The 576,716-nt window shown below is 45.4% G+C and overlaps 2 protein-coding genes and 2 long non-coding RNA genes across 5 annotated transcripts; all 4 read left to right on the forward strand.

The window, feature by feature from the left end:
• Nucleotides 1-86,386: 86,386 nt before the first annotated feature.
• LOC123150494 (transcription factor TIP2) lies at nt 86,387-88,063 on the forward strand. Its single transcript, XM_044570337.1, has 3 exons — nt 86,387-87,071; nt 87,205-87,636; nt 87,771-88,063. Exons 1-3 carry the CDS (start codon nt 86,523-86,525, stop codon nt 87,840-87,842), a joined length of 1,053 nt encoding a protein of 350 aa, XP_044426272.1. The 5' UTR covers nt 86,387-86,522; the 3' UTR covers nt 87,843-88,063.
• A 186,709-nt stretch (nt 88,064-274,772) lies between these two features.
• On the forward strand, nt 274,773-278,392 carry LOC123150879 (uncharacterized). The gene is made up of 3 exons (XR_006475388.1): nt 274,773-275,117; nt 275,520-275,712; nt 276,732-278,392. It is a non-coding gene; the product is annotated as an uncharacterized lncRNA (long non-coding RNA).
• Nucleotides 278,393-407,410: 129,018 nt separating this feature from the next.
• LOC123153052 (uncharacterized) lies at nt 407,411-408,982 on the forward strand. Its single transcript, XM_044572366.1, has 3 exons — nt 407,411-407,469; nt 407,934-408,450; nt 408,722-408,982. The coding sequence occupies exons 1-3, from the start codon at nt 407,411-407,413 to the stop codon at nt 408,824-408,826; spliced, it is 681 nt and encodes a 226-aa protein (XP_044428301.1). The 3' UTR covers nt 408,827-408,982.
• Nucleotides 408,983-409,022: 40 nt separating this feature from the next.
• LOC123150806 (uncharacterized) lies at nt 409,023-412,337 on the forward strand. Of its 2 annotated transcripts, none has more exons than XR_006475361.1 (4): nt 409,023-409,860; nt 410,359-410,998; nt 411,088-411,200; nt 411,835-412,337. It is a non-coding gene; the product is annotated as an uncharacterized lncRNA (long non-coding RNA). The 2 variants fall into 2 exon arrangements; XR_006475360.1 differs by having other exon boundaries at nt 411,103-411,200.
• The last annotated feature ends 164,379 nt before the right edge of the window (nt 412,338-576,716 follow it).

The raw sequence follows: 576,716 nt of genomic DNA on the forward strand, positions 1-576,716 counted from the left end.
AGAAGGAGCATCAAGTGTTGATGGTCAATAAGACCACCAGTTTCAAGAAGAAGGGCAAATGGAAGAAGGGGAACTTTAAGAAGAACGGTAAGCAAGTTGCTGCTCAAGTGAAGAAGCCCAAGTCCAGACCTAAGCCTGAGACTGAGTGCTTCTACTGCAAAGGGACTGGTCACTGGAAGCGGAACTGCCCCAAGTATTTGGCAGATAAGAAGGATAGCAAAGTGAAAGGTATATTTGATATACATGTTATTAATCTGTACCTTACTAATGCTCGCAGTAGCGCCTGGGTATTTGCTACTGGTTCTGTTGCTAATATTTGCAACTCGAAATAGGGGCTACGAATTAAGCGAAGATTGGCTAAGGACGTGATGATGATGCGTGTGGGAAATGGTTGCAAAGTCGATGTGATCGCCATCGGCACAGTACCTCTACATCTATCTTCGGGGTTAGTTTTAGACCTGAATAATTGTTATTTGGTGCCAGCGTTAAGCATGAACATTATATCTGGATCTTGTTTGATGTGAGACGGTTATTCATTTAAATCAGAGAATAATGGTTGTTCTATTTATATGAGTAATATCTTTGATGGTCATGCACCCTTGATGAGTGGTCTATTTTTACTAAATCTTGATAGTAGTGATACACATATACATAGTATTGAATCCAAAAGATATAAGTTTAAGAGTAAAATTCATCTACGGTACCTCAACTTGCGTCGCGCGGTCACTTTGGTCACTGTACACAAGAACTCACGCAATACGGTCACTGTGTACGGTGAACAGTGAAAATACGGTCACTCTGCTCTGTAGACCGCTCGTACGCCACCTGTTGACCGATCGGCTCCCAGTCCGCGCGCCAGGTGTCGCGAGGAGGAGCGACCCATATTTGTAGCAACACCCCCACGTTATCGGACAGATACCCGAAGTCCTCCCACGTCTCCACCTCCCCTGTCTCTCCACCTCCCCTGTTCGAGCCGATCAAACCGGCAGAGAAGGTGATGGAAGTGTGTGCGGCGTGATCGTCGCCGTGTTCCGGCGCCGTGGTCGGAGCAGCAGGCGCGGAGGGGTTTCTTCTCGCGATGGTGAAGAGGAGGCGCCGCCGCCACATCTCCTGTTCGTCGCCCCGACAGTGCCCCTTGATACGTCTCCGTCGTATCTACTTTTCCAAACACGTTTGCCCTTGTTTTGGACTCTAACTTGTATGATTTGAATGGAACTAACCCGGACTAACGCTGTTTTCAACAGAATTGCCATGGTGTTATTTTTGTGCAGAAATAAAAGTTCTCGGAATGACCTGAAAATCAACGGAAAATTGTTTTGGAATATATAAAAAATACTGGAAGGGAGATCCACGTCAGGGGGGCTCCACCTGTCCACGAGGGTGGGGGCGCGCCCTACCCTCTTGGGCGCGCCCCCTGCCTCGTAGGCCCCCTGACGCTCCACCGACCTCAACCCCGACTCCATATATTCACTTTCGGGGAGAAAAAAACCAAGGAAATGGATTCATTGCGTTTTACGATACGGAGCCGCCGCCAAGCCCTAAACTCTCTCAGGAGGGCTGATATGGAGTCCGTTCGGGGCTCCGAAGAGGGGAATCCGTCGCCATCGTCATCATCAACCATCCTCCATCACCAATTTCATGATGCTCACCGCCGTGCATGAGTAATTCCATCGTAGGCTTGCTGGACGGTGATGGGTTGGATGAGATTTATCATGTAATCGAGTTAGTTTTGTTAGGGTTTGATCCCTAGTATCCACTATGTTCTGAGATTGATGTTGTATGACTTTGCTATGCTTAATGCTTGTCACTAGGGCGCGAGTGCCATGATTTCAGATATGAACCTATTATGTTTTCATCAATATATGAGAGTTCTTGATCCCATCGTGCAAGTCTATAGTCACCTACTATGTGTTATGATCCGGCAACCCAGAAGTGACAATAATCGGGACCACTCCCGGTGATGACCGTAGTTTGAGGAGTTCATGTATTCACTATGTGTTAATGCTTTGGTTAGGTACTCTATTAAAAGGAGTCCTTAATATCCCTTAGTTTCCAATAGGACCCCGCTACCACGGGAGGGTAGGACAAAATATGTCATGCAAGTTCTTTTCCATAAGCACGTATGACTATATTCGGAATACATGCCTATATTAGATTGATGAATTGGAGCTAGTTCTGTGTCACCCTAGGTTATGACTGTTACATGATGAACCGCATCCGGCATAATTCTCCATCACCGATCCATTGCCTACGAGCTTTCCATATATTGTTCTTCGCTTATTTACTTTTCCGTTGCTATTGTTATCATCACTATAAAACACCAAAAATATTACTTTTGCTACCATTACCTTTTGCCGCCGTTGCCACTACTATCATATTACTTTGCTACTAAACACTCTGCTGCAGATATTAAGTTTCCAGGTGTGGTTGAATTGACAACTCAGCTGCTAATACTTGAGAATATTCTTTGGCTCCCCTTGTGTTGAATAAATAAATTTGGGTTGAATACTCTACCCTCGAAAACTGTTGCGATCCCCTATACTTGTGGGTTATCAAGACTAATTTCTGGCGCCGTTGCCGGGGAGCATAACTCTATTCTTTGAGTCACTTGGGATTTATATCTGCTTATCATTATGAAGAACTTGAAAGATCCAAGAACCAAAATTTATCCCTCAACTATGAGGGGAGGTAAGGAACTGCCATCTAGCTCTGCACTTGATTCACCTTCTGTTTTGAGTAAGCTTGCCACACCTAAACCTGCTTCTGCTATTAATTCCGATATGTCGCATGATACGTATGATGAAACTACTTCTATGCTTGATACTACTGTGCCACTTGGTGAATTTCTTGATGAACAACTTGCTAGGGCTAGAGAGAATGAAATTATTGGAACTGATAATATTGATGAAAGTGATGATGAAGATTCTCCCCTAGATATGAATTACCTGTTGTGCCTGAGGGCTATGTTATGGACGAAGAAACTGCTAGAGATTTTCTTGCTTGCAATGATAGGAGTGATCTTAAGAAATTATTAGCTAAGCTAAAACAAAAAACTCTGAATGCTAGAATGAAATGTGATCCTGCTTATGCTACTTCACCTATCTTTGTTACTGATAAGGATTATGATTTCTCTGTTGATCCTGAGATAATTACTTTAGTTGAATCTGATCTTTTCTATGGTTATGAATCTGAAACTGTTACGGCACATCTTACTAAATTAAATGATATAGCTACCCTATTCACTAATGACGAGAAAACTCGCTATTATTATATCCTTAAATTATTTTCGTTCTCATTAAAGGGTGATGCTAAGATATGGTTTAATTCTCTTGATCCTGGTTGTGTGCGTAGTCCCCAGGATATGATTTATTACTTCTCCGCTAAAAATTTCCCCGCTCATAAGAAACAAGCTACTTTAAGGGAAATATATAATTTTGTGCAAATTGAAGAAGAGAGTCTCCCACAAGCTTGGGGGAGGCTTCTCCAATTACTTATTGCTTTGCCTGATCATCCTCTTAAGAAAAATGAAATACTTGATATCTTTTATAATGGACTAACCGATGCTTCCAGAGATTACCTGGATAGTTGTGTTGGTTGTGTTTTCAGGGAAAGAACGCCAGATGAAGCTGAAATTTTATTGAATAATATGTTGACCAATGAAAATAATTGGACACTTCCTGATCCAATTCCTGAACTAACTCCTAAGCCAACTCCGAAGAAAAGGTCTATTCTATTTCTCAGTCCTGAAGATATGCAAGAGGCAAAGAAATCTATGAAATAAAAAGGCATTAAAGCTGAAGATGTTAAGAATTTACCTCCTATTGAAGAAATACATGGTCTTAATTTACCGCCGGTTGAAGAAATATATGGTCTTGATAACCCGACACAGGTAGTAATGGTAAATTCTCTCTATAGATATGATAAAGTTGAAATCTCATTTACTAAGTTTGCTAGCCCATGCTTGGATGAGTTTGATGACATTATGGTTAAACAAGAAAACTTCAATGCTTATTTTGGTAGAGAATTAAAACACAATGTTGATATGCTTGAACACTTGGGTGATTATATGGCTAATATTAAAGGTGAACTTAAACTTATTAGTAAACATGCTTCTATGGTTACCACTCATCTAGAACAAGTACTTAAAGCTTAGAATGATTAGCTCAATGAATTGAATAGTAAGAAAAATGATAATGCTGTTAGAGTTATGACTAGAGGTGGTAAAATGACTCAGGAACCCTTGTATCCCGAGGGCCATCCTAAGAGAATTGAGCAAGATTCTCAGAGAAATAATATTGATGCACCTAGTCCTTCTAAGAGGAAGAAAAAGAAAAATATAGGACTTTGAATGCTTCTAGTGAACCTGTTGTTGACGCACTTGAGAATCCCAATGATATTTCTATTTCTGATGCTGAAACACAATCTGGTAATGAGCATGAACCTACTGAAAATTTTAATAATGATGTTCATGTTGATGCTCAACCTAGTAATGACAATGAAGTAGAGATTGAACCTGTTGTTGATCTTGATAACCCACAATCAAAGCATCAACGTTATGATAAGAGAGACTTTGTTGCTAGGAAGAACGGTAAAGAAAGAGAACCATGGTTCAGAAACCCATGCCTTTTCCTCCTAAACCATCCAAGAAAAAGGATGATGAGGATTTTGAGCGCTTTGCTGAAATGATTAGACCTATCTTCTTGCGTATGCGATTAACTGATATGCTCAAAATGAATCCTTATGCTAAGTATATGAAAGAAATTGTTACAAATAAAAGAAAGATACCGGAAGCTGAAATTTCCACCATGCTTGCTAATTATACTTTTAAGGGTGGAATACCAAAGACACTTGGAGATCCCAGAGTACCAACTATACCATGCTCTATTAAAAGAACTATGTTAAAACTGCTTTATGTGATCTTGGAGCCGGTGTTAGTGTTTTTTTACAGAAAGACTATAAGGGAACCCCCTACAGTATAATTGGTCCAACAAACCCAAATTGCAAGTACGATGCCTTGAACCTGGGTGGGTGCGAAGGCATCAGCCCCTTCCCACCACTAGGCTATGCCTTAGTCTGCAGCCGGTGTTAGTGTTATGCCTCTCTCTTTATATCGTAGACTTGATTTGAATAATGATAACCCACAAGTATAGGGGATCACAACAGTTTTCGAGGGTAGAGTATTCAACCCAAATTCATTGATTCAACACAAGGGAGCCAAAGAATATTCTCAAGTATTAGCAGCTGAGTTGTCAATTCAACCACACCTGGAAACTTAATGTCTGGAGCAAAGTGTTTAGTAGCAAAGTAATATGATAGTAGTGGTAATGGTAGCACAAGGTAACGATAGCAAAATTAATATTTTTGGTGTTTTGTAGTGATGATAACAATAACAACGGAAAAGTAAATAAGCGAAGAACAATATGTGGAAAGCTCGTAGGCAATGGATCGGTGATAGAGAATTATGCCGGATGCGGTTCATCATGTAACAATCATAACATAGGGTGACACAGAACTAGCTCCAATTCATCAATGTAATGTAGGCATGTATTCCGAATATAGTCATACGTGCTTATGGAAAAGAACTTGCATGACATCTTTTGTCCTACCCTCCCGTGGCAGCGGGGTCCTAGTGGAAACTAAGGGATATTAAGGCCTCCTTTTAATAGAGTACCGGACCAAAGCATTAACACATAGTGAATACATGAAATCCTCAAACTACGGTCATCACCGGGAGTGGTCCCGATTATTGTCACTTCTGGGTTGCCGGATCATAACACATAGTAGGTGACTATAGACTTGCAAGATAGGATCAAGAACTCACATATATTCATGAAAACATAATAGGTTCAGATCTGAAATCATGGCACTCGGTCCCTAGTGACAAGCATTAAGCATAGCAAAGTCATAGCAACATCAATCTCAGAACATATATAGTGGATACTAGGGATCAAACCCTAACAAAACTAACTCGATTACATGATAAATCTCATCCAACCCATCACCGTCCAGCAAGCCTACGATGGAATTACTCACGCACGGTGGTGAGCATCATGAAATTGGTGATGGAGGATGGTTCATGATGACGATGGCGACAGATTCCCCTCTCCGGAGCCCCGAACGGACTCCAGATCAGCCCTCCCGAGAGAGTTTAGGGCTTGGCGGTGGCTTCATATCGTAAAACGCGATGAATCCTTCTCTATTATTTTTTTCTCCCCGAACACGAATATATGGAGTTGGAGTTGAGGTCGGTGGAGCTCCAGGGGCCCACGAGGCAGGGGGCGCGCCCAGGGGGCAGACGGGCCCCCCACCCTCGTGGCTAGGGTGTGGGCCCCCTGGCCTTGATTCGCTGCCACTATTTTTTTATTATTTCCAAAAATAATATCCGTGGAGTTTCAGGTCATTCCGAGAACTTTTGTTTCTGCACATAAATAACACCATGACAATTCTGCTGAAAACAGCGTCAGTCCGGGTTAGTTCCATTCAAATCATGCAAGTTAGAGTCCAAAACAAGGGCAAAAGTGTTTGGAAAAGTAGATACGATGGAGACGTATCAACTCCCCCAAGCTTAAAACTTTGCTTGTCCTCAAGCAATTCAGTTGACAAACTGAAAGTGATAAAGAAAAACTTCTACAAACTCGGTTTTCTCTTGTTGTTGTAAAAATGTAAAGCCATCGTTCAAGTTTTCAGCAAAGATTATGAACTAACCATATTCACAGTAACTCTTAGGTCTCATGTTTACTCATATCAATAGAATAATCAACTAGCGAGCAATAATAATAAATCTCGGATGACAACACTTTCTCAAAATAATCATAATATGATATAACAAAAATGCAGAGCTCCTTTAAAGATCAAGGACTGACTAGACATTGTAATTCATGGTAAAAGAGATCCAGTCAAGTCATACTCAGTGTAAACTAACAGTAATGAATGCAAATGACAGTGGTGCTCTCCAACTGGTGCTTTTTAATAAGAGGATGATGACTCAACATAAAAGTAAATTGACAGGCCCTTCGCAGAGGGAAGCAAGGATTTGTAGTGGTGCCAGAGCTTGGTTTTGAAATAGAGGTGAATAATATTTTGAGCGGTATACATTCATTGTCAACATAACAACCAAGAGATGGCGATATCTTCCATGCTACACACATTATAGGCGGTTCCCAAATAGAATGGTAAAGATTATACTCCCCCTCCACCAACAAGCATCAATCCATGGCTTGCTCGAAACAATGAGTGCCTCCTACTAACAACAGTCCCGGGGGAGTTTTGTTTGCAATTATTTTGATTTGATTTGCATAAAGCATGGGACTGGGCATACCGGTGACCAGCCATTTTCTCGTGAGTGAGGAGTGGAGTCCACTCCCCTTGAGAATAACCCGCCTAACATGGAAGATACGGACAGCCCTAGTTGATACATGAGCTATTCGAGCATACAAAACAGAATGTTTATTTGAAGGTTTTGGGTTTGGCACATACAAATTTACTTGGAACGGTAGGTAGATATCATATAAAGGTAGGTATGGTGGACTCATATGGAACAACTTTGGGGTTTATGGGATTGGATGCACAAGCAGTATTCGCACTTAGTACAGGTGAAGGCTAGAAAAAGACTGGGAAGCGACCAGCTAGAGAGCGACAACAGTCATGAACATGCATTAAAATTAATCAACACCGAATGCAAGCATGAGTAGGATATGTTGATTTTGTTTCAACTACATGCGTGAACATTTGCCAAGTCAAGCCACTCGAATCGTTCAAAACAGGATACCACCCTATCATACCACATCACAACCATTTTAATAGCATGTTGGCACGCAAGGTAAACCATTATAATCTCCTAGCTAATTAAGCATGGCATAAGCAACTATAATCTCTAATTGTCATTGCAAACATGTTTATTCATAATAGGCTGAATCAGGAACGATGAACTAATCATATTTATAAAAACAAGAGAGGTCGAGTTCATACCAGCTTCTCCCATCTCAATCAGTCCATCATATATCGTCATAATTGCCTTTCACTTGCATGACCGAATGATGTGAATAATAATAATAGTGCAGGTGCATAGGACTAAGTTGGAATCTGCAAGCATTCAATAAACAAGAGAAGACAAGGCAATATGGACTCTTGGTTAAATCAACAATAATGCATATAAGAGCCACTTTAAGAATTTAATTATGGTCTTCTCCTATCGACCCCCAAAGAAAAGAAAAGAAATAATACTATTTACACGGGAAAGCTCCCAACAAGCAAAAGAAGAACATGAAGTCTTTTTGGGTTTTCTTTTTAATTACTACTACAAGCATAGAAATTAAAGCTAGCTAAAAGCTACAACTAACTTTTTGGTTTTTCTTAAGGTTTATCAAACACACAAGAAGAAAGCATAAAAAGGAAATAAACTAGTTGGATGATACAATGAAAAAGTATGAACACCGACAACTAGCAATGAGTGTGTGAACATGAATGTAATGTCGTGCGAAATACGTACTCCCCCAAGCTTAGGCTTTTGGCCTAAGTTGGCCTAATGCCATGGATGGCCTGGCGGATATCCAAAGTTGTAGTTGGGGTCGTACTGAGATGCAGCAGTCATTGCATCGTGGCTGCAGCTTGGAGGCGAGCTATCTCAGCCCTCCTCTTATACTCTTCCGCCTCCTCTCTGGTTATAAAATATCTCCCTTTTGCCTAAGAGTCCAAGAAAGTAGAAGCAGGGAGAGCGACATGATAGGTGCGTCGTCTGTCAAAGATTAGTCGGTACTGGAGGAACTGATCGTTCCTCTCAACAAAATGATGACGAACCATAGCCTCATAATCCAAATAAGCAGGAGGCAACTCAATATCATCCTCACGTATGGTTATACCAAGAAAATTAGCTATACAGGTTGCATAAATTCCACCAAAGAAATCTCCATTAAATCTATTATGATGCAACCCACGTGCAACAATGACTCCCAAATTATAAGATTTATCTCCTATCACAGCACTCCTAAGAATACTGAGGTCAGGGACACACATGTGATATGCTTCATCTTTACCATTAATGCATCTACCTATGAGGAGAGCAAAATAATGTATAGCAGGAAAATGAATGCTCCATATGGTAGCTTGTGTTATATCTCTAGATTCCCCCACAGTTATACTAGCAAGAAAATCTCTAAACTCAGATTTGCGAGGTTCACTAGCACTGCCCCATTGTGGAAGTTTGCAAGCGGTTGTATAATCCTCTAAGTCCATAGTATAAGAATTTTCATAAAGATCAAACAGGACAGTTTGAGAATTGCGTGAAGATGAAAATTCAAACCTCCTCAGAAAGGAACTAGTGAGATAGTGGTACTGACGGCACTTTTCTGCCTCAAAGCTCACAAGATCAGCGTTATGCAAATATGCGTTAAATTCTTCCTTAATTCCTGCTCGATCCATGAAGTCCTCTGGAGTCCATTCACAAGGCCGCACTGCAGCGTCCCTTGGTGGCTCATCATCAGCATCACGCATTGTAAGCCTGGGTCCTTGCTTCCTTGAAGGACCACCTTGGTACATTTTCCTAAACATATTTCTTCTTCTAAAAAATTTCTGAAATTTTTAGTAACTTCAAATAAAAGTAAACCAAACTCAACAAAATTGATAGCAACTACTCCTACAAGTGCCTAGAGCCTATATCATGCATTATAACTACTTGGAACCATATAAATTTGACATGCAAGGTTAAGAACATGGTCACCTAGGCAGCACAAATTTGCAATGAATAAAGCACTAGAACAAAAACTAATTGGACCAATGGAGGAGTCACATACCAAGGAACAATCCCCCAAAGCATTTTTAATGGAGCTTTGAGCAAGGAGATCGAAAATGGCAGCAAAATGAGCTTGGAATCGGGTTTGAGCTGCTTGGTGATTTTTGTGGGAGGAAGAAGGAGTGTGTGGTAGCTGGAATAAGTGGAGGGGAGCCACCGTGGGCCCACGAGGCAGGGGGCGCGCCCAGGGGGGTATGGCACACCCTCCACCCTCGTGGCTAGGTGCTTGCTTCCCCTGTTGTGTTTTCGATGCCAGATATTCTCAAATATTCTAGAAAAATCATATTTAATTTTCAGGGCATTTGGAGAACTTTTATTTTCAGGGTATTTTTTATTGCACGGATAATCTAGAAAATAGACAGAAATTACTATTTTTGCTTTATTTAATATAAATAACAGAAAGTAAAAAGGGGGTACATAGAGTTGTGTTTTCTAAATTCATCCATCTCATGCTCATCAAAAGGAATCCACTAACAAGGTTGATCAGGTCTTGTTAACAAACTCATTCCGAGTAACATGGAACCAGAGAATTTTCGAATAACACTAGGTTACCTCAACGGGGATAAGCACATCCCCAACAATAAGAATATCATATTTCTTCTTGACAGTAGGAAGAGGAAATTCAAAACCTCCAAAAATAATCGATGGAATTTTCCCAATAGAGTTTATACTATGAACTTGAGGTTGTTTCCTCGGAAAGTGTACTGAAACGTCTCCAACGTATCTATAATTTTTGATTGTTCCATGCTATATATTATCAACCTTGGATGTTTTACATGCATTTATATGCTATTTTATATGATTTTTGGGACTAACCTATTAACCTAGAGCCCAGTGCCAGTTTCTGTTTTTTTCCTTGTTTTAGAGTATCGCAGAAAAGGAAAATCAAACGGAGTCCAGTTGACCTGAAACTTCACTGAACTTATTTTTGGAAGGAAAGCAACCCGGGAGACTTGGAGTGCACATAAGGGAAGAAACGAGGAAGCCACGAGGTAGGGGGGCGCACCCACCCCCCTAGGCGCGCCCTCCACCCTCGTGGGCCCCTCATGGCTCCCCTGACGTATCTCTTCCGCCTATATATATATATATCCATATACCCTAAAACGATTGGAGAGCACAATATATTGGGAGTTCCGCCGCCAGAAGTCTCTGTAGCCACCGAAAGCCAATATAGACCCGTTCCGGCACCTTGCCGGAGGGGGAATCCTTCTCCGGTGGCCATCTTCATCATCCCGGTGCTCCCCATGACGAGGAGAGAGTAGTTCTCCCTCAGTTCTGAGGGTATGTACCAATAGCTATGTGTTTGATCTCTCTCTCTCTCTCTCTCGTGTTCTTGATTTGGCATGATCTTGGTGTATCGCGAGCTTTGCTATTATAGTTGGATCTTATGTTTCTCATCCCCCTCTACTCTCTTGTAATGGATTGAGTTTCCCCTTTGAAGTTATCTTATCGGATTGAGTCTTTAAAGATTTGAGGACACTTGATGTATGTCTTGCCGTGCGTATCTGTGGTGACAATGGGAAATCACATGATTCACTTGATGTATGTTTTGGTGATCAACTTGCGGGTTTCGCCCATGAACCTATGCATAGGGATTGGCACACGTTTTCGTCGTGATTCTCCGGTAGAAACTTTGGGGCACTCTTTGAGGTTCTATGTGTTGGTTGAATAGATGAATCTGAGATTGTGTGATGCATATCGTATAATCATACCCACGGATACTTGAGGTGACATTGGAATATCTAGGTGACATTAGGGTTTTGGTTGATTTGTGTCTTAAGGTGTTATTCTAGTACGAACTCTAGGGCTGTTTGTGACACTTATAGGAATAGCCCAATGGATTGATTGGAAAGAATAACTTTGAGGTGGTTTCGTACCCTACAATAATCTCTTCATTTGTTCTCCGCTATTAGTGACTTTGGAGTGACTCTTTGTTGCATGTTGAGGGATAGTTATGTGATCCAATTATGTTATTATTGTTGAGAGAACTTGCACTAGTGAAAGTATGAACCCTAGGCCTTGTTTCCTAGCATTGCAATACCGTTTGTGCTCACTTTTATCATTAGTTACCTTGCTGTTTTTATATTTTCAGATTACAAAAACCTTTTCTACTATCCATATTAGACTTGTATCACCATCTCTTCGCCGAACTAGTGCACCTATACAATTTACCATTGTATTGGGTGTGTTGGGGACACAAGAGACTCTTTGTTATTTGGTTGCAGGGTTGCTTGAGAGAGACCATCTTCATCCTACGCCTCCTACGGATTGATAAACCTTAGGTCATCCACTTGAGGGAAATTTGCTACTGTCCTACAAACCTCTGCACTTGGAGGCCCAACAACGTATACAGGAAGAAGGTTGTGTAGTAGACATCAAGCTCTTTTCTGGCGCCGTTGTCGAGGAGGTGTGTTCTTGAAGGTATATCTTTAGATCTTGCAATCGAATCTTTTAGTTTCTTGTTTTATCACTACTTTAGTTTATAAAAGAAAATTATAAAAAATGGAATTAAGTTTGCCTCATACGCTTCATCTTTTTAATATCTGTCGTGAGTATGATGGGAGGAAAATTGTGCCAAAGTGTTAGAAGAAGAATGCATTAGATTGTTTGGCACTAAATATTTTAATGATGAGCATGATTGCAATGTTGTTAGTATGAATCCCTTGAATATCCATAGTACTAATGATGATTGCACTAGTTATGATGAAAATGTCTCCTATAAACATGTCAATTTTTGTGGAGTGCATTGGGTTTGTAAGTACACACCAAATAGGGAAGATAGATATTGCAAGAGGCATAAGTGCTTAGAAACTAAATTGTTGCAAGAAAGGCTAGATGATTGTGCTGAAAATTTAAATTTTCTTGGCCGTACTTGTGGACTTTGCAATGAACAGGGTCATTTAGCTATCCGATGCAAATTGTTTCATGATCCAATCGTGTCCAAAAATTGTGATGACTTGATTTCCCTTGCACATTATAATGAACTTAGTTTGCTTATGGGCTACCAAGAAATGAAACATATAACTAACTATCTTCCAGAATTTGCCCGTTATAAACTTCTTCGATTTGATCTAGAGGAAATTTATATGTATTGTGCGGTGAATTGTATTGAAAATCCTTATATTGCCAACTACATAAAGAAAAGAAAACAAATAGAAGATGAAGAAAATACTAATGAAAGTGAAGAGACTTCCCAATACCCTCCTATTATTTCTTATGATGAATCAGGTAATGAGGAAGAGCCTCCTATTCAACCAATCTCATTAATAAGGAGCTCCAAAAAGAGGATTTAACCCACACATGATGTGGTGAAGAAGAAGAAGAAAAGAAAAAGGAAGAGAGGTAAAAAGATATCTCCCCCAAATAATGCTGCTCCTATTACTATTGTGCCTCATGAAAATATAATTGTGGAAGATAATGATATTTCTTATGATCTTGAAAATCTTTTTGGCACTTTCTTGGAAGGATATGATAATTGCTATACTATTGGTGCTATCCATACTATTAATGATGAGAGTGATTATACTTATGATATGAAAAGGCCCAAGCTTGGGGATGCTATGTTTGATGAAGATGATGTTTTTGAGAATATATTTTCTGCAATTAATGTTTGTCCCAAGCTTGGGGAAGCTATGTTTAATGAAGATGATATTTTTAGTCTCCCAAGTTTTGATATGCAAATTTATAATGATGATAGAATGCCTCCTACCTATGATGATTATTGTGATGATACTTATGCTATAAAAAGTAGTGATTATATGTATAAAACTTGTCATGATTATGATTACCCCTTTTCTGAACATTACTCTTTTAATGTGGAAACAATCTATAGTATTCGAGTCTCTTATGACACTTCCACTATTCCGAATGAGAAGAATCTTGCTTATGTGGAGAGTAATAAAAATTCTATGCTTGTAGATCATGAAAAAATGCTTTAGGGGTTGGTTATATTGTTGAATTAATTCATGATGCTACTGAAAATTATTATGAGGGAGGAATATATGCTTGTAGGAATTTCAATAATATCAAGTTTCCTCTCCATGTGCTTAAAGTTTTGAAGTTATGCTTGTTTTACCCTCCTATGCAAGTTGATTCTTGTTTCCATAAGTTGTTTGCTCACAAAATATCTATGCATAGGAAGTGGGTTATACTTAAATGTGCTAGTCATATTCTTCATGATGCTCTCTTTATGTTTCAATTCTTATCCTTTATGTGAGCATCATTGAAATCATCATGCCTAGCTAGGGGCGTTAAATGATAGCGCTTGTTGGGAGGCAACCCAATCCTATTCTTGTTCTTTACTTTTTGCTCCTGTTTAGTAATAAATAATTCATATAGCCTCTATTTATATGTGGTTTTATGTTTTAATTAGTGTTTGTACCAAGTAGAACCTTTGGGAAGACATGGGGAAAGTCTTGTTGATCTTGCTGTAAAAAACAGAAACTTTAGCGCTCACGAGAATTGCTGCCATTTTTATTTGGAGAGTGATATTTAGTTAATTCTTTTTGCAGATGATTAATAGATAAATTACTCACGTCCAGAAATTTATTTTTGAATTTTATGAGTTCCATAAGTATACGTTTGATCCATATTACTACAGACTGTTCTGTTTTTGACAGATTCTGTTTTCTATGTGTTGTTTGCTTATTTTGATGAATCTATGGCTGGTAAAATAGTTTATAAACCATAGATAAGTTTGAGTACAGTAGGTTTAACACCAATATAAATAAAGAATGAGTTTATTACAGTACCTTATGATGGTGATTTGATTTCTTATACTAACGGAGCTTACGAGTTTTCTGTTAAGTTTTGTATTGAGAAGTTTCCAAGTTTTGGGTAAAGATTCGATGGACTATGGAATAAGGAGTGGCAAGAGCCTAAGCTTGGGATTCCCAAGGCACCCCAAGGTAATATTCAAGGACAACCAAAATCCTAAGCTTGGGGATGCCCCGGAAGGCACCCCCTCTTTCGTCTTCGTTCATCGGTAACTTCACTTGGAGCTATATTTTTATTCACCACATGATATGTGTTTTGCTTGGAGCGTCATTTTATTTTTTTATTTTTGCTTGCTGTTTGAATAAAGTATCAAGATATGAAATTATTAAATGTTAGAGAGTCTTCACATAGTTGCATAATTATTCGACTACTCATTGATCTTCACTTATATCTTTCGGAGTAGTTTGTCATTTGCTCTAGTGCTTCACTTATATCTTTTTATAGCACGGTGGTGGTTTTATTTTGTAGAAATAGATGAACTCTCATGCTTCACTTATATTATTTTGAGAGTCTTTATAATATCATGGTAATTTGCTTTGGTTATGAAACTAGTCCTAATATGATGGGCATCCAAGAGGGATATAATAAAAACTTTCATATAAGTGCATCGAATACTAAGAGAAGTTTGATACTTGATGATTGTTTTGAGATATGGAGATAGTGATATTAAAGTTGTGCTAGTGGAGTAGTTGTGAATTTGAGAAATACTTGTGTTTAAGTTTGCAAGTCCCGTAGCATGCACGTATGGTAAACGTTGTGTAACAAATTTGAAACATGAGGTGTTATTTGATTGTCTTCTTTATGAGTGGCGGTCGGGGACGAGCGATGGTCTTTTCCTACCAATCTATCCCCCTAGGAGCATGCGCGTAATGCTTGGTTTTTTATGACTTGTAGATTTTTTCAATAAGTATGTGAGTTCTTTATGACTAATGTTGAGTCCATGGATTATACGCACTCTTACCCTTCCATCATTGCTAGCCTCTTCGGTACCGTGCATTGCCCTTTCTCACATTGAGAGTTGGCCCAAACTTCGCCGGTGCATCCAAACCCCGTGATATGATACACTCTATCACACATAAACCTCCTTATATCTTCCTCAAAACAGCCACCATACCTACCTATTATGGCATTTCCATAGCCATTCCGAGATATATAGCCATGCAACTTTCCACCGTTCCGTTTATTATGACACGCATCATCATTGTCATATTGCTTAGCATGATCATGTAGTTGACATAGTATTTGTGGCAAAGCCACCGTTCATAATTTTTCATACATGTCGCTCTTGATTCATCGCAATCCCGGTACACCGCCGAAGGCATTCATATAGAGTCATATCTTGTTCTAGTATTGAGTTGTAATCATTGAGTTGTAAATAGAAGTGTGATGATCATCATTAATAGAGCATTGTCCCAAAAAAGGGGGAGGCCAAATAAAAAAAGGCCATATAAAAAAATAAAAATAAAAATAAAAGGGACAATGCTACTATCCTTTTCCCCACACTTGTGCTTCAAAGTAGCACCATGATCTTCATGATAGAGAGTCTCTTGTTTTGTCACTTTCATATACTAGTGGGAATTTTTCATTATAGAACTTGGCTTGTATATTCCAACAATGGGCCTCCTCAAGTGCCCTAGGTCTTCGTGAGCAAGCAAGTTGGATGCACACCCACTTAGTTTCTTTTGTTGAGCTTTCATACATTTATAGCTCTAGTGCATCTGTTGCATGGCAATCCCTACTCCTTGCATTAACATCAATCGATGGGCATCTCCATAGCTCATTGATTAGCCTCGTTGATGTGAGACTTTCTCCTTTTTGTCTTCTCCACATGACCCCCATCATCATATTCTATTCCACCCATAGTCCTATATCCATGGCTCGCGCTCATGTATTGCGTGAAAGTTGAAAAAAGTTTGAGATTACTAAAGTGTGAAACAATTGCTTGGCTTGTCATCGGGGTTGTGCATGATGAGAGCATTCTTGTGTGACAAAAATGGAGCATGACCAAACTATATGATTTTGTAGGGATGAACATTCTTTTGCCATGTTATTTTGAGAAGACATAATTGCTTAGTTAGTATGCTTGAAGTATTATTATTTTTATGTCAATATTAGACTTTTGTCTTGAATCTTATGAATCTCAATATTCTTGCCAAAATAAATAAGATTACATGGATAAATATGTTACGTAGCATTCCACATCAAAAATTCTGTTTTTATCATTTACCTACTCGAGGACGAGCAGGAATTAAGCTTGGGGATGCTGATACGTCTCCAACGTATCTATAATTTTTATTGTTCCATGCTATTATATTATCAACCTTGGATGTTTTATATGCATTTATATGCTATTTTATATGATTTTTGGGACTAACCTATTAACCTAGACTCCCTAGTGCTACTTTCTGTTTTTTCCTTGTTTTAGAGTATCGCAGAAAAGGAAAATCAAATGGAGTCCAATTGACCTGAAACTTCACGGAACTTATTTTTGGAAGGAAAGCAACTCGTGAGACTTGGAGTGCACGTAAGGGAAACAACGAGGAAGCCACGAGGAAGGGGGGCGCGCCCACCCCCCTGGACGCGCCCTCCACCCTCGTGGGCCCCTCATGGCTCCCCTGACGTATATCTTCCGCCTATATATATCCATATACCCTAAAACGATCGGAGAGCACAATAGATCAGGAGTTCCGCCGCCAGAAGCCTCCATAACCACCGAAAGCCAATCTAGACCCGTTCCGGCACCCTGCCGGAGGGGGGATCCTTCTTCGGTGGCCATCTTCATCATCCCGGTGCTCTCCATGACAAGGAGGGAGTAGTTTTCCCTCGGGGCTGAGGGTATACCAGTAGCTATGTGTTTGATCTCTCTCTCTCTCTCTCTCTCTCTCTCTCTCTCTCGTGTTCTTGATTTGGCATGATCTTGATGTATCGCGAGCTTTGCTATTATAGTTGGATCTTATGTTTCTCCTCCCCCTCTACTCTCTTGTAATGGATTGAGTTTCCCCTTTGAAGTTATCTTATCGGATTGAGTCTTTAAAGATTTGAGAACACTTGATGTATGTCTTGCCGTGCGTATCTGTGGTGACAATGGCATATCACGTGATTCACTTGATGTATGTTTTGGTGATCAACTTGCGGGTTCCGCCCATGAACCTATGCATAGGGGTTGGCACACATTTTCGTCGTGATTCTCCGGTCTATGTGTTGGTTGAATAGATGAATCTGAGGTTGTGTGATGCATATCGTATAATCATACCCACGGATACTTGAGGTGACATTGGAGTATCTAGGTGACATTAGGGTTTTGGTTGATTTGTGTCTTAAGGTGTTATTCTAGTACGAACTCTAGGGCTGTTTGTGACACTTATAGGAATAGCCCAACGGATTGATTGGAAATAATAACTTTGAGGTGGTTTCGTACCCTACCATAATCTCTTCGTTTGTTCTCCGCTATTAGTGACTTTGGAGTGACTCTTTGTTGCATGTTGAGGGATAGTTATGTGATCCAATTATGTTATTATTGTTGAGAGAACTTGCACTAGTGAAAGTATGAACCCTAGGCCTTGTTTCCTAGCATTGCAATACCGTTTGTGCTCACTTTTATCATTAGTTACCTTGCTGTTTTTATATTTTCAGATTACAAAAACATTTATCTACTATCCATATTGCACTTGTATCACCATCTCTTCGCCGAACTAGTGCACCTATACAATTTACCATTGTATTGGGTGTGTTGGGGACACAAGAGACTCTTTGTTATTTGGTTGCAGGGTTTCTTGAGAGAGACCATCTTCATCCTACGCCTCCCACGGATTGATAAACCTTAGGTCATCCACTTGAGGGAAATTTGCTACTGTCCTACAAACCTCTGCACTTGGAGGCCCAACAACGTCTACAAGAAGAAGGTTGTGTAGTAGACATCATGTACCGTATGCTCATTGCCATTAACATGAAAAGTGACATTGCCTTTGGTGCAATCAATAACAGCCCCTGCAGTATTCAAAAAGGGTCTTCCAAGAATAATAGACATACTATCGTCCTCGGGAATATCAAGGATAACAAAGTCCGTTAAAATAGTAATGTTTGCAACCACAACAGGCACATCCTCACAAATACCGACAGGTATAGCAGTTGATTTATCAGCCATTTGCAAAGATATTTCAGTAGGTGTCAACTTATTTGATACGTCTTCGTCGTATCTACTTTTCCAAACACTTTTGCCCTTGTTTTGGACTCTAACTTGCATGATTTGAATGGAACTAACCCGGAGTGACGCTGTTTTCAGCAGAATTGCCATGGTGTTATTTTTGTGCAGAAATAAAAGTTCTCGGAATGACCTGAAAATCAACGGAGAACTATTTTGGAATATATAAAAAATACTAGAAGGGAGATCCACGTCTGGGGGGCCTCCACCTGTCCACAAGGGTGGGGCGCGCCCTACCCCCTTGGGCACTCCCCCTGCCTCGTCGGCCCCCTGACGCTCCACCGACCTCAACCCTGACTCCATATATTAACTTTCGAGGAGAAAAAACCAAGGAGAAGGATTCATCGCGTTTTACGATACGGAGCCACCTCCAAGCCCTAAACTCTCTCGGGAGGGCTGATCTGGAGTCCGTTCGGGGCTCCGGAGAGGGGAATCCGTCGCCATCGTCATCAACCATCCTTCATCACCAATTTCATGATGCTTACCACCGTGCGTGAGTAATTCCATCGTAGGCTTGCTGGACGGTGATGGGTTGGACGAGATTTATCATGTAATCGAGTTAGTTTTGTTAGGGTTTTATCCCTAGTATCCACTATGTTCTGAGATTGATGTTGCTATGACTTTGCTATGCTTAATGCTTGTCACTAGGGCCCGAGTGCCATGATTTCAGATCTGAACCTATTATGTTGTCATCAATATATGAGAGTTCTTGATCCTATCTTGCAAGTCTATAGTCACCTACTATGTGTTATGATCTGGCAACCCCGAAGTGACAATAATCGAGACCACTCCCGGTGATGACCGTAGTTTGAGGAGTTCATGTATTCACTACGTGTTAATGCTTTGGTCTGGTACTCTATTAAAAGGAGGCCTTAATATCCCTTAGTTTCCAATAAGACCCCGCTGCCACGGGAGGGTAGGACAAAATATGTCACGCAAGTTCTCTTCCATAAGCACGTATGACTATATTCGGAATACATGCCTACATCACATTGATGAATTGGAGATAGTTCTGTGTCACCCTAGGTTATGACTGTTACATGATGAACCACATCCGGCATAATTCTCCATCACCGATCCATTGCCTATGAGCTTTCCATATATTGTTCTTCGTTTATTTACTTTTCCGTTGCTATTGTTATAATCACTATAAAACACCAAAAATATTACTTTTGCTACCATTACCTTTTGCCACCGTTACCACTACTATCATATTACTTTGCTACTAAACACTCTGCTGCAGATATTAAGTTTCCAGGTGTGGTTGAATTGACAACTCACCTGCTAATACTTGAGAATATTCTTTGGCTCCCCTTCTATCGAATCAATAAATTTGGGTTGAATACTCTACCCTCGAAAACTGTTGCGATCCCCTATACTTGTGGGTTATCACCCCTGCCCCGTTTACCGTAAGTGATGATTACTATCGTAAATCTTCTTCTTTGATAGGGATGGCATTGTGTTCGCCTATGATATGTGGTAGTATTTGTCACGTGTATGGCGATTTAGGTTTAGGGTTTTTCGAACCCAATGTTCCTGATTGGGTTTCTGATAGGGTTTTAGGTTCTTGTCTAAAGGGTCAAATTTTCATCGATAGCCCATGGAAATAGGCTTAGGTTCTTTTCGATAGGGTCAAATTTATCTGGCACTTGGAATAGGCATAGGTTTGGAGCTCTGGTTTATGGAGAAAATTGGGGATTTCTGGTGTTTTACTGTTTAAAAAGGTCACTTTTGTTCAGTTTTGATGTGATCAATTATGCTTTGTTTTTGCAGGAGCAAGAAGTGAAAAGTTCTCAGTGCAGTTTCATCATGGTGGGTTTATCATGGGTGAAGGAAGCAATAGGGCTTATGTTGATGGGCATCAAGTTTGGTATGACAGTTTGCATAAGCTCACCTGGTCTCCAATAATGGTGGAACATCTAGTAGAAGAGATTGGCTGGGAGATGGCAGGCAGGTTAAAGGCATATTATCAAATCCCATTACTTGACATTACTCAGAATTCTTTGAAACATATCAAATATGAGGCAGATACTGATCAAATGATGATGTTTCTGTCTATTGGGCATCATTTCTTCAATATTTATCTTGATCATGATGACAGCTTGATTACTAAGAAGGTTGTTGATGATGTGGTCCAATTTCCAAGAGCTGAACTTCCACCAGTATTTAGTCCTTCAAAAGATGGTACTAATCCTCATAGTAGCAAGCCCGGAAATTCAGAAGAAGACTGCCCTATACTAATTCAGGTTGTGTATCCAAACAATGTGCTAGACAGGGAAGAACATGGCAATCCATTCATGTTTGTAAGAAGGCAGTGCACATTTGGTGAAGGAGCATAGGAAAATGCAAAGCAACAAGGACAAGCAGGGCAACATGATGATGTATAGCAACATCAAGATGCGGAGCATGTAGGCCAAGAAGGAGAAGCAGAGCCCCATGAAGATGCAGAGCAAGTAGAGCAACAAAGAGAAGCAGAGCAACATGCAGTTGATGAAGATGCAGAAGCACATCAATTGAGGATAACCAGAGCAAAGAAGAGATGTTTTGAAGGCAATGTAGGAATAGATAGTGACTCGGATGACATGGACTTTGATCCTGGTGACATGGTAGATAGTGACTTTGAAATCAGTGATGATGGTGATGACCTTTATGCTGACAATGTGGATGAGGATGAACCAGTTGAAAGGAAGGAGAAGGTGAAGCAGAAAACAGCAGCGAAAGATAAAGGAGTTGTAGGGAAAGGAAAGGAAGAAAACATGTTAGATTATGAATCTGAAGGTGAAGATCTTTGGGCACCTGATTCAGATGATGAAATGCAAACCAAATTTAGAGCATTTAGAAAGGAGGATTTGACTTGTCCAAAGTTTCATGTTGGACAAGTGTTTGAAAATGTTGATTTGCTTAGGAAAGCAATTAAGGAATACAACTGCAAGAACAGAGTTGATGTCAAGTTACCATTGAATGACAGGAAGAGAGTGAAAGTAGTATGTGATGATGATTGTACCTGGTATTTGTGGGCTTCTTATGACGGCAAAACCAAATGTTTCATGGTAAAGACATATGTTGAAGAACATAGTTGCTGCAAAAAATGGAAAATCAAGGCTTTCACAACACCTTTTCTAGCGAGGAAGTACCTTGAGAGTTTCAGGGCTGATCAGGATATGAATGGCACATGACATCAACTAGGTCCAAGCTACAGAGGGCAAGAAGGCTGGTTATGAAAATAATTCATGGAGATGAAGAAGGGCAGTACAAGCTGCTGTGGGATTATGGAAATGAGATAAGGAGAAGTAATCCTGGTAGCTCATTTTTCCTTGCACTGGATAATCAAGCTAGGTTCAACAAAGCCTACATGTGCCTTGATGCATGCAAGAGAGGCTACCTTCAAGGTTGCACGCCTGTGATCTTCATATATGGCTGCCATATTAAAACAAGATACAAAGGGCAGTTGCTGGTTGCAGTAGGAATAGATCCAAATAATTGCATATTCCCCATAGCAATAGGTTTTGTGGAAGTGGAGGACAAGCCTAACTGGGTTTGGTTTCTTGAGAGGATGAAGAATGATCTTTGTATTATCAACACATCCCCATGGACAGTAATTAGGTATATGCAACCACATTGCGTGATGGTCTAATTAGATTAGTGTACTTGCATACATTTGCTTAACACTTTCTGTATTGGTCTATGTTGTTTTGTAGGGCCTGACAAATGCCGTGACTGAAGCTTTCCCCGAGTCAGAACATAGGTTCTGTGTCAGGCATATGTGGAAGAATTTTCAACAGCTGTACAAAGGTGATGCTTTGAAGAACCAATTGTGGAAGATAGATAGGAGCACAACAGTTATTAAGTATGAGAAGTACATGCTTGAGATGAAGGTGCTGAATGAGGGTGCATACACCTGGTTGAAAGAGTTGGAGCCAAACACTTGGGTGAGGGCTTTCCAAAGTGACATACCAAAGTGTGACATTCTGCTCAACAATTTGTGTGAGGTGTTCAACAAGTAAGTTCCAATGCTTCCCTCTCACTCTTTTTAACATAAGATGCAATGCTTTCCTATCACTGTTGTTAACATAACATGCAATGCTTGTGCAGATATATCTTGGAGGCAAGAGAATTGCCAATTCTTTCAATGTTTCAGAGGATCAAGCAACAGTGGACTGCAAGACACTACACTGAGCATTGTGAGGGTGAGAAGATGCAAGGAGTAATGTGCCCTAAGATCAAGAAACTAGTTGACAAGTTGACAGAGCTGGCCAACACATGCTATGTGTATGAATCAGGAGATGGAGTGTTTCAAGTGGTGGATAGAGGAACAGATTACATAGTAGAATGACACAGCAAGTCCTGCAGCTGTATGAGATGGCAAAAAGTGGAGTGACTTGCATACATGTTATAGCATGCTATAGGAATGAGAGAGTAGATCCACTAACCTTAGTGGATCAATGCTACTCAGTGTCCATGTTCAAGAAGGCTTATAGCAACATCATCTACCCTTGCAAGGACATAACTGAGTGGGCGAAGATGAATGGGCCTGAAATTAATCCACCAGACTACCAGAAGCATGTTGGAAGGCCTTGCAAAAGTAGAAGAAAGGGACCGGAAGAGATTATTTGTAGTAATGGAGGCAGGAGGATGTCAAGGAATGGTGTCATCATGCACTGCAGTTAGTATGGTGAGCCTGACCACAATATCAAGGGATGCAAATATATGAAAGCTGGTCTACCACCTCCCAATGCACAAGCTCCTCCACCCCAACATGATGATAATTTGGAAACTTCACAAGATAATATGGAGAAACAACCACCTCCAGAATAAACCTAGGTAACTATCTTTTTCTTGTACACAACCTCTAGCAGATCTTATGGACTAGCAGACTGTAACAAGCTTTTTGTTTGATGAGCAGCAGGCCAACACAAGTGCAGAGACCAATACAGTAGTAGAAGATCTTATGGTGGATCACATGCTTCAATAGGTAATATAAACATGAGTACTCTTGCTCACTTGCTCTATTTCAATCATGCTTTAGTGACATAGTTAGTTTCCATTTGTTGACACTTGACATGTGTATGTATGAGGCCTTTGCCTAGAGTGCTTCAGCACACACCAATCCCAGAATCAACATCCCTAACAAATGCACAAGCAATGCTGAACCAGGCCCAGACAAGCACTACACAATCAGGCAGGGAGAGCTAGCTAAGAAGATGCTGGCCATGAAGTAGCAAAGAGAGAAGGAACTTGAAGACGGGAAGCAAGCTATACTAGGGGCAAGGATAGAAGAAGAATTGAAGAAAGCAGAAGAGGCTGCTAGAAGAAGGCATGAGAAAGCAGAAAAGAAGGCTAGAGAAGCTGAGAAGAAGAGAGAGGCAGCTGCACACAAGAAGGAAGCAATGGCAATACCGAGGTAGGAAAGAGCAGAGACAAGGCAGATAATAGTGGAGACACAAAGAGAGCTTTCTGCTGAGAGGAAGGAGAAACTGGCTGCTGAGAAGAAGGCACAAAAGGAGGCTGCTGCTGCAAAGAAACTAGAAGAGAAGAAAGTCATTGCTGCACAGAAGGAAGAAGAGAGACAAGCACTCCTAGCAAAGAAGCAGGAAGAGAAACAAGCCTTTGCTGCAAAGAAACAAGCAGAGAGACAAATCCCTTGCAGCAAGGAAGGAACAACTAAGGAAACAAGCACAAAGAAACATGGATGAAGCTGGGAATGTGCCACAAAGATCAAGCATGTTTTACATCTTTAGATGATCTATGAGACTCTTTGTCTTGTTTTAGCAAGAGTACTCTTTCAGCAATGTAAAATATGATTGTGTTTCCCTTTCTTGTTATCTAAAGATCTTATGGTACTCTATTTTGAGTAGTGCTAATGATGATGCACTACAAAATCTATCTGTCTTGTCAGTCTACCCATTTCTTGTTATCTCACTTTGGTATGAAAAATGTCTTGTCTGTCTACCCATTTCTTGTCATTCTATTGTTCATGTCACAATTATCATTCTTGTTGCCATTCTTTTCATTTCATAAAGATGATATGAAACAATACCCATTCTCATTTCACAATTATCATATCAGAAAGATAACAGAACACTTCATACATTTCTGGATAGATAGATAGAAAGATAACATAATATTTCATACATTTCACAATTATCTTTTCATTTCATAAAGAGAGACAATGTTTGCTTTTAAGATAGATAGATAGATAGATAGATAGATAGATCACTTCATACATTTCTGGCCATGTCCTAACAACCATAACATTAAACTACTGAAATTACTTCAACCAAACTGACTTCATAGCCATGTCCTAACATTAAACTACTGAAAGTACTAAACATGCTAATGCTACTGACAATACTAAACATGCTAAACTACTGAAGCTGGTATTCACTTCTCCAGTACCAAAATGAGCACTTGTCTTCATCACTTCTTCTTCTTCTTCTTCTTCTACAGTACTCCTTCATCACTTCTGTTGCAGAGAGCACTTGTCCTCACTTCTTCATCAACAGTAGAACACAGAGGGCACACAACAGCATCACACTACCTAGCAGAAGCTTGAGCAGCACCAAGATCTGTGCACCTAATCCAATCAATGCACTTTCTTGGTGCCTGCTCATGTTCTACTGTAGAGAGCCAGGCCTTGCCAAAGCAGCTCTACTAGTTGCCAGTTGAGCTGCAATCCTTCTCCTTTCATTTCTAGCCCTTATGAGTTCTTCCCTCCTCTCTTCTATTGCTCCAACGACATCCACAGCTTGGTTTCCAACCAAGAAACGAGCATCGACTAGGTACGCAACATATTTCATCTCCCAAAACCAGAAATCACACCCAGTAGGCTGCAAACCAACAGCAAAAAAGTGAACTTTTGACCAACGAGAGGGGAAAACTACTGCCAAGAACAAAATCAACTCAAATTACTTACGGAGTGATTGGGACATCTGTAGAACACCCAGCCCTCGTGATCCTCTGTGTTCGAAACATAGTACCTCACTGTCGCCTGGCAGTGAGGACATGGGATGAGTGCCACCACCACTGTCCGGCCGCAGAGACCTGACCGGGCAGAACTAGCAGAAGACATGGCGAAGTCGGGGGCAGGATGGGCGCGCGGCGGCGAGGGCAGGATCGGCATGCGGCGACAAGAACAGGATGGCGCACGGCGGCGGCGAGAACTAGGGATTTGGAGGGGGAATTGGGGATTTCTATCTAAATAGCTTTTTTCCAAAAACGCCCTCCCGCAAAATGACACTTTAACATAAATCCTCTGCCCGCCTATGTGGAGCCCGTGGACTGGTCAAATTTGCGGCGTACGAGCGGTCTACGGCGCACAGTGACCGTATTTTCACAGTTCACCGTACAGACTGATCGTATTGCGTGACTTCTTGTGTACAGTGACCAAAGTGACCGGGCGACGCAAGTTGAGGTACCGCCAGTGTATTTTACTCTAATTTTAATAATGATAGTGCAACTTATTTGTGGCACTGCCGTTTAGGTCGTATTGGTGTAAAGCGCATGAAGAAACTCCATACTGATGGGCTTTTGGAATCACTTGATTATGAATCACTTGATGCTTGCGAACCATGCCTCATGGGCAAGATGACTAAGACTCCGTTCTCCGGAACAATGGAACGAGCAACAAACTTATTGGAAATAATACATACTGATGTATGCGGTCCGATGAGTGTTGATGCTCGCGGCGGGTATAGTTATTTTCTGACCTTCATAGATGATTTGAGCAGATATGGGTATATCTACTTGATGAAACATAAGTCTGAAACATTTGAAAAGTTCAAAGAATTTCAGAGTGAAGTGGAAAATCATTGTAACAAGAAAATTAAATTTCTATGATCTGATCGTGGAGGTGAATATTTGAGTTATGAGTTTGGTCTTCATTTGAAACAATGCGAATAGTTTCGCAATTCACGCCACCTGGAACACCACAGCGTAATGGTGTGTCTGAACGTCGTAACCGCACTTTATTAGATATGGTGCGATCTATGATGTTTCTTACTGATTTGCCGCTATCGTTTTGGGGTTATTCTTTAGAGACGGGTGCATTCACGTTAAATAGGGCACCATCGAAATCCGTTGAGACGACATGTTATGAACTGTGGTTTGGCAAGAAACCCAAGTTGTCGTTTCTTAATGTTTGCGGCTGCAATGCTTATGTGAAAAAGCTTCAACCTGATAAGCCCGAACCCAAATCGGAGAAATGTGTCTTCATAGGATACCCAAAGGCAAGATATTCGTTGCTAAGAATGGGTCCTTTCTAGAGAAGGAGTTTCTCTCGAAAGAAGTGAGTGGGAGGAAAGTAGAACTTGATGAGGTAATTGTACCTGGTCCCTTATTGGAAAGTAGTCCATCATAGAAATCAGTTCCAGTGATTCCTACACAAATTAGTGAGGAAGCTAATGATGATGATCATGAAACTTCTGATCAAGTTACTACCGAACCTCGTAGGTCAACCATACTAAGATCCGCACCAGAGTGGTACGGTAATCCTGTTCTGGAAGTCATGTTACTTGACCATGACGAACCTACAAACTATGAGGAAGCGATGATGAGCCCAAATTCCGCAAAATGGCTTGAGGCCATGTAATATGAGATGGGATCCATGTATGAGAACAAAGTATGGAGTTTGGTTGACTTGCCCGATGATCGGTAGGCCATAGAGAATAAATGGATCTTCAAGAAGAAGACTGACGATGACGGTGATATTACTGTCTACAAAGCTCGACTTGTTGCAAAAGACTATGATGAGACCTTCAAACCCGTAGTGATGCTTAAGTCCGTCCGAATCATGTTAGCAATTGCCACATTTTATGATTATGAAATTTGGCAAATGGATGTCAAACTGCATTCCTTAATGGATATCTTAAAGAAGAGTTGTATATGATGCAACCAGAAGGTTTTGTCGATCCAAAATGTGCTAACAAAGTGTGTAAGATCCAGCGATCCATTTATGGACTGGTGCAAGCATCTCGGAGTTGGAATATACGCTTTGATAGTGTGATCAAAGCATATGGTTTTATACAGACTTTTGGAGAAGCCTGTATTTACAAGATAGTGAGTGGGAGCTCTGTAGCATTTATGATATTATATGTGGATGACATATTGTTGATTGGAAATGATACTGAATTTCTGAATAGCACAATAGGATACTTGAATAAGAATTTTTCAATGAAAGACCTCGTTGAAGCTGCTTATATATTGGGCATCAAGATCTATAGAGATAGATCAAGACGCTTAATTGGACTCTCACAAAGCACATACCTTGATAAAGTTTTGAAGAAGTTCAAAATGGATCAAGCAAAGAAAGGGTTCTTGCCTGTGTTACAAGGTGTGAAGTTGAGTCAGACTCAATGTCCGACCACTGCAGAAGATAGAGATAAAATGAAAGTCATTCCTTATGCTTCAGCCATAGGTTCTATCATGTATGCAATGCTATGTACCAGACCTGATGTGTGCGTTGCTATTAGTTTAGCAGGGAGGTACCAAAGTAATCCAGGAGTGGATCATTGGACAACGGTCAAGAATATCCTGAAATACCTGAAAGGGACTAAGGATATGTTTCTTGTGTATGGAGGTGACAAAGAGCTCATCATAAATGGTTATGTCGATGCAAGCTTTGACATTGATCCGGATGACTCTAAGTCACAAACCGGATACGTATTTTTATTGAATGGTGAAGCTGTCAGTTGGTGCAGTTCTAAGCAGAGCGTCATAGCAGGATCTATGTGTGAAGCGGAATACATAGCTGCTTCGGAAGTAGCAAATGAAGGAGTCTGGATGAAGGAGTTCATATCCGATCTAGGTGTCATACCTAGTGCATCGGGTCCAACGAAAATCTTTTGTGAAAATACTAGTGCAATTTCCTTGGCAAAGGAATCCAGATTTCACAAGAGAACCAAGCACATCAAGAGACGCTTCAATTCCATCCGTGATCAAGATAAGGAAGGAGACATAGAGATTTGCAAGATACATATGGATCTGAATGTTGCAGACCCATTGACTAAGCCTCTCCCACGAGCAAAACATGATCAGCACCAAGACTCCATGGGTGTTAGAATCATTACAATGTAATCTAGATTATTGACTCTAGTGCAAGTGGGAGATGAAGGAAATATGCCCTAGAGGCAATAATAAGTTGTTATTTATATTTCCTTATATCATGCTAAATTTTTATTATTCATGCTAGAATTGTATTAACCGAAAACTTAGTACATGTGTGAATACATAGACAAACAGGGTGGCACTAGTATGCCTCTACTTGACTAGCTCATTAATCAAAGATGGTTAAGTTTCCTAGCCATAGACATGAATTGTCATTTGATGAATGGAATCACATCATTACAGAATGATGTGATTGACTTGACCCATCTGTTATCTTAGCACTATGATCGTTTAGTTTATTGCTATTGCTTTCTCCATAACTTATACATGTTCCTATGACTATGAGATTACGTAACTCCCGAATACCGGAGGAACACTTAGTGTGCTATCAAACGTCACAACATAATTGGTGATTATAAAGATGCTCTACAGGTGTCTCCGATGGTGTTTGTTGAATTTGCATAGATCGAGATTAGGATTTGTCACTCCGATTGTCGGAGAGGTATCCCTGGGCCCTCTCGGTAATGCAGATCACTCTAAGCCTTGCAAGCAATATGACTAATGAGTTAGTTGTAGGATTGCATTACGGAACGAGTAAATAGACTTGCCGGTAATGAGACTGAACTAGGTATGATGATACCGGCGATCGAATCTCGGGCAAGTAACATACCGATGACAAAGGGAACAACGTATGTTGTTATGCGGTTTGACCGATAAAGATCTTCGTAGAATATGTAGGAACCAATATGAGCATCCAACTTCCGCTATTGGTTATTGACCGGAGATGAGTCTCGGTCATGTCTACATAGTTCTCAAACTCGTAGGGTCCGCACGCTTAATGTTCGATGACAATTGGTATTGTGAGTTTATGTGTTTTGATGTACCGAAGGTAGTTCGGAGTCCCGGATGTGATCACAGACATGACGAGGAGTCTTGAAATGGTCGAGACATGAAGATTGATATATTGAAAGTTATGTTTGGGCACCGGAATGGTTTCAGATGAGTTCGGGCATATACCGGAGTACCGAGGGGTTACCGGAACCCCCCAGGGGCTTAATGGGCCTACATGGGCTTTAGTGGGAGAGAGAGGAGGCGGCCAAGAGGTGGGGGCGCCCCCCCCCAAGCCCAATCCGAATTGGGAGGGGGCGGACCCCCTTTCCTTCTTCTCCTCTTCCCCTTCCTTCCCCCTCCTATTAGGACTAGGAAAGGGGGGAAACTCTAACACCCACGATGCGACTATATCTCCCACGTGTCGGAGCACGACTTAGAGGCATAACCGCATTGTAGGCATGTCATAAGAGGGGTAATCTTTACACATCCCATGTACTGAATAAGAAAGAGATAAAGAGTTGGCTTACAATCGCCACTTCACACAATACATGAAATAGCATTACATCATCCAGAATACAATCAAGGTCCGACTACGGAACCAAAATAAAAGAAGACCACCCCTAATGATAGATCCCCGATCGCCCCGACATGGCTCCACTACTGATCAACTGGAAACAAAACAAAACAACGAACAAGATCTTCCTCGAGCTCCTCCTTGAGCTGGGTTGCATCACCTGCAACTGGTATCATCAGCACCTGCAACTGGTTTTGGAAGTAATCTGTGAGTCACGGGGACTCAGCAATCTCACAGCCTCGCGATCAAGACTATTTAAGCTTATGGGTAGGAAAGGGTAGTGAGGTGGAGTTGTAGCAAGCACTAGCATATATGGTGGCTAACTTACGCAAATGAGAGCGAGAAGAGAAGCAAAGCACGGTCGTGAACTAGAAGTGATCCAGAAACTACTTACGTTCAAGCATAACACAAGAACCGTGTTCACTTCCCGGACTCCGCCGGAAAGAGACCATCACGTCTAACACGCGGTTGATGCATTTTAATTAAGTTAAGTGTCAAGTTCTCTACAATTGGACATTAACAAATTCCCATCTGCCCATAACCACGGGCACGGCTTTCGAAAGTTCAAATCCCTGCAGGGGTGTCCCAACTTAGCCCATCACAAGCTCTCACGGTCAACGAAGGATATTCCTTCTCCCAGGAAGACCCGATCAGACTCAGAAACCCGGTTACAAGACATTTCGACAATGGTAAAACAAGACCAGCAAGACCACCCGATGCACCACCCTCCTGATAGGAGCTGCACATATCTCGTTCTCAGGGCAACACCGGATGAGCGCTCCATACAACTAAAACCAGCCCTCAAGTTTCCCCGAGGTGGCGCTGCAAAGGACTCTAGTTCGGACCAACACTTAGACAAGCACTGGCCCGGGGGGGGGGGGTTAAAATAAGATGACCCTCGGGTTAATTACTCCCACGGGAAAAAATATAGGTTGTTAGTGCAAATGCAAAACCAAGGTTGGGCCTTGCTGGAGGAGTTTTATTCAAAGCGAATTGTCAAGGGGTTCCCATTATAACCCAACCGCGTAAGGAACGCAAAATCAAGGAACATAACACCGGTATGACGGAAACTAGGGCGGCAAGAGTGGAAGAAAGCACCAGGCATAAGGCCGAGCCTTCCACCCTTTACCAAGTATATAGGTGCATTAATTAAAATAAGAGATATTGTGATATCCCAACAAATCCATGTTCCAAACATGGAACAAACTCCAACCTTCACCTGCAACTAGCAACGCTATAAGAGGGGCTGAGCAAAGCGGTAACATAGCCAAACAACGGTTTGCTAGGACAAGGTGGGTTACAGGTTTGACATGGCAATATGGGAGGCATGATATAGCAAGTGGTAGGTACCGCGGCATAGGCATAGCAATAGAGCGAGCAACTAGCAAGCGAAGATAGAAGTGATTTCGAGGGTATGGTCATCTTGCCTGCAAAGTTCTTCGAGTTGACAAAAGCTTGATCCTCATAAACGTACTCAACGGGTTCCTCGATTGCGTACTTGTCTCCCGACTCTACCCAAGGCAAGAACACAAGCAAAGGGAACCACAATCAACCATGATGCAATGCGCAAGCAACATGATGCAAAACATGGCATGATATGCGGGATGTGATATGCAATGCATATGCGAGCTCCGGAAGGAGAAGATTGAACCAGGCCTCATTTTGGCAAACCAAGAGCGCCGCTGGAAAGATGAGTTGATTTTGGTCGAAATCTATATAAAGATCACCGGAATCGGATGCATGGTTAGCAAATTGCAAGCAAAACAAGAATGGCACTATTCTGTGATTAATAGCACGATGCCATCTAGAATGCAACAAGAAACTAAGCTACTGCACTCCAACATAGCAACAAAGCACATGGCAGTGATCTACTCAAGATGCTTGACAAAAGATGAACACTGAGCTACGGCTAAAACACACAATAACAGGTTCAAACAAGCATGACAAAAGTGCAAAAGATATCAACATCACAGACTTAGTAAAAATACTAACATGTCAGGAATTAACATCAGGAAGCATGAAAATACTAACACGTCAGGAATTAACATCAGGAAGCGTGAAAATACTAACATGTCTGGAATTAACATCAGGAAGCAATGTTTAGAGCAAGATAACAACATGCTACAGGAACATATCATGGCAAAACAAGGCATGGCATGAAACTACTCAAAGCATATAACAAAAGTCCCTTACTGACCATAAGCCAAAAAGGATCAGAAGATATGATGGCACCCAGATAAACATAGCAAGTTTCGTTAACAGATTCAGACTTAGCAAAAAACTAGACATGTCAAAAACAGAGTTACGTAGGCATGTTTGCGAGCTCGATGCACTCATCACAAGGCATTGCATGATAAACTAAGCATACACCCAGCAAGAAGACATGATCAAGAAGCTAAACATGGCAAGAACAATCTCATAGCATGCATGGATCAACTACAACAACCTTGGCAAAATTGAATAACATGTAAACAATCTACCAGGAACATTTTATAGCAAACGTGGAGCAAGATTGAGTCATGCTAGGGCACTCCATAAATGAAAACAGGAGCATGGATGGATACAACATAACAATATCTCAAAATCATCCTTACTGAACATGCTCAAAAGAGGCATGGATCACTCTGTAGCAACATGAATACATGGCATAAAAATAATATCAGGGAAATGACTTACAAGAATTCTAAGTCCCTGAAATCAGCAACATCACGAGAGCTACTTTGCATGCTTGTGCTAGTCACCACATTGATCACAAAAATACATGGAATACACCCCTGTAAAGATGGCACTGCATAGCCCAAAACACATGTAGGGCTCAAGTTCATATGAGGCACACAATAATCATGGCAAAAATGACAAATGCTCATAAACTGATAAGAAACAGGAACTAACATTATATAGCACTCTTGCAACAGCATTTAGGGTATTAAGATGGACTCAAACAAGCATGGTGCAATGGAACAAAATGAAGAGCACATCTAGACGAACAATTTGATATATGGCACGCTCAAAACGGAGCTACGGACGCGGAAATATAGCATGATGAAAAGTGCTTGAAAAATATGAGGGGGGAGAAGACTTGGTGAAAATAGACCTTCGAGATTCCAGATCTAGGGTTCGTCGGTGGTGCACGAACCGAGGCAGATCCGGACGGTGGTGGTCGGCACGACAACGCCGACGAGGTGTGGCGGCACCGGCGGCGAGGTTCGCCGGTGTGAGGATCAGGGCGTGCTCGGGCGGCGCGATGCTTCGGGGAGCCGGCGGCCGAAGGACAGGCGAGGGCGGCGGTGGCGCGGCGTCGTGGTGGAGGCGGCGGCCAAAGTTGGCGGCGGGGAGCGGCGCGGAGCGGTTGGTGGCGAGGTCAGTCGCCGGCGGGGGAAGCTCCGGCGAGCAAGGCGGCGGAGGAAGGGCGCCGTCGCTCGGGCGGATCGGGCACCAGCGCGGCCCGGTTCGGCCCGGGACGGGCCGACGATGGGCCCCGTGGGCTCAGCGGCGCGGAGGAGAGAGAGAAGGCCGGTGGGATGACGTGTCGATGCGTGATTGGCTCGGGCGCAGAGGCGGACATGTCCGACGGTGGTGGGATTTGTCCGGCGCGAGGAGGAAGAAGGTTAGGGTTTATCTGCGTGAGAATTTCGGAGGGAGACACATATTTATAGGTAAAGGGAGCTAGGAGAGTCCAAATGAGGTGCGGTTTTCGGCCACGCAATCATGATCGAACGACCGAGAGGATGGAGGGGGTTTGGATGGATTTTTAGCCACTTTGGAGGGGTGTTGGGTGCAACACACACGAAGCCTTAAGGGTATCCCAGTTAACCGTTGGAGTGTCAAACGAACTCCAAATGGCACGAAACTTGACAGGCGGTCTACCAGTGGTGTACCAAGGCCGCTTGGCAAATCTCGATCCATTCCGAGAAAATATAACACCCGCTCATGAAAAGAGACAAAAGGGAGCGCCGGAGGACATAGGAGCGCCGGATTGCAAAACGGACAACGGGGAAAATACTCGGATGCATGAGACGAACATGTATGCAAATGCGATGCACATGATGACATGATATGAAATGCATGGCACGCAAACAAATGACAAGGCAAAAACAGCGAATAATTGGAAGACACCTGGCGCAACGGTCTCGGGGCGTTACAGAAACCTACTCCTAGTAGGAGTAGGAATCCTCCCTTGGGGGCACACCATGAGGCCGGCCAGCCCCCTCCTCCCCTCCTTTATATACGGGGGAGGGGGCACCCCATAGACACACAAGTTGATCTCTTAGCCATGTGCGGTGCCCCCTCCATAGATTTTTACCTCGGTCATATTGTTGTAGTGTTTAGGCGAAGCCCTACGTCGGTAACTTCATCATCACCGTCAACACGCCGTTGTGCTGATGAAACTCTCCCTCGGCCTCATATGGATCTAGAGTTCGAGGGACGTCACCGAGTTGAACGTGTGCAGATCGCGGAGGTGTCGTGCGTTCAGTACTTGATCGGTTGGATCGCGAAGACGTTCGACTAGATCAACCGCGATACTTAACGCTTCCGCTTTCGGTCTACGAGGGTACGTAGACACACTCTCCTCTCTCGTTTCTATGCATCTCCTAGATAGATCTTGCGTGATCATAGGAATTTGTTTGAAATACCGCGTTCCCCAACAAGGGGACCCCGTTCCTCCACTCTGTAGTTAGGGTTTGGATTTGTAGGTCGTGGTGCGTCGTTGGGGTGGTGGGAGCGGCCCCTAGACGAATAAATCTGCCTCAACTCCACTCCCACACCTGCGGTGTCCTTCATGACGGTGTTTCGGAGTTGGTGGCATCGTGTGTTTGTCGATCCATCAAATTGGTGGTGTTAGGGTTCATGGATGGTGTCGGCGAGGCGGCGGCGGCGACTCCATTAGGTGTGTCTCTCCTTCTGCTTTGTCCTCGTTGATGCGGCGTTGTCTCCGACGTTGTGGTGGAGCAGGGAGATTTTGTCGGCTAGGAGTACACGCAGATGCTTGTCTACGCAGGTGACAGCTGGAAGATGGTGCATCCTGTGTTGGGTTTGTGGTTGGAGGCTGATAGTTCTAGTTTACTCCTCCGACGTCGTAGTCTTGAGGGGGTGTCAGTTCTGGAGTTTGATGGCATGTCCGGGGACACGTTGCCCCGGTTTGATTCTTTCAACGGCAATGGTTTTGCTTCAGGCAAACTACTTTGGAGGTCCGTAAAGCTGATGATCAGCGATGTAGCTGCGTCGAGCTTGGGTAAAGAGGTGATATGTCTCTTTTTCCTTAATGGAGAGGGCCAGGCGCTGGTTTTTGCATAGGATTATCCTATCTTTTCAGCCTTGTAATATCGATGTTTACATGACTTGTAACTGAATCTTTATGTTATTAATGAGACATGTATTATTATGCATAAAAATGTCAAGTTAGATGATCATAAATCCGTATTTTTTAAATTCTAGCATCAAACTGAACATCCAACGTAAGTTCTATGACCCTCAATGGCATTACCTCTAAAAATAAAGTTGCCATCCTCTCAATGATAAAACTGCCATCCTCTTCATATTAAAATTGTCATGCTCTAAATAAAAAATGCCATTTTATTAATTATAAAAAATTCCATGCTAATTGAAAAACATCACAAGTTTTAAAAAAATTGTTCTCTAAAAACACATGGCAAAGAAAAAAAATAGGGATTTTTTTATCTTACAACAATGAAAAAAAAGGATTCTGTGAATTTTTTTCCCAGCAGAACTTTCAAATGTAAAAACAAATTTGCTTCATATACATATAATAGTTTTGCAAGTGTACACAAACTCCTTTCCCGCCACTGCCACGGGAGATTTCTCAAAAAATAAAAAATAAACACTGCCACGGGAGGACGCGGGCTTGAGTCATCTACGAGGCAGCGGCCTTGCGCCAATATCGTGCAACAGTATAAAGAGCGTTCGCTAGGATCATACTCCTGACGACGATCGACAGATGACGATCGACAGATAACATTTTCATTTAGGGTCTGTCTAGGTTTCAGTCGACTTAGACTTCGCGAAATCTAAGTCGGCTGACGTCATGCATGTGTATCTGGGCTCAGGCGGTGTGCGCTCTCCTTCGCTGCTGGCTCGTGACTTGTCTTGTTGGGCTAGGAATTGGTAGTTCCTTTCCTTTTTGCTAAGCCTCAAGTGCGGCCGCTCATGGGCTAGGAATCGGCCAGTTTCTCTTTTTTTTATTCCTTTAGCAAAGCAAATTCTATACCTTCCCTCCTGGTTCATTTTTTCTCAGGAAAAAAACTTCCAGTCCAATTTCCCATCATTTTTCCAGGTTTTGATATTATTTTTTCTTACAGTTTTAAATTTATTTTGTATTTTAAATAAAAAAATAAAAAATGACAAATAAAAAAATTGAACCGCATTACTTGCAAACGCGTCGCACTCCTTGGAGTTGGCGGTATGATATGACATGTGTAGTTGCAACTCTAGTGATGGACATGCAACTGGCCAACATCCCTCTCCTTCAGTTCCAGTCACAGTGTATCCCTTGCAATTGCAGGCGGATTGTGACACGTGCAGTTGCAACTCTAGTGATGGACATGCACTTGACTAACATCCCTCCCCTTCAGCTGCAGTCATGTGTACCCTTGCAGTTGTAGGTGGGTTGCGACACGTGCAGTTGCAACTCTAGTGGTGGGCATGTAACTCCCCCCTCTCCAGTTGCAGTCGTGTTGTAACCCTTGCAGTTGTAGGCAGGATGCGACACGTCTAGTTGCAACTCTAGTAGTGAATATGCAACTGGATAACATTTGTCCCCTCCTGTTGCAATTGCGTTATACTCGTTGCAGTTGCAGGCGACTTGCGACACATGCAGTTGCAATGAACATGTAGCTGGGCGATATCCCTCGCCCTCTAGATGTAGTCGCGTTGTACACTTGCAGTTGCAGGCGCGTTGTGACACGTGCAATTGCAACTCTAGTGGTGGACATGCAACTGGCCAAACATCCATGCCCGGTCCCAGTTGCACTAGCGTAGTACCCCTTGCAATTGTGGACGAGTTGCGCCATGTGCAATTGCAGGTTGCAATATGAACATTCACACAACTCACGTTGCATAAAAAAAGAATATCAAAAGCAAAAAATATACCTAAAAAAGAGACAAAAAATACAGGGAGAAAAGAAAAAATAAGAAAGAAAATCAGACATATACATATACTGTACAAAAGAGTAAACGAAAAATGAAAAACAACCAAAAAAATGGCAGTGCAACAAAAAAAGGGAAAAGAGCCAACTGACAACGAAAAAAGCTTCAACCCCTCGCTAGCCCATCACGCAAGCAAACCCAAGCCCGACAGGAAAAACAAAAGCAAAGAGAAACAGCAGCCCATCTCTCTGTACCTCCCTACACGGGCCAGTTTTAAGCAAAAACCAGCAGCGCACTAATCTTCAAGCAGACAAACAATTCAACGGACAACATGTTGACTGAGACTTCACTAAATCTCAGTCGACTGAGATTTAGCGGTTTCCTTTTGTTTATTTAATCAGATAAGCCCTAGTGTGCCATGTGCATGTGTGTGTGTGGCTCTTGTCATCACCTCGCCTCAAGTTGGGCTGCCAAATCATATCTTGGCATACTGATGGACATGCCCATTAGCGAAGGTCGCCTCTATTGTAGATATTGTTTTCGAAACAAATTGATTCTTCCGAAGTCATTTTCTTATCCCGAACTCGAACGAGCTTTTACCAATTGTACTATTTAATCCTGAATCGTTTGAGCTCGGGATAATATGATGACTATCATTGGTGCGTCCATTTTGTGGTGTCTCATATTAATTTTGAGGATTAAAGGATGGTGAGAAGTTTAGGGATTAAGTTCTTGGGAAGGACCAAGATACTCTTAACTCAACTTGACAAGGTTCTAAAACACCCCGACTAAAGGCAAATCCGAAGTGAGACGCATCTTGCACTTCTTGCACTAGTGGAGGGTGACTGCCATGCCGCCGGCCCAGAGATTCATTTGATCCATGTGAACCTATTCGTCCCGAGGTCCCGAACACCCATCTTCAACTGCCACTACAAATTTCGAAAGTTGTGTCCCGAAGCATTTGCTGAAGAACAACTCCACAACAAGACACCTGGGCGGCAGGCCCCACCGCGGCCTCACGAGCTCTGCCATACCAAGGAGGAGAAATTTCTGTTAACGTACATGGAATAGTATCAGTCATATCTCATGTAATTATGATGGAGATATTATATAGCAATTGTAATCTGCTGTGTATGGTAGTCTACGATCTGATTAGTATCAGATTGATTGTTTCCTTGTTGTACAAGGTCTATCAAATTAAATAGAGGTGCAGCCCATGGGGCAATTCACGGCAAACATATTGTTGTCTAACGTGGTAACAGAGCCTCGATCCCATCTCTCCACGACATGGCTGGCACCACCTCCGGCGCACTCGTCACCACCACCGCCGGCCCGCTCGTCTCCGGCCACACCGCTACCATGCCGTCGCTCGCCGGCCTCATCACCGTCCGGCTCACCCGCGCCAACTTCCTGCTATGGAAGGCGCAGGTTGTCCCAAACCTCACCGGCGCCGGTCTGTTCGGCTACCTCGACGGCTCCGTTCCAGCGCCGCCGAAGACGATCACCGAGGGCACCGGCGATGCTGCGCGCTCCGTGCCCAACCCTGAGTACGAGCCATGGAGGAGGACCGACCAGGCCGTGCTCGGCGCGCTCCTGTCCTCCATGACGGAGGAAGTGCTTGCCCAGATGACGCGAGCGACCCCCGCGGTGGCCGTTTGGACTGCCCTCGGTGCTATGTTCGCTGCCCAGAATCGGGCCAGTGTGCGCCAACTCCGTACGCAGTTGTCGCAGACGAAGAAGGACATATCAGCGGCAGAATTCTTCTACAAGATGACAGGCTATGCCGACGCACTGGCCACCGTTGGCGAGGTACTGTCCGATGACGAGATCATCGGGCACATAATCGGTGGGCTGGGTCAGGAATATGACCCCCTCATGACTGCGCTCTCCATCTTCACAGGAGAAGTAAGCCTCTCCGATTTTTATGCCTACCTTCTCAGCTTCGAGGCGCGTCAGGAGCAGCATGCCGCGAACAGCGGCGACTTCTCTTCATCATCCAACAACGTCGTGCGCCACGGCAATGGCTCCGGTTCCCGCGACGGCAACCGGAACAGCAATGGTGGCCACGGTGGCCATGGAAACAGGAGTGGTGGCAATGGTGGCCGCTATGGTTCCAATGGCAACCGTGGCAACAACGGTGGCCGTCACAACGGCGGCGGCGGCAGGAACCGTCGTCCTCCAAGGTGCCAAATATGCCGCGAGGAGGGGCACTACGCCACCGATTGTCGCGATCGCTACAACGACCGCAGCGGCAACATGGCTACATACGGCCACCGCGACAACAATTGGTACCTCGACACCGGTGCCACTGACCACCTCACCAGCGACCTTGACCGCTTGACGGTGCACGAGCGCTATGGTGGAAAGGATCAAGTTCAAGTTGCAAATGGTGCAGGTTTGGAAATTTCTCATATTGGTCATACTAAACTTGCTGGCTCTAGTGATCCCATCCACCTTAAAAATGTTCTGCACGTCCCTGAAATTCACAAACATCTTCTTTCTGTTTATCGTCTTGTTTCGGATAACCAAGTGTTTGTGGAATTTCACCGTTTTTTCTTTTGTGTGAAGGACAAAATCACGAGGAGGGTCCTTCTTCTCGATAGAAGTCGCAATGGCCTCTACCCCATCCCATATGGTCGGCCGTCGTCGTCATCATCACGTCGAGCTCTCTCCGATGTCCGTTCTTCATCGAGTCAGTGGCATCATCGTTTGGGTCACCCATCAAATAATGTAGTTGAGTCTGTCGTTCGGTCAAATAAACTCCCTTGTTCGTCGAGTCATGATACTTTCGTTTGTGACGCATGTCAACGCGCCAAAAGTCATCAATTACCTTACAATAATTCATCCCGTGTTTCTTCGAAACCACTTGAGCTTATTTATACCGATGTGTGGGGTCCTGCCCTCGCCTCCTCTGGAGGTTTTAAGTTTTATGTTAGCTTTGTTGATGACTTTAGCCGTTTTACGTGGATTTATCTTCTTAAACATAAATCTGATGTCGAACAAGTTTTCTATAATTTTCAGGCCCATGTCGAACGACTCCTAAATGCAAAAATCCGTGCGGTTCAATCTGATTGGGGGGGTGAATACCACCGCTTGCATAAATTTTTTCAGCGTGCCATTATAACCCAACCGCGTAAGGAACGCAAAATCAAGGAACATAACACCGGTATGACGGAAACTAGGGCGGCAAGAGTGGAAGAAAGCACCAGGCATAAGGCCGAGCCTTCCACCCTTTACCAAGTATATAGGTGCATTAATTAAAATAAGAGATATTGTGATATCCCAACAAATCCATGTTCCAAACATGGAACAAACTCCAACCTTCACCTGCAACTAGCAACGCTATAAGAGGGGCTGAGCAAAGCGGTAACATAGCCAAACAACGGTTTGCTAGGACAAGGTGGGTTACAGGTTTGACATGGCAATATGGGAGGCATGATATAGCAAGTGGTAGGTATCGCGGCATAGGCATAGCAATAGAGCGAGCAACTAGCAAGCAAAGATAGAAGTGATTTCGAGGGTATGGTCATCTTGCCTGCAAAGTTCTTCGAGTTGACAAAAGCTTGATCCTCGTAAACATACTCAACGGGTTCCTCGATTGCGTACTTGTCTCCCGACTCTACCCAAGGCAAGAACACAAGCAAAGGGAACCACAATCAACCACGGTGCAACGCGCAAGCAACATGATGCAAAACATGGCATGCTATGCGGGATGTGATATGCAATACATATGCGAGCTCCGGAAGGAGAAGATTGAACCAGGCCTCATTTTGGCAAACCAAGAGCGCCGCTGGAAAGATGAGTTGATTTTGGTCGAAATCTATATAAAGATCACCGGAATCGGATGCATGGTTAGCAAATTGCAAGCAAAACAAGAATGGCACTATTCTGTGATTAATAGCACGATGCCATCTAGAATGCAACAAGAAACTAAGCTACTGCACTCCAACATAGCAACAAAGCACATGGCAGTGATCTACTCAAGATGCTTGACAAAAGATGAACACTGAGCTACGGCTAAAACACACAATAACAGGTTCAAACAAGCATGGCAAAAGTGCAAAAGATATCAACATCACAGACTTAGTGAAAATACTAACATGTCAGGAATTAACATCAGGAAGCATGAAAATACTAACACGTCAGGAATTAACATCAGGAAGCGTGAAAATACTAACATGTCTGGAATTAACATCAGGAAGCAATGTTTAGAGCAAGATAACAACATGCTACAGGAACATATCATGGCAAAACAAGGCATGGCATGAAACTACTCAAAGCATATAACAAAAGTCCCTTACTGACCATAAGCCAAAAAGGATCAGAAGATATGATGGCACCCAGATAAACATAGCAAGTTTCGTTAACAGATTCAGACTTAGCAAAAAACTAGACATGTCAAAAACAGAGTTACGTAGGCATGTTTGCGAGCTCGATGCACTCATCACAAGGCATTGCATCATAAACTAAGCATACACCCAGCAAGAAGACATGATCAAGAAGCTAAACATGGCAAGAACAATCTCATAGCATGCATGGATCAACTACAACAACCTTGGAAAAATTGAATAACATGTAAACAATCTACCAGGAACATTTTATAGCAAACGTGGAGCAAGATTGAGTCATGCTAGGGCACTCCATAAATGAAAACAGGAGCATGGATGGATACAACATAACAATATCTCAAAATCATCCTTACTGAACATGCTCAAAAGAGGCATGGATCACTCTGTAGCAACATGAATACATGGCATAAAAATAATATCAGAGAAATGACTTAGAAGAATTCTATGTCCCTGAAATCAGCAACATCACGAGAGCTACTTTGCATGCTTGTGCTAGTCACCACATTGATCACAAAAATACATGGAATACACCCCTGTAAAGATGGCACTGCATAGCCCAAAACACATGTAGGGCTCAAGTTCATATGAGGCACACAATAATCATGGCAAAAATGACAAATGCTCATAAACTGATAAGAAACAGGAACTAACATTATATAGCACTCTTGCAACTGCATTTAGGGTATTAAGATGGACTCAAACAAGCATGGTGCAATGGAACAAAATGAAGAGCACATCTAGACGAACAATTTGATATATGGCACGCTCAAAACGGAGCTACGAACGCGGAAATGTAGCATGATGAAAAGTTCTTGAAAAATATGAGGGAGGAAAAGACTTGGTGAAAATAGACCTTCGAGATTCCAGATCTAGGGTTCGTCGGTGGTGCACGAACCGAGGCAGATCCGGATGGTGGTGGTCGGCACGACAACGCCGACGAGGTGTGGCGGCACCGGCGGCGAGGTTCGCCGGTGAGAGGATCAGGGCGCGCTCGGGCGGCGCGATGCTTCGGGGAGCCGGCGGCCGAAGGACAGGCGAGGGCGGCGGTGGCGCGGCGTCGTGGTGGAGGCGGCGGCCAAAGTTGGCGGCGGGGAGCGGCGCGGAGCGGTTGGTGGCGAGGTCAGTCGCCGGCGGGGGAAGGTCCGGCGAGCAAGGCGGCGGAGGAAGGGCGCCGTCGCTCGGGCGGATCGGGCACTAGTGCGGCCCGGTTCGGCCCGGGGCGGGCCGACGATGGGCCCCGTGGGCTCAGCGGCGCGGAGGAGAGAGAGAAGGCCGGCGGGATGACGTGTCGATGCGTGATTGGCTCGGGCGCGGAGGCGGACATGTCCGACGGTGGTGGGATTTGTCCGGCGCGCGAGGAGGAAGAAGGTTAGGGTTTATCTGCGCGAGAATTTCGGAGGGAGACACATATTTATAGGTAGAGGGAGCTAGGAGAGTCCAAATGAGGTGCGGTTTTCGGCCACGCGATCATGATCGAATGACCGAGAGGATGGAGGGGGTTTGGATGGGTTTTTAGCCACTTTGGAGGGGTGTTGGGCTGCAACACACACGAAGCCTTAAGGGTATCCCAGTTAACCGTTGGAGTGTCAAACGAACTCTAAATGGCACGAAACTTGACAGGCGGTCTACCAGTGGTGTACCAAGGCCGCTTGGCAAATCTCGATCCATTCCGAGAAAATATAACACCCACTCATGAAAAGAGACAAAAGGGAGCGCCGGAGGACATAGGAGCGCCGGATTGCAAAACGGACAACGGGGAAAATACTCGGATGCATGAGACGAACATGTATGCAAATGCGATGCACATGATGACATGATATGAAATGCATGGCACGCAAATAAATGACAAGGCAAAAACAGCGAATAATTGGAAGACACCTGGCGCAACAGTCTCGGGGCGTTACAGAAACCTACTCCTAGTAGGACTAGGAATCCTCCCTTGGGGGCACACCATGAGGCCAGCCAGCCCCCTCCTCCCCTCCTTTATATACGGGGGAGGGGGCACCCCATAGACACACAAGTTGATCTCTTAGCTATGTGCGGTGCCCCCTCCATAGATTTTTACCTCGGTCATATTGTTGTAGTGTTTAGGCGAAGCCCTACGTCGGTAACTTCATCATCACCGTCAACACGCCGTTGTGCTGATGAAACTCTCCCTCGGCCTCATATGGATCTAGAGTTCGAGGGACGTCACCGAGTTGAACGTGTGCAGATCACGGAGGTGTCGTGCGTTCAGTACTTGATCGGTTGGATCGCGAAGACGTTCGACTAGATCAACCGCGATACTTAACGCTTCCGCTTTCGGTCTACGAGGGTACGTAAACACACTCTCCTCTCTTGTTTCTATGCATCTCCTAGATAGATCTTGCGTGATCATAGGAATTTTTTTGAAATACCGCGTTCCCCAACAAGGGGGACCCCGTTCCTCCACTCTGTAGTTAGGGTTTGGATTTGTAGGTCGTGGTGCGTCGTTGGGATGGTGGGAGCGGCCCCCAGACGAATAAATCTGCCTCAACTCCACTCCCACACCTGCGGTGTCCTTCATGACGGCGTTTCGGAGTTGGTGGCATCGTGTGTTTGTCGATCCATCAAATTGGTGGTGTTAGGGTTCATGGATGGTGTCGGCGAGGCGGCGGCGGCGACTCCATTAGGTGTGTCTCTCCTTCTGCTTTGTCCTCGTTGATGCGGCGTTGTCTCCGACGTTGTGGTGGAGCAGGGAGATTTTGTCGGCTAGGAGTACACGCAGATGCTTGTCTACGCAGGTGACAGCTGGAAGATGGTGCATCCTGTGTTGGGTTTGTGGTTGGAGGCTGATAGTTCTAGTTTACTCCTCCGACGTCGTAGTCTTGAGGGGGTGTCAGTTCTGGAGTTTGATGGCATGTCAGGGGACACGTTGCCCCGGTCTGATTCTTTCAACGGCAATGGTTTTGCTTCAGGCAAACTACTTTGGAGGTCCGTAAAGCTGATGATCAGCGATGTAGCTGCGTCGAGCTTGGGTAAAGAGGTGATATGTCTCTTTTTCCTTAATGGAGAGGGCCAGGCGCTGGTTTTTGCATAGGATTATCCTATCTTTTCAGCCTTGTAATATCGATGTTTACATGACTTGTAACTGAATCTTTATGTTATTAATGAGACATGTATTATTATGCATAAAAATGTCAAGTTAGATGATCATAAATCCGTATTTTTTAAATTCTAGCATCAAACTGAACATCCAACGTAAGTTCTATGACCCTCAATGGCATTACCTCTAAAAATAAAGTTGCCATCCTCTCAATGATAAAACTGACATCCTCTTCATATTAAAATTGTCATGCTCTAAATAAAAAATGCCATTTTATTAATTATAAAAAATTCCATGCTAATTGAAAAACATCACAAGTTTTAAAAAAATTGTTCTCTAAAAACACATGGCAAAGAAAAAAAAATAGGGATTTTTTTATCTTACAACAATGAAAAAAAAAGGATTCTGTGAATTTTTTTCCCAGCAGAACTTTCAAATGTAAAAACAAATTTGCTTCATATACATATAATAGTTTTGCAAGTGTACACAAACTCCTTTCCCGCCACTGCCACGGGAGATTTCTCAAAAAATAAAAAATAAACACTGCCACGGGAGGACGCGGGCTTGAGTCATCTACGAGGCAGCGGCCTTGCGCCAATATCGTGCAACAGTATAAAGAGCGTTCGCTAGGATCATACTCCTGACGACGATCGACAGATAACATTTTCATTTAGGGTCTGTTTAGGTTTCAGTCGACTTAGACTTCGCGAAGTTTAAGTCGGCTGACGTCATGCATGTGTATCTGGGCTCAGGCGGTGTGCGCTCTCCTTTGCTGCTGGCTCGTGACTTGTCTTGTTGGGCTAGGAATTGGTAGTTCCTTTCTTTTTTGCTAAGCCTCAAGTGCGGCCGCTCATGGGCTAGGAATCGGCCAGTTTCTTTTTTTTTATTCCTTTAGCAAAGCAAATTCTATACCTTCCCTCCTGGTTCATTTTTTCTCAGGAAAAAAACTTCCAGTCCAATTTCCCATCATTTTTCCAGGTTTTGATATTATTTTTTCTTACAGTTTTAAATTTATTTTGTATTTTAAATAAAAAATAAAAAAATGACAAATAAAAAAATTGAACCGCATTACTTGCAAACGCGTCGCACTCCTTGGAGTTGGCGGTATGATATGACATGTGTAGTTGCAACTCTAGTGATGGACATGCAACTGGCCAACATCCCTCTCCTTCAGTTCCAGTCACAGCGTATCCCTTGCAATTGCAGGCTTATTGTGACACGTGCAGTTGCAACTCTAGTGATGGACATGCACTTGACTAACATCCCTCCCCTTCAGCTGCAGTCATGTGTACCCTTGCAGTTGTAGGTGGGTTGCGACACGTGCAGTTGCAACTCTAGTGGTGGGCATGTAACTCCCCCCTCTCCAGTTGCAGTCGTGTTGTAACCCTTGCAGTTGTAGGCAGGATGCGACACGTCTAGTTGCAACTCTAGTAGTGAATATGCAACTGGATAACATTTGTCCCCTCCTGTTGCAATTGCGTTATACTCGTTGCAGTTGCAGGAGACTTGCGACACATGCAGTTGCAATGAACATGTAGCTGGGCGATATCCCTCGCCCTCTAGTTGTAGTCGCGTTGTACACTTGCAGTTGCAGGCGCGTTGTGACACGTGCAATTGCAACTTTAGTGGTGGACATGCAACTGGCCAAACATCCATGCCCGGTCCCAGTTGCACTAGCGTAGTACCCCTTGCAATTGTGGACGAGTTGCGCCATGTGCAATTGCAGGTTGCAATATGAACATTCACACAACTCACGTTGCATAAAAAAAGAATATCAAAAGCAAAAAATATACCTAAAAAAGAGACAAAAAATACAGGGAGAAAAGAAAAAATAAGAAAGAAAATCAGACATATACATATACTGTACAAAAGAGTAAACGAAAAATGAAAAACAACCAAAAAAATGGCAGTGCAACAAAAAAGGGAAAAGAGCCAACTGACAACGAAAAAAGCTTCAACCCCTCGCTAGCCCATCACGCAAGCAAACCCAAGCCCGACAGGAAAAAACAAAAGCAAAGACAAACAGCAGCCCATCTCTCTGTACCTCCCTACACGGGCCAGTTTTAAGCAAAAACCAGCAGCGCACTAATCTTCAAGCAGACAAACAATTCAACGGACAACATGTTGACTGAGACTTCACTAAATCTCAGTCGACTGAGATTTAGCGGTTCCCTTTTGTTTATTTAATCAGATAAGCCCTAGTGTGCCATGTGCATGTGTGTGTGTGGCTCTTGTCATCACCTCGCCTCAAGTTGGGCTGCCAAATCATATCTTGGCATACTGATGGACATGCCCATTAGCGAAGGTCGCCTCTATTGTAGATATTGTTTTCGAAACAAATTGATTCTTCCGAAGTCATTTTCTTATCCCGAACTCGAACGAGCTTTTACCAATTGTACTATTTAATCCTGAATCGTTTGAGCTCGGGATAATATGATGACTATCATTGGTGCGTCCATTTTGTGGTGTCTCATATTAATTTTGAGGATTAAAGGATGGTGAGAAGTTTAGGGATTAAGTTCTTGGGAAGGACCAAGATACTCTTAACTCAACTTGACAAGGTTCTAAAACACCCCGACTAAAGGCAAATCCGAAGTGAGACGCATCTTGCACTTCTTGCACTAGTGGAGGGTGACTGCCATGCCGCCGGCCCAGAGATTCATTTGATCCATGTGAACCTATTCGTCCCGAGGTCCCGAACACCCATCTTCAACTGCCACTACAAATTTCGAAAGTTGTGTCCCGAAGCATTTGCTGAAGAACAACTCCACAACAAGACACCTGGGCGGCAGGCCCCACCGCGGCCTCACGAGCTCTGCCATACCAAGGAGGAGAAATTTCTGTTAACGTACATGGAATAGTATCAGTCATATCTCATGTAATTATGATGGAGATATTATGTAGCAATTGTAATCTGCTGTGTATGGTAGTCTACGATCTGATTAGTATCAGATTGATTGTATCCTTGTTGTACAAGGTCTATCAGATTAAATAGAGGTGCAGCCCATGGGGCAATTCACGGCAAACATATTGTTGTCTAACGTGGTAACAGAGCCTCGATCCCATCTCTCCACGACATGGCTGGCACCACCTCCGGCGCACTCGTCACCACCACCGCCGGCCCGCTCGTCTCCGGCCACACCGCTACCATGCCGTCGCTCGCCGGCCTCATCACCGTCCGGCTCACCCGCGCCAACTTCCTGCTATGGAAGGCGCAGGTTGTCCCAAACCTCACCGGCGCCGGCCTGTTCGGCTACCTCGACGGCTCCGTCCCAGCGCCGCCGAAGACGATCACCGAGGGCACCGGCGATGCTGCGCGCTCCGTGCCCAACCCTGAGTACGAGCCATGGAGGAGGACCGACCAGGCCGTGCTCGGCGCGCTCCTGTCCTCCATGACGGAGGAAGTGCTCGCCCAGATGACGCGAGCGACCTCCGCGGCGGCCGTTTGGACTGCCCTCGGCGCTATGTTCGCTGCCCAGAATCGGGCCAGTGTGCGCCAACTCCGTACGCAGCTGTCGCAGACGAAGAAGAAGGACATGTCGGCGGCAGAATTCTTCCACAAGATGACAGGCTATGCCGACGCACTGGCCACCGTCGGCGAGGTACTGTCCGATGACGAGATCATCGGGCACATAATCGGTGGGCTGGGTCAGGAATATGACCCCCTCATGACTGCGCTCTCCATCTTCACAGGAGAAGTAAGCCTCTCCGATTTTTATGCCTACCTTCTCAGCTTCGAGGCGCGTCAGGAGCAGCATGCCGCGAACAGCGGCGACTTCTCTTCATCAGCCAACAACGTCGTGCGCCACGGCAATGGCTCCGGTTCCCGCGACGGCAACCGGAACAGCAATGGTGGCCATGGTGGCCATGGAAACAGGAGTGGTGGCAATGGTGGCCGCTATGGTTCCAATGGCAACCGTGGCAACAACGGTGGCCGTCACAACGGCGGCGGCGGCAGAAACCGTCGTCCTCCAAGGTGCCAAATATGCCGCGAGGAGGGGCACTACGCCACCGATTGTCGCGATCGCTACAATGACCGCAGCGGCAACATGGCTACATACGGCCACCGCGACAACAATTGGTACCTCGACACCGGTGCCACTGACCACCTCACCAGCGACCTCGACCGCTTGACGGTGCACGAGCGCTATGGTGGAAAGGATCAAGTTCAAGTTGCAAATGGTGCAGGTTTGGAAATTTCTCATATTGGTCATACTAAACTTGCTGGCTCTAGTGATCCCATCCACCTTAAAAATGTTCTGCACGTCCCTGAAATTCACAAACATCTTCTTTCTGTTTATCGTCTTGTTTCGGATAACCAAGTGTTTGTGGAATTTCACCGTTTTTTCTTTTGTGTGAAGGACAAAATCACGAGGAGGGTCCTTCTTCTCGGTAGAAGTCGCAATGGCCTCTACCCCATCCCATATGGTCGGCCGTCGTCGTCATCATCACGTCGAGCTCTCTCCGGAGTCCGTTCTTCATCGAGTCAGTGGCATCATCGTTTGGGTCACCCATCAAATAATGTAGTTGAGTCTGTCGTTCGGTCAAATAAACTCCCTTGTTCGTCGAGTCATGATACTTTCGTTTGTGACGCATGTCAATGCGCCAAAAGTCATCAATTACCTTACAATAATTCATCCCGTGTTTCTTCGAAACCACTTGAGCTTATTCATACCGATGTGTGGGGTCCTGCCCTCGCCTCCTCTGGAGGTTTTAAGTTTTATGTTAGCTTTGTTGATGACTTTAGCCGTTTTACGTGGATTTATCTTCTTAAACATAAATCTGATGTCGAACAAGTTTTCTATAATTTTCAGGCCCATGTCGAACGACTCCTCAATGCAAAAATCCGTGCGGTTCAATCTGATTGGGAGGGGGGTGAATACCACCGCTTGCATAAATATTTTCAGCGTGTCGGTATTTCTCATCGCATATCCTGTCCACATACATCCCAACAAAATGGTATAGCTGAACGGAAGCACCGGCACTTGGTTGAAACCGGGCTTGCTCTCCTCGCTCACTCCAATCTTCCTTTGCGTTATTGGGATGAAGCTTTTCTTACCGCATGTTATTTGATTAACCGCATGCCTAGCCGGACCCTTCAAAATATGCCACCACTAACACGTCTTCTTCACATCACGCCCAATTACTCTTTTCTTCGTATATTTGAATGTGCGTGTTGGCCTAGTCTTCGTAAATATAACTCCTGAAAACTTGAGTTCCGCTCCAAGATATGTGTTTTTCTTGGATATAGTCCGTTCCATAAAGGTTATAAGTGTCTTGACAAGTCCACTGGTCGCATCTATATCTCCCGCGATGTCGTCTTTGATGAAAATGTTTTTCCCTTTGCGACTAGTGCGTGTCCCGACTTGTCTCGCTTAAATCCTCCTGTATCGTTTCCTTCCAATGAGCCAGTAGTTCAGGATGCTAATGTGAGAAACTACAACTTGTCGTTTTTGTTTCCTGACTTGTGTCCTGCAGATACAGAGGAACGACATGTATCTACGAGCGCTGTACAGGGCCATAGCGACGTGCATGCTACAACGCCATGCACCCAGCCATCATGTGCCACACGTCCAGCAGCAGGCCCCGGCTGTGGTGCTTCTCCATCAGGTGGGCCGACTCCGGCATCTACCATGTCTACGCCATGTACTGACCAGATAGACGAGCCGGCCTCACCATCAGCGCGTACATCGCCTGCACTTGACGCCTCTGCGCGCGTCGATGCCGGAGCAGACGCGCCGGCATCTTCAGCGGGCGCTCCTCCATCACCACCAGCCTCGCCAACGGCTTCTCCGACGAGTGCCTCTGCATCACCACCGGCCTCGCCGTCGGTCTCTCCGGCGGCCGCTCCTCCATCACCTCCTGCCTTGCAGCCGGCTCGGTCTGCGGCTCCCCCCGTTGAGCGGACACGCACGCGTCTTCAGAACAACATACAACGCCCGAAAATCCCCACTGATGGCACTGTCCGGTACAACCCGTATCGTCGTGGTTTCAGTGATGTTGTGGCCGCTCCAGCTACGTACCGACAGGCGCTCGTTGATCCTGCATGGAAAGCCGCTATGCAAGAGGAGTTTTCAGCCCTTCAGCACACCGCGACGTGGTCGCTTGTTCCACGTCCTTCCAGCACCAACATTGTCGGTTGTAAGTGGATTTTCAAAGTCAAGCAACATTCTGATGGCTCTCTTGACAAGTACAAAGTCGTCTGGTCGCTCGCGGGTTCACTCAGCAGTATGGTGTTGACTATCTCGACACGTTTAGTCCAGTTGTCAAACCAGCTACTGTTCGCCTTGTGCTCTCACTCGCTGTTTCGCAGGGTTGGTGTTTGCGACAACTTGATGTGAGCAATGCATTCCTCCATGGTCTTCTTGATGAGGAGGTGTATATGCAGCAGCCACCGGGCTTTGAGGATCCTCGCTACCCTCATCATGTGTGCAAGCTTCGGAAGTCAATCTATGGGCTGAAACAGTCTCCCCGAGCTTGGTATTCCCGCCTCAGTGATCGACTACATCAACTTGGTTTTCAGTCCTCTAAGGCTGACACTTCCCTCTTCATTTTTCGGAAAGGGCGTGTGGTCATTTACATGCTTGTTTATGTTGATGATATTGTCATTGCTAGCTCCTGTTCTAAAGCGGTGGATCGACTGCTTCGCACTCTTGCCGGGTCTTTTCCTATCAAGGATCTAGGTCGTCTCGCTTACTTCCTTGGGATTGAAGCCACCTACAATTCAGGGGGAATGGTGCTCTCTCAGCGTAAGTATGCCGATGACCTACTTCACCGTGCACATATGGAGAATTGCAAGGCGGTTTCTACTCCCATGCCCGTCACTGATAAGTTGGCAGCAGCTCTTGGCACTCCTCTCAATGGTGATGACGCCTTCAGCTATCACAGTATTGTCGGAGGGTTGCAGTATCTCATGCTTACCCGCCCAGATATTTCTTTTGCTGTAAACAAAGTGTGCCAATATCTGTCCAAACCCACTGATGTGCATTGGGAGGCTGTCAAGCGCATACTAAGATATGTTAAAGGTACTATGGCTACTGGTCTCCAGATTCGTCAATCACACTCCACACTTCTGAGTGTTTTCACTGATGCTGACTGGGCGGGATGTGCCGATGACAGACGCTCCACAGGTGGTTTTGTGGTCTTCCTAGGACCCAATCTGATTTCTTGGAGTGCTAGAAAACAGCCAACAGTGTCACGATCTAGTACCGAGGCGGAGTACAAGGCCCTTGCAAATGGTGCAGCTGAAGTCACATGGGTGCAGTCTGTGCTTAGAGACCTGGGAGTACCTCTGCCGCGACCACCAGTTTTATGGTGTGATAATTTAGGTGCCACATACTTAACTGCAAATCCAGTGTTCCATGCAAGGACGAAGCATATTGAGGTGGATTTCCACTTCGTCAGAGAAAAGGTGGCACAAGGAGCATTGAATGTACGTTTTGTGTCTTCTGGTGATCAAGTAGCAGATGCCTTCACTAAACCTGCTACAAAGATCATGCTGGAGAAATTACGACACAATCTCAACCTTGTGGCCGGTTGAGATTGAGGGGGAATGTTAACGTACATGGAATAGTATCAATCATATCTCATGTAATTATGATGGAGATATTATGTAGCAATTGTAATCTGCTGTGTATGGTAGTCTACGATCTGATTAGTATCAGATTGATTGTATCCTTATTGTACAAGGTCTATCAGATTAAATAGAGGTGCAGCCCATGGGGCAATTCACAGCAAACATATTGTTGTCTAACGATTTCCACACCAGGTCCATCTGCAACAAGGTATTTGTGCGTCGACGACCACTGTCGGCAGCTAAGGCAGTGGTAGAAGAGACGGGGTGCAAGGATCGGGAGGTTGGGCTCCACGGCTCCGCAGCGATCGCCCACGTGTAGTCATCATGATCCAGTGGGAGTTGTCGGTTTTCCTTCTCTGAATATTGCCTAGATTGCGCAAACTCCCCTATTATCCATGGAAAACAGAGAGTAGTTTACTGCTGCAACACAATGCTCTAAACTATATTTGCGACATACTAAGCATTAAAATCCTGATGTCTCCTACTCTCAAGCTAGTCTCCCTTTGTTTTCTTGCATTGATTTTGCTCAAGGCTGGTGTGAAGGGGAGATGCTAAAACTGGTGACTCATGAAGACTCATGAAATAGGGAGAGAGCACACTTCATTGGTGGTCGTATTTATATGGAGGATCAATGATGCACGATGTGGTTGCCAGAGACATTTATACAAGCACGAGAAATGTATCAAAGCTTGCTCTGTCGGGGATGAAACTGGTTACAAATTACAGGGCACACTAGGCCATGAGGAGAGTTATTGCCTCCAAGACGAGGCAGCAACCACACTTTGTTGGTTTTGTATCAGCTGTATTCTATGTAGGTTAAATATAATATTTTGATTTTCAAATATTCCTTTCTTCTCTGGAAAGCTGAGTGTAGTCGAAGCTGTGTCTCATAGCTGATCCACAGTTTACAGCAATGGTCGTAAAGTCGATTACAGCAATGGTCGTAAAGGCAACGTACTCGGCTTACAGCAACGGTTGTCAACCTATCCGTTTTTAAGTGCACCAATGGCGGCCAGGTGACAGAAACTTTGCCGATAGGAGACTATAAACCGAGTACCTTTTTTTTAAATATGACGAGTATTTGGGGTATGCACAGATCATTTTAGTGGTATACTCGGTTTATTTGTGTGAAAGCCGAGAGTCATCTTATTGTCGTGAGTTCTTCGTCCCATACTTGGCTTATGTGTATGTAAGCCGAAAACCGTGTTTTGACACTTGACGTACACGAACATACTCGACAGCGTGTGATTTTCTGGGGGAGACTTGTGTGAGATCTCACATTAGGTAAGATCAATGAGATCAATTTTTCCGAAAAAAGATCTACATGTTCAAACATTCTAAAAAAAATTGTAGACACACATCAATAGTTGATGTTCAACATCAAGAAGTTTCAGCTCATAATTCGACCAACATTAATAGAAACAAAAAAAAGACAAAATTGGACGTGAATAGTGTCAAAGTACTATTCACCCAAAGTTGTCACTATTCATATTCAAATTTGTCTTTTCTGAATCTCCAAATGTACATCGATTTTTTTAGCTGATTTTTCAGAGTTGTAGACATACCCCACAAGAATGTTATCAAGAGTGTAGCTGATAGATATCTTTGTTCCTGAGTCACTAAGTGCGAACTCATTACCGGGCCGACCCAGATCGACCGCGTGAGGCACTATGAAACATGATTATACCAGTGCATAAATTTTCCTTTAAACTCTAGATCTACCAACAAAGGCAACTCTGGGTCGGTGTCGAGCTCTCCAACGCTTTACATTACATGGGAAACACAACACATCTACAAGGATGCAACCAATCTGATGCCGAACAGAGAAGGACATTCACGTGGAGACACAATTCTAAAAGAGAACTCGACTAGACACGGAAATCCAAAGCGAGAGATGCAGCCTGCATAATTTTAGAGCAAGTACAACAGGATGGCGTAGGCGAACTATAAGCCTTTAAATATTATATTTTGAATGAGTTTAAGGAGAGAGAGGAGGATAGAGAAGGGAAGCGGGCTACTGATTAACAGCCGGCTGCAGCATGTGCTTCTAGGCATATTGTGAAAGAGGGAGATGGGCCATGTATCAAACAAGTAGTACATATTTATATATAACTATTGTACTTGCCGACTATAAGGTTGGCTATAGATGATGTGGCAAGACCATATAGCCAACAACTGGCTATACTATCACTAGTAGAAAAAGGGGCTTTGGTTCAGGCCTGGCCAGCCCATTAGTCCCGGTTCTGCCACAAACCGGGACCAATGGAGGTATTTGTCCCGGTTCGTGAGCCCAGGGGGCCGGCCGAGGTCTCGTGGGCATTGGTCCCGGTTCGTCTGGGCCTATTTGTCTCGGTTCTTGGCACGAACCGCGACCAATGGGCCTCGCTCCTGGCCCACAACCATTGGTCCCGGTTCGTGGCAGGAACCGGGACAGAAGGATGGCCTTCTGTCCCGGTTCCTGTCATGAACCGGGACCAATGAGTTGCCTATATACACCCATCACCGGCGAGCAGAGCACTCCACAGTGCTCTGTTTTTTGCTGGCCAGCGAGGGGGAGGGCATTGGGTGCTCTAGCTCACCTCCTATGCACATGAGGTGTTCGATGAAATGCCCGAACTACATTAGTTAAGCTTTCTCCTCTCGAAGCTCGACCTCCGAGCTCCATTTTTTTTGAGATTTGTCTAGGTTTAGCGGTCCGTCACGCCCCGTCCTCGTCTTCACCGCCGTCGATCTCCCACACCGATCTCGTCGTCGACACCACCGTGGTGAGCCTCTTGTTCTTATCTTCTTTCTGAAAGGAAAAAATCTTACTTTAGATACATACTTGTCTAATTTTCTTAATTTTGACACACATAATTATATATAATGCACGCAGATGAACCGGTAATGGATGTACGGTGACAGACACACCTCTGAGTACATTAAGGGCGTGCATAATTTTCTCGAAGTGGCTGAGGCAAACAAGCAGACTGGTTCTATGTGTTGTCCATGCCCTAATTGTGGGAATACGAGGTCTTACTCTGACAAAAAAAATCCTTCACACCCACCTGCTTTATAAGGGTTTCATGCCACACTATAATGTTTGGACGAAGCACGGAGAAATAGGGGTTATGATGGAAGACATCGAAGAAGAGGAGGACGATGACAACCATGTGTCCCCTGAATACGGTGATGCTGCAACGGGGGAAGCTAAAGATCAAGAGGAAGCTGAAGATCCAGAGGAACCAGACGATGTGCCCGATGATGATCTCCGCCGGGTCATTGTTGATGCAAGGGAAAAGTGCGAAAGTGAAAAGGATAAGCTGAAGTTCGATCGCATGTTAGAGGATCACAAAAACGGTTGTACCCCATTTGCGAAGATGGCAACACAAAGCCCGGTAGCATACTGGAATTGCTGCAGTGAAAGGCAGAGAATGATGTGCCTGACAAAGGATTTGAGAAGCTACTGAAAATATTGAAGAAGAAGCTTCCAAAGGATAACGAATTGTTCGACGGTACGTGCGCAGCAAAGAAGGTCATATGCCCTCTAGGATTGGAGGTGGAGAAGATACATGCATATGCCCTAATGATTGCATCCTCTACCGCGGTGCGTACAAGGATTTGAACGAATGCCCGGTATGCGGTGCATTGCAGTATAAGATCAGACGAGATGACCCTGGTGATGTTCAGGGCGAGCCCCACAGGAAGAGGGTTCCTGCGAAGGTGATGTGGTATGCTCCTATAATACCATGGTTGAAACGACTGTTCAGAAACAAAGAGCATGCCAAGTTGATGCGATGGCACAGTGAGGACCGTAAGAAAGACGGGAAGTTGAGAGCACCCGCTGACGGGTCGCAGTGGAGAAAAATCAAGAGAAAGTTCTGGGCTGAGTTTGCAAGTGACCCAAGGAACGTATGGTTTGCTTTAAGCGCGGATGGAATTAATCCTTTCGGGGAGCAGAGCAGCAATCACAGCACCTGGCCCGTGACTCTATGTATGTATAACCTTCCTCCTTGGATGTGCATGAAGCGGAAGTTCATTATGATGCCAATTCTCATCCAAGGCCCTAAGCAACCCGGCAACGACATTGATGTGTACCTAAGGCCATTAGTTGAAGAACTCTTACAGCTGTGGAATGGAACCGGTGTACGCGCATGAGATGAGCACATGGGGGAAGAATTTGACCTAAAGGCGTTGATGTTCGTGACCATCAATGATTGGCCCGCTCTCAGTAACCTTTCAGGACAGACAAACAAGGGATACCACGCATGCACGCACTGTTTAGCTGACACCGAAAGTATATACCTGGACAGATGCAGGAAGAATGTGTACCTGGACCATCGTCGATTTCTCCCGACCAACCATCAATGTTGAAAGAAAGGCAAGCATTTCAAAGGCGAGACAGATCACCGGAAGAAGCCCGCCATGCGTACCGGTGATCACGTACTTGCTATGGTCTCTCATTTACACGTACTACTTGGAAAGGGTCCCGGCGGACTAGCTGTTCCGAATGACGCTGAGGGACGCGCACCCATATGGAAGAAGAAATCTATATTTTGGGACCTACCCTACTGGAAAGAGCTAGAGGTACGCTCTTCAATCAACATGATGCACGTGACGAAGAACCTTTGCGTGAACCTGTTAGGCTTCTTGGACTGTATGGGAAGACAAAAGATACACCTGAGGCACGGGAGGACCCAGTATGAAGGTCCTGCCAGCTACGCTCTTACCAAAGAGAAGGAAATCTTTTTTGAATGCCTGCTCAGTATGAAGGTCCCAACTGGCTTCTCGACGAATATAAAGAGAATAATAAATATTCCAGAGAAAAAGTTCTAGAACCTAAAGTCTCATGACTGCCATGTGATTATGACACAACTGCTTCCGGTTGCATTGAGGGGGCTTCTATCGGAAAACGTCTGATTAGCCATTGTGAAGCTATGTGCATTCCTCAATGCAATCTCTCAGAAGGTGATCGATTCAGAAATCATATCAAGGCTAAGGAGTGATGTGGAGCAATGTCTTGTCAGTTTCGAGCTGGTGTTCCCACCATCCTTCTTCAATATCATGACGCACATCCTAGTTCATCTAGTCGACGAGATTGTCATTCTGGGCCCCGTATTTTTACACAATATGTTCCCCTTTGAGAGGTTCATGGGAGTCCTAAAGAAATATGTCTGTAACCGTGCTAGGACAGAAGGAAGCATCTCCATGGGCCATCAAACAAAGGATGTCATTGGGTTTTGTGTTGACTTCATTCCTGGCCTTAAGAAGACAGGTCTCCCTAAATCGCGGTATGATGGGAGACTGACTGGAAAAGGCACGCTAGGAGCGGACTCGATAATATGCAGGGACGGGCATTCTTGGTCTCAAGCACACTACACAGTTCTATAGAACTCTACCTTGGTGACCCCGTATGTCGATGAACATAAGAACAGTCTGCGCTCCAAACACCCGGAGCAGTGTGACGACTGGATTACATGTGAACACATCATGACTTTCAGCAGTTGGTTGGAAACGCGTCTCAAAGGTGACAACACTGTTTGTGATGAGATGTACTCGTTGTCCAGGGGACCATCTTCGACTGTATTGACTTACAAAGGATACGAGATAAATGGGAGTACATTTTACACAATCGCCCAAGATCAAAAGAGCACCATCCAACACAGCGGTGTCCGCTTTGATGCAGCAACCAAGAGGGGAAAGGACACATATTATGGTTACATAGTGGACATATGGGAACTTGACTACGGACATGATTTTAAGGTCCCTTTGTTTAAGTGCAAAGGGGTCAATCTGTCAGGAGGAGGGGTACAGGTAGACCCACAGTACGGAATGACAACAGTGGATCTGAACAATCTTGGGTACACTAACGAACCGTTCGTCCTAGCCAATGATGTGGCACAGGTTATCTATGTAAAGGACATGTCTACCAAACCAAGAAAAAGAAAAGATAAGGAAGCGAATACATCATATGATGAGCCAAAGCGCCACATATTTCTTTCAGGAAAAAAGGGACATCGTGGGAGTGGAGGGCAAGACAGACATGTCCGAGGATTATGAAAAGTTTCATGAAATTTCTCCCTTCAAAGTCAAGGCTGACCCAAGCATCCTGATAAACGATGAAGATTATCCATGGTTACGGCGCAATAAGCAAAGCACAAAAGCGAAGAAAAAGTGAAGACTTTCTGTCCACAACTATTATAATGATACCATGCCAACTTTCAACATTTTCCTAGTTCATTTGAAATGCATGTTGTAACAGACGAGTTTCTGTCGTTTTGTACACGAACTGCATCCAGTTTTTGCCGTAACCCTCTCAACCTTTTCGCACATGCTATGTGGGTGAAATGATGATACCATGCCAACTTTTAACCTTTTCAGAGTTCATTTGTAGTGCTTTTCATTTTCAGGGTCATATAGCTCAAAACAATCAGTAAATGCATGAAAAATAACAAATGAAGTCGGAAAGGGTTGAAAATTGATGATGTGGCTTTTAATGGTGCATTTTGAACACACAAAAAGTCAGGAGTTCAAATAAGTTCAAAAAATGAAATCCCTTTGTAACAGAAGAGTTTTCGTATGAAACCCTGATACTTAGAAAGAGATTGTCCGTTTTGTACACGAAGTGCATCTATTTTTTTCATAACCCTCTCAACTTTTTAGCACATGCTATGTGGGTGAAATGATGATACCATGCCAACTTTCAACCTTTTCAGAGTTCATTTGTAGTGCTTTTAATTTTCAGGGTCATATAGCTCAAAAAATCAGTAAATGCATGAAAAATAACAAATGAAGTCACAAAGGGTTGAAAATTGATGATGTGGCTTTGAATGGTGCATTTTGAACACACACAAAAGTCTGAAGTTCAAATAAGTTCAAAAAAATGAAATCCCTTTGTAACAGACGAGTTTCCGTATGAAACCCTGATACTTAGAAAGAGATTGTCCGTTTTGTACACGAAGTGCATCCAGTTTTTGCCGTAACCCTCTCAACTTTTTAGCACATTCTATGTGGGTGAAATGATGATACCATGCCAACTTTCAACCTTTTCAGAGTTCATTTGTAGTGCTTTTCATTTTCAGGGTCATATAGCTCAACAAAATCAGTAAATGCATGAAAAATAACAAATGAAGTCACAAAGGGTTGAAAATTGATGATGTGGCTTTGAATGGTGCATTTTGAACACACACAAAAGTCTGAAGTTCAAATAAGTTCAAAAAAATGAAATCCCTTTGTAACAGACGAGTTTCCGTATGAAACCCTGATACTTCGAAAGAGATTGTCCGTTTTGTACACGAAGTGCATCCAGTTTTTGCCGTAACCCTCTCAACTTTTTAGCACATTCTATGTGGGTGAAATGATGATACCATGCCAACTTTCAACCTTTTCAGAGTTCATTTGTAGTGCTTTTCATTTTCAGGGTCATATAGCTCAAAAAAATCAGTAAATGCATGAAAAATAACAAATGAAGTCACAAAGGGTTGAAAATTGATGATGTGGATTTGAATGGTGCATTTTGAACACACAAAAAGTCTGGAGTTCCAATAAGTTCAAAAAAATGAAATCCCTTTGTAACAGACGAGTTTCCGTATGAAACCAGATACTTAGAAAGAGATTGTCTGTTTTGTACACGAAGTGCATCCAGTTTTTGCCGTAACCCTCTAAACTTTTTAGCACATGCTATGTGGGTGAAATGAGGATACCATGCCAACTTTCAACCTTTTCAGAGTTCATTTGTAGTGCTTTTCATTTTCAGGGTCATATAGCTCAAAAAAATCAGTAAATGCATGAAAAATAACAAATGAAGTCAGAAAGGGTTGAAAATTGATTATGTGTCTTTAATGGTGCATTTTGAACACACAAAAAGTCTAGAGTTCAAATAAGTTCAAAAAAATGAAATCCCTTTGTAACAGACGAGTTTTCGTATGAAACCCTGATAATTCGAAAGAGATTATCCATTTATGACACGAAGTGCATCTAGTTTTTTCATAACCCTCTCAAATTTTTAGCACATGCTATGTGGGTAAAATGATGATACCATGCCAACTTTCAACCTTTTCAGAGTTCATTTGTAGTGCTTTTAATTTTTAGGGTCATATAGCTCAAAAAAATCAGTAAATGCATGAAAAATAACAAATGAAGTCAGAAAGGGTTGAAAATTGATGATGTGGTTTTGAATGGTGCATTTTTAACACACACAAAAGTCTGGAGTTCAAATAAGTTCAAAAAAATGAAATCCATTTGTAACAGACGAGTTTCCGTATGAAACCCTGATACTTAGAAAGAGATTGTCCGTTTTGTACACGAAGTGCATCCAGTTTTTGCCGTAACCCACTCAACTTTTTAGCACATGCTATGTGGGTGAAATGATGATACCATGCCAACTTTCAACCTTTTCAGAGTTCATTTGTAGTGCTTTTCATTTTCAGGGTCATATAGCTCAAAAAAAATCAGTAAATGCATGAAAAATAACAAATGAAGTCACAAAGGGTTGAAAATTGATGATGTGGCTTTTAATGGTGCATTTTGAACACACACAAAAGTCTGGAGTTCAAATAAGTTCAAAAAAATGAAATCCCTTTTTAACAGACGAGTTTCCGTATGAAACCGGATACTTAGAAAGAGATTGTCCGTTTTATACACGAAGTGCATCCAGTTTTTGCCGTAACCCTCTCAACTTTTTAGCACATGCTATGTGGGTGAAATGATGATACCATGCCAACTTTCAACCTTTTCAGAGTTCATTTGTAGTGCTTTTCATTTTCAGGGTCATATAGCTCAAAAAAATCAGTAAATGCATGAAAAATAACAAATGAAGTCAGAAAGGGTTGAAAATTGATGATGTGGCTTTGAATGGTGCATTTTGAACACACAGAAAGTCTGGAGTTCAAATAAGTTCAAAAAAATGAAACCCCTTTGTAACAGACGAGTTTTCGTATGAAACCCTGATACTTCGAAAGAGATTATCCTTTTGTACACGAAGTGCATCTAGTTTTTTTCATAACCCTCTCAACTTTTTAGCACATGCTATGTGGGTGAAATGATGCTACCATGCCAACTTTCAACCTTTTCAGAGTTCATTTGTAGTGCTTTTCATTTTTAGGGCCATATAGCTCAAAAAAATCAATAAATGCATGAAAAATAACAAATAAAGTCAGAAATCGTTGAAAATTGATGATGTTGCTTTGAATGGTGCATTTTCAATTTTTGGGTCATTTAGCACAAATAATGAACTAATATAAAAAAGAATGATCTGGAAAACTGTTATGAAACTCTAATAGAAAAATAATAAGCAAAAAGATTTTTCATAAAACTTTTATAAACCTCTAGTATTATTGAAACTAAAATTATATAAAATTTATGCAACTAAAATTATCAAAGTATCTACTTTAATAAAACATTATAAGCAAAAAGAATTTTCACAAAATAAATAAAAGAACAAAAAATAAAATAAAATAAATAAGTAGAAACAAAGTAAAATAAATAAGTAGAAACAAAATAAAATTTAACAAATAAGTAGAAACAAAATAAACTTTAATAAAATAAATAAAAATAGAAACAAAAAGAATCACGGGAAAAAGGAAAAATAAAAAAATAAAACAAAATTATCAAAGTATTTTCTGTTCAAAATCACTAAAAGCAAAAGGAATTTTCATAAAGAACTTTTTTGTTAGAAACTTTAATAGCAAAATTACATAATAAGTAAGTAATTAGAAACAAAATAAAATAAATAAAGCAAAAACGAAAATAAATAAACTGGGGAAAAAAGCAACCTACTGGGCCACCACGACCTGAATACGACTAGAAACCCACCCATGGGCCAGGATTCAGGCCCGTAGAAGGCCCAATATAGATACAGTGTGTTTAGGCCCGAAAGCCTGCATTTGAGAGGAGCTCAAGAGGGCAGCGGGAGTGGGGCTTATAAACCACTCTCGAGCTCCCTCAGCTAGCAAGGTGGGACTAAACTTTCGTGCCGCGATGCGGGCAGCATAAGGCCTTTAGTCCTGGTTGGTGCCACCAACCGGTACTAAAGGCGCATATTTGTACCGGTTCGTGGCTCCAACCAGTACCATTGCCCACCTATGGTACCGGTTCGTGACACCAACCGGGACCATAGGCCTCAGGTTCCCGCCCTTTGGGCTGCCGAAAAGAGACCTTAGGTCCCGGTTCGTGGCACTAACCGGGACCATAGGTGGGCATTGGTACCGGTTGGTGCCACGAACCGGTACCATTGGTTTTGCTATATAAGGTAGCACTTGTGAAAATTTCGCCAACTGCTCCCATTCCTCCCAACGCCGCCAGGCCGTTCCTCGTCGTCGTCACCGTCGCCGCCCCGAGCCCCTGCCCCGACGCCGTCGTCCCGCCCCTGACCCATCGTCGACGTCGTCCTCGCCGTCGTCATCGTCGCCGGCCTCGTCGTCGTCCTCGTCACCGGCCTCGTCGCCGTCCTTCCTTGAGCCCCCAGTGAGCCCCTTCCCATCCCGATCCGTGCGCCGCCGCGGTTGCCGCCGCCCCCCTGCACCGCCGCCCCTGTTTTTGTATGTATGTATGTATGTATGTATGTATGTATGTATGTATGTATGGATGGATGGATAGATATGCATGTATATGGATGGATGTATGTGTATGTGTTCATAGTTTTTTTTGTTCATAGCTTTTTGTTCATAGCATTTTTATAGGTTGTATAGTTTTATTTTTGTTCAATGTTTATGGTTAGAAGAGGAGAGGAAAAAATTGTGTTGCAAAAGTTACATTTAAGGTTAGTTGATTTAGTGCATTTTAGGTTATTAGTTCTACTGTTAGTGCATTTAAAGTTAGTTTATTTTTAGTTGAACTAGTTGATTAATTAATAAAACTACTTTATTTTACTATATATATAAGTAGTTATTTTTAGTAAGTACTACTTTATTTTATTTATAGTAAGTGTTTAGTAGTTGAACTAGGTGATTTAATAAAACTACTTTATTTTACTATATATAGAAGTAGTTTATTTTTAGTAAGTACTAGTTTATTTTATTTATAGTAAGTGCTTAATTAGTAGTTGAACTAGTTGATTTAATAAAACAACTTTATTTTACTATAGAAGTAGTTTATTTTTAGCAAGAAAATTAATAGAACTAATTTATTTTTTTAGTTTAAGCAATTATTCCCTCATCGACGTCGATGATGCCTATCCCGCATCCTCGTCGTCGACTCGGCAGAGGAGGCCGGCTTGATCAGAGGGGCCATGTCCGGGACTGGGCTCCGCCAGGCTGGTATTGGGAGGTGATACCTTCCGGGGGGCGTAGGTTGGTGAGCAGCTAGCCCGTCATTGACCCGATCCTTGTTTGGTGGCGGTCGCGTGGGCCAGTGACGGTGCCTAGGCTTCCGGACACCGCGGAGGTGATACGTCACCGTGTCAGCGAGGAGGACGAGCACGTCCGTCGCTACATGGTTGCGTTGGAGGGCAAGTTCGACAATACCTGACATGTTCTTCAGGGATCTCACTGGAACGATCCTATGATGGTTCCTTCTCTTTGGGTGTCCACCGCCCGTGCCGATACCCGTCGGGCGCTACGGTTCTTGCTGTACTAGCGATGTTATATGTATGATATTATTCGAGGTGTATTAGTGATAATATTCGACGATGTATGGACGCAAGAGATGATGTAGTTTTGCTTATAATTGAATGCATCCTAATTTGAATACTACTTTATTTTGCGATTTTATTTTGCTTATTGAATGCTTAAATTGGAAAACTACTCCTACTTTGAATCCTAAAATTGGAGAGCACTATGCAAGGCGTATGCATATGATTAATTGATAGCTTATAGGGTTTTTGTTTTCGCAAAAATCTAGGAGCCCCCCTCCATCATCCCCGCCGTCATCCCCGTCACCAACCCCCCTCCGACCTCGAGGTGAGACCAGCCAAATCCTTTTTTAGAAAGATAATTAAACGATATTTCGGGTTGACTTTAAGTCTGTCGAGTCTCCACCATATATGAGAGGACGAAGAAGCCCGACTGTTGTCTTGGGGGTCGTTTCTCCTTCTTCTCCGGGTGCTAGACCTTTGTTATGCACTAGGGGGAGAAGGAGTAACGACCATCACCGACGGTCGCAAATGTCACAGAGGAATCAGTGAGGGAGAGTTCCACCATATATATATGAGAGGACGAAGAATCCCGACTGTTGTCGTGGGGGTCGCTTCTCCTTCGTTCCCGTGTGCTAGACATTTTGTTGTAATGCACTCGGGGACAAAGTGAGGAGCGACCATCACCGAGAGTCGAATATATACACCACGCGAGCTGAGAGTTTTAAGAAAAGACTCGACAGACCGATAGTCAACCTGTGATGAATAATAATGATCTAATTTAGTTTTTATAGTACATATATTTAATTGTACAAGTTTAATCTTTGAATTATGAACGTAGGAAATGTCGTCATCAGACGACGAAAGTCTCCCGAGGGAGTGCAGCTGGTGCCACGACGATCGAGGTCTGTGCGACATGCCTCACCTGGACGATGATCGGCGCTTCAGCATTAAGCTCAAGGAGACCTTCGATGTTGAAATGGTACGCAATGACGACAAGTGTTTTTTTTCGTAATTAAGCATGACTACAACTATTTCAATGTGTAATTTTCATCTTTTAAAATTCGAGTAGCTTATCCCATGCCATGCAAGGCGCTATGTCTTGGAGAGGATGGGTTTTGAAGACCATGAAAATTTCGAAACAAAGATAATTCACCTAAGGACTCATCATGATGTGGATTTTGAAGTAAAGCTATACAATTCTGAGAGCGTAACCCATTTTGGTTGCAAAAAATGGGAAGCACTTTGCAAGATGTATGGTTTTGATGAGGGTATGCTTGTCACCATGGATCTTGGTGATCCTAAAATCGAGCAAGACAATATGGACATTTGGGTCCTTGTTGATACGCCTCCAATTCTACCGTTATGTGAGTTTCTCAAACATAGTTATTAGCTAATTTATATTGTTTATTTCAAAATAGTTGACAGCTTATTTCCATTGACAGCTTATTTTCATTCTTCAAAGAATGTGCGGGAGATGGTAGACAAAACCCACTACACCGATGGCTCCAAATTAACTTACAAGGAGAAAAATCATCTGGTCGGATTTTGTACTGACATTGAGAATTATAATATCTACAATCAAACTTCTCAACATTATGGTCAATACGTGCCACTAGTGCATGTATTCAACTACGGTAACTACCATGGAGATACCCTGGTAAGATTATTTACTATTACGACATCCGTGCATCTTTTGCATACTTCTAAAACTAGTACATCATTGCTAACTATGAAGTTATTACTATGTTTTTCAACATATAATCCCAAAGAATTGTGTGCCTCATTTGATGTATCAGAAAGGTAGCCTTAATATTTTGAACATACATCCAGGTCATCCTACGAATCTCAACTGTCCATACCAGATTTCTAAAAGAAGTGGAGACATGCAAATTAAAGGACGGAAAAAATGTATGGACAGTCATAAGGAGGTTCTTGGAAGCAAAAGGAAACGAAGCGCAAGAATTGGAGACGGGATGATCTCCATTCTCCATAATGGAGAGTCAGGGTCTATTTTGTTTTATGTTATTTTACCTTAAAGAGGGTATTTAGGTCCTACCTAATACTGATGATCATGTGCTAAGAACAATTAAGTAGGGTTGGTTCGATGACTATGAGGATGATGATCGTATGACTTGTTATTAATAACGAGTAGAAGTTGTATGATGATGATTAATAGAATTGTTATTATATATGATGATGCATGAAGAGTTATTATATATCAGCGGGTGAAATGAACATGGATTGGATTAAAGTGAAGGCAACATACATGTGGTGCATGTCGAAAGTAGTACAATCCAAACTTGATCAAGTTAGGATTAGTATTACTTTCGACATGCACTACATGTTGCCTCACTTCAATCTAAGTCATGTTTAGGCATAGCAGTAGCAGTAGCACGGAGATAAGAGATGACACATCTCTTTATTAGCTACCTATACCAACCTAAATTAACCCCCAAACCCCTAAACCACCTCCTTTAAAAAAAACAGCCTCTAAAATGCTGAAGCGTGGAAGCTTATTGGTCCCAGTTGGTGCTACCAACCGGGACCAAAGGCCCTAGTGTCTGGGCTCGCCGGATCGGCCACGTGGTGGCCCATCTGTCCCGGTTAATATAAGAACCAGGACTAAAAGCCTAAGGCATTAGTAACGATCCTTTAGTCCCGGTTCCCCAACCGAAACAGATGGGCCTTATAAACTGGGACAAATGAGCCTTTTTCTACTAGTATATTAACCATGCTCTTAAAGCAGACTGCCGCGCCGATGGCCCACCTGTTCATTGGCTTGCGCAATCTTGCTCACCCCAAGGCCCCAACACCAACACCTTTCAACCACCGCTCCAACAAATGATGGAGGAAGGTCTCCCGTCGGTGCCATCTGCCCGATGGGATTTGCCCGCTAGCGACCACTGCCAGCAGGCAAGGGAGAGGCGGAGCTGATGAGGAGGTTGGGCTCCGTCCTATTGCCCGCCTATAGTAATCAAGGCACAAGGGGAGTTCTAGATTTCCCCTATCACAGTGTTGCCTAGACCATGCAAACTCTCTTGTCACCCTTGAAAGGCAGACAATAGTTTACTGCTGCGACACGAGGAATGCAACTATGAAATTGGTTCGAGATTTGGATGCACTATTTAAGAGATAAATTGTTTTGAATAAATGGATCTAAAATAAAAATTCTACTACACTTTCATTTGATCGGACCTATGTAAGAATTTGGGCCAGCTCAACTGGTTGGGGGAGTGGATGTACAAACCCAACACCTGGGTTCGAATCCTCAAGGAGGCGAATTTAGGTTCCTATTTATTCCCCCATTTATTGAGGATCAAGTTTGATGTGTGGTGAAACCACTCATCAAAAAAAATCTTAATACTCACTTAAAAAAATTCTGAGGACCATGTTTATCTTGGTACTCATACTAAAATGGCCGTCGTCCGCTCCCGGGCAACCCGGGGGCGAAACCCTAGGCGCCGCCGGTCCCCCGCCTCCTCTTCTCCTCCTTCCCCGCCGCCGTCGGCAGCCGTCGTCGGGCTTGCCCGCGCGGCGGTAGGCGGCGGCGGGGCTTCCCCGCGCACCCGCCTCGACCTCTGGAGAGCCGCCCCCCCACCCCGCATCGGGCGCCGCCGCCCGCTTTTCCCTGGTGGCCGCCAAGGCCGACCCTCTGCGGCGGCTGCCGCCGGCGTTGTCGCCCCGCGCCTGTCACCGGGGACGGCTCTGCCCATCAGATCCGGCCGCCTTGCTCCGATCTGGCGGCTGGTGGGCCAGGGTTCGCCGGATCCGCCCGGATCTGGCCGGCGTGGCCTTGCCTCGTCCTGCCCGGCTTGGATGTTCGCGGTGTGGTGCTCCCTGGTGGCGGTGGTGTGGGTCGTTCCCCATGTTTCGACGGGATGTGTGCGGTGGGTGGATGCCGGGGTGGCGGCCTCGGGCGGTGTGGACGGCGTTGCCTCTTCGGCGGGCGACGGTCGTGGGTGCTGGTGGTCCGTGACTTCGGCCGTGCGGGCAGCGAGGTCTCGGTGGACGTCTACTACAGTGGGTCGGGGTGCCCCGTCACCCGGCGTGCCTGCTTCGATGAAGTCCAACGCTTTCTCCGGCTGCGTGCGCTCCCCTGGCCAGGTCTTTGGCTGGGTGGATGGGATGGGGGCGGGACCGGGGGAAACCCTTGGCCGTCGGCGGAGGCCACGACAATGGCGGCGTCTTTGTTGGGCGTCGGTCCCCTTCTTGGAGGCCTTGTCGAGGTCCTCTCCCGTCTTTCACCGTGATCTTCCTTTGGGCGAAAGCTCTAGTTTCCCTTGCGGGCGACGGCGTCGTACCCTCGTCGCGCTCCTTCTTGAAGGCATCGCCTGGGGTTCCCGGAAGCATGGTGGGCGCTTTGCGGTGCGTGTGAGGTGTTTGACGGCGGCATTTTGTGCAGCGTTTCACCTATTCTCCGCCGGTCTTAGTCCTGTGGTAGCGCTCCTTCTGCTTGGAGATGGACTAGTGTAGATGGTGGTCGTCGTTTGGCGTCTTGATGGCGTCGATGGCGGAGGATCCTGTCAAGGTTGGCACCTCAATCTGCTCTGAAGATGGACTAGTGGAAGATGGCGGCGACAACACATGTGAGTGCGTCAGACTGGATTGTGCACCAGACCCGGTATGTGGCTCGGTCGGGGTCTCCGGCTTTAGATGTTAGGCTTAGGTGAGAGGTCTGGGTATTTGGCCCAGCTTGCACCCCCTTCATCATATGGATAGGATTCAGACATATTGTTGTACTACTTTATAAGGTCCTCGAAAATAATCAATAAAATGGCCGTATGCATCTTCCAGATGTAGAGGCCGGGGGTCATCCTCCTTTTCTAAAAAAAATGCAAGAATTTGGGCCACACAGGCCATCAATGGCCCAGGCGCTAGGAGACGCACCTAGAAAGGAGCAATGTCTGATTCTCAAAAAGAAGGAGCAATGTCCACAATAAAAGCAGAGGAAAGCGGCGACGGCCACGGGCGTCAGGCTATATATCAATAGGAATGCCAACGGTCGACGTCAAGCGGGACGATTGTTTGCTGCGATCTGTAAGTTCGTTCAGCTCCGGTTTTCTATATTTTTTCTTTTTCGTATTTTGTTATTTTTCTCTGGTTTTATTTAGTTTTTCACTGTTTTCATTAGTTATTTTTTTTTCTTCATTTGTCTTTGGTTTTATTTATTTTCTAATACTCTGATTATCTTTATTTGTTTTCCTGGGTTTTTGCTCTCATGTTTGTTTCTTTTTAGATTTTTATTTATTGATTTTCTTTTGTCAATGCATGTCCAATTTTTTTCTCAGTAGATAATGTGCATTTTTATACATATTGGAAAACTTTTATATCCATGATGTGCATTAAAAAATACTCCCTCCGTCTCAAAATTCTTGTTTGTCTAAATACGGATGTATCAAGGGGAGTAGATGTTTAAAACACTTCCGAATTCACAGTAAAATTTTCCAAAATAAATGTTGTGCATTTTTAATGGCAATAATATTTTTCTAAACTAAGAAAATATTATTTGGCATTGTATAAAAATTATTAAAATTTCACAGTAATTTTTGGAAACATCTGAATATTTCTTTAGAATATTAAAAAAAATCATGGAAATAAAATTATTTTAAGTGATGCAGAAATTTAGTTACCTTGAATACACTTAAAAATTGCATTCATTTTTGTTAAACACTGGAACATTTCTTATATTGGCATGAACTTTCTTTCTGAAAGGCATCAACATTTTGATTAAACTGTACTAACTATTTATTAATACTACTAGGTTAACATTTCTTAAATAAATGATTAATATGTTTTCAAATACATCTTCTGATGGCTATTTTTATAAACATTTGTATAGTTTTCAAGTACATCTGGAACAGTTTTTATACATGTTTACCATTTTCTTGAATACATGATCAACATTTTTTGAATGTGTGATGAACACTTCAAAAAAAATTAAATGGAAATATGAACTGAAATTCAAAAATAAAATAAAAAAGCCGAGCAAAAAAGAAAACATAGAAAAAGAAAAAGGCGATCGTGACGTCAATGCTACTGGGCCGACCCACGTATCTATTGCATTTAGGCAAGATATGCTGCTACTACTTCATAGTAGGCGGGACATAGGCGCGCCCGACGACGGGATCTCCTTTTGGCTGGTTTACTGCAGCATGAAGTTCAAAGATTTGTGAACAAATTTTGAAAATATTTAACAGTTTTTTCAAACGAGATTGTTTTACAAGTTCGTGAACCTTTTATGAAGGGTTTTTATCATTTATCCCTAGTAGTTGTGTCACACTAAGTTTCGCCATTAGATTTTATAAGTACTAAAAAATGTCACCATTCCGTGAGATTCTTGCTCAAAAATGACATTAGATACCCTTAAAATGCCGTCGTTTTATTAGATGTTTGCTCAAAAATACCATTAGACACCGTTACTCTCAGGTCAAACTCGTTGACCATGTTATATGACCAAAATAAACCTAAACCCACATGTCCGTTCTCTCTATCTTACAATAATAAGTGTGGGTCCTACTTGTGAGGAGTAAGAAAGAGAATAATTTTTGAGTAAAATAGAGGAAGAGCTGACATGTTGATCCATGGATATTTTGGTCATTATAATATGGTAAATGGGTTTTGAGCATACAATAATGGTGTCCAATGGCATTTTTCAGCATGTGCCTAACAGAGCGATGTTATTTTTGAGCAGCTGAAATTCCTAGTGGCAAAATTGAGTAGTGAGAGATAATTAGTGGTATAAATGATAAAAACCCATGAAAATGTGAACATTTTTTATGGCACTTCATGCAATTTCCAACTTTTCAAAAAAGCGAATAAATGTAGAAATTTTGAACAGTTCTTACAGTTACGAACATTTTTTAAATTCCATTTTTCAAATATGATATTTTTTTCAAAAGCAAGAGAATTTTTCAAAAACAGGAACAGAATTATGAAATTCTGAAAATTTTAAAATGTTCAAACAAATTTTGAGTAAGTGATTTTTTTAAAATAGCACTGAAAATTTTGGAATATTTAAATATTTTTGTAATTTGTGAATTTATGTGAAGAAATTAAATGGCAACAAAAAATAAAAAGAAACATAATAAAGAAAAACTAACGAATAGACAAAAAAGAAAAAATCAGAAAAGAAAACGGTTTCCAAAACCGACCAGGATCCCTTGCAGAAGGTTCTCAAAACCGGGAGGCTGACATGTGTAATACGTAAGTGGTCTGGCCATCTCGGGGTCCCTCGCGCGCCTGTGCGAAGCTATGGCAATTCGCCGCAGTGAGCGGCGAATATGATTTGCGAATTACAACGACGGCATAGGGCTATGGATGGACAACGGGCAGCGGAAGAGGCTGTGGCATAGAGGGGACGATGCTACTGAGGTCGGGGAGAGGACGGTTGGGAGAGGATGGTGTCGCACAGTGGGCGTCGTGCTGCTGTGCCACCGGCCCTGCTGCTGTTCGCACAAGAGAGATGAAAGAGGACAAGGATTTTCAAGGGGAGGAGAGAGCAGCAAAGCAGTTTCAGGAAGCATCAAGTTAAGCAGTGGAGAAAAAATTAAGGAGACCAGACGAAACAAGTTAAGCGGTGAACATCAAGTTAAAGTTCCATGTTTTTGTTTTTATCTTCTGTCATCGTTGTTGCCATTTCTCTATAACCTACTCTGAATTTGATTTCACAGCTAATGAGAAGTAGCGACCTGTGGGCAGAGCTTGCTTTTACTTGGATGGAGATGGTGCAATTACACGAATAACACCATATCACTGAATTATCTCTCATCGCAGCCTAGATTGCACAAGCTTTGTGGTTGCCCCCACCTAGAAGATAACCAGAGAGGCAGATCTAGCATCAAATTACGCCTAGGGCTAAGTACCTTGAATGATGCATTTTGATGATTTTTTCTATACTTTCTAAGAAGAAATTACAAAGGCCATTGTTCCTAGGCCTAGGGCTATAACCCTACTTGCCATAGGCCTGTCTCCGCCCCCAGAGAGAACTGCTCTGCGGTTGTTACGGAACTCGGGCCACATCAGTGTGATATAACAACTGGATACTAATCATTTCATTCCCGGTGGCTCATATTCTCAAGCTAGCCTCGGCTTTTTGGGTTGGTGCAGGAGGGTGTTGAAACTCCATCGTCAGTGTTCTATCCGTGAAGCATATGGAGAGAACATTTTCATAGGGGTCACATTTTTATGAATGGTTAGCCTACATGATGCGACTGCTTCAAACATTTATGTACAATAAATTTCACAAGATATTTCTGCATGGAAGGTCTTCCTAAATAATGGATGCGTCGTCCAATGACATACAACAGGAGCATGTGCTATAGTTTTGTTTGTACTTGGTTTAGACTTGCCTTTAAAAATTTGACGAGCCATCTTATTTGGTTCTCTTTCTGATAATTAGGTCTCGCAAAAAAAACATGAGGGTGGGTGGAACCTATTTGGCTGGCAGCCATACGGATCCCTGGCACGGTCAATTTCGGACAACTTTCTGTTTTTGGTCACTTTCGCAAATATGCTATCTTTCAAAATATAAGGCATATTATTTTTTGAGGGTCAAACTTCTCATTGTTTGATCAAGTTTATAGAGCAAAATATCAATACATACAACACCATATCAATATCATTATATTCAACATGAAATGTATTTTCATGTTTCATTTAACTAGTACTGTACATGTTGACATAATTTCCTTTAAATTTAGCCAAACATAGAAATATTTGACTTTTGGAAAAAAATATACACTTTATATTTTGGAAGAGAAGGACTACATATGTATATCTGTCAAAATACACTAATCCTGGCTTTCAGGACTTCAAATTTGAGAAGCTTCAAAATGACTCGAACTTCAAAAAAATTGACTTGCAAAATTTCCAGGAACTTTTGTGGTTCAAACTTTCGAATTTTTTCTTCAAAAATTTGCCAACTTTCAAAATTCAAGATCTCACATGCAAAAAAGAAAAAAAACTAAAAAAGAAGCTGAAGAACCATGCATGTGGGGCGCACTAGGTAAGAGATAAGCCGAGAGAGGGGGAAAGTCATGGGTAGGCCCGCGTGGGACCCTCCCTGTGTCATGACATTGTCAACTCTCCCGAGCCTAGTGCCCTAATAGTGCCTGCTTATAGTTAAAAAAAATATTTTGGCATGATAGAATGGCCAAAATGACTTTGAAAATAAGTGGCGCACGTTATCACGGGTGAAGACATCAGTGGCGGGCGCGCACCAACCACTGGTAGTGACTCTGCAGTGGCGGGCTTATCTGGAGGCTCGCCACTAGGATATAGATATTGTTAGTTGCACGGGCCTGCTGGAGAATTAGTCACAACTACATGTTCAACCGGCAACGCTTCCAATGCCTAACCATGCATTAAACAACAATTACCATATTTAGTCATATGCATTATAATACATTTTAATCATATGCATTACAATAGATGTATCATAGAACAACAACATATTTTACCATAACAATAATCCAAATACAATACAATAGATGTATGAATTAGAGTACAACCTCACGTAACATCATAAGTACACATAGCCTTCTCAGTGAAAGCCTCCGACATGTTACATGTTACGTACATATACGACCTCCTGATAACAACAGCACCATAATTACAATGAAATGAATAAAGATTATCAAATTATTTACTCGTCCCTTGTTCACACGGTCTTGCATACTTCATAGTTGATTTTCTCTTGTGGATAAAGTTGGAGTAACGATCATCTGCTTCTTTTTCCAGTCTTATATCCTTTTATAGCAGTTGTTCTTGCAACCGTCCACTTGTTCATTGCATTTCTCCATCAAAGACTCCTGGATTCTTTCATAGTACACCACGTACCACTTCATCTATGAAGATAAATAAAAATTACATTCATTTTTCTAAAATACTAGAACATTTTCTATATTGGCATTAGCATTTTTTAAAGGCATCAACATTTTGATTAAATTGCACTAACTATTAATTAATACTAGCTTAACATTTCTTTAATAAATGGAGAATATTTTTTTCAAATACATGTTTTGATGGCTATTTGTCATACACATTTGTATATTTTTCGTGTACACCTGGGACAATTTTTTATACATGTATAACATGTTCTTAAATACATGATTAAAAAAATTTAAGTGTGTGCTGAACACTTCAAAAAACTAAAATGGAAATAGGATCTGAAAATAAAAAATAAAATAGAAAATCTGAAGTAAAAAAAGTAGAAAAACAAAATAAAAGAAAAAGGCGGGCATGACATCAATGCTACTGGGCCAGCCCATGTATCTATGACCTTTAGGCAAGATATATGTTGCTACTACTTCGTAGTAAGCGGGACATAGCCGCGCCCGACGACGGGAGCTCCTTTTAGCTGGTTTACTGTAGCATGCAGTTCAAAGATTTGTGAACAAATTTTGAAAATATTAAACAGTTTTTTCAAACGAGACCTTTTTCCAAGTTCGTGAACCTTTTATGAAAGGGTTTTTATCACTTATCCCTAGTAGTTGTGTCCCACTAAGTTTCGCCATTAGAATTTACAACTGCTAAAAAATGCCATCGTTCCGTGAGATGCTTGCTCAAAAATGGCATTAGATACCCTTAAAATGCCATCATTTCATTAGATGTTTGCTCAAAAATGTCATTAGACATCGTTACTGTCGGGTCAAATCCATTGACCATGTTATATGACCAAAATATACCAAACCACATGTCAAGCTCTCTCTATCTCACAATACTAAGTGTGGGCCCTACTTGCAAGGACTAGGCAAGCGGATAATTTTAGAAAAAAAAACAAGGACGTTGTTGGGGATCCCACACTTTATTGTAGTGAGATAGAGGAAGAGATGACATGTTGGTCCATGGTTTTGGTCATTATAATATGGTAAATGGACTTTGAGCTTACAATAGCGGTGTCCAATGGTATTTTTGAGCATCCACCTAATAGCGCGATGTCATTTTTTAGCAGAATTCCTAGTGGCAAAACAAAGTAATGGGATACAACTAGTGGTATACATGATAAAAACCCATGAAGATGTGAACATTATTTTTGACATTTCATGCAATTTTCAATTTTTCAAAACAAACAAACAAATTTAGAAAATTTGAATAGTTCTTACAGTTGCGAACATTTTTTAAATTCCATTTTTTTGAAAATATGTTTATTTTCAAAAACAAGAGAAATTTTTAAAAACATGAACTAGATTACGTAATTCTGAAATTTTTAAAAATTTCAAACAAATTTTGAGAAAGTTAAAAGATCTTTAAAAAATAGCACGGACAATTTTAGTCTCTAGACAGTTTTTCTGTGCTTAGGCGGTAGTACCGCTCGGTACCACGGTATTACCGTTTAGGCGGTACTTCCTCTATGGACTATCGTTGGTACTACCGCTTGGGAAATCCTTTCTGTGCTACTTTTTGTTGCCTATTTTCTTTTAGCGGTATTTGCACGGTAGTAGCCCGGTAGTACCGCTTAAGCGGTACTTCTGCACTCTACTACCGCGCTAGTACCACTTAGGAAATATCTTCTATGATGGTTTCTGTTTGCCCTCTTTGCCTAAGCAGTAGTAGAGCGGATGTAGGGCAGTAATACCGCTCCGGCAGCACTACCGGCCTCTGTTCTGAACTGTTGTGTACTGACCCTAGAACTACCTCTTAAGCGGTAGTACCACTCGCCTGAGCGGTAGTATCGTTTGTGCACAAGCAGAGTGCATAACAGCTGGATTTGGGGAGGGTTATAAAAGGGGGTCTTCTTTCCCATTGCATCTTATCCTTTAATCTCATGTTCTTTCTCCATTGTTAACCTTCTTTGAGCTTGCTATCTCTCAATCCCTCCAATGATTCTTACTAGTTCTTGCGGGAAAAGAGGGAGGATATCTAGATCCACATTTCCACCAAATCACTTTCTCCTCTGTGTGAGGGGAACCCCTTGGATCTAGATCTTGGAGTTCTTTGTGTTCTCTTTTTTGTCTTCCTCTCATTTTACTCCATAGCATTAGTTGTTGTGGTGGGATTTTGGAGATAAGGACTTGGGAACATCGTGTGCCCTTGCCATTGCATTTGGTGCATCGGTTCAAGTTCTCCAAGGTGATACGTGGAAGTGAAGTTGAGAAGCTTATTACTCTTGGGTACTTGGTACCCTAGAGCTTGTTCGTCTTGGGTTCTTGGGTGCCCTAGACGATTGGTGGTGTCTCGGAGCTCAATCATTGCGGTGTAAAGCTCCGGACAAGTGTCGGGGTATCCAATTAGGTTGTAGAGATTGCCCTGAGCGATTTTTCCAGGTCCTGGTGACCGCCACAAAGGTTGCGAAAATGTACGGGTTCGGTGACCGCCCCCAAGGGTTTCCATTTGTACGGGTTCGGTTACCCCCTCAAGGGTCCCTTAGTGGAAGCACGACATCTTGCATTGTGCAAGGGCGTGAGAAGATTACAGTGCCCCTAGTGGCTTCTTGTGAAGCATTGTGCCTCCACACCACTCCAAACAGAGATTAGCATCCGCAAGCGTGTGAACTTCGGGATACATCATCGTCTCCACGTGCCTCGGTTATCTCTCACCCGAGCCCTTTTCTTATACACTTTACTTTCTGATAACCATAGTGTTTCATGTTATATACCTTGCTTTCACTTAGTTGTTTACCTTGCTTAGCATAAGTTGTTGGTGCACATAGGTGAGCCTAGTTGTTTTAGGTTTTGTGCTTGAAAAATTAAATACTAGTTTTATTCCGCAGTTGTTCAAGCCTAAATCATAATTATTTTAAAGCGCCTATTCACCGCCCCACCCTCTAGGCGACATCCATGATCTTTTAGATGTGATATTTTAACCTTGCATTCCTTCTCTGCCTCCTTTTCTCTCTTTTTTTTGAAAAATATCTAGACTTTATTCATTAGATATAAGAAGTACATCGTTCATGAGGATCATTACAATCTCATCTATAGGTTCCTCAAACCAGACAGAAGTCAAAGAAAATCTAGCTAATTTAGCAAGCTCATGAGCTACTTTATTTGCTTCTCTATTACAATGTTCGAATCTAGTAATACTAAAATCACAAGCGTAATGAAAACAATCGCCGAAGATTGCTGCTGCTGCGCCCGCTGATTGTCCTCCATCCTGCATAATATAAATTACCTCCAGGTTATCTGAGTTAATAATAAGGCGATTACATCCCGTCCTTTGCACCAGAGTTAAACCAAACTTGAGAGCAAGAGCTTCCGCCATCAGCACATCTGCGCAGTAATCGATCTTCCCATTCCCTCCAACAATAAACCTGCCTTTATCGTCTCTCGGGACTGCCCCCATCGTTCCACTAAGCATATTATGGTCAAAAGAAGCATCAACATTAAGTTTCACGAAACCTCTAGGGGGACAGGACCATCCTTCCTTCTTAATGGTAGCCTTGGGCGATGAAGCATTAACAAAGTTTGTGGTAAGTGCTAAAACACCCATTGAAATCTGCAAGGCATTTTGTGTTGTCTCCTTATGCACTAACTTCCGTCTTTCCCACCATAAATACCATGTTGAGACAGCAATCATCTCACGCACATTGTGGTGACCTATCATCCTCAATTCTTGGTCCGGGAGGAGTAGTAAGTACTCCAACACCGCCTCTCCAGCATGGTCTACCTCGCACGCTTTATCGATAATATCAATTATCCCTAGCCTTTTTCAAACCTCCTTTGCTTTCCTACAACGGAAAAACATATGTTTTGTATCTTTTAAGCCCTCTGAGCAAGTGGGGCAAGTGGGCGAAACCTTCATATGTCTATTAGCAAGTGTAACCCGGCATGGGAGAGTTCCATGAAGCGTACGCCATATAAAATTTTTCACTGTTGCCGGGCAAGATAACTTCCATATCTTACTCCAAATAGGGTTAGCTGTGGTTCGCCCCATTCCATTGGAGTATTTTAATTTGTTACCATACTGATTTTCCCACTCGATGGAATATGATGACCGAACCGAGAACATTCCATTTTTTGTATAGCTCCAAGCAATAAAATCTGGCATATCATATTGCGAGAGTGGAATTGAAAGAATCCGTTGTATATCGATGGGCCACATAGTTTGTTTGATGAGTTCTTCATCCCAATTATTGGACACATGATCAATGAGATCACCTACCTTGGTTAACAGATGCCCCCCCTTCGGCGTTACAATTCTCCTATTAGCACAGTTTGGGATCCAAGCATCTTCCCAAATATTTATTTTTTGTCCGTTCCCCACTCGCCAGATATAGCCTCTTTTCAAGGTAACGATGCCTGCCATAATACTCTGCCATGTAAAAGAAGAGCCTTTCCTTTGTTTAGCATTCATCAAGTCACCATCAGGGTAGTACTTTGCCCTTAAGATAGAAGCACACAAAGAATCAGGTTTATCCAGAAGACGCCACGCTTGTTTAGCGAGCAACGCCAAGTTGAAACAGTGAATATCATGAAATCCCATGCCTCCTTGATTTTTAGGAACACACATTTTACACCAAGACATCCAATGCATCCTTTTCTGGTTCTCCTCGTCTCCCCACCAGAAATGCGCTATCGCGTCAATGATTCCTTTACAATTTTTTAGGAACTTTAAAGACCGACATTGCATAGGTGGGTATGGCTTGAATCACAGCCTTGAGCAAGATTTCCTTCCCCCCGGTAGACAACAATTTCTCCTTCCAGCCACTGATTTTCTTAATAATTCGTTCAATCAAAAACTGGAAACAGTCTGTTTTATCCATCCCCACATTTGCTGGCAGGCCCAAATATTTATCAGTAAGAGCCTCCGTCATTATATTCAGTGTTATACATAACTATGCTCTAATCTCCACCTTCGTATTGGGGCTAAAGAAAATGCTGGATTTTTCAACGCTTACCAATTGTCCTGACGCCTTACAGTATAGATCAAGCGCTGCTTTTAGAGCTTTTGCATTGTGTTGGTTTGCTTTCATAAGAATCAAAGAATCATCTGCAAATAGGAGATTTGTGATAGGTGGGGCATCTCTACAGACTTTTACACCTGAGATAGTTCTAATTTCCTTTGCGTGTGTGAGTAAAGCATTCAGACCCTCAGTACATAACAAGAAAAGGTATGGCGACAACGGGTCTCCCTGTCTCAACCCCCTTGTGGGCTTGAAACTCTCGCTTTCCTCTCCATTTATCCTAACCCTGTACTCAACTGTTGAGACACATTGCATAATAAAATTCACCCATTCTTGTCGAAAACCCAATCTCAACATAATTTCCTTCAAAAAAGACCACTCAACTCTATCGTAAGCTTTGTGCATATCCAGTTTTATCGCGCAGATGCCTTCTTTACCTTATCTTTTGTTCTTGATTGTGTGGAAACACTCATAGGCTACTAAAATATTATCTGTTATCAATCTGCCAGGCACAAAGGCACTTTGAGTTGGGCTAATAATATCTGGCAAGAGAACCTTCAAGTGAGAGGCCACCATTTTTGCAATGATTTTATATACCACATTACATAAGCTGATCGGCCTAAATTGGGTTACCTTTTCTGGTGAATTAACCTTTGGGATCATCACAATCGCTGTATTGTTCCAACCGGCTGGAATAGTGCATGTATTGATCGCTTGCAAAACCTCCTCAATTAGGTCGTCCCCTAACATGGGCCAAAATCTTTTATAGAAGATAGCATGGAGTCCATCCGACCCGGGGGCTTTTAGATCCCCAATATCGAACAAAGCCTTACGAACGTCTTCAACAGTATAAGGGGCGAGAAGAGTATTGTTCATTTCAGAAGAAACTCTTCGACAAACAAGGGACAAGACCTCTTGGCTTGGACATTGAATTTCCGATGTGAAGAGTTTTGCGAAATAACCAATGATGTGATCCTGTAGCTCCTTATCCTCTCTCCAGACCCCTAGTCATCCAATAACTTCTTGATATTACTTCTCTTCTTCCTAGCCGTAGCTGTGTTATGGAAGAAAGATGTGTTACGGTCCCCGTGCATCAACCAGTTTGCACGACCTCTTTGTAGCCAGAAAATTTCCTCCTGGTCTAAGAGGTTTTCAATAACCACAATTATCTCCTTCTGTCGGCAACGAGACTCAGCATTCGTCGGGCCGCGTCGCAGTCTCTCTAACTCTTTTTTCAATTTCTTAATTCTCCGCTTCGGACCCTTTAAAAATTCACGATCCCAATCGTGAAGATCAGCATGAATGGCTCTCATTCGATTCGCAAGAGAAGGCCCAATACCAGCTAACTTTGCTTTCTCCCAAGATGCCTTAACGATTTCATTAACAGTGTCTTCATGTAACCACCTAGCTTCAAATTGTTTTGCATGTCCCGCTGGTTGCTTGAAAATATTCTCGTCTAGATAATCTGTATCGAGCACCAGCGCGCGATGGTCAGAATGAACATGTTCTTCATTAATCACTTTTGCACGAGGGAATTTGAGTGCCCACCCAATATTACATACTGCACAATCAAGACGCTCTCGAATATCACCTCTGCTCCAAGTAAAAAGGTCGCCAGTGTAACCTAAGTCCTCTAGCCCACAATCCATAAGGCATTCACAAAACTCCCTCATCATACCATTTGGTCTCGCATTACCGCCTCTTTTTCTGAAGAATATAATATTTCATTAAAATCCCCCAAAATTACCCAAGGATGGCCCCCCTTACTGTGAAGATTGCGAATATCATCCCGGGATAAGCTGCGTTCATTCCAGTTCGGACGGCCATAGAAGCCCGTGAATCGCCATTGCACAATATTTTCATTCATAAATAAAACATCAATAAAATAAGGTGATACATAGTTCAACTCAATTTTATTCGACTCATAATAAAACATAACAAGGCCACCGGCCCGACCATCACTCTCCACTACAAACATAGAATCAAAGCTTAAGACACGGCGTAGCTCATCAGCTTTACATTTATTCAAATGAGACTCTGAAAGAAAAACTAAATCTGCCTTTATACGCCCCTGTAGTTTGAGGAGCTCGCGAACTGCCATGTTGGAGAGCATGCCACGACAGTTCCATCCTAAGATTTTCATTTGGCCCAGCGGACCTCCTCCTCAGAGGCCGCCGATGCGCCATTTTCACCTTTCTCTTCTCCAACAAACTCCACCCCTTGTGGAACATACTCCTCCTCCTCCTCATCAGTTTCTTTTGCAACATGTGTGACCACACCATCCATGTTCTGCACCGCTTCAACTCGACCTGTACACACTCGTTTTGAGGGGCCGGTAATGTCCCCGTATAATATACGCTCATAACTACCCAACGATTTCTCGAAAGAGAACTCTAGATCACTACCCGTCGGGCGTACATCAGGAAAAATGCTCCTTTTTTTGCCTAGGACTTGCGTGCGGGCGTTCTCAGATCGCTTACTTCCCCCTTTCTTGTTACCTTTTTTCTCACTCTTTCTAGGGTGGCCCTGCGTGTGAGTTTTCACAGTGCTAAATTTGAAATTGGCAATATCTGTTGCTGTCTCACTCCCAGCCGCCGCAAGTCTTGCAGCAAGTGCACCTGAAAGTGCTTCAAGTATTCCAGGATGGAATAGAAGCTTCCCCGTTTCAGTATCAGTCGAGTGGCCCATGATGGCCGCCCCGATCTCCTGGATTGCCCGAGCCACCGAATGTTGCTGTACCGAACTAGGCACACAAGGCGGCTCGTTGGTCAGGGCCACATGCAGCAGCGGTTGGCCCTCCTGGCCAAAAGGCAATCCCCCGCAGGGGTTCTTGAGCATCGCCAGCTCCCGGCCCTCCTGGCCGAGACTGGCATGTTTCCCCAGCGCCTTCGCCTGGCCCTCCTGGCCCGGTTCAGCGCCTGCAAACTCCTTCGTTGCCATGGTTGCTGAAGAGGCAGGGACAGCAGCCTCTTTCTCAGAGACAGTGAGTTCTCTCACGGCTGAAGCCACCTTGATGACGTCCATAATCTTGACGGCCTTGTTGATGTCGATGCCGGTAATCGGAACCTTCTCTCCACGGGAAGATCCCCCAACATTAAGAACTCTTCTACTTACACCTTGTCCTTTCCAGCAAGCTTCTACGCTAAGATTTTTAGGGAAGGTAGGCACTCTCTTATCACTAGGAATATTACAAAATCTCTCAGATGTATGGCCTACGATCCCACAACACTCACAATACAAAGGTAGTTTTTCATACCGTACATCATATTTGACTACTTTCGAGCTACCCAAAGGAATAAACTCAACTATACTCTTCAGAGGTTCGTGCAATAAAACTTCCACCCGCACACGCAGAAATTTTTCCACAATGACATGGTTGCGGTGTGAAACCTCTAGCACCTCCCCAATTTGATCCCCAAAAGACGAACCCATGCTGACGGTCTTGAGCTCAAAAGGGAGGCCGCGTACCTGGACCCAGATAGCCATTACACCCAGGTCGATCTCGGTCGGGTCGCCCTTGCCGTCGAACTCAGCGAAGACGAGACCATCCCGCTTATAGTGCCATGGCTACGCCTTTAGCACGAACCGTCGATCACCCTCGGCGGCGAAGTTGAGGACAAACCTCGCGTCATCAGAGGCCACCTCCTGGACGATGACCACTCCTTAGTGTTTCCACGCCGTGGACCGGAGTTCATCGACGATGACGCGTGGGTTGGCCTACAAAGGGGACAGGAGCCGGCCGACCACGAGGTGGCCGCTGACAGCCTTGCGCGCTGCATCCATGTCGATGACAAGAGGGGTCCCATCCCCTTTGGTCTTCCTGGACGCCGTCTTCCCAGCACGATCAGGGGTAGCCGGGAGCACAGAGGATCCAGCCTCCAAAGAGTCCGACGTTGAGCGCACCCCACCTGCCGGTGCCAGCAGTACGCTAGGATTCGCTCCTCCTGATTGTTCTGCCGCTCCCCTCTTCACACTCCCTACCCCCTGGCTCGCCATGCCGCTCAGTGCGTGAGGAAGCAAACAACAGTGGTTCGCTGTGAGTTGAGACGAACTGAGACACCTCGACTAATCACACATATAGCACCCTAAGCGCCCAGCCCCCTCAATCACTGAGGAGTAATTGGGTATCTTAATGAAAAAGGAAAAGCCATAAAGTTTTCATTTCCAAACATTGACAGCGAGAAATCCTCTAAAACTTTCAAAGAAATTGGAATCCACAGATTCCGGAAAAACAATCGTTGACATGGATGATCCCCTCTGATTCCTCTCCTTACTTTCCAAACTAGAGAAAGGATCTATCAAATAATCAGGAGTAATGAACACCTCCTCCTCTGCCTCCTTTTCTCTTTATTTGTAGATGAAGTGGTATGCGGTGTACAGAGGTAAGTGTCCAGGAGTCTACATTCATGATTTGAATGCAATGAAAAAGTGCTTTGCTACAAAGGGATCTCCCATGCTCGTTCAATAGCAGAGAGAAGGCACATTATCGTTACAATCAGTATGTGCTTAACCAGAAGAAAAAATCTGAATTAGGCAATGGTGCAAGCCAGAAACAGCTTATCGGGTTCAATGAATGGAAGAACTTAATAATTCTCATTCAATTTGTCACAATTGTGGTGTTTCTTTTATCATGTGGTCGCATGTAGACATGCATTGACCATTTTTTTGCTTAGTAAGTAGGCACTTGTACCAAAGAGCTATTTTGTGATTTCAAATGAAGCTTGTGTGAACTATTGATATAATGCTTATGTGAGTTCATTGTTAGACTTTGTGACTTCAAATGCAAGTTTGTGTATTGTATATTTGTTTTTGCTGTAGCGATCCGAGGGAAAAGCCGAAGAAATAGAACCGCAAACAAATCTTTACCAAATGCAGCTCTTAGCAAAGTGGCATGCGCTGGGAGCAACTGGCAATTGGCTGTGGCAGTTATGCCGAGCGTGGCTCTCGGCAAGCTGACGGAACCAGTGGCCGTGAAGTCACTTCATTTTGCCGAGAGGCACTGTTTGGCTCTTGGCAAACCCTTTGCCGAGTGCCCGTGTTCTGGCCCTCGGTAAATTTTTGTTTGCCTGAGAGGTGTATGTTGTGTGGCCTTTGCCGAGTGAAACTCTCAGCAAAGCCTTTGCCATGGGTTTTAGGCTATTTGCTGAGTGTTCCTGGCACTCGGCGTATGTGATGATTCCAATAGTGCACTACTAAGCAAAGGCGCCAGTGGCGGGCAAACAACTTTGGCCCGCCACTATTGTAATTCACCTGTGAAGAATTTGGAAGAATGTAGGAGTGGTGGGTACTTATTTACGCCTGCCATTGCAAACTCTTGAAAAAATTGGGCGTGTTTCACCCAAATATAGTTGTGGTCGGTGCAGTTCATTACTCGCCACTGCTTGTCCAAGCACCAGTGGCGGACAAGTCAGATGTTCCCATCACTGCTATTTTTCACCCGCGAAGAAATTCAAAAGAGTGTAAGAGTGACATATGCTTATGTGCGCCCGCCACTGTTCTATATAAACCTGTGGCGGGCATGAATTAATACCCGCCACTACTATGTTGGAAAATTAGCAGTGGTGGGTGCTAGGCTGCGCCCGCCACTCATTATAGGCCACATATAAGCCTTTTCCCAGTAGTGAGGTGCCACATAAAAATCAAAACTTTCAGTGGTATCTTCTACTTTCAAATTTTATTATTGTTTTCAAGGGAGCATCTGAGCGCAAAATGACTGGTACATATAGTCGGTCATGAAAGACACATTTTGAGTTGCGTCCCATTGAAATTTATCTTGTCCTTTGGTCAGGTGAATCAATCCAAATGGACTAGAAGATGACGAGGGCCAAGCAAATCTCGCCTAAAAGATATGTAACATGGAGAGGAGCTAAGGACTTGTGCGCAAGGGTATCACTCTTATCATGAGCGTTGTGGTACAAGGCTAGATATATTGTTCCTCAGGAATAGCATTTCCTAGCCACTAGTCCTCCTAGAAGATAATCTCTCAGAGTCGTCCTGATCGCGAAGGAACCGAAGCGGAAAATATGTTTCTTTGTCGCCATTAGTCTAGTCCAAAAATGTGATTCACAAGGCTTCCAGTTAGCACAAGGCACTCCTTTTGAGCTTAAATACTTGTTGAACAAGGGGGTTTGTGAGACACCATCCTCCGTAAGAAGTTTGTGCAACCATGTACCGAGTAAGGCATCATTTTTGACCTAGAGGTCCTATATACCAAGTCATCCATGTCTTATAGATTGCAAACCCTACTTCATTTGGTTAGCCTGTGTTTTTTATTTTTAGTGTCCCATTGGAAGAAGAATCTGAACCAGTAGTAATCCAACCTTATGAAGGACCCCTTTTGAAAGTTGAAAGAAAATGAGAACATATATAGAACCATGTTTGTGAGTAGATAGTTCATCAAGACAAGTTGTCCTTCAATAAAGAGAAACTTACCTTTCCAACTACTTGAGTGTTTCGCTCTTCAATGTATTTCCACGCATTAGTGAGGCTTCGATAATGAATGAATCGGAATTCCCAAATATCTAATCGGGAATTGACCATGCAACAACCAACAAGTCAGTGTATTCTGCGACTGTCTCATTGGCTTCTCCGAAACAAAATAGTTCGCTCTTACGAAAAATAATTTTAAGATCCAAAATTTCCTCAAAAGTTGAAAGCAAAAGTTTTAGGTTTCTAACCTTTTCAAGGCCCTGCCCATAAAAAGAATTGTGTCATTGACGTATTGTAGAATTGAGAGGCTCCTATGCATAAAGTGTAGCACTACTCTCGTAATTTGACCGTTCTGTTTGGCACATTCAATCAAGATGGACAACATGTCTACAACAGTGTAGAATAACATTGAAGTCAATGGATCACCTTGGCATAGTCCTTTTTTGTTTTGAAGTGACGACCAATGTTGGCATTAACTCTTATAGTTGCACTGCCTCCGGCGATGATGTTATGGCCCCACTCATGTCATTTTTTGGAGAAGCCCTTCATTCTGTGGGTCGGCTAGAGAAAGGACCATTTGACTTTTTCATAAGCTTTTCAAAGCCAATTAGAATACTACCATACTCATGAAAGATAACTACTCCATCCAGGATATTCTACTCTCTATTGCCCAAAGAAAAATATTTTATCTTTTTTAGGACAACAAATCTTATCCTTTAGAAAATGAAAGTATCATTCGATCTCTTCTCCGTCAATTATATACAAAGCTTAAGATTTCATCATCATCATCCGCGTTAGGCAGACAACCAGTCAGCATGTGTATCAGTCTATGCGTGTGGGTAGAGACAACAATAATGCTAGACCTACGTAATCTGTTACGAAACATCCCTTCTAATCCTCTCGCCCCTTGATTTCAACTAGGGTGGGTCCCCCTTTCGCTCTATCTCCAATAAAAGAATACCAACTGGCTAATCCCCCGTAAATGTACTTAATTTTCCGTGGATGTAGCATTGCTCGTAGAGACAAGGCCAAGCCTTTGAGAAATCTTATGTACCCACCAAAAATTGCCAGTGTCCGGTGAAGAGGAGGTTAACGGGGCCCACCCGAGAGGAATCTCAGTAACAAACCACTCTTCTGAAAAAGAGGCCGGCAGGCTGCAATGCAGCTCTGGTTGTACAAGTGTCCCTTTCACCCTCCCAATCCACACGGAACCAACCGCTTTCTCCTACCCAATATCACCTTTGCCCCTTTTATACAACCCAACCTCACTCTCCTCCCCTCTCCTCTCCTCTCATCAGTTCAGCTGTGTATCTTCATCTCTACCATCAGTCCCCCTGAAGATGTATCACCAGCAGTGCGAGCTCCTGATGCCCCATGAGGGCCTGGACATGGACGCCGGCCAGTCACACCACCTTGCCGCCGGCTCAGCCGTCCCCGCAGAGCTCAACTTCCACCTCCTGTCCTACGTCGACACGGCCGTCTCCCCGCAGCAGCCCACCGTTGAGTATTTCTTCGGCGGCGCAGACCAGCCCCATGCGCAGTTCGAGCAGCTGGCCGCCAACCACCAGGCGATGACCGTGCTGCGGGACTACTACGGCCAGTACCACCCCGCCACCGCCGACGCGTATCTACCCGGCGGCGGTCCGAGGACCGGTTCGTCGTCCCTGGTGTTCGGTGCTGCCGAAGAGGAGTCGGCCTACATGGTAGGCGGCTTTCAGTGCTCCCCCAAGCAGCGGGCGAGCGGCAGCAGGAAGCGGGGCCGTGGCGCCGGCAGCAGCTTCCACGGCTTTCCGGCCAACGGCAGCGTCGAGAAGAAGGAGAAGCAGCGCCGGCAGCGCCTCAGCGAGAAGTTCACCGCTCTCATGCTTCTCATCCCCAACCGTACCAAGGTTTGCACCTTCGATGCGTTCGTTCATCTTGTTTTTAATTCGTCGCACTTCGCTTATCGATCTTGTTTTTTTTACTAATCTCGTGATTCTTTAATTTTTCTGGGCTTCAAACTGTCAATTAATTAATTTGTAGGAGGATAGGGCCACGGTGATCTATGACGCGATCGAGTACATCCAGGAGCTTGGGAGGACGGTGGAGGAACTGACGCTGCTGGTGGAGAAGAAGAGGGGCCGGCGGGAGCACCAGGGGGACGTGGTGGATCCGGCGCCCACGCTGGTGGCCGGAGATGGGGAGTGCTCTGCAGGCGAGGTGGCGGCCGCGGTGATGCCAGCGATGCCGGCGCCGCCGCAGCCGATCCGGAGCACGTACATCCAGCGGAGGAGCAAGGAGACGTTCGTGGACGTGCGGATCGTGGAGGACGAGGTGAACATCAAGCTCACCAAGCGCCGCCGCGACGGGTGCCTCGCCGCCGCGTCCCGGGCTCTGGACGACCTCCACCTAGACCTCGTCCACCTCTCCGGCGGCAAGATCGGCGACTGCCACATCTACATGTTCAACACCAAGGTAGTCACATCGTCACAACAGATCTCTTAATTAATCTACATATACCATGCATGTACGTTCAGTGTTCTCAAGAATCAAGATATGCAAAAGAAGGATGGTAATTTTCTTGTTCTCATTTGTTGATGTGTATGCAGATTCATCCTGGGTCTCCAGTTTTTGCAAGCGCAGTGGCCAGCAAGCTGATCGAAGTGGTGGATGAGTACTAGCAGCTTGTTATCTAGTCACAGCAGGAGCGATGCGTTTCTATATTGCTAGCTAGCTAGCTAGGGTTCCTGGATATCTACATCAGTATTTCAGTAGTTCTCTACTTTAATTTTGGACTGTTTGATCCAATGATTGGTGAAGACATTGTCTGAGTGTTTTGGCATCTGAATTCTTAGGGTTTGTATTGAACTTCTTGAATAAAATAATTAACTGAAACTTTTCAGTTTGGACTTTGGACCAATGATTAAAAAAAATGTTTTTCAGATTATATGTAATTTTCTGGATTATTCATGAGAGAAAGCACATAAGCATGCATGGTGTGAGTAGGTTGAGCAGACGGTTGTAGATCTGGATGAAACTGGGTAGGTGAGTCTTTGTTGAGCTGTGACTTCTCCTTCAGATATTATTTTTGTGTGGTTGGATGAGAGCTTAATTACAATACCATACTCGAGTACAATATTCTGTGCCCAAAAGTAGCTCAGTACACTGACCAGAGGCGGTTCAGCAAGCAGTCGCAGGCACATTCAGATATGCTTCCTTTTGTTCCCTCAGCCTGCAAAAGTTTTTTGACTTGGTTTTGGCCGGTGCAATGATTGCTGTTTCGCCCTCGTCTTTGCCTGAATTTGCCCTAGTCTCTGCTAGAGACTCGTGGTGAAGATTGGAGGCAAATATTATTTACATTGTCCTGGGAATGTTTAGCATCATACATGTCCTATCATTCGTCATTTCTTCTTATCAAATTACATACTCCCTTCGTCTCAAAATAAGTATCTCAACTTTATACTAATTCTAGTGTAAAGTTGTACGAAGGTCAAGACATTTTTTTTAACCTTTTACATGCCTTCGCTACCCCCGTGTTGCCAGCCCCTGGCGACACGGGGGGCGATCCACCGCCGCCGGCCCTAGGCCTCCGCTCTAGTCTCCCCCTCCTGCTGCCGCCCGAGGCCATGCCGGCATAGCCTGGCCAGTAACGGCGGCGGCGGGGCCCTCCCCTCGCGCGGTGGTTGCGATTTCCTATCGGCGGCTGCGGCTCATGGCTCGGCAATGCACCGGCAACAAGGAGCAGCGGGCGCCCGGCGGCGAGTGCGACGGAAACAACAGCGCAGGCGCATTCTCCCCGCGGTTGAGGAGCACCTGTGGCGGTGGCACATATCGCGGGCCTCGCCTTGCCCAGATGGGCTTCCGCGGGCCGGCAGATCTGGAGGGCGTCTACAGGCGGGCATGGTGGGCCTGGCGGCGCCACTTAGGCACCGTGGTGGTGCCGTGGCCGGTCAGGCGACGGCGGCCTGGATCCATCGTCCAGTCCCCGGCAGAGATGGCGGCGATCCGTGCACGAGATGCTTGATGGAGGTCCTTCGAACAGATCCGATTGAAAACTTGCTTTCAGCTTACTGCCAAAGCCAGCGGTGGCGGCGCTATTTTGTGACATTCCCTTCTTTAAGGCATCGCCGAGGAGAAGTTCAAAGTCACTGTCTGCTACCTCCAGGGAAACCCTAGATCAATATATCGGAAAACGGCGACATTCTTATGTCGTTTCCCCCTTGGGGGCGTTGTTCTTGGAGGTGTGCACGGGCTCAAGGGACCAGTAGACCGCATCTTTGGTGGAGCGGTGCTTCATCCTACACATTGATAGCGATGGATCTCGATGGCGAGGCGCAGTGCAGATTCGGTGTCCGATGTGCGAGGATGGACTCGCGCAGGAGGACGACGTTGTCTGGCGTCGTGGTGGCGTCAATGGCAGAGTGACCTGGCATGGTAGATGCAACAGTACAACTCTGAAGATGGGTTGGTGGCAGGTGGCTGCGGCGGCCTCATACCCGGCAGGCGTCCTAGTTGAGGAGTGCGCCGGACTGGTGGGTGCCCCATACCCGGCAGGCGTCCTGGTTGGGACCTCAGGTCTTAGACGTTAGGTTTGGCTGCGAGGTCTGTTTGGTATTAGGCCCAGACTATCAGCATCCCTACATCAACTGGATAGGAGTAGCGACAGATGTTGCCTAGACGGTGGCTTTAGTCTTACTGTTGTATGGCTTTGTAAGGTCTTATGTGAATAATTAATAAAGTGGCTGCATGCATCGTCTAGATGCAAAGGCCGGGGGTCCTTCTCCATTTCTAAAAAAAGTTTATTTCTTTTAGCACATAAGTTTCCGAGAGAATGAGCGGTGAGGCTATTGTTATACTCTTTTTTAATTAATAAGAGGAGTAAACCCCTTTGACCAATGAGTCATCTAAAGAAAAAAAGCTTCAGCCTACACTGGTATATAGAGTATTATGCTAAATTACACTGTGGCTTTCTAAGTAAAGTTGCATGTAGCTAGTAAGTTATTGCTTAGATTCACATTATCACCTTTGATCTTTTTATGTGGCAGAAGCTTAAATGGAACACATTCAATTTACATTGTCCTGTACGTCATGGAATCTCTGACATTCAATTCACCATGATCTTTCTTATTTCATATCTTATTATATCCATAATCAGCTGAGCTAACCATGTTTTTGCGCTCGGTTTTGTTAGATAGAGAAGACCTGAACGCGCATTTTCATGGAAATTCAAATGTGAGATCTCAAACAATGTTTCCCAAAGAAAGATTAATGACACGATTTGATGCTATTTGATGGCCAAACACTTTCAAGAAGATCGAAAGAATGCACACAGGAAACAACCTGCTCAAAGTGGTAGCTTTCATGAAGTCGTGTGATATTTTTCTCTAGAAGATTGATATATTGATAGCAAACTCGAACCATCAACGACCTCCATGAAAACTATTCTATTCCATTACTTTTCACATGTGATTTTTCATGTTTTTCCTTGCCAAACTCTTCAGAAATCAAAAATAAATAAATACAGGTCCACATCAATGGAAAGAAAACATAGTGGTTTCCATGAATTGCATCAGCAAGGTCTCATTATTTACATTTAGTATGTAATAATTGAAAGCCATCGCATACCAACCATTCCATTCCCGATGGCTTATATCCTCAAGCTAGTGCTCTTCTCTCTTTTCCTTTCAAAGATTACTCTTATGGTTGGTGCAGGGGAGGAAGTTGTTGAGAGTCCAAGTGGTGTCGCCACTTCCATTGGCTAGCCGTCATGTTACTTTATTATGCCGAGTACCTCGATTTTGTACTCGACATAGGCTATGGAAAGAACCCATGAAAACACTTGGCATAACCCGCTATGCTGTCCAGGGGTATGCCGAGTGCTGCATGGCCTGTGAGTGTAGCAGTGGTAGGGTATCCACATCAGACAGTTGTGAGTGATGCGTCTAGGTAGCTTACATTGAGCAGTTTGACTTGGTCCAACACATCATTGTGAGATTGTACGGGCACGGATCATAAGAAGAGCAAGGTTGGGCTCGTCACCGACTGCAGTACATTGTATCTCATTTGATTTCAATCCCGAGCTTTGACAAGAACCACTCGGCATGTCGTATCACGCCATCCTTGGACATAGACACAAATGACATGGTAGTGAATGTAAGCACCCAACAGCTTGGAGTGATGAGTCATGCCTTAGGTGTTTGTGGCTAATGCAGGAGTACGTGTGGTGGTTCTCTCGGCATGAGTAGATGAAATGACATCCTCACCCATGAACACAACATATATCTTGGGGAATGCCCAACACTAAGCCCAAGAGCTAGAAGAGAACGGTGGGATCGATTTCTTGGTTTATAGGTAGTTGGACTAAAGAATGCTGGAGCCGGGCATGGGATGATGCAAAAAATAAGTGTTGACTTCTCGGTCCTTTTTCATGGACCTATTAAAAAAATTGTGTAGAGGTTGACTTAGCGCCAGCAATTAGCGTCCACCATGGAAATAGAAGGCGCTATGATGATTTATTTTTATGATATTTATTCTCTATAAGTGTAGCATTGAACTTGTTCTTACTCGCTTGGCCTCTACACAACCATCTATGTGTGTGTTGCTCCTTATTGGTCAGGCCTATCCCCATGACAAGGTAAAACCCCTGAACTATAACTGCAATACGCATCTCAAAGTAAGGTCCTGCTCTAGTCAAAGGTTATTAGAAAAACCACCAGAATTGGGAAACATTAAGGAATCAGAAAGGAACAAATCTACAAAACATAGGAACAACGGATACAAAAAACCAACAGTAGTGCGATTTTCGGCTTTTACGAAAACAAACACAAGAAAAAGAGGATTGACATGTGGGTCCTAAAGATTCAGTTTTTGGTATAGAATTATATATTGAGAAACTATCTACAGAGGGTCCTATGTTGCATAGACCAACCATTTAAATGTAGGCCTCAATATGGATGGTTGATGAGCCATTTTTATCCATTCTCTCTCTTTTTCCTCAGGTATACACCAAACAAACAAATGAGCTGCAGCAGAATGTCCGTGTTCATGTGAAATCATGGGCCCAAAAATCATTTAGGGGATCCCTAGTTAGTGTTTACTTTGAAGGAAATACCAACATAGGTGAAAGAACATGCGGTGCCTCCATGTTTGATTTTGGTAATTGATGACAATCTCTATGGACTAATGGTTGCCTTGAGTTATATTTGAAGATTTTGTCCATAGGCTTTTCTTGGAGTACATGTGTTGGTTTCAAGGAGAGTTTGTGTCGACCAAGGTGCTATTCAAGGAATTACCTAAAGATTGGTCTTGTGAGAGGTTGATCAAGACTAAGTCAAAGAGTGAATCAAGTTGATCAACCCACAAAGCGTAGAAGATGTACCGAGAGGGATCAAGTGATCCCATGGTATGGTAAGCATTGTCAATTACGCTTTGTGTACTAACCCATGGTCTTTGTGAGGGTTCTTTGTGGGGTTAGGTTGCGGTGTGCAAGTTCAAGTGGAGCATCACGAAGAGATCAAATGCTTGAAGTTTGCCGTCCTTTGTGGTGACAATGGACTTGTGAAGATGTGCGGAAGAGTGGCTCACCCATAGTGGAGTATGGGGAAGCAACCAACTAGTCTTCATCGAGTCAACACAATCAAGAAAGGTTGTGGTGTGCAAGTTCAAGTGGAGCATCACGAAGAGATCAAATGCTTGAAGCTTGCCGTCCATTGTGGTGACAATGGACATGTGAAGATGTGCAGAAGAGTGGCTCACCCATAGTGGAGTATGGGGGAGCAATCAACTAGCCTTCATCGAGCCAACACAATCAAGAAAGGTGGTCCAACTTGAGGAAGTCAAGATCATCATCATCTAGCTCAAGTGGACCATGTGCAAGGCAAAGGTTTTCCCTTGATAGGTTTTCTATTTTACCGGTCTCATGATGGTAGTTGGGAGACCTGGTTATAGGATCGATTGCCGTACTATCAAGGAGGGCTCTCGATGAGTATCTTGATCGTATCGTTCGTTGAAAGCTCAAACCATTGCATCCTTGCATCATCTTTCTTGGTTCTTGTTTGCTTCTCTTTGAGAGTCTTAGAGCTTTTGGTCATCTTGATGACAAACTCGAGTTCATCGAAAACGGAGTTCACATGCTTCTTCTATGATGTTTTCGATGTTGGAGGTTTTGCCGGTTCTTCTAGGTTGGAGGTTTCACTCCTCTATTTGTTGGCATACCTCCCCTGCCTCTTCTTACTATAACATGCTGTTTTGATGTTTTGATGTTGGAGGTTCACATGCTGTTTTGATGCTACTCGTCGTCTTGTTTCCAACAAGCTTGAGTTTGCTCAATTCGGAGCTCATATGCAGAAGTTATGGCAGTTCTGATTTTCTTGAGTGTGGTTTTTGTCAGGGTCCCAGCGGTAGTACCGTGGTACCCAGCAGCGGTAGTACCGCTGAGGAGTCACAAGCGGCAGTACCGCTCCTTAGCGGTAGTACCGGCGGTGACTCCGCAGCAGTACTACCGTTGGCTTACCAGGTCCCTACCGCGTCGATTCGAGGGGTCTTTTTCTGTGTCGGATTGTGCGGTACCTCGCTGCGGCAGTAGTGCGGCAGTACCGCTCCTTAGCGGCAGTGCCGCCCTTCCTCCGCGGTAGTACCACCCGGTCCCTCTTTCCCTTTTCCCTTCATTCTGCGCGGCAGTACCGCCGAAGGGAGCGGTAGTACCACTTAACCCAGCAGTAGTACCGTTGTCTCCTGCGGTACTACCACCCCAAGGTTCATGTTTTGTTGCTCATTTTCCCTGTTTCTTCTGCCTGAGCGGTAGTACCGCTTGTGGAGCGGTAGTACCGCTCGTGTGCGGGCTGAACACATAACGGTTGGATTTTCCCCTTCCTATAAAAAGGGGGTCTTCTTCCCCATTGAACCTTATCCTTTGAGCTCGTGTTCTTCCCCCATTGTTGACCTTCTTCGAGCTTGCTAACTCTCAATTCCTCCATGGTTTCTTGCTAGTTTTTGAGGGAAAAGAGAGAGGAGATCTAGATCCACATTTCCTCCAATCACTTTCTCCTCTATGTGAGGGGATCCCCTTGGATCTAGATCTTGGAGTTCTTTGTGTTCTCTTTCTTGTTCTTCCTCTCATTTTTCTCCCTAGCATTAGTTGTTTCGGTGGGATTTGAGAGAGAAGGACTTGTGCACTCCGTGTGCCCTTGCCATTGCATTTGGTGCATCGGTTTGAGTTCTCCACGGTGATACGTGAAAGTTACAAGTTGAGAAGCTTATTACTCTTGGGTGCTTGGTACCTTTGAGCTTGTTCACCTTGGGTGCTTGGACGCCCTAGACGGTTGTTGGTGTTCAAAGCTCAATCATTGTGGTGTAAAGCTCCGGGCAAGCGTCGGGGTCTCCAATTAGGTTGTGGAGATCGCCTCGAGCAATTTGACGGGTTTCGGTGACCGCCCCCAAGGGTTGCCAAAGTGTACGGGTTCGGTGACCGCCCCCAAGGGTTGCCATTTGTACGGGTTCGGTGACCGCCCTCAAGGGTCCCTTAGTGGAATCACGGCATCTTGCATTGTGCGAGGGCGTGAGAAGATTACGGTGGCCCTAGTGGCTTCTTGGGGAGCATTGTGCCTCCACACCGCTCCAAACGGAGATTAGCATCCGCAAGGGTGTGAACTTCGGGATACATCGTCGTCTCCGCGTGCCTCGATTATCTCTTACCCGAGCTCTTTACTTATGCACTTTACTTTGTGATAGCCATATTGTTTCTTGTCATATTTCTTGCTATCACATAGTTACTTATCTTGCTTAGCATAAGTTGTTGGTGCACATAGGTGAGCCTAGGTGTTTTAGGTTTTGTGCTTGACAAATTAACCGCTAGGTTTATTCCGCATTTGTTCAAGCCTAAACCGTAATTATTTTAAAACGCCTATTCACCCCCCCCCCCTCTAGGCGATATCCACGATCTTTCAATAGGCTAGAATTCCTTAGAAATAATTTTCCGATAGCTTTCCATACTGTTTTCCTCCATACCGAATGGGGACTAATAATCCAGAGAAGACTGCGACGGGAAGCAATCGAGGCAGTACATTGACTTTCTAGATATCACACAATTGCCTAGATTGCAAAAGCCTCATTGTTGGCATCTTCTAGCAGATAATAATTTTGCACTAAGGCAATGCACACCCTTGCACAAAATATTTTTAATGTAAGCACTAAATTCCTGATGTCTTCTATTCTCATGCTAGCCTTCCTAATTTTCGTCCATTGTTTTGTGAAAGATTACATATGAGAGGAAGGTGCTGAAGTTTAGTTACTCATGTAGCATGAAGAGAACACACTCCACCCGTGGTCGTAGTTATAAGGATACTTAGATGCACGTGATATGGTTGTTGGGCATATATGTATCATCAATTCCTTTTGGGGTTTACTAACTCAAATACGAACTACTATTATTTTCCCTCTAAAGGATTTCTCTCTTCCCTATTCTCGCATGAGAGGGTAGTCTTGAGATTTGAGGTATATTTGCCATCCCTCCATGAATTCTGTTAGTACCTGTCAAGTGAGGATCGAATGGGCTTGACGTCTATGTGGTCAGCCCAACTTTGGATTCTGGGCAAGCCATGGGCTTCAACTTCTACTCGGCTTTTGGATGGCATCCTGGACCGGGCACACCAATCTCTGGCTTGACGCGAGACGTAGGGTAGCCTCGCTCGAGGGAGTGCGCGACTGGGCCGACAAAGCTCACAGGAGGCCACAACCTTGTTTTTCCGGATTTTTCATTTTTTTTTTTGCTTCTTTTACCTTTGTTGTACTACCAAATATTCTAAATATATTTATTACAATAAAACACACTCTACATAAAAACATTTGAAAAATGTTAATCTAGCATTTGTAACATCTTAAATGCGTATAGAAAAAATATTTCTCATGTAAACTGAACATGTATACAAAAAATACAATGTGTATGAAAAAATCATATATTTAAAATATGTTAATCAAGAATTTGAGAAAAAAACTGTTAATCATCTATTTCAAAAATGTTAAACATGTATAAAAAATCCTGATGTATACAAAAAAACATAACTCTTATTAAAAATGTTGAACCTAAAAAAATAAAATTAAAAAAACTGTTGATCATGTATCAGAAATGTTAATCATATATTTAAAAAATGTTAATTATGTATAAAAAATGTTCTAGATGTACACCAAAAATGTACAATATGTATGGAAAAAGTAGTCATCAAACACTAATAGTTTAAAAAAATTAGTCATCCATTTCGAAAATATTAAACGTGTACAAAAAAATGTAGAACATGTATTTAAATTTTTGAATATAAAAAATATAAATTTTAGAAAACGTGATTGTGAATAAAAATGTTAATATTAGATTATAAAAATGTTGGACATTTATTCGAAAATGCTCCTGGCATATAACAAAAATTAACTATGTGTATAAAATAATAGACATCAAACATAATTATTTTTTCAATGTTAATCATGCATTGGAAATTTTTGAACATGTATGAAAAAGTGTGCTTGGTGTTTATGTAAAATATACACATTTGTATGAAAAATATAGACATATATTGAACAAAAACAAAAAAGTGGAAATCGAAGAAACAGAAAAAAGAAACATCTCAGAAATGAAGAAAATGGCATACTCAAATAAAACCGTGAAAACTCATGAGAAACAAAGAAAAACAATGCAAAACCAAAGAAAACTAATAAAACTAAGAAAGAAACAAAAAACAAGGAAAAAAGATAAACAGAGAGAGGAATGAAAGAAAAAGTAAGAAACCCGATGAAAACTAAGAAAGGAACAAAGAAACATGAAGAAAGAAAAGAAAAAGAGCCAGTGTTAACAGACAAAGAAACAAAGAAAATTGAAGAAAACAAGAAAGAAAGAAAATGAAAATTATGAAAGAACAAAGAAAAACGGTGAAAAATAAATAAAAAGAAAAACAAAAAAGCCAATGAAGAAACACAAAAAACCAAAAACAAAGAAACAGAAATAAAAACAAAGCGAACGAGCGAAGCCAACCCAGGTATAGGACGGTCCGGTGCTGTGTAGCGCAGAGACAAAAGCTTCAGGTATGACGGTTAATTTTGTTTTTTAAGTTAGGTGTGCCGGTTAGGTAGTCTCGCGTGAAACGAATATAGTTCTGGAGTCCTGGACTGTGGATTCTCAGATTCAGTCAGCTCATGGAATGGGTTTCGAGTCCACACCCCTGGTCTGAGTTTGCATTTTTGGACCTATGGGCAAACGAGCTTGATCTTTTACTTTTGGAGGCCTTTTGGATCTTGGATTAAATTTCCATTGGTTTCAAGAAGAGTCTTGTCCGGATTCTTGGCCACTTCCTGTTTGGTGTTTATAACAACACTGATAGGGCAATCAGCAAATGGCGCATATCCCTCCTACGTGATGGACCGGCACATGTAGCGGTTTGCGTTAGTTTTTTGTGAATGTCCCGAGCCATCTTTGTGAAGCTTCTAAAAGCTTCCGACTGGTTTTTCTATGTTTGTTTAGACATTTTTTTTCCTTTTTGCTATTTTTTGTTTTCGTGAACTTTCATATACATGAACTCTTCCAAATGCGTGAATCGTGATTTTTTTATGTGTTAACTTTGCTCAAATCCTTGAACTTTTTTTCAAATTCTCATTTTCTGAATTCATGAACATTGTTCAAGTTTAATTCATGAACTTTTTTCAAATCCATGAACAATTTTTTTTGAATTCCCTAATTGTCTTTTAGAATTTGTAATTTCCTGAAAAGTTGACGATCAACAGGTGAACGGTCAACTAGGTCGACCACGAACCGAGCGTCACGCATGACGTGCCAAGCGAGCTGATCGCCTTGCATTGCCGGGCCGGCCCAAGCGAGTAGGCGCGTGAGGGCTGCTTCTCCAGGGGTGGGGTGTCAACATGGTCTTGGGGGGAGAAATGAACATAGGAGGAGTTAGAGGCGTCTGATGGAGGAGGTGGATCTTGGACACCCATGTGCCGCTAGGGTAGGCAGGGATGCACTAGTCCTGGAAGGAGATTGACAACAAACGAGGGGAGGCAGGGCGAGCACCGGCGACTCGCTATGATCAGGCAACGATGTTATCATACAAACTATCACAACATAACTTAACCATGTTAACACGTCTCCTTGATCTGTATATGGCTTTGTACGACTGCATCCTCGTATTTGGGAGTGTAATCATCTTACTTGTAGTCATATGATTTTCCCCTGCAAAAATTTCTCAAGATTTTTGAACAATTCTAGTGGGAACAAAAAATCGTGATCATCATAGACAGAACTGTTAGAAGCATACTAAGAAAGTTTTGATGAAATGGAGAAAACTAGATATCAATCACACACTCTTCAAGAAACACATGCTGAAGGGCGCATTGCCAAAGTTACAGATTACTTTTACGATTTCTGCCCCTTCGTCGGGCCATAACGGAACACAAGCCACCTCACCATCTTTCTCGCTTGCAATGAGGACACTGAGTTCAATGTGGAAAACTCTGTGGACGTTATTGGCCTGTTCTACGTGTAACGCGAGGGTCTCATCTTTCTTCATGCTCGAGGGGATGCTAGGCATGGGCTTCGGGCTGGTCCTGTCCACCCAGACAATTTGTAGCCTTGGTCGACATAACACCCTCTGACCTGAGGGGCTACTGTAGTCTTGCATCTTCGGTTATACATGACCTCATGATTGCGCATGGCTAGTGCCGTGGAAAAGTCAAAGAGCAAAAGATAATGAGCCGATTCAGACTCTACCAAAGCACGCTACCTGTTCCCAAGGTCTCTCAATCCCATCACACATAACTTGTTCGCCTCTCTCATCCTTCTCTTTTCCACTTTGCAAACATTATAGGTGCTGGTATTATGCTTGCTCTATGCTAACTCGTCCACCCTTTATAACATGGTTTCGCTAGGTGCAGATGTAGGCCCTTCATTGTTTGTTTTATTTTTTTTTACACTGCAATAATGTACTACTGAATAATGTCTACCGTAAGTCAGATAGCATGTGGTTCTCGTCTTAGGAGATGAGGATCACTTTTAATTCTATTCCTTGTATTTTGGTGCTCATGTTTATGAATTTTCAATGCTAGGCAATGCAGACGAAGGCAGTGACTTGTCAGTGGGAGGGGAGGCGGCTGGCTGGTTCTTTGCACCCATCAGGTCCGACGACCGACGCAGAAGGACGTGTCGTCAGAACATCAGAGGATACCTCAGAGGGAGTGGATCATGGTAGGCGGGAGGGAAGGGGTAGGGCCATGGAAAGACGAAGAGGGTTGGCAGGGTTGCACGGATTTGACCGTACACGTACGACGACCGGTGAGGAGGCATCTACTGGGGAGAGATGGCAAGGCCATGAGCCGACCGATGGGGATGAGGATTCGATGGTAAGAGCGCATGACTATTTACATGTTTATAAAATGCTTGGACCCAACCGTTGATGGTCAAGCGACCTGTTGGATGTGAGTGACCACTAGCGTTAGGAGTAGGCCATCCTTGGCCACTAACTCCATCCATGACAACAGGTCAAGCTGCGGCACATCAACTTTGACTCCACGACCGCCCGCATGTTGCCGTGGGTTTTAGGGTTTGGACACGGCGTATGCTGCTATAAGCTGAGTGGCCGAAAAATTGCACTCGGCTTACAGATAAGGACAAGGAGAAATATGTTTTTGTGTAGTGTCACTACCGACGGGTTTGCATTTGCCCATCAACGGTGCAGAACTGATGGGTGGGTCCCGAGCTGTCAATGATGAATCGACTAGTAATACTTTTTATAGTAGTGTTCCTGATTTCAGGAGCAAAACTGTAATCTAGACTAATTAGTGCATCGCTACATATTGCATCGTTATAGTTTCCATGTATAATCTCCCTACTGGTGTGTTTGCGATTCATAGCAGAACCCTTATCCGGTAAATGCCCAGTACGATTGTGATTTCTGGAGCTGACAAACATCTACATCACCAACGAAGCAGCAATACAAGTCCGCCACCAGTTATCAGTCTTCTTTAGAAACAAGACGATCCAGGACTGGAGGAACCCAAAAGCTTTGACATTAATTGGCCAACATGGGTAAAACAATTTTTGTGAATAAAATCCATCATCCATGTCTAGCGGCACAGACCAGAAGTAGGAGATCATGCATGGAGCGAAGACAGGAGAACGGGCGGTAGTAATGCTTCCCATGAATGCCCAACACAACCATACACAAGTCGAAGACATCATTCCAAAATACAAACTGATTAATAGAAAAGTACTTTTATTACCTTTTAAATTGAGGATTAGATACAATGCCCTATAAAATAACCTTCTTTATAGTCAAACTTCATCCAATTGTAGTTTTGTTTTTGGAAAAGGAGGTTAAGACCCCCGGCCTTTGCATTAATCGATGCATATGGCCAAAATCCAATTGTAGTTGTCACCGTTTTTGTTGCACTTGTTGTAATATAAAGTAGAAGAAACTGAAACTTAAGGTTTGATATATCAGGACACAAAATTGCCACATACTTTGATGTATATGGTGTTGTCCTACATATCTAATGCATCACTCTATTATTTTTCAGGGAAATATGTTATCATGCACAAAATTTTCATATATTTTTGCAATAGCTCCCATATATCTCTATATGGCTTTGTACAGCGGTGTCCATGTATTGCGAGTGTATTGTCCCTCTTGTAGTCGCACGACCTTCCCTACGTAAATTTCTTAAGATGTAAATATATATGATTCTGGTGGGAACATAGAATCGCACGCAGGTTAGAATCGCAACCAGAGCTGATAGGCATGCCCATGCGGGCTCTTGGCCCGGTCCTCACCACACAGGTCAGCAAGCTCGCTAGCTGACGCTGTCGTGTTAGATGTATCCATGGCCGACGAAACGACCCTCTAGCATCTAGGGCTATGATTATGTCGCCCTCTTGGTCATAAATGTGCTTACAATAGCACACGCGAAATCAGGGCCGTCTTCAGAAATTTAGGGCCCCGGGATGAAATGCTAAAAAGGGCTCTGAAATGGAAGATTGAATGACGGATGCAAGTGGTGTTCATTGGTCGTAGACGGGTGACTCAAAATTGAGTGTGTATTAGTGAAAAAATCATTTATGAGGTGCACATAAACCTCGGGAGGCTTTTCGTAATCAGCAAGATACTTCGTATGTGTCTAAAAACATAACGTAGTCAAACCAATACTCTATTTGAACTTCTGATTCAGATCAATCCCGAACTCAGTTCGAGCTAGACCGATCCCGAGATGCTCTACGAGACTATGACAATTCCAATCTCACGAGCAAATAACTCCAATAGAGAGAACGCAGAGGCAACTTATATCCATTGGTTTGTGTTGACAGATTCCGCAGATTGAATGCGTGCTGCCGTGCATGCTAGTGCCTTCGTGGGTTATGCTGAACATGGCGATCCAGGATTTCAGGGGAACAGCCAGGAGCGAACGCGAGAAAAGGAAGCAATCTTATTTTGAAATGGAGGCAAAAGATTTGCCTCATCAGTGATTGATCAGATTGGCAGGGACGCAGAGTTTCCATATGTACTGATGTACATGTAACACGTAGTGGCTGCCTTGTCGGGCTTTTTTTTTTCCTGATTGAACCGATTAGTAGCCAATACCTGCTGATATGGGGTCTCGAAAAAAAATTGGGGGCCCTCTGCAGATAGCCACCTCGGGCACCCTCATCGACGGGGCTATGACTATGACTGAGTATGTCGCCCTCTTGGTCATAAATGTGCTCACAACAGCACTTGCAGAACCATCGCGCGAAGATAGAGTGATAGTCAAGAACATAACAACCCAAACCATAGTCTACACCGAGCCTAGCTCAGCACAACACCCAATCTAGCAGGCAACCCGTTCCCAAGTTCTCTCAATCCCACGAGCTGTTGTTTTGCACCCATCCAAATGCCTGGTTGGAACCATGGCAATTAACTTGCTCTGTCTCTTTTCCTTCTCGTTTTCACATTGCAAAAGTTATGTGGTAGTATCATGTTTTTGCTCTATGCTACTTCGTCCACCTTTTATAACATGTTTTTTTGCGGGGCGCAGATCAATGCTGTCTGTTTTACTCTTTCTTCTATTATTTTTTTGACATGACATTAATGTACTATTAAATAATGGGTACGTGAGAAGGGAGCATGTGGGTTCTATTGCGGAGACTTACCATCGCTTTTATTTTCTACTTTTGTACTGGTATTGCTGCTCATGCTTATAAAGCTTTAATGCTAGGCAATATGGTTGCCACGATATTACAATATGGGTACTTGCATTATGGATGGAGTACTACTCGGATCTGTAGCAAACGCATCTCAAAGAAAACAATGGTAATTAGTGACAAAGACACAAGTGTAAGAAATCCAAATTAAAAAAAATCCTCATTCACGTCTGAGCAAAATAATGTTGCACTATGACATGAACAATGCTAGAGCTACATACATGTTCTTATGGATTAGTCTTACGTGCTGTTGTGGCTTGTGGGGGCATGAGTTGAAATCAGGGGCAGTGGCGCCATTAGATTTACTCTGTCTGTTGAGTTCATAAGTTCAATCCCGTAAGTTTGGGACTGTGGATGACACATTTCCTATTCCAGTTCAAGAACTCCCCTGTGGATATTTAGGCTTGTTTACATCATATTCACTATTCTTTTTTTATGAAAAGATAGCTGGGACAGTTTATTGAGAAAAAAAATATTTAGGGTTTCTTACTGCATTACAAAAAGATCTCTTAAGAAGAAGAACAACTTGTCTTGGACGAAATGGTAGCCAAATTGAAGTCTTGCGTAAAATGGCGACAAATCATTGGGCCACACAATGCTCTTATTTTTTTCAAAATGCTATGGAGCATATCCTGCAGACTTAGACACAAGATCTTTTTCTGGATGCTGTTACGAGATAGGGTGAACACTAGAAATCTGCTCCAACACAAAAACATGTACCCGGAACTATAATTGTGCTCTCTGCTCACACAGAGAACTGAAGAAACACTCCTTCTATTCTGGAACTGCCCGTTTGCACTCAGGTGCTGGGATATACTCATACCGAAGAGACAAAGAGGTTTTTTTAAGAGGTATTTCTGCCTATGATGAAATCATTCTATCACTGAATCATCTTCCTAAAGATATTGCACTGGATATCATTATCGTGAGCTCTTGCATATATGGGCTGTGAGGAATGACAAAATTTTCAGATCAGCAGCACCTCATTCAAACACTTGGAAGTACTACCTCAAGGAAGGGTTGTGGGCAACAGAACTCAGAGCAAAGCACAATAAAGCAGAGAAGATCAGAACTTGGGTTACACAGTACATGTAATTTAACCCTTTAGCTCTAATGTTCCTTAGAACTGGTATTGGTTGATATACTTGTAATTGTTTACTTTTTTATGAAATGAAATTACTGTAGAACGATTGTTTTACGGTTTCGGCTAAAAAAATGGCGACCAAATTGCAACAATAGCACTGAAATTTGCTCAGCAATGCTTGTTAGCTCGCCATTGTCAACACGCAGGATGGTGCTCCCAGCCATCCGGAATTACATGCTAACAGTATTCCATTTTTTGCTCGTGGGCAATCAAGGAGATCAATAAGCTTCATAATAATTTCCTCAAGAAATGCATGTAGATGCAAAAATTGGGGAGGTTGCGTGTTTGGTCAGCTGGAATCACGCTCATGGAGTACGTTGGCGGTTATTGTCAGTAGAAAGTTTGGTCACACTGCAGTTGTGTTGGAAGTGGTATGCATCAATAATGGTAAACGTACGGAGAGTTATGGTTGATTTGCACACTTGTTTCACGCTGACTAACCTCCCCACCCCCCATGCGCGCGCAAATTTCACCTTAATTTCCAATTAAAAACCGCCCACTAACCACCATCCTAAATCCTCATCCGTTGTTGGGGCGGACTCTCTCAACCCCTCTTCTCTCTTGTTGTTTCGCACAACAAACACAAGAACACAGGGACACACAGGAATTTTCGGTGTCGTACTGACTGTGTCACACAGCCGACATTTTCCTCTCTATATTTCTCTTCTTGTGAAAATAAACATGCTTACAACTCTTAAATAGTCTCACACACGCATGAGTACATGCATGGAGCAAATGACCCGGCTAACTAACCATCGGCAGCTCGTGCATCACGCTGGCTTTGACACTGCACCTGCAACCGCTTCACACGGCGACGTCCGCCTCACACGGCACCTCGGCAACTCAACATGGATCACACGTACAGCCGCACGACGACCTACATGCTTACCTATCTACAGGCAAAACGAAAACAACAACGCCGCAGATAGATGACAATCAAGATTAAATCTAACTATCCGTATATCTAGCATTACTCGTATGAATATGAATGAACAAATAAATGAAAGCCATGGATCGGAAGGAAGGGAAAAGTAGATAAAATGCGTCCTCACTCGTGTGACCGAGCAGACGACCCGCATGCATCCACGGCCCCATTACAACGGCCGCCACTCCGACTCCGGCACCATCGACCACCCACCATCCCCATAGCCTACCTTTTGTTGGAATTATGTGTCCTGCAACTATATTCAAAGTAATAGAAATTACTAATATTCAGCATACCTTATTATGGAATTATACATGTATTTATGCATGGAATTACTTTACATGATTATCATTATCATGATATTATCACTTGTTGGAACGTACTTAAGTTGTATGCTTAAGGAAGCTGGTGGATTATCAGTGAAATACAATATATTATTTATATTGGAAAGACTGTCCGGATACAGTGATAATCGGAAGGAGTTAGATCATATAGTTAGATTATAGCCCTAATGTTGGTCTACATAATTAAAAGAATTTAGACTCTAATATGGCGCGTTCCTCATAAGCGCGAGCTCCGGGGACATAACGGGTTGCATAACGTCTTCATGATGTGGATCGGCGCTACCATGCCGAACGGCACGTCCCACACTCGCAGTCTGCCCGCCTGCGTTTTGATTTGCTCTATGATTCTACGGATTTCTATACTGCGGGTGCCTCTTCTACGTTGGTTTGATCTGTCGATCGGATACATCATCTCCGGGCTGAAATCTGATTAGCGTGATCGGAGAACTTTCCGCCTGGTCTGAGTACGGACAATGCAAAGCTACCTGTAGGGTTGATATTCATGGAAGCACGGGATCAAGGAAGGAGCATGCAGGACGTTACAAGCTGATTTGTTCTTGCGGGAGATGGAGGAAGAAAAGTACAGCAGGAGTATATATCGATTAACGCCAGACTGGCCAGCAGCAGGAGTATATATCTCCGCTGTGCAACTTTGCCCTCCGCCGCGGTTTATGCCTTCGATATGGAAAAGCAAGGGCAGATCGATCGGTTTGTAAGACAATAAGTTTTGGGGAACCAGCACAACCCTCTAGGGGTGGCTTATCTCATTATATATAATGGTTGTGTTACAATATGTATCATATACGTACATAGGTACAGAAGCTATACATAGTCTAACACCCTCCCTCAATCTTAGCCACTTTCTAAAGAACTGAGAAAGGTAAGATTGCGCCTACAAGCCTCAAATTGTGGCAGCGGTAAAGGCTTAGTGAAGATGTCTGCAAGTTGATCCTTAGATGAGATAAACTTGATCTGGAGTTGCTTCTGTGATACACGTTCCCGTACAAAGTGATAGTCAACTTCAATGTGTTTCATTCGGGCATGAAATACTGGATTTGCAGAAAGGTATGTAGCACCGATGTTATCACACCAAAGAATAGGAGGCTGTGGTTGAGACAAACCCAACTCCTGAAGCAAAGACTGCACCCAAATAATCTCTACAGTAGCATTAGCCACAGCCTTGTACTCAGCTTCAGTACTGCTACGTGACACAGTAGCCTGTTTCCGAGCACTCCAGGCGATCAAATTAGAGCCAAAGAATACTGCATAACCCCCCGTGGATCGCCTGTCATCTGGGCTACCAGCCCAATCTGCATCAGAGAAAGCCGAAAGGACCCGAGAGGAAGTCGGCCGAATATGCATACCAAATGTCAGGGTGAACTGAACATAACGAAGAATGCGTTTAACAGCAGCCCAATGAGTATCTCTGGGAGCCTGAAGATACTGACAAACCCTGTTAACAGCATAAGAGATATCTGGTCTCGTGATCGTCAAGTACTGAAGTCCACCAACAATGCTCCTGTACTCTGTGGCATCCGCAGGAGACAAAAGCTCACCATCAACAGCTGTTATCTTGTCGGTAGACGACATGGGTGTGGTGGTCGGTTTGCACTTCAGCATGCCAGCTCTCTGTAACAACTTCAAGGAGTACTTCTTCTGCGTAAGGACAAGACCAGTAGCACGAGAAGTGACCTCAACTCCAAGAAAGTAGTGAAGCTTCCCAAGATCTTTGACCGCAAAATCAGCACCAAGAGAGCAGACAAGAGCATCAGCAGCATACTGAGAAGAGCTGACAAGGATAATATCATCGACATATACCAAAAGATACATAGTGACTTCTGGCTTCTGTAGAAGAAATAACGAAGTGTCAGCAGTAGACGGCACAAACCCATGAGCACGAAGGGCAAAGGCAAGGCGGGCATGCCAGGCACGAGGAGCTTGCTTCAAACCATATAGTGCTTTGGAAAGACGACATATATAGTCAGGACGATCAGGATCAGAGAAACCAGGCGGCTGTTTCATATAAACCTCTTCCTCCAAAAATCCATGTAGAAAAGCATTCTGCACATCAAGTTGACGAAGTGACCAACCACGAGAAACATCAATGGAGAGAAGAAGCCGAATAGTGGTAGGATTGACGACAGGACTGAAGGTGTCCTCATAGTCAAGACCATGACGCTGCCGAAAACCGCGAGCAACAAGTCGCGCTTTGTAACGCTCAATAGATCCATCCGAATGCTTCTTCACTTTGAATACCCATTTTGAGTCAATAACATTTACCCGTGGTGGTGGAGGAACGAGAGTCCATGTCTTGTTACGAAGAAGAGCATGAAACTCCTGCTCCATAGCCTCTCGCCAATGTGGAATGCGCAGGGCAGCCTGATATGAGCGAGGCTCAGAAGATGGATCCGCAACAGCAGCAGCCAAACAAGCAGCCAACCAAGCAACCGTACCATCCTTACGTTCCTTAGGTTTAAAAATGCCACTGCGACTGCGTGTATGTGGTCGGGACACAGGAACCACCGAGGTCGACGGAGCAGCCTGCAACGGGCTGGAGGACGGCGACGTTGACGAGTCAGCCGGTGACGAGGAGCCAGTCACGGTAGCCTCGGACTCGGTTGGCGAAGAAGGCCGACCCACCGGCGAAACCGGCAGAGCAGACGAAGCAGCTGGCGACTCCGGCATCACAGACCGGGCCGATGGCGAGCTCGGCATAGTGGGGCGTGGCGCGGCCGGTGTCGCGGGCCGATCCGCTGATGAAGGCGACGTGAGGACCCGAGCCGCGGGCTAAGACGGCGTGACGGGCCGAGCCGCAGGCGAAGACGGCGTGACGGGCCGAGCCGCGGGCGACTCGGCGGCCGCTGGCGAAACGGACCGAGCAGTGGAGATGCTTGGCGCGACGGGCTCGTCGGGTGACCATGCATGGGCACGCGAATCGATGCCATGCAACATAGGGCGATCGACGTGCCCACCAGAAGACGACGATGATGATGGTGAATCCTCCAACAGCTCCAAACGAGCTCCACGTCCGGTTCCTGCACCATGGTTAGGTAACAGCAAAGGAGAGTATGCAACATCATCAAATTGGTCAGAAGCAACAGAGGATGAATGCAGGGATGGTGGTTCGACAGTGGACACAGGAAGGTTGGCAAAGGAAAAGACATGCTCATCAAACACGACGTCCCGAGATATATAGACACGATTAGTGGGAACATGAAGACATTTGTAACCTTTATGAAGAGAGCTATAGCCAAGAAAAACACACTTTTTAGAATGAAACTCAAGCTTGCGCTTGTTATATGGACGAAGATGCGGCCAGCAAGCACACCCAAATACCTTGAGAAAGGTATAATCAGGTTGTTCATTAAGGAGAACCTCAATGGGAGTCTTCATGTTTAAAACACGAGTAGGAGTACGGTTGATGAGAAAGCATGCAGTGGTGAAAGCATCACTCCAAAACCGAAACGGAACAGATGCATGGGCCAAAAGAGTAAGACCAGCTTCAACAATATGACGATGCTTACGTTCGACTGAACCATTCTGCTGATGTGTATGTGGACATGCTAAACGATGAGCTATCCCAAGCGACTGAAAGAAAGAGTTGAGGTTGCGATACTCGCCCCCCCAGTCTGACTGGACATGAACAATTTTGTGCTTGAGAAGACGTTCAACATGTTTTTGAAACTGAACAAAAATATCAAACACATCAGATTTGCGTTTAATAAGGTAAAGCCAGGTAAAGCGACTATAAGCATCAACGAAACTGATATAGTAATTATGACCACTGACAGAAGTCTGAGCAGGACCCCATACATCTGAAAACACAAGTTCTAAAGGATGTTTCACCTCACGACTGGACTCTGAAAAAGGAAGTTGATGACTCTTCCCCTGCTGACAAGCATCACACACTGCTACATCTTTATGACTAGACAAACTAGGAAGCTCATGACGACGCAAAATATGACGGACAATAGGTGTGGCCGGGTGACCAAGACGAGCATGCCACTGTGACGGAGAGACCCGAACTCCACTGAAAACACGAGCGACACCAGGATGCTCCAGACGGTAGAGGCCCTGGCACAACCGCCCACTAAGAAGAATGTCCCTCGTGCCCCGATCCTTAATAAAAAGATCAAAAGGGTGAAATTCACAAAGCACATTATTACCACGTGTGAGTTTAGGAACTGAAAGAAGATTACGGGTCACAGATGGAACTCGAAGAACATTGCGAAGCTGAAGACTCCTATTGGCATGTCTAGTGAGAAGAGATGCTTGACCAATATGAGAGATGTGCATACCTGCTCCATTGGCGGTGTGGATCTTGTCGGAGCCATGATAGGGTTCACGAGTGTGAAGCTTCCCCATCTCGCTGGTTAGATGCTCTGTCGCCCTAGAGTCCATGTACCAGTGTGGATCGATGGAGTAGGACTGAGTGTGTCCCTGTTGCTTCTGCGGCGCGGGACGATCAGCCATGGCGACCTGACGGGCATTGTTGCGTGTATCTTTGCCGTCATTGCCAAGACCAAGGAAGCTTCGCTGGAAGCGCTTATGACACTTGGAGGCCCAGTGCCCATCGCGGCCACAAAGCTGACACACACGTGGACCGCCAGCCCCCGGTAAGGTCGCAGTAGGTGGGGGGGCCGAGGCGGGCGACGGTGGCAGCCCCAAGGGAGACCGGGGTGATGAAGAAGAGCGGCCACCCTTGGTGGCGGCGTTGGCCGAGAGGGAGCCAGTGCCCCTGGTGCGGCGAGTCTCGACCCGTTGCTCAGTGAGAAGGAGCCGAGAGAAAACCTCGTGTGCCAGCATGGGTGTCGAGTTTCCCCGCTCGTTGATGATCTCGACTAAGGCATCATACTCCTCATCAAGACCATTGACAATAAACGAGTTGAACTCGGAGTCGGTGAGGGGTTGTCCAATGGAGGCTAATGTGTCGACGAGGCCCTTGACCTTGTTGTAGAACTCAGTGGCAGTGGAGTCAAGCTTTTGACACTCTCCAAGCTGACGATGGAGTGCAGAGACACGAGCCTGGGACTGCGCTGCAAAGGTGCGCTCAAGGATGGTCCAGGCCTCATGAGACGTCTTCGCGAAGACAACAAGGCCGGCAACTGCCGGCGAGAGCGACCCCTGGATGGAGGAGAGGTTCGCCTGGTCCTGCCCCGTCCAGACGTGATGGGCCGGATTGTAGACCGGACCGTGCACGCTGTCTACCAGCGCGGGTGGGCAGGGAAGCGATCCGTCGACGTAGCCTAGCAGGTAGTGACTCCCCAAGAGCGGGAGAACCTGCGCACGCCAGAAGATGTAGTTGTCGGCGGAGAGCTTGATGGTGATGAGATGACCGAAGTGAAACGGCGGCGGCGAAGACAATCCCATCGAGGAGGCTGCCTGGGGTGCAAACACCATGGAGGCAGCCGGAGGCACCGAAGCCGATGCGGGAAGAGGCGGGACCGCAGCCAGGGCGGCCGCCGCAAAGCTCGCGGCCGGTGCGGACGCCGCAAGGCCCGCGGCCGGGGCGGACGCCGCCAACCCCGCCAGCGGGGCAGTGTGATCCGCTTGCGGCAGGAGCGGCGGGACGACGCCTGCGGAGTCCGCAGCGGACGGCGGCGCCGCGGTGTGGACCACGAGGTCACGCCCAAGCGAGGGCGCCGGCGGCGTGGAGAAGACGGAGCCGATGCTCCTTGTCCCGATCGGAGCCGGAACAGAGACGGCATCGAGCGGGAGGTTGAGCAGAGCCGCAAGAGAGACCGGGAGGAAGCCCGCAGCAGTGGAACCGGTGGTGGCGGCGCTCGACATGGCGGCGGCGCGATCAGTGGCGCGGTGGCGGCGGTGAAGGCGGCGGCGGCTGCGGCGGCGGTGTGGGTATTAGGATTTAGAAGCGGAAGCGATCGTAACCTAGCGTGATACCATGTAAGACAATAAGTTTTGGGAAACCAGCACAACCCTCTAGGGGTGGCTTATCTCATTATATATAATGGTTGTGTTACAATATGTACCATATACGTACATAGGTACAGAAGCTATATATAGTCTAACACGGTTGATTTCGGACGCGCACCGATCGAGGACTACTACTCCTTTTCTACTGGTAGCTTGGTGATTCTTGTGCTAAACACGTGACGTAGCTGAATGGGGGTCAAGGAAAGCTATTCACCCGCAGCAAGGAAATTTGTTCAGATCAGGCATCACGGTCCATTAAAGTGATCAAACTAAGAGCATTTCCAATGGCCGCACAAAAATTTCTTGACGAGGAAACTTTTTAGCGCTACAGAATCTGCTGGAGCTGTTGGGCGTAAAAAAAATTTAAATTTTAGTGCGCGAAGCTCTTTTCGGGCGCATGTTGAAAATGCTCTAAAGCTGCTTGATTTATTCTTGTACGCACAGGGAGACACCGGGTCCCAGATCGAATCGGTCACCTCGTCAAGTTTTGATTCACCCGTCTAAGCACGGGGTCTCCTTGCCGGCTTTGACGGCCGTCGTTGTCATCCGCAGCATTGCAGGGCCCTACTGGGTCCCCATCGTCAAGTCAACCTCGCACTGGCCCAGAAGCTCGCCTTCTGCCGAGTCCCTTTATCCACGATGAGCTGGTTGCAAACAAGTCATTGTCCGCTGGGTTTCTTTGTCCTTTGATTGGTAACGTACTTCTCCTTGCTAATAGCATCAAAGCTTATATTTTCTCTGTATTTCTGAGAAACAGATGATATGGCTCACAAGAAAAGAATACTGTTTGGAAAGGAATATTTTGTTTTTTTTAATGAGAACACCTGATGATTACATTACGAATATCCTTGAACCGGAAGAGCCTGGTAATGATGGCACTAACAAGGAAAGGGAATATTATGATGGAAACTTTGGAACTGGGATCAAAGATAATAAATGGCTCGCAATTTTTTTTCCAAGTTGGGATCATGGACCAATTTTTTTGGCCATTGAATATCAGACCGAACAGATTGTGCGGAAAATTATGTGCAATCTGGAACATATTTTTGGGGAAATATCTTTCATATGTGCTCAATCATATTTATGGTTATCATTCTTGCAAACAATTCCAAGGAAATACAGAAATACTAAACAACATATACTTGGAATTGGAAACAATGTCCTACTCACTATTGAAGGAAAATTATGGTATTGACAGTAACCTCAGTGTCTAGTATGAGCATCACTTGTTTATGGAGGAAGATGGGAACCACTCCGTGGAAAAGGAAATTTACTCTATCTTAACGGTATGTCCATTGTTATTTGTTTTGCTTTATATGCTTATGTTTGTCACTATTTTTCAAATAGTTGGATTATGGTGTTTGTTTTTATACATCACATTTTATTGGAATACTATAGCAACTTTATTGGCATGCAACAACTTCAAAGGAAAATTGATGTACTTTGGATTGGAAATTATGCCATGAAACTCCCTTGTGGAGGAAAAATATTATTGTTATAGGACATTCTGTGCAACTTTAGTAAGAAGGGATTTGATTTATGGTTCTATCTTGAAACCCATTGTTTATGAAATACTATTTGGAAAAGGAAGAGTGGAAATATTGCCCAAATGATAAAATGAGTGCATTACGGAATTTCACACAATGGTTTATTCTTTCTTGATGGTCCATTGGAAGTTAGCAACCCAAATTGTCATTTGGGGAAGATAACTCACGGAGAGTAATGCTGATAATGGGAACACATGCTTGGAATTTATTATTTTGTCATGGACGACTTGGTCAGATATCATGGAACAGAATTGAGTGGCTTACTGATTCTGGAATTCTAAACTTTAGTGGGAGGATTGCGGTACTTGGGAAGCATATATAATGAGTATTTTGACTTGCACACCTTTTCTTAAGGTGGAAGGAAATGAAAAGGTTTCACTTTTTTTTGGTACTTATGGTATTATTTTTGGATAGTCCCACTAGAGGTCATGTTATTTATTTTTATCTTATCAATGATGATTGCACATGATATGGTTATGTTTATACTATTTCAAAATACAAGTCGGAATGTTTTATTGTGCTTGGCACATGTTGTACTGAAGTGGAAAATCAGTTGATTAAAGATTACCAAAGTTTTAACAACCGATTGGTGGGGGAAGTACACTTCAGTAATATATCAATTGAACATGTAAAGATCATGGAATTATTGAATTTCTTTTATACTCCCCTGTATTTTTTAAGATGTATTGCATACTGTCGTTAGTTGATATCATTCTTCATCTAGCACATTGGAAGGAAAGACGAGTAGCTAAGGCAATCTCACACATCATATAAGATTGTGGAAGGTGCATCACAACTTGTCACTTGTTTTGGAATTTATATTAAAAGTAAACACATTGAGGAAGCCATTACGGTATCTATGAGATGAGAAATAATTGCAGGTACGCATATTCAATTATTATTTTTAGTACTAATTGCTCCATGTTCACTGACCGAAGTCAGGAATTTCTTTCAAAGCATGGTTACTGCTGGAACTTCATTTACTGATTGGATTTGATATTTATGTGGTTTTGAAAAATAGTCAACATGGTTATCATCTATTTGACTCAATGTGGAATTAATTATTATTGCTATATGTGACGGAAAATAATTGATGCGAAATTTCACTTGAGGAAGCAAAATAGTCAAGGTTCCTATTAAGGTGGAATTACACTCGAGGAAATAGTACTTGAGACGCCGAGTACAGCTATGCTAGAATAATTAGGCGGAAACTAAAGGTCTCTAGTGATCTTAAGTGTCACAGCAAGGAAACATACTGAGGGAAGGTATCACTATATATTTCTTTGGATTTTCAACATAGTGTTAATCTGGTTGCTGGCCTTTGACTAAGCCTATTAGTCATGAGGTGTTTGGTAAGCATGTTAATGCTATGGGTTTACGAATATTTGAATGATCAGTTTGGACAAGTGAGAGATGTTGGAATTATGTGTCCTGCAACTATATTCGAAGTAATAGGAATTACTAATATCCGGAATACCTTATTATGGAATTATACATGTATTTATGCATGGAATTACTTCACATGATTATCATTATCATGGAATTATCACTTGTGGGAACGTACTTAAGTTGTATGCTTAAGGAAGCTGATTGATTATCAGGGGAATATAGTATACTATTTATATTGGAAAGACTGCCTGGGTACAGTGATAATCAGAAGGAGCTAGATCATATAGTTAGATTACAGCCCTAATGTTGGTCTACATAATTAGAGAAATTTACACTCTAATATGGCTCGTTGCTCACAAGTGCGGGCTCTGGGAACATAACGGGTAGAATCCCGTTAACAAACAAATATGATTGTGGTTGGTAATTTGATCTGGATTCTATCCTGGAAACTAGTAAAAAAGATTATGAATCTTATCTGTATAAGAGGTGGACTTTGGAAAGACAATATAAGACTAGCCACAGTGGAAGTAACTTGAGCTGTAACATCGAGTCCAACTGAGCAAATTTTCTTATGTGACAATGAGTTAATGAGGAGAGACGTAGTTACAATAACTTAGCTAGTTACTGTAACATCACATGTCCCAATGCAATATGAGTCTATAACCTAATAGATGAACCTTTGCATGACACTACACTTATATTACTACCCACTATGAAGATAGTAATATAATCTAGAAATATGTGTATGTTACTAGTGTATGTTATTCTTCATTGCGGCTAGTCTAAGAAGGTCCCTACCCTCTAGTCTTAGAGATGCGAATGTGAGCAGCTCACACATAAGCGCAGAGAAAATAGGGGGTAGACCATAAATTTATTTCCAACAACTCTCGCCGCTCCCGATGCAGCCCAGCCGCCGCAGCTCATCTGGGGCTCCCCGGCGACACCGATCGGGCTCCGGCCATGCCAAATCTGAAGACTCCCAACCTCGCCCGCCGCCAAGCTGGCCAGGCCACGCCGCGGGGGAGGTTGACCTCGTCCTGGAGACTATGCCTAGTCGCCATGTTGTGTAGGATGGCACCCGTTGCGATCCGGCTCACACGCATTCGCCACACAACCTAGTTCGGGGCGGGGCTCGAGCCGGAGGGCACGTCGCTGTGGGAGCTCGTCAAGTCCCGTTGTCCGCGCTGTATGGCTTTGCCGTCGGCTTTCATTAACATGCATTCTGCCATCCTCGACTAGCTTCAAAACAAGTGTTTCCACTGCCTTGAGCTTCTGACACCGAGCCAAGCGTTGATCCTCTGCAGGAGCCTGGTCACCTGCCGGCCCTGCTTTCTCCTCGGTCACCGCGCAAATTAAGGAATGCTTCAACAAGCCTACTCTGCACCGACGTCCTGTTAGACTATCCACAGTGGGAGTAATATAGGTAATAACATCACACATCTAGATAAAATAGATGATGTGACAAGCAATAAATGAAAAAAAAGAGACATGTGATAACATAGCTAGTCACTACAAGTTTGAGGCTGGTCATAGTAGGGAGTAACTTATACAAGTGTCATGCATATGACACTAGTCTAAGTTATCACCTCCATAGTGCAAAGTAACATAGTAGTAGTGTCATAGTTGTCTTCATTTATTAGCTCTTAGACTCATATTCTATTGGGAAACGCTATGTTACAGTAACATATATATATTATGTTACCACTTCTCATTAACTACATGCCACATAAGCAAAAAAAAAATTGTAGTGTGCTATGTTACTAGCTAATTTACTCTCATTATGACTAGCCTGAGTAACATCACACATATTAAGGCAAGATGAGTCTATAGCATAATAAATAAAGTGTTACATGTTAGCACACATATGTTACTTCCCACTATAGAGGTAGTAATATAGAGTAGTAACCTGGGCAGGTTACTACTCTATGTTACTACCCATTGTGGCTAGTCTTACCGTCGGTGCTCCCGCTCGCCCACCGTCTCCGACAACGCTTGCATCCCCCGCCCCTCCACCGCCTACCCTGGGTCGTGTCCTTGTTGCTGCTGCTAGAGCCATGCCTTGGAGCGGTGGCCACAGTGCATGCCTTGCCGAGGTGCACACCATCATCCATGCCACTCCAGAGATGCAGCAGGAGGTGTTCGTGCTCGCGACCAACACGGCCGTCGCGTGGTTTGACTGTGACATCCACGCCACCAAAGACGTCGCTCCGTGGCCCTGTGCAAGCTCGCTGGTACTCCATCACTGATCACCACCCGGAGGCTTTCCTAGTCCTCTTCATCCACCGGCACCACTACGCGACCTGGGTGGGCCAGCACGAGGTGCCCCGTGGCACCGCGCCCATCTCCAGGTGGGTCGTGGTGTCTCGAGCTGCATGCTGACCTCAATCACCTAAAAACCACATCAAAATACGGCTATATATACATCTGAATTAGAAAAACGTTAGAACATCTTATATTTGTGTACTGAGGGAGTACATATTAACTATTCTTTGCAACGAGAGCACTGAAATGTTGCCCATCAACACTTGTCTCGGCTCATCCTTATCAACACATCACCACACTGCTTTCGGCCATCCGGATGGATTTACATGTTAACAGTATTCCATTTGGTTTGGTGGGAAATCAAGGAGATCGATGAGCTTCATAGGAATCTCTTTGAGGATTGTATGGCAGATGCAAATTTGGGGATGTTGCATGTTTGGTCAGCTGGAAAGAATCAGGTTCACGGACTATGTAGGTTGGTGCTTACCGGCCTTAGAAAGTTTGGTCGCACTACAGTTGTGTTTGGAAGTAGTATGAATGAACAAGCAAATGACAACCCTGTATCGACATATAATTCCAACAGATTAGATTGTAAAACGGTGACATGCCGCATTTTTGGACCTCAAGATGGCTCAACGATCAAGCATTAGCCGACATTGCAACTACCTATCAACTAGACATCCTTCAGTGCCCCTACACAAGGGGTCAAGTAGCTGAATGTGGACTTGGAGAGGGAGACCAGGACATGGTGGCAGGTAAACTACAGTTCAAATCTCAGCTGATGCACGGATGTGACGGATCAGTCGTATGCCTTCTTGAACCAGGAAAGCAAACAATTGCGATATAATGTTGCAAGGGCGTCCTTGTCCCAGTTGACATGTATGCGTCTATGTTCGACGGAACGACCCTCTAACATCTCGTACTGGAGAACTCTGGCAGTCTTTGTCATAAATAAGCTCACAATAGCACAAGACAATAATGGCGCAAAAAAATAGTGGTAGAGGAAAACATGAACCCAGGACTACACTTAGCCTCGCTCAAATCAACACCTATTCTAGCCCGCAACCTGTTCCCAACGTCTCTCAATCCCATGAGTTGTTGTTTCGCTCCAATCCAAATGCCCTGTTGGAAGCATGGCAATCAACTTGCTTTCTCTCTCTTCATTTCTCGTTTCCGCTACGCTTCTCTGCATCCACCTTTTATAACATGGTTAGGCTACGTGTAGATGCGGCCATTCCATGGCTTCCCATTATTTATGGCACTACAATAATGCTCTACTAAATAAAGGCTTCCAAGAGCAAGGAGCATGCGGTTCTCATCTAGGTCACTCTTATTTCCCCTCCTTGTGTTTTGGTGCTCATGATTATGAAGCTTCAATTCCAGACAATACGGTTCCCATGATAATACTATGCTTAAGTTTCTTGAGTGTGGCTGTTCTACACCCACGAACGTTGCACCCCCGCTACACCCACGATCAAGAACCTAGCAAAATAAATCAAAAAAAAATCTGAAACTTTGCAGATCCGTTTATGAGCAAATGTTTTAGGTGCTTGCAAATTTTGTGGCCAAATGACATCCGAGGGGCTCTGTAGAAAAAAAAGTTTTTGTTCAAATATAAAATCTGAAATGTGGGTGCAGAGCAAGAGTTTATATTTCATTTATATGTGGATCATTCGATGTTATTTGGCAACCAAACTATGCAAGGTTGTAAAACATTTGCTCATAATCAATGCCATGAAGTTTCCGATTTTTTTTCATTTTACTGTTCATTGCATGGGTGCACCAAACATGGGTGGAGGCACTACTTTCCCTAAGTTTCTTATGCATCTTATACTTGCATTATGATACTACTTCGTAGCAAGCACATCTCAAAGAATCAACGATGATGTATTAGAAACATGTATACAAAGCCAAATACAAAAAAAAAATGCACATATGACAAAAAAATGTTACACTATGACATATTTCAGGTTCCAGTTCTAGAATTCCACCAACAAATTTTGACGGTTGTTTTGTACATATTCTCTATTCTTTTAAAAAAAATCAGCACTTCCATTGTCGCTTGAAAAAAGACTATACCTATGTTTGTTGCTGCATTCGAAGAAGATCTCTAAAGTTATGCAACATCCTATCTTGGATAAAATGGCGGCCAAATTGCAACCTCTTGGATAAAGTGGCAGCCAAGTAGCAACAATTGCTATGAAAAGTTGCCCACAAACGCTAGACGTTTGTCCTTGTCAATGATGCACCAACATGGTGCTCTCGCCATGCGGATTTATATGTCCGTATAATGCATTGGGGGACCTGAATGTATTTCTGATGTGTCAATTGGCTCATATAAGTATGAAAATATGCATCTAAATCCTAAATGTGGATAAGTGGTTCACCATTGGAAGACTAGTATGGAAGGTGCAGATTAAGAAAAAGCCAAACGGGCTCGACATTTTTGCACAATACCGCCCATTTTCATCTCATAATGCTGCACTCGATCAGTGCATTCTCAGAAAAAATATCTCCTTCTCCAGTACGTTCTTCCCTGAGATCTGTCCGTGAGAACCAAGCCACCGGCACGTCGGGCATCCTAGAGCTCCACCGCTGCCATCTCTGATGTCAACATGTTCGTCCTTGTTGCCACCACCATGGTCTTCGGCTGTCAAAAGCCCCACTTTCACCATCAGATTGGCCAACTTCGGTCCCCTCGCCTGGGTCGCGCCCATCGAGTCCGGCTGCCACAACCTCTCCGACGGCCACAAGAAAATTCCTCCCGCAATCTCCTGCACTTTTGGCACTATGCAACTAAGTCAGGTAACTTCTTTCTGTCATTCTGTGCAAGAAAAATGCCACGTCTTCCAATCAGGCATCTTTCACATCCTATCTTTTGTGTATACGATTTTCAGTTTCTTCTATGTAGATGTCTTTGTGGATCTGTAAGCGAGCAGTATTATTTTCTGTGCATTTGTTCGAGGGACATCTGGCGTACATGCTTTTAGCTCGATCTGTACTGGATATTTTCTTAGGCAGAAAACACTATGATGCTATCGTTGTCCAGTACAATCTTATGACAAGTCTTTATCTATGATGCTATTCATTTTTCTATACACATTTTAAACATTTTTCAAATACAAGATTAACATTTTCTGAATACATTGTCAACATTTTTTCTATACATTTTGGACATTTTCAAATACTTGATTAACATTTTTTGAATATATGATCAAAAAAATTATATACACATTTAATATTTTCAAATGGTTGATTAATTTTTTAAAATTCTTGTTCAACATTTTTAAAATGCTTAATTAATTTTTTTAAAATATATGATCAATTGTTTTCATATATATTATATTTTTTGTATACAGTTTCCGTATACATGAGAAACATTTTCTCTATTTTTTAAATGCTTGGTTAAAAAAATTAAGTGTATATGTAAAGTGTTTTGTAATATATTTACTTAGAATATTTGAAAGTATAAACAAAAGTAAAAAAAACAAAAACAAAAAACATGAAAAATACGAGGTTGTGGCCCTGCGATCTAGGCCGGGCACTATGCCCCTCCCTCAGGCGAGGCTATGATCCAACTCGCGGCGAGCAAGGTGTCGCCGCGCTCCTCGTCTTTTTCTTCATGCCCAAGGGGTTGCTAGGTATGGGCTTTGGTCTGGTCCTGTCCACACAGATAGTTTGTAGCATTGGTCGATAGAACGACCCTCTGGGCCCTAGGATGCTATGATAGTCTTGCATCTTAGGTTATATACGAGCTCATGATTGCACACCGCAACACATAGTGTCGCGGAAAAGTCAAAGAGCAAACCATAACGACCTGGCCCATGTTCCTGGAATATAACAAAATTGTACAATGTGTATGGAAAATATAGACATATTTCGAAGAAAAATGAAAAAACAAAGAAAGTCAGTGAAAACCAAATAAACTAAAGAAAGGAACACCTCTGAAACCAAGAAAAACGGAAAACTCAAATACAATTGTCAAAACTCATGAGAAACGAAGAAAAATTAAGCAAAACCGAAGAAAAGCAAAGAAAACTAAGAAAGAAACAAAAAGTAAGAAAAAGGGACAAATAAAAGTGGATAAATGAATAAAAGAAAAGGAAAGAAAATCGATGAAAACTAAGAAATAAACAAAGAAAAAGGAAGAAAATGAAGAAAAGCAAAGAACCAGTGAGAACCAAGAAAGAAACAAAAAAATAAAAAATAAAAACCGTGAAAGAAACAAAGAAACCCGATGAAAAGACGAAGAAAAATGAAAAACTACTGAGGAAACATAGAAAAAGAAAAAGGAAAAAAATAGCGAACATGCGAGCCAACCTAGATAGTTTTTTTTTTTTTTGAGAATTAACCCAGGCAGCTAGCGCGAGCGAGTGAACAACGCACAAAATGGGACGACCCGATACTCTAGCGCAGACAGAAGGTTAGGTAGTCTTGCATGAAGCGAATATAGTTCTCGCATCCTGGACCATGGATTCTCATATTCGGTCAGCTCATGGAATGGGCTTGGAGTCTACACTGCTGGTCTGACTTTGCATTTTTAGACCTAAGGGGCACACGAGCTTGGTCTTTTACTTTCAGAGGCCATTTGGATCTTGGATTAAATTTCCATTAGTTTCAAGAAGAGTTATCTAGATTCTTGGCCAATTCCTATCTAGAGCTTGGTCTTTTACTTTTAGAGGCCACCTATAGGGCAATCAGTACATGGCGCACACCTCTTGTAGCGTGATGGACCAGCACATGTTCACGTTTTGTTTTTTGCGAATGTCCCCGGCCATTTTTGGATCTTTCGATGTTTGCTTGGACGAATTTTTTTGTTTTTCCTTCTTTTGTCTGAACCTTTTCAAATGTGCGAATCATGATTATTTTAGTGCGTTAACTTTGCTCAACTCCATGAACTATTTCTCAAATCCTCATTTTTCTGAATTCGTAAACATTTTTTGAGTTTGTGAAATGTTTTCGAATTCGCAAACTATTTTAAAATTTTGGAAATTTTCTCAAATTCATTTACAATTATTTTTGAATTTCCTAATTGTATTGTCAAATTTAAATGTCTCAAAAAGTCAACGATCTATGGTTGAACGGTCAACTAGTCGACCAGGTAAACCACGAACCAAGCGTCACGTGTGACATGCCACGTGAGCTGATCGCCTCGTGTTGTTGGGCTAGACCAAGCGAGCAGCCGCGTGAGTGCTGTTTCGCTAGGGGTGGGATGTCAGCATGGTCTTGGGGGAGATACGGGACATATGGGAGCTCCAATGGGAGGAGCTAGAGGCGCCGATGAGGAGGCGGATCTTGAATGCCCGCGTGCCGCTAGGGGAGGCAGGGCCGCAGGGGTGCAGTATTTCTGGACGTAGATCGACAACAAACGAGGGGAGGCAGGGGGGAGCACCAGCGACTCGCTATGATCAGGCAAAGCTGTTATCATGCACACCATCACAACATAAGTTAACCATGTTAAGACGGTCTCATTGATTTCAATGTTGCTTTGTACGCATCCTTGTATTTGGGAGTGTAATCGTTTTACTTGTAGTCGTATGATCTTCCCCTACAGAAAATTCTCAAGATTTTTGAAGAATTCCAGTGGGAACACAAAATTGTAACCATATTAGACAACTGTTGGAAGCATAATAAGAAAAGTAATTTTTTTCGAGCTGTATAATTAGAAAGTTTTGACGAAATGAATAAAACTATGGATCAATCACATGCTCTTTTAGAAACACATGCATCTCCCGCAGCTGCTGCGGAAACCGGTCCTGATCAAGTGGGGGTGAGAGTTGGCGAAGGACCAATCACTCCACTGATGGCAATCAAGCATGGTGATGGATGGATGCAGAGCTAGCCCTACCTCTATTCTAGACATTTCGTCTTTGTGTTGTTCCTTCTGTAGCACTACCTCTATAGATTTCGTTTTATTCTGCCTGAACTGAGGTGTTTTATAGTTCGGTATTTAGTGCATTGTTAATAGTCTTCCTTATGATTAGTGGAGCCGGGGAGCTCTCTCATAGTTGATCTAAAAAACTACAGATCACTTGAAATCATGGACTAGAGAACCACGGGTTGCTACAAGGATGAAGCGGGGTGGGATGAGCTAGGCAAATAAACTGAACAAATGTGGGCGATGTCTGGGGGTCAAGTTCGGGCGCCTAATCTGGCCGGAGTGTGAGCCACACCGCCACCACACCACCGCTCGCCACAAACTTGTCGCATCGTTGGCACGCCGTTGGCCGCTTCTACCCCTTCGTCGGGGCGCATGGGCATGACGAACAATGGGACACAAGCCGTCTCACCATCTTTCTGGTTTCTGCTTTGCAACAATGAGGACGCTGAGTTCAGTGTGGAAAACATCGCGGACACCATTGTCCCGTTCCACACGTTATGCGAGCGTCTCGTCTTTTCTTCATGCTGATACTAGGGGTGGGCTTCGGACCGGGCCTATCCACACAGACAGTTTGTACCCTTGGTCGACAAAACGACCCTCTGACATCTGGGGCTACGGTAGTCTTGCATCTTGGGTTACATATGAGCTCATGATTGCACACGGCAGCACATAGTGCCAAGGAAAAGTCAAAGAGCAAAACATAACGACCCGACCCAGAGACTACCAAAGCACCCAACCCTTTCCCAAGGTCTCTCACTCCCATGAGTTGTTTTGACCAAGGTTTTGGATTCCGAATGGACCACTTTTCTCGAGGGGGGGGGGGGGGGGCGGTAAACTCGGTTACCACGGTAACCACGAAATTCCGGAAAAATTTCGAGCGAAATTTAAAATCAAAATTTGAATTCAAAATTTTTAAGACAAGAATACATAAGACTTGAGCACATAAAGTAGTCTACACTAGTGCTAGCGCAGTGGCTAGAGGTCTGCTCCAATGCGCTGCACATGTTGGTCGCGAGTTCGACCTTCACACGCCCATGTTTTTGTAGAAATTACAGCTTCTAAAAACTAAAAGGAAAAAGTGCAGCTGGCAGTCCTCGTCTCCTCGAACACAAGACCCGCAGTTGCTGGTTGAAGATCCCTACCACTGGGACGCGAGTATGCTTATGTTACAGTAAGAGATATACCTTATTTAACAGCAGATAGAAGTTTAAATTCAAAAAATTCAAAAAGTTCGAAATTTTATGCTCGGTATACATGATTCTCGTGGGGGAGCGGGAAACGCGGTAACCGGGCGGTAACCGAATTTACCGCCCGGTACCCAAAACCATGGTTTTGACTCCATCCAAAGGCCAGGTCAGAACCATGGCAAATAACGTGTTCCGCCTCTCTCCTTCTCTTCTCCACTATGCTACTTCGTCCACCTTGTATAACATGGTTTGGTGTTTGTTTTATTTGCTACACTACAATAATGTACTACTGAATAATGGCTACTGTGAGTGAGGAAGCATGTGGTTCCCGTCTAGGAGATTAGGTTCACTTTGAATTCCACTCCTTGTGATTTGGTGCTCGCTTCAATGCCAGGCAATATCTGATTGACACCAGATCGGCACGTAACGCAGAGGAGGGCATCACCAGGTTGGCGAGAGGGGAGGCGACTGCCTGGTTCTGTGCACCTCTCAGGTTTGACGCCCAATGCCGAAGGACGTGTTGTCACAACGTCAGAGGATACCGCAGATGGGTTGGATAATGGTAGGGGGGAGGGGAGTGGTAGGGCCATGGAGAGATGAAAAGGCAGGAAGGGTTGCACGGATCTACCTTACAGATGTAGTGTTACACGTTCACTGGTATAACACTACACAACTGCATATTGGGCATTTACATTTTATATTAGCCATCATGATCTCAAGGTCAAAATTGTATCTACTTCCTCCGTTCATAAATATAAGTCTATATTTCAAATGAACTACATACTGATATATATAGATGTATTTTAAAGTGTAGATTCACTCATTTTACTCTGTATGTAGGAACGGAGGGAGTAAAAACTAACAAGTGTATCATTACATATTGCACTGTTGTTGTTTTCATGTACAATCACCTTACTGGTATGTTTGCGATAGAACCTTCATCAAATAGATGCCCAATACACAATTGTAATTTCAGGAGTCGAGAAACATCGACAACACCGGCCAAGCAGCATATTTTTTTTCGACAAAGGGTGTTTTTTATTGACTCAAAATCAGCATCAAGCGATACAATTGTAATGAGTACACACCCGGCCTCTGCATAACTAGGATGCACACAGCCAACACTAACACACACGCAAAGTATCACGTCGGCAAATAGCAAAGTCATTCAAGACCGAAGCTATGCCTAGGCGAAGGAGAAAAAGAAAGAAAAAAAACCCGAAAGTGATGAAAACAATGATTGACGACATACAACAGTGGCCATCGGCTCCAATCATCTCTTGACAGCACAAGGACTACGAAGAAGGTTCTTCAAAAGCGACGTCTTCAGGAAGAGAACGACGTGCAAGCATATGAGTCCGTCAATTATTAGTTTTGTTTACGAACAAGACGATCAGGATTGGAGGGCAGCCAAAATATTTGAAATTAATATCAGAACATGGGTAAAGCATGAATCGATTCTTTCATCCATCTATAGTGCGAACATGCCCGAAGTATCAGATCATGCAGTGCAGAAGAGAACCGGACGGTAGTAACACTTCGCGGGAACATCGAACACGACAGGAACATTCAAACATGCCACTCTAAAATGCCAATTTATTCATGAACAAGTATATGCTACCCATTAAAAATCAAGGGTTAGGATCGCAGCCAGGGCTTGTAGGTGTGGCCATGTGGGCTCCTGGCACGGTCCTGGCCACATAGGTCAGTGAGGTCACTGCTAAACAACGAAGACCTTGTCCTTGTCGCCATGTATGTATCCATGGTCAACGAAGTGACCTTTCTGATGTCTGGGGCAAGGATAGTGCCGCACTCTTTGTCATGATAGCACAAGTAAAATCATGGTGGCAAGCAGAAGTAGCAGCGCAAACATAATAGCCTGGAGCCCTCAACCGTAGTCTACGCTGAGCCTAGCTTAGCCGATCATCCATGCTAGCACGCAACCCATTCCCTACGTCTCTCAATCCAATGAGGTGCTGTTTTGCACCCACCCAAAGCCAGACGAAAACCATGGCAATTAACCAGGGCCGGTCCTGAGAGTTTGGGGGCCCGGGGCGAAAATAAAATCCGGGGCCCCTTGATAGAAGTTTCAAAATAATATACAATCTACATATTTTCTATCCACTTTGATATTGGAGATTTAAGTTTAAATCTTCCACAGGGAAGGAACCATCTGAATGCTTTGAGATAAGTTTTTGCAGCAGCGCTATAAAATCATAGAATTGATCATCAGGTTAAACAGCGAGTTCTTAGAGAATTTGGCGCACCTTAGTGGTTAATCTTCTTTCAGTAGACATCGTCTCAGAATCAAGGAACATAACTATGTAGAATATCCATCACGCTTCAGATTCGGTAGCTATTATATCCTCCACCACATTTACTTCATTTGCCAAATTTTCCAGATTCTGAATTACAAAGTATACATAATGTTTATTACTCAAAATCCAACATGTGCTTCGGACCTATTTTGTGCTACTAACATTTTCTACACTAAATCATAAGTGTCAATCATAACCGAGTTATAACAATAAACTGTGCATTGCGTAAACACACCATATTGGCTAAGGTACTTACTCGACTTGCTATTCGATTCAACAGCAACAACAACTAATTCATAATCAAACAATAACGTCACGGCTCCTAATTTTGTAATACCAAGTAAAGGATTCTGCTCATGGTGACTACAACTTTTCCGGCCGGGAGCAAGGAAGGGCAAATCTCAAAATCCATACAACCAGGGGCAGGGGCTGCATAGAACCTCATTGGATTCGATCAAAAAAGGGCGATCCAATCTTACCACAGCCCCACGATGTGAGTCCACAGGCCTGCTCCTTCTCCATGGTCGCCGCCGCCGCGACCGCATAAAGGCGATGGTCTTACTGTGTTAGGGCTAGATTTTGGCGTGGGCGTCGTGTGCTACAACATGCCCCTTGTGCGCTGGGCTAGGCCCAATATCTTTGTTCGCTACACCCGAGGGCCCCTTGGCCCCTGCAATCACGAGAAAAAGAGCACTGGTCGTGGCCTCGTGGGCTACTACGTGCATGGCTACCTGTTGACTGAATGGTAATCTGAGCGTACTACGTTTTTGCATCCCTGCATCGCCTAGGCTACCTGCGAACCTGGGAGGGGGCCCCTGGATTTGGGGGGCCCGGGGCGGCCGCCCCCCCTGCCCCTCCCCAGGGCCGGCGCTGCAATTAACTTGCTTTGGCTCTCTTTCTTCTCGTTTCCACTTTGCAAAAGTGGTAAGTGGTAGTATCACGTTTTCTCAGATAGACAAATGGCAACACAATATCCTTATTGAGCAATATCCTGAGCTACACTCTTTTGCAATCAATGATCATTGCTCAGTGGCCCATGTGAAACGATCGATTGATATCATGGAGCAGTTCCACACCCCACTCTCTGCCATTGCCTTCCAGCAACTGAGTGAACTAACACCAATTGTGCAGCAACTTGGAAACTTTACAAATAAATGGACTTATGGGTGGAAGTCTAGTATATTTTCACTCTGTAAAATGTATAAACATATGATGGGTTCTTCAGAGGCACATCACCTGTTCAAAGATTTATGGAAAGCAGCAAGCAGAATCAAACATAAAATTTTCTTCTGGCTGTTAACTACTATATGAAAGAATCAGCTCTAGAAGGCTTCTCAAAAGGAAAAAGTTCTTGCTATAGAGCTATGAGTGTGCACTCTGCCAAGAACATGTCGATGAAATAGCTCTCCACTTACTATGGGACTACTAGTTTGCACTCTCATGCTAGGACCTCATTGCCCCCAAATAGGCACACATGAATATCTGCTTTTGATGACATTATCTTCCTCAAGCAAGCCTTCCTGCCACATATTGCCATGGATATTGTTATTATGGGATGCTGGAACATATGGATGCAAATGAATGGAAAGATCTTCAACAATACCCTCCCAAGTTTGGATTCCTGGAAGCATGGTCTACATCAAGATTTGTCTCTGGTCAAGCATAGAACTAAAAGAAAGAACATTGCCTGCCTAGAGCAATGGATGAGCTCCCTCTTCTCATAGTTCTCATAAGATAACACATTTCTCATGTTAGAAAAAACATGAGTTGGGTAGTTGTTTGTGAACGTTTACATTACCTGTTTGCACATATACTTTTTTTATTAATAAAAATTACCCTAGAACTATTGTTCTATGGTCTCGGGGTAAAAAAAAACCATGTTTGCTCATGCTACTTGATACTCATTTTGTAACATGGTTTGGCTAGGTGCAGATGTAGGCCGTTCCACACTTCCTTCTATTTTTTGGCGCTAGAATAATAGCTACCATGAGCAGGGAGCTTGCAGTTTTCATCTCGGGGACCAGTATTGCTTTTATCTTCTCCTTGGATTTTGGTGCCCGTGTTTATGAAGCTTCAATGCAAAGCAATATGGTTGGCAAGATCATAAAAAGCTTAAACTTCTAGAGCATATTAGTATTTGCATTACAAATGGAATACTACATCGTAGCCAGCGCATTTATAAGAATAAATGATGACGAATTAGACACAATTGTCCAAATCCAAATCGAACAAGAAAAACAATCAAGCATGTCTGACAAATATAATATTGCACTAACATGTTTCCTATTCTAGATCAAGGATTTCCCTAGAAATAATTATCTTTATTTCGTATATATTATCTATTCTTTTCAATGATAGGAGAATGCTTTTGTCGGTTGCTTGAAAAAAGATAGTAATGTCTAGGTTTGTTGTTGCATTACAAGAAGATAGCTAAAGCTGAACAATATCTCTTGGATAAAATGGTGGCCAAATTGCCTTTTCTTCAATAAATGGTGGACAAATTGCAACTATAGCTGTGAAAAGTTGTCCGCCAATGCTTGCTGGCTCATTTCTGTCCACGCTCCAACACGGTTCTCTTGGCCATTCTGATTTATATGTTAATGGTACTTTGTTTGGGACCATTGGAAATCAAGGAGATCCATAAGCTTTGTATAAGTTCCCTCAAGACAATTATAGTTGGGAGGAGGGGGTGAATGTTCAGTTAGCTGGAATCAGGTTGATGGAGCATGTCGGGGGTTATCGACTCTTGACCGTGGTTGTGCTAGAAGTGTTATGAATGAGGATTTGTTCTATGCTTCAAACATAATTTGGATTGTAAATGGTAACATGGCACATTTGTGGACCTCAAGATGGCTCAACGACCAGGAAGCATCAAGCGACATTGCACCTACCTACCAGCTTGATATCCTTCAGTGCCCCTACGCAAGGGGGTCTACAAGTTGACTATGGACTTGGAGGAGGAGCCAAGGTTGCAGCTGAACTATGACTCAAATCTCAGCCTGAGGTACTTGTAGGCTCCATCGCCTGCCTTCTTTTCTTTTCTTTTTGCTAATGCCATCGCCTGCCTTCTTGATCCAGGAAAGTTAAGCAATGCAATACAATACTGCTAGAAGATTTTGGCCAAAATAAATCAATAGATTTTCTAACTCAGAGGTAATTGAAAGCATGATTCATCTATGTCGGTTGGTAATCCGGAGTAGATAATGAGCAGAAATAACACACAATAATTTTGATAATGGATTTGTACGGTTGTGCGGTGCCCGGGTGAGTGAGTGACTCCTCCCGGAATTGGATTGTAATACTTGTTATCAATTTAACCGCATTAGCACTGCGACTGAACAAGTGACAAATGTATGATGGAAAACCAAACACTTGGACTTGGATCAAGTGTGACAATAGCATGATGTGGCACCTGATTGGGCCAAAGCCTCGGTTTTAAGAACGATGGAAACCAAAGCGAAATCACTAATTAAAAAGTACTCATTGCAAAGATCACTCCCACCTTCTCAAGTTGCGACAAGTGGCGCGCTGCATGTGCGCCACTTGTCGCAACCCGGGAGTTTTCTCTTTTTTCGTAGATTCGTATATTCAAAACGTTTTATCCGTTAAACTGTGCGTCCAAATCTCGAACCGTTTTCACCGTTAGATTCCTCGTGTCAAGATCTTCAAAACTAGATCTCATGTTGATAGGTTTTACTGAATTTTTTAATGATAAAAACCAGACGAAAAAACCGAACCGGGAGCACGGGTTTTTTCCCTTTTAAAAAGAGACACATCCGTGCTTCTCGCGAAAGCAAAAACGTGTCTCTCGCCAAAGGAAAAGAAGAAGAGAAAATACGTTTTTTTCATTTTCGAGGAGGCACGACCTCTCGCGAAAGCAAAACCGGGCCTCTCGCGAAAGAAAAAAAACAGAATTTTTTTGCGTTTCCAGGAGGCGTCGCTCGTGAAAGCACAACCGTGTCTCTTGCGGAAGCAATACCGTGCGTCCCTTGGAAGAAAAAAACAAAAAACATGTTTTTTCCCGTTTCCAAGAGGCACGACCGTGCTTCTGGCGAAAGCACAACCATGCCTCTCTCGGAAGTAAAACCGTGCCTCTCACGAAAGGAAAAAAAAACAGAAAACGTGTTTTTTTCCGTTTACGAGAGGCATGACCGTGCCTCTTGCGCAAGTAAAAACCGTGACTCTCGCAAAAAGAAAAAATTGCGCTTTTTGCGCAAAAAAAATTCAAATTTTTTGTTCAAAAGTTAAGGAAGACCGGTGAAAAACCGAAAGGTAAAAAAACAGAAAAACCCCGTTTAAAAAGCCGAAAACGCAAGCGGAAAAATAAAAAGAAAAACAAAATCCAAAAAAAGCACGAGCGCGACACGTGGCGGGCGGCTGAGAGCACACCAAATGACGCTGATCGTTGTGAGACTCCCGAAGGAGCGCCCGTTAAAAGTTGCCCTCGAACCAATGGCCTCGCCATCTTACTAGGCTGACTGCACATGGCTTTCAAAACTTTGGGCCGCAAATAACTAGGTTTATTCTGCCTTCTATCAAAAAGAAAGGCCTAGAAGCCCAGCGAAACGAGCACTTCATCTTGCTCGTACACGCCCGTCGCCTAGGTCGTCGTACTCGTAGCAGCCTCGCCCGACCGGCTGTTCCGCCCAGGGCCTGATTCCGTTCGCCCCTCCGATCCCTCGTGCTGCCCGCCCTCGACATCGTCCGTTCGTCGGCCTCCCCCAATCGTCCTCCTGTCTTGTCGGGCCTCGCGAGACGCCATGGATGTCGCATTCCTGATTTGGTAGGGAGCAAGATCCCCAATCCATGGATGTTAATCCCCGACTCTCAAAGTGAGTACTGTGCAACTGCCTTCTAGCACGCATGTCGTTCCCAACGTCTCCCAATCCCAGGAGGTTTTTTCTTTGGTTTTGCTCCCATCCAAAGGTGAGGTTAGAACCATGGTAATTAACCTGCTTTGTCTCTCTTCCTTCTGTTTTCCACTTTGGCAAAAGTATAGGTGGTAGTATCGCGTTTTCTCTTGCTACTCCGTCCACCTTTTATAACATGGTTTGGTTAGGTGCGGATGTACACACACTTTCTTTTATTTCCTGACACTATAATAATGTACTACTGTAGTACATAATGGCTATCGTGAGCAGGGAGCATGTGGTTTTCATTTAGGAAACTTGCGATCACTACTTCTCCTTGTGTTTAGATGTATTTTCTCTCCTTGTGTTTAGGTGTTTGTGTTTATGAAGCTTCAATGCTAGGTAATAGAGTTGCCACAAACTTATACAAAGCTTAAGCCCCTGGTGCATTGTAATACTCGCATTACGGACGGGATACTACTCCGTAACAAGCCCAATGATGAAGAATTGGACATAAGTGCATTGGTGGACTCAAAAAATGAGGTTAGACCGGGCAAACATTTTAGGTCTAAAAAAAGGTACAAATGCAAGTCTACTAAACTAAAATCCATGAAATTCAACTATGCATAACGTAAATAAGCGTAAAAAGTTCTTATAAACTACTAATGTGGACTCTTTTTTGCTTCAGTTGTGCACTTGATGCCACAATATAATCCTACAAGAACGTTGCTACATGCACACAACACTTCACACACGATACACGCACCACCCTGCATATCTCACCATCCACCATCTATGTGTATGACCAAACTATGGAAATCTGTTGGATTAGCCATCGTGTAAGGATCGTCCCATCGTGTGTGTGAAGTAGTTTCGATCCTACAATTCCAAGCAAGTCCTACAAAACTATGAATGCATTTGCACAAGTGTGATGTGCGATAACAATTGTATCTTTTGCTAAGGTGGTAGCGCAAGCCTCGTGGAATGGTCTAGAAAAACAAAGTCGATACTAAATTTGAGTGTCCTCTATATTTTTGTATTGTATGTACACATAAAATTCAAACAAGGGGAATTGCGGCTGGTGGTGGTTCATTGCACCTGTGGCGTACATGTTTGTGGTGCTTATGGGTCGTTGCGGTGCATGCGCCATCTTCTGCCGCTACCGCCAAAGATGTTGCCACTTCCTCTGCCTACACCCAGAGAAGAGAGAGGTCAAGCAGATATCATGGATCAGGTCGGCGTGTGACAATGGAGCTGTGAGGGAGGAATAGAGCGTCCAACAGAGGAAGATGCATCCAACAGGGGCTTCGGCACAAAAGGAGGAGGAGGTGCGGGGTCGTGGAGGAGTAGTTTTTCCACTGGTGGTGTGGAGCAATGCATCCAACAGTATCGGCGTCTGGGATCAGATCAAGGAGGTCACTTGCTAATGATGTCCCCCTCACCATATTTGTAACCGTGCTGGGCAGAGCGACCATCTAACATATGGGACTATGGTAGGTCATACATGGTCGAGCTCACCATTGCAGGAGGCAACACATAATGACAAACAACAGTGCTCAGGGAGAAGATTTCAAAGCACGCAGCCCGTTCCCAAGGTCTCTCAATCCCATATATTGTTTTGCCCCCATCCAAAGGCCAGGTTGGAACCATTGCAATTAACTTGTTCTGGCTCTCTTCCTTCTCTTTTCCACATCGCAAAGTGGTAGTATTATATTTGCTCTGTGCTACTACGTCCATCGTTTATAACATGGCTTGGCTAGGTGCATATTTTGGCCCTTCCATGCTTTCTTTTATTTTTTATACAATACAACAATGTAACAACTACTAAATAATGGCTACCGTGAGTCAGGAAGCATGTGGTTTTTGCCTAGCAGACGAAGATCACTATTATTTCCCACCTTTTGTGTTTGTTGCTCGTGTTTATGAAGCTTCAATGTCACGCAATATATGATTGACACAGGGACTGAGCACAACGCGGACGGAGGCAGTGCCAGGTCGGCAGGAGCAGGAAGCGGCTGGCCGGATCTGCGCACCTCTTAGATCTAATGGCCGGTGTGGAAGGACGTGACGCCGGACCGCCTGGAGGGTATCGTGGAGGGAGTGGATCCTGGGAGGCGGGAGGGGCATGGGCGCGGAGAGGCGGCCGGTGAAGTAGGGATGGTGGGGCCGCACAAGTCCGACAATAGTACGACGACTAGTGCAAACAGGCAACGGTGGCGTGAGGTGGCCGGTGAGGAGGAGATCTCGACGGCTAATTTTTTTTAAGTTCGTTGAAACATATTAACATGGGATCTATTTTTCGAAGATCTAGACGCGAAAAATCCTATGGTGAAAATCGTTCACGATTTGGACGCGTGGTTTAAGAGGTAAAACCTTTTGAATAAAGGAATAAAAAAACACTCAGGTTGCAACAAGTGGTGAACATTCAGTGCGCCATTGGTCGCAATCTGGGAAGGTGGGAGAGGCCTTTGCTAGGTGTACCCCTCAATGAGTAATTTTGCCTCCAACCATCATCCTGTCTTGTCGGCCCTTGCGAGATGCCATGGAAGTTGCATTCCAGTTTCCCTAGATGCCAAGTTCCCCAATCCATGGATGGTAATTCCTGATTCCCAGAGTGAGTAGTACGCTACAACCTTCTAGCACGCAAGCCATTCCTAATGTCTCTCAATCCTAGGAGATTTTTTCTTTGGTTTTATTCCCATCCTAAGGGGAGGTTAGAACCATGGTAATTATCTTGCTTTGTCTCTCTTTCTTCTCTTTTCTACATTGGTAAAATTATAAGTGGTAGTATCGCCTTTCCTCTTGCTACTTCATCCACCTTTTATAACATGATTTGACAAGGTACGGATGTGCACACACTCTCTTTTATTTTCTGACACTACAATAATGTCTTAAGTAGTATATAATGGCTATCGTGAGCAGGGAGCAGGGATCGCTCCTATATTCTCTCCTTGTGTTTACGTGTTCGTGTTTGTGAAGCTTCAATGCTAGGCAATACAATAGCCATGAACTTACAAAGCTTTAGCCTCTAGTGCATTTTAATACGCGTATTACAAATGGGATAATACTCTGTAGCAAGCTCATCTCGAAGAAACAGTTGTGACGAATTGGATACAAGTGTAGTGGTGAATCCAAAAATTGCAATTAGCCTGGGAAACAGTTTATGTCTGAAAAAATATAGGTACAAACGCAAGTCAACTAAACTAAAATCAATGAAATTAAACTAGACAAAACGTAAATAAGCGTAAACAGTTCTTAGAAAAGACGCGGCGATTCGGTGCTCGAGCTCAGCTACTCCCGCACCCACTGTCGTTCGATCCTTACTCAGGATTCACAGAATTCGTCCTGACACAGATGCACGGGGCTGCAGAAAAATGGGCTACGGCGCGTATTTGGTACAAAACAGTGCTGGTTTGTGGGCCCAGAAATTAATGGTTGACGGACGCCCGTGCGCCAGTCTGTCTAATTCGTGGATCAGGTCGGCAACTATTTGGTCTGGGCCGTGGAAGAGTATGTTAGTACAGACCGGGGAGTCGAAGTTGTGCCGCCTGATGTCCAAACCCTCACCTAGGACGTTCTCGAAAGCTTCGGTAGCCATGGACGGGTTCCACCATTACCCAATGCTACCTCTTGAGCATGTGTTGGTTTTCTCTTGAAGAGGAAATGGTGATGCAGCAAAGTAGCGTAAGTATTTTCCTCAGTTTTTGAGAACTAAGGTATCAATCCAGTAGGAGACTACACGCAAGTCACCTAGTACCTGCATAAACAAATAAGAACCTCGCAACCAACGCGATAACGGGGTTGTCAATCCCTTCACGGTTACTTATGAAAGTGAGATCTGATAGAGATAATAAAATAAATATTTTTGGTATTTTGTTATATAGATTGAAAAGTAAAGATTGCAAAATAAACGACGTCTGAAATAGCTAGTTAACGGGAAAATAATATGATGTAAAGTAGACCCGGGTGCCATAGGTTTCACTAGTGGCTTCTCTCAAGATAGCATATATTACGGTGGCTGAACAATTTACTGTCGAGCAATTGATAAAGAAGCGCATAGTTATGATGATATCTAGGTATGATCATGAACATAGGCATCACGTCCATGTCTAGTAGACCAAAACGATTCTGCATCTACTACTATTACTCCCCACATCGACCGTTATCCAGCATGCATCTAGAGTATTAAGTTCATAAGAACAGAGTTACACGTTAGGCAAGATGACGTGATGTAGAGGGATAAACTCAAGCAATATAATATAAATCCCATCTTTTTATCCTCGATGGCAACAATACAATACGTGCCTTGCTTCCCCTGCTGTCACTGGAAAAGGACACCGCAAGATTGAACCCAAAGCTAAGCATTTCTCCCATTGCAAGAAAAATCAATCTAGTAGGCCAAACCAAACAGATAATTCAAAGAGACTTGCAAAGATATCAAATCATGCATATAAGAATTCAGAGAAGAATCAAATATTGTTCATAGATAATCTCAATCATAAACCCACAAATTCATCGGATCTCGTCAAACACACCACAAAAAGAATTACATCGAATAGATCTCCAAGAACATCGAGGAGAACTTTGTATTGAGATCCAAAGAGAGAGAAGAAGCCATCTAGCTAATAACTATGGACCCGAATGTCTATGGTAAACTATTGACACATCATCGAAGAGGCTATGGTGTTGATGTAGAAGCCCTTCGTGATCGAATCCCCCTCCGGCAGATCGCCGAAAAAGGTCCTCAGATGGGATCTCACGGGTACAGAAGGTTGTGGCGGTGGAAAAGGTGTTTCGTGGCTCTCCTGGATGTTTTCAGGGTATAAGAGTATATATAGGCAAAAGAAGTAGGTTGGTGGAGCTGCAAGGGGCCCACGAGGATGGGGGGCGCGCCGCCCTACCTTGTGGCCACCTCGCTGCTTCCTTGACGTCCACTTCAAGTCTCCTAGATTGCATTTGTCCCAAAAAGATCCTCGCGGAGGTTTCATTCCGTTTGGATTCCGTTTGACATTTCTTTTCTGTGAAACACTGAAATAGGCAAAAAAACAGCTATTCGCACTGGGTCTTCGGTTAATATGTTAGTCCCAAAAATAATATAAAAGTGCATAGTAAAGCCCATTAAACATCCAAAATAGATAATATAATAACATGGAACAATCAAAAATTATAGATACGTTGGAGACATATCACCCAGGTCTGCGAACGGCTCGGGGTAGTTCCGGTCGGCTGGCGGTGGAAGATGCTGGGATGGAGTTCCTACTTGATGCCGTCGACCAGTAAGTGAACCCTGCTCGTCGACAGATCTATAACTTTTGCAGATTTGTGTTTCTTATTGGCACAACAGATGACTATCGATGAGCCCCGCTCCACTCCGTGGTTGTGACTTGCAGGTTCCCGCTCTCGAGAGGAGTTCACGGACAGCTTGGGACATCCAGATACGATTCCTCTAGCGATGCTGTTGCGGTGTGATGTCTCCTTGTTACGCCGGCGGATTTAATGGTGGCTATGGGTGCGGGCGACATGAAGGGGCTGATATCCCGAGGAGGCAGCATGGCGACGCTTGCCAGCGACGGTTGGTCATAGAGGTATGGCATTAAGGTTGTGTCGTGCTGAATTTTATTGCAAATGATACTACTGTCTAGCACAATGCTGCTATGGTTTCGTGCGCTGCTATGTACTCTATGTTGTGGTAACTAGTTGTATGGACAATTTTTGGGACATTCATAGATGGATCACGTGGTTATGTGCGAAAGGACTGGGTCATACAGGGATAGTTAGTTTGCCATGTGATGTCTGCATTATCATCTGGAGGATTATCATATATGGTTCTTTACTGTAAATTCAGATTGCGCATTGGGAGTGCACCACCAGACAGAACGCCATGTCCATCTAGGATGCGTGCGTTGGAGCAGTCAATTCGCAAGTACACAGAGGAACCAATGAAGAGTGTGCTGGAAATTGGTGCTTTGTTGGAAAGCGAATCCAACTGTGCCACCCCGGCGGAGTCAAATGCCGGGTCTGGTTGCGAGCAACATGTTGGCAACGTTGGCCCAGATAAAGCACATGGCGGGGTGCATCGGAGGCTAGAAGGATAACCAAACAAGGTCCACGCAGTCAATTGAGAGAGTCAACCCGGAGGCCCCTAGTTGGATAAGATGTTCTGAACCCAAATCATCTCGCTGTTGAATATAATTTGTTCCAACTGTCGGCTCGTTCATGTCTGCTGCAAATGTGTGGCTCAACTTGGTGCAATTCTGTGACTGTATGAATTAGTTAGCAGAACCATGGCCTATGATTTTGTAAGTAAACTGATTGAAACAGGCAGAAAGAACGGTCATTAGATGATTCGTAGTGTTGAACTAAAACTACTGGACTCAATATGTATTTTTGGGAAATTCAGTTTACACCTCAGAAGTGCACTATCGGTGTCAAAACCGGCGGATCTCGGGTAGGGGGTCCCGAACTTTGCGTCTAAGGTTGATGGTAACAGGAGGTGGGGGACACAATGTTTACCCAGGTTCGGGCCCTCTCGATGGAGGTAATACCCTACTTCCTTCTTGATTGATCTTGATGATATGAGTATTATAAGAGTTGATCTACCACGAGATCGTAGAGGCTAAACCCTAGAAGCTAGCCTATGATTATGATTGTTGTTGTCCTACGGACTAAACCCTCCGGTTTATATAGACACCAGAGGGGGCTAGGGTTACACGGAGTCGGTTACAAGGGTGGAGATCCACATATCCGAATTGCCAAGCTTGCCTTCCACGCAAAGGAGAGTCCCACCTGGACACGGGACGCTTGCATATTATTAGTCCAATAGTCTGGCCAAAGTATATAGTCCGGCTGTCCGGGGACCCCCTAATCCAGGACTCCCTCAGTAGCCCCTGAACCAGGCTTCAATGAAGATGAGTCCGGCGTGCAGATTGTCTTCGACATTGCAAGGCAGGTTCCTTCTCCGAATACTCCATAGAAAATTTTGAACACAAGGATCGTGTCCGGCTCTGCAAAATAAATTCTACATACCACCGTAGAGAGTATATTATTCCACAAATCTAATCTGCTGACAACCTTTTTTATAATGTGACGCCCTGCCGTGGCCCGGTCATTACGAACCATTTTTCCCTGCCTGCCACTGCACGTGTTGCGAGGCGGATTTATTGGCACATCTTGTCGAAGTAGAGATCGTGTCCCCCTATCTTGGGATTCTCATCAATACGGGTATGGGTAATCCAACCGTGTTTGTTAGTATGACTCCTCGATTTTAGGCAAGTTTCAAACGGCCACGCGGAGGACGCTTGATTTTCACCCTATTATAAAGGGGTTGATGCCTGTCCTTTTCTTCTCGCGCCCAATCCTTCCCCTCCCCCACCTCAAGTTCCAACACCCAAGGCTTAGGCTAAGTGCTTCGGACCTTCAACAATGTCCGGATCCAACCTTTAAGGTCGATGGGTGACAGAGGAGGACATCAAGAAGCTAAGGGAAGCCAGGTATCTGACTGCCGAAATCTCGCACAGGCTGCCCGCTCAAGGGCAGGTCATCCCCACTCCCGAACCCAACGAGAGTGTCGTATTTGTTTCCCACTTCCTCCGAGGGCTAGGCTTTAGTCTTGATCCCTTTGTAAGAGGGCTTATGTTCTATTACGGGCTCGATTTCCATGATCTAGCTCCAGATTCCATCCTTCACATCTCGTCGTTTATCGTCGTGTGTGAGGCCTTCCTCCGCATCACCCCACACTTCGTCTTATGGCTCAAGACCTTCAATGTGAAGCCGAAGACGATCGACGGGTGACACGCAGAATGCAGAGGTGCCATAATAAGCAAAGGCGCCAATGCTCCATGGCCTAAGGGCTCCTTCCCGGAGGTGTCCAACTTATGGCAGCAGGAGTGGTTTTACATCACATTTGTCCGAAGTAAAAAGTGGGCAGCTGCCCCTACCTTCCGCTCGGGCCCCCCGCCGCAACTAGCGGCATGGGTCAACAAGGGGCTGGACTGGGGGCCAGTTAATGACGTGCTAACACTGCAAAGTCGCATCTGAGTTCTCCTCAAGAGGGATGTCAGTCTTGTCAAGGTAATGCAAGTTATGCTAGTTCGTCGGGTCCTGCCATGCCAACGCCGATCTCTCCGTCTATGGGAGTTCAACCCGGAAGGACCGCAAACTATTCAGCAATTCTTCGTCGTGACACCACCTAGGATGCGAGTCTCAACTGCAACCGTCCAGATACCCATGTAAGTAATTCTGCGACCGAACGTGCTGTCTTTTTATTTGTCACAACATCGTTTTGAAAAAATCGCTCTCATCCAGGACTTGATAAGAAAGGCGAAGATGATATGGTGTTTGGCCCCCCTTCCCGAAGGCTCACCGGATCCTGTGCTAGCCAGGATGCTTGAGCGCGCACCTTATCAAGTGCCATCAGGGGAAGATAGAGGGAGGAATAAAGAAGCTGAAAGCATGCTTCATGCATTACTCATCCAAACCGGGGGAATTAGTGTCTCCACGAAGGAGGATAATCAGGGAGAAGAATCCAGAATCCCCTCTCCCCGAGGAAGGAAAAGGACCGCCTTTGAAGACTTGGAAACGAAGATTTCTAAACGAGGGAAGAAACCTTCGCCCGGGGGCCCTGCCCCGGAGGGCGTCTTTACCGCACAGTGCCCGCAAGGGGGCCAACCCTCCACCGAGCTGTAAGTGAACAAGAGTACTTTTGGTAAATATATCCTGCTTTATCTCCGAGGATAATAACCACGACCTATATCTTGCAGTCCGGCTCATAGCCCTTCTCAACAGAGTTCCTCTTTGGGAGATCTTCTTCCGGAGATGATGGAGAGCGAAACGTCCCCCTGCCTCCCCGCCACCTGGGGCGGACGGCCCTGAGGTGTCATCACGGAGGATTTCTCCTGATCCGCCAAGGCCAGAAGGTGACCCTTCGGCCACCCAAAGTCCGGAGTATTCGGCTCCTAAAGAGAGCAACAGAAAGAGTCTGGGTTTGTACGGTGCACAACTGGACGCACTGATGGGTCCTTTGGAGCAAGCGACTATCTCAGAGGTGCATCGTATTTTAATGGGTACGGTGACCGAGAGGATTTCATCCGCCAAAAGCGGATTGCATGAGGCCTTTATGAGCCTGCTAAGAGGCTTTGAGGTACGCAAAATAATATATAATTTTTTGACAATACCGCACACGCTAGGTGTGCTATATACAGATAGTAGCTGGTAACCCACAAGTATAGGGGATCGCAACAGTTTTTGAGGGTAGAGTATTCAACCGAAATTAATTGATTCGACACAAGGGGAGCCAAATAATACTCTCAAGTACTAGCAGCTGAGTTGTCAATTCAACCACACCTAGAAACTTAATATCTGCAGCAAAGTATTTAGTAGCAAAGTAATATGATAGTAGTGGTAACGGTAGCAAAAGGTAACACTAGTAAAAGTAATATTTTTGGTATTTTGTAGTGATGATAGCAATAGCAACGGGAAAGTAAATAAGCGAAGAACAATATGTGGAAAGCTCGTAGGCAATGGCTCGGTGATGGAGAATTATGCCGGATGCGGTTCATCATGTACAGTCATAACCTAGGGTGACATAGAACTAGCTCCAGTTCATTGATATAATGTAGGCATGTATTCCGAATATACTCATACGTGCTTATGGAAAAGAACTTGCATGGCATCTTTTGTCCTACCCTCCCGTGGCAGCGGGGTCCTTATGGAAACTAAGGGATATTAAGGCCTCCTTTTAACAGAGAACCGGAACAAAGCTGGAACACATAGTGAATACATGAACTCCTCAAACTATGGTCATCACCAGTAAGTATCCCGATTATTGTCACTTCGGGGTCAACGGATCATTACACATAATAGGTGACTATAGACTTGCAAGATAGGATCAAGAACACTCATATATTGACGAAAACATAATAGGTTCAGATCTGAAATCATGTCACTCGGGCCCTAGTGACAAGCATTAAGCATAGCAAAGTCATAGCAACATCAATCTCAGAACATAGTGGATACTAGGGATCAAAACCTAACAAAACTAACTCGATTACATGATAGATCCCATCCAACCCATCACCGTCCAGCAAGCCTATGATGGAATTACTCACGCACAACGGTGAGCATCATGAAATTGGTGATGGAGGATGGTTGATGATGACTGCTACCTCTTTTAGCACTGCGTTGGTTTTCCCCGAAGAGGAAGGGACGATGCAGCAAAGTAGCGTAAGTATTTCCCTCAGTTTTTGAGAACCAATGTATCAATCTAGTAGGAGGCTACACGCGAGTCCCTCGCACCTGCACAAAACAAATAAATCCTCGCAACCAACGCAAATAGGGGTTGTCAATCCCTATAGGGCCACTTACGAGAGTGAGATCTGATAGATATGATAACATAATATTTTTGGTATTTTTATGATAAAGATGCAAAGTAAAATAAAGGAAAAGTAAATAGCAAAGTAAATAACTAAGTAGTAGGACATTGATATGATAAAGATAGACCCGGGGCCATAGGTTTCACTAGTGGCTTCTCTCGAGAGCATAAGTATTCTACGGTGGGTGAACAAATTCCTGTTGAGCAATTGACAGAATTGAGCATTGTTATGAGAATATCTAGGTATGATCATGTATATAGGCATCACGTCCGAGACAAGTAGACCGACTCCTGCCTACATGTACTACTATTACTCCACTCATCGACCGCTATCCAGCATGCATCTCGAGTATTAAGTTAAAAACAGAGTAACGCCTTAAGCAAGATGACATGATGTAGAGGGATAGACTCATGCAATATGAATAAAACCCCATCTTGTTATCCTCGATGGCAACAATACAATACGTGCCTTGCTGCCCTTACTGTCACCGGGAAAGGACACCGCAAGATTGAACCCAAAGCAAAGCACTTCTCCCATTGCAAGAAAGATCAATCTAGTAGGCCAAACCAAACTGATAATTCGAAGAGACTTGCAAAGATAATCAATCATACATAGAGAATTCTGAGAAGATTCAAATATTATTCATAAATAGACTTGATCATAAACCCACAATTCATCGGTCTCAACAAACACACCGCAAAAAGAAGATTACATCGAATAGATCTCCACAAGAGAGGGGGAGAACATTGTATTGAGATCCAAAAAGAGAGAAGAAGCCATCTAGCTACTAACTATGGACCCATAGGTCTGAGGTAAACTACTCACACTTCATCAGAGGGGCTATGGTGTTGATGTAGAAGCCCTCCGTGATCGATGCCCCCTCCGGCGGAGCTCCGGAACAGGCCCAAGATGGGATCTCATGGATACAGAAAGTTACGATGGTGGAATTAGGGTACGTGGGTATATATAGGAGGAAGAAGTACGTCGGTGGAGCAACAGGGGCCCCACGAGGGTGATGGGAGCTCCTGGGGGGGGGGGGGGGGGGGGTAGGCGCGCCCCCTACCTCGTGGCCTCCTGTTACGTGTCTTGACGTAGGGTCCAAGTCTCCTGAGTTGTATTCGATGAGAAAATCATGTTCCTGAAGGTTTCATTCCGTTTGGACTTTGTTTGATATTCCTCTTCTTCAAAACCCTAAAACAGGCAAAAAACATCAATTCTGGGTTGGGCCTCCGGTTAGTAGGTTAGTCCCAAAAATAATATAAAAGTGGATAATAAAGCCCAATAATGTCCAAAACAGTAGATAATATAGCATGGAGCAATCAAAAATTATAGATACGTTGGAGACGTATCAAGCATCCCCAAGCTTAATTCCTGCTTGTCCTCGAGTAGGTAAATGATAAAAACAGAATTTTTGATGCGGAGTGCTACTTGGCATAATTTTAATGTAATTCTTTTTAATTGTGGTATGAATATTCAGCTCCGAAAGATTCAAGACAAAAGTTCATATTGACATAAAAATGATAATACTTCAAGCATACTAACTAAGCAATTATGTCTTCTCAAAATAACATGGCCAAAGAAAGTTCATCCCTACAAAATCATATGGTTTAGTCATGTTTCATTTTTGTCACACAAGAATGCTATCATCATGCACAACCCCGATGACAAGCCAAGAAATTGTTTCATACTTTAGTAATCTCAAACCTATAAACTTTCACGCAATATATGAGCGCGAGCCATGGACATAGCACTATAGGTGGAATAGAATATAATGAGGGGGGTTATGTGGAGAATACAAAAACGAGGAAGTCTCACATCAACGAGGCTAATCAATGGGCTATGGAGATGCCCACCGGTTGATGTTAATGCAAGGAGTAGGGATTGCCATGCAACGGATGCACTAGAGCTATAAATGTATAAAAGCTCAACAAAAGAAACTAGTGGGTGTGCATCCAACTTACTTGCTCACGAAGACCTAGGGCACTTGAGGAGGCCCATTGTTGGAATATACAAGCCAAGTTCTATAATGAAAAATTCCCACTAGTATATGAAAGTGATAACATGAGAGACTCTCTACTATGAAGATCATGGTGCTATTTTGAAGCACAAGTGTGGCAAAGGATAGTAACATTGTCCCTTCTCTCTTTTTCTCTAATTTTTTTCATTTCTCTTTTTTTGGGCCTTTTCTCTTTTTATGGCCTTTCTTTTTTTTATATTCCTCACTTGGGACAATGCTCTAGAAAATGATGATAATCACACTTCTTTTTATTTACAACTCAATGATTACAACTCGATACTAGAACAAAGATGACTCTATATGAATGCCTTTGGCGGTGTACCGAGATATGCAATGGACCAAGAGTGACATGTATGAAAGAATTATGAACGTTGGCTTTGCCGCAAATACTATGTCAACTACATGACCATGCTAAGCAATATGACAATGATGAATGTGTCATGATGAACAGAATGATGGAAAGTTGCATGGCAATATATCTCGGAATGGCTATGGAAATGCCATAATAGGTAGGTATGGTGGCTGTTTTGAGGAAGATATAAGGAGGTTTATGTGTGAAAGAGCGTATCATATCACGGGGTTTGGATGCACCGGCAAAGTTTGCGCCAACTCTCAATGTGAGAAAGGGCAATGCACGGTACCGAAGAGGCTAGCAAGGATGGAAGGGTGAGAGTGCGTATAATCTATGGACTCAACATTAGTCATAAAGAACTCACATACTTATTGCAAAAATCTACAAGTCATCAAAAACTTCGGTACTATGCGCATGCTCCTAGGGGGATAGATTGGTAGGAAAAGACCATCGCTCGTCCCCGACTGCCACTCATAAGGAAAACAATCAAATAACACCTCATGTTTCAAATTTGTTGCATAACGTTTACCATATGTGCATGCTACGGGACTTGCAAACCTCAACACAAGTATTTCTCAATTTCACAACTACTCAACTAGCACGACTTTGATATTATTACCTCCATGTCTCAAAACAATCATCAAGCATCAAACTTCTCTTAGTATTCAACACACTCATAAAAAAGTTTTATTATTAATCTTGCATACCAAGCATATTAGGATTTTAAGCAAATTACCATGCTATTAAGACTCTCAAAATAATCTAAGTGAAGCATGAGAGATCAATAGTTTCTATAAAACAAATCCACCACCGTGCTCCAAAAGATATAAGTGAAGCACTAGAGCAAAATTATATAACTCAAAAGATATAAGCGAAGCACATAGAGTATTCTAAAAAATTCCAAATCATGTATGGCTCTCTCAAAAGGTGTGTACAGCAAGGATGATTGTGGTAAACTAACAAGCAAAGACTCAAAAATACAAGACGCTCCAAGCAAAACACATATCATGTGGCGAATAAAAATATAGCTCCAAGTAAAGTTACCGATAGAAGTAGATGAAGGAGGGGATGCCTTCCGGGGCATCCCCAATCTTTGGCTTTTAGGTGTCCTTAGATTATATTGGGGGTGCCATGGGCATCCCCAAGCTTAGGCTCTTGCCACTCCTTGTTCTATAATCCATCAAATCTTTACCCAAAACTTGAAACTTCACAACACAAAACTTAAAGTAGAAAATCTCGTGAGCTCCGTTAGGGAAAGAAAACAAAAGACCACTTCAAGGTACTGTAATGAACTCATTCTTTATTTATATGGGTGTTATACCTACTGTATTCCAACTTCTCTATGTTTATAAACTATTTTACTAGCCATAGATTCATCAAAATAAGCAAACAACACACGAAAAACAGAATCTGTCAAAAACAGAACAGTCTGTAGTAATCTGTAGCTAGCGCAATATCTGGAACCCCAAAAATTCTAAAATAAATTGCTGGAGGTGAGGAATTTATCTATTAATCATCTTCAAAAATAATTAACTCAATAGCGCTTTCCAAATAAAAATTACAGCAGTTCTCGTGAGCGCTAAAGTTTCTGTTTTTTACAGTAAGTTCAACAAGACTTTCTCCAAGTCTTCCCAATGGTTCTACTAGGCACAAACACTAATTAAACACAAAAAACATAACCAAAACAGAGGCTAGATAATTTATTTATTACTAAACAGGAGCAAAAAGTAAGTAATAAAAATAAAATTGGGTTGCCTCCCAACAAGCGCTATCGTTTAACGCCCCTAGCTAGGCATAACAAGCAAGAATAGATCTAGGTATTGCCATCTTTGGTAGGCAATTCTTCAATGAGGCATCTACCATCTTTAGGAATTTCTTTCTTTTTATTACTTATCAAGATTTTAGGCACAAGATCGAAAAATTCATTTGTAACAAATGGTTCCTTAATGATAGCAAAAAGATTGGGATGAACACTTATAGATTTGAGATCCGCATTTTCCTTACTAGATGATTCACCCTTATTTTTAGGAACGTACATAAGTTTGGCAACTTTAGTGGAGGGACTCGGTGTATTCTTTACGGAAGAAAAAGCGGTTCCCAAGTTGGTAATAATATTCTCAAGTTTATCGATCCTAACGGAATCGTGATTTATTTTCTCATTAACTATGGGTTCCTTTTCTTTAATATCTTTCAAAGTAACTCCTACTTTAGATCCATATTGAGAGATTCGGCTGTGGATCTTTTTATCCAAATTTTCAATTAACTCTACGGTAGCAACCTTATTTTCAATAATCTCAAGCCTTTGCATTACATGCTCCAAAGTTAATATAGTTCCATTAACCAAGAGAGGGGGGAGCCAAATAAATCTAACATAGCATTATAAGAATCAAAAGTATGGCTACCCAAAAAGTTCCCTCTGATAATAGTATCAAGAACATAGCGGTGCCAAGGAGTAATGCCTACAAAAATTGCGAAGGAGAATGGTAGTAGATTGCTTCCTAGTAGATTTATTTTGAGCATTGCAAATTCTATACCAAGCATCTTTTATATTTTCACCCTCCCTTTGCTTAAAATTTAGAATTTCATTCTCGGGAGACAACGGAGAAGATAAGGGACTGGCCATAACGACAAGCAAGCAAACTAACCCACAGGCAAACAAAAAGCAAGCGGGCAAAAAGAGGCAAATAGAGGGAGGATAGAGAGAGAGAGAGAGGGAAAATAAAACGGCAAGGGTGAAGTGGGGGAGAACGAAACGAGAGGCAAATGGCAAATAATGTAATGCGGGAGATAAGGGTATGTGATGTGTACTTGGTATGTTGACTTTTGCATAGACCTCCCCGGCAACGGCGCCTGAAATCCTTCTTGCAACCTCTTTTAGCACTGCGTTGGTTTTCCCCCAAAGAGGAAGGGATGATGCAGCAAAGTAGCATAAGTATTTCCCTCAGTTTTTGAAAACCAAGGTATCAATCCAGTAGGAGGCTACGCGCGAGTCCCTTGCACCTGCACAAAACAAATAAATCCTCGCAACCAACGCAGATAGGGGTTGTCAATCCCTATAGGGCCACTTACGAGAGTGAGATCTAATAGATATGATAAGATAATATTTTTGGTATTTTTATGATAAAGATGCAAAGTAAAATAAAGGAAAGTAAATAGCAAAGTAAATAACTAAGTAGTAGGAGATTGATATGATAAAGATAGACCCGGGGCCATAGGTTTCACTAGTGGCTTCTCTCGAGAGCATAAGTATTCTACGGTGGGTGAACAAATTCCTGTTGAGCAATTGACAGAATTGAGCATAGTTATGAGAATATCTAGGTATGATCATGTATATAGGCATCACGTCCGAGACAAGTAGACCGACTCCTGCCTGCATCTACTACTATTACTCCACTCATCGACCGCTATCCAGCATGCATCTAGAGTATTAAGTTAAAAACAGAGTAACGCCTTAAGCAAGATGACATGATGTAGAGGGATAGACTCATGCAATATGAAGAAAACCCCATCTTGTTATCCTCGATGGCAACAATACAATAGGTGCCTTGCTGCCCTTACTATCACCAGGAAAGGACACCGCAAGATTGAACCCAAAGCTAAGCACTTCTCCCATTGCAAGAAAGATCAATCTAGAAGGCCAAACCAAACTGATAATTCGAAGAGACTTGCAAAGATAACCAATCATACATAAAAGAATTCAGAGAAGATTCAAATATTATTCATAGATAGACTTGATCATAAACCCACAATTCATCGGTCTCAACAAGCACACCGCAAAAAGAAGATTACATCGAATAGATCTCCACAAGAGAGGGGGAGAACATTGTATTGAGATTCAAAAAGAGAGAAGAAGCCATCTAGCTACTAACTATGGACCCGTAGGTCTGAGGTAAACTACTCACACTTCATCGGAGGGGCTATGGTGTTGATGTAGAATCCCTCCATGATCGATGCCCCCTCCGACGGAGCTCCGGAACAAGCCCCAAGATGGGATCTCGTGGAAACAGAAAGTTACGGTGGTGAAATTAGGGTTTTGGCTCCGTCTCTGATCGTTTGGTGGTACGTGGGTATATATTGGAGGAATAAGAACGTTGGTGGCGCAACAGGGGGCCCACGAGGGTGGAGGGCGCTCCTGGGGGGGTAGGCGCGCCCCCCTACCTAGTGGCCTCCTGTTACGTGTCTTGACGTAGGGTCCAAGTCTCCTGAGTTGTATTCGATGAGAAAATCATGTTCCTGAAGGTTTCATTCCGTTTGGACTCCGTTTGATATTCCTCTTCTTCAAAACCCTAAAACAGGCAAAAACATCAATTCTGGGTTGGGCCTCCAGTTAGTAGGTTAGTCCCAAAAATAATATAAAAGTGGATAGTAAAGCCCAATAATGTCCAAAACAGTAGATAATATAGCATGGAGCAATCAAAAATTATAGATACGTTGGAGACGTATCAAGCATCCCCAAGCTTAATTCCTGCTCGTCCTCGAGTAGGTAAATGATAAAAACAGAATTTTTGATGCGGAGTGCTACTTGGCATAATTTTAATGTAATTCTTCTTAATTGTGGTATGAATATTCAGCTCCGAAAGATGTAAGACAAAAGTTCATATTGACATAAAAATGATAATACTTCAAGCATACTAACTAAGCAATTATGTCTTCTCAAAATAACATGGCCAAAGAAAGTTCATCCCTACAAAATCATATGGTTTAGTCATGTTTCATTTTCGTCACACAAGAATGCTATCATCATGCACAACCCCGATGACAAGCCAAGAAATTGTTTCATACTTTAGTAATCTCAAACCTATAAACTTTCACGCAATATATGAGCGCGAGCCATGGACATAGCACTATAGGTGGAATAGAATATAATGAGGGGGGTTATGTGGAGAATACAAAAACGAGGAAGTCTCACATCAACGAGGCTAATAAATGGGCTATGGAGATGCCCACCGTTTGATGTTAATGCAAGGAGTAGGGATTGCCATGCAACGGATGCACTAGAGCTATAAATGTATAAAAGCTCAACAAAAGAAACTAGTGGGTGTGCATCCAACTTACTTGCTCACGAAGACCTAGGGCACTTGAGGAGGCCCATTGTTGGAATATACAAGCCAAGTTCTATAATGAAAAATTCCCACTAGTATATGAAAGTGATAACATGAGAGACTCTCTACTATAAAGATCATGGTGCTATTTTGAAGCACAAGTGTGGCAAAGGATAGTAACATTGTCCCTTCTCTCTTTTTCTCTAATTTTTTTCATTTCTCTTTTTTGGGCCTTTTCTCTTTTTATGGCCTTTCTTTTTTTTATATTCCTCACTTGGGACAATGCTCTAGAAAATGATGATAATCACACTTATTTTTATTTACAACTCAATGATTACAACTGATACTAGAACAAAGATGACTCTATATGAATGCCTTTGGCGGTGTACCGAGATATGCAATGGACCCAGAGTTACATGTATGAAAGAATTATGAACGTTGGCTTTGCCGCAAATACTATGTCAACTACATGACCATGCTAAGCAATATGACAATGATGAATGTGTCATGATGAACAGAATGATGGAAAGTTGCATGGCAATATATCTCGGAATGGCTATGAAAATGCCATAATAGGTAGGTATGGTGGCTGTTTTGAGGAAGATATAAGGAGGTTTATGTGTGAAAGAGCGTATCATATCACGGGGTTTGGATGCACCGGCAAAGTTTGCGCCAACTCTCAATGTGAGAAAGGGCAATGCACGGTACCGAAGAGGCTAGCAAGGATGGAAGGGTGAGAGTGCGTATAATCCATGGACTCAACATTAGTCATAAAGAACTCACATACTTATTGCAAAAATCTACGAGTCATCAAAAACTTCAGTACTACGCGCATGCTCCTAGGGGGATAGATTGGTAGGAAAGGACCATCGCTCGTCCCCGACTGCCACTCATAAGGAAAACAATCAAATAACACCTCATGTTTCAAATTTGTTGCATAACGTTTACCATATGTGCATGCTACGGGACTTGCAAACCTCAACACAAGTATTTCTCAATTTCGCAACTACTCAACTAGCACGACTTTGATATTATTACCTCCATGTCTCAAAACAATCATCAAGCATCAAACTTCTCTTAGTATTCAACACACTCATAAAAAAGTTTTATTATTAATCTTGCATACCAAGCATATTAGGATTTTAAGCAAATTACCATGCTATTAAGACTCTCAAAATAATATAAGTGAAGCATGAGAGATCAATAGTTTCTATAAAACAAATCCACCACCGTGCTCCAAAAGATATAAGTGAAGCACTAGAGCAAAATTATATAACTCAAAAGATATAAGCGAAACACATAGAGTATTCTAAAAAATTCCAAATCATGTATGGCTCTCTCAAAAAGTGTGTACAGCAAGGATGATTGTGGTAAACTAACAAGCAAAGACTCAAAAAATACAAGACGCTCCAAGCAAAACGCATATCATGTGGCGAATAAAAATATAGCTCCAATTAAAGTTACCGATAGAAGTAGACGAAAGAGGGGATGCCTTCCGGGGCATCCCCAAGCTTTGGATCTTAGGTGTCCTTAGATTATATTGGGGGTGCCATGGGCATCCCCAAGCTTAGGCTCTTGCCACTCCTTGTTCCATAATCCATCAAATCTTTACCCAAAACTTGAAACTTCACAACACAAAACTTAAAGTAGAAAATCTCGTGAGCTCCGTTAGCGAAAGAAAACAAAAGACCACTTCAACGTACTGTAATGAACTCATTCTTTATTTATATGGGTGTTATACCTACTTTATTCCAACTTCTCTATGTTTATAAACTATTTTACTAGCCATAGATTCATCAAAATAAGCAAACAACACACGAAAAACAGAATCTGTCAAAAACAGAACAGTCTGTAGTAATTTGTAGCTAGCGCAATATCTGGAACCACAAAAATTCTAAAATAAATTGCTGGACGTGAGGAATTTATCTATTAATCATCTTCAAAAGTAATTAACTCAATAGCGCTTTCCAAATAAAAATTACAGCAGTTCTCGTGAGCGCTAAAGTTTCTGTTTTTTACAGTAAGTTCAACAAGACTTTCTCCAAGTCTTCCCAATGGTTCTACTAGGCACAAACACTAATTAAACACAAAAAACATAACCAAAACAGAGGCTAGATAATTTATTTATTACTAAACAGGAGCAAAAAGTAAGTAACAAAAATAAAATTGGGTTGCCTCCCAACAAGCGCTATCGTTTAACGCCCCTAGCTAGGCATAACAAGCAAGAATAGATCTAGGTATTGCCATCTTTGGTAGGCAATTCTTCAATGAGGCATCTACCATCTTTATGAATTTCTTTCTTTTTATTAATTATCAAGACTTTTAGGCACAAGATTGAAAAATTCATTTGTAACAAATGGTTCCTTAATGATAGCAAAAAGATTGGGATGAAACTTATAGATTTGAGATCCGCATTTTCCTTACTAGATGATTCACCCTTATTTTTAGGAACGTACATAAGTTTGGCAACTTTAGTGGAGGGACTCGGAGTATTCTTTACGGAAGAAAAAGCGGTTCCCAAGTTGGTAATAATATTCTCAAGTTTATCGATCCTAACGGAATCGTGATTTATTTTCTCATTAACTATGGGTTCCTTTTCTTTAATATCTTTCAAAGTAACTCCTACTTTAGATCCATATTGAGAGATTCGGCTGTGGATCTTTTTACCAAATTTTCAATTAACTCTACGGTAGCAACCTTATTTTCAATAATCTCAAGCCTTTGCATTACATGCTCCAAAGTTAATATAGTTCCATTAACCAAGAGAGGAGGGAGCCAAATAAATCTAACATAGTATTATAAGCATCAAAAGTATGGCTACCCAAAAAGTTCCCTCTGATAATAGTATCAAGAACATAGCGGTGCCAAGGAGTAATGCCTACAAAAATTGCGAAGGAGAATGGTAGTAGATTGCTTCCTAGTAGATTTATTTTGAGCATTGAAAATTCTATACCAAGCATCTTTTAGATTTTCACCCTCCCTTTGCTTAAAATTTAGAATTTCATTCTCGGGAGACAACGGAGAAGATAAGGGACTGGCCATAACGACAAGCAAGCAAACTAACCCACAGGAAAACAAAAAGCAAGCGGGAAAAAAGAGGCAAATAGAGGGAGGATAGAGAGAGAGAGAGGGCAAATAAATCGGCAAGGGTGAAGTGGGGGAGAGGAGAACGAGAGGCAAATGGCAAATAATGTAATGCGGGAGATAAGGGTATGTGATGGGTACTTGGTATGTTGACTTTTGCATAGACCTCCCCGGCAACGGCGCCTGAAATCCTTCTTGCAACCTCTTTTAGCACTGCGTTGGTTTTCCCCCAAAGAGGAAGGGATGATGCAGCAAAGTAGCGTAAGTATTTCCCTCAGTTTTTGAAAACCAAGGTATCAATCCAGTAGGAGGCTACGTGCGAGTCCCTTGCACCTGCACAAAACAAATAAATCGTCACAACCAACGCAAATAGGGGTTGTCAATCCCTATAGGGCCACTTACGAGAGTGAGATCTGATAGATATGATAAGATAATATTTTTGGTATTTTTATGATAAAGATGCAAAGTAAAATAAAGGCAAAGTAAATAGCAAAGTAAATAACTAAGTAGTAGGACATTGATATGATAAAGATAGACCCGGGGGCCATAGGTTTCACTAGTGGCTTCTCTCGAGAGCATAAGTATTCTATGGTGGGTGAACAAATTACTGTTGAGCAATTGACAGAATTGAGCATAGTTATGAGAATATCTAGGTATGATCATGTATATAGGCATCACGTCCGAGACAACTAGACCGACTCCTGCCTGCATCTACTACTATTACTCCACTCATCGACCGCTATTCAGCATGCATCTAGAGTATTAAGTTATAAACAGAGTAATGCCTTAAGCAAGATGACATGATGTAGAGGGATAGACTCATGCAATATGAAGAAAACCCCATCTTGTTATCCTCGACGGAAACAATACAATAGGTGCCTTGCTGCCCTTACTGTCACCAGGAAAGGACACCGCAAGACTGAACCCAAAGCTAAGCACTTCTCCCATTGGAAGAAAGATCAATCTAGAAGGCCAAACCAAACTGATAATTTGAAGAGACTCGCAAAGATAACCAATCATACATAAAAGAATCCAGAGAAGATTCAAATATTATTCATAGATAGACTTGATCATAAACCCACAATTCATCGGTCTCAACAAGCACACCGCAAAAAGAAGATTACATCGAATAGATCTCCACAAGAGAGGGGGAGAACATTGTATTGAGATCCAAAAAGAGAGAAGAAGCCATCTAGCTACTAACTATGGACCCGTAGGTCTGAGGTAAACTACTCACACTTCATCGGAGGGGCTATGGTGTTGATGTAGAAGCCCTCCGTGATCGATGCCCCCTCCGGCGGAGCTCTGGAACAAGCCCCAAGATGGGATCTCGTGGAAACAGAAAGTTACGGCGGTGAAATTAGGGTTTTGGCTCCGTCTTTGATCGTTTGGGGGTACGTGGGTATATATAGGAGGAAGAAGAACGTCGGTGGAGCAACAGGGGGCCCACGAGGGTGGAGGGCGCTCCTGGGGGGGGGGGGGTAGGCGCGCCCCCCTACCTCGTGGCCTCCTGTTACGTGTCTTGACGTAGGGTCCAAGTCTCCTGAGTTGTATTCGATGAGAAAATCATGTTCCTGAAGGTTTCATTCCGTTTGGACTCCGTTTGATATTCCTCTTCTTCAAAACACTAAAACAGGCAAAAAACATCAATTCTGGGTTGGGCCTCCGGTTAGTAGGTTAGTCCCAAAAATAATATAAAAGTGGATAATAAAGCCCAATAATGTCCAAAACAGTAGATAATATAGCATGGAGCAATCAAAAATTATAGATACGTTGGAGACGTATCAAGCATCCCCAAGCTTAATTCCTGCTCGTCCTCGAGTAGGTAAATGATAAAAACAGAATTTTTGATGCAGAGTGCTACTTGGCATAATTTTAATGTAATTCTTCTTAATTGTGGTATGAATATTCAGGTCCGAAAGATTCAAGACAAAAGTTCATATTGACATAAAAATGATAATACTTCAAGCATACTAACTAAGCAATTATGTCTTCTCAAAATAACATGGCCAAATAAAGTTCATCCCTACAAAATCATATGGTTTAGTCATGTTTCATTTTCGTCACACAAGAATGCTATCATCATGCACAACCCCGATGACAAGCCAAGAAATTGTTTCATACTTTAGTAATCTCAAACCTATAAACTTTCACGCAATATATGAGCGCGAGCCATGGACATAGCACTATAGGTGGAATAGAATATAATGAGGGGGGTTATGTGGAGAATACAAAAACGAGGAAGTCTCACATCAACGAGGCTAATCAATGGGCTATGGAGATGCCCACCGATTGATGTTAATGCAAGGAGTAGGGATTGCCATGCAACGGACGCACTAGAGCTATAAATGTATAAAAGCTCAACAAAAGAAACTAGTGGGTGTGCATCCAACTTACTTGCTCATGAAGACCTAGGGCACTTGAGGAGGCCCATTGTTGGAATATACAAGCCAAGTTCTATAATGAAAAATTCCCACTAGTATATGAAAGTGATAACATGAGAGACTGTCTACTATGAAGATCATGGTGCTATTTTGAAGCACAAGTGTGGCAAAGGATAGTAACATTGTCCCTTCTCTCTTTTCCTCTAATTTTTTTCTTTTCTCTTTTTTGGGCCTTTTCTCTTTTTATGGCCTTTCTTTTTTTTATATTCCTCACTTGGGACAATGCTCTAGAAAATGATGATAATCACACTTCTTTTTATTTACAACTCAATGATTACAACTCGATACTAGAACAAAGATGACTCTATATGAATGCCTTTGGCGGCGTACCGAGATATGCAATGGACCAAGAGTGACATGTATGAAAGAATTATGAACGTTGGCTTTGCCGCAAATACTATGTCAACTACATGACCATGCTAAGCAATATGACAATGATGAATGTGTCACGATGAACAGAATGATGGAAAGTTGCATGGCAATATATCTCGGAATGGCTATGAAAATGCCATAATAGGTAGGTATGGTGGCTGTTTTGAGGAAGATATAAGGAGGTTTATGTGTGAAAGAGCATATCATATCACGGGGTTTGGATGCACCGGCAAAGTTTGCGCCAACTCTCAATGTGAGAAAGGGCAATGCACGGTACCGAAGAGGCTAGCAAGGATGGAAGGGTGAGAGTGCGTATAATCCATGGACTCAACATTAGTCATAAAGAACTCACATACTTATTGCAAAAATCTACAAGTCATCAAAAACTTCGGTACTACGCGCATGCTCCTAGGGGGATAGATTGGTAGGAAAAGACCATCGCTCGTCCCCGACTGCCACTCATAAGGAAAACAATCAAATAACACCTCATGTTTCAAATTTGTTGCATAACGTTTACCATATGTGCATGCTACGGGACTTGCAAACCTCAACACAAGTATTTCTCACTTTCGCAACTACTCAACTAGCATGACTTTGATATTATTACCTCCATGTCTCAAAACAATCATCAAGCATCAAACTTCTCTTAGTATTCAACACACTCATAAAAAAGTTTTATTATTAATCTTGCATACCAAGCATATTAGGATTTTAAGCAAATTACCATGCTATTAAGACTCTCAAAATAATATAAGTGAAGCATGAGAGATCAATAGTTTCTATAAAACAAATCCACCACCGTGCTCCAAAAGATATAAGTGAAGCACTAGAGCAAAATTAAATAACTCAAAAGATATAAGCGAAACACATAGAGTATTCTAAAAAATTCCAAATCATGTATGGCTCTCTCAAAAAGTGTGTACAGCAAGGATGATTGTGGTAAACTAACAAGCAAAGACTCAAAAAATACAAAACGCTCCAAGCAAAACACATATCATGTGGCGAATAAAAATATAGCTCCAATTAAAGTTACCGATAGAAGTAGACGAAAGAGGGGATGCCTTCCGGGGCATCACCAAGCTTTGGATCTTAGCTGTCCTTAGATTATATTGGGGGTGCCATGGGCATCCCCAAGCTTAGGCTCTTTCCACTCCTTGTTCCATAATCCATCAAATCTTTACCCAAAACTTGAAACTTCACAACACAAAACTTAAAGTAGAAAATCTCGTGAGCTCCGTTAGCGAAAGAAAACAAAAGACCACTTCAAGGTACTGTAATGAAATCATTCTTTATTTATATGGGTGTTATACCTACTGTATTCCAACTTCTCTATGTTTATAAACTATTTTACTAGCCATAGATTCATCAAAATAAGCAAACAACACACGAAAAACAGAATCTGTCAAAAACAGAACAGTCTGTAGTAATCTGTAGCTAGCGCAATATCTGGAACCCCAAAAATTCTAAAATAAATTTCTGGAGGTGAGGAATTTATCTATTAATCATCTTCAAAAATAATTAACTCAATAGCGCTTTCCAAATAAAAATTACAGCAGTTCTCGTGAGCGCTAAAGTTTCTGTTTTTTACAGTAAGTTCAACAAGACTTTCTCCAAGTCTTCCCAATGGTTCTACTAGGCACAAACACTAATTAAACACAAAAAACATAACCAAAACAGAGGCTAGATAATTTATTTATTACTAAACAGGAGCAAAAAGTAAGTAATAAAAATAAAATTGGGTTGCCTCCCAACAAGCGCTATCGTTTAACGCCCCTAGCTAGGCATAACAAGCAAGAATAGATCTAGGTATTGCCATCTTTGGTAGGCAATTCTTCAATGAGGCATCTACCATCTTTAGGAATTTCTTTCTTTTTATTACTTATCAAGATTTTAGGCACAAGATCGAAAAATTCATTTGTAACAAATGGTTCCTTAATGATAGCAAAAAGATTGGGATGAACACTTATAGATTTGAGATCCGCATTCTCCTTACTAGATGATTCACCCTTATTTTTAGGAACGTACATAAGTTTGGCAACTTTAGTGGAGGGACTCGGAGTATTCTTTACGGAAGAAAAGGCGGTTCCCAAGTTGGTAATAATATTCTCAAGTTTATCAATCCTAACGGAATCGTGATTTATTTTCTGATTAACTATGGGTTCCTTTTCTTTAATATCTTTCAAAGTAACTCCTACTTTAGATCCGTATTGAGAGATTCGGCTGTGGATCTTTTTATCCAAATTTTCAATTAACTCTACGGTAGCAACCTTATTTTCAATAATCTCAAGCCTTTGCACTACATGCTCCAAAGTTAATATAGTTCCATTAACCAAGAGAGGGGGGAGCCAAATAAATCTAACATAGCATTATAAGAATCAAAAGTATGGCTACCCAAAAAGTTCCCTCTGATAATAGTATCAAGAACATAGCGGTGCCAAGGAGTAATGCCTACAAAAATTGCGAAGGAGAATGGTAGTAGATTGCTTCCTAGTAGATTTATTTTGAGCATTGCAAATTCTATACCAAGCATCTTTTATATTTTCACCCTCCCTTTGCTTAAAATTTAGAATTTCATTCTCGGGAGACAACGGAGAAGATAAGGGACTGGCCATAACGACAAGCAAGCAAACTAACCCACAGGAAAACAAAAAGCAAGCGGGCAAAAAGAGGAAAATAGAGGGAGGATAGAGAGAGAGAGGGAGGGCAAATAAAACGGCAAGGGTGAAGTGGGGGAGAATGAAACGAGAGGCAAATGGCAAATAATGTAATGCGGGAGATAAGGGTATGTGATGGGTACTTGGTATGTTGACTTTTGCATAGACCTCCCAGGCAACGGCGCCTGAAATCCTTCTTGCAACCTCTTTTAGCACTGCGTTGGTTTTCCCCCAAAGAGGAAGGGATGATGCAGCAAAGTAGCGTAAGTATTTCCCTCAGTTTTTGAAACCAAGGTATCAATCCAGTAGGAGGCTACGCGCGAGTCCCTTGCACCTGCACAAAACAAATAAATCCTCGCAACCAACGCAAATAGGGGTTGTCAATCCCTATAGGGCCACTTACGAGAGTGAGATCTGATAGATATGATAAGATAATATTTTTGGTATTTTTATGATAAAGATGCAAAGTAAAATAAAGGCAAAGTAAATAGCAAAGTAAATAACTAAGTAGTAGGACATTGATATGATAAAGATAGACCCGGGGGCCATAGGTTTCACTAGTGGCTTCTCTCGAGAGCATAAGTATTCTATGGTGGGTGAACAAATTACTGTTGAGCAATTGACAGAATTGAGCATAGTTATGAGAATATCTAGGTATGATCATGTATATAGGCATCACGTCCGAGACAACTAGACCGACTCCTGCCTGCATCCAAAAGAGTAGATAATATAGCATGGAGCAATCAAAAATTATAGATACGTTGGAGGCGTACCAATGACGATGGCGATGGATTGCCCTCTCCGAAGCCCCGAACGGACTCCAGATCAGCCCTCCCGAGAGGTTTTAGGGATTGGCAGCAGCTCTGTATCGTAAAACGCGATGATTTCTTCTCCCTGATTTTTTTCTCCCCGAAACACAATATATGGAGTTGGAGTTGGAGTCGGAGAGGCAACAGGGGGCCCACGAGGTAGGGGGGCGCGCCCTAGGGGGGCAGGCGCGCCCCCCACCCTCGTGGAGAGGTGGTGGGCCCCCTGGCCTTCTTCTTTTGCAGGTATTTTTCTTATTTTCTGAAAAGTGGCTCCGTGAAGTTTCAGGTCATTCCGAGAACGTTTGTTTCTGCACATAAATAACACCATGGTAATTCTGCTGACAACAGCGTCAGTCCGAGTTAGTTCCATTCTCATGCAAGTTAGAGTCCAAAACAAGGGCAAAAGTGTTTGGAAAAGTAGATACGTTGGAGACGTATCAACTCCCCAAGCTTAAACCTTTGCTTGTCCTCAAGCAATTCAGTTGATAAACTGAAAGTGATAAAGAAAAACTTTTACAAACTCTGTTTGCTCTTGTTGTTATAAATATGTAAAGGCAGCATTCAAGTTTTCAGCAAAGATTATAACTAACCACATTCACAATAACACATAGGTCTCAAGTTTACTCATATCAATAGCATAATCAACTAGCGAGCCATAATAATAAATCTCGGATGACAACACTTTCTCAAAACAATCATAATATGATATAACAAGATGGTATCTCGCTAGCCCTTTCTGAGACCGGAAAACATAAATGCAGAGCACCTTTAAAGACCAAGGACTGACTAGACATTGTAATTCATGGTAAAAGAGATCCAGTCAAGTCATACTCAATGTAAACTAACAGTAATGAATGCAAATGACAGCGGTTCTCTCCAACTGGTGCTTTTTAATAAGAGGATGATGACTCAGCATAAAAGTAAATAGATAGGCCCTTTGCAGAGGGAAGCAGAGATTTGTAGAGGTGCCAGAACTCGATTTTGAAACAGAGGTGAATAATATTTTGAGCGGTATACTTTCATTGTCAACATAACAACCATGATATGGTGATATCTTCCATGCTACACACATTATAGGCGGTTCCCAACCAGAATGGTAAATTTTATACTCCTCCTTCCACCAACAAGCATCAATCCATGGCTTGCTCGAAACAACGAGTGCCTCCAACTAACAAGAGTCCCAGGGGGACTTTTGTTTGCAATTATTTTGATTTAGTTTGCATAAAGCATGGGACTGGGCATCCCGGTGACCAGCCATTTATCTCGTGAGTGAGGAGCGGAGTCCACTCCTCTTGAGAATAACCCGCCTAACATGGAAGATACAGACAACCCTAGTTGATACATGAGCTATTCGAGCATATACAAAACATGATATTTATTTGAAGGTTTAGAGTTTGGCACATACAAATTTACTTGGAACGGCGTGTAGATACCGTATATAGGTAAGTATAGTAGACTCATGTGGAATAACTTTGGGGTTTAAGGGATTGGATGCACAAGCAGTATTCCCACTTAGTACAGGTGAAGGCTAGCAAAAGACTGGGAAGCGACCAGCTAGAGAGCGACAACAGTCATGAACATGCATTAAAATTAATCAACACCGAATGCAAGCATGAGTAGGATATAATCCACCATGAACAAAAATATCATGAAGGCTATGTTGATTTTGTTTCAACTACATGTGTGAACATGTGCCAAGTTAAGTCACTTAAATTATTTAGAGGAGGATACCACCCTATCATACCACATCATAACCATTTTAATAGCATGTTGGCACGGAAGGTAAACCATTATAACCCATAGCTAATCAAGCATGGCATAAGAAACTATGATCTCTAGTTGTCATTGCAAACATGTTTATTCATAATAGGATGAATCAGGAACGATGAACTAATCATATTTACAAAACAAAAGAGGTCGAGTTCATACCAACTTTTCTTATCTCAGCCAGTCCATCATATATTGTCATAATTGCCTTTCACTTGCACGATCGAATGATGTGAATAACAATAATAGTGCACGTGCATTGGACTAAGCTGGAATCTGCAAGCATTCAATAAATAGGAGAAGACAAGCCAGTATGGGCTCTTTTGTCAGATAAACAATAATGCATATAAGAGCCACTTCAACAATTTAATCATGGTCTTCTCCTATCGACCCCCAAAGAAAATAAAAGAAATAAAACTATTTACACGGGAAAGCTCCCAACAAGCAAAAGAAGAACAGGAAATATTTTTGGGTTTTCTTTTTAATTACTACTACAAGCATGGAAAGTAAATTAATTAAAAGCTACAACTAATTTTTTTGGTTTTTCTTAAGGTTTATTGAACACACAAGAAGAAAGCATAAAAGGGGAAATAAACTAGCATGGATGATACAATGAAAAAGTATGAGCACCGACATCTAGCAATGAGCGTGTGAACATAAATGTAATGTCGGTGGGAAATACGTACTCCCCCAAGCTTAGGCTTTTGGCCTAAGTTGGTCTATGGCCACGGCTGGCCTGGCGGATATCCATAATAGTAGCTGGGGTCGTACTGCGATGAAGCAGCTATCGCCTGCTGAGCTGCAGCGTGGCGACGAGCGGCCTCCTCTCTCCTCTCGTACTCATCTGCCTCCTCTCTGGTAATAGTATATCCTCCTCTTTCCTGATAATCAAAGAAGCCAGGAGCAGGGAGAGTAATACAGACAGCACGACGTCTGTCAAAGATTAGTCGATACTGGAGAGGTGATTCGTTCCTCTCAACAAACTGGTGGTGAACCATAGCATTAAAATCTAGATAAGCAGGAGGTAATTCAATATCATCTTCGCGTATGGCTACACCAAGAAAATTAGTATGCGGGTTGCATAAATTCCACCAAATAAATCTCCCTTAAGTCTATTAAGATGCAACCTACGTGCAACAATGGCTCCCAAATTATATGATTTGTCTCCTAATACAGCACTCCTAAGAATACTAAGATTGGGGACACACATGTGACATGCCTCATCTTTACCATTAATGCATCTACCTATGAAGAGAGCAAAATAATGTATAGCAGGAAAGTGAATGCTCCCTATGGTAGCTTGTGTAATATCTCTAGATTCTCCCACAGTTATGCTAGCAAGAAAATCCCTAAATTCAGATTAGCGAGGATCCCTTATACTACCCCATTGTGGAAGTTTGCAAGCAGTGGTAAAATCCTCTAAGTCCATAGTGTAAGATTTATCATAAAGATCAAACAGGACAGTTGGACAATTACGTGAAGTTGAAAATTCAAACCTCCTCACAAAGGTACTGGTGAGATTGTGATACTGGCTGCACTTCTCTTCCTCAAAGCTCACAAGATTAGCGTTACGCAAATATGCGTTGAATTCTTCCTTAATTCTCGCTCGATCCATAAAGTTCCCAGAAGGCCATTCACAAGGACGCACTGGAGCGTCTCTTCGTGGCTCGTCATCAGCAGCATGCATTGCAAGCCTGGGTCCTTGCTTCCTTGAAGAACCACCTTGGAACATTTTCCTAAGCATATTTCTTCCTCTGAATTTTTTTGAAATTTTTTAGTAACTTCAAAATAAAGGTAAACCAAACTCAATAATATTGGTAGCAACTACTCCTACAAGTGCCTAGGGCCTATATCATGCATCAAAACTACTCTTAACCATATAAATTTGACATGCAAGCTCAAGAACAGGGTCACCTAAGAAGCAAAAATTTGCAATGAATAAAGCACTAGAACAAAAACTAATTGGACCAATGGAGGAGTCACATACCAAGGAACAATCTCCCCAAGAAGTTTTGTGAGAGGTGCTTTGAGCAAGGAGATCGAAAATGGCAGCAAAGTGAGCTAGAACTCGTGCTTGAGCTGGATATTCGTGTTTGTGGGAGAAAGATGAAGTGTGTGGGTGCAGGAATAAGTGGAGGAGGGCCACCGTGGGCCCACGAGGTAGGGGGCGCTCCCAGGGGGTAGGGCGTGCCCTCCACCCTCATGGGCAGGTGGTTGACCCCCCTGCTGTGTTCGTAGTGCCAAATATTCTCACATATTCTGGAAAAAATCATATTTAAATTTCAGGGCATTTGGAGAACTTTTATTTTCGAGGTATTTTTATATTGCACGGATAATGAGATAACAGACAGAAAAATATTTATTTTTATTTTATTTAATATAAATAACAGAAAGTAAAAGTGGGGTACAGAAGGTTGTGCCTTCTAGTTTCATCCATATCATGATCATCAAAAGGAATCCACTAACAAGGTTGATCAAGTCTTGTTAACGAACTCATTCCGAATAACATGGAACCGGAGAAATTTCAAATAACACTATGTTACCTCAACGGGGATATGCACACCCCAATAATAAGAATATCATATTTCTTCTTGACAGTAGGAAGAGGAAATTCAAAACCTCCAAATATAATCGGTGGCATTTTTCCAATAGAGTTGATACTATGAACTTGAGGTTGTTTCCTCGGAAAGTGTATCGTATGCTCATTACCATTAACATGAAAAGTGACATTGCCTTTAGTGCAATCAATAACAGCCCCTGCAGTATTCAAAAAGGGTCTTCCAAGAATAATAGACATACTATCATCCTCGGAGATATCAAGAATAACAAAGTCTGTTAAAATAGTAACTTTTGCAACTACAACAGGCACATCCTCACAAATACCGACAGGTATAGCAGTTGATTTATCAGCCATTTGCAAAGATATTTCAGTAGGTGTCAACTTATTCAAATCAAGTCTACGATATAAAGAGAGAGGCATAACACTAACACCGCTCCAATATCACATAAAGCAGTTTTAACATAGTTTCTTTGAATGGAGCATGGTATAGTGGGTACTCCTGGATCTTCAAGTTTATTTGGTATTCCACCCTTAAAAGTATAATTAGCAAGCATGGTGGAAATTTTAGCTTCCGGCATCTTTCTTTTATTTGTAATAATATCTTTCATGTACTTAGCATAAGGATTGGTTTTGAGCATATCAGTTAATCGCATACGCAAAAAGATAGGTCTAATCATTTCAGCAAAGCGCTCAAAATTCTCATCTCCTTTTTCTTGGATGGTTTGGGAGGAAAAGGCATGGGTTTCTGAACCCAAGGCTCTCTTTCTTTATCATGTTTCCTAGCAACAAAGTCTTTCTTATCATAACGTTGATTCTTTGATTGTGGGTTATCAAGATCAACAACACGTTCAATTTCTATATCATTATCATTACTAGGTTGAGCATCATCATGAACATTATTATTAGCATTATCACTAGTTTCAGGTTCATTACCATATTGAGTTTAAGCATCAGAAATAGAAATATCATGTGGATTCTCAGGTGTTTCAACAATAGGTTCACTAGAAGCATGCAAAGTCCTATCATTTTTCTTTTTCTTCTTTTTAGAAGAACTAGGTACATCTATTTTATTTCTCCGAGAATCTTGCTCAATTCTCTTAGGGTGGCCTTCAGGATACAAAGGTTCCTGAGTCATTCTGCCAGTTCTAGTAGCCACTCTAACAGCATTATCATTATCTTTACTATTCAATTCATTGAGCAAATCATTTTGAGCTTTAATGTCGTGGTATTTCTCACGGGGGGCTTGCGAGTCGACAGATGCCACAAGGGCTTAGTGTGTGGGTAAGACTGCTGCTGATAGGCCCGGAAGCGGGTATGCGAGTAGCACGCGGTGGTTTACCCAGCTTCGGAGCTCTCCGTAGAGATAATACTCCTACTGCTGCATGTCTGAGTGTATCTATCTGGGGTGTATATCGGGCAGTACAAAGTGCTCCTGGAGCTGTATCTGGGATCAGTGCCAGATGCATCTGATCTGGTATATGCCTACTCGAGGCATGCTAGTGGCCGGCCATGTATGGCCATGACTTGTGGCCATGAGTGTGTGTGTGTCCATGCGTGAGTATGAGCATGTCCTGGATGGATGGATGGGTGGCATATATATATATATAGGTGAGCTAGCTTACTACCTAAGCTAGGTAGTGCCGTGGGGGACAAGTGGGCATGGGACACCATGCCCATGAGAGATGTGTATGTGACGTGCATGCCTCCTTGTCCCTGGGGCACTTTATAAAACAGTGCCCAGGGACAGATACACTGTAGATGACGTCGCGGTATGACCGTCTCATCGATGTCTTGTCAGTGTCAGGTGGGGCTGCAGTCGGCAGCCGGCTGGCTGGCGCAGTCGGCAGCCGGCTGGCTGCCGCAGTCGGACTGAGGGGCTTTGCTAGCCCCGATGTCTTGAAATATTGTCTTGCGGTCCTCGGGGTACCCGTGGTCGATTACTCCGACAGTAGCCCCCAAGCCTCCGGGCAACTTGGCAAAGTTGGGCGGAGGTTTTTTGGCGAGTGTTCATGGAAATTGTCAAGAAAAAAGACAAAGTTAGTCCATGCAGATATATCAAATGTTTGCTTTTAGCATTGCAAGTTTTATGCGGAGGGTGCCGACTCGGTTTCGTCCGAGCCCCCTTAATCTTTTTCGTGTTCCCTCCGCTTTTTGGCTTGTGCTCTTGCTTGCTGAACAGCCGCTCTGCGGTCTGTGGCTAAGAGTAGACCGCGAAGTGGAGTGTACAGTACTCAGAGTCTAGGAGCAGATTCAACCGAGTAGATACTTGTAAAGGAAAACGGCCGGGTCGCCCGAACCGTTTTTCTTCCCAGACGTTTTTCGCGTGGGTGGCCTCCAGCGTTCACTCTTGCTAGTCGGACAGCCGCTCTGTGGTCTGTGACTAAAAGTGGGCCTTTGGTACCGCACACGGTACTAAGCCGTCTGCGGGAACTAACCTCTCAGGCCAAGCGGCCAGCCCCGGGCCAACTCTGGCTGGCGCCGGGCGAACAGTGATGCTACTGTAATAAAAAATGCGGAGATAGCACCCGAGCATCGCTCGGGGTTATCCGTGCTTGCGTGATGCAAAAATATGCGGGCGAGGAGCTCACATTGATTTTCGTGTAGTCGCGGTCATCGGAGACAGCCGGCGCGACTCGGCACTCGCGAAGCGCGTCGGCGCACCGGCTGGGTGCAGCCTTCGACCCTCCGGGTGCTCGAAGCGGGGTCCCGGCCGGTCAGGCTCGACCGGCCAGACGGCGAGGCATCTTGCAGCGCCCTTTTTCTTCTTTTTCTCTTCTGCCGGCTGTTCGGAGCCGGACAAAATTCTTCTCTTATTTGCAATCTTCCGTGGGGGCGCGCCAGCGCACCCACTGGGTGTAGCCCCCGAGATTCGGGCCGACTGCTGAGCAGTCGGGCCGGATCTTCTGCCAACTACTTCGTCTTCTTCTTCACGGGGGCGCGTCAGCGCACCCGCTGGGTGTAGCCCCCGAGATTCGGGCTGAGTGCTGAGCAGTCGGGCCGGATCTCCTGGCAACTACTTTATCTTCTCTCTCGCGGGGGCGCGTCAGCGCACCCGCTGGGTGTAGCCCCCGAGATTCGGGCCGACTGCTGAGCAGTCGGGCCGGATGTTCCGGCAACTACCTTGTCTTCTCTCTCGCGGGGGCGCGTCAGCGCACCCGCTGGGTGTAGCCCCCGAGATTCGGGCCGACTGCTAAGTAGTCAGGCCAGATCTTCCGGCAACTACCTTGTCTTCTTCTTTTTCTTCTTCAGACAGCTGGGCTGGTGGACCCCGACACAGAAGTCGGGCTCTTTCTAGCCGGCCAGGTAGCCAACGGTCGGACGCACATTTCTGGCAGTCGGACTTACATTTCTTATTTTCTCTCTTTTCTTTCTTTCTCTCTTTTCTTTCCTTCTCTCTTTTCTTTCCTTCAGCCGACTATCTGGCAGCCAGCCATCTCACCCGGTCACCCTCTTTTTTTTTAAGCCGGCCTGCGGTTTTTCATCAGCCGGCTCTTATGCCAGCAGCCGGCCCTTTGACTTTTCTTTTCTTCCGCCCCCCCCTTTTTTCAGTCGGCCACGGGCAGCCGAACAGCGGGAGCCGGCAGCCGGCCGGGCCGGACAACAGGCGAGCAGGGAGCCGGCAGCCGGCCAGGTGGCGGGCGAGGCCGGCGGGCCGGGAGGCGGGGAAGCCGACGGGCCGGCAGGACGACCCGGATGCGTAGCAGGTGGCCAGCGGGGCGACTCGGCGATGGAGCAGCTAGCCACGGACGGGGCCGGCCCGGCAGGCGCGGAACGGGAGGTCGGGCGCAGCCGGCCACTGCAAGCCGGCGCGGGCCGCGTGGAGAAGGGCGTGGGAGCCGGCGACGGGGTGCGGCCAAGCAGCGCACGGGAGGCGGCGATGTGGGCTGGAGCCGCAACGAGGCCGGGTTGCGGGAGTCGGAGGCTGGCAGGCCGGATGGCGGAAGTCGGCGTGGGCAAAACCGGCTGGCCGGGTTGCGGAAGCCGGCGCGCAGGACGGGCACGAGGGTGCAGGCGGAGCCTGGCAGCGGGGAAGCAGCTGGCGCCGGGAGCCGGTGCAGCGGCTGGAGGGCCGGACCCGGCCTATGCAGGAGAAGCCGGCGCAGTGTGGTGTAGGTGGAGCTGGCAGGCATGACCCAGCCACGGGCGGAGGCAGAGACGGACGGGGTCGCGACGACGGCACAGGGAGTGGCGCGGAGGCGGCGGCTTGACGCGGTGCGAACGGCGATCGATGCGCCTGAGACAGCGAGCGCGTGGGAGGCGGGCGGCCCAGCGCGGAGGCGGAGCAGCCGGCCAGGCGCAGGCGGCACGGTGGAGACTAAGGCGCGGGCCGGTCGGGTGCGGGCAGAAGCCGGCACGTGAGGGTGCGCGCGGCACGAAGCGGGAAGGTGGGCTGGCCGAAGGCGGACACACGAGGTGCACGGCGCGGGAGCCGGCCGGGAGCCACCACCGGCCGGAGGAGACGGCGCGAGCCGCTCGGTGCATGGCGCGGGAGCCGGCCCGGGGCCGAGGCCAGCTCGAGGAGATGGAGCGCGGCGCAGGAACCCAGGGACTTCATCAACACGATCGCGCAGACGCGCGTTGTGGAGCCGTCTGCGAGCGGGAGGCTGGGCCCCTGTGGGAGGCCGCAGGCAGAGGAGCCGGCAGGGGCGCGGGCCGGTGCCGACCGGGGCGGGAGAAGGCACAGTGTGGCCGGCGCGCCCGCGGGGCGGGCCCGAGGTCGAGGAAGATCCTCGCGGGGTGCTCGGCGGAGCCGGATGGCCGAGGGAGCTGGACCCGCCCCGGCACGAGGCAGCGCCACGCACGGGGCAACACGGCAGCGCCGGCGACGGGCGCGGCGATGTGGAGGTCCGAGCCGGAGCCAGCGGTGGACGCGGCAGCGGCCGGTCGTGTGGGAGGAGCTGGACGGTGGTAGCTGAAGAATCCATCAAGCTGCCAGGCTGTGTGCTTGCTTGCTAGCTTTGCATATGCGTGCAACTGCAGGAGAGGCGGGCGGCAGCCAGGAGCTCGGAGCAGAGGACGGACGTGACACTCGGAGTAGAGGACGGCCGGAGCTGCGGGCACACAACGGAGGTGCCGGGCCGGAGCTGGACGATGCGGGTGCAGCAGCCGTAGCTGTGGAGGCTCAGAAGTGAGCGCTGGTTTGCTAGTGCACAACCATTGTCTGGCTTGCATCTAACTATTATCTGGGCTATGAGTTTAGGAAGTGTACAAGGCATGTATGGCTATGGTTTGACCATACTTTGACTTGCATCTAGCTAGCTCGCAAAGATGGCATGTGGAGAAGCTAATGCGCGCGGCGGCCGGAGCAAGGCGCAACACGGAGGAAGCCGGCGCGAGCGGCGCGCGGATGGACACCGCCGACCGAAACGAGGCCCCGCGCGCGGACGCGCGCGCTGACGGACGGCCAGCGTCGCAACGGTGGTGATGAAGGAGGCAAGGCCGATGGCGAGGCCACGCCGCCCCTCATGGCCATTCCGGGGGCATGTCGATGTCGAGCCCCCGACCGCTATCGGAGAGGCGGCGCGACGCCGCGGTGGTGAAGACGAAGAGGCCGACGGGAGGACGCGCCACCCCTCGCGGCCGCTCCGGGGGCGGGTTGATGTCGAGCCCCCGAGCGCTACCGGAGAGACGGCGCGACACCGCGGCAGAGGCGATGAAGAAAAAAGGGGTCCCGCCCGGACAGCGAAACCAGCAGCAGCGTGGTAGCGTAGCAGTAGTACCGCCCCACGGTGGGCGCCAACTGTCGTGGTATTTCTCACGGGAGGCTTGCGAGTCGACAGATGCCACAACGGCTTAATGTGTGGGTAAGACTGCTGCTGATAGGCCCGGGAGCGTGTATGCGAGTAGCACGCGGTGGTTTACCCAGCTTCGGAGCTCTCCGTAGAGATAATACTCCTACTGCTGCATGTCTGAGTGTATCTATCTGGGGTGTACATCGGGCAGTACAAAGTGCTCTTGGAGCTGTATCTGGGATCAGTGCCAGATGCATCTGATCCGGTATATGCCTATTCGAGGCATGCTAGTGGCCGTCCATGTATGGCCATGGCTTGTGGTCGTGAGTGTGTGTGTCCATGTGTGAGTATGAGCATGTCCTGGATGGATGGATGGGTAGCATATATATATATATATAGGTGAGCTAGCTTACTACCTAAGCTAGGTAGTGCCGTGGGGGACAAGTGGGCATGGGACACCATGCCTATGAGAGATGTGTATGTGACGTGCATGCCTCCTTGTCCCTGGGGCAATTTATAAAACAGTGCCCAGGGACAGATACACTGTAGATGACGTCACGGTATGACCGTCTCGTTGATGTCTTGTCGGTGTCAGGTCGGGCTATAGTCGGCAGCCGGCTGGTTGGCATAGTCGGCAGCCGGCTGGCTGGCGCAGTTGGCAGTCGGCTGGCTGGCGCAGTCGGACTGAGGGGCTTTGCTCGCCCGGTATCTTGAAATATTGTCTTACCGTCGTCGGGGTACCCGTGGTCGATTACTCCGACATTTAAGTACTTGTTCTACTTGAGTGGTAACCATAGCAGCATGTTTACTAATAAGTTTAAGTTCACCTTTAACATTAGCCATATAATCACCCAAGTGTTCAAGCATATTTGAATTGTATTTCAATTATCTACCAAAATAAGCATTAAAGTCTTCTTGCCGAGCCACAAATTTATTAAACTCATCTAAGCATGGGCTAGCAAATTTAGTAAATGGGATTTCAGCTTTATCATATCTATAGAGAGAATTTACCTTCACTACCTGTGTCGGGTTATCAAGACCATGAGTTTCTTCAGTAGGTAATGGATTAAGATTATATGTTTATTCAACAGGCGGTAAATTAAGACCATGTATTTTTTCAATAGGAGGTAAATTCTTAACATCTTCAGCTTTAATACCTTTTTCTTTCATAGATTTCTTTGCCTCTTGCATATCTTCAGGACTGAGAAATAGAATACCCCTCTTATTCGGAGTTGGTTTAGGAATAGGCTCAGGAATTGGCTCCGGAGGTGTCCAATTATTTTCATTTGTCAACATATTATTCAATAGAATTTCATCTTCATTCGGTGTTTTTTCCCTGAAAATAGAACCAGCCCAACTATCTAGGTAATCTCTGGAGGCATCAGTTAGTCCATTATAAAAGATATCAAGTATTTCATTTTTCTTAAGAGGATGATCAGGCAAAGCATTAAGTAATTGGAGAAGCCTCCCCCAAGCTTGTGGGAGACTCTCTTCTTCAAATTGCATAAAATTATATATATCCCTTAAAGCAGCTTGTTTCTTATGAGCAGGGAAGTATTTAGTAGACAAGTAATAAATCATATCCTGGGGAGTACGCACACAACCAGGATCAAGAGAATTAAACCATATCTTAGCATCACCCTTTAATGAGAACAGAAATATTTTAAGGACATAAAAGTAACGAGTTCTCTCATCTTTAGTGAACAGGGTAGCTATATCATTAAATTTAGTAAGATGTGCCACAACAGTTTCAGATTCATAACCATGAAAAGGATCAGATTCAACCAAAGTAATTATATCAGGATCAACAGAGAATTCATAATCCTTATCAGTAACAAAGATAGGTGAAGTAGCAAAAGCAGGGTCTAGTTTCATTCTAGCATTTAGAGATTGCTTACTCCATTTAGATAATAACCTTTTGAGTTCATTTCTATTTTTGCAAGCTAAAATAGCTAAAGAAGCTTCTTGATCAAAAACATAACCCTTAGGAATAACAAGTGATTCTTCATCATCACTTTCATCAGTATCATCAGATTCAATATTTTCAATTTCTCTAGCTCTAGCAAGTTGTTCATCAAGAAAATCACTAAGTGGCATAGTAGTATCAGGCATAGAGGTAGTGTAATCATAAGTATCATGCATAGCAGAAGTGGCATCATCAATAACATGCGACGTATCAGAACGAATAGCAGAAGCAGGTGTAGGTGTCGCAAACTTACTCATAACAGAAGGTGAATCAAGTGCAGAGCTAGATGGCAGTTCCTTACCTCCCCTCGTAGTTGAGGGATAGATCTTGGTTTTTGGATCTCTCAAGTTCTTCATAATGATAAGCAGATATATATCCCAAGTGACTCAAAGAATAGAGCTATGTTCACAGGCAACGGCGCCAGAAAATAGTCTTGATAACCCACAAGTATAGGGGATCGCAATAGTTTTCGAGGGTAGAGTATTCGACCCAAATTTATTGATTCGACACAAGGGGAGCCAAAGAATACTCTCAAGTTTTAGCAGCTGAGTTGTCAATTCAACCACACCTGGAAACTTAATATCTGCAGCAAAGTATTTAGTAGCAAAGTAATATGATAGTAGTGGTAACGATAGCAAAAGGTAACAGTAGTAAAAGTAATGTTGTTGGTATTTTGTAGTGATGATAGCAATAGCAACGGGAAAGTAAATAAGCAAAGAACAATATGTGGAAAGCTCGTAGGCAATGGATCGGTGATGGAGAATTAAGCCGGATGCGGTTCATCATGTAACGGTCATAACCTAGGGTGACACAGAACTAGCTCCAGTTCATTGATATAATGTAGGCATGTATTCCGAATATACTCATACGTGCTTATGGAAAAGAACTTGCATGACATCTTTTGTCCTACCCTCCCGTGGCAGCGGGGTCCTTACGGAAACTAAGGGATATTAAGGCCTCCTTTTAATAGAGAACCGGAACAAAGCATTAACACATAGTGAATACATGAACTCCTCAAACTACGGTCATCACCGGTAAGTATCCCGATTATTGTCACTTCGGGGTTAACGGATCATAACACATAATAGGTGACTATAGACTTGCAAGATAGGATCAAGAACACTCATATATTGACGAAAACATAATAGCTTCAGATCTGAAATCATGGCACTCGGGCCCTAGTGACAAGCATTAAGCATAGCAAAGTCATAGCAACATCAATCTCAGAACATAGTGGATATTAGGGATCAAACCCTAACAAAACTCACTCGATTACATGATAGATCCCATCCAACCCATCACCGTCCAGCAAGCCTACGATGAAATTACTCACGCACATCGGTGATCATCATGAAATTGGTGATGGAGGATGGTTGATGATGACGATGCCGACGGATTCCCCTCTCCGGAGCCCCGAACGGACTCCAGATCATCCCTCCCGATAGGTTTTAGGGCTTGGCGGCGGCTTCGTATCGTAAAACGCGATGATTTCTTCTCCCTGATTTTTTCTCTCCGAAACACAATATATGGAGTTCGAGTTGGAGTCGGAGAGGCAACAGGGGGCCCACAAGGTAGGGGGCACGCCCTAGGGGGGCAGGCGCACCCCCACCCTCGTAGAGAGGTGGTGGGTCCCCTGGCCTGCATATTTTCCAGGTTTTTTTCTTATTTTCTGAAAAGTGGCTCCATGAAGTTTCAGGTCATTCCAAGAACGTTTGTTTCTGCACATAAATAACACCATGGTAATTCTGCTGAAAACAGCGTCAGTCCGGGTTAGTTCCATTCAAATCATGCAAGTTAGAGTCCAAAACAAGGGCAAAAGTGTTTGTAAAAGTAGATACATTGGAGACGTATCATTAGCCCCTGAGACTCTGGTTTCTATCTAGAGGCGGCAAACAAAGAATCATAGTCCCAGGTAATGATCGTGCTACCTTCATGTGCAGGCGGCTGAGGGTCCGGTGGCTGGCCGAACTGCTGAGTTTGCCGGACTGAGGCGACAACTTGACGCGACAGATGCTGACATTGCACTTGTGAACAAGCGGCTTGACGAGGCACAGGGTATGTATTTTCGGGTGGTCAACAAATATTAAGAGGAGCATGATGCTAGTATCTATAATATGTTGTGACTGTAGATGGAGCTGCAGCCATGGAGACCCTTCGGGCGGAACTTTCCCGAGCCAAGGAACAAGCAAGGAGAAGTGATGCGGCCGCCCTAAAGGCGGCCGAAGACTTAAGATCCGAACAGGTTGCTCGTCGCCAGAGTGAAGATAAAATAGCCAAGATGGTTCTTGAGCTGAAAGATGCCACCGGCCGATATGAGCTCCTTGAAAAAGGAAAGCCAAGCGAAAGTGGCTGACCTGAAGAAAGCCATGGAAGCAGCCAAGGAAACCCGCTCTGAAATTAGAGCGGCGAAGGAGGAGCTCCGTCAAGCCGGAGATATCATGGCTGGGAAGCCCTTTTTGTTGCGGTCGAAGTTCGGTGATCCGAAATATGCCCCTCTGGATCAATTATGGAGTGTTGTAGATGCGTATTCGAACTTGGCAATAAGTGCTGCTGATGCGACTGAGTTTTTCAAAGATCAGAAAGATCATGAAGTGGAGAGGTTGTTCTGGTCGCAGTTCAGCACTCCAACGCGTCCGCTGCTGTTGAATGAACAAATGGCTGAGTGGGCCAAGCTCCATAGGCTGTCCGGACTTGCCATGAGGTCTGTCGTGGATCATCTTTGGCAGAAGGGTCCAAGGCCGAATAGTTATTTTGGTTTAGTGCAACGATTCCTTGGTGTTGTGCCGCATATCGACGCTGTAAAGAGGTCGGCGTGCATAGAGGGTGTGCGGATGGCTCTTGCCCGTGTTAAGACATGCTGGGCGGAGATTGAGAGCACCGCTATTGTGACCCGGGATCCGGCCGTAGGCCAGGTCTCGGCTGAGCACTATTTTGAAGAAGTCCTAGAAGGCGCTCGTGTAATAGAGGCTCATTGCTCGAAGAGTATCATGTTCGAGTGACGTGTATGCCAATTGTAAAAACAATTCTATTTGGATTATAAAGGCCGTATTTATACTTTTGCCTGAAAGTATTATGATGCCTCCTGTGCAGCCGCTCATGTATGTATATAACCTGAAAGTTTGCAGTCGTCGGCTTCATCCCCCACGAATATAATGCGGGGGTATTTGGAAAAGCGCATGTTCACACTTGACCCAATGTCTTGGTCCATTAAGGAGGTGATAGCATGGAGAACAAGGCAATCAGACTATATAGCTTTAACACTTTCACTTAGCCATAGGAGTTTGACGGTGGGGCTACTATATAGCCCCTGGTACTTCTGTGCTCATCCGAACATGGTGCACGTACATACATGACCAGAAAACCGGTCCTTCGTTAATGTGGAGGAATCGCGAAGATTCCACTGAGTCATCGAGTGGTTGACCAGTCTCGCGCTTTATCATGACAGTCAGTTTTCGACTTTCTCTACTGAGGTGCTCATCCAGATGAACCAGGGCACAATCACAGTAGTTCTCCCGGTGCCACCTTAGCCGATAGAGCGGAACGTAAGGTAGCAAAATACGGGAGCCGGGCAAACCTAACTATTGACCAAAGACATGATTCGGCGCTGATGCATATAAGGCCAAACTCGCGACGCCGAACACTCCCTAAGGTGTTCAGACTTTGCATCATATACTGGGCTGAGGAACGCCCTCGATTATGAGCCCTTAATTTCCAGGTACTTGAATTAGTTTGACGTGACGAAATGTCAATAACGCCAGCGTCCCTTTCGGTTGTGTTGAGTATCCGGAGGGAGTGAAGCAACAAGAGATAGTAAAAAAAAGGTTTACACAGGGTCTTAACCTAAAAAGAAGCCTTTGAGCGGGGCCCTGCTACACGTCTGCGCATGTGTCTCCATTGTGCCGTATTCTGGAAGGGTGTAGCACGATGATCATCTGTAAAAGAGAAAAATGTAGGTGAAAGTCTTCGTGCGAAAAATTGGTTACTCTTAATGAACCATTAAAATGCAATCTAAATAGGGTCAGGCCGAACTGTAGCCCTTTTTACATGCGGGAAGCCCCTGGCACCACCTATGGGGGTATATCCATCGACCCAATCACAGGTTTATCTAAGCTGTTACAGCTAGTGGTGCACCGGACTCGTCTAACCGTGTCCGCGGTCTTGACGACTGATCATTTCTTCTGGTTGGAGAGGCCATTCAGTGGCTTGCTGCTAGAGTCGCCACATATTCCTCCCTACGTGAGGAACGCTCTGTGTTTCCGCTAACTATGATGATGCCACGTGGACCGGTCATCTTAAGCTTAAGATTAGCGTAATGCGGTATAGCATTAAAACGAGCGAAGGCCGTTCTCCCGAGTAGTTTGATGGCCGCTTCGGAATGGTGCGATGTCGAAGGTTAATTCTTCACTTCGGAAGTTGTCGGAAGAACCGAATACAACCTCTAGTACTAGAGAGCCCGTATAGCGGGCCTCTGGGCCTGGTATTAGTCCTTTAAAGGTAGTATTACTTTGGCCTCTGGGCCTCTGTGCCTGGTATTACTCCTTTAAATGGCTTTTTCCGTTGACCGGGTCGAGAGCCCCTGAATCCGGCGTTTACCGCCATGTTGTCTGAGCTGTCTTCATTGTTTTGACGCTTGCTTTTATTGCATCATGGTTTCCCATTCCCATCCCTGACTTCGAATGTGCCTGGGTTGCTGGTGCTGCTACGGGCTAGCCAAGTGTCTTCGCCCGCGCAAAAGCGGGTCATAAGGCTTGTTAGGGCTGTCATTGTCCTCAGTTTTTCCTGGCCGAGGTGTTTGGCGAGCCATTCGTCCCGGACATTGTGCTTGAAAGCCGCTAGGGCTTCGGCATCCGGGCAGTCGACGATTTGATTCTTCTTCATGAGAAATCTATTCCAAAGCTTTCGGGCTGACTCTCTGGGCTATTGAATTATGTGGCTTGAATCGTCTGCGTCCGGAGGTCGGACATAGGTCCCTTGAAAATTGGCCCTAAAAGCATCCTCAAGCTCCTCCTAGCTTCCAATTGAGTGTTCGGGGAGGCTTTTCAGCCAGTGCCGAGCTGGTCCTTTCAACTTGAGGGGCAGGTATTTGATGGCGTGGAGATCATCTCCGCAAGCCATGTGGATGTGAAGGATAAAGTCCTCAATCCAGACCCCAGGGTCTGTCATTCCGTCGTATTCCTCTATGTTCACGGGTTTGAATCCCTCTAGAAATTCGTGGTCCAGCACCTCATCGGTGAAGCATAGGGGGTGCGCGGCACCCCTGTATTTTGATGTGTCATGGCATTCTTCGGACGGTTGCAGCGTTTGGTTTTGATTCCGAGCTGTTATTCGGTCAGCATAGTCGTTTTGGCGGCCATGATCCTGTGCCGGAGCGCGCTTCCTAGACCCGTAGATGGACCTGGTCATACCGACTTTTTTGCACGGGTCTTCACGTAAATCGTGTGCTGACTTGTGTGCAGTGTCGTTAGCCGCTCTGTCGCGTCCACGGGCTGGTCGATCCGGCTGATTGGCTGTTTTATTTTTCGGCTGAATGGGCTCTAAAGCCTCGTCATCGAATTCAGGCAGCAGCTTGCGCTTTGGATAGCTCTTTGTGTGGCGACTACTGCCGTACTTTTCTTCAGTGTCAAGCACTTTGTTCCATCTGCTGTTGCGCATATTCTGCGCAGCCTTAAGCCTTTGCTTCTGTTTCATCAGGCTCCTCGCGGTGGCGATAAGCCTTCTATGGAGGTTCTCTTGTTCGAGGTGCCTTTCTGGGATGATGTGTGCATCTTCGTCCGGACTGTTCTCCTCTCCAGAGACGGGTTGACGAGCTTTACCCTCGGTGTCGCCGTGATCGGACAGCGGCTCTGTACTCTGTTCGCCGTCCGCTGGCTCATCCTGCTCCATCGCTGGGTCCATGTGGTCGTCGCTTCCTTTGGAGTCGACCGGGGTATTATTCTTTCTTGCGCTGTTAACGTTGTTTTTGCTGAGGTGGGATTTGGAGCAGAGCCTACGTCGTCGCTTTGGTTGCCTCTCGAGGGGACTATCCTTCGCTGCATCCTCCCGTTCCTCGTTGTTGTTTTCTGTGGGTGTATCCACCATGTATATATCGTGTGATGAAGTGGTTGTCCAGCGCCCTGTGGGAGGTGGTTCCTGTTTCTCTCCTGCATCGTCGTCCATACAGTCGATGTCTTCGGAGTCGAAATCAAGCATGTCGGTTAGGTCGTCGACAATGGCTATTAAGTGGGTGGTGGGTGGGGAACAAATTCCTTCGTCGTCCGCTTCCCACTCAAGCCAGACATAGTTCGGCCGAGGGTCTCCTGACAAGGAGAGAGACCTCAATGAATTTAGCACATCGCCCAATGGCGAGTGCTAAAAGATATCCATGGAGGTAAACTCCATGATCGGTGCCCAATCAGATTCGATAGGCACGGACACAAGTGGTTCGGAGCCTGTGGCCAAGGACGAATCCAAGGGTCCGGTAACACAGGTCTCATAGGAGGTGAAGTCAGTATTCGGCTCTATCGCCACTGAGTGTGCGGCCTCCGTGGCGGGGTCTATCCACACTTCCTCGGATGGCACGATCTGCTCTGGATTGAGAGCCGGAGTGGCCATAGGTGTGATCTCCTGAACACCGTCCGACGGCAAAGCTAAGTCATGCTCGTGACATGGGCTCGAATCCGTCGAAGATCAAGTCTCCGCGGATGTCGGCAGTATAGTTCAAGCTTCCAAACCTGACCTGATGGCCGGGGGTGTAGCTTTCGATCTGCTCCAGATGGCCAAGCGAGTTGGCCCGCAGTGCGAAGCCACCGAATACGAAGATCTGTCCGGGGAGAAAACCTCACCCTGGATCGCATCGTTGTCGACGATCGAAGGAGCCATCAAGCCTTTATCATGAAGGCACAGTGGAAAGCTCAATGAAAGCTCCAATGTCGGTGTCAAAACCGGCAGATCTCTAGTAGGGGGTCCCGAACGTGCGTCTAAGGCTGATGGTAACAGGAGGCGGACACAATGTTTACCCAGGTTCAGGCCCTCTCGATGGAGGTAATACCGTACTTCTTGCTTGATTGATCTTGATGATATGAGTATTACAAGAGTTGATCTACCACGTGATCGTAGAGGCTAAACCCTAGAAGCTAGCCTATGATTATGATTGTTGTTGTCCTACGGACTAAACCCTCCGGTTTATATAGACACCGGAGGGGGCTAGGGTTACACGGAGTCGGTTATAAGGGAGGAGATCTACATATCCGAATTGCCAAGCTTGCCTTCCACGCAAAGGGGAGTCCCATCCGGACACGGGTCGAAGTCTTCAATCTTGCATCTTCTTAGTCCAATAGTCCGGCCAAAGTATATAGTCCGGCTGTCGGAGGACCCCCTAATCCAGGACTCCCTCATGCACCACCAGCCCGGACACCATGTCCCTCATGGATGAGTGATGTTGAGGACTTGTGCATGCGCTGAAGAAGGCTAAGGAGAGCTTGGGTCCCCTGTACATGAAGATTGTATTCCAAGCTGAATTCTACAAGGTTGTCAACTGCATGTTAACTGAAGACGAGTTTGAGAGGGTGTGGGATATGCTGCTGGGTAAGTACAACATGAGGAAGCACCAATACATGACTTAGATCTACGAAATCAGAATGAAGTGGGCAAAACCATACTTGAAAGGTGTTCCCTGTGCCAAGATGACAAGCACACAATGCATCAAGAGTGCGAATCGCATGTTGAAGACATCTGATGCTAGCTTGATGCACATTTTCATTAGGAAATACATGAGGTTGTAGATAGACGACGAGCGTGAGGAAAGCTATGAGGAGAAGAGGACCATGATTGTAAGTACACTGAAGTTGTTTTGAGTACTTTTAGAACCAGACACTAGCTCTCCTTCCCACCACTAACAAGCCCCTACTTTTGTAGTATTTCTCAGAACTCTGTGACACAGGGCAGAGCTGTGAGGAGAACTAACTTGGTAATAGAACGGCATGCAAGCAAAATTTGCACTAGGGCTATGTTTGAGGAGTTCGGTCGTCTACTAATTGAAGGAATGGCTACAATGTCACAGAGGTAGAGAAGATGAGGAGGTATGTGACAACACACAATAATGCAGCAAAAAGAGAGAAATAGAGCAGAGTTGTGTACGAGGTGACCGTAAATGAGGACCAGTTAGAGTTTACGTGCGAGTGTGGACAATTCGAGCACACTGGGATGTTATGCTGCCATGTGCTAAGGTAAATTCTCAATTCTCCGTCATGTTGTGTCCAAAACTGAATTTGTTGTTAGGAGATTTAGTTGTTAGTTTGAACTTGAGGTCAGAGAAGATACAGTTTTGAACACCTTGTTCTCCTGGCACAGATCATGGATATACTTCATCCGGAGGAGATTCATGTGAAGCATATCGTGAAATGGTGGACCTAGGACGTGAGGGACATACTTCCCAAGCGCCTGATTAATTACCAGAAGGATCATTCAGTCAACATGTCTTTCACCTGTAGGTAGTCAATACTTTATTTGAAAAGCTATGGATGTCGTGCGGATGGGCCATGCGAGTGCAGAATCATTCGACCATGTGTTTGCTGGCGTGGGTACTTTTTTAGTGAGTGGCGCGCCATTAACAGAGAAGAGGAATGGTTTGGGTTTTGACGACCGCTTGGCAAACTTGCTCGATGGGAGATTGCCTGGAAATGGAAAGGCTGCCTTTGTTGGTGGCAACGATGCTGACCATAATTAAGGATAGTGGTGGCCAAGGACTAGCACCTCCGGGCAAGCAGAGAGGGCCCGGGAGGCCGACGAACAGCAGGGAAAAAACGCCTTACGAGGGTCTGAGAAAGAGGACTAGGTTCTGTAGAAGCCCACAAGTGAACCACCTGCCCGGACAGGAGGGATGACCCCAAGAAACCATGAAAGCCGGGGAAATGAATAGTGGTATGGAAGGCCAACGGCGCAACCCATGCACAAGGCTACTGGGCCTGATCGGAAATTGAGTTGTGATATTTAAGTTTGTGTTATGTGTTCTTGTTCGGCTTGGATTTTTCTAGTGTGTTTCAGTGACCATTGCTCCATGCTCGTTCTTCGATTTTTTAGGTATGTAAAATCCTGTACCATTGAGAAACAATTATCGTTATGTTTGGCCATACAATGTTATGGTTATGTGCATCTTAAAAATGACCGAATCTTATAGCCGGCACACCACTTTCTACGGTTACCCTTCATGGGTTGATCCTCGCAGTGCTATCCTTGCTTGTATTGCTCGCGATACTTCTCCGTCGTGCGGGCTACCATTGCATGCATATTTTCTTCAGTGTCCTGTGCGTACCGTGTTATTTCAAAATTTAAACCGCTGGTTGAGTAAATGCAACTTGAGTAAGACAGGTAGTTGGGGTGGCACCGTGTTATTTCAAAATTTGAGTTGTTAGTTGATGCTACCTTCCTGGCTTCAGCATTATTGTATATTCGAATCAAGAAGCCACGAGGGCACCTTTAAGAAATTGCACCATCGGCGGCTGAATCCGCTGCGAGTAGTATGAGGAGGTCTGAAGGTGGTTGCTCTAGCGGCCGATTAGAGTTTCAGGTACGACTGCTTGTGGTAATCGTTTCTATATGGAAGTTTTGTTGCTTGGGCTGCCATTCAAACCTGACTTCATTTGCGGACAGTTGTGGCTTCGTGTATGGAATCGGCGGTGAGCACGTGGAGCAGGAACGAGCAACCGGAGATAGGCGCAGGTCGTCGACGAGGTGAAGTGTCAACTCTAGTATGGTGCGGCTCGGCCTAGGCGGACGATCCTTACAGAGACCGAGCGAGGACACGGCTCGGGCCCGCACAGGAAAATAACTGAGCTTTCTAAGAACTTGTTGGTCCATACCTACAGTACCAGGTGCTGTCCCAGTAAATGCGGGGCCTGTGCTGGCCTTATTTTAGTAGGATACATGATATATACAAGAAGAGAATACATCAGCGTGCACAGATCCACATGTGAATGTATGGATTTGATTTTGGGAGCATCTGAGCCCGAGCTCAGAAACGAATATTCGTCTTAGAAACTACTATAATGTAGACTCTTGTTACTTCAATTGCTCACTTGATGCCACAGTATAAACCTACAATTCCAAACAAGACCTACAGAATTATGATTGCATTCGCACAAGTGTGATGTGTGATAACAATTGTATATTTTGCTAAGATGTTAATGCAAGCCAGGTAGAATGATCTACAAAAACAAACTGGATACTAAATTTGAGTGCCTTCTATATTTTTGTATTGTATGTACACATAAAATTCAAACACGGGGAATTGCAGTTGTGGTGGTGGTCATTCCAATTCTGGTGTGCATGCTTGCGGTTGCAGATCGTTGTGGTGCAGGCGCAATCTCATGTGGCCCCACTGAAGATGTTGTCGCTTCCTTTGACGACTCGCGAAGCATAGAGCACAAGGATCATGTTGGTAGGTGATAGTGGAGCTGCCCATGTCTGTGGAGCCATGAGGGAGTAGTGATTCCAGCATAGGAAGATGCATCGAACATCGGCGGCAGCTAAAGGAGGAGGAGGCGTGGGGCCGTGCATGTATAGTTTTTCCAAAAGTAGGGTGGAGTAGCTCGTCCAGCAGCGTCGGCATACACTAGCCAATACATTTTTTACAAAGTCTGCACTAGCCAATACTGGTGCTAGGGGTTGAACCGATCGATCAATTCAATTCAATGAAGCGCATGCTTTGGGTTGGGCCATACGAAGACAACTATGGTGTGTTTGGTTTCGGTGCTAGCTTAAGGTGGCTATGTGTGTTTCCCCAACCACCATGTATATTTGATTGGGTAGGATAAGTGGTTGAACATAGCCACATATGTGTTTCGTTTGATGGGTGAGTGATGGCTAAAAATTATGGTGAACTTTTCTTAGGCCTTGTTCGGTTGCACGGGGTTTGAGAGGGTTAAAGGGATTGTGAGGGATTACATCCCCCTGTAAGTCAAGTTCCTTCCCAATCCCCTTCAAACCTCTCCAATCCCCCTGGGGAAGGGATTATTGTAGTATCAAAGTGAAGGAGACAAAAGAGAGACACAAATGATTCTCTTAGTTCTATTGCAATGTGGGAGACCCACTTATATACATGCTGAAGGGGTGTGTTGGGGAGACACCTTTTCCCTCAACAGACACCTTCTGGGAGGCACCCTCCCCCAATTGATCACATATTTTATTTCTCAACACTCCCCCTTGATCAATTTGTCAGCTGTATATTGCAAAATGAAAACTCCTCCAAAAACCCTGTGGGAAAAATCGAGGAGAAACCTTATAATAATATGCCATGAAAAAAATCCTTTAAAAACCAGTGGAAAAATATAAGTAGAAAATAATATGGCATATATCCGCACTTGTATTTATATTGTCTCGTTAAAAACCTTATATGAGAGACCATCATGGAAAACTCATAAAGGGAAAAAGAGTACAGTGTGAGTGATTTGAGGATCACGAATGGGTTATATAACTTGGGATTTTAATCCTCCTGAACTTTGCAAACCTCAAGAATATCTCATACCAATTCCACGAACCTAGTTCCAGAATATAAACATTGATAGAGACATTATGGATATCACAATAATTTGTTCGCATATTATCATGTTACATTTCTGTAATTCACAAGGATAAATATAACCCATAAGCAATACAAGTGACATTATCTTGATAGATAATGATAATCTCCACATGATTTCACATGTGGCCAATCATTCTATGAAGTCATCCACATTATGTGATACTTCAAATAAAATAGAATGATTACTGGAAGGACTCGTTTAAAGTCTCTGATGAAGACTTCCTCAAAATACTTTTCCAGCAAACCCAGTCTTTGATATGGCATTGTGGGATCAGATAATTAGCCACTATCAATATATCAAACATGGCCGCATCTTGATTTTCCTGATGAAATTGATCAAGACCCTTTGTGCCCTGGATATATCCGAGGATATTCCTTACACAAACCTTATACCTTTCGGGGAACTGCACTCTCAATAAATTGCCAAAAACTATAGTATTAGGCCTGACATATTTTGCAAGATATAAGAGTGCTTCGGTGGTATTTAGATATGAAAATTCATGCCACACTATCACTTCACCATCTCCCCTATGTCTCAAGGATTTGTATCCCGTATTAGGTATAATATGACCATATGTGTCTTTGATATAATATATCCATATTGAACTTCTCCAATACTTTCGGATATATGAAGACTGATATCATAGGGGGATATGCTCAAGTCATAAACTTAGCATAATTTGGTTTAACCCAAATATCCGTCTTAACATGATTGTGTGTATTTCATGTCTTATATAGACTTTAATGATAAGATCATCAACACCACAAATTAAGGTGATGTAAAATCCAATCCAAGATTTCTTCATGAATACACATCAACAATCATTAGTATGAGAGTAATCCTTGTCAAGGAATAACTCACTGAGTCGATTGCACCACACAATTCTCCGACTACTTCAAGTCACTAGTAATAATGTACGTGCAATGCACGATTATATTAGGTAGGATATTAGTTGCACGTTATATTAGGTAAGATATATTTGTTGCATGTTGCTAATTGGTATGATATGAATTATTTTTTCGCGGGAATGGTAGGATATTAATTACATGACAGATTTTAAGGGATAGCGTTGAGTCAAAACGTGTTTATAACCAATGGCAGTGGTGGCTAATTAGAGCGTTAAACGTGTTTGGTGCTCAACATTAGAGCGATTTGAACCGCTAGATAACAAGATTTGACGGTCGAGATGGTTTGGATCTGCCCATTTGGGTCTTTTTATATTGGTATAGATAGAATGACTTCAGAAGTTCCACACATGAATGTTGCGATTTACCTTTGGATTCAAAATATTAAATCATTCAATGACTTCAATATATACATGCAAACTAATTGACCCATGGGAGTATGTAGACATTACATACATCAACCATATGGATCTATACTGCCATTAACATTCATTATCAAAACATAATTCCTCTCACACCAAGAAGGTATGGAACATCATAACCGATGTCGGGTTTCTATGAACAACCCTTGTGCTACAAGCCTTGCTTTCTCCCCACCTCATTTATTTTTGTTTCCAAACAAAAATTCACTTCTCTTCCCTCTGGGAGATACTTATGAGGAGCAGGTTTTACAATGGTAAATACCTCTGTTTTGATGAACGAGTGCCACTCTTCCTTAATTGATTCCTTTCATTTGAACCAATATAAGTGCAACAACACTCTCCATGGATTTGGTTGAGGGCCCAAAAGGATTCTAGCAATTCTCGAGAAGAATTTTATGTAAACATATGTAGACTTTCTCATATACGATTCTCATGAATCAATCTCATTGTGGAATTCTTATTACGCCTCTTAACTCCTTGTGGTTTCCCACAACAACGGAGTCAAGGTGTTTCTATGTCCCAACACCTAAAAATGTGTGCACATATGTGTTGGACTTTGGATGCCGCGCATCCCTTAGGTGTCATTCAACCCAATGTTGAATCATATTTACTGGTCGAGGAGTCAATCTCCTTTATTTCGGCTGAAACATATGAGAACTTCTCATGTGACCAGAATTCTCCCCCTCTTGCTTTCATCTAGGGAGATGAGTGGTTTATTATGTACTTCCACTCCTTCTGGTACTTGACCAAAGTGACACATTTGTCATCAGTAAATATACTTGGCAGATTATTTGCAATATGCTGCAAATTTCACATAACTTGAACCTGTAGTTCAGATTCTTAAGTACATGGACAAAATGTTTATGACATTTCATATCCATTTCCTGGCATTTTTTTGTGGTACTCATCTCCCCTAATGCCAGAAAATGTTCTTATTGCAAAAGCAATCATCGTATGGGCTGCAAATAACTCCCATGTAAGGGTTAAGGTATTTCGCAGATTAGCGAATATACCACAATTATTCCTCACATAGATCCCAACCATATGTGAAGGCCCATGATGTATGCTGGGGTGGTGATATCGGTATACAACTGAATTGCCGCAGATGGGAAATACTTTACTTATTTCCACGTACAAACTGCAAGGGGGTACAGTATCATTTGGTCTTACTTAGACCAAATATGCAGAGTGTGAGACCGCATATTAACATCAACAAAATGTTGGTAAATCACAATTCTGCAACATTGGCTACGCAATATTGAATCTCTTTTATAAGAGATCAAGCCAAACCATTTTGGTTATGTACTATATACTAAATATAACCATTGAATGCTCGTGAATCAACTTCAACGATATTTGCATTGCAATGGAATTATCCCACGTTAGGATAATTTTCTCCAAATTTGTCAATTTGAACAATTAATTCATTAAACACATGGTTTTGTATAGATGATACACATCTAAGACCATCTTCTTGATGCGTCTATTAACACCATGTAGTACCAACATAACCTAGATAATGGTTGAATAATCCAAACATATTCTTAAATGCAATCAAGAATATTGGCCGGCTCATTTCAAATTTTAAGGTGAGAGTGCCTTAGAATTAATTCCCCAATGTCACATGCAGTACACAAAACAATATGATGATTGCTGGGAATATTGCAACTTGTTAAGTTGTGGCCAGTAGAATTGTCAATAATTTCTCTAATCGTCCAATTCCATGATGATGAAGGAAGAACAATTATTGTGTATGCAACAAGATTGAGTATGAACTAACTCGTACACTCAATTTCCTCAACTATCATGTCTGAGGGACAAGATGTTGCAATTTATACTACATGTAGTAGTAAAATTATAGGCCAATGATATCTAGGGATAACTAGGAGACTACACGAGATCTCCAAAGTATCTTTGGAATATCATTCCACAAGCATATCATCAATATAGATGAGTCCATTCACCTTCTACCATGCCAAAATATTTTCTGGGGTTTTTCCCTTTTGAAGTAGAACTTCAAACTTATCCCATTAAAATCATTTGCCTCCAGTGAGCCAGTGGTATGATTTGACCCAATACTAGACCAATTGGTAATCATTGAGAGTTTGTCATTGTGATCATTTAGTTAAATGATTCATGCTTTTGCAAGGTATAAACTCCCACTAGTAGAAAAGGGGGCAAAGGTCCAGGCCGGGTTAGCCCATTAGTCCCGGTTCAGTCCAGAACCGGGACCAATGGGGGCATTGGACCTGGTTCGTGAGCCCAGGGAGCCGGCCGGGCCACGTGGGCCATTGGTCCCGGTTCGTCTGGACCTTTTGGTCCCCGTTGGTGGGACAAACCGGGACCAATGGGCCTCGCTCCTGGCCCACCACCATTGGTCCCGGTTGGTGGCTTGAACCGGGACCAAAGGCTCCCCTTTAGTCCCGGTTCATGCCACCAACCGGGACCAATGAGGTGCCTATATATACCCCCTCGCGTAAGAGCAGAGCACACTGCTCTGTTTTTTTTAGGCCGAGGGGGAGAGGGCTTGGTGGTGCTCTAGCTCACCTCCTATGCACACAAGGTGTTCGATGGAATGCCCGAGCCACACTACTTAAGCTTTCTCCTCTCCAAGCTCGACCTCCAAGCTCCATTTTCCTCAATATTTGTCTAGGTTTAGCGGTCCATCACGCCCCGTCCCCGTCTTCACCGTCGTCGATCACCCGCTCCGAGCTCATCGCCGTCACCACCGTGGTGACCCTCTTGTTCTTATATTCTTTCTGAAAGGAAAAAATATTCTTACTTGTATGTTTACATAGATACTTGTATTATTTTCTTACTTTTATTATTGCATCTTATATAGTGCGATGGTTTTGGTATCCGCCCCCGTCAGCCCTCATCCTGTCTATGATTCGGATGTGGTATATATATTATCTTTATAACTATTGGTTCATTTATTGTTTATGAAAATTATGCCGACCAACGTGACATAGATTTTATTTATGTAGGATGTATGTGAATCGGAAATTCCAACCGACCCTATTGTCGAGAGGTTAAATTTAGTTGAAGAAGAAAACAATTTGTTGAAGGAAAAAATAAAAAAAATGAGGAGGAGAAGATGATATTGGAGTTGCATATTGCGGATGTCGTCGATGATCACAAGATCAAGATGGATGCAATGCGCTTGAAGATTAGAAAGATTATAAAATATGCCATTCATACCGAGGCTTGGTAACATTATGTCGTTGGATCAATTGTTACCTTGGTTGCGATTATGATCGCATTTGTTTTGGCATTGAAATGTTTTACATAGTTTCAATGTATGGTTTAATTAATTAGATGCTCTGGAGAGCAATATGTTGTTAGATGAGAACTATGTATGTACTTTGGTTTTAATGTGATGATCAACTTCTATTAATTTGGACACTTAATTATATATAATGCACGCAGATGAACCGGCAATGGATGTATGGTAACAGACACACCTCCGAGTACATTAAGGGTGTGCATGAGTTTCTCGATGCGGGTGAGGCAAACAAGCAGAATGGTTTTATGTGTTGTCCATGCACTGAATGTGGGAATACGAGGTCTTACTCTAACCGGAAAATCCTTCACTTCCACCTGCTTTACAAGGGTTTCATGCCACACTATAATGTTTGGACGAGGCACGGAGAAATAGGGGTTATGATGGAAGACGGCGAAGAAGAAGAGTACGATGACAACTATGTGACCCCTGAATACGGTGATGCTGCAACGGGGGGAGCTGGTGAAGATCAAGAGGAACCAGATGATGTGCCCAATGATGCTGCAACGGGTGAAGCTGCTGAAGATCAAGAGGAACCAGATGATGTGCCTGATGATGATGATCTCCGCCGGGTCATTGTCGATGCAAGGACGCAATGCGAAAGTCAAAAGGAGAAGCTGAAGTTCGATCGCATGTTAGAGGATCACAAAAAAGGATTATACCCCAATTGCGAAGATGGCAACACAAAGCTCGGTACCGTACTGGAATTGCTGTAGTGGAAGGCAGAGAATGTTGTGGCTGACAAAGGATTTGAGAAGCTACTGAAAATATTGAAGAAGAAGCTTCCAAAGGATAATGAATTGCCCGACAGTACATACGCAGCAAAGAAGGTCGTATGCCCTCTAGGATTGGAGGTGGAGAAGTACATGCATGCCCTAATGACTGCATCCTCTACCATGGTGCATATAAGGATCTGAACGCATGCCCGGTATGCGGTGCATTGCGGTATAAGATCGGACAAGATGACCCTGGTGATGTTGACGACGAGCCTCCCAGGAAGAGGGTTCCTGCGAAGGTAATGTGGTATGCTCCTATAATACCACGGTTGAAACGTCTGTTCAGAAACGAAGAGCATGCCAAGTTGATGCGATGGCACAGTGAGGACCGTAAGAAAGACGGGAAGTTGAGAGCACCCGCTGACAGGTCGCAGTGGAGAAAAATCGAGAGAAAGTACTGGGATGAGTTTACAAAGGACCCAAGGAACGTATGGTTTGCTTTAAGCACGGATGGCATTATTCCTTTCGGGGAGCAGAGCAGCAATCACAGCACCTGGCCCATGACTCTATGTATGTATAACCTTCCTCCTGGGATGTGCATGAAGCGGAAGTTCATTATGATGCCAGTTCTCATCCAAGGCCCTAAGCAACCCGGCAACGACATTGATGTGTACCTAAGGCCATTAGTTGAAGAACTTTTACAGCTGTGGAATGGAAACGGTGTACGTACGTGGGATGAGCACAGACAGGAGGAATTTAACCTAAAGGCGTTGTTGTTCATGACCATCAACGATTGGCCCGCTCTCAGTAACCTTTTAGGACAGACAAACAAATGATACCATGCATGCACGCACTATTTTGATGACACTGAAAGTATATACCTGGACAAATGCTGGAAGAATGTGTACCTGGGCCATCGTCGATTTCTTTCGACCAAACATCAATGTCGAAAGAAAGGCAAGCATTTCAAAGGCGAGGCAGATCACCGGAAGAAGGTCGCCATGCGTACCAGTGATCACGTACTTGCTATGGTCAATGATTTACACGTAATCTTTGGAAAAGGTCCCGGCGGACTAGCTGTTCGGAATGACGCTGAGGGACACGCACCCATGTGGAAGAAGAAATCTATATTTTGGGACCTACCCTACTGGAAAGACCTAGAGGTCCGCTCTTCAATCGATGTGATGCACGTGACGAAGAACCTTTGCGTGAACCTGCTAGGCTTCTTGGGCGTGTATGGGAAGACAAAAGATACACCTGAGGCACGGGAGGACCTGCAACGTTTGCACAAAAGATACGATGAGCCAAAGCGCCACATAGTTCTTTCAGGAAAAAAGGACATCCTAGGAGTGGAGGGCAAGACAGACATGTCTGAATATTATGAAAAGTTTCATGAAATTCCTCCCTTCAATGTCAAGGCTGACCTAAGCATCCTGATAAACGATGAAGATTATTCATGGTTACGGCGCAATAAGCAAATGACACAAGCGAAGAAAAAGTGAAGACTTTCTCCCGCAACTATTATGATGATACCATGCCAACTTTGTAACACACGAGTATGCTATGCCAACTTTTTCAGAGTTCATTTGAAAACTACGAATTTAGGTCGAATTTTCTCTATAGGTTCATCTATGTTCATTTTTAGTAAAGTTAATCACAAACTTGTGATTCACACAAATTTCAAAGAATTCAAATTTTAACTATTCAAATTTGAAAACCAATGGCACTAACAGAAAGTTTATTATTTTTCTAAAACTAATGGCACTAACATAAAGTTTATAATTTTGCTGACCTAAAAGCAAAAAGAAATAAAAAATAAAGCAAAAAACAAAACAAAATAAATAATGCAGAAAACAAAACAAAAAATCCAGAAAAAAATAAAAATAGCAACAATAAGTATTTTTTTGTAAATAAAAACAAAATAAAATAAATAAAGCAACAAAGAAAACAAAAAAACTAAAAAAGTGTTTTCAAATTTGAAAACTAAATGGCACTAACAGAAAGTTTATAATTTTTCTAAAACTAAAAGCAAAAAAGAACTACCAAATAAAGCAAAAAACAAAAGAAAATAAATAATGCAGAAAAGAAAACAAAAAACTAGAAAAAAATAGCAATAATAAGTATTTTGTTGTAAGTGGAAACAAAATAAAATAAATAAAGCAACAAAGAAAAAAACAAAAAAAGTGTTTTCAAATTTGAAAGCTAATGGCACTAACAGAAAGATCATAATTTTTCTAAAACTAAAAGCAAAATAGAATTAAAAATAAATCAAAAAACAAAAGAAAATAAATAATGCAGAAAACAAAACAATAAAAACTGAAAAAAAACTATTTTTCTAGTAAAGTTAATCACAAACTTGTGATTAACATAAATATCAAAGAATTCAAATTTTAACTATTCAAATTTGAAAACTAATGGCACTAATAGAAAGTTTATAATTTTTCTAAAACTAAAAGCAAAAAGAATAAAAAATAAAGCAAGAATCAAAAGAAAATAAATAATTCAAAAAACAAAACAAATACAGGAAAAAATAAAAATGCCACCTATTGGGCCACACGGCCTGCATACGACTAGAAACACATCTGTGCATGGGCCAGGATGCAGGCCTGCAGGCCCAATAGGCCCAACAAGGCAGTGACAAGGGTAGGCAAGTACAGCCTGCATATTAGAGAGGAGCTCAGCACCTGAGCCGCAACGCAGCTTATAAACAAGTGATGAGCTCTCTCAGCTAGCGAGGTGGGACTAAACTTCCCACCGCACCGCGCCATGCCTTTGGTCCCGGTGGGTGGCTCCAACCGGGACTAAAGGGGGGCATTGGTCCCGATTCGTGGCACCAACCGAGACCAATGCCCCCCTTTCGTCTCGGTTGGAGCCACCAACCGGGACCAAAGGCCGCCGCTTCCCGCCCTTTGGGCTGCTGAAAGAGGCCTTTGGTCCCGGTTGGTGCCACCAACCGGGACTAATGACCACCTTTAGTCCTGGTTTGTGCCACGAACCGGGACTGAAGGCTTTCCTATATAAGTTCACACTTGGGAAATTTTCACTCTCATCTCTCGCAGTTGCCGCCCCGACGCCGACGCCGCCAGGCTGCCCCAACATCGCCCGCCGCCCCCGCCGTCGCCGTCGCCTCGCCCGTGCCCGTCGTCACCGTCGCCCGCGCCCTCGCCGTCGCCCATGCCCCTTCCTCGACGCGCGCCGCCTTGGCCCGCCCCTGCCCAGACGCGCGCCGCCCCAGCCCGCCCCCGTCGCCGTCGCCCGCGCCCCTGCCCCGACGCGCGCCGCCCCAGCCCGCCCCCGTCGCCGTCGCCCGCGCCCCTGCCCCGACGCGCGCCGCCCCGGCCCGCCCTCGCCGTCGCTCGCGCCCCTGCCCCGACGCCATCCTCGCCGCTGACCCCGCACGCGCGGTCCTCTCCTCAGCTTGGTCCGGCCGCCGGCGCCCTCCCTTTGCAATTTTTTTTCATATATATATGTAATGATTTTTTTATAGAATATGATGTTTTTTCATATATGATCACATATATGATGTATGCATGAATGTGGATGAAATATGATGTTTTTTTGTTCATAGAACATGATGTTTTTTTTAATTCACAGATTTTTTTGTTCATGAGAAAGGCGGGGACGTTGAGGGATCATAGATGTATTTTTTCGGAATTTTGTATCGTGCATAGATGGATTTTAGACCACGGGAGCACCCCCTCCCTATCGTTGCAAAATTTGCTAAGTGATATTAAGAAGGAAGGAAAAGAAGGATAGGAAAGAAAGATAAGAAGAAGGAAAGAAAAGAAAAAGAAGAGGAGAAATAAATAAGAAGAAAAAAGAAGAAAAAGAAGAGGAGAAAAAGAAAGGAATAGGAATAGTGGAGAAGAAGAGAAAAAGAAGAGAAGAAAAAGAAGAAAAAGAAGAGAAGAAGAAAAAGAAGAAAGGAATAGGAATAGTGGAGAGGAAGAAGAGGAGAAAAAGAATTTTGTATCGTGCATATTTCTTCTTCTCCTCTATTCCTTTCTTCTTCTCCTCTTTTTTTCTTCTTTTTTTTCCTCGATCTTCTCCTCTAGCTATTCCTTTCTTCTTCTTCTCTTTTTATTTCTTCTTCGTTTTCTTATATTTTATCAGGTCTGTCGTCGTCGATATACCCCTCCCGACACCGACGGCCACATGTATCTCACACCCATGATACTTGCTATTTAGGGTTTCCTCTACCGCTCCGCGACCCTCGACGACCCTCATTCCCGATAAAAAAAGAGGAAGAAGAAGAAAAAAAGAGGAGAAGAAAGAATAGAGGAGTTCTCCTCTATTCTTTCTTCTCCTCTTTTTTTTCTTCTTCCTCTTCTTTTTTTATCCTTGAAGCGTTGTCAAGGCCACCCCAAACCCTAGAGAAGCAGCGTCAAGGACACTAATTAATATTAGTTCTACGTTTGCCACTAATATATCCATCTGTGATGTTTGAATAATAATTTCCATGTTGTAAATATTTGTAGAAACTATGGACACCGCCCGAGACAAAGTACAAGAAGAGTTGTTGGGGGACATAATCGCACGAGGAAGTGATGCCGTCTGCTCGTTGTTTCTCAACGAGACCGGTGGTCTGGAAGCAGCTGGCTATGATTATGATGGCTCCGGTGACCTAATGCCAGTGCAAGAAGGAGACCATGACGAGGGCTTCGGTGACCCAATGCCGGTGCAAGAAGGAGACCGTGATGACGTCTCCGGTGACTGAACCGAGTCTGGCCAGGTATATATATTAGTTAATCTTGTGCTGCCTAGCTAATTGATGCATTCATTGTTTTGGTATGTACACATATTAATTAAGTCTTTGTTCTTTTTTCTAGCCCTCCGGATCGTGCACAACTTTGGTAAAGAGACGAGGCCCGAAGAAAAAGTTGAGCTCGGATGAAAGGTTTGAGATCATAGCAATCGCACCCGACGACCAATCGATTGAACCCATTCGGACAAAGAGCGCATTTGTTGCTCAGTGCGGGGTTTTGGTTAGGGACAAGATCCCGATCAGCATCCAGCAATGGTTAAAGCCGACTACAGAAGACCCTGAGGTGTCTTATGTCAATGATATGCAGAAAAATGATCTTTGGACTGAGCTGAAGTCAAATTTCACCCTACCGCCAAAGGATGATCTGGAGAAGCCAGTTAAAGAGCAATTAATCAAGTCTTTTTCTCTTAAGAGGATGGCAGAACTATTCAGGAGGTGGAAGAAAGAGCTGAATAAGTTTGTCGAAAATAAAGAGACACCAGAATTCAAGGGCAGATATGAGAAGATCAGAGATCACTGGCCCGCATTTGTGGCCCACAAGACATCGCAAAAGAGTAAGAAGATGTCAGCGACAAACAAGCAAAATGCTGCGAAGAAGAAGCATCACCATCGCACGGGGTCAGGCGGCTACCTCGCAGCCCGGCCTAAGTGGGCCAAGACTGAGAATGATCTGGTTGATAAAGGGATCGAACCAGAGACAATTAACTGGCCAGACCATTGCCGGACTTGGTTCTTCGGGGCTGGCGGAACCTTAGACCCTGTATCAGGGAAGTGCATTTGGACGGACGAGCAAATGGAAATACCACTCAAGAGGCTTAAGCACTATATCGAAGCAGCGCAGCAAGGGACGTTCGTTCCAGATAGAGAGAACGACGAGCTCACAATGGCCCTCGGGAATCCTGAGCACCCTGGACGGACACGAGGCACGCCAGGCTCCATTCCGTGGAAGGCTGGGTTTCCGGACTCATGCGGTTACAAATGCCACGAGAGGAGGAAGAAAGTGGAGCAGACCCAACTGCAGGCGCTGCACGCTGGGGTACAAGAGATAGAGGAACAAGAAGCAAATTGCAACAAACAAACTACCGAAGCTTCCCCCGAAACAACCCCGCCATCTCAACGGAGAAGCAGCGTGGCTTCCACAGAGCTGCTTCAGCCGGAGCATGTCTTGACGGCTCCTGTCAGCTATCCCGTTGATGCTATCACGGAGTCTCGAAATTGCCACCTTATGACGCAATGGATTAATATGAAGGTCAAGGGGGATGTTGGCTTTGTTTTTCCTACTGAACCCGGCGCAACTTTTCACTGCCGGCCGATTCCAGAAGGATATGCTAGGGTGATGGTCGATGAAATAACGGAGGGATTTGAGGACCTCCAGCTTGACCACCCTACCGGTGAAGGGGAGACTCGGCTGGGTTCTGCTCTGAAGACTCCATGCCAATGGTGGAAGGAGCTCATCAACCTTCCGAACTGGACGCCTCCGCCTCCTCCTCCTCCTCCTCCGGCGAGTCAGGGCACTCCGCCTCCTCCACCGCCTCCTCCTCCGACGAGTGACGATCAAGGCACTCGGCCGACTCCTTCTCCGGCGCGTGGCGGCACTCCGCCTCCTTCTCCGCCTGCGCCGGCGCGCCCGAGCAGCCAGCCTCCTCCTTCTCCGCCTTGTCAGCAAGGGCGGAAGAGACCCGCCGCTGCTCCGGCTGCTCCGGCGCATCGTAGTCCTTCTCCTCCGCCTCGTAAGCAAGTAAAGAAGACAGCCGCTCCGTCTACTCTGCCGGCTTCTAGCAGTACAGCCAAAGGCAGGAGGACATACAGATTCGGTCCTTCTCTGAAGACTCCAGAGAAGTTACCATACGAGAGGACCCCGGAGGAGAACGCCAAGATCGCGCGAGAAGAAGTGAGGAACTACTTTGAAGGGGTGAAAGCAAAGAAACATCCACCTCCGGAGGAGAAGGTAGATCCGGTGAAAGCGAAGCGCACTCTGGCTGCCCTGACAAAACCACCCAAGTCTCCACTAAAAGGCAACTATGAGCGCATTATTGGAAAGGAATTTGTCGAAGCGGAGCGGTCGGGAAGTACTGTCAGTGATCAAAGGCTGAAAGAACGACGAGCTGGGAAACAAATTGCCCAGCTCGGCGAACAAGCGAAGTAATCGTGCCCCCCGCTCAAGTTGCCTAGCGACATCGTCGCTAATGATCCGAGGATGGTGCCCAGTTATAGCAATCTTGGAGATTACCTGCCCGATGATGTACATTATGACTTCATGGAGGTGCAGATACAAAGATACGAGTATGGAAAGCCTCTCGTCAAAGATGAAAGATCTCTATCAACGATGATGCGAAGATTGCATGATTGGTACTTGAAAATCTGCAGAGAGTCTGGGGGGAGGAGTACTTTGTATGTGAGAGTTAAAAAGGAGCATGACCTCGTTGGAATTGAACTGTTGCCTGTTCCATTTGAGGAGTTCTTTTAGTTTTTCAATCAATTGGCCCTCGATAAAGCAACGGTCACCTGCTACTGTGTGTAAGTAGTACTACTTCTATCATTAAGTCTCTCTATATAACTCAGCTCTTTCATTGCATGTATTTATAATTATCCTCACTATATTATGCGGATTGAAAATCGTCGAATTGAAGAAAAGACAAATCGGTGATATTGGGTCCATTAACACAAATCTCATAGATGCAACTCAGGTTAAATTTCATGCCGCAGATACCGAGGCCAACTTGCTACAATCGTTGGTAATAAATGAAAACAAAGATATAATACTCTTTCCTTACAACTTCAAGTGAGTGTTACTGTCTTGTGCATATTCGGTTTCCCTTATATATTAGTCAAGGTTATAGTAATGTAATTGATGAGTTATGCATGCGTGTGCAGTTTCCACTATATTCTCCTAGAGATTAAGCTTGAGCAGGGACTAGTAACCGTCTTAGACTCGAGACAAAAAGATCCCCAGGACTATGCGGACATGACTCAAATGCTCGAGAAGTAAGTTAAATCGATCATTATCCACCATATCAGCAACTTTGTTCAGTTCCTGATATATCAAGTAATTGTTTTCTTTGTCTCGCAGGGTTTGGAGAAAATTCACCAAAAAAGCTCCGGGACTGCCAAAGAAGTTGCAATTTAGACACCCAAAAGTAAGTACTATAGTAGCATGTTCTGCGCATCTCCTAGTGATTCAAGCGCTAGTTTCATCAATACCATTTGGCATTCTTGCTTATCAGTTTGATTGACCTCTATTTCTTATAAAGTGGTTGTGGCAGGAACAAGGGAATGATTTCTGTGGATACTGCGTTTGCGAGTCCATCCGCCACATGACCTATGAGCGGGGCTACTCTGACGAACAATATGAAGTGCGTAAATAACAACATTCACAATTTTATTTTATTACCATCATTTGTGTTGAGTTTCATTCATTCATATATATATATATATATATATATATGTATTGACCCCCTTTTTCAAATTAGATGTTTCGGAAGCGGGATGAACTCCTAGCACCAGCTTGCATGCGAGCAATTCAAGAGGAATTGGCGGCATTCTTTCTTGACCACGTGATCGCTGAAGACGGAGAATACTATGTGGACCATGCGTCCGTATGTTAGGAGATTATATTTGTAAGAGATAATTATTGTATATATGTAGCCGGTAGTGTCAGATAGATATACGAGAACTTGTTGTCCGACCAATCTCTCGGAGAAGGAGAGGTGGTCGATATCACTTCTCTCTGTATGCATATATGTTCATGACGATCTTCTGTTTCCTTCATTTGCTTACTAGCTAGCTAGCATGTCTAGTCCTCTATATACGTATGTATAGTACGTACGTAGCGTCGACCAAGCACGGACATAAGAGAGGACACTTCTCTCTGTTAATTATGGTTAGCTAACACAATATATGAAACACCTAAATTAACCCCCCCAAAACCCACAACCCCCCCCCTTCAAAAAAACAAAAAAACAAAAACCCCATCCACAGAAATGCTGACGCGTGGATGCCTATTGGTCCCGGTTGGTACCACCAACCGGGACCAAAGGCCCTCCTGCCTGGGCTCCACGCACAGGCCACGTGGAGGCCCATCTATCCCGATTCTGGATTGAACCGGGACTAAAGGGACAGGGCATTAGTACCGACCCTTTAGTCCCTGTTCAGGAACCGGGACAAAAGGCCCTTACGAACCGGGACAATAGGCCCGTTTTCTACTAGTGTACATTTCTGTTTGTCTTTTTTTCTTCACTTTTACGTTCAACTCGTGGTTCTCTAACCACAAAATTGCTTAGTACTGTAAGCACTAGCACAAATTTCAGGTAATGGTATAGCACCCGTTGGAGTGTGCCAGTTGATCCTTCACAAGAAGTTCATCATATTTTTATCCTGAAATAAAGATGGTATTTCTTTTACCAAGGAGAATGTAAAGTGTAGTAAGGACATACAATCAGATCAAGATCTGAGACTGCCGTATCACATAATCTCAACTTAGTGTTGATTTATAGACAACAAAATTATAAGCCTCAACGGACTCGAAGTCCTCACAACGAATGAATAATCATTCATGTGATCCTTATAACAATATATCTCGCCTCAATGATGGCTCAAAAGAAAAATGGATATTCATCATCCATTACATACTCAGTTTGAGAACCGAGCCATTGCGATGACACATAAATGCAAATATGCATATTCTTAGCTATTTATAAATAGCCATGACATTTTTTAGGTGGAGTCTCTGTGGCAACAAGGCAATGGGTCGACAAAATCATTAATGTCCATGATCCGGTTTCACTAATTACTTCTACCTTGTGTCATTACATCACATTTCCTTTCGGAAAAAAAGTCAGCCATATGTTGCATGAAATGCATATGCATTAATTTACCTTCAGTAAATTAAGTACAGTGAAAATGCTATGGCTAAGCATAATCGTGATCATGGTGATTCTTAGTGACCCATAGGGCAAGCTTTCCACAATAAGGTAATCACCACTATGTGGTGTAGATCTTCAAATTAAGTGTAGTCACCTCAGAAAGGATAAACCTTTAATTCCCATCAAACACGTAGAGGTAATCAACCACCTAGTGGTGCCTCACTCTTATGGAAAATTTCAATCGATCATAGCCTCCACAACCTTATGTTATTTAAAATACATGAAGGAAATTACCACGAAGTGGCATAAACCTCTCAATTGTGCATGAAATTCATTTCGTTGCTATGATTACATCTTATAAGTTGTGTACTCATGAAAGGTAATCACCAAAATATGCAAGGATTTTGCATAATTCTCTTCATAGCACAATGTGCGATATACTTGCCACAAATGTCTTGGATTCATCTCCTGATGGAGTATGCGGCATTATAGTCACAACCAATGACAAATGCTATGAAATTGACAAATATTTGGAAAAAACATTATGAAGGTAGGCACCAATAGTGTAGGCCTAATAATGGCTATGTCATAAGTGTTGTGCCTTCATTATTTTTCTTTGAACACATGGAGGTAATCACTAATAAGTAGTGTAGACCTTACTCTTATGGGGGTTCCCACAACCTTGTGTTTAAAAACACACTGAAGGTAATCACCACATGGTGGTGTAGACCTTGCAGTTGTGAACGAAATTACTTTGTTGTCATCATATGCAACCCATAAGTTGTGTGCAAAATTGAAGGTAGTCATTATGTCAGATTGACATAATATAGACCTCACAATAACATCGGATAATCTGCAATTAAGCAGTAGATGCCATTTGTCAATTCCTTGTGACAAATATAACTTTGACATAGTCAGGCAATTTCATACACTTCTCTACCTTATGTTTCCCAAATTTACAAGCAAGTTCCATATTCTATGTGAATAATGAAATCAACATATTGCCGTGCAACTGTATAACTCATGTAATACAAATAAATGCAGAAGTATAAACATACTTGTGCAACATATATGAGGACTTGGGAGCCTCCAAAGGTCATGTTACATGATGTAAAATGATGCATAATCAATTATTATGCAATTCAGCAAGACCTGATGGTCTATCATGTATATTTGCTCTGAAGCCTAAGGCATAAAATGCAAATAATAATAACCATTTGGTTAAAGTGCTGAAAATAGCAAGCCCGAGGGCTAAACTACAAAGTCCTATGAGCCATATTGCTCATTTATAATTTTCAATAAGCCCAAGGGCTTATCGACAAGTTAGGATAAGCCTAAGGGCTAATCGAGAAAGTGCAAAGACTTTGATTTGCATAGAAACCCATGGTTGATTTGTGAAATCACCAAAGAGATAGGATATTTTTTATCCTTATTCTCTCGTCGGCTCCATCCCCTACGGGGATTTTTTTTAACTACCGCCAGCGGACATACAAGTCCACGCCGGAGGAAAAGGCCGGGCGTCACTGCCAGATGAGCGGGGTGCTAACGATTAGCTGCCTTCAAGAGGCCGAGCGCACGATCACCCGCTTCAGTGCCAGAGCGCTTTGTCCGCGGGCGCAGAGCCACCGCATCCGGTCCTCTCGCCGTCCAGTTCGATGGCCGTGTTCGGGTTTGTGCATTCTGGTCAAGCACCAGAGGACGCCACCGCTGCGTAACCCAAAAGATACGGCCACCACTACTGTGGAGGACGACTCCAATGTCAATGACGACGATTGTGTCGTCTGCCCAACTTTCCACCATCGACAACGCCCAAAACAGTGGACACGTGATGGTTCCTTTTTTTTCTGGTACAAAGCAATTCACATGAGTGCATATAGATGTACATTGAAAATAATCAAATGATAAGTTGAGTAAATTCATGATTTATTACCCTTCTTAGCAGACGGAGAACTGCTTTGAACATTCGGTGCTGCATCTTGCAGTCAGCGCCACATGTGCACACAGGAGGGCGAAGCCGCGCTGGGTCGGGAGCCGTCGCCCGCGCTGCGATTCGCCGGGCAGGCGAGGAGTGGTCGCCTCGGCTTGCGCCTCCACGGTGTGCCAGCACCGTTCCGCAAGGAGCCGGGCCCGTGCCACTACGCCAAAGATTGACCCTGGGATTGCATGCGCGTCTAATAGAAATCAATGAATTGATGACAAGAAGACAAAATGGAATCGCACCATGGATTGGAAACCGCTTGGTTAATTAATTCCCTTGTGTACGCGATAAAGTCGTGAACAGGGCAGTTGCACAACTTCGATCAGATCTTCGTGGCTTTGTGTTGCATAACGCCCATCTTGCGCTGGATCGAATCACTCTTACTGTGACATGGGCCATCGTTGATTGTGGTTGTATGTTCGCCGCCGTCTTAGGCTGGATTGCTCTGTCGGTAGAGACTAAGTGCTGATAACGTATTGTAGCATCAAAGTGAAGGAGACAAAGGTGAGACATAAATAATTCTCTTAGTTCTATTACAATTTGAAAGACCCACTTATATACATGCTGAAGGGGTGTGTTGGGAAGACACTTTTCCCCCAACAGATATCTTCTAGGAGGCATCCCTTCCATAATTGATCACATATTTTATTTCTCAACGGGGATTAAACGAGCAAGCCCTTTATCGTGGTGGTGAGATTGTGAAACTAGAGAGCAAGATAATTGGATTGGCACAACCCCAAAGGTGGCCGCAGGGCGTATATTTATACTCGGCCACTAGGGCACAACCGACGCACAGGGATACATCAGATAGATACAAGTTGTTACACGAGATAATGAATACGAAGGGATAAGAGATATTAACAACTCCATGTACAATATCTAACGTGTTTAACATCCCCCTCAATCTAAACTTCGTACTAGAAGATTGAGATTGTGTCTGTTTGAGAAAAACGCCGATTCCGCCAATGGTTTAGTGAAGATATCAGCAGTCTGGTCCTTGGAAGAGATGAACCTTACATTAAGTGCTTTAGTCGCTACTCTTTCACGTACAAAGTGAAAGTCCACCTCTATGTGTTTCGTTCTAGCATGAAAAACTGGGTTGGGTGACAAATAGGTAGCGCCCAGATTGTCACACCATAGAACCGGACGTCGAGACATAAAGACTCCAAGCTCACCTAGAACAGACTGTATCCAGATTACTTCAGCAGTTCCATTTGCTAGTGCCTTGTATTCAGACTCGGTACTCGAACGTGACACTGTGGCTTGCTTTCTTGAGCTCCAAGACACAAGATTGGGTCCAAGAAATACCGCGAAACCACCGGTGGATCTTCCATCATCACTGCACCCAGCCCAATCCGGATCCGAGAAGCAACTTAGCAACAATGAGGGTGATCTCTGTATGAGGAGGCCCATATCACGTGTGTGCTTCAAATACCGCAGAATGCGTTTGGCAGCTGAAAAATGCACAATGGTTGGCGTGTGTAAGTACTGACAGTATCGATTGACTTCAAAAGCAATATCCGGTCCCGTGAGTGTCAAGTACTGAAGCGCCCCAACCAGATTCCAATATTTAGTGATGTCATCCTGGCCAAGAGGTGATCCACTGTCCTTGCTGATCTTTTCACTTGAAGACATTGGCGTAACTGATACCATACAGTTTTCCATCTTTGCACGGTGAAGTATGTCGCCAATGTATTTCTGTTGAGACAGAACAATGCCCCCTGGCGAGGACGTCACCTGGATTCCAAGGAAATAATGCAAGGGGCCAAGATCCTTGAGAGCAAAGGAGACTTGAAGATCAGCAAGTAACTTGGTTGTGGCAGAGGAAGGTGAGCTGGCTATGATGATATCATCAACATAAACAAGCATGAAAATAGTAACACCACCACGATTGAAAACGAAGAGTGATGCATCAGCCTTAGATGCCAAAAAACCAAGTTATTGAAGTCGAGAGCTTAACCGAGAGTACCATGCACGAGGGGCCTGCTTGAGACCGTAGAGGGCCTTGTTGAGCTTACACAAGTATCAGGGTGCAGTAGGATCCTCGCACCCAGGAGGCTGACGCATGTAGACATCCTCCTGAAGAATGCCATGAAGAAAGGCATTTTGGACATCCAATTGTCGGAGAGACCAACCACGTGAAACAGCAATGGAAAGAACAAGTCGTGCAGTGACGGGTTTGACCACTGGGCTGAAAGTGTCATCATAATCCAACCCATACCTTTGCTTGAACCCCTTCGCAACAAGACGAGCCTTGAGACAATCAACAGAACCATCAGCCTTGTGCTTGATCTTGTACACCCACTTACATTCAATAATGTTGACACGCGGTGGTGGAGGAACAAGCGTCCATGTACCGTTTTGGCGAAGAGCATCAAGTTCTGCCTGCATTGCCGCACGCCATGCAGGGGACTGAAGGGCTTCACGATGATTTGCAGGTTCACGGAGAGCAAGAAACACACACTTGGACGGATCATAGACGTTCGTGCCGTCAGTGCGATGCTTTGCATAGCGAGTGTGATCACGAGTCCGAGTGACCATAGCATGAACAGGTGGTGCAGAGGATCCGGGGGCCGCTGAAGATCCACTGGCGGCGGAGGCAGACGCGGCAGGAGCCGCTATCACCTCGGATCCAGTGGCAGAGCCGGCCACGGGCTGCTGCGCATGCAGAGACAAGGCTGCGTCGATACGCGGGCCGTCAGCGCCAGACGGCCACGTCGCGCCAGGCGCTGGGACCGCGGCACCAGCGGGCCGCGCCGCGCCAGAGTCTGAGCCCGTCGACCCAGCAGCTGCCACATGGATCGGGGCCCCAGGCGTGTCGGGTTCGGCGGGAGACAGTGGAGGGACGGGCACCAGCACAAACGAGGGGAGGCGCGCCCCATGCACGGCGTGGGTGGGAGTGGAGGGAACAGGCCCATCCGCGCCCTACAGGTGGCCGTATGGGGACGCAGGCCCGTCGCTGTCGAATCCCGCTGGCGTGGGCGACGCGCAATCATGGGTCAGCGCGTGATCCGAGGGAGAATCCACACCAGGATCCGCGCAGAATCTACATGGGATCCCAGAGCCGCCGCTGGAGGGATTTTCTGCGCCAGAGGAGTACTTGCATCCAGATTAATTAGCATCCAAACCAGACGTGCCATAATTCATGTGATCATGCGGAAAAAGAAGAATGGCATGTTCGGAGATACGGGGAGGTGCAGGTGAGGTTTGGGGATGGGCAAAGGGAAAGACTTTTTCGTCAAACACAGCATCACGTGATATGTAGATGCGAGAGGTGGGCACATGAAGGCATTTGTATCCTTTGTGACGGATGCTATACCCTACAAAAACATATTGTTGAGAATGAAAAGCGAGTTTGTGATTATTGTAGGGACGCAAGTTAGACCAACACGCACACCCAAACGTCCGAAGAGAGAGATAGTCAGGTTTTTGTTGAAACAATTTTTCCATGGGACTAAGATTATCAATGACACGACTAGGTAGTCTATTGATGAGATAGCATGTAGAGAGATATGCCTCATCCCAGAAGCGTAGAGGCATATAGACGCATGAGATAAGAGAGAAAGCCCCATGTATATAATGTGGCGATGTTTTCTTTGAGCGGAACCGTTCTGTTGATGTGTGTGTGGACAAGAAACACAATGAGTAATGCCAAGTTGACAAAAAATGTGTTGCTAAGCTTTTCGTATTCTCCGCCCCAGTCCGAGTAGACACATAAAATTTTACGAGAGAGGAGGCGTTCAACATGAGCTAGAAAATCACGAAAAACGTCAAACACGTCACATTTTCGTTTGAGAAGGTAAATCCAAACAAATTTTCTATAATCATCAATGAACGAAACATAGTACTTGAACCGCCAGATGAAGTCTTAGCAGCCCCCACACATCTGAGAATAATAATTCCAAAGGGAAAGAAGAAACACTCGATGATCTAGGAAAGGGAAGCTGGTGTGCTTTGCCTTGCTGACATGCATGGCAAACATTGGTCAGAGACCGACTCGAGGACGCTATTTTATTGGACACCGAGATATGTTCAGCGACTTGAGACACCATATGGCCAAACCGGGCATGCCAATCTTCAGCAGAGAGCCGAACGGAGGACAGGGCATGGGACTTCATCGGACGGATAGGATAGAGCCCGTTTTCACATCTGCCTTGAAGAAGAACCCTCTTGGTGGTCAAATCATTCATGAGAAAATGAGTAGGATAGTATTTTAGATAAGCATGATTATCAACAGCAAGACGATTAACAGAAAGAAGGTTTTTATCAGCATGAGGAACATGAAGGATATTGCGAAGTTGAAGATTGGCAGAAGGGGTGGGAAGGATCGCATGACCACGATGAGCTATGTGCAAACCTGAGCCATTAGCCGTGTGGATGCCGTCTCTCCCAGGGTATTTCTCCCTTACGGTGAGCCGGTCCAGATCAGAAGTGATGTGGTCGGTGGCCCTCGTGTCCATATACCACGCAGGATCACCAAGGATGGAAGGAGGTGACGCAGCAACAAGCCCCGCCATCTTGGTGTGTTGAGGTTGAAACGCGTGGTTGAAGCGTTGACCATACTCCCAGGCATAATGCCCAGGGCCGCGACAGAGTTGGCATTGGACGCGGTATCATTGCCACCCCCATAGTCACCGCGGTCACCACTGCCGCGGTTGCCGCCGTAGTCCCCTTGCTGGCGATTGCCGCCACGGTCACCACGGTTACCCCCGCGGTTGTTGTTGTTGTAGTCGCTGCGATCGCCTTGATTACCGCGGCCCTTCCCACGGTAGTTGCCCTTGCCGCCGCGAGTGTTGTTGGTGTTGCAGGGCTTGTCACGGGCGATGTAGTTGACGGAGGAGCCGCCAGCGTGGAGATGGAGGCGCGCAACATGGTACTCGCGACGACGCTCGAAGGAGAGTGCGTGCGAGTAGAGCTCCCCAAGAGTCATCTCATCAATCCGAGTTGTGACAGCGGTGATGAGAGGCTCATAGTCGCTCTCGAGCCCGGTGATGATGTCGTCGTCCCGCATGGGGCGACCGGCCACCGCGAGTTGATCAGCAAAGGAGCGAATCTTGGCGAAGTAATCCACCATAGAGAGATTGCCCTTGCGAAAATTGGCCATGTCAAGTTTGATCTGGACAACACTGGCGCGACAATGAGCGGAGTACATCTCCTCAAGGTGTGCCCAGATAGCACGAGAGGTGTCAAAACGGATGACTTGCATGAGCACGTCATCGGTGAGAGATGCAAGTAGGTAGCTAAGAACAATCTGGTCCTGCCGGTACCAAGTCGCATATTCAGGATTGACCGCTCGTCCCCCTTGTCATCGGGTGGAAGACACCGAGGAGGTGTAGGAGTGGTGCCATCAACGTAGCCGGTGGCATTGGCGATGCGAAGGGGAGGAAGGATCTGGGCTTTCCAGAGAAGGTATTTGGAGGTGGTGAGCTTCGCCGTAATGAGGCTAGCGGAAGGAGGAGGGACAGAGGAGGTGGCGGGCACCGAGAGGGAGGCCGGCAGGGACAGCGAGGTCATAGCAGAGGAGGTCATGGCGCTGGCGGAAGGGGAACCCATCGAGCAATTATGCGAGATGGCCTGATACCATGTGAAACTAGAGAGAAAGAGAATTGGATCGGCACAACCCCAAAGGTGGCCGCAGGGCGTATATTTATACTCGGCCACTAGGGCACAATCGGCGCACCGGGATACATCAGATAGATACAAGTTGTTACACGAGATAATGAATACAAAGGGATAAGGGATACTAACCAACTCCCTGTACAATATCTAACGTGTTTAACAGAGATTGCCATATAACTTGCAATTTTTGCAACAGTATAATTTCTAACCAAACAAAGATCAAGCCCATTGCATATGATCTAATCCAAAACATTGCTTAGTTCTCGACATGGAGTTGTATTTGCAAACCACATCAATGGATACATAAAAAGTTGTAACGGTGCACACAATGAGTAAAGAATTGTTACGACACTAGCATTGAGAGTTTGAGACACGCCGTCTTTTGCAATCACCATCTACGTCACGGGCGCTTGTCTGTTTGCACTCGTTGCCACAACTACTCTTTCGGCAAACACACTGCAAGCACACGGTGCAGTACACGACCCCAAACTGCAGCTCCTCCCACCCGGCGACACGCCCCGAATGATGCGGTCAGAAAGGTGCCAGCAGCAGTGGACTACGTCCTCCCGTAGGCAGCCCATCACGCTGCGGTCCTTGAGAGCAAACGGTGCGACGGCACAACTCCTCAAACTGAGTCCGATGCCGAGGTAGACGTGCAGCAGTCCGGTTCCTCATCGGCACCCCGGACGACGTCCACGATCGCCCCTGGCGGCAGCTCAGTGCGGCTCCCCCATGGCGTGAACTTTGGTTCCATCCACGGCTCCACCCCGGCCTTGGCATATCCGTCGTCGTCCCGCTCCTACAGACCTCCTTGCCTTGGTACTATTCCCTTTGCAAGAAGGTGCGCACCGACCAGGAGAGTTGGTCCCGGCGTCATCGTCCCGCTTCTGCAGAATGCCTGGGGACTATTTCCTTTGGTAGGAGGTGTGCGCCGACAAGGATAGCTGGTCCTAGCACTGTCGCATCCCGAAATTGCTTCAGGGACGACACTTTACGCACGATTTGCAAACGATGTTCCTCTCTAACAGCACTAGCATCATCAGCTAATAAAAAGGAAAACAAATAACATACTGCGTGCACGCTCACTGCTGGCCTTCCACGTAGGATGGTGCAGTAGTCGGTTGTAATGTTTTGGTGGCACGCTCTTAGTTGCGTAGGGTGCTCCTTTGGGATTTTATTTTTTATTTTTCTGTACACGTTTTTAGGTTTTGGATGGGGTTTTATTCTGTTTTTTTTATGCTTTTGGGTTTTTTCCCGGTTTACCCTAAATTTTGGACAAAAGAAATTACGCGAAAAAACATGTTTTTTCCTTCATGAGGTATAGATTTGCTTCTTGTGGATGCACATGTTTGCTTCCGCTATGCCTCTCTAAAAAGGAAAATTGTGTTTTTTTTCTTTCACAAGAGGCATCGATTTACTTCTTGGAGAGTTACAGATTTGCTTCACGAGAGGCACAGTTGTGCCTAAGAAAATAACCGCTTTTATTTTTTTGCGCGAGAGGCACAAATTTGCTTCTCGTGGAGGCGCATGTTTGATTCACGAGAGGCATAGCTGCGCCTCTTGGAAAGAGGGAATTAACATGTTTTTTTATTTCGCGAGAGATATAGATTTGCTTCTTGTGGAGGCACACATTTTCTTTCGTGGGAGGTGTGCCTCAGGAACAAGGAAAAAAATACTTTTTTTTCTTCTTCCACGAGAGGCACAGATTTGCTTTCGCAAGAGGCACAACTGTACTTTTTGAAAATGGAAAAAATAAGAAAAAATCGTGCTTCCATCTCAGTTTTTTTGTGAAAAAAAAAGTTCGTCAAAATGTGTCAACTTGGGATCTAGTTTCGGGGATCTCTAAAATCCGATGGTGAAAATCATTCATGATTTGGATACACGGTTTAAGAGGTAAAATGTTTTGAATAAATGAATCTAAAAATAATTCTCAGGTTACAACAAGAAACGAACATGCAGTGTGTCATTAGTCGCAACCTAAGGAACTGGGAGAGACCTATGCAAGGTGTACCTCTTAATTAGTAAATTCGCCTCCAATCGTTCTCCTGTCTTGTCAGGCCTCGCGTGATGCTATGGATGTTGCATTCCTGTTTCCCTAGATGGCAAGTTCCCCAATTCATGGATGATAATTCCTGATTCCCAAAGTGAGTAGTACGGTGCTACCATCTAGCACGCAAGCCGTTCCCAATTTCTCTCAATCCTAGGAGATTTTTTCTTTTGTTTTGCTCCCATCCTAAGGCGAGGTTAGAACCATGGTAGAATTAACTTGCTTTGTCTCTCTTCTCCTTTCTACTTTGGTTAAATTATAGGTGGTAGTATTGCGTTTTCTCTTGCTATTTCGTCCACCTTTTATAATGGTTTGGCTAGGTTCGGGTGTACGTACACTTTCTTTTATTTTCTGACACTATAATAATGTACCAAGTAGTATACAGTGGCTATCGTGAGTAGGGAGCATGTGGTTTTCATTTAGGAGACTGGGGGTCACTCCTATATTCTCTCCTTGTGTTTAGGTGTTCGTGTTTGTGAAGCTTCAATGCTAGGCAATACAATTGCCACGAACTTACAAAGCTTAATCCTCTAGTGCACTGTAATACTCGCATTACAGATGGGATACTACTCTGTAGCAAGTCTATCTCGAAGAAACAGTTATGACGAATTAGACACAAGTGCAGTGGTGGATCCAAAAATTGCAATTAGCCTGGGCAAATAGTTTACGTCTTAAAAAAATTAGGTACAAACGCAAGTCAACTAAACTAAAATCCATGAAATTCAACTACCTAAAACATCAGTGGGAGGAGACGTTTCCGTCGACTACGAGACGTCTACGGTGACTTCGTAAAATCTCAAGATGATATGTCGGCTCAGTCTCTCGGAGGTGCTCATAAAGGTAGGGTGTGCGTGTGTGTGTTCATAAGGGTGAGTGTATGCACGCTTATATGAGCGTTTGCGTCTGTACTGTGTTCAAAAAAACGTGAATAAGCGTAAAAAGTTCTTAGAAACTACTATAATGTGGACTCTTGTTACTTCAATTGCTCACTTGATGCCACAATATAAAACTACAATTCCAAACAAGACCTACAAAATTATGAATGCATTTGCACAAGTGTGATGTGATAACAATTGTATATTTTGCTAAGATGATAATGCAAGCCTGGTGGAATGATCTACGAAAACAAACTGGATACCAAAATTTGAGTGCCTTCTATATTTTTGTACTTTTTTGAACCGGGCATAACCCCTTTTCATTACTGCAACATAATGGAAATACAACAGTCCAAAGAAAGAAAGAAAAGAGAAAAGCGAGTTCAAGCATCGCCGAGAAACCCACTGGACGGTCGTACTTGGTTTGCCACTGCCATCAGCCTAGTTCCGGCAGCTGCCCCTAGCCCCCCCCCCCCCCCCCCCCCCGGCCACCGTCGCCACACATCAACAAGAGAAAGGCGGATACTACACATCATCCGGTTGATGCCAGCGAAAAGTAAACCGCCTTCCGAGCCATTCAATCGGACCCTCGTTGTCAGTCGTCCACTTCTTTTGTACGCGCGAGTCGTCAAAAGACAAGTAGCGGAGAGGCTGCTGCTGCGTACTTGGGCTGATGCACTATAAGTGGAGACGATGATGTTGCGAGGGTCGGCCGGCTGTTACGGGTCACCGTGATGCTGTAAGCCAGTGTTGCGATGCCGGGTCTTTGCGACACCTGACTGCTTCAACGGTTGCGGCGATGCTATGACGTGTGTTGCGACGGCCCCGGCGATGGCGCGACGACATGTTTCGAACGCCCATGGTGCTGCGACGGCATCCCGGCTTCTCCACTCTCCATGGATGTTGCAACGGCTTGCTTCGACTGCCATGGCGATGCTACGGGCCGTGTTGTGACTGTTGGAATAAGCCACGGCGTGTGTGGTCGGGTTCGTCGGGCGCGTCGGGTGCGCGCGGGACGGGCGGGACATACTGGTGCCGTCGGGCTCGTCGGGTTTGTCGGGCGTGTCGGTGACGCGCGGGACGGACGGGACGTGTGGGACGCAGCAGCGTGGCGTGTGTGTGTATGGGCAGTGTATGGCAAAGTGTGCGTGCGTGTGTGACGTGGTGGTGTGAGTTAGCTAGCTAGACGGGCGTGCATGCATGAATTAGTTGCTGTGTAGTAGTCTGGCTGTTAGCAGCGGCGGCCGCGTCGTGCGCGAAGACCGAGTGGATCGCCTGCATGTAGTTGGGCACGTTCGTGCATGCGTAGGAAGCGTAGGCGTTGCGTTGCTGCTGGGCTACAAAGCCAGCCGGTTTGTATGTGTTTGAAATGAGCTAGTGTAGTGAGAAGAAAAGAAAAGACGCCGGGGCACTGAACGCCGGGGCGTTGGTCACTAGAAAGTGTTTCTTTCTTCTACCTCCATCTATCCGTGTGAGAGAGCTGCAACAACAATTGGTATACAGAGCTTCGGTTCGGGCGATCACCGGCGACCATGGCGCTCGTCCCACACGGCGGTGGCGCGGGCGGATCGGCGACGATGGCGATGCCGATGCTGACCGCGGACAACTACACGGTCTGGGCCATCAAGGCGCAGGCGATCCTCGACGTCCACACCGTATGGGAGGCGGTGGCGCCGGGCGACGCGGCGGTGAACGCGCGGAAGGACAAGATGGCGCGTGCGTTGCTTCTCGGGGCGTTGCCGGAGGATGTGCTGCTGCAGGTGTCGACGAAGCTCACCGCCAGGGAGGTATGGGACTCCCTGAAGGTGAGGTTCGTCGGCGCCGATCGGGTCCGTGCGGCGAGGCTGGGGACGCTGCGCGGCGAATTCGACCGGATGAAGATGGCGGACGGCGAGGAGCTCGATGTGTACGGCGGGAGGCTCGCGGCGATGGCGGCGAGGTATGCCAACCTCGGGGAGACGCTGGGCGACGCAGCACTTGTCAAGAAGTTGCTGGATACGGTGCCGGATCGCCTCTTCCCCGTCGTCGCCGGCATCGAGCAGTTCCACGACGTGACGACGATGGCGTTCGACGAAGCGCTCGGGCGGCTGCGTGCGTTCGACGAGCGGGTTCGGCGCCGTGGACAAGACGGTGGCGAGCGCGGGGGTGAGCAGCTGCTCATGACGGCGGCGCAGTGGGCAGCGCGGGAGCGTCGACATGGCGGTGCTCGGGACGACGACGACGGGCGCAGCGTGGCGTCGGGGAGCGGCGGCAACAGGCGCAGGCGCTGCTACAAGTGCGGGGAGCACGGGCACTTCCGGCGCGAGTGCCTGCAGCTGCGGAAAGGACCGGCGGCGGAGCAGGCTCTCTTGGCCGGTGCCAACGTCGACGACGACGGACTCCTCTAGGCCGTGGCTTAGGGGGTGTGTGTTGGAATAAGCCACGACGTGTGTGGTCGGGTTCGTCGGGCGCGTCGGGTGCGCGCGGGACGGGCGGGACATACTGGTGCCGTCGGGCTCGTCGGGTTTGTCGGGCGTGTCGGTGACGCGCGGGACGGACGGGACGTGCGGGACGCAGCAGCGTGGCGTGTGTGTGTATGGGCAGTGTATGGCAAAGTGTGCGTGCGTGTGTGACGTGGTGGTGTGAGTTAGCTAACTAGACGGGCGTGCATGCATGAATTAGTTGCTGTGTAGTAGTCTGGCTGTTAGCAGCGGCGGCCGCGTCGTGCGCGAAGACCGAGTGGATCGCCTGCATGTAGTTGGGCACGTTCGTGCATGCGTAGGAAGCGTAGGCGTTGCGTTGCTGCTGGGCTACAAAGCCAGCCGGTTTGTATGTGTTTGAAATGAGCTAGTGTAGTGAGAAGAAAAGAAAAGACGCCGGGGCACTGAACGCCGGGGCGTTGGTCACTAGAAAGTGTTTCTTTCTTCTACCTCCATCTATCCGTGTGAGAGAGCTGCAACAACAGTGACGGCCGCGGCGTTACAACAATGACATGCTTTGAACACCTGTGATGGGCTTCGACGGCTGCGACGATGCCGCAATGACATGCTTCGATGGCCGCAGTGATGCTACGATGGCATCCCGGCTTCTTCGAGGATGTTCCGATGATTTGCTTCGATCGCCGCAGTGATGCTACGAGGCGTGTTACGATGGACGTGGCTTTAGCACAACGACACAGAGGCAGTCCGCGGCCACACGATCAAAAAGGATCTAACGATGCATGACGCGATTGACAAACACGAGAAATCATCCGGCTGCGTTTAAACGTTTTCCCAAGAGAAAACGCTTCCGTACACGGAAAGAAAGTGGCTGCCCAAGTGCCCATATCCACCAGTCTTGCGCCAAGCTGGTAATGCCGCTAACATTGTTCGTGTGAAGGAGGAAAAGATGTGTGATTTTCTTGGCCTAAAGGAGGAGGATGGGAGCATCATGGTATTGCCTAACAAGAAAGCATGGAGGCAGTTCCCCACGCCTCTCAATTTCAATGGCTGGCACCATTTTTGGTTCCCATCCAAAGGCCAGATCGGAACCATGGTCAATGATTTTCTTTCTTCGATTGTGCAATGACTATAGGCGGTAGTATCATGCTTTCTCTATGCTACGTCATCCACTTTTTATAGCATGGTTTGGCTACATACAGATGTTGGCCCTTCCACAATTTTCTTTTTACTTATTTTTACACTGTAATAATGTTGTACTATACAATGACTACCAATTATTTATTGCAACTTTGGGGAGCATATGGTTCTTACTAGTGTCACTTTTATTTTCTCTCTAGGATTTTGGTGCTCGTGTTAATGGAACATTAGTTGCAGGCAATGCCAGGTTATCATCTTACACATCATAAGCTCCTAGTGCGTCTTAGTAATTAAGGCCTTGTACAACGCAGGTGCCTGTATGTAGGTATTCGTCTCGGAATTTTCTTTGCTCCTCAATACAGAGTGCTTCATATCGGGTGCTAGTTGGGCTCTTTTCCTTTCTTTCTTTTGTCGATAAAGGCATGGATCCTGGATCTAAACTCTTCCATAGGAAGAGTTTTGTTTATGGTTTTCTTTGTCCTCATTTTCTTCTTTTGTTTTCCATGTACATATACTTTTGGGTCTGTTTCCTTCATTAATAAAGAGTTGTGAGGTTGTTGCCTTGTGGTACATAGTCAAAAAAGATAAAAGGCACTGGATTGAAGCGTCTGTGACTCGAGGGAAGCAATTATTTCTCCCAAGCACCCGCTAGCACCGGAAGCAAACTTTTGCTTCTGCCTCCCTTCTTAAGCACCTATGCATTCCAATGTTAGAAAATAAATCAGGGTTTTTTTCCTAGGGATCTGTGTTAGCACTTGCCGTTGTACAAGGACTAAGTGCATTTCAAATAGTGATCTAAACGATCTTATATTTCCTAACAGAGGGAGTACTAATCTGTGGCGAGCCCATCTAGATGAAGTAGTACTACTTTGTGACATGTTTATTCTTCTTAATGAAAAGATAGCCCTTCTTTCGCTAGCTCATTTTTTGTAGGTTTGGTGTTGCATTACATGTTTTGGAAAGGTTACTAGCAGCCTGTATTATGGATCAAGTGGGAGAAAATTGCAAAGATAGTGATGAATACGGCCCTAGGCTGGCATCCCGAATATTTGTGATAAAGAGGATTCTAGTTTGTTCTATGCTTTCAAGACAATTTTGAGCGTAAACGATAACATGGCACGTTTGGACCTCAAGATGGATCTAAGAAAGTCACCAAGCAATATTGCGCCAAACATTTCTACTCACCGGCTCTAACATCTCTATGACCAACTTCCTTAAACCCCGACACACTTGATATCCTTTATAGCAGCTGAATGCGGACTGTGATGGGGAGCCAAGGTTGCATCTAAACTTTTTTTATCTTTTTTTACGAAAAAAGTATTACCCCGGCCTCTGCATCAAGCGATGTACATAGTCATTTATTAAATAGTGTTAAGTCTCAAAGTATGCATAACATCTCAAGTAGCCAATCAAGACACAAAATCAAAAAAATAGTCACAACTGGCCTAATATAGGGCATTGTGCCTAAAGACCAATCCTAATGTTGGATGGCCATCCAAACCAATTATATGTAGCCCGTGCTACCATCTCTTATTGGTTGTAACCAAAATCCCCGAGTTCCTCATCTTCCGCACGGTGTAGTAATGACCACATGCTCCCAAAGCATGGAGGCAGTTCTCCACGCCTCTCAATTCCAGTGGTTGGCACCATTTTTGGTTCCCATCCAAAGGCCAGCTTCGACCGTGCATTGAGTATTGGCTGCAGTATCATGCTTGCTCTATGCTACTTCATCCACTTTCTATAGCATGGTTTGGCTACATACAGAACTTGGCCATTCCACACTTTCCTTTTACTTATTTTTTACACTGTAATAATGTTGTACTATACAAAATCTACCAATTATTTATTGCACCTTTGGGGAGCATGTGGTTCTTACTAGTGTCACTTTTATTTTCTCTCTAGGATTTTGGTGCTCGTGTTTATGGAACATCAGTGGCAAAGTGCGTACTATGCGTCCTTCCTCATCTCGTCGGAGCGTTCTATCCACACTTAATGTTGTTGTTGATGTTCTGCTTCTCTGAAGCTTAATTTGTTGCTTGTAGGTTGTGGGCTTGCGTGCCTTATTTGGCCTTGGGCCTTGTATCGCTACTTAAGTTTGTTGCCCTGTTGCGGCGGTGCTGTCTTGAACTCTGTTGTGGTCTCTGGTGAACTTTATCTGATGGCTTTAACTATAAAGTCGGGCATATGTCTTTTCTCTAAACGAAGATAGATTGATGAATAATAAGTTAACTGAGGGGGGCTGCTATGCGTCCGCAGATATTTTTAAAATATCGGCCGGTTCACCATCCATCGGATCTGGCGCATTTAGCAGCCAAGGGCGCCCAACATTATTGCAACACAAACCTTGTTGAAGATTTTTTTTGCAACCGGTGGTGCCCTCTATTAGCGCAACACAAGCCTTGTTGCAGATTTTTTTTTTTGCAACAGATATTTGTTGTAGATTTTTTTTTGCCATCTTATTGCAGAAGGAACTTTTGCAACACAAATGATGTTGTAGAAAAATTACAACAAAGATGATATTTTGAAAACACCGCCGTCATTGCTGACAACACCGTTGTCGTTAGTGCGGCCGGTAATGGTCAAAGGCGGCATGGAGGAGGTCTCGCATGCGGCTGAGGTTCCCTAAACCACCATGGCGGCGTTCCTTCACATTAGGCGTCAATCCCCAAATAGCACCTCGTGGGCCATGAATCCCCTGAAGCACTCGTGGGCCGTGAATCCCCTGAAGCACTCGTCGTCACTTTCCCCTCACAATCCGCGACGCTCGTGATTCTTGCAACAACACGCACTGGCTGCAAAAAACAGCATCCTCTAGCGAGCAGATTTTTGTGAGAAATTGAGAGAAGGCTTGAGAGACAACACGCTATGGAAGAAAGGGAAAAGTTGATCGGTTGGTGTGCGTGAGATAACGATGAAGGGAACTGCTCCCTACAGATAATGTTGGGTGGGCCAACATAAGACACGTGTCACATGGGAGAGGCGGTGGATGCTGGCACAGGATCGGCCGTCTGATCTGAATCATTTTCCCTTATCTGAGAGCATGTTCTTTGGTTTTAAAGAAATTTAAAGTCGTCATTTCGTATTTCTTCCCGAGGCCCGAAATTTTTGTTAGTCACGTTAGCCAAACAGGTCAGGTGCTCACTAGCGGATGCTGACTTATATGTAGTTACGTTCCACCGATTAGGCTAATCTTGTACCATGGGTCATAAATGAGCTCACAATAGCACAAGGAAACAAATGGTGCCAAGCAAAATGGGTGTACCAAAACATGACAGCCCGAACTTGATACTACTATGGTTCTGTGTTCTGGCGCACAACATGTTCCCGACGTCTCTCAATCCTAGCTGTCTTTTTTTTTGTTTTGCTCCCATCCAAAGCCCGGGTTAAAACCATGGCAATTAGCTTGCTTGTCTCTCTTTCTTTTCTTCAACCCCCCGTAAAACGTATAAAGGGGCAGTATAGACTTTTCACGTGGTATTCCTACTTTGTATGTGTATGATGCCCTACGTACCCCGGACTGGGCCGGCCCATGAAGGTTTCCGCAGTAGAGACCGCGCGCATACAATACGTCAGCGATCTAATGTGTATAGAGGAATAAAAAACAACCACACAATGATTCGAACTCTGCACCTCCAAACCACAAACAATGGTTGTGAACCAGTACACCTGAGAAGCTTTCATGACAAAATCTGAGCGCGCCCGTTAACAAATTTACTATATAGAATCTGGGCAGTTTTTGGATCTCTTTCCCTTCTCTTGGAAATTGTGAAAAATCTTTACAACGCAAGTAATGTCTGAAAATCCGACAGTTGTTTGAACCACTCTAATAAACTTTCAAAACTCATTTTCTTAAAGTGCCTTTTTTGACATATTTTTTAGACCCTGAACATTTTCTGAAAAATTCAAAAAATTGGAATTTAGAGAACAAAACCTGTTAAAAGGAACATTTTCGAAATATTGAATTTTTTCAAAAGAGCCATCAGTATTTTCAAATTCCCCAAAAGAATTAGTTTTGAGAAAATAGGAAAACAGGACAATTTTTCATAGTGTGAACAGTTTTCACAAAACAATCTGAAGAGATGGCCGCCCCAAACAGTTTTCATAGTGTGAACAATTAGAAGGGTAGTTCCTACGCTATCTGCAGAAATGGCTGCCCCAAACACGTCTCTCGGACGCTCGCCTTATACGAAACAGCGGCAATCTGATTTTTTTGCTGCCTTTCTATATTTTTTCTTTTTCCTTCTCTTATTTTCTAATTGTCTACTTTTTTTGTTTTCCTTCTCTTTTCTTCATTTAATTTTTTTGGAACTTCATTATTATTTTTGGAATCTTTAAAAAAATATTGTTTGGAATACCAAAATAGCAATTTTAATTAACTATTTTAAATTGATTTTAAATTCCTTTTCCCTTCAAATATTTATTAAATGATTTAAAAAACATTTTCACCACGAGATTATATGACCAATTCAACTCACCATGCCAAGTTGTTTGAGTTTTCTATAGTTCTTGCATTTTATGGAGTTTTCTCGATGAAAATTCGTGGATAAATGGCTGAACGTGACACAACTTACAAACGGTGCAGAATTCGTTCAAACATGGCATAGCTACCTACCATGAGCGTAAACACCTGTTGGCAAAATTTAGAAACATTTGAAGAATGTCCAAAACAAGACCATGTTCAACGGAGGTGGTTGGGTAGGCCCAGAAGATTCTTTGTGAGAGCATGCTTGTTTCTCGACATCCTTGAAATGAACCCAATTTTTTTCATGTCCTTGTATGACCAATTCAAGGCATCATGTCAAATTGTTTTGGTTTTCGATAAATTTTGCATTTTTCAGAGTTTTCTCAGTTAGAAAAGACCGATAAATGGCCGGATGTGTTGCAACTTGCATACATTGATGAAAGTCGTTCAACCTTGCATGCATGCCTACCGTGGGCATCCCACCTTCTTGCAAAAGTTGGGTCATTTTAAGATGTCCAAAAACAGACGATATTCAATGAAGGGTGTTCGGGTTCATTTTTGATAAGTTTTGCATTTTCTGGAGTTTTCTTGGTGAAAAGGGCTAATAAATGGCCAGAAGTGTTGCAACATGTAAACGCATTGGAACTTATTAATACCTGACATGAATGACTCATATGTCTGTGGTAGGCTGCTTCAAGAAGTTGGGGGCATTTATCCATAATCCAAAAAAACACCATTTGAAAAGAGTGTGCCACACAAGGCCTCCCTGAGCATGTTGTTTTTCCTAATCGATTGCTTCTGTTAATTGCAATTTTGTCATTATCAATCAATATGAAGATTTTCTTATGTCCTCAAAATTTATTGAAATTTCTTGACAATTTTGAAATTTCAAATTGTACATGAAAAAATTACAAACTTGAACACTTTTTCCAAAATTGTAACAAAATCCCAACAATTGATGAAAATTGTAAACCATGTAATATTTTAAAAAATCATCATTTTTTTATTAAATGCAAACATTTCCAAAATTTGTGACCTAAAAATTCAAAACGGGACATGTTGTGAAATTCCACAGCATATTTTCTAATTGTAAACCATATTCTGAAAAAAAAGGATCTGGTATTCTAAACAAAATTTCAAATGTTTGAACAGGTTCCAATAAGAAGAATAAAGTTCAAGAAGGAGAAAAATGAATTAACGAAAAAAAGAAGAACCAAAAAATAGAGAACAAAAAATAGCTTATGCCCTACAAAATAAAAACATGTATTCAGAAAATGTTTGTAATTTGGAAAAAAGTTTGTGGTTTCAATGCTCGAAAATTTGAAAAAAAAATGTTTGTGTTTATCAGTACGCGACACATCTTCCACGGACTTGCTGTGATCGAGTCCTTGCAGTCGCCCATTTCTTTTTGCTTTTATTTAAACGCGAATAGCCCATCGGACGGAAAAATCTAGTAAAAATTAATGTGCAATAGTAGGTGTTAGATCCTTACGCCTCGTGGCCTTTACTGGCACAAACAACAAGTACGCCAAATCATCTTAACAGTAATAGTTTGCATAGGTATCTTATATAATCATTTGGACAGATCAAATTCAAATATTTTTAAAACAAAATTGTCCGGTAGCGTATTTTCTCGGGGGTAACGGAAAATCCGGTTCGACGGGTTTCCGAAAAAATCGTCCGAGAAAAAACAACCTAGTTTCAGTACGTCAGTTCTATTTCATGAGATATGGTGCCGCATATGTGTCACCAAATTTAGTTTATCCAAGTGGCTAGTGTTGTTTTCACCAACGGTCAAGGTTATGAGTTCGATCCCTACTAACCTGCGTTGTTTTTTGATTTTCATTACCCCGCTACAGGATACACTCACTAATGGGCCGGCCCATGGCGGACTTTCTCGGGGCTGTCTTTAATTTTATAGCGCGAGGGACGTATTTCTAAGAAAAATCATCCTACCCTTTATTATGAAGGGGTATCAACAGATCTCCTCTGTTGATGTGTTTAGGGGTGGTTGTACCGAAGCGGAAGTGAAACTTTTTATGTCTAAAATGATTTACGTACAAATGCAAGTCTACTAACTGAAATCCATGAAATTTGACTACCCAAAACGTAAATAATCATAAAGAGTTCTTACAAACTACTAATGTGGACCCTCTTGTTGCTTCAATTGCCCACTTGATGCCACGATATAATCCCACAATTCCAAGCAAGACATACAAAATTATGAAATGCATTTGCACAAGTGTGATGTGCAATAACAATTGTATATTCTGCTAAGCTGGTAGTGCACGCCTCGTAGACTGATCTACAAGAATAAAGTGGATACTAAATTTGAGTGCCCTCTATATTTTTGTACTGTATGTACACATAAAATTCGAACATGGGGAATTGCAGCTGTGGCTTGCGGTCCTTGCAGATGGTTGTGCTGCAAGCGCCCTCTCGTGCCGCACCCGCCAAAGGTGTTGCCGCTTCCTCTGCCGGCGCCCGGAGCAGAGAGAGAGCAGTTGAGCAGGGATCAGGGATCAGGTCGGTAGGTGACCCAGTGGAGCCGCGAGGGAGGAGTTGTGCGTCCATCATAGGAAGGTAAGTCCAACGGCAGCGGTGGCGTCAAGGAGGATGAGGCAGGAATTCGTGGAGGAGTTACTTTTCCACAGGCGGGGCGGAGCAGGGCGTCCAGCGCATCGGCGTCAGGGCTGCCGGACGGTCTTGACCACACAGATCAGGGAGGTCACTTGCTGATGACATCCATGTCCCTTTCACCATATTTGCTTCCGCGGTGGGCAGAATGACCATCTGACATCTGGGGCTACAGTTGGTGATACATGGTCTAGCTCACCATTATATTGCAAGAGATAACACATAATGCGGAACAACAGTGCCTGGAAGAAGATTTGAAAGCACGCTAACCGGTTCCCAAGGTCTCTCAATCCCATCAGTAGTTTTGTCCCCATCCGAAGGCCGGGTTGGAACCAAGGCAATTAAATTTGCCTGGCTCTCTTCCTTCTATTTTCCACTTCACAAACATTGTAGGTGGTAATATTATGTTTTCACTATGCTCTACATCAACCTACTATAACATGGCTTGGCTAGGTGCATATGTAGGACTTTTCAAGCTTTCTTTACTAGCAAAAGAGCCCGTGCATTACAACGAGAGAAAAAAATACAACATGCTTACTAGCAGCCTGTTTTGGATCAAGTGGTGAGAAATTTGCAAATATTGGTTGGTGCTTTTCGTTGAGCCTTCGTGAGGTCCAGAAATATGCCATTTTATTGTTTCCATTCAAAATTGGCGTGCGTGCCGTGGCACCACAAAACAAATTGGAATCATCTGTATCGCAGGCAGTCGATATGCTGACCTAGGGTCTTATGCGTCACCATCTTCGCAAGGAAGCTCCTTTGGAGCACTTTTATGGAGTACCCGCAAACTAATATAAGCTATTCATTCCTCCAAATCTAATGGTTGATATTGACTGGTACTCCAATTCTAGTTTTAAAGTGTACCATCACCAAATATAAGGAAGTATTGTGACCTAAAGATCTAATTTCCCTAACCCTAAGTTCTTGTGAACTGTCGTTTCTATGGTGGCTCGGTAGAAAACCATCTGTTTGCCCGACCAGCGGAAAATGGGTGAGCAGCGATGCCCTGCACCACTGAGAGGCACAAATTGCATGCGAGTAGGCAAGATAAGACTGAGGCGGCGAGCCATGGAGTGGTGGATTACGCACGAATTTACTGTGCCCATCATCAATTTCCTTGCCGAATTCGTTTGCAAAATCTTCCCCGTTTGAATCTCCTAAGCAAGTAGCCTCTTTTGATGTTGTTCTACAATTAGCCCCAAATTAATTTTGTGAAGTACCTACGCAAAGGGGATGCTAACGCCGCTAATGAACACTGTAAAGGGTTGACGGAATCCAGATTACCACACATCCTACAATAGTGATCTTTTTTTTTTTTGCTTTTGTTAGGGACTGTGTGATTGATTGGTTCCGGGTTGCACGACAATGCCAGTGCCTTCGCGGTGGCGGGTGTGTGCAGTTGATTGGACTGGTGGATTTCGGAAATTAGATTAAAGACTGAAATAGCCATGTGAACGAACAGATGGATTTGATCGGTACTCCCACCCTACTCTAGGTATTACTAGGGTGCCATAAAAATGCTTTGCGTGGACTGTATCTAGTCACCAGCTCTGCCATCTCTAGGACCAACTGTCTTAAACATATACGCACTTGACACCCTTTAGTGCCCCTACGCATGTGGTATAGCAGCTGATTGCAGACTAGGATGAGAAGCCAAGGTTGCAGCTAAACTACAACCCAAATCTTAGCCCGGCGTACTCATGGGCTCCATAAGCTGGTAACTGCAATATTATTGCTGCAAGTAGATTTGGTCAAAAGAAATAAATAAACTTTGAATAATAATTTGGCAACCAACACTCACTAGAGGATAACGAGCAGGTCATGCGCACGATTAATTTTAGTAATGAACTTGTAAAGCTGTTGATGTGCCCTTGTGCCGCCTCCGGGGTTGTAACAATGAGATTGTAATACTTCTTATGCATTTAAGTGCATTGGCAGTGATAGGAGAACTCCACAAGGTAGTGTGAGAAAAATAAGTGAAACGTGTATGATAGAAAGCACTTGCAGACCAGACGTGGATCAAGAGCATCCATGGAGACTGATGTGACACCTGACGTATGGTCAAAGCCAATGAACCATGTTGTTTTTGTGCATTTGTGCAATCTGTAACATTTTTTTATTCTGTTGGTGTAAGCTTTTAACATTAAACACAAATGGTACTAGTTAATTGCAGCTATCCTGACAAAATCTGGCACAAAGGTATTTCCAGCGCCTTGGGCTCCGTTGGACATGCAACATGGGCATGTGAAAGAAACACCGAGGGCTTGTGACGTAGAACGACGGATAGCATAAGCGAGGCAATGTGAAAAAAAAAAGAACCAAACAGCAAAACAGAGCTGCCGAGGCAAGATGTACATGATACATCTACTATGATTGAAGAATGAACAAAACATGTTGACCCACAAATAACCTAGCAATTTGTCCCTGCATACCTGATGTATCTCAAGCCCACGATTTAAGTTGCTAATATTTTGTCTCCTACCCAATAGTTAGGTTCGAAGCATGGAAATCAACTTCCTTCTCTGTGTATCTTCTTCCACACTTCCACTTGAAAAAACTACTATATATGATGGTTTGATCTATGCTACTCGGCCTCTTATACGTGGCTTGGCTGGATGCATTTTATTAACCACATTGTCCCACTAAATGAAGGGCATTAATCACCTATCATTGCAACAGGCAAGGAGCGCATGGATCTTGAGAATCATTTTCCTTTACTCATATAGGAGTGAAGTTTGCATGCTTAGGCCCTGTTTGTTTGGTCTTTTGCTTCTATTTTTGCAAGTTTTTCCACTTTGGCCAAAAAGCCATAAAAGCTCCTAAATAGGTGCTTTTGGAGCCCCCCAAATAAACAGGGCCTTAGCATTTATGGAGTTTTAGTGCCGAGCTTAGGTTTGTACACCATCTTAGGTTGCTACTACATATTAATTGGATCACGAATAGGATACCCTACACAAGCTCAGTTGTAAGAATTTGTAATGATTTAGTGGGCTGGACAAACATGTTGTGTTTTGAAGCATTCAACTCACTATCAATCACATTTTCTCGAAAAGACACTAATAGTCACATAAAACATTACACTAACCGTAGAGCTTTCACATGATGATGATTTAGAACCCTATATCATCTCAGCATTTGCATGGCTATAACAAGCTCATTCAGAAGAAACTATGAAGGGTGAGATACTTATGTAACCCATCTATTTTTCTCATATACCATTGTGCACATTAGTACGTGTTGAAAACAATATGAATACCGTCAAACACTTCAGTCCTAACTAAGTTTTCAATTCCCACAAAAAACATCGAGATTGATTGTATACTTGTTAGATGATAATAAGATATAACAGAGCAATGAACTATTTCTGGATAATTGGTTTTCTTATACCGAACATGTTTCTTCAATTTTGAGATAAATAAAAAACTAGCAATGAGATTCGTGTCCCACGGGTTTACTATTACACGGCACACCTAGCAGTTTTCGGGTGGGCAACTTTGTTTGACAATTGTGCAAGTACCATGTCCGATGTTTGAGCGCTCAACTGGACAAGATGTAATCTCAAAGAATCAAAAAACATAGACGGTATATCTGAAAATAGAGAGCAAATAGAAGCCACTAGCGAATAGTAACACATGCTTCCCTTTTCTCAAAAATCACTTGGCATGCATATTGGCAACAATCCAAAGTAACTTGCTAGAGCTTCCTAACTATTGAAATCCACTGGATGCTTAGTATCTCAAAGCCTGGATTATACTTAAATAAAAGAAACATAAATGGCTTGGTTGGCTGGATGCAACTATATACCATGTTTCATAAAATAAAATTCACTTTAGTCTACAAAAATTCTTGCGCATGCACGAGCTTGTAAAGCTTTGGTGGCTAGGGTATCCTTTTAATTATTTGTATTTGATGCGGAGTGCATTATTCACTCTCGTTAGAAGAAATAGTAACAAGTAAGCACAATGGAATACCCATTAAATGTAACATGCCACTGGTAACAAATACTTCCTTTTTCTCTCTAAAACCATTGTGCCTTTGTTAGGGATAAGGTTAGGATCAACACACACTCACGACCAGCGATGAACTCGAGCTGTACACATGTGAACTCGTGGAAAACACAAACAGAACGCGCGACGTAAAGAGGAGTTATGTGACTTGCTTAACAATGTCTTTCCTGGGCTTCTTTATTCTATTCCTTCAGCTAACAAACAGAACGCAAAGTCTGTCACGATCCACTTAGAGCGCATGACATCCCAAGTGCAATGAATCATGCCAAACACATCGCGTTTATGACCGATAGCAATACTACCAAAGCTAAGTTATTCTCACATGAACAGACCTCATGTGTAGCAAGAAAATGAGATAACTGAAACCTGGTGCAACAAGATTAGAAGTAGACAACAATCACCTCCCTAAGCTAGGTGCATTTTCTTCAAGATGAGCATGACAGTGCGGTCTCTCATGTCTTAAACTTGACTCTTCTGAGAGGGGTTGTCAGTGTATCAGCTAACTGAGCTTTGGTGCCAACATGTTCAATGCCAATGTCTCCATTCTCCACACACTCTCTGAGAAATTCCGGATCAAGTTTGCAGCACCTCAATTCCCACATAGTGACTGAGTAGACCCAAATCAGTCATACCGAAGATTTGCTTTATCTAAATTTTAAACCTGATAATCTCCTCTACACATTGTTTCGGTGATAATTAAACTATCTGCATAGATTTTTTCGATAAAGAGTGGGTTTTATTCACTCAAAATGCAGCATCAAGAGGATACAAGCATAAAGAGAACACACCCGACCTCTCCATAGTTAAGATGCACACAACCAACGCCAACAAACGCACACACCAAAAAACATGTCAACAAATAGCAAAGTCATACAAGACTTTTCTTGGTTTTCGGTTATAATTAAACTATCTACATAGATGCCCACCAGTAAGCTCGCCTTTCCTTAGCTTGTCTTGTAAACTGCATGGTCTACTGGATACTTTTCAAAACCCAAAGTGACTAGTGTCATGTCCAGTTTTTCATTCCAGGCTCGGTTTGGGGATACGCCAAGATGAGGGGGTCCTATCATTCCGACTCCTGAGATTCAATGTTTATGGGGTGTTTGGTCTGTGAGTTCTAGGCGACTTGTTTCTGTTTTGATTTGGTGGATTTTTAGGGTTATGGTTGTTGCACAAGCGACAAGCGCTACAGTATGGTCTTGCATTGGCGAGCATGGTGCGGTCTGTCTGTATATATATTAGGAGTGGTGTCTCACAATTTTTTCTATTGTTGTTGTTTGTCTGTGTTTGTTAACACGAGTCCCTCGATTTCTTTATTTGTCTGTTGCCTACGTCTTTGTTCTCTTGTATATGGCTAACCCCAATACAAGAACACTGACGCAACCTTAAGATGATTACTCCACTTCAAAACAATAGCCACAACGTTATTAGCTGAATACATGAAAAATGGGTAATTACCAGAGAAACATTGGAGGAAAGTAGCACGGCAAAGCACGCATACACTTCTAGTATGGATGGTTGATGAGCCGTTTTTTCTCCATTCTCTCTACTTTGCCCCCGGTATACACGAAACAAATAAGCTGCCACTAAATGTCTGTGTGTTCCTGTGAAATCATGGGCCCGAAAACGTTACGGGGGATCCCTAGTCGGTGTTTTCTTTGAATGAAACGCCAGCATAGAGAGATTTCATTCGAAATAATTTTCCTACAGTTTTCTTCCACACTAAATGAGGACTAAAACTCCAGAAAAAACTTCAATGGGAGATATGCCCCCCTTCCCCCCACTCCCCCGGCACACTGCCTGGAAACGGACAACACCGAGGGCACTCTCCCTTGCGAACCCCAGAAGGCGGGTACTCCTTTATAGAAGTAATATGGATTTTAGCATGATTTCTAAAACTACATATTTAGGTATATGTACTTTCTAAAGACAAGATTAAGATATAACCCATTGTACACGACTTATCTAAATTAGTACTGTCTATACATCATGCACCTGAAACTTTTGTTTGCACTAGTCACTTTCGTTCTGAATAGTTAGATCGTCACCATACGACTGAAAATAGATTGTACACTGTTCGTCTTCAAGCTCCCTCTTCTTCTTCCTCATGTAACCACCAACCTACCCAACCCTAACAGCATGCCTTCACCTCCCGTGGCCGGCGGCAATGGCCGCATCGGGGCCACACCTGAAGGAAATATGCCCAAGACACTAGTAGAAAAAACCCCATTCGTCCCGGTTAATAAGAGTCTTTTGTCACAAACCGGGACTAAAGGGTCGTTACTAATGCCCTAACCCTTTAGTCCCGGTTCTTACACGAACCGGGACAGACGGGCCTCCACGTGGCCGGTGCGCCGAGCCCAGGCAGGAGGGCCTTTGGTCCCGGTTGGTGGCACCAACCGAGACCAATAGGCATCCACGCGTCAGCATTTCAGGGGCTGGGGTTTTTGTTTTTTTTAAGGGGGGGTTGGGGGTTTTGGGGGTTTAATTTAGGTGATTCATATATTGTGTTATCTAGCTAATTAATAGAGAGAAGTGTCCTTTCTTATGTCCGTGCTTGGACGACGCTATATATACGTATATATAGAGAGGACTAGACACGCTAGCTAGTAAGCAAATAAAGGAAACAGAAGATCGTCATGAACATATGCATACAGAGAGAAGTGATATCGACCACCTCTCCTTCTCCGAGAGATTGGTCGAACAACAAGTTCTCGTATATCTATCCGACACTACCGACTACATATATACAATAATTATCTCTTACAATATAATCTCCTAATTATATATGAGCACAGGGTCCACATAGTATTCTCCGTCTTCAGCGATCACATGGTCAAGGAAGAATGCCGTCAATTCTCCTTGAATTGCTCGCATACGATCTGGTGCTAGGAGTTCATCCCGCATCTGAAACATCTAATTTGAACAAGGGGGTCAAATATATATATATATATATATATATGTGTGTGTGTGTGTGTGTGTGTGTGTGTGTGTGTGTGTGTATGTATATATATGAATAAATGAAACTCAACACAAATGATGGTAATAAAATAAAATTGTGAATATTATTGCTTACGCACTTCATATTGTTCGTCAGAGTACCCTCGTTCACAAGTCGTGTGGCGGATGGACTCGCAAACATAGTATCCACAGTAATTATTCCCAGCTTCCTGCCACAACCACTTTACAAGAAATAGAGGTCAATCAAACTGATAAGCAAGCATGCTATAAATGGTATTGATGAAACTAGCGCTTGAATCACTAGGAGATGCGCGGAACATGCTACTATAGTACTTACTTTCGGGTGTTTAAATTCCAGCTCCTTCGGCAGTCCCGGAACTGTTTTGGTGAATTTTCTCCAAACCCTGCCGGACAAAGAAAACAATTACTTGATATCAGGAAATGAACAAAGTTACTGATATGGTGGATAATGATCGATTTAACTTACTTCTTGAGGATTTCAGTCATGTCCGCATACTCCTTGGGATCTTTTCGTTTAGAGTCCAAGACGGTTACTACTCCCTGCGCAAGCTTAATCTCTAGGAGAATATAGTGGAAACTGCACACACATGCATAACTCATGAATTACATTACTATAACCTTGACTAATATATAAGGGAAATCGAATACGCACAAGACAATAACACTCACCTGAAGTTGTAAGGAAAGAGTATTATATCTTTGTGTTGATTTATTACGAACGATCGTAGCAAGTTGGTCTCGGTAGCTGCGGCATGAAGTTTAACCTGAGTTGCATCTATGAGATGTGTGTTAATGAACCCAATATCACCGACTTGTCTTTTCTTCAATTCGGCGATCTTCAATCTGCATAATATAGTGAGGATGATTATAAATACATGCAATGAAAGAGCTAAGCTATATAGAGACACTTAATGACAGAAGTAGTACTACTTACAGACAGTAGCAAGTGACTGTTGCTTTATCGAGGGCCTTTTGATTGAAAAACTGGAAGAACTCCTCAAATGGAACATTCAACAGTTCAATTCCTACGAGGTCATGCTCCTCTCTAACTCTCAGCGTCAAAGTATTCCTCCCCCCCAGACTCTCTGCAGGTTTTCATGTACCAATCAAGGAATCTTCGCATCATCGTTGTTAAAGATCTTTCATCTTTGACGAGAGACTTCCCGTACTCGCATTTGTGTTCCTCCACCTCCCAGAAATCATAATGTACATCGTCGGGCAGGTAATCTCCAAGATTGCTATAACCGGGCACCATCCTCGGATCATTAGTAGGCACCTTGAGCGGGGGGGGGGGCACGATTGGTTCGCTTGTTCGCCGAGCTGGGGAATTTTTTTCCCAGCTCGTCGTTCTATTAACCTTTGATCACCGACATTACTTCCCGACCGCTCCGCTTCGACAAATGACTTTGCAATAATGCGGTCATAGTTGCCTTTCGGCGGAGACTTTGCTGGTTTTTTTAGGGCAGCCACAGTGCGCTTCGCTTTCACCGGATCTACCTTCTCCTCCGGAGGTGGATGTTTCTTTGCTTTCACCCCTTCAAAGAAGTTCCTTACTTCGGCTCGCGCGATCTTGGTGTTCTCCTCCGGGGTCCTCTCGTATGGTAACTTCTATGGAGTCTTCAGAGAAGGACAAAATCTGTATTGCCTCCCGCCTCTGGCTGTACTGCTAGACGCTGGCAGAGCAGACGGAGCGGCTGCAGCTGGCTTCTTTCCTTGCTTACGAGGCGGAGGAGAAGGACTACGACGCGCCGGAGCAGCCGAAGCGGTGGCGGTTCTCTTCCGCCCTTGCTGACGAGGCTGGCTGCTCGGGCGCGCCGGCGCAGGCGGAGAAGGAGGCAGAGTGCCGTCACGCGCCTGAGAAGGAGGCTGAGTGCCCTGATCACTCGCCGGAGGAGGAGGCGGAGTGCCCTGACTCGCCAGAGGAGGAGGAGGAGGCGGAGGCGTCTAGTTCAGAAGCTTGATGAGCTCCTTCCGCCATAAGCATGGAGTCAATAGACAAGAACCCAGCCGAGTCTCCTCTTCACCGGTAGGGTAGTCAAGCTGGAGGTCCTCAAATCCCTCCGTTATTTCGTCCACCATCACCTTGGCATATTCTTCTGGAATCGGACTACAGTGAAAAGTTGCGCCAGGTTCAGTAGGTCGAACAGAGCCGACAACCGCCTTGACTTTGAAGTTCTGCCATTGCGTCATAAGGTGGCAATGTTGAGACTCCGTGATAGCATCCACGGGGTAGCTAGCAGGAGCCGTCAAGACATGCTCCGGCTGAAGCAGCTCGGTGGAAGCCACGCTGCTTCTCCGCTGATATGGTGGGGTAGCTTCGGGGGAAGTTTCGGTAGGTTGCTTGCTGCGAGCTACTTCTCGTTCCTCTAGCGCTTGAACCCATTCGTGCAGCGTCTGAATTTGGGCATGCTCCACTTTTTTCCTCCTCTCATGGCATTTGTAACCGCTTGTGTCGGGAAAACCAGCCTTCCACGGAACGGAGCCTGGCGTGCCTCGTGTCCGTCCAAGGTGCTCAGGATTCCCGAGGGCCATTGTGAGCTCGCCGTTCTCTCTGTCTGGAACGAACGTCCCTTGCTGCGCTGCATCGATATAGTGCTTTAGCTTCTTGACTGGTATGTTCATTTGCTCGTCCGTCCAAACGCATTTCCCTGATACAGGGTCCAAGGTTCCGCCAGCCCCGAAGAACTAAGTCCGGCAACGGTCTGGACAGTTCATTGTCTCTGGTTCGATCCCTTTATCAAGCAGATCATTCTTAGCCTTGGCCCACTTAGGCCGGGCTTTGAGGTAGCCACCTAACCCTGTGTGATGGTGAAGCTTCTTCTTTGCAGCATTTTTCTTGTTTCTCGTCGACATCTTCTTACTCTTTTCCGATGTCTTGTAGGCCACAATGCGGGCCAGTGATCTCTGATCTTCTCATATCTGCCGATGAATTCTGGTGTCTCTTCTTTGTCGACAAACGTTTTCAGCTCATTCTTCCACCTCCTGAATAGGTCTGCCATCTTCTTAAGAGCATGAGACTTGATTAATTGCTCTTTAACTGGCTTCTTCGGATCCTCCTCTGGCGGTAGGGTGAAATTTGCCTTCAGCTCAGTCCAAAGATCATCTTTCTGCTAGTGAGAGGAAATAATAAAGTTATTATTTATTTCCTCGTATCATGATAAATGTTTACTATTCATGATAGAATTGTATTAACCGGAAACTTAGTACATGTGTGAATACATAGACAAACAGAGTGTCACTAGTATGCCTCTACTTGACTAGCTCATTAATCAAAGATGGTTAAGTTTCCTAACCATAGACATGAGTTGTCATTTGATTAACGGGATCACATCATTAGGAGAATGATGTGATTGACTTGACCCATTCTGTTAGCTTAGCACTTGATCATTTAGTTTACTGCTATTGCTTTCTTCATGACTTATACATGTTCCTATGACTATGAGGTTATGCAACTCCCGATTACCAGAGGAACACTTTGTGTGCTACCAAACGTCACAACGTAACTGGGTGATTATAAAGGTGCTCTACAGGTGTCTCAGATGGTACTTGTTGAGTTGGCATAGATCAAGATTAGGATTTGTCACTCCGATTGTCGGAGAGGTATCTCTGGGACCTCTCGGTAATGCACATCACTATAAGCCTTGCAAGCAATGTGACTAATGAGTTAGTTGTGGGATGATGCATTATGGAACGAGTAAAGAGACTTGCCGGTAACGAGATTGAACTAGGTATGGTGATACCGACGATCGAATCTCGGGCAAGTAACATACCGATGACAAAGGGAACAATGTATGTTGTTATGCGGTTTGCCCGATAAAGATCTTCGTAGAATATGTAGGAGCCAATATGAGCATCCAGGTTCCGCTATTGGTTATTGACCGGAGATGTGTCTCGGTCATGTCTACGTAGTTCTCGAACCCATAGGGTCCGCACGCTTAACGTTCGGTGACGATTTGTATTATGAGTTTATGTGATTTGATGTACCGAAGGTTGTTCGGAGTCCCGTATGAGTTCACGGACATGACGAGGAGTCTCGAAATGGTCGAGACGTAAAGATCGATATATTGGATGACTATGTTTGGACATCGGAAGGGTTCCGAGTGGTTCGGGCATTTTTCCGGAGTACTGGGAGGTTACCGGAACCCCCTGGGAGAAGTTATGGGCCTTATGGGCCATAAGAAGGAAGCACACCAGCCCACAAGGGGCTGGTGCGCCCCCCTTTGGGCAGGAGGCCAAACAGGAAATAGGTTTGGGGTGCGGACCCCCTTTCCTTTTCTCCTACTCCTCCTTCCCTTCCTCTCCTACTCCAACTAGGGAAAGGGGGAATCCTACTCCCGGTGGGAGTAGGACTCCCCTAGGGCACGCCATAGAGAGGGTCGGTGTTGGGTTTCGTAGTAATTTCAAAAAAAAAAATCCTACGCACACGCAAGATCATGGTGATGCATAGCAATGAGAGGGGGAGAGTGTGATCTACGTACCCTTGTAGATCGACAACGAAAGCGTTAACTTGGTTGATGTAGTCGTATGTCTCCACGGCCCGACCGATCAAGCACCGAAACTACGGCACCTCCGAGTTCTAGCACACGTTCAGCTCGATGACGATCCTCGGACTCCGATCCAACAAAGTGTCGGGGAAGAGTTCCGTCAGCACGACGGCGTGGTGACGATCTTGATGTACTACCGTCGCAGGGCTTCGCCTAAGCACCGCTACAATATTATCGAGGACTATGGTGGAAGGGGGCACCGCACACGGCTAAGAATATGATCACGTGGATCAACTTGTGTGTCAAGGGGTGCCCCCTGCCCCCGTATATAAAGGATCAAGGGGAGGAGGCCGGCCGGCCCTCTATGGCATGCCAAGGAGGAGTCCTCCTCCTAGTAGGAGTAGGACTCCTACTAGGAGGGGGAAAGAAGTGGGGAGGGAGAGGGAAAGGGGGGCGCTGCCCCCCCTCTCCTAGTCCAATTCGGACCAGGGGGGAGGAGGCACGCGGCCCACCTTTGGCTGCCCCTCTCTCTCTCCACTAAGGCCCATATGGCCCATTACTTCTCCCGGGGGGGTTCCGGTAACCCTCCGGCTCTCCGGTTTTCTCCGGGATCACCCGGAACACTTCCGGTGTCCGAATATAGCCGTCCAATATATCAATCTTTATGTCTCGACCATTTCGAGACTCCTCGTCATGTCCGTGATCACATCCGGGACTCCGAACTAACTTCGGTACATCAAAACTCATAAACTCATAATATAATTGTCATCGAAACCTTAAGCGTGCGGACCCTACGGGTTCGAGAACAATGTAGACATGACCGAGACACGTCTCCGGTCAATAACCAATAGCGGAACCTGGATGCTCATATTGGCTCCTACATATTCTACGAAGATCTTTATCGGTTAGACCGCATAACAACATACGTTGTTCCCTTTGTCATCGGTATGTTACTTGCCCGAGATTCGATCGTCGGTATCTCAATACCTAGTTCAATCTCGTTATGAACAAGTGCTTGATTCTTAAGTGGTGGTGGCATATTCTCCATTCTGATCTTGATTCTCTCTCTAGATGCGCATTCTTAAAGCTAAATACTTCCTGGTTTCGCATGCTCTCTTGGTTACCTCGATCTCCGGTTCCTTTGTCTCTCAATTCTGGCGCCAGCTGCTGCAGGTTCGTGATGATTTCAAAATTCTGGTGAAGTTTTCAGTTGGCAATGGTCTTTCATTCTGATTCTGGCTGGACTAGTGGGTGGGGGATGGTCCCCTGGCGATTTTCTTTTCTATGCTTTTTTCTTTTGTCTTGTCTCCTTTGGCCTCCATCGCGGAGCTCGCGGCCAGTGGATGGGACCTCGGTTTTCGCCGGGGTAGGTCTCCTGCAGAGTTGGAAGATTGGCATCGCCTTGCGTCCCTATTCCCTGTGCTCTCGGAGGCTCGGGATAACGTCTCCTAGCCTCATTCTTCCTCTAGCCGTTTTCAGTTAAGTCCTGCTACCGTGTTTTGTGTTCTGGTCCTTCAGTGTCTAAGTTTAAGCCCATTTGGTCTAATAGTGTGCCTTCGAAGATCAAAATTTTCATGTGGCAGGCCGTGAGGGGCCGTCTACCTGCTGCTAATTGATAACCCACAAGCAGAGGGGATCGCAACAGTTTTCGAGGGTAAAGTATTCAACCCAAATTTATTGATTCGACACAAGGGGAGCCAAAGAATACTCTCAAGTATTAGCAGCTGAGTTGTCAATTCAACCACACCTGGAAACTTAATTTCTGCAGCAAAGTATTTAGTAGCAAAGTAATATGATAGTAGTGGTAACGGTAGTAAAAGTAATGTTTTTGGTATTTTGTAGTGATGATAGCAATAGCAACGGGAAAGTAAATAAGCGAAGAACAATATATGGAAAGATTGTTGGGTTTCGTAGTAATTTCAAAAAAATTCCTACGCACACGCAAGATCATGGTGATGCATAGCAACGAGAGGGGAGAGTATGATCTATGTACCCTAGTAGATCGGCTGCGGAAGCATTGACGCAACATAGAGGAAGTAGTCGTACGTCTTCCCGATCCGACCGATCCAAGTACCGTTACTCCGGCACCCCCGAGTTCTTAGCACACGTACAGCTCGATGACGCTCCCCGGGCTCCAATCCAGCAAAGCTTCGGGGATGAGTTCCATCAGCACAACGACGTGGTGACGATGATGATGTTCTACCAACGCAGGGCTTCGCCTAAGCGCTGCAATGATATGACCGAGGTGGAATATGGTGGAGGGGGGCACCGCACATGGCTAAGGAACGATCACGAGGATCAACTTGTGTGTTCTAGGGTGCCCCCTGCCCCCGTATATAAAGGAGCACGGGGGAGGCAGGCCGGCCCTATGGGGCGCGCCAAAGGGAGGGGGAGTCCTCCTCCTAGTGGGAGTAGGACTCCCCTTTCCTAGTCCAACTAGGAAACAAGAGGGGGAAGGAAAGAGAGGGAGAGGGAGAGGGAAAGAGGGGCCGCGCCCCCCCTCCCTAGTCCAATTCGGACTCCCCATGGGGGGGGGCGCCAGGCTGCTGCCCTCTCTCTCCCCTCAGGCCCAATAAGGCCCATTACTTCCCCGGGGGGTTCCGGTAACCCCTCTGGCACTCCGGGTTTATCCGAAATCACCCGGAACACTTCCGGTGTCCGAATATAGTCGTCCAATATATCGATCTTTATGTCTCGACCATTTCGAGACTCCTCGTCATGTCCGTGATCACATCCGGGACTCCGAACTAACTTCGGTACATCAAAATGCATAAACTCATTATAACTGTCATCGTAACGTTAAGTGTGCGGACCCTACGGTTCGAGAACAATGTAGACATGACTGAGACAAATCCCCGGTCAATAACCAATAGCGGGACCTGGATGCCCATATTGGCTCCTACATATTCTACGAAGATCTTTATCGGTCAGACCGCATAACAACATACGTTGTTCCCTTTGTCATCGGTATGTTACTTGCCCGAGATTCGATCGTCGGTATCCAATACCTAGTTCAATCTCGTTACCGGCAAGTCTCTTTACTTGTTCCGTAATACATCATCTCGCAACTAACTCATTAGTTGTAATGCTTGCAAGGCTTATGTGATGTGCATTACCGAGAGGGCCCAGAGATACCTCTCCGACAATCGGAGTGACAAATCCTAATCTCGAAATACGCCAACCCAACATCTACCTTTGGAGACACCTGTAGAGCACCTTTATAATCACCCATTTACGTTCTGACGTTTGGTTGCACACAAAGTGTTCCTCCGGAAAACGGGAGTTGCATAATCTCATAGTCATAGGAACATGTATAAGTCATGAAGAAAGCAATAGCAACATACTAAACGATCGGTTGCTAAGCTAATGGAATGGGTCATGTCAATCAGATCATTCACCTAATGATGTGATCCCGTTAATCAAATAACAACTCTTTGTTCATGGTTAGGAAACATAACCATCTTTGATTAAGGAGCTAGTCAAGTAGAGGCATACTAGTGACACTCTGTTTGTCTATGTATTCACACATGTATTATGTTTCCGGTTAATACAATTCTAGCATGAATAATAAACATTTATCATGATATAACGAAATAAATAATAACTTTATTATTGCCTCTAGGGCATATTTCCTTCAGTCTCCCACTTGCACTAGAGTCAATAATCTAGATTACACAGTAATGATTTTAACACCCATGGAGCCTTGGTGCTGATCATGTTTTGCTCGTGGAAGAGGCTTAGTCAATGGGTCTGCTACATTCAGATTCGTATGTATCTTGCAAATCTCTATGTCTCCCACCTGGACTAGATCCCGGATGGAATTGAAGCGTCTCTTGATGTTCTTGGTTCTCTTGTGAAATCTGGATTCCTTTGCCAAGGCAATTGCACCAGTATTGTCAAAAAAGATTTTCATTGGACCCGATGCACTAGGTATGACACCTAGATCAGATATGAACTCCTTCATCCAGACTCCTTCATTTGTTGCTTCCGAAGCAGCTATGTACTCCGCTTCACATGTAGATCCCACTACGACGCTTTGTTTAGAACTGCACCAACTGACAGCTCCACCGTTTAATGTAAACACGTATCCGGTTTGCGATTTAGAATCGTCCGGATCAGTGTCAAAGCTTGCATCAACGTACCCGTTTACAATGAGCTCTTTGTCACTTCCATATACGAGAAACATATCCTTAGTCCTTTTCAGGTATTTCAGGATGTTCTTGACCGCTGTCCAGTGATCCACTCCTGGATTACTTTCGTACCTCCCTGCTAAACTTATAGCAAGGCACACGTCAGGTCTGGTACACAGCATTGCATACATGATAGAGTCTATGGCTGAAGCATAGGGAACATCTTTCATTTTCTCTCTATCTTCTGCAGTGGTCGGGCATTGAGTCTGACTCAACTTCACACCTTGTAACACAGGCAAGAACCCTTTCTTTGCTTGATCCATTTTGAACTTTTTCAAAATCTTGTCAAGGTATGTGCTTTGTGAAAGTCCAATTAAGCGTCTTGATCTATCTCTATAGATCTTTATGCCTAATATGTAAGCAGCTTCACCGAGGTCTTTCATTGAAAAACTCTTATTCAAGTATCCCTTTATGCTATCCAGAAATTCTATATCATTTCCAATCAGTAATATGTCATCCACATATAATATCAGAAATGCTACAGAGCTCCCACTCACTTTCTTGTAAATACAGGCTTCTCCGAAAGTCTGTATAAACCCAAATGCTTTGATCACACTATCAAAGCATTTATTCCAACTCCGAGAGGCTTGCACCAGTCCATAAATGGATCGCTGGAGCTTGCACACTTTGTTAGCTCCCTTTGGATCGACAAAACCTTCTGGTTGCATCATATACAACTCTTCTTCCAGAAATCCATTCAGGAATGCAGTTTTGACATCCATCTGCCAAATTTCATAATCATAAAATGCGGCAATTGCTAACATGATTCGGACAGACTTAAGCATCGCTACAGGTGAGAAGGTCTCATCGTAGTCAATCCCTTGAACTTGCCAAAAACCTTTTGCGACAAGTCGAGCTTTGTAGACAGTAATATTACCGTCAGCGTCAGTCTTCTTCTTGAAGATCCATTTATTCTCAATTGCTTGCCGATCATCGGGCAAGTCAACCAAAGTCCATACTTTGTTCTCATACATGGATCCCATCTCAGATTTCATGGCTTCAAGCCATTTTGCGGAATCTGGGCTCACCATCGCTTCTTCATAGTGCGTAGGTTCATCATGATCTAGTAGCATGACTTCCAGAACAGGATTACCGTACCACTCTAGCACGGATCTCACTCTGGATGATCTACGAGGTTCAGTAGTATCTTGTTCTGAAGTTTCATGATCATTATCATTAGCTTCCTCACTAACTGGTGTAGGTGTCACTGAAACAGTTTTCTGTGATGCACTACTTTCCAATAAGGGAGCAGGTACAGTTACCTCGTCAAGTTCTACTTTCCTCCCACTCACTTCTTTCGAGAGAAACTCCTTCTCCAGAAAGTTTCCGAATTTAGCAACAAAAGTCTTGCCTTCGGATCTGTGATAGAAGGTGTATCCAATAGTTTCCTTTGGATATCCTATGAAGACACATTTCTCCGATTTGGGTTCGAGCTTATCAGGTTGAAGCTTTTTCACATAAGCATCGCAGCCCCAAACTTTCAGAAACGACAACTTTGGTTTCTTGCCAAACCACAGTTCATAAGGCGTCGTCTCAACGGATTTTGATGGTGCCCTATTTAACGTGAATGCGGCCGTCTCTAGAGCGTATCCCCAAAACGATAGCGGTAAATCAGTAAGAGACATCATAGATCGCACCATATCTAGTAAAGTACGATTACGACGTTCGGACACACCATTACGCTGTGGTGTTCCGGGTGGCGTGAGTTGCGAAACTATTCCACAATTTTTCAAATGTACACCAAACTCGTAACTCAAATATTCTCCTCCACGATCAGATCGTAGAAACTTTATTTTCTTGTTACGATGATTTTCAACTTCACTCTGAAATTCTTTGAACTTTTCAAACGTTTCAGACTTATGTTTCATTAAGTAGATATACCCATATCTGCTTAAGTCATCTGTGAAGGTGAGAAAATAACGATATCCGCCACGAGCCTCAATATTCATCGGACCACATACATCTGTATGTATGATTTCCAACAAATCTGTTGCTCTCTCCATAGTACCGGAGAACGGTGTTTTAGTCATCTTGCCCATGAGGCACGGTTCGCAAGTACCAAGTGATTCATAATCAAGTGGTTCCAAAAGTCCATCAGTATGGAGTTTCTTCATGCGCTTTACACCGATATGACCTAAACGGCAGTGCCACAAATAAGTTGCACTATCATTATCAACTCTGCATCTTTTGGCTTCAACACTATGAATATGTGTGTCACTACTATCGAGATTCAACAAAAATAGACCACTCTTTAAGGGTGCATGACCATAAAAGATATTACTCATATAAATAGAACAACCATTATTCTCAGATTTAAATGAATAACCGTCTCGCATCAAACAAGATCCAGATATAATGTTCATGCTTAACGCTGGCACCAAATAACAATTATTTAGGTCTAATATTAATCCCGAAGGTAGATGTAGAGGTAGCGTGCCGACTGCGATCACATCGACTTTGGAACCGTTTCCCACGCGCATCGTCACCTCGTCCTTAGCCAATCTTCGCTTAATCCGTAGTCCCTGTTTCGAGTTGCAAATATTAGCAACAGAACCAGTATCAAATACCCAGGTGCTACTGCGAGCATTAGTAAGGTACACATCAATAACATGTATATCACATATACCTTTGTTCACCTTGCCATCCTTCTTATCCGCCAAATACTTGGGGCAGTTCCGCTTCCAGTGACCAGTCTGCTTGCAGTAGAAGCACTCAGTTTCAGGCTTAGGTCCAGGTTTGGGTTTCTTCTCTTGAGTAGCAACTTGCTTGCCGTTCTTTTTGAAGTTCCCCTTCTTCTTCCCTTTGCCCTTTTTCTTGAAACTAGTGGTCTTGTTGACCATCAACACTTGATGCTCCTTCTTGATTTCTACCTCCGCAGCTTTCAGCATTGCGAAGAGCTCGGGAATAGTCTTATTCATCCCTTGCATATTATAGTTCATCACGAAGCTCTTGTAGCTTGGTGGCAGTGATTGGAGAATTCTGTCAATGACGCAATCATCTGGAAGATTAACTCCCAATTGAATCAAGTGATTATTATACCCAGACATTTTGAGTATATGCTCACTGACAGAACTGTTCTCCTCCATCTTGCAGCTATAGAACTTATTGGAGACTTCATATCTCTCAATCCGGGCATTTGCTTGAAATATTAACTTCAACTCCTGGAACATCTCATATGCTCCATGACGTTCAAAACGTCGTTGAAGTCCCGATTCTAAGCCGTAAAGCATGGCACACTGAACTATCGAGTAGTCATCAGCTTTGCTCTGCCAGACGTTCATAACATCTGGTGTTGCTCCAGCAGCAGGCCTGGCACCAGCGGTGCTTCCAGGACGTAATTCTTCTGTGCAGCAATGAGGATAATCCTCAAGTTACGGACCCAGTCCGTGTAATTGCTACCATCATCTTTCAACTTTGCTTTCTCAAGGAACGCATTAAAATTCAACGGAACAACAGCACGAGCCATCTATCTACAATCAAGCATAAACAAGCAAGATACTATCAGGTACTAAGTTTCATGATAAATTTAGGTTCAATTAATTTACTTAAAGAACTCCCACTTAGATAGACATCCCTCTAATCCTCTAAGTGATTACGTGATCCAAATCAACTAAACCATGTCCGATCATCACGTGAGATGGAGTAGTTTCATTGGTGAACATCACTATGTTGATCATATCTACCATATGATTCACGCTCGACCTTTCGGTCTCCGTGTTCCGAGGCCATATCTGTATATGCTTGGCTCGTCAAGTATAACCTGAGTATTCCGCGTGTGCAACTGTTTTGCACCCGTTGTATTTGAACGTAGAGCCTATCACACCCGATCATCACGTGGTGTCTCAGCACGAAGAACTTTCGCAACGGTGCATACTCAGGGAGAACACTTCTTGATAATTAGTGAGAGATCATCTTATAATGCTACCGTCAATCAAAGCAAGATAAGATGCATAAAAGATAAACATCACATGCAATCAATATAAGTGATATGATATGGCCATCATCATCTTGTGCTTGTGATCTCCATCTTCGAAGCACCGTCGTGATCACCATCGTCACCGGCGCGACACCTTGATCTCCATCGTAGCATCGTTGTCGTCTCGCCAATCTTATGCTTCCACGACTATCGCTACCGCTTAGTGATAAAGTAAAGCATTACAGCGCGATTGCATTGCATACAATAAAGCGACAACCATATGGCTCCTGCCAGTTGCCGATAACTCGGTTACAAAACATGATCATCTCATACAATAAAATTTAGCATCATGTCTTGACCATATCACATCACAACATGCCCTGCAAAAACAAGTTAGACGTCCTCTACTTTGTTGTTGCAAGTTTTACGTGGCTGCTACGGGCTTAAGCAAGAACCAATCTTACCTACGCATCAAAACCACAACGATAGTTTGTCAAGTTGGTGCTGTTTTAACCTTCGCAAGGACCGGGCGTAGCCACACTCGGTTCAACTAAAGTTGGAGAAACTGTCACCCGCAAGCCACCTATGTGCAAAGCACGTCGGGAGAACCGGTCTCGCGTAAGCGTACGCGTAATGTCGGTCCGGGCCGCTTCGTCCAACAATACCGCCGAACCAAAGTATGACATGCTGGTAAGCAGTATGACTTATATCGCCCACAACTCACTTGTGTTCTACTCGTGCAAATAACATCAACATATAAAACCTAGGCTCGGATGCCACTGTTGGGTTTCGTAGTAATTTCAAAAAAAATTCCTACGCACACGCAAGATCATGGTGATGCATAGCAACGAGAGGGGGAGAGTGTGATCTACGTACCCTTGTAGATCGACAACGGAAGCGTTAACTTGGTTGATGTAGTCGTACGTCTCCACGGCCCGACCGATCAAGCACCGAAACTACGGCACCTCCGAGTTCTAGCACACGTTCAGCTCGATGACGATCCCCGGACTCCGATCCAGCAAAGTGTCGGGGAAGAGTTCCGTCAGCATGACGGCATGGTGACGATCTTGATGTACTACCGTCGCAGGGCTTCGCCTAAGCACCGCTACAATATTATCAAGGACTATGGTGGAAGGGGGCACCGCACACGGCTAAGAATATGATCACGTGGATCAACTTGTGTGTCAAGGGGTGCCCCCTGCCCCCATATATAAAGGATCAAGGGGAGGAGGCCGGCCGGCCCTCTATGGCGCGCCAAGGAGGAGTCCTCCTCCTAGTAGGAGTAGGACTCCTACTAGGAGGGGGAAAGAAGTGGGGAGGGAGAGGGAAAGGGGGGCGCCGCCCCCCCTCTCCTAGTCCAATTCGGACCAGGGGGGAGGAGGCGCGCGGCCCACCTTTGGCTGCCCCTCTCTCTCTCCACTAAGGCCCATATGGCCCATTACTTCTCCCGGGGGGGTTCCGGTAACCCTCCGGCTCTCCGGTTTTTTCCGAGATCACCCGGAACACTTCCGGTGTCCGAATATAGCCGTCCAATATATCAATCTTTATGTCTCGACCATTTCGAGACTCCTCGTCATGTCCGTGATCACATCCGGGACTCCGAACTAACTTCGGTACATCAAAACTCATAAACTCATAATATAACTGTCATCGAAACCTTAAGCGTGCGGACCCTACGGGTTCGAGAACAATGTAGACATGACCGAGACACGTCTCCGGTCAATAACCAATAGCGGAACCTGGATGCTCATATTGGCTCCTACATATTCTACGAAGATCTTTATCGGTCAGACCGCATAACAACATACGTTGTTCCCTTTGTCATCGGTATGTTACTTGCCCGAGATTCGATCGTCGGTATCTCAATACCTAGTTCAATCTCGTTACCGGCAAGTCTCTTTACTCGTTCCGTAATACATCATCTCGCAACTAACTCATTAGTTGCAATGCTTGCAAGGCTTATGTGATGTGCATTACCGAGAGGGCCCAGAGATACCTCTCCGACAATCGGAGTGACAAATCCTAATCTCGAAATACGCCAACCCAACATGTACCTTTGGAGACACCTGTAGAGCACCTTTATAATCACCCATTTACGTTGTGACGTTTGGTAGCACACAAAGTGTTCCTCCGGCAAACGGGAGTTGCATAATCTCATAGTCATAGGAACATGTATAAGTCATGAAGAAAGCAATAGCAACATACTAAACGATCGGGTGCTAAGCTAATGGAATGGGTCATGTCAATCAGATCATTCACCTAATGATGTGATCCCGTTAATCAAATAACAACTCCTTGTTCATGGTTAGGAAACATAACCATCTTTGATTAACGAGCTAGTCAAGTAGAGGCATACTAGTGACACTCTGTTTGTCTATGTATTCACACATGTATTATGTTTCCGGTTAATACAATTCTAGCATGAATAATAAACATTTATCATGATATAAGGAAATAAATAATAACTTTATTATTGCCTTTAGGGCATATTTCCTTCAGTCGGCCCCTCCCCTCCTCCACTCCTTTATATATGGGGGAGGGGGCACCCTATAGACACACAAGTTGATCATTGATCCCTTAACCGTGTGCGGTGCCCCCCTCCACCATAATCCACCTCGATCATATCGTAGTGGTGCTTAGGCCAAGCCCTGCGTCGGTAGCAACATCATCACCGTCAACACGCCGTCGTGCTGACGGAACTCTCCCATGAAGCTCTCCTGGATCGGAGTTCATGGGACGTCATCGAGCTGAACATGTGCTGAACTCGGAGTTGTCGTGCGTTCGGTACTTGGATCGGTCGGATTGTGAAGACGTTCGACTACATCAACCGCGTTCTCATAATGCTTACGCTTACGGTCTACGAGGGTACGTGGACGATACTCTTCCCTCTCGTTGTTATGCATCACCATAGTCTTGCATGTACGTAGGAATTTTTTGAAATTACTACGTTCCCCAAAAGTGGTATCAGAGGCAGGTTTATGCGTAGATGTTATATGCAAAAGTAGAACACAAAGGAGTTGTGGGCGTGGGTATATACATATTGTTTGCCATCACTAGTTGATTATTGATTCAGCGGCATTGTTGGATGAAGCGGCCCAGACTGACATTACGCGTACTCTTACATGATACTGGTTCTACCGACGTGCTTCGCACACAGGTGGCTAGTGGGTGTCTGTTTCTCCAGCTTTAGTTGAATCGGATTCAAGGAACAGGGTTCTTTCTGAAGATCAAAAAGCAATCACTATACCACATTGTGGTTTTTGATGCGTAGGTAAGAACGGTTCTTGCTCAACCTGTAGCAGTGAGATAAAACTTGCAACAACAAAGTAGAGGACGTCTAACTTGTTTTTGCAGGGCATGTTGTGATGTGATATGATCAAGACGTGATGAGATATATATTATTGTATGAGATGATCATGTTTTGTTAAAGTTATTGGCAACTGGCAGGAGCCTTATGGTTGTCTCTTTATTGCATAAGATGCAAGCGCCAAATAATTGCTTTACTTTATCGCTATGCGATAGCAATAGTTGCAAGAGCAATAGTTGGTGAGACGACCATATGATGACACGTTGATAGAGATCAATATGATGGAGATCATGGTGTCATGCCGGTGACGGTAGAGATCATGACAGTACTTTGGAGATGGAGATCAAAGGCGCAAGATGATCATGGCCATATCATGTCACATATTTTGATTGCATATGATGTTTATGCTTTATGCATCTCATTTTGCTTAGTTCGGTGGTAGCATTATAAGATGATCTCTTACTAAATTTCAAGGTATAAGTGTTCTCCCTGAGTATGCACCATTGCGACAGTTCGTCGTGCCGAGACACCACGTGATGATCGGGTGTGATAAGCGCTATGTTCACATACAACGGGTGCAAGCCAGTTTTGCACATGTGGAATACTCGGGTTAAACTTGACGAGCCTAGCATATGCAGATATGGCCTCGGAACACTAGAGACCGAAAGGTCGGGCATGAATCATATAGTAGATATGATCAACATAGTGATGTTCACCATTGAAAACTACTCCATCTCACGTGATGATCGGACATGGTTTAGTTGATTTGGATCACGTGATCATTTAGATGACTAGAGGGATGTCTATCTAAGTGGGAGTTCCTAAGTAATATGATTAACTGAACTTTAAGTTATCATGAACTTAGTCCTGATAGTATTTGCATAACTATGTTGTAGATCAATAGCTCGCGATGTAGCTCCCCGTTTATTTTTGATATGTTCCTAGAAAAACTAAGTTGAAAGATGTTAGTAGCAATGATGCGGATTGGATCCGTGATCTGAGGATTATCATCATTGTTGCACAGAAGAATTATGTCCTTGATGCACCGCTAGGTGACAGACCGATAGCAGGAGCAGATGCAGGCGTTATGAATGTTTGGCGAGATTGATATGGTGACTACTTGATAGTTTAGTGCACCATGCTTTACGGCTTAGAATCGGGGCTTCAAAGACGTTTTGATCGCCACGGAGCATATGAGATGTTCCAAGAGTTGAAATTAGTATTTCAGACTCATGCCCATGTCGAAAGGTATGAGACCTTTGGCAAGCACTTTGCCTACAAGATGGAGGAGAATAGCGCAGCTAGTGAGCATGTGCTCAGAATGTCTGAGTACTACAATCACTTGAATCAAGTGGGAGTTAATCTTCCAGATAAGATAGTGATTGACGGAGTTCTCTAGTCACTATCACCAAGTTACTGGAACTTCGTGATGAACTATAATATGCAAGGGATAACGGAAATGATTCCCAAGCTCTTCGTGATATTGAAATCAAGGAAGGTAGAAATCAAGAAAAGCATCAAGTGTTGATGGTTGACAAGACCACTAGTTTCAAGAAAAGGGCAAGGGGAAGAAGGGGAACTTCAAGAAGAACGGCAAGCAAGTTGCTGCTCAAGCGAAGAAGCCCAAGTCTAGACCTAAGCATGAGACTAAGTGCTTCTACTGCAAAGGGACTGGTCACTAGAAGCAGAACTACCCAAGTATTTGGCGAATAAGAAGGATGGCAAAGTGAACAAAGATATATTTGATATACATGTTATTGATGTGTACTTTACTAGTGTTTATAGCAACCCCTCAGTATTTGATACTAGTTCAGTTGCTGAGATTAGTAACTCGAAATGGGAGTTGTAGAATGAACAGGGACTAGTTAAGGGTGAAGTGATGATGTGTGTTGGAAGTGGTTCCAAAATTGATATGATCATCATCGTACACTCCCTATAATTTCGGGATTAGTGTTGAACCTAAAATAAATGTTATTTGGTGTTTGCGTTAAGCATGAATATGATTAGATCATATTTATTGCAATATAGTTATTCATTTAAGTCGAAAAATAATTGTTATTCTATTTACATGAATAAAACCTTCTATGGTCATACACTCAATATAAATGGTTTATTGAATCTCGATAGTAGTGATACACATATTCATAATATCCAAGCCAAAAGATGCAAAGTTAATAATGATAGTGCAACTTATTTGTGGCACTGCCGTTTAGGTCATATTGGTGTAAAGCGCATGAAGAAACTCCATGCTGATGGGTTTTTGGAATCACTTGATTATGAATCACTTGATGCTTGCGAACCATGCCTCATGGGCAAGATGACTAAGACTCCGTTCTCCGGAACAATGGAGCGAGCAACTGACTTATTGGAAATAATACATACTGATGTATGCGGTCCGATGAGTGTTGAGGCTCGCGGCGGGTATCGTTATTTTCTGACCTTCACAGATGATTTGAGCAGATATTGGTATATCTACTTGATGAAACATAAGTCTGAAACATTTGAAAAGTTCAAAGAATTTCAGAGTGAAGTGGAAAATCATCGTAATAAGAAAATAAAGTTTCTGCGATCTGATCATGGAGGAGAATATTTGATTTACGAGTTTGTTCTTCATTTGAAATAATGCAGAATAGTTTCACAACTCACGCCACCTGGAACACCACAGCGTAATGGTGTGTCCGAACGTCATAGCCATACTTTATTAGATATCGTGCAATCTATGATGTCTCTTACCAATTTATCACTATCATGTTGGGCTTATGCATTAGAGACAGCTGCATTCATGTTAAATAGGGCACTATCTAAATCCGTTGAGACGACACCATATGAACTGTGGTTTGGCTACAAACCTAAGCTGTCATTTCTTAAAGTTTGGGGTTGCGATGCTTATGTGAAAAAGTTTCAACCTGAGAAGCTCGAACCCAAATTGGAGAAATGTGTCTTCATAGAATACCCAAAGGAAATTGTTGGGTACACCTTCTATCATAGATCCAAAGGCAAGATCTTTGTTGCTAAAAGTGGATCCTTTCTAGAGAAGGAGTTTCTCTCGAAAGAAGTGAGTGGGAGGAATGTAGAACTTGATGAGGTAATTGTACCTTCTCCCGAATTGGAAAGTAGTTCATCACAGAAATCAGCTCTAGTGATCTATGCACCAATTCATGAGGAAGCTAATGATGATGATCATGAAACTTCAAATAAAGTTACTACTGAACCTCATAGCAGAACCAGAGTATGGTACACACCAGAGTGGTACGGTAATCCTTTCTGGAAGTCGTGTTACTAGACCATGACGAACCTACGAACTATGAGGAAGCAATGATGAGCCCAGATTCCGCGAAATGGCTTGAGGCCATGAAATCTGAGATGGGATCCATCTATGAGAACAAAGTATGGACTTTGATTGACTTGCCCGATGATTGGTGAGTCATTTAGAATAAATGGATCTTCAAGAGGAAGACGGACGCTGATAGTAGTGTTACTATCTACAAAGCTCGAATTGTCGCAAAAGGTTTTCGACAAGTTCAAGGTGTTGACTACGATGAGATTTTCTCACTTGTATCGATGCTTAAAAGTCTGTCCGAATCATGTTAGCAGTTGCCGCATTTTATGAAATATGGCAAATGGATATCAAAACTACATTCCTTAATGGATTTATTAAAGAAGAGTTGTATATGATGCAACCAGAAGGTTTTGTCAGTCCTAAAGATGCTGACAAAGTGTGCAAGCTCCAGCGATCCATCTATGGACTGGTGCAAGCATCTCAGAGTTGGAATATACGCTTTGATGAGTTGATCAAAGTATATAGTTTTATACATACTTGCGGTGAAGCCTGTATTTACAAGAAAGTGAGTGGGAGCACTACAACATTTCTAATAAGTATATGTGAATAACATATTGTTGATCGAAAATAATGTAGAATTTTCTGAAATTATAAAGGAATGTTTGAAAGGAGTTTTTCAAAGAAAGACCTCGGTGAAGCTACTTACATATTGAGCATCAAGATCTATAGAGATAGATCAAGACGCTTGATATATTTTCAATGAGTACATACCTTGACAAGATTTTGAAGTAGTTCAAAATGGAACAGTCAAAGAAGGAGTTCTTGCGTGTGTTGCAAGGTGTGAAGTTGAGTAAAGACTCAAAACCCGACCACGACAGAAAATAGAAAGAGAATGAAAATTCATTCCCTATGCCTCAGTCATAGGTTCTACAAAATATGCTATGCTGTGTACCAGACCTATTGTGTACCTCACCATAAGTTTGGCAAGAGGGTACAATAGTGATCCAAGAGTGGATCACTGGACAGCGGTCAAAAATATCCTTAGTGGAATAAGGAAATGTTTCTCGGTTATGGAGGTGACAAAGAGTTCGTCGTAAAGAGTTACGTCAATGCAAGCTTTGACACCGATTTGGATGACTCTAAGTCTCGATCTAGATACATATTGAAAGTGGGAGCAATTAGCTAGAGTATCTCCGTGCAAAGCATTGTAGACATAGAAAATTTGTAAAATACATACGTCTCTGAATGTCGCAGACCCGTGGACTAAATTTCTCTCACAAGCAAAACATGATCACTCTGTGGGTGTTAATCACATAGCGATGTGAACTAGATTATTGACTCTAGTAAACCCTTTGGGTGTTAGTCACATGGAGATGTGAACTAATCACATAAAGATGTGAACCATTGGTGTTAAATCACATGACGATGTTAACTAGATTATTGACTCTAGTGCAAGTGGGAGACTGAAGGAAATATGCCCTAGAGGCAATAATAAAGTTATTATTTATTTCCTCATATCATGATAAATGTTTATTATTCATGCTAGAATTGTATTAACCGGAAACTTAGTACATGTGTGAATACATAGACAAACAGAGTGTCACTAGTATGCCTCTACTTGACTAGCTCATTAATCAAAGATGGTTAAGTTTCCTAACCATAGAAATGAGTTGTCATTCGATTAACGGGATCACATCATTAGGAGAATGATGTGATTGACTTGACCCATTCCGTTAGCTTAGCACTTGATCGTTTAGTTTACTGCTATTGTTTTCTTCATAACTTATACATGTTCCTATGACTATGAGGTTATGCAACTCCCGATTACCGGAGGAACACTTTGCGTGCTACCAAACGTCACAACGTAACTGGGTGATTATAAAGGTGCTCTACAGGTCTCTCCGATGGTACTTGTTTAGTTGGCATAGATCAAGATTTGGATTTGTCACTCCGATTGTCGGAGAGGTACCTCTGGGCCCTCTCGGTAATGCACATCACTATAAGCCTTGCAAGCAATGTGACTAATGAGTTAGTTGTGGGATGATGTATTACGGAACGAGTAAAGAGACTTGCCGGTAACGAGATTGAACTAGGTATGGTGATACCGATGATCGAATCTCGGGCAGGTAACATACTGATGACAAAGGGAACAACGTATGTTATTATGTGGCTTGACCGATAAAGATCTTCGTAGAATATATAGGAGCCAATATGAGCATCCAGGCTCCGCTATTGGTTATTGAGCCGAGATGTGTCTCGGTCATGTCTACATAGTTCTCGAACCCGTATGGTCCGCACGCTTAACGTTCGGCGACGATTTGTATTATGAGTTTATGTGATTTGATGTACCGAAGGTTGTTCGGAGTCCCGGATAAGATCACAGACATGACGAGGAGTCTCGAAATGGTCGAGACGTAAAGATCGATATATTGGATGACTATGTTTGGACATCGGAAGGGTTCCGAGTGGTTCGGGCATTTTTCCGGAGTACAGGGAGGTTACCGGAACCCCCCGGGAGAAGTTATGGGCCTTATGGGCCATAAGAAGGAAGCACACTAGCCCACAAGGGGAAGGTGCGCCCCCCTTTGGGCATGAGGCCGAATAGGAATAGGTTTGGGGGTGCGGCCCCCCTTTCCTTCTCTCCTACTCCTCCTTCCCTTCCTCTCCTACTCCAACTAGGGAAAGGGGGGAATCCTACTCCCGGTGGGAGTAGGACTCCCCTAGGGCGCGCCATAGAGAGGGCCGGCCCCTCCCCTCCTCCACTCCTTTATATACAGCGAAGGGGGGCATCACATAGACACACAAGTTGATCATTGACCCCTTAGCCGTGTTCGGTGCCCCCCTCCACCATAATCCACCTCGATCATATCGTAGCGGTGCTTAGGCGAAGCCCTGCGTCGGTAGTAACATCATCACCGTCAACACGCTGTCGTGCTGACGGAACTCTCCCGTGAAGCTCTGCTGGATCGGAGTTCGTGGGACGTCATCGAGCTGAACGTGTGCTGAACTCGGAGGTGCCGTGCGTTCGTTACTTGGATCGGTCGGATCATGAAGACGTTCGACTACATCAAACAGGTTCGCATAACGCTTCCGCTTACGGTCTATGAGGGCACGTGGACGATACTCTTCCCTCTCGTTGCTATGCATCACCATGATCTTGCGTGTGCGTAGTAAAGTTTTTGAAATTACTACGTTCCCCAACAACACCCTGAAGGAAATATGCCCTAGAGGCAATAATAAAGTTGTTATTTATATTTCCTTATATCATGATAAATGTTTATTATTCATGCTAGAATTGTATTAACCGGAAACTTAGTACATGTGTGAATACATAGACAAACAAAGTGTCCCTAATATGCCTCTACTTGACTAGCTTGGTTAAGTTTCCTAGCCATAGACATGTGTTGTCATTTGATGAATGGGATCACATCATTAGAGAATGATGTGATGGACAAGACCCATCCGTTAGCTTAGCACTATGATCGTTTAGTTTATTGTCATTGCTTTCTTCATGACTTATACATGTTCCTCAGACTATGAGAATATGCAACTCCCGAATACCGCAGGAGCACCTTGTGTGCTATCAAACTCCACAACGTAACTGGGTGATTATAAAGATGCTCTATAGGTGTCTCCGATGCTATTTGTTGAGTTGACATAGATCGAGATTAGTATTTGTCACTCCGTGTATCGGAGAGGTATCTCTGGGCCCTCTCGGTAATGCACATCACTATGAGCCTTGCAAGCAATGTGACTAATGAGTTAGTCACGGGCTGATGCATTACGGATCGAGTAAAGAGATTTTCCGGTAACGAGATTGAACTAGGTATGATGACTACCGACGATCGAATCTCGGCCAAGTAACTTACCGATGACAAAGGGAACAACGTATGTTGTTATGCGGTTTGACTGATAAGGATCTTCATATAATATGTAGGAATCAATATGTGTATCCAGGTTCCGCTATTGGTTATTGACAGCAGATGTGTCTCGGTCATGTCTACATAGTTCTCGAACCCGTAGGGTCCGCACGCTTGACGTTCGATGATGATTTATATTATGAATTATGTGATTTGATGTGCCGAAGGTTGTTCGGAGTCCCGGATGAGATCACGGACATGACGAGGAGTCTCGAAATGGTCGAGACATAAAGATTGATATATTGGACCATATTATTTGTACATCCGAAGTGTTCTGGATGGTTTCGGGTAAAACCGGAGTGCATGAGGGGTTACCGAAACCCCCGGGGGAACTAATGGGCCACCGTGGGCCTTAGTGGAGAGAGAGGAGGGCAGCCAGGGCAGGCCGCGCCCTCCCTGTAGTCCGAATTGGACAAGGGAAGGTGGGCACCGCCCTCCTTTCCTCTCCCTCTCTCCCTCTTCATTACTAGGGAAAACCCTAGTAGTAGCGCGGGTAATTTCCTAGCAGTAGCGCGGGGGCCTGCGCTACTGCTAGGGCGCTACAGCTAACTTTTAGCAGTAGCGCGGTTGACACCCGCGCTACTACTACTTAGTTGTAGCGCGGGTCAGAGCCCCGCGCTACTACTAACTAATTAAGAATTTAAAAAATTCCATCCATGGCAGCTGCTTCTGCTGGGCGTCATCGTCCTCTCCATCCATGACTGCTACTGGTCCTGGAGGGGATGAAGTTGTCCATGGTGATACACCTCTCCTTTGTTGCTGCTACAACAAAAAGAGACAAGGATTAGAAGAGGAAGAGAGAGATAGAGAGGAGTAGGTGCAGCAACTCACCGGTGGCCGCCGGAGTTGGAGCCGAAACCCTAGATGACGCCATGGATGGCGCTCTGCCTGATCTGGAAGATGAAGAGAGAGAGAGAGAGAGAGAGAGAGAGAGAGAGAGAGAGAGAGATTGAGAGGGGTAGGAAGAACAACTCGCCTGTGGTTGTGTCCATGGCGGATCTGGCCGCCGCCATGGATGGCGCTCTGCCTGATCTCCCTCTCCTTCCAACATTAGAGAAGGAGGAGGAAGGAGGGGGAGGGGGCTGCGGTGGGTGTGGAGGTCAGCGGATTTGGGGGAGGCATGAGGTGCGAGGCCGATGGTGGTGGATGAGGAAGGGAATCGCGGGTGGGAGGGAGAAGCGGAATGGGAGAGCCTATATATGAAGAGAGGGCGGAGAGTGAGAGAGAGAGAGGAAGGATTCGACCGAGGATATGGAGACTTCACCTACCTTGTACTTAGTAGTAGCGAGGGGTATAAACCCGCGCTACTACTATCAACTTAGTAGTAGCGCGGGTTCATACCCCTCGCTACTACTATGGCATGTCTCGGGGGGCACGGTAGAGACTGCTTAGTAGTAGCGAGGGTTAAAAACCCGCGCTACTACTATCAACTTAGTAGCAGCGAGGGGTAAAAAACCGCGCTACTAGTAAGTAGCAGCAGCGAGGGGTATAAACCAGCGCTACTAGTAAGCGCCTGTCTATAAGCTTTTCCCTAGTAGTGCTTCTTCCTTCCCCCTCTCTCCCTCTTGGTGGAATCCTACTAGGACTTAGGAGTCCTAGTAGGACTCCCCTCCTTGGGCGCGCCCCCTAGGGCCGGCTGGCCTCCTCCTTCCCTCCTTTATATACGGGGGAGGGGGGCACCCCATAGACACACAAGTTGATCTTTTAGCCGTGTGTGGTGTCCCCCTTCACAGTTACGCACCTCGGACATATCGTTGTAGTGCTTAGGCGAAGCCCTGCGTCGGTAACTTCATCGTCACCGTCACCACGTCGTCGTGCTGACGGAACTCTCCCTCGGCCTCAACTGGATCAAGGGTTCGAGGGACGTCACCGAGCTGAACGTGTGCAGATCACGGAGGTGCCGTACGTTCGGTACTTGGATCGGTTGGATCGCGAAGACGTTCGACTACATCAACCTCGTTAGTAAGGCTTCCGCTTTCGGTCTATGAGGGTACGTAGATACACTCTCCCCTCTTGTTGCTATGCATCTCCTAAATAGATCTTGTATGATCGTAGGTAAAAAAATTGAAATACTGCGTTCCCCAACACACCCTCCCCTTGACCTTCCCCCACCGCCGTTCTTGTCGGTATGCCACCCTTCCCTCGGCTTCCCCACCATCGTTCTGGCCGCCACATCTGACCATCCCTCTACGCCTCATCTGATGAAAAGCTCTAGCGACCCTCTACACCCCTAGTTAAGTTTCTTCCTCACCGTCATCTGGGATGCCGCAGCTCGCTACCGTTTGAGCATCGTTCGCGGCTCCGGCGAGGACCTGACTTGGCCTTGGCATGGACAATGCCCGTCGCTACTATCCTTCACGTCGTCCCCACCTTCATCCTCGTGCAAAGAAAAAATTGACTTACACAGGAAAAGAAATTAGGCACCTGATGATTAGCAAAACCGATCAAAATTACATGGTGGGGTTAAGTAAGTTGTATGCACCAACCAATTCACTCATCAGTCGGAACTCATGAAGAGAGACGGAATATTTTCTTTAATACTATATTGGCAGGGTCTTGAATTTGAGATCTCTTGGCTCGGATGCCATATTGAATTTATGCTCCAGCGAATTTTCATTCAAAATTCCGAACTACGAAGAGGACCAGGCATTACACATCAACATCCTTATAAAACAGTATACAGTCCCAAACTTATTTGGAGGACAACCCGCGAGAGCGGCTATAGCGCAGACGGGCTCGCATGCTCACTTTATCCGGTCCGTAGGTACAACATTTGAGATGCAGTTCAAGCGAGACATGATGCTGGGGCATTGTCAGGAGGGCTGCATGGCGTCCGTGAGGAATGTGACCGTGCGGTCACGGCGTGAGGTTGTGTGACGACCTGTACCGCGCGTGCAGGATAGTACCGTCTGCCTGCACCGGCGCGGAGCACAACGGCCGCGTGCGTGCGATTTGGGGAACGTGGGTTCTCAAGGCTGTATGACTCGGCTGCACCCCTTCATCTCTCGTTGGAATTTTTCATGCACTCCTGCAAATTTCAAGTTAGCTTCATGAAAAACAAAATGATAAACAGAATTTTAGAACCCAAACAAAATGATTTTTTATTGGTTCTTTCGGTCTTCATTGAAAGCAAAAAGATGAAAAGAGGTTTAGAACCAAAATATTTTCACATTGCACAGCCAAAAAGTTGTGTAATATTAACATTTTGCAAGAATACATCCAACTGTACTGGAGAAAAAATGCACGTTAATTGGAAATGCCACCATAAGAGCATCTACAGCCGTGGACCCCAAACCCTCCTCAAACTCCCGGGCGGGCTGCCCGGTCACTGACCGGTCACGAAATTTCGATCCAGACGGACGGATCAAACGGGCCCCATGCCCGGGCTGACCGGCACCCCTCGTATCGAGCCCGGTATGGGTGCGCCCGGGCACGTACGCCACGTCGGACTGACGGCATAGTCCCACGTGGAAACTTCGGAAACCTCGCGGTCCGAAGCTCATCTCCTTCTTCGAACTGATGTCGCCGCTCAGGCGGGCCATGTAGTGCCTAGCCCGGCCATTTATGTCGATCGGCCACACCGAAACCCTACCATCCACATTTTCCTTCGCCTGTCCGCTGCCACCACCACTTTCCTCTCCCCCCGTCTGCCTAGAGCCATGCTCCCACGCCGCCGGGTGAGGAGCGAGCCATTTCTAACACCAGAGCGCCGGCTCGAGTTCCTTGAGAAGATCTGGGCAAAGCGCGAAACCCGATCGCCGCGGGGCTACCTTTGGATGTAGTGGATCCGGAGAAGGACGAGGAGGTCGAAGAGGAGGACGAGGAGGAGAAGGAGGTTGAGGAGGAGGAGGATGTGGGGGACGCTGACGATGCGGATCTGCAGGCGGAGCAGTAGGCCATCCTCGATTCCCTCCCCTCAGAGTCGCCTGCGGAGGCCAGACGCCGTCACCGGCAGGAGATGGAGGCACAACTGGTTGTAGACGAGGCGAAGATGTTCTCCTACATGGATGAGGTCGAGCAGGAGGAGGATGAGCCGGAGCACTCGTACCCGCCCGTCCAGCCAGCGGCCGGCACAGTCATCGTGGACATCTGCAGTGACAAAGAGTAGCTAGGGTAGTGCGTAGGATTTCTTTTGCATGCTTTGTATGGATTTAGCAGTTGAAATATGAGAGACTCGAAAGCAGAGTGGCTAAGTTGAGGCGTGAACTGTCACTGTCAGCGAACGCGCCCGATCTTGTCCACGGGCGTTTGAAGGACCCAATTTGCAATGTCCAGCTGTAGAGAGTTATTTGCCTAAAACCACCACACTTGGGGTTAGGGTAACAACTTAGGCCCTTTTCGGAATCCCACCTGCTCTGCGAAATACGAGGAGCTGTGGAGCCAGGAAACAGGCGCTCCGCATTTTAACACTGTAACTCCACCCGCTCCAGGAGTGGAGCTGTGGAGCGGAGGTAATCCGAACAGAGCGTTAGTACCACATTTGTGTCAGGGCATAAAAAACCACCAGATTTGCGCCTACGAATAACGAAGAGCGCTAATGGTCTGATTTGCTCGCGAAAACAGTGGAACTGACACATTGGGCCCACCTGTCAGGCTGACATGGCAAAGACCAAAAAGTTTGACCGACTGTTGTGGCAAATGAGCCGGGGGCCCCACCTATCAATGACTAGAAAGTCATCTTCTTCACACCATTTTTTCTATGAAGCATTCCATCGAGCACCTTATGTGCGTTCATCCTCTCGCCACTGAAGAAGTCACAACACGCCATGGCCATGCCGGAGCAGTGAGCAAAGGAACGGCGGGAGTAGTGAGTAGAGGAACGCCTCCATCCCGTCCCCCAGCTCACGAAGCTGGCATACGCAGCGGCGCGGGCATAGTGCCGGTCAAGCCAATTTGTGGCCGCGCAGGGAAGGGGAGAGTGGCTCACCTTGAGCACGTTCTGCACGTATGCTTGCTCAGATGCATCAACGCCATGCGCGAGCACGCATGCGTGAAGAAGGTGATGGCATACTCGTGTTCATGTTTGGCAGACTCGGAAAAGAACTCCGTCGTGCCGCCCGACGGAGTCGCCGTGTCCAGGAAGCTTCGCAGGACCTGCGCCTCCTCGCTAGCCATGCTCACAAGCCAGCAAGCCGACGCTATGCGTGAAGAAGAAGGCGAGGGCATACACGTTGTCGTCCATGGCGGACTCGCCAGCAAACTCCATCGCGCCGCTCGACGCAGTCGCCGTGTACAGGAAGCTTCGTGGGAGCTGTGCCTCCTCAATAGCCCTGCCCGCAGGCTAGCACGTCGACGCCAGGAGTGAGGTGGCCCTGGGCTAGCTTGGGCAGGGCTCGGCTGCCGCGGCCATGATGGACAGAGTGAATTGCAAAAAATATCGACACTTCAGACAAGATTTGTAGAAACCACACATTTACGGATTTATGCCAAAAAGTACTAACTTTTTATAATTTTTTTGCAAAAAAACACTGATTGCTCATTTGAACCGTTTTAAGTACGTTTATGACATGGGTCCCGCTTTTGCTGACGTGGTGTAACGGTTCCCACTCAACGTCGTTAGAGATATATATTTACCAAAAGCTCCCTCCTTTTTTAGAAAAGAGCCGACTCCGCTGTGCTCCACGTCGGAGCCGTGCCTCCACCGTCCACCGCCGCGTCGCACTCCTACCTCTCCTTCCATGGCCGCAGTCGCGCGGGCCTGGTGGTGCTGCTGCTGCAACTTGCGTCGGTGCTGGGGCATGGTTGGCGCAGGGAGGCGTGGTGAGTTGCTGCTGCTGCTCGTGCCCCAGCCGATGCCGGGAGGCACGGTGGAGGCATGGAGCTGCTGCTGCTCGTGCCCCGGCCGGCGTAGGGAGGCGTGGCCGGAGCTGTTGTTGGCGCGCACGCCGGCGCGCTCGAGAGTGCGAGGAGCTCACCCTCTCGCTGGAAGCATGTTGCCGCCGGTGGAGCTGAGCACGGACCGGCTGACCGGCACCTCGGGTCGCCGTAGAAGGGACCCGCGGCAGCTGCGGGAGGCTGTCAATCCCGACGCGCACAGTTGCGAGCAGGCGGCGGTGGACGCAACCAGGCAGCGGCGGGCGCGAGCAGCGGCGCACGGTCGCGAGCAGGCGGCGGCAGGCGCGAGCAGCGGCGCATGGTCGTGGCGGATGCGAGCAGGCGGCAGCGGACGCAACGCCGGCCGTGCACCGGAGCAATCCCACCGGACCGGTGGGAGATGAATGTCCTGATTGCTTTTATTTTCAGGGCCAAGGACCCGATTCCTTTTTCTTTTTCCAAAAAGGGTGTTGGTGTAAAACTGTCTGTCTAACGGCGTCGCCTGAGAACCGTTACTCCACGTCAGCAAAAGCGGGACCCCCGTGTCATAAACGTACTTAAAACGGTCCAAACGAGCAACACATGTTTTTTGCAAAAAATTATGAAAAAAATTAGTGCTTTTTGGCACAATTCCGTATATGTGTGGTTCCTGCAAATCTTGCCTGAAGTGTCGATATTTTTTGCAATTCACTCTGGTGGACATGAAGCTCTCGGCTTGGTCGTCCATGCCGGCGGGGGCGGCGACCAGATTCGATGCAGGGAACAGGCTGAGGCGGCCAGGGCCTAGCTTGAGCAGGGGATCGGCCGCCATGGCCATGGAGCTCTCGGCTCGGCCGCCCACAAGCTGCTCGACGCAATGCTCCTAAGGAATAAAGATGGGATGAAGATGGACGCGTAGTCAATGACATGCGGGGCCCGCATCTCATCTGCCACCTCATCTAGTCAACACTTTTTTTTGTACTTGGTCTTTGCCACGTCATTCCAACAAGTAGGCCCTACCTGTCAGTTTGGCTGTTTTCGCGATCAAATCCCAGCATCAGTTCTCTGCGTTACATGTTAGGCGCAATTTCGATGGTTTTTTGTGCCATGACACAAATATGTTACTAAGTTGTTACCTTAGCCCCAAATGTGGTGGTTTTGAGTAAATAACTCAGCTGTAGATGCTCTAATATATTCATTAATAGCTATACATGTAATCGGGTGGATCTAGACATGTAATTCTTTTTTTGAGAGTATACGAATGCGTATCATATTTTTATAGAAAAGCATAATTTAAATATAAGACGACTACAACTTGTTGCGTACAACAAGCGCAGTGGAGACTTCACACTAGGGACAGCGATCACCAAGAAGCGTAGTGACGTACATTGCTTACAAGCCGAAGCATCTCCCAGAAAAGAATCATAGTTTCGAAGTGAAAGTCTGGTGCATGTATGAATTCAGTGCCGAAGTTCCTCTTGGTTGAGCTTGAAGTATCATGGTGTGGTGCCCTCGTTTGGCTTCTGGTTGTCCATTGGTGTTGGTCCACGCCTTAGCCCTCAGGTAGGCGTCTTCATCTTTCATTGGGTCGCTGCCCTTCATGCTAGGGGCAAGGAGCCCCATTTGGAGATGGAGGAGTTTGTCATCGATCAAGCCAGAGGTCATGGAGCTGACAAAGGCGCTTCTTCACCTACTAGTTTGTTTCTAGTGCTCAAGGATTTGACGGTGTATCAGTGTGGTATTGTGCTCGCTGTGGAGGGTTTCATCGACTTCTAGTCGCATTAATGCTTTATTTACCATATTTTTTTCTAGTGGTATTGATGTATCATGTTGGTTGTTTGCACAACACTTTGTATCTCCGTTGTTTCGTTTACCTTTGTAGTAGTGATGGTCGTTGTAATTTTGCCTGGCTGATGACTTTGTTACTTTACAGTCGAACTCTTCTTGATCCTTCCTTGTAAAGGAACCCAGAAGGGACAAGTGGGTGTGAGTGACGTGGGATAAATGAATTGGCTACACATGGTGACCATCAACATAGCTAGGTTTTTTTCTTTTCAAATTTGGCAACTTTATTTAAATAATAATCATATCCTTTACAAAATAGGAACCAGGAAATGAGGCAGATGATCCATCCGCGTCCTCAGTTTGGCGTTGTAGCAAACAACCTCATGTGCTGCTTTGTTCACCTCAAGCACATGGCAGATAGTCGCCTTGCCAAAAGAGCTCATAATCTCTCGACATTCATCAGTTATGACATGCTTTGTAAACGTTCAAATTGAACACGTTAGTTGCTCCCATGCTACAATTTTTTTAAAATAAAAATACATTTATATCTTTCCAAAAGAATTCCATAAACAATTGTTGGTGTTCACAAGATATGTATCTACAAGATTTAGGAATTTCAAGTTGAAATACGAAATGCAATTGGACAAACAAAAAAGGCCAATCCGGATGTGGTGTCATTTTAGCTTTTGTCGTTTTATCATACTATTCATGATAAATTTGTTTTTTTTTTGTTTCTCAATGTGTATATCAAATATTCCATTTGAACTTTCTACAGATTGTAGATACATGTCTTGTGAACACTCATAAGTTATTTTTGGAATTCTTTGACACATGTAAATATGTTTTTTTAATATGATAGCATCGGAGCATCATTTTTTACGGGAGCATGGGGCCACCTAATGTGTGATAGAACATATTCTCCGGCATCTTGAGATAGCTGTTTGCTTGTCTTGCATGCAGAATTTAGTTATTTTTTTCTCTAGTGTCCATCCAGACAGGGCCGGCCCTGAGGGGGGGGGGGGGGGGGGGCAGCAGGGGCGGCCGCCCTGGGCCCCCTCCGACGTATTCAGCTAGCCCATGGCCCAGGCCCCAGGGAAACTAAGGACGTAGTCGGTAGCCCACGTGTATGTCTACGATCGTCATGTTTTCTTCCCCGTCTGAGTTCGCCTGTTGATTGGTTTGCGGCGGTTTCGGCAGATTTGTTTTCGCCCTGGACGCGAGTCGCATGCCGGCGACTCCGGGCTCGTGCAGGGCGTCCTCACCATCAAGCCCGGACGAGACTTGCCTGCTCCCCCGGCGTGCGCCCATCCGTGCTCCCGCATACATGGCATGATTTGGTTGGAACAAAATAAGGCCCGGCTCCATCCTCTTAAAATCAGGGGGATGATTAGATTAGAAAGAAAAAAGAGAAAAAAAAACAGCCGTAGGATGGAGTGGGAGCACGGATGGGAGCATGAAGATGGAGTAGGCAAGCCGGATCCATCAACCCCACGTCCCGCCTCCGGAGGCCTCACGATCTACAAATCTTAAGATTGTATTTTGGGGGCCTCATAATCTACAAATCCGAAGATTTGTAGATGGATTTGTAGATGGGTTGTAGATCGTGAACTCCACAACCAATTTCTTCGATGATGTCGCGCAGGTTGGAGTCCAGACAATGTAAAGATTGATCCATGCATGGTTGTTTCAGTTGAGATGTTGATAATTATTGGTTGAGTTTTTATTTATCTGGTATAATTTTTCCATGGCAGAGGCAATCTCAATACTGTCATGGGGATTATGGGAGTCAAGGGCCTCACGATCTACAAATATGAAGATTGATCTTCAGGTGTGTATGTGTGGATATAATTAGGATTTTGTTTGAGTGTACTCTCTCTCTCTCTCTCTCGCTCTCTCTCTCTCCCTCTCATGGTTTGATATGTGATTCCATTTAACTCCCAAATTCAAGCTAGAGAAACAGCAATAACAGTTTGGTGAACACCCAGTCACGGATGGTAAAATTATAAGATCTATTACCTATTAAATTGACATGCATATTGATGCTTTTGTTTCTATATCATTTTAGTTAAATTTCCGGATGAGACTGTCATAATTTTATCTTTTTGAGAATCATATCATCCTTATTTAAATAATAGACTTTGGGATACAAAGGCCATTAGACGAAGCTGTCGGACACACACGGCGACCAACCTCATCTCTCAGCAATCAGTGCACTAGCATGTGCGCCTGTTTATTGGAAGATCTTCTCATGCAAAGAAAGGGGCTATTTCCTAGGCCTTACTAGTCGCCGTAATCTCCTCGGTCTGTCCATAATGGCACAATGAACCACCATTGAGGGTAATGGTTGAGGGTTCCAAATGCCATCGATGATGACTTTGATGCTCCCATAAAATCACACCCATGGCTCATTGCCCAACGCGGCGTCTATGTTCACCTTCGCTCAACCAACAAAAGGAGGGTTGCAGGATAAAACCGTCATAAGTGACTTTTCATCAACGAATACTAGAGAAAATTTTGAAGGGGCCCCGAGTTTTAATTTCGCCCCGGGCCCCCAAAAACTCAGGACCGGCCCTAATCCAGACTAGATAACCAGTGGAACGACGTGAATTAGACTACGCTGTTGACATGGTAACAAACTGGGCAGCGGGTACAGAACGGAATGGGATATCCAGTGCTGTTAGCGTAGAACGAACGTGACGGCGCCATGTGGGCCACCTGCATACATTAAAGCTGTGTCCTCTGACCCACAAGTTTAGGCGTGGGACTGTGTGTGATACCGTGACCACGCGAGGACGAGCACTCCTGTCAATTTTCGGACAACCCGCTATGTAAAACCATGAATCATACACACAGCTGGCTACAAGGCCAAAACAGAGTTCCCGGGCAGCCATGCAATTCTGCTTCAGCCTTCGCACTAGTAACAACGCTATGCACTGGATGTGATGACAGGACGCGGTAGGCAAATAGACTAAGCAATGGCACATAATCTTGCAGGGACCAACGACTTGACGAACGACTGCTTGATAATGAGGCAAACAACATGCATCTGATTTCGTGTGACATCTGGATGCATCATGAAACGCGACCTCCATCACGAACTTGTCGCGTACGCTGCCCTTCTGGCACACCCTTGGCCGTTTCTACCCCCTCGCCGGGCCGCATGGGCATCACGAACGACGGAGACTTGAGCCGCCTCACCATCTTTTGCTCCATTGCAGCAATAAGGGCGCGAAACTCAGTGTGGAAAACATGATGGACGTCACCGGCCCGTTCTATGTTACACTTTATTCCTGCTCGAGGGGATGCTAGGCGTGGGCTCCCGGCCTGTCCTGGCCATACACATCAGCGATGTCACTTGCTAAGGACGTCCATGTCCCCATCGCCATGTTTGTAGCCGTGGTCGACAGACCATATTCTGGCATCTAGGGCTACGGTAGTCTTGCATTTTTTTTATAATACATGAGCTCACGATACACACGGCGACGCATGGCGCCGAGCAAACGCCAAAGAGCAAACCAGAACAGCCCGAACCAGAGACTACACTCAGCGCAGCTGGGGACAATAGTGACGTGGAAGAAGTTTCTCAAGTACGCAACCCATTCCCAAGGTCTCTCAGTCCCATGAGATGTTTTGCCTCCATTCAAAGGCCAGGCTGGAACCATGGCAATTAAATTGTTCTGCCTTTCTCTTCCTTTGCGTTTCCACTTTGCAGAAATTACAAGTGATGCATGCCACTTCATCCATGGTATAATGTCTGCTCTATGCCACTTCATTCTCCTTTTATAACATGGTTTGGCCAGGTGCGGATGTAGCCCCTTCCGTTGTTTGTTTTATTTTTCTACACTACAATAATGTATTTCTCCCTCCGATCCATATTAATTATCACAGTTTTAGTACAACTGCGACAATTAATACAAATCAAAGGGAGTACTAGACAATGGCTATGGTGAGTGGGAGCACGTGCTTCTCATCTACTTCCTCCGTTCGGAATTAGTTGTCTTGAAAATGGATGTATCTAGAACTAAAATACGTCTAGATACATCCATTTTTGTGACAAGTAATTTGAAACGGAGAGAGTAGAAGACCAGGATCACCTTTATTTTCACTCCTTGTTTTTGGTGCTCGTGTTTCCGAAGGTTCAATGCCGGGAAATATCTCATTGACACATGAACCGACGCGCGAAGCAGAGGAGGCAACGCCGTGCCAACAGGAGGCATCTGGTCGGATTTGTGCACCTCCCAGGTCCGATGACTGGCACAGAAGGTCAAGTCATTGGACCGCCAAATGATACAGCGCGCGGAGGGATTCGGACATGGGAGGCTGGAGGGGAGGGGTAGGGGAGTGGAGAGGAAACTAATGAAGAGGGTTGGTGGGGTTGCATGGATCGATTGTGCACATGTGGTGGCCGGTGGGGATGTGGCCAATGGGGAGGGACGACATGGGCATGAGGTGGTCGGTGTGGGGACGATTCGACCGTGACAGCGCAGGAGTGTGTTCCTGCTTATTAACGCCCGAGCACAACCATTGATGGTCAAGCGACCCGCTAGATGTGAGTAACCATTAGTAGCAGTGGTAGTCCATCCTCGGCCACAAACTCCATCGACCGGCGATAGGTCGAGCTGCGGCATGTCAATGGTGACTTTCCACACCCGTCATCTATGAATCACCACCGACGGTTTTGCAGGTGTCCGACAATGGTGCAACATTGATGGGTGAAACGGTTTTTACTTTTTATTTGAAGTAGAAACCATGATTTGTACATAGCGGTCGTCACTGATACACCTCAGCGCCATGCTGCCAAGTACCATCAGCCGACATAGCTTGAAGTCCTTAGAATATCTGTCGTGCGTAGCACCTGCCGACCAGGTATGACAAAGCGTAGCACCTGTCGGTCAGGCATGACTTGACATCTCCAGCGAAGCTCCGTGCAAGACGAAGCTGCTCCACCTCCTACCTCTGACTTCCAGCGCTGCTCCACAAACGATGCTCCCAAGAGAGAAACGACACCGCAGTGCCGCCATCGTCCGATCTGGAACACCAGATCCTAGGGTTTCCTCCGGAGCAGCATGAGTGGGTCGACAGTAGTTATATGACGATGCCTTCATCAAGGTAACGACGTAGAACGCCGTCATCGCCTGCCGTCGGCTTGGTTTTCACCGGCAATCATGTCTGCCCAACTCGCAGTCGGGACTAGATAATGGATCTTGACATCCGATCACCAAGCTTCTGGCCGGCCACCGCCGACAAAGAAGATGACCACCACCACTGGCAACACCGGCCAGAACAGATCTGCCATGGGTGCCGCCAAGCAGTCCACCAGGCCCTCGACGCCACCGCCGATCTAAAGCCAGTGGACATGCCGCCGAAGACCGCATTGCGCCGCCGCCCGATCCAGGTCAGCCGCCGCAGCAGCCGCTCGTGGCCCGAGGCAGGGACGATCGCCGCCGCCGTCAAAGCCAACGTCGTCGCTTCTAGATCGGCCACACCTCCACGCATGTTGGGGCCCCGCCACCCCTGAGACGCGGGAGGGAGGAAGAGCCCCCGCCACCGCCGTCGGCCTCCGGGCTCAAACCGTCGGCGGCGGAGGAGGGGAGGAAGATGGGCTAGACCCCGACGGCGGCTAGGGTTGGGGAGCCACCCGAGTCGCCCTAGCAGGGGGCGACGCGGGGGCCCCTACAACACACATAGGATTTTTCACCTGAGAGCCAACGGGAGACGTCGGAAGAACCATATTGCCAACTTATCGGGGCCAGCTGGAGATACAACAAACCATGAGCAGAAACAACAAATTTTGTTGGATCATTTCATTTCGTTGATGGGCACACCCCTGGAGACCTACAGGGAGCTTAATTGGGACAGAATACAAATGCCATGCTTGGATCTGCATGCTCTTGATGAGGTATTTTCACTGGAAGAGATAAAAGAGGCTGTTTTCGCTTGTCATGCTGAGAAGGCACCTGGACCAGACGGATACATCAGTGCTTTTTACAAGAGTTGTTGGGATATGGTAAAGGAGGATCTGCTACGAGCTTTTCGTCAAGTGTACCAGCTAAGGGGAAACTGTTGGCACCTTGTTAACACCGCAAACATGGTTCTGATTCCCAAAAAGGAGGGTTCCAATTTGCCTTGCGATTTCCGACCTATAAGCTTGATGCATAGCATGGCAAAAATTCTTTGTAAGGTCCTGGCAAATAGGCTGGCTCCATTCCTAAAAGATCTCATCTCTCCGAGCCAAAGTGCGTTCATTAAAAAGCAATGCATCCAGGACAACTTCCTGTATGTAAACAATGTCATAAAAGAGGCTCACATGAAGCGACAACCACTCGTTTTCTTGAAGCTCGACATAGCAAAAGCTTTTGATTCCATTGGCTGGCCATACATGTTGAAAGTAATGAAGGCTTGTGGCTTTGGCCAGAGATGGTGCGATTTGATCTCCTTGGTTTTCGCATCTTCAACTTCAAGAATACTTTTGAACAGAATACCAGGGAGGCCCTTCCGACACATGAGAGGCTTGAGGCAAGGGGACCCGTTGCCCCCTATGCTTTTTATCTTGGCAATGGAGCCATTACAGAGATTGTTGGAGTTGGCTACACAGAGGGGGATCCTAACTCCGCCAACCACAAAAGCAGCCAGGATCAGAGTGAGTTTCTATGCTGACGACGCTGCGGTTTTTGTCAATCCAATAAAAGAAGAGATCAAGGCCATAAAAGAAATTCTGCAATGTTTTGGAGAGGTGTCGGGGCTGAAGGTAAATGTCCACAAATGCACTGCCTATCCCATCAGATGTGAGGGTATCAACTTAGAGGAGGTCTTGGAGGTTTTTGGAGGAAATACTGCTGCCCTACCTTGCAAGTATTTAGGACTTCCACTGAGCATTAGGAAGCTTCGCAGAGTGGAAATTCAACCGCTTCTAGAAAAAGCATCTGCAAGGTTAAAGCCTTGGAAGGGGAAACTAATCACAAGGCCGGGAAGATTGCTGCTAGTCAATTCGGTGATCACTGCCATGGCAACATATTTTCTGACTATTTTTGCTGCAAGTGCCTGGGCGGAGAAGAGGCTAAACAAAATAAGGAGAAAATTTTTGTGGAACACAGAAGAGGAAGGAAATGGGGGAAAATGCCTAGTCAATTGGAAAGTTGTGTGTGCACCCAAACAAAATGGTGGACTGGGTATCAAGGACATTGGGTGTTTTGGGAAATCGCTGAGGTTAAGATGGTTGTGGAATGCTTGGCAGGCGGAGGACAAACCTTGGAAAGGGACACTTGTTCCCTGTGACATGGTCGATAGACAATTGTTTGCTGCTTGCACCACGATTACCATCGGTGATGGTTCCATAGCCCTTTTTTGGAAGGATAAATGGCTGCTGAATCAGGCCCCAAAGGAGATGGCCCCAAGGATGTTTTCCCTAGCGCGACGGAAAAATCTAACAGTAAAAGAGGCCCTTGCTGAAGGGAGATGGATGAAGGGGCTACAACGGGTTGTATCTTCAGAGGACATAGATCAGTTCATAAATCTTTGGGAGATGGTCCAAAATGTGCAGCTAACGACTGAAAGAGACGGCATCAAATGGAACCTAACCAGTGACGGGAACTACACTGCAAAATCGGCGTATCATGCTCAGTTCCTTGCACGGATTCCTCAACCGAGTTTGGAGCTGGTTTGGTGTGCCAAGGCTGAACCGAAAGTAAAATTTTACATGTGGCTGCTCCTAAGGAATCGTAACTAGACCTCCGATAGACTTCAGAACAGGGGCCTCATTCACTCCCCCAAGTGCATACTCTGCGATCAGATCATGGAGACGGTTGTTCACATCACCCTTCAGTGTCCTTTTGCACAAGAGGTCTGGCATTCCTTTGTTGGCACTCATGTTTTCATGGTACATATTGCGCAGTCTGCGTAAACGATCAACAAGTGGTGGAACAGATTGCAAGGAGGCGCATCAACACAGGCCATCAGATCGCAAGTGACTATGGCAATGTACGTCGCTTGGCACATTTGGAAGGAAAGAAATGCGAGAACCTTCGAGAACATGAGCACCACGCCGAGCACGGTTGCAGAAAAGGCCAAAGCTGATGTTAGTTTGTTCACTCAGGCTATGAGAATGTAATATAAATAATTTAGAATAGTGTGAGGTTCAGCAGGTGTGTTTTCGTAACCGCTGTAATGGACAATGTAAGACTCTGTTTCTCTTCTTAATGCAAAGCAGGGCTACTGCTGGTTGGTCAAAAAAAAAATTCATGAAGATCTCTAAAGCTTAACAATATCTCTTGAATAAAATGGCGCAGCCAAATTGCATTGTCTTGAAAAAATGGTGGCCAGATTGCAACTATAGTAGTGAAAAGTTGTCCACCAATGCTCGTCGGCTCATTTTTGTCCACGCTCCAACACGGTTCTCTCGGCCATTCAGATTCATATGTTAACGGTGTTCTGTTTGGGGTCGTTGGAAATCAGGGAGATCGATCAGCTCTGTAGAAATTCCCTCGAGGCAATTATAGTGGGGGTTGGTAATTTGTAGTAGATAATGAGCGGGACCTGTATGCACTACTTTTGATAATGGATTGGTACGCTTGTTGCGGTGTGCCCGGGTGACTCCTCCCGTAATTGGGTTCTAATACTTCTTTTCAATTTAAGTGCATTACGGCATCTCCAACGCAGAACCACTTAAGTTTCTAGGCACTAGTAAATATGCACGTACAACGCACGTCTATTTGGACTAATAAGTGTGCACGTGTAACACGCGTCTATTTGAATTAACACATTATACTATACTTAATACAAGACAATTTATTCATAAATTTGAAATTTTCCTATAAAGTACACAATCTCTTATTCCCAACTCATACAAATAATTTGAAATATCGTTTCTCCTTAATCAACATGTCTCTTGTATTAAAAGACCACCCACTTTTTCCAATTTATAAAACTTAAAATTATTTAGAAGATTCATCATGATTCTTCATATGCACACATTTATGCAAGTATAATCACACATGAAAATGTCACTTAGGACAAGCTAAGGAACCGTTTCAGTGCCAACAAACTCCAGTCAAGAATTATTGTTACAATTAAGTGTCAACCACACAATAGTAGGAAGAGACCTCTATGGTTTGTTGAAAAGAGGAAGCCATTGTCATATAGAGAAGTGTAGAGATGTCTTGACTCCATAGAATCAGCTGTGAAACAAGACAAAAAAATGCTAGTTGGACCATCCGATTCTACTATTACACCACAAGTGTTGTAATGTCTGGAAGCAAGAAAAGTGACTTACTTTATTATGAAAATAGAACATGTCAACCAAATAAAAATTACATTGATAAATTGCGTAATTATACTTGTTAACCACTGGACAAAAGCATTAATATGACAACTTGGAACAGTTAGTTGAGTACTACACATTTCTTTAAGGGCTCAACATTCTAAAATTTTGACAATATAACAAATATCCTCTAAGTTCGTAGTAATAATGATACGTAGGCTACCACTTGTAAGAATAACAGTGGCAAAAAAGGGCCAACAAATGCCGGTTTAGAAAGAAAAAATTGCAGATATGCTTCCAATTTTAGCAACTTTAGTGGATAAAACATACCTTACCTCCCAATTCAGGAAAATAGTCAAATAAAAAAAATGTACTTCTTATAAGTAGTAGAGATGAAGTCATAAGGATCATGATTCAAGATATTCGGAGAAACATGGTTGGTCTCTCTGTATGATGCGAAGTTGTTGCAGTCAGTAGAAGAGTGACCTGCCCTCCAGGCAGAAGACGAAGGCGGCGACGGCACGTGTGCGTGTTCGGAGGAAGCCGCAGCTCCTCTTCGCATGTCTCCCGTTGTGGCTCGCGTGGGTGGTGGGCTGGTGACGACAGGCGACTCGCGATCGCGATTCCCTGATAGGAGACGATAGGATGCGCTCGCGATTAGTTTCCTAATAATTAGATGTGTTCGTGATTAGTTATCTAATAGGATGCGTCCGTGATTAGTTTCCTAATAATTAGATGTGTTCGTGATTAATTTCCTAATAGGATGCGCTCGTGATTATTTTCCTAATAATAGGATGCACCCGTGATTAGTTTCCTAATAATAGGATGCGTTTGTGATTAGTTTCCTAATAATTAGATGCGTCTGTGATTAGTTTCTTAATAGATGTGTCCGTGATTATAGTTTCCTAATTGACCAGGCGTGGACTTCATATTTTCCTTCACGGTGGAGTACGGTCAGTCAATGTAAATTGCTAAGTGCATACAGAGAACATATTAGGTTAAGGCTAGCCGTTAGATTAAGTTTAGTGGGACTAATCAAGCGGTGGTAATGTATCCGTGTACGTTTTGTGGGATGCACTTAAAAAAGATTATGTTTGCTCTTTTATAAGTAGTATAGATGAGCGCATGCACAAGCGTCCGGTCATTAGCGGCAATATTTTGTACATGAATTTCAAGCATCCGACTTCTCATGATGCATCGTTGCTAGGAAAGGAACCGGGAATCACTCAAAAACTGCCAAAACAGCCGGGATTTAAATTTTATTCTCTAGCATGGAAAAGTGTTAACCAGGGATTTCAAAAATGTTAAACAAGTATTTTTATATTCAAAAAATGTTAAACAAGTATTTGAAAAGTGTTAATCAGGGAAAATGTTAAATGTGCACCAGAAAAATATTGACCATGTATGGAAAATATGTCAATCTTTTATTTTATATTTGTATTATAAAAATGTTAAACAAGTATTTGAACATGTTAATCAAGCATTTGAAAAATGTTAAATGTGTATAGAAAAAATATTGACCGTGTATGCAAGAGATGTAAATCTTGTATTGTATTCAGAAAATGTTAAACCTGTGTTTGAAAAAAGCTAGTCAAACACATTGAAAAATAAATAAATACTTAAATAAAAATGTGACCAAGTATTCAAAATATGACTTGCATTTGATTTCTTTAAACATGTATAGTAAAATTATTGACCAGGTATTCAAAAAATATTGATCATCTTTTTAAAAATTGTTAAACATGTATTAAAAATGTCTGATATATACCCAAAAGATGTATTGAAAAATAGAGAAAACGGACAGAATACAAAGAAAATCGGACAAAAATGGGAAAGAAAGAAACAAACCTGAAGAAAACCAAAGAAAAATAAAGAAAATAATGAAGCCATTGAAAACCTTGAAAGAAACAAAGAATCCCGAAGAAAAACAAAGAAAATGAAAAGAAAAGAATAAATCCAGTGAAAACATAGAAAGAAACGAAGAAAACCGGTGTAAAAACAAAAACAAATTAAAAAGCAAGAAAGAAACAAAGAAAGCAAGAAAAACCCTGTAAAAATAGAGAAAGAGACAAAGAATCGTGAATAAACAAAGAAACGATAAAAAAGAAACAAAAAACGAATGCACCGGTGGAGAAAACTGGCTCTCTTCCCTCAAGTATGTCGCGCTTCTATTCTTCCACACACACAATAGTGTCGAGGAGACCCGGTATCAATCCCTAGTGCTCATTTTTTCATATTTTCTTCTTGTTATGTGTTCCCTAATAGGCCAGCCTGTTAATGCGAACAGTTGAGCGAGAGCTTTGTTCCATCTCACGTGAAATGAGACGGGAGCTCTTATTTAGTGCATTGCGCACTGGCGAACGAGCAAACACGCACGGCCCCAGTTTTTTCTCATTTTTTATTTTTGTTTTATTTTCTGTTTTTGTTTTTTTCTTCTTTCAATAATTCTGGATTACGAAAAGGTTCCAAAAATTCAGAAACATGTGAATATTGATTTTTTTTACAAAACATAAAATGTTCACGGATTCAAAAAATGTATACATATCTAAAATATTGTTCATGATTTCATATAATATTTTTGGGAAAAAATGTTTACTAATTTAAAAAGTGTTCATGATTTTTTAAAATGTTTTCAGAAGTAAGAAGATATCACGAATTCCTAAAAAAATGTTCCCAAATTTCAAAAAAGATCATCGATTCAAAATTGTTTGCCAATGAAAACAAATGTTCATGAGTTTCAAAAAAAGTCACAATGTTCAATAATTTACAAAGTGTTGGTGAAATAAAAAAAGAGAAACCGAAAAATAAAAGGAAAAATAAAAAAATGAAAAAATGAAAATGAAAAGGGTGAAATAACCGAAAGAGAAAATAGTAAAAAAAAAGTATGTTCTTTCTATGACCTTTCCAAAACCGCAAACGAGGTAGATGGGCCGGCCCCAACGTACGCAGCGGGAAGGGGGCGGGGGGAGGGGGGTGTGGGGGGCTCTAGTTCTCATCGTTCTTAACACCGCACTAGAGCTAACCAACGACTACGCGCCGAATAGGATCCCCGAAGCGAGATATAGCTCTAGTGCAGTAGTATTAAGAACGATGGGAACCAGAGACCTCGCCATCTAGGTCAACTCTACAGGGCTTCCAAAGCCCAGCGCAGCAAGCACGCCGTCTTGGATGTACACGCCGCTTCAACTCGAAAACAAAAGGATGTTGGGTCAGTTTGGTTGATGTCCTGGGGTTCATGCCTGGTAGAAATTGATACGTGGTGGTAGCCTGAAAAAGAGAGGGATTTTACCTGGCCAGACATGTTTTTGCCACTGTTGTTTGGTTGAAGACCTAGCCTGGGACAATCGTTATGAAATATAAAAAGATAAATGGGCATACCGATTTGACAGGAAGTACTGCATAGTTGTGCTAAATAGCTCAAGACAACGGCTGCCTGGAACCTAGGCATCCTATTCCATAGGCCTGAGCCAGGCAAATCTGGATGCCTGTGAGCAAATCAGACTAATGACGTTGCGTGTGAGGTCTAAGGCTGAGCAGGTATATGAGATTCTAGGCCTACAAGCAAACAACACGCAGGCACATTCTAGGGAGATCTCGGGCCAAGAAAATATGCTCTAGGACCTCAATCAAACTGACTCGTACATGCCGCCTTGCCCTACTGACCGGCTGTTCTGTCGAGTGCGTGATTCTTTTTAACATAGTACAAACGCAAGCGTTCATATATACACGCATACATTCGTCTTTACGAATGCGTACACGTATATCCTACCTCTATGAGCACCTCGAAGAGGCTAAGCCGGCATATCATTTTGAGATTTTACGAAGTCACCATAGAAGTCTCGTAGTCGACGGGAAATTCTCCTCCCACTGAACGTGCATCGGCGAAAAATCCTAAAATAAATTCAAAAAAATGCGAGCACCAAGACTTGAACCGTGGTGGGCTGAGAATATCACTATCCTCCTAACCGTCCAACCACAAGTTGGTTCGCGCCCAGGGCGTGATTTGATTCACCCATTTCGATCCCTCGTGCTGCCCGCCCTCTTTCAATCCTCCTCCTGTCTCGTCGGACCTCGCGAGATGCTGCATGCCTGAATTCCTAGGTGCCATGTTCCCCAATCCAAGCATCCCCAAGTGAGTGCCTCGAGACTTTTGCTTCAGATAACAGATTTCTGATTTTTCGTGCACAAACCGGAAACAGTTTTGCATCTTTTAATCCAGGTCCACACTCTTAACTCCCAGGTCCCGCTAACAATATCATATATATAGGTCTTTGTTTTCTAAATCTATATCTATTATAATATATATATATATATATATATATATATATATATATATATATATATATATAAAGTGCTTGAAGGGCTCACAAGAAAAAGAGAAATATGCTAGAAAATCTCATAAAAATTAGAAATATCCGACCATATATAATTTTAGGTAGGGAAAGGTGTGTACACACACACACACACACACACACACACACACACATATATATATACTGCTTGAAGGGCTCACAATAAAAAATAGAAATATGCTAGAAAATCTCATAAAAATTAGAAATATCCGACCATTTATTTAATAGATTAAAAATTTATGACCATTAGATATTAGATAATGTTTTAAATCCTACCCACCATTGCCATTCTTAATTGTTAAAGTGAGAAAAACGTTTAGCTCACCCCTCCGCATGAAAAAAAAGACAGAAACAGATCTACCTGCCTGCTGACCCTTCCTAACAAGCAAAGTTACGTGCCCTTTGGCTGGTCGGTCTTGTTCCCTGATGCAGCCTTACAAAATTTGGAATATAATCACTCTGATCATCGGCCCCTATGTGTGGATACAGAGTATTTTTCTCACAATCAGATGGGAGGAAATAATGCACAGGTCAAGCGTTTTGAGGCAAGATGGTTGCGGGAAGAAAGCTTTAATGATACTGTTCTTGATGCTTGGACAAATGTAGGTGCTGATCCTAATGCTTCAAGTATTTATGAGAAGCTCAATAAAATGCATGCAATATTCCACGATTGGGACCAGCGTGTCCTTAAGAAACCAAAAAAAAGGTTGCGCAAGGCCCAACGTGAGCTTGAGAGAGTCATGGCTGGTCCTATGAACGATGATAGTGACGTAAAGAGAAGGGAATTGGCTGAATTGATTGAGTACTTGCTTGAGTTGGAGGAGATTCAAACAAGACGGAGGTCACGGGCGACCTGGCTTACGAGCGGCGACCGTAACACATCTTTTTTTCAGGCCTTTGCCTCAGCAAGGAGGAAAAGGAACTACGTCAAAAAACTAAAAGATGAAGCAGGGAACTGGCTTCAAGGTATGCCGGAATTAAACACTCACATTCAGAATTATTTTACTCACCTGTTTACTTCGGAGGTGCAGCATACAAATCCAAATCTTTTACAAAAGGTTCAACGCAAAGTAACTGAGCAGATGAATGATTTCTTGATGGCACCATTCTCAGCGGATGATGTTAAAAAAGCAGTGTTTAGCATTGGGGATTTAAAGGCTCCGGGGCCTGACGGACTACATGCAATATTTTTTAAGAAATATTGGCATATCCTGGGAGATTAGATCACTCATGAGGTGCTATTTTCTATTAATTCAAGACAGATTCCGAATGAATGGAATGACACAACTATTATCATGATACCCAAGATTGACAGTCCAGAACTGGTAACTCAATTCCGTCCCATAAGCTTGTGTAATGATCTTTATAAAATCATCTCTAAAATGCTCGCACTTCGGTTGAAAAATATATTGCCTGAGATTATCTCCCCTACCCAAAGTGCATTTGTTCCTGGAAGGATGATCACGGATAATATCCTTATAGCTTATGAATGTGTGCACAAAATAAAGAACAAGAGGGCTGGTTAGACTGGACTATGTGCGGTTAAATTGGACATGCACAAGGCATATGACGGGGTGGAATGGTCCTTTTTGCATGATATGATGGTGAAGTTGGGTTTTCATGAACAATGGATTGAAATGATAATGGCTTGTGTTTGCTCTGTTAGATACAAAATAAGGTTTAACTCTCAGGAGACGGATGTTTTCACCCCGACTAGGGGTATTAGGCAGGGGGATCCACTCTCCCCTTACCTTTTTCTCCTTGGTGCAGAAGGTCTTTCTAGTTTATTGCAGTTTAAAGAAGAAGCTGGCGGCATAGAGGGAATTAGAGTGTGTAGAAATGCATTATCAGTATCACACCTTTTATTCGCTGATGATTCTCTGATTCTCATGAAAGCAGACGTTTTAAATGCAGCTTTCTTACAGCATGTTCTAGATGCCTACTGTGAAAGCTCGGGACAATTGGTGAGTTTGGCTAAATCTAGTATTTTTTTCAGTCCTAATACACCTGCAACTTCTAGGACTGAAATATGCCAGGAGTTATACATTGATACTGAGGCATTATCAGATAAGTATCTTGGGCTGCCAGCTATGGTGGGTGCAGATAGGAGTGACTGTTTCAGGCATTTTTATGACAGAATAAAAGAAAAACTGAAGGGATGGATGGAGAAACAGTTGTCTACTGGAGGGAAAGAGATATTACTTAAACTGTAGCCCAAGCCATCCCAGTCTTTGCGATGTCTGTTTTCAGCCTGACCAAGGGCCTATGCAAGGAGATAACTGATTTGATAGCACAATTTTGGTGGGGGGATGATGAGGAACACAAAAGAATGCACTGGTATACATGGTGGAAGCTTTGTTACCCAAAAAGTGAGGGGGGTATGGGGTTCAGAGATCTCTATTCTTTTAATCTTGCCATGCTCTCAAAGCAAGTTTGGCGGTTGATCACTAACCCGGATTCCCTGTGTGCAAGAGTATTGAAAGCAAAATACTTCCCTAATGAAAGTTTATTACAAGCTACCCCGAAGAGTGGTGCTTCGTTTACGTGGCAGAGCATTATGAAAGGTCTTGAAACATTTAAGTTGGGGTATATCTGGAGGGTTGGTACCGGTGAGAACATTAACATCTGGAGCGACCCCTGGATACCGTCTAGTCCGGACAGGAGAGTTTTATCAAATCGGGGGCAAACACTGATATCACGAGTTCATGATCTAATTGACCCTATGACTGGTTTTTGAGACGAGGATCTGATCAGATCTATATTCATATCGGTTGATGTAGACAGGATCTTGCAAATTCCCCTCAACTATGGGACTTTCGAGGACTTTATCGCATGGCACCCGGATCATAAAGGGTTTTTCTCTGTGAAATCAGCATACAAAGTACAATGGATACGACCTTTCCAGGTACATGCAACGGTGATGGCGCGACCTAGAGGCTCAAGAACTACAGTAGTGTGGAGTACACTATGGAAACAAAAGGTCCCACATAAAATTCAAATTTTTTGTTGGCGTGCTCTACATGGTATTATTCCGCTAAAGTCCATACTCACGAACCGTCATATTGGAACTAATGGGGCATGTCCTATATGTTATCAAGATGCGGAAGATGTCCGCCACCTACTGTTTGATTGTTGCAATGCCAAGCACCTCTGGGAACGCCTAGGCATAGCGGGAATGATTGAGGAAGCAAAGTTGATCGATCGCTCAAGGTCAGTTATATTGGAACACCTACTCCTTGCACCAGATTTACCCTTGTCACTGAAACCAGATATTACTGTCAAACAAGCTCTTATGGTGGGCAGCTGGTACTTATGGTGGATAAGACGTGAACTCACTCATGATGGTAGACCACCACATCCCACGCGGTGGCATATGTCCGTCCTGGCAATTGCTAGTAATTATCATGAAGCTAATCGCAAACAAAATGATAATAGAGAGATGAAGTGGACGAAACCAGACCTCATGTTCATAAAGGTAAATGTTGATGCGGCCTATTTTGCAGATGAAAGTGCAGGAGCTTCGGCAGCTGTAATTAGAGATGATAAAGGGAACTTTTTAGCAGCACAATGCAAATATATACCTCATGTTGCAGATGCAATGATGGCTGAAGCAACGGCGATGTGTGATGGTCTTGTGTTTGCAAACTCCCTTGGGTTTCCTCGTGTGGAGGCAGAATCAGATTCCTTAAATGTCATAAACTTTTGTGATGGTCAATCTAGATGGTGGGATGCTGCAACAGCAATTTTCGCGGAATGTGTGGATGTTTGTTCTTTAATAGGGAAGGTTATCTTCAAGCATTGTTTTCGTTCTTCCAATCAAGCGGCGCATGTGTTAGCTAACTTTTCTTATTGTAATAAGACCTCTTTAAACTGGACAGACGAGCCCCCAGGTTGTCTGATCTCTTCGCCTGTGGACGATGTAATGCCTATGTTAAATCAATAAAGCTAGCCATGATGGCCTTCCTTCAAAAAAAAGTTATGTGCCCTTTGCCTCAAAAAAAAAAGTTACGTGCCCTCAAAGAGAAAATAAGAAACAAGCCTACGTGCATGCTCACCTTTCCCTACAAACAAAAATAAAGTACGTCCCCACAAAGAGAAAAAAAAACTTACCCTTCCCTACTAAAAAAAAAGAAACAAAGTTGCGTGTCCTCACTACCTAAAAAAACACGTCCTCAAAGAAAAAAATGTGTTTCACTTTTTTTTTTGCATTATACCTATTCCCTTATTGCGTGCATGCATATGATATATATATGTACATGCGTGCTTCCCATGATACATGGTCGCATGAAAAAAGAATATGCACGTATTAGCTTGGTCATGTTCCACTGGCATTTCTGGAGTCCTTCTCGCTATCGATGGATCCATTTTCTCTTTCACCGGTGTGAGGGAAGTGAAATAGAATAGAAAACCCCATGTTAATTATAAAATAATAGCCCTTGATCTGGTGGGTCGCTTAAAATTCACATTACTTGACCGTTCAATTTGTGAATAAAATCCAATTAATGTGCTGCACAAGAAAAAAAAAAGACAGCCATTTTACTTGGAAAGACAGACATGCTTGTCCCTGTTGGGTTTCGTAGTAATTTCAAAAAATTTCCTACGCACACGCAAGATCATGATGATGCACAACAATGAGAGGGGAGAGTGTTGTCTACGTACCCTTGTAGACCGCAACGGAAGCGTTGATGCAACGTAGAGGAAGTAGTCGTACGTCTTTCGATCCGACCGATCCAAGCACCGTTACTCCGGCACCTCCAAGTTCTTGGCACACGTACAGCTCGATGACGTTCCCCGGGCTCCGATCCAGCAAAGCTTCGGGGATGAGTTTCGTCAGCACAACGGCGTGGTGACGATGATGATGTTTTACCGACGCAGGGCTTCGCCTAAGCACTACAACGATATGACCGAGGTGGAATATGGTGGAAGGGGGCACCGCACACGGCTAAGGAATGATCACGAAGATCAACTTGTGTCTTCTAGGGTGCCCCCTTGCCTCCGTATATAAAGGATCCAAGGGGGGGGGGGGTGCGGCCGGCCTAGAGGAGGCGCGCAGGAGGAGTCCTACTCCTACCGGGAGTAGGACTCCCCTCCCGTTCCTTGTCCAACTAGGAGAGGTGGAGGGAGAGAAGGAAAGGGGGGCGCCGCCCCTCCCTCCTTGTCCAATTCGGACTAGGGGGAGAGGGGGCGCGCGGCCTGCCCTGGCAGCCCCTTCCTCTTCTCCACATTAGGCCCATAAGGCCCATTAACCCCCCGGGGGGTTCCGGTAACCCCCCGGTGCTTCGGTTTTATCCGAAACTACCCCGGAACCCTTCCGGTGTCCGAATATAGTCGTCCAATATATCAATCTTTATGTCTCGACCATTTCGAGACTCCTCGTCATGTCCGTGATCACATCCGGGACTCCGAACTAACTTCGGTACATCAAAATGCATAAACTCATAATAACTGTCATCGTAACGTTAAGCGTGCGGACCCTACGGTTCGAGAACAATGTAGACATGACCGAGACAAATCTCCGGTCAATAACCAATAGTGGGACCTGGATGCCCATATTGGCTCCTACATATTCTACGAAGATCTTTATCGGTCAGACCGCATAACAACATACGTTGTTCCCTTTGTCATCGGTATGTTACTTGCCCGAGATTCGATCGTCGGTATCCAATACCTAGTTCAATCTCATTACCGGCAAGTCTCTTTACTCGTTCCGTAATACATCATCTCACAACTAACTTATTAATTGTAATGCTTGCAAGGCTTATGTGATGTGCATTACCGAGAGGGCCCAAAGATACCTCTCCGACAATCGGAGTGACAAATCCTAATCTCGAAATATGCCAACCCAACATCTACCTTTGGAGACACCTGTAGAGCACCCTTATAATCACCCATTTACGTTGTGACGTTTGGTTGCACACAAAGTATTCCTCCGGCAAACGGGAGTTGCATAATCTCATAGTCATAGGAACATGTATAAGTCATGAAGAAAGTAATAGCAACATACTAAACGATCGGGTGCTAAGTTAGTGGAATGGGTCATGTCAATCAGATCATTTACTTAATGATGTAATCCCGTTAATCAAATAACAACTACTTGTTTATGGTTAGGAAATATAACCATCTTTGATTAACGAGCTAGTCAAGTAGAGGCATACTAGTGACACTTTATTTGTCTATGTATTCACACATGTATTATGTTTCCGGTTAATACAATTCTAGCATGAATAATAAACATTTATCATGATATAAGGAAATAAATAATAACTTTATTATTGCCTCTAGGGCATATTTCCTTCACTCCCATTGGTATAAATAAAAAAAGAAGTATATATATATAGAGTATATATATATATATATATATATATATATATATATATATATATATATATTAGTTCTTCACCCTGGTTGATTGTTCGCGTCATGGTGTGGCTCAACCAGGATGAATGAAAGTAAAGTTTTACCCCAAATTGTATCCTACCGTCGTAAGATTACTTTCACGCCGGAAGTGGTTCACTGGCCATGGTGATGAGCTAGCCTACTCCCCCGTACAGTTTTCAATTAGATGCGAACGGTTTCGACTGTGAACGGCGACTAGCGGGCGGCGATCGGCGGGTGGGCTCGATGGTGCGGTGCTCGGCGGGGGATTCACTCGCTTCCCTGTCCATCTCCCTCCCGTCCTCTCGTGTGACCTGGTGGCCTACAATGGCGGCGGGGGCGGAGCGTACTACGATTTCGACTGCGGTGGCGACCCCTCCCAAATCCACCCCACTGTTGTGTCAGCGAAGGCTCCTGTGACAGCCAATTTCACCGGAGAATACGTCTGTGACAGCCCTCCTCTGTAAGTACGTGTGCTCTCGCTATCCCTTTCTCTAACCCTAGTATTCCCCTTTATTTTTCCATCCATATCGTTCTGTTGGATGCCAAGGAAGGAAACCAATGCTTTCTACTGTATTTTCTTAGGCAAAACCAGTGCTTTCAATTTCTAGGGTTCTTGCCTTTATTCCTCGATCTGGAAGCTCAGTTAATCTAGGTCTTGTTTTTGTCTTCCTCGATCTGGAAGCTCAGTTAATCTAGTTGTTTTTGCCTTCCTCGATCTGGAAGCTCGATTTCAAATTGGATTGTAAAAGTTCCTCCTCCGCCTCTTCTTTCAGATGCCCATGTTTTCTAAGATCTGAGATTGATAGCAATTTTATTAGCTTGACGCTTATTTGCGTGATAACAAACATGGGTACATATATGAACAGTGGCGGTACTGCAAAAAGGGGCTTCTGATGGGGGAGATCAAGAAGAGGTTGTACCTTGTCCATGGAAATGGGATGGCACCATGTCAATGGAGGAAAAGAATGCCATGTCAATGGCAAAGAGGAAGAGGAGCAAAAGGCTCCTGAGGAGGAGGAAGAACACAAGACAAGATTATCTTATTTGATCCAGCCAAGGGTGATAGCTCTGTTTCTTCTCTGCTTTTGATAAACTATTCCCTCCTTCCTTCGAGCTCCATTGTTTTGAGCAAATTGGCCTGGCCCTGCTTAATCAATTAATTTCTCATGGAAACAAGAAAATACTGAAATTTAAATTTGTTACCCTTCCTCGATGGAGGCTGCATTATTTTCTTGAGCAGATAACTCCTATTCCATTGTAGGTTCTCTACTTGCTAGATGAGAGAAAAAAATGGTTGTTCTGAAAAAAGTGTGATTAATTAGACAAGATGACTTGTTTACTTGTAGTTAGTAGCTGCTACTTTGGATGATGATTTACTCATATAGTTAGCTGTTGTAATTCGCTAGTTTTTCACTAGTCATTTGGTAACAGAAGAAAGTTAAACTCCAGGTCTCTGTATCGAAGGATGCTGGAATAGTAAGGAATCTCAATTTACAAAGAAATGCGCATAATATCAATGTGAATGCCTGATGCTTCTTTTTTGACACCGGTCAAAGCTAGCTAGCATATATAGTCATGGTCATAGCACATATTCCAAAGGTAGGCATGACTCTTAGTTGATTTCTATTGTGGGTACTTATTAATTCAAACTTTAAGCATATACTGTCTTTTCTTCTGAAGCTGCATGATGCGTCCTTTTTCTCCTCATTTAAGATCCAAGCTGCAGAGGTGACTCATAATATAGGGCTGGATATTTTCTTGCCACTCACAACATGTCAACATACTAAACTCAATTACGCGGTTTGTAGACATTCATTGTATTAACCGCCAGTTGCCCGACCTGACACTCTAACAATTGATTATGTCTACTAACTTTGACACCGTAAAGGGAGATTGCCTAATTATGCTGCACTCTGTTTTTTCTGTAACTTCTTTGTACATCGTGTTACTTTCTATGCTTCTTTCTGTAGTTTGATTTCTTTTGTGGCTCATTTTATGGCCGAGGTAATTTAGATAGAGTTTCAGTACACAAAAAATCACACTAATATAGGTTATTTACTATCTTTATTATGTTGCAGGTTACTCGAATGGCTAGACATGGCTATAGGCTCTCGAGTAAACTGGGCACTGACCTGCAAAAGCTGCGTTGCAATAAATTACCTTTGTATTAGATTTACTGATCTAATACAGTTTATCAATTTAAGTTCTCCCCTCATCTTCTTTGTTGCAACTTGCAACTCTGGATTTCTTTAAGTACAAGTTTTAGACCATCCACAAAGTATAACATCCAAAACTCCCTCAAAATATGACACTTACCTGACTTCTTTCATGACAACAGGAAACATACTTATAGACAACTCAAATACAAAAGTGTGATCACAGATTGAAAAATTATCTTTAATTGTTTGCCGCTCCCAAATTCTCCTCATGGAGAACCAATATTTCAACATTTCCATTTTCAGGTTATTCCCTGCATATATTCGTTTGGAAAGAATGAAGGATGGTTTTTATGGTAGTTCAGCTAATGCCATTAAAATTTAGTGATTAGTATTTAACTGCCTCTCAGATCCAGCCATTACAATTTTTATCCAGTCTCCCTTTTGATCCAGCCATGACAACATTTCGATGTGCTCTTGTGTCTTGATGGAAGAACATGGTATGAAGCAATGGTGTCCCCATGCATAACAAATCAATTGGTTTAAACTACAGATCTTTCTATTAGTGCATAATGCAGAAACGATGTACGTATTGTTTTTCTGTACTTGTAAAAGAACTTGTCATGTTCCTCTGATTATTTCAGGTGTTTGCTTTTACAAGTCAATCAGTACGTATGATTTGAGGGATTATATTAGATATAGTGAATCAGAAATATGTTTAAGTTCAATTTAATTTTTAGATCATATAACTTGTCTCATATTTCTGAAATGAGCAATCTTATTCTTCAACTTGCAGATTTTGTACCGGCTAAATGTTATTTTCTTTGGCAAGTTCTTGTACTGTTTCCTAATTCTCACGGAGATGTTGTGGTTTCTTGCTGATCCAGTTCCAAAAGAATGTATATATCTCCATCTAGTGTTGTTTCTTGCTGTGGTTTGCTTAAATATTTTTCTTCAGTTATGTAATCTGTTCTCCTTTTCCTTGTGTGGCTGGCCATTTTTTTAGAAAACAGGCACAATAAGCGCCCGACTTTAAATTATTAAAGCAAAGAACGGCCAGAGTACCACATTGTTGAACAGAACAAAACGGAAAAGCTGGCCACTGGCACACTTGGGAAAGCTTATCATTATTATAGATGGTCCTTCCCAGTTCTCTACGCGTGTTGTTATCTTGTTGGGAAGCAGGGCAGGGATGGAACAAGACAACAACATATTGCTTCATATTTGATTTTATTCGACTCGCTTTTTGCTTCATGTCTTAACCTCCTTTGAGCACCTGTTGGTTCCATTTTGTGCAGCTGCTGATGTAAAGGAATGCAGTGCTAAGCAAAGCGATATGATCATCATATCAAGTGGGCATCGATGCCATTATGTAGTTTCTCTTGTCAGGGTATACCACGTGCGGATTATAATTATCTCATTTGAATTGTATGCACACAAAGCTTCACATGTTAGTACTGGTATATACAAAGACTGTACTCTATGGTGGCCTATTTGTGATGCTGCATGATTTTCTAGGCACATTAAGCCTTCTTTGCGATTCCCTTACAATCACCTCGGAACATGCTTGTTGCTAATGAAAATATGTATATCGACATTAGATATTTGAAATCCAATTAGTGGAGCAACGAGAATCTTGCAATAAGGCTTAAGTTCCTACTTTACGTGGCCTCCAAAATTCAGTACACGCTAAATCTGAAAATGGATTAGTACAGTTTCTGGAAAAGAAAATGGATTAGCGTGCCCAGCAAAAAAAAAAAGGATTAGTGTGGGACGTGCTCCAATTTTACTTTGGGCCGAGATTTCTTACCTTGCTCTTATCAAATTTCTTACGGCCGCACGCGGGCTGACTCCATGCCTGCGCTATTTTCACTTATGGAGAGGTTCAGAATCTTACGGCGGTAGTTGGAATCTTACAGCTGTGATTCCAAAAGAAAAAAGGGAAATCTCACGGCGGTAGTTGGAATTCCTATGTAGCTTCCTAATGTAATCTTACGCCGTTGGTTGCAAACTTGGTTCGTGAGGGGTGTGCACCACACACCAGATGGCTGGGGTGAGGTATACATGATCATTACCTTAAAAAAGGATTCTACTACTACGTGATGCACGGTGCCTGCGCGACACATTGTGCGTTAAACACATCACCGGTTTCATCCGGACTTGAATTAAGACGCGTGCTGTGTATGGCCGGCGAGCGATGGCATGGTTCGGAGCCATACACACATGTGGATGCTCGCATGCAATTAATTATGGGAAAATAACACATACACGATGACATGTGACACTCGCCTCTATGTATTCTATTAAGAAAATAGGGAGTTCAACTAAATAAATTTTTTAGGTAGTTAGATGCATAACCTGGTAACATTTTTGAAATGATCCAGTTGAGTTATGATGCTTTATTTAAGCGATAAAAGTAACAAGCGAACGTTCTGGAATTGACAAAAGGTCTGAACGATTTCACAGCCGTCCGATCTGCATCTATCGTCGCGAGTGAATTGCCTCGTTGCATCTCAGCGTCTCTCGCGCGAGGGAGTTATCCCGCGCCCCTCTCTCACTCTAGCAAGTGGCCCCGCCCGCCGCGGCTTCCTCCAATCCCCACTTCCCTCACCCACGATCCCCTCTCTTCTTCTCCCGAACTGCAACGGGTCTCGCTCCACTCCGCCCACTCCTCCCACTTCGCCATTACTTCTCCTCTTCCTCTTCCTCCGAGCGATTCGACTCCAAATCGCTCGAGTTTCTGCATATATCGCGCGGACGGGTGCTGGTTGCTTCCGCGGCGGTTCTCGGCGACTTGTTCCGGTGAGATTTTCCTCCCCCCCCCCCCCGGTTGTGTTTCCGTTGTTGGGTAAAGCCTGGGGTTCCGCGGATGAGAGCGCCATAGTTGGTTTTGATGTTGTAGCGACCTGTTTTTCGTCGAGTTGTTTTGATCGAGTTGCGAGTGCATATGTGAGTTCATTCCATTCTAGGTCGTACGGGGGGAGGGGGATAAATTGTGGATTAGGCGTAGATGGCGATGAAATAGGTGGTTGAAGACCGTTTTTGACGGTGGGTGGTTTGTATAAGTCTGATCCGCGCGTGGTTCCTTCCATTTTTTAATAATTTTTTGGAATGTGGATGTGAACTCTATACCCACCCCCTCCCTGATGTGTTTTCGAACGGATGCAGATCTGGGATGTTGTATTGCGCGAGGTGCTGCTTGTTTAGATTCACATTTGCAACTGTAAATTGTGGTCGGTGCACAACTATCAGGACTCGTTTATTAAAGTTACCACCGGAATTGTTAAGTGTTACCACGAAATCCATGCTAGCACATGCTTCAGATACAACTTACTTGCGTAATGTTTTTTCCAAGTCCTTTTTTGCTTTGTCATTAGCACTGATTTTTGTTAGCGGTTACCCTGCAACCTGTCTGTGGTCCACTTGTTTTATATCTATCATTCTGTTTGATTTTTGCCATGTCTTATTTACTTCAAACTAGCACTTGGATTGTTAAATAGTTGCCATTTTAATTACTCTATCTGCATTTTCAAATCACCCATTTGTCTCAGTATGTATTTTCAATGACATTTTAAGAAAGCTCAGTATCTATTTTTCAATGATATTTTAAGAAAGTTATCATGGCTGTTAAGTTCTGGCTATCAGTCTCATTCATACAAGTTACAAGACTTTTTGTTTTGTTATCTTATTGGTTGTTGTGTCTTCCAATTCACCTTTTGTAACTCCTTACTTGGCTGTCCTTTAATATTATTTTGTTTCTCAGGGGCACGATGCCAAGGAAGCGCAAAGGTTCTGGTGATGGCCATGAGGGTGTTCCTTCCAAAAAGCCGAAGCGCCCTCCACCTCAGAACAGGGCTTCGCCAAACTCACTTCTGGCTGCGTGAAAAGATCTGTCTGATGGTAGAAAAAATGCTATCGATGAAATGGACTTGAAAAGCCTTCGAGAGATCAAGTGCGACCACCTCTTCAATTTTCTTAGTGAGTGGCTTGCTGGGTTATACGAGCCAGACTCCCGTGAAGTGGTTGTTCTGGGGCGTGGGAGGATCCCTGTTAACGAAAAGTTGGTTCATCATGTGATGGGTGTGCCCCGTGGTGGGAATGATGTCCCTTACAGTCTGCCCACAGAAGCTGATATTGAGTTAGGGATTGAGATGTTTGGTGAGCTTGGTCACACACCGAAGACGACTGATGTCCTTGATCTCATAACAAGTTCTGTCAATTATGATGAGAAGTTCAAGCGGATGTGGCTTATGCTTGCCGGCAATACTGTCATTGCTCCTACTACATCCAACAAGATCATCCCTAGATGGTATGGTGTGCTGGTAAGTACTGGTAACTTATGCTTTCGTGGCTGATAACTTGCATCATGTTCACATGGTAACTGTATTGCTTTATATCATGTAGATTTTTTGTTCATTTACCTCCTTGTTTTTTCAGCAGAACATTAATATAGTCAAGAACTTGAATTGGTGCAAGTTCATTGCTGATGAGCTCCATAAGGCACTTTTGAAGGGGAGGCCTACAAAGGGGTGTCTTCTTTTCTACAATGTAAGCGATGGTGCTTTTTTTTCTTTTCCTGCTGTCTGGTTGTGTATTTCTGACAACAATGACTCTTTTTTACCAGCTTCTGTACATTGATGCTATCGATCTTACTGGTCTTGGTATCTCATTGCCCGTTGGAGCGTTTGCTATCAATGTTTGGACAAAAGAGAAGATATCTGAATTGCTTAGTATGGATGTCCAAGCGGACGGAATTTCTTATGGCAAACTACCGGTAACTTTGTTTTTCTTTTCCTTCTAATCAGTTCATGTATTTACTGCAAATGCATTTGTTCTTTATACTTTTCTTTACTCGTTTTCATTCTCAACAAATCACTAGTTGAAACCCCAGTTTGGCGTCGATTTCTGCTTGTTTGGTGGTTTACAAGGTCTTGGGAAGTTCATGCGTGTGCATGTCCCACCAAATTGCAATGAAGAGGTATGCTTTTTTTGTTTATATCTATTCTGTTAATTTGTAGCCTTTTTCTTTGTTGTTGATACATTTTTTGATGGTAACTAATGACTATGCAACCTTATAAGTGTTTTTGTATTACACATCTGAATTTTTTTCTTCATTAGCTATTTTTATGTTGTGCTTTTATGGTGGTAACTTTTGTTGCATACACGTGGTAATTTTGTGTCTGTTTTACCTGATAAATCATGTTTTACCAATCTAAATTTTATTTTTTAAGAGCTGATAACTTGTGTTGTAATTGGTTGATACTTTCTGTTGCACTCACATGATAACTTTAGAATGGAAATCCTGTCTATTTTTTAGTTCTCTTATGATATCTTGTTTTGTTTGTTTTATTAATGAGTAGAAACTTGCGAAGGCTTCTGAGCTCGTGGGTCGGTTTTGATCTGGCTTGGTTGGCCTGCTTGGCGATCTTGTGCAAGGGTTCGTCTCACTTGATGATGAAGGCTGTTCATATGTGTCTCGTCGACTAGACACTAATCTTAGGGCGATTTCTTCTGCTACCCGGAATATGGCAAAGCCCTCTCCTGCTCGCCGTACCCGTCAATCGGAGAGTCATGACAAGAATATTATGGATGAGTCTGATACTGACCATGATACGGATGAAAACGACGGGGACGAATCTGATGATGATGACTTTATGGTTTTGTATCATGGTTCTTCTTCCCGCAGCGGGGCAGAGAATGTGGCCTCTGGCAGCAGGGCAGCGGATGTGGATACAACTCATTCAGGCAATGCAAATGCTGAATTGCGTGACAGTGTAACAGAAAATGTAGAAGGCATACCTGATAGTGTAGCAGGAAATGTGGACCCAACTCAATCAAGCGATGCAAACGCTGAAGCGCGTGACAGTGTAGCAGGAAATGTCGAAGGCATATCAGACCGTGCGGGCGATGAACCTGTTATTGAGTCCCAGATATTGCTCACTGGTACTTCTAACACGGTGTCAAGCAGCTCAGGGGATGGCGTGCTCAGCCAGCGTGATATGACAGACACACAGTTTGATTTGGCCACTGAGTCTTCTGTTAAAAGATGCGGTGCTCAGCTTGCCAAAAAATTGGCTTACATGCGGAGGCGCAAGAAGTTGAAGCTACCATCTCCACCCCGTTCCGTTCCGCCACCTGAGCCTGTCCAGCTGTCAGAAAGGGACATCCATTTATATGTCATGAAAGTTGTTGTAGAAGAGCTTGGGATCCGTGTGGCTGACAAGGGCACCGGTGAGGTCATTCGACCCTCAACTGGTACTAAACAGGTTTCACGCAGGTGAAATATCCTTTTGTATTTTTCTACTTCTTGTATTTTCTTCAGTTCTAACACTGCATGGTAGCTTCAATTGATTTTATGTGATAACTTCAGTAGGACCCTTCTGATAACTTCACTTTTTTTGTCTTATACACATCTTCTAAACTACTGGTCCAACCTCTTTGTTCACTACTTCATTTTATTTTTTCAGGGCACCCTGCAAACAAGTTGGTACACTTGAGGAGTCATCCAGTATCCCAAAGTCTAGGTAATCTGTTGGACCAATTGGTCTTCAATTGATTATCTTTTGTTAAAAAATATGTTGCAGATTTTTCATTATTATTTTTGCATGGTAGCTTTGAACTGTTTGTCTGGTAATTTTAGTAGTATTACAATGATAACCAGTAACTATCTCCTTGTTTCTATGCATCTACGCTCTTTTTATATGGTAACTTTTTTTTAGGATTCACACCTGCTACTTCTTATAAATAGCTATTTGTGTCTGTTCATTTTAACACTACATCTCACAACTTATCTTTTTTTGCAGGAAGTCAAGTGGAATTAATGCCGCTAAAAAGGTGCGGTTTACCAAGACTAGGTCTTCTCCTCGACTAAGAGCAGCATCTTCACAGCCGATAGAGGTTGTGGATCTTGCAGATCAGCCCACGTTGACGTCTCCTGTTGTCGTTTCACAACCTATTGTGATGGGCTCTTCGCCAGCGTCCGTCGAAGCAGCAGCTGCTCTCGAAGTTGCATCTGATGCTGTTGAATCTGTAGAACAACTGGCTACAGTGGCCACCATCACTGCTGTTGTTGAAGAGCTTGCCACTACAGCTGTAAATGATGAAATTGATGCTGATGAAACTCCTGTCGTGGACACTGGTATGCACTGATTGATAACTAGTCTGATGTTAAACATACATATCTAGTTTGTTCAATGTGATAACTTTTTTTGTCCTCTCATTTTATGCAGCTCAACATGTTACTGAACCCATCACCGAAGCTGCCCAAGTGTTCATGCCCCCTGAAGCCGGAGTGGCTGTTGTAGTGACTGGTGTTGATGCAGGAAAAACAGCTCCAGATATGGACTGTTCTGATGGTAACTATAACATTTTGTGGTGGTAACTCTTACTTGTTTATGATGGTAACTATAGTGTATTTTCTGATGGTAATTGTACTTGTATACTGCAGTCCCAGCTGTCAATTCTGATGCTCAAGATGAAATTGCTGAACTTCAAGTTGCGGATGATTCCCGAATGTCCAATTGCATAAACAAGTTCAAGCTGAAGACGTTGTTGTTACTCCTGAAGTTGCAAGTGATGATGTTGTATTTAGAGTTGATGGTGATTTCACCCCACCAAGCTGCTCTCTCGGACTTGGCTCCATTTTTGGTGTGACGCCTGAAGCTCCACCGGTGGCAGCTGCGGTTCAGGGTATTCCTTCATCACCTCATGCACCACAAACAGTAGCAGGAGCACCACAAGCAACAGAAGTGCTAGAATCAGCAGCCGCACCGCAAGCAGCAGAAGTACTACATGCAGCAGCTACAACATTAGCTGATTCAGACGCGATCGTAGCGCCTGCCTCTACTGCCGCGGAGAAAGTTGAGGGCATAGACGTTGAACCGGTTGCTTGGGCGCTGCCTGCCAACTCCGGTAAGTGAAGACCTTTTTGTGTCTTTGCTTCACAGCAACGATTGTATGATGGAGGCACTTGATCGAAGACTTTTTTAACTATTTTTATGTGCTTTCTTCTGTATTTAAGTCAGTTTTTTTCCTTTTCCCTATGTCTGTGTGCGTGTGTGGATGAATGTAATATGACTCTTTATGCTTTTGTGTTATGTGAAATGAACCATTTTGTGATTCTCGTTCACCATAATTTGTGTGTTGTGCTTTTGTATTTATTTATCTGTATGTGTGCACTCCTGATTGTGATTACTGATTACAATGTATTATTTTTACCTCCCATGACAACATTAATGTGTGTTGTTTTCATAATATAACCCCCCTTCTCCCACCTGGTAACTTACCTTCTCCCACCTGGCAACTCACCTTCTAACTACCTGGTAACTTGATATGCTACACGATGGTAACACCTCCCATTACTCTGGCAACATGCTCCACTAGCCTACCTTAGACCATATGTTCTATGGTGATCTAAGCTAACCAGTTTTTTTGCATGACATCTTCTGCATTTTTTCTGGTCACGGTTAATAACAGTTTTTTTGAACATTTTTTTCATGTTTTGCCTGAACAGTGATGTCCTGGTAAATGTAATTGTTTTGGCATGATAACTTTGACTCTAACCACATATTATCTTACCCAATAAGTTTTTTTCACAACACTCCTATTTTTTGTTGTGTTGATAATTCACTCATTACTTTTAGCTGGTAACATCCATTGGATTATACTGGTAACTATCACTCTATCCCAACGTTACCTTGTCCAACAAATATTTTTGGTGACAGCCCCTTGTTTTTTAGTGTGCCCACGGAGCTCATGAGTGTTATTTTCTGTATATGCATTTTTTGGTTTGTTTATTGTTAATATCCTTTTCTCATGCCCCTAATCTTACCTGTTTTTTTATGTTCATGAAAAGACCGTCGTGTTCGGGTGTACGATGTCGAACTTGACGATGATGAAGTACTTATGTGGTGGGAAGAATTTGAACATAACAACCCATCAGCCAAAGGAAAAGATGTTGTGCAAGGAGGTAATCAATTTTTGTTAGTTTGAGAATGCCAAAGTTGTGACGTACCATATCAATGCCTGCTGATAACTTCTGTCCAAACTGCTGATAAATTATACATAAACATTCTGATAACTTATGATCTACCACTTTTGGTTGAAACCCTTTAGATTGTTTAACCTTTTTTATCATCACCAATCCTTGCTAAGCCTTTCATATTGTGTTGTAGATAATTGTCAAAGTCCCACATTTGCTACACCACACTTACCCCAACCCAAAGAGTGTATGCAGCCCTGTGCCACACCTAGATCACTAATTAGGAAAGTTAGGGTTACCCGCCCATCACAATACCTGCTGCCGCCATTTTCGGACCTCATCCCCAGCGAAGATGATGAGGCTGTTTACGCTGAAGTTATCAAGCACACAACTGATTCAAACTCTAAGATTAAGGAGTAATATACGACTATTTTCTTAGTTTTTCATGCATTTTTGTTGCCATTCCATTTGTTTTTTAGACTCTTCCCCTCTGGTATTGCAGCGTCAGGGTAATCAACATTGACTAGTTAAATGCCCGTGCGTTGCTACGGGCAAATGATTGAAAATAAATCAGCCGGGGCACCTATATGTCAGGTACCTGAAAATCTCTTCGCACCTGTCACTTTTATCTTTGTCTATCAAATCAATATCCAACGGTTAGGAGCACGCCGTCATCTGTTCATTCCTCTTCCTCCCGCACCTTCTTCTCTTGTTCCATGACGGTTCCTCCTCCTCAACCATGGCCTACCTAGAGTCCCAGACCTAAACTCCTGCCTCCACCCCCAACCCCCCACCCCCACGGCCGGTGGATATTGCCGCCCACCCTCCCCTCGACCTCCTCCAGGACCATGCTGGCTGCCGCCCCACCCATCCATCTAAGCCTCAGCCTGATGAACAACTCCGCCCCCCCGGTACCCCATGCACCGTCACACATTCTTCCTCTTGCTTCGCGACGGTTCCTCCTCCTCAACCATGGTCTACCCAGGCCTAAACTCCTGCCTCCACCCCCACACGCACCCCTGGGTCGGCGGATATCGCCACCCCACCCTCCCCTCGACCTCCTCCACCATGCTGGCTGTCGGCCCACACATCCATCTAAGCCTCACCCCGGTGGATAACCCCCCCCCCCCCCCCCCGCACCCCATGCATCATCACTGATTAAGTTTTAGAGTCGCTCCTGCCAGCTATGCCCACCCCCCTAAGCCTCACCCTAATGAGGAAATTGCCCGTGCATTGTAAAGGGGGCATAGATAATATATTCTAATAGTTTGACAACAATTGTGGTTAACCATATATGTTTAGTATTGTATGCACGTCAATAGCATTGTCAACTTTTTATCGTTAAATCGTTACTTTTCTTCTTCTTCCATCTTCGGCTCTCAATCTATCAATGCCACAGCAGGCTCAGAATCCTCCCCACCACCATGGAAGCATCTCCCCTGATGTATTGCAAGATGTAGTTGGGCCACTGACATGAGGGCTGCTGCAGTAGGGATCCCTGTCCCACCAGCACACCCATTTTGAATTTTAAGGAGATAACTGTAATTGTAATATTTTTGGTCGTTGATGACAGAAAAAGATGTAATGGATTTTGACCAAGTCACCATCATGTTTTGTACTCAGTCGCATCCTCGAGTAATTGATAATGGGGAAAATATCATATGGAAACCAACATTCGTATGATAAAGTACACTTACATACATTACTTGTCATTACAAACTCTGTGAACATCAAATTTTCTAAGGACACACAGTATTTTTTCAAAATCAAATCATTACACTGAATCTACATTACCTTTGTACCTTGTCTGGCGTTACACATGAATATATTTGCATCAGTCAGTACACACAAAATACATATGCACTAAGTTGGTCCTACTAAACACTGATTCAGCATCACAAACTACATGATGTTACATCAAGATGCACACGCTCGAGAAGGACCTTCAGTTGTACTCCCTCCGTCCCGAATTACTTGTTGCACGTATGGATGTATCTAGATGTGTATTTTAGTTCTAATACATCCAATTCAGGGACAAGTAATTTGGGACGGAGGGAGTATATGAAAGTTCAAGCCAACTCAACTGCTTGCACTATATAACTTAGAAACGTGTATTAGCATTGAAAACCTGAAAAATAAAATCTCTAGTGTTCTTCTAAACCTCTAGGACTTTTTTTCAAGATAGTTAGGGAGGCATGGAAGGATCTCAAACCAGTCGGTCTGGCCAATGTTGGGGCGATTCTATTGTCTAAAATTGACCAGCCAGTCCACACTATGCTGCTCACCGTTATTCTGCTCCCCTCCAAATCGGCCAACAGATGTTACCGCTGCCACTGCTCCGCACCATCAAATCAGTAATAGGAAACTATATTATACCTCCAAAAAATTGTCAAGGAAGGATCAATAATAGTTATAACATATTGCATATGATAAAATTGAAGCATCTTTGTTCTGCACACATGTCACAATTTCTTGGAGATCTGGTGCAATACACAATATAGATAAACTCTCGGATGTTTGACATCCTATTAAAATATGTACACAGAATAATAATAAAATCTTTAATAAAAGAAACGAAAGAGAATCATAAAATGGGATTATAGAACCAGTGTTGACATATATATTTCATTTACCCACCAATTCGTGTGATATAAAAAATAACACTCGCAAAAATCTCCTTCGATCTCACCACGTGATGCAACTGAATGACATCTCAACCTTCTCATGACTTCTAATTTTTTTCAGTTGCAAAATTCTTTAGTTAAGCTCACTAATTTTTATCATACAATATCCCAGAGCTATATTTTTGCCAGGTTGCAATATGAAAGATCACTCTGATTAGCCATCATAGCAATATGCATCATCGCAAGCAATAATCAGCACATAATTTCCATTAAAACAATTATCACCAATCAAGCTCCTGCAAAATCATTAGAATCAAACTTCTTATAAAAAAATCATATTCACATAACTTCTACCATCAATGTCATATTATATTTATGCGTGCCTCAAAAAATATCTAAAGTTCAAACCCAATAATCAGTTAAGCTCTGTCTTTTACATCATTTCTGAAAACATGCCACTCTATAGCACGATTCTTTTCAGTGGTAATAGCTCATGGTGTTGAGATAACTGACTCTTTCTCAGTCATCAAAAACCCTGTGTGTTTTAAGAAAATGAATGTTTCGAAAATTCATACAAACATATATATGAGTTTATTAACAGGTTAAACTCTTCATGCTTGTGACCATAAGTCAATTTTCTTGATTGCAATAAAACCTGCAAACTCAATGGTTGAGACAGGATTCTCCAAGAGGCATAAAATACTGGGTGGTTCAACAAATTTAGGACACAAAAAACTATATCCAAGAGGCATAATATACATATAAGATGGATTTGTCGTCCTGCTCCTAGATGGTGGCTGCACCGAAAAACCTCATGGGCGAGACCTTGTCCCTGGCGGCCGGCGGGGTGGACTCCTGAAAGACCTCATCGGCGGGGGCAGTCAAGATGCATCTAGTAATTTTGGCGAACACACATGAGCTCATTGCTAAGTGCTAACTCCAATTGCCTGTGTTGTAGAACTAATACTATCGTCAGACATTGGCATAGCAAAAGTCTAAAACGAACACCTAGCATATCGGAGTCTGGAGTCAATCAATCCACCTACCACTGGACTATGCACGACGTGAGCTAGTGATCGGAAGGCCTGCAACATGGGCATATCACGTCTTGGTATTCATCTCACAATCATCATGATCGGAAGAGTCCTCGACGGACATATCACGTGAGCCGACACCGGAATAACCGTACTGGACGGCAGTTCAATGACGTGAGGTAGTGCAGCGCCACAGATTGAGCAGCTCGATCGATGCATCTTTGCCGAGTGGCTGCACGGCTGCCGACGACAAGGTTCCGTCGCGCGACGGCCATAGATAAAGAGTCCGTCCGGCCACAGGCGACGAGGTTTTGTCTTGCCGCCGCCGTAGATGAGGAGTCCGTCTGGCCACCGGCGACGAGGTCTTGTTGCATGCCCACCATCAACGAAAGTACCATGAGAAAGCCGCAGCAAAATGATAGGATGGAAACCGAGACTGGCTAGAAGCATGGGTTGAGATTAGCGTTGCTAGGTACTCATGAGGGGTAGTCTAGTCTGGTCGGAGGAAGCGCTCCTTTTACCTAGTGCATCACGTAATCAAATCGTATCTTGTCCTGATTTTTCTGGAGAAACTTACCTTACAGGAATACGAGGGATTGTATGCTGATTTTGTTTCTCGGCAGAAAAAATCGGTGAGGAGGGGAAGGAATCGATAGATTTAGGCAAGTCACGTAAAACCGGAAGGTGGGGAGCGAAAGGAATCGATTGGGATAAACAAAGTCGGTGGGATCTATCGAGGTGAGGAGCTAACGAACGAAGGAAATGACCTACGGATGATGATGATGATGATTTGATTAGCATCGTATATGGAAGGGAAGGATGGAATGATTGGTGTTTTATATGGAAGGGGATGGAAGGGTTTGTTTGGTTCTCGTGATGCATGAATTAAAACCGGTCTTGGTTTTCGGAGGGAGGAAAAAAATCGATGGGGGGAGAGATCGCCTGGTGGGAGGAAATCGATGGAAGGGTGAACGAACGAAACGAACGAACGACTTACGTACTCAGACATTAGGAGTACAGATGGGAGGTGGGTCACACTCGGCGAGCTTGCTAATTGTGTGAGAGAAACGGGGCAGGTTTCAACCAGTATTGCTGAGTTGCATGTTCGTGTTCTTCAATATTTGGAAATGCCAAACAAAATTATCTTCCCTTGGCTGCTGTTCGTTTATCTGCTTATTGGAGACTTCAACTGTAAATCTGTACTTCATCATTTCCGACGGACCAGCACTACATTCTGAGCCATCAAAATGAGGTACTTTCTGGGTTTTCTTGCCACTCTACACTTTTAATATCCATTGTCTACACTTTTTTTTATTTTTACAGTGCATTTTTTCATGACAACTTCATTATACACAATCTGGTATGATAGTTCATTTACTTTTGCATGGTAACTTTAGCACTCAGTTTCTGGTAACTTGTTTCCTCTGCCATGATAACTTATATTATTTTGCATGGTAACTTTAGCACTCAGTTTATGGTAACTTGTTTCTTCTGCCATGATAACTTTTTCTTGTGTTCCCTGTATTTAAATATGGCTCCCTCTTTTTTTACTACTATGATTATTGTAGCTTCTATTCCCTGCCTTGCAAAAGTTGGGACCGGGACCAGATGACGGTCATTGGTATGTACTGTCGCTGAATCTTAAGGCGAAACGATTTGAGGTGTTGGATTCGTTGCGTGAAGAAGATAGTCCACCTTTAATCAAGCACGCAACAAGGTACATGAATGCTATAAAGAAGGCTTGGTTGATTTCATACAAAGACTCGCACAAGCAAATTCAAGATTATGAACTCGTGTATATTGATGTTTTTAAACAAGAGAACGATTTAGTTGTTTATCTATGTTCCCTATTTTATATGTAGCCCCATTTGTTTGATAACATGTTTTATGTACTCACACACATACTCTGTTTTCAGCATTGATTGTGGCTACTTCGCTTTCATGTCTTTGGAACTGTGGAATGGGAAAATTATTCCTGCGTTCACCCATGAGCAAGTACCGGCACTCAGAATTTTTTTGACATCGAGGTGGCTAAATCACACTCAAAACAGATGCAAAGAGTGGCGCTACCATTTGTTTGGCAACAGTTCGTGAGGTATCAACTGTCATCATCTTCTTTTTTTCGTTGTGAGAGCATTTTTCAGTGCTGGTCTTAAATTGATGGTAACTAGTCGAAAGAAGCATTTTAGCATTTTCTTGGTTGGCACACTGGTTGTTTTTAGTGTCTTGTCATCACACATAGAAGAAATTCAGTACCAGATGGTAACATATAGCTTACGTGGCTGCTATTTTTCTTATATAAATAGGCTGCTAACTAGTTTGTTCTCTCATTCTTTGTTGGTCATGAAATTTATCTAGTAACTTGCATTTAGTGTCGCTGATAACTAGTATGAATAAAAGCTGATAGTTTTCCAAAAAAAATTAGGTGGAATAACTTTTTTCGATTGCAGATAGTGTTGAAAACTCATTGTAGTGTAATGACACATGTAAAACATATAGGAAACTGGTGATAGCCCACAAATAACTTATCCAATATGTTTACGATAACTTTCACCACATAATTCTTAAAACTCTAGCCCACAAATCTGCTGATAACTTACATAAATATAGGTGCTATAATTCGGATTACATTTTTTGCACTGATAACAATCAGCAAAACAAATGAAGATAAGTTTCTTGTCCATTCATTTGTAGCGACGATCTTGTTTTTCTCTTTCATTCATCTTGCTAGAGGTGATGTGCACCTCCGCTTGTCGTGGTGCACGCTGCCGCAAACACTGCACTTTCTTTGTTTTGCTGGTTTTACAATGTCAAAGGGATGCTGATGCTTCTTTGTTTTCGGCCGTCCTTTCGTGACAGTCTTCGGAGGGTCTAGTATCGTTTTTGTGTTCGAGGAATGGGATGCAGCGACTGGCATGTTGGCTCTAGCTTGTATTGTCACAGGGATGCTTGTTTGTCCCGTGTTTGGGTTCTCCATGTTAGTTATGTTTGTTTGCTGTTCGGCATGGACAACTTCACTCGTTGCGACCACTGGAATAGAACATGGGTCTTGTTGTGATTGGAACGATCCTCTAACTTCTTCCTTGTCCTTTTTGGCCTTCTTACATTGGCTTTTTGTTAGCGCGTCCATTTCTTCCTTGAAAGCATATAGGTGCTTCTTGGCCACCCTGGCCCCATCATTTGTGGGGCAAGCGTCCTTGGCTGTTACCTTGAAGTCCCTTAGCATTGATGTATATCGCATGACGCTTTTTCCTTCCTCTGGCATGCTCTTACTAACTGTTGGTTGTTCAAAATCAGGTTTGATTAGATCTTCCTGTTGATCCCAAGTCCACCTCTTTAGAATATACTTCTCAGGTATCTCGTAGACCCCAATTTGGTCCATCACTCGTAACACATGTGCGCAGAGTATACCATCTCGCTCAAACTTGCAGCAAGTGCATGAATATGTCCCTTCATCCTTGTTTGCTTGCACATGGTAGTCCCTGTCCCCATATTTTGGTATGATTCCTCTGACTGAGCCAACCTTGAATGACCCATCTTGCAATGTGTCACATCTGTAGCCAGTTTTCACCTTCATCTCCATCTGGAATTTGGTGAAAATATTATGCGTGTAGAGGCCCTGCACCTGTAACTCGAGTGGGTTGAAGGAGTATGTTTCCACCTCTTTGTACACTATTTCCAGGTGCTCTTTTGACACACTCACCATCACCTTCTCCTCTATTGTAGTGTACTGTTTTGCAAATTCCACTAGCGAGTTATTTGGGTTGACGTACTTCTTCAACACAGCGTTGAATCCTTCGCTCCTTGCCGTTGTCTGCAAGAATGGGAAGAAGTCGTGCATGTAGTACACCGGGACCCAACATTCCATGTTTTCCCACAGCCAGTGGAAATGCTCGTTGTCCGTTTGCCCATGATCGTCCAGCATCTTTCACCATTTTTCCTCAAACTCCTCAACTCCGTTCAAAAACCAAGTAGATGGTGATTTCAGTGCACACATCATGGTAATTCTAATACACTTAACATGATAACTTGCTTCAGGGGACAATATGTGGTAATTTCAGTGCACGCATCATGGTAATTCTAATACACTTAACATGATAACTTGCTTCAGGGGACAATATGTGGTAATTTCAGTGCACACCCCATGGTAATTCTAATACACTTAACATGATAACACCTCATGGTACTCATGTTCTCATATAACTCTTTCACTGCATGCAATAGTGAAAAGGATGGTAAGTCAACTACACATATCATGATAAGTTTTGATGCACTTATCATGATAACTTCCTTCATGCAACACTAGGTGGTTGTAGTCGATGCAGATTTTGGGAACTATAACTACATGGCAAACATGCTAAAGTGGTCATGGTCACTTAAGAACACGAGTACTGGTAACTCTTTCACAACAATCCAGTTCTTCACACGAGTACCTTATTTTTTATCAATGTGGGAAAAATGTGTAATGCTGGTCATAATTTACTATAATTCAGCATGGTAACATTGGATATTGCGGCACAATTATGTAGTTTGTGGCAATATGAGTAGAGTGTGTTGTGTGAAAATACAATACCATTCAAGCTGTTGTCAACACAATCTTTGAATGCTTTCTTCAGTGGTTCATCATCGGCCATTAACCTCCCAAGCTTCTCTTGTGCTTTCTTCATAATGTGCCATCTGCAATTTCTGTGTACTATCCTGATGAACACCTCGTCAATAGCATTCCTCATGGCAAAGTCCTGATCTGTGATTATGTTCTTTGGTGCAACCCCACCCATCGCATGCAAGAATGTGTTAAGCAGCCACACAAAGTTGTCTATCAGTTCGTTTCGAATGAAACCACAACCGAATTGGATTGATTGCCCGTGGTTGTTAATGCCAATGAAGGGGGCACATGGCATCTTGTACATATTAGTCATGTACGTTGTGTCGAAAGACACAATGTCGTTGTATTTTGCGTATGTCCTATGTGATGCACCATCTATCCAGAACACATTTCCACCCTGTCTTCATCATCAAGTTTCATTCTCCAATAGAAATCTGGATCCTTTGCCCTGAGCTCCTCAAAGTATGCAATTGTGCTCCCCACGTCTGCATTACGGTACTCCTTGCGAAACTTGGCTCGCTGATTCGCCACGTCCTGTGTTGTGTATGGTACATTCTCAGCATCACCATAGAACTATGAAATTAGTTGCATTTGCCTTGCGGTTTCTATGTTGCATTCATGTAGAATCCGTAAGAAATCTTGTTCGTCTTTGGGAATGTTCCTATGTGAGGCTAGAAATTTTGTTAGAGATGGCTTTCTTATCAGTGGATGGTTGTGATTATCATCAAAGCGTTCGACTCTCCACCACGCATCCTTGTGCGTAAGGTAAAGGTGGGTTGGACACTCAGACCTCTTAACCTTACACCTTTTTCTCTTCTTCATGATGCCTTCTGGGTTCAGTACATCCTGCACCTCCTCCTTCTTCCTCTTTGGCTTGCCGCCTTTCCCACTCACCAGGAGTGCTCTGCTCACTGTGTTGTCCTTCAGTGTTCTTGTGTAAGCTATCCTTGTCCCAAATCCATTTCTGAGTGCATATAGCTTGTAGTGAGCAACAGCCTCCTCAAAACTTTCAAACTTCATTGTTGTATCAGGAGCCTTAGGTGTGGAGTATGCCTCAGCGTTAACCCCTCCTTGATCAGCGTTGAGCGCTCCTGTTTCTGGACTTGCTGGCTCGCTGACCGACACATCATAGAACCTTTCTTCTCCCCCAACACTAGAACTTGCTTCCTTGTTTGGCTCATGGATCCTCTGGTTAGATGTAGGTGGAGCACCTGCATGTTTTTCACATGAAATGTTTTGTCATAACATGATTTATCATTGTTTGGTGGTAACTTGTAGTATGCTGCGATGATAATATTATGCTTCCAACATAAACATATAGTGTGACACTTTTGTAAGTGAGTTGCCACTTACCTGAACCAAAGCCACTTGTACGCGCATCATCATCATGTTGTTTCTCTTGTCCAGCACTATCTGTGGGATTTGTGTTATATCCATGGTTTTCCGACATGTTATTGAAGCACCTGCTTACACATGTTAATAGCATATGTGAGACAACTGAAAATAACACTACTGTTTACATACATCAATCACATTTTTGCACATTGTGCATGCTATCTTTTTTGTACTTTTTTTGTGATTCTTTTTTGAGTTGACATGGATATTATCATTTTTATGCAGGTAACAATTTGTTACTCATTTGGGACTCTACTCTACTCGGCACACCATTCCCTGCTTCAAAAATCATTTCAATTTTTTTCTTGATGGTAACTTTTTGCATAGATGCACCATGATGGCATGGTAACAGATGACAATACTGATGATAACTTTTGTATGAAAAAATGTGGTAGCTTTCTCTACAATAATTATAGCCTAATTGTAACAAGAGTGGATTTTGTTATGGTGTTGTGACTTCCTTTTATACATACAACAAGAATTTTTTGTTGCCTAATTTCACTGTCTTTGTGCAACAAGTTCAAAAGGAGTTGTCTTTTTTCAAGAAAAATCTTTTGCATATGCCCTGATAACTCATGTATTCTGTCATGATAGCTTATATGCAAATAGTACAATAAATTAGAAAAAATGGCACTTTTTTCTTCCTTTTTTCATGGGGCTATTTTGGGTTGAACTGAAATGGAATTGAGAAACAGTAGGGAGTGCTTAGAATGTACCTGATCCGCCTGGATTTTTGCTGGATTCTAGACGCCTGGTAGGTTCTGGTGTCCCTGGTGGTAGATCAAGCCAAGATCGGGTGCTAACTTGAGACCCCCAAGCGTTCCTGCATGATTTTGCGAAGGTTTTGCTGGATTCTGGACGCTTGGTGAGTTCTTGCGTCCCCGATGGTAGATCAAGTCGAGATCCGGTGGTAACTTCAGTTTCCTCAAGTGTATTGCATGTTTTGTGAAGCAATTGCTGGGTGAAATCGGGGGGGGGGGGGAGGGGGGGGGAGGGGGTGGGTAGGGTACGGATATGAATGGTTGAGTTCATCGCCAGGGAGAGAGGAATAGGGAAGAGGAGGGTCGATGGAGAGTGTTTGTTGCGTTTTCTTGCTGTGGAGGTAAGAAAGTTGGGCTCACGTGATGTTTGTGGGCCAGGGTCAAGTCATGGGCCAGGGTCACGTGAGGGGCGCTGAGATGGGCCTCGTGATTGCCTCCGCTCGACGGCTCGGCCTCGCGCGCTACGCGCACTCGGCCTCGTGAAGGTGGGATCGTTCGGACCTTTTCTATAGGTATGAACGTTTGGTATATATCGCAGTCCTTATTTAAGTGGTGATCTAGATAGAGAATAGAAGTAGATGAAAAATAAAAAATAAAAAAAACTGAGATGCATAACATGGTAACATTTTTGGGTGTAAAATAAACATTGGAACTTTTTCTGACATCTTCAAAGGACTAGCTTGGCATTAGTGGCTAGCGGTTTAAATTGAAAAATTCAATTTACGATCAAGTATAACACTCTCTAATTTTTTAAAAGATAGTCTAATCCAAGAAAAAATCATGGATATCAAGTTGTATTTTTTATTAGATTAATATTCGCTCAGTATGGTCACATACTAGCACACCAATTTTTTTAGGGTTACTGTCGACGAATTACATTGTCAATGTACTCCCTCCGTTTTTATTTAGTTCGCGTATTAGCTTTGGTCAAAGTCAAGCTTTGTAAACTTTGACCAATTTTATAAACAAAAATATTAACATATACGATAACAAATCAACATCATTAGATTTATTATTGAATGTACTTTCACATAGTATAAATTTGTTATGGTAAATGTTTATATTTTTTTCTATAAACTTGGTCAAACTTTACGAAGTTTGACTTCAGTCAACTCTAATATGCGAAGTAATAAAAACGGAGGGAGTATCATAGTATACAATTATCCATACAGATTGGTGCCAAAGGGGGAGGGGTCAAGGAATGCAATTAAAAAGGTCTAGAAACACGAGCAAGAAATTTGAATAAAGACATATGCTTTTTTGGTCTAAATATGTACAGTAGATGACATGTGTCAATATGAGTGCACGAGAAGGATCGTGAAAGAGATATGCGAAAGAGGTTGTGAGCATCCGTTCACTCAATTTTCACGAACATCAATATGTCCAATAATCATCGTTTGTTATTTCTATATAAAATTTATTTGAAGCTATTTATATCACATTATCGTTTGGAAGTTTACATCTATAATTGAGATCATAATTTTGCATAGAAACATATTATAAACACTAGAAATGTTTCCCAAGCGTGAGTAAAGGGCCACTTTACTAGATTGGAGTGTTCAATTTGATTTCTAACGTCATGATCTATTTACATAGCCACTATCGACAAGAAGGGATCAAACGCAAGATTTGCATTGAAGGGGAGGGCCACTGGTAGGTGATTGCACATGTGCCTTCAAAAGGAGGCAAAATTATAGTGCTTGAAGGGCTCACAAGAAAAAAGAGAAATATGCTAGAAAATCTCTTAAAAATTAGAAATATCCCACCGTTTATTTAATAGATTAAAAATTTATGACAATTAGATATTAGATAATGTTTTAAAAATTACCCACCATTGCCATTGTTAATTGTTAAAGTGAGAAAAACGTTTAGCTCGCCCTTCCGCAAGAAAAAAAAACAGAAACAGATCTACCTGCCTGCTGACCCTTCCTAACAAGCAAAGTTACATGCCCTTTGCCTCAAAAATAGTTACGTGCCCTCAAAGAGAAAATAAGAAACAAGCCTACGTGACTGCTCACCTTTCCCTACAAAAAAAAAACAAAGTACGTCCCCACAAAGAGAAAAAAAATCTTACCCTTCCTTACACTAAAAAAAACAAAGTTGCGTGTCCTCACTACCTAAAAAAATACGCCCTCAAAGAAAAAAATGTGTTTCACTTTTTTTTTTGCATCATGTTCCATGGATTTCTGGAGTCCTTCTCACTATCGATGGATCCATTTTCTCTTTCACCGGTGTGAGGCAAGTGAAATAGAATAGAAAACTCCATGTTAATTATAAAATAATAGCCCTTGATCCGGTGGGTCGCTTAAAATTCACATTACTTGACCGTTCAATTTGTGAATAAAATCCAATTAATGTGCTGCACAAGAAAAAAAAGACAGCCATTTTACTTGGAAAGAAAGTCCCATTGGTACAAATAAAAAAAAGTTAGAAATATATATGCAGATACATCTCACAAACATATACATGATCATTACCTAAAAAAAGATTGTACTACCACGTGATGCACGGTGCCTGCGTGACACACTGTGCGTTAAACATATCACCGGTTTCATCCAGACTTAAATTAAGACGGGTGATGTGTATGGCCGCCGAGCGACGGTATGGTTCGGAGCCATACACACATGTGGATTCTCGCATGCAATCAATTATGGGAAAATAACACATACACGATGATGTGTGACACTCGCCTCTATGTATTCTATTAAGAAAATAAAGAGTTCAACTAAATAAATCTTTTAGGTAGTTAGATGCATAACCTGGTAACATTTTTGACATGATCCAGTTGAGTTATGAGGCTTTATTTAAGTGGTGATCTAGATAGAGAATAGAAGTAGATGAAAAATAAAAAAAATAAAAAAAACTGAGATGCATAACCTGGTACTTCCTCTGTAAACTAATATAAGAGCATTTAGATCACGAAAGTAGTGTTCTAAACGCTTTTATATTAGTTTACGGAGGGAGTAACATTTTTTGGCTGTAAAATAAACATTGGAACTTTTTCTGACATCTTCAAAGGACTAGCTTGGCATTAGTGGCTAGCGGTTTAAATTGAAAATTCAATTCACGATCAAGTATAATACTCTCTAATTTTTAGATTAATTTTTCTGAACATTTTCAGAAAATACTAGGTATTAGTGGCTGGCAATATAAATTTAAAATACAATTTACCACTCATATATAAATATTGTGTAAACTTTAATTTGGGAATATTATTCCTCATGGCACTAACTAAATATCATCTGAACTTATCAACTCTTAGCTCAACATCCAAACTTTACTTCGGTGTACTGAACTAATATTCAAAATAATTGTTTGGGCCCAAGACAAAACAATTACCGTATAGGTCATAAAATATAAATTGTGCTACATGCGTAGATGAATGACTATACGAAACTAACCGAAAGACAAAAATATTCATAACTACAATATAGTGTCAAAATATATACAATTTTTAACACTATTATGAAAAGATGTGTTCCACTCAAGACTGCACATGTTACTCACATGAGAAAAAAGGTACAGATCGATTGGTGTAAAAAATAAAATATTTTTAAAAAGATAGTCTAATCCAAGTGGATATCAAGTTGTATTTTTTATTAGATTAATATCCGCTCAGTATGGTCACATACTAGCACACCAATTTTTTTAGGGTTACTGTCGACGAATTACATCGTCAATGTATCATAGTATACAATTATCCATACAGATTGGTGCCAAAGGGGGAGGGGTCAAGGAATGCAATTAAAAAGGTTTAGAAACACGATCAAGAAATTTGAATGAAGACATATGCTTTTTTGGTCTAAATATGTACAGTAGATGACATGTGTCAAGATGAGTGCACGAGAAGGATCGTGAAAGAGATATGCGAAAGAGGTTGTGAGCATCCGTTCACTCAATTTTCACGAACATCAATATGTCCAATAATTATCATTTGTTATTTTTATTTAAAATTTATTTGAAGGTATTTATATCACATTATCGTTTGGATGTTCACATCGATAATTGAGATCATAATTTTGCATAGAAACATATTATAAACACTAGAGATGTTTCCCAAGCGTGAGTAAAGGGCCACTTTACTAGATTGGAGTGTTCAATTTGATTTCTAATGTCATGATCTATTTACATAGCCACTGTCGACAAGAAGGGATCAAACGCAAGATTTGCATTGAAGGGGCGGGTCACTGGTAGGTGATTGCACATGTGCCTTCAAAAGGAGGCAAAATTATATTGTTATGGAGATATAAATACAAACAAAAATAAGTTTGTTCTTAGGAGAATTTAGTGTTAAGGTTTTGTCTTCTTTATCTGCAATGTAGATTTGCAATATCTTTTAGTTAAAGGAATTTAGAAAATGTAGATTCATTACTTTGAACAGTCTTTACTGCATAGATTATTTTATATATAAGATTAGAAAGCGCACGACATTTTGTACACATCTGAATTTGAAAGTAAATAAAAATGCATCTACACTTTGGAAAAGGAATTATGGCTCATGGGTTGGTATGTATTTTTTATGATGCAATCAAACTTCCTTTTTTGGCAATATAAGAGGAGGGATGATTGCCGTATTACAACAATAGATAATGGAACTGTGCCGTCCTAGCATGCGTAGTTATGGTATATGACACAATATATACATATGAGCGGGATTGTGGAAACCAAAATAACCGACCAACAAGGAGAGATTTAAATAAAATATGTTGAAATATTACTACATATGTTTTATACTAGAGACAGTGTTCTAGAACATCTATAGTAGAATATCTTTACTTTGACTATGAATACATAATTGTACCATTGGAACCACTAGAAAGAACGTACTACATTGAAATTATTTCATTATTTAATTTCACAAGCATATTCAAATAAAAAAAATTCTTATAGGTTGTGCCATTGAGATAGATTCATGCCTAGAAAACCAGATATTTCACAACAAAGATGTAACTAAGAGAAAAACAACAAAGAAAACATAACTAAATAGATATTTTCGTTGTTTAGTTCTCCTATCTATGTGGATAAACTATTTATTTGTTCTCTTTATTCATATGTTTATTTTGTTATTCCATTGAATCATAACATAACTACTGTATTGCCTTTACTTAACATTATTTCCAAACATAGACATTTATTATTCTGCTTTTAGCGCCAATGGTCAACAATTGAATCTTGATGTTGCATGTCGATGTTATATCACATAACACTATAGGCTACGCAAAAACAATAAGCATGCCCGTAATATAATACACTACCTTTCAAAATGGCACAATTGTAATTAACCCATAAAATAAAAATATATTATAGATAGCATATACAAATTTGATATATATTGTAAAATTTATTTATAATGATTGTAGAATGGACTGTTTCCTCTGCATGATGTGAATATCCACGAATGCACAAATTTAATTTCAAGATAGTGTTGACTAATGATGCCCCACATTTGCCAGGGCCGCTTTTCTAGTTCTTGTAATAGTAAATGATCGCAGTGATAATTAATAAATTGAGAATTACTCATCGTTCTTTAGATAGATTGATACATAATGAATTATTTTATGCTTTGCAGTCAAAGGTTCACACACTTTAAAAATTGCATTAGCGACACTTATTTTGGGACGAAGGGAGCATTAAATGGATTGATGAATAACAAGCTAACTGGGAGCATGTTCTTTGATTATATAAATTGAAAGAAAATTAAAATGCCCTATTTTGTATTTTTTTTCTCGGCCCCAAATTTTTGGAGATGGCCCTGGAATTGAGTTGGCCACACAGGTCAGGAGCTCGCTTGCGGATGATGATTTTTTGATAGTCACCGTCCACCAATTAGGTTAATCTTGCACCATGGGTCACAAATGAGCTCACAATATCACAAGGAAACAAATGGTGCCAAGAAAAATTGGTATACCGAAACATGACAGCTTGAACTAGATACTACTATGCTTCTGCATTCTAGCGCGCAACTTATTCACAATGCTTTCAATCCTAGGAGTCTTATTTTTGTTCCCATCAAAAGGCCAGGTTAGAACCATGGCAATTAGCTTGTTTTGTCTCTCTTTATTTTCTTTTCCACTCCGGTAAACTAATAGGTGGTGGTACTAGTATCATGATTTCTCTAGCTACTTCGCCCACCTTTTATAACATGGTTTGGTTGGGTGCGGATGTAAGCCTTTCGACACTTTCTTTTATTTCCCGACCCTAGTATGTCATCTAGGAGACTCCGGATCACTCCTAGTTTCTCTCATTGTGTTTAGGTGTTCGTGTTTATGAAGCTTCAATGCTAGGCTATACAGTTGCCACGATCTTACAGAGCTTAAGCTTCTAGTGCATCATAATACCCGCATTGTGGACGGGATACTACTTTGTAGCAAGCTCATCTCAAAGAAACAATGATGACGAATTGGACACAAGTGCAGTGGTGGATCCAGAAACTGAAGTTAACCAGGGGAAACATTTAAGGTCTAAAAAAATTTAGGTACAAATGCAAAGTCTACTAAACTTGAATCCATGAAATCCAACTACCCATAACATAAATAAGCCTAAAAAGTTCTTAGAAACTACTAATGTGGACTCTTGTTGCTTCAGTTGTGCACTTTATGCCACAATATAATCCTACAATTCCAAGCAAGACCTACACAACTGTGAATGCATTTGCACAAGTGTGATGTGCGATATATATTGCATATTTTGCAAAGCTGGTAGTGCAAGCTTCATGGAATGATCTAGAAAAACAAAAGTGGATACTGAATTTGAGTGCCCACTATATTTTGTACTGTATGTACAGATAAAATCCAAACATAAGGGTCATTGCAGCTATGGTTGTGGCCATTGCAGCTATGGCATGGATGCTTGCGGTCCTTGCATGCAGATCGTTGCAGTGCAGGCACCATCTTGTGCTGCCATTGCCGAAGATGTTGCCTCTTCCTCTGTCGGGTGCCCGGAGCAGAGAGCGGTCAAGCAGGGATCAGGGATCAGGTCGCAAGTTACTATGGAGCTGTCAGGGAGGAGTATGCGTCTAGCAGAGGAAGATGCGTCCAACGACGGCGACAGCGTAAAGGAGGAGGAGGCACTGGTTCGTTGAGGAATAGTTTTTCCACCGGCGACGTGGAGCAGTGCGTCCAGTGGCATGGACGTCTGGGATCCCGGATGGTCATGACCACATAGATCGGGGAGGTCATTTCCTGATAACGTCCATGTTTTTTAGAGAAAAGGCGGAAACCCGACTTTAAATTAGTAAAGCCACCATGCAAAGAGAGTACCATCTAACCAGCCAGTACACACAAGGTATCAACACCAACGTTATAAAACGGCCATAATCGGCAATAAGGCACACATGCCAAGGGTAAAACCCAACAAAAAGTAGACTAGGGCTAAGGTAAACCAAAAGATGTAGCACCCACTAAGATGGCCTGGCCCGACCCCTCCCGGAGAAAGAAGTAGAGAAAGCATGCACCTGAGCAATGAGGACCTCTACAGCCGCCTTATCAACCTCCTTAATTAGAGATTTCCCCTGCTGCAAAAATATGGGCAGTTTGAAGATGATATTAACCGCAGAGTTAGGGAACACCTGTTCAATAGTAACTTGTTTCTAGTCATCCACAAGGTCCAACACATGGTCGAGAAGCCAAACCAAAATAGCCTCTTGAGGTGACCAGACAGGGTGGCCGCAAGTAATCGGAGAGCAGCGAAATTAGAAGGAGCCCCAAGGGACACCCATCCACTCCCTGAGACAACTCCATAGCAAAGATGCCAGGGGGCATCAAAACAGGATGTGGTCAGTGTCCTCCAAGCTTTGACAAAGAGAGCAAAACTCCGCACCTGGACCATGATGTTTCTTAATCTAATTAGTGATACGTCTCCAACGTATCTACTCTTCCAAACACTTTTGCCCTTGTTTTGAACTCTAACTTGCATGATTTGAATGGAACTAACCCGGACTGATGATGTTTTCAGTAGAATTACCATGGTGTTATTTATGTGCAGAAACAAACGTTCTTGGAATGACCTGAAACTTCACGGAGCAACTTTTCGGAAAATATAAAAAATACCTGCAAAAGATGAAGGCCAGGGGCCCACCACCTCTCCACGAGGGTGGGGGGCGCACCCCCTACCTCGTGGGCCCCCTGGTGCCTCTCCGACTCCAACTTCAACTCTATATATTGTGTTTCGGGGAGAAAAAAAATCAGAGAGAAGAATTCATCGCGTTTTACGATACAAAGCCGCCACCAAGCCCTAAAACCTCTCGGGAGGGCTGATCTGGAGTCTGGTCGGGGCTCCGGAGAGGGGAATCCGTTGCCATCGTCATCATCAACCATCCTCATCACCAATTTCATGATGCTCACCGCTGTGCATGAGTAATTCCATCGTAGGCTTGCTGGACGGTGATGGGTTGGATGAGATCTATCATGTAATTGAGTTAGTTTTGTTAGGGTTTGATCCCTAGTATCCACTATGTTCTGAGATTGATGTTGCTATGACTTTGCTATGCTTAATTCTTGTCACTAGGGCCCGAGTGCCATGATTTCAGATCTGAACCTATTATGTTTTCATCAATATATGAGTGTTCTTGATCCTATCTTGCATGTCTATAGTCACCTATTTTGTGTTATGATCCGTTAACCCCAAAGTGACAATAATCGGAATACTTACCGGTGATGACCGTAGTTTGAGGAGTTCATGTATTCACTATGTGTTAATGCTTTGTTCCGGTACTCTATTAAAAGGAGGCCTTAATATCCCTTAGTTTCCGTAAGGACCCCGCTGCCACGGGAGGGTAGGAAAAAAGATGTCATGCAAGTTCTTTTCCATAAGCACGTATGACTATATTCGGAATACATGCCTACATTATATCAATGAACTAGAGCTAGTTCTGTGTCACCCTAGGTTATGACTGTTACATGATGAACCGCATCCAGCATAATTCTCCATCACCGATCCATTGCCTATGAGCTTTTCATATATTGTTCTTCGCTTATTTACTTTCCCGTTACTATTGCTATCATCACTACAAAATACCAAAAACATTACTTTTACTACCGTTACCTTTTGTTACCGTTACCACTACTAGCATATTACTTTGCTACTAAATACTTTGCTGCAGATACTAAGTTTCCAGGTGTGGTTGAATTGACAACTCAGCTGCTAATACTTGAGAGTATTCTTTGGCTCCCCTTTTGTCGAATCAATAAATTTGGGTTGAATACTTTACCCTCGAAAACTGTCGCGATCCCCTATACTTGTGGGTTATCAAGACTATTTTCTGGCGCCGTTGCCGGGGAGCATAGCTCTATTCTTTGAGTCACTTGGGATTTATATCTGCTTATCATTATGAAGAACTTGAAAGATCCAAGAACCAAGATTTATCCCTCAACTACGAGGGGAGGTAAGGAACTGCCACCTAGCTCTGCACTTGATTCACCTTCTGTTTTGAGTAAGCTTGTGACACCTAAACCTGCTTCTGCTATTCGTTCTGATATGTCACATGTTATTGATGATGCCACTTCTGTTATACATGATACTTATGATGAAACTACTTCTATGCTTGATACTATTGTGCCATTTGGTGAATTTATGGATGAACAACTTGCTAGGGCTAGAGAGATTGAAAATATTGAATCTGATAATACTGATGAAAGTGATGATGAAGAATCACTTGTTATTCCTAAGGGTTATGTTTTTGATCAAGAAGCCTCTTTAGCTATTTTAGCTTGCAAAGATAGATATGAACTTAAAAGGTTATTAGCTAAATGGAATAAGCAATCTCTAAATGATAGAATGAAACCTAACCCTGCTTTTGCTACTTCACCTATCTGTGTTACCGATAAGGATTATGAATTCTCTGTTGATCCTGATATAATTACTTTGGTTGAATCTGATCCTTTTCATGGCTATGAATTTGAAACTATTGTGGCACATCTTACCAATTTAAATGATATAGCTACCCTGTTTACTAAAGATGAGAGAACTCGCTAGTTTTATATCCTTAAAATATTTCCGTTCTCATTAAAGGGTGATGCTAAGATATGGTTTAATTCTCTTGATCCTGGTTGTGTGCGTAGTCCCCAGGATATGATTTATTACTTCTCTGCTAAATATTTCCCTGCTCATAAGAAACAAGCTGCTTTAAGGGATATATATAATTTTGTGCAAATTGAAGAAGAGAGTCTCCCACAAGCTTGGGGGAGGCTTCTCCAATTACTTAATGCTTTGCCTGACCATCCTCTTAAGAAAAATGAAATACTTGATATCTTTTATAATGGACTAATCGATGCTTCCAGAGATTACCTGGATAGTTGTGCTGGTTCCGTTTTCAGGGAAAGAACACCAGATGAAGCTGAAATTCTATTGAATAATATGTTGACAAATGAAAATAATTGGACACCTCCGGAGCCAATTCCCGAGCCTATTCCTAAACCAACTCCGAAGAAGAGGGGTATTCTGTTTCTCAGTCCTGAAGATATGCAAGAATCAAAGAAATCTATAAAAGAAAAAAGGTATTAAAGCTGAAGATGTTAAGAAATTACCTCCTATTGAAGAAGTACATGGTCTTGATTTACCGCTTGTTGAAGAAACTCATGGTCTTGATAACCCAACACATGTAGTAAAGGTAAATTCTCTCTATAGATATGATAAGGCTGAAATCCCATTTACTAAGTTTGCTAGTCCATGCTTAGATGAGTTTGATAAATTTATGGCTAAGTAAGAAGATTTTAATGCTTATTTTGGTACACAATTGAAATACAATTCAAATATGCTTGAACACTTGGGTGATTATATGGCTAATGTTAAAGGTGAACTTAAACTCATTAGTAAACATGCTTCTATGGTTACCACTCAAGTAGAACAAGTACTTAAAGCTCAAAATGATTTGCTCAATGAATTGAATAGTAAGAATAATGATAATGCTGTTAGAGTTATGACTAGAGGTGCTAGAATGACTCAGGAACCTTTGTATCCTGAAGGCCATCCTAAGAGAATTGAGCAAGATTCTCAGAGAAATAATGTAGATGCACCTAGTCGCTCTAAAAGGAAAAAAAGAAAAATGATAGGACTTTGCATGCTTCTAGTGAACCTATTACTGAAACACCTGAGAATCCAAATAATATTTCTATTTCCGATGCTGAAAAGCAATCTGGTAATGAACCTGAAACTAGTAATAATGTGACTGATAATGTTCATGATGATGCTCAACCTAGTAATGATAATGATATAGAAATTGAACCTGCTGTTGATCTTGATAACCCACAATCAAAGAATCAACGTTATGATAAGAAAGACTTTGTTGCTAGGAAACATGGTAAAGAAAGAGAACCATGGGTTCAGAAACCCATGCCTTTTCCTCCCAAACCATCCAAGAAAAAGGATGATGAGGATTTTGAGCGCTTTGCTGAAATGATTAGACCTATCTTTTTGCGTATGCGATCAACTGATATGCTTAAAATGAATCCTTATGCCAAGTATATGAAAGAAATTGTTACAAATAAAAGAAAGATACCGGAAGCTGAAATTTCCACCATGCTTGCTAATTATACTTTTAAGGGTGGAATACCTAAGAAACTTGGAGATCCCGGTGTACCCACTATACCATGCTCTATTAAAAGAAACTATGTTAAAACTGCTTTATGTGATCTTGGAGCCGGTGTTAGTGTCATGCCTCTCCCTTTATATCATAGACTTGATTTGAATAAGTTGACACCTACTGAAATATCTTTGCAAATGGTTGATAAATCAACTGCTATACCTGTTGGTATTTGTGAGGATGTGCCTGTTGTAGTTGCAAACGTTACTATTTTAACGGACTTTGTTATTCTTGATATTCCCGAGGACGATAGTATGTCTATTATTCTTGGAAGACCCTTTTTGAATACAGGAGGGGCTGTTATTGATTGCACTAAAGGCAATTCCACTTTTCATGTTAATGGTAATGAGCATACGGTACACTTTTCGAGGAAACAACCTCAAGTTCTTAGTATCAACTCCATTGGAAAAATTCCATCGATTATATTTGGAGGTTTTGAATTTCCTCTTCCTACTGTCAAGAAGAAATATGATATTCTTATTATTGGGGATGTGCATATCCCCGTTGAGGTAACATAGTGTTATTCGAAATTTCTCCGGTTCCATGTTATTCGGAATGAGTTCGTTAACAAGACTTGATCAACCTTTGTCGGAGTAAATAGCCATGGGTAGCCTAGCCGGCTTCCCCTGGCCCTTCTGAAAAAGTTACGAGCCCACCCGGCTCTCAAGAATCAAAGACATGGGGCCGCTTTCCCCTCGCTGGCTGCCGCCCAGGCCGGCTTTCGGAAGGCGGTCCGACTTTAGCCCTCATGAGAAGGCCGACTCCAAGAAGCCGGCCATGAGTAGGCCGACTCCAAGAAGCCGGCTCCCATAAAGCGGTCAAGACCGTACCCACAAAGTTTGCACCCACCTAACGGCGGTGCGACGGGGCGCGGCTACAGTAAAGCCTGCCACCCCCGAATCCCGGAGCACGCCTGGCACAGTGCGCCGTACGGGGTAGGCATGACCCGTCCGGCATGGCACTGTTGCCATGTTGACCCTGGCATCACCCACGACGGGCCGCCAGTGTGGCCCACAGACGGTGGGCCCCTTTGAGCAGAGAGACGCCCGAAGGCGGCCACGCCTCCAACCAGTCGGCCCAAGACGGAGCCGGCTCCCCGCAGCCGGCTTGCCGCCTCCCTCAAAGAAGACGCCCCATTAAGGAGACAAGGCGCGGTGAGGCTACAGCGATCGCCTGACAGGCGGCGGCACTGTAGCCGCGCTTACCACGATGAAGCTCACGTCAACAAGATGGAGCCACAGTAACCAGCCGCCGACCAGGCCCTGGACAGTGGGGCCTGGCTGTCGACCAAGGGGCCGGCAGCCGGTGGGACCCACGAGTCAGTGGGCCCCAGCAGCCGGCACAGAAGCCGGCGAGCACAGTCACAGACCTGGGTCCCGTGCCCAGTTGGATTACCATTGTACCCCCGGGGGGTAGGCCTATATAAACCCCCCGGAGCACCCATGCAAAGGGTTGGACCCCCTGCTAGTTCTAGACACCACACGAGGAGAAGAAGCAGGCTAGCTGTGCCCTTCTTCCTTCTCCCACCAGACAACTCAAGGAGCGTTGTGTAGCTACTTGAATCATCTAGTGAACATGCGGAGACCCCGCAGAGCAGCAGTAGGGGTGTTATCTCCATGGAGAGCCCCGAAGCTGGGTAAGATCCGCCGGCGTGCATGTCTTCGCCTTATCCCGTTTCCAGGCACCGGCGATGTCTTACTGGCTCCCACAATGATAAGCCACCCGTTGGCATATGTCGCACCTACCACCCGACATTTGGCGCCCACCGTGGGGCCAGGTGCACCATCGTCCGGAGACCTGTTCTGGACGGGAACCTTATTCCTCCCCCGCGAGCGTAGCCAGCCCGGCACGCCCGATGGCGCTTGCCACGACGCGCTGCAAGGCGTCACCAGCATCTGCGCGGCGAGCAGTCTCGCCGATCCCCTCGACGAAACTCTCATCTCCGACGAGCTCGCCTCCGATGCGGGCACCGACCACCTCGCGAACCTTCTCGGCCAGCTCCATGTCTCCAGCGAGCCCGCTGCAGACCTGGAGTCGGTTGGCTCCACCGACCCGATGCCTGTCGACTCCGACACGGCCTCCTACGACACCTTGCCCACCAACGTTACGATCTACAACGACCCGCTTCCTCGAGCCGACGGCTGCGATGATGTCACCACCGAAGTGATGGTTGTCGGCCACGGCGGCCCGGCCGACGAGAGCGCCCGCGATGCCTCGCACGCGGCGGCCCACGACTTGTTCGCTCCCCTCCCGGCTAATGCCGACGACGAAGCACTGGAGGCACACCGCCTCGCCCTCCTCGCAGAGGGCCGGAGGCTGGCTTCCGTAAGACGCCTCACTGAGGCCTATCAGCGCGAAGCTGACTGCGCCACCTTCAGCATGCCGGCCTCGGGCGGGCCAAGCCGGGCCGGCCTTGTCAAGCAACGCGGCGCCGTCATCGCCGACATGCTGGGAGTCGACCGCCCGGTCTATGCCACTCCGCTCGAAAACTTGCGTGCCGCCCAGGCGGCTGTAGACGAGTTGGACGGCTTGGAGGCTGAAGACCTCCCCCACATGACCCGGCGCATCCAGCAATTGATTGACACAGCCGCGCAGCGACACGAAGCCGACGCCCTCGCGGAAAGCCCTCCCCTGCGCCGAGAACACGGCGCGACGTCCCGGACGCCGACTACGAGCAATACCCGCGCGCGACGCGAGAAGGAGCCGGCTGCCAGCCGCAGCCGGACCCGGATCTCCATCGAGCGAGACGCGGACGGTCATCCCCGAGCCATGGAATGGCGGGGCGACCCGCCTCCGCCTCCGCCCCGTGGAGAGAGATATCCCGCCCCGCCGCCAGTGGCGCACCCGACTCTCAGCGGCCGGCTAGGCCGCCGCGAAGGAATCGGCGAGAATGACACCCGCCATCGAATCGACCGCCTGGCGCGATCCCTGGCGTTGGAAGAAGAAGGCGATGTCGGCCCGCCTTGTTTCGGCCCCCGCATCCGCGACGAGCCCTTTCCCAAAGGGTTCTCGCTCCCAAGAGACACGCCCAAGTACAACGGCTCCGTGAAGCCGGAAGATTGGTTGATCGACTACTCCACGGCGGTTAGCATAGCCAACGGCAACCGGCGCGTTGCCGTGAAGTACGTGCCCCTCATGCTGCAAGGCACGGCGCGGACCTGGCTCAACAGCCTCAAGCCGCGTAGCATCAACAGCTGGCTAGATTTCACAGAAGCCTTCATCCGCAACTTCACCAGCACCTACAAGCGGGCTCCCAAGCCCAGACAGCTCTCCTTGTGTGTAGAAGGCCCCGCCGAGTCCACTCGCGATTACCTCACGCGTTGGGCCGAGCTCCGCAACTCCTGTGAAGGGGTGCACGAGGTGCAAGCCATAGAATACTTCACAGCCGGATGCCGAGAAGGCACCCTCCTCAAGCACAAGCTCCTCTGCGACGAGCCGGCTACCCTCGACGAGCTTCTGGACATAGCGGACAAGTACGCCACCGCCGACTCCTCGATGAAGACCGAGCTTCAGGTAGACGCGTCCGGAAAGGTACTCAACCCGGCGCCCAAGACGCCGGCTGGGGAATCCGGCCGGCTCCCCCATTCGAATGACCACAAGCGCAAGGGCCCCGCGCCGCCTCCCGCCAGTCGGCAGGTGGCCACAGTCGAAGACGCACCGCCTGAAGAGCGACCGGCGCCCAAGAAGCCCAAGGGCGGCAGGCCGGCTTGGCAGCCCGCCTTCTCCTACAAGCAAACTCTCGACGCCCCTTGCAAGTTCAACAGCGGCGCGAAGCCGTCCAACCACACGACCCGGAAGTGCCATTGGCTCACCCGGATCTCTAAGGGCGAGGGGCTCGTGCCACCTCCGCCTGCCGGCCCGTCGCCTTCGCCTCCGCCGCCTCCGGCCGCTCGGCCCGCAGTCGGAGCCATGCATGACGAGTTCCCTGACGAGCAAGCAACCTACATCGTCTTTACAATCCAGCCCGAAGACCGGCGCAACAAGCGCCAAGAGCGCCAGGAAGCTAGCGTGGTCGCTGCCAACCCCGCCGGACACATGCATTGGTCAGAAAAGCCCATCAGCTGGAGCCGAGCCGACCATCCGGAGGTAATGCCGTCTCCCGGCTCTTATGCTTTGGTCCTGGAAGCCACCCTTGCAACGGATAGACGCGCCGCCCTCTTCTCCTGTGTGTTGATAGACGGCGGGAGCAGCACAACATCCTGTACCGTGACACCCTGGAGAAGCTAAATGTCAAGACGAAGCAGCTCATGCCTACTCGGACAGTGTTCCATGGCATCGTACCCGGCCTGTCCTGCGCCCCCATTGGCAAGATCAAGATTGATGTACTTTTTGGGGACAAGGAGCATTTCCGCCGGGAAGCGATCTGGTTTGAGGTGGTGGACCTGGAAAGCCCTTACCATGCGTTGCTTGGCCGACCTGCCTTGGCCAAGTTCATGGCAGTTCCCCACTATGCATACCTCAAGATGAAGATACCAAGCACCAAAGGCGTCATCACCGTAGCCGGCAATTACAAGAAGTACTCTAAGTGCGTGGCGGCCAGCAGCCGGCTGGCCGAGTCCCTTGTGATTGCTGAAGAAAAGAAGATGTTGGACCGAGTCGTGGCCATAGCCGGCAAGCAGTCGGCCGTGTCCCCCGACCCCAAGGAGCATGATGCTCAAGGATCTTTCCAGCCGGCCAAGGAGACGAAGAAGATACCTCTTGACCCCGAGCATCCAGAGAGGTTTGCCGTCATCGGGGCAAACCTGAACAGCAAATAGGAAGGCGAGCTCGCCGATTTCCTCCTGAGAATCGGGACATCTTTGCATGGTCCCCCAAGGACATGCCGGGTGTTCCGAGGAAATTCGCCGAGCACAAACTACACGTTCGAGAAGACGCAAAGCCAGTCAGACAACCCCTTCGCCGACTGTCGGAGGAGAAACGCAGGATTGTAGGGGAGGAGATAGCCCGGCTCTTGGCAGCCGGCTTCATCATGGAAGTTTTCTTTCCAGAGTGGCTCGCCAACCCGGTCCTTGTGCTAAAGAAGAACAACAAGTGGCGCATGTGTATAGACTACACGAGCCTCAACAAGGCCTGCCCCAAAGATCCTTTTGCCCTGCCAAGGATTGACCAAGTGATAGACTCCACAGCCGGATGCGAGCTGTTGAGTTTTTGAATGCTTACTCCGGATATCATCAGATAAAGCTAGATCCGGACGACCGCCTGAAGACCGCCTTCATCACGCCATTTGGAGCCTTCTGCTACCTGACTATGACATTCGGCTTGAGAAATGCCGGTGCCACTTTTCAGCGTTGCATGCAGAAGTGCCTCCTCAAGCAACTCGGCAGAAACGCTCACGTTTACGTGGACGACATCGTGGTGAAGACGGAGAAGCGCGGCACCTTGCTGGGAGACCTCAAGGAAACGTTTGAGAACTTACGCCGGTTCCAAATCAAGCTCAACCCCGAGAAATGCGTGTTCGGAGTGCCAGCCGGCCAGCTCCTAGGCTTCCTGGTCTCCGAACGCGGCATCGAATGCAACCCGGTGAAGATCAAGGCCATCGAGAGAATGGCGATCCCCACCAAGCTTCGAGACATTCAGAAGTTCACCGGGTGCTTGGCCTCCTTGAACCGCTTCATCAGCCGGCTCGGAGAGAAAGCTCTCCCCCTCTACCGCCTCATGAAGAAGAGCACTCACTTCGAGTGGAACGACCAGGCCGACCAAGCTTTTCACGAGCTGAAGAAGATGCTGGCCACGCCGCCTGTCCTCGCGGCGCCGACTGAGAAAGAGCCCATGCTCCTCTACATCGCCGCAACCAGCCGGGTGGTCAGCACCGTCATCGTAGTCCAGCGCCCAGAAGAAGGCCGAGCCCAGCCGGTCCAGAGGCCGGTGTATTATTTGAGCGAGGTGCTGTCCGCCTCAAAGCAGAACTACCCGCACTACCAAAAGATGTGTTACGGCGTGTACTTCACCGCCAAGAAGCTGAAGCCCTACTTTCAAGAGCATCCCGTCACGGTCGTATGCACTGCCCCGCTAGCCGAGATCATAGGCAGCCGGGACGCATCCGGCCGGGTGGCGAAATGGGCCATCGAGCTGGCCCCCTACACGATCTTCTACCAGCCCCGCACTGCCATCAAGTCCCAAGCACTGGCCGACTTCCTCGTCGACTGGGCCGAGACCCAGTACCTGCCGCCGGCTCCCGACTCCACCCATTGGCGCATGCACTTCGACGGGTCCAAGATGCGCACCGGCTTGGGAGCTGGCGTTGTCCTTACCTCTCCGAAAGGCGACAAGCTCAGATACACGCTACAGATCCACTTTGCCGCCTCCAACAATGTGGCTGAGTACGAGGCGCTCATACACGGGCTCCGGCTTGCCAAAGAACTTGGCATTCGCCGGATCCTATGTTATGGCGACTCGGACCTGGTGGTCCAGCAATCATCCGGCGACTGGGACGCAAAGGACGCGAATATGGCGAGCTACCGCTTCCTGGTCCAACAACTCAGCGGATACTTTGAAGGATGCGAGTTCCTCCACGTACCGCGAGCCGACAACGAGCCAGCCGATGCCCTGGCTCGAATAGGCTCCACTCGGAAAGCAATTCCAACCGGCATCGCTCTCCAACGCCTCCTCAAGCCGTCCATCAAGCCGTCTCCAGAGTCCGATTCCATCTTCGTGCTGCCTGACCCCGATGCGGCCAGGTCCGGCTCGAAGAACCAAGTAGGCAACCCCAAGACCCCCGTAGCCGGCCCGGCGACTTCGGCAGCCGGCTCGGGGACTTCGGCAGCCGGCTCGGGACTTCGGCGGCCGGCTCGGGACTCGCAGCCGGCTCGGGGACTGCGGTAGCCGGCCCGGGGACTGCACCAGCACAACAGCCGGCGGCCGACTCCAGCACCTCACCGCACAGCCCGCCCACCCTGGTGGCAGTAGCCACATTGGCAGTAGAAGAAATTGCGGCTCCATCATGGGCTCAGTCCATCCTCAACTTCCTAGTAAACCAAGACCTGCCGGCTAACGAAACAGAAGCAAGACAAGTCCAACGTCGAGCCGGAGCATACACAATCGTCAACAGAGAGCTCGTCAAGCGCAGTGTCACTGGAGTCCTCCAACGGTGCGTCGAGCAAGAGAAAGGCATTGCAATCCTCAGAGACATTCACCAAGGAGAATGCGGCCACCATGCGGCCTCAAGATCACTTGTCGCCAAAGCCTTCCGCCATGGTTTCTTTTGGGCGACTGCTTTGGATGATGCCAAAGAATTAGTTAAACATTGCAAGGGGTGCCAACTCTTCAGCTCCAAGCAACACATGCCGGCCTCGGCACTCAAGACCATTCCCCTCACTTGGCCCTTTGCCGTTTGGGGACTGGACATGGTGGGCCCATTCAAGACGGCGCGCGGCGGCATGACGCATTTGCTCGTCGCCGTGGACAAATTCACCAAGTGGATTGAGGCAAAGCCGATCAAGAAGCTGAATGGGCCGACTGCTGTGACATTCATCGCAGACATAACAACTCGGTACGGCGTGCCGCACAGCATCATCACCGACAATGGCACGAATTTTGCCAAAGGAGCCTTGGCACGTTTCTGCGCAGCCCAAGGTATCCGGCTGGACTTAGCATCCGTCGCCCACCCGCAGTCAAACGGCCAGGTCGAGCGAGCCAACGGCCTCATCCTCTCCGGCATCAAGCCCCGACTGGTCGTACCTCTAGAGCGCTCAGCCGGCTGTTGGCTCGATGAGCTACCGGCTGTCCTCTGGAGTCTGCGCACTACACCAAACAAGTCAACCGGCTTCACCCCTTTCTTCCTTGTGTATGGTGCCGAGGCGGTCATTCCAACTGACATCGAGTTCGACTCGCCTCGAGTAACCATGTACACGGAAGCGGAGGCCAAGGAAGCACGAGAAGACGGCGTCGACCTGCTGGAAGAAAGCCGGCTGTTAGCCCTCAACCGGTCTGCCATCTACCAGCAGGGTTTGCGCCGCTACCACAGCTGGAAGGTCAGGCCAAGATATTTCCAAGAGGATGATCTTGTGCTCCGGCTGATCCAGCGAACAGCCGGCCAGCACAAGCTCTCAGCCCCTTGGGAAGGCCCCTTTGTCATCAGCCGAGCCCTAGGCAACGACTCCTACTACCTGATCGATGCGTAGAAGCCGAAAGCACGCAAGAGAGACGACTCCGGCAAGGAGTCGGAACGACCATGGAATGCCAACCTCCTTCGAAGATTTTACAGTTGAAAGGCAGTATGTATCACGCTAACTTTTGTATTAAGTACGAGACAATAGGCCCCCCAAGGAGGGCTCGGGGACTGCCATCCCTTATTTATGAATGAAAAGTATCATGCTTATGACCTTGTCGTGTCATTTACTTATTCCGTCCGGCACCGAGTTCGACTAGTCGGCTCGGGGACTGGCCGACTGGAGTTATGTTAGAAGTCCTACCCGCAGTCAGACAAGTAGTGTACCGGCTGCCAAGCCTTCTCTTGCCAAAAGTCGCAGTTCGAAGAACCGGCTGTCCGGCTGGCAAGAGTTAAAGGCAGGAACGGGCGCCCACACGAAAAACGGCTAGGGACTAACGGACTAATATAACAAAAGCCGGTTTTTCTCACACCGCCGACTGGCTACCAGAGTAGCCGGCCGGCCGGTTTCCATTCACTTCACTTCAATCCAAGAAAGCTCAAGTACTTGCCTCCCCAAAGAGGGAAGGCGGCAAAGGAAAAAGCCTAAGGATAAAAAAGCATACGCGAATGGAAACCAAACATGCACATGATAATATTTACATAAAAAGACCTCCGAGAGGCCAGCATTCAACATAGTTTGGATACACCCCCAGTGGGTGGAACTGCGAAAACTTAACAAAGATTGTTCAAAGACAACAAGCAGGAAAGATAAAGACGGCAGGTCAAGCTGGCGGAGCGGCCGACGAGCCAGACTGGTTGGCGGAGACGGTCGTGCCGGCTGAAGGAGCGGCCGGCTGGCGAACTTCGGCTTTGTCGCCTCCTCCCGCAGAGGGCGCGCTTCCACGCGCCTCGCTGCTGGAGGCACGGTCGGCCTGAGGTCGGCCGGTTGTTCCACCAGCCGGCTCGACGTCTTCGCCGTCCTCCTCTTCGTCATCCTCGCCTTCGTCGCTGGAGGCAATCTCCTCCGCCGAGTCCTCGCCCACCGCCGGGTTCAGCCCGAACCACTCCTCCGGCTGAGCAACACCGTCATCATCGATTTCGGGTGCGAAAACGCTGATGTCGGTGCACTCGGCGATCGTCGAAGCTCGCTGGGCGATAGCCGGCCTCACCTCCTCCAGCTCCGCGTCGGCCTCCATCCGCCAAGTGCGCAGCTGGTCCAGGCTCAGCCCTGGGTACCAAGCCCGAACGAACTCCAACGCCCGCCCGGCTCCGAGGCGGGCCGCCGACGCCTTCCAAGCCTCAAAGCGACCAACTGCGACCTCCAGCCAGTCGGCAATTCGGCTTGGGGTGCGGGGGATCGTCTCGCCGGGCCAGAGGGCGGCCAACACTTGCGCCCCGGCACGTTGGAGCCGGCGAAGCATCCGATGAGCCGGCTGCAACCGCGCCTGGACAGCCAGGAGCTGCTCCTCAAGTGTCCGGTTCGCATCCGGCGCGATGTTGGCCCCCGCCTGACGACGCACCTCGTGATGGGCCTCAATGCTTTGGGCGGCGAAGGCGGAGTAGCCCGGGAAGTAATCTGCAAAAAAAACAAGCAACAGCTCAAGATAAGTCAAAAAACCCAGGCGGCAAGGGGCAGGGGAGGGCCGAGGAAGGCGACTTACCATCGATCAAATCCTCGATCCGGCCGAAGCCTTCGTCCAGGGCTCGCCGGGTCTCAGACCAGCTCGCCGCCTCGGTCTCATACTCCGCCTTCAAGGCGGCTTCGCTTTCCTGCGCCGCCTGCAGGGCCGCTTTGTGGCTCTCCTCTTGGTCGGCCAGCTTCTTGGCTAGGCGATCCCGTTCCTGGACCAAGGCGGCGCACTCGGCCTCCTTGGTATGAAGGGCGGCCTTCGCTTCGCCGAGCTCCTTCCTCAAGTCGGCGTTGGCCCCTGAAGACAAAGAAAAAGAAAAACCAATAAGGAAAGAGTCGTCAAGAAAGATCCGACCCGACTGCGCAGCAGTCAGCCCGAATCTCGGGGACTACACCCAGTGGGTGCGCTGACGCGCCCCCACAGGAGACAGACAAGATCGAGTACTTACTTCGGCTGTCGGCCAGGTCGTCGGTCCTCCGGCTCAACTCCCGAGCCTGGGAGTTGAAGGCGGCAGCACGAAGGTTGTGGTATTCCTGAAAGTTCAGAAAAAAGCAAAGTAAGGTAGCCGTCGAGAAAGATCCGACCCGACTGCGCAGCAGTCGGCCCGAATCTCGGGGACTACACCCAGTGGGTGCGCTGACGCGCCCCCACGGAAGAAATTAAGAAAGCAAAGCAGCCAAGAACGAAGGACTCACCCGGATAGTGGCTCGCGTTGACAAGAACTCCTGGGTGAACTGTTGCAGCAGGGCGGCCTGAGCTTGCAGCCGGCTCCGGACCCCTTGAGCCGCCACATTCAGCTCGCCAGTCCCCCCGCTGGGAGTCCACTCGGACGTGGCAGTGCTGGCCGCCTCCAGATCTTCCGCCGACTGGCCTGCGCCCGCGACGCGGCGCAACTCCGGCGGAGCGGCGCCTCCCCCTGCGCGCCGGCTCGTCGCCGGCTGCACCTCGAGGCCGGCTCTGTTCTCCGGCTCACCTCCGGCCGGCCCCTCTGGCGCCGCTGACGATTGGCCGCCTTGGCCCGCTCCGGTTGGCGCTGCTGGCGGCGCTCTCCTCGCAAAGGCCACGGGGTCCTCCCCCCTCTCCAACAGCGGCGGGTCTTGGACGATCTCCTCCGCCAAGGGCAATGGGGTGTCGGGGGCTACGGCTCGGAGAGGAATGGCGAGCAGTGGAGGCTGGTTGCGCGAGCTTTCCGCCTCCGTCTCCGCGGTAGCCGCCTCCGTCTGGGCCTTGGCTGCCGCATCGGCCCGCTCCCTTCCCGCCTGGGCGGCCGCCTTTTCCGCCGCCTCGCGCTCCTCCCGCGCTTCGCGGGCGTTCCGCTATGTGGCCTCCCTAAGATCGGCGTGGGGGTCCACGCGGCGGGAGCTCGAAGACCCTCCAGCCGGCCCCATGACGGAGCCGCCCGGACCCCGCTCAAGGGAAAGCGGCGCCCTGTCCAGCAAGCGAGAAAAAGTTAAGAAGAATACTCGAAGAGAAAGAGAGTGATGAAGGGCATGTGACCAGGCAACCGGTGACTTACGCTGAAACTGCCTGAGGCTGCCTCACCGCCTTGCGGAAGCGGGCCGCCTTCGCGGCCGCCTCGTCCCGTTTTGTCGCCGCGGTGGAGGGCTTGGACTTCTTCGGCCGACTGCCGAAGAGGCCTGAAGCGGCCCGGCGCTTCTGTGCGCCGCCGCCGGCAGCCGGCGCGATAGACGAGCCCGCGCCCTGATGGTCGGCCGCCGGCTGGCGACGCGGGGCGACTTCGGCTTCGAAATCGTTCGGCCAGTCCTCGAAGCTCGCGGTGAACCTTGAGCCTCCGGGCTCGGCGCTGTCCCCCACCACGGCGTCTTCCATGGCGGCTGCCCCCAAGTCCGGGTCGTCAACGTCGTCCACCGTGCGGTCGGGGGCATACTGGCGTTCAATCCCTGCCGCCCCGGCCGGCGGCGCAAGAAGAGGGTTCTGCTCAAAAGAACCGACTGGTCAGAAGCCGGCCGTCATGAAGCCGGCTGACGACAAAAAGAAGATAGAGAGAGAAGCTTACCACGGGCGGAGGATTGGCGCGAGAATACGGCACCTTGCCGTATTGCCAGTCCCCGGCGAGCTTGCAGTTGGCGATGTAGTTAACCATGAGCGCCACCTCCGCGTGGGGCATTTCCCATGTGCTCAGCCGGCTTGGGTCGAAGCGGCCGCTCATCTGACACATCATATGGGGCCGGCTTTGGAGAGGAAGGATCCGGCGCTCCACGAAGGCGGCCACCAAGTCGGCCCCGCGCAGGCCTTCCGACTGAATCATCACCCGAAGCCGGGAGATGGCGGCGTTCCCGGCCGGAGACAGTGACCGGGACCGGAAGCTCCACGAGGGCTGCCTCCCAGCCGGCGGGCCGGCTACGTAAGCCGGCAGGTTGATGTAGTCTCCTTGCTCGGCGACGTTCTTCACGTAGAAATACGATCTCTGCCAGACCTTCACCGACTGGATCAGGGGGATGGGCGGGAACGGGTTGTTCTCGCTCGCCCTCCTCATGGCGATGAAGGCCCCGCAGGGGGCGGGCACACCGGCGACGACTGTGCCGAGCTTGCTCTGGAAGAACTCTCCCCAGAGCTCCAGCGTAGGGAGCAGCCCCAAGAAGCCTTCGCAGAGGGAGATGAAGGCCGACAGCAGCATCACCGCATTGGGCGTGAGGTGATGCGGCTGGAGGTTGTAGAATTCCAGGAAAGAGCGCAGAAATCCGCTCGCCGGATGGCCGAAGCCGCACAGGCAGTGCGAGCGGAAGACAACCCGCTCGCCCTCCTCCGGTGCCGGCGAGATCTCCTTCTCCGGCGCCAGGCGGACCTGTACGAGGTCGGCGCCGGGCAGGCGCCGAGTCTGGCGGAGGAACTCCACATGGTCGTCATGGACGTTGGAGCCGTCCCACGAGCTTGACAACGCCATGGGAGCAAGGTGGTGCAGAGACGGGGCGGCACTGAGACGGGAAGCTGCGACGGCAGCGAGAGGAAGAAATGAGGGTTAGGAGGGGCGGAGCGGGAGAGAGCGTGCGAACCTCTGTCGCTCTCCCTCCCCCCTACTTATAGGCTCACGTGGCGGAGCCGAGGAGGCGTGGCGTGGGGAAGCATGGGGATCGATCGTGCCCACTCCCCACGTCCCGCGATTATTGAGCCTTAACGGCGAAACAAAACTGCCTCGAGAAGGCGAGCGGCCCCTGTGGGCCACGGAAGATCCGCGCCCGGACCAAGGCTCGCGAGTGGCGGGCCCGGGCCTGCGGCGGCGTCCCGTCGCGCGCGTGCGCTCGCAGGATCTCGCCGCCACGTGGCCGCGGGAGGGCCCGTAGTCAGCACGCAGGTCCCCCCTCCTCCCGCCTACAAGACGCGGGGCTCTCTGAAGTCGGCATACGCCCGCTAAGCCGGCTCTTCAGGATGGGAAGCTGACCAAGCTTCTCGTCCCCCTGCTCGCCTCGGAGCTCGATCAGCTTCGGGGACTACTGTCGGAGTAAATAGCCATGGGTAGCCTAGCCGGCTTCCCCTGGCCCTTCTGAAAAAGTTACGAGCCCGCCCGGCTCTCAAGAATCCAAGACATGGGGCCGCCTTCCCCTTGCTGGCTGCCACCCAGGCCGGCTTTCGGAAGGCGGTCCGACTTTAGCCCTCATGAGAAGGCCGACTCCAAGAAGCCGGCCATGAGAAGGCCGACTCCAAGAAGCCAGCTCCCCATAAAGCGGTCAAGACCATACCCACAAAGTTTGCACCCACCTAACGGCGGTGCGACGGGGCGTGGCTACAGTGAAGCCTGCCACCCCCGAATCCCGGAGCACGCCTGGCACAGTGCGCCGTACGGGTAGGCATGACCCGTCCGGCGCGGCACTGTTGCCATGTTGACCCTGGCATCACCCACTACGGGCCGCTAGTGTGGCCCACAGACGGTGGGCCCCTTTGAGCAGAGAGACGCTCGAAGGCGGCCACGCCTCCAACCAGTCGGCCCAAGACGGAGCCGGCTCCCCGCAGCCGGCTTGCCGCCTCCCTCGAAGAAGACGCCCCATTAAGGAGACAAGACGCGGTGAGGCTACAGCGATCGCCTGACAGGCGGCGGTACTGTGGCCGCGCTTACCACGATGAAGCTCACGTCAACAAGATGGAGCCACAGTAACCAGCCGCCGACCAGGCCCTGGACAGTGGGGCCTGGCTGTCGACCAAGGGGCCGGCAGCCGGCGGGACCCACCAGTCGGTGGGCCCCAGCAGCCGGCGCAGAAGCCGGCGAGCGCAGTCACAGACGGCTGGGTCCCGTGCCCAGTCGGATTACCATTGTACCCCCGGGGGTAGGCCTATATAAACCCCCCGGAGCACCCATGCAAAGGGTTGGACCCCCTGCTAGTTCTAGACACCACACGAGGAGAAGAAGCAGGCTAGCCGTGCCCTTCTTCCTCCTCCCACCAGGTAGCTCAAGGAGCGTTGTGTAGCTACTTGAATCATCTAGTGAACATGCGGAGACCCCGCAGAGCAGCAGTAGGGGTGTTATGTCCACGGAGAGCCCCGAAGCTGGGTAAGATCCGCCGGCGTGCATGTCTTCGCCTTATCCCGTTTCCAGGCACCGGCGATGTCTTACTGGCTCCCACAATGATAAGCCACCCGTTGACATATGTCGCACCTACCACCCGACAACCTTGTTAGTGGATTACTTTTGATGATCATGAGATGGATGAAACTAGAAGGCACAACCTTCTGTACCCCACTTTTACTTTCTGTTATTTATATTAAATAAAATAAAAATAAATATTTTTCTGTCTGTTATCTGATTATCCGTGCAATATAAAAATACCCCGAAAATAAAAGTTCTCCAAATGCCCTGAAATTGAAATATGATTTTTTTCTAGAATATTTGAGAATATTTGGCACTGACAACACAACAGGGGGGTCAACCACCTGCCCACGAGGGTGGAGGGTGCGCCCTACCCCCTAGGCACGCCCCTGCCTCGTGGGCCCATGGTGGCCCTCCTCCACTTATCCTTTCACCCACACACTCCTTCTTCCTCCCCCAAACACGAATAACTAGCTCAAACCCGAGTCCAAGCTCGTTTTGCTGCCATTTTTGATCTCCTTGCTCAAAGCACCTCTCACAAAACTGCTTGGGGAGATTGTTCCTTGGTATGTGACTCCTCCATTGGTCCAATTAGTTTTTGTTCTAGTGCTTTATTCATTGCAAATTTTTGCTGCTTAGGTGACCCTGTTCTTGAGCTTGCATGTCAAATTTATATGGTCAAAAGTAGTTTTGATGCATGATATAGGCCCTAGGCACTTGTAGGAGTAGTTGCTATCAATATTATTGAGTTTGGTTTACTTTTATTTTGAAGTCACTAAAAATTTCAGAATTTTTCAGAAAATGATGAAGAGATTTTTGAGGGGCTCATCGAGCCAAAGCTCAAAGGAAAAGGCACCAAAGCCTAAGTATAATCTGCCTCGCACCGCGGAGGTTCGGGCGTGTGAATGGCCTTCCGATGATTTCTTGAGAGCAGCCGGGATTTATGAGGATTTTCATGAATTGGCTAAAAATGCAGGCCTCACCGCATTCCTCCACGACCAATGCGATCAATATCTCTTACTCACAAATACCTTTGTGCAAAACTTTCATTTCCATTCTAGGAGCTCACCACCTACTATGGAGTTCCATTTATATGATGAGCATAAGGAGATGTCACTTTATGATTTTTGTCGGGTTTGTTTAGTCCCTTTCGAGGGCAAGACAGAGGAACCACATCGTGATGATGTGGACGGGTTTATTGATACTATCACTGTAGGGGAAACAAGGAAGGTTTCTGATGCATGAATCACTAGCATACATTTCCCTGTTTTACACTATTTTGCATTATTTGCTAGTCGTTGTTTAATTGGTCGCGGAAACTATGGAAACCTTAGTATCCCTGATATTATTATTTTGCTTCACAGTTTATACAGTGATACCTCTGTTAGTATGGGCGGCATTATTGCTAAACGGTTAAGTCTGAACCGTACCAAGGCCCCCATCTTTGGAGGCATCTATGCTTCACGCCTAGCTGTACATTTTAACATACCTATTAGGCATTATGAGAAGGAAGAAAAAGTGCTGCCTCGTGTTTATTTAGATTATAAGAGTATGGTGGCACATGATTTTATTGTTAAGAATAGAGAAGGAGAGCTTAAATACAAATTGTTCTTTGATAAACATCATCCTGAGACTATTACCCTGCGCTCTCTTTGTATGATTTAAGCATGCCAGTACCTGTTCCTGAAGGCCACGCCTACCGAGCCCGCACAGCCATGAGTAGGAACACAAGCTATCCTTCACCCTAATTACCAGTGGGACGGAATGATTGTCAGCTAGTGGCAATGAATCTTCTCTCTCATCTTAGTAACCCAACTATTATTTATGGATATCCGTAGGTCCAGCCATTGGCCATAGACCAACTTAGGCCAAAAGCCTAAAGCTTGGGGGAGGTACGTATTTCCCACCGACATGTCAGGACCCCGATTCCAAGTCCCCATCGATCCTAGCCGGTAACACCTCATATCACTTTGCGGCCTCACGCACGGTATCCACGGGTGTCTCCTTACCATGGCCCGGGCCGTTTGCGGCCTTTTGCCTCACGTATATGATAGTGTCGCTAGCATCATATGACAGAGAACCCGGGCCGACATGCTAGTCGTGAACCCAAAGCGGCACAAACCTATGGAGACAGGCATACATGAATCACATCGAGCATGTCGGTCATCAACGAGTGATTCCGGGCTGTAGCACTGGGCTAACAGGACTCCGGGGATCCCGGGCTGTAGCAGGCTAGACAGGACTTCGGAAGTCACCGCGTGACATTTCCCCGAAGGGACAGACATAGGAACGAAGTGAAACACATGCCGGCCAGTCAAGTGTCCTGAACAGTAGTGCTGGGCTAGCAGGACTCCAGTGAATCGGGCTGTAGCGGACTACTATGGCTCGAGGAACACTAGACTACATTTCCCCATAAGAAAGGCTGCCAAGGATAAACAACTAGATTGTCGGATCCCACTCATACCAAGCATTTCAATCGTACACACAATATGCCCGATATGAGTACATACAACATGGCATCACAACAAAACTCTACAACTCAAGTACTTTATTTAAAGGCTCCAGAGAGCCATACATAACATGTCATACAAATAGGGGTCACATGACCCGACACTCAAGTCATACAGTCATACAAGCACATGCGGAAGCAACTAGTCTGAGTACAGACTCTAGAAAGAAGAAGGCTTCTCGAAGCCTGTCTATCTACATAGGGCCCTCCATGGCCAGGATCACCACCTGGGTGGCTAGTCACTCGTCGATGTCAAGGTCTACATAAAACCCATCGGAGGGGGCAGTGTTGTCGTCTGAAAACAATAAATAAGCAAACATGAGTACAAAGGTACTCAGCAAGTCTTACATCATAACCTACTATACATGCTTATTCTCAAGAAGGTGGTGAGGTTGATGCAGCAAGCCAGCTTTGACTCTTGGCTAAGCTATCCTACGGAACTTCACCAGAAAAATAGTTTTCGCACACGAGTCCACTACTCACCAACACAATACTCCACCGGGGATCCTCCCTCGTCATCCTATGAGAGGGCCATCCTCGGTACTCACACTTATCTTGAGTCTTTTAGTGGTATCCATTAACTTGTCTATGAACTGTATAGGCAACCAAGTAGTCCTTTACCGCGGACGCGGCTATTCGAATAGTTTTATACCCTGCAGGGGTGTACTTCGTCACACATGTTTCCACCACTTAGCGTCTGCACACGACATGTGCTCGACAGACTTCAAGCGAAAACCGACGTGGGTGTAGACCACGACCTGACTAACCTCACAAGTCTCTAGTTCAGGTTTATCGCCTATTCAGGTTCCATCCGCAAGGAAATCTGGCCGGGGTGTCCTCAACAGCCCCAAACGATGTGTACAGGGTCCCGAGACGCCAAACTGGCGCCCGGCATACCCGGCCACAGTGTATCTACCGCATCATAGCCCACCCCTAGGGTCAACGCTACGCACGGCCGCCAACACATGTCCTACAAACACCAGAAACTAGTTGCAACTCCTGAACAGAGGCGAGAGGGGTCAGTAAGTCGAGCGGGGTCATATTTTAGGGCCCAATGTGTGGTAGTAGCTGAATCTTAAATCACGCATACAGATCTCAGTTCTTAGGGACGGCCTCAATGAAACAACCCACCATGTACTCCTACATGGCCTCTCATCGATACCTTTACCAAAACATGTTCAACACATCCCTCACATTACCGACATAATCATTTCACTCTAGCCCATCACCCAGATGAACCAGACCTGACACAACTCTAAGCATAGCAGGCATAGCAAGGTAGGAATCACATACATGGCTCAATCAACTCCTACACATGCTAGTGGGTTTCATCTAGTTACTGTGGCAATGACAGGTCATGCAGAGGATAAGGGTTCAACTACCGTAGCACACAGCAGTTTGAAACGCGTTGTCTTAATGCAGTAAACAAGAGCAGAAGCGAGAACATGGGTTTGTATCGATATGATCAATGGGTTGCTTGCCTGATGGAGTGGTAGCGGGATACTGCCCTTCAGTTGGATACTACGTGAATATCCTCGGAGGCAGAACCTACCACGAAGAACACGCGAACACAATCAACACATGACGATATGCAACAATATGATGCATGCTATGACATGGAAATATGATTGTGTCTTGGCCTAATGCAAGCTAAATAGAAAGGGATGAACTCATTTGAATCAAAGATTCAAATATTAGCTCATTAAACATGGCATTTATAGTGCATTACCTTATTCTTCCTAAACAGCAAAGTAAACTTGTTTTGTCATGCATTAAACCATTACAGATGGATAGATTGAATTTTTCTGATAATTTTTCATATATAAATTATTTCATTTGGAGTTACGATTGAATTTCTATGAATTTTTGAAGTTTGAACTATTTTCTGGAATTTCATGTATAAAAATAAATCCAGAAAATGCATTACTGCGTCAGCATTGCGTCATGCTGACCTCAGCAGGTCAAAGGCGCCAGCCCAGGTCAAACCTGACTGGTGGGCCCCTTCTGTCAGCCTCTCAGTGCACTAACTACATTTAGTTAGCCTAATTACTGGGCAGGGCCCACTAGTTAGTGACTATACTAATTAAACTAACTAATTTTAGTTAGAAACTAATCTGGATAATTAGCAGAGGGGGGCCCACTTGTCATTGACTCAAAGGAGTCAACCTGGGCCCACCCAGGGGTCAAACTGGGTCAACTCGCCGGCGGCTCGACGCCGGCGAGGCCTGAGACGGCGGCGCGACTCGGAAAACGCCCTCCGGTGACCAAATCGACTATGGAGACCACCGGTGCAAAGCCCAGGCTCTCGCGCATCCAATGGAGCAAGTGTGAGGAGCCGGGGTGGAGCGAGCTCGCCGGAATCGAGCTCGTGGCAGCGACCGGAGTTCGGGCGAGGTCGGTTTCGATGCTACGGTGCACGGGAGGAAGAGCTGGTGGTGGCTACGGGTTCCTGGTGCTGCACTGAGCACGGTGAGGCGCTCCATTGTGAGCTTGCACAGCTGTGGCCATGGCTGCGCCATGGCCGGCGGCGAGAAGCTCTCGGCCACGGTGGAAAATGGAGCTAGGGGACGAGCGCGAGCACGAGAGAAGAGGGGAAAGGAAGAGGATCTCACAGCGGGGTCGGAGAAGGGGTCAGCAGGCTCGGGGACGGGCTGGAGAAGAGGTGCGGTCGCTGGCGATCTCGGATGCCCGAGGTTGAAGACGAGGGTGAAGGCGGCGTTGCAGGGCTTCCGGCGAAGCGTGGCTCGGTGGGGAGGTCGAGGGAGTCGAGGCGGAGCTGATGGGCTCGTCGGAGGGGCGAGGGGAGGTCTCTGGCGGCGACTACGGCGATCGGCGGCGAGGGACGCGCTCGGCCATCGCGGCAGAGGATGAGGGAGACGAGGGGGAGAGTGAGAGAGGATGAGAGGGAGACGTGGGGGTCGCGTGGCATCCTCTGGGCGTCTCCCGGCGTCGGCAGAAGCAGGAGGTGGCCGGCGCGTGGCCGGCGCGCGGCGAGCACGCGCCCCTGCCTCTTGGCGCGAGGTAGGGGGTGACTGGCCGAGCCAGTAGGCTGGGCCGAGCCAGTTAAGGCCCAGGTGGGCTTCTTTCTCCTTTTTTTTGATTTAGTTTGTGTTTTCTATTAAACTGCAACTGTTTAGCTTTATTTAAAATACTAGAACATTTCCAAAAATCCTAAAAATAAATGTGGCCTCTGTTTAGATTATTTCCAACAGGAAACATTTACTCCCGGAATTATTTGAGCATTTAAATTATTTTATAGCATTTAAATGCCCAAATTCAGATACTTATGATTTAATTCAATGACCTTCTGTTGACCTAGAAAATTGTGCACCAATTTTGCCAGAGGTTCTAACCTAAGACAAAGAGGGTGAACATTTTAGAAGGGCATTTCAGGTTCATTGAAATTATTTTTAGTAAACCCTAGTTGATTTCAAAAGGGTGCTGGGGGTTCTGCCTTCCCCATTTCAAGTTTAAGAGAAAATTAAACATGATGCACACTCTAATGCTTGAACTAGCTACGGTGTGACACGACATTACATTTATGTTCACACACTCATTGCTAGATGTTGGTGCTCATACTTTTTCATTTGTATCATCCATGCTAGTTTCTTTCCTTTTTATGCTTTCTTCTTGTGTGTTTAATAAACCTTATGAAAAACAAAAAACTTAGCTGTAGCTTTTAATTAGTTTACTTTCCATGCTTGTAGTAGTAATTAAAAAGAAAACCCAAAAATATTTCCTGTTCTTCTTTTGCTTGTTGGGAGCTTTACCATGTAAATAGTTTTATTTCTTTTCTTTTCTTTGGGGGTAGATAGAAGACCATGATTAAATTGTTGAAGTGGCTCTTATATGCATAAATGTTGATCTGACGAAAGAGCCCATATTGCCTTGTCTTCTCCAGTTTATTGAATGCTTGCAGATTCCAGCTCAGTCCAATGCACGCGCACTATTATTATTATTCACATTGTTCGGTCGTGCAAGTGAAAGGCAATTATGATGATATATGATGGTCTGACTGAGATGAGAAAAGCTGGTATGAACTCGACCTCGTTTGTTTTTGTAAATATGATTAGTTCATTGTTCCTGATTCAGCCTATTATGAATAAACATGTTTGCAATGACAATTAGAGATCACAGTTTCTTGTGCCATGCTTGATTAGCTATGAGTTATAATGGTTTACCTTGCATGCCAACATGCTATTGAAATGGTTATGATGTGGTATGATAGGGTGGTATCCTCCTCTGAATGATTTAAGTGACTTGACTTGGTGCATGTTCACGCATGTAGTTGAAACAAAATCAACATATATGGCCTTCACGATATTTATGTTCATGGTGGATTATATCCTACTCATGCTTGCATTCGGTGTTGATTAATTTTAATGCATGTTCATGACTGTTGTCGCTCTCTAGCTGGTCGCTTCCTAGTCTTTTGCTAGCCTTCACCTGTACTAAGCAGGAATACTACTTGTGCATCCAATCCCTTAAACCCCAAAGTTATTCCACATGAGTACACTATACCTACCTATATACGGTATCTACCTGCCATTCCAAGTAAATTTGTATGTGCCAAACTATAAACCTTCAAATAAATATCCTATTTTGTATGCTCGAATAGCTCATGTATTAACTAGGGATGTCTGTATCTTCCATGTTAGGCGGGTTATTCTCAAGAGGAGTGGACTCCGCTCCTCACTCACGAGATAAATGGCTGGTCACCGGGATGCCCAGTCCCATGCTTTATGCAAACTAAATCAAAATAATTGCAAACAAAACTCCCCCTGGGGCTCTTGTTAGTTGGAGGCACTCGTTGTTTCGAGAAAGCCATGGATTGATGCTTGTTGGTGGAAGGGGGAGTATAAACTTTACCATTCTGTTTGGGAACCGCCAATAATGTGTGTAGCATGGAAGATATCGCCATCTCTTGGTTGTTATGTTGACAATGAAAGTATACCGCTCAAAATATTATTCACCTCTGTTTCAAAACCGAGCTCTGGCACCTTTACAAATCCCTGCTTCCCTTTGCGAAGGGCCTATCTATTTACTTTTATGCCGAGTCATCATCCTCTTATTAAAAAGCACCAGTTGGAGAGCACCGCTGTCATTTGCATTCATTATTGTTAGTTTACACTAAGTATGACTTGACTGGATCTCTTTTACCATGAATTACAATGTCTAGTCAGTCCTTGGTCTTTAAAGGTGCTCTGCAATTATGCTTTGCGGTCTCAGAAAGGGCTAGCGAGATACCACCTTGTTATATCATATTATGATTGTTTTGAGAAAGTGTTGTCATCCGAGATTTATTATTATTGCTTGCTAGTTGATTATGCTATTGATATGAGTAAACTTGAGACCTAAGCGTTATTGCGAATGTGGTTAGTTATAATCTTTGCTGAAAACTTGAATGCTGGCTTTACATATTTACAACAACAAGAGCAAACAGAGTTTGTAAAAGTTTTTCTTTATCACTTTCTGTTTGTCAACTGAATTGCTTGAGGACAAGCAAAGGTTTAAGCTTGGGGGAGTTGATACGTCTCCAATGTATCTACTTTTTCAAACACTTTTGCCCTTGTTTTGGACTCTAACTTGCATGATTTGAATGGAACAAACCCGAATTGATGCTGTTTTCTGCACAATTACCATGGTGTTATTTATGTGCAGAAACAAACATTCTCGGAATGACCTGAAACTTCACGGAGCAACTTTTTGGAAAATATAAAAAATACCTGCAAGAGATGAAGGCCAGGGGCCCACCACCTCTCCACGAGGGTGGGGGGCGCGCCTCCTACCTCATGGGCCCACTGGTGCCTCTGCGACTCCAAATCCAACTCTATATATTGTGTTTCAGGGAGAAAAAAATCAGAGAGAAGAATTCATCGCGTTTTACGATACGGAGCCGCCGCCAAGCCCTAAAACCTCTCGGGAGGGCTGATCTGGAGTCCGTTCGGGGCTCCGGAGAGGGGAATCTGTCGCCATCATCATCATCAACCATCCTCCATCACCAATTTCATGATGCTCACCGCCGTGCGTGAGTAATTCCATCGTAGGCTTGCTGGACGATGATGGGTTGGATGAGATCTATCATGTAATCGAGTTAGTTTTGTTAGGGTTTGATCCCTAGTATCCACTATGTTCTGAGATTGATGTTGCTATGACTTTGCTGTGCTTAATGCTCGTCACTAGGGCCCGAGTGCCATGATTTCAGATCTGAACCTATTATGTTTTCATCAATATATGAGTGTTCTTGATCCTATCTTGTGAGTCTATAGTCACCTATTATGTGTTATGATCCGTTAACCCCGAAGTGACAATAATTGGGATACTTACCGGTGATGACTGTAGTTTGAGGAGTTCATGTATTCACTATGTGTTATAGCTTTGTTCCGGTACTCTATTAAAAGGAGGCCTTAATATCCCTTAGTTTCCGTAAGGACCCCGCTGCCACGGGAGGGTAGGAAAAAAGATGTCATGCAAGTTCTTTTCCATAAGCACGTATGACTATATTCGGAATACATGCCTACATTATATCAATGAACTGGAGCTAGTTCTGTGTCACCCTAGGTTATGACTGTTACATGATGAACCGCATCCGGCATAATTCTCCATCACCGATCCATTGCCTACGATCTTTGAAGGAAATATGCCCTAGAGGCAATAATAAAGTTATTATTTATTTCCTTATATCATGATAAATGTTTATTATTCATGCTAGAATTGTATTAACCGGAAACATAATACATGTGTGAATACATAGACAAACAGAGTGTCACTAGTATGCCTCTACTTGACTAGCTCGTTAATCAAAGATGGTTATTTTTCCTAACCATGAACAAAGAGTTGTTATTTGATTAACGGGATCACATCATTAGGTGAATGATCTTATTGACATGACCCATTCCATTAGCTTAGCACCCGATCGTTTAGTATGTTGCTATTGCTTTCTTCATGACTTATACATGTTCCTGTGACTATGAGATTATGAAACTCCCGTTTGCCGGAGGAACACTTTCTGTGCAACCAAACATCACAACGTAAATGGGTGATTATAAAGGTGCTCTACAGGTGTCTCCAAAGGTAGATGTTGGGTTGGCGTATTTCGAGATTAGGATTTGTCACTTCGATTGTCGGAGAGGTATCTCTGGGCCCTCTCGGTAATGCACGTCACATAAGCCTTGCAAGCATTACAACTAATGAGTTAGTTGCGAGATGATGTATTAAGGAACGAGTAAAGAGACTTGCCGGTAACGAGATTGAACTAGGTATTGGATACCGACGATCGAATCTCGGGCAAGTAACATACCGATGACAAAGGGAACAACGTATGTTGTTATGCGGTCTGACCGATAAAGATCTTCGTAGAATATGTAGGAGCCAATATGGGCATCCAGGTCCCGCTATTGGTTATTGACCGGAGATTTGTCTCAGTCATGTCTACATTGTTCTCGAACCGTAGGGTCCGCACACTTAACGTTACGATGACAGTTATTATGAGTTTATGCATTTTGATGTACCGAAGTTAGTTCGGAGTCCCGGATGTGATCACGGACATGATGAGGAGTCTCGAAATGGTCGAGATAAAGATTGATATATTGGATGACTATATTCGGACACCGGAAGTGTTCCGGGTGATTTTGGATAAAACCGGAGTGCCGGAGGGGTTACCGGAACCCCCCGGGGAAGTAATGGGCCTTATTGGGCCTGAGGGGAGAGAGAGGGCAGCAGCCCAGGAGGTGGCGCCCCCCCCATGGGGAGTCCGAATTGGACTAGGGAGGGGGAGCGCGGCCCCTCTTTCCCTCTCCCTCTCCCTCTCTTTCCTTCCCCCTCTTGTTTCCTAGTTGGACTAGGAAAGGGGAGTCCTACTCCCACTAGGAGGAGGAATCCCCCTCCCTTTGGCGTGCCCCATAGGGCCGGCCGGCCTCCCCCTTGCTCCTTTATATACGGGGGCAGGGGGCACCCTAGAACACACAAGTTGATCCTCGTGATCGTTCCTTAGCCATGTGCGGTGCCCCCCTCCACCATATTCCACCTTAGTCATATCGTTGCAGCGCTTAGGCGAAGCCCTGCGTCGGTAGAACATCATCATCGTCACCACGCCATTGTGCTGACGGAACTCATCCCCGAAGCTTTGCTGGATCGGAGCCCGGGGAGCGTCATCGAGCTGTACATGTGCTAAGAACTCGGAGGTGCCGGAGTAACGGTACTTGGATCGGTCGGATCGGGAAGACGTACGACTACTTCCTCTATGTTGCGTCAACGCTTCTGCAGTCGATCTGCTAGGGTACGTAGATCATACTCTCCCCTCTCGTTGCTATGCATCACCATGATCTTGCGTGTGCGTAGGAAATTTTTTGAAATTACTACGAAACCCAACAGTGGTATCAGAGCCAGGTTTTATATGTTGATGTTATATGCACGAGTAGAACACAAGTGAGTTGTGGGCGATATAAGTCATACTGCTTACCAGCATGTCATACTTTGGTTCGGCGGTATTGTTGGACGAAGCGGCCTGGACCAACATTACGCGTACGCTTACGCGAGACCGGTTCTCCCGACGTGCTTTGCACAGAGGTGGCTTGTGGGTGACAGTTTCTCCAACTTTAGTTGAACCAAGTGTGGCTACGCCCGGTCCTTGCGAAGGTTAAAACATCACCAACTTGACAAACTATCGTTGTGGTTTTGATGCGTAGGTAAGATTGGTTCTTGCTTAAGCCCGTAGCAGCCACGTAAAACTTGCAACAACAAAGTAGAGGACGTCTAACTTGTTTTTGCAGGGCATGTTGTGATGTGATATGGTCAAGACATGATGCTAAATTTGATTGTATGAGATGATCATGTTTTGTAACCGAGTTATCGGCAACTGGCAGGAGCCATATGGTTGTCGCTTTATTGTATGAAATGCAATCGTGCTGTAATGCTTTACTTAAGTGGTAGCGATAGTCGTGGAAGCATAAGATTGGCGAGACGACAACGATGCTACGATGGAGATCAAAGTGTCACGCCGGTGACGATGGTGATCATGACGGTGCTTCGGAGATGGAGATCACAGGCACAAGATGATGATGGCCATATCATATCACTTATATTGATTGCATGTGATGTTTATCTTTTGTGCATCTTATCTTGCTTTGATCGACGGTAGCATTATAAGATGATCTCTCACTAAAATTATCAAGAAGTGTTCTCCCTGAGTATGCACCGTTGCGAAAGTTCTTCGTGCTGAGACACCACGTGATGATCGTGTGTGATAGGCTCTACGTTCAAATACAACGGGTGCAAAACAGTTACACATGCGGAATACTCAGGTTATACTTGACGAGCCAAGCATATACAGATATGGCCTCGGAACACGGAGACCGAAAGGTCGAGCGTGAATCATATAGTAGATATGATCAACATAGTGATGTTCACCAATGAAACTAGTCCATCTCACGTGATGATCGTACATGGTTTAGTTGATTTGGATCACGTAATCACTTAGAGGATTAGAGGGATGTCTATCTAAGTGGGAGTTCTTTTAAGTAAATTAATTGAACCTAAATTTATCATGAAACTTAGTACCTGATAGTATCTTGCTTGTTTATGTTTGATTGTAGATAGATGGCTCGTGCTGTTGTTCCGTTGAATTTTAATGCGTTCCTTGAGAAAGCAAAGTTGAAAGATGATGGTAGCAATTACACGGACTGGGTCCGTAACTTGAGGATTATCCTCATTGCTGCACAGAAGAATTACGTCATGGAAGCACCACTGGTTGCCAGGCCTGCTGCTGGAGCAACACCAGATGTTATGAACGTCTGGCAAAGCAAAGCTGATGACTACTCGATAGTTCAGTGTGCCATGCTTTACGGCTTAGAATCGGGACTTCAACAACGTTTTGAATGTCATGGAGCATATGAGATGTTCCAGGAGTTGAAGTTAATATTTCAAGCAAATGCCCGGATTGAGAGATATGAAGTCTCCAATAAGTTCTATAGCTGCAAGATGGAGGAGAACAGTTCTGTCAGTGAGCATATACTCAAAATGTCTGGGTATAATAATCACTTGATTCAATTGGGAGTTAATCTTCCAGATGATTGTGTCATTGACAGAATTCTCCAATCACTGCCACCAAGCTACAAGAGCTTCGTGATGAACTATAATATGCAAGGGATGAATAAGACTATTCCCGAGCTCTTCGCAATGCTGAAAGCTGCGGAGGTAGAAATCAAGAAGGAGCATCAAGTGTTGATGGTCAACAAGACCACTAGTTTCAAGAAAAAGGGCAAAGGGAAGAAGAAGGGGAACTTCAAGAAGAACGGCAAGCAAGTTGCTGCTCAAGAGAAGAAACCCAAGTCTGGACCTAAGCCTGAAACTGAGTGCTTCTACTGCAAGCAGACTGGTCACTGGAAGCGGAACTGCCCCAAGTATTTGGCGGATAAGAAGGATGGCAAGGTGAACAAAGGTATATGTGATATACATGTTATTGATGTGTGCCTTACTAATGCTCGCAGTAGCACCTGGGTATTTGATACTGGTTCTGTTGCTAATATTTGCAACTCGAAACAGGGGCTATGGATTAAGGGAAGATTGGCTAAGGACGAGGTGACGATGCGCGTGGGAAACGGTTCCAAAGTCGATGTGATCGCGGTCGGCACGCTACCTCTACATCTACCTTCGGGATTAGTATTAGACCTAAATAGTTGTTATTTGGTGCCAGCGTTGAGCATGAACATTATATCTGGATCTTGTTTAATGCGAGACGGTTATTCATTTAAATCTGAGAATAATGGTTGTTCTATTTATATGAGTAATATCTTTTATGGTCATGCACCCTTAAAGAGTGGTCTATTTTTGTTGAATCTCGATAGTAGTGACACACATATTCATAGTGTTGAAGCCAAAACATGTAGAGTTGATAATGATAGTGCAACTTATTTGTGGCACTGCCGTTTAGGTCATATCGGTGTAAAGCGCATGAAGAAACTCCATACTGATGGACTTTTGGAACCACTTGATTATGGATCACTTGGTACTTGCGAACAGTGCCTCATGGGCAAGATGACTAAAACACCGTTCTCCTGTACTATGGAGAGAGCAACATATTTGTTGGAAATCATACATACAGATGTATGTGGTCCGATGAATATTGAGGCTCGTGGCGGATATCATTATTTTCTCACCTTCACAGATGACTTAAGCAGATATGGGTATATCTACTTAATGAAACATAAGTCTGAAACATTTGAAAAGTTCAAAGAATTTCAGAGTGAAGTTGAAAATCATCGTAACAAGAAAATAAAGTTTCTGCGATTTGATCGTGGAGGAGAATATTTGAGTTACGAGTTTGGTGTACATTTGAAAATTTGTGGAATAGTTTCGCAACTCACGCCACCCGGAACACCACAGCGTAATGGTGTGTCCGGACGTCGTAATCGTACTTTACTAGATATGGTGCGATCTATGATGTCTCTTACTGATTTACCGCTATCGTTTTGGGGATACGCTCTAGAGACAGCCGCATTCACGTTAAATAGGGAACCATCAAAATCCGTTGAGACGACGCCTTATGAACTGTGGTTTGGCAAGAAACCAAAGTTGTCGTTTCTGAAAGTTTGGGGCTGCGATGCTTATGTGAAAAAGCTTCAACTTGATAAGCTCGAACCCAAATCGGAGAAATGTGTCTTCGTAGGATATCCAAAGGAAACTATTGGATACACCTTCTATCACAGATCCGAAGGCAAGACTTTTGTTGCTAAGTTCGGAAACTTTCTGGAGAAGGAGTTTCTCTTGAAAGAAGTGAGTGGGAGGAAAGTAGAACTTGACCAGGTAACTATACCTGCTCCCTTATTGGAAAGTAGTACATCACAGAAAACTGTTTCAGTGACACCTAGACCAGTTAGTGAGGAAGCTAATGATGATGATCATGAAACTTCAGATCAAGATACTACTGAACCTCGTAGATCAACTAGAGTGAGATTCGCGCCAGAGTGGTACGGAAATCCTGTTCTGGAAGTCATGCTACTAGATCATGATGAACCTACGAACTATGAAGAAGCGATGGTGAGCCCAGATTCCGCAAAATGGCTTGAAGCCATGAAATCTGAGATGGGATCCATGTATGAGAACAAAGTATGGACTTTGGTTGACTTGCCCGATGATGGGCAAGCAATTGAGAATAAATGGATCTTCAAGAAGAAGACTGATGCTGACGGTAATATTACTGTCTACAAAGCCCGACTTGTCGCAAAAGGTTTTCAACAAGTTCAAGGGATTGACTACGATGAGACCTTCTCACCCGTAGAGATGCTTAAGTCTGTCCGAATCATGTTAGCAATTGCCGCATTTTATGATTATGAAATTTGGCAGATGGATGTCAAAACTGCATTCCTGAATGGATTTCTAGAAGAAGAGTTGTATATGATGCAACCAGAAGGTTTTGTCGATCCAAAGGGAGCTAACAAAGTGTGCAAGCTCCAGCGATCCATTTATGGACTGGTGCAAGCCTCTCGGAGTTGGAATAAACGCTTTGATAGTGTGATCAAAGCATTTGGGTTTATACAGACTTTCGGAGAAGCCTGTATTTACAAGAAAGTGAGTGGGAGCTCTGTAGCATTTCTGATATTGTATGTGGATGACATATTACTGATTGGAAATGATATAGAATTTCTGGATATCATAAAAGGATACTTGAATAAGAGTTTTTCAATGAAAGACCTCGGTGAAGCTGCTTACATATTAGGCATAAAGATCTATAGAGATAGATCAAGACGCTTAATTGGACTTTCACAAAGCACATACCTTGACAAGATTTTGAAAAAGTTCAAAATGGATCAAGCAAAGAAAGGGTTCTTGCCTGTGTTACAAGGTGTGAAGTTGAGTCAGACTCAATGCCCAACCACTGCAGAAGATAGAGAGAAAATGAAAGATGTTCCCTATGCTTCAGGCATAGGCTCTATCATGTATGCAATGCTGTGTACTAGACCTGATGTGTGCCTTGCTATAAGTTTAGCAGGGAGGTACCAAAGTAATCCAGGAGTGGATCACTGGACAGCGGTCAAGAACATCCTGAAATACCTGAAAAGGACTAAGGATATGTTTCTCGTATATGGAGGTGACAAAGAGCTCATTGTAAACGGTTACGTTGATGCAAGCTTTGACACTGATCCGGACGATTCTAAATCGCAAACCGGATACGTGTTTACATTAAACGGTGGAGCTCTCAGTTGGTGCAGTTCTAAACAAAGCGTCGTAGCGGGATCTACATGTGAAGCAGAGTACATAGCTGCTTCGGAAGCAGCAAATGAAGGAGTCTGGATGAAGGAGTTCATATCCGATCTAGGTGTCATACCTAGTGCATCGGGTCCAATGAAAATCTTTTGTGACAATACTGGTGCAATTGCCTTGGCAAAGGAATCCAGATTTCACAAGAGAACCAAGCACATCAAGAGACGCTTCAATTCCATCCGGGATCTAGTCCAGGTGGGAGACATAGAGATTTGCAAGATACATACGGATCTGAATGTAGCAGACCCGTTGACTAAGCCTCTTCCACGAGCAAAACATGATCAGCACCAAGGCTCCATGGGTGTTAGAATCATTACTGTGTAATCTAAATTATTGACTCTAGTGCAAGTGGGAGACTGAAGGAAATATGCCCTAGAGGCAATAATAAAGTTATTATTTATTTCCTTATATCATGATAAATGTTTATTATTCATGCTAGAATTGTATTAACCGGAAACATAATACATGTGTGAATACATAGACAAACAGAGTGTCACTAGTATGCCTCTACTTGACTAGCTCGTTAATCAAAGATGGTTATGTTTCCTAACCATGAACAAAGAGTTGTTATTTGATTAACGGGATCACATCATTAGGTGAATGATCTGATTGACATGACCCATTCCATTAGCTTAGCACCCGATCGTTTACTATGTTGCTATTGCTTTCTTCATGACTTATACATGTTCCTATGACTATGAGATTATGCAACTCCCGTTTGCCGGAGGAACACTTTGTGTGCAACCAAACGTCATAAAGGTGCTCTATAGGTGTCTCCAAAGGTAGATGTTGGGTTGGCGTATTTCGAGATTAGGATTTGTCACTCCGATTGTCGGAGAGGTATCTCTAGGCCCTCTTGGTAATGCACATCACATAAGCCTTGCAAGCATTACAACTAATGAGTTAGTTGCGAGATGATGTATTACGGAACGAGTAAAGAGACTTGCCGGTAACGAGATTGAACTAGGTATTGGATACCGACGATCGAATCTCGGGCAAGTAACATACCGATGACAAAGGGAACAACGTATGTTGTTATGCGGTCTGACCGATAAAGATCTTCGTAGAATATGTAGGAGCCAATATGGGCATCCAGGTCCCGCTATTGGTTATTGACCGGAGATTTGTCTCAGTCATGTCTACATTGTTCTCGAACCGTAGGGTCCGCACGCTTAACGTTACGATGACAGTTATTATGAGTTTATGCATTTTGATGTACCGAAGTTAGTTCGGAGTCCCGGATGTGATCACGGACATGACGAGGAGTCTCTAAATGGTCGAGACATAAAGATCGATATATTGGACGACTATATTCGGACACCGGAAGTGTTCCGGGTGATTTCGGATAAAACCGGAGTGCCGGAGGGGTTACCGGAACCCCCCGGGGAAGTAATGGGCCTTATTGGGCCTGAGGGGAGAGAGAGGGCAGCAGCCCAGGAGGTGGCGCCCCCCCCATGGGGAGTCCGAATTGGACTAGGGAGGGGGGGCACGGCCCCTCTTTCCCTCTCCCTCTCCCTCTCTTTCCTTCCCCCTCTTGTTTCCTAGTTGGACTAGGAAAGGGGAGTCCTACTCCCACTAGGAGGAGGACTCCCCCTCCCTTTGGCCCGCCCCATAGGGCTGGCCGGCCTCCCCCTTTCTCCTTTATATACGGGGGCAGGGGGCACCCTAGAACACACAAGTTGATCCTCGTGATCGTTCCTTAGCCGTGTGCGGTGCCCCCCTCCACCATATTCCACCTCTGTCATATCGTTGCAGCGCTTAGGCGAAGCCCTACATCGGTACAACATCATCATCGTCACCATGCCATTGTGCTGACGGAACTCATCCCCGAAGCTTTGCTGGATCGGAGCCCGGGGAGCGTCATCGAGCTGTACGTGTGCTAAGAACTCGGAGGTGCCGGAGTAACTGTACTTGGATCGGTCGGATCGGGAAGACGTACGGCTACTTCCTCTACGTTGTGTAAACGCTTCTGCATTCGATCTACTAGGGTACGTAGATCATACTCTCCCCTCTCGTTGCTATGCATCACCATGATCTTGCGTGTGCATAGGAATTTTTTTGAAATTACTACGAAACCGAACAATCTTTCCATATATTGTTCTTCGCTTATTTACTTTCCCATTGCTATTGCTATCATCACTACAAAATACCAAAAACATTAATTTTACTACCGTTACCACTACTATCATATTACTTTGCTACTAAATACTTTGCTATAGAAATTAAGTTTCCAGGTGTGGTTGAATTGACAACTCAGCTGCTAATACTTGAGAGTATTCTTTGGCTCCCCTTGTGTCGAATCAATAAATTTGGGTTGAATACTTTACCCTCGAAAACTGTTGCAATCCCCTATACTTGTGGGTTATCAATTAGCAGCAGGTAGACGGCCCCTCACGGCCTGCCACATGAAAATTTTGATCTTCGAAGGCACACTATTAGACCAAATGGGCTTAAACTTAGACACTGAAGGACCAGAATAAAAAACACGGTAGCAGGACTTAACTGAAAACGGCTAGAGGAAGAATGAGGCTAGGAGACATTATCCCGAGCCTCCGAGAGCACAGGGAATAGGGATGCAAGGCGATGCCAATCTTCCAACTCTGCAGGAGACCTACCCCGGCGAAAACCGAGGTCCCAACCACTGGCCGCGAGCTCTGCGATGGAGGCCAAAGGAGACAAGACAAAAGAAAAAAGCATAGAAAAGAAAATCGCCAGGGGACCATCCCCCACCCACTAGTCCAGCCAGAATCGGAATGAAAGACCGTTGCCAACTGAAAACTTCACCAGAATTTTGAAATCATCACGAACCTGCAGCAGCTGGCGCCAGAATTGAGAGACAAAGGAACCGGAGATCGAGGTAACCAAGAGAGCATGCGAAACCAGGAAGTATTTAGCTTTAAGAATGCGCATCTAGAGAGAGAATCAAGATCAGAATGGAGAATATGCCACCACCACTTAAGAATCAAGCACTTGTTCATAATAGAGGTGTTGAGGATCCCCAAACCACCCAAACCCTTGGGCTTGCACATAAGTTTCCATTTGACAAGCCTATGCTTTTTTTGCCCGCCATATTCCAGTAAAAGCCACTCCTATGTTTGCCAAACTAGCATGGATGCCCTTCGGAAGCCGAAAGAAACCCATGAGAAACATAGGGAGGGAAGTCAAGCATGCGTTGATCAAGCTAACCCTACCAGTCGTGGAATTGTACCGGCCCCTCCACGACAACACCCTCTTGCCCACCTTACCATTTGACATCTGGCGGTAGGGTAGGTCATACATGGTCGAGCTCACCATTGCACGAGGCAACACATAAATGCGAACAATAGTGCTTGAGAAGAAGATTTGAAAGCACACAACCCGTTCCTGAGGTCTCTCAATCCCATGAGTTGTTTTGCCCCCATTCAAAGGCCAGGTTGGAACCATGGAAATTAACTTGTTCCGGCTCTCTTCCTTCTCTTGCCACCTCGCAAACATTATAGGTGGTAGTATTATGTTTGCTCTATGCTACTAACGACCACCTTTTATAACATGGCTTGGCTAGGTGCATAGATAGGCCCTTCCATGCCTTTTTAGTTTTTTATAAAATCAATAATGTACTACTAGTAAATAATGGCTACCATGAGTCAAGAAGCATGTGCTTCTCGTCTAGTAGACGAAGACCACTATTATATTCACTCGTGTTTTGTTGCTCGTGTTTATGAAGCTTCAATGCCAGGCAATATCTGATTTAAGTGGGAAGCAGCTAGTAGGATCTGCGCACCATTTAGATCTAGTGACCAGTGAGGAAGGCCGCGAAGCCAGACCGCCAAACAAAAAAGCGTTTTCCCGCTTTATAAATAAAGCACCATCACCACCACATTTGAGTAAGAAGATACAAACACACTCAACCATCACACACAACGCACACACGCAAGGCGAGATACAAAGGTGGTGAGCACTAAAAACACCACCCAACGACGGCTAAGCACCCTAATGATAAGCCGAAGACCACCATGAAGATGAACAATCAACCGAGGAGTGGTGATACGGACACGGCCGGCGCAGGGACTCCAAGACGATGCCTTCAAAAAAGATACGACTGTAGGAAGCCGTCACCCGGAGTGACACGCAGGAGGTGGGAGCACCATGTCGAAGCCTGCGGGGAGGGGAACGACGTCCACGGACGCCACCTCCATCGGCCAGTACCGGGACTGGTCAAGTGGTGAACCCCGGTGCTCCTACCCTCCGTCGCAACCCCGCTCCGTCAACCACCCCCATCCATGCCGCCCAAGAGACCGTGGCTGCCCGCCCGCACCAGAGCCGCGCGGTCAGCCCACAACAAACACGCCTCCCGCCGCCAGAGCCGCTGCCCTGCCTCCAGACCGTCCCGATGACCACTAAAGGCAGCTGATGGATGTGTGCGCCGCTACCCGGTCGGGCCCTTGCGGCTGGTCGGCGTCGTATGGCGCGTGAGACTCCTCTGATGGCCATCCATGGACGTGGCGGTGAGGGCTCTGCTTCCTTTGCTCCGGCAATGGGCTACTGCTATGGTCTCGCGTGGGGCCAGGCCAATGGCAGGGTGTGGTGAAACTGGTGGTTTTGGGGCGGGGAGCTGGTTGGAGGGACGGGAGCTCCGCTGCAGAGCTGCCCGTCGCCGGCCCAAGGTGGTTGCCGGCCGTGGGCCACTCCTCCCCCTCCCCCCTTCCCCATCATCATGGGTTCTCGGTTCCGGCCTTGCTCGAGGCGGGTGTGGTTGGCCGGCGGTCTCGGAGGTGGTTGGGGTGCGGATTTGTGCTCTCTCTCTCTCTCTCAAAGACTGAAATACGAACTCAGAGTAATTTGTGTTGCGTGCAACAACTTGCGATGTTTTCTTCTCCTTTTATTTATAGGCCATTACAGAAACTGAATAATTATAGTCTACCGGCCACGTTTGAGGTAATGGTCGCACCATCCTACGTCCAATCGCACGTTGCCTCTATGCTGCTATTTCCGGCATGATCTCGCGCCATCCCACGAGAGCAAACACTGCAGCGAGCTAGCTACTACATGCAAAAAGCACAAAAACTAGACATGAACGTGAACAGGCTGACAATGCCATCCTCGCCGGCGGCCATGCCCCGTGCATGGGATGACTGGCCCCCCCGTCCCAAGCGGCAGGCTGGCAAGCACCACGCGGCGCCCCGCCCCTCCCCTGACGCGGCGCGCCACGAAGCCGATCTCCGTCGGCAGCTCTCGGCTCGCGATGGGCGCCGCTCCCCTCCATGCTCCGACCGCCGCTCGCCTTCTCGCGCTGATTACCGCTCCCCTCCCCGTCGCTCGCCAGTCTGGGGTGAATGCAAGGACCGCTCCAGGTCCCGCTCGCCCGCGCAGACCGCCGACTGGAGGGTCCAGCGCCATCACTCCCCATCCCCTCCTCGCTGCCGTGATGACGACCGATCGCCGCGGCGGAGTGGGTGGTCCCGCTCCCCTGCCTGTGTGCAGCCCCATGCGCCTCTCGTGGAGCCACGCCATTACCAGCCCCCTTGCGGTGAACCTAGCTTCCTGCCGGGCAACAACGGTGCTGGTCAGGGCAAGGCAGGCCCCAAACGCAAGAAGAAGAGGGGCATGGGGAGGGGCTCCGGCCCGGCCTCCTCCACTCCTCGGGCGCGCGACCCGACAATCCCCGCATCGACCGCCCTCCTCCCCGATGACCGTGCCGCCTACCTCGTCAAGTGCTTCAACTAGGGCATTGCTGGACACTCCCAGGTGGCATGCTCCCGCCCCGAATGCTGCTTCGTTTGCGCCGACCCTGGCCATCCGGCTGCCCTTTGCCCCGACCGACCGATGCTGGACGAGTTGATGATGTACGGGCATGGGATCGAGGGACTCGGCTTCTTCCACATTGAGGACCCAGACCTCCCTCCTCCCTCACCCTCACTCCTCGCGATCGTCACCGTCCGGGACGGGGTGGCGTCTCCCGAGATGATCGAGGTCAAGCTCAACCACCTCTACCACTGCTCGTGGGATTGGCAGGCCACTCTTCTATCTGGCAACCAGTTCTCGGTGGTCTTCCCCGACGTTGTCAATCACGGTTACGGCACCTGCAGCGGCGACATCACCCTCGCGCTCAGCAAGCTAGTAGTGGACATCTCGGTGCCGATCCGGGACCCCCTGGCTGTGGCTGTCCTGGACACGGCATGGATTCTCATCGGCGGCCTCCCCGACATCGCGTGCTCGGAGCGGTCATTCGGAGCATGTCCCGCCTCCTCGGTAAGGTGGTTGTGGTGGACGAGCTCTCTCTCCGCAAGGAGGAGGAGGTGCGGGTGAAGGTCAAATGCCTTGACTCGTCCAAGCTTCGGGTCACGGTCCGGGTGTTCTTCAACGACCAGGGGTTCGACCTCCGGTTTTCTCCCGAGCCGCCGAACCACATCGGCCGCCCTCGCATCCTCGATGACAGCCTCTTGGGCGAACCCGATGGTGGGGGCCCAGGGGGCATCACAGCGACCGTGGTCTCCGCCATGGCCGACACTCAGGATCGGAGGACGACGACGACGAGTCCGGGAACAGCCCCCGCGGTCCTCCTCCTCCCCCTGCAGCTTCCAGGGGTGGTTCGGGCGCCGGCCGCGGCCACGGGGCGGCCCTCCCACCTTCTTCGGACGGGAGTGATGCTTCCGATGCTAGCCTTGCCGTGTTCCTGGCCTCGTCCCCTCGCTCACCATACGGTATTCCTCCCTCCATCACCGCTGAGCTCTCCTCCGAGATCATCTCCTCGCCTGCTACCCCACCCTCGTCGGATGCTCCTGCACCTCCCGCTGGGGATGGGCCGGTTCCGGAAGGGGATCCGCCTCCTTCCACTCCCCGCGCCACCCCTGGTCGGGCGGATCTGGGAATGCCTGCGTCCCCCCTGTCCTAGATGTGACCCCGGCGCCGATGGCTCTGGTCCCGACCGCTCCGCCGACCCGCCCCTCGGCTTCCTCGTGCATCGCCCTTGGGGGGTTGTCGGCAGTGGTGGTCACCCCGGTGGCCGCACCTCCACTCCCACCTCGGTCTGCGGCGTACTCCAGGAGGGGCCGGTCGACCTCGACCCTGGTGACATCCTCGCGACGCAGCGCTCGGATTGAGGCGGCCAGGCCGGCTCTGCCCATTCCTGAGCGGGCTGGTCTCCGGGCCGCTTCCCGGAACCTCGAGTCAGGTACCCCGTCCATTCCGGTCACCTCTGCTACTTGTTCCTTCTCCGCGTTGGAGTCGACTCCGCTTGGCCACTTAGCAAAGGTGGCAGTGGACTCGGCCATCGTGTTCAAGGGGGAGGTTGCCCCCCTCTAGTTCAGATCGCGGCGATACATGCGTGGGAAATCCTTGATGGTCGTCTGGCCGAGGCCCGTGCACGTCTCCCCCCCTCCTCGGCAGCCCCTTCCGGGGCTGCTCCGAGCGGCGCCGCTCTCGCGGTGGCCGCCCCGGGTGAGATCTAGGGCCGCACCCGTGCGCGTAATGCAGCCCCCCGCGCCCAGAGCGCCTCACGTGTCTTGGGGTCAAGAAGCCCCCCGATGGATGCGTGATGCAGACCCTCTTCTGGAACATCAGCGGTTTCGGCCAAGATGGTCGGTGCCGCCAACTCATAGAATACATGCGAACTGAGCGAATCGACATTGTGGCAATCCAAGAAACGACGTGTACTGAATTCTCCCTGTCGGAACTTGAGCATCTGAGCTCCGACTTGTTCGCTTGGCATTGGCTCCCTTCTAGTGGGAGTACGGGCCACTCAGGTGGCATCCTCCTAGGCGTGAAGGATGCCACCTTCGAGGTAGGAAGCATGGACCGAGGAGAGTTCTTCGTTAGCATGGAGGTGTTTGAGCGGGCTCTCAATTTCAAATGGGAAATCATTGCGGTTTATGGACCTGCCGATCACCGCCGGTCTGAGACCTTCCTCGTGGAGCTCCGTAGGAAGGTAGCCTCCGCCCAGCTACCGGTGGTACTGGGCAGCGATTTCAACCTCATCAGGACGGAAGAAGATAAGAGCAATAATTTAGTGAACTTCCCTCGCATGCAAATGTTCAATGACTACATTGCTGACATGGGGCTGCGAGAGCTCGATCGGGTCGGGGCGAGGTTCACTTGGACAAACCGCCAGGTTGATCTGACTCGCTCGGTCCTCGATCGGGTCTTCGCCTCCCCTGAGTGGGACATTCGTTGCCCCCTAGCGTCGCTCCGGGCGATTACGCGGATTGGTTCAGACCACGTCCCCCTACTCCTCTCTTCAGAGAATGATCGTCCACCCTTGCCGCCCCGCTTCCGCTTTGAAACCTTCTGGCTACGCCAGCCTGGATTTACGGCTGCGGTGGTTGCCAGATGGCGAGAGGCTCGCGATGCCCCCCACCGTGCCCTCTCCGTTGTTGATTCATGGCATTTCTGTGCCAAACGGTCACGGCAATTCATGAAAGGGTGGGGCGCCAATGTGGGACGGAATATTCGGGAGAGGAAGAAAGCCCTCCTTGAGGGCATACAGGCCCTTGACCTGCGGGCTGACGCCACTGGCCTGTCGGCGGACGAATGGATTCTTAGATATGACCTCGAAGAACAGCTCACGGTCATCTACACCGACGAGGAGGCATACTGGCGCTTACGAGGTACGTAGAATTGGGTCCTCAAGGGGGACGCCAATACGGCCTACTTCTAGGCCATCACTAATGGTCGCAGACGCCGTAACTCCATCCCCCTCCTGTGGGGCAGAGCGACCCTCCTTCAGCGGCATGAGGAGATCCGGGCCCATGTAGACGGCTTTTACAAAGAACTATTCTCTGTGTCCCCTCGGGGAGGTCTTGCCTTAGCGCAAGACATTTGGCCGGCCCACTGCTGCCTTACGCCTATGGACAACGCGGCCCTCACGACCCCGTTCTCTGAGGCTGAAGTATGGATGGCAATTAAGGACATGAACCCATCCTCGGCACCTGGGCCGGATGGACTACCAGTCAAGTTCTTCCAGACCTTTTGGGAGGTGATCAAACATGAGGTGATGGCCCTGTTTCATGAGTTCTTTGTCGGGTCCATTGACCTTGCCCAGCTGAACTATGGGGTAATCACACTCATCCCCAAGGTGGCTGGGGCGTCCGACATCCGTCAATTTCGGCCGATTACGGTGATTAATGTCATCTTCCGCATCCTTGCCAAGGGGTATGCCATTAGGGAGGCCCCTATCGCCGACCGGATCACCCACCCGGACCAGTCAGCCTTCATTCAGGGCCGTTATATCCTTGATGGAGTCTTGGTGTTCCATGAAGCGCTCCATGAGGTGCACTCCAAACACCTCAAGGCAGTCTTCCTGAAATTGGATTTCCACAAGGCCTATGACACGGTTAGTTGGACCTTCCTTCGGGAATTTCTTCTCCGTAAGGGCTTCGACGACCGATGGGTGACCAGGGTGATGTAGATGGTTTCCTCGGGTCACACTGCGGTAAACATCAATGGGGAGATCGGCCCTTTTTCCCCACATTTTGTGGGGTGCGTCAGGGCGACCCCTTCTCTCCGTTCCTATTTAACATGGTGGTCGATGCCCTGGCGGCCATCCTTGACAGGGCCAAGGCGGCTGGCCACATTAAGGGGATAGTACCGCATCTGGTTGGGGGGAACGGTGTCTCCCTCCTCCAATATGCGGATGACACCATTATCATGGTGGAGAGCTCGGAGAGTGATATCGCCAACCTCAAGTTCCTCCTGCTGTGCTTTCAGCAAATGGCCGGCCTGAAGATAAACTTCGACAAGAGTGAGGTAATGGTCTTGGGCTACACCTAGGATGAGCGCCAGAGCATTGCAGATCGGCTTAACTGCCACCTCGGGTGCTTCCCCACGACATACCTGGGGATCCCCATTAGCGACTCCACGCTTACGATGGCCGAGCTGTGCCCCACGGTGGGAAAGCGTCAGCACCGGATCGAACCCTGGCAGGGTAGATGGCTCTCGAAAGCGGCCCGGACGGTGCTCATTAACTCATCCCTCTCCAGTCTACTGGTATTCATCATGAGCTTCTACAGCCTCCCCGAGACCCTCCATCACGACATTGCCACTGTCCAAGGGCGTTTCTTCTGGGTCGGCGAGGGTGATAAGCATAAGTACCACATGGTCAAGTGGTCGGAGATCTGCAAACCCCGCGACCAGGGCGGTTTGGGTATCATGTTCTCCAAATGCATGAACATTGCCCTCCTGACTAAGTGGCTATGGCGGATCGCTAATGGTGAAGGTGGACTGTGTCTCCGCATAATTCAGCAGAAATACCTCCGTGGTCATCCCCTCGCCTTCTGCCAGCGATCTGGGGGATCACAGTTCTGGCAGCCCATCATTCAGCTCCTCCCCGTCCTTCGGATCGGAACCTCGATCGAGATTGGCTCCGGTACCGCCACATTGTTCTGGTTTGACAGATGGGCGGGCGACGCGCCCCTTGCGGCCTGCTTTCCGGACCTCTTCTCCATCGCGGTTGCGCCACAGATCTCCGTGGTGACCGCCCTTACTGACTTAGGGCTACTAGCGTTCTGGAGACCTTTCAGTCCGGCTGAGATCGAGGACTGGTAGGAGCGTCTCGACTGCATTGCACTCCACGAACCTAAGCTCTCGACGGACGACGACCGTGCCAGATGGCGGCTAGAGCCATCTGGGCAATTCTCCACCAAATCTCTATATCTAGCCATCGCCCCTTCGCTTGGCCATGAGGCGCTCTCCTCCATTTGGGAGATCCGCCTCCCCCTGAAAATTAGGATCTACTTGTGGCAATGGATTCGCGGCCGCCTCCCTTCTGTTGTTGAGGTTCTGAAGCGCAATGGACCTGGGGACGGGCGCTGCCCACTCTGTGGACCTGAGGAAGATTCGAACCATATCTTCTTCTCCTGCGTGTCCGCGCAGTTTCTTTGGAGCTGTTTCCGCGAGATTGTGGGTGGAAACTGGGACCATAACAATTTCCCCGCTCTCTTTGCCGAACTCCAGGCGATCCCACCCGCGTTGCGCCACACTAGGTGGCTGACCATTGGGGTCCTGGCCTGGACGCTGTGGACTGTTAGGAATAAACTTGTGATTCAGCATATTCCTCTTCGTCGTGCTACTGATGTGTAACGCCCTCGATGCGGCTATATCTCCCATGTGTCGAAGCACGACGTAGAGGCATAACCGCATTGAAAGCAATGTCACTAGTGAGGTAATCTTCACAACAACTCATGTAATACAATAAGGGAAAAAGGTACATAGTTGGCTTACAATCGCCACTCACACAATACATGAATATAACATTACATCATCCAGATACAAACAAGGTCCGACTACGGAACCAAAGTAAAAGAAGACTACCCCAAAAGCTACACAGATCCCCGATCGTCCCAACTGGGCTCCACTACTGATCAACTGGAAACGGAACAACATAACGAACACGATCTTCATCAAGCTCCTCCTTGAGCTCGGTTGCGTCACCTGCACGGTATCCTCGGCACCTGCAAACTGGTTTTGGAAGTATCTGTGAGTCACGGGGACTCAACAATCTCACACCCTCGCGATCAAGACTATTTAAGCTTATGGGTAGGGTAAAAGGTATGAGGTGGAGCTGCAGCAAGCGACTAGCATGTTTGGTGGCTAACATACGCAAAAGAGAGCGAGAAGAGAAGGCAAAGGCACGGTCGAGAAACTATGATCAAGAAGTGATCCTAGAATAACCTACGTCAAGCATAACTCCAACACTGTGTTCACTTCCCGGACCCCGTCGAGAAGAGACCATCACGGTTCCACATGCGGTGGAGGCATTTTAATTCAGTTAGGGTTTAGGTTTTCTACAACCGAACATTAACAAATTCCCATCTGCCCATAACTGCGGGCACGGCTTTCGAAAGTTCATAACCCTGCAGGGGTGTCCCAACTTAGCCCAACACAATCTCTCACGGTCAACGAAGGATATTCCTTCTCCCAAGACAATCCGATCAGACTCGGCATCCCGGTTACAAGACATCCTCGACAATGGTAAAACAAGTCCAGCAAGACCGCCCGATGCGCCAGCATCCTGATAGGAGCTGCACATATCTCGTTCTCAGGGCAACACCGGATGAACACTACGTACAGCTAAAACCAGCCCTCAATTTTCCCCGAGGTGGCGCTGCAAGTGGCTCTAGTTCGGACCAACACTTAGACAAGCACTGGCCTGGGGGGGGGGGGTTAAAATAAAGATGACCCTCGGGATGCGCGACTCCCAAGGGAAAAAGGCTAGGTGGCGAATGGTAAAACCAAGGTTGGGCCTTGCTAGAAGATTTTTATTCAAAGCGAACTGTCAAGGGGTTCCCATTATAACCCAACTATGTAAGGAACGCAAAATCCGGGAACATAACACCGATATGACGGAAACTAGGGCAGCAAGAGTGGAACAAAACACCAGGCATAAGGCCGAACCTTCCACCCTTTACCAAGTATATAGATGCATTAATTAAATAAGAGATATTGTGATATCCCAACATGAACATATCCCAACAATAACCATGTTCCAACAAGGAACAAACTTCATCTTCACCAGCAACTAACAACGCTATAAGAGGGGCTGAGCAAATCGGTAACATAGCCAAACAACAGTTTGCTAGGACAAGGTGGGTTAGAGATTTGACATGGCAATATGGGAGGCACGATAAGCAAGTGGTAGGTATCGTAGCATAGGCATAGCAATAGAGCGAGCATCTAGCAAGCAAAGATAGAAGTGATTTCGAGGGTATGGCCATCTTGCCTGAGATCCCGCAAGGAAGAAGAACGAGTCCAAGAAGAAGACAAACGGACGTAGTCGAACGAATCCTCACAAACGTGACGTTACCGGATTACCGAGAAGAAGTACACCGGAAAGAAAGCAAACAACACAGTGAACAACCACCACATAGACATGGCATGATGTGCAACCAAATATGATGCATGTCCGGTTTAATGAGGCATGGCATGGCAAAGTGCACAAACAATCCTACAAATTAAATGGAGCTCAATATGCAACTCCGTTGCATATTGACGAAACATCACGTGACTTATTTAGTTCGATCTTGTTTATGTACCCAACAATATTAAATGTTGTTAAACATGGCAAGAGGTTGAAGCAAATGAAAATTACCTATCTAGGCATGTTTAAATGAGGGCGGAACAACAAGCAACAAGTCCGGAAAAATCCTCATGTGCATATTTTGGTTATGGTACTGTTCTGCCCTAAACACAATTTTAGAGTTGTTAAACATGCAAAGTAAAGCCACCATGTTAAACTAGGCATTTTTCCACCCCATTTACATATAAAGTTTAATAAAATCCGAGCTACGGTTAATTCGTTATGAATTAAAGCATTTTAGCATGGCATTTATGCAAATTTAAACAAACAACATTTTAAGCATTTAAACATGGATGAAAATGACATATTATGAAACTAGATGAAAAGCTAAGCATATTTCATGTTTACATCATTTTAACCCGATGCACGGTTATTTAGATATGAGCAATGCAAGTAAAATGGCATTCCTGTAATATGCATGCACTGGTTATTTTAGGAAATTCGCCAGACAGTAAAAGAACACGGGCTGAAACTATTGGGTCTAGCCCACAACACCGAGGGGAACTGGACTGGGCGTCCTCACCTCGGCCCTTCATAGGTCGGTCGGGGACGCGGCCCGCTAGCGAGCGGAGGCAGGCCGGCTCGCTCGGGCGGAGCTGGGCCGCGGAGCTGAGCCAGGGCACTAGATGCGGCCTAGGCGCGACACACCGAGGCTAGCCTGGCGCGCTGGTGCGGCCCAGGCAGGCGTCGGCGCAGGTCAACGCGAGCAGCTGGTTTCCTTGTTTGAAGCAGGGGAAACATGTCGATGGCGCTGCTGGTCAGCGACGAGGCGAGGAACTCCGGCGGGACGACGGGGATGGAGCAGACGGGCGGATCCGGTCTTGCTGGAGTCCAATCTAGCCGGAGGAAGGGTCGAGCTCGGCCAACGAGAGCGGAACATGGCGTTGGGACTTGGCAGGGCGACAACATCCTGGGACTTGGGCGGCTCGATGAAAAGGAGCAGCAGCGGACATGCGCGGCTCCTGCAGAGGCTCCGGCGACGCTGGAAGTGGCCCGAGGAAGCGGATCCGGGCAGCGAGATCCTCGAGACGCACCGGATCGAGTCGGAGGGCAGGCAGAGGTCGCGGGCGAGGCAAAGCTCCTGCTGGATGGCGCCATGGCTGCTGCCTGGGTTCCTGGACAGAGAGAGAGGAAATGAGAGAGGAGGAGGAGCACAGGAAGGAGGAAGAAGGAAAGGGTGGAGGCCGGTCCTGGTGGCTGGGTTCGCCGGCTGCGACGGTGCCATGGAGGGAGGAGAGGTGGATCGAGGGGAGGAGCTGGTTGATTGGCTCGATGGGGAAAACAAGGACGGAGGAGGCGGCTTCGGTGGATCAGGCAGGGAAGATCCCGAGGGGGATTTGCAGTGGCGGCGCACAGGAGGACGGGACAAGGTTCCTGATTTTCAGGGTGGGACCTTGTGTATTTATATGGCAGGTGGATTAAGTTAGGGGCTATCAGATCCCTCCGATCGTAATCAGGCGATCGAGAAATAAATAGTTAGGAAGTCCAAATAGGAAAAATGAGATGTTTTGTAGATGTTTGGGGATGTTCCGGACCCGACGGTGACGACTCCCTGGGTCGGGTTCGGGACAACTTTCGGGCGCGCGCGAGGGGTTCGATGCACTGTGCAGAGAGGGTTTCGGGGTCTGGCGGTTGTCAGTGGACTGTGCAGAAAGCTTTGGGCTGAGAGAAGAGAAGAGAGAGAGACCCGGCGACTGCTTCCGGAGACCGAAAACGTCCGACGTGTGTCCGGCTATAATGCCGCTATAGTTTAACGGTTGGGCTATCAAACGAACTCCGAATGCGATCAAACTTGACAGGCGGTCTATCTACACTATAATAAGACCACGCGCCAACTTTCAACCCATTTCGAGAACATTTTCCGGCCACTTATAAAATAATATTTCAGACGTGCCGCGGGCGCGTGCGAGTGTGTCTGGGCTCAGAACGGACAACGGACGGAACTGGGGAAACTCGGACGGATGCAAGTTTTGAAAACATGCAGATGCAATGCGGATGATGACATGGCAAGATGCAACACGCAAGCAAATGACAAGGCAACAACAACGAATAATTGGACGACACCTGACGCAACGGTCTCGGGGCGTTACATGATGCTTTATTCAAATGGTCTGGTTACTTGCAGCTTTGGCGGCCGCTTAGCCGGCCCAGGGAGAGAGACACCATCACCTCCATCATCACCCAGCTCCGTGCGATGGCTCTCTGATTGGCGCCGCCGCTTCCCCCACCCCCTCCGGAACAAGATTAGATCGTCATGTCGTCGCCTCCGCCGCCGCCGTCCTGGGTTGTGTCGTCGACCTTTTGTGTTGGGCGTGATGTGTTGTGCCCACAGTAGAACTTGGGTTTGTGTGTGTCTGTTTTTGCCTTTATGTGTAGTACCTAACTTGCGATGGCGTTGCATGTGGGTGTATGCTGTGTTTTGTTGTTACCTTGGTACTTTGTGTTTGGTGGATGTTTTATTTATAAAGCGGGGCGAAAGCCTTTTTCGATATGCATGCACTTGTTATTCTCTAACGAAACAGAAACTACCACTAGACTAACTGAAGATTTACGCAACAGGAATTACCGTGTCCAATATGCTATTGAATTGTATTTGCTAATCCACATGCCACGTAAGTGTAATTGCCGAATCCTGGGTAAAAGTATTTGTATGGCTAGCCATAGTGATGGTATCTTAGTCGGATCATGCACTCAGGAATAGTAAACACGCTGATATGACAGACAATTAAAGAAAAGAGACAAGGTTAGAGTAACAGAGGTAGATACCGTATTATGTTAAATGATATGCTACTTTGTGTCATTCATGGCAATAAATATGATCATCTCCGATACTACTCTATGATACTCCCTCCGTTCCTAAATATAAGTCTTTCTAGGATTTCAATACAAACTACATACGGATGTATATAGACATATTTTAGAGTATAGATTCACTCATTTTTCTTCGTATGTAGTCTGTAGTGAAATCTCTAAAAGACTTATATTTAGGAACAGAGAGAGTACTATGCACTATGAAGGTAGTATCATACACTAGTATCATGTGCATGATACTAGTATATGATACTCCCCATTATGAGTAGCCTATATATGGATGTATATAGATATATTTTAGAGTGTATATTCACTCATTTTGCTCCGTATGTAGTCCGTAGTGAGATCTCTAAAAAGACTTATATTTAGGAACAGAGGAAGTACTATGCACTATGAAGGTAGTATCATACACTAGTATCATGTGCATGATACTAGTATATGATACTCCTCACTATGGGTAGCCTATAGCATGCTTATTTATTTCATACCTTATTTTGCATGCATAAGATAATTTTCATGCAAAACTTATTTGTGGTGTTAGTAGTATTAATTTAGTTCGAGTGAAGTGTATCATAGGTCGTTGAACTATTTCAGAGGTGTCACGTAGGTTCTCAAACTATTTCAAAGGTGTCACGTAGGTCCTTAAACTCTTTCAGAAGTGTCACATATATACACACTTATTATACTTCAAGGATTTTGAAGGACCTAGGTGACACTTTTCATAGTTTGAGGACCTACGTGGCACCATAGAAATAGTTTGAGGACCTATGATGCACTTCACTCATTTAGTTCACTCATGAAGGCAGTTGATTAAAAGTCTAAATCAAAACTAGCAGGTAGCTAGCTTTCCCACACACGAATGACATGGTGCACATAAAAAAGAATTCAAGACAGTCATCAGCATATTTCTTGAAGTTCTATGCTTTCACATTTTCTCATTCACCGTTGGCAGCAACTTTCATTTTAGCATATATATACCACGAAATAGCAAATATGTACTTATAGCTACTAAACTCAAAAAGTTACCTAGAGATGTATGTAGGCCACTAGGGTGACTTGGTACTTGATATCCCTTACAAGTGAAATCCATGACTAATTCAGATTCTTCATTGCTTTATCTGTCCATTGCCGTCAAATACATATGTCAAAACAGTTATGCAGACCATGGCAGAGTATGCCGCTGCCCATCTCCTAGCCACTAGGGCCAGCATAGGAAGTAGTTAATGCCCGTCTCGAGTAATTAGCCGCCAAGAGGTTTGCAGGGGCTGTACTTTGAAAAAAATACTGGGAATACACATTATAACATGACCTTAACCTACATGTATTGGAAATAATGGTCATTTTCTTTGAATATCTCAAGAAATCATAGGATCGTTAAAACAACACCTCTCAGCATGGGCCTGCAGGTCGAGTTTCTGCGTCAATTTGAGCTGAACTGCTAAAACTCAAGTGTTCCCGGTAGGGATGCTGGAGAACGGGGGCGGTATTGCCAACCTGCTAATTGGCAAAAGACCGAGCTCCCTATGTCTTATCTAGGACTCCAGTGTACTGACAGGACATTGCAGGAGTCTGATTGGGATCCCACAGTGCTTAAAGTTTACTCAAGATGTGACCCGTGCAAGGAAAACTAATGTTTCGGTGGGCAGAGGATGGCGACCGTTGGCTCTGGCGACGCCCTAGCGAGCCGGCGGCTCCGCCGCCGCCAACGCCCTCGTCCCCTCCGTCGCGCACTTCCCGCTGGCCGGGGACCCCCTCGCCTGCCCCGCCGTCGATTCCCCCCGCCGCCCCGTCTCGTGTGGTCTGGGCAGACCTCGCCGCGGGGCGCCCCGTGGTGTGCCGCGACCGTGTCCCTCCCGAGGCTCTTGCCCGGGTGCCTCGGCACGACTCCGCCGGTGGCCTTACTCCCAGGGGTGGGAGTTCGGCCGCCCGGCGCCGGCGCCGGCCTTCGAGTTCATCTCAGGAGGTGGCTGGGCAAGGTGCCTCCTTGGGATCGGGGTACCGTGGCCGGGGGCGCCATGCCGGCGAGTGGGGGGTTGCTGGCCGCGCTGACCGCGGCCCCGCGCGTTCCTCATGGAGAGCCGCTGCCCCGCCTCGTCCTCCCGAGCCCCGGCCTGCCCGTCACCGGCAACCTCGTCGGTGCTCTTCAGGCGCTCCCATTTCCGCCCCTTCATCTCCGCGTTCGGCTCCTCCGTTCCTTCGCCTCCTGGTGCCCGGTGCGCCCCGGCCTGGCCTCGCCGCCTCCATCCTGCCCCGCCGTGTCCACTGCGGCGGCACTCGGGGAAACCCTTGCCCCTTGCCTGGTCGCCCCAGGGTTGTCGTACCGGGCCGCGCTGGTCACGGGCCGTCCCGTGGGCCTCGCCTTAGGGCCCAACCCGAGTGCTTCCGCCGCTGGGCCGCCCATTGGGGTGCGGGATTTAGGATGCTTTGTGGGCCGGTCCCCTGGGCCGATCTCGCCCCCCGCGGCCGTTGGGCCGCGCCCCTCGGTGGACTTGGGCCTGGTCCGCCGCTCCATTTGCCTCCCGCTAGAGTTTCCCCATCAACCCGTCCCCAATCCTGCGCCCCCCGCAACTCTCCCCGACGCGCCCCCCGCCGCCCCTCGTTGCTCTCTGCTCGCTGGCGCCCCCGGCCCCCCTGCGCCCCTCCTCCCCGCCGGTCATGACCCGGGAATGGGGCAACGACGCGGGCCGCCCCAAGCGCCACACGGATGACCGCCGAGACCCTCCATGGCCCTCTCCCGACGGCAGAGGCGGGAGGCCGATCTCCAGCATCAACTCTCCTCCCACCCGGCCCGGCGGTCCCCCGGCCGCGACTCGCAGCGCTCCTCCCCCCACCCTGCCCGCTGGTCTCCCGTTCGCGACGACCGCCGCTCCCGTTATCCGACATGCCGCTCATCTCCTCAGGCGGACTCGTGGGACCGCGGCCGGTCGCCGGGTGGGGAGGCCCGGCATCCTTCCCGGCGGAGGTCCCCTCCCTGTTGCGCCGTCGGGACCGTTCCCCCTCTCCTCCCCGCCAACAGCCCCTCGCCAATGCCACCAACGCCCCGGCTGCCCGCCGCTACTAGCCCCCACACAACCAAGCTGCGCTCCCTCCCTCCAATGGAGGCAATGGGAACCGGGGGCGCCAGGGTGCCAAGAAGAAGAAGAAGGCCCCCCTCGCCCCCCGGCCTCGGCATCCACCGCCGCGGTGGGGGCTCCACCTCCGGTGGCCAACTCCGCCTAGGACGGTCCGCCGTGCTTCAATTGCAGCCTGTCCGGGCACTTCCAGGTGGCCTGCCCCAACCCTCCGATGTGCTACCTCTGCAAGGATTCCGGTCACTCTGCGATTCTCTGCCCGGATCACCTGGTGACGGAGGAGATCATGATGTACGGGCACGGCATCGAGGACATGGGCTTCTTCCACATCGAGGTGCCGGAGGTCCCCCCTCCCTCCCCCTCGCTCCTGGCACTTGTGTCTGTCGTGGGCGAGGGCATCGCCACCTCGGAGCTCCTCGAGGCCGAGCTCAACCACTTGTGCAGGTGCAAGTGGGATTGGCAGGTCACCGACCACCTCTGCCAATGCCTTCACGGTGATCTTCCCCGATGCCCTGAGCATGGGGTACTGCACCCGCAACAGCAACATCACCTTAGCCCTCAACGGGCTAGTGGTGAACATCTCCGAGCCGAGGTGGGACCCCAAGGCCGTGGCGGTTCTAGACACTGCTTGGCTCCTCATCGCCGGCCTACCAGATGTGGCCCGATCTGAGTGAGTTATTCGGAGTATGTCCAAGATCATGGGTAAGGTGGTGGTGGTTGATGAGCTCTCTCTGCGCAAGGAGGAGGAGGTCCGGGTCAAGGTGAAGTGTGTGGACTCCTCCAAGCTCCGTGCCACGATTCGGGTCTTCTTCAACGACGACGACTATGACATCAAGATCTGCCCTGAGCCCCCGAACCACATCGGCCGTCCCCGCTTCTCCGATGACAGCCACCAGGGGGCGGCCCTGCTGATGGCGATGACTCCCACCACAGGCGGTCCCGCCACTCCCGCCTCGACGATCCTGAGGATGATGAGGACCTGTCGGAGCACTCTCGCTCCCCATCCCGCGAGCCTATCAACCCATCTTCGGGTCGTGGCGGCTCTAGGGCTAGGCGCACTCGGGTGTCGGCCGCTGACCTCGCGGTGACTCTCCGTCTGGCCGCCCCACCGGTCGCGCCCTCTCCTCCTCCGTCGGAGTCGGCCAGTGACATCTCTAGTGTGGGCCTGCTCGTCGTGCCGCCTTCGTCGCCTCGTTCTCCGTCCACCGACTCCGCCCTTCGCCCTGCGCCATCGGGCCCAGAGCCCCCGTCCCCACTGGTCAGACCCCCCGGTCCCCGGGGGCGGCGATGGACGGGCTCTCCCCTCCATGCCTTCTCCGACCCTTCCACCTTCGGGGGATGCGTCCGGCGACACCCTAGTGCTCCTCGCCCCGCCTCCCCCGCTGGTGCCCTCCCACAGCCTCCTCGCCTCTCCAGGCTCTCCATCCGTGGGGGTGGCCGTGGTCGTGACCACTCCAGTCTCCGCGCGCCCCCCACCGACGGTGGCGTATGCCAGGTAGCCCCGCTCCACCTCGACACCGGTGATTGCGTCCCGCCGTAGCGCCTGCCTGGATGCGGCCCGTCCGGCGGACTCTTCGGCTCCGTCCATCTCCGAGCATGCTGAGCTCCGAGCGGCAGCCCGGAACCTTGCGCCAGGTGCAGATCCCGCCCTTCCCAGTTCTTCCAGCTGTTCCTTATCGGCGCTTGAGGCCATTCCTCTGGGCCACCTAGCCAAGGTGGCCGCTGACTCGGCCATCATCTTCAGGGGGGAAGTGGGTCCCTCCTTAGAGCAGATTGCGGCCATTAGGGCCCATGAGATCTTAGATGGCAAGTTGGGTGAAACCCGGGCTCGCCTCCTTCGCCATCCCGAGGAACCAACCGCCAATCCCACAGTGCGGGCTCCTCCAGTGGCCGACGGGGTGATCCGGGGGCGCACCTGTTGGGGAATGTAGTAATTTCAAAAAAAATCCTACGCACATGCAAGATCATGGTGATGCATAGCAACGAGAGGGGAGAGTGTTGTCTACGTACCCTCGTAGACCGAAGCGGAAGCGTTGACGCAACGTAGAGGAAGTAGTCGTACGTCTTCCCGGTCCAACCGATCCAAGCACCATTACTCCGGCACCTCCGAGTTCTTGGCACACGTTCAGCTCGATGACGCTCCCCAAGCTCCGATCCAGCAAAGCTTCGGGGAGGAGTTCCGTCAGCACGACAACGTGATGACGATCTTGATGTTCAACCGTCGCAGGGCTTCGCCTAAGCACCGCTACAATATGACCGAGGTGGAATATGGTGGAGGGGGGCACCGCACACGGCTAAGGAACGATCACGAAGATCAACTTGTGTGTTCTAGGGTGCCCCCTACCCCCGTATATAAAGGAGCCAAGGGGAGGGGGCGGCCGGCCAAGGAGGGCGTGCCAAGGAGGAGTCCTACTCCCACCGGGAGTAGGACTCCCTTCTTTCCTAGTTGGAGAAGGAGAAGTGGGAAAGAGGAGGAAGAGGGAAAGGAAAGGGGGGGCGCCGCCCCCTCTCCTTGTCCTATTCGGACTAGGGAGGGGAGGGGCGTGCGGCCACCTCTTTCCTCCTTTCCTCTTCTCCCTTAGGGCCCATGTAGGCCCAATAATCCCCGGGGGGGTTCCGGTAACCCCCCGGTACTCCGGTAAAATACCGATTTCACCCGGAACGATTCCGATATCCAAATATAGGCTTCCAATATATCGATATTTACGTCTCGACTATTTCGAGACTCCTCGTCATGTCCATGATCACATCCGGGACTCCGAACAACCTTCGGTACATCAAAATACATAAACTCATAATGAAACTGTCATCGTAAAATTAAGCGTGCGGACCCTACGGTTCGAGAACAATGTAGACATGACCGAGACACGTCTCCGGTCAATAACCAATAGCAGAACCTGGATGCTCATATTGGTTCCTACACATTCTACGAAGATCTTTATCGGTCAGACCGCATAACAACATACGTTGTTCCCTTTGTCATCGGTATGTTACTTGCCCGAGATTCGATCGTCGGTATCTCAATACCTAGTTCAATCTCGTTACCGGCAAGTCTCTTTACTCGTTCCGTAATACATCATCTCACAACTAACTCATTAGTTGCAATGCTTGCAAGGCTTATGTGATGTGCATTACTGAGAGGGCCCAGAGATACCTCTCCGACAATCGGAGTGACAAATCCTAATCTCGAAATACGCCAACCCAACATGTACCTTTGGAGACACCTGTAGAGCACCTTTATAATCACCCAGTTACTTGTGATGTTTGGTAGCACATAAAGTGTTCCTCCGGCAAACGGGAGTTGCATAATCTCATAGTCATAGGAACATGTATAAGTCATGAAGAAAGCAATAGCAACATACTAAACGATCGGGTGCTAAGCTAATGGAATGGGTCATGTCAATCAGATCATTCACCTAATGATGTGATCCCGTTAATCAAATAACAACTCTTTGTCCATGGTTAGGAAACATAACCATCTTTGATTAACGAGCTAGTCAAGTAGAGGCATACTAGTGACACTCTGTTTGTCTATGTATTCACACATGTATTATGTTTCTGGTTAATACAATTCTAGCATGAATAATAAACATTTATCATGATATAAGGAAATAAATAATAACTTTATTATTGCCTCTAGGGCATATTTCCTTCAGTCTCCCACTTGCACTAGAGTCAATAATCTAGATTACACAGTAATGATTCTAACACCCATGGAGCCTTGGTGCTGATCATGTTTTGCTCGTGGAAGAGGCTTAGTCAACGGGTCTGCTACATTCAGATCCGTATGTATCTTGCAAATCTCTATGTCTCCCACCTGGACTAGATCCCGGATGGAATTGAAGCGTCTCTTGATGTGCTTGGTTCTCTTGTGAAATCTGGATTCCTTTGCCAAGGCAATTGCACCAGTATTGTCACAAAAGATTTTCATTGGACCCGATGCACTAGGTATGACACCTAGATCGGATATGAACTCCTTCATCCAGACTCCTTCATTTGCTGCTTCCGAAGCAGCTATGTACTCCACTTCACATGTAGATCCCGCTACGACGCTTTGTTTAGAACTGCACCAACTGACAGCTCCACCGTTTAATGTAAACACGTATCCGGTTTGCGATTTAGAATCGTCCGGATCAGTGTCAAAGTTTGCATCAACGTAACCGTTTACAATGAGCTCTTTGTCACCTCCATATATGAGAAACATATCCTTAGTCCTTTTCAGGTATTTCAGGATGTTCTTGACCGCTGTCCAGTGATCCACTCCTGGATTACTTTGGTACCTCCCTGCTAAACTTATAGCAAGGCACACATCAGGTCTGGTACACAGCATTGCATACATGATAGAGCCTATGGCTGAAGCATAGGGAACATCTTTCATTTTCTCTCTATCTTCTGAAGTGGTCGGGCATTGAGTCTGACTCAACTTCACACCTTGTAACACAGGCAAGAACCCTTTCTTTGCTTGATCCATTTTGAACTTTTTCAAAATCTTGTCAAGGTATGTGCTTTGTGAAAGTCCAATTAAGCGTCTTGATCTATCTCTATAGATCTTTATGCCCTAATATGTAAGCAGCTTCACCGAGGTCTTTCATTGAAAAACTCTTATTCAAGTATCCCTTTATGCTATCCAGAAATTCTATATCATTTCCAATCAGTAATATGTCATCCACATATAATATCAGAAATGCTACAGAGCTCCCACTCACTTTCTTGTAAATACAGGCTTCTCCGAAAGTCTGTATAAACCCAAATGCTTTGATCACACTATCAAAGCGTTTATTCCAACTCCGAGAGGCTTGCACCAGTCCATAAATGGATCGCTGGAGCTTGCACACTTTGTTAGCTCCCTTTGGATCGACAAAACCTTCTGGTTGCATCATATACAACTCTTCTTCCAGAAATCCATTCAGGAATGCAGTTTTGACATCCATCTGCCAAATTTCATAATCATAAAATGCGGCAATTGCTAACATGATTCGGACAGACTTAAGCATCGCTACGGGTGAGAAGGTCTCATCGTAGTCAATCCCTTGAACTTGTTGAAAACCTTTTGCGACAAGTCGAGCTTTGTAGACAGTAATATTACCGTCAGCGTCAGTCTTCTTCTTGAAGATCCAATTATTCTCAATTGCTTGCCGATCATCGGGCAAGTCAACCAAAGTCCATACTTTGTTCTCATACATGGATCCCATCTCAGATTTCATGGCTTCAAGCCATTTTGCGGAATCTGGGCTCACCATCGCTTCTTCATAGTTCGTAGGTTCATCATGATCTAGTAGCATGACTTCTAGAACAGGATTTCCCTACCACTCTGGCGCGGATCTCACTCTGGTTGATCTACGAGGTTCAGTAGTATCTTGATCTGAAGTTTCATGATCATCATCATTAGCTTCCTCACTAACTGGTGTAGGTGTCACAGAAACAGTTTTCTGTGATGTACTACTTTCCAATAAGGGAGCAGGTACAGTTACCTCATCAAGTTCTACTTTCCTCCCACTCACTTCTTTCGAGAGAAACTCCTTCTCTAGAAAGGATCCATTCTTAGCAACGAATGTCTTGCCTTCGGATCTGTGATAGAAGGTGTACCAACAGTCTCCTTTGGGTATCCTATGAAGACACATTTCTCCAATTTGGGTTCGAGCTTATCAGGTTGAAGTTTTTTCACATAAGCATCACCGCCCCAAACTTTAAGAAACGACAATCTTGGTTTCTTGCCAAACCATAGTTCATAAGGCGTCGTCTCAACGGATTTTGATGGTGCCCTATTTAACGTGAATGCGGCTGTCTCTAAAGCATAACCCCAAAACGATAGCGGTAAATCTGTAAGAGACATCATAGATCGCACCATATCAAGTAAAGTACGATTACGATGTTTGGACACACCATTACGTTGTGATGTTCCGGGTGGCGTGAGCTGCGAAACTATTCCGCATTGTTTCAAATGTAGACCAAACTCGTAACTCAAATATTCTCCTCCACGATCAGATCGTAGAAACTTTATTTTCTTGTTACGATGATTTTCAACTTCACTCTGAATTCCTTTGAACTTTTCAAATGTTTCAGACTTATGCTTCATTAAGTAGATATACCCATATCTGCTTAAATCATCTGTGAAGGTGAGAAAATAACAATATCCGCCACGAGCCTCAACATTCATCGGACCACATACATCTGTATGTATGATTTCCAACAAATCTGTTTCTCTCTATAGTACCGTAGAACGGCGTTTTAGTCATCTTGCCCATGAGGCACGGTTCGCAAGTACCAAGTGATTCATAATCAAGTGGTTCCAAAAGTCCATCAGTATGGAGTTTCTTCATGCGCTTTACACCGATATGACCTAAACGGGAGTGCCACAAATAAGTTGCACTATCATTATCAACTCTACATCTTTTGGCTTCAACATTATGAATATGTGTATCACTACTATCGAGATTCATCAAAAATAGACCACTCTTCAAGGGTGCATGACCATAAAAGATATTACTCATATAAATAGAACAACCATTATTCTCTAATTTAAATGAATAACCATCTCGCATCAAACAAGATCCAGATATAATGTTCATGCTCAACGCTGGCACCAAATAACAATTATTTAGGTCTAATACTAATCCTGAAGGTAGATGTAGAGGTAGCGTGCCGACCGCGATCACATCGACTTTTGGAACCATTTCCCACGCGCATCGTCACCTCGTCCTTTGCCAGTGTTCGCTTAATCCATAGTCCATGTTTCGAGTTGCAAATATTAGCAACAGAACCAGTATCAAATACCCAGGTGCTACTACGAGCTCTAGTAAGGTACACATCAATAACATGTATATCACATATACCTTTGTTCACCTTGCCATCCTTCTTATCCGCCAAATAGTTGGGGCAGTTCCGCTTCCAGTGACCAGTCTGCTTGCAGTAGAAGCACTCAGTTTCAGGCTTAGGTCCAGACTTGGGTTTCTTCTCCTGAGCAGCAACTTGCTCGCTGTTCTTCTTGAAGTTCCCCTTCTTCTTCCCTTTGCCCTTTCTCTTGAAACTAGTGGTCTTGTTGACCATCAAAACTTGATGCTCCTTCTTGATTTCTACCTCCGCAGCCTTTAGCATTGCGAAGAGCTCGGGAATTGTCTTATCCATCCATTGCATATTATAGTTCATCACGAAGCTCTTGTAGCTTGGTGGAAGTGATTGGAGAATTCTGTCAATGATGCTATCATCCGGAAGATTAACTCCCAGTTGAATCAAGTGATTACAATACCCACACATCTTGAGTATATGCTCACTGACAGAACTATTCTCCTCCATCTTGCAGCTATAGAATTTATTGGAGACTTCATATCTCTCAATCCGGGCATTCTGCTGGAATATTAACTTCAACTCCTGGAACATCTCATATGCCCCATGACGTTCAAAATGTCGTTGAAGTCCCGGTTCTAAGCCGTAAAGCATGGCACATTGAACTATCGAGTAGTCATCAGCTTTGCTCTACCAGACATTCTTAACGTTGTTAGTTGCATCAGCAGCAGGCCTGGCACCCAGCAGTGCTTCCAGGACGTAACTCTTCTGTGCAGCAATGAGGATAATCCTCAAGTTACGGACCCAGTCCGTGTAATTGCTACCATCATCTTTCAACTTTGCTTTCTCAAGGAACGCATTAAAATTCAACGGAACAACAGCACGGGCCATCTATCTACAATCAACATAAACAAGCAAGATACTATCAGGGACTAAGTTCATGATAAATTAAGTTCAATTAATCATATTACTTAAGAACTCCCACTTAGATAGACATCCCTCTAATCATCTAAGTGATCACGTGATCCAAATCAACTAAACCATAACCGATCATCACGTGAAATGGAGTAGTTTTCAATGGTGAACATCGCTATGTTGATCATATCTACTATATGATTCACGCTCAACCTTTCGGTCTCAGTGTTCCGAGGCCATATCTGCATATGCTAGGCTCGTCAAGTTTAACCTGAGTATTCTGCGTGTGCAAAACTGGCTTGCACCCGTTGTAGATGGACGTAGAGCTTATCACACCCGATCATCACGTGGTGTCTGGGCACAACGAACTTTGGCAACGGTGCATACTCAGGGAGAACACTTTTTCTCTTGAAATTTAGTGAGAGATCATCTTATAATGCTACCGTCAATCAAAGCAAGATAAGATGCATAAAAGATAAACATCACATGCAATCAATATAAGTGATATGATATGGACATCATCATCTTGTGCTTGTGATCTCCATCTCCGAAGCACCGTCATGATCCCCATCGTCACCGGCGCGACACCTTGATCTCCATCATAGCATCGTTGTCGTCTTGCCAATCTTATGCTTCTGCGACTATCGCTACCTCTTAGTGATAAAGTAAAGCATTACAGGGTGATTGCATTGCATATAATAGAGCGACAACCATATGGCTCCTGCCAGTTGCCGATAACTTGGTTACAAAACATGATCATCTCATACAATAAAATTTAGCATCATGCCTTGACCATATCACATCACAACATGCCCTGCAAAAACAAGTTAGACGTCCTCTACTTTGTTTGTTGCAAGTTTTACGTGGCTGCTACGGGCTTAAGCAAGAACCAATCTTACCTACGCATCAAAACCACAATGATAGTTTGTCAAGTTGGTGCTGTTTTAACCTTCGCAAGGACCGGGCGTAGCCACACTCGATTCAACTAAAGTTGGAGAAACTGACACCCGCCAGCCACCTGTGTGCAAAGCACGGCGGTAGAACCAGTCTCGCGTAAGCGTACGCGTAATGTCGGTCCGGGCCGCTTGATCCAACAATACCGCCAAACCAAAGTATGACATGCTGGTAAGCAGTATGACTTATATCGCCCACAACTCACTTGTGTTCTACTCGTGCATATAACATCAAACCATAAAACCTGGCTCTGATACCACTATGGGGGAACGTAGTAATTTCAAAAAAATTCCTACGCACACGCAAGATCATGGTGATGCATAGCAACGAGAGGGGAGAGTGTTGTCTACGTACCCTCGTAGACTGAAGCGGAAGCGTTGACGCAACGTAGAGGAAGTAGTCGTACGTCTTCCCGGTCCAACCGATCCAAGCACCGTTACTCCGGCACCTCCGAGTTCTTGGCACACGTTCAGCTCGATGACGCTCCCCAGGCTCCGATCCAGCAAAGCTTCGGGGAGGAGTTCCGTCAGCACGGCGGTGTGATGACGATCTTGATGTTCAACCGTCGCAGGGCTTCGCCTAAGCACCGCTACAATATGACCGAGGTGGAATATGGTGGAGGGGGGCACCGCACACGGCTAAGGAACGATCACGAATATCAACTTGTGCGTTCCAGGGTGCCCCCCTACCCCCGTATATAAAGGAGCCAAGGGGAGGGGGCGGCCGGCCAAGGAGGGCGCGCCAAGGGGGAGTCCTACTCCCACTGGGAGGGGCATGCGGCCACCTCTTGCCTCCTTTCCTCTTCTCCCTTAGGGCCCATGTAGGCCCAATAATCCCGGGGGGGGGTTCCGGTAACCCCCCGGTACTCCGGTAAAATCCCGATTTCACCCAGAACGATTCCGATATCCAAATATAGGCTTCCAATATATCGATCTTTATGTCTCGACCATTTTGAGACTCCTCGTCATGTCCATTGAGGGAGTCCTGGATTAGGGGGTGTTCGAGTAGCCGGACTATACCTTCAGCCGGACTCCTGGACTATGAAGATACAAGATTCCAGACTTCGTCCCGTGTCTGGATTTGACTTTCCTTGGCGTGGAAGGCAAGCTTGGTGATGCGGATATTCAAGATCTCCTACCATTGTAACCGACTCTGTGTAACCCTAACCCTATCCGGTGTCTATATAAACCGGAGGGTGGTAGTCCGTCGGACATCAACTCCATATACAACAATCATACCATAGGCTAGCTTCTAGGGTTTAGCCTCCTTGATCTCGTGGTAGATCTACTCTTGTACTACCCATATCATTAATATTAATCAAGCAGGACATAGGGTTTTACCTCCATCAAGAGGGCCCGAACCTGGGTAAAACATTGTGTTCCCTGCCTCCTGTTACCATCCGGCCTAGACGCACAGTTCGGGACCCACTACCCGAGATCCGCTGGTTTTGACACCGACATTGGTGCTTTCATTGAGAGTTCCTCTGTGCCATCGCAATCAGGAAGGATGCCTCCTCCCATCTTTAAAGACGGCATCGTTGCTAAGGGAGCCTTGGCTGTCGGCCAAACTCTCCGGCTAGGTGGTTTCCTTATGACCGCCTGTTCGGCTGTTGCGCCGACGGTGACCTCTCGGGTCATCAAAAGCAACCTACACGTCGGCTTGGAGCTCACCGAGCAGCTAGATCCAATGGAGCTCTCTTCCGTAAACAAGCTCTTGGATCGCATCACCGCCCTAGGGGTCGCTACGGATTACAACCAGGTTGGGCTTAAACCCGATCTAAGAGAAATTAACTCTCCCCAAGTCACCCACCATGTTGCCGTGGTAGAGGTGCAGTGCGGCGACCCTTCATCTATTTTAAGGACTAGCTACGTCCGAATTGCCGACTCCTCCAAGCCGGATACCCGCGGAGAGGAGGATGCAACTCAAGACCTGAGCTTAGGATCAGGCAACGGGCTAGATTCGTTGGACAACATCCAAGAATCCGAACTTCAGAGTTCGGAAACTCTTCGGCCTCCGAATCTTGGATTGGGTGAGGTTTCAGATTCAACGACACCCGCCCACCCGAACATAAGCGATCTCTCCCAAATCAGGCAGAGGCCCGAGGAAACAGTAAATCATTACTGGGCCAGATTCCTCCTGGTTATGAACAGGATAAAGGATTGCCGCGAGGGAGATGCAATCTCAATTTTCTGCAGTAATTACACGGACGAGGGAATCCTTAACGTCGTAAGTCGTCGTGATATTACACGCTTCGCTGACTTGGCGTCCATACTACAAAAATACTGTGCGATGGAAAGCGCCTGGAAAACCGAAATAAAATTTTGGGATAATCAGGCCTTGAATAGTAATCCCGTCCGAACTAAGAGGGTGCATCATCATAGGACACCCGGGATAAACACCAAAAAGCCAAAACCCTCTACAGGGCATGGAACCATACTGGAAAGGTGGCTTGATGGACCCTGTAGAATCCAGAGTACAGAGGACGCCACACCAACTCACAGCCTTAGAGCATGTTGGATACTCCGGTACGTGGCCAAAATTGGCGAGGACCTCTTAATTCTGGAGGCCGCAGAAAGCCAGCCCGAGGACACCAGTACTGTTCTCACAGTCTTCGAGACTTTCGCATCAAACAGTATGCGAAAAAGAACACTCGCAGCCTCGCCGAAGTCTATCAAGTTGCAAAAATAAATCCATGGAGCGACACTGCTATTACCTTCAACGCAAGTGATGAACCTAGATTCTGAATAGCCCGAGCACCAGCTGCATTGGTCCTCAGTCCCATAGTGGACGGCTTTCGCCTCACCAAGGTGCTCATGGATGGAGGCGGCGGACTGAACCTCATTTATGAGGAAACCCTTCAAAAAATGGAAATAGACTGGAACCGCATCGAGCGAAGCAGCACAACCTTTAGAGGAATAATCCCCAGTCGGGAAGCGTGCTGCATAGGAAAAATCACACTAGCTGTGGTGTTCGGCACGCCGGATAATTACAGGTCCGAAGAAGTCACGTTTCAGGTGGCCCCGTTCAAAAGCGGATATCACGCTTTACTGGGACGGGAAGCATTCTCAATCTTCCAAGAAATACCCCATTACGGGTACTTGAAGCTTAAGATGCTCGGGCTGAACGGAATTATCACTCTAGCTAGTGATCCGGACATAGCACTCCGCGCCGAAAACAAGATGGCTGCATTAGCCCTTGAGGCACTATCCGAAGCCTTAGCGGCCGAGGAACTGACTGTGCTGCGCTCCACGGTTAACAGGGATGATGTGATACTCGATAAGAGATCCAAATCCACATCCTTCAAGCCAGCTGATGAAATAGTCAAATTCCAGGTCCATCCAACGGACCCCAATAAAACAGCTTCCATTGGGGCACGACTGAACCCTGATGTAGACGCCGCACTGCGAGAGTTCCTACGAGAGAACTGGGACATTTTCGCCTGGCACCCTTCAGACATGCCAGGGATCCACGCAGGCTGGCCGAACACAGCTTAAATATCCTAAAAGGATTCAAACCTGTCAAACAAGCCCTTCGGCGTTTTTCCGAACCCAAGAGACAGGCTATGGGAGAGGAGCTAGCCAAGCTATTGGAGGCCGGATTCATTAGAGACATAAAACATCCGGACTGGCTAGCAAACTTGGTGATGGTACCAAAGAAGGACAAATCTTGGCGCCTCTGTGTCGATTTTAAAGACCTCAACAAGGCTTGCCCAAAGGATCCCTTCCCCCTCCCCCGTATTGATCAAATTATCGATGCCACCGCAGGACACAACTCGTTGTGTTTCCTCGACGCATACTCCGGATACCATCAAATCAAGATGGCAGAATCAGACCAAGCCGCAACAGCATTCATCACACCATACGACCCATTCTGCTTCAACACAATGCCCTTCGGGCTGAAAAACGCCGGCGCAACATATCAGCGCATGATCCAGACATGTCTGGCAAATCAGATCGGCAAAACAGTGGAGGCGTATGTTGATGATGTGGTCATCAAATCAAGACATGTCGAATCTCTAGTAGACGACTTGAGGCTTACATTCGATAACCTCCGAAAATATGACATCAAGCTCAACCCAGAAAAATGCGTCTTCGGCGTTCCAGCCGGAAAGCTCTTGGGCTTCATTGTATCCTGTAGAGGAATTGAAGCAAATCCAGCCAAGATCTGAGCTTTGTCACAATTGGATATCCCAAAGGACCTCAAACAAATACAAAAATTAACCGGATGGCGGCTTTAAGCCGCTTCATCTCCCACTTGGGGGAAAAGGCACTACCCCTCTATCGCCCCCTTCGGCGCACCGAACACTTCGAGTGGACGGAGGCCGCCACGGCTGGACTTGATGAAATAAAAGCCATATTGGCAACAAACCCAGTCCTGGCCGCGCTGAACACCGGCGAACCAATGTTATTGTACATTGCAGCAACACATCAAGTTGTCAGCGCAGTGCTCGTTGTAGAGCGGGAAACGGATGGACACAAATTCCCCCTTCAAAGGCCGGTCTACTACGTATCCACTGTCCTCACTCCATGCAAATCACGGTACCCGCATTATCAAAAGATTGCATACGCGGTATTCATGGCATCCCGGAAGCTACGACACTACTTTCAAGAGTGTTCCATAACAGTAGCCCTGGAAGTACCACTCAACGATATTATCAACAACCGCGACGCAACGGGCCGGATTGCAAAATGGGCCATCGAGCTTCTCCCATTCGATATAACCTATAAGCCACGGCGAGCTATTAAATCACAAGTTTTGGCCGACTTCGTCGCAGAATGGACGGAGGACAAGCTCCCTAAAGAGTACGGCACATATTCAAACTGGATTATGCATTTCGACGGCTCCAAAATGTTGGCCGGACTGGGGGCTGGCATCATCCTGACGTCCCCCACAGGAGACACGGTCCTATATGTGCTCCAAATCATGTACATGGATTCCAACAATGCAGCCGAATATGAGGCCCTCCTACATGGTCTCCGGATAGCAGTATCCAGCGCCTAGAGGTACGCGGGGATTCAAACCTCGCGATATCCCAAATAAATGGAGACTTCGACGCCAAGGACCCAAAAATGGCAGCTTACCGCAACGTCATCCTAAAAATGTCAGCTCGGTTCGAAGGGCTGGAGTTTCACCATATAGCCCGAGAAAACAATCAAGCAGCGGACGTCCTGGCACGCATCAGAGCAAAACGCGATGCAGTCCCCCCCAACATCTTTTTGGAAAGATTGTTCAAGCCATCGATAGCATGGGAGGGGGAACCCGCAAATAACAGCCCGGACCCAGCCGCACCACTCGACGCCGAACAATCTGACACAATTGGAGGCTCTGCCAATGAAATTACACCTTCAGCCCACATAATAATGGCGGTCATCACCCCGTGGACAGAACCATTCCTAGCCTACCTTACTAGGCAGGAACTCCCGGAGGACCAAAACGAGGCCCGCTGCATAGTGCGGTGATCTAAAGCCTATAGAGTCCATGAGGGAGAGCTTTATAAGAAAAGCACTACCGGAGTCCTTCAAAGGTGCATCTCTGAAGAGGAAGGGCGGAACCTTCTGGCTGAAATTCATGCCGGACTCGGTGGTCACCACGCCACTGCTCGGTCCCTTGTTAGCAAGGCTTTCTGTACAGGCTTCTATTGGCCGACGGCCCGGGCAGACGCTCAGGACCTAGTCCAACGATGCGCTGGTTGCCAACTTTTTGCCAACCAAAGCCATATGCCAACCACTGCACTCCAAACTATACCCATCACCTGGCCTTTTGCGGTCTGGGGGCTTGACATGGTCGGACCCCTTAAAGGTGGGACCGATAGGAAAAAATACTTACTGGTCATGGTGGATAAATTCACCAAATGGATAGAAGCCAAGCCTGTTAAAACGGCCGAATCCGGACCTGTGATAGACTTCATATCTGGGGTTGTACACCGTTATGGCGTCCCCCACAGCATCATAACCGATAACGGTACAAACTTTACCGCCGACGAGGTAAAACTCTGGTGCAAAAACACGGGCATCAAGCTCGATTATGCTTCCGTCTATCACCCACAAACCAACAGCTAGGTCGAACGTGCAAATGGTCTTATCATGAGCGGCATTAAACCCAGACTGGTGCAGTCCCTCAAGGAATCTAACACGCACTGGGTAGAGGAGCTCGACTCCGTGCTATGGGGGCTATGGACCACGCCAAATCGCACCACCGGATACACACCATTTTTTATGGTGTACGGCGCAGAGGCAGTTCTGCCCTGCAACATAATTCATGACTCACCTCGAGTGCGCATGTACGAAGAAAGAGAAGCCGAGCTCGATTGGCAGGACAACTTGGACGCCCTGGAGGAGGAGCGTGACGTGGCAAAAGCCCGTTCCGCATTTTATCAACAGCAGGCCTGAAGATATCAAAGCAGAGAAGTACGGGCCAAAAATTACAATGTTGGCGAACTAGTTCTACGCCTGCCGGATAAGAAAAAGGACAAACTCAAGCCCAAGTGGGAAGGTCCATTCATAATCGACCAAGTCCTGACTGGCGGGGCGTACCGCCTGCGAGATGCATCGGATAACCGACTCGAGCCGAACCCGTGGAACGCCACCCGTCTCCGAAGATTCTACGCCTAGCGCCCGACTCTGTGTTTGTCTCCTTCCTCTGTCCATTTTTTGCATTTTTCTGTCTTACATTTCTCTCCTTCCCCTCTTTTCTTTTATAGCCCTTAAAGGCTCATCTAGTGACGCGCCACTTGCGCTCATTAAACCTGGGGGCTTCTTTAACAGAAGCTTATTTATACGGGCTTCACGCCCAACACATACGTCAAACTTCCGGATGTACCTTTTTCTTCACCATTATATGCATCGATATGACTTAAGTTTTGGCCAAGATGGGTTGCCTGGCTCCTGTGCTTACCCCTACGTTCCCGATTGTTTGGCTAGGCGGAAAAAAAAGCACCTCTGCGATTGTTACTGCCGGGTCAGCCGGATGTGTACCTCAGACTGGGTGAAGCCGAAAGCTAGCGTTCTTCAGGGAATATAAGGTCGGTGAGATAAAAGATGATCTTTTTACTCATTTTATGTGCCCCCAGATGCTTTTTCTGCATCTTCTTACGCAATCCGGACATGCACTTTAGGGCATGCCTGCCAGCGAAAGGAACCCCTAACGGAACTATTCTCTCTGGAAGATGTTTTTTACTAACCATGTAATATAACATAACTAGTTGGGCACTTGTCTGATAAAGCACTAATGACCCCTACGCCTGGTCTCCACGCATACCATGGTTCTTATATAACCGCTACGGTATTCGGACACACTCCGGACCGTTAGGTCCCGAGGTTGAAGCGAAAAGGTCGGCAACGACAAACGATCTACAATCCGGCTAGAAGGCATTACACATGTCAATTCAAAATTACATAGTCATTCTGACTGATTGTATTCCTCTTCTATACCATCTAACAGGCTGTCTAATTTACAGTCCTGCTGGGAATACTTCGCGGCCAACTCTACTTGGCCGTATACTAAGCTCACAGGGATCTCCTTCCCGTTAGGCCCCACTGGTCCGACCTCGGCCATGTGGTTTGGTTCAGACTTCGTAAAACGGGTCTTCACCATGGCCCAGGATTCCCTAGCGCCTTGTCGGCAGGCCGATATCTTCCACAACCGGAAGCGCCACTGAGCTCCCTTCAGCTTCTCTGCAAGCTCTCCAAGGCCCTCGGGCATGGAGTGGGCAGGCCATAAGGCTTGGCCAACACCTCGCATCGCCTGCCGAATTCGCTCATGCAGTTGCATGAGTTCGGGAAGAAGGTCACCCGTAGAACCGGGCATCTCCTCTATAGGACGACCTGTGAGCATACCTACAGACATTACTCTATTAGTCGACTTCCTCGCCGAACTCTTCTTTTCAAAGTTCGTTCAAGCACTTACTAAATATGCCACGTCGAAGCCGCTGATTCTCCCTCGTGGAGTCCGACAGCTGGCCACGAACATCTTTAAGTTCGACGTCCAGCCTGGTGTTGGCATCCTGAAGATCATTCTTCTCTCGCCTCACCTTTGTCAACGTACTCTCACCGGCCTTTAGCCAGCGTAAGAGTTGTTGCTTTTACGGATCGAGTCCGGCGCCATCTGCAACATGATTTGTCAGATTTGCACCCACACCGCACAATACTAATCTTTCGAAGCGTATCTTACCTGAGGGGGTCTCTTTGGGCTCCCCTGCTGCGGCTAGTGCGGCCTCTAGTTGGGCCTTGCACTTTTCCAGCTCCTGGGACAGTATGGTATTCTTCTCTGTAAGAACCTGCTTATTAAATGATCCTTAAATCAGTTGATCTAACTGTTTCAAGTCTCGGGGGCTACTGGTATATCTATATTTGACCAAAATTTTCTTACCCGTATGTCTTTTACATACTGCTCCGTGGCTCTGGCTAAACCATTTTGAGTGGCACGGAGGTACGCATCTCCCAAATTAAAGGCATCTAAAGCCTCTTGGGAGAAACAAGCGTCGCGTAGAACTGTCCGGCGACGCCTGTGGTTCATGGCACTCTCCACTTCAGAATTTGTGGCAGACAGCCTGTTCGCATCCTCTATCGGAGGAGCGTCCGGTGCGCGCCTTGTGCTCGCCTCCGCTTCCTGGCCAGACGTTGGAGCCTGGCTGGTGGGGGCGCGATTGGCAACCTCTCCGGATGTAGTCCGGCGAGGTCTCTTCGTTCTGAAGATAGCACGAACGTTAATATGCCCTGACAGAATAACACCAGGGAAACAGAGGGTGCGCTATACCTTTGCGCCGGCACCTCAGTCCGGACTGCATTCCTTTTTGCCGCACGGGGTCCTGCGGCCCCTCGTTGGCTAGCCGCCGCAGGTTCGGCCTCCTGCCTCGGAAATCTCCCCTGCAAAACACGGTTGTCATCAGAAACACCGGAATACGTGAGAGTGGAATCTCTCTCAAGGGAATGAGACTCCGGTTTCTGTCACCTGGGAGGCCGGGATTAACCCTGGGTAATCAGCCGTGATGGCTACCAAGGTATTGTCCTTGCTTAGCTGATGGAACACCCCGTCGATAAGCTCCACAGATATGTCCGGATCCTCTTAGGAGTCCGGATCGAGGGACCGTTCTGGGTCCTCGGGCTGTGGAGGGCGGCTGTTTATATCCTTTACCTCCTGTCGCAGTTCTTGCACTGAAGTCGTTAGACTACATATCTAACCGTGGGAGTATAAAACAGACGGGCAAGCGCAATTATTCACTTACCCAACTTGGAGGATCGTACATAGTAAATCCGGCCTGCGGATTGATGTGGAGGAATTCCTCCTATTCTCCCTTGTACAAAGAGGATAAGATCCTTACTAGGGCGGCAGCTGAGGCCGACCCCTTACGACCGTAACAGGTGGCGTCATCCTCCCCGTTGAAATCCCACATGGGGTGGCCTCTATATTGAAGCGGCTGCACCCCTCGCATAATGCATGCGGCCATGACTCCAATCATGGTTAGTCCGGAATGAGCCAACAATCTTATCCGGCCCATCAGGTAAAGGACGTCTCTGTCGCTTTCTTTCTGAGAGCTCCGCGGACGCCAGCTCAAGCGTTTCTTCAATGGGGCACTGTTGAACTCAGGGAGACCGACCCGGATAGGGTCCGGTAGCGGGACGTCATCTATGTAAAACCATTCCGAAGGCCAGTCCTCGGACGCCTTCTTTGGGGTTCCGGATAGGTATCCGGTCCCGGCGATGCGCCATACTTCGGCTCCGCCCACTTGGTATATAGACCCCTCTCGAGAACGGGGCACCAGGCAGAATAACCTCTTCCATAGCGCGAAATGAGTCTCAATGCCTAAAAATAGCTCGCAAAGGGCGACGAAACCCGCAATATGTAATACGGAGGCGGGCGTGAGATTGTGTAGCTGGAGGCCGTAGAACTCCAGAAGCCCGCGGAGAAATGGATGAATTGGAAACCTCAGTCCCCTTATTAGATAGGGGACAAGGCACACCCGCTCTCCTTTAGAAGGATTGGGGGTGCTCTCTGCTTGTTTTTCGCCATTATAGGTGGTGAGACCAGCTCGGACCAGGACCATGTATGCCTGAGGGAGAAATCCGTTGGCCTGAAGCGACACTAACTCGCTATGCGGGATGGTGCAACTCTCCCAGTCCCCGGGTTTGGGACCAGAGGGGCGAGGGGAGGAGCTGCGATGGTTGGTCATGTTGGAATGGACCTTTGCTGGAAGCGCTCTGATGATAACTCGCGGAGAGGAGAAGATGTGGTTTGGACCTAAATCCCCATCCCGTTAAATAGGCGGCTCATTTATACGGCTAGGGGCGAGGATGTAAAAATGCCCTGGCTTTTCGCATTCGTTTGCCACGTGGAAGATGGCCATTATTGGGCGTGGGAGTCGAGGAGCGCTGCATTATAAAAATCGGACATTATTCCTACAGGTACACAGGATTTGGAGAAGAACCCGCCTTGCAATGCCTAACAATCTGCGCGCTGGACTCATCGTCGTTGAAGCCTGGTTCGGGGGCTACTGAGGGAGTCCTGGATTAGGGGGTGTTCGGGTAGCCGGACTATACCTTCAGCCGGACTCCTGGACTATGAAGATACAAGATTGAAGACTTCGTCCCGTGTCCGGATGGGACTTTCCTTGGCGTGGAAGGCAAGCTTGGCGATGCGGATATTCAAGATCTCCTACCATTGTAACCGACTCTGTGTAACCCTAACCCTATCCGGTGTCTATATAAACCGGAGGGTGGTAGTCTGTAGGACATCAACTCCATATACAGCAATCATACCATAGGCTAGCTTCTAGGGTTTAGCCTGCTTGATCTCATGGTAGATCTACTCTTGTACTACCCATATCATCAATATTAATCAAGCAGGACGTAGGGTTTTACCTCCATCAAGAGGGCCCAAACCTAGGTAAAACATCGTGTTCCCTGCCTCCTGTTACCATTCGGCCTAGACGCACAGTTCGGGACCCACTACCTGAGATCCGCCGGTTTTGACACCGACATCCATAATCACATCCGGGAATCCGAACAACCTTCGGTACATCAAAATCATAAACTCATAATGAAACTGTCATCGTAACATTAAGCGTGCGGACCCTACGGTTCGAGAACAATGTAGACATGACCGAGACACGTCTCCGGTCAATAACCAATAACGGAACCTAGTTGCTCATATTGGTTCCTACACATTCTACGAAGATCTTTATCGGTCAGACCGCACAACAACATACGTTGTTCCCTTTGTCATCGGTATGTTACTTGCCCGAGATTCGATCGTCGGTATCTCAATACCTAGTTCAATCTTGTTACCGGCAAGTCTCTTTACTCGTTCCGTAATACATCATCTCACAACTAACTCATTAGTTGCAATGCTTGCAAGGCTTATGTGATGTGCATTACCGAGAGGGCCCAGAGATACCTCTCTGACAATCGGAGTGACAAATCCTAATCTCGAAATACGCCAACCCAACATGTACCTTTGGAGACACCTGTAGAGCACCTTTATAATCACCCAGTTATGTTGTGACATTTGGTAGCACACAAAGTTTTCCTCTGGCAAACGGGAGTTGCATAATCTCATAGTCATAGGAACATGTATAAGTCATGAAGAAAGCAATAGCAACATACTAGACGATCGGGTGCTAAGCTAATGGAATGGGTCATGTCAATCAGATCATTCACCTAATGATGTGATCCTGTTAATCAAATAACAACTCTTTGTCCATGGTTAGGAAACATAACCATCTTTGATTAACGAGCTAGTCAAGTAGAGGCATACTAGTGACACTCTGTTTGTCTCTGTATTCACACATGTATTATGTTTCCGGTTAATACAATTCTAGCATGAATAATAAACATTTATCATGATATAAGGAAATAAATAATAACTTTATTATTGCCTCTAGGGTATATTTCCTTCAACACCCATTCTCGCACAGCGGCTCTCCGCGCACTCAACGCTTCAAGTGTCCTGGGGTCCAGCAGCCCCTGATGGGGGTTAAATGCGGGCCCTTTCTGGAACATCTGCGGCTTCGGCCATGATGGCCGCCGCCGCCAAATCATCGAGTACATACAAGATGAACATATTGACATCGTAGCCATCCAGGAAACCATGCGCACTGAGTTCTCCCTCGACGAGCTCGACTGTCTTAGCTCCCACCTCTTCGCCTGGCATTGCCTCCCGTCTAGTGGAACCACGGGGCATTCTGGTGGCATCCTTTTAGGGGTAAAGGATGCCACCTTTGAGGTCGGTGGCATGGACCGGGGAGAATTCTTCGTTAGTATGGAGATCTTTGAGCGTGCCCTTAACCTCCAATGGGAGGTCGTGATTGTATATGGACCGGCGGACCACCGCCGCTCCCCGGCCTTCCTCGCGGAGCTGCACCAGAAGATCTCCAACTCCCTCCTCCCAGTAGTTGTGGGCGGAGACTTTAACCTCATCTGTTCCCCGGATGAGAAGAATAGTGACCGGATTAACCTACCACGGATGCAGTTGTTCAACGACTAGATCGCGGAGCTCGGTCTCCGTGAATTAGATCGGATGGGTGCCCAATTCACCTGGATAAACCGGTAAGTAGACCCGACGCAATCTGTCTTGGATCGCGTCCTAGTCTCCCCGGAGTGGGAGATATGTTGCCCCTTGGCATCGCTTCGTGCGATTACCCGGATCAGGTCTGACAACGTCCCTCTCCTCCTCTCCACAGTGGACGAGCCCCCCCCCCCATTCAGCCGCGTTTCCGGTTTGAGCTCTTCTGGCTCAATCAGGCGGGCTTCCAGGAGGCCGTCGTCGCGCACTGGATCGTCGCTCGCTCTTCTCCTCATCGCTCCATGTCCGTAGTTGACTCGTGGCAGTTCTGTGCCAAGCTTGCCCACCAATTCATGAAGGGTTGGGGCGCTAACCTTGGCCGGGACCTATGCGAGCGCAAAAAGGCCCTCCTGCTTGCTATCCAAGCCTTGGACGCCCGTGGCGACACCTCCGGGATTTCCCCGGATGAATGGATGCTGAGATATGACCTGGAAGACCAGCTCTCAACCATCTACACGGATGAGGAGGCCTACTGGAGGCTGTGTGGTACCCAACAGTGGGTGCTTCATGGCGACGCTAACACCGCCTATTTCCAGGTGGTCGCTAACGGGCGACGACGTCGGAACTCCATCCAATGTCTATGGGATGGAGATACGCCTCTCATTCGCCCTTTGGCCATCCGTGCCCATGTGGATGGTTTCTACAAAGCTCTATTTACCCCCACCCCTCGAGGTGGGGCTAGCCTCGCTCCCGACATTTCGTCGGGTAACCAATTGGTCTCGGTTGAGGCCAATGTGGCCTTGGTGGCCCCCTTCACGGAAGACGAGGTCTTCACTGCTATTAAGGGGATGAACCTCTCATCGGCCCCTGGTCCGGATGGCCTGCCCGTAATGTTCTTCAAAACATTTTGGCAGACCATCAAGCCGGAGGTCATGGCCCTATTTGAGGAGTTCTACTCAGGGTCCATGGATCTTGGGCGTCTTCACTATGGGATCATTACCCTGATCCCCAAGGTCCCGGGCGCCTCCGACATCCGCCAGTTTCACCCCATCACACTGACAAATGTGATTTTCCGGATCCTGGCTAAAGGGTACGACAATAGGGTGACCCTTCACGCTGACGCGGTTACCCATCCTAATCAATCGGCTTTCATTCGAGGCCGATTTATTCTGGATGGGGTGTTGGTCTTCCACGAAGTACTCCACGAGGTCCGGGCGAAGCACCTTCATGCAGTGTTCCTGAAGCTTGACTTCCACAAAGCTTACGACACGGTGCACTGGCCCTTCTTGAGGGAGGTGCTGCTCCGCAAGGGCTTTGACGACCGGTGGGTGACTAGAGTTATGCAGCTTGTCTCCTGCGGCCGGACCGATGTGAACATTAATAGTGATATTGGGACATACTTCCCCACCCTTTGTGCGGTTCGGCAGGGGGACCCTTTCTCGTCGTTCCTGTTCAACATGGTGGTGGATGCCCTTGCCTCCATCCTTGACAGGGCCAAAGCTGCCGGCCATATCCGTGGCATCGTCCCTCATCTAGTCGGAGGGGGAGGGGTCTCCCTCCTGCAATATGAGGATGATACCATAATAATGGTGGAGGACACTGTTCAGGACATTGCCAACCTGAAGTTCCTCCTCCTGTGCCTCCAACAGATGTCGGGGTTAACTATCAACTTCGATAAGAGCGAAGTGATGGTTCTTGGGTATTCCCCGGACGAAGCACAGGCCATTGCAGACCGACTAAAATGTCGGTTGGGTTCTTTCCCCACGACCTACCACTACTAGGGAAAAGGCTAGTGGCAGCGTGGGTTTTAGGTGTATCAGTAGTGCGGGGACCAGCGCTACTAATAAGGCGCTACAGCTAACACGTAGCAGTAGCGCGTGCTCACCAGCGCTACTGCTACACAAGTGTAGCAGCAGCGCGCTTAATGGAAGCTCGCTACTGCTAATAGCTATAGCGCGCTTCTCCTGTGCGCGCTACTACTACTACCGCGTTTCTGCTAACTTTTGTCCGCTCGCTACTGCTAATTTTAGTAGTTTTTTGTTTTTTCGGCATATTTGTTTTGTATTTGAACAGGCTTTATAGAAGAATCTTTAGCACATACAAATGTCATCAATACAAATGCCTGCGAGACCATAAATATAATCATAGCATATACATACAAATAGTCTCATCATAATCATCATCCAACACAAAGTGGTATCTCGTCATCATCTCGAAAATAGCGATACATGCAAGTCCCGATACAACGTCATCCATCTAAACAAAGGTATACGCGAGAAGAGCTATCACTATGAGTGAGAGCGGAACTATGCAGTACATGAGGTGGCGGTTACGAGTCCTCTCTCGCGCTAGCGTGAACCTCAAGTAACTAGCTTCTCCTTCTTGTCTGCTTTTGAAGCCTTTATGGCTGGCGCCCGAGAACCCATTCACTTGCACCTGACACTCATGCCACTCGTTGTACACCCCCGGAACCTTCCCTTTGTACACGACATAGCACTTCCATCTCGCCATCAAGAAACTAGGTACCTGTTAGAGATGCATGTTCATGAAGAGGATGTACAATCATATATATGCAACAAAATATACTAGAGCGACACCGAAAAAGAAAGGGTTAGCAACTAGATGCAACATACATTATGCAAATTAATTAACTAGAGGTACGCAGGTCATCGTACGCAAACTAACAAAGTAGTGTTACGCAAGTTCGGCAGGGACCATGGACATCACAAAGTTTCATTGCTACAAAAAGTATACAAGTTCAACCGACACATATCATCATCATTGGCATCATAAATCACTAGAAGTTCCATCCTTCCATATCATCGAGGATGGACACTAGCTTCTTGAATGGCGTGAGGTCTAGACGTTGCATGCCTATGCGAGTTCGGACGTCAGCTCGCGATATAGGGCCGTGGTGGAACATCCCCTTCTCATCGACGACTTCCTTCATGATGATCGTCACAATGTCGCTTTGGATGCGAAAGAAGTCATCTCTAAGTTTATAATCCGCTTCTCCATGAGATTCTAGCCACTTGTGGATATGATCATCATTTCTGCTTCTCATGCGAAGCTTTTGGTGATCCGTGTTGAACTGAATCATGAGATGGACGATGTAGAATCCATCCTTCTTGCTTGGTTTTGGGACATGGATGCAGGAGAAGTTAGTTTTATGTGTGAAACCCATCTTCTTGTTCCTTTGTTTCCTGATCTGCATGTGGCCACCTCTAATGCTGAAGCCTTGGAGAGCATCCTCTAGAATATTCATTATGTGGGTGTAGTATTTTTTCTCGTAGTCTCTGGAAGGGTCAAAATACACGGCTTGGGAGACTTGCGGGTAAAGAACGATAAGGACGACGCGCCCGTTGCTGCGGGGAAAAGACACCTCAAATTATTCCCCATATGAGAGAGAAGGAATGATTGAAATGTACGAAAGGGTTGTCCGGAACTGACTTACTTTGGATGATAAGGCACGAGGACAATTTCCCGGTCCTTATTTTGTACCATGAAGTTTTGGAGGTACTCCCTAGCAGTTTCATGCTCAAAGTCGCCGAGACTCAAGAAAGACTCATGCATGTAGTACGGATCCGCCACATAGATTTGCGAGACTTCTTCACTCTTCATGACGGAGCTCAGATGTAGCGCAAAAAGGCGAACGATTGTAAAACCGAGCCACCTTATCATAAACATCTCAAAGATATGGTCAAACCGCAAGAAGAACACCTCCGCGGGCCGTGTGTCGACGTAGCACTTCCCCTCAGGCACACGAGCCGCGTATGTCGGATATCCTGGATCCTTTGAGGCTAGTAGGCTTTTCTCAGTCGACAGCACATGGTCATGCAGTCTCTTGAGATCCCCTGATAGTGCCTCCAGCGGTTTTGGCGGTAGCATCGGCTCGCCCGTGAGATGGAACATGGCCGCACCTTTCACGGGTACACGCTCTTCAGAATGCATCGTCTGGCTGCTTTGTGCTCTGGCTTGTTTGGAGGCAGTTATCTTCCCCGATCTCTTCCTCTCCTTTTTCTTGGGCACACCTTCCAGACCCTTCCTTAACCCTTGCCCCAGGGTTCCCGGGCTAAGCACTGTACGACCCCCGGCTAGTTGAGCCTGTGTTGAGGCGACATCTTCAGGCGTGTCCTGTGAGGAATTCATGAAGAGAGACTTTTTGCAATCCTTCCAACGACCTTCCTACCTGGGCATATCATCCATATCCTCATTAGCATGCTGATAGCCCGATTCGTCATATGGTTGACTCATCATATCTATGTCATAGTCATACGCGTTTGTATTGAGGAAACCCATAGGGTCGACCTCCGTCTCATCATCCATTCTCTGTTCTACAGGACTGATTACATCAGCCAGTACTATTGCACCCCCTTCATCACGTCGTCCGCCGCTTTCACTCGGCACTACAGGAGCTGGTAATTGCGTAGGCAGGGTGGTGGTCTCCGCACATGCTTGTTGATGTGTGGTTATTGGTGTGCTCTCGGCCGGCTCTAGACGAATAAGATTCTTCGGCCATAGCAGCACCCAACCCTTGCAGTTTCCAATCCATGGTGGGGTCTCGTCGTCCTCTCCCACAGGATATACCGGAGGAGGCAAATGCTCATGCCCCGATTTCACACTGGACAAGTTAACCCTGAAGTGCCCAGTGGGGATCGGCTGGTTGTGGAACGTGGGTTGCATGGGGTTCATTATCATCCCCTTTCCCACGTCCATCTTCTGGCCTTTGATCAAGTAGAGTATGGTGCACGGGGTTTCTTTGCCCTACAAACACATATGTCTGTGGCGTAAAACATCCAAAAGGCAACGGAAATGGAATATTCTATATATATATATATATATATATATATATATGTTGGTGCGACATGTAATTACCGTGATGGCGTTGAGCTCAGCCAAAGACGAAGGCCCACCTAGCGCACCAGAGACTGAGGACGGGCTGCTATGAGCGGGAGCGACCGCGGGAGGAGGCCCGGTTGCGTGAGCAAGTGATGGTACGGTGTTGTTGTTGTTCATGGAGTTGCTCCCGACGAAACTGGGCATTGGGAAATCATGTACCGTCTTGTCTGGATTTTCCTTCGTCCAGTTGATGATAGCTGGAACCAAGTTAGTAGCGAAATCATTTCTGCAGGAAGTTACAGCTGCATTGACTGCATGATGTAGCAACTCATTTTTCTCCTCGGCTGTTTTTTCCGCGCCCTCAGCTGCTTTTTTCTCGACCGCAAGCTTCACCTTTGCGTCGATGTCTGCCTGACTAAACTTCTTTTTCTGCTTCTTGGCCTCTGGGCCCTCGTTGTAAAACACCTTCCACGTGGCGCCGTCTCTAGCTCCGTGCACATGACCATATTGCGGCCGCTGGCCCAAAGGGAGTCCCTTAAGTTCGTTCAAGGCCCGGTTGAGAGGGGTGTCCCACTTGGGCCTCGTCGGAGAAGTAGGGCTTTCAGCTGCAAGCTGGTGATGCTTCTCCAGTAGTCTAATCAATTTCCTCGTGATCTGGTCCGTGTAAAAAACTGTTTTCTCCTTGTCCCACTTGTAGCGGGCCCTAATGAAGTCACGCTCCAAGGGGTTGGTGAACTTCGTGAAGGGGTCTGGGAGACCCACGGCTTCACGTTCCGCGCCCTCCTTATCCCATATGGGCCTTTTACCGAGGTAGCCACGGCTTCCGAGGCGATGCTTCCTCGTGTTCCTTTGCTGAAGGCTCTTGAATTTCGTAGCCTTATCCTTGGCTGCCTCGGTAGCGCAAGTGTCCTTGAACTTTTCGAACTCCTCTTCCGTAAGTGTCGGATTTTCCTCTAGAATCTTGGACAGGGGTTTGTCAGCCTCAATAGCTCGTTTCACCCTCCCTTTCCAGGAGGCCAAATCATTGCTAAACATGCCCATGGCGTGATTGTTAATCTTTTTCATCTTCGGATCATCCCACGGTTGTTCTATGTTATCATCCCTATCGGGGAACTTGAATCTCTTGTGCAACTTCATTAGGAGCAACTGCATCAAATGTTCTTTACTCCTTAAGTCATCGTCGTTGATGCTCGCACATTCCTGTAGGATGCATCCTAATTGGTTCCCATAGCACTTGCGAGGTTCTTCCAGTTCTAATGGCTCAAACTTGCCAGGTGCCATCTTTGTGATCACAAGTCGTCCAATCCCTAGTTTGTTAGGTTTTCGTATCCTCTGCTTCTTATGCTTCCTCTTTTCGGTAGCGGCATCAGCGCCGGTACCTTCCTCGCTGGTATCTTCCCCGCCGGTCTCGGCGCCGCCATCGGTGCCGGCGCCGTCGGTGTCGATGTCGGCGTCAGTACCATCATCGAGGCCGACCTGCAAACCTTGCTTAGCAGTCAAATAGTCGAGGTATTATTGTTCACCCTCATAATCCATCTCGTCTGCATCTTGGTCAGAAGGCCAGTTTCTTCATTGTTCGACATTTTTCCTATGATTAAGTGTCCTTGTTTATTTCAAAAAGTATGAATAAATGAGAAATGACATAAAAAAGAAATCTATGTGCCAACACTCGATATGCCAACTATGTAGCACAAATCATGCCTTTATTCACGGCAAATTTTGGCATGACCTTTGCTAAAAAATGGACATATCGAGCGCCTGAAATTCACCGGAACAGAAATGAATCAACATTCCGGCGTAGCAGAGGCCACTCGGATCATTTACCAAAATTGAACCAAAACATCACATGTCCAAATGACATGTTCAAATTCCAAACATGACATGTCCAAAACATGACATATCCACATATCACATGTCCAGTTCAAATTTGCATATAAATTTAGCCTACCTAAATTTGCTTTAACAAGGGATGTTGATTTGGATGATTGCTTAAATGCTGCCTTTTCTTTTAACTACAATTGCTTAACCCTAAATTTCTGTCCTATTTTAAAACCTAGCTAAATTCATAACCAAATAGATAACCTAATTAACCTTCTGCCCTAACGAAAACCTAAGTAAATTAACCGAAGAACCCTAGCTAGCAGAGAGAGGGAGGGGGTTTACAGAGGGTGCAGGGGCTAGGAGGCAGGCCCGACGATGGCCGAGGTTGAGAGGGGAGGAAGCAGAGGAGGGAGGTGAGGGCCGACGGGTCGGGGGCGAGCGCTGGGGTCGGGGGCGAGCGCCGGGGCCTGGTCGGGGGAGAGCGACGGGGCCTGGTCGGGGGTTTACAGAGGGTGCAGGGGCTAGGAGGCAGGCCCGACGATGGCCGAGGTTGAGAGGGGAGGAAGCAGAGGAGGGAGGCGAGGGCTGACGGGTCGGGGGCGAGCGCCGGGGTCGGGGGCGAGCGCCGGGGCCTGGTCGGGGGAGAGCGATGGGGCCTGGTCGGGGGCGAGCGTCGGCCAGGGCTGGGGGCGAGCGCCGGGGCGCGGCGGTGCGACGGGGGAGAGAGTGGGGATTTGGGGGGAAAAGAGGCGGGATGAAGCAGGGAGAGTGAGAATTTTTGGTTAAGTGGACGTAGCAGTAGCGCGTTTAGACAAAACGCACTGCTACTACCTTCACTAGCTGTAGCAGTTTAGATAAAATGCACTGCTACTACCTTCACTAGCTGTAGCGGTTTAGATAAAACGCGCTGCTACTACCTTCACTAGCTGTAGCGGTTTTATAAGGAAATCGCTACTGCTAGCTTGACTGTAGTTGTTTTATAAGGAAATCGCTACTGCCAGTTTTCCTTTTTCTTTTCCTTTATTTTCTCCCACTTTTATTTCCCGAGAGCAGTGAATGAAGGGAAGGAGATATATATTGCATCATTTGACAGTTAAATATGTATACAAAATAGGACCATATATATATATATATATATATATATATATATATATATATTACATCATTTGACCGATAACATACGGTTCCTCAGCACTGACGTTTTCGTTTTTGAGTCATCTTCTTTTCCTTCTTGTTCGTCGAAGAATAATTGAGCCCCTCATTATGACTTTGCCTTTTCCATGGAGTACAATTTTTCTTAGGTAATGTAGTATTGATTCTTCTTTTGACGTATACTTCATCATCATCGTCATCTTCCCTCATTGGGTTGCCGTACTGATCATAGTCTTCCTTGTTGGTGACTCCATCCATTCCAATGATGTTCCTTTTGCCTCTCCTCACGACAACACGACTGGGAATGCATGGGTCGGTTATGAAGAAGCATTGTGTCACGTGCTTAGCGTGTACCCATGGCTCGTTTTTGGCGATAGCGTTCACGGTAGCGCTCTTGGCGTCGAGTATAGTCATGGTAGTGAAAATCCGGTTTTCTCTTTCGACATTCTTAGCCCATCTGACACGGAACATCGTCGTGTTGTGCAGTCCAGAGTAGTCAAGCTCCCAGATCTCCTCGAAACTTCCATAAAATCGTTCAGTTGCGCCGTTGTCGCTGCCGGTCATCCATTCCATCATCACCCCTGAGTTCTGATCATCACTGTCCATATCTTTGGCTTCCGTGTAGAACGTGTATCCGTTGATATCATATGCCTGATAGGTTACGAGGTTGGGCGAGGGGCCATGTGCTAAGGCATATATGAGCAATCCGTCCTTAGGGCCCTCCTCCAGGGGATTAGCAATAATATGCTCTTTGAACCAATGCAGGAAAGTGGAGTTGTGCTCTCTAGTAACTTCGGCGTCCGTCCTGCATACCCCCCGGTCACGATACTTCTTTGCGATAATTTCTTTGTGCAGTGCCACGAAAGGATCTACCTCGTCTAGGTGTTGTAGCACTACCAAGTTTGCTCTGTCAAAGTCGCTGCGTCGATCTGAATATGCCACGTGCAGTTCCCTGCGACCGTTGCAGTGACCTTCTCCTTCGAGCCTCCCATTGTGCTTGTTAACGGGCAAACCAACACTAACACCAGGCGGCTGGTCTGTGCCAGATAGAAGATTCTCATAGAAAGAGATGCACTCTTGTGTCACATAGCCCTGGACGATGCTTCCATCCGGACGGGACATGTTACGAATGAATCCTTTGATGATCCCATTCATCCTCTCAAACGGCATCATGTTGTGCAGGAATGACGGCCCCAGGTCTATTATGTCATCCACAATATGGATACACAGATGCACCATCACGTCAAAGAACGCGGGCAGGAAGTACATCTCAAGCTCATTCAGTATCACAACGATCTCTTCCTGTAGCCTTCGGAGCTGCTTCACACTGATCGACTTTCGAGAGATGATGTCGAAAAAGTTGCAGAGACCAATAAGCGTGTCACGGACGTGCTTGTCCATTATCCCTCTAAGGGCAACAGGTAGTATCTGCGTCATCATCACATGACAGTCATGGGACTTCATCCCGCTGAACCTTTTCTTGTCCGTGTCTAGATATCTGTTTATCTTGCCACAGTAATCGGAACTAACTTTGACTCCGGTAAGGCACTTAAAGAATTGATGGATCTCAGCCTGACTTAAGGTGAAGCAAGAAGGGGGGCAATAATCCTCTTTCTTTATTTTCTTGCCCTTCTTCTCCCGTGCCTCTGTCTCCGTCTCTGTCTCGTCTGACATTTTACGGGGTGGCATGTGCAGATCTTCCCTGATTTTCAAATCTTGCAAGTCTTTTCTTGCCTTCGGCCCATCCTTGGTCTTATCCGGCATGTTCATCAGTGTTGCGAGCAAGCTCTCAAGGACATTCTTACAGATATGCATTTGATCAAGGCAATGAGGTGTATCGAGTTTGTGCCAGTACTCCAAGTCCCAGAACACAGACCTCGTCTTCCATACCTTCAGCAGCGGCTCCGACGCCTTTCTCATCGTCTTTCCCGGCGCGGGGCACTCCTTCCAATTTTTCAACAGCTCATCGATTTCGGCACCTCTCCGCTTACGTGGAGGTCCTCGATGCTTAGCGTGACCATTGAATATATCTCCATGGTTTCTCCACAGGTCGTCCTGTTCGAGCCATCTTTGATGCCCCATGTACACAATTTTCCCAGACCCGCCATCTTTCCTTGACGTTAGCTGCTGAGACGTCGTATCATCCATGCACCGCGTGCATCCGCAATATCCATGGCACACATGGCCTACCACATATCCGTAACCGAGATAGTCCTGCACTGTCGTGATCAGCGCTGCTCTCATGTTGAAATACTCGCCTTTGCTGGCGTCCCATGTCTTGGCTGGTGTTTTCCATAACGTGTCTAACTCCTCTTGAAGTAGCCCCAGATACAAATTAATGTTATTTCCTGGTTGTTTCGGTCCTTGGATAAGCATGCTCATGTGAATGAACTTTGATTTCATGCACAACCAGGGGGAGGTTGTACATCCATACAAACACGGGCCATGTGCTATGGTTGGTGTTCTGGTTGCCAAACGAGTTCATGCCATCGGTACACGTGCCGAGCATGATGTTCCTTGCATCACATTCAAAATACCGATAGAAGTTGTTCAACGCTCTCCACTGGCTTCCATCCTTGACATGTCTCAGCTTCGGATCATCTCCATCGTCGGGCTTCTTCCTCTCCGTGTGCCAGCGCATTAGCTTTGCTTCCTTGGGATCTACAAAATACCTATGGAGACAGGGAGTGATCGGTAAGTACCATACCACTTTCTGGGGACATTTCTTCCCGGCCTTCTTGTATCGAGAAGCATTGCACACCGGACATCTTGTTTTTTCCGCGTGCTCCTTCCGATAAATTATGCAATCGTTGATGCATGCATGGTATCTAACGTGTGGCAGATCAAGAGGGCACACGATCTTCTTGGCCTCATCAACACTACTAGGACATAGATTACCCGTGAGGAGAACATCCTTTAGGTACTTGAGATGCTCATCGAGGCTAGTGTCGGTCCATTTGTTTTTAGCCTTCGTCTTCAGGAGTTGGAGCATGAAACTCAAGCAGGTCACCTCAGGATTGCAACCATCATACAATGGAGTGTTCGAGTCTACCACTAGTTGCTCCAGCTTAGCCTCCTCTCTAGAAGCAGCTCTCTCAGTACTTGTCTCCTTGCGAAGCAATGCTTGAACATGAGGGTCCCGCATGATTGAACTAATTACCGACGAACTCTGCTGCGTGGAGTCCATGTCGTTCTCTCCGCCGCCATGTCTGGCCCCTTCTCCGCCGCCATGTCCGGCTAAAAGCACAAGTGCTCCCTAGGTGGTTTTGATAATTGATGACAACATATCTCTTGTTGGACTAACATTTCTATCTAGTATGTTTCAGATAAGTTCAACAATGGAGTGGCATGGACTAAAGGTTGTGGGAAGTTCTCCAAGATGCTAAGGACAAAGGATTGGCTAAAGCTTAAAGCTCAAGACTCTTCATTTTACATTTTAGTGATCCAAGATCACATTGAGTCCATAGGAAAAGCCAATACTATCAAGGAGGGATGAGGTGTTGCTTAATGAGCCTCTTGCTTCATGTGCTTAATGATATGCTCCAAAACCCTCAGCTACTTTCCCACTTCCACATATGACCTAAACCCAAAGCCAAACTCAGACCTACCGATTCTTTCTATCCGGCGCCATCGAGTTTCACTTGTCATAGCCACTGCCAGAAACCCTAATCAGTTCAGTCTCACTGATGGGATCTCGGTCTCACCGAGATGGGCTTGCAAACTCTCTGTTACCTATTGCAATATTTCGGTCCCACCGAGATATGCAATCGGCCCCACCGAGTTTGCTTGGCCAACTCTCTGTTTCACTTATTACCCAAATCGGTCCCACCGAGTTTGAGTAATCGGTCAAACCGAGTTTTGGATTTACCCTAACCTAGCACATCGGTCCCACCGGGTTGATCCAGTCGGTCCCACCGAAAATCTCTAACGGTCACTAGGTTTCCTATTTCGGTCTGACCGAGTTTGTTGATTCGGTCCCACCGAGATTGGTAAATCGTGTGTAACGGTTGGATTTTGTGTGGAGGCTATAAATACCCCTCCACCTCCTCTTCATTCATGAGAGAGCCATCAGACTAAGCCTACACTTCCAGCATCCTATTTCTGAGAGAGAACTACCTACTCATGTGTTGAGGCCAAGATATTCCATTCCTACCATATGAATCTTGATCTCTAGCCTTCCCCAAGTTGCTTTCCACTCAAACCTTCTTTCCACCAGATCCAAATCCTATGAGAGAGAGTTGAGTGTTGGGGAGACTATCATTTGAAGCACAAGAGCAAGGAGTTCATCATCAACACACCATTTGTTACTTCTTGGAGAGTGGTGTCTCCTAGATTGGCTAGGTGTCACTTGGGAGCCTCCGACAAGATTGTGGAGTTGAACCAAGGAGTTTGTAAGGGCAAGGAGATCGCCTACTTCGTGAAGATCTACCGCTAGTGAGGCAAGTCCTTCGTGGGCGATGGCCATGGTGGGATAGACAAGGTTGCTTCTTCGTGGACCCTTCGTGGGTGGAGCCCTCCGTGGACTCGCGCAACCGTTACCCTTCGTGGGTTGAAGTCTCCATCAACGTGGATGTAGGATAGCACCACCTATCCGAACCACGGGAAAAACATCCGTGTCTCCAATTGCGTTTGAATTCTCCAAACCCTTCCCTTTACATTCTTGCAAGTTGCATGCTTTACTTTCCGCTGCCTATACACTCTTTGCATGCTTGCTTGATATGTATTGTGAATGTTGAAATTATGCCTAAACTCCACTTAAACCGAAAAAGCTTAAAAATTGCAACTTTAGCATTAAGTGTCTAATCACCCCCCCTCTAGACACATCTACTTCAAGTCCTACAAGTGGTATCAGAGCTTTGGTCTCCATTGCCTTGGTTTAATCACCATTGGAGGAAGATGGATGTGTCTACTTTAGGGAGTCTTAGACATAGAGTGCCTATTCTTGATGGAGAGTATTTTCATGAGTGGAAAAATGAGATGCTTGTAATCTTCAATCAATATCATTTGAACAAGTATATTGCTAGCCCTTGTGCACCTCATATTGATCCTTTGCATCCTACCCTAGATGAAGATATTGAGATGATTCGCAATCTTAGAACTATTGAGCTCATCATTAGAGGATTGCCCAAAAATTTGATTGCTAGTTTGCCTACTCTTAATTGTGCCTATACTATATGGAAATTTCTTGAGGAACGATTTCCCGATCATTCCTTAAAAAATTTGGATGAAATTCTCCATAAATCTATTGCCTTGAGTAAGATGAACTCTAGTGATCCTAGTTTTGGTGATTGTCTATTTGAGCTTACCAATCTCAAGCATGCTAAAGGAGATGTTGGAATCATTAGTGATATCATATTCGAAGCTATAAGAATTCATAAAGTGACCACTTTGATGATCATTTATCTAATGAATTACCCTCTCTAGGAAATGATGAGTCACAAGATTATGGTGAACATGGATACTATGATGATGATGATAGTGACTTCGATCTTGATGATGCAATGAGACACTTTGGTCTTATGGAAAATCTTCGGGGATATGCGTCAGGAGGAAAGGAATGGGTTCTTGATAGTGGATGTACTGATCATATGACCGGAGATGAAGAGATGTTCCGTGAGCTTGCTGAAAATGACGGCCCTCGAAAATATGTCACCTTTGGTGATAATTCAAAGGGTAAAGTGGTTGGCCTTGGTAAGGTGGCCATCTCACATGATAGTTCCATTCAAAATGTCATGCTCGTTGAATCTCTCGGCTACAACTTACTTTCAGTATCTAGACTTGCTGATTTCGGTTTGAATGTCCTATTTACTGAGGTAGATTGCCAAGTATTTCGTCGAGACAATCATAAAATGGTCTTTACCGGTATGCGTAGAGGTGATCTTTACATTGTCGATTTCTCTAAAAAGGCACAACCTAAAACTTGCTTTATTGCTAAATCCTCAAAAGGTTGGTTGTGGCATAGACGACTAGGTCACGTTGGCATGAGAAACCTTGACAAGCTTATTAAAGGAAATCATATCCTTGGAGTTAACGATGTCATATTTGATAAGGATAGACTTTGCAGTGCTTGTCAAGCAGGTAAACAGGTTGGAGGAAGGCATCCCGTGAAGAACATCATGACCACAAGGAGGCCACTCGAGCTACTTCATATGGATCTTTTTGGTCCCAACGCCTACAAGAGTCTCGGTGGAAATTCTTTTGGTCTAGTTATAGTTGATGATTTTTCAAGATTTACGTGGGTGTTCTTTCTTAATGACAAGTCGCAGGTCCAGAAGATCTTCAAAAACTTCGCTAGGAAGGCCCAAAATCAGTTTGACGTGAAGATCAAGAAGGTTCGGAGTGACAACGGAACGGAGTTCAAGAACGCAAATGTGGACACCTTTCTTGACGAAGAAGGGATTTCACACGAGTTCTCGGCTACGTACACACCTCAACAAAATGGAGTTGTTGAGAGGAAGAACCGGACGCTCATCGAAATGGCAAGAACGATGCTTGATGAATACAAGACGCCGAAGCACTTTTGGGCAGAAGCGGTTGAGACAGCTTGTCACGCAACAAATCGCTTGTATCTTCACAAGCTACTCGGCAAGACGGCATACGAGCTCCTCACCGGTAACAAACCCCAAGTTGGATACTTTCGAGTATTTGGCTCAAAGTGCTACATTCTTGATAAGCATCGTCGTTCAAAGTTTGCTCCTAAATCTCATGAAGGTTTCCTACTTGGTTATGGCTCAAACTCTCACACTTACCGTGTCTACAACAATTTCACCCGAAAGGTTGAAGAGACGGTAGATGTGAAGTTTGATGAATCTAATGGCTCGCAAGTAGAGCAATTGCCAATTGATGTAGGAGACAAAGACCCTTCAGAAGCAATCCAAGACTTGTCCATTGGCAAAGTTCGTCCAACGGAGGTGAAGGAGAGTACTTCATCCGTCCAAGTGGAAGCTTCTACTTCACGACAAGGTGAACCAAGAATTGACACGGAAGCATCCACAAGTGGGACACACCAAGATGAAGAAGACAAGGAAATGCATCAAGACGAACATCAACAACCTCCTTCTCCACCACGACAAGAGAACGACAACGTCAACAATGAAGAAGGCCAAGAAGAAGAACAAGATGAAGAAGATGTTCAACGAAGACCCAAGCAAAAGCTCTCACGAGTTCGAGCAAGAATTGCCAAAGATCATCCCGTCGAGCAAATCTTCAATGATATACAAACCGGGAGAATCACTCGCTCAAAGACTCGTTTAGCTAACTTTTGTGAAAACTATTCATTCATCTCTAGCATTGAACCTATGAAGGTTGAAGAAGCATTGGAAGATCCGGATTGGATAAACGCTATGCATGAAGAGCTACACAACTTTGAGAGAAACCAAGTTTGGACATTGGTTGAGAAGCCCGACAACAACCACAACATCATTGGTACCAAATGGGTGTTTCGCAACAAGCAAGATGAAGATGGACAAGTGGTTCGCAACAAAGCACGTCTCGTCGCCCAAGGGTACACACAAGTCGAAGGTATGGACTATGGTGAGACATATGCTCCCGTTGCTAGACTTGAGTCCATTCGCATCTTACTTGCCTATGCTAATCACCATAATATCACCTTGTACCAAATGGACATTAAAAGTGCTTTTCTAAATGGTGAAATAGAGGAGGAAGTTTATGTCAAACAACCTCCCGGCTTTATCAATCCTAAGAAACCAAATCATGTTTACAAACTTCACAAAGCTCTTTATGGTCTTAAACAAGCTCCTAGAGCATGGTATAAATGCTTGACCAAGTTCCTTATTGCAAGTGGTTTTGAAATTGGTAAAATTGATTCTACTCTTTTTACTAAAAGGGTTAATGGAGAACTATTTGTATGCCAAATTTATGTTGATGATATCATATTTGGTTCAACTAACCCTCTCTTTAGTGAAAAGTTTGGAAAGCTAATGTCAGAGAAGTTTGAGATGTCTATGATGAGTGAACTCAAATTCTTTCTCGGTTTGCAAATCAAGCAAACTAAGGAAGGTACATTTGTCTCTCAAACGAAGTACACCAAGGACTTATTCAAGAAGTTCAATATGCAAGAATGCAAAGGTATGTCTACACCCATGCCTACTAGTGGACATAATGATTTGACCAAAGATGGTGAACCGGTTGATCAAAAGGTTTATCGCTCTATGATTGGTTCATTGCTATACCTATGTGCTTCACGTCCCGATATTATGCTAAGTGTGTGCATGTGTGCACGATATCAAGCTGCTCCTAAAGAATGTCATCTTAAGGCCGTGAAAAGGATAGTGAGATACTTAATTCATACACCAAACTTTGGCATTTGGTATCCTAAGAGGTCTTCTTTTGATCTTGTTGGCTATTCCGACTCGGATTATGCCGGAGACAAGGTTGATAGAAAGTCCACTTCGGGTACTTGTCAATTTCTTGGTAGATCTCTTGTGTCTTGGTCTTCCAAGAAACAAAACTCGGTATCCTTATCCACCGCCGAAACGGAATACATTGCCGCTGGTTCATGTTGTGCTCAATTACTTTGGATGACCCAAACTCTTAAAGATTATGGGATCTATGTGAAACATGTTCCACTGCTTTGTGACAATGAAAGTGCTATCAAAATTGGTCATAATCCTGTACAACATTCTCGAACTAAGCATATTGAAGTTCGTCATCATTTCATTCGAGACCATGTTGCTAAGGGTGACATTAATCTTAAGCATGTTCGCACCGATAAGCAATTAGCGGATATATTTACTAAACCTCTTGATGAGAAAGTGTTTTGCAGGTTGAGAGGAGAATTGAACATCATTGATGCTTCGAACTTGGAGTAGGAACTCCATTGGATACATGCAAGACATGAGCTTATGACTAATCCATGATATATCTCTTATGATGACTATCTTATGTCTTGGATATATTTGTACCTTGCATGTTGTCTAACACATGTAGGTGCTTGGTTGAATCTAATTCCATGAGATTTCTACTCACTCACATCTTGAGCAATCTCTACATCACCAAGTCTCTACACAATGGTGGTTGAAGACAAGGAAGCACAAAACCATTCAAACATATCCTTTGACAAATTCTATGTTGAGCTTCATGATTGTCATTTTTGGATACACAAGTGCTCTTCCTTGCAAGAACTAACCCATGTAGGTAGATGAACTCAAACTCCAAGTGGTGCTCCCAACTCTTGATGAGCTACATCAACCTTGAGCACCCACACAAGTTCAACTACATGAGCAAGAACCACACCACCACCCAAGGTATGTTATTCCATCTTAGAGAAGCTTTACTCCAATACATGAGTCAAAGCAACTCAACAAGATGTGAATACATCAAGATGCTTAAACGAAAAATGGTAACCCCATTTTGAGCTTAAACGATGAGTATGACCTATGATCAAGTGTTCTCACTTGACTCCTAAGTCAATATACTCTAACATAGGTGACTATGTCACCGCCCAACTCTAGATGAAGTTCTCTTGTGTTCTTTTTTTTGTGTTATTGCATTTGTCTCATGCATGTTTATTTTTCTTTCTCTTTTTCAAAAAAAAACTTCATCTAGATCTTTCAGTTTCTTCTCTTTTCTTTTTGTTCTTGTTCTGCATTTTCTGCATTCAATTCCTTGCAAATCTTTGTGAGATCCTACATGTCTAGTGAGCTGAGGTGACAGGTGTTTTTCTCTGTGTGAACTCGGTTTCACCGACTTGTAATTTTCGGTCCAACCGAATCTTTTCGGTACCACCGAAACATGCCACTCAGTGCCACCGACTTCGCAATAGGAAAAATAGTTTGCCACTTGTTCTATATTTCTTCTGATCCGGCTCTACTCAATGAATCTTGTCCTCTACAAGCATCACAGTTTTATCCATTGCTTTGTGCTGAGTCTCAAGGACCAAACCTATACGACGGATTCCAGAAAGCCCTTCTTGGAAATTGATGTCAAAGGGGGAGAGAGAGATCACATCAAAGCTTGTAGGAGAGAGAGATCACATCAAGGGAGAGAAAAAGTCTCAAGGACCAAACCTACAAGAGAGAAAGTATTAAGGGGGAGAAAGAGATTTCCAGGGGGAGAGAATACTCAAGGATCCCAGATGTCACAGATGCTTGATGTTCAAGAGGAGAGATGTCACATGTCTTTTTAGGGGGAAAGACATGTTCATATGTATCTTTCAGCTCTCATTTTCTGTTCCCTATCTTCTCCCAATATCCCATGTAAGATTCAGGGGGAGCAAGACACCTAAGGGAAAGAAATCAGTCAAATTCATTGCATATCTTTACTCTTGGGGACATATTGAATCCAATGTGGTACCTTGTACTCACTCTCTACATGTCATCCCAGTCTTGGTATTCTTGTGGTTTCTTTTGTTTGCTCTGGCTAGTGGATGTACCTATGTTATCTAACTTTGTTTGTGCAGGTTCATTCCATCCTAAGCCAACCAAAGACTACAAGGTAAGTGTATGCTTCAAAATCATGAGTATGAGGAATTCTTGCTTATGTACATACTGTTTGCAAGAAGGACTCATGAGCATGAAGGTATTTTCCTTGATAATCTTTTGCTCTGATGCATATGGCCAAGATACATGTAACACATTGCCTACTCTGTCATGGTTATGCTCTCACATGCCTCTATATTTCATATTACATGAGTGCATACATGTAGGGGGAGCCTATGCTTGTTACATGTCCTTCCAAAGCTTTACTTGTTGTTCTTTATATCTTTATCTAAAGCTTTGATGTATGTTGCCATCAATTACCAAAAAGGGGGAGATTGAAAGCACAAGTGCTCCCTAGGTGGTTTTGATAATTGATGACAACATATCTCTTGTTGGACTAACATTTCTATCTAGTATGTTTCAGATAAGTTCAACAATGGAGTGGCATGGACTAAAGGTTGTGGGAAGTTCTCCAAGATGCTAAGGACAAAGGATTGGCTAAAGCTTAAAGCTCAAGACTCTTCATTTTACATTTTAGTGATCCAAGATCACACTGAGTCCATAGGAAAAGCCAATACTATCAAGGAGGGATGAGGTGTTGCTTAATGAGCCTCTTGCTTCATGTGCTTAATGATATGCTCCAAAACCCTCAGCTACTTTCCCACTTCCACATATGACCTAAACCAAAAGCCAAACTCGAACCTACCGATTCTTTCTATCTGGCGCCATCGAGTTTCACATGTCATAGCCACTGCCAGAAACCCTAATCAGTTCGGTCTCACCGATGGGATCTCGATCTCACCGAGATGGGCTTGCAAACTCTCTGTTGCCTATTGCAATATTTTCGGTCCCACCGAGATATGCAATCGGCCCCACAGAGTTTGCTTTGCCAACTCTCTGTTTCACTTATTACCCAAATCGGTCCCACCGAGTTTGAGTAATAGGTCAAACCGAGTTTTGGATTTACCCTAACCCTAGCACATCGGTCCCACCGAGTTGATCCAGTCGGTCCCACCGAAAATCTCTAACGGTCACTAGGTTTCCTATTTCGGTCTGACCGAGTTTGTTGATTCGGTCCCACCGAGATTGGTAAATCGTGTGCAACGGTTGGATTTTGTGTGGAGGCTATAAATACCCCTCCACCTCCTCTTCATTCATTGAGAGAGCCATCAGACTAAGCCTACACTTCCAGCATCCTATTTCTGAGAGAGAACTACCTACTCATGTGTTGAGGTCAAGATATTCCATTCCTACCATATGAATCTTGATCTCTAGCCTTCCCCAAGTTGCTTTCCACTGAAACCTTCTTTCCACGAGATCCAAATCCTATGCGAGAGAGTTGAGTGTTGGGGAGACTATCATTTGAAGCACAAGAGCAAGGAGTTCATCATCAACACACCATTTGTTACTTCTTGGAGAGTGGTGTCTCCTAGATTGGCTAGGTGTCACTTGGGAGCCTCCGACAAGATTGTGGAGTTGAACCAAGGAGTTTGTAAGGGCAAGGAGATTGCCTACTTCGTGAAGATCTACCGCTAGTGAGGCAAGTCCTTCGTGGGCGATGGCCATGGTGGGATAGACAAGGTTGCTTCTTCGTGGACCCTTCATGGTTGGAGCCCTCCGTGGACTCGCGCAACCGTTACCCTTCGTGGGTTGAAGTCTCCATCAACGTGGATGTAGGATAGCACCACCTATCCGAACCACGGGAAAAACATCCGTGTCTCCAATTGCGTTTGAATTCTCCAAACCCTTCCCTTTACATTCTTGCAAGTTGCATGCTTTACTTTCCGCTGCCTATATACTCTTTGCATGCTTGCTTGATTGTATTGTGAATGTTGAAATTATGCCTAAACTCCACTTAAACCAAAAAGGCTAAAAAATTGCAACTTTAGCATTAAGTGTCTAATCCCCCCCTCTAGACACATCTACTTCAAGTTCCTACACCGGCCCCTTCTCCGCCGCCATGTCCGGCCTCTTCCCCGCCGCCATTATCGATCATCTCTTCGTCTTGCCCCGTGCCATCATTGCCTGCCCCGTCGGCATCCTCAACATCGTCATCCTCATCTTTAATTATCCATCGAGTATAGCCATCCATGAAACCAGTCATGAGCAGGTGTGCTTCGACACGACCATCGTCATGGGGGTCGAGCCAAATTATTCCTTTGCATTTTTGACACAGACATAAAACCTCTGTCTGGTTATTTTCTTTCATGTCCTGCACCGCCGACCGCAACCACATGTCCACCATCGTTCCACTGACCATCGTCAAATCTGCACAGTAATAATAAACAAATTGATTATAAAAATGTGTGCATGCATCAAAGTCATACAAAAATTCGGCATGACCTTCCTTAAAAATAGGACATATATAGATCTAGAGTTTGCCCGGAATTCGCCGAAACGGAAATAAATCAACATTTCGACAAAACATAGGCAACTCAAAAGCACAATTTGGCATCAACTCATGCCACACACACAATTTCCATAAACATATCACACACACATAAACATATATCCATTTTGCAAAAGCATGAAATTTTAATCACCTATATCTCGAGATCGAGCACACGGTGGAGATGATGATGTAGGGAGATCAAAAGTGCACAAAGCTCTTCTTGACAAAGATAGATATAGTTAGGGGGCAAATAGGTCACTTAACTAAATACTACATCTACCTAGCTACCTAATTTGGGAGGAGACAACTTCAACTAGTGGAGGGGGAAGGAAAAATAGAAAGGAGATGCATTAATGAAGGTGGTGTAGTTAGGTAGGAGTAATGAAGAGAGAGAAAGTTAGGTAGAAGAGGGAGAGTAATGGGGGAGAAGGATTGAGGAAGAAGAAGAGTGGGAGTGGGAGAGGTAGGGGAAAGGGAGAGGAGGGGGAGGGGGAGGGGGAGGGTGGGTGGGGAAAAGGTGGTGGGTGCGGATTAGCAGTAGCGCGGGACGTAAAACGCGCTGCTGCTAAGAAAGTAGCAGCAGCGCACTTTCGGTACAAGCGCTACTGCTAACCGGGACCAAAAGTGTGCCCGATTTGAAAATTAGCAGCAACGACCTCAGAAAAACCGTGCTACTGCTACAGCTATAGCAGTAGCGCGGCTCACGGCACCGCGTTGCTGCTAAATGGAGTTGGGTGGGCACTATCGGTCCATATTTGTAGCAGCGCGGGTTACGCCGAGCGCGCTACTGCTAAGCACTTGTCAGTAGCGGGTTTTCCACACCTGCGCTACTGCTCATTAGCAGCAGTGCTCCTTTTTGAGCCGCGCTGCTGCTAAGATCTGTGTATAGGGTTTTCCCTAGTAGTGTACCTGGGGATCCCCATTAGTGATTCGCGCCTCACTGTGGTGGACCTTCGCCCCACGGTGACCCGGATGCAACATCGTGTTGAGGCCTGGAAAGGGCGCTGGTTGTCAAAGGCCTCTCGCGTGATCCTCATCAACTCCTCGCTTGCCAGCCTTCTTTGGTTCCTCATGAGCTTCTGTAGCTTGCACGAGACGCTACAACAGGAAATTGCCAAGTACCAATCCAGATTCTTCTGGGCGGGTGAGGGTGATAAGCAGAAGTACCATATGGTGAGCTAGCCCGATATCTGCAAACCCAAGAACCAGGGCGGTCTTGGGATTTTGTCCTCCCGACGCATGAACATTGCCCTCCTGACCCGTTGTCTCTGGCGCATTGCCAATGGCGACGGAGGCCTCTGGCTCGCCATCATCCGAAACAAGTACCTTTGGGGCCAACCACTCGCATTCTGTCAGTGCTCTAGTGGCTCCCAGTTTTGGCAGGCCGTTATCCAGCTGCTACCAGTACTCCACATTGTCATGCCCATCTCGGTTGGTACTGGGTCCTCGACCCTGTTCTGGTTTGATCGGTGGATCGGCGACCTCCTGCTGGCCGCGCGATTTCCAGTGCTCTTCACCATCACGGTGGACCCTCGACTCTCGGTCGAGGCGGTCCTTATTGACTTAGGACGCCTCACCTTCCGCCGCCCCTTCGGACCGCCTGAAGTGGCCGCTTGGGATGCCCTCCTCCAGGTCATCGCCCTCCTCCCGATGGACGTCGCCGACACCCCGGACGCCATATCTTGGAGACTAGAGCCCTCCGCCTGCTTCTCGACCAAATCCCTCTACGTGGCCATCGCCCCCTCGATGGCCTCCGAGCCATTTAGTTTGATTTGGGATATCCGCTTGCCCTGAAAATTAAGATCTTCCTATGGCAATGGATTCGCGGCTTCCTCCCATCTGGGGTGGAGGTCCTTAAGCGTAATGAACCTGGAGATGGGATTTGCCTCCTGTGCAGCATGGTGGAGGATGCTAACCACATCTTCTTCTCTTGCTCCATGGCCCAGTTTCTATGGTCCTGTTTCCACGAGACTGTCAGTGGCCAGTAGTGCAACACCAACTTCCCTGACCTGCTTGCGGAAATCCACGCCTCCACTCCCCGCTACCGCCATATTGGATGGCTATGCGTTGGGGTCCTTGCTTGGATGCTTTGGACCATTCGCAATAAGCTTGTCATCTAGAAGGTGCCTCTTCGATGTGCTACTGATGCAATCTTTAAAATGTGTGGCTACTTGCAGCTTTGGCGGCCGCTTAGCCACCCCCAGGACCGGAACGCCATCAACACTCTCCTCGCCGACCTTCGATCGATGGCCTTCCGCTTGGCGCCTCCGCTTCCATCGCCTCCCCCGGAGCCCGACAAGATGCTCCTATGCACCCAGTGTGTGCGTGTTTTTTTCTTCTGGTTTTCAGGGCTTGTTGAGCTGTGCCCTCAGCATTAACCCTCTTGTGAGACTTCTGCGTGTGTGTGTGTGCATGTGTGTGTCTGTGAACCTTGTTGGATGTTTGGCTTGGATAGTTGCTTTATAATATAAAGCGGGGAGATAGCCTTTTCCGGTAAACTAATGTTCCTTGGCCAGGCTTACCCTTACGAACGATTGCCTCTCGGCCATCCCCACTTTTGGGATGGGGCTATTTATTCTAGGTGAAGGGGTCCATATTAAGTTTGATCAAGTGAGAGCTAGATTTTTCTGGGAAGACGACGCGAAAACATGTAAATATCACATGGTTCAGTGGGCGGACCTATGTAGATCAAAGGACCAGGGTGGTCTCGGTATCTCCAACTCCCGAAAAATGAATTTAGCTGTTGTGTCTAAATGGATTTGGAAAGTTGCACAAAATGATGACGGATATTGGGCCAAGCTCCTCAAACCCAAGCATTTTCCCCATTGCTTGTTTTTTGCCTCGAACATCAAAGGCTCGCAAATTTGGAACAGGATCCAGTAATGCAAATAAGTTTTGTTTCTAGGTGCGATATTCGACATCGGCGACGGAAAAGACATGAAATTCTAGCTCTATTCATGGTGTGCGGTCAAACCTCTTTACGTGCTTTTCCCATCTCTCTTCGTCACGATGGCCAATCCTCTTGCTTGGTCAGTAAGGTTTTCGCCTCCAGGAAGGCCCAAATCGGTTTTCTTGGAGACCTTCACCAACAAGAGCAGCTGACCTTTTATTCCCTCTTGAGCGCGCTGCATACCGTTAACATTTCTGCCGCGAAGGATAAGGTGTCCTGGTCGCTCGAACCTTCAGGAAATTTTTCGGTTAAGTCCATGTACGCTAAGTTGATCCTCGGACCTAAAATCAAGTACGTTAAGGCCCTCTGGGCTGCGCGTGTTCCTCTGAAAGTTAGTATTTTTCTTTGGCAAGCGTCTCTTGATCGTTTTCTCTTGGCAATGAACTTATTAATTTGCCATGCACTAGTGCAGAACCGGGCAATAGCACCGGTTCATAAGGCCCTTTAGTGCCGGTTCGGTAACCGGCACTAAATTGTGGGCATTAAAGCCCCCCCCCTTTAGTACTAGTTCAGCACGAACCGGTGCTAAAGGGCAACCACGTGGCATGAGCCAGCTCCGTGGGCGCGTAGGACATTAGTACCGATTGGTAACACCAACCGGTACTAAATGTTTGGGTATGTTTTGGTTTTATTTTTTATTTTTACTTTAATTTAGTGTTTTCAATTTAATTTAGTGATTGTTTTACATTATAATGAGTTGTTAAATCATTAGGTGAATGTACCGCAGATTAGTTTGACTGGATGCGTGGATCCTAGCTAAGTCATCAAGTATATGTCATATCCATATTATATATACTTGATCACCTACTTAAGTGATCAAGGTAATATGGATATGGCATATACTTGATCACTTAGCTAGAATCCATCCAGTTGAAATTAATATGCAGTTTCTTTCATAAATGATATAATAACTCATCATCATCATCATCATATTAATATAAAAACTCTTGCATCATATATATCATCACCAACGGTTTTCATAGCAAAGATATCATCGAGTTCAACATGGTAATGATATTATAAGCGTTCATAACACCACAAAAGCAAATCACTCTTTGAGATTAAGTTCAAGAGGAAGAACACGGACATGAGAGGACAAGTACTAAGAGCATGAACTAGCTAATTAATCACTCCTGCTGCTCTCTCTCAGGTAAAATAGAATAGAACATGTATAGCTTTGCTGATTCATCATATTGGAGCATGCAGATGAACCTGTCTCCTAATCATGGGTTGCGCTTCTGATTGCTGCCCCTAGTACTTCTCTGTGATCGTTCACTATTTTGCTCCAGTCTTTTACTAATAAGCATTCCTCGCTATTAGAAATCCTGAATGTACTAAAGTGCATTGTAGGATATCTTGGCCGTAAGCTAACAATATTCACGGTACCTTTAGTCTCGATCCAATCAGGCACAACATTCATCGGGAGTCCCTGTTGAAGAACATCGTATAGTAACATACTTAGCAATGAAGTTTAGCTTAAAAAATAATGTATGCAAAAGATGCACTGAGGAGAAATAGTAGAAATCTTACCATCTTTCCTAAATATATGTGACCGTAGTTCAGTACGAACACTATTCGTCACATGTTTGAGTACTAACATTTCTAAGTGCAGGAAAGAAATTTGTCTTGACAGCATCAAGATCCTCAAGCCATGAAACATAATGACTTGTCTCCTCGTAGTTCAGTTCAGCCCCGGGACAGTGGACGGTCCTGTCTATCAAGCACCGGACATGTTTGCTTGATTGGAAGTAAGCTGTCAATATAAATTGAGATCTATTAATTATTCAACTGGTTCAAATAATCTCATATCGAAGACATAAATATGGTTGAGAATCTCACATAATGGTAGAACTAGAGGCGTCTGCACATCGACCCAAATGTCTCTATTACCTTCAATATCATCTTCTGGACGAATATCAAAGGTGATAACCATATCAGGCTCAAATGCATAAACCTTGCATAGTGCTTGCCAAGTTTTGCATTCAAAATAGGTGTATGTGTCTGCATTGTATAATTTGACGTTGAAGGTATAACCATGCTCGGTCTTCAAGTAAACTCTTTTTACCTCCATAGTTTCGTTAGGACTGAAACCTATCTTATCCAAGACAAAAATTCTTGCATGGCAGGGGATACGCTAGTAGAATAGTGAAAAATTAAAATTAAAAGTTGAAGCAAATGAAGCATAAGTCATGCTTAATTACGAAAAAAGACTTGTCGTTGTGACTTACTGTATCCACTTCGAAGTTCTCATCCAGCTTGATGCTGAAGCGTCTATCATCAACTAGAAAATTTCTGCCGCACAGGCCACGTTGGTCTCCGCAGGATTCGCACATAATGAAATCGTGTTCGTCGTCAGACGACATTCCTATGTTCATAGGTGAAACATTAAACACTTATTAGTTCTATTAATTCAACTAATTATGTTAATTCAACTAGTTCAACTAATTAATTGAACTAATTCAACTAAGCACTTACGAAAAATATACCTAATTAATTGAACTAATTCAACTAATTAATTCAACTAAACTAGTTCTATTAATTTTCTTACTAAAAATAAGGTAGCTAGTTCTATATAATAAAATGTTAATTATATAATGAAATCTCATATAACTAAATTCAATATATATATATATATATAGCATATAATTTATATCTAATTCATCTATCATTTGACATTAATATCTAACATATGTTCATATATAGGTGAAATATTAAACACTTATTAGCTAGTTCTATTAATTGAACTAAATAAACTAGCTCTATTAATTCAACTAAGCATTTACTAAAAATAAACTAGTTCTATTAATTTCTTATTAAAATAAAGTAGGTAGTTCTATATAGTAATATTTTGATTAGATCATCAAATTTCATATACCTAAATTTTCTTACTAAAAATAAACTTGTTCTATTAATTTTCATACTAAAAATAAACTAGTTATATTAATTCAACTAGTTCAAATCTCATATATATACCTAATTAATATCTAGCTATACTAATTCACTAGTTCAACTTGTTCTAATTCATGTAAAATTGACATTAATATTTAACATTTCTTCCATATAATTCATCTAACATTAACATTCTAACATTATTATCTACGTAATTTATCTAACATTAATCTAAACAACAGAAAATAAAAAATAAGTAAAAACAATGTGTGTGTGTGTGTGTATGTGTGTGTGTACGAGCGGCGGCGGCGGCGTACGGGCGGCGGCGGGCGATGCGACCGGGACAGGCGGTGGCGACGGGCGGCGGGGGCGACAGCGGTGACGGCGACGACGGGTGGCGGGGGGCGACGGCGGTGATGGCGACGACGGGTGGCGGGGGCGACGGCGGTGACGGCGACGACGGGCGGCGGGGGCGGCGCGCCATGGGCGACGGGCGTGGCGAAGAAGTTGGATCGAGAAGAAGTGGTGGTCGATGAAACTGAATTTTTCTAAGTGTCATATATATAGGAGGGGCCTTTAGTACCAGTTGGAGCCACCAACCGGTACTAAAGGCCAATTTTCGCCAGGCCAGGGACGGGAAACGGCCCCTTTACTACCGGTTCGTGCCACGAACCGGTACTAAAGGCCCAATCATTAGTACCGGTTGGAGCCACCAACCGGTACTAATGGTTGTGCGCTGCCACCGGCGGTGCACAATGTTTAGTCCCACCTCACCGAGCGAAGGGCAGCCGCACTGGTTTATAAACCCAGCCGCGGCTGCTCCTTCGAGCTTCTCTATATATCTGTCTTCTGGGGCTAACTAGGGCGCGCTTCCTTGTGAGTCTGCTGGCCCTTCTGGGCCTGCATTTGCACACCCTAGGTCTGGCAGACCCACTGGACAGCGCCCCAACAAATTTTTTATACAATTTTTTCTTTTCTGCATTATTTATTTTCTTCTATTTATTTTTGAGTAATTTTTTATATAATTTTTTCTTTTCTGCATTATTTATTTTCGTCTATTTATTTTTGAGTAATTTTTTATATAGTTTTATTCTTTTCTGCTTTATTTATTTTCTTCTATTTATTTCTGAGTAGTTTTTTTGTGACCCTCTCTACTCAGATACTCCGAAATGATAATACCATTGCAAGTTTCAACATTTTCAGAATTCATTTTGTAGTGATTTTCAATTTCACGGCCATTTAGCTCTCTAAATAGTTAGGTAAATGACCGAAAAACAACAAATGATGTCAGAACTTGTTGGAAATTGATGACGTCGCTTTGAATGCTGCATACTGAACACAAAAGAAGTCCGGAGTTCAAATAAGTTTAAAAAACATTGAAGTGCCCGTGTAACAAATGAGTTCTCGTCCGAAACCCTGATACTCTAAAAGAGTTTGTCCAGTTTGTACACGAACTGCGTCCAATTTTTGCCGTGATCCTCTCTACTCTTTCGCACATGCTATGAGGGTGAAATGATGATACCATGCCAAGTTTCAACATTTTTAGAGTTCATTTGTACTGATTTTCAATTTCACGGTCATTTAGCTCTCTAAACAATTAGGTAAATGACCGAAAAACAACAAATGATGTCAGAACATGTTGGAAATTGATGACGTCGCTTTGAATACTGCATACTGAACACAAAAGAAGTCCGGAGTTCAAATAAATTATTAAAAATAAAAAAGAGGTGCAATGCTGGTTAATTTGCTTCAAGCCTTTCGGAATAGTGTAGACTGCACTGCACATAGCTCAGTGCAATCTATGCTATTCCGAAAGGCTTGAAGCTAATCAACATGCAGGTGAGTATTGCGCCTCTTCGTCATTGTCTCTGCACTCACGGCTTATAAACCGCTCATACTGCCTCTCTCTTGGCGAGCTGGGACTAAAAATCAGCTTACTAAGAAACTGTAGTACTGGTTCATGCCATGAACCGGTACTAAAGGTCTTCGTGGGAGCCCCAGCCTGACCACAGCCGCACTGGCCTCATTAGTACCGGTTCGTGGCATGAACCGGTACTAAAGGTTGCCCACGAACCGGTACTAATGATGCCCGCCCGCCTAGCCGTTAGAACTGGCACTAATGGTCACATTAGTGCCGGCTCAAATTTAAATCGGCACTAATGTGCTTCACATTTAACCCTTTTCTATTAGTGATGATCCGGGCAACGGCTGATGTGCTTTGTGTGGGGCCACGGTGGATGCCGACCATATCCTCTTTCGATGTGCTCTGGCTATGTTCTTATGGAGCTGGGGCTGTGTGCGTGATTGCTTTGGGCAAACATGGAACGCCAGATCTATGAATGATCTTTTAACGCTTCTCCAACAATCACACAGCCAGCAAAGAAGGCTGGCGTGGAGATCTTTTCGGGTCTTAGCTTGGGTTCTTTGGACCACCCGTAACAAACTAGCCATTGAAGGCATTATTCCTTCCCACTTTGCTGATTATGTTATTAAATGGAGTGAATTGCAGAAAACTAGTACATTGAAGCATAGATTTGCAGAAAACACTCATCTATGAATTTCTACCAGAAAACACTGATTTCGAGTTTAATCTTTTGCAGAAAACACTGATCAACAGCTTAGGCTGTTTTAAACACAACTAGCAAATATGCCCGTGCGTTGCAACGGAAGAAAAGAATCCTCGCACGTCCTTTACCCACTGAGCTTGGCGAAAAACATCACCCTCATGCCCATAACATAATAAACATGACTAATACCTCATTCTCGGGTCTACATCCCCATTTCAATATAACACCAGACACATGTTTTGATTGTCGTCTTGGTCGTCCTCGTCGCCGGTGGTCTTAGTACCAGTTGTCATTAACCAAGGTTGGCCAGGTCCAATAGTTGGATTGTTGAGCCGCCTTCGTGTCCGTCGAAGATCAAGAGCGTTGAACAAAGTTTTTTTTTTATCATTGGGCTAATATAATAGGGAAAAGCACTGCACATTATATATGTCCGTGTCGTCATGTAAATTGAGTAGTTTGCGTCAGATGGACCATGAAATCTTAGTTGGACTCCTCATGCATTTTGACGGGAGTCACTGGGCCAAGTGAGACTCGTCGTACGTGAAGGCATGACAGAGAAAAAGATTCCTTCCATATCCCTAATTTAATAAATTAAACTAAAACAATGCATCAGGTGGGCATATTTCAAAAATTCACTAAGTTTTATTAATAGATATAGATTAGAACAATTTAGCTATAGTACCTCCTAGTTTTTATATATAAAAAAATCATGTTTTGAAAAATGTTTGCCTTTTCAAATTTAAAGTTAAAAAAAATTTGTGTTTTTAAAATGTTTACAAATTCGAAAAATATTCACAACTGTACTTCCTGGTTTAAAAAAATGTTTGTGCTTAAAAAAATACACAGGGAAAAAATCTCTACCTACTAATAAACTATGTTATTGGAAATTTTGCAGAAAAGACCCTCTTTTTCTTCAAATTCAACCCGCAATCCTTTTTTGAGTGACTCCCTCAGATAACGTTTCGTTTTTGCAGAAATGACCATGTAGTTTAGTATATTCAAGCCGCAGTCCTTTAAACATACATCACCCAACGATCCGCTTCCTGTTCCCCACGCACGAGCGCGCGTCGCCGCCACCGCCGGTCGCCCCGTCCTCGACTGGATCTGGACCCTCCCTGCCGGGATCCACGTGCCCAGCCACCTGCGCCGTCCCATGCGCCATCGCACGCCGGAGGACCTGCGCCTTGCCTTCCTCGCCATCGAGCACAAAGGCGCTCGATCCAGACGACGCCACCGTTGACCGCTCCTCTGCCTCGCCGCCTCCGCCGTCCCCATGTGTCTCCTGGACATGGAGAGAGAGCACGGGAGGGAAGGAGGAAGGAAGAGGGAGGCGTGGCCGTGGTTGGTTCTCCGGCGGCGTTGGATCGGTGCATGGCCGCAGAGCTCCTGCTCGGGGCCGCGAAGATCTAGGGAGGGACTCGGGTGCGAGGCTGCGGGTCTATGCAGAGATGGCGCTGCTCCTTCAACTTTTGAAGAATGCGCTGAGACATCAGCTAGATCCGCAGGTCTTGCTCCCCAAAATCCATCCCTTCTCTTCTTTGGTCCAATCTGGACTGTTAATTCCGTCAAGAGGTGTGAATCATCGTTTTACTGGATGCTCTCCCGATCATTTCTTCATATGCATTTTGTGGGTAGCAAAATGTTCTCTCTGTATGGATTTGAAAAAGGACCAATTCTTACGAAATACTTCTTAAATAGGATGTGCGATTTTGATAGTATTTTCTATGAATTTTGGGAAAATTTATGTTATATAGCATGCTTCATTAATTCTTTTAGCTCAAGATAGCTCCCTTGGTGATTCTTTTCAATGAAGGACTTGCTCTCCAGCATGTGGTTTGGTATTTCTTGACTGCAAGTATTCAGCAGCTACAACTGAACTGAAGATCAGCAAGTATTTAAGCAACACATATGTTTGGTTCGCATGTGTTATAACCAGATCAACGAAGTTTCTGCACATCATGATTAAGGGGTGAAGAAATCATGTTTGCAAATGGCCATCGATTAAACCGCAGTATTTTCCATGAACTGTGGTAACTCTTGCCTATAAAAACTGCATGAAAAAAAATAGTTTTGCTTCAGGTGAATTTTTGCGTTATCATCTTTTGTACAGGTTAAAACTATCAAGTGTTAACTTTTGTGGTTTGTTAACAAGACTGTTCATCATATCCACTTGTGCAGGTACCATAACCAGAGTCACTTATTCGGCATGGTTTTATACTGGAATTAACCACATAACTAATTTTGTTTTACCACCTTGACGCCTTCAGTTACATAGAACTTCTGTCAATGCCCAACCGATAATGAACAAGTACAGTTTTATAGATGGTTCAAGTGAAGTTCTGCAAAGTGAATCAATTCTGCAAGATACCATGCCATGCATTTTTCCTTGGTAGCATTAACATGTATAGATCATTTTATTGTGTACAACAAAGTCAACAATACATGTTTGTATAACCATGGCTTTGGTCAATTTCTGCCATCGAGCTTCTGCGAAAATGTGACCAGGAACTAATTATGTGGTAATTCAGTATAGAACCTGACACTAAATAATACTCCCTTCGTTCACTAATGTAAGACCTTTTAGCTTTTTCTTGATCGGTTTCTCTTCTTCAGTTGTTGGCTGCCCGTGCAACAATTTTTCTTGAACCAAGTACTTTGCACTATATTTTGAACTTTCTAATTTTGTTCCGTGACATGTTTTTGCAGCCTTCCATTCAAAATTAGATCTGGAGGCCTTCGGATAGCAATAAATTTTACCTTTGTTTGTTCATGCTTCATAAATTTGTTTTCCAACTGATTATTTGTTGTTACAAATTTCAGATTTTGACAGGTTTGGGTCAATCTATAACATGCTTGACCGGGCGATCACGCGGCTATCGAGCACTCTTATCTTCTGGTCATAAGCTCTTACTAAGGTCTGGTCTCCCACAGCTCCCCTGCACAAAAACATTTAACCAATTTTTTTGTGTGTGCAATCGTTTGAGTTTTTTTTCTTTAGTGGTAAAAAAGAAGTGCAAGTGTTAGGTCAACATAGTATAGAAGGGAAAGTGTCCGCTCGCTCCCTACGGTTCCAAGCACAATTATAGATTGTTGGCAAAAAAGTAGAGTTCCAGTTGCATGCTCAAGTGTGTGATTGTTGTTATTCCTGTAGACAAAGGAACTGATAGTGAAGATTCAATTGCTCGGAGAGCAAATCATGAACCGCGAGCAGAATATTCTCTAACTGAAATATATTTGATCTGTGTGTGTATCCTGGCCACTTGATTATTGAGTAATGCCGTTTGTCTTCCCATTTGATTTCTCATATTAAGCTACTAATTAATTTTGATAATTCCTTTTATTTTACAACGCTATTGCATATGTTTTCCTATGGAAAATAAACTAGAGTGAATTAACGATTTGTGTTTATTTAGATGTTGTCGGTCGGGTGTCCTCTACTACTGAAGTTTTACCACGATCTGGTGGTGCTTGAGAGCAGAGACGACATACTTTCATCAGCAGTGGCCAAACCCCCACCGCCGCCGGTGCTGTACACCCCTGTACCCCTCGACATCCAGTGCCTCGCGTCTGCCCAACATGAAAACCTCCTCAATAGGTACATCTCTGAATTTTTCCCTTGCTAGAGAAAGTCGACCATTGTTTTGCCGTAGCTATAATTTGAGTTTAGAAAGTATACTACTCTCTTTTTTACGTCAATTTTTTTAGTTGATTTTGCTCCAGGATAGTGCCCTTTATGTGCATGAACTAATGGGTGTGTTCACAACATAGAGCAGCTTCTCCGTCCAGTCTCATGTCTTTCTCTTTAGCAGGGATCAGTGAGTACTACCGAGCAAAAAAGTCCTTCTCTTCGTCATATTTCTTCCTTTTCCTTACTACTTTTGTGGCTCCAAATCTCATGATGGCTCTATGTCTGTTCTTTTTGTTGACATGGATTTTACCCTGAAAGTTTCCTTCTGATCTACAATGTTCTGCCATCTAAATTTTTCTATATATTATGAATGAGTAGACACTGGTGCAGAAGCCCAATTGGATGAAATTAGGGACTACAGAGAGGTATAATTATTAATTAATTCATTTCTTTAAAAGATATGCAACTAGCAGAGTTTCTTACTTTTATGAATTTGATTATGACCGAATTGAAGAACTTATGTGGACAGCCCGGCAGATTTCAATGGCAAGACTTTTGTACAATTACAGTGGCAGATTTCAGAAATTTGTAGAGCACATGATTTACAATAACAGATATTCTGTCAAGGTCTGTACTTTTTATCCATTGCACTAATCTTTTGCTTTGAGCGATTGGCTAAAAAAAGTACTTCCTTTGGAATAATCTATCGTGCACTCACAAGTATAATCTCTCTATTTCCTTTTTTTTTGTTCTTCCGTCAGTAGCTACTATTTGCCGGTGGGTAAATCACTCATGGTATTTTAATGAGGTTCATTCTAGCTGTTTGCTCACGAGAACAGAAACATTTTATCTGTTGGCTAAATGAAAGTACATTCTTTGAATTTGCCACTTTTCCTGCACTCGCAAGTATAATCTCTCCATTTCCTGGATTTTTTATTCTTCCGTTAGTAGTATTTCTTTTAGCTACATTCTGCCATAGCATAAATTGCTCATGCTATTTTAGTAAGATTCACTCCTGCTCTATGCTCACTAGAACGGAAAAAATATATATTATCTGCTTATTTTAGCGTCGCATGTCGCTCACAGTATTCATGGTCACAGATAAAACAGTAATAAACTGCCCTTCTCTGTCAAAACTTACAGAGTACAAAGTTGTCATGTCTGATCAGCAAATGATTTGCGCTTCTTTGGCACATATATATCACGGTACAGTATATGATTTTCAAAGTTCTTAATTTTAAATTTTCATTTTCTGGCATAGCCATGGATATCAACAATCAGTCAAGCAAAGAAATATTCATGGGAGATATACAGGGATCCACAAGAATGTGCACCGTATGGCACTACCCTTTTGTCATTGAGCCACTATCACATTTTGGTCAGCAATCAGTTCAAGCAATTCTCGGCGCCTTTAGTCAGAAGCTGGAATTTACAACTAAACGAACATCAAGCAACAGAAGAAAGGGTGGTCATCTCTTTTTCTTGGCACCAAGATGCCATACAAGCATTGAGACATCGGAAACACATAAGAAGTTTGTATATAAATGATTAGCCTTTTAGAAGTATATGGCGTTGCTTAAACTATGTTTCTTTTGGCAACACCATATGAAATGGAGAAAGTTTTAGGTTTAGGATAAAATTGTTCTAGATTTTGAGAAAATTGTTACAGATCCATGAGAAAAATGTCCCAACTTTAGGAAATTAACTATCCATATTTTCGGTTATTGGTTAATAAGCTGGCCACAATAGTTTTTTTATTTCTAAGCAAGCTGGTCACAATAGTTAACCCAATATATTCCTGGTCTTTATGTTTCTCAGACTACATATGCCTCACATTAATACCGGACAATAAGTACACCATCGTGTGTGGAGAGCACCTGCAACCGCGGCGGTGGGAATAAAATAGCAAAGCCGCAAACCAAACAATGCACATATTTCTTAGCCATTTTGCAAAGATGGTCTGGCCCAAAGCATAATTCTTGATGTTGAGAATAGTTGATGTGGGTCATAAATAAAACAATTACTCGGCACCCAATTACTCGTGTAATAGGCTATGATTACAGGGTGTGATGAATTTTTTTTTCTCCCGATGCAACGCATGGGCATTTTTGCTAGTAAAAAGAGAAATATTGTTATTTTGAAAATGTTCCAGTTTAAATTTTTAATTAAAAACTTTCCAAAAAATTTGCGTTGTAAAATATATTCACTTAAAAAAACAAATATTTTCCTCTCAGTATCTCGCACGACTGCGAGCTTAATTTAAAACTTTGCGCTGCCAAGTAAACACTAACAATTGTTAGTCTAATGGCTGGCATTCCAAGAACTCCAGCGTGAGCAACTGGGTTCGAACCCTGACAGCGCAGTATTTTTTTCTTGGTATTACTAGCAAAAAAGCCCGTGCGTTGCAATGGGAGAAAAAAAATACCACACACCTCAAATTAGTAGATAATATTTTTTTGTCATGACTTTAAATATTACACACTAAATTAAAAACTATAAACATTTTCAAAAAAATCATTTGAGGTTTCTTTATATTTCATAGCAAATATGCTCGTGCGTTGCAACGGGATAAAAAAGTATCCCCGCAGAATGTACAGGCGTTTGACACGTGCACGTTGTAATCGGCTACCTCCGTAAACGGTTCCGGGCTAGTTGTCAATCGATACCACAAACAACCCCCCTATAAAGTGATGCGTTACCGCACATCCTCCTTCGACGATCCTCTACTCCTGGACCAGCGATCTTGAGGCTAGCTATGTACTGATCAGCAACGCAAACCTTTTTCTACAATGGGCTTTTGGTTGGGCTGGACTTTTTCTCAAATCTTGGAGTAGGTAGGGTGCAACGGCCGCTACAGTGTCGAATAATCCCACCTCGTAGGAACCAGGCAGGAGACCATATACGAATGACACGTCATGGACGAAAACTAAAGAAAATACGTAATGTAGGACCAACTAAGCGGGACAAAACCAAAAATATCACCTCCCTTTAATAGTAGGTATATATATAGATATAGATATAGATTAGACAAATGCCCGTGCGTTGCAACGTGAAAAACAATGTTTATTATTTCTACTAATCTGCCTGACCAAGGAACCATGTCGTTGAACGATAGTCCCTGATAATGAAAAAAAGGATAGTTCATTTGGTCAGGATATGGGTTATGATTTCAAGTAAATTGATCTGTCTGAACAACTAAGTTTTGATTATTAGTTCATTCTTTACATTATTTGTTCATTCTTAAAATTTAAAACTAAAAGAGAAAAAGGGCAATATCTATAAATATGAAGTAATAGCAGCAAGCAATCTAACATGTAGAATAATAATTGCAGCCGCAAGCAAACCAATCGAGAGAACTATATCCATATGCACATTTTCAACTTCTGCATAATTTTGGCTCCATGTCGACAGTCAAAAATCCTTACTCAACATGAAAGATGAACTATGTATAAATTGCCTCCACCCTATTTATAGAAACATGTGCCAAGAACCTTGCAACATGTGCAAAGTAAATAAATAAATTTCTAGTTCTTTGTTATTCCAGCATAGCAATTCATTGAGGATATCTGAAGACTCTATTAATATTTGGGATATCAGGTCATCAGAGGACCAGCCCCATCATCATGAGGGCCTTTTGTTTCCCGCCGACGTGCAGCATGTTGTCGTCTTAATCTTAATTGGCCTGGTTTTTATGTATAGCATCGATTCGTGTCTCTTGTGGACTCCACATGGCAATCTCTGCCTACATCCCACATCCGCTATCTCACCACTTAGGTGGTAATCATCCAGCAGCCAATTTTTGGATATGTGCAAATTTTGCACGTATATAAACTGGTATGGTTGGATGTAGAGGGCCGAGGTGGGACTATTCATAATTGGACGAACCCTGTAGACGGCCAAGGTGGGATTATTCATAATTTCTTACATAGAACACACAAACATGGGCTATGTCAACTGGTCGAAGCTTTTTAGAACCTGAGTTCGACTCCAAGTACCTCCGCTATTTTTGCATCATTTGCCAGCTTAGATGGGCCAAGTTGGGCCAGTGGGAGAAGAAAGCGTATTGTGACGATGAATCCACGGAGTCAATCCGTGCTTTATTATTAAGGAAAGAAGGGAAAGATTTTATTGGTGCAGCATGTTGGTATATGCTAATGGGCCGGCCCATTATGGCTCTGTTCGTCCTGTGATTTTTTTTTCGACAGAAAAGATCGGGAGAACGATAAAACTACCGAACGAAGAAACACCTGGGATGTACGAAAATTATCAGGTCCCATCATAAACCAAAAAATTTAGAGAAACAATCCTCCCTTTAATATTAAGGAAAGATTATGACAGGTGGGTCCCATATTTGTTGACGTGGCGTAACGGTTCATCACAAATGGCATTAGACAGTGGTTAGTGCCGAATTTACAAAATAGCCCCTGATGTTTTGCATAGACACCCTTCATTCATAATAGCAAAAAGCAATCAGCCCCCGATCTCGCCCATCTTGCTCATCCCCGCAGGCGCTCCCCGCCGGCCACTGCATGCGCTGCACTGCTGCTGCTCGCCTCGACGGCCACGCCCACACCGCTCCTCATCGGCCTCGCCCGCTCCCTCCACCTCCTTGCGGGTGGCGCCAGGCCAGCGCCGACCACACGCTGGAGTCCGAGGCGGCGCCCTCTGCAAGGCCGGCCCGCACGTCGAAGCAGCACTGCAGGTCACCATGGCGTGCCTCGAGGAGGAGTTCCACCAGCGCTTTACCAACGGTGAGGAGGAAGAGGCCAGCGGTAGCTCTGGCTTCGCGCCCGCCACGGGCTACGAGCTAGCCAGGTCGAAGTCGGCGGCCACGATCGAGGCGCATGGGTCGACCGGAGAGACCACGACCACTCGGATCTAGCGAAGGAGACGAGGGGAGTGCTGGCCGACGAAGGCCGTGTGCTCCTGCTGCCCGCGTGGGACGGCAATGCTCCTCCTGGCCGCTGAAGACCGGCGAGGCAGCGAGCATTTGGGGGGCGGCTCGTGCTGCGTGCTCTGGTGGCACAACTTGTAGCAGAGAGAGAGAGAGGGTCAGGGGAGGAGAGGAGGGGCGGTGATATGACCACGACTGCAGATGATGCTGTTGCTGTTCAGACATTATCGCATTTTAATGAACTACGGATCAATAATATTTGTATGCCAAAATTAATTCAATTTGGTAGAGATAATAAGGAGGCTGAGACTTTTGTTGCGTCTGCCGGTAAACCTGAAGCTACAAGACCTCAGATGAGTTTTGTTCAGTCGAAAGAAAACTACCAAGATAAAGTAAGTGAAAAAGAATTGAATGTAGTCATACATGCACCAGATCATGTACGTGCATGTGATTACGCTGATGGTTTTAATTGGCGTGCAACCAAGATATTAGCACATTGTGGTTTTGGTGCACACGTAGGAGTCCTAGATGCATGTAACACAAAGAAAACAAGAAGCCGTGTGGAGTACTACTTCGGCAGAGTTCATCCACCAGATTGTTCCAGGTCCATTCACTTTTTACCACGTGACGTGCTCTCCTTGCAAGCCTGCGGATGGGGGCCACCGACAGCTGATTATGTTAAGTTGGCGCATCAGTTTTGTTTAGGAAATAAATACTGCCAAGATGTAAAAGGAAAATTTCTTAGAGTCCTAAAGTTATCTTTAAGCAAGTCTTTGGACTTGTTTTGTTTAATTTTCAGCCGTGAGAGTAGAGATAGGATTTTCCTTCCTTGCTTATCAAGTTTCTTAGATGGTCGGGTAATATAAAAGTCAAGGTGCGCCATGTAAAAGGTAGGTTATTTTTATATGAAATAGACACGATGTGTTTTTCAGGGTAGACACCCGTATCAAGTTTTGGAGGGATCTTTAGAAAACCTCTGTGTTGCGATTTCTCTTCGTGGAAATTGTTTTGCGCGTGAGTACCTTCGTCGAGATTGGTTTTCTCGTGCTGGGCCGCAAGGTTCAAACCCTCTACTTCGTGTACATCGCGTGCGCGGGCGAGAGGTTGCTACTGCTGGTGGTGGAGTGTCGTGAAAGGTCGGGCCGCAACAACGGATCGGATCTCGCCAACGAGGTTCGGTCTATATCAGGTGTTCCTCTCCCTCTTGAAGTGAAACCGTCCTCGGTTTCGAATTGACCTCTTGAATAATATTTTTGTTTGCAGACTGAACGACGGCTGTACAAATTTCAGTAGCTTCGACTGTATTCTTTTTTGCATCTTCCTCTTCTTTTATCTTCTCAAGATGTTCTTTCCTCCAAGAAATAAAACGCTCATCATCCATTGGCACAAGGCTGCACATCTTACCCATCTTGACGGTATATCTATGTGTTTTGCAATCATACGCAACATCATGCTCTTTGTACCATGGCTCGCCCAATAATAAGTGACATGAAATCATTGGTACCGGAATCACGTCGCACAAAACCTCGCAAAAATAATTTCCCAACAAAAACGGTACCTTGGTTTGCTGCGTGACAGTGAGCTCTTCTTGACCCCAACGAAACAAGTATGGTTGTGGACATGGTGCCATTGGTAGATTCAGCTTCTTCACCATCTCGATGCTTGCGGCGTTGATCAAATTCATGTGATCGATCGTCATGGCACATGATCTCTCTCTCACCACCACACGGGTGTGAAATAGCCCGGCCCAGCGGCCTTCCTCCTCCAACTGAAATCCATAGCTTAACTTACTGAATGATGATGCGCTCGTCATCTTCTCCATAGTGTCGTGAACAACCTTGCTCTGAATACCACCTGATATAGACCGAACCTCATTGGCGAGATCCGATCCGTTGTTGCGGCCCGACCTTTCACGACACTCCACCACCAGCAGTAGCAACCTCTCGCCCGCGCACGCGATGTACACGAAGTAGAGGGTTTGAACCTTGCGGCCCAGCACGAGAAAACCAATCTCGACGAAGGTACTCACGCGCAAAACAATTTCCACGAAGAGAAATCGCAATACAGAGGTTTTCTAAAGATCCCTCCAAAACTTGATACGGGTGTCTACCCTGAAAAGCACATCGTGTCTATTTCATATAAAAATAACCTGCCTTTTACATGGCGCACCTTGACTTTTATATTACCCGACCATCTAAGAAACTTGATAAGCAAGGAAGGAAAATCCTATCTCTACTCTCACGGCTGAAAATTAAACAAAACAAGTCCAAAGACTTGCCTAAAGATAACTTTAGGACTCTAAGAAATTTTCCTTTTACATCTTGGCAGTATCTATTTCCTAAACAAAACTGATGCGCCAACTTAACATAATCAGCTGTCGGTGGCCCCCATCCGCAGGCTTGCAAGGAGAGCACGTCACGTGGTAAAAAGTGAATGGACCTGAAACAATCTGATGGACGAACTCTGCCGAAGTAGTACTCCACACGGCTTCTTGTTTTCTTTGTGTTACATGCATCTAGGACTCCTACGTGTGCACCAAAACCACAATGTGCTAATATCTTGGTTGCACGCCAATTAAAACCATCAGCGTAATCACGTGCACGTACATGATCTGGTGCATGTATGACTACATTCAATTCTTTTTCACTTACTTTATCTTGGTAGTTTTCTTTCGACTGAACAAAACTCATCTGAGGTCTTGTAGCTTCAGGTTTACCGGCAGACGCAACAAAAGTCTCAGCCTCCTTATTATCTCTACCAAATTGAATTAATTTTGGCATGCAAATATTATTGATCCGTAGTTCATTAAAATGCGATAATGTCTGAACAGCAACAGCATCATCTGCAGTCGTGGTCATATCAGGCGGCGTCGTGAGCAGGTCTGCCGGCGGCGGGGCCAGTCAGCACGCACGAGGGAGAAGGGTGTGTTGGCTTTTTTGTTTGATCAAGGAGGTGTTTTTGGCAAAACAAAACATCTAACAACATCTAGCCCGAACCGTTACGCCATGTCATAAAAAAGGGCCCACATGTCATAATCGAGGTTAAAATACCCAAAACAACGAATCAATGCTTTCTGCAAAAGATTAAGCCTAGAATCAGTGTTTTCTGGTAGAAATTCGTAAGAGAGTGTTTTCTGCAAATCTATGCTTCGATGTGGTGGTTTTCTGCAATTCACTCTATTAAATGGGCTATATTTTTTCAGCAATGGTGGCCTCTAGGGAAGAAGCAGGACAGTGACGCGTTGGTTGAAGTGCTCTGAAGGATCAAACAACTTCACACGTTTCATAGGAGCAATTAAGGCCATAATATCTCTCCGCTTTATCCATTCAGCACTCAATCTGAGTAGCGAAATGTACCCTTTTGGCTGTTCTTGTAGTTGAACTATTTCCTCCTTGGTATGTAATATTTTTTTCGAAGGGCCTAGGCCGTTCTTTCATTAGATAGAAAAAAGAGAGCAGTACAAAGGCAAAACAGTCTAGGCGGTCTAGAGCTGATTGCCAACAGAGTCAGAACTCCGAAAATACAGCGCATAAGCTGGCCTAGCTGGGCTCAAGGCAAAACAAGAAGATGCAGAGAAGAAATCAAAAAAGGTCACCGATACAACCCGCTGCTCTCCGGGCCCTGATGTCTTCTCTAATTAAATCCAACACCCTTTCAACGCTGCAGACCACATGCTAAAAAGTTCTCGCATTTCTTTCTTTTCCAGATCCTCCAGTGGATGAGAATGATAATGGTGTCAAAATTGCGCCTGTCAGACTTGGGGATATCCTTCCGTGTTCTCAGCCACCAATCCTCAGTATTGGCATAGCTGTCATCCGGAACAAGAAAATACGCTCTCGTCCAGTCCCTGAACCTCCTCCAAACCTGCTGAGTAAACCGACAATGCACAAAAAGATGTGTGCAGTCTTGATGTGTCGAGATGCACAATGAACAGTTGCCATTAGAAGGCCAACCCCTCCTCTCCAAATTATTTGCGGTCAAGCACCTGCGATGAACAGCGAGCCACATAAAGAATTTGCATTTTTGGGGTGCTTTGGATTTCCATATTGGCCTGTGGCAAGCAAAGTGCACGTTCACAGCAAAGAACATGTTATATCATTAGTAGAAAACATGGCTTTGGTCCAGGCCGAGGTGGCCCATTAGTCCCGGTTCAGACCAGAACCGGGACCCATGGGGCCATCTGTCCTGGTTCGTGAGGCCAGGGGCCTGCCGGGCCTCATGGGGGCATTGGTCCCGGTTCGTCATGCCCATGGGCCTCGCTCCTGGCTCACCACCATTGGTCTCGGTTGGTGGCTTGAACCGGGACCACATGCTTCCCTTTGATACCGGTTCATGCCACGAACCAGGACCAATGAGGTGCCTATATATACCCACTCGCCGGCGAGCAGAGGACTCCACACTGCTCTGTTTTTTCTGGCCGGCGAGGGGAGAGATTTGTGGTGCTCTAGCTCACCTCCTATGGACAAGAGGTGTTTGATGAAATGTCCGAGCCACACTAGTTAAGCTTTCTCCTCTCGAAGCTTGACCTCAAAGCTCCATTTTCCTCGAGATTTGTCTAGGTTTAGCGGCCCGTCACGTCCCACTCCCGTCTTCACCGCCGTGGATCGCCCGCACCGATCTCGTCGACGGCACCACCGTGGTGAGCCTCTTGTTCTTATCTTCTTTCTGAAAGAAAGAATTCTTACTTTAGCTAGATAGATACTTGTCTAATTTTCTTACTTTTATTATTGCTTGTTATTATATAGTGCGATGGTTTTGGTATCCGCCCTCGTCGGCCCTCGTCCTAGCTATGATTCGGATGTGGTATATATTATCTTTTTATAACTATTTGGTTCATTTATTGTTTATGACAATTATGCCGACCAACGTGACATAGATTTTATTTATCTAGGAGGTAGTTGAACTGGAAATTCCAACTGACCCTATTGTCGAGAGGTTAAATTTAGTTGAAGAAGAAAACAATTACTTGAAGGAAAAAATAAAAAAATTGAGGAGGAGAAGATGATATTGGAGTTGCATGTTGCGGATGTCGTCGATGATCACAAGATCAAGATGGATGCAATGCGGTTGAAGATGAGAAAGATTAGAAAATATGCCATGCGTACCGAGGCTTGGAATCATTATGCCGTTGGATCAATTGTTACCTTGGTAGCGACTATGATCTTATTTGTTTTCGCATTGAAATGTTTTACATAGTTTCAATGTATGGTTTAATTAATTAGATGCTCTGGAGAGCTATATGTTGTTAGATGAGAACTATGTATGTACTTTGGTTTTAATGTGATGATGAACTTCTATTAATTTGGTCACTTAATTATCTATTCATGATGTTCTGTAATGGTTTTTGACACACTTAATTATATATAATGCACGTAGATGAACCGGCAATGGATGTACGGTGGCAGACATACCTTCGAGTACATTAAGGGCGTGCATGATTTTCTCGAAGTGGCTGAGGCAAACAAGCAGAATGGTTTTATGTGTTGTCCATGCCCTAAATGTGGGAATACGAAGTCTTACTCTGACCGGAAAATCCATCACACCCACCTGCTTTATAATGGTTTCATGTCACACTATAATGTTTGGACGAGGCATGAAGAAATAGGGGTTATGATGGAAGACGGTGAAGAAGAAGAGGACGATGACAACTATGTGCCCCCTGAATACGGTGATGCTGCAATGGGGGAAGCTGCATCATGCACATGCTATGTGGGTGAAATTATGATACCATGCCAACTTTCAACTTTTTCAGAGTTCATATGAAATACTATGTGGCCCTCGTAATACCATTATTCAAATTTTAACTATTCAAATTTGAAAACTAATGTCACTAACAGAAAGTTTATAATTTTTTCTAAAACTAATGGCACTAATAGAAAGTTTATTATTTTTCAGACCTAAAAGCAAAAGGAATTAAAAAGTAAAGTAAAAAACAAAAGAAAATAAATAATGCAAAAAACAAAACAAAAAAACTGGAAAAAAACTATTTTTATTGTAAAGCTAATCACAAACTTGTGATTCACACAAATTTCAAAGAATTCAAATTTTAACTATTCAAATTTGAAAACTAATGGCACTAACAGAAAGTTTATAATTTTTCTAAAACTAATGGCACTAACAGAAAGTTTATAATTTTGCTGACCTAAAAGCAAAAAAATTAAAAAACAAAAGAAAATAAATAATGCAAAAAACAAAAAAAACTGGAAAAAGTAAAGTTAATCACAAACTCGTGATTCACACAAATTTCAAAGAATTCAAATTTTAACTATTCAAATTTGAAAACTAATGGCAGTAACAGAAAGTTTATAATTTTTCTAAAACTAATGGCACTAACACAAAGTTTATAATTTTGCTGACCTAAAAGCAAAAAAAAATAAAAAAGCAAAAATCAAAAGAAAATAAATAATGCAAAAAACAAAACAAAAAATGGAAAAAGCTATTTTTATAGTAAAGTTAATCACAAACTTGTGATTCACACAAATTTCAAAGAATTCAAATTTTAACTATTCAAATTTGAAAACTGATGGCACTAACAGAAAGTTTACAATTTTTCTGAACTAAAAGCAAAACTAATTAAAAAAATAAAGCAAGAAACAAAAGAAAATAAATATGCAAAAAACAAAACAAAAAAACTGGAAAAAAACAAAAAAAACTGCCACCTATTGGGCCACCACGACCTAAATACGACTAGAAACCCAACCTGGGCCAGGATTCAGGCCCGCAGAAGGCCCAATAGGCCCACAGACATCATAGTGTGAGATTAGGCCCGTAAGCCTGCATTTGAGAGGAGCTCGAGAGGGCAGCCGCAGTGGGGCATATAAACCACTCCGAGCCCCTCTCAACTAGCGAGGTGGGACTAAACTTTTGGCCGCGGGCAGCGCAAGGCCTTTGGTCCTGGTTGGTGCCACCAACCGATACTAAAGGGGGCATTGGTCCCGGTTCGTGGCACCAACCGGGACCAATGCTCCTCGCCCCTGGCCCATGACCATTAGTCCCGGTTTGTGCCACAAACCGGGACTAAAGGGTTGGTCCTTGTTGCGGGCAAAGTTTAGTCCCACCTCGCCAACCGAAGGGGGCTCACACCGGTTTATAAGCCCTTCCCTCTCTGCCTTGTTGAGCTCCTCTCAAAGTGAAAATAGATGACGTAATAGAGAAAAGATTAACCTAAATTCAGAGTGAATTTCTCTGAAATTCATAGAAATTTACTATGAATTTAGGTTGAATTTTCTCTATAAGCGCATCTATTCTCATTTTTTAGTAAGTTAATCACAAACTTGTGATTCACACAAATTTCAAAGAATTCAAATTTTAACTATTCAAATTTGAAAACTAATGGCATTAACAGAAAGTTTATAATTTTGCTAACCTAAAAGCAAAAAGAATTAAAAATTAAAGCAAAAAACAAAAGAAAATAAATAATGCAAAAAACAAATCAAAAAATAAGAACAAAACTATTTTTATAGTAAAGTTAATCACAAACTTGCGATTCACACAAATTTCAAAGAATTCAAATTTTAACTATTCAAATTTGAAAACTAATGGCACTAACAAAAAGTTTATAATTTTTCTAAAACTAATGGCATTAACAGAAAGTTTATAATTTTGCTGACCTAAAAGCAAAAAGAATTAAAAAATAAAGCAAAAAAAAAGAAAATAAATAATGCAGAAAACAAAACAAAAAAACTGGAAAAAACTATTTTTCTAGTAAAGTTAATCACAAACTTGTGATTCACATAAATTTCAACGAATTCTAATTTTAACTATTCAAATTTGAAAACTAATGGCACTAACAGAAAGTTTATAATTTTTCTAAAACTAAAAGCAACAAGAATAATAAAATAAAGCAAGAATCAAAAGAAAATAAATAATTCAAAAAACAAAACAAATACTGGAAAAAAAATGCCACCTATTGGGCCACACGGCCTGCATACGACTAGAAACCCATCTGTACATGGGACAGGATGCAGGCCCGCAGGCCCAATAGGCCCAACAAGGCAGTGAGAAGGGTAGGCAAGTACTGCCTGCATATTAGAGAGGAGCTCAGCACCTGAGCCGCAACGCAGCTTATAAACAGGTGGTGAGCTCTCTCAGCTAGCGAGGTGGGACTAAACTTCCCACTTCACCGCGCTAGCGCAAGGCCTTTGGTCCCGGTTGGTGCCACCAACCGGGACCAAAGGCCGCCGCTTCCCGCTTTTTGGGCTGCTGAAAAAAGGCCTTTCGTCCCGGTTGGTGCCACCAACCGGGACAAATGCCCACCTTTAGTCCCTGGTGCCACGAACCGGGACTAAAGGCTTTGATATATAAGTTCACACTTAGGAAATTTTCACTCTCATATTGCAGTTGTCGCCCCGACGACAGCGACACCGCCCGCCGCCCCCGCCGTCGCCTTCGCCGTCGCCCGTGCCCGTCGTTGCCCTCGCCCTCGCCCTCGTCGTCGCTCGCCGTTGCCCACGCCCTTTCCGTCGCCCGCGCCCCTGCCCCGTCGCGCGCCCACACCCTCGCCCCTGCCCCGACGTGCGCCGCGCCCTCACCGTCGCCCACGCCCCTGCCCTGTCGCCCGCCGTTACCCACGCCCTCGCTGTCGCCCGCGCCCTGCCCCGATCCCGTCGTCGCGCCGTCGCCCTGCCTCGCCCTTCGTCGTCGTCGCCCCCTACCCGAGCGCGCGCCCACTGCCCCGTCGCCATCCTCGCCGCCGACCCCGCGGTCCTCCTCACCTTGGTCCGGCCGGCGCCCTCCCTAACATTTTTTATATATATGCTTGTTTTTTTTCATATATATGCTTGTTTTTTATATATATGATGATATATATGCTTGTTATCATAATTGTTTTTGTTCATATATATATATATATATATATATATGTAATGATTTTTTTATAGAATATGATATTTTTTCATAGATGATCACATATATGATGTATGCACGGATGTGGATGAAATATGATGTTTTTTGTTCATAGAACATGATGTTTTTTATTCACAGATTTTTTTTGTTCATGAGAGAGGCGGGACGTCGAGGGATCATAGATGTATTTTTTTCAAAATTTTCTATCGTGCATAGACGGATTTTAGACCACGGGAGCACCCCCTCCCTATCGTTGCAAAAGTTGCTAAGTGATATTAAGAAGGAAGAAGAAGAAAAAGAAGGATAGGAAAAAAGAAAATAAGAAGAGGAAGAAAGAATAAGAGGAGAGGAAGAAGAGGAGAAATAAATAAGAAGAGGAAAAAAGAAGAAAAAATAGAGGAGAAGAAGAAAAGGTAGAAAAAATTTCTACTTTTTCTTCTTCTCCTCTATTCCTTTCTTCTTTTTTTCTTCGATCTTCTCCTCTTTTTATTTCTTCTTCGTTTTCTTATTTTTTATTGGGTCTGTCATCGTCGATATACCCCTCCCGATAACTTCAACATGTGAGGGGGGGTTGATATACCCCTTCCCTGATAATATTATTTTCCAATGTACGTATGTCGTGTCGATATAAACTCCCGATAACTTCAACACGTGGGGGGGGGGTTGATATACCCCCTCCCGATAACTTCAACACATGGGGGAGGGGGTTGATATACCCCCTCCCGATAACTTCAACACGAGGGGGGTCGATATACCCCCTCCCGATAACTTCAACATGTGGGGGGGTCGATATACCCCCTCCTCGATAATATTATTTCCCCATGTACATATGTCGTCATTGTCGATATAAACCCCTCCCAATAATTATATCTATCCGACAAGTTATCGTATATCTATCTGACACTACCGGCTACATATATACAATAATTATCTCTTACAAATATAATCATACGGACTCATGGTCCACATAGTATTCTCCGTCTTCAGCAATCACGTGGTCAAGAAAGAATGCCGCCAATTCCTCTTGAATTGCTTGCATGCGAGCTGGTGCTAGGAGTTCATCCCCCTTCCGAAACATCTAATTTGAAGATGGGGGTCAATACATATATATGAATGAATGAAACTAAACACAAATGATGGTAATAAAATAAAATTGTGAATGTTGTTATTTACATACTTCATATTGTTCGTTAGTGTAGCGCCGCTCATAGGTCGTGTGGCGGATGGACTCGCAACCGTAGTATCCACAGAAATCATTCCCTTGTTCCTGCCACAACCACTTTACAAGAAATAGAGGTCAATCAAACTGATAAGCAAGAATGCCAAATGGTATTGATGAAACTAGCGCTTGAATCAATAGGAGATGCACGGAACATGCTACTATAGTACTTACTTTCGGGTGTCTAAATTGCAGCTTCTTCGGGAGTCCTGGAGCTTTTTTGGAGAATTTTTTCCAAACCCTGCCAGACAAAGAAAACAATTACTTGATATATAAGGAAATGAACAATGTTGCTGATATGGTGGATAATGATCGATTTAACTTCTCGAGCATTTGAGTCATGTCCGCATAGTCCTGGGGATCTTTTCATCTTGAGTCTAAGACGGTTACTAGTCCCTGCTCAAGTTTAATCTCTAGGAGAATATAGTGGAAACTGCACACGCATGCATAACTCATCAATTACATTACTATAACCTTGACTAATATATAAGGGAAACCGAATACGCACAAGACAGTAACACTCACTTGAAGTTGTAAGGAAAGAGTATTATATCTTTGTTTTCATTTATTACCAACGATCATAGCAAGTTGGCCTCGGTATCTGCGGCATGAAATTTAACCTGAGTTGCATCTATGAGATATGTGTTTATGAACCCAATATCACCGACTTGTCTTTTCTTCAATTCGGCGATCTTCAATCTGCATAATATAGTGAGGATGATTATAAATACATGCAATGAAAGAGCTGAGCTATATAGAGAGACTTAATGACAGAAGTAGTACTACTTACAGACAGTAGCAAGTGACCGTTGTTTTATCGAGGGCCAATTGATTGAAAAACTGAAAGAACTCCTCAAATGGAACAGGCAATAGTTCAATTCCAACGAGGTCATGCTCCTTTTTAACTTTCACATACAAAGTACTCCTTCCCCCAGAGTCTCTGCAGATTTTCAAGTACCAATCATGCAATCTTCGCATCATCATTGATAGAGATCTTTCATCTTTGACGAGAGGCTTCCCGTACTCGTATCTTTGTATCTGCACCTCCATGAAATCATAATGTACATCATCGGGCAGGTAATCGCCAAGATTGCTATAGCCGGGCACCATCCTTGGATCATTAGCGACGTTGTCGCTAGGCACCTTGAGCGGGGGGCACGATTGCTTCGCTTGTTCGCCGAGCTGGTCAATTTGTTTCCCAGCTCGTCGTTCTTTCAGCCTTTGATCACTGACAGTACTTCCCGACCGCTCCGCTTCGGCAAATTCCTTTACAATAATGCGCTCATAGTTTCCTTTCGGCAGAGACTTGGGTGGTTTTATCAGGGCAGCCAGAGTGTGCTTCGCTTTCACCGGATCTACCTTCTCCTCCGAAGGTGGATCTTTCTTTGCTTTCACTCCTTCAAAGAAGTTCCTCACTTCTTCTCGTGCGATCTCGGCATTCTACTCCGAGGTCCTCTTATATGGTAACTTCTCTGGAGTCTTCAGAGAAGGACCAAATCTGTATGTCCTCCCGCCTCTGGCTGTACTGCTAGACACCGGCAGAGCAGACGAAGCGGTTGTCTTCTTTACTTGCTTATGAGGCAGAGGAGAAGGACTACGACGCGCCGGAGCAGCCGGAGCAGCGGCAGGTCTCTTCCGCCCTTGCTGACGAGGCGGAGAAGGAGGAGGCTGGCTGCTCGGGCGCGTCGGCGCAGGCGGAGAAGGAGGCGGAGTGCTGCCACGCGCCGGAAAAGGAGCCGGTCGAGTGCCCTGATCGTCACTCGTCGGAGGAGGAGGCGGTGGAGGAGGCGGAGTGCCCTGACTCGCTGGAGGAGGAGGCGGTGGAGGAGGCGGAGTGCCCTGACTTGCCGGAGGAGGAGGAGGAGGCGGAGGCGTCCAGTTCGGAAGGTTGATGAGCTCCTTCCGCCATAGGCATGGAGTCTTCAGAGCAGAACCCAGCCTAGTCTCCCCTTCACCGGTAGGGTGGTCAAGCTGGAGGTCCTCAAATCCCTCCGTTATTTCATCCACCATCACCCTAGCATATCATTCTGGAATCGGCCGGCAGTGCAAAGTTGCACCGGGTTCAGTAGGATAAACAGAGCCAACAGCCGCCTTGACCTTCAAATTCATCCATTGCGTCATAAGGTGGCAATTTTGAGATTCCGTGATAGCATCCACGGGATAGCTGGCAGGAGCCGTCAAGGCATGCTCCGGCTGAAGCAGCTTGGTGGAAGCCACGCTGCTTCACCGCTGAGATGGCGGGGTAGCTTCAGGGGAAGCTTCGGCAGTATGTTTGCTGCGATTTGCTTCTCGTTCCTCTATCGCTTGTACCCTTGCTTGCAGCGCCTGCATTTGGGTCTGCTGCAATTTTTTCCTCCTCTCCTGGGATTTGTAACCGCCTGCGTCCGGAAACCCAACCTTCCACGGAATGGAGCCTGGCGTGCCTCGTGTCCGTCCAGGGTGCTCAGGATTCCCGAGGGCCATTGTGAGCTCGTCGTTCTCTCTGTCTGGAAAGAACGTCCCTTGCTGCGCTGCTTCAATATACTGCTGAAGCTTCCTGACTGGTATGTCCATTTGATCGTTCGTCCAAATGCACTTCCCTGTTACAGGGTCCAAGGTTCCGCCAGCCCTGAAGAACCAAGTCCACCAACGGTCTGGCCAGTTAATTGTCTCTGGTTTGATCCCTTTATCAACCAGATCATTCTCAGTCTTGGCCCACTTAGGCCGGGCTACGAGGTAGCCACCTGACCCCGTGCGATGGTGATGCTTCTTCTTCGCAGCATTTTGCTTGTTTGTCGTCGACATCTTCTTACTCTTTTCAGATGTCTTGTGGGCCACAAATGCGGGCCAGTGATCTCTGATCTTCTCATATCTGCCCTTGAATTCTGGTGTCTCTTTATTTTTTAAAAACTTATTCAGCTCTTTCTTCCACCTCCTGAATAGTTCTGCCATCCTCTTAAGAGCAAAAGACTTGATTAATTGCTCTTTAACTGGCTTCTCTGGATCATCCTATGGTGGTAGGGTGAAATTTGACTTCAGCTCAGTCCAAAGATCATTTTTCTGCATATCATTGACATAAGACACCTCAGGGTCTTTTGTAGCCGGCTTTAACCATTGCTGGATGCTGATCGGGATCTTGTCCCTAACCAAAACCCCGCACTGAGCAATAAATGCGCTCTTTGTCCGGAGGGGTTCAATCGGTTGGCCGTCGGGCGCGATTGCTATGATCCCAAACTTTTCATCCGAGCTCAACTTTTTCTTCGGGCCTCGTCTCTTTACCGAAGTTGTGCTCGATCCGAAGGGCTAGAAAAAAGAACAAAGACTTAATTAATATGTGTACATACCAAAACAATGAATGCATCAATTAGCTAGTCAGCAGAAGCTTAACTAATATATATACCTGGCCGGACTCGGTTCGGTCACCGGAGACGTCATCACGGTCTCCTTCTTGCATCGCCATTAGGTCACCAGAGCCATCATAATCATAGCCAGCTGCTTGCAGACCATCGGTGTCGTTGAGAAACAACGAGCAGACGGCATCACTTCCTCGTGTGATTATGTCCCCCGACAACTCTTCTTGTACTTCGTCTCGGGCGGTGTCCATAGTTTCTACAAATATTGACAACATGGCAATTATTATTCAAACATGACAGATGGATATATTATTCAAATATTGACAACAAATATTGACGCTGCTTCTCTAGGGTTTGGGGTGGCCTCGATGCTGCTTCTCTAGGGTTTGGGGTGGCCTCGACAACGCTTCAAGGATAAGAAAAGAAGAGGAAGAAGAAAAAAAAGAGGAGAAGAAAGAATAGAGGAGTAAGAACTCCTCTATTCAATCTTCTCCTCTATTCCTTTCTTCTTCTCCTCTTTTTTTCTTTTTTCATAGCATTATTTCCATGTATATATATATATATGTGGCTATGTATGTATAGATGGATAGCATTTTTTTTCATGTATGCATGTCATTGTCAATATACCCCCTCCCCGTTAACTTCGACAGGAGGGGGGTCGATATAACCCTCGCCGATAACTTTAACATGAGGGGGGGGGGGTCGATATACCCCCTCCCTGATAACTTCGACATGAGGGGGGTCGAGAACTAGTTTAGGGGGTCGAGGGTTGAGAACTAGTGGTCAAGGGTCGAGAACGTCGGACATTCATGAGAGAGGCGAGGAAGAAGGGGAAGAAGAGGGAGAAGAAGAGGAGAGGAAGAAGAGGAAGTCTTCTCCTCTATTCATTCTTCTCTTCTTTTTTCTTCTTCTTCCTATATGTATTAGTTTTTTTATTTAGGTTGTTAATTAGTAGATATTAATTTTGTTCATATATGTATGGATGCATGTGATATGTATGTATGTATCGGGTATGTCGTTGTCGATATACCCCGTACCCGATAACTTCGACATGAGGGGGTCAAGAGGGGGTCTAGGGTCGCCGAGGGGTCGAGGGTCGTCGAACATGAGAGGAAGAAGAGGATAAAAAAAGAAGAGGAAGAAGAAAAAAAAGAGGAGAAGAAAGAATAGAGGAGATTCTTCTCCTCTATTCTTTCTTCTCCTCTTTTTTTCTTCTTCTTCCTCTTTTTTTATCGGGAACGAGGGTCGTCGAGGGTCGCCGAGCGGTAGAGGAAACCCTAAATAGCAAGTATCGTGGGTGTGAGATACATGTGGCCGTCGGTGTCGGACACTACATCCACGTCCCACAAGTGACGTGGGCGTAGAAGCCGTCGGTGTCGGACACTACATCCACGTCCCACAAGTGACGTGGGCGTAGAAGCCCGCGTCACTTGTGGGACGTGGATGTACTGTCCGACACCGACGGCCACATGTATCTCACACCGACGATACTTTCTATTTAGGGTTTCCTCTACCGCTCAGCGACCCTGACCCTCGACGACCCTCGTTCCCGATAAAATAAAGAGGAAGAAGAAGAAAAAAAAGAGAAGAAGAATTCTCTTTTTTTTTCTCCTTTTTTCCTCTTCTTATTTATTTCTTCTCTTCTTCCTCTCCTCTTCTTTCTTTCTTCCTCTTCTTATTTTCTTCTTTCATATCCTTCTTTTTCTTCTAAATTTTAGCATATTCTAAATTTTCTTCTAACTTTCTATATATGAACAAAAAACTTTCTATGAACAAAAAACTTTCTATATATATATGAACAAAATTTCTATGAACAAAATTTTCTTCTTTCTTCCTCTTCTTTCTATGAACCAGAAAAATTACATATATGGAAAAAGATTAATACACATATGAACAAAAAAAATACATATATGAACAAAAACATGCTCTGAACAATTTTTTATACATTTTGAACATATACATACACATAGCCACATACATACACATATACATTATATATATGAACAAAAAAATTAAACTAATAAAAATGAAGGGCGCGTAGGGGCGGCGGCACGGCAGGGCAGGGGAGGCGCGCGGCGGGGCGGCGTGCGGCGGCAGCGAAGGGCAGGGGCGGCACGCGGCGGCCGTGCAGGGCAAAGGCGGCGCAGGGCGGCAGCGTGCGAAGGGCAGGGGCGGCGACGACGGCGGCCAATACAAGGGGAGGAGCAGGGGAATGGGCGGCGCTCAAAGCGAGGTGGCGTCGGTGACGAGGAAGGCTCGGGGACGGCGGAGGGTGAAGGCGCGCTCGAGGGCGAGGGCAGGGGCGCGCGGGCTCGGGGACGGCGGCGGTGTCGATCTGGGTAGCCTTGCGGTGTCGATGAGCTCGGCGTCGTCGGGCGGGCCGGGGGGGGCAACTGGTGATGAGTTCGTCAAATTTTCCTAAGTCTTGCTTATATACACAGAGTATTGGTCCCGGTTTGTGGCACCAACCGGGACCAATGCCCTCTTTTGTCCTGGTTGGTGCCACCAACCGGGACCAAATGCCAATTTTCAGCAGCCCAAAGGGCGGGAAGCGGCGGCCTTTGGTCCCGGTTGGTGGCACCAACCGGGACTAAAGGAGGGCATTGGTCACGGTTCGTGGCACCAACCGTGACCAATGCCCCCTTTAGTCCCGATTGGTGCCACCAACCGGGACCAAAGGCCTTGTGCTGCTGTGGTGTCGAAAGTTTAGTCCCACCTCGCTAATTGAGAGGGGTGCGCAGTGGTTTATAAGCCCCACTACCGCACCCCTCTCGAGCTTCTCTCCATTGCAGGCTTACAAGCCTAATTGTCACTGCTATGCCTGTGGGCCTACTGGGCCTCCTGCGGGCCTGAATCCTGGCCCTTGGATGGGTTTCTAGTCGTATTCAGGCCGTGGGGGCCAGTAGGTGGCATTTTTTTGTTTTTTTGTTGCTTTATTTATTTTATTTTATTTTGTTTTTTGATTTATTTTTTAATTCTTTATGCTTTTAGTTCTAGAAAAATTATAAACTTTTTGTTAATGCCATTTGTTTTCAAATTTGAAAACACTTTTTTTGTTTTTTTTGTTTTTTGTTTTCTTTGTTGCTTTATTTATTTTATTTTGTTTCTACTTACAACAAAATACTTATTGTTGCTATTTTTTTCCAGTTTTTTGTTTTGTTTTCTGCATTATTTATTTTATTATGTTTTTTGCTTTATTTTTTTATTCTTTTTGCTTTTAGTTTTAGAAAAATTATAAACTTTTTGTTAGTGCCATTAGTTTTCAAATTTGAAAACACTTTTCTATTTTTTGTTTTCTTTGTTGCTTTATTTATTTTATTTTGTGATTAACTTTACTATAAAAATAGTTTTCTTCCTGTTTTTTTGATTTGTTTTTTGCATTATTTATTTTCTTTTGTTTTTTGCTTTAATTTTTAATTCTGTTTGCTTTTAGGTTAGCAAAATTATAAACTTTCTGTTAGTGCCATTAGTTTTAGAAAAATTATAAACTTTCTGTTAGTGCCATTAGTTTTCAAATTTGAATAGTTAAAATTTAAATTCTTTGAAATTTGTGTGAATCACAAGTTTGTGATTAACTTACTAAAAAAATGAGAATAGATGCGCTTATAGAGAAAATTCAACCTAAATTCATAGTAAATTTCTATGAATTTCAGAGAAATTCACTATGAATTTAGGTTAAACTTTTCTCTATTAGGGCATCTATTTTCACTTTGAGAGGAGCTCAACAATGCAGAGAGGGAAGGGCTTATAAACCGGTGTGAGCCCCCTTCGCTTGGCGAGGTGGGACTAAATTCTGCCCGCAACGAGGACCAACCCTTTAGTCCCGGTTTGTGGCACAAACCGGGACTAATGGTCATGGGCCAGGCGCGAGGAGCAAAATTATAAACTTTCTGTTAGTGCCATTAGTTTTAGAAAAATTATAAACTTTCTGTTAGTGCCATTAGTTTTCAAATTTGAATAGTTAAAATTTGAATTCTTTGAAATTTGTTTGAATCACAAGTTTGTGATTAACTTCACTTTTTCCAGTTTTTTTGTTTTTTTGCATTATTTATTTTCTTTTGTTTTTTGCATTTTTTAATTCTATTTTGCTTTTAGGTCAGAAAAATTATAAACTTTCTGTTAGTGCCATCAATTTTAGAAAAAAAAATATAAACTTTCTGTTAGTGCCATTAGTTTTCAAATTTGAATAGTTCAAATTTGAGTAATGGTATTACGAGGGCCGAACCATAAGACATTAAATCATTTCAAATGAACTATGAAAAAGTTGAAAGTTGACATGGTATCATAATTTCACCCACATAGCATGTGCATGTACAAAATGGACAATGCTAGCATGTTCGTGTGTTACAAAGTTGGCATGGTATCATCATAATAGTTGCAGGAGAAAGTCTTCACTTTTTCTTCGCTTGTGTCATTTGCTTATTGCGCCATAACCATGGATAATCTTCATCGTTTATCAGGATGCTTGGGTCAGCCTTGACATTGAAGGGAGGAATTTCATGAAACTTTTCATAATCTTCAGACATGTCTGTCTTGCCGTCCACTCCCAGGATGTCCCTTTTTCCTGAAAGAACTATGTGGCGCTTTGGCTCATTGTATGATGTATTCGCTTCCTTATCTTTTCTTTTTCTCGGTTTGGTAGACATGTCCTTCACATAGATAACCTGTGCCACATCATTGGCTAGGACGAACGGTTCGTTAGTGTACCCAAGATTTTTCAGATCCACTGTTGTCATTCCATACTGCGGGTCTACCTGTACCCCGCCGCCTGATAGATTGACCTATTTGCACTTAAACAAAGGGACCTTAAAATCAGTTCCGTAGTCAAGTTCCCATATGTCCACTATGTAACCATAATATGTGTCCTTTCCGCTCTTGGTTGCTGCATCAAAGCGGACACCGCTGTTTTGGTTGGTGCTCTTTTGATCTTGGGCGATCATGTAAAATGTATTCCCATTTATCTCGTATCCTTTGTAAGTCAATACAGTCAAAGATGGTCCCCTGGACAATAAGTACAACTCATCACAAATAGTGTTGTCACCTCTGAGACATGTTTCCAACCAACTGCTGAAAGTCCTGATGTGTTCACATGTAATCCAGTCGTCGCACTGCTCCGGGTGTTTGGAGCGCAGATTGTTCTTGTGTTCATCGACATACGGGGTCACCAAGGTAGAGTTCTGTAGAACTGTGTAGTGTGCTTGAGACCAAGAATATCCGTCCCTGCATATTATTGAGTCTCTTCCAAGAGTGCCTTTTCCAGTCAGTCTCCCCTCATACTGCGATTTAGGGAGACCTATCTTCTTAAGGCCAGGAATGAAGTCAACACAAAACCCGATAACATCCTCTGTTTGATGGCCCATGGAGATGCTTCCTTCTGGCCTAGCGCGGTTACGGACATATTTCTTTAGGACTCCCATGAACCTCTCAAAGGGGAACATATTGTGTAGAAATACGGGCCCCAGGATGACAATCTCGTCGACTAGATGAACTAGGACATGCGTCATGATATTGAAGAAGGATGGTGGGAACACCAACTCGAAACTGACAAGACATTGCGCCACATCACTCCTTAGCCTTGCTACGATTTCTGGATTGATCACCTTCTGAGAGATTGCATTGAGGAATGCACATAGCTTCACAATGGCTAATCGGACGTTTTCCGGTAGAAGCCCCCTCAATGCAACCGAAAGCAGTTGCGTCATAATCACGTGGCAGTCATGAGACTTTAGGTTCTGAAACTTTTTCTCTGGCATATTTATTATTCCCTTTATATTCGATGAGAAGCCAGTCGTGACCTTCATACTGAGCAGGCATTCAAAGAAGATTTCTTTCTCTTCTTTCGTAAGAGCGTAGCTGGCAGGACCTTTATACTGCTTCGGAGGCATGCCGTCTTTTTCGTGCAAACGTTGCAGGTCCTCCCATGCCTCAGGTGTATCTTTTGTCTTCCCATACACGCCCAAGAAGCCTAGCAGGTTCACGCAAAGGTTCTTCGTCACGTGCATCACGTCGATTGAAGAGCGGACCTCTAGGTCTTTCCAGTAGGGTAGGTCCCAAAATATAGATTTCTTCTTCCACATGGGTGCGTGTCCCTCAGCGTCATTCGGAACAGCTAGTCCACCAGGACCCTTTCCAAAGATTACGTGTAAATCATTGACCATAGCAAGTACGTGATCACCGGTACGCATGGCGGGCTTCTTCCGGTGATCTGCCTCGCCTTTGAAATGCTTGCCTTTCTTTCGACATTGATGGTTGGTCGGAAGAAATCGATGATGGCCTAGGTACACATTCTTCCTGTATTTGTCCAGGTATATACTTTCAGTGTCATCTAAACAGTGCGTGCATGCGTGCTATCCTTTGTTTGTCTGTCCTGAAAGGTTACTGAGAGCGGGCCAATCGTTGATGGTCACGAACAGCAACGCCTTAAGGTTAAATTCCTCCTGTCTGTGCTCATCCCACGTACGTACACCGTTTCCATTCCACAGCTGTAAAAGTTCTTCAACTAATGGCCTTAGGTACACATCAATGTCGTTGCCGGGTTGCTTAGGGCCTTGGATGAGAAATGGCATCATAATGAACTTCCGCTTCATGCACATCCAAGGAGGAAGGTTATACATACATAGAGTCACGGGCCAGGTGCTGTGATTGCTGCTCTGCTCCCCGAAAGGATTAATGCCATCCGCGCTTAAAGCAAACCATACATTCCTTGGGTCCTTTGCAAACTCATCCCAGTACTTTCTCTCGATTTTTCTCCACTGCGACCCGTCAGCGGGTGCTCTCAACTTCCCATCTTTCTTTCGGTTCTCACTGTGCCATCGCATCAACTTGGCATGCTCTTCGTTTCTGAATAGACGTTTCAACCGTGGTATTATAGGAGCATACCACATCACCTTCGCAGGAACCCTCTTCCTGGGGGGCTCGCCGTCAACATCACCAGGGTCATCTCGTCTGATCTTATACCGCAATGCACCGCATACCGGGCATGCGTTCAGATCCTTGTATGCACCGCGGTAGAGGATGCAGTCATTAGGGCATGCATGTATCTTCTCCACCTCCAATCCTAGAGGGCATACGACCTTCTTTGCTGCGTATGTACTGTCGGGCAATTCGTTATCCTTTGGAAGCTTCTTCTTCAATATTTTCAGTAGCTTCTCAAATCCTTTGTCAGCCACAGCATTCTCTGCCTTCCACTGCAGCAATTCCAGTACGGTACCGAGCTTTGTGTTGCCATCTTCGCAATTGGGGTACAACCCTTTTTTGTGATCCTCTAACATGCGATCGAACTTCAGCTTCTCCTTTTGACTTTCGCATTGCGTCCTTGCATCGACAATGACCCGGCGGAGATCATCATCATCGGGCACATCGTCTGGTTCCTCTTGATCTTCAGCAGCTTCACCCGTTGCAGCATCATTGGGCACATCGTCTGGTTCCTCTTGATCTTCACCAGCTCCCCCCGTTGCAGCATCACCGTATTCAGGGGGCACATAGTTGTCATCGTACTCTTCTTCTTCGCCGTCTTCCATCATAACCCCTATTTCTCCGTGCCTCGTCCAAACATTATAGTGTGGCATGAAACCCTTGTAAAGCAGGTGGGAGTGAAGGATTTTCCGGTTAGAGTAAGACCTCGTATTCCCACATTCAGTGCATGGACAACACATAAAACCATTCTGCTTGTTTGCCTCAGCCGCATCGAGAAACTCATGCACGCCCTTAATGTACTCGCAGGTGTGTCTGTCACCGTACATCCATTGCCGGTTCATCTGCGTGCATTATATATAATTAAGTGTCCAAATTAATAGAAGTTCATCATCACATTAAAACCAAAGTGCATACATAGTTCTCATCTAACAACATATAGCTCTCCAGAGCATCTAATTAATTAAACCATACATTGAAACTATGTAAAACATTTCAATGCGAAAACAAATGCGATCATAATCGCAACCAAGGTAACAATTGATCCAACGGCATAATGATACCAAGCCTCGGTATGAATGGCATATTTTCTAATCTTTCTAATCTTCAAGCGCATTGCATCCATCTTGATCTTGTGATCATCGACGACATCCGCAACATGCAACTCCAATATCATCTTCTCCTCCTCAATTTTTTTATTTTTTCCTTCAACAAATTGTTTTCTTCTTCAACTAAATTTAACCTCTCGACAATAGGGTCGGTTGGCATTTCCGATTCACATACATCCTACATAAATAAAATCTATGTCACGTTGGTCGGCATAATTTTCATAAACAATAAATGAACCAATAGTTATAAAGATAATATATATACCACATCCGAATCATAGACAGGACGAGGGCCGACGGGGGCGGATACCAAAACCATCGCACTATATAAGATGCAATAATAAAAGTAAGAAAATAATACAAGTATCTATGTAAACATACAAGTAAGAATATTTTTCCTTTCAGAAAGAAGATAAGAACAAGAGGCTCACCACGGTGGTGCCGGCGATGAGCTCGGCGCGGGTGATCGACGGCGGTGAAGACGGGGACGGGGCGTGACGGACCGCTAAACCTAGACAAATATTGTGGAAAATGGAGCTTGGAGGTCGAGCTTGGAGAGGAGAAAGCTTAAGTAGTGTGGCTCGGGCATTCCATCGAACACCTTGTGTGCATAGGAGGTGAGCTAGAGCACCACCAAGCCCTCTCCCCCTCGGCCAGAAAAAAATAGAGCAGTGTGCTCTGCTCTTACGCGAGGGGGTATATATAGGCACTTCATTGGTCCCGGTTGGTGGCATGAACCGGGACTAAAGGGGATCCTTTGGTCCCGGTTCAAGCCACCAACCGGGACCAATGGTGGTGGGCCAGGAGCGAGGCCCATTGGTCCCGGTTCGTCCCACCAACCGGGACCAAAAGGTCTAGATGAACCGGGACCAATGGCCCATGTGGCCCGGCCGGCCCCTGGGCTCACGAACTGGGACCAATGCCCCCATTGGTTCCGGTTCTGGACTGAACCGGGACTAATGGGCTGACCCGGCCTAGACCAAAGCCCTGTTTTCTACTAGTGATACCCCCTCCCTGATAATATTATTTTCCCATGTACGTATGTCGTGTCGATATAAACTCCCGATAACTTCAACACGTGGGGGGGGGGGGGGGTCGATATACCCCCTCCCGATAACTTCAACACGAGGGGGGGGGTCAATATACCCCGTGTCCCAATAACTTCAACACGAGGGGGGGTTCGACCTACACCCTCCACGATAACATTATTTTCCCATGTATGTATGTCGTTGTTGTCGATATAACCCCCTCCCGGATAACTTCGACCGTGATAAATTATACCACGGGAGCACCCCCCGGCCCTCTCGCTCGACCAAAACTCTCGAGGACACCCAAACCCTAGAAAAAAACGATGTCAGTCTCCTACCCCCTCCCGCCGCGCCCCTACCCTTGAAGCGTTGCCGAGGCCACCCCAAACCCGGAATAAGCTAGGTCTACATTTGCCACGAATATATCCACATGCTGTCATGTTTGTGTAATAATTGCCATGTTGTAATTTTTGCAGAAACAATGGAGTTCGGACGAGACGAGGAACAAGAACAGGTGTTGGTGGACATAATCTTAGCCAGAGGTGATGTCATGTCGTATCTTAACGACAATGATGGTCTAGAAGCAGAACAGGGTGAAGAAGAAGCAGGGTACGGTGATGGAAGAATGGAGGAGGAAACACATGATTATGATGGCTCCGGTGACCCAATGCTGGTGCAAGAAGGAGCCCGTGATGATGGCTCCGGTGACCGAACAGAGTCCGGCCAGGTAAATATATTAGTTAAGCCTGTGATGACTAGCTAATTGATGCATTCATTGTTTTGCTATGTACACATATTAATTAACTCTCGTCTAATTCTTCTTTTTTCTATCCCTCCGGATCGAGCACAACTTCGGTAAAGAGATGAGGCCCAAAGAAAAAGTTGCGCTCGGATGAAAGGTTTGAGATCACAAAAATCGCGCGCGATGGCATGTTGGTTGAACCCATCCGGATAAAGGAAGCATTTTCTTCTCAGTGCGGGGTTTTTGTTAGGGACAAGATCCCGATCAGCACCGAGCAATGGTATAAGCGTAAGAACGAAGACCCTGAGGTGTCTTATGTCAATGATATGTGGAAAGATGATCTTTGGACTGAGCTGAAGGAAAATTTCACCCTACCGCCAGAGGTGGATCCGGAGAAGCCAGTTAAAGAGCAATTAATCAAGTCTCATGCTCTTAAGAAGATGGCAGAGCTATTCAGGAGGTGGAAGAATGAGCTGAAAATGTTTGTCGACAACGAAGAGACACCAGAATTCATCGGCAGATATGAGAAGATCAGAGATCACAGGCCCGCATTTGTGGCCTACAAGACATCGGAAAAGAGTAAGAAGATGTCGGCGACAAACAAGAAAAATGCTGCAAAGAAGAACCTTCACCATCGCACGGGGTCAGGTGGCCACCTCAAAGCCCGGCCTAAGTGGGCCAAGGCTGAGAATGATCTGCTTGACAAAGGGATCGAACCAGAGACAATGAACTGGCCAGACCGTTGCTGGACTTGGTTCTTCGGGGCTGGCGGAACCGTGGACCTTGTATCAGGGAAATGTGTTTGGACGGACGAGCAAATGAACATACCAGTCAAGAAGCTAAAGAACTATATCGATGCAGCGCAGCAAGGGACGTTCGTTCCAAACAGAGAGAACGACGAGCTCACAATGGCCCTCGGGAATCCTGAGCACCCTGGACGGACACGAGGCACGTCAGGCTCCATTCCATGGAGGGCTGGTTTTCCGGATGCATGCGGTTACAAATGCTAGGAGAGGAGGAAAAAAGTGCAGCAGACCCAAATGCAGGCGCTGCAGGCGAGGGTACAAGCGATAGAGGAACGAGAAGCAAATCGCAGCAAATGAACTACCGAAGCTTCCCCCGAAGCTACCCCACCATCTCAGCGGAGAAGCAGCGTGGCTTCCACCGAGCTGCTTCAGCCGGAGCATGTCTTGACGGCTCCTGCCAGCTATCCCGTGGATGCTATCATAGATTCTCAAAGTTGCCACCTTATGACGCAATGGATGCATTTGAAGGTCAAGGTGGCTGTTGGCTCTGTTTTTCCTACTGAACCCGACGCAACTTTTCATTGCTGGCCGATTCCAGAAGGATATGCTAGGGTGATGGTGGATGAAATAACGGAGAGATTTGAGGACCTCCAGCTTGACCACCCTACCGGTGAAGGGGAGACTCGGCTGGGTTCTGCTCTAAAGACTCCATGCCTATGGCGGAAGGAGCTCATCAACCTTCCGAACTGGACGCCTCCGCCTGCTCCTCCTCCTCCGGCGAGTCAGGGCACTCCGCCTCCTCCACCGCCTCCTCCTCCAGCAAGTGACGATCAGGGCACTCGACCTCCTTCTCCGGCGCGTGGCGGCACTCCGCCTCCTTCTCCACCTGCGCCGGCGCGCCCAAGCAGCCAACCTCCTCTTCTCCGCCTCGTCAGCAAGGGCGGAAGAGAACCGCCGCCGCTCTGGCTGCTCCGGCGCGTCGTAGTCCTTCTCCTTCTCCTCGTAAGCAAGGAGAGAAGACAGCCGCAGCCGCTCCGTCTGCTCTGCCGGCATCTAGCAGTACAGCCAGAGGCGGGAGGCAATACAGATTCGGTCCTTCTCTGAAGACTCCAGAGAAGTTACCATAGGAGAGGACCCCGGAGGAGAACGCCGAGATCGCGCGAGAAGAACTGAGGAACTTCTTTGAAGGGGTGAAAGCAAAGAAACATCCACCTCCGGAGGAGAAGGTAGATCCGGTGAAAGCGAAGCGCACTCTGGCTGCCCTGAAAAAATCAGCAAAGTCTCCGCCGAAAGGCAACTATGAGCGCATTATTGAAAAGTCACTTGTCGAAGCGGAGCGATCGGGAAGTACTGTCAGTGATCAAAGGTTAAAAGAACGACGAGCTGGGAAAAAAATTCCCCAGCTCGGCGAACATGCGAACCAATCGTGCCCCCCGCTCAAGGTGCCTACTAATGATCCGAGGATGGTGCCTGGTTGTAGAAATCTTGGAGATTACCTGCCCGACGATGTACATTATGAGTTCTTGGAGGTGGAGGAACACAAATACGAGTATGGGAAGCCTCTCGTCAAAGATGAAAGATCTCTAACAACGATGATGCGAAGATTCCATGATTGGTACATGAAAACCTGCAGAGAGCCTGGGGGGAGGAATACTTTGACGCTGAGAGTTAGAGAGGAGCATGACCTCGTTGGAATTAAACTGTTGAATGTTGCATTTGAGGAGTTCTTCCAGTTTTCAATCAAAAGGCCCTCAATAAAGCAACGGTCACTTGCTACTGTCTGTAAGTAGTACTACTTATGTCATTAAGTCTCTCTCTATATAGGTCAGCTCTTTCATTGCATGCGTTTATAATTATCCTCACTGTATTATGCAGATTGAAGATCACCGAATTGAAGAGAAGACAAATCGGTGATATTGGGTTCATTAACACAAATCTCATAGATACAACTGAGGTTAAATATCATGCCGACGATACCGAGGCCAACTTGCTACGATCGTTGGTAAGAAATGAAAACAAAGATATAATACTCTTTCCTTACAACTTCAAGTGAGTGTTACTGTCTTATGCATATTTGGTTTCCCTTATTAGTCCATGTTATAGTAGTGTAATTGATGAGTTATGCATGCGTGCACAGGTTCCACTATATTCTCCTAGAGATTAAGCTTGAGCAGGGACTAGTAACCGTCTTAGACTCGAGACGAAAAGATCCCCAGGACTATGCGGGCATCACTCAAATGATCGAGAAGTAAGTTAAATCGATCATTATCCACCATATCAGCAACTTTGTTCATTTCCTGATATCAAGTAATTGTTTTCTTTGTCTGGCAGGGTTTGGAGAAAATTCACCAAAAAAGCTCCCGGACTGCCGAAGAAGCTGCAATTTAGACACCCGAAAGTAAGTACTATAGTAACATGTTCCGCGCATCTCCTAGTGATTCAAGCGCTAGTTTCATCAATACCATTTGGCATGCTTGCTTATCAGTTTCATTGACCTCTATTTCTTATAAAGTGGTTGTGGCAGGAACAAGGGAATGATTACTGTGGATACTACGTTTGCGAGTCCATTCGCCACACGACCTGTGAACGAGGGTACTCTGAAGAACAATATGAAGTGCGTAAGCAATAATATTCACAATTTTATTTTATTACCATCATTTGTGTTGAGTTATATATATATATATATATATATATATATATATATATATATATATATATATATATATGTATGTATGTATGTATTGACCCCCTTTTTCAAATTAGATCTTTCGGATGCGGGATGAACTCCTAGCACCAGCTCGTATGCGAGAAATTCAAGAGGAATTGGCGGCATTCTTCCTTGACCACGTGATCGCTGAAGACGGAGAATACTATGTGGATCCTGTGTTCGTATATAATTAGGAGATTATATTGTAAGAGATAATTATTGTGTATATGTAGCCGGTAGTGTCGGATAGACCTACGAGAACTTGTTGTTCGACCAATCTCTCGGAGAAGGAGAGGTGGTCGATATCACTTCTCTCTGTATGCATATATGTTCATGACGATCTTCTGTTTCCTTCGTTTGCTTACTAGCTAGCTAGCGTGTCTAGTCCTCTCTATACGTATATAATACGTAACGTCGACCAAGCACGGACATAAGAGAGGACGCTGCTCTCTATTAATTAGCTAGCTAACACAATATACGAAACACCTAAATTAACCTCCCAAAACCCCCAACCCCCCCCTTTCAAAAAACCCTCAGCCCCTGAAATGCTGACCCGTGGATGCCTATTGGTCCCGGTTGGTGCCACCAACCGGGACCAAAGGCAAAAAAAACAAAAACCTCTGCCCCTGAAATTCTGACGCGTGGATGACTATTGGTCCCGGTTGGTGCCAAGGGTCGTTACTAATGCCCTGGCCCTTTAGTCCCAGTTCACACAGGAACCGGGACAGATGGGCCTCCACGTGGCCGGTGCGCCGAGCCCAGGCAGGAGGGCCTTTGGTCCCGGTTCCTGTTTGAACCGGGACTAAAGGGTCAGGGCATTAGTAACGACCCTTTAGTCCCGATTCAGAAACCGGGACAAAAGGCCCTTACCAACCGGGACAGAAGATCCTTTTTGTACTAGTGTATGCACTGCCAACAGAGAACTTGTGATCCTTGGTCCACTTCCAAACTAAGCAATCAGGAACACCCACGGATAAGGAGACATGCTGAGTGATGTACCAAATTATGAGATATTGAGCCATGGCCTGCACCGAAATCCCTCCTAATATATCCCTGATCCAAATACCATTGTGAAGAGCCTCCTGAACTGATCGCCCAGAATCCCTGACAAACAAGAATAAGGCTGGAGCCAAGTCTTCTATGTCTGTAATAACTCATACTTTGCTTGGCCTATGTCGGCTTTATTAATTTAAAGCCGGGTGCTGCTTGTGCATGTTTCTAAAAAAAAGTTTCTGCATTGTCTGATCAGAAAACAGTGCTCCAGTGCACTGCAAGTTCCCGATGGGTGAAACAGATGTTGTCGATTAACCTGTCACATGTTTTCTCAGTTCTGTGTTTAATTTCCTTGAGCACGAGTAAACAGATTTAAGGGACCTCCACAAGTAAAACCAACTAAGATACAACTCATTTAGAGTGGCCTTATCGCTGTATTGAAGAGGAGAGTCCCGTGCCATCTATGTTCTGTGAACTTGAACTGAACTGCCACTCCACATAAGCTATATTACACTAAACTTTGTATAATTGTTTGTCTTTTGCTGTTGCTAGGGAAACTAGAGGCCCTGATGTAAGGGCATGTACAATGCATGCATAGCCTCAAGATGATGCCTCACATGTCATGTAGGATCGGATATGACGTAAAGTAGGTTCGGATAGGGAAGCGGGATCCTCTTCAAGAGGCGGGTGCTTGAAGAGAAAAAGTATAGTCCGGTGACAAAAGCTGAAAAGGTTAAGTGAAAAGTAGAGATGCATGTGTACTAGAGTCTTTATTTTCTATTTCTTAATGAGGCCCACTAGTGATAGCTTGCATTGGAGAGAAAAAAATAATACAAGTGTCTCAAATTACTTTTTGTCATGGGTATATGTATCCATATGCCACCATTGTACATGCCCTAAGGAGCCAATGGAAGTGTGACAGAGTCAATGCTTCAAAGGTCATACGTTGTTGAAACATTCTTTATTCAAGTCACAATATTTATGGTTTCACCTTTATTGTTAATTGTTAAGTAACATTGCATCCTCTGGGAATTTGATAGTTGCACAGCTTGGAATTGGAAGGCATTAGTCTGGCTACATCAACGTATGGAATTACTTTGGAGTTTCTTCGGTATGTTTAGGAAAGGAAGAAACCAAACGGTTAGGTAATCTGCTGTTTTTTTTTGAGCATCAATACAAACACAAGCGCTCATATACACGAACATACACTCACCCCTATAAACGCACACACGCACACCCTATCCCTATGAGCACCTCCGAGAGACTGAGCCGGCATATCATCTTGAGATTTACGAAGTCACCGTAGGCGCCTCGTCGTCGACGAAAACGTCTCCTCCCACTGAAAGCGTATCGCCGGAAATTCTGAAATAAATCCAGGAATAATGCGAGCACCAGGATTTGAACCCTGATGGGTTGGGGATACCACTGTCCACCTAACCAACTCAACCACAGGTTGATTCGCGGTAATCTGCTGTTCCTATATTTGTATCGCCACAACTCCAGTAGGTGTACCCGTATTGTTTCCACGTACTTATTAGCAGGGGGCATCCCATCCAGACCTATTGTTGTATGTATTGATCAAGCGTGTACATTTTCTCCATCTCCTATGTATTCAGGCCATTAAAGAAGTGAGCAAATAATGTTAAATTCAAGTTACCCTTCACTATATTTACATATAGAACAATAACTAAATTTAAGGATCATTATAAGATTGTTTTAACGTATTTCTGAAAAATAAACTTATCACTTACAAACATAAAAAACAGCTAATGTTCACCAATATCACCATCTATTCACACAGATATTTCAAATAAAAAATTCAATAAATAATTTTCTCAAACTGTAAGAATGATGCGCGCGCATATGTCGCGGACCACTGTGCTAATTGTGGAAACAACATGAAGAGTGCAAGCATGGAAAAGGTTTTCCATACGCAGTAGAGCAAAAGATCATGTTGAGTTTCCATATAAGATCACGCCCTCCCTCTCGTTAGACCACGTGAAGCGCATCGTCACAACATCATCATCCATCATAAAAACTAGATGATACCCCGCGCGTTGCTGTGGAACATGTAAACTCTACTTTTCGCAAACAACTTGGGAGGAGCGCATTATAGTACTGCAAAAGTTGGCATCTAATAAACATCTGATGGTCTATTGTTATTTCCATTTGTAATGGTGAATGATAAATGGATACATGGCACTTGGACTTAGCACTAATATGACATAGTTATGTATGTCTGTCCATGGTAGTCAAGCTAGATTTTGTAAGAGCATTGAAACAATTGAAGTTTGTGAATGGTATTTTTAGTTCAGACTATATGTTCAAAAAAGGCACTTAAATTCACGTGTAGAGAGTTAACCCTGTTGAATTAAAGAAGAAAATAGGGCCATATGAAATTGGAGATTGCTTTCCACTATTGTGTGCTCTGAAGTCAAAAGAATTAATTTAAAAATCCAAATAATTCACCATGCAAATATTGCAATACCATGTTTCAACAACAAACTGTAATGATAACACTAAGCGAATCACTGCTATTTGGTATTTAGCTGCCTATTTTCACAACCCACAAATGAATGCATACTTTCCACCAAAATAAAATGAATGCATATATAACAAAAACTGTAACATGTATTATTTTGCTTAGAAAATGTACGGTGCTAGCATTACCACATATGATTATTTGAGAATGCGAAATGATAGGAAAGGACAAACACACGAGAACGTTTGACATGAAGCCACCGAGAGAGGCATGAGCAGCTAAATGTATGATTTAAACAACCAAAGGAATCATCAATATGTAGCTGAGCTATTTACCTTTGAAAGCTGCAAAGGCAGCCTGATTTGAAACCTACATAATCTGCCGAATCAGATACTTATCTAATTTGTTCTATAGAAAGCAATGATTAAAAATCATAATAACCAGCAAAGGGAAGAACTTGGTATGTATTCCAAATCCAGTTAGCTCATCTATGATTATGATGACAACATGGGGCTAGCCCTCCTGCTATGTGCATGAGATGTGATTGACACTCTTGGAGAAAATGTAGGTGCACCTTGAAACTAAGATGATATAAGAGTAGACTCAAAAAATAAAAAAGGGAAAGGATAAACCAACACAACACAAATGGAAAAGAAGATCTTCATGTCAACTTTATTAGGTATGATTTGCAATGGAGCCTGCAGTGTTTGATTTCTCTCGAAAGATGCCCGGCCTTCACAAATGCAACGAACTAATAAAACAAAAGATAAGGATAAATCATAATATCGTTATCGATTTTTTTTCAAATTATCAATCTGCAGAAAGAACAACTATATATAATATAGTAAATCATGGAAATATTAACGTTCTAACTCCAAATTCTTCAAATATTTTGGTTCATAACCATTTAACCGCATCGTCAATGTTACCAGCATAATGTCGAGACTGCGATATCTACAGGTGAAGGTAAGGCCATGACAGCAAGGCAATATATAGTACATGTGGGGTGATTTTAGCAGCCACATGAACAAACCGTCTCGAGAGTAGACATATATGTCATGGCACATAGTATTGTTTAACGCAGCAGGCCCGGCGCATGGTGGACGTCGGCAATAGCAGGGCGCGGCGAGACGGTATGCATGGCCGGCAGCAGCAGCAGCAGGGCATGCCGGCATGGCCGGCAGCAGCAGCACGACCACATGCACGGCCATGGCCAACAGTAGCAAGGCATGACATGCAGCAATAGGGCACGACCAGACCAGTCACGGCCAACAGTAGCAGCAGGGCATACCCACCTCACCGCCGGCGCCCGCACACGTCGCCCACCACGCCACGACGCTTGCGCATGTTGCCCAGCTCGCCGCAACATCTGCGCACGTCGTCCAACTCGCCGCCGGTGCTTGCGCACATCACCGCCGGTGAGGGTTGGCCGGTCCTCTAGATCCAGCCCGGGCCAGAGTGTCGCCTCTAAAATCCATTCGTCGGTGGGCCGTACAGGACCAGACCATGTCCACCCTGCGGAAGGACGGAGCCAGGTCCAGGTAGTTACGGTCCCAGGATAGGCATCGTCTACTCGGTGAATGGTACCTCGAGGAGTGCCGTGGATAACATATCCGATGAGGAAATAAGGGAAAAAGCTGATTAAAGATCAAATGTAGTCTATCTAATAGAAGAGCAAAAATTGATGGAGGGAAAACTTACGGTTGCATGATGAACCTCGGAAGAAGAGGAATGACAGGAAGAGAGAGAGAGAGAAGGACGGGTCTGTTTGTCCTTCTCCTCGTGGATCTGAAAAAACTAAAAGCTATCAGGCAACAAAATCTCCCTCAGATTTATGTAGGAACACATTGGAGTATTTAGGAATAATGAGAGAGGGGGAGGGGAAGAAGAATCAGCATGAGGAAGAAGAGAGGATTGCATATTAAGGGGCAGCCGAAGAGACCTGAGGAGTCTGTCGACCACAACCCAGGACTTGTGTGATTATGTGCTAGACAAAACGATGAAACCATCGGTGCTACTGTTTATGTGAGAAAGATGGCATCAGTGGTAATTGAACTCACGGATGAACTAATCTTGTGTACCGTGGCCAGAATGCCAGATGGGATTGCCTGCCGGCTTCTATTGCCCTGCCTTCTCCGAGTCCGAGGCCGCCGGTGTGAGGAGGCTTGGAGCAGAGCGTCCCACTGGAATCAGGGCCACGGCAGCGATGGCCATGTCTGGTGCATCCGAGCTCACCAGCGTGAGGAAGGCCCAGAGCAGACTGCACGGAGGTGGCCACATCAATCACTTCTTCCATGGAAAGCTTGGTGTGGATCCAACCCGAGCGCACGGGAGGCAGTACCTTGGTGAGGGAGGAGGCGTTGGAGGGACGGGGAGTTTGGGGAAGGAGGAGGGGATGCGGAGGGGATGGGGAAGAGGAAGGGGCAGGGGAGGGGGAGAGGAAGGGGAAAGGGAAGGGAGGCCAACCTACTCGTTCGGGCATCGAAATTTCCAAATTATTGGCGCAGCTCGGGAAGCTGGAAGGAGAAGTGGGATGGTAGTAGGATTCTGTTCATTCCCTTCTCTATGTTGGTAACAGAAAGGCACGACCTCACAATATTTACGGCAAGAATGGCTGATGTGGACACTGCTGAGGTGGATAGTTTGCATGTAGAGACAAATTAAATAGTGGGGATGAACTTCTTAAGTATATAGGATTCACTGGTCATCGAATAGGTAATTATTCCCATGCTCATAATTAAGGAGCTAATAGTTATGCAAATAAAATAAACTGACTTGACTTGTGGGAGAGTAAACATGCAAGGAATAATGATACTCCCTCCGTCTAGGTGTGTAAGTCACTTCAGTAAAACCAGATATTCCCAAATCACCTAGGCGCATAACATTAATTGTTTTCTTGTTTTCTTCCTATCTCATTTAACCACACACACTTTCTCTTCTCTGGCTATTAATTAGGAATTAACTGCTAAATAAACGACCTATGCATGCATAGAAAGAAGGCACCGGTTAGTCAAGAGAATCAAGCCGGCTTGCATGCAAGGGATTTAATTCTTGCATGGGCTAGCCAAACAGTCATACCTATCAATTAAGAATTAATTGCTGAATTTTTGGCTGGTCACGAGGTACTCCTTCCGTCTAGGTGTGTAAGGGCATCTCCAACAACTGTAAGATAGGTGTTGGTAAATTTGTCACCTAGGACATATTGATGATGTGGCATGTAATAAATATGGAGAGAGAGCAAAGTTGTATGTAGAATAACCAACAACCTTTGCACAAGCTCCAAGGTGAAATAGAGAGCAATCACATTTATTTTCTCATCATCTATTGAATACCTCAGATACAACTCATTGGAGTAGTTGTATAATAACTTATTGGTTGATGACATGGACATTTTACCAACAAGACTAACATACAATCTATTGAAGATGCCCTAAGTCACTTTACTAAAATCAGGTATTCCCAAATCACCTAGGCGCATAACATTAATTGTTTTCTTGTTTTTTTTTCCATCTCATTTAACCACACACGCTTTCTCTTCTCTAACTATTAATTAGGGATTAACTGCTAAATAAACGACCTATGCATGCATAGAAAGAAGGCACCGGTTAGTCAAGAGAATCAAGCCGGCTTGCATGCAAGGGATTTAATTCTTGCATGGGCTAGCCAAACAGTCATACCTATCAATTAAGAATTAATTGCTAAATTTTTGGTGGTCACGAGGTACAACTATTGGATGGTTTTCATGTTGACTTTTTTGCCTTGCCCAATTCTTAGCCACCTAGGTTGCAGAGCTTCTCCTAATATGACTTATACACCTAAACGGAGGGAGTACAACTATTGGATGGTTTTCATGTTGATTTTTTTACCTTGCCCAATTCTTAGCCACCTAGGTTGCAGAGCTCCTCCTAATATGACTTATACACCTAGACGGATGGAGTACAAGGTATTTCGTGGATCTCCTCGAAGCTTACAATCCAGCCGACGGGTCCTAAAATCCTAATATCTACCTCGCAAAAAATAATCCTAATATCTAATTTTCCTTAGGCTCAGCTGGTGCTCTCTTCAGTTGCATCAACATCGACTAGGCGCTACAATGCTAGGCTCAAAGATGGCAAGAACAACGACACGATCATGGAGAAGGCCACAACAAAAATCGCGATTAAGCTGCATTTCCTGGGGTCGCTCGCGGGGGGGGGGGGGGGGGGGGGGGGGGGGGCTCCGACGAAAACCCAAGTCGCCGCCGCCGCCCCCGTCCTCTCCATTTGCTCCCCTGCCGCCGCCGAAGGACGCCAGCAGGCAAAGCCTGGTTGGCCGACGGCGGTGGTGGGGATGTCTTCTCGCGCTGAGATCCCTCGCGAGGGGAGCGCTCCAGTTGGCACGGTGCGGCGGCCCCGGATGCCCGGATGAAGCGTCTAGGCGGCGGAGCTTCGGAGCTGGGACGGCGGCCCCAGGTGCTGGTGGTGGTGCTGCCGAGGTGGCCGTGTGGGCGGCGCTGGGGCAGACCTGCGGCGGCGGCAAGGTCCTGCGATGGCGGATGGTGGCGACGAGGCAGATCGATCCCCTAGCTTGCTGCGCGCGCCCCAGACCTTCTCCCCAAGATGGCGTCGTGGTCTGCGGTGGTTGGTGTCGGATGGAGTCGCGGACTGGCAGTGGTCATGGTGGCGGTGGTCTGTTTCTCCATGAGCTGCACCTGACGTCCTCCAAGATCCAACCTAGCTGCGGCCAGTCACAAATATGCCTCATGCATGGCAGCCCCCATCTCTGGTAGCTCCGGCGTGGCTCCGACGTGGCGGTCGTTGAGGCAAGGGTGGTCTAGGCATTGCTCCGGCCACACGAACTCTGGATTGTTGGGGCTGCGGTGATGTGCTGGATGGATGAGGTGATTTAGATCCAATTGACCGGATGGTGGCGTATGTAGATTGTTCTGCAGCGACTTCATACGGATCCCCGACATCATCAAAAAGACTTCTGGAGGTTTTATCTCCTGATCCGGTGGATGACTTCAGTGGTGGGTTACAAATTATGGACAATGACTTGAGGCAGAGGGTTGTTTGTGGAGTAGCGGCAATTCAACTGTAGCTGCTCGGATAGCGGAAAAGCGGTGGAGACAACACATGTGAGATTTGGATGGTTGTGCTATGTGCACCTGGTCTCGAGCTCCGGGACGAAATCCTAGGACAGACCTGAGTGGTTATTCCTAGCAATGGCGATGTTTTTTTACGTCGTTACCTTGTTGAAGGCATTGCTCGGATATGTTCGGACTGATTTTTCAAGGTGAAAACTTTGATACTGACCTTTGTGGTTGGACCCGGTGATGGCGTCGCCTGAGTGTCGCTTTCTTCCTGAAGGCGTTGCTGTTGAAAATCCTTGTCATCCATGTGGTGTCAATGGTTGGTGCGGATATGGTCTTAGTTGTAGTTTGTCGATCGTTCATCTGATCGCTTTGGGGCTTATTTCTTATTTCTTTTTCTTTTTTCCATACCTGCACATAACTTTTGGTCTTATGACTTTGCTAGTTGCCGGTGTGTTTCTATGTGTGCGCGTTGGGTTGGTTGTGTACGTCTTAGTTATGCAGAAGTCGGATATGTGTTCAATGTGATGTATCATTTTGATGCTTCATTTGAGCCCTTTATCAGAAAAAAAACTGCATTTCCTAGAGTTGGGGAGGAACCAAGAGAAGATTCCTTGCAGAAGCCCATCTCTCTCTTCGAGGCGCCTCTTATGCAGGCTATCATCGGCGACTTGGCCATCCTGGATGGAGCGAAAGGACGTATGGCACGGCCTGTGTCAAAGGTTTAGCGGAGGATGCACTCATCCTAGCCGGTGACACGATCATGTGAGTCAATTAGGTATTTATATGTCAGCTCTATCGTCCTAGGCGGTAATCAGGTTCCAATCGGTGTCGTGGTACTGTTTGTGTCTATTGTAGGAGTATCGAAGCCATGGCGCATGTGCCTGCTTCGGTCCGTCAGTTTAACTACATATTCTCATCCCCAAAGCTAAGCTTCAATCAACCATATTGAGAAAGGACACAACACAGGCATGACGACATAGCCCGGAAGCAAGCATGACTTGACGCCTCCCTATAACATGTCGTGTGTAGCATCCGCCGGTTGCGCAACCACAAGTGGCTTCACCTGCCAACGATAGGCACCGCCCGACAACTTCGAAAGAGGCACATGTTTCACCTGGCGAACCGCATCGAACTCGATCTATTGATGGAAGGGACGTGTCATGCGACCATCAGCCTCAGAAGGCCGTCACCACCACGAGATCCGGGCTCCGAGTCGAGGACACGACCCCGGAGTCCGCCGCCGTTGATGAAGAGGGGTTGCTGCCCCGATTTCGGGCGCTACAGGGAGCACCCACGTCATGCCAGCTGCTGTTGTCGCCCATACAACGACAATCGTCGTTGCGATGCCGCATCACGCATCCTGCGACGAGCCCGGACACGGGATCACAAGATTCACCGCCATCGGCGCTGCCACAAGGACCCACCACCTGGCCCGTCATCCCCGGCGGAGGCGACACCACCACCACCATGGCTAGATCATGGCCAGCCATTGTCGTCGCCACCGCCAAGGCCGGATCCAGGCTGGACGCCGCCGGCCACGCCCAGCCCCACCTCCATCCTCTAGTCACGCCTAGCCGAGCTCCACCCGCGCCACCAAGCGCCGCCATGCCCTAGATCAGCCTGACGCAATCACTGGAGCTGTCGTCCCACGCCGCGCGACTTCGAGCGAGGAGAAAGGAGATCCCTACGCCGCCTACGCCAACTGGATCGGCAGTGCGCACTGGCGGTGGCGAGGAATGGAGCTGGAGGAGGAAGACTAGCCCTGACGGCTAGGGTTCACCCTCTCGGTCGCTTGCGGGAGCGACGCGAGGATGGATGGAAGTCTCGGTTATCGTAAGGATGCGGGATTTGGAGGAGGACTGGGTCTGCTCATGTTCTCGGGTCTATGGCCCCAGGAGGACAATGATATGCTGGCATATGTGCAAGAATTACATCATGTAAATCTAGTGGATCAGGAATGGTGGATACTGATGGGAGATTTCAACATTATTCTTAAAGCTCAAGACAAAATAACAACAATTTCAACATGAGAGTCATGGAATCTTTCTATGCCATGATTGATAGGATGGACCTGAAAGTGATCCATTTAAAAGAAACATTCAGTATGCTTAGAAGATCCACTACAATAGGTTCCATAGAATGTCTAAAGATACCAAAAAGGCAAATGACCGCTAGAAACAACTAGGACAAGAAACGGACAAGTGATCACTAAGTTCCGACTTCTCTCAAGCCCATGATTTCCTAACATGTCATGTCCTATCCTATTGTCCATAGCATGCTAGTAAAATTATATGGTGGTAGCATCAAGTTTTCCCCATGCCATCTTTTATAACATGGATTGGTTAGATGCGGTTTATACAATGCCCCTAATGAATGCTACTGCGACAGGGCCGCAGGGCGCTTGGCCGCCATTTTTATCCTCTCTTTTAAAGTGTTTGTTCTTCTACCGATGGATGGATGATATCTAGTGTTGAGCAACTACAGTTATCACTACAAGAGTCACCTACGAGGTCGTAAAATCTTAGGCTAATTGTACATATTATTTTCATTGCTACATAGCTCATTTTGGAAGAGATGGTGATGATCCGTCAAACTAGTGTACAAAATCCAATGCTCAGCACGAATGCCACTAGGAACTCATGTTTGCCTCTTCGTGAAGGTTATCCCCCCCCCCCCCCCCCCTGCCCCCCCTCCCCAAAAAAAATTTAATTCAAGTGCTTATCAGCACGATACGCATAAATGAGCTTCAAGACACCAGAATTACTACTGCCAGGACAATTAATTATTGGTCTAAACTTTGTCTTAATAAAACCCGCTTGCAACCAAGAGGGTACTCCTGGTTAGTGAGAAGCACAAGCATAGAGAAAGGAGTGTATTAATTATAGCCAGATTTCAAGAGATTGGCAGTACAAGCAGTCAAGAACAATAAAAATAGTACAGTTGCATTCCCATTCCTCAATTAGAATTCAACATCTGGTTGCTTATCATAGTAAGATGATTACTTGGATTGTTGGTCAAAGAGGAAAGTCCATTTTACAACACTGAACTTGCCGCCTGGTTTAGAATTCAACCTCCAACTTTGAAACTGGTTGTCCCACATCACGAACTTGTCACTCGGTTGTTGGAAACAGGCTCTCGCCCCGCTTTATATATAAAGCAACATTACCGCGTTACACGGTGACATGATACAATATGGTGAGGCAGCCCTCTGATACAACATATCCCTAAATAATTGGTCAACATAACCACACACAACTACATTGTCGAACAACTAATCACATGACGACCATAATACTACACCAGGACATGACCTAGGACACCTAGCCTCCACGACAACGCCCTCAGGAGGGGAACGCAAGCACCACTGTTGCCGAGCCCAAAAGCACAAAGGTTTTCACCCGGAGAGGAGAACCACTAGGACGTCTTCAAGAAGATAATGACACTCGCAGATGTCGTAGCCGTCGATGCCAAAGCGCGGAGCTTTCGCTCGGCAGCTCACCCGTGTCATCATGAGGCACCCAAACAAGTCACGGCGAGAACCGACCTTCAGATCCAGATCTAGGCAACACCACTGCCAGGGACAGAAAGTGTGCCCGAACCACTCACTGCTACACCCTCGTCGTCCAGATGACCAAGAATTGTAGCCACCACAACCATCATGGGACCTGTCAGAAAGCAACCATACAGGCCGCCATCCGGGGCCGCCGCCCCGGGATCCTTGTCCCGATACGCCGCTGATACGTCTCCATCGTATCTACTTTTCCAAACACTTTTGACCTTGTTTTGGACTCTAACTTGCATGATTTGAATGGAACTAACCCGGACTGATGCTGTTTTCGGCAGAATTGCCTTGGTGTTATTTTCGTGCAGAAGTAAAAGTTCTTGGAATGACCTGAAACTTCACGGAGAATATTTTCGGAATATATAAAAAATATTTGCGAAAGAATCAACACCAGGGGCCCCACACCCTTTCCACAAGGGTGGGGGGAGCGCCCACCCCCTGGGGCGAGCCCCCCTGTCTCGTGGCCCCCCTGAGGCTCCACCGACCTCAACTCCAACTCTATATATTCACGTTCAGGGAGAAAAAAATCAAGGAGAAGGATTCATCACGTTTTACGATATGGAGCCGCCGCCAAGCCCTAATCTCTCTCGGAAGGGCTGATCTGGAGTCCGTTCGGGGCTCCAGAGAGGGGAATCTGTCGCCATCGTCACCATCAACCTTCCTCCATCGCCAATGTCATGATGGTCACCGTCGTCCGTGAGTAATTCCATCATAGGCTTGCTGGACGGTGATGGGTTGGATGAGATTTATCATGTAATCAAGTTAGTTTTGTTAGGGTTTGATCCCTAGTATCCATTATGTTCTGAGATTGATGTTGCTATGACTTTTCTATGCTCAATGCTTGTCAATAGGACCCAAGTGCCATGATTTCAGATCTGAACCTATTATGTTTCCATGAATATATGTGAGTTCTTGATCTTATTTTGCAAGTCAATAGTCACATACTATGTGTTATGATCCGTTAACCCCGAAGTGACAATAATCGGGACAATTACCGGTGATGACTATAGTTTGAGGAATTCATGTATTCACTAAGTGCTAATGCTTTGTTCCGGTATTCTATTAAAAGGAGGCCTTAATATCCCTTAGTTTCCAATAGGACCCCGCTGCCACGGGAGGGTGGGACAAAACATGTCATGCAAGTTCTTTTTCATAAGCACGTATGCCTATATTCAGAATACATGCCTACATTACATTGATGAACTCGAGCTAGTTCTGTGTCACCCTATGTTATAATGGTTGCATGAGGAATCACATCCGATATAATTATCCATCACTGATCCAATGCTACGAGCTTTTCACATATTGATCTTTGCTTATTTACTTTTCCGTTGCCACTGTTACAACCACTACAAAACCAATACTATTACTTTTTCCACCATTACCGTTAATTCCATATTACTTTGCTACTAAATACTTTGCTGTAGATATTAAGTCTTTCAGGTGCGGTTGAATTGAAAACACAACTGTTAATACTTGATAATATTCTTTGGCTCCCCTTGTGTCGAATCAATAAATTTGGGTTGAATACTCTACCATCGAAAACTGTTGCGATCCCCTATACTTGTGGGTTATCAAGACTATTTTCTGGCGCCGTTGCCGGGGAGCATAGCTCTATTCTTTGAGTCAATTTGGATTTATATCTGTTGATCACTATAAAGAACTTGAAAGATGAAAGAACCAAGATATATCCCTCAACTACGAGGGGAGGTAAGGAACTGCCATCTACCTCTGCACTTGATTCACCTTCTGTTTTGAGTGAACTTGCGACACCTACTCCTGCTATTTATTCTGATAGGTCGCATGTTATTGATGATGCCACTTCTGCTTTTCATGATGCTTATGATGAAACTGCTTCTATGCTTGATAATACTGTGCCATTAGGTGAATTTCTTGATGAAGAACTTGCTAGGGTTAGAGAGAATGATTACTGAAACTAATAATATTGATGAAGGTGATGATGAAGATTCTCCCCCGAGATATGAATTGCCTGTTATGCCTGAGGGTTATGTTATGGATGAAGAAACTACTAGAGACTTTTTAGCTTGCAATGATAGATATCATCTTAAGAAACTGTTAGCTAAGCTGAATGAAAAGTCTTTGAATGCTAGAATGAAATATGACCCTGCTTTTGCTACTTCACCTATCTGTATTTTCGATAAGGATTATGATTTCTCTGTCGATCCTGAGTTAATTACTTTGGTTGAATCTGATACTTTTTATGGCTATGAATCTAAAACTGTTGTGGCACATCTTACTAAATTAAATGATATAGCCACCCTGTTCACTAATGATGAGAAAATTCGCTATTACTTTATCCTTAAGTTGTTTCCGTTCTCATTCAAGGGTGATGCTAAAACATGGTTTAATTCTCTTGATCCTGGTTGTGTGTGTAGTCCCCAGGATATGATTTATTACATCTCTGCTAAATATTTCCCCGCTCATAAGAAACAAGCTGCCTTAAGGGAAATATATAATTTTGTGCAAATTGAAGAAGAGAGTCTCCCACAAACTTGGGGGAGGCTTATTCGATTACTTAATGCTTTGCCTGATCATCCTCTCAAGAAAAATGAAATACTTGATATCTTTTATAATGGACTAACTGATGCTTCTAGAGACCACCTGGATAGTTGTGCTGGTTGTGTTTTCAGGGAAAGAACTATTGATCAAGCTGAATTGTTATTGAACAATATGTTGAGTAATGAAAATGATTGGACACTTCCTGAACCAACTCCTTAGCTGATATGTCTCCAACGTATCTACTTTTCCAAACACTTTTTCCCTTGTTTTGGACTCTAACTTGCATGATTTGAATGGAACTAACCCGGACTGACGCTGTTTTCAGCAGAATTACCATGGTATTATTTATGTGCAGGAGCAAACATTCTCAGAATGACCTGAAACTTCACGAAGCCACTTTTTAGAAAATAAGAAAAATAGCTGCCAAATACGAAGGCCAGGGGGCCCATCGTCTCTCCACGAGGGTGGGGGGCGCGCCCCTACCTCGTGGGCCCCCTGTTGCCTCTCTGACGCCAACTCCACCTCCATATATTGAGTTTCGGGGAGAAAAAAACCAGAGAGAAGAAACCATCGCGTTTTACGATACGAAGCGGCCGCCAAGCCCTAAAACCTCTCAGGAGGGCTGATCTGGAGTTCGTTCGGGGCTTCGGAGAGGGGAATCCGTCGCCATCGTCATCATCAACCATCCTCCATCACCAATTTCATGATGCTCACCACCGTGCGTGAGTAATTCCATCATAGGCTTGCTGGACGGTGATGGGTTGGATGGGATCTATCATGTAATCGAGTTAGTTTTGTTAGGGTTTGATCCCTAGTGTCCACTATGTTCTGAGATTGATGTTGCTATGACTTTGCTATGCTTAATGCTTGTCACTAGGGCCCGAGTGCCATGATTTCAGATCTGAACCTATTATATTTTCATCAATATATGAGTGTTCTTGATCCTATCTTGCAAGTCTATAGTCACCTATTATGTGTTATGATCCGTTAACCCCGAAGTGACAATAATCAGGATACTTACCGGTGATGACCGTAGTTTGAAGAGTTCATGTATTCACTATGTGTTAATGCTTTGTTCCGGTTCTCTATTAAAAGGAGGCCTTAATATCCCTTACTTTCCGTAAGGACCCCGCTGCCACGGGAGGGTAGGACAAAAGATGTCATGCAAGTTCTTTTCCATAAGCACGTATGACTATGTTCAGAATACATGCCTACATTATATCAATGAACTAGAGCTAGTTCTGTGTCACCCTAGGTTATGACTATTACATGATGAACCGCATCCGACATAATTCTCCATCACTGGTCCATTGCCTACGAGCTTTCCATATATTGTTCTTCGCTTATTTACTTCTCCGTTGCTATTGCTATCATCACTACAAAATACCAAAACATTACTTTTACTACTGTTACCTTTTGCTACCGTTACCACTACTATCATATTACTTTGCTACTAAATACTTTGCTGCAGATATTAAGTTTCCAGGTGTGGTTGAATTGACAACTCAGCTGCTAATACTTGAGAGTATTCTTTGGCTCCCCTTGTGTCGAATCAATAAATTTGGTTCGAATACTCTACCCTCGAAAACTATTGCGATCCCCTATACTTGTGGGTTATCAAGACTATTTTCTAGCGCCGTTGACGAGGAGCATAGCTCTATTCTTTGAGTCACTTGGAACATATATCTGCTTATCATTATGAAGAATTTGAGAGATCCAAAAACCAAGATTTATTCCTCAACTACGAGGGGAGGTAAGGAACTGCCATCTAGCTGTGCCGTTGATTCACCTTCTGTTATGAGTAAGTTTGCGACACCTACACCTGCTTCTGCTATTCGTTCTGATATGTCACATGTTATTGATGATGCCACTTCTGCTATGCATGATACTTATGATGAAACTACCTCTATGCCTGATACTACTGTGCCACTTAGTGTTTTTCTTGATGAACAACTTGCTAGGGCTAGAGAGATTGAAAATATTGAATCTGATGATACTGATGAAAGTGATGATGAAGAATCACTTGTTATTCCTAAGGTTATGTTTTTGATCAAGAAGCTTCTTTCGCTATTTTAGCTTGCAAAAATAGAAATGAACTCAAAAGGCTATTAGCTAAATGGAGTAAGCAATCTCTAAATGCTAGGATGAAACCTGACCCTGCTTTTTCTACTTTACCTATCTTTGTTACTGATAAGGATTATGAATTCTTTGTTGATCCTAATATAATTACTTTGGTTGAATCTGATCCTTTTCATGGTTATGAATCTGAAACTGTTGTGGCACATCTTACTAAATTGAATGATATAGCTACCCTGTTCACTAAAGATGAGAGAACTCGTTACTTTTATGTCCTTCAAATATTTCCGTTCTCATTAAAGGGTGATGCTAAGATATGGTTTAATTCTCTTGATCGTGGTTGTGTGCGTAGTCCCCAGGATATGATTTATTACTTCTCTGCTAAATATTTCCCTTCTCATAAGAAACAAGTTGATTTAAGGGATATATTTTTTTGCAAATTAAAGAAGAGAGTCTCCCACAAGCTTGGGGGAGGCTTCTCCAATTACTTAATGCTTTGCCTGATCATCCTCTTAAGAAAAATGAAATACTTGATATCTTTTATAATGGACTAACTGATGAAGGAAATATGCCCTAGAGGCAATAATAAAGTTATTATTTATTTCCTTATATCATGATAAATGTTTATTATTCATGCTAGAATTATATTAACCGGAAACATAATACATGTGTGAATACATAGACAAACAAAGTGTCACTAGTATGCCTCTACTTGACTAGCTCGTTAATCAAAGATGGTTATGTTTCCTAACCATGAACAATGAGTTGTTATTTGATTAACGGGATCACATCATTAAGTGAATGATCTGATTGACATGACCCATTCCATTAGCTTAGCACTCGATCGTTTAGTATGTTGCTATTGCTTTCTTCATGACTTATACATGTTCCTATAACTATGAGATTATGCAACTCCCGTTTATCGGAGGAACACTTTGGGTGCTACCAAACGTCACAACATAACTGGGTGATTATAAAGGAGTACTACAGGTGTCTCCAAAGGTACATGTTGGGTTGGCGTATTTCGAGATTAGGTTTTGTCACTCCGATTGTCGGAGAGGTATCTCTGGGCCCTCTCGGTAATGCACATCACTTAAGCCTTGCAAGCATTGCAACTAATGATTTAGTTGCGGAATGATCGATTACAGAACGAGTAAAGAGACTTGCCAGTAACGAGATTGAACTAGGTATTTGGAATACCGACGATCGAATCTCGGGCAAGTAACATACCGATGACAAAGGGAACAACGTATGTTGTTATGCGGTCTGACCGATAAAGATCTTCGTAGAATATGTAGGATCCAATATGGGCATCCAGGTCCCGCTGCTGGTTATTGACCGGAGACATGTCTCGGTCATGTCTACATTGTTCTCGAACCCGTAGGGTCCGCACGCTTAAGGTTACGATGACAGTTCTATTATGAGTTTATGCATTTTGATGTACCGAAGGTTGTTCGGAGTCCCGGATATGATCACGGACATGACGAGGAGTCTCGAAATGGTCGAGACATAAAGATTGATATATTGGAAGCCTATGTTTGGATATCGGAAGTTGTTTCGGGTGAAATCGGGATTTTACCGGAAGTACCGGAGGTTACCGGAACCCCCCAGGGAGCTAAGATGGGCCTTTATGGGCCTTGTGGAAAAGAGAAGAGGCAGCCCATAGTGGGCCGCGCGCCCCTCCCTCCCTTGGTCCGAATTGGACAAGGAGAGGGGGTCGGCCCTCTCTCTCTTTCCCCCCTCCGCGATTCCTATTCCAACTAGGATTGGGGGGGGGGGAATCCTACTCCTAGAGGGAGTAGGACTCTCCTGGCGCGCCCTATGTGGCCGACCGGCCTCCCCCCTTTGGTCCTTTATATACTGAGGCAGAGGCACCCTAGAGACACACTAGTTGATCCACGTGATCTATTCCTTAGCCGTGTGCGGCGCCCCTAGCCACCATAGTCCTCGATAATATTGTAGCGGTGCTTAGGCGAAGCCCTGCAGTAGTAGTACATCAAGATCATCACCACGCCGTCATGCTGATGGAACTCTTCCCCGACACTTTGCTGGATCGGAGTTCGGGGATCGTCATCGAGCTGAACGTGTGCTAGAACTCGGAGGTGCCGTAGTTTCGGTGCTTGATCGGTCGGATCGTGGAGACGTACGACTACATCAACCAAATGCTTCCGTTGTCGATCTACTAGGTATGTAGATCATACTCCCCCTCTCATTGCTATGCATCACCATGATCTTGCGTGTGCGTAGGAAATTTTTTGAAATTACCACGAAACCCAACAGTGGCATCCGAGCCTAGGTTTTATATGTTGATGTTATATGCACGAGTAGAACACAAGTGAGTTGTGGGCGATATAAGTCATACTGCTTACCAGCATGTCATACTTTGGTTCGGCGGTATTGTTGCATGAAGCGGCCCAGACCGACATTACGCGTACGCTTACGCGAGATCGGTTCTCCCGACGTGCTTTGCACAGAGGTGGCTTGTGGGTGACAGTTTCTCCAACTTTAGTTGAACTGAGTGTGGCTATGCCCGGTCCTTGCGAAGGTTAAAACAGCACCAACTTGACAAACTATCGTTGTGGTTTTGATGCGTAGGTAAGATTGGTTCTTGCTTAAGCCCGTAGCAGCCACGTAAAACTTGCAACAACAAAGTAGAGGACATCTAACTTGTTTTTGCAGGGCATGTTGTGATGTGATATGGTCAAGACATGATGCTGATTTTTATTGTATGAGATGATCATGTTTTGTAACCGAGTTATCGGCAACTGGCAGGAGCCATATGGTTGTCGCTTTATTGTATGCAATGCAATCGTGATGTAATGCTTTACTTTATCACTAAAAGGTAGCGATAGTCGTGGAAGCACAAGCTTGGCGAGACGACAACGACGCTACGATGGAGATCAAGGTGTCACGCCGGTGACGATGGTGATCATGACGATGCTTCGGAGATGGGGATCACAAGCACAAGATGATGATGGCCATATCATATCACTTATATTGATTGCATGTGATGTTTATCTTTTTATGCATCTTATCTTGCTTCGATTGACGGTAGCATTATAAGATGATCTCTCACTAAATTATCAAGAAGTGTTCTCCCTGAGTATGCACCGTTGCCAAAGTTCGTCGTGCCCAGACACCACGTGATGATCGGGTGTGATTAGCTCTACGTCCATCTACAACGGGTGCAAGCCAGTTTTGCACACGCAGAATACTCGGGTTATACTTGACGAGCCTAGCATATGTATATATGGCCTCGGAAAACGGAGACCGAAAGGTCGAGCGTGAATCATATAGTAGATATGATCAACATAATGATGTTCACCATTGAAAACTACTCCATATCACGTGATGATCGGTTATGGTTTAGTTGATTTGGATCACGTGATCACTTAGAGGATTAGAGGGATGTCTATCTAAGTGGGAGTTCTTTAAGTAATTTGACTAATTGAACTTAAATTTATCATGAACTTAGTACCTGATAGTATCTTGCTTATGTATGTTTGATTGTAGATAAATGGCCCGTGCTGTTGTTCCGTTGAATTTTAATGCGTTCCTTGAGAAAGCAAAGTTGAAAGATGATGGTAGCAATTACACGGACTGGGTCCGTAACTTGAGGATTATCCTCATTGCTGCACAGAAGAATTACGTCCTGGAAGCACCGCTGGGTGCCAGGCCTGCTGCTGGAGCAACACCAGATGTTATGAACATCTGGCAGAGCAAAGCTGATGACTACTCGATAGTTGAGTGTGCCATGCTTTACAACTTAGAATCAGGACTTCAACGACATTTTGAACGTCATGGAGCATATGAGATGTTCCAGGAGTTGAAGTTAATATTTCAAGCAAATGCCCGGATTGAGAGATATGAAGTCTCCAATAAGTTCTATAGCTGCAAGATGGAGGAGAACAGTTCTGTCAGTGAGCATATACTCAAAATGTCTGGGTATAATAATCACTTGATTCAATTGGGAGTTAATCTTCCAGATGATTGCGTCATTGACAGAATTCTCCAATCACTGCCACCAAGCTACAAGAGCTTCGTGATGAACTATAATATGCAAGGGATGAATAAGACTATTCCCGAGCTCTTCGCAATGCTGAAAGCCGCGGAGGTAGAAATCAAGAAGGAGCATCAAGTGTTGATGGTCAACAAGACCACTAGTTTCAAGAAAAAGGGCAAAGGGAAGAAGAAGGGGAACTTCAAAAAGAACGGCAAGCAAGTTGCTACTCAAGAGAAGAAACCCAAGTCTGGACCTAAGCCTGAAACTGAGTGCTTCTACTGCAAGCAGACTGGTCACTAGAAGCGGAACTGCCCCAAGTATTTGGCGGATAAGAAGGATGGCAAGGTGAACAAAGGTATATGTGATATACATGTTATTGATGTGTACCTTACTAGAGCTCGTAGTAGCACCTGGGTATTTGATACTGGTTCTGTTGCTAAGATTTGCAACTCGAAACAGGGACTATGGATTAAGCGAACACTGGCAAAGGACGAGGTGACGATGCGCGTGGGAAATGGTTCCAAAGTCGATGTGATCGCGGTCGGCACGCTACCTCTACATCTACCTTCGGGATTAGTATTAGACCTAAATAATTGTTATTTGGTGCCAGTGTTGAGCATGAACATTATATCAGGATCTTGTTTGATGCGAGATGGTTATTCATTTAAATCAGAGAATAATGGTTGTTCTATTTATATGAGTAATATCTTTTATGGTCATGCACCTTTGAAGAGTGGTCTATTTTTGATGAATCTCGATAGTAGTAACACACATATTCATAATGTTGAAGCCAAAAGATGCAGAGTTGATAATGATAGTGCAACTTATTTGTGGCACTGCCGTTTAGGTCATATCGGTATAAAGCGCATGAAGAAACTCCATACTGATGGACTTTTGGAACCACTTGATTATGAATCACTTGGTACTTGTGAACCGTCCCTCTTGGGCAAGATGACTAAAACACCGTTCTCTGGTACTATGGAGAGAGCAACAGATTTGTTGGAAATCATACATACAGATGTATTTGGTCCGATGAATATTGAGGCTCGTGGCGGATATCGTTATTTTCTCACCTTCACGGATGACTTAAGTAGATATGGGTATATCTACTTAATGAAACACAAGTCTGAAACATTTGAAAAGTTCAAAGAATTTCAGAGTGAAGTTGAAAATCATCGTAACAAGAAAATAAAGTTTCTACGATCTGATCGTGGAGGAGAATATTTGAGTTACGAGTTTGGTGTACATTTGAAACAACGCGGAATAGTTTCGCAACTCACGCCACCCGGAACACCACAGCGTAATGGTGTGTCCGAATGTCGTAATCGTACTTTACTGGATATGGTGCGATCTATGATGTCTCTTACTGATTTACTGCTATCGTTTTGGGGTTATGCTTTAGAGATGGCCGCATTCACGTTAAATAGGGCACCATCAAAATCCGTTGAGACGACGCCTTGTGAACTATGGTTTGGCAAGAAACCAAAGTTGTCGTTTCTTAAAGTTTGGGGCTGCGATGCTTATGTGAAAAACTTCAACCTGATAAGCTCGAACCCAAATCGGAGAAATGTGTCTTCATAGGATACCCAAAGGAGACTGTTGGGTACACCTTCTATCACAGATCGAAGGCAAGACATTCGTTGCTAAGAATGGATCCTTTCTAGAGAAGGAGTTTCTCTCGAAAGAAGTGAGTGGGAGGAAAGTAGAACTTGACGAGGTAACTGTACCTGCTCCCTTATTGGAAAGTAGTACATCACAGAAAACTGTTTCTGTGACACCTACACCGATTAGTGAGGAAGCTAATGATAATGATCATGAAACTTCAGAACAAGATACTACTGAACCTCGTAGATCAACCAGAGTAAGATCCGCACCAGAGTGGTACGGTAATCCTGTTCTGGAAGTCATGCTACTAGATCATGATGAACCTACGAAACTATGAAGAAGCGATGGTGAGCCCAGATTCCGCAAAATGGCTTGAAGCCATGAAATCTGAGATGGGATCCATGTATGAGAACAAAGTGTGGACTTTGGTTGACTTGCCCGATGATCGGCAAGCAATTGAGAATAAATGGATCTTCAAGAAGAAGACTGACGCTGACGGTAATGTTACTGTCTACAAAGCTCGACTTGTCGCAAAAGGTTTTCGACAAGTTCAAGGGATTGACTACGATGAGACCTTCTCACCCGTAGCGATGCTTAAGTCTGTCCGAATCATGTTAGCAATTGCCGCATTTTATGATTATGAAATTTGGCAGATGGATGTCAAAACTGCATTCCTGAATGGATTTCTGGAAGAAGAGTTGTATATGATGCAACTAGAAGGTTTTGTCGATCCAAAGGGAGCTAACAAAGTGTGCAAGCTCCAGCTATCCATTTATGGACTAGTGCAAGCCTCTCGGAGTTGGAATAAACATTTTGATAGTGTGATCAAAGCATTTGGTTTTATACATACTTTTGGAGAAGCCTGTATTTACAAGAAAGTGAGTGGGAGCTCTGTAGCATTTCTGATATTATATGTGGTTGACATATTACTAATTGGAAATGATGTAGAATTTCTGGATAGCATAAAGGGATACTTGAATAAGAGTTTATTAATGAAAGACCTCGGTGAAGCTGCTTACATATTAGGCATTAAGATCTATAGAGATAGATCAAGACGCTTAATTGCACTTTCACTAACCACATACCTTGACAAAGTTTTGAAGAAGTTCAAAATGGATCAAGCAAAGAAAGGTTTCTTGCCTGTGTTACATGGTGTGAAGTTAAGTAAGACTCAATGCCCGACCACTGCAGAAGATAGAGAGAATATGAAAGATGTTCCCTATGCATCAGCCATAGGATCTATCATGTATGCAATGCTATGTACCTGACCTGATTTGTGCCTTGCTCTAGCAGGGAGGTACCAAAGTAATCCAGGAGTGGATCACTGGACAGCGGTCAAGAACATCCTGAAATACCTGAAAAGGACTAAGGATATGTTTCTCGTATATGGAGGTGACAAAGAGCTCATCGTAAAAGGTTACGTTGATGCAAGCTTTGACACTGATCCGAACGATTCTAAATCGCAAACCGGATACGTGTTTACATTAAACGGTGGGGCTGTAAGTTGGTGCAGTTCTAAACAAAGCGTTGTGGCGGGATCTACATGTGAGGCGGAATACATAGCTGCTTCGGAAGCAGCAAACGAAGGAGTCTGGATGAAGGAGTTCATATCCGATCTAGGTGTCATACCTAGTGCATTGGGTCCAATGAAAATCTTTTGTGACAATACTGGTGCAATTGCCTTGTCAAAGGAATCCAGATTTCACAAGAGAACCAAGCACATCAAGAGACGCTTCAATTCCATCCGGGATCTAGTCCAGGTGGGAGACATAGAGATTTGCAAGATACATATGGATCTGAATGTTGCAGACCCGTTGACTAAGCCTCTTCCACGAGCAAAACATGATCAGCACCAAGGCTCCATGGGTGTGAGAATCATTACTATGTAATCTAGATTATTGACTCTAGTGCAAGTGGGAGACTGAAGGAAATATGCCCTAGAGGCAATAATAAAGTTATTATTTATTTCCTTATATCATGATAAATGTTTATTATTCATGCTAGAATTGTATTAACCGGAAACATAATACATGTGTGAATACATAGACAAACAGAGTGTCACTAGTATGCCTCTACTTGACTAGCTCGTTAATCAAAGATGGTTATGTTTCCTAACCATGAACAATGAGTTGTTATTTGATTAACGGGATCACATCATTAGTGAATGATCTGATTGACATGACCCATTCCATTAGCTTAGCACCCGATCGTTTAGTATGTTGCTATTGCTTTCTTCATGACTTATACATGTTCCTATGACTATGAGATTATGCAACTCCCGTTTACCGGAGGAACACTTTGTGTGCTACCAAACGTCACAACGTAACTGGGTGATTATAAAGGTGCTCTACAGGTGTCTCCAAAGGTACATGTTGGGTTGGCGTATTTCGAGATTAGGATTTGTCACTCCGATTGTCGGAGAGGTATCTCTGGGCCCTCTCGGTAATGCACATCACTTAAGCCTTGCAAGCATTGCAACTAATGAGTTAGTTGCGGGATGATGTATTACAGAACGAGTAAAGAGACTTGCCAGTAACGAGATTGAACTAGGTATTGAGATACCGACGATCGAATCTCGGGCAAGTAACATACCGATGACAAAGGGAACAACGTATGTTGTTATGCGGTCTGACCGATAAAGATCTTCGTAGAATATGTAGGAGCCAATATGGGCATCCAGGTTCCGCTATTGGTTATTGACCGGAGACGTGTCTCGGTCATGTCTACATTGTTCTCGAACCCGTAGGGTCCGCACGCTTAAGGTTACGATGACAGTTATATTATGAGTTTATGCATTTTGATGTACCGAAGGTTGTTCGGAGTCCCGAATGATGATCACGGACATGACGAGGAGTCTCGAAATGGTCGAGACATAAAGATTGATATATTGGATGCCCTATGTTTGGATATCGGAAGTGTTCCGGGTGAAATCGGGATTTTACCGGAGTACCGTGGGAGGTTACCGGACCCCCCGGGAGGTATGGGCCTTATGGGCCTTAGGGGGAGAAGAGGATCGGCCAGGTCGGGCCGCGCCCCTCCCCCCTGGTCCGAATTGGACAGGAGAGGGGGGGGGCCCCCTCTTCTCTCTTTCCCCCCCTTCCTTGCTCCTTTCCAACTAAGGATTAGAGGGGGAATCCTACTCTCCGGGAGTAGGACTCTCCAGGCGCGCCCTGTGGGTGGCCTCCCCCCTCTCCTCCTTTATATACGGGCAGAGGGCACCCCATAGACAACACAAGTTGATCACGTGATCTTCCTTAGCCGTGTGCGGTGCCCCTCCACCATATCCACCTCGGTCATGTCGTAGTGGTGCTTAGGCGAAGCCCTGCGTCAGTAGACATCCATCATCCACGCCATCGTGCTGACGGAACTCTTCCCGACACTTTGCTGGATCGGAGTCCGGGGATCGTCATCGAGCTGAACGTGTGCTAGAACTCGGAGGTGTCGTAGTTTCGGTGCTTGATTGGTCGGATCGTGGAGACGTACGACTACATCAACCAAACGCTTCCGTTGTCGATCTACTAGGTATGTAGATCATACTCCCCCTCTCGTTGCTATGCATCACCATGATCTTGCGTGTGCGTAGGAAATTTTTTGAAATTACCACGAAACCCAACAACCGATGCCTCCAGAGATTACCTGGATAGTTGTGCTGGTTCTGTTTTCAGGGAAAGAACACCCGATGAAGCTGAAATTCTATTGAATAATATGTTGACAAATGGAAATAATTGGACACCTCCGGAGCCAATTCCTGAGCCTATTCCTAAACCAACTCCGAAGAAGAGGGGTATTCTATTTCTCAGTCCTGAAGATATGCAAGAGGCAAAGAAATCTATGAAAGAGAAAGGTATTAAAGCTGAAGATGTTAAGAATTTACCTCCTATTGAAGAAATACATGGTCTTAATTTACCGCCTGTTGAAGAAACATATAATCTTAACTCTTTACCTATTGAAGAAACTCATGGTCTTGATGACCCGACACAGGTAGTAAAGGTAAATTCTCTCTATAGATATGATAAAGCTGAAATCCCATTTACTAAATTTGCTAGCCCATGCTTAGATGAGTTTGATAAATTTATGGCTAAGCAAGAAGACTTTAATGCTTATTTTGGTGGACAATTGAAATACAATTCAAATATGCTTGAACACTTGGGTGATTATATGGCTAATGTTAAAGGTGAACTTAAACTTATTAGTAAACATGCTTCTATGGTTACCACTCAAGTAGAACAAGTACTTAAAGCTCAAAATGATTTGCTCAATGAATTGAATAGTAAGGATAATGATAATGCTGTTAGAGTGGCTACTAGAACTGGTAGAATGACTCAGGAACCTTTGTATCCTGAAGGCCACCCTAAGAGAATTAAGCAAGATTCTCAGAGAAATAATATAGATGTACCTAGTTCTTCTAAAAAGAAGAAAAAGAAAAATGATAGGACTTTGCATGCTTCTAGTGATCCTATTGTTGAAACACCTGAGAATCCAAATGATATTTCTATTTCTGATGCTGAAACTCAATCTGGTAATGAACCTGAAACTAGTAATAATGCTAATAATAATGTTCATGATGATGCTCAACATAGTAATGATAATGACATAGAAATTGAACCTGCTGTTGATCTTGATAACCCACAATCAAAGAATCAACGTTATGATAAGAAAGGCTTTGTTGCTAGGAAACATGGTAAAGAAAGAGAACCCTGGGTTCAAAAACCCATGCCTTTTCCTCCCAAACCATCCAAGAAAAAGGATGATGAGGATTTTGAGCGCTTTGCTGAAATGATTAGACCTATGTTTTTGCGTATGTGATTAACTGATATGCTTAAAACCAATCTTTATGCTAAGTACATGAAAGATATTATTACAAATAAAAGAAAGATACTGGAAGCTGAAATTTCCACTGAAAGGATTGATATGGTTGACTAGAGGGGGGGGGCGGTGAATAGGCAACTACCAATTTTTAACTTTTCTTTACCAAATTAAACTTTGCATCAAAGTAGGTTGTCTAGATGTGCAACTAGGTGAGCAACCTATATGATGCAATAACAACAAGCATACAAGCAAGCAAGAGAAGTAACACTAAAGAGCTTGCACAAGTAAAGGTAAGAGATAACCAAGAGTTGATCCGGTGAAGACGAGGATGTGTTACCGAAGTTCCTTCCTTTTGAGGGGAAGTACGTCTCTGTTACAGCGGTGTGGAGGCACGATGCTCCCCAAGAAGCCACTAGGGCCACCGTATTCTCCTCACGCCCTCACACAATGCGAGATGCCGTGATTCCACTATTGGTGCCCTTGAAGGCGGCAACCGAACCTTTACAGACAAGGTTGGGGCAATCTCCACAACTTAATCAGAGGCTCCCAACAAAACCACGAAGCTTCACCACAATGGACTATGGCTCCGTGGTGACCTCAACCGTCTAGGGTGCTCAAACACCCAAGAGTAACAAGATCCGCTAGGGATGAGTGGGGGAATCGAAAATCCCTTGGTGGAAGTGTAGATCAGGGCCTTCTCAACCACTCCCGAGCAAATCAACAAGTTTGATTGGCTAGAGAGATAGATCGGGCGAAAATGGAGCTTGGAGCATTTAATGGAGCTTGAGCATTAATGGAGCTTGAGGGGGAAGAGGTAGATCAAAGGAGAAGAAGGGGACCCCCTTTTATAGTGGGGGCAACAATCCAACCGTTGCCCCACCAACCAGCCCCGCACAGGGCGGTAGTACCGCTAAAGGGGGGCGGTACTACCGCTGAGCCAGCGGTACTGCCGCTCCAGCGAGCGGTACTGCCGCCCAGAGAAGAGCAGCAGGGATCTAGACCCAGCGCGGTACTACCACGGTGGTAAGGGCGGTACTACCGCTCCGAAACGGTACTACCACCTCTACTACCGCAACTAGTGCCGCAAAACCCGACACGAGAAAAAGAGCCCTCGAGTCGAGGCGGTAGGAGCCAGACAGCCCAGCGGTAGTATAGCAGCGGGGTTACGGGCGGTACTACCGCTACGGAGTGGTACTGCCGCTTGTGACCCTTCGGCGGTACAACCGCTGGTAGTGCGGTACTACCGCTGGGACACAGAAGAGAGAGAGAGAAGATCTCTCCATCGAGGCTGAGGACGAGGCGGTGGTGCCAGGTAGGCCAGCGGTAGTACTGATGTGAAGTCACGAGCGGTACTACCGCTTTGGAGCGGTACTGCCGCTTGTGACTCCTCAACGGTACTACCGCTGGGTTGCGTGGTACTACCGCTGGAACCCAGACAGGACACAGAAAAGAGAAGAGATCTCTCCAAAGAAGTGGAAGAGCTCGGAGGGTGAGAAGCTGACGTGTACGTGTTGATTCCACCCATGCAATAACCCAGCGGACCCCCTCTTGATAGTACGGTGCCCTCTACGCAACTAGTCCACCAAAAGAGAAATGAAAGAGCTACACTGTCTTGAATGACACTTCGAAGGAAAGAAAACATATCATGCCAAGGATGAATCTGTGAACTACTCAAAGCACATGATTAGTCCGCAAACATGTTGTCATCAATCACCAAAACTACCTCGAGAGAGATATGCCTCAACAATCTCCCCCTTTTTGGTGGATTGATGACAACTAGGGATTTGCACAAGGAAAAGATATAAAGTAAGGAAAACTAAGAACTACAAAATATAGACGGGCTCCCCCTGAATGTGTGCACCTAGTTAGAGGAGCATTAGGAAAGCAAGACACACACATCCGGATCAACACTCCCCCTATATTTTATAGTCCAACAATTCTAAGCACAAGATATATGAGAGAAGAGTATAAAACAGGACAAGCATGCAACTCATAATATACTACAGTACTGAATAGACATAAGTAATAAGGTAGCGATAGGGAGCATATGTCTCACACCATATGTCTAGAACTTAGGTCTCACAGGCACCAAACCAAACCAAACAAAGACACCAAGAGAACACACAAGAAAACACAAGACGACACACTCAAAGCACGACAACAACACAAATTCCTACTCTCTCTCCCCCTTTGGCAGCGAGACACCAAAAAGGGCAAAGAGTGACGCTACGACTCCAGGTGATGGCAAGCTGAGGATCTCGAACATCACATCTCAGCGTGATCGTCTGCATCTTCGTCGTTGGTCGAAAACTGCTCGGCGTCGGAGTCGGTCCAAGGGCAATGCTGATGAATCCATTCCTCCTCTTCAGTGATCCGACCCTCAGAACCACTGGCAACTGTCGCTCCCATCTGACGCATGAGCTCCTTGTGGTGCACCCTGGCATGCTTCTCCGCCACATGAGTCATGTACTGACCATGAGACTCCATGCAGAAAAGCTTCTTCATCTTGCGTTTAAGCTTCTGCGCCCACGAAGGTTCTACACTAGAGGGCCCAAAGTCCTCCTCGTGATCATCAGTGGCAGCCCCACCCTCAGTCTCCATGGCAGCAGCAGCAGCAGACGGACCCCCGGTTTGAGGCGCTGGGGTGACCCAATTGTCCTTCTTCCTCAGACGCTTGATCTCATGGGAAACCAAGTCTCCAGTTTCCAGCAACACTCTGGGATAGATCTGTGCCCAGGCCCTCTCAATGAGCCTCATGATGAATGGACCATATATCGGGCACTTGCGCTCAGACACGGCAGAGAGAAGTTCAGACCACATGACATGAGAAATATCCAGGCTCTCTCCAGTGTTTGCTTCCTTCTCATGCTGACAGAAAAGAAGCATGTCCACGAGATAAGAGTGGACCATATCCAGATTCCCGATGCGAGGGAAGAGAGTCTCATGGAAGATACGATGAAGAATGTCCAGATACGGAGACAGCTCATAGGTTTTCTTCTTAGTCACTGGGTGAACTTTCACAGTGCAGTAGGGCCAAAGGGCTTGCTTGTGAGTGGACGTAGCATTGCGGTGAGGGCGGAAACCGACTGAAGTCTCAAGCCCGTGATCCTCCACATCAAGTAACTCCATGAAGGCCTTCCACTTGACGGAAAGCAACTTGCCATTGGTCATCCACATCAGAGTCCTGTCGGCATCCGTTCCAAGATGAACGGTAGCAAAGAATTGAGCCACCAAATCTGCATCGAAATCCTTGTTGAACTGCATGATCCTGAGAATGTTCAGCTGAGTGCACATCTGAAGGGCTTCGCCAAAGTACTCAGGGTCCTTCTCCATAGCATCAATGTCGATGGAGCGAACATCAACAAAGAGATTCTTCTTGGCCTCGATCACATCAAAATAGATGGCAAACTGAAATGGGTTCCAGAACGGGCGGTTGACCAAAGTGGGTTCTTGGTCCACCTCATAGGGATTGCGGCGACGCCTTTCCCAAAACTCCTTGGCAGTCATCTCAGTCACAGTCTTCCCTTTTGGCTTGGTGGCGGATCTCTTCGACTGCTGAGGAGGTGGAGGAACACTTGCGGATGCACCTGCTGGTGGCCGTTGGGTGCTAGAGGAACCACCGGCTGGCTCAGAGGTGCGGTAGAATTTTGATGTTGCACGCCCGGGGTTGATACGGCGAGCTTGATGCTCAGGATGTTCATCACCTGGAGCCAAACACAAGAACATGCAAAACAACCAGAAAGAACGAGCATAAGCCAGCAAACACAACAAAAAGGATCAAGGTAAGGTAGGAATATGATGGAATTTGGCAGGCAGCGGTAGTACCGTGACATGCCCGCGGTAGTACCGCTCGAGGTCAAGCGGTAGTACCGCTCCAACGAGAGCGGTAGTACTGCTCGAGGCGGAGAAACAGCAGTTTCCTACTACCGTGGTCAGATCCGACACTACCGGCCTGCCAAATTCAAAAATATTCCTACCAAACTCTAATCCAGATAGTCTAGTTGCCTTCTCCAACCTACTCAAGCCTAGATTTAACCAAAAAATCTAGAGATGCAACCACCATTCCCCCTAAGAAGCAAGATCTGAAAACAAGACAAAGGGGGAGAAGGAACGGGGGCAATACCGGCATCCATGGCAAGAGAACGAGGTGGGGATCGACTCCACCGAGGAAACGGAGAGGGATGCTCTGGAGACGAAGATCCGCCGGAGCCCTCCCGCGGTGTGGCGAGGATGGAGAGAGAGGAAGAGGAACAAGGGGGCAAAGTGAATGGGTATGGGGGAGAAGAAACCTCCCCCTGCCGCGATATAACCCCCTGGTACCGTCCCTCAGCGGTAGTACTGCGCTGGGGGCGGTAGTACCGCTTATAAGCGGTAGTACCGCGCGCCAGCAGTGGTAGTACCGCCCAGCACGCCATGGAAACCAAACAACAAGGCCTAGCTCAAAAAAAAGAAAACAAAAAGGCAAGAAGAGAGAGCACACCAGCAAACGGCCAAGACGCACCTCTTCAAGAGAGGGCGGTGGCCGAGGCCACCTATGTTTGAGTCAAGAGGTATGGCGCCGCGAAGATTTTAACCTTGGGCCCATGACCAAAACTCGTCTTTGAAACACAAGTACCATCAACAATGGCTAAAGTGAAAGACTTGATCAATTTATGCATAATGGGGGGAGGAAGAGTTCATTGAGAGAACAACACTCCCCCTATGTCATGCCTACACCTAAACTAGACAACAAATTGAGCGTGGTGGGGTGTGCAAGGGTTCAAGCCACATTGCTCGAATCAATGATATTTAGCTCATGCCTTAACTCGCGAAATCTTGCTTCATCCAAGGGCTTCGTGAAAATATCTGCAAGGTTATCATGAGTGTTCACATAGTTGAGCTCGATCTCTCCTCGCCTAATGTGATCCCGGATGAAGTGATACCGAATCTCAATATGCTTTGTCTTGAAGTGTTGCACCGGGTTGAGAGAGATCTTGATGGCACTTTCATTGTCACACCAAAGAGGCACTTTGTCACAAGTGACACCGTAATCCTTTAAAGTTTGCCTCATCCATAGGAGTTGTGCACAACAACTACCGGCTGCTACATACTCCGCCTCGGTGGACGAGAGAGACACACAACTTTGCTTTTTGGAAGACCAACTTACCAAAGAGCAACCAAGGAATTGGCACCCTCCGGAAGTGGACTTCCTATCCACTTTGTCTCCCGCCCAATCGGAATCCGAGTACCCTACAAGCTTGAAGTTTGATCCTCTTGGGTACCATAAGCCAAAGTTTGGGGTATGAGCCAAATATCGAAAGATTCGTTTGACCGCCACATAGTGACTTTCCTTAGGTGCGGCTTGAAACCGTGCACAAATTCCCACACTCAACATGATATCCGGTCTAGATGCACAAAGGTAAAGCAAGGATCCAATCATGGAGCGATATACCTTTTGATCCACCACTTTACCATTGGGATCTATGTCAAGTTGGCACTTGGTGGGCATTGGAGTGGAAGCCGGCTTGACGTCACTTAGCTTGAATCTCTTGAGCATGTCTTGAGTGTATTTGGCTTGGTTGATGAAGGTTCCTTCTCTTCTTTGCTTCACTTCGAACCCTAGAAAGAACTTCAACTCTCCCATGGAAGACATCTCGAACTTTGAGGTCATGAGAGCGGCAAATTCCTCATTGAAAGCTTTGTTAGGTGAACCAAAGATAATATCATCAACATATAATTGGCACACAAACAACTCCCCTTTGACCTTCTTAGTAAAAAGAGTGGGGTCGATTAGCCCAACTTCAAAACCACGGTCTTGTAACAACTCGGTAAGGTGGTCATACCACGCACGTGGGGCTTGTTTAAGGCCATAGAGTGCCTTATCGAGTTGATACACATGATCGGGAAAGTAGGGATCCTCGAACCCGGGGGGTTGCTTGACGTAAACCAATTCATTAATAGGACCATTAAGAAAAGCACTCTTCACATCCATTTGTTGTAACTTAAAGTTATGATGAGAAGCATATGCAATCAACATGCGAATGGATTCAAGACGAGCAACGGGAGCAAAGGTTTCACCGTAGTCGATACCCTCGACTTGGGAGTAGCCTTGTGCTACCAAACGAGCCTTGTTGCGAATGATAATCCCATGGGCATCTTGCTTGTTCTTAAATATCCACTTGGTTCCAATGACATTGTGGTTCCCCGTCGGTCTTGGCACCAATCTCCACACTTTGTTGCGCTCGAAGTTGTTGAGTTCTTCATGCATGGCATTGAGCCAATCCGGATCTTCTAGCGCCTCATAGACCTTGTGGGGTTCCACACAAGAGACAAACGCGTGATGCTCACAATAGTTTGCTAATTGTCTACGAGTGCTTACCCCCTTTCTTAAGCTTCCAAGCACATTCGTCATGAGATGATCCTTGGTGGAGAGCTTGGAAGCAACCTTGGCGGCACGACGCTCTAATTCCTCCTCGGGGGTGAGACGAGGAGTGGTCACTTGATCATCTTGAGCGTCGTCTTGAGCTTGTTCTTGTTCTTGAACTTGCTCGGAGGAGAGAACTTGACCTTGGGCATCACTTGATGTGTCAACACCGTCTTGAGCGTGATCTTGCCCTTGGTCATGTTCTTGAGGATGAGGGCCTTCATGTTGTTCTTCGGAAGCGTGTGGGCCTTGGGTTGGTGATGGCTCCACTTGAGTGGAGCTTTGTCCTTCTCCTTCGGCCACAAGGGGTTCCTCAATGGGTAGGATAAACCAACACCCATTCTTCTTATGGCTTGGGGAGGAATTTCATCACCTACATCACAAGTGCCACTTTGCTCCACTTGGGAGCCGTTATTCTCATCAAACTCCACGTTACACGTCTCCTCAATAAGTCCCGTGGATTTATTGAGGACACGGTAAGCATGAGAGTTTGTAGCATAACCAACAAATATGCCCTCATAAGCTCTAGCCTCAAATTTAGACAACCGAACACCTTTCTTGAGAATGAAACACTTACACCCGAATACCCGGAAGTACTTGAGGTTGGGCTTGTTACCGGTGAGTATCTCATATGGAGTCTTGTTCAAGCCCTTGCGGAGGTAGAGCCGATTGGATGCATGACACGCGGTGTTGATGGCTTCGGCCCAAAAGTTGTACGGAGACTTGAACTCCGCCATCATGGTCCTTGCCGCATCCATCAACGTCCGGTTCTTCCTCTCCGCAACACCGTTTTGTTGAGGGGTGTAAGGTGCGGAATATTGATGCTTGATCCCCTCATCACTAAGAAACTCATCCAAGGTGTAGTTCTTGAACTCGGTGCCGTTGTCACTTCTTATTGTCAAGATCTTTGCATTGTGTTGACGTTGTGCTTCATTTGCAAAGTCAATGACGGTTTGTTGGGTCTCGCTCTTCCTCTTGAAGAAATACACCCACGTGTATCTTGAGTAGTCATCCACAATCACCAAGCAATACTTCCTACCTCCAAGACTATCGAAGGATGGAGGCCCAAAGAGATCCATGTGAAGGAGCTCCAAAGGCCTCTTTGAATAAATGATAGTCGTGGGAGGGTGAGCCTTCTCATGTAGCTTTCCTTCGATACAAGCACTGCAAGCACGATCTTTAGCAAAACTAACATTCGTTAGTCCACGGACATGGTCCCCCTTGAGAAGACTTTGCAAAGATCTCATATTGACATGGGCTAGACGGCGATGCCAAAGCCATCCCACATCAACTTTAGCCATTAGGCATGTCGCGGTCTTAGTGGGTCGCTCCGAAAAGTTAATCACATATAGACCGTTCTCGACATGCCCAACAAAGGCTACTTTAAGAGTCTTGCTCCACAAGAGGGCCACGGTATCGATATCAAAGAAAGTGGCAAAGCCCATGATTGCAAGTTGACGAACGGAAAGTAAATTGTATGCAAGGGACTCAACAAGCATGACCTTCTCGATCGTGAGATCATGAGAGATGACCACCTTGCCAAGTCCCAATACCTTAGAGGATGAGGCGTCACCCCACTCGACATTGGTGGGCATAGATGGAATCTTGTGCACATCCACCACCAAGTCCTTGCTTCCGGTCATATGATTTGTAGCTCCGCTATCGAGCAACCATGATCCCCCACCGGAAGCAAACACCTACAAGAGATTAATGCTTGGTTTTAGGTACCCATTTTGTAATGGGTCCTTTGATGTTAGTAACAAGGGTCTTTGGAACCCAAATAGACCATTCAATGTATTCATGAGGAGAACCAACGAATTTGGCATAGACATGCCCATCACTAGCACGGCATAACACATATGAAGGATTAAAGTCGCCGGCTTTGATGCGAGGAGTGGCATTGCCCTTTTTGACAATGCCACCCTTCTCATTGTTCTTCTTCTTCTCCTCGGAGGCACTCTCTCCCTCCTTCACAAAGGTTTGCATGAGAGGAGGAGGTCGTTTGGTCTTGTCATTCTTCTTCTTGTTCTTGGAGTCGGGCACGTACCCAACCCCTTCCTTGGCCACAACTCCCTTTTGGTTGATCAAGAGGTCGTTGAGGTTCTTCTTGCCTTGTATGCAAGTCGCAAGACCTCTCTCAAGTTGCCCCTTTAGCTTAGCGTTCTCCTCAACGAGATGCACATGCTCACAACACGGGTTAGTAGCATTTGCATTATCAATTAACATCATACGAGGAAAAGTGGCTTTTTCCTTGGTTAGCTTTACTTGAAGTTGATCATGAGACTCTTTGAGGCTAGCATGAGCACCCTTCAAGACCTTGTGAGCCTTGTCAAGTAGATCAAACTCCTCTTTGAGTCTAGCAAGATCAACCTCAAGTTCGGCCTTCTCGGAGTTTAGCACATGAGAAACAATGAGGACATGATCATAATCTTTCTTTAACTTAGCATGATCAACGTTGTGTGACTCCTCAAGAGCCAAACGAAGACCACGCTCTTCCTCAAGAGCATTGGAAAGATCCGAAATCTCATCGGCATAGTCACGACTATGCTCTTCCATCTTAGTGATGGTGTCTTCGTGAGCCTCGATCATGTCATTGGCTTCACCAAGTTGTTCCAAGAGAGCAACAAAGTGCTTCTTGGATTTTCCCTTAAGTTTGCCCATAAAGGCCTCAAACTCATTAGTCTCCACATTCTCTCCCTCAAGTTCATTAATGCTATCCGTCGGAGAAGGATGATTAATGATGGTAGTTTTGATGTTGGGGGTTACCTTGTTGGTGGCTTTAGCCATGAGGCATTTGGCGGTGATGCTCTCATTGGGTGAGTCGAAGAGGGACACCCGTGGAGTCGTCGCAATGGCAATGGAGGCCATGGCAACCGACTCATCACCTTCATCATCATCGTCATCCTCATTGTACTCTTCTTGTACCACCAATGCCTTGGGAGGAGTCTTCTTGGTGAAGTTGCTCTTGTTGGGGAACGACTTGGCCTTGTCCTTTCGGATGAGCTTGCCACCATTGTCTTCCCTCTTCTCATACGGGCACTCCGCAACAAAATGACTCACGTTGCCACAATTGTAGCAAGTCCTTACACGTTGCTTGCTCTTCGTGCCACTTGAGTTGTTCTTGTTAAAGTTTGGCCTCGAGTTTTTCTTGCTCCAAAATTGCCTTGAAGCGAGTGCCATGTGTTCATGATATGCATACTTCGTATCCTCGGGGTTGCTCTCCTCTTCTTCCTCTTCTTCTTCTTCAACGGAGAGCTTGGCCTTCAATGCAAGGTTGGGCTTCTTTGCCCTTTGAGAACGAAGCACCGCATTGTCGGCGGTCTTGTCCAAAATGTTCATGGCCACAAACTCATCCAACACTTCGCTTGAGGTCAAAGTGTGGAGTCCGGTCTTTGACGAATGATGGAGGACATGGCCTTGTGGTAGGGCATCATTTCTTTGAGGAATTTGCGCTTGATCCAATTGTCATCTGTTTCCTTGCTCCCGTGATCTCGGAGTGAGACCGCGAGTTAGGTTACCCTCTGATAAAGCTCACGAGGTTCTTCATGTTCTTTCATTGCAAACTCATCGGCCTCATCTTGCACCACTTCATAGTTGGAGCGTTGAATGCTTGCGCTTCCCCGGTAGAGGGAGACAACACAAATCCATGCGTCTTTGGCCAAGGCGAAGGGCCGAAGATGAGGTAGGTCTTTGGGTGGGATTGCATCTTGAATGATGAAGAGATCATTCTCATTGAATTGATTATCCGCGGCTTCTCGAGGAGTGAAGTTGCTTGGATCGTGCGGATAGAAACCTTCTTCAATGATTCTCCAAAGGTTAGTGTTCACATGATTTAAATGACGTTTAAAGCGGTAAACCCAAGAATCAAAGTCCTCATTTTTCACAATCTTAGGGGGAGGACCGGCATGATTCAAATGAGTAGAAGGAACCGGTCCACCATAAACAAGTGGTGGTTCCACATGAGCAAAGATGCCGGTGCCATTTTTACCACTAGAAGAAGGAGCCTTTTCACTACTAGCTTCCCCCTTGTCGAGGATAGCATCCGTCACCTTGTCGGTGGGGTCACCCACTTTCAACGGTGCGGTGGATAGTTTAAGCCCCTCAAGAAATTTAGTAAACATGCTTTCAACCTCGGTCGTCATGGAGGTTTTCAATGTCTCCAAGGCCACATTGAACTCCTCACGAGAGACCGAGGTTCCCCCATCGCCCGTAGACGAGGTCGGATTCACACTGGAGTGTTCCTCCACACCGTCTACGGTATCAACCATACTCTTTGGACGGTAAAGTCCTTAATAAAGAGAAGAGGCTCTGATACCAATTGAAAGGATCGATATCGTTGACTAGAGGGGGGGGGTGAATAGGCAACTACCAATTTTTAACTTTTCTTTACCAAATTAAACTTTGCATCAAAGTAGGTTGTCTAGATGTGCAACTAGGTGAGCAACCTATATGATGCAATAACAACAAGCATACAAGCAAGCAAGAGAAGTAACACTAAAGAGCTTGCACAAGTAAAGGTAAGAGATAACCAAGAGTGGATTCGGTGAAGACGAGGATGTGTTACCGAAGTTCCTTCCTTTTGAAGGGAAGTACGTCTCCGTTAGAGCGGTGTGGAGGCACAATGCTCCCCAAGAAGCCACTAGGGCCACCGTATTCTCCTCACGCCCTCACACAATGCGAGATGCCGTGATTCCACTATTGGTGCCCTTGAAGGCGGCACCGAACCTTTACAAACAAGGTTGGGGCAATCTCCACAACTTAATCGGAGGCTCCCAACAAAACCACGAAGCTTCACCACAATGGACTATGGCTCCATGGTGACCTCAACCGTCTAGGGTGCTCAAACACCCAAGAGTAACAAGATCCGCTAGGGATGAGGGGAATCAAAAATCCCTTGGTGGAAGTGTAGATCGGGGCCTTCTCAACCACTCCCGAGCAAATCAACAAGTTTGATTGGCTAGAGAGATAGATCGGGCGAAAATGGAGCTTGGAGCATTTAATGGAGCTTGAGCATTAATGGAGCTTGAGGGGGAAGAGGTAGATCAAAGGATAAGAAGGGGACCCCCTTTTATAGTGGGGGCAACAATCCAACCGTTGCCCCACCAACCAGCCCCGCACAGGGCGGTAGTACCGCAAAAGGGGGGGCGGTACTACCGCTGAGCCAGCGGTACTGCCGCTCCAGCGAGCGGTACTGCCGCGCAGAGAAGAGCAGCAGGGATCTAGACCCAGCGCGGTACTACCGCGGTGGTAAGGGCGGTACTACCGCTCCGAAACGGTACTACTGCCTCTACTACCGCAACTAGTGCCGCAAAACCCAACACGAGAAAAAGAGCCCTCGAGTCGAGGCGGTAGGAGCTAGACAGCCCAACGGTAGTACAACAGCGGGGTCACGGGCGGTACTACCGCTGCGGAGCTGTACTGCCACTTGTGACCCTTCGGTGGTACTACCGCTGGTAGTGCGGTACTACCACTGGGACACAGAAGAGAGAGAGAAGATCTCTCCATCGAGGCTGAGGACGAGGCGGTGGTGCCAGGCAGGCCAGCGGTAGTACTGCTATGGAGTCACGGGCGGTACTACCGCTTTGGAGCGGTACTGCCGCTTGTGACTCCTCAACGGTACTACCGCTGGGTTGCACGGTAGTACCGCTGGAACCCAGACAGGACACAGAAAAGAGAAGAGATCTCTCCAAAGAAGTGGAAGAGCTCGGAGGGTGAGAAGCTGACGTGTACGTGTTGATTCCACCCATGCAATACCCCAGCGGACCCGCTCTTGATAGTACGGTGCCCTCTATGCAACTAGTCCACCAAAAGAGAAACGAAAGAGCTACACCGTCTTGAATGACACTCCGAAGGAAAGAAAACTTCTCGTGCCAAGGATGAATCTGTGAACCAATGGACCGAGGGGGACACGTCCTAGTAGCTGCTGACGGCCACCGCCGAGCATGTCCCAACACTGAGCTTGGTCGAGTCAAACTCGTACGCCGCCACACCTGTCGCCATCAAATTCGATCTGACCTTAAGCATAGTAGCAACAAGGGCACCTACTTGGACCGACACCGCAATGGAGCTACAAGGTCGGAGAGCACTAACACGGAGGCATACCAGCACATACTAGGTCGGCCGCCTGCACCTGCACTCCACCGGGCGCCATCCACCACCGCAAAATAGATATGCTCCACCCCGCTGGCACCACGGACCACCGCCTCAAGAGAGCAACGGGCCGCCCCACAGCCACCTGAAGGAGCCCGAGTAGCAGGCCGCCAAGTAGAGACTCTGAGCAGCTCCACCTTGTCGGAGACTGCACGCAGCGCTGCCGGCCCACGCTGACATAGCCCTCGCATCCCAGTGGCCGCCACACGCTAGATCTAGGCACAGGCCGCACCGCCACCGAATGCCACCACCAGCAGAACCCACCGCCGTCCACACCACCCATCATGAAGCAGACACACCTGCCCACTTCCTTGACGCATGTGCACAAATAAGGCTGGACACGAGCCGAGCCGAGCCGAGTTCGGTCCGAGCCTGGATTTGGCTCGCCATGAACGAGCCATGCTCGGCTCGGCTCGCTGGTTGAACGAGCCCGCATCTGGAGGCTCGGCTCGTCTTGCCTATGGCTCGGTCCAGCCCGAGCAGCTCGTTTTGCCTCTGGAGGCTGGGTGCGTGGGCGTACGGGCGCATCAGGCGAGGCTGGCTTGACGGCGTTGAGGGGAGCACGACGGAGACGTGCCGGCGTGGCGAGGTCGGGCGTCTGGTGCGTCGAACGCAGGTGGCTAGCCTCCGTAGCAGTTGATCTTGCTTCCTCTCGTACGTGTGCATCCAGCCAACTCCAGGATTCAATCAACGTGCTTCAAGTTTTGTACTTGTGTCCAAGAATCAATCAACAGGCTGGTGATGCGTGCGTGCGCTGCGGCCGCTGGATGCGTTCGTGCGTGCCGACGCCGGCGGCAGGATGCGTCGTGGTGGCATGTAGGAAATAGGTTGGCGAGAAGCGTGGGGCGGCGGCGGCGGCGAACCCTAGCGGGAGGAGACAGTGGAGACGACGCGACTCGCTGGGTTGGGCTGGTTGCGCTCCTCTGCTGGGCTGCGTGATTGCGTCGCGTCCTGGGCTTCGGCTTCGGACGAGCCACCGAGCTGGACCGGGCCAAAACAGGCTCGGCTCGGTCGGCCAACGGGCCCATTTCACGTGGCTCGGCTCGGCCTATTTAGCTCTCGGGCCGAGCTGAGTCGGGCCGAGCTGGAGCGAGCTCCGAGCCGAGCCCATTAGCCCGTTCGGACGTCCAGCCCTATGCACAAACACGCCGTGGTGCCCGGCCACCGTGCAGCGTCCTGCCCGTCGGAGCCACCCCGCACTTCCTAGCATGAGGAGAAGAGGTCGCCCCACCACCGACGGCTCCTGTCGACCTTTGCCCGACCGAGCATGCTGGCGGTGGCGAGGATGGGGGGAGGAGAAGTGCCTGGTGGTGGCACATTGGGGTTCCCTCCCCGTCGCCTTACCGGGGGTGGGGGTGGGTCGGTGACGAGGGAGGGGCTGGATAAGTATTGGATTGGTTGTCAACCAACTTGTCACTCGGTTCAGAAATCACCCCCACACACACGAGGCCTATGGTGCTGGCTTCGTGTCTGGTGGCCGAGACAGTGACTGCTGACCTCAGATCAGAGGTTGCAGCTGTATCAGTGGTGGTGGTGGCGGGTCATCACGGGCATGTGGAGGCCGCGCCCCATTGCCCTCGACGGTGGTGGACGAGGCAAAGGCAAGTGTGGCAGTGTATTTGGGCTAGTCAGATTCCTGTTGCATCCATGGGCATATCATTTACTACATCTTTATTTCGAGAAGAAAAAAAATGAAATATTTCATTGTGCTTAGAAGAAACACAACAACCAACAAGCTCCTGACATTGGTTTTGATGGAGCGAACTTCGACCGTTTAGTGACGTGGATCTCCATGGCGATGTGTTGAAGGCTAGATACTGAGAGTGGAGCCCTGCTACAGCAGAGCTAGGATGAGCGCCTCTGCTTGCCCATATGGTTGGTCCTTCACTAAATTGACATGAACCCTAAGTTCCCGAAGTCTCACAAACTCATGACTTGCTAGAATGTCCCTATCTGAATGTCCAACATGGTAGCAAAATTTCCACTGCCCTTTCTACCTCTTCTGTTCTCTTTTCTTCTTACATACAAAATCAATTGGTGGTAGCATCAAGTTTACTCTATGCCACCTTTTATAACCTGGTTTGGTTAGATGCATATGTACAATGTCCTACCAAATAAAAATTAACGATTTTCTATGAATGGCCAAGTTAGAGCACATGGCCACAATTTTCTAACGTGTGTCTTGTAAAGTTATTATGGTTGTATTTCTGATGCTTGTACTGATGGAGATATAGTGTTCAGAAACTATAGTTATGTCTACTAGAGTCACACCGTGGTTATAAAGCCCAGGCTACTAGTACGTACTATTATTTGCATGGCCATCTACACTGAGCTCATTCGGAAGAGAGGGTGATTATTTGTTGGACTATTGTACAAAATCCAATACCCAACACATATAGCAGGTTAGAGCATCTACAATAGGGTGCCACAAATCGGCCTCACACGCCCGGGCGTGCCGCCAGGTTACTAACTAGTCATTAAATTTTGACCCACGTGGGCGCCTCAAATGCCCGACCTAACCGACACCCCTCATATCTAGCCCAAATATGGGGTGGATGTGGGGCGCCCGGGTGTGTTTGCCATGTCGGCCTGACATTGGGGTCCCATGCGGAATCGCCCGGAAACCCGGTGGTTCAACAGAGGTCTCCTTCGGTTGGGGGGGGAGGGTGTGAAGGCCGCGTGGTGTCGGTCCAGCTCACCACCCGGGGCCAAATTCAGCTATTTGAGCATGTCGACATCCCCAACCCTAGCAAATCCATCTCCTCCCTCTCCATGCCGCCAGCCCGAGTCCGTTCGCCTTCTCTCTCCCACTCCGGCTCTTCCCACGCTCTTCAGGTTCTTGATGGTCCAGAAGAAGATAACCACCTACGCCATGCTCACATCGGAGCACCGGTACGAGATCGAGCAGGAGATCCTGACGGGGCACATCGTGCGCGCCGCCCTTGTCGTTGTCGGGCTGCCTTTGGACTCGTCGGAGCCGGAGGAGGAGGAGGAGGAGCAGAAGGAGGACGAGGAGGAGGGAGAGGAGCAGCAGCTGGCTCTAATGGAGGTGGCAGATCCGGGGAACTAACAACTCATGTTTTCCTTTTCATGAATACATTGTACACATCTGAAATACAGTGCTTCTCAACATGATTGATACATGAATGAGCTTCCAGACACCGGAATTGATATTGCCAGGCAAAAAGTATTCCCCATATTGCAAAGTACCACATAGCAGACATTTAATAAATGAAAAAGGAAATATATTAATATCGCAAAGATACCAATTACACCTAGCACCTGCACCAACAAGAAGTCACAAAGACATCTAGGATGCACACAACCCGAAAAGAAAAGAAAAGATAAAGGGAAAACATGGCCTTGCCAAAGTGATCAACTCCTCTCAGCATCACAACACAACCACCATAAAAGACAACACCCGAAAGACATAGAAGGCCTCCAAACGCGACGCCTTTAAGAAGGAAACAGTGCACAAGCGCCGTCAGCGCCTGATCCAAAATCATAGGTTTTCACCCTCGAGAAAGACCGATTTGTCACAACAATACCTTCAGCAAGGCAATTTCCAGGCACAACCAATGAAGGCCAGACCTTAGGTTTTCACCCTGAAAGTCACGACTCGACACCTAAGGAGCACCTCCAAAAATGAAATCCTCTTGTGGTGCCGCCCCCACTTGATATTGCTGCCACTAAAAGTTATTAAACATCTGGCTGAGTGCATCACCTACAAGGCCTCCTCCGCCTTACTGATCTGTCGACCTTAGCCATCAAGACTTTCTCTGCCGCTGTTTGTGCCATGGAAATCGAGATGTCGACATGTCCCATGGTGTCAAAAAACAACAGAGCTTCGCGTCCTCCTGGAGCCACGTAGGCTGATATGGACATGCATGACCAAACACTACTAGGGAAAACCAACACTAGTTAATTGTACTTAACACATGATGAGTATTAACTGGCGTCCAGTGTGAGATGTTTGTTGGTGGTGGTGCAGAAGGCATCCTCATGACTGATTGTTCTACGTCTCACACTACACCACGGTCAAGGTTTGGTGACACATCAATCTGTTGGCATAGGGTACCTTTGCTGACACATAGCTTGTTGCTAACACATATGCTGACAAAAGAGAAAACAGTCGGAGGACTTGCTGTGGGGAAAGGCATTGCCGACAGAAGTTCACTTGCCGACACTTTTTCAGACAGTATACACCCTACCTACGCTGACAGTTTGCTTGTGGACATACACCCTATGTAGCCTGACAGATGGTTTGTGGGCATACATCCTAGGTACGCCGACAGTTCAGGTGTGCACTTACACCCTACTTTTGTCGACACATATGCTGTTCTTCTAGGTATATATCTATCCCAACACATATTCTGTTTGGATATATTTGAACCTTTGCCGACACTTATGCTGTCTATATAAGTATATGTCTTGGCCAACACATAGTCTGTACGTCTAGGTATGTATGTTTGCTGACACTGTTCATGCCTAGCTAGCTAGTAGCCATGGCCGATAGTTGCTCTGCAAGAATTTGTTTACCAACATAAAACTTGTTGGTAAGTAGTGCACAGCCAAACCAATAATTTCACATATATACTGAAATGCAATCGATAAACAACATCAACATGGACACATTGGACAACAATGATTATAGGTTCAGAAACAGACACATACTGACATAGGTTCACAAACTGACATATACTGACATAGGTTCACAAATAGACATATATATCAACATAGGTTCACAAGCACAACCAGAAGTATAGTTTAACCATCCAGAACACACAAGTCACATAAAAAGGACCACTATTTGTTCGATGAAATAATTCAAACACTAATCCAGAGCACACAAATCACATCCATGAGCACAAAGTTTCTACTCCAAAACACCTGAAGCACCAAATGGTCCAAAACACACATTAGATTCGTGACATGTTTGAAGTTGGCTTCCAAAATACTGCGCACAGCCATGTATGTTCCATGATACTCCAAGTCCTCCTCACATCCAATGCCAGGTGGCTAAGTACCTGAAAATATTGCATACGAATTTTTCAAGAATTGTCAAGAAAGTGTAATCAACTAAAAAGTTGTTCAAAGCTCCTGAATAGTGATATCACATTCAATAGGTTTAACTAGAGGACTACGTGGCTGAATATGCACCATTGGATAGGACAATCTAACGGCCCACGCGGCTGGGATTCGCGGTGGGGGCGCATCACTCCCCTGCCAGCCTGCCACCTCGTGAAGACAGCAGGCGGTGATTCTCTCCCTGACTAGAAAATTCTAGCATGCTCATGTGACATGAGTACCATAGTACATGCAGCCTACAGTTGCACTATAGACTAGAATCGACCAAGCAATTAGTAGCCCACCAGCCCTACTGTAAAACAGCTACTTTAGTATAAAATAATAGAAAGGGAGATGAGAGAGAGAATGGATGCACCAATTCAGCCACGTAAGGACAAATGCACAATTTACCAGAGTAGATAAAAACAAGTACATTGAACAGTCTAATATATGTGTTGTCACAAGAATCTTTTTACAAAATAAAAATTAAAAATAGACATTAATTTCATTTATAAATCCTTTATTTCAAAAATATTACAATCTGGATTTTTCTTTGTTTCTGCCAGTAATTTATATGTGTACAACTCTAATCTATTAGACGGCAAGTGTATGGAATTTGTTTAAAAATGAAAGTAGTAAATATCGGCAATCGAATTATATGCTAGATTGCCACCAATTCTTCCAGCATATATTTTTCTAGGTTCCTTGTGGTAGGCTGATGTCTACTACACAACCTTCTTCTTGTAGACGTTGTTGGGCCTCCAAGTGCAGAGGTTTGTAGGACAGTAGCAAATTTCCCTCAAGTGGATGACCTAAGGTTTATCAATCCGTAGGAGGCATAGGATGAAGATGGTCTCTCTCAAGCAACCCTGCAACCAAATAACAAAGAGTCTCTTGTGTCCCCAACACACCTAATGCAATGGTAAATTGTATAGGTGCACTAGTTCGGCGAAGAGATGGTGATACAAGTGCAATATGGATAGTAGATAAAGGTATTTGTAATCTGAAATTATAAAAACAGCAAGGTAACTAATGATAAAAGTGAGCGTAAATGGTATTGCAATGATAGGAAATAAGGCCTAGGGTTCATACTTTCACTAGTGCAAGTTCTCTCAATAATACTAACATAATTGGATCACATAACTATCCCGCAACATGCAATAAAGAGTCACTCCAAAGTCACTAATAGCGGAGAACGAACGAAGAGATATGGTAGGGTACGAAACCACCTCAAAGTTATTCTTTCCAATCAATCCGTTGGGCTATTCCTATAAGTGTCACAAACAGCCCTAGAGGTCGTACTAGAATAACACCTTAAGACACAAATCAACCAAAACCCTAATGTCACCTAGATACTCCAGTGTCACCTCAAGTATCCATGGGTATGATTATACGATATGGGTCACACAATCTCAGATTCATCTATTCAACCAACACAAAGGACCTCAAAGAGTTCCCCAAAGTTCTACCGGAGAATCACGACGAAAATGTGTGCCGACCCCTATGCATAGGTTCATGGGCGGAGCCCGCAAGTTGATCACCAAAACATACATCAAGTGAATCATGTGATATCCCATTGTCACCACAGATACGCACGGCAAGACATACATCAAGTGTTCTCAAATCTTTAAAGACTCAATCCGATAAGATAACTTCAAAGGGGAAACTCAATTCATTACAAGAGAGTAGAGGGGGGAAGAAACATCATAGGATCCAAATATAATAGCAAAGCTCGCGATACATCAAGATCGTACCACCTGAAGAACACGAGAGAGAGAGAGAGAGAGATCAAACACATAGCTACTGGTACATACCCTCAATCCCGAGGGAGAACTACTCCCTCCTCATCATGGAGAGCACTGGGATGACGAAGATGGCCACCGGAGAAGGGCTCCCCCCTCCGGCAGGGTGCTGGAACGGGTCTAGATTGGTTTTCGGTGGCTACGTAGGCTTCTGGTGGCGGAAATCCCGATTTATTGTCTGTTCTGGAAGTTTTAGGATGCGTAGGTATATATGGGTGCAGGAAGTACGTTAGTGGAGCTTCGGGGGCCCCACGAGGCAGGGGGCATGCCCTAGGGGGTGGGCGCGCCCCCCACCCTCGTGGGCACCTCCCTTCTCTCCTGACATGGGGTCCAAGTCCATCTGGTAGCTTTCCTTTCAGAAATAACTTCTCCAGTTGATTTCGTTCCATTTCGACTCCGTTTGATATTCCTTTTCTTCGAAACACTGGAATAGGCAAAAAACAGCAAATCTGGGCTGGGCCTCCGGTTAATAGGTTAGTCCCAAAAATAATATAAAAGTGGATAATAAAGCCCAATATTGTCTAAAACTGTAGATAATATACCATGGAGCAATCAAAAATTATAGATACGTTGGAGACGTATCAAGCATCCCCAAGCTTAATTCCTGCTCGTAACCGAGTAGGTAAATGATAAAAACAGAATTTTTGATGCGGAGTGCTACTTGGCATAATTTCAATGTGATTCTTCTTAATTGTGGTATGAATATTCAGATCCATAAGATTCAAGACAAAAGTTCATATTGACTTAAAAATAATAATACTTTAAGCATACTAACTAAGCAATTATGTCTTCTCAAAATAACATGGCCAAAGAAAGTTCATCCCTACAAAATCATATAGTTTAGTCATGCTCCATTTTTGTCACACAAGAATGCTCTCATCATGCACAACCCCGATGACAAGCCAAGCAATTGTTTCATACTTTAGTAATTTCAAACTCATAACTTTCACGCAATACATGAGCGCGAGCCATGGATATAACACTATGGGTGGAATAGAATAATGAGGGGTTATGTGGAGAAGACAAAAGGAGAAAGTCTCACATCAACAAGGCTAATTAATGAGCATGGAGATGCCCATCGATTGATGTTAATGCAAGGAGTAGGGATTGCCGTGCAACAGATGCACTAGAGATATAAATGTATGAAAGCTCAAAAAAAGAAACTAAGTGGGTGTGCATCCAACTTGCTTGCTCACGAAGAACTAGGGCACTTGAGGAGGCCCATTGTTGGAATATACAAGCCAAGTTCTATAATGAAAACTTCCCACTAGTATATGAAAGTGACAAAACAAGAGACTCTCTATCATGAAGATTATGGTGCTACTTTGAAGCACAAGTGTGGCAAAGGATAGTAGCATTGTCCCTTCTCTCTTTTTCTCTCATTTTTTAAATATTTTTTGGGCCTTCTCTTTTTTATGGCCTTTCTCTTCTTTTTTTTATTCCTCACTTGGGACAATGCTCTAGAAAATGATGATCATCACACTAAGCAATATGACAATGATGAATGTGTCATGATAAATGGAACGGTGGAAAGTTGCATGGCAATATATCTCGGAATGGCTATGGAAATGCCATAATAGGTAGGTATGGTGGCTGCTTTGAGGAAGATACAATGAGGTTTATTTGTGAAAGAGCGTATCATATCACGGGTGTCGGTGTCAAAACCGGCGGATCTCGGGTAGGGGGTCCCGAACTGTGCGTCTAGGCGGATGGTAACAGGAGGCAGGGGACATGATGTTTTACCCAGGTTCGGGCCCTCTTGATGGAGGTAAAACCCTATGTCCTGCACGATTAATATTGATGATATGGGTAGTACAAGAGTAGATCTACCATGAGATCAGAGAGGCTAAACCCTAGAAGCTAGCCTATGGTATGATTGTTGTTCGTCCGACGGACTAAAACCCTCCGGTTTATATAGACACCGGAGAGGGCTAGGGTTACACACACTACTAGAAAAAGGGCTATAGATGGGATTGACACTAATGGCGCACCAGACAAGCGGTGCGCCATTAGTATATACTAATGGCGCACCACCTTCTGATACGCCATTAGAGTTGAAACTACTAATGGCGCACCTGGCCCAGGGTGCGCCATTAGTATCAATTTTTGTTAACTAGTGCGCCTGTCCAAACATACTAATGACGCATCCAGACACAGTCCGCCATTACTAGTTGTAACTAGTAATGGCGGACCTGCCGGAAAGTGCGCCACTAATGTTGTTTTTTTATTATATTTTTTATTCCCTTTTTTGCAAAACTACTAATGGCGCACTGTTCCACCGTGCGCCATTACTAGTTTAAACTAGTAATGGCGCACTGTGGGACAGTGCGCCATTAGTATGTTTTTTTTGCAAAACTACTAATGGCGCACCACCAGAAGGTGCGCCATTAGTAACCTGGATTACTAATGGCGCATTTAGAGTTGGTGCGCCATTAGTAAGTGGGCAGCAACAAGATATTTTGGACAGCCTCTCCTACCCACACTCACTTTCTCCCCACTTCATTCTCTCCACCTCCTCCTTGTCTCGGGTGCCTCCTCTTTTTCACCTCATTTCCACCATAGATTCATTCAATTTAAGTGGTTAAATTACCTTGTTTTGATAGGTAAGTCACCCTAAGGATGCGAGCCAGTGGCAAGCGTTGAACTTCGAAGACCTAGAATTTGGGAACGATCCAAGGAACATCGTGCTGGGCGTGAGCACCGATGGACTCAATCCGTTTGGTAGCCAGAGAAGCACACATAGCACCTGGCTTGTGTTTGTGTGGATGTACAACCTTCCCCCCTGGTTGTGCATGAAGAGGAAATACATTCACATGAGTATGCTAATTGAAGGACCGAAACAACCAGGGAACAACATCAATCTATATCTGGGGCTGCTGAAAGAGGAGCTTGACACGCTGTGGAAAACGCCAGCCAATACGTGGGACGCCGCAGAGAAAGAATATTTCCCTATGAGAGCGCACTGCTCACGACGGTGCACGACTATCTCGGTTACGGATATCTCGCGGGGCAGGTAGTCCACGGATTTTCTGGATGCGTAAGGTGCATGGATGACACAACATATCGCCAGCTAGATAGAGATCCCGGGTCTTCGAAAACCATGTTCATGGGACATCGAAGGTGGCTTCGCGATGATGACCCGTGGAGGAAACGCAAGGATCTGTTCGATGGTGAAACCGAACCCCGAAAACGCCCGTGTACGAGGAGCGGCGAGGAAATAGATAAGCTGTTGAAAAATTGGAAAGACTGCCCACTGCCGGGAAAGAAGCAAAAGGCGCCAGAGCCGGGAAACAAGCGAAAGGCGCCAGAGCCGCTGTTGAAGGTATGGAAAACGAGGTCTGTTTTCTAGGACTTGCCATACTGGAAGATCCACCGTGTGCCTCACAGCCTTGATGTCATGCATATCACGAAGAACGTGTGCGAGAGTCTGCTTGGTACCCTGCTCAACATGCCAGAGAGGACCAAAGATGGGCCGAAAGCAAGGGCAGACTTGAAATCAATGGGCATCAGGAAGGAGCTTCACGCTATATATGATGATGATGATGATGATGATGATGATGATGATGATGATGATGATGAGGCGAAGCAGGACATGGAAAGTCGTCGCAAAGGCAAAAAGGCCAAGAAGACCGGAAATGACTACCCTCCCGCGTGCTTCACTCTAAGTCAGGAGGAGATCGAGCATTTTTTCACCTGCCTCGTAGGAGTAAAACTTCCTTACGGTTACGCGGGGAAGATAAGCAGATACCTAGACCCAGCGAAGCAGAAGTTCAGCGGGATGAAGTCTCACGACTGTCATGTGCTAATGACGCAGATACTTCCAGTTGCAATCCGTGGGATCATGGACGCGCACGTCCGTGAAACGCTATTTTGCCTATGCAACTTTTTCGACGTCATCTCTCGGAAGTCTGTTGGCGTGAGGCAACTCAGAAGGCTACAGGAAGAGATCGTGGTGATACTATGCGAGCTTGAGATGTACTTCCCGCCCGCATTCTTCGACGTTATGGTGCATCTGCTGGTCCATATCATGGACGATATCATCCAACTCGGGCAATAGGAGCAAACCTAGTCGCACTACAACACATAGACATGGTCGATCCTTGGGTGGTAGAGCACAAAACCTTTATTAAGAAGACGTACAATGACCGAGGCCAACAGAGGACGGACGGAGATATACTCAAAGAGCACAACTCATGTTTCACGCGTTGGTTCAAGCAGAAGCTTCTGTCGTACCCTTTACATGAGGATTCTTCCGCGGAAGAACAACTCATATTCGCCTTGTCACAGGGCGCCGAGCACAACCTGATGACCTATGAGGCGTACGATATCAACGGCTACACATTCTACACCGAGGCCAAGGACATGAAGAGCGATGGTTATCAGAACTCCGGGGTAACGATGGAATCCTACACCGGTAACGACAAGGACAGATACTACGGAAGGATCGAGGAGATCTGGGAGCTGAGCTACGCTGGAGAGAAGGTCCCGATGTTCCGTGTCAGATGGGTGAAGAGCGTCCTAAAAGAAGACCGGTATTTCACCACCATGGTTATACCCGAAGCCAAATCCAAGACCGCGGGCGCAAACGTCACCGTGAAAAATGAGCCATGGGTACTGGCTTCCCAAGTGGACCAATGCTTCTTCATTACCGACCCGTCAAAGCCCAGTCGTGTTGTCGTGAGGAGAGGCAAAAGGAAGATCATCGGAATGGATGGAGTAGCCAATGAGCAAGACTTCGACAAGTATGGCGACTCGAGGATCGAACATGACGACGATGATGAAGTAGCAGCATACACCACAAGAAGAAGCAGGACCACCCTCCTAAAGGACGTCCGTTCCACAGAAGAACTCCATTTGCGAAAAAGAAGGGCAAGAAGATTGTGAACAGATAGCTAGCTAAGATCGATTGTATTTAAATCGTAGCCTTCATTTCTCGATTGTATTTCATGGGCACTTTTTGAACTATCATGAATATTTTTAAATTTCATGGACACTCGATCTCGACCCCCCTCCATCTCGATCGCTATCCCACCTTGCCAGATCCGGTCCCCCTCGCCGCCGAGCACCCCCCGATCCACCGGCCACCACCGCCGACCCCCCGCACCCTCGATTCCCCTACTCAACCGCCGCCGCCGACCCCCCGCACCCCTCCCGTACTCAACCGCCGCCGCCGACCCCCCGCACCCCGCGCACCCTCCCCCGCTCCACCGGCATTACTGTTTGATGATATTTTTTAAAAAAATATTACTGTCTTATAAAAAAATATTACAGTTACTGTCTTATAAAAAATATTAATGTTATGATTTAAACAAGTTTAAAAAATTATTACTGTCTTATAAAGAAAAATACTAATGGCGCACCACGGTGAGGTGCGCCATTAGTATGGATGTACTTATGGCGCACCGAGGGGTGGTGCGCCATTAGTATTGTGCCATTGCTATAAGAAAAAAAGTACTAATGGCGCACCACGGTGAGGTGCGCCATTAGTATGGATGTACTTATGGCGCACCGAGGGGTGGTGCACCATTAGTATTGTGCCCGATCCCCCTTCCCTCTCCCCCTTCGCCCGATCCCCCCTTCCCTCTCCCCCTCGCCAGTTCCCACTCCCTCCCTCCACCGCGCCGCCGCCGCCGCTGCCCCGACCCACTGCGCCGCAGCCGCCCACGCGCCCCCGCCGCATCCCTCTCCCCTTCCTCCCCCTCGTCGCCGGCGGCCCGGACACCGCCCCGTCCACCTCATCGGGCTCCTCCTCTCGCTCCGCGTCCTCGGGCTCCTCCCGCTCGTGATCGTGCTCCCGCTCCCTCTCGTCGTCCTCCTCATCGCCGCTCCCCTCCCGCCGCCAAGCGCAGGTGAGCAACCGGCACCTCGACGCCGCCTCGACGCCGCCTCTCCTCCATAATGGCCGCTACATCAGCCCAAGTAAGTTCTCCTCCTTCTTCTTCTTTTAGATCCATTAGGCCTCCGGTCGATCTGTCCCGCGGGTGTGGATTAGGAACCCTTTGTTTCTTTCTTGGAATTGATTTTGCTCCGGTTCTTGGCTCTCTGATCGGCATGCGATCCCTGATAGTTTCTATAATTGCAGAGCACTGATCGCGCCCTCGTTTCCATCTTGTTGGTACTTGGAACTTGGAAGGGGGACAAGCAGGCGGAGCGGGTGAAGCCAGACCAGAAGAAGTAGGCTGGAGGTGGAGTGAGAAGGGGAAGCAGAGAAAGAAAGGTTTGTTCCATGTCCTTGGATGAAGTTCCATGTTTCGATGGTCTCTGTGTAGTTTCTGATGCAGACCGTACATCCATCAAAAGCCACAATGCAAGCCAACTTTTATTTCTCTTGCCTGGTTCCACTAAGATGTGTTATTGCAAGCTATTAATTATTTTTCAGTTGTGAGCCTTGAGAAGATTAATTTTTTTCCTATATTGTAGCTTTAATAGTTTTCAGTGTTCCATCTTTCTAGTCTCCTATGTTGAATAGAGACATACAATTTTCAGTGTTAAATCAATTGTGTGATCTCTTTTTGTGTGTTTCAAGGACTGCCCAATACAAGTAAAGCAATTTGTTCTGATTAGTCAACTGTGAGTGAATCAGGATGTTGATTAATGTGAGGGATTCACTTGCTGCTCCACTATTATAATTTGGCAGCTCAAAACTATACGTAGTATGCTTTGTGTGGAGTTTTTTCTTTAGTTTTGGCCACTATTGATGTTTAATACTTCATACAAAACACATGATAAAAAATGACTCGATTTACTATAAAAACTACCTTTCCTGAATAATGCCATTTTTTTATTTTTACTAGCATGTTACCATTAAAATAGTGGTGAAAGTATTGCTTGTTACTTAGAGTAGTATAAAAGACATTTCGGACCAAAACAAGTTTCTGGTATAGTTAGAAGACGCCTGACCCATTGCTTGAGCCTTGTATTGCAAGTTGATGAAATTCGATTTGTTAGTGACTAGCTAGCTCATTCATTTCTAAAAAGCATGCGATGAGCTAGAACCCAGACATCTATGCTATCTTACTCCATGAGCCTCTACGCAGACCAAATGTAGCCAAAAGCAAGACATCTATGCTATCTCACATCTAAGGTGTGCTACTACACTACAGATTACTTGTTCTCTGGTTCAATTGTTGGTTCTATCTAATAATGCTGAGGGTTCTACTTTGGGGCTTTTTGTTTCCAAGCAAACCTAGCTGATTTTTATCAAGAGGCCAAACATTCATCTAGTTTTGCTATGAACTGCTGCTAATGTATGATGTTTTCCTATGAATTTGCTATGTGGTACTGCTTATATATGCTAGAACTAATTTTGATATGGATGTGCTGATTCTGTCAAGTAGTAGTACAAGGTTGTTGCCCTCTGGATGCTACCATTGTATTTGCATAGAGGAAATATTGATGGCCTATCTGTCCTGCATATTGTGCTTTGGATGTGCTTTGGCCTGATTGTTCACAGCAATATATATATATACTGTGGTAATACTAGTGTAGGCTTGTATAGTTGTATAGTTTCAGATGTCTCCTGTTCTGGGTCATGGACTTTGTGCCATGGCCACATTGGTTTTCTGTTTGGCCTCAATTTGGCCTGACAAATGATGGTCTACTAGCTGGTCTACTAGCTGGCAAGATGCTTTGGCAGAAGTTCGGAATTGTTATGCACTGTTGTGTTCAGTTTTGGCAGGAGTTCAGAACTGTTAGGCAAAGGTCATGTCTCCGACCATCGTGTCATGATGATCTTGCTCTGTTCTTGCTCCTATTATAATTGCAGAGGATAAGAAGAACTTGCTCTGTTCTTGCTTGTACACCAACCTCTGCTTCAACTGCTGCATTTACTTTCATGTAACAGTCTTGTACCCAATGCTTCAGTGGCAGTGTATCCTAAGCAATGGAGGCCTTTTTTCACATGCCAATGTATTTTCCATGTTGTGATGGAGGCCTTTTTTGCCTTGTCCACCCGAGAGGCCCTTGAGTTTGCTGGAATGTCGATTAACTTCCGTTCTGGCAAATTCGGGTACTCCATATGTCCTATTTTCAGCAAAGGTCATGCTGAAATTTTCCATGAATTTTAGCATGACTTTGCTAAAAATAGGACATATGGGGTACTTGTGACTAATGCATGGGCCGGGGTATCTTAGTAGTTAATTAAGTAGGATCAAGTGCCCCGGCGTACTTGTGACTAATGCATGGCTTTTAGGGTGCCTCGCTGTCGATAAAAACCGAAATGATGAAAGCTTAGGCTTTTAGGGTGCCTCAGCGTCGAAAAACCCTCAATGATAAAAGCTTAGCTTTTAGGATGCCTCGGTGTCTACAAACCCTAAATGATGAGACCATGATCTTGTTCCTTGACAATAACCAACTTTTTGACCAAACTTTGTTCCTATTTATAGAGAAACATGGCCAACAATGATGAGGCCGGGGGTTCGGGCGGCAAGAAATTCTGGGAGCTGTCCCAGGAGATGGAGGAACAACCTCACTTGTATGAGGACGCCGCCTTCCCCACCGATCCTGAGACCACTGATGGTGCCGCCGAGGATGACCCCACTGATGCCACCACTGATGGTGCCACCGAGGATGCCACCACTGATGATGGTGGCGCACGCACAGATGGCAGCCAACTGAAGAGGCAACGGAAGGACCGGTGCCCGACCGTGCTCCGCACCCTCAAGGAGGAAGTTACTGAAGTGGACTCCGACGGGAATCCAACGGCGCCCGAACGAATAGTCAAGGGGTACTCGCTTCAGCTCGGGTGCATTCTCCGGAGCACCGTCTCGATCAACACCGAGAACCTGAGGCATCCTGACCGAGGGAATTTGCGCAACCTCCTCTTCACGAAGCTGCACGAACGATACAAGTTCCCCGCTGAATTTGAAAACACAAGCCTCAAAGGGAATAAAGTGAACAATGCTGCCCTCACGAAGATGAGCAAGGCCCTGTCTACTTGGAAAAGCAATGTGAAGAGAATGATCGAGAAAGGTGAGAGTTATGAGAAGATCAAGGAGAAAAATCCTTCGATCACCGAAGATGACTACAACGACTTCAAGATCAATTGCTCGAGCACCGCAAACTCCGAATCAAGTAAGTGGGGGAAAGAAATGCGGGAGCTGAACTTAGGGGAACACACACTCGGTCCCGGCGGTTACAGAGTGGCGGAGCCTATATGGGACAAGGAGGAGGCGGACCGTGCCGAGCAAGGCCTACCGCCCCTCTTCGATAAATACGGTGACAAGCAGACCAGGAACTTTGTCAGGGCCCGGTACAAGAAGGACCCGAAAACAAAGGAGCTTACCACGGATCCGAAGACCAGGGCGCTTGAGCTTGTTCTGGTAAGGAATACACCCCCGCGTAATTAGCTCCATATGGTTGCATTCTAATTAATGAAGCCAAATTTCTAAATGGTTCACATTCCTTCCGCAGGCGACTGAAAGCAGTAGCGCGGGGTCGACTAAGAGCAACCCTTGGGACACCACTCTAAATAGGGCGTTGAATGTAATGAAGAACAAGGATAAGCTCAGTAAGCCGACGTCAGCTGGTCGTGTGGCCGGCAAAGGCTTGTCGACAAAATGGTCGTCATACTATAACACTGGTGGGCGAAAGGAGAAAAAGACCAGCTCGGAAAGCCAGGCGCGCGAGGTTCAAGAACTCAGGGCACAGGTGGCGCGGATTCCGGAGATTGTCCAAGAGCAAGTGCAACAACAACTCGGAGCGACGATCACCGCCATTGTGCCTACCTTGATCCAGGGGATTAGTGCGTGGATTGCGGGCGGCCAACAGGGGCCGCCCCCGATTCCTAGCTTCACGGCCAGCAACTCGCAGAACGCGATGGCGGGGCCATTGGTGTCTCCGGCGGAGGCGGCATTGGTGTCTCCGACGCCGGCACGGGAGCTTAATGCACCCGGGTGTACGTCGGCCGGCACCTCTGCAGCAAGCGGCCCCTCCGTCAACTGCACGCCCGCCGTTGGCGGTGCCTCGACATTAGCCGAGCTCGACGCCATCATCACGGTAACTAATTAAGCCTCTCTCGGCCGAGGACTTCATCTCCTTGCCTTTGACTGGGCATCCCTGACGCCCTACATGTTTTCGCAGGGCGCCGCCGATGTTCCGTGCACTCTCCTGCACTTCGTGAACAACGAGTTGGTCGATGTCGCCAAGGGCAAAATCGTTCAACCGGGCAACCCCTTGTTCCACGGTACCCAGATGCCACCCAACTTGTTTAGGGTTCAACTGGTTCGGGTGCTGCCAGGCTGCGACGAGTTGTTACCTCCGATTCGACCCGTCGGGGCCGACGATGATGACGTGATGACCCTCAGCGCCTGCCTGAGCTGGCCCCTGCTTTGGCCGAAGAGCCAGATTCGTTTGGGGGCGGGGGACACCACCCCAAAGACAACACCGCCAGTCGTGCCGGCGCCAAGTCGGCCCCATGGCAAGACCGCCGCAACGGTGCCGGACATCCCTATGCCACTGGATCCAAACATGCATATGGCACAGGATCAGAACGACGACGACGACGATACATTTGCCAACGTCGATCAGTACTTTGCCGATCATGGGTACGGTGGCGACTTCATGGGGCCTCCTTCTCAAGAACCCAACCCAACAAAAGACGTGCGCGATCTAGCTGGTACCTGCGGAGAAGCCAAGTTGCAACAGGCGTCGTCTGCAGTTCAGCTCTCAGGAGACGCCTCCAGCTGCCGACTTCACCGAGCCTCAGATAGGCGAGGTGCGAAATATGATCAGCCCCAACACACTCAAGAAGGCGGTCTGTGAGCAGAACTCGGTCCCATTACAGGAGAAGAAGAAGGCACGCAAAAGAAAGACTAACAAGGGTGCGGGCCAGCCGGCACCGAGTACGATCCGTGCTCAGGACGGGCCACCTTCACCTGAGGATATCTCGAGGAGGGTGCATGTGGCGGGTAGGCCGATGCTACCGAGAAATATGCTCGATGCTGCAACCGGTGCTATGCGGAGTCTGCATGACAGTGTTCTTTCTTTGGAGAAGCGGCGTCTCGGAGAGAAGGATGTGGCATACCCGGTTTTCGCGGCCAAGGTGCCAGAGGGCAAGGGCTTTGTGGATAACTCCATCGGGGGTACGATCGTCCTGCGGTTTGATGACATCCACGCTATGTTGAACCTTCATCCACTGCACTACACCTTCGTTCGGCTATTTTCGCTGAGTATGGAGATGCGGATCATTCGCGACAAGACCCCGGACATCGTGATAGTCGACCCTTCTACATGCGTGCCAAGATCTTGGGCAGCGCTGGGGACCGGCAAGTCGCGAGTTCTTACCTCGAAGGCGTCATTCTGGCAAACCAAGATAAGGATAACTTCCTCGTGCCTTACTTTCCCGAGTAAGTCCTCCCCTCAACCGCCCCGTAACATATGAATTCTTAGATTTCGATCGTTTTTCTTTTAACATTCCGTGTTTTCTGCAGTGACACACATTGCACGCTCATCCTCCTAAGCCCCAAATATTCCATGGCCACGTATTTCGACCCGGACCGTCAGTCGAACGTAGACTACACAAATGTCAAGAAGGTTCTTGATGATGTTCTCCCCGGCTACGCCAAATCTGGAGGCACCTTCACCAGGCCTATTCGTAAGTACGGCAAGCACGTGTTCTCCCACAATACGATGTTCTGCTGCGTCAAGCAGCCGCCTGGTGGTCAGAAGGGTGCCTACTACGCCATCCATCACATGCGGGCGATCGTACGGGACCATCATCAACTTCTGCTACCGAGTAGACTCAAAGATTGGGCCGCGAGCGTGTCGGCAATCCAGGACGCGGACATCAGATAAGAATTCTTTCGCATCCAGTCAGAGTTTGCGGAAATCATCCATCAAGATGTCCTTCGTACCTCGGGGCAGTTCTACCTCAGAAATCAACCGTCCAACAGTGACATCGACACAATCCTACAAATGCAGGCTGACAACGCCCGTTGTTTCATGACTCCCATGATAGACGGCGACTTCATCCAAGCTCCGGTCCCTTGAGTCGAGTCGAAAGCAGTGATGCTGTGTCTAGTTCTGAAACATCGATTGGCTCATGTTGTAATTAAACTCTAATGAACTTGTAGTATGTCTCTTTGGTTTCGAGAGTCGTTCAACTTAGATGTAATCGATGCTATTAATGTCTTGCTTTTCTCTTCCGATCGTTCTGTTGCATACTTATATATTGCTTATGTATTGTCTGTGAATTGGTACTAACGTTTCGTTTGGCTACTGCATAGCGATGCCGTGGTATGTCGTGTACAAGGGTAAGGTTCCCGGAGTCTACGATGACCGGGAGGAGTGTCGGAGACAGGTTCACCGATTCAGTGGTAATAGTTACAAAGGGTACGCCACTAGGGCCGAGGCCGAATCTAGATACGCCCGCTATCTAGCGGGAGAGGGGAGGGAGCGTTGGAGGAACCGGATGAAGACGAGTTTCATCGTGATGATGCTCATCGTGATGACCGCAGCTCTCTTCTATGTGATGGTAGTTTAGATGATCGATATCGACTTGTAATGTGAAGACAAACTCGCGGTCTCGAGACTTGTAATATAATGTTCTATCTTTGTTTGGTCTTTTCAATTCGGAGACTAATATGATGAATTGTATTCGGAGACTAAAATGATGAATTGTATTCAGAGACTAATCTTCTATTGTATTCGATGAATCTGTTGTTGATGTGTGCTGTCTATATTTTGTCCAATTATACATTTTGTAACCTGTGCAAAAAACAGAAATAAAAAAATAAAAAAAACCTAATATTCATACTAATGGCGCATCACATCATAGTGCGCCATTAGTATGCCAAAGGATACTAATGGCGCATCATTAAACAGTGCGCCATTAGTATGCCGAAGTTACTAATGGCGCATCCTGTTGTCGTGTGCCATTAGTATGCCAAAGCACCTGGGTATACATGGCCCCCTGGGAGGCATACTAATGGCGCACTATTGTATATACTAATGGCGCATCTGAGGTGCGCCATTAGTATACCAGATACTAATGGCGCACCAGTGGTGCGCCATTAGTAAAATATACTAATGGCGTGCTACTAATGGCGCACCACTAATGCGCCATTAATGGCCAAATTAGGTGCGCCATTAGTAGGCCTTTTCCTAGTAGTGACAGAGTCGGTTACAATGGTAGGAGATCTACATATCCGTATCGCCAAGCTTGCCTTCCACGCCAAGGAAAGTCCCTTCCGGACACGGGACGAAGTCTTCGATCTTGTATCTTCATAGTCCAGGAGTCCGGCCGAAGGTATAGTCCGGCTATCCGGACACCCCCTAATCTAGGACTCCCTCAGTAGCCCCTAAACCAGGCTTCAATGACGACGAGTCCGGCACGCAGATTGTCTTCGGCATTGCAAGGCGGGTTCCTCCTCCAAGTACTTCGTAGAAGATTTTAAACACAAAGGTAGTGTCCGGCTTTGCAAAATAAGTTTCCACATATTGCCATAGAGAGAATAATATTTACACAAATCTAATCTGCTGACGTATTCCATAGCATGACATCACACCACGGCCAAGTCTTTATTCGAATCGTTTTACTGTTCTACCTCAGCGTGTTTAGCGAGGCGGCTTCCTTGGCACGTCTTGTCAAAGCAGAGATCGTGTCCCCTTATTCCAGGATTCTCATCAATACGGGCGTGGGTAACCCAACCGCACCATTGATTACGGCGCTTAGGAGATAAGCGAGTTTTACCAGGCTGGTGGGGACGCATAGTCGCGCCCACCCATATAAGGGGATAAGGATCCACCTTTTCATCCACGCCTTCTTCCTCCTTTGCCTATCCATTTCCGCGCACTCGAGCTCCAGCGCCCAAGTCCGCACACCCCACCTCAACCTTCTCCAGCCATGTACGGAGCGGGAGGCAAGTGGATGGTTTCCTCCGTCATGGAGGGACACATCAAAAGACTGAGGAAGGCCGGATACTTGTCTAATGACATTGCGCACCGGCTTCCCGAAGAGAGGCAGCTCATCCCCACCCCTAGGCCCCATGAGAGGGTGGTGTTCCTCCCTCATTTCCTCCGCGGACTGGACTTCCCTCTCCACCCATTTGTCCGGGGGCTCATGTTCTACTATGTCCTGGATTTCCATGATCTGGCCCCGAACTTTTGTCCTCAACATCTCGGCGTTCATCGTCGTGTGCGAGGCTTTCTTCCGCATCTGCCCCCATTTCGGCCTATGGCTCAAGACTTTCAATGTCAAGCCAAAGGTGGTGTGCGGCACCTAGGCGGAGTGTGGAGGCGCCATGGTGGGCAAGATGCCCAACGTCCTATGGCTCGAGGGCTCCTTCGTGGAGTCCCTAAAGGGGTGGCAATCGGGGTGGTTTTACATCACCGAGCCGTGCGACCCTGAATGGGTCGCAACCCCCGAGTTTCGATCCGGACCCCCTACGCGGCTCGCCTCCTGGAAAGAGATGGGCCTATCATGGGGTAAAAAAGGAGAGTTGACCGGACTCCAAACATGCGTCCAAACCCTGGTGGACAAGAAGCTCAAACTCGTTAACATAGTCCAGGTTATGCTCATCCGCCGGATCCTCCCGTGTCAACAACGGGCCTTCAACCTATGGGAGTTCGACCCGGCGTGGCACCGAACTCTGAGCAGGCTCTTCGGCATGACGTACGAAGATGCCTGGAAGGTGCTTTTCAAGGGCGCCGAGGCCCCCGCATCCGCTATCGAGGATCGCGGATTTAGCACGCAGCGTCACGCTCGCGTGGTAAGCTGTTTTTACCTGTTACAGGGTATTTAGTTTTTCATAGTTTGACTCCATGCGGGATCTAAGCTCCCTTACCTTTGACAGGATTGGCAGGAGACGTCCGAACAGATCAATTGTCCGGCTCCTTTGCCCGAAGGCCCAACGAACGCTCGTTTGGTGAAGCTGCTGGTTCTAGCACCCTATGTGGCGCCGGAGAAGAAGGCCAAGAAGAAGGCCACAGGGACTCGAAAGAGTGCCCGGCGCCAGGAGGTGTCGGATTCATCATCCGACGACTCCAAGGCGCACTCCTCCCATGAAGACGAGGAGGAGGAGGAAGAGACCTCTCCCCCTCCAGCGGGGGGAGGGAAGAAAAGGAAGGCCGCCCCAACTAGGGAGGCCGAAGGGTCCAAGAAGGGGAAGACCCCTCCTCCGGACTACTCCACCAACGCCGACGATGGCGAAGAGGAGTGGCCGCACAGGGCCAAGCCCCTGGCGAGATTGTAAGTATCCGGATACCAGAGTGATTCATAGTATTCCCCCATTGCATAGCTTTTCCATACGTCGAACATGTTTATGCAGTCCACCCAAAGACCGGCTTGATGTGTCGTCGAGCGGTTCCCTGGATTCGTCGGATGTGAATTTGCTTCCGACGGCTACCTACCCCCATCCTACGGACGACGCCAAGGCAGCGTCCCAACAAGTTTTGAGCCAGGAGGAGGTGGTCCTGGAGGCGCCGCAAGGCGACCTCCCGGACTCCAGGCGTGAAGGGGATAGAACCCCCAAGGTTTCCAAGTCCGACTTTGAGCCGGACACCACGCCGAAACCTTCAACGGTTCCGGACACCGGTAGGCAGCCTCCTTCCAAGAGGAGCAAGCCTACCGAGCCGGCGACCTCAATCCAACCGGAGGCACCGAACAATTTGCTGGAGGTGCTTAACGGCGCCTCCATCGACGAGGAGCACCGCACTATTATGAGTGCGGTGATCCAGAAGGTTCAGTCCGCCAAGAGCGGACTGACTGAAGCCTGTGCCAGCCTTCTAATAGGCTTCGAGGTAAGTAAAGAATATGTAAAAATATTACCGCATTGAAAGTAGCCCCTGATGCTCTGTTCGGTGTTCGGAAAGAAAAGCCGAATAGAGGATCTAATAATGTTCGCAGGAGTCTAACAAAAGTAAGTCAATATGCGTATGCAGGCTTCGCTACTAGCATCTGCCGCACTGACTGCGGAGGTGGGCACGCTGAAGCAGAACCTCGAGCGGTCCGAGAACGAGCTTGGCCATGCCAAGAGGCAACTCGAGGAGACGGAAGGTAAGAAATACCTTATTGAAATATGCGAAAGGTGCAATTGCAAAAAGTGACAGGATTAACGCGGCTATTGTAGGGGCCACAACTGAGGTGGCGACCATTAAGCAAGCGCTGTCTGAGGCTGAGAAGAGGGCGGCCACGGGGCGCACCGAGCGGGAGAAGCATGAGACGCAGGTTGGTGAGGTGCGGCAAGAGCTCCAGGCTCTCATGAAAAAACATGAGAGTTTGGAGCTTGACTCGAAGACGCGAGAGTCTGAGCTCGCAGCGGCCATTGAAGATGCCAAGTCTGCCAAGGCCGAAGTCCAGAAGGCCCTCCAGGAGGTTGAGGCAATAAAAAAGATAGTGGCGGGTAAGGCATTCTTTATGCAAAGCAAGCACGTAAAAGTGAAATACTTGTTACTTACCCGAATCCGGAGCTCTCCAGGAGCATTCGCAGACTTGCCCCGTAGCATGTCGGATGCCGCCGCCTTCTACCGAGCCGAGGAGGGGAGCTCGACAGAGAAGGTGTTCTGGTCTCAGTATGCTGAGGCCAAACACCCGGTGCCCTTAAGCGACCAACTGAAACAGCTGGTCGAGCTCCATAAGGTGGCCGAACAGGCCATGAAGGGCCTCATAGTCCAGCTGTGGCCTGGAGACGCCATGCCTGGGAGCTACTTCGGGCTGGTGAGGCAGCTGGTGGAGGCCTGTCCAAGGCTTGAGGTCATCAAGCGCTCCGTATGCATCGAGGGTGCCCGTAGGGCGATTGCCCGTGCGAAGGTGCACTGGGGCAAGCTAGATGCTGAGAAGCTTGTGAAGGACGGGCCACCGCCGGGCAAGGAGCATCGCAAGCCCGAGATGTATTATGAAGGGTGCCCGCCTTGTGGCGGATGAATTTTCCATGGATGTAATTTTTCAGTAAACTCGCTCGTTTTGTCCTGTGCGCTGAAAACTTGTTCATGTGCGCTAAGCAATGCTTTTTGAATTTAAAATATTACCTTCTGTGCGGCCGTTTATCAAATTTGAGAGATGGCAAGTCGACAGCTTCTGCCCCCATGGCACGAGTGCTGGGGTGTTTGGGATAAACGTGAGCGCTCTTTTTCCCATTCTTGGGTCCTTCGAGGGAGGCGCTCAACACAACGAACAAGGCAATCAGACTATAATGCTTGAACACTCTCACTTAGCCATAGAATTCTATAATTTTAAATTTTGGCGAAGCCCCTAGTGTTCAGAAGACCGAGTTCGGGGCGCTATCCACGCCTAGGCCGGACAAAGCCGACTCCTCGCTCTAAGAGGCATAAGTCTTTAGGGACTCAGAAACCTCTCGAACAGCGACCAGCTCTCGCCTTACACTACTAGGAAAAGGGCTACTAATGGCGCACCAGTTTTGCCCACTAATGGCGCACTGCTGGTGCACCATTAGTATCACGCCACTAGTATTTCTTACTAATGGCGCACCACTGGTGTGCCATTAGTATCTGGTATACTAATGGCGCACCGAACAGTGCGCCATTAGTATTGAACACCATGCGCCATTAGTATGCCTCCCAGGGGGCCATATTTAACCATGTGCTTTGGCATACTAATGGCGTACTGTTGTGTGATGCGCCATTAGTGTGATTATAACAGTGTGCCATTAGTGTCTTGTGTGGTGTGCCACTAGTATGAATATTAGGGATTTTTTTTTCATTTCTGATATTTTCACAGGTTAAAAAATATTAGAGATAACATACAACACAGATCTTCTTAGCTTACATACAGGGGGCCATATGTAACGATGTTACCTGCGTCCACCAGGTCATATCCAACACACAAGTTTCATCATATATACATACATAGCCAACACATAGTTCCATCGTTACATATTACAAAAGTTTCACAATGTTCATTCAACACCGTTATCCATCAATTCACAAAAGTTTCACATTGATACAAAATAAAAACACAAATGGAAAAGAAGCACTCCATCCATGCAAGCTTCCGTGAATTAAATCAAATCTGCAAAATGATAAACAAGAAGTTAGAAGAAGAAGAAGAGAAGAGAAGAGAAGAAGAAGACTAGAAGAAGAATAAGAAGAAGAATAAGAAGAAGACTATAAGCTTATTATGTAAACTTGATCATTTATTGCTAACATAAGTAATTTTGGAGCTAACCTATAGGAAACTAAGCATATAAGCTCTAAGCTAGCATATTAGAGCCAACTTAAGTAAAATGAAGCTAACCTATGTCATTTTGGATAAGAAGAAGAATAAGAAGAAGAATAAGAAGAAGAATATAAGCTTATTATGTAAACTTGATCATTTTGGGCTAAAATAAGTAATTTTGGAGCTAACCTATAGGAAACTAAGCATATTAGAGATAAATAGAAACTAAGTATATATATATATATCATTTTGGAGATCTGACATACCTGACATAGTTCAGTTCTCATTGTTCTTCTCCTTCTCCTTCCTCAGCCTGATGCGCCAAGAGCGGCAAGGTGGTGGAGGCAGTGGAGGCAACTGTGGTATGTAGTCTTCTACCACAATTGGCGTGGTCATGTCGCCCAGCTGTGGGATCGCCGGCGCCACCACCGGTGCGTGGTAATTGTCAGGCACCACTACCATCGCGAGGCTACCCTCAACCACCACCATCTCTTGCCCATGGTTAGCCACCACCATCTCTTGCCCATGGTCAGCCACCACTATCTCTTGCACCTGGTCAGCCACCACCATCTCTTGCCCTTGGTCAGCCACCACCAGCGCTAGGTCATCCTCAGCCAGATGCCCATCGTCATCCTGCAGCTCCTCATCCCCACTCTGCTCCTCTTCTCGCCCACTCCAATCTGGATCATCCTTCTTGTTGTCTTCGCTGCTGCTAGAATCGCTGCTGCTTTCGCTAAGGCCAGAATCGCTGTTGCTTTTGCTATAGCCATAATCGCTGCTGCTTTGGCTGTAGCCAGTGTCGCTGCTGCTGCTCCCATTGCCTGTCCAAATGCAACAATGACCGTTAACAATCGATGTGAGACAAAGCCAAATATGGAGGAATAAGAAGAGGCAGAACGCACTGGCATCTTCGTCTTCAGCGTAGCGCATGCGACACATAGTCTTGTTGAAAACCTTCACGATGAGCATTGTGGCATCATCGTCGTACCTCAAGAGAAGAAAGTACCTGGTCCGCAGGTCGTAGGCACTGTAGAACTTCTCCCAGCCACGGCACAGGTACATGTGGCCCTCATCGATCACCAACTCCACGTCCCACAGCCTGCGAACCCCACTGCCGGCCTGTCGGAGCTTCACATTATCTGGCGGATCTTCACCCAGCATCTTCATAAAAGCGTCAGGCAGCCTCTGCAATTTGGGACAAGGAGTGATGTAGCAAACAACAGAGTTATCATAATGGGATGGGTGAAGGGGAGATCTCTCGTTTTATATACCTTCCTCGTGGCTGATACTGAAGAAGAAAGTATGATAGTGAAGAACTCGAAAGCATCCAACTCGTACTCCGATGAGGCAGAGCGGCGGTGGCTGCTTCCCCCCATCTCTAATAAGCAGCAAAAGAGACCAATTAGTACCCTTACAACATTATAGCAGCATAAATTTTGAGCAGAAGATAATCAACATTAGTCGCAAGTACCCCATATGTCCTATTTTTGGCAAAGTCATGCTAAAATTCACGGAAAATTTCAGCATGACCTTTGCTGAAAATAGGACATATGGAGTACCCGAATTTGCCAGAACGGAAGTTAATCGACATTCCGGCAAACTCAAGGGCCTCTCGGGGTACCTGCAAATTCATCCCGACACAATGGTCGGAGACAATACCCAGCAACTTTACAAGTCTTTCACAGATTTGTTTGCAAGTTCTGATATGTAATAAAGATGAGCCTCAAGATACAACACATGAAGCATGGAAAACTAGTCAAACGTTTGAGATATCGAGTTTCAAGACATTATACTGCAATTCACTCATAAAGCCATGATTAAATGTGCATAATTACCACTGAGAAAATAATAGGTCTCATCTTCTCATACATAAACTGCATATCCAGAAGGCACATAACTAGAAAGGGTGAAAATTACATGGACATTAACCTGTCCAGTTTTTCATTATGGGATTGCTAAACATCACACATAACAGTACCACCCAAACTTTGAGCTAGCATACAGAGAGCAATGCCATTTCTTCAACATCAAAACTGAAAAACCAATACACTTTCTAGCATAAGACTTATCTTTTCACCAATGAGCCAAGAGAAAAAGGAATTAGCCTGTTGTTCTCAGACCTAGATTCTAGATGAATTCTATAAGCAAGTGAATCCAGGAATAAAATCATGTATTCTTTACCTTTGACTACCAAGGTTGAGACTTGCCAAAACAAAGGGAGGAGTAGGTCTGGACAAAAGGAGACACGATGCCCGGATGAAGAACAAACCCACGACACGATGGCCAATCGACCCTGCGAAATGAGGTGAACAGATCAGCAGCAGCAGGTCAGCAAGATTTCTACAAGTAGGCAACCTGGGATGACCAAAGAGAAGACTAGCAATTAGTCTGAATCTTTTATGCACAGGGAAGACTACCTTAGTTATGTGGGGCTTCTAGGCACATCACTGAGTTTGTTCTAGCAAGCGACAGTTTTATGTGAGCTATATGTGGTTCATAGCTGAATGTGATCATACTTCAAACTTTTAACTGTATGGGTGGGAAATCTGATGGTTGAATAGCGATTGACTTTGGCAAAAATCAGCGGCTAGTTGAATTGCTTAATTTCAGAATTGAAGCTAATCTCTCGGCTAACCGAATTGCTTGCTGCTACTATGGATGAAAGATTGCAGCAAGAGAGCAAGCAAGCAACTTAGCACAAAACAGATGCAACCTAACTAGTCTCATAGCAAGTACTTAGTACCAAGCAGCAACAACAAACAGGCACGGCGCAGGGTACAAATTACTACAACAAATTTCCATGAACTGTACTGTCAGCAAAAAACCCTGCTAGAATTACAACAACTACAATGAACCTATTTCAAAAAGATAGAAAATGAACACATAAAAAGAACACTACATATACTCATCTATTTTCCTCGGTTTTTTTAAAAAGGGACCAAAAAATGGACAAACATGAACTGCAGCTACTGATATGGTCTAGTACCAAACATAAACTGCAAAAAAAAGAAAAAGGAGAGGGAAGTGGTTAGGGTTCAAACCCAATACATTAGGTGTACCTAATGCACATGTAGTACTAACTATTCATGTTTGCTAGGCACTATTCCCACAATTTTTTGAACCTAATTTAACCTAAATTCGAGAGGGATTTGACCTAAACCTAGCAAAAGAGAGAAGAAGAGGGCATGGCCAGGAGGGAGGAGAGGAGGAAGAGAGGAGAAGAGAGGCAGAGGGAGGAGGGTTACCTGACCACGATGAGGTGGTGGCCGGAGCGGAGACGATGGAGGGTGGAGACGGCGAGCTTGGGGGAGGCGGGGATAGACGGCGGGGAGGTCGCGGGCCTCCTCTCCTGGTGGACGTGGGGCCTCCTCTCCTGGTGGACGTGGGGCGGCTCCAAGGCGAGGGAGGCAGCGCTCGGGAGGGAGGCGGGGCTCGAGGGGGAGGCGGCAAAGGGGAGAGGGAGGCGGCGGGGGCGCGTGGGCACGCGGCTGCGGCGAGGTTAGGTCGAGTGGGGGATCTAGCGAGGGAGGGAGAGAGGCCAGAGGGGAATAGGTGGAGTGGGGGGAGGGTTAGCAATGGCGCACCTCCCCATAGTGCACCATAAGTACGATGACAACAATGGCGCACCACCCTCTCATGCGCCATTAGTAGTTTTTTTTCTGATAGCAATGGCGCATCCTCCTCCAGTGCGCCATTAGTAACTTTTTTTTTCTGATAGCAATGGCGCACCCTCCTCTGGTGCGCCATTAGTAACATTTTTTTTTCATTATTTCTTGTTGCATCTAATAATTTGTTTTTTTATCAAATTTCTTATTTTCATGAGGACTAGAACAGAAGATATCATCAAATATCATAATTTTTTTTTGAAAATATCATCAAGTTTGTTTTTTATTTTTAATTGAAAATATCATCAAATTTGTTATTTGAAGATATCATCAAATTTCTTATTCGAAAATATCATCAAATTTGTTATTTAAAAATATCTTCAAAAAGTGGGGGAGGGTGCGGGTGTCGGCGGCGGCGGCGGAGCGGGCCAGGGGAAGGTGCGGGGTGTCGGCGGCGGCGATGGAGCGGGGGAGGGTGCGGTGGGTCGTCGGTGGCGGTGGAGCGGGGGAGGGTGCGGTGGGTCATCGGCGGCGGTGGAGCGGGGGAGGGTGCGGGGGGTCATCGGCGGCGGTGGAGCGGGGGGAGGGTGCGGGGGGTGCTCGGCGGCGAGGGGGATAGCTATCGAGAGGGAGGGGGATCGAGATCGAGTGTCCTCATGAATATTCAATATTTTTTGCATATGGAATATGAAAAAATATCATCAAATTTGAAAAAATATTCATGAATTCAAAAAGTGCCCATGAAATTTAAAAATATTCATGATATCAAAAAGTAAGAAAAAGTGCCCATGAAGTTTAAACTAGTAATGGCGCACTATGCAACGGTGCGCCATTAATAGTTTTGCAAAAAAGTAAAAAAATACAGTAGTGGCGCACTCTATGGCTGGTGCGCCATTAGTAGTTCTAACTACTAATGGCGCACTCTGCTCGGATGCGCCATTAGTATGTTTGAAAAAATGAAAAAAAAACATTTTGTTACTAGTGGCGCACCGTGTGCCTGGTGCGCCATTAGTGTCTTCAACACTAATGGCGCATCTCCACATGGTGCACCATTAGTATATAGTAGTGGCGCACCACTTCTCTGGTGCGCCATGAGTGTCAATTCCATCTATAGCCCATTTCCTAGTAGTGTCATCATGACGGTCGGTTTTAGCTTTCTCTACTGAGGTGCTTAGCCCAGCTCAACTGGGGCACAATCGCAGCAGTTCTCCTAGTGCTACCTTAGTCGATATAACGGAATGTAAGGTACCAAAACATAAGAGCCGGGCAAACCCAACTATTTACCCAAGACATGATTCGGAGCCGATGCATATAATGCTATAAGTTCGGGGTGCCGCACTTGTGAAAGTGTTCGGACTTCTCACACCGTATTGTGGGGTACTTAAGCCCCTGGCGTATTGGCCGTACCAAAGTGTACGGGTGCAACATGTCATTAATGAACATATATTCGTAAAATAAGAGTAATGCAATAATAGACGGAAGCTATGCATTGTTTATTTAAAAAAGCTGCAATCAAAGGAGATCGATACAAATACTGCAATAAGCAAAAGATGGGACTATTTAACATGTCCTTTCCAGGGGCAAGCTGCGGAATGTTATGTGAAACAGGTATACTGCTCGTTATAGAGACCACCTTAGAGTTCCATAGTGCGGCTTAGTTTTCTGCTTCCCTGGTTGTATCGTTTGTGCGACAATTGTACTGCCGGACAAGCCTTCCGAAGAATGGAGTCCTGAAAATAAGAGAAAATTAAGAAATCGGCAGCCCCTAGTGCGGTTTAAGCCGTGTTTCGGGTGTGCCGTGATGGTGCCCCTCCCCTTTTGCCCATGGTATTTCCAGAGCGTAGTTATGTACGCGCAACACTGGTTTCGCAAGTTCGCGAGGGCTGGGGTTGGGGCCGCATTGCTACGCTTGCTCGGAACGTGCCCGGCAGTCTTGTCGTAGGTTACTCCGGGCGCGCTTGACGGTGTCCAGACGTTTAATGGCCGGACTGGAGAATTGCCTTGAGAGGCTGCTTTGTACTTCCGCTGCGATAGCCGCCGTATGCTGCTCCGTTCGGAGAGAGCTGTAACGCCCTCGATGCGGCTATATCTCCCACGTGTCGAAGCACGACTTAGAGGCATAACCGCATTGAAAGCAATGTCGCAAGTGAGGTAATCTTCACACAACCCATGTAATACATAAGGGAAAGAGATACATAGTTGGTTTACACTCGGCACTTCACACAATTACATGAGTAAAGCATTACAACATCCAAATACAATCAGGGCCCGACTATGGAGCCAAAATAAAAGAAGAACCCCAAATGCGACAAGGTCCCCGATCGACCCCAACTGGGCTCCACTACTAATCAACTAGAACGAAACAACACAATGGACAAGATCTTCAACGAGCTCCTCCTGAGCTGGGTTGCGTCATCTGCACGGACTCATCGGCACCTGCAAGCTGGTTTTGGAAGTATCTGTGAGCCACGGGGACTCAGCAATCTCACACCCTCGCGATCAAGACTATTTAAGCTTATGGGTAAGGTAAAAGTATGAGGTGGAGCTGCAGCAAGCGACTAGCATATATGGTGGCTAACATATGCAAATGAGAGCGAGAAGAGAAGGCAAAGCACGATCGATAAAAGTATGATCAAGAAGTGATCCTAGAACAACCTACGTCAAGCATAACTCCAACACCGTGTTCACTTCCCAGACTCCGCTGGAAAGGGACCATCACGGTTACACACGCGGTTGATGTATTTTATTTAAGGTCAACTTCAGGTTTTCTACAACCGGACGTTAACAAATTCCCATCTGCCATAACCGCGGGCACGGCTTTCGAAAGTTCAAATCCCTGCAGGGGTGTCCCAACTTAGCCCATCACAAGCTCTCACGGTCAACGAAGGAATAGACCTCCTCCCGAGACATTCAGATCAAACTCGGTATCCCGGTTCTACAAGACATTTCGACAGGGTAAAACTAAACCAGCAACACCGCCCGAATGTGCCGACAAATCCCGATAGGAGCTGCACATATCTCTTTCTCAGGGCACACTCAGATGAGCTCTCCATACAACTAAAACCAAACCTCGAGTTTCCCCGAGGGGGCGCTGCACAGGACTCTAGTTCGGACCAACACTCAGAGGAGCACTGGCCGGGGGGGGGGGGTTAGAATAAAGAAGACCCTTGAGTCTGCAGAACCCAAGGGAAGGTGGTAGGTTGTTAGTGCAAATGGTAAAACCAATGTTGGGCATTGCTGGAAGAGCTTTACTTAAGGCGAACCGTCAAGGGGTTCCCATTATAGCCCAACCGCGTAAGGAACGCAAAATTCGGGAACATAACACCGATATGACGGAAACTAGGGCGGCAAGAGTGGAACAAAACACCAGGCATAAGGCCGAGCCTTCCACCCTTTACCAAGTATATAGATGCATTAATTAAATAAGATATATTGTGATATCCCAACAAGTAAACATGTTCCAACAAAGAACAACATCTCCATGTTCCAACAAGGAACAAACTTCAATCTTCACCTGCAACTAACAACGCTATAAGAGGGGCTGAGCAAAGCGGTAACATAGCCAATCAACGGTTTGCTAGGACAAGGTGGGTTAGGGGCTTGGTTCAACAATATGGGAGGCATGATAAGCAAGTGGTAGGTATCGTAGCATAGGCATAGCAAAAGAGCGAGCAATCTAAGATAGCAAAGATAGTAGTGATTTCGAGGGTATGATCATCTTGCCTGAAATCCTGCAAGGAAGAAGAACGAGTCCATGAAGAAGACAAACGGACGTAGTCAAACGAATCCTCACAACACGACGTTACCGGAACCAACCCGAAGAAGCAATCATCGGAAAAGAGGCACACAACATAGTAAACAACCAACACATGAACATGGCACAGTGCACAAGCAAGTATGATGCATGTCCTGTTTAAATATGCATGACATGGCAAAATGCACAAACAACACTACAACTTAAGTGGAGCTCAATATGCAATGGGTTGCATATTGACGGAACACCACGACAAGTTATTTAGTTCGATCTCGTTTATGTACCCAACAATATTAAATGTTGTTAAGCATGGCAAGAGGGTGAAGCAAAGTAAAACTACCTATCTAGTCAAGTTTAAATGAGGCCGGAAACAACGAACAACAATTCCGTTAAATCCCCATGTGCATATATTAGGTTTGGTCCTGTTCTGCCCTAAACCATATTTTATAGTTATTAAACATGCAAGATGATGCCACCATGTTAAACTAGGAAAAATTCTACCCCATTTACATATAAAGTTTATTTAATTCGGAGTTACAGTTATTTAGTTATGAATTAAATCATTTTAACATGGCATAGGAGCAAATTTAGACAAACATCATTTTAGACATTTTAAACATGGATGAAAGTGACATATTATTAAACTAGACAAAATTCTGAGCAAGTTTCATATATAAATCATTTTAATCCGATGCACGAATTGTGAGTTATTATATGCATGTTACTTGGGGGGTTTTCTGCAATTCTGTAATTCACTGGATAATAGATAAATTCGCAGACGCTGGAAAAAAAACATGATATGGGCCGAATCTGCCTGGCCCGACAGGAGCACTGGGTGCGGCTTGGGGGTTTCTCACCATGGGCCAAGCCCAGAACCGTGGAGAGGGCGCTGGGGTAGGCCGGCTGGGCCTTGCGGGCTGCCGCGGGACTTGGTGCTCCCGAGGCCACGCGGAAGCGACGCGCTGCGGGCGCGGTCAACGCGCCTGACTGGATCGAGTCATGCTCGATGCAGGGGAAGTAGAGGGCGACGACAGCGGGTCTCGGCGCGGGGAAGGAGGCCGGGGTGCTGGGACTCGCCGGATCCGGCAGAGACAGCGACGAACGGAGTCGATGAGCACCGGCGAGCGGGACTTGGTGCTGGGGTCGTTCTCCTAGCTCCCCTGCTCGACGCAGGAGCAGGCGTTGACGGAACTTGGCGCTGGAGACGGGCGTCGGCGACGGAGAAGATCCAGGGCGGTGGCTTGGCTCGGGAACTGCGGGACTCGAGCACGGAGGAAGCTGGGAGGCGCGGGGGTGGAAATCCAGCAGCGAGACGGCATCCCAGCGAGACCCAAGGCGAGGCAGGGGTCGGCGGCCATGGGGTGAGGCGGATGCAGGCGAGCGAGGCAGGGGAACTTGGCGCTGCGTTTGGGTCGCTCGTCTCCCGCGCAGACGAGGACGAGGCAGGAGGTGGCGCAAGGTGGCCGGGGTAGCGGCTTTCGATCGAACGGCCGGCGAGGTCGGGCAGCAATGAGGAGACGCGAGGCGAGGCAGGGGAGGCCTCGGGCACCATTGGTCGCTGGTGGTTGGGGACTCGAGCAGCAGAGAGGTGGCTGGGGATCAAGGGGAGGCGCTGGTTGGTTGGGCGTGGAAAACAAGGAGAGGATGGATCCCGAGAGGGAGAGGGTAGGTAGGTGGCGGCGGCGGACACGGAATAGATGGGACATCCCCTAGGTTTTAGGGTTTTGTCTCAAATTAGACTAGGGGTTCTATATATATGGAAAGAGGGGAGTTTAGGGTAGATTTGGACCCTCCGATCAAACTCGGGCGGTTCAAGAAAAACTAGGTTAGGAAGCCCAATAAACAAAACGGAGACGTTTTGTAGATGTTCGGGGATGATCCGGACACAATGGTGACGACAGTCTGGGTCGGGTCCGGGACAGCTTTCGAACGCGCGCGCGGGCAGGGCCGCGGGCTGACGAGAGAGGTTAGGTTGGGTCTGGCGAATTGTGAAGAGTGGGTTTGTCTGAAAGAAGAGGGGAGAGATGCAGCCCGGCACGGTTTCCGGAGACCGAAAACGTTTGACGTTAGACCGGCTATATTGCCGCTATAGTTAACCGTTGGGGCGTCAAACGGACTCCGAACGTGATGAAACTTGGTAGGCGGTCTACAAACAACAAAACAACATAGCACACCAACTTTCATCCCATTCCGAGAACATTTTCCGGCCACTCATAAAATACTATTTCGGACATGCCGCGGGCGTGTGCAAGTGTCGTTGGGCTCATAACGGACACGGAAGGAACGGGGAGAACCCAGACGAATGCAAGTTTTAAAACATGATGATGCAATGCATATGATGACATGATGAGATGCAACACGCAAGCAAATGACAACGACAACGAATAACTGGCAGGCACCTGGCACATCGGTCTCGGGGCGTTACAAGAGCGTTCGGTGTTTCCATTGACCGTGATGACTCCTCGAGGGCCTGGCGTCTTGAGCTTGAGGTATGCATAGTGCGTTACCACATTGAATTTGGCAAATGCGGTTCGCCCGAGTAGTGCGTGATAGCCACTGTGGAACGGGACTATGTCGAAGATTAACTCCTCGCTTCAGAAATTATCCGGAGATCCGAAGACCACTTCAAGTGTAACTGATCCTGTACAGTTGGCCTCTACACCTGGTATGACGCCTTTAAAGGTCGTTTTAGTGGGTTTAATCCTCGAGGGATCGATGCCCATTTTCCGCACTGTATCCTGGTAAAGTAGGTTCAGGCTGCTGCCGCCATCCATAAGGACTCTAGTGAGGTGAAATCCATCAATAATTGGGTCTAGAACCAATGCAGCGAATTCGCCATGACGGGTGCTAGTGGGGAGGTCCCTTTGATCAAAGGTGATCGGGCAGGAAGACCATGGGTTGAACTTTGGGGCGACTGGCTCCATCGCGTATACGTCCCTTAGCGCACGCTTCCGCTCCCTCTTGGGGATGTGGGTTGCGTATATCATGTTCACCGTCCGCACTTGTGGGGGAAAACCTTTCTGTCCACTGTTGTCCGGAGGCCGGGGCTCCTCCTCGTCATCGCTATGCAGCCCCTTGTCTCTGCTTTCGGCATTTAACTTGCCCGCCTGCTTGAACACCCAACAATCCCTGTTGGTGTGATTGGCTGGTTTTTCGGGGGTGCCATGTATCTGGCATGAGCGGTCGAGTATTCGGCCCAAACTGGACAGGCCCGGAGTATTTCTTTTGAATGGCTTTTTCCGCTGAACGGGTTTAGAGCCTCTGAATCGGCATTAACTGCCGTATCCTCAGCATTGTCACTGTTAATGCGGCGCTTTTGCTTGTTGCGACGTGACCTGCCACTGCTGTCCTTGGTATCCGAATTACCAGGGATCTTGGTCATGTTATTGCTGCGAGCTAGCTAGCTGTCTTCTCCCACGCAAAAGCGGGTCATAAGTGTCGTGAGGGCTGCCATAGATTTCGGCTTTTCCTGTCCTAGGTGTCGTGCAAGCCACTCGTCGCGGATGTTATGCTTGAAGGCTGCTAGGGCCTCTTCGTCCGGACAGTCGACGATTTGATTTTTCTTGGTTAGGAACTGTGTCCAGAATTGTCTGGCCGATTCCTCTGGGTACTGAATTATGTGGCTAAGGTCATCGGCGTCTAGTGGTCGCACATAAGTGCCCAAGAAATTGTCGAGGAATGCGGTTTCCAGGTCCTCCCAACAACCAATTGATTCTGCTGGCAAGCTGTTAAGACAATGCCGAGCTAGTCCTTTAAGCTTGAATGGGAGGTATTTGATGGCGTGTAGGTCATCACCGCGGGCCACGTGGATATGAAGGAGATAGTCCTCGATCCATACCGCGAGATCTGTTGTGCCATCATATGATTTGATGTTCACGGGTTTGAAACCCTCAGGGATTTGATGATCCATTACTTCATCTGTGAAGCATAGTGGGTGTGCGGCGCCTCTGTATTGGGCTATATCACGATGCAGCTCAAATGAGCTTTGTCTACAGTGTTCGGTCCGGCCGGATTGACTGTATCCGGAGTGACGATTACCGTCTCGTGTCGTGGGGCGCCCACGCGATCTGTAGATCGATCTTGTTTGCCTTGCCTTGTCCTCCAATATATCTCGCAGGTCTGGCGCATTTTCCCATGCCTTAGTATTTTTTGAGCGGCGCCGGGGTGCGGCTTGAGTGGAGGGCCGAGAGGCTTCTTTGTCGCGGCCACGGGTTGGCCGATCGGCTGCATCATGCGCTAGTGATGTAGGTTTAGGTGCTTCCTCCTCTAGTCGGGGTAGCAACCTGCGCTTTGGGTAGCTCTTGGAGGGGCGTTCGAGTTCATACTCTTCGGCCGCAAGGACTTCAGTCCATCTGTCGGCTAGCAAATCTTGATTAGCTCTAAGTTGTTGTTGTTTTTTCTTGATGCTGCTCGCCGTGGCCATAAGCCTGCGTTTGAAACGCTCTTGTTCGACGGGATCCTCTGGCACGACAAATTCGTCGTCATCGAGGCTTGCCTCGTCTTCGGAGGGAGGCGTATAATTATCATCCTCAACCTCTCTGTCTGCCGCTCTCTCATGAGGGCTGGCTTCTTCATCCTCCTGTGCTGAATCTTGTTGGAGGTGGTTTTCTTCGGCATTGTCGGGGTGTTATTATCTCCCATGCCGGAATCACCGTTTTTGCTTTGGCGGGATTTAGAGCGGCGCCGCTGACGCTGGCGCTTAGGCTGCTTCTTGGAGGGGTCATCCTCCGCTATTCCATCGCCATTGCCTTCTTTTGGGGTGTCCACCATGTATATATCATACGATGAGGTGGCTTTCCGGTGCCATATAGGCGCTGGTTTTTGATCGTCTCCTACATCGGTGTCCATACCGTCGATGTCTTTGGAGTCGAAGTCGAGCATGTCGGTTAAATCATCGATAGTGGCTATGAAGTGGGTGGTGGGTGGGCTTTGAATTTCTTCATCATCTGCATCCCAACCTTGTTGACCATAGCCCGGCCAGGGCTCTCCTAAAGAGAGAGACTTTAGTGAATTCAGAATATCGCTGAAGGGCGAGTGCTGAAAGATGTCCGCGGCGGTGAACTCCATGATCGGCGCCTAATCCAGGACTCCCTCAACGGGGTTTGGATGCACTGGCAAAGTTTGCACCAACTCTCAATGTGAGAAAGAGCAATGCACGGTACCGAAGAGGCTAGCAAGGATGGAAGGGTGAGAGTGCGTATAATCCATGGACTCAACATTAGTCATAAAGAAATCACATACTTATTGCAAAAATCTACAAGTCATCAAAAACCTTGGCACTACGCGCATGCTCCTAGGGGGATAGATTGGTAGGAAAAGACCATCGCTCGTCTCCGACCGCCACTCATAAGGAAGACAATCAAATAACCACTACTAGGAAAAGGCCTACTAATGGCGCACCTAATTTGGCCATTAATGGCGCATTAGTGGTGCGCCATTAGTGCCACGACATTAGTATATTTTACTAATGGCGCACCACAGGTGCACCATTAGTATCTGGTATACTAATGGCGCACCACAGATGCGCCATTAATACGTATATACAACAGTGCACCATTAGTATGCCTCCCAGGGGGCCATGTATACCCAGGTGCTTTGGCATACTAATGGCGGACAACAACAAGATGCGCCATTAGTAACTTCGGCATACTAATGGCGCACTGTTTAATGATGCGCCATTAGTATCCTTTGGCATACTAATGGCGCACTGTGATGTGATGCGCCATTAGTATGAATATTAGGTTTTTTTTATTTTTTATTTTCTGTTTTTTGCACAGGTTACAAAATGTATAATTGGACAAAATATAGACAGCACACATCAACAACAGATTCATCGAATACAATAGAAGATTAGTCTCTGAATACAATTCATCATATTAGTCTCCGAATACAATTCATCATATTAGTCTCCGAATTGAAAAGACCGAACAAAGATAGAACATTATATTACAAGTCTCGAGACCGCGAGTAGCGAGTTTGTCTTCACATTACAAGTCGATATCGATCATCTAAACTACCATCACATAGAAGAGAGCTGCGGTCATCACGATGAGCATCATCACGATGAAACTCGTCTTCATCCGGTTCCTCCAGCGCTCCCTCCCCTCTCCCGCTAGATAGCGGGCGTATCTAGATTCGGCCTCGGCCCTAGTGGTGTACCCTTTGTAACTGTTACCGCTGAATCGGTGAACCTGTCTCCGACACTCCTCCCAGTCGTCGTAGACTCCGGGAACCTTACCCTTGTACACGACATACGACGGCATCGCTATGCAGTAGCCAAACGAAACGTTAGTACCAATTCACAGACAATACATAAGCAATATATAAGTATGCAACAGAACGATCGGAAGAGAAAAGCAAGACATTAATAGCATCGATTACATCTAAGTTGAACGACTCTCGAAACCAAAGAGACATACTACAAGTTCATTAAAGTTTAATTACAACATGAGCCAATCGATGTTTCAGAACTAGACACAGCATCACTGCTTTCGACTCGACTCAAGGGACCGGAGCGTGGATGAAGCCGCCGTCTATCGTGGGAGTCATGAAATAACGGTCGTTGTCAGCCTGCATTTGTAGCATTGTGTCGATGTCACTGTTGGACGGTTGATTTCTGAGGTAGAACTGCCCCGAGGTACGAAGGACATCTTGATGGATGATTTCCGCAAACTCCGACTGGATGCGAAAGAATTCTTGTCTGATGTCCGCGTCCTGGATTGCCGACACGCTCGCGGCCCAATCTTTGAGTTTACTCGGTAGCAGAAGTTGATGATGGTCCCGTACGATCGCCCGCATGTGATGGATGGCGTAGTAGGCACCCTTCTGACCGCCAGGCGGCTGCTTGACGCAGCAGAACGTCGTATTGTGGGAGAACACGTGCTTGCCGTACTTACGAATAGGCCTGGTGAAGGTGCCTCCAGATTTGACGTAGCCGGGGAGAACATCATCAAGAACCTTCTTGACATTTGTGTAGTCTACGTTCGACTGACGGTCCGGGTCGAAATACGTGGCCATGGAATATTTGGGGCTTAGGAGGATGAGCGTGCAATGTGTGTCACTGCAGAAAACACGGAATGTTAAAAGAAAAACGATCGAAATCTAAGAATTCATATGTTACGGGGCGGTTGAGGGGAGGACTTACTCGGGAAAGTAAGGCACGAGGAAGTTATCCTTATCTTGGTTTGCCAGAATGACGCCTTCGAGGTAAGAAGTCGCGACTTGCCGGTCCCCAGCGCTGCCCAAGATCTTGGCACGCATGTAGAAGGGGTCGACTATCACGATGTCCGGGGTCTTGTCGCGAATGATCCGCATCTCCATACTCAGCGAAAATAGCCGAACGAAGGTGTAGTGCAGCGGATGAAGGTTCAACATAGCGTGGATGTCATCAAACCGCAGGACGATCGTACCCCCGATGGAGTTATCCACAAAGCCCTTGCCCTCTGGCACCTTGGCCGCGAAAACCGGGTATGCCACATCCTTCTCTCCGAGACGCCGCTTCTCCAAAGAAAGAACACTGTCATGCAGACTCCGCATAGCACCGGTTGCAGCATCGAGCATATTTCTCGGTAGCATCGGCCTACCCGCCACATGCACCCTCCTCGAGATATCCTCAGGTGAAGGTGGCCCGTCCTGAGCACGGATCGTACTCGGTGCCGGCTGGCCCGCACCCTTGTTAGTCTTTCTTTTGCGTGCCTTCTTCTTCTCCTGTAATGGGACCGAGTTCTGCTCACAGACCGCCTTCTTGAGTGTGTTGGGGCTGATAATATTTCGCACCTCGCCTATCTGAGGCTCGGTGAAGTCGGCAGCTGGAGGCGTCTCCTGAGAGCTGAACGGCAGACGACGCCTGTTGCAACTTGGCTTCTCCGCGGTACCAGCTAGATCGCGCACGTCTTTTGTTGGGTTGGGTTCTTGAGAAGGAGGCCCCATGAAGTCGCCACCGTACCCATGATCGGCAAAGTACTGATCGACGTTGGCAAATGTATCGTCGTCGTCGTCGTTCTGATCCTGTGCCATATGCATGTTTGGATCCAGTGGCATAGGGATGTCCGGCACCGTTGCGGCGGTCTTGCCATGGGGCCGACTTGGCGCCGGCACGACTGGCGGTGTTGTCTTTGGGGTGGTGTCCCCCGCCCCCAAACGAATCTGGCTCTTCGGCCAAAGCAGGGGCCAGCTCAGGCAGGCGCTGAGGGTCATCACGTCATCATCGTCGGCCCCGACGGGTCGAATCGGAGGTAACAACTCGTCGCAGCCTGGCAGCACCCGAACCAGTTGAACCCTAAACAAGTTGGGTGGCATCTGGGTACCGTGGAACAAGGGGTTGCCCGGTTGAACGATTTTGCCCTTGGCGACATCGACCAACTCGTTGTTCACGAAGTGCAGGAGAGTGCACGGAACGTCGGCGGCGCCCTGCGAAAACATGTAGGGCGTCAGGGATGCCCAGTCAAAGGCAAGGAGATGAAGTCCTCGGCCGAGAGAGGCTTAATTAGTTACCGTGATGATGGCGTCGAGCTCGGCTAATGTCGAGGCACCGCCAACGGCGGGCGTGCAGTTGACGGAGGGGCCGCTTGCTGCAGAGGTGCCGGCCGGCGTACACCCGGGTGCATTAAGCTCCCGTGCCGGCGTCGGAGACACCAATGGCCCCGCCATCGCGTTCTGCGAGTTGCTGGCCGTGAAGCTAGGAATCGGGGGCGGCCCCTGTTGGCCGCCCGCAATCCACGCACTAATCCCCTGGATCAAGGTAGGCACAATGGCGGTGATCGTCCTTCCGAGTTGTTGTTCCACTTGCTCTTGGACAATCTCCGGAATCCGCGCCACCTGTGCCCTGAGTTCTTGAACCTCGCGCGCCTGGCTTTCCGAGCTGGTCTTTTTCTCCTTTCGCCCACCAGTGTTATAGTATGACGACCATTTTGTCGACAAGCCTTTGCCGGCCACACGACCAGCTGACGTCGGCTTACTGAGCTTATCCTTGTTCTTCATTACATTCAACGCCCTATTTAGAGTGGTGTCCCAAGGGTTGCTCTTAGTCGACCCCGCGCTACTGCTTTCAGTCGCCTGCGGAAGGAATGTGAACCATTTAGAAATTTGGCTTCATTAATTAGAATGCAACCATATGGAGCTAATTACACGGGGGTGTATTCCTTACCAGAACAAGCTCAAGCGCCCTGGTCTTCGGATCCGTGGTAAGCTCCTTTGTTTTCGGGTCCTTCTTGTACCGGGCCCTGACAAAGTTCCTGGTCTGCTTGTCACCGTATTTATCGAAGAGGGGCGGTAGGCCTTGCTCGGCACGGTCCGCCTCCTCCTTGTCCCATATAGGCTCCGCCACTCTGTAACCGCCGGGACCGAGTGTGTGTTCCCCTAAGTTCAGCTCCCGCATTTCTTTCCCCCACTTACTTGATTCGGAGTTTGCGGTGCTCGAGCAATTGATCTTGAAGTCGTTGTAGTCATCTTCGGTGATCGAAGGATTTTTCTCCTTGATCTTCTCATAACTCTCACCTTTCTCGATCATTCTCTTCACATTGCTTTTCCAAGTAGACAGGGCCTTGCTCATCTTCGTGAGGGCAGCATTGTTCACTTTATTCCCTTTGAGGCTTGTGTTTTCAAATTCAGCGGGGAACTTGTATCGTTCGTGCAGCTTCGTGAAGAGGAGGTTGCGCAAATTCCCTCGGTCAGGATGCCTCAGGTTCTCGGTGTTGATCGAGACGGTGCTCCGGAGAATGCACCCGAGCTGAAGCGAGTACCCCTTGACTATTCGTTCGGGCGCCGTTGGATTCCCGTCGGAGTCCACTTCAGTAACTTCCTCCTTGAGGGTGCGGAGCACGGTCGGGCGCCGGTCCTTCCGTTGCCTCTTCGGTTGGCTGCCATCTGTGCGTGCGCCGCCATCATCAGTGGTGGCATCCTCGGCGGCACCATCAGTGGTGGCATCAGTGGGGTCATCCTCGGCGGTACCATCAGTGGTCTCAGGATCGGTGGGGAAGGCGGCGTCCTCATACAAGTGAGGTTGTTCCTCCATCTCCTGGGACAGCTCCCAGAATGCCTTGACGCCCGAACCCCCGGCCTCATCGTTGTTGGCCATGTTTCTCTCTAAATAGGAACAAAGTTTGGTCAAAAAGTTGGTTATTGTCAAGGAACAAGATCATGGTCTCATCATTTAGGGTTTGTCGACACCGAGGCATCCTAAAAGCTAAGCTTTTATCATTGAGGGTTTTTCGACGCCGAGGCACCCTAAAAGCCTAAGCTTTCATCATTTCGGTTTTTATCGACACCGAGGCACCCTAAAAGCCATGCATTAGTCACAAGTACGCCGGGGCACTTGATCCTACTTAATTAACTACTAAGATACCCCGGCCCATGCATTAGTCACAAGTACCCCATATGTCCTATTTTTAGCAAAGTCATGCTAAAATTCACGGAAAATTTCAGCATGACCTTTGCTGAAAATAGGACATATGGAGTACCCGAATTTGCCGGAACGGAAGTTAATCGACATTCCAGCAAACTCAAGGGCCTCTCGGGTGGACAAGGCAAAAAAGGCCTCCATCACAACATCAAACTAAGCATGGCAGCAAGACGCTGATGCATCTTCTGTGTCGCCAACTTTCAAAACAGAACCGGAATTCTGTTGATAAATGGAAGCATTTTTATAGTCCCTCGAAACAAAATAATCACAATACAGAAGCACCTAGGTAAGAAGCTGGAAAATAATCACATATCACAGTGCCTATCAGTAGTCAGTCCTACTGACAGCATTTGCAATCCTATCTGTATATCCAAATATCAATCCCCAATTCCAAGAAAACTAAAACCCCATATCACAGCAGCCACCCAACTGAAGCTCCAATAGTACAAAAGCATGATGAACAAATAAAATCAGTTCAGAGGCAGGTTTGCAAAGATCCCCAAATCACCCACTACGCCATTAGAACAACTATTGTGTCGATAGGCATAACTTAGGAAACAACCTACACCATTTCCTAAGGATATGACTAAAATGGCAATATTCTGTTTCACACCATTTCCTAAGGATATGAGTTCAATTCCCATGTATGGCATTGTGTGCCTGTCCAGTATGCTCATGTTACTAATTTTACCTTGCATGTGTGGTGCTGTTTTCCACTCTAGTTCTCTTTCCAGATATGAACATGTGCCACTAGCCATGTGGTAGATAGGCGCCTTTAGGATACGTTGATTACTACTGTTCATATAATGATATAAACTAATGTAGATTCTAGAAGCTGTGCGCAACCAATTCTGCTATACAACTACAGTACCATTCAAAATAGGCATGCACCCCATGGCAATGAAACTCTAAACCGTTATTACTTGAGAAACTAACAGGTCAAACTGTACATTCTTAATTTCTATTTATAGGTTGTTTACTTCTTTAGTAGCATTCAGTAGAAGCATGACTGACATGTGACAACTCTCAACAGCTTGTGAAAAGGTGCATCGTCAACTCATCTATATAATATATCTGAAGAACTCACATGTATAATTAACCCTACTAGACATAGTAAATCTATCTGAATCTTCAGCCCAATTTAAGCAAAGCAGAACACATTGACATGATCCAAATCATCACTATGACAAATAACAGCGAATTGACAACTAGGCAGTAGCCTAGTGCCAAGGTTCACAGTGGTGCACCCTGCGTCCAGAGTCTGAATCCCGTCCGGAACGAATTTCTGACGCCTCACTCGGGTGGGCTTCTTCTATAAAAATATGTTCAGGGTGCTAGTGCCCATGGATCTTTTTTTTTGGAAATAACAGCCATCAAGAAACTCATTACTGTATGGTAATGCTATCCCTAGATAATTCACATTTGCTATATGAACAAGACCACAAAAGATCCATTCAGTTCTACCTTGCATGCATGCACAGCACAACACAGCACATCCATACAATACATTCATGTGCGCGCGAGGGGGAGAGGGGGAGAGGAGGAGGGGGAGCTCACGGGGGCCGTAGGGATAGGGCAGTGGGGCGCGGGGAGGATGTCGGGGACGACGACAACGCAGGGGAGGAGGCGACGAGGTCCGGGTGGTGGTGGTGCTCCGGCGACGGTGGTGTGGACGGGGCGGCGTCCGGGCCGCCGGCGACGAGGGCGGCGGGGCGATGGCATCCAACGAGGTGGGGCGACGGGGAGAGCGGCACCGATGTCGGGGCCTCAAGCGGCGGTGGTTGGAGACGTCGCGGCGTCGAGGCAGCGGGGCAGCGGCGTCGGGAGAGGAGAGGGGAAGGGGATCGAGGGCGAGGGCCAGGGAGAGAGAGGGGATAGGTTTGGGCCGGGGTGGAAATATGGATGGGGGCGGCACAATACTAATGGCGCACCACCCCTCGGTGCGCCATAAGTACATCCATACTAATGGCGCACCTCACCCTGGTGCGCCATTAGTATTTTTTTTTGATTTCTGCTTGAGCCGACAGGTTATCTTCCACCTGACCTGATCCACACCAAGTTCCCTCTACTAGCTCGATTGGTCAGCAGCTAGTTCTCACACCAGGAGGTCCTGGGTTCGATTCCCAGGCTCCACAAATTTTTTTATGCATTTAAAATGCTGTTTGATACTTATTTGTGTTTAAATATGTTCAAACTTGTTTAAATCATAACAGTAATATTTTTTTATAAGACAGTAATAATTTTTTAAAAAATATCATCAAACAGTAATGCCGGTGGAGCGGGGGAGGGTGCGCGGGGTGCGGGGGGTCGGCGGAGGCGGTTGAGTAGGGGAATCGAGGGTGCGGGGGGTCGGCGGCGGCGGCCGGTGGACCGGGGGGTGCTCGGCGGCGAGGGGGAGCAGATCTGGCAAGGTGGGATAGCGATCGAGATGGAGGGGGATCGAGATCGAGTGTCGATGAAATTTAAAAATATTCATGATAGTTCAAAAAGTGCCCATGAAATACAATCGAGAAATGAAGGCTACGATTTAAAGACAATCGATCTTAGCTAGCTATGCTGTGCAGGAACGTCGGCCCGAGTTGGATGACATCGTCCACGATATGGACCAGCAGATGCACCATAACATCGAAGAATGCGGGCGGGAAGTACATCTCAAGCTCGCATAGTATCACCACGATCTCTTCCTGTAGCCTTCTGAGTTGCCTCACACCAACAGACTTCCGAGAGATGACATCGAAAAAGTTGCATAGGCCAAATAGGGTTTCACGGACGTGCGTGTCCATGATCCCACGGATTGCAACTGGAACTATCTGTATCATCAGCACGTGACAGTCGTGAGACTTCATCCCGCTGAACTTCAGCTTCGCTGGGTCTAGGTATCTTCTTATCTTCCCCGCGTAACCGTAAGGAAGTTTTACTCCTACGAGGCAGGTGAAAAACTGCTCGATCTCCTCCTGACTTAGAGTGAAGCACGCGGGAGGGTAGTCGTTTCCGGTCTTCTTGGCCTTTTTTCCTTTGCGACGACTTTCCGTGTCCTGCTTCGCCTCATCATCATCATCATCATCATCATCATCATATATAGCGTGAAGCTCCTGCCTGATGCCCATTGATTTCAAGTTTGCCCTTGCTTTCGGCCCATCTTTGGTCCTCTCTGACATGTTGAGCAGGGTACCAAGCAGACTCTCGCACACGTTCTTCGTGATATGCATGACATCAAGGCTGTGAGGCACACGGTGGATCTTCCAGTACGGCAAGTCCCAGAAAACAGACCTCGTTTTCCATACCTTCAGCAGCGGCTCTGGCGCCTTTCGCTTCTTTCCCGGCTCCGGCGCCTTTTGCTTCTTTCCCGGCAGTGGGCAGTCTTTCCAATTTTTCAACAGCTCGTCTATTTCCTCGCCGCTCCTCGTACGCGGGCGTCCTCGGGGTTTGGTTTCACCATCGAACAGATCCTTGCGTTTTCTCCACGGGTCATCGTCACGAAGCCACCTTCGATGTCCCATGAACATGGTTTTCGAAGACCCGGGATCTCTATCTAGCTGGCGATACGTTGTGTCATCCATGCACCTGACGCATCCAGAAAATCCGTGGACCACCTGCCCTGCGACATATCCATAACTGAGAGAGTCGTGCACCGTCGTGAGCAGCGCAGCTCTCATAGGGAAATATTCTTTCTCTGCGGCGTCCCACGTATTGGCTGGCGTTTTCCACAGCGTGTCAAGCTCCTCTTTCAGCAGCCCCAGATACAGATTGATGTCGTTCCCTGGTTGTTTCGGTCCTTCAATTAGCATACTCATGTGAATGTACTTCCTCTTCATGCACAACCAGGGGGGAAGGTTGTACATCCACACAAACACAGGCCAGGTGCTATGTGTGCTTCTCTGGCTGCCAAACGGATTGACTCCATCGGTGCTCGCGCCCAGCACGATGTTCCTTGGATCGTTCCCAAATTCTGGGTCTTCGAAGTTCAACGCTTGCCACTGGCTCGCATCCTTAGGGTGACTCAGCATCTTGTCTTTTTTTATCTATCTCCGGATCATTTGCGTCATCTTCTTGCTTCTTCTCCTCCCTATCCGCGTGCCAATGCAGGAGCTTTGCTACCTTAGGGTCCGCGAAATACCGCTGCAGACGAGGAGTCATCGGAAAGTACCACACCACTTTTCGAGGAGCTTTCTTCCTCCTGTTGTATCAAGTGACGCCGCACACCGGACATATGGTAGACTCCGCGTGCTCGTCCCGATAAATGATGCAATTGTTCATGCACACATGGTATTTCACATGCGGTAAATCCAGAGGACACACGATTTTCTTCGCCTCCTCCAAACTGGTCGGGCACTTGTTCCCCTTGGGAAGACGTTCGTGCCAGAATGACATGTTCTCGTCGAAGCATGCGTCGGTCATTTTGTGTTTTACCTTCATCTCCAGAGCCATAAGCGTTACTTTCAGGCGGGTATCCTCGGGCCTGCATCCTTCATACAATGGAGTAACCACGTCTAACTCAAGTTGATCCATCTTGGCTTTCTCTCGGGCGGCAGCTCTTGCGTTATCTGTCTGCTTGAGAAGCAGCTCTTGAATATGAGGGTCCTGCACCCAGCCCATCGATGGTCCTGCGTCGTCTGCTCCGCCGGCATCATCATCTTGATGATCATGCCCGTTGTCTGCTCCGTCATCTTCCTCTCATCATGTCCTGCATCTTCTACATGATGACTGTGTACAGCATCATCGTCGTGATCATCTCCTGGGGATTCTTCGTCTTCTCGCCCGCCTGAGCCGCGGTGGTTGTCTTGCTGCCCTTCCTCATTTCTTGCCCGCCCCCCATGGACGACTTCGTAGTCATCTTCATCACCTTGCCACCGATAGCCATCCATGAAACCACACAAGAGCAGGTGGTCCCGCACCTTCCCGGATTCCGGGTCCGCAATAAGGCTCTTCAGCTTGCATCTTCGACACGGACATCTTATCTCCATCTCGTTCTTTTGAAGCATCTCGGCCTTCGCGGACCTCAAAAACCTATTCACGATGCCTTCGGTCATCGTGCGGACCATGGTCGCCTGCGGGGTAGAGCAAAACGATATTTTAGAACCAAGAAAAAATTTGGCTTGACTTTCCCTAAAAATAGGACCAAAAAGAATGCTTAATGCCAAAATTCTCGCCGAAACGGAAATGAATCAACATTCCGGCAAAATATTGGCAACTATCGCATTTCAAATACCGGTACACCTCCAAACACAAACACATATGCAACACCACAAACATATGCAACACCACGAACATACATAGATCTAGCTAGGCCATAAAAAGTGCATGTGCACATTGTTGTAGGGAGAACAACATAAATATAGCTTCCCCCCTTACTTACCTATCAAAACAAGGTAATTTAACCACTTAAATTGAATGAATCTATGGTGGAAATGAGGTGAAAAAGAGGAGGCACCCGAGACAAGGAGGAGGTGAAGAGAATGAAGTGGGGAGAAAGTGAGTGTGGGTAGGAGAGGCTGTCCAAAATATCTTGTTGCTGCCCACTTACTAATGGCGCACCAACTCTAAATGCGCCATTAGTAATCCAGGTTACTAAGAAGGTGCGCCATTAGTAGTTTTGCAAAAAAACATACTAATGGCGCACTGTTCCACAGTGCGCCATTACTAGTTTAAACTAGTAATGGCGTACGGTCGAACAGTGCGCCATTAGTAGTTTTGCAAAAAAAGGAATAAAAAATATAATAAAAAAACAACATTAGTGGCGCACTTTCCGACAGGTGCGCCATTACTAGTTACATCTAGTAATGGCGCACTGTGTCTGGATGCGCCATTAGTATGTTTGGACAGGCGCACTAGTTCAATTTTTTTTGATACTAATGGCGCACCCTGGGCCAGGTGCGCCATTAGTAGTTTCAGCTCTAATGGCGTATCAGAAGGTGGTGCGCCATTAGTATATACTAATGGCGCACCGCTTGTCTGGTGCGCCATTAGTGTCAATCCCATCTATAGCCCTTTTTCTAGTAGTGAACACCTCATGTTTCAAATTTGTTACATAACGTTTACCATAAGTGCATGCTACGGGACTTGCAAACTTGAACTACAAGTATTTCTTAAATTCACAACTACTCAACGAGCACGACTTTGATATTATTACCTCCATATCTCAGAACAATCATCAAGCATCAAACTTCTCTTAGTATTCAATACTCTATATGAAAGTTTTATTATTAATCTTGCATACCAAGCATATTAGGATTTTAAGCAAATTACCATGATATTAAGACTCTCAAAATAATCTAAGTGAAGCATGAGAGATCAATAGTTTATATAATACCACCGCCATGCTCTAAAAAGGTAGAAGTGAAGCACTAGAGAAACAACGAACTACTCCGAAAGATATAAGTGAAGATCAATGAGTAGTCGAATAATCATGCAACTATATGAAGACTGTAACATTTAAGGATTTCAGATCTTGATACTTTATTCAAACAGCAAGCAAAGCAAAATAAAATGACATTCTAAGAATAGCAAACATCATGTGAAGAAGCAAAAACTTAGGATCAACCGAAACTGACCGATAGTTGTTGAAGAAGAAAGGTGGGATGCCAACCGGGGCATCACCAAGCTTAGATGCTTGAGAATTCTTGAAATATTATCTTGGGATGCCTTGGGCATCCCCAAGCTTGAGCTTGTGTGTCCCCTTAATTCCTCTCATATCACGGTCTCCCTGAATCTCACAAGCTTCATCCACACAAAACTCAACAAGGACTCGTGAGAAAAGTTAGTATAAACCATTGCCAAAACCTTATCATACTCTACTGTAACAAATCACTAAAATTATTATTCAACATTGCATACTAAATGCCTCTGCACATTTAATAGTCCTATCCTCAAATAGAATCATTAAAGAAGCAAACATATGCAAACAATGCAAACATAACAACAATCTGCCTAAACAGGACAGTCTGTAAAGAATGCAGCAACATCCATACTTCCATAGCTCCAAAAATTATGAAAGAAAACTCCCACTGTAGTAAATTTATCAGAGCTTAATATGCAAAAGGTTTCAACATTTTATCACATTTTGACTTTTCTAGGGAATTATTGCAACAGCGGTAAACTTTCTGTTTTCAAACAGCAACATGTATACTTGTAACATAGGCATAGTAAAGGCTACCGATGCCACTTTTATTGAAATAAAAGATGCAAAACATTGTTCTAAATAACAGCATGCAAATCCTAACAAAATAAATTGACGCTCCAAGCAAAACACATATCATGTGGTGAATAAAAATATAGCTCCAAGTAAAGTTACCGATGGAAGTAGACGAAAGAGGGGATGCCTTCTGGGGCATCCCCAAGCTTAGGCTTTTGGTTGTCCTTGAATATTACCTTGGGGTGCCTTGGGCATCCCCAAGCTTATGCTCTTTCCGCTCCTTATTCCATAGCCCATCGAATCTTTATCCAAAACTTCAAAACTTCACAACACAAAACTTAACAGAAAACTCGTAAGCTCCGCTAGCGAAAGAAAACAAAACACCACTTCAAGGTACTGTAATGAACTCATTATTTATTTATATTGGTGTTAAACCTACTGTATTCCAACTTCTCTATGGTTTATAAACTATTTTACTAGCCATAGATTCATCAAAATAAGTAAACAACACATAAAAACAGAATCTGTCAAAAACAGAACAGTCTGTAGTAATATGGATCAAACGTATACTTCTGGAACTCATAAAATTCTCAAATAAATTTCTGGACCTGAGGAATTTATCTATTTATCATATTCAAAAATAATTAACTAAATATCACTCTCCAAATAAAAATGGCAGCAATTCTCGTGAGCGCTAAAGTTTCTGTTTTTTACAGCATGATCAACAAGACTTCTCCCAATTCTTCCCAAAGGTTCTACTTGGCACAAACACTAATTAAAAGCATAAAACCACATCTAAACAGAGGCTAGATGAATTATTTATTACTAAACAGGAACAAAAATCAAGGAATAAAAATAAAGTTGGGCTGCCTCCCAACAAGCGCTATCGTTTAACGCCCCTAGCTAGGCATGATGATTTCAATGATGCTCACATAAAAGATAAGCATTGAAACATAAAGAGAGCATCATGAAGAATGTGACTAGCAAATTTAAGTCTAACCCACTTCCTATGCATAGGGATTTTGTGAGCAAACAAATTGTGGGAACAAGAATCAACTTGCATATGAAGGTAAAACAAGAATAACTTCAAAACTTTAAGCACATAGAGAGGAAACTTGATATTATTGCAATTCCTACAAGCATATATTCCTCCCTCATAATAATTTTCAGAAGCATCATGAATGAATTCAACAATATAGCCAGCACCTAAAGCATTCTTTTCATGATCTACAAGCATGCAAAATTTACTACTCTCCACATAAGCAAAATTCTTCTCATGAATAATAGTGGGAGCAAACTCAACAAAATAACTATCATGTGATTGAAAATTAAGATCAAGATGACAAGTTTCATGGTTATCATTATTCTTTAAAGCATATGTGTCATCACAATAATCATCATAGATAGGACGCATGCTTTCATCATAATAAATTTGCTCGTCAAAACTTGGGGGACAAAAAATATCATCTTCATCAAACATAGCTTCCCCAAGCTTGTGGCTTTGCATATCATTAGCATCATGGATATTCAAGGAATTCACACTAACAACATTTCAATCATGCTCATCATTCAAATATTTAGTGCCAAACATTCTAATGCATTCTTCTTCTAGCACTTGAAGGTGAAGCGTATGAGACAAACTCAATTCCATTTTTTTATAGTTTTCTTTTATAAACTAAACTAGTGATAAAACAAGAAACTAAAAGACTCGATTGCAAGATCTAAAGATATACCTTCAAGCACTAACCTCCCCAGCAACGGCGCGAGAAAAGAGCTTGATGTCTACTACACAACCTTCTTCTTGTAGACGTTGTTGGGCCTCCAAGTGCAGAGGTTTGTAGGACAGTAGCAAATTTCCCTCAAGTGGATGACCTAAGGGTTATCAATCCGTAGGAGGCGTAGGATGAAGATGGTCTCTCTCAAGCAACCTTGCAACCAAATAACAAAGTGTCTCTTGTGTCCCCAACACACCCAATGCAGTGGTAAATTGTATAGGTGCACAAGTTCGGCGAAGAGATGGTGATACAAGTGCAATATGGATAGTAGATAAAGGTATTTGTAATCTGAAATTATAAAAACAGCAAGGTAACTAATGATAAAAGTGAGCATAAACGGTATTGCAATGATAGGAAATAAGGCCTAGGGTTCATAGTTTCACTAGTGAAAGTCCTCTCAACAATACTAACATAATTGGATCACATAAATATCCCTCAACATGCAACAAAGAGTCACTCCAAAGTCACTAATAGCAGAGAACGAATGAAGAGATTATGGTAGGGTACGAAACCACCTCAAAGTTATTCTTTCCAATCAATCCGTTGGGCTATTCCTATAAGTGTCACAAACAGCCCTAGAGTTTGTACTAGAATAACACCTTAAGACACAAATCAACCAAAACCCTAGTGTCACCTAGATACTCCAATGTCACCTCAAGTATCCGTGGGTATGATTATACGATATGCATCACACAATCTCAGATTCATCTATTCAACCAACACAAAGGACCTCAAAGAGTGCCCCAAAGTTCTACCAGAGAATCACGACGAAAACGTGTGCCAACCCCTATGCATAGGTTCATGGGCGGAACCCGCAAGTTGATCACCAAAACATACATCAAGTGAATCACGTGATATCCCATTGTCACCACAGATACGCACGGCAAGACATACATCAAGTGTTCTCAAATCTTTAAAGACTCAATCCGATAAGATAACTTCAAAGGGGAAACTCAATTCATTACAAGAGAGTAGAGGGGGGAAGAAACATCATAGGATCCAAATATAATAGCAAAGCTCGCGATACATCAAGATCGTACCACCTCAAGAACACGAGAGAGAGAGAGAGATCAAACACATAGCTACTGGTACATACCCTCAGCCCCGAGGGAGAACTACTCCCTCCTCATCATGGAGAGCACCAGGATGATGAAGATGGCCACCGGAGAAGGACTCCCCCCTCCGGCAGGGTGCCGGAACGGGTCTAGATTGGTTTTCTGTGGCTACGGAGGCTTCTGGCAGCGGAACTCCCGATCTATTGTCTGTTCTGGAAGTTTTAGGATACGTAGGCATATATGGGTGCAGGAAGTACATCGGTGGAGCTTCGGGGGCCCCACAAGGTAGGGGGGCGCACCATAGGGGGTGGGCGCGCCCCCCACCCTCGTGGGCACCTCCCTTCTCTCCTGACGTGGGGTCCAAGTCCATCTGGTAGCTTTCCTTCCAAAAATAACTTCTCCAGTTGATTTCGTTCCATTTCGACTCCGTTTGATATTCATTTTCTTCGGAACACTGAAATAGGCAAAAAACAGCAAATCTGGGCTGGGCCTCCGGTTAATAGGTTAGTCCCAAAAATAATATAAAAGTGGATAATAAAGCCCAATATTGTCTAAAACTGTAGATAATATAGCATGGAGCAATCAAAAATTATAGATACGTTGGAGACGTATCATAGACCAACAGGGTTCAATTCCTAAACTTAGCGTTGGGTGTCTGTGTGCGTTCATACTATTGCGTCTATATGAGTATTTGTGTTTGTACTGCATTAGAAAAAATATTTACAATATTTCAACATACAATATTTCACCACAATCGTAAAATCTACACGTGCATGGAACGTGCCATTTACTAGTAGTATTTAGTTGCCATATTTAATATGCCTAGTTTCCAGATTACTAAATACTTATTTTCCCAAGAGTTTAAACATGCTTTTAGGCAGTTGCCACAAATACTATGTACTCACTTGTCAGATTACATAGTTACCAAATAAAAACTTAGTTTGACCAGGATGCTCGAAACACGCTAGTTGTATCTACTTTTTTGCATGGATAAATATGGAGCTATAAACAGAAATAGGTGCACATAAATATGGAGAATGACAAATAGCTGCAGATTTTTACTTGTTAAATTTCTCCAAGGTAGGAGAAGTGCCAAGGGCTGGAGATAAAAAGGTGCACACAAATATGGAGATTGACAACTATTCAATACATCAATGGTCTTATAGGACAGATAAGTGGGCAGAAAGAAACTAAGGCACATTAATTTTAATTGGCATGTAAATTTGATGTATATCATAGTTCCTGCACCTCCTGGCACATTAGATGTCTTCTTGGGATCTTTGATCTGCAATAACAATCACTACTTAATAGGTGACCGATTTGCACAAAAGAAAAGAAACCAAGTGCTCTAGATTATTACCATAGAAGATGGCCATGCAACTGATTTCCCCTTAGCATCTCCCATGGTCAACGCATTCCCATACAGACGAGGCAACTGAGTATCCCTTTTGAACACTGAATAGATGACAATTTCAACATATTGAGAACCTAGGGGCTCACCCCCACCACAGCCTTTGGATTAGTTGTTTGAACTGTTCCTTTGGCAATAGCGATATTTAAAGGTCTAGTCATGCTATATAGTATCACATCACTTCCACCATATGCGAAAAATTTGCAATTCATAATATAATCATGGTAAGGAAACAAGTTCATATAGCATCATATTGGCAATTAAAGGCCAAAAGGAAAGGAAAGATTTACCCCTCTGTTGTCTATTATGTTTATCAACATTAACAATTTTTCTTCTAGTAAGAGTGTCATCATTCTGCATAGAAGCATTTGACTCAGCCACCTCCTCTAGATGAGCATTGCCTTTTTCAATATTATTGGCTTCTCTTGTCCTTATGTTCTACATCAAAATCAAGCATTGTAGATGTTAAATATAATAAACTACAACGAGAACACAACATTACATGTTTCGCTATGGCAGAGGTACAATATAATAGAACTAGTGCTACCTGGTGTGGAGTATTTGGTTCATGTTTAGGTGTGGTATTGGTTTCATCTTGTTGCCCCTGTGAAGATAGAAAAAGTTTCCTCATCTCAGCCATTTGCTTCTTCATGTCATCCATTTGGTCTTGCAGATGTTCCACTTTTTGGTTAGATACACGACACTTTTCCATTGCTATTTTAAGCTTTGTAGATTTATACTGCTAGATTCCTGGCAACTCTAGGTCAGATGGAGTTGGCCCCAAACCAACAACATGAACAAATCCATTTTTTTCTTTTCCACAAACAAACGCAAACAAATCACCATCCTTAATACCATTCTCCAGCAATTCTGGGTGCTTTAATGCTTCATGTTGAAGTTCTTTCTGTAGATTTCAGGAATTGTTATGAGTTCCTAGTACTTACTACATAAACAAAAATATGAAAGGAATCGAGAAATTAGAGTGCATCTGAACTTAAAATTCTTGCTGCAGACCCTTTTTCAGGAAGTCCACTAATTCGATGTGTATGTGTTTCAATAAACAATTCATGTCTATGTGGGCGGCGCTTGAGCTCCTCGGTCTATGTCAAGTGATAAGAAATATTAAAACAATGAGAAAAATGTACAAACATCAAAGTTTAGAACAAGAATAGCATGGTTGCATACCATTTCAGTGTCAACCCGAGCAAAACGCTTACTTCCAGATGTGTGATTTTGCATGTGATGTGCTCGATTATTTTTACCTCTTATTGAGCGAGCCTACCAAATGGTTTGATAAATATCATCTCACATAAGAAATCATGTCACACAAGTAGAATCAAAGGTCAATACTAACCTAACAAAGAGCATACCTTAGCTTTTGGAGTCAACCAAAATGCAAAAAGCAACTTCCATTGGTCAGGATGAACTCTAGCATCACATGATGCTATAAGTTCATCATATTCATATGATTCATCATAATAATCCCTCTTTAGGTCTGATTTGAAGTCTTTCCATTTAATTTGTGCTGTTTTCATATACCATTGGAAAACTCGTTCGTCTAATTCCCAAAACAACAGAAAAATTGGCATTTGGAAATAAGCATTGGAGAACAATACAGCATAAGCTAACTCATTAGTCACTCATAAACATGAACACTAAGATATCATCCAGGAACTCACTAACCAATAAAAATATAGCAACATAGCAGCAACCAATAACTATATAGTAGCAGCAACCAAGTATTACCTTTGCCTCGGTCCATAAAGCAAGTTTTTTAGATAGATCAACCTTCCTCCAATCATCAAATTCAACCGGAAAACCCTTGGTTCTTATTTTTGTTCCAACAAAGTTGGTGAACCGTGTAGCAGATTTACCACAAGGCTGACCATACTCATTGATTTCCAACTTGAGTTTAGGCTTGTTTTGCCTTCCCCATATGCTTTTCATAGCTTTAACTTTCCTAACCTCCCTTTCCTGGACTGATAACCAATAAATGCAGAAAATAGGTTTAGTACTACGAATGCATTATCATTCAATTGCTAATCTTGAAGGTACACACATCAAAGTAAAGAAGCATACCTTCAGGTTCATTCAATACAACCTCAGGTTCAGTTGAAATTTCAGTATTTAATCTTGAAGAAGACCGCAATTGCCAGTCTGGAGCTTGAGTTTGTGAAACATGAGTTCGCTTTTGTCTCTACAATTAACCACACAAATCAGTGTTAACTATGCAAAAAGGGATAGCAAATAGTGTGCTGGAAATAGTGCATATGTATGTGTGGATGATGTAATAGTTTTAGTAGTATATGATGCAAAGTTATAATCCAACACAAAGAAATTGAAGACATGTGTTTTCTTTTAGTTATATCATATCTAGCAACAATACATTTTTCTTCTTTTGGGGAGGAGGTTGGCCTTCCACCTCAAATGCATCTGCTAGACCTTTAAGATTCAAAGTTCTCTTCAAGTTCTCATTTTGTCTTCTACGTACATCAAGTACAGTTCTATTCCTTTCGAGTTCATATTCAGGAGTTCTTTCTGCGCTTCTTGTTGCAGCTGCCATTTTTTCTCCTGCTCATGTAAGTGCTTACATGTGAGTTAGCAGTCCATACAACATGCAAGTATTTCAACTGAAGTAACAACCAAATTTTACACAACTACCAAATAAAATGTGGAAAATCATTATCACACTTACTTCCTCTTTGGTGCAGCAACAATTATTCCATCTATATCAGTCCTTACATGAGAAAATTTGGTATAATCAATGTCAGGATCAACATATGTGTGTAGATCAATTAACAACCCCTTATTAGCATTCTTAAGATCTACATTTTCATCATCCACAATGGCCATAGAGTAGGTGCCATGTGGTTTTGTGTTCTGGACAACTGCACACCAGCCTTTATCATCAACCTCTGGAACATAGAAAATTTGTGCGGCTTGTGATGCTAAGATGAAAGGTTCATCTGATAACTTATCACCACTACCGAATAAATGGTTGAAGTTAACAGTAGTAACCCCAAACTGATCGGTTTTTACCCATTTGTCTTGTTCACGATTGTCAACCCAATCACATCGAAATAACACCATATATCCTTTTTGGCGGTAGTTTAGCTCAACTATCTCCCTAATAATGCCATAATATATCTCTACTCCTCTTGAATTTTGTGCAGCTATAGGTACTCCACTGTTTTGAATAGGTCTACCATCATCACTTGAGTGTGTATGGAAATCGAACCCATTAGTAGTATAGCTGTTAAGTTTTCTAGCAATCATGAAAGGCTCTTGGGCTAAAATTTGCATTTCTTTTGATACTTGTACACATCTTTCAACTAATGACAACACCTGAGTATAGAATTGTTGTTCATTACAACAGGTTAACATGATTAATGTGGAGCACAATAGGTCAAGTGATGTCCTACTTACATGCTCTCGAAACCACTCATGAAACTTCTCATGTTGCATAGTGTTGATTGCTTTTTCATTGGGAAGACCAATTGAGGATAGGTGCTCGCGGTGCTTCCTATAATTGTGTATCAAATTAAATATTATAAGAAAGATAAGAAAGAGATAATATTACAATAGTGTGGGCAACTTACTTCACATAAGGTTCTATTTCATTGTGGTTGAACAAGACATATCTATGTGCTTGGATCCAAGAATTATTTGATAATGATACAGTGCTACCCAATCCTTGCCCCTTGTGGCACAAGTATGGACTGGTGTTGGACGTTTCGTTATTCAACACCTCAAAATTATTATCTTGTCGAGTGAACCTAGTCTCACACCCTTTGAGATAGTGAGAACATAATGTAAGGCCCTCATCAAACAAATAACCCTCAGCGATTGATCCTTCCGGATGGCTTCTAGTGTGAACATGTCCTTTGCAGTGCCCCAAATACCTACATACTATAGATTGTAAGCCTATTTGCAAAATTCATTTGCAAAAAAAATAGGTTGATATAAGACTTTGTTTAGAAGATCACCTTTCTACTGACCACATGCTCCAAAGTGTACTGGGCCACCAATTCTAACTTGGGCAGGCAAATGAACCATCAAGTGGACCATGACATCAAAAAAACTTGGCAGGAATATAGTTTCAAGTATGCTTAAGGCTCAACTATTTCAGCCTATAGAATGTGCATATCACTAATGCGGATAACAGGTGAGCAAATCTTCTTGAAGAAGTTACTAACACAAGTCAATGCAGCACATACTCTTGTTGGCAATATTTTTCGAATCGCAAGCGGAAGAAGGTGCTGCAGCAGAATGCGATTATCATGGCTCTTCAGTCCAAAAATCTTCTTCTCGCCAACATGGATATAACGTCGTATGTCAATTGCAAAGCCTTGTGGAAACTTGACTCCCATCAAGGCTTGGAGAAAATGTTTCATCTGATCGGGTCTCAAAGTATATTGTGCTGGAGGTATATACAATTTACCCTCTTCTACTTCAATAGGATACAGGTCCCCCATAATACCAAAAGCTTGGATGTCTAAGCGAGAATTTGCGTTATCCTTTGATTTTTCCTCAAGGCCCAGAAGTGTGTTAACTATGTTATCACATACATTTTTTTCTATATGCATAACATCAAAATTATGACGCAACATCAGATCTTTCCAATAGGGTAACTTAAACCACACAGATCTTCTTTTATACAAGGGAGGGGATTCACCTTCTTTGTGTTTTCTCTTTGTTGTCTTCTTGGCTGCTGGATCTTTTCCAAAGGATGTTTCGAGATTTGCTGTCAAATCATCGATTTCCTCACGCGTAAGAGGTATAGGTGTTGTCCTATGCTCTGACTTGCCATCAAATAACTTTTCATCTGATCTAAACTTATGATTGGATGATAAGAACCTACGATGTCCCATATAGCAATATTTGATGCTTTTTTTTGATTGTAGAGAACAAGTGAATGAATGGCACTCAGGACAAGCTACCTCACCCTGGTAGCACACCCATGAGTGTAGCCTAAACCTGGAAAGTGATGTATGGTGCAAAGGATGGCAACACGAAGATCAAATATTTCAGACTTAGAAGCATCAAATGTCTTTACACCATGATAATACATATCTACTAAATCATCTACCAAAGGTTCAAGATAGACATCCATATCTCCACCAGGTGCCTTAGGGCCAGGAATGAGCAAAGAAAGGATAAAATTAGTCCGCTTCATGCACATCCAAGGAGGAAGGTTGTATGGAATCAAAAAGACTGGCCAAATACTGTAGGTACTCCTTGTTGACCTAAATGGATTAAAGCCATCAGTTGTTGCAGCCAATCTAAAATTCCGACTATCATTACCAATTAGTGGATGTTTGGAATCAAAATCCTTCCAGAAAATAGCATCTGCTGGGAACCTAATCAAACCATCTTTGGTCCGTTGTTCGTCATGCCACCTCATGTCAGTTGCAGTTTTAGAGGACATAAAGTACCTTTCAAGCCTTGTTTTAATAGGAAAATAGCGAAGAACCTTTCTAGGAACTCTATGTACCCTTTTCCCATCAGGACTCTTCTTTTCTGATTTCCACCTTGAAGTTTTACACTTTGGACATTGATTCTCCTTATCAAATTCATTTCTGAACAGTACACAATAATTTTCACAGGCATGAATACTAACATACCCAAGCCCAATATATTTAACTATATTCTTAGCTTCATTGAAATTTTTGGGAAGTACTGAAACTTTGGGGAATGCATCACTAAGTAACTCAAGCACCATGTCAAAACTTTTGTCACTCCATCGCCCAAGAAGTTTGATGTGGACCAATTTGACAATAAAACGCAATTTTGAGAAGTTTTTACACCCGGAGTATAGTTCTTTATTGTCATCATCAACCATCTTCAAATAAGCCTTGGTATCATCATCAACATCCGTCCTAGGGTTTTTATTGTCCTCATTGTTCTCTTCCAACACCCCCATCATCTAATCCACAAGCTATGTCTCGCAAGAAATTAGCTAATTCATTTTCTGCCGGTGAACTCTCTACTTCTACCTCCTCAATATTAGGGCTAGCGTGGCTAGATTCTCCATGAAACAACCATGTATGATACCCCTCCATGAAACCATCACATATCAAATGGTCACATGCTTCTGTTGCTGTTCTCCATTTAGAGTTCAAACATATCTTGCAAGGACATAAGATTTTGTTTCCATTTGTTGAATTAATAAAAGCAAACTCTATAAACTTGTCTAACCCCTGTAGATACTCATTTGTGTGCCTACATGTAATTGTTATTTTTAGATATTAGAATAGTTCATGACAAAATTATACCGTTTATGAGTTTGCAAAAAGGAAACTTGATGTACCTAGGCTTAGACAACCAGATTTTGTCCATGATGCAACCTTAATATCAAAGTTGCCAAGTATCTGAATATGGCCAGTGCGGTAGTGTTAGCTTTGCATCAGTGAAGCGACAATCATTATTCAAGCAATAGAAGTACAAAACAATAACCATTCAAGCAACAAATACACATCCTTGTTCAGTTGTCTACTATCACAAACAACTACATATATTCAGATATAGAGAAGGTAATCTAGGGAGGAGTTGATGCTTACTCGGGGCACAGAGACGGAGCTGCGGGAGTGGAGCAGAGATGGAGCTTGGCCGGAGATGGAGCCTGACAGCAGCAGAGCAGAGACGCGGCAGCAGCACTAAAGAGGTCCGGGAGAAGCAGGCTCGGAGATGGAGCTCCAGCAGCAACAAGCCCGGAGATGGAGCTCCGGCAGCAGCAGAGCAGAGGTCCGGCAGCAGCAGTGCAAAGGTCTGGCAGCAGCAGGAGCCCGGAGATGGAGCTCCGGCGATGGCAGGAGCCCGACAATGGAACCCCGATGGTAGTAGGGAGCCCAGCTATGGAACCCTGGTGGCAGCAGGGAGCCGGATCCCCGGCGACAGAAGGGAGCCCGGAGATGGTTTCCTGGCGGCAGCAGGGATGGGGATTGGCGAGGACGGCGGCTACATGTCAGGGGGGAGGGGGGCGGCGGCGGTTGGATGTGAAGCGCGACGACGGCGAGTCAATCTAGGGCTGGAGCTCGGGGGGAGACGGGTGCGAGGACAGCGATGGAGCTAGGGAGGAGGGGGCGCGAGGACGGGGTGGAGTGCGAGGGCGGCGGCCATGGCGGTAGGACTGGATGAGCGCGAGGGCAGCAGCCGATGGAGTGGATCCAATGCGAGGGCGGCGACAGCAGTAGGCATGGGTTAGGGTTGGGGTCGATTTGGGGATTTTGCGGGGGAGGGGGAGTATTTTCCGGGGATACATTGCACGAACAGGCAAAAATTTCGCTCGCGCGCTGAAATTGCGCGCCAAGTCGGTCGATTGACACTTGTCCCTCTATGCCGACACTTAATCTAAGTCTATACACCCTATATACGCCGACACATTTTATATCGCTAAATACGTACCTACTCCGACTGATAATCTGTCAAAACCCATACATATGCCGACACATAACACGTTATTAAGAGATTACTAACAAATACATAGTTATTTAGTGGTTGCCGACACATAATGTGTCTACAGTGATGTACCTTTGCCTACAAAAGTTCCGAAGACAAAACTTAAAAGCTATGATGACAGTTATTTTGTAACGATCAGTAGACCTTTGCCCACATAAATGTGTCACGTAAGCTCTACCGTGGTGTAGTGTCAGAGGCGGAGACTTATTGCTGGGATGAAAACCCATTATGGATTTGCCAGGCCGACAGTGGTGACGCTTATGGCTGTTGTCTCGTTCTTGAAGGCTTTGCTACGGTTCTTCTTTGTCATCCGCATTTCTCCGAGGGGAACCCTGATCCTGGATAGGGCAGTGATTTCACCTTGGAGTACATGGTTCATGATGAGCGGTTTCGTCTCTTTGTGTTGACGTGTTCACGGTTGGGCTCCGGAGATTCCAAGAGGTAACCTTGTATCCTGTCTTGAGTGCATGTGTGGGGGTGTCGTTTTATATGTGTTGGGTTGTATGATGTTTTTTGCTTTATCTGTAAACCGGGGCGAGAGCCTTTTCTGGTAGAGGCAGCAAGTAATATTGTTATGTTGCCAATACTAAATGGAAATGCAGCAACCGATTCCTTATCATTGCAAGTTGAGCATAATGACCACTTTCAAACTTTTGATCAAATGATTCAATATCTCCTTAGCTTCCCTTGACTTCGACAATTGACAATAACCACCCAGTTATTTTTTTCCTTTTTCCAATGGGAGAAATGGGACTGCCATATTGGATTGGCAAGTTGGGACAGTGTAGCATAAGCATGCCAAAGTATCAAACCATATTGCAACATTTACATGTTACAAATTTCATATAAGGTATTTTTTGAGTACGCAACTCAACACAAACATTAATAACACCAACAAAGCTGGGAAGTTGGTTGTACTGAAGTTCAAAACAAAGGATAAATACAGATTTTTTACAGTGTTTCTTCTGAAACTTCTGAGAATAATACCTGTCTGAGGTTGATACAAAATTTTGAAGTGTTTATGATCAACTCAACCCAGCACGACAATATTCATCCATCCTAAATCAAGGAACATGCTAGGCAAGTGTGAAGTGTCATAGTGTATCTCGGTTAATCATATTCCTGGTGCTGCATAAGATACCAGAACATGTGTTAGGTCACCTATTTACCACATGTAAACTTCTCATAGCCACACAACTTCTTGTTGATCCGCTGCCTTGGTCGTATGGGAGCTAACTGGTATGTAGTTTAGCTAACAATAAATTTGATAGCAAAAGAAAAGGTTCTCCTAACAAGGAAGCATGCAGCTAGTTCCCAACCTCTCTGAATCCTAGGGTTGGCTCTATTTTCGGTTCTCATCCAAAGGCTAGGTCAAAACCATGGCAATCGTTGTTTTGCCTGATTTTCTTTGTTCAGACTTTGCAATGACTATAGGCAGTAGTATCATGCTTGCTCTATGCTACTCCATCCATTTTTGTATCATGGTTTGGCTGTGTACAGATGTAGGCACACTTTTATTTATTTATTTATTTATTGACACTGTAATAATGTTGTGCTATACAATGGCTACTGATGACCCACAAGTATAGGGGATCTATCGTAGTCCTTTCGATAAGTAAGAGTGTCAAACCCAACGAGGAGCAGAAGGAAATGATAAGCGGTTTTCAGCAAGGTATTCTCTGCAAGTACTGAAATAAGTGGTAACAGATAGTTTTGTGATAAGATAGATTGTAACGAGCAACAAGTAACAATAGTAAATAAAGTGCAGCAAGGTGGCCCAATCCTTTTGTAGCAAAGGACAAGCCGGAACAAACTCTTATAATAGGAAAAGCACTCCCGAGGACACATGGGAATATCGTCAAGCTAGTTTTCATCACGTTCATATGATTCACGTTAGATACTTTGATAATTTGATATGTGGGTGGACCGGTGCTTGGGTGCTGTTCTTACTTGAACAAGCATCCCACTTATGATTAACCTCTATTGCAAGCATCCGCAACTACAACAAAAGTATTAAGGTAAACCTAACCATAGCATGAAACATATGGATCCAAATCAGCCCCTTACGAAGCAACGCGTAAACTAGGGTTTAAGCTTCTGTCACTCTAGCAACCCATCATCTACTTATTACTTCCCAATGCCTTCCTCTAGTCCCAAATAATGGTGACGTGTTATGTAGTCGACGTTCACATAACACCACTAGAGGCTAGACAACATACATCTTATCAAAATATCAAACGAATACCAAATTCACATGACTACTCATAGCAAGACTTCTCCCTTGTCCTCAGGAACGAACGTAATTACTCACAAAGCATATTCATGTTCATAATCAGAGGGGTAATAATATGCGCATAGGATCTGAACATATAATCTTCCACCAAATAAACCAACTAGCATCAACTACAAGGAGTAATTAACACTACTAGCAACCTACTAGCACCAATCCCGGACTTTGAGACAAGAATTGGATACAAGAGATGAACTAGGGTTTGGAGATGAGATGGTGCTGGTGAAGATGTTGATGGAGATTGCCCTCTCCCGATGAGAGGAGCATTGGTGATGATGATGGTGATGATTTCCCCCTCCGGGAGGGAAGTTTCCTCGGCAGAACAGCTCTGCCGGAGCTCTAGATTGGATCCGCCAAGGTTCCGCCTCGTGGCGGCGGAGTCTCGTCCCGAAAAGTTCCTCTCTATTTTTTTCTCATCAAAAGACCTCATATAGGAGAATATGGGCATCGGGGAGCCACCAGGGGGCCCACGAGGTAGGGGGCGCGCCCTAGGGGGGGCACGCCCCACCCTCGTGAGCAGGGTGTGGGCCCCCTGGCCTTCATCTTTGGCGTGGATTTTTCTTTATTTCTTTTAAGACGTTCCGTGGAGTTTCAGGACTTTTGGAGTTGCACAAAATAGGTCTCTAATATTTGCTCCTTTTCCAGCCCAGAATTCCAGCTGCCGGCATTCTCCCTCTTTATGTAAACCTTGTAAAATAAGAGAGAATAGCCATAAGTATTGTGACATAAAGTGAAATAACACTCCATAATGCAATAAATATCGATATAAAAGCATGATGCAAAATGGGCGTATCAACTCCCCCAAGCTTAGACCTCGCTTGTCCTCAAGCGAAAAGCCGATAACAATAAATATGTCCTCATGTTTAGAGGTAGAGGCGTCGATAAAAATAAAATACGGACATGAAGGCATCATGATTATTCTCATAACAGCAACATATATAGATTTTGTCATATGATTACTTATGTTCAAGTGATGATCTATTCACAATGCAAAAGTATAAATCATAAACCTTATTGGGCTCCAACAAACTATAATCTCTGTCATCGAAACAATTGCAATTTATCGTAACATTGGAAAGAGTCTATGTCAGAGCTAAAAAGAAAGTCCACATACTCAACTATCATTTAGTCCTCCATAATTGCTAACACTCACCCAATACTTGTGGTTACGGGGTTTTAATCAGACACAGAGAAAGATAGGGGCTTATAGTTTTGCCCCACAACCTTTTACCTCAAGGGTAATGTCAACAATAATGGTTCATGCTCTCCTACATCCAATTAGATATATATATCATGTTCTTTCCAACATGCTGAGCTTGCCAAAGGATAAAATGAAAAAGAAAAGGTGAAGATCACCATGACTCTTGCATAAGGTATAAGATAATAATAAAGGATAGGCCCTTCGCAGAGGGAAGCAGAGGTTGCCATGCTCTTTTGTGGTTGGATATATAAAATCTCAATGCTAAAGAACGTCACTTTATATTGCCACTTGTGATATGAACCTTTATTATGCAGTCCGTCGCTTTTATTACTTCCACATCACAAGATCGTATAAAGTTTATTCCTCCCACACCAATCAATCATACATATTTAGAGCAATTTTTATTGCTTTGCACCGATGACAACTTACTTGAAGGATCTTACTCAATCCATAGGTAGATATGGTGGACTCTCATGGCAAAACTGGTTTAAGGGTATTTGGAAGCACAAGTAGTATTTCTACTAGGTGCTGAGAATTTGGCTAGCGTGAGGGGGAAAGGCAAGCTCAACAAGTTAGAGGAACCATGACAACATACTTTATCTCAGAAATAAGAAAGACATAACTCATTACATTGTCTTCCTTGTCCAACATCAACTCTTTAGCATGTCATATTTTAATGAGTGCTCCCAATCATAAAAGATGTCAATGATAATATATCTATATGTGAAAACCTCTCTTTCCTTATTACTTCCTATTAATTGCAACAATGACCAAAGCTATGTCTGCCAACTCCAAACAACTTTTAATCATCATACTCTTTCTATGTGAAGTCATTACTCTCAATAAGATCAATATGAACTTTTTGTTTCTTTTTATTCTTTTTCTCTTTTCTTTTATTCACCCAAGATCATGGCAAAATAATCAAGCCCTTGACTCAACACTAATCTTTATTATATATAGCTCACAGACTCGATTACATAGAGAGATCATAAAGCAAAACTCAAAACTAGATCATGCCATAAACTTTATTCTACTAGATCAAGATACTACTAATAGGATCGAACTAAGAAAAACGGTAAAGATAAGAGTTGTGATTGTGATACGATACCGGGGCACCTCCCCCAAGCTTGGCAGTTGCCAAGGGGAGTGCCCATACCCAGATACTCAATTCTTCTTTGTTGGAGGAGACGGTGGAGGTGTTGTTGATGATGCGGGCTTGTCATCCATCTTCCAAGGCATAGGTTCACCATCATAGAAAGATGATCGAGTCTCCGGAATCCTCAAATCTGCAGCCAAACTCATTCTCCTGAATCTATATTCATACTCACGGTTTTGGTTTTGAAGGTCATAGACTTGGGCTTGGAGGTGCTCGATCTTCTCATGTATCTTGAAGATGGCCTCCTCGGTGTTCTTGGAATCCGGCTTGTAGTTGTTAGTGAACTACGCGAGCATCATGTGGCTAGCGTTGATTCCACGCTCCACAATCCTTTGGCACTTGAAAACTTGTTGCTCCAATGCTTCGAGCCTCGTCTCTATGCTTCCGGTCCCCTTTGGTCCCTCTTCATCGCGGATGTGCAACAACCCATCACGCAACTCAATGGTTTGAGGGTGTCACAACACCCCCGCGAGGTAAGGGTTGATGACCTTCTCGAAGAACTTGTCCTTGAAGGCGCTTGGGGCCGTCATGATAACCTAGATCTGTCAGAAAAATAGCTCGAAACAAAAACAGGAGATTTTTGCATGACACGGGAGTCAAAACCTTTGGGAGAATATATAATGAATTTTTACCGACCAAAATATGTAATGTGCAAGAAAACGGAGTCCAGAAGGCACACGAGGTGCTCACGAGGTAGGGGGGCGCGCCCACCACCCTCGTGGGGCCCGCGTGTCCTTCCCGGACTGCTACTTATTTTTCTATTTTCTAAATATTCCAAAACGGAGAAATATTGCCTTAAAAGTTGTTTTGGAGTCGGTTTACTTACCATACCACATACCCATTCCTTTTTGGAGTCTGAAACGTTCCGGAAAGTGTCTCTTATGTATTCCTCCGGGGTTACGGTTTCAATAATATTGGTTTCAACATTTATGGGATTACCTGAGATGTAATGTTTGATTCTTCGACCGTTTACCACCTTCAGATTTGTGCCCTCGAAGTTATTAATTTTTATGGCACCGGAACGATAGACCTCTTCGATAACATAGGGGCCTTCCCATTTAGAGAGAAGTTTTCCTGCAAAAAATCTTAAACGAGAGTTGTATAGCAATACATAATCACCTACATTAAACTCACGCTTTTGTATTCTTTTGTCATGCCATCTTTTAACTTTTTCTTTAAACAACTTGGCATTTTCATAAGCTTGGGTTCTCCATTCATCAAGTGAGCTAATATCAAATAACCTCTTTTCACCAGCAAGTTTAAAATCATAGTTAAGCTCCTTAATAGCCCAATATGCCTTATGTTCTAGTTCGAGAGGTAAGTGACATGCTTTTCCATAGACCATTTTATACAGAGACATACCCATAGGATTTTTGTATGCAGTTCTGTAAGCCCATAATGCATCATCAAGTTTCTTGGACCAATTCTTTCTAGACCTATTAACAGTCTTTTGCAAAATTAATATGAGCTCTCTATTGCTCAACTCTACTTGACCACTAGACTGTGGGTGATAAGGGGATGCAATTATATGATTAACATCATATTTAGCAAGCATTTTACGGAAGGCACCATGAATAAAGTGTCAACCACCATCAGTCATTAAATATCTAGGGACTCCAAACCTCGGAAAAATAACTTCCTTAAGCATTTTAATAGAAGTGTTATGATCAACACTACTAGTTGGAATAGCTTCTACCCACTTAGTAACATAATCAACAGCAACTAGAATATGTGTGTATCCATTAGAGGCAGGAAAAGGTCTCATATAATCAAAGCCCGAACATCAAATGGTTCAATAACAAGTGAATAATTCATAGGCATTTCTTGACGTCTACTAATATTACCAATTCTTTGACATTCATCACAAGACAAGACAAACTTACGGGCATCCTTGAAGAGAGTAGGCCAATAAAAACCAGATTGCAATACCTTATGTGCAGTTCTATCTCCAGCGTGGTGTCCTCCATAATACTCGGAATGACACTTGCGTAAGATCTGTTCCTGTTCATGCTCAGGTACACAACGCCTAATAACACCATCTACTCCTTCTTTATAAAGATGTGGGTCATCCCAAAAGTAATGTCTCATATCATAGAAGAACTTTTTCTTTTGCTGGTATGTGAAGCTAGGTGGTATAAATTTAGCAACAATATAATTAGCATAATCAGCATACCATGGAGTACTACGAGAAGTACTTATAACATTTAATTGTTCATCAGGAAAGTCATCATTCATAGGTAGTGGGTCATCAAGAATATTTTCTAACCTAGACAGGTTGTCTGCAACGGGGTTCTCAGCTCCCTTTCTATCAACAATATGCAAATCAAATTCTTGTAGCAAGAGAACCCATCTAATAAGTCTAGGTTTAGCATCTTTCTTTTCCATAAGGTATTTAATAGCAGCATGATCAGTTTGAATAGTTACTTTAGAATCAACAATATAAGATCTGAACTTATCACAAGCAAATACAACCGCTAAAAGCTCTTTTTCAGTAGTAGCATAATTTCTTTGAGCATTTTCTAGAGTCTTACTAGCATAATGAATAACATTTAATTTCGTATCAACTCTTTGGCCTAGAACAGCACCTACAGCATAATCACTAGCATCACACATAATTTCAAAGGGTAAATTCTAATCAGGTGGCTGAACAACATGTGCAGAGACTAATGCTTTCTTAAGTATTTCAAATGCTTCTACACAATCATCATCAAAGACAAATGGTATATCTTTTTGCAATAAATTAGTCATAGGCCGAGAAATGTTTGAGAAGTCCTTAATGAACCTCCTGTAAAATCCGGCGTGACCAAAGAAACTTCTTGTACCTTTGATGTCCTTGGGACATGGCATCTTTTCAATAGCATCAACCTTGGCTTTATCAACTTCAATACCTCTTTCAGAAACTTTGTGCCCCAAGACAATACCTTCATTAACCATAAAGTGGCACTTTTCCCAATTCAAGACAAGATTAGTTTCTTCACATCTCTGCAAAACTCGATCAAGATTGCTCAAGCAATCATGAAAAGAGGAACCATAGACAGAAAAGTTTTCCATGAAAACCTCACAAATCTTTTCACACAAGTCAGAGAATATAGCCATCATGCATCTTTGAAAGGTAGCAGGTGCATTACATAAACCAAAAGGCATACGTCTATAAGCAAAAGTACCAAAAGGGCATGTAAAAGTAGTCTTTGATTGATCTCTAGATGACACATGTATTTGAGAGAAACCAGAATAACCATCTAGAAAGCAATAGTGTGTGTGTTTGCATAATCTTTATAGCATTTGATCAATAAAAGGTAAGGGGTAATGATCTTTCTTAGTAGCTTTATTTAATTTATGGAAATAAATTACCATCCTATAACCTGTGATAATTCTTTGTGGAATCAATTCATCTTTATCATTAGGAACAACAGTAATACCTCCCTTCTTAGGGACACAATGGACATGACTTACCCATTCACTATCATCAACAGGATAGATTATACCTGCCTCCAGAAGCTTTAGTATTTCTTTTCTTACCACTTCTTTCATTTTAGGATTCAGACGTCGTTGAGGATCACGAACTGGTTTGGCATCTGCTTCCAAATTTATTTTATGTTGACATAGAGTGGGACTAATGCCCTTAAGATCATCAAGAGTATATCCAATAGCAGCACGATGCTTCTTCAAAGTTTTCAATAATCTTTCTTCTTCATGCTCTGAAAGGTTAGCACTAATAATAACAGGATATATCTTCTTTTCATCAAGATAAGCATATTTAAGATTATCAGGCAAAGGTTTAAGCTCAAACACGGGATCACCCTTGGGTGGAGGAGGATCCCCTAAAATTTCAACAGGCAAATTGTTTTTCAGAATAGGTTCCTATTTAAAGAATACTTCATCTATTTCCCATCTTTCATTCATGAACATATCATTTTCATGGTCTAGCAAATAGTGTTCTAAAGGATCACTAGGAGGTACGTCAATAGAAGCAAGTCCAATAATTTCATCCTTACTAGGCAATTCTTCCTCACGATGTTGTTTACTAAATTTAGAGAAATTAAACTCATGAACCATATCATCCAAGCCAATAGTAACAATATTCTTAGTGCAGTCTATGGTAGCATTGATAGTATTTAAGAAGGGTCTACCAAATATAATTGGACAAAAGCTATCTTGCGGAGAAGTAAGAATAAGAAAATCAGCAGGATATTTAGTTTTCCCACACAATAATTCAACATCTCTAACAATTCCAATTGGTGCAATAGTATCTCTATTAGCAAGTTTAATAGTAACATCAATATCTTCTAACTCAACAGGTGCAATTGCATTCTTAATTTCTTTGTGTAATTTATGAGGTATAACACTAGCACTAGCACCCATATCACATAAGCCATGATAACAGTGATCTCCTATTTTAACACAAATAACAGGCACGCCTACCATAGGTCTATGTTTATCCTTATCACAAGGTTTAGCAATTCTAGCAGTTTCACCTTCGAACTGAATAACATGCCCATCAATATTATCAGACAAGAGATCTTTAACAATAGCAATATTAGGTTCTATTTTAACTTGCTCAGGAGGTGTATAATTTTTAATATTGCTTTTACGAACAACAGTTGAAGCTTTAGCATGATCCTTTACTCTAACAGGGAAAGGTGGTTTCTCAACATAAGAAGTAGGAACAATAGGATCATTATAAGTGACAGTCTTTTCTTCAACTTTAATAGGTGCAGCTACTTTTACTTCTATGGGAGGATGATATTTAAACCACTTCTCCTTAGGGAGATCAACATAAGTAGCAAAAGATTCACAAAAAGAAGCTACTATCTTAGAGTCAAGTCCATATTTAGTGCTAAACTTATGGAAAATATCGGTATCCATAAAGGATTTAACACAATCAAACTTAGGTGTCATACCTGACTCCTTACCTTCGTCGAGGTCCCAATCTTCAAAGTTGCGTTTAATTCTATCCAATAAATTCCATCTGAATTCAATAGTCTTCATCATAAAAGAGCCAGCACAAGAAGTGTCGAGCATGTTGCGATTGTTTTCAGAAAGCCGAGCATAAAAACTTTGCATAATTATTTCTCTCTGGAGCTCATGATTGGGGCATGAATATAACATTGATTTAAGCCTCCCCCAAGCTTGAGCGATGCTTTCTCCTTCACGAGGCCAGAAATTATATATATAATTGCGATCACGATGAACAAGATGCATAGGGTAATACTTTTGATGAAATTCCAGCTTCAATCTTTTATAGTCCCATGATCTCATGTCATCACATTGCCTATACCATACCAATGCGTCTCCCTTCAAAGATAAAGGGAATACCTTCTTCTTAGCAACATCAACGGATATACCTGCAAGCTTAAATAATCCACAAACTTCATCCACATATATTAAGTGCTCATCAGGATGCTTTGTTCCATCTCTTGTAAAAGGATTAGCTAGCAGGTTTTCCATCATAGCCGCAGGAAATTCAAAAGGAGTTTCATTTTCAATAGGTTCAGTAGGTTGAGGAGCAACTCTTTGCTCTACTGGACAGGGTGAAGATACCCCGAACAAGCCCCTCAGAGTATTACTTTCCATAGTAACAAGTGACAGTAAATTTCAGCACACTATATAAATTTTTCCTTACCAAATTCCACCTACCAAAGGTGCTACACTCCCCGGCAACGGCGCCAAAAAAGAGTCTTGATGACCCAAAAGTATAGGGGATCTATCATAGTCCTTTCGTTAAGTAAGAGTGTCGAACCCAACGAGGAGTAGAAGGAAATGATAAGCGGTTTTCAGCAAGGTATTCTCTGCAAGTACTGAAATAAGTGGTAATAGATAGTTTTGTGATAAGATAGATTGTAACGAGAAACAAGTAACAATAGTAAATAAAGTGCAGCAAGGTGGCCCAATCCTTTTGTAGCAAAGGACAAGTCGGAACAAACTCCTATAATAGGAAAAGCGCTCCCGAGGACACATGGGAATATCGTCAAGCTAGTTTTCATCACGTTCATATGATTCACGTTCGATACTTTGATAATTTGATATGTGGGTGGACCGGTGCTTGGGTGCTGTTCTTACTTGAACAAGCATCCCACTTATGATTAACCTCTATTGCAAGCATCCGCAACTACAACAAAAGTATTAAGGTAAACCTAACCATAGCATGAAACATATGGATCCAAATCAGCCCCTTACGAAGCAACGCGTAAACTAGGGTTTAAGCTTCTGTCACTCTAGCAACCCATCATCTACTTATTACTTCCCAATGCCTTCATCTAGGCCCAAATAATGGTGAAGTGTTATGTAGTCGACGTTCATAACACCACTAGAGGCTAGACAACATACATCTTATCAAAATATCAAACGATTACATAATTCACATGACTACTCATAGCAAGACTTCTCCCTTGTCCTCAGGAACGAATGTAATTACTCACAAAGCATATTCATGTTCATAATCAGAGGGGTAATAATATGCATATAGGATGTGAACATATAATCTTCCACCAAATAAACCAACTAGCATGAACTATAAGGAGTAATTAACACTACTAGCAACCTACTAGCACCAATCCCGAACTTTGAGACAAGAATTGGATACAAGAGATGAACTAGGGTTTGGAGATGAGATGGTGCTGGTGAAGATGTTGATGGAGATTGTCCTCTCCCGATGAGAGCACTGGTAGAAAAAGGGCCTGTTGTCCCGGTTCGTAAGGGCCTTTTGTCCCGGTTCTGGAACCGGGACTAAAGGGTCAGTACTAATGCCCTGTCCCTTTAGTCCCGGTTCAATCCAGAACTGGGACAGATGGGCCTCCCACTACTGGAATCAGGGAATTTGCCGTCAGCCTGCTCTTTGCCGTCAGCCAGCGGACGGCAAAGACCCTCTTTGCCGCCAGCCAGCGGACGGCAAAGACCCTCTTTGCCGTCCGCTTCATAAAAGCGAACGGCAAAGAATAGGCTGACGGCAAATTCCCTGATTGCCATCAGCCATTTCTTTGCCGTCCGCCAGCGGACGACAAAGGTCCAGAAGGAAGACGGCAAAGAGCCCAGCTGGGCCCCGCTGCTATATGTCGTCCGCCTAATCTTTGCCGTCTTCCTACTGGACCTTTGCCGTCCGCTGGCGGACGGCAAAGAAAGGGCCTAGCTAACGGTCGTTTCCCCCCTCTGCTATGTGCTCTCTTTGCCCTAATCCCACCCCCTCTGTCTCTCCGGCCCCACACTCCCCTCTCTCACCCCACGCCCCCAATTCAAACGCGCCTGCACCGCCGCCGCCGAGCCCTGCCGCCGTCGAGCATCGTCCCACCCCGCCGCCCCACCCTGCCACCGCAGCACCCAGCCGCCCCGTCGCCCGCACCACCCTGCTCCCCCTCCGCCCACCACCTGCACCGCCGCCGCCGAGCCCCGCCGCCGTCGAGCCCCGCACCACCCCGCCGCCCCGTCGCCCGCGCCACCCTGCTCCCCCTCTGCCCACCGCCCGCACCTCCACCAGCGTCGGCCCGCCGCCGCCGAGGCACCCCGCCGCCCGCCGCCCTGCCACTGGCCGCACCTCGCCACACCTCCCTGTCCCGAAGGTGAGAGCCCTTCTTCTCCTTTTTTGTTTTTTCTATTTTTTTAGTTTAGATTACTTTTAGTTTTGTTTTAGATTTAGTGTAGTTTAGATTACTTTTAGTTTGGTTTTAGGTTTAGTTTTAGGTTTACTTTAGTTTTAGGTTTACGTTTGGTCAAGAAAAGAAGAAGAAGAAGAAGAAGAAGAAGAAGAAGAAGAAGAAGAAGAAGAAGAAGAAGAAGAAGAAGAAGAAGAAGAAGAGGGAGAAGAAGAGGAGGAAGAAGAAGAAGAAGAAGAAGAGGAAAAAGGAAAGGAGGAGGAAGAAGAAGAAGAAGGAAAAAAGGAAGAAAAAGGAAGAAGAGAAGGAAAAAAGAGGAAAAAACCCCGACCCGACACGGCACCCCGACCCCGACCCGCCACCCCGACCCGACACCCCGACCCCGAGACCCCGACCCCGACACCCCAACCCCGAGCCTGACCCGACACCCCGACCCCGACACCGACACGGCACCTCGACCCCGACCCGGCACGCCGACCCGAGAGCCCGACCCCGACACGACTCCTCAACCCTGAGCCTGACCCGACACCCCGACCCCGACACCGACACGACACCCCGACCGGCACCCCGACCCGACACCCCGACCCCGACCCCGACCCGACACCTCGACCTCGACCCCGATTCGACACCCCGACCCCGATCCGACACCCCGACCCCGACACGGCACCCCAACACCCCGAGACCCCGACCCCGACACGACTCCCCGACGCCCCGACCACGGCACGACACCCCGCCCCCCTGACCCCGACCGACACCCCGACAACCGACCCCATGACCCCGACACCCCGACCCCGACACGACACCCCGACCCCCGACCCCGAAACAGCACCCCGACCCTGACACGGCACTCCGACACCGACACGACACCCCTACCCCCGACCCCGAAACAGCACCCCGACCCCGACACGGCACCCCGACACCGACACGACACCCCGACCCCCGGCACCTCCCGAAAAGGTGTTCTTTGGCCTTCTAGAGGCCGACGGGGTCATATATTTGTTAATTATTAGTTAGGTCATATATTTTTTGATTTTGTTATGAAAATCATCATATATAATTGTGTTGATCGGGTAGTTTTAAATGTGCAGTTGTTTCATCGCTGCGAGGTTTGGTGTTCGACAACCTCGCCGTGCGTTTGACGAGCTCTGCCCCTTCGTTCGTGGGTGAGCACAAATGACATGTCCTCCTCCCCCATTAATTATTTGATCTATTCCGATGAAACTTGATAGCTAGCTATATATGTGTCTTGAATCATCAGTATGCGTAACCAATATGTGTCTCCCGTTCGAAAGCGTCATAGTTATAAATATGCATGCATTTGCATATTTATAACCTTGACTCTTTCAAATTGTCCAACGCTATCCATGGACAACCCGAGTATGTGTAGATTGTCCAACGATATATTTCGTCAGTGCCTCCCCTGTTGTTCTCCGGGTACACATCCTCTCTGTTTATTGCAGAGACGTGTATCAGGAGAACAGCGGGGAGGTGCTGCCGAAATTTTGCGTCGGATCCGGAGCATAGCATGGGAAAATTAACCCAATCTACACATACACGGGTGGGATTAGGACCTATCATTACCTATTAGAGTGTAGGTTGCATGGACGTAATAAAATTGACAAAGTAGATCAACTGATGAATATATACATGGTGAATTACATATATAATTGTTGTGTGTCCAGTAGCTCTGAAAGTCAAGATGAGTGACCGTGCTTGGATGTATACCGGTCACACTAGTCAGAACAAATGGAGCGCTGAGTGGTTCACAAAAACTAAGGGGTTTGTGCAAGCCGCATTTGCAAATGGCCAAAAGAAAACCTAGTGCCCCTGTTTCCGGTGCGGAAATTGGGAAAAGAAGACAGAGGCTGAAATGGGCAAACACCTGCAGAAGAGTGGTTTTACGCCCGATTATACGGTGTGGACATTTCATGGTGAGTCTGCCCAACATGACCGAGCGGAGGTGGATCATCGTCGCACCGACGAGCATGGTACCGGGATGGAAAACATGGTGCAAGGCTATGATGATGCTCGGGATTCGGACGAGGAGATGGAGGAATCTGCAAAGGCCTTCAATGAAATGTTGGAGTGTTCGAAACGTCCGCTCCATGAGCACACTAAGCTTTGTCAGTTGGATGCCATCTCACAAGTAATGGCTCTGAAGGCTCAGTTCAACTTGGGCAGAGAATGCTATGACGCAATTATGACAGTATTTGGACGCTTTCTACCCAAAGGCCATGTAATGCCTGCAAACCTGTACCAGTCGGACAAAATCCTCCGTGCACTGAAGATGCCCTATGAGAAGATACATGCCTGTGAGAAAGGATGTGCCTTATTTAGGCTTGACTATGCGGACTTGAACTATTGTCCCATTTGCAAGTCTTCCAGGTATATTGTGGTAGACAACGGTATGGGTGAGAAGACACAGAACAAAATCCCCGTTAGTGTTCTTCGGTATATGCCAATCGTACCAAGACTTCAACGTCTTTTCATGGTCGAAGAGACGGCCAGACAGATGACATGGCACAAAACAGGCAAAAGAACCGAACTAGATGCAGATGGGAATCTGATGATGGTACACACATCGGATGGTGTTGCGTGGAAAAAGTTTGATGAATTACATGCTGACAAAGCGGCAGATCCAAGGCATCCTCGAGTCGGCATCAGCACGGATGGGTTCAGTGTGTTTGGTATGACGGCAGCCCAATACAGTTGTTGGCCCATATTTGTCTTTCCACTCAATCTCCCCCCGGACTGATTATGCAAAGAAAGAACATTTTCCTGACGTTGATAATTCCAGGACCCAACTATCCGGGCAAAAATATGAATGTGTACATGCAGCCGCTTAAGGACGAATTGCAAGAAGCCTGGGATAATGGGTTCAAGACATACGACGCCTTTAGCAAACGGAACTTCATAATGCGTGTCTGGTACATGTACTCGACGCATGACTTGCCGGCGTATGCGCTATTCGTTGGCTGGTGTGTGCATGGAAGGTTCCCGTGCCCCACATGCAAGGGAGCTCTTGAGTTTCGTTGGCTTCAGGCCGGTCGCAAGTTTTCTTGCTTCGACATGCATAGACAGTTCCTGGATCCTCGCCATAAGTTCAGGAAAGACAAGAAGAACTTCATCAGGGGTAGAGTTGTCAAAAACTCTGCACCACCTGCATTGACAGGCCAACATACCCTGGATCAGTTAAACGCTCTCGAGCCAGATCCACAATGTCCAGGGTACTTCAAGGGGTATAATACTAAGCACGCGTGGACTCACAAAACATGCTTATGGGATCTGCCTTACTTCAAAGACCTCCTTTGCCCACACAACATCGACGTGATGCACACTGAGTAGAATATCGCCGAGGCACTTTTTGGTACATTGTTCGGCATAGATGGGAAGTCAAAGGATAATACTAAGGCTAGAGTCGATCTGGAGGCGCTATGTGATAGGCCGTTACAAAACATGAAAGAACCGAAAGGAAAGCAGAACTGGACGAAGCCAAAGGCATGGTTCAATCTTGGAAGGCCAGCTATGAGGGAAATTCTCTTGTGGGTGCAACAACAGTTGATGTTCCCCGATGGGTATGCAGCGAATCTAAAGAGGGGAGCGAATCTTGATAAACTGAAGATATTTGGTCTCAAGAGTCATGATTGGCACATATGGATTGAGCGGGTAATGCCGGTGATGTTGCGTGGCTTCATCCCTGAGGATGAATGGCTAGTACTGGCAGAACTCAGCTCTTTCTTCCGTGTTCTTTGTGCGAAAGAACTATCGCCTGGCGTGCTAGAAGAAATGGAAGAGTTGGCGCCGGAGTTGATCTGCAAGTTAGAGAAGATCTTTCCACCGGGCTTCTTTAATCCAATGCAGCATTTGATTTTGCATCTCCCGACCGAGGCAAGATTGGGGGGGGGGCGTGCAAAATCGTTGGTGCTACCCAACTGAGAGGATGCAGAAGACGCTTCGAGAAAAATGTAAAAATAAACGTAGAATTGAAGCATCGATGGCTGAGGCATTCATCACAGAGGAGGCGGCAAACTTCGTAACAGCGCACTACGAAACCAAAAATCGTCATTTGCATAATCCGAAGCCTCGGTACAATGCTGACGAGCCTAAAAAGGGTGGATCCAACGTCAGCCTATTCAAAGGGAATCTCGCACCAGCTAGTGTTTCACATCCAGTATCTTTGGATAACGAAGAATGGCGGACCATACATCGAGTAAGTTCTCGGTACATTGTTTCGCAACTTCTGTTTCCTTTGAACTACTCTTATTCCTGGATATGTCATACAGTCGATACGTCGCCATATTCTCGTATGGAGCGGAGATCCAAAAGGATTCCGTCGAAGAGTATGAGCTTCTCGCAAAGCAAGGAGGTGGCCAGTCGAGCTCCGCTCCTGAGATAAGGCCTCGTGAACGGCCAGTGCAACTCGCCATCAAGGTTAGTGATACGTACTCAGTTATCTTTCTCCATTAATTACATTGTGTGCGCTTCCATCAATGATTACAAATGGTCATGTGAGTGGTGTTGCAGGCTTCTATATAGAGTGAGAGAGATAGAACGGAGAAACTTCTGGCGGAGGTGGCGGAGAGGCAGCGGGAGTTGGAGGAGAGGATGACAAAGATGATGGAGGAGGAGAGGGCACGGAATGACATGCAGGCAAGGGCCATGTACGAGCTCCTTGTGGTAAGTTTCTTTTGCAGATTAGCCAAAACATTCATGTAGTGTTTGTCTCATTACTAACTAGTATGACTGAGTCGTCAAAACCAAATGTGCAGTCTGTGTGCGAGAAGACAGGTCAGACCGCTCCGCCGATGCTAGTGATTGCTCCTAGGACCACGGTGAGTTTTATTTGAATGGACATTACTTGCTAGTCTTAACATTTGAGTGTCATCATGCTAACAAGACATTGGAAATGATCTTTGGTGCAGCGTAACTCCAGACAAGCATCACACTATCCTTCTCCATCTACCGACACGAGCCACCCCGCTCCTGCACCTCCTGGATCTTGGTAAGTTTATCTAGTGTTTTGCTTAACACATGCATAAAGACCTAGACTTAGCTTTATTTCCTCCAATGCTTACCATAATGACCTAGACTTAGCTTCTTCTCCTCCAAAATGACTTAATAAGCTTACTGACCTCCAAAACCATCCATTTTACCTAAGTTAGCTCTAAAATGATCTGTACTTAGCTTACTTATGTCAAAAATTGCATAATTAGCTTAGTTAGCTCATAGACGATCCATTTTACCTAAGTTAGCTCAAAAATGACCCATTTTACCTAGGTTAGCTTATAAATGATCCAGTTCATCCAAGTTAGCTCAAAAATGACCCATTTTACCTAGATTAGCTCCTAAATGATCCATTTTACCTATGTTAGCTTTAAAATGACCCATTTCACCTAGGTTAACTCCAAAATGACCCATCTTACCTAGGTTATCTCATAAACGATCCATTTTAACTAATTTAGCTCATAAACGATCCATTTCACCAAGTTAGCTAAAAAACGATCCATTTCACCTAAATTAGCTCTTAAATGATCCATTTCACCTAAGTTAGCTCAAAAAGATCCATTTCAACTAAATTAGCTCATAAATGATCCATTTCACCTAAGTTAGCTCAAAAACGATCCATTTCAACTAAGTTAGCTCATAAATGATCCATTTCACCTAATTTAGCTAAAAAACGATCCATTTCACCTTAGTTACCTCAAAAACGATCCATTTGACCTTAGTTAGCTCATAAACGACCCATTTCAACTAAGTTAGCTCATAAATGATCCTCACCTTAGCTAGCTCATAAACGACCCATTTCAACTTAGTTAGCTCATATATGATCCATTTCACGTAAGTTAGCTCATAAATGACATACTCTTCTTGTTCCAGTCTTCTTCTTGTTCTACTCTTCTTGTTCTAGTCTTCTTCTTGTTCTACTCTTCTTCTTGTTCTACTCTTCTTGTTCTAACTTTCTTATTTTTCATTTTGCAGATTTCATTCACTTGACGAAAACTTGCATAGACGGAGTGCTCCTTATCCCTTTCTCTGTTTCTTTTGTATTGTTGAACTATGCATGTATCGTTGGATGAAACTATTGTAATATATATGGTTGGATGCCTCTATGTTGAACTTGTTATGTATGATGGAACTATGCATGTAATATATATGGTTGGATGATGAAGTTATGTGTTGGATATCTTATATGTTTGCTCTGTAATGGCCTTTTGAAATATATCTATATGTGTCATATATATTTGTGATGAAAATTGTTGGATTTAATAAAAAACAGATAAAAGAGCCAATATGCAGGCTCTTTGCCGTCTGCCACCGACGGCAACGGGCTCTTTGCCGTCTGCCGCGGACGGCAAAGAAGACACATGGCATCCAGCTGTGCTTCCTGGGAGATGACCCATTTGGTCAGTTTGCCTACAGTGGCAGACGGCAAAGACTTTGCCATCAGTGGCAGACGGCAAAGAACCTGGCATGTAGTGATGTGTAGATGACATCATACGGCGGACGGCAAAGACACTAGAAATTTTGCCGTCAGCGGCGGACGGCAATGGCCTGCCGTTAACCACTTAACGGTCTAACAGAGCAATTATTGCCGTCCGCTCTCTTTGCCGTCCGCCGCAGACGGCAAAGGGACTTTGCCGTCAGCCGCCAGGAAGCAGACGACAAAGTAGCTGTTTACCGTAGCCTACTTTGCCGGAGCCTTTTGCCGTCTGCGGCTGACGGCAAAGGCCTTTGCCGTCCGCCGTTCATGCCTTTGCCGTCCGCCATGGCAGACAGCAAAATAGCTGATTCCTGTAGTGTCCACGTGGCCTATGCGTGGAGCCCAGGCAGGAGACCCTTTGGTCCCGGTTGGTGGCACCAACCGGGACCGATAGGCATCCACGCGTCAGCATTTCTATGGCTGGGGTTTTTGTTTTTTTTGAAGGGGGGGGGGTTGGGGGTTTTGGGGGGTTAATTTAGGTGTTTCATATATTGTGTTAGCTAGCTATAATTAATAGAGATAAGTGTCCTCTCTTATGTCCGTGCTTGGTCAACGCTACGTACTATACATACATATAGAGAGGACTAGACACGCTAGCTAGCTAGTAAGCAAACGAAGGAAACAGAAGATCGTCATGAACATATATGCATACAGAGAGAAGTGATATCGACCACCTCTCCTTCTCCGAGAGATTGGTCGAACAACAAGTTCTCGTATATCTATCCGACACTACCGGCTACATATATACAATAATTATCTCTTACAAATATAATCATACGGACTCAGGGTCCACATAGTATTCTCTGTCTTCAGCGATCACGTGGTCAAGAAGGAATGCGGCCAATTCCTCTTGAATTGCTCGCATGCGAGCTGGTGCTAGGAGTTCATCCCGCTTCCGAAACATCTAATTTAAAGAAGGGGGTCAATACATATATATATGAATCAATGAAACTCAACACAAATGATGGTAATAAAATAAAATTGTGAATGTTGTTATTTACGTACTTCATATTGTTCGTCAGGGTACCCCCGCTCACAGGTCGTGTGGCGGATGGACTTGCAAACGTAGTATCCACAAAAATCATTCCCTTGTTCCTGCCACAACCACTTTACAAGAAATAGAGGTCAATCAAACTGATAAGCAAGAATGCCAAATGGTATTGATGAAACTAGCGCTTGAATCACTAGTAGATGCGCGGAACATGCTACTATAGTACTTACTTTCGGGTGTCTAAATTGCAGCTCCTTCAGCAGTCCCAGAGCTTTTCTGGTGAATTTTCTCCAAACCCTGCCGGACAAAGAAAACAATTACTTGATATATCAAGAAATGAACAAAGTTGCTGATATGGTGGATAATGATCGATTTACTTCTCGAGTATTTGAGTCATGTCTGCATAGTCCTGGGGATCTTTTCGTCTTGAGTCTAAGACGGTTACTAGTCCCTACTCAATCTTAATCTATAGGAGAATATAGTGGAAACTGCACACGCATGCATAACTCATCAATTACATTACTATAACCTTGACTAATATATAAGGGAAACCGAATACGCACAAGACAGTAACACTCACTTGAAGTTGTAAGGAAAGAGTATTATATCTTTGTTTTCATTTATTACCAATGATCGTAGCAAGTTGGCCTCGGTAGCTGCGGCATGAAATTTAACCTGAGTTGCATCTATGAGATATGTGTTAATGAACCCAATATCACCGACTTGTCTTTTCTTCAATTCGGCGATCTTCAATCTGCATAATATAGTGAGGATGATTATAAATACATGCAATGAAAGAGCTGAGCTATATAGAGAGACTTAATGACAGAAGTAGTACTACTTACAGACAGTAGCAGGCGACCGTTGTTTTATCGAGGGCCAATTGATTGGAAAACTGAAAGAACTCCTCAAATGGAACAGGCAACAGTTCAATTCCAACGAGGTCATGCTCCTTTTTAACTTTCACATACAAAGTACTCCTCCCCCAGAGTCTCTGCATATTTTCAAGTACCAATCATGCAATCTTCGCATCATCGTTGATAGAGATCTTTCATCTTTGACAAGAGGCTTCCCGTACTCGTATCTTTGTATCTGCACCTCCATGAAATCATAATGTACATTGTCGGGCAGGTAATCGCCAAGATTGCTATAACCGGGAACCATCCTCGGATCATTAGTGACGTTGTCGCTAGGCACCTTGAGAGGGGGGCATGATTGCTTCGCTTGTTCGCTGAGCTGGGCAATTTGTTTCCCAGCTTGTCATTCTTTCAGCCTTTGATCACTGACAGTACTTCCCGACCACTCCGCTTCGGCAAATTCCTTTCCAATAATGCACTCATAGTTTCCTTTCGGCGAAGACTTGGGTGGTTTTGTCAGGGCAGCCAGAGTGTGCTTCGCTTTCACCGGATCTACCTTCTCCTCCAGAGGTGGATGTTTCTTTGCTTTCACCCCTTCAAAGTAGTTCCTCACTTCTTCTCGTGCGATCTCGGCGTTCTCCTCCGGGGTCCTCTCGTATGGTAACTTCTGTGGAGTCTTCAGAGAAGGACCAAATCTGTATTTCCTCCCGCCTCTGGCTATACTGCTAGACGCCGGCCGAGTAGACGGAGCGGTTGTCTTCTTTACTTGCTTACGAGGCGGAGGAGAAGGACTACGATGCGCCGGAGCAGCCAGAGCAGCGGCAGGTCTCTTCCGCCCTTGCTGACGAGGCGGAGAAGGAGGAGGCTGGCTGCTCGGGCGCGTCAGCGCAGGCAGAGAAGGAGGCGGAGTGCCGCCACGCGCTGGAGAAGGAGTCGGTCGAGTGCCCTGATCGTCACTCGCCGGAGGAGGAGGCGGTGGAGGAGGAGGAGTGCCCTGACTCGCTGGAGGAGGAGGCGGTGGAGGAGGCGGAGTGCCCTGACTTGCCGGAGGAGGAGGAGGAGGCGGAGGTGTCCAGTTCGGAAGGTTGATGAGCTCCTTCCGCCATAGGCATGGAGTCTTCAGAGCAGACCCCAGCCTAGTCCCCCCTTCACCGGTAGGGTGGTCAAGCTGGAGGTCCTCAAAAACCTCCGTTATTTCATCCACCATCACCCTAGCATACCCTTCTGGAATCTCCCGGCAGTGAAAAGTTGCGCCAGGTTCAGTAGGATAAACAGAGCCAACAGCCGCCTTGACCTTCAAATTCATCCATTGCGTCATAAGGTGGCAATTTTGAGACTCCGTGATAGCATCCATGGGATAGCTGGCAGGAGCCATCAAGGCATGCTCCGGCTGAAGCAGCTCGGTGGAAGCCACGCTGCTTCTCCGCTGATATGGCGGGGTAGCTTCGTGGGAAGCTTCGGCAGTACGTTTGCTGCGATTTGCTTCTCGTTCCTCTATCGCTTGTACCCTTGCTTGCAGCGCCTGCATTTGGGTCTGCTGCACTTTTTTCCTCCTCTCATGGGATTTGTAACCGCCTGCGTCCGGAAACCCAACCTTCCACGGAATGTAGCCTGGCGTGCCTCGTGTCCGTCCAGGGTGCTCAGGATTCCCGAGGGCCATTCTGAGCTTGTCGTTCTCTCTGTCTGGAAAGAACGTCCCTTGCTGCGCTGCTTCGATATAGTGCTAAAGCTTGCTAATTGGTATGTCCATTTGATCGTTCGTCCAAATGCACTTCCCTGTTATAGGGTCCAAGGGTCCGCCAGCCCCGAAGAACCAAGTCCGGCAACGGTCTGGCCAGTTAATTGTCTCTGGTTCGATCCCTTTATCAACCAGATCATTCTCAGTCTTGGCCCACTTAGGCCGGGCTACGAGGTAGCCACCTGACCCCATGTGATGGTGATGCTCCTTCTTCGCAGCATTTTGCTTGTTTGTCGCCGACATCTTCTTACTCTTTTCCGATGTCTTGTGGGCCACAAATGCGGGCCAGTGATCTCTGATCTTCTCATACCTGCCCTTGAATTCTGGTGTCTCATTATTTTCGACAAACTTATTCAGCTCTTTCTTCCACCTCCTGAATAGTTCTACCATCCTCTTAAGAGCAAAAGACTTGATTAATTTCTCTTTAACTGGCTTCTCTGGATCATCCTCTGGCGGTAGTGTGAAATTTGACTTCAGCTCAGTCCAAAGATCATTTTTCTGCATATCATTGACATAAGACACCTCAGGGTCTTCTGTAGCCGGCTTAAACCATTGCTGGATGCTAATCGGGATCTTGTCCCTAACCAAAACCCCGCACTGAGCAACAATGCGCTCTTTGTCCGGAGGGGTTCAATCGGTTGGACGTCGGGCGCGATTGTTATGATCTCAAACTTTTCATCCGAGCTCAACTTTTTCTTCGGGCCTCGTCTCTTTACCGAAGTTATGCTCGATCCGGAGGGCTAGAAAAAAGAACAAAGACTTAATTAATATGTGTACATACCAAAACAATGAATGCATCAATTAGCTAGTCAGCAGAAGCTTAACTAATATATATATATACCTGGTCGGCCTTGGTTCGGTCACCGGAGACATCATCACGGTCTTCTTCTTGCACCGGCATTGGGTCACCGGAGCCGTCCTCACGGTCTCCTTCTTGCACCGGCATTAGGTCACCGGAGCCATCATAATCATAGCCAGCTGCTTCCAAACCATTGGTGTCATTGAGAAACAACGAGCAGATGGCATCACTTCCTCGTGTGATTATGTCCCCCAACAACTCTTCTTGTACTTCGTCTCGGGCGGTGTCCATAGTTTCTACAAATATTGACAACATGGCAATTATTATTCAAACATGACAGATGGATATATTAGTGGCAAAAACGTAGAACTAATATTAATTAGTGGCCTCGACGCTGCTTCTCTAGGGTTTGGGGCGGCCTCGACGCTGCTTCTCTAGGGTTTGGGGTGGCCTCGACAACGCTTCAAGGATAAAAAAAGAAGAGGAAGAAGAAAAAAAGAGGAGAAGAAAGAATAGAGGAGTAAGAACTGAACTCCTCTATTCTTTCTTCTCCTCTTTTTTTCTTCTTCTTCCTCTTTTTTCATCGGGAATGAGGGTCACCGAGCGATAGAGGAAACCCTAAATAGCAAGTATCGTGGGTGTGAGATACATGTGGCCGTCGGTGTCGGACACTACATCCACGTCCCACAAGTGACGTGGGCGTCGAAGCCCGCGCCACTTGTGGGACGTGGATGTAGTGTCGGACACCGACGGCCACATGTATCTCACACCGACGATACTTTCTATTTAGGGTTTCCTCTACCGTTCGGCGACCCTGACCTTCGACGACCCTCGTTTCCGATAAAATACAGAAGAAGAAGAAGAAGAAGAAGAAGAAGAAAAGAGAAGAAGAGAAGAACAAGAAAAAAAAGAGGAGAAGAAAGAAGAGAAGAAGAAAAAAAAAGAGGAGAAGAAATCTTTCTTCTCCTGTTTTTTTCTTCTTCTTCTCTTTTTTTTTCTTCTTCTTCCTCTTTATTTTATCAGAAATGAGGGTCGTCGAGGGTCAGGGTCGCTGAACGGTAGAGGAAACCCTAAATAGCAAGTATCGTGGGTGTGAGATACATGTGGCCGTCGGTGTCGGACACTACATCCAAGTCCCACAAGTGACGTGGGCATCGAAGCCCGCGCCACTTGTGGGACGTGGATGTAGTGTCCGACACCAACGGTACATGTATCTCACACCGACGATACTTTCTATTTAGGGTTTCTCCTCTACCGCTCGGCGACCCTCGACGACCCTCGTTCCCGATAAAAAAAAGAGGAAGAAGAAGAAAAAAAAAGAGGAGAAGAAAGAATAGAGGAGAAGAACTCCTCTATTCTTTCTTCTTCTCTTTTTTTTCTTCTTCCTCTTCTTTTTTTATCCTCTTCTTCCTCTGATGTTCGAGAGGATCGCCGAGGGGTCAGGAGGATGCCTAGTGTCAAAGGATTCAACAAAACCATGTCTTCATCATTAGGCGAAAGTAACAGGTGCATGATGGTACGAAGCTCTCCAAAGTTATTTTGGAACGGAGTCCCAGATAAGATAATTCGCTTTTTGGTACAAAGTTCAGCAAGAACCTTCCAAATATTGTTATTTGGAAGGCCTTTGCTGAAATTCATACAAAAAGGCAAATTATCCTATCCGGGACACCATTCCAAAATAACTTTGGAGGACTTCGTCATGCCCTGGTTACTTCCGGCTAATGATGAAGCCATGGATTTCTTCAATACTTTGACACTAGGAAACCTAAAATGCTCTTGTTCTTTCTTTCGTCTTCTTATTTTCTTCTTTCCTATCCTTCTTTTCCTTCATTTCTTAATATCACTTAGAAAATGCACTAACCTAAAATGCAACAAACATAAAATGCAACAAACATAAAATGCACTAAATCGATCAACTAACCTAAAATCAGTGATAAAATGCACTAACCTAAAATCGATATCTACTAACAACTTAAAAAAATTAATACACATATGAAAAAATGCATATATGAAAAAAAATATCATCATATCATCAACAGAAGAAATAGTATTTTTTTCTAAAAATCTATCTTTTCAGCACATACATATACTCATACATCATCATATACTCATACATATACTCATACATATACATATAATCTGCAGGAAAAAACATATATGTGTTTGCAAAAAAGGGGGAAGAGGGGGGCGGTGCCGGCCCAGACCACAGCGAGGCAGAGGCGACGGTGGCACGGGGCAGCTGGGATGCGGCGAGGCAGAGGCGATAGCGAGGCAGAGGCGGGGCGGCGACGGCGTCGGGGCACGACGTGGGGAGGCGACGGTGTCGGGGCGGCGCGGAGAGACCGCGACGGTGCGGGGTGGCGCGCGGCGACAGCGTCGGGGCGGCGCGGAGGCAGGGCGACGACGGCGACGGCGAGGCACAGAGGGGCAGCCTGGCGGCGTCGTCGGGGCGTGATCGAAGACCTGAACGAAATTTTTCACAAGTCTTGCTTATATAGACGGCGCATTGGTCACGGTTCGTGGCACAAACCGTGACCAATGCCCCCCTTTAGTCCCGGTTGGTGCCACCAACCGGGACCAAAGGCCGCCGCTTCCCGCCCTTCGGTCCCGGTTGGTGCCACGAACCGTGACCAATGCCCCCCTCACTACAAGAAATCTGTTAATACGTGACGGTATTAGTCCCTCACAAATGAGTGGAAAACTGTCATGGGTGCCCATGCATGACGGACTTGAAGTTTGTCATGTATATCGCGTCATAATTTGACATCGTGCCTTCCTTGACGGTTCTTGACCGTCATGGATCTGCCCCAAGCCCATCCAGGGCCAAACCATTGTGACGGAACAAGCCATCATAGCCTAACGCCACGTTGGATTTTCAATTCGCCAATTGGAATGATGTGGCTGCCTACGTGGATACTACTTTTCGTCACAGAAATCGTCACGAATATAGGTACAATTTAAATATGGTCCTTTCAATTTATTTCGGCCCATTTTTGACACAATATATTTTTAGCCAATTTTGGCCCAAAGAGAAGGTAATTTCAAACCGTTCACGCAATATGCGGCCATCTGTATGTATATATTTTTCTCAAAAAAATCTGTGTATATACAACATAGAAGTATACAAATCCTTCATGTAATGATAATTTACAACATAGATTCACTAAATGTATCACACAACAAGGTTCAGAAGCAGTACAATCTAGTTTCCATCAACAAATCATATAAACTTTCGAGGCTGTTGTTCATGTCCTTCGTCAACTCTCCTGATGGCAACTTCATGTCATGGTGCGGGTTATGATGGGTAGCACTATGTAGCCCAGTACCCAATCATACCTAGCATATTTAATAGAAAATTAGATTTTTGCAGATTCATAGATTGTAGAGACAAGAGTATGACAATAAGTGTAAAAAATGTATTACATGTCCACTTGGCCAGTATTGAGAGTACTATTACTTATAACAGGAGAAAGAATGAAAGGAAACGAACCAGTGTATTTGTATAGAAGGTGACAAGAACTACAAATATAATACATTACGTGTACATGGATTACAAATTACTTCATGGTTATTAAGGTACAAGCTAAATCATAAAACATGAACACCAACTGAACATAATACTAGTACTAAGTCACCTTAGTTTATGCAAGCTAGAATACTTCATGCACCCAATTAATTAAGTAGGACATGGGATCTCAGGGGACTTACAAGTATGTCATGTAGTAACAATCACTAAGCTGTTTTGATGGAATTGCACATGGCAAGATTTTTTTGGTGTAATGTGATCAAACATTTTAGCAGCACATGTGAAAGACACAGCAAGTTTTCGAACTAGCACAATCGAATTTACGTCAACAGAACATGCAAATGATTGAGGCTGTTATTCTGGTTCTTGTCGTCGGCCCTCCTGATGGTAGCCCGCTACCCAATAATACCTAGCATATTTATACCAACAAACTATTTGAGGTTGTTATTTAGGTTTTGTCGTTGGGCCTCCTGATGGCAGCCCGCTACCTAACAATTCCTAGCACATTTACAACAAAATTAGACATTAGATAGTAGAAATAAGAGATTATAACTAACATAAAAATAAATGACATGCTTTCCAAAATTCTTAGAACATACCATGGCTACAAATGAGAATAACATTATATACAATAAAACAATAATGTTGTTGCTTAATATTAATCCAAATAGAAGTGTGTCAAATGAAAGTCTATTCAAGTTGAGCTATAAGTGACAACGTAACAGAAGATACATTGCAGAACTCCTAGTACTCAGCAGCAATTGAGGCCATATAAATCCACGGGAAAATGGCATCACTAATAAGAAATACCAATGGGGCAGAGCCGCTGCTCGTTGACCCGACCGACATAAACTTCAAATGTTCATGTGTCAACAAGTTCACTCATGAAACTAAATATTTGTCAAGGATCTGAAAATAACGACCAACACTTGTTGGACATGTAAACTTCAATTGGCATGAAAAATACCTAACTCTAAACTAGATCAGCTAAATAGGTGTAGTTCAATGGTAGTTGAGCTGAGGAATGGAAATAATGAAGAAATCATAGGAGTGGCAGTAGAGAACCAACCCCTTGTTGATCATGGAGCAGCTCCATCACGGCCATCATGGCCGCCCGCCCTCCCAAATTCTATTTTGCGCCATGCAGCAGTGCCACCAAGACCTGCATCCTAAAAAACATATAGATCGTAATCAGGGAAATTAGAGTGTTAAGTTATCAAAATAAAAAAGAGGGAATAACATCAACAATATTTAGATAAAGTAGTAGACAGCAATCCTCACTTGTTGGTGGAACTATTGCTGAGGGCGACCTAGATATGGAGGTAGGGAGCAGAGGAGTTGAATAATAAATGTGTGTGTCATTGTGTTGGAAAGTGCTAGCTCGGTGTGTCTCTAGGTTGAGAGAGTGAGCTAACACATATGTTGTCTTCGTACAAGTACTAGTAAGTGCAGAACTAATAGTAGTACTACTACTATAAATTGACTCACTAAGACATGTGTTTAGTACACAAATTGCTGTATTATTACTGTAGGACTGCCGCATTGTAAATGTAATTTTCTTCTAAGATTCAGATTAAACTAATTTTGGTATATATATTTTACCGAGCTGCAGGAAACAATAAGGACAGAAAAATGCCTAGGAGAAAACACTAAACAGAACCTGTCATGAAGTTAATACTTCAACAAAAATCATTTCTCCAAGACCTATTTGATGAAATTATTGACCACACTTGAGTACATTTATTCATACTGAATTTTTTTTGATAGAAAATAAATTGAATGCATATTGAACACTCGATTATATTGATTTAGAGAACAGAGATACACCAAACTATTGGAAAAAATCTAAACTGAATTAGATTTGGTAGAGAACTAACTAAAATGGATATTGATAGAAGGTCGCATCTGCAGCCGGTTGACGAACATGTGCGGTTATCTCTACTTGGTATCCTGCAGTGTACAAGATGGAGAGAAAATTCAGTGTTAAAAGATTCAGAGAGAAAGCACGACACACACAAACATACCAGCTCTTGCACACACATACATCTCACCAGTAGACACGCCGGAGCCACCGATTGCCGCCGCTGCCGCCATGTCACCACGCACACACAACACACCCTACAAGTTGGAGAAAGCAGTTGCCACACTTAGGAAATCAACTGTAGAGGGAGGCCATGCAGAAGCCATAGCCTTCCCAGCTTGCCCACGAATGGCTGGGACGGCTACCAGTGTTCTCAAATGAACCAGCGGTCGCAGCAGCAACACAAGAGGAAGCCAAAAGGAGTCGAAAGGGAAGAAACACTAACCAGTGGCGACTAGGTGCAGCCTCCACGGAGCAATTGTCGTAACAGTCCACCCGATGGTCGCTCCAGTCTGACAAGACCTATGTCAGGGTTCAGCTTCGTCCCAGATCTGCGCGCGCCGGATCTGTAGCAGCAACCCGAGGACATGGTATTGAGGATGGGAGAGGTCGGGGAAGAAAGAGGCCACAGCCGTTGAGGTGGGATGGGTGGAGGAAGGAGAACCGTCAGAGCGGTCGGGGTGAGGGGGCGGCGTAAGGAGAGGATCAGAGAGAAGGGATAAGATGTTGGGACGGCGGCGGAGGGAGGAAGAGATGAGGGCAAGAAGAGGCCTAGGGTTAGGTTTTATATGGGGAAGGGGTCAGGCAGGCTTCGGCGGGCTTCAGCGGGCTCGCGGGTTGAACTAGGCCGGTTCATGACGGTTTATCAAAACGCCAAGGGAAATCCGTCACGTATTAACATATTTCTTGTAGTACCTTTAGTCCCGGTTGGTGCCACCAACTGGGACCAAAGGCCTTGTGCTGCCGCGCGCCCAAATGTTTAGTCCCACCTCGCTAGTTGAGAGGGAGCTGCACCTATTTATAAGGTGCGGTGCGCCTTCCCTCTCGAGCTCCTCTCTAAAGCAGGCTTTCGTGCCTAACCATGCAATGTGTGTCTGTGGGCCTACTGGGCCTCCTTCGGGCCTGAATCCTGGCCCATGGTAGGGTTTCTAGTCGTATTCAGGCCGTGGGTGCCTAGTAGGTGGCATTTTTTTGTTTTTTTGTTTTTTTCTACTTACAACAAAATACTTATTGTTGCTATATTAATTTTTTTCTAGTTTTTTTGTTTTGTTTTCAGCATTATTTATTTTCTTTTGTTTTTTGCTTTATTTTTTAATTCTTTTTGCTTTTAGTTTTAGAAAAATTATAAACTTTCTGTTAGTGCCATTAGTTTTCAAATTTGAAAACACTTTTTTTGTTTTTTTTGTTTTCTTTGTTGCTTTATTTATTTTATTTTGTTTCTACTTACAACAAAACACTTATTGTTGCTATTTTCATTTTTTTCCAGTTTTTTGTTTTGTTTTCTGTATTATTTATTTTCTTTTGTTTTTTGCTATATTTTTTAATTCTTTTTGCTTTTAGGTCAGCAAAATTATAAACTTTCTGTTGCTTTATTTATTTTATTTTGTTTCTACTCACAACAAAATACTTATTGTTGCTATTTTTTCCAGTTTTTTTGTTTTGTTTTCTGCATTATTTATTTTCTTTTGTTTTTTGCTTTAAGTTTTATTTCTGTTTGCTTTTAGGTTAGCAAAATTATAAACTTTCTGTTAGTGCCATTAGTTTTAGAAAAATTATAAACTTTCTATTAGTGCCATTAGTTTTCAAATTTGAATAGTTAAAATTTGAATTCTTTGAAAATTGTTTGAATCACAAGTTTGTGATTAACTTACTAAAAAAATGAGAATAGATGCGCTTATAGGGAAAATTCAACCTAAATTCCTAGTAAATTTCTATGAATTTAGGTTAAACTTTTCTCTATTAGGGCATCTATTTTCACTTTCAGAGGAGCTCGACAAGGCAGAGAGGGAAGGGCTTATAAATCGGTGTGAGCCCCCTTCGGTTGGCGAGGTGGGACTAAACTCTGCCCGCAACGAGGACCAACCCTTTAGTCCTGGTTTATGGCACAAACCGGGACTAATGGTCATGGGCCAGGGGCGAGGAGCAAAATTATAAACTTTCTGTTAGTGCCATTAGTTTTAGAAAGTTGAAAGTTGGCATGGGCCAGGGACTAATGGTCATGGTATTACAAGGGCCGAACCATAAGACATGAAAGCATTTCAAATGAACTCTGAAAAAGTTTAAAGTTGGCATGGTATCATAATTTCACCCACATAGCATGTGCATATACAAAACGGACAATGGTAGCATGTTCGTGTGTTACAAAGTTGGCATGGTATCATCATAATAGTTGTAGGAGAAAGTCTTCACTTTTTCTTCGCTTGTGTCATTTGCTTATTGCGCCGTAACCATGGATAATCTTCATTGTTTATCAGGATGCTTGGGTCAGCCTTGACATTGAAGGGAGGAATTTCATGAAACTTTTCATAATCTTCAGACATGTCTGTCTTGCCGTCCACTCCCAGGATGTCCCTTTTTCCCGAAAGGACTATGTGGCGCTTTGGCTCATCGTATGATGTATTCGCTTCCTTATCTTTTCTTTTTCTCGGTTTGGTAGACATGTCCTTCACATAGATAACCTGTGCCACATCATTGGCTAGGACGAACGGTTCGTCAGTGTACCCAAGATTTTTCAGATCCACTGTTGTCATTCCGTACTATGGGTCTACCTATACCCCGCCGCCTAACAGATTGACCCATTTGTACTTAAACAAAGGGACCTTAAAATTAGGTCCGTAGTCAAGTTCCCATATGTCCACTATGTAACTATAATATGTGTCCTTTCCGCTCTCGATTGCTGCATCAAAGCGGACACCGCTGTTTTGGTTGGTGCTCCTTTGATCTTGGGTGATCGTGTAAAATGTATTCCCATTTATCTCGTATCCTTTATAACTCAATACAGTCAAAGATGGTCTCGTGGACAACAAGTACAACTCATCACAAACAGTGTTGTCACCTCTAAGACGTGTTTCCAACCAATTGCTGAAAGTCCTGATGTGTTCACATGTAATCCAGTCGTCGCACTGCTCCGGGTGTTTGGAGCGCAGACTGTTCTTGTGTTCATCGACATATGGAGTCACCAAGCTAGAGTTCTGTAGAACTGTGTAGTTTGCTTGAGACCAAGAATATCCGTCCCTGCATATTATTGAGTCTCTTCCAAGAGTGCCTTTTCCAGTCAGTCTCCCCTCATACCGCGATTTAGGGAGACCTATCTTCTTAAGGCCAGGAATGAAGTCAACACAAAACCCGATAACATCCTCTGTTTGATGGCCCATGGAGATGCTTCCTTCTGGCCTAGCGCGGTTACGGACATATTTGTTTAGGACTCCCATAAACCTCTCAAAGGGGAACATATTGTGTAGAAATACGGGCCCCAGGATGACAATCTTGTTGACTAGATGAACTAGGACGTGCGTCATGATATTGAAGAAGGGTGGTGGGAACACCAGCTCAAAACTGACAAGACATTGCGCCACATCACTCCTTAGCCTTGGTATGATTTCTGGATCGATCACCTTCTGAGAGATTGCATTGAGGAATGCACATAGCTTCACAATGGCTAATCGGACGTTTTTCGGTAGAAGCCCCCTCAATGCAACCGGAAGCAGTTGCGTCACAATCACGTGGCAGTCATGAGACTTTAGGTTCTGAAACTTTTTCTCTGGCATATTTATTATTCCCTTTATATTCGACGAGAAGCCAGTCATGACCTTCATACTGAGCAGGCATTCAAAGAAGATTTTTTTCTCTTCTTTCCTAAGAGCGTAGCTGGCAGGACCTTTATACTGGTTCGGAGGCATGCCGTCTTTTTCGTGCAAACGTTGCACGTCCTCCCGTGCCTCAGGTGTATCTTTTGTCTTCCCATACACGCCCAAGAAGCCTAGCAGGTTCACGCAAAGGTTCTTCGTCACGTGCATCACGTTGATTGAGGAGCGGACCTCTAGGTCTTTCCAGTAGGGTAGGTCCCAAAATATAGATTTCTTCTTCCACATGGGTGTGTGTCCCTCTGCGTCATTCGGAACAGCTAGTCCACCGGGACCCTTTCCAAAGATTACGTAGTGTAAATCATTGACCATAGCAAGCACGTGATCACCGGTGCGCATGGCGGGCTTCTTCCGGTGATCTGCCTCGCCTTTGAAATGCTTGCCTTTCTTTCGACATTGATGGTTGGTCGGAAGAAATCGACGATGGCCCAGGTACACATTCTTCCTGCATTTGTCCAGGTATATACTTTCAGTGTCATCTAAACAGTGCGTGCATGCGTGGTATCCTTTGTTTGTCTGTTCTGAAAGGTTACTGAGAGCGGGCCAATCGTTGATGGTCACGAACAGCAACGCCTTAAGGTTAAATTCCTCCTGTCTGTGCTCATCCCACGTACGTACACCGTTTCCATTCCACAGCTGTAAAAGTTCTTGAACTAATGGCCTTAGGTACACATCAATTTTTTTGCCGGGTTACTTAGGGCCTTGGATGAGAACTGGCATCATAATCAACTTCTGCTTCATGCACATCCAAGGAGGAAGGTTATACATACATAGAGTCACAGGCCAGGTGCTATGATTGCTGCTCTGCTCCCCGAAAGGATTAATGCCATCCGCGCTTAAAGCAAACCATACATTCCTTGGGTCCTTTGCAAACTCATCCCAGTACTTTCTCTCGATTTTTCTCCACTGCGACCTGTCAGCGGGTGCTCTCAACTTCCCATCTTTCTTTTGGTTCTCACTGTGCCATCGCATCAACTTGGCATGCTCTTCGTTTCTGAACAAACATTTCAACCA

This window comes from Triticum aestivum, chromosome 7A (genome assembly GCF_018294505.1).
Source record: "Triticum aestivum cultivar Chinese Spring chromosome 7A, IWGSC CS RefSeq v2.1, whole genome shotgun sequence".
NCBI lineage: Eukaryota > Viridiplantae > Streptophyta > Magnoliopsida > Poales > Poaceae > Triticum > Triticum aestivum.

Excerpts from the sequence above, each read along its gene's own strand:
- LOC123150494 (XM_044570337.1), top strand. The coding sequence starts at position 86,523 with ATGTATCACCAGCAGTGCGAGCTCCTGATGCCCCATGAGGGCCTGGAC. Across the intron at positions 87,072-87,204 it reads TCATCCCCAACCGTACCAAG|GAGGATAGGGCCACGGTGAT; the intron begins GTTTGCACCTTC and ends ATTAATTTGTAG. Across the intron at positions 87,637-87,770 it reads TCTACATGTTCAACACCAAG|ATTCATCCTGGGTCTCCAGT; the intron begins GTAGTCACATCG and ends ATGTGTATGCAG.
- LOC123153052 (XM_044572366.1), top strand. The coding sequence starts at position 407,411 with ATGGACCATGAAATCTTAGTTGGACTCCTCATGCATTTTGACGGGAGT. Across the intron at positions 407,470-407,933 it reads GACGGGAGTCACTGGGCCAA|TTTAGTATATTCAAGCCGCA; the intron begins GTGAGACTCGTC and ends ATGACCATGTAG. Across the intron at positions 408,451-408,721 it reads GACATCAGCTAGATCCGCAG|CTCAAGATAGCTCCCTTGGT; the intron begins GTCTTGCTCCCC and ends TAATTCTTTTAG.